Source organism: Homo sapiens, chromosome 2 (genome assembly GCF_000001405.40).
Source record: "Homo sapiens chromosome 2, GRCh38.p14 Primary Assembly".
NCBI lineage: Eukaryota > Metazoa > Chordata > Mammalia > Primates > Hominidae > Homo > Homo sapiens.
In genome coordinates this window covers 26400588-26809238 of record NC_000002.12, presented here as the reverse complement: position 1 = coordinate 26809238, position 408651 = coordinate 26400588, and the positions used below count along the sequence as shown (strand labels likewise).

The 408651-nt window shown below is 49.9% G+C and overlaps 7 protein-coding genes and 1 pseudogene across 28 annotated transcripts, besides 56 other annotated features; 3 read left to right on the top strand and 5 right to left on the bottom strand.

Moving 5' to 3' along the window:
- Positions 14332 to 14532: a silencer, noted in NCBI's record as "peak3629 fragment used in MPRA reporter construct". NCBI's record gives its function as "represses an SCP1 promoter by STARR-seq MPRAs in K562 erythroleukemia cells {active_cell/tissue: K562}" and the evidence as "EXISTENCE:reporter gene assay evidence [ECO:0000049][PMID:32103011]".
- CENPA (centromere protein A) lies at positions 14650 to 23183 on the bottom strand. 2 transcript variants are annotated; one of them, NM_001809.4, is made up of 5 exons: positions 22943 to 23183; positions 16999 to 17108; positions 16406 to 16483; positions 15913 to 16094; positions 14650 to 15427 (listed from the first exon to the last, which is right to left on the bottom strand). In NM_001809.4, exons 1-4 carry the CDS (start codon positions 23040 to 23042, stop codon positions 15960 to 15962), a joined length of 423 nt encoding a protein of 140 aa, NP_001800.1. In that variant the 5' UTR covers positions 23043 to 23183; the 3' UTR covers positions 14650 to 15427; positions 15913 to 15959. The 2 variants fall into 2 exon arrangements, with proteins under 2 accessions (NP_001800.1, NP_001035891.1); NM_001042426.2 differs by lacking the exon at positions 16406 to 16483.
- Positions 22402 to 22451: an enhancer, noted in NCBI's record as "active region_15479". NCBI's record gives its function as "activates an Ori minimal core promoter by ATAC-STARR-seq in GM12878 lymphoblastoid cells {active_cell/tissue: GM12878}" and the evidence as "EXISTENCE:reporter gene assay evidence [ECO:0000049][PMID:35858748]".
- Positions 22512 to 22561: an enhancer, noted in NCBI's record as "active region_15478". NCBI's record gives its function as "activates an Ori minimal core promoter by ATAC-STARR-seq in GM12878 lymphoblastoid cells {active_cell/tissue: GM12878}" and the evidence as "EXISTENCE:reporter gene assay evidence [ECO:0000049][PMID:35858748]".
- Positions 22892 to 23001: a silencer, noted in NCBI's record as "silent region_11277". NCBI's record gives its function as "represses an Ori minimal core promoter by ATAC-STARR-seq in GM12878 lymphoblastoid cells {active_cell/tissue: GM12878}" and the evidence as "EXISTENCE:reporter gene assay evidence [ECO:0000049][PMID:35858748]".
- Positions 23652 to 23751: an enhancer, noted in NCBI's record as "active region_15477". NCBI's record gives its function as "activates an Ori minimal core promoter by ATAC-STARR-seq in GM12878 lymphoblastoid cells {active_cell/tissue: GM12878}" and the evidence as "EXISTENCE:reporter gene assay evidence [ECO:0000049][PMID:35858748]".
- Positions 24013 to 24782: an enhancer, noted in NCBI's record as "H3K4me1 hESC enhancer chr2:27007325-27008094 (GRCh37/hg19 assembly coordinates)". NCBI's record gives its function as "activates a minimal SCP1, AML or CMV promoter by ChIP-STARR-seq in naive H9 embryonic stem cells {active_cell/tissue: H9 hESC(naive)}" and the evidence as "EXISTENCE:reporter gene assay evidence [ECO:0000049][PMID:30033119]".
- On the bottom strand, positions 28008 to 44955 carry SLC35F6 (solute carrier family 35 member F6). Its single transcript, NM_017877.4, has 6 exons — positions 44813 to 44955; positions 34916 to 34988; positions 34024 to 34195; positions 33563 to 33775; positions 32757 to 32867; positions 28008 to 31197 (listed from the first exon to the last, which is right to left on the bottom strand). The coding sequence occupies exons 1-6, from the start codon at positions 44887 to 44889 to the stop codon at positions 30728 to 30730; spliced, it is 1116 nt and encodes a 371-aa protein (NP_060347.2). The 5' UTR covers positions 44890 to 44955; the 3' UTR covers positions 28008 to 30727.
- Positions 44779 to 45088: a silencer, noted in NCBI's record as "silent region_11276". NCBI's record gives its function as "represses an Ori minimal core promoter by ATAC-STARR-seq in GM12878 lymphoblastoid cells {active_cell/tissue: GM12878}" and the evidence as "EXISTENCE:reporter gene assay evidence [ECO:0000049][PMID:35858748]".
- Positions 45099 to 45298: an enhancer, noted in NCBI's record as "active region_15476". NCBI's record gives its function as "activates an Ori minimal core promoter by ATAC-STARR-seq in GM12878 lymphoblastoid cells {active_cell/tissue: GM12878}" and the evidence as "EXISTENCE:reporter gene assay evidence [ECO:0000049][PMID:35858748]".
- Positions 49473 to 50218: an enhancer, noted in NCBI's record as "NANOG-H3K27ac-H3K4me1 hESC enhancer chr2:26981889-26982634 (GRCh37/hg19 assembly coordinates)". NCBI's record gives its function as "activates a minimal SCP1, AML or CMV promoter by ChIP-STARR-seq in naive H9 embryonic stem cells {active_cell/tissue: H9 hESC(naive)}" and the evidence as "EXISTENCE:reporter gene assay evidence [ECO:0000049][PMID:30033119]".
- Positions 50219 to 50966: an enhancer, noted in NCBI's record as "NANOG-H3K27ac-H3K4me1 hESC enhancer chr2:26981141-26981888 (GRCh37/hg19 assembly coordinates)". NCBI's record gives its function as "activates a minimal SCP1, AML or CMV promoter by ChIP-STARR-seq in primed H9 embryonic stem cells {active_cell/tissue: H9 hESC(primed)}" and the evidence as "EXISTENCE:reporter gene assay evidence [ECO:0000049][PMID:30033119]".
- Positions 50744 to 50803: an enhancer, noted in NCBI's record as "active region_15475". NCBI's record gives its function as "activates an Ori minimal core promoter by ATAC-STARR-seq in GM12878 lymphoblastoid cells {active_cell/tissue: GM12878}" and the evidence as "EXISTENCE:reporter gene assay evidence [ECO:0000049][PMID:35858748]".
- Positions 53959 to 54706: an enhancer, noted in NCBI's record as "H3K27ac-H3K4me1 hESC enhancer chr2:26977401-26978148 (GRCh37/hg19 assembly coordinates)". NCBI's record gives its function as "activates a minimal SCP1, AML or CMV promoter by ChIP-STARR-seq in naive H9 embryonic stem cells {active_cell/tissue: H9 hESC(naive)}" and the evidence as "EXISTENCE:reporter gene assay evidence [ECO:0000049][PMID:30033119]".
- Positions 54707 to 55454: an enhancer, noted in NCBI's record as "H3K27ac-H3K4me1 hESC enhancer chr2:26976653-26977400 (GRCh37/hg19 assembly coordinates)". NCBI's record gives its function as "activates a minimal SCP1, AML or CMV promoter by ChIP-STARR-seq in naive H9 embryonic stem cells {active_cell/tissue: H9 hESC(naive)}" and the evidence as "EXISTENCE:reporter gene assay evidence [ECO:0000049][PMID:30033119]".
- Positions 55455 to 56202: an enhancer, noted in NCBI's record as "H3K27ac-H3K4me1 hESC enhancer chr2:26975905-26976652 (GRCh37/hg19 assembly coordinates)". NCBI's record gives its function as "activates a minimal SCP1, AML or CMV promoter by ChIP-STARR-seq in primed H9 embryonic stem cells {active_cell/tissue: H9 hESC(primed)}" and the evidence as "EXISTENCE:reporter gene assay evidence [ECO:0000049][PMID:30033119]".
- Positions 58447 to 59194: an enhancer, noted in NCBI's record as "OCT4-NANOG-H3K27ac-H3K4me1 hESC enhancer chr2:26972913-26973660 (GRCh37/hg19 assembly coordinates)". NCBI's record gives its function as "activates a minimal SCP1, AML or CMV promoter by ChIP-STARR-seq in naive H9 embryonic stem cells {active_cell/tissue: H9 hESC(naive)}" and the evidence as "EXISTENCE:reporter gene assay evidence [ECO:0000049][PMID:30033119]".
- Positions 66283 to 66788: an enhancer, noted in NCBI's record as "H3K4me1 hESC enhancer chr2:26965319-26965824 (GRCh37/hg19 assembly coordinates)". NCBI's record gives its function as "activates a minimal SCP1, AML or CMV promoter by ChIP-STARR-seq in naive H9 embryonic stem cells {active_cell/tissue: H9 hESC(naive)}" and the evidence as "EXISTENCE:reporter gene assay evidence [ECO:0000049][PMID:30033119]".
- Positions 70304 to 70804: an enhancer, noted in NCBI's record as "H3K27ac hESC enhancer chr2:26961303-26961803 (GRCh37/hg19 assembly coordinates)". NCBI's record gives its function as "activates a minimal SCP1, AML or CMV promoter by ChIP-STARR-seq in naive H9 embryonic stem cells {active_cell/tissue: H9 hESC(naive)}" and the evidence as "EXISTENCE:reporter gene assay evidence [ECO:0000049][PMID:30033119]".
- Positions 70805 to 71305: an enhancer, noted in NCBI's record as "H3K27ac hESC enhancer chr2:26960802-26961302 (GRCh37/hg19 assembly coordinates)". NCBI's record gives its function as "activates a minimal SCP1, AML or CMV promoter by ChIP-STARR-seq in naive H9 embryonic stem cells {active_cell/tissue: H9 hESC(naive)}" and the evidence as "EXISTENCE:reporter gene assay evidence [ECO:0000049][PMID:30033119]".
- KCNK3 (potassium two pore domain channel subfamily K member 3) lies at positions 75819 to 116517 on the bottom strand. 2 transcript variants are annotated; one of them, NM_002246.3, is made up of 2 exons: positions 116081 to 116517; positions 75819 to 81572 (listed from the first exon to the last, which is right to left on the bottom strand). In NM_002246.3, exons 1-2 carry the CDS (start codon positions 116361 to 116363, stop codon positions 80671 to 80673), a joined length of 1185 nt encoding a protein of 394 aa, NP_002237.1. In that variant the 5' UTR covers positions 116364 to 116517; the 3' UTR covers positions 75819 to 80670. The 2 variants fall into 2 exon arrangements, with proteins under 2 accessions (NP_002237.1, XP_005264350.1); XM_005264293.3 differs by lacking the exon at positions 116081 to 116517 and adding an exon at positions 84679 to 88130.
- Positions 84428 to 85627: an enhancer, noted in NCBI's record as "P300/CBP strongly-dependent group 1 enhancer chr2:26946480-26947679 (GRCh37/hg19 assembly coordinates)". NCBI's record gives its function as "activates an origin of replication core promoter dependent on BRD2, BRD4, P300/CBP, MED14 and CDK7 cofactors, with strong dependence on P300/CBP, by STARR-seq in HCT116 cells {active_cell/tissue: HCT116}" and the evidence as "EXISTENCE:reporter gene assay evidence [ECO:0000049][PMID:35650434]".
- Positions 98097 to 99016: an enhancer, noted in NCBI's record as "H3K4me1 hESC enhancer chr2:26933091-26934010 (GRCh37/hg19 assembly coordinates)". NCBI's record gives its function as "activates a minimal SCP1, AML or CMV promoter by ChIP-STARR-seq in naive and primed H9 embryonic stem cells {active_cell/tissue: H9 hESC(naive and primed)}" and the evidence as "EXISTENCE:reporter gene assay evidence [ECO:0000049][PMID:30033119]".
- Positions 99017 to 99938: an enhancer, noted in NCBI's record as "H3K4me1 hESC enhancer chr2:26932169-26933090 (GRCh37/hg19 assembly coordinates)". NCBI's record gives its function as "activates a minimal SCP1, AML or CMV promoter by ChIP-STARR-seq in naive H9 embryonic stem cells {active_cell/tissue: H9 hESC(naive)}" and the evidence as "EXISTENCE:reporter gene assay evidence [ECO:0000049][PMID:30033119]".
- Positions 102175 to 103072: an enhancer, noted in NCBI's record as "H3K27ac-H3K4me1 hESC enhancer chr2:26929035-26929932 (GRCh37/hg19 assembly coordinates)". NCBI's record gives its function as "activates a minimal SCP1, AML or CMV promoter by ChIP-STARR-seq in naive H9 embryonic stem cells {active_cell/tissue: H9 hESC(naive)}" and the evidence as "EXISTENCE:reporter gene assay evidence [ECO:0000049][PMID:30033119]".
- Positions 111681 to 112182: an enhancer, noted in NCBI's record as "H3K4me1 hESC enhancer chr2:26919925-26920426 (GRCh37/hg19 assembly coordinates)". NCBI's record gives its function as "activates a minimal SCP1, AML or CMV promoter by ChIP-STARR-seq in primed H9 embryonic stem cells {active_cell/tissue: H9 hESC(primed)}" and the evidence as "EXISTENCE:reporter gene assay evidence [ECO:0000049][PMID:30033119]".
- On the top strand, positions 130702 to 131066 carry RPL37P11 (ribosomal protein L37 pseudogene 11; annotated as a pseudogene).
- Positions 136544 to 136838: a silencer, noted in NCBI's record as "tiled region #9124; HepG2 Repressive non-DNase unmatched - State 21:Repr". NCBI's record gives its function as "represses a minimal TATA promoter and a strong SV40 promoter by Sharpr-MPRA in HepG2 cells {active_cell/tissue: HepG2}" and the evidence as "EXISTENCE:reporter gene assay evidence [ECO:0000049][PMID:27701403]".
- Positions 137092 to 137281: a silencer, noted in NCBI's record as "fragment chr2:26894826-26895015 (GRCh37/hg19 assembly coordinates)". NCBI's record gives its function as "represses an EF-1alpha promoter that drives an FKBP-Casp9 reporter gene in an ReSE screen in phorbol 12-myristate 13-acetate-treated (for megakaryocytic differentiation) K562 erythroleukemia cells {active_cell/tissue: K562(+PMA)}" and the evidence as "EXISTENCE:reporter gene assay evidence [ECO:0000049][PMID:32094911]".
- Positions 138921 to 139422: an enhancer, noted in NCBI's record as "H3K4me1 hESC enhancer chr2:26892685-26893186 (GRCh37/hg19 assembly coordinates)". NCBI's record gives its function as "activates a minimal SCP1, AML or CMV promoter by ChIP-STARR-seq in naive H9 embryonic stem cells {active_cell/tissue: H9 hESC(naive)}" and the evidence as "EXISTENCE:reporter gene assay evidence [ECO:0000049][PMID:30033119]".
- Positions 143666 to 143822: a silencer, noted in NCBI's record as "fragment chr2:26888285-26888441 (GRCh37/hg19 assembly coordinates)". NCBI's record gives its function as "represses an EF-1alpha promoter that drives an FKBP-Casp9 reporter gene in an ReSE screen in phorbol 12-myristate 13-acetate-treated (for megakaryocytic differentiation) K562 erythroleukemia cells {active_cell/tissue: K562(+PMA)}" and the evidence as "EXISTENCE:reporter gene assay evidence [ECO:0000049][PMID:32094911]".
- Positions 152975 to 153690: an enhancer, noted in NCBI's record as "OCT4-NANOG-H3K4me1 hESC enhancer chr2:26878417-26879132 (GRCh37/hg19 assembly coordinates)". NCBI's record gives its function as "activates a minimal SCP1, AML or CMV promoter by ChIP-STARR-seq in primed H9 embryonic stem cells {active_cell/tissue: H9 hESC(primed)}" and the evidence as "EXISTENCE:reporter gene assay evidence [ECO:0000049][PMID:30033119]".
- Positions 167873 to 228034, top strand: CIB4 (calcium and integrin binding family member 4). Of its 4 annotated transcripts, none has more exons than NM_001029881.3 (7): positions 167873 to 167978; positions 168672 to 168706; positions 179733 to 179829; positions 213922 to 214063; positions 225341 to 225450; positions 226326 to 226414; positions 227846 to 228034. In NM_001029881.3, the coding sequence occupies exons 1-7, from the start codon at positions 167925 to 167927 to the stop codon at positions 227874 to 227876; spliced, it is 558 nt and encodes a 185-aa protein (NP_001025052.1). In that variant the 5' UTR covers positions 167873 to 167924; the 3' UTR covers positions 227877 to 228034. The 4 variants fall into 4 exon arrangements, with proteins under 4 accessions (NP_001025052.1, XP_011530816.1, XP_016858818.1 ...); XM_011532514.3 differs by having other exon boundaries at positions 168616 to 168706; XM_017003329.2 differs by lacking the exons at positions 167873 to 167978; positions 168672 to 168706 and adding an exon at positions 170600 to 171599.
- Positions 175509 to 176049: an enhancer, noted in NCBI's record as "H3K4me1 hESC enhancer chr2:26856058-26856598 (GRCh37/hg19 assembly coordinates)". NCBI's record gives its function as "activates a minimal SCP1, AML or CMV promoter by ChIP-STARR-seq in naive H9 embryonic stem cells {active_cell/tissue: H9 hESC(naive)}" and the evidence as "EXISTENCE:reporter gene assay evidence [ECO:0000049][PMID:30033119]".
- Positions 210571 to 211071: an enhancer, noted in NCBI's record as "H3K4me1 hESC enhancer chr2:26821036-26821536 (GRCh37/hg19 assembly coordinates)". NCBI's record gives its function as "activates a minimal SCP1, AML or CMV promoter by ChIP-STARR-seq in naive H9 embryonic stem cells {active_cell/tissue: H9 hESC(naive)}" and the evidence as "EXISTENCE:reporter gene assay evidence [ECO:0000049][PMID:30033119]".
- Positions 216904 to 217647: an enhancer, noted in NCBI's record as "H3K4me1 hESC enhancer chr2:26814460-26815203 (GRCh37/hg19 assembly coordinates)". NCBI's record gives its function as "activates a minimal SCP1, AML or CMV promoter by ChIP-STARR-seq in primed H9 embryonic stem cells {active_cell/tissue: H9 hESC(primed)}" and the evidence as "EXISTENCE:reporter gene assay evidence [ECO:0000049][PMID:30033119]".
- Positions 217648 to 218392: an enhancer, noted in NCBI's record as "H3K4me1 hESC enhancer chr2:26813715-26814459 (GRCh37/hg19 assembly coordinates)". NCBI's record gives its function as "activates a minimal SCP1, AML or CMV promoter by ChIP-STARR-seq in primed H9 embryonic stem cells {active_cell/tissue: H9 hESC(primed)}" and the evidence as "EXISTENCE:reporter gene assay evidence [ECO:0000049][PMID:30033119]".
- A 1680-nt stretch (positions 228035 to 229714) lies between the features above and the next one.
- CIMIP2C (ciliary microtubule inner protein 2C) lies at positions 229715 to 246652 on the bottom strand. Of its 12 annotated transcripts, none has more exons than XM_017003962.2 (7): positions 246553 to 246652; positions 237088 to 237123; positions 235135 to 235197; positions 233064 to 233337; positions 231611 to 231723; positions 230386 to 230462; positions 229715 to 229945 (listed from the first exon to the last, which is right to left on the bottom strand). In XM_017003962.2, the coding sequence occupies exons 2-7, from the start codon at positions 237121 to 237123 to the stop codon at positions 229801 to 229803; spliced, it is 708 nt and encodes a 235-aa protein (XP_016859451.1). In that variant the 5' UTR covers positions 246553 to 246652; the 3' UTR covers positions 229715 to 229800. The 12 variants fall into 12 exon arrangements, 11 of the variants coding, with proteins under 11 accessions (XP_016859451.1, XP_016859455.1, XP_016859454.1 ...); XM_017003966.2 differs by lacking the exon at positions 237088 to 237123 and adding an exon at positions 234448 to 234627; XM_017003965.2 differs by lacking the exon at positions 230386 to 230462.
- Positions 232407 to 232981: an enhancer, noted in NCBI's record as "H3K4me1 hESC enhancer chr2:26799126-26799700 (GRCh37/hg19 assembly coordinates)". NCBI's record gives its function as "activates a minimal SCP1, AML or CMV promoter by ChIP-STARR-seq in naive H9 embryonic stem cells {active_cell/tissue: H9 hESC(naive)}" and the evidence as "EXISTENCE:reporter gene assay evidence [ECO:0000049][PMID:30033119]".
- Positions 242626 to 243131: an enhancer, noted in NCBI's record as "H3K4me1 hESC enhancer chr2:26788976-26789481 (GRCh37/hg19 assembly coordinates)". NCBI's record gives its function as "activates a minimal SCP1, AML or CMV promoter by ChIP-STARR-seq in naive H9 embryonic stem cells {active_cell/tissue: H9 hESC(naive)}" and the evidence as "EXISTENCE:reporter gene assay evidence [ECO:0000049][PMID:30033119]".
- Positions 246378 to 246878: an enhancer, noted in NCBI's record as "H3K4me1 hESC enhancer chr2:26785229-26785729 (GRCh37/hg19 assembly coordinates)". NCBI's record gives its function as "activates a minimal SCP1, AML or CMV promoter by ChIP-STARR-seq in primed H9 embryonic stem cells {active_cell/tissue: H9 hESC(primed)}" and the evidence as "EXISTENCE:reporter gene assay evidence [ECO:0000049][PMID:30033119]".
- Positions 246641 to 246780: a silencer, noted in NCBI's record as "silent region_11275". NCBI's record gives its function as "represses an Ori minimal core promoter by ATAC-STARR-seq in GM12878 lymphoblastoid cells {active_cell/tissue: GM12878}" and the evidence as "EXISTENCE:reporter gene assay evidence [ECO:0000049][PMID:35858748]".
- Positions 249536 to 250328: an enhancer, noted in NCBI's record as "H3K4me1 hESC enhancer chr2:26781779-26782571 (GRCh37/hg19 assembly coordinates)". NCBI's record gives its function as "activates a minimal SCP1, AML or CMV promoter by ChIP-STARR-seq in naive H9 embryonic stem cells {active_cell/tissue: H9 hESC(naive)}" and the evidence as "EXISTENCE:reporter gene assay evidence [ECO:0000049][PMID:30033119]".
- Positions 250329 to 251122: an enhancer, noted in NCBI's record as "H3K4me1 hESC enhancer chr2:26780985-26781778 (GRCh37/hg19 assembly coordinates)". NCBI's record gives its function as "activates a minimal SCP1, AML or CMV promoter by ChIP-STARR-seq in naive H9 embryonic stem cells {active_cell/tissue: H9 hESC(naive)}" and the evidence as "EXISTENCE:reporter gene assay evidence [ECO:0000049][PMID:30033119]".
- Positions 250483 to 352036, top strand: OTOF (otoferlin). 5 transcript variants are annotated; one of them, NM_194248.3, is made up of 47 exons: positions 250483 to 250746; positions 271465 to 271523; positions 281319 to 281407; positions 290130 to 290229; positions 292640 to 292821; positions 305394 to 305467; positions 306813 to 306939; positions 307431 to 307485; positions 314166 to 314297; positions 319499 to 319561; positions 319944 to 320028; positions 324606 to 324765; positions 325591 to 325777; positions 326647 to 326833; positions 328230 to 328453; positions 328928 to 329036; positions 329586 to 329766; positions 329855 to 329975; positions 331490 to 331590; positions 331733 to 331823; positions 331951 to 332067; positions 332196 to 332348; positions 332922 to 333111; positions 333201 to 333325; positions 333746 to 333880; positions 334565 to 334726; positions 335129 to 335248; positions 335672 to 335833; positions 335945 to 336107; positions 336590 to 336720; positions 338089 to 338118; positions 338518 to 338646; positions 340765 to 340831; positions 341738 to 341874; positions 342006 to 342140; positions 342388 to 342525; positions 343163 to 343290; positions 343397 to 343567; positions 344210 to 344370; positions 345133 to 345275; positions 345668 to 345756; positions 347058 to 347156; positions 347302 to 347543; positions 348209 to 348387; positions 348492 to 348592; positions 349034 to 349231; positions 351019 to 352036. In NM_194248.3, exons 1-46 carry the CDS (start codon positions 250668 to 250670, stop codon positions 349212 to 349214), a joined length of 5994 nt encoding a protein of 1997 aa, NP_919224.1. In that variant the 5' UTR covers positions 250483 to 250667; the 3' UTR covers positions 349215 to 349231; positions 351019 to 352036. The 5 variants fall into 5 exon arrangements, with proteins under 5 accessions (NP_919224.1, NP_001274418.1, NP_004793.2 ...); NM_001287489.2 differs by lacking the exon at positions 349034 to 349231; NM_004802.4 differs by lacking the exons at positions 250483 to 250746; positions 271465 to 271523; positions 281319 to 281407; ... (13 more) ...; positions 329586 to 329766; positions 329855 to 329975 and adding an exon at positions 331115 to 331395 and having other exon boundaries at positions 336650 to 336720.
- Positions 265447 to 266181: an enhancer, noted in NCBI's record as "H3K4me1 hESC enhancer chr2:26765926-26766660 (GRCh37/hg19 assembly coordinates)". NCBI's record gives its function as "activates a minimal SCP1, AML or CMV promoter by ChIP-STARR-seq in naive H9 embryonic stem cells {active_cell/tissue: H9 hESC(naive)}" and the evidence as "EXISTENCE:reporter gene assay evidence [ECO:0000049][PMID:30033119]".
- Positions 270554 to 271482: an enhancer, noted in NCBI's record as "H3K4me1 hESC enhancer chr2:26760625-26761553 (GRCh37/hg19 assembly coordinates)". NCBI's record gives its function as "activates a minimal SCP1, AML or CMV promoter by ChIP-STARR-seq in naive H9 embryonic stem cells {active_cell/tissue: H9 hESC(naive)}" and the evidence as "EXISTENCE:reporter gene assay evidence [ECO:0000049][PMID:30033119]".
- Positions 271483 to 272411: an enhancer, noted in NCBI's record as "H3K4me1 hESC enhancer chr2:26759696-26760624 (GRCh37/hg19 assembly coordinates)". NCBI's record gives its function as "activates a minimal SCP1, AML or CMV promoter by ChIP-STARR-seq in naive H9 embryonic stem cells {active_cell/tissue: H9 hESC(naive)}" and the evidence as "EXISTENCE:reporter gene assay evidence [ECO:0000049][PMID:30033119]".
- Positions 287779 to 287944: a silencer, noted in NCBI's record as "fragment chr2:26744163-26744328 (GRCh37/hg19 assembly coordinates)". NCBI's record gives its function as "represses an EF-1alpha promoter that drives an FKBP-Casp9 reporter gene in an ReSE screen in phorbol 12-myristate 13-acetate-treated (for megakaryocytic differentiation) K562 erythroleukemia cells {active_cell/tissue: K562(+PMA)}" and the evidence as "EXISTENCE:reporter gene assay evidence [ECO:0000049][PMID:32094911]".
- Positions 296967 to 297890: an enhancer, noted in NCBI's record as "H3K4me1 hESC enhancer chr2:26734217-26735140 (GRCh37/hg19 assembly coordinates)". NCBI's record gives its function as "activates a minimal SCP1, AML or CMV promoter by ChIP-STARR-seq in naive H9 embryonic stem cells {active_cell/tissue: H9 hESC(naive)}" and the evidence as "EXISTENCE:reporter gene assay evidence [ECO:0000049][PMID:30033119]".
- Positions 303103 to 303603: an enhancer, noted in NCBI's record as "H3K4me1 hESC enhancer chr2:26728504-26729004 (GRCh37/hg19 assembly coordinates)". NCBI's record gives its function as "activates a minimal SCP1, AML or CMV promoter by ChIP-STARR-seq in naive H9 embryonic stem cells {active_cell/tissue: H9 hESC(naive)}" and the evidence as "EXISTENCE:reporter gene assay evidence [ECO:0000049][PMID:30033119]".
- Positions 305400 to 305529: a silencer, noted in NCBI's record as "silent region_11274". NCBI's record gives its function as "represses an Ori minimal core promoter by ATAC-STARR-seq in GM12878 lymphoblastoid cells {active_cell/tissue: GM12878}" and the evidence as "EXISTENCE:reporter gene assay evidence [ECO:0000049][PMID:35858748]".
- Positions 315444 to 315593: an enhancer, noted in NCBI's record as "active region_15474". NCBI's record gives its function as "activates an Ori minimal core promoter by ATAC-STARR-seq in GM12878 lymphoblastoid cells {active_cell/tissue: GM12878}" and the evidence as "EXISTENCE:reporter gene assay evidence [ECO:0000049][PMID:35858748]".
- Positions 319191 to 319433: a silencer, noted in NCBI's record as "fragment chr2:26712674-26712916 (GRCh37/hg19 assembly coordinates)". NCBI's record gives its function as "represses an EF-1alpha promoter that drives an FKBP-Casp9 reporter gene in an ReSE screen in phorbol 12-myristate 13-acetate-treated (for megakaryocytic differentiation) K562 erythroleukemia cells {active_cell/tissue: K562(+PMA)}" and the evidence as "EXISTENCE:reporter gene assay evidence [ECO:0000049][PMID:32094911]".
- Positions 326409 to 327214: an enhancer, noted in NCBI's record as "H3K4me1 hESC enhancer chr2:26704893-26705698 (GRCh37/hg19 assembly coordinates)". NCBI's record gives its function as "activates a minimal SCP1, AML or CMV promoter by ChIP-STARR-seq in primed H9 embryonic stem cells {active_cell/tissue: H9 hESC(primed)}" and the evidence as "EXISTENCE:reporter gene assay evidence [ECO:0000049][PMID:30033119]".
- Positions 328281 to 328781: an enhancer, noted in NCBI's record as "H3K4me1 hESC enhancer chr2:26703326-26703826 (GRCh37/hg19 assembly coordinates)". NCBI's record gives its function as "activates a minimal SCP1, AML or CMV promoter by ChIP-STARR-seq in naive H9 embryonic stem cells {active_cell/tissue: H9 hESC(naive)}" and the evidence as "EXISTENCE:reporter gene assay evidence [ECO:0000049][PMID:30033119]".
- Positions 331491 to 331680: an enhancer, noted in NCBI's record as "active region_15473". NCBI's record gives its function as "activates an Ori minimal core promoter by ATAC-STARR-seq in GM12878 lymphoblastoid cells {active_cell/tissue: GM12878}" and the evidence as "EXISTENCE:reporter gene assay evidence [ECO:0000049][PMID:35858748]".
- Positions 345188 to 346387: an enhancer, noted in NCBI's record as "BRD4-independent group 4 enhancer chr2:26685720-26686919 (GRCh37/hg19 assembly coordinates)". NCBI's record gives its function as "activates an origin of replication core promoter dependent on BRD2, P300/CBP, MED14 and CDK7 cofactors, and independent of BRD4, by STARR-seq in HCT116 cells {active_cell/tissue: HCT116}" and the evidence as "EXISTENCE:reporter gene assay evidence [ECO:0000049][PMID:35650434]".
- Positions 345324 to 345618: an enhancer, noted in NCBI's record as "tiled region #888; HepG2 Activating non-DNase unmatched - State 8:EnhW, and K562 Activating non-DNase unmatched - State 7:EnhWF". NCBI's record gives its function as "activates a minimal TATA promoter and a strong SV40 promoter by Sharpr-MPRA in HepG2 and K562 cells {active_cell/tissue: HepG2 | K562}" and the evidence as "EXISTENCE:reporter gene assay evidence [ECO:0000049][PMID:27701403]".
- Positions 348073 to 348778: an enhancer, noted in NCBI's record as "H3K4me1 hESC enhancer chr2:26683329-26684034 (GRCh37/hg19 assembly coordinates)". NCBI's record gives its function as "activates a minimal SCP1, AML or CMV promoter by ChIP-STARR-seq in naive H9 embryonic stem cells {active_cell/tissue: H9 hESC(naive)}" and the evidence as "EXISTENCE:reporter gene assay evidence [ECO:0000049][PMID:30033119]".
- Positions 350467 to 351036: an enhancer, noted in NCBI's record as "H3K4me1 hESC enhancer chr2:26681071-26681640 (GRCh37/hg19 assembly coordinates)". NCBI's record gives its function as "activates a minimal SCP1, AML or CMV promoter by ChIP-STARR-seq in primed H9 embryonic stem cells {active_cell/tissue: H9 hESC(primed)}" and the evidence as "EXISTENCE:reporter gene assay evidence [ECO:0000049][PMID:30033119]".
- Positions 351037 to 351607: an enhancer, noted in NCBI's record as "H3K4me1 hESC enhancer chr2:26680500-26681070 (GRCh37/hg19 assembly coordinates)". NCBI's record gives its function as "activates a minimal SCP1, AML or CMV promoter by ChIP-STARR-seq in primed H9 embryonic stem cells {active_cell/tissue: H9 hESC(primed)}" and the evidence as "EXISTENCE:reporter gene assay evidence [ECO:0000049][PMID:30033119]".
- Positions 352528 to 407319, bottom strand: DRC1 (dynein regulatory complex subunit 1). Of its 2 annotated transcripts, NM_145038.5 has the most exons (17): positions 407095 to 407319; positions 394808 to 394895; positions 387839 to 387951; positions 384785 to 384968; positions 379474 to 379611; positions 378367 to 378453; positions 377233 to 377355; positions 368722 to 368861; positions 364883 to 365017; positions 364291 to 364523; positions 360436 to 360548; positions 359154 to 359243; positions 358558 to 358647; positions 355690 to 355919; positions 354449 to 354592; positions 354006 to 354108; positions 352528 to 352778 (listed from the first exon to the last, which is right to left on the bottom strand). In NM_145038.5, the coding sequence occupies exons 1-17, from the start codon at positions 407247 to 407249 to the stop codon at positions 352722 to 352724; spliced, it is 2223 nt and encodes a 740-aa protein (NP_659475.2). In that variant the 5' UTR covers positions 407250 to 407319; the 3' UTR covers positions 352528 to 352721. The 2 variants fall into 2 exon arrangements, with proteins under 2 accessions (NP_659475.2, XP_047302295.1); XM_047446339.1 differs by lacking the exons at positions 368722 to 368861; positions 378367 to 378453; positions 379474 to 379611; ... (2 more) ...; positions 394808 to 394895; positions 407095 to 407319 and having other exon boundaries at positions 377233 to 377325.
- Positions 396793 to 396932: an enhancer, noted in NCBI's record as "active region_15472". NCBI's record gives its function as "activates an Ori minimal core promoter by ATAC-STARR-seq in GM12878 lymphoblastoid cells {active_cell/tissue: GM12878}" and the evidence as "EXISTENCE:reporter gene assay evidence [ECO:0000049][PMID:35858748]".

Here is a 408651-nt window from a genome sequence, read left to right as displayed (position 1 = left end):
ATATGGCAAAACCCCATCTCTATTAATAAAAAAGTTTTAAAAAATTATCCAGGCATGGTGGTGTGTGCCTGTAGTCCCAGCTACTGAGGAGGCTGAGGTGGGAGGATCCCTTAAGGTGGGAGGATTGCTCAAGGCTGCAGTGAGCCATGATTGTGCCACAGCACTCCAGCCTGGGAGACAGAGTGAGATCCCAACTGAAAATAAAGAAGAGGGGCTTAAAAAATGTAAATTTTGAGTCTTAAAAAGGTTTAAGTAGGCCGGCGTGATGGTTCACACCTCTAATCACAGCACTTTGGGAGGCAAAGGCAGGAGGATCACTTGAGCCCAAGAGCTGGAGACCAGCCTGGGCAACATAGTGAGATGCTGTCTCTTATAAAAAATAATTAATTTTAAAAACGAGCTGGGCACGGTGGCTCATGCCTGTAATCCCAGCACTTTGGGAGGCTGAGGCAAGAGGATCACTTGAGGCCAGGATTTTGAGACCAGCCTGGCCAGCATGGTGAAGCCCCATCTCTACTGAAAAAGAAAAAAAAAAAAGAAAAAAAATTAGCCAGGCGTGGTGGCGTGCACCTGTAATCCCATCTGTTTAGGAGGCTGAGGCAGGAGAACTGCTTGAACCCCGGAGGCAGAGGTTGTAGTGAGCCAAGATGGTGCCACTGCACTCCAGCCTAGGTGACAGAGTGAGACTCTGTCTCAAAAAAAATAAACAAACAAATAAATAATTTAAAAATGAATAAAGGAAACGCTCAAGGGCCTACAATCTGTCACCTCCTTCCATACACATCGAACAAACATTTTCCAATCCACAACAGAAAGATGCAGGTGGGAGCCATGGGTCCCTTCCTGTAGAATATTCATGTCCACCAGAGATTTCAGGCCTCCCTGGAACAATAGTGCTATCTAAGTAAGCCCTGCCCTTTGAGTTTAACCCTGGAAATAAAAGTGCAGGTAGGTTTGGCAGTTAGACTGACATCAGACTTAGAACCAGGCTTCCTGCTTTTCTAGACTGTGTCTGGTACCCGGAAGAGCCCTACCCCTGGGGCATTCCCTGTGCAGCCAGAAATGGGAAGGGGGGTACTTTCCCCTTACCTTCTGCAGGATGGAGAAATGGGGTCTCCAAATGCACCACCTTAGCTTCAACAAAGACTTTGACCCAGAATATTCTCTGTTCTCTCCTGGCATCTTCTGCTGCTGCCCCTGGCTGGCCTCATTGCCATGGAAACAGAAGGGGAGGATTGTTTTGGACTGGCTCAGCAATTCCCATGTGCTTGCCTCCTGGAAGGCAGCACAGAAGGCAAGGGGATGTTACCTCAGAAGGATTTGCTAGATCCTTGATTTTCAACTTTGAATCACTATGATGTATCTATTCTACTTTATGTAGAAAGAAGTATAAAAATCTTGGAAAATTCCTGCTGCTTCCATGGCTCTTTGATGTTTATCAAAAAGCATGCTCTCCTGGCTGTCAGGTTGGCTGCACAGCTTCCTGTTCTGCCCTTTTTTTTATTCCTTTTCATTTAGTATTAATAGTGCACTTACATTTTTATGGATGAACATAGTCACATACTTGTGATCTTTTCAAGTTTTATTATGAAAATATTAAATGCCAGCCTGGGCAACATAGTGAGACTCTGTCTCCAAAATTTTGTTTTGTTTTGTTTTGTTTTTGTTTCAGACAGGGTCTCACTTGGTCACCCAGGCTGGAGTACAGTGGCACGATCTCAGCCCACGGCAGGGTCGACCTCCTGGGCTCAAACAATTGTCCCACCTCAGCCCCCCAAGTAGCTGGGACTACAGAAATGCACTACCACACCCAACTAAGTTTTTGTAGAGACAGGGTCTCACCATGTTGCACAGGCTGGTCTAGAACACCTGAACTCAAGCGATCCACTCATCTTGGCCTCTCAAAGTGCTGGGATTACAGACATAAGCTACTGTGCCTGGCCCACAATTTTTTTTTTTTTTTTTTGGTGATTAGACAGGCACGGTGGTGCACACCTGCAAAGATCATGCTATTGCCCTCCAGCCTGGGCAACAGAGTGAAATCCTCTCTTAAAAAAATTTTTTTTATAAGTTTATTTTTCTTATTTTTTTTTTTTACTTTCTTCTTAACTGCTTCTTCAGCATTAAAAAAAAAAATTTTTTTTTTTTTTAAAGAAAATAGGCTGCGTGCAGTGACTCACACCTGCAATCCCAGCACTTTGGGAGGCCAAGGCAGAAGGATCGCTTGAATTCAAGAGTTCAAGGCCAGCCTGAGCAAAATCGGGACACCCTGTCTCTATCTATTTTAAGTTAAAAAAAGAAAATATTAACTAAGTCATACTGTTTATGTAACAGGTAAAAATGTATATAAATGTTCAATAAATTGTAAAGAAGAAAGAAGTTCCCTTGTGATCACACTTCCTACCCAATGATGGTTTGCATTTTGCAGAGTTCTTCGTCCATGGACACACAGGTATTGGTGGTGTTGCCATGATTATAACAATCCCTTTTGCTGGCTGCCTTGTATCCTGTGCCATCAAGGACCATGTGTTTTGAGGCAATTGATCTGTCCTGCTCCTTCCCAGTGCCAAGCTTGGCATGCACCAAGCATGCAGTGCTTGACAGAGGAAGGTGAAGATGCTATTCAGTTCAAGGCTCCAGGAAGGTGATTTGGGAGGTGGGGCAAGTCTTGAATGGAGAGACAGAGAGGGCAACCCTTGTGCCAGGAGGAAAGGAGAGGCTGTGGGGACCTGGGTGTGGCCCTCCGAGCCCCTGTGGTTGATCTCCACTGCCTGTCCCATAGCCTCTGGTCCCCTTCTGCCTTCTCTTTGGGCGCTCTCAGCCTGGATCCTTCTTACAGTGAACCCTAGGAAACCACTCTAGGCACCCATCCTAGGGTGGCACCCACTGGTGCCAGATGTGCCTGTCCCTGGGGGAAGACAGGTGGACAGGGACTGTGGGTTGCAGCCACCCAGAGCTCTCACCAGCTGGAGGAGCAGCACTGCCTCTGGGGCGGTTCAGGTGGAACACCCAGATCTCTTTTCCCAAACAACAAATGCCAGGAAATCATAAACTACCAAACATTGTGAGTGGCCGTCATCCAATTCTGAAAGTAAAACTTCCTACTTTAGTAGCAGAAACCAAAATTGGGTGTGAGAGGATCACCATTAGGTGCCAACACCATTTCAAGTGGAAGCCCCACCTTCTCCAGCTTCCGGTAAAAGTATACATGCATCTCTTTTTAGTTCTCAAGCACTTACCTTAAGGTATATTACCTTAATTCCCAAATTGACTCTGCAAAGTGGGGCAGTATTCCTTATTTTGAAGATTGATATGATTTGGCTGTGTCCCCACCCAAATCTCATCTTGAATTGTAGTTCCCATAATCCCCACCACGTGTCATGGGAGGGACCCAGTGGGAGGTAATTGAATCATGGGAACCGTTACCCCCATGCTGCTGTTCTCATGATAATCAGTGAGTTCTCATGAGATCTGGTGGTTTTATAAGGGGCTTTTCCTCCTTTTGCTCAGCACTTATCCTTGCTACTGCCATGTGAAGGACGTGTTTGCTTCCCCTTCTGCCATGATTGTAAGTTTCCTGAGGCCTCCCTAGCCATGATGAGCTGTGAGTCAGTCACAGTCAGCTGTGAGTCTTTCCTTTATAAATCACCCAGTCTCAGGTATGTCTTTATTAGCAGTGTGAGAATGGACTAATACAAAGATGAATATCCAGACTTAGGAATAAGACTTTGACTATAAATCCTACATTCCTTTCCACGTATTTTTCCCACACTACCTACTTTAAGAAGGGCAGTGATGAGTCAAACTGTGTCATGGGGTGAGAGGCCCTGAACCACATAATAACGAGAACAGTTGAAGAAAGTGGGGCCTGTAAGCCCAGTGACTCAGGAGTCTGAGGCTGGAGGATTGCCTGAGGCCAGGAGTTTGAGACCAGTCTGGGCAACGTAGCAAAACCCGAAGAAGAAATTAGCCGGGCATTGTGGCATGTGCCTGTAGTACTAGCTACTCAGGAGGTTGAGGCTGCATGATCAAATTCCTTGAGCCCAGGGGTTCCAGGCTGCAGTGAGCCATGATTGCACCACTGCATTCCGGCCTGGGCAACAGAGTGAGCCCCCAACTCCAATATGGAAGTAGGAATGATTCACCTGTGGAAGGTGTGAAAGTTGCCAGAATCAAAATGGAGTCACTGTGTTAAAAAACAAACAGGCTGGGCTTGGTGGCTCATGCCTGTAATCCCAGCACTTTGGGAGGCCAAGGCGGGTGGATCACCTGAGGTCAGGAGTTCGAGACCAGCCTGGCCAACATGGTGAAACCCCATCTCTACTAAAAATACAAAAATTAGCTGGGCGTGGTGGCAGGTGCCTGTAGTCCCAGCTACTGTGGAGGCTGAGGCAGGAGAATGGTGTGAACCCTGGAGGTGGAGCTTGCAGTGAGCTGAGATTGTGCCACTGTACTCTAGCCTGGGCAGAGTGAGACTCCATCTCAAAAAACAAAACAAAATAAACACGAATAAACAAACAAAGCCAGAAGGCCATGAAGAGAGGGTTCTTATGCATAAATGCCTGATAACAAAAACTATCATAAAAGATGCTACAAAAACCAAAACCTTACTTGGGCCACTGTAACCTTAACACACACAAAAATTCTTCAAGGACATCTGCTCAGCAACTGCCTGTTCAACCTCAGACTGCTGCCACCCTTGTTATTGATCCTTGTAGCCAAGGATAGTTATCTCAAAACAATATGTAATCCTCATTTTTCCTTTAAAAACTTTTGTCTTTCTTCCCTTCCTGAATATGCAGTTTACTGTGGCACGTGTATTCCCATTGCAATGCTCTATTGCTGAATAAATATTTTACTTTAGAGACAGCCTCTCTCTGTTTTTTTAGATTGACACAGGGAAGACAGTGGGGACCTGATGACTCTCTTCAGTTACATGGAAGATAAATTAAATTCTCTGGTGGCTGGGTGCAGTGGCTCACGCCTGTAATCCCTGCACTTTAGTAGGCCAAGGCAGGTGGATTGTTTGAGCCCAAGAGTTCAAGACCAGCCTGGGCAACATGGTGAAACCCTGTCTCTACAAAAAATAGAAAAATGAGCTGGGTGCAGTGGCGTGCACCTATGGTCCCAGCTACTCGGGGGCTGAGGCAGGAGGACTGTTTGAGCTGGGAGGTCAGCGTTGCAGTGAGCCAAGATTGTGCCACTGCACTCCATCCTGGGTAACAGAGTGAGATCCTGTCTCAAAAATAAATAAATAAGATAAATTATTCTCTGGTGTACCAAAGGCATAATTAATGAGGTTAAGACAAGGGAAAGCAAAGTTGAGATATATATGTGAGTGTGTATCTTAAATATATATACCTAATATATATATATCTCCCTATGTATAATATATATGTATATATCTCCCTATATATATAAAATAAATACTTAAAACTTTCTGAAACGTAATTACTTGAGTGACTGGTGAGGTTTTTTTTTTTTTTTTATCACTGAAGGTATTCAAATAAAGGTTGACTGTTACAGAAGACATTCAAGTAAAATGACTTTTTATTTATTTATTTTTTTTGAGACAGGGTCTTGCTCTGTCGGCCAGGCTGGAGTGCAGTGGCACGATCTCGGCTCACTGCAACCCCTGCCTCCCGGGCTCAAGCAATTCTCCTGCCTCAGCCTCCTGAGTAGCTGGGATTACAGGCATGTGCCACCACGCCCGGCTAATTTTTGTATTTTTTTTTTTTTTTTAGTAGAGACAGGGTTTCACCATGTTGGCCAGGCCGGTCTCAAACTCCTGACCTCAGGTAATCTGCCTGCCTTGGCCTCCCAAAGTGCTAGGATTAAAGGCGTGAGCCACCGCACCTGGCAGTAAAATGACTTTTAAGATATGTTCTGAGGCTGGGCGTGGTGGCTCATGCTTGTAATCCCAGCACTTTGGGAAGCTGAGGCAGGCGCACCACGTGAGGTCAGGAGTTTGAGACCAGCCTGACCAACATGGAGAAATCCCATCTCTACTAAAAATACAAAATTAGCCAGGCGTGGTGGCACATGCCTGTAATCCCAGCTACTCGGGAGGCTGAGGCAGGAGAATCACTTGAACCTGGGAGGCGGAGGTTCTGGTGAGCAGAGATCACGCCATTGCACTCCAGCCTGGGCAACAAGAGCAAAACTCCATCTCAAAAAAAAAAAAAAAAAAAAGACATGTTTTGACCCTGAAATTCTATGATGAGTTCAAGCTGAACATCAAGTATGGCCAACAGGGATTGCTGAAGGATGACAGGAAGGGTGCGGTGGCTCGCGCCTGTAATCCCAGCACTTTGGGAGGCCGAGGTGGGTGGATCACCTCAGGTCAGGAGTTCGAGACCAGCCTGGCCAACATGGTGAAACCCCATCTCTACTAAAAATACAAAAATTAGCCGGGCATGGTGGCATGTGCCTGTAGTCCCAGCTACTAGGGAGGCTGAGGCAGGAGAATCACTTGAACCTGGGAGGCAGAAGTTGCAGTGAGCCGAGATCACACCACTGCATTCTAGCCTGCAACAGAGCAAGACTCCGTCTCAAAAAACAAAACAAATAAACAAAGCCAGAAGACCATGAAGAGAGGGTTCTTATGCATAAATGCCTGATAACAAAAACTATCATAAAAGACTCTACAAAAACCAAAACCTTACTTGGGCCATTGTAACCTTAACACACAAAATAATGGTCCGTAGTCCGGGCACGGTGGTTCACACCTGTAATCCCAGCACTTTGGGAGACTGAGGCTGTCGGATCACTTGAGGTCAGGGGTTCAAGACCAGCCTGGCCAACATGGTGAAACCCAGTCTCTACTAAAAATACAAAAATTAGCTGGGCATGGTGGCGGGCACCTGTAGTCCCAGCTACTCGGGAGGCTGAGGCAGGAGAATTGCTTGAACCTGGGAGGTGGAGGTTGCAGTGAGTGAGATTGCGCCACTGAACTCCAGCCTGGGCGACAGGGCAAGACTTCATCTCAAAAAAAAAAAAAAAAAAAGGTCCATGAAGCACTTTCAGACCCAGTACCTTAGACCTAGTGTCATCCCGGAAGTTGCCATAGCCCTTTCCTTTCCCCACTTGGAGCTTATCACTGCCTCTTAGCCCACTGCTGGACGAGACTCAGCTGTCCTCCTCCACTCCTCTCTCCAGAAAACTCCACTGCCATGAGCATGGAGGGAAACAGCCTTGTCCCCCAGGACCACAGCCCTGTAGAGTTCCTGTGAATGTGCACAACTCAAGCAGGCTCTCCCCACGGCCTACGCCAGAACACAGGGCAGGAGACACCAAGGGCTCCAGCCCAGCCGAGGATTTCAGGGCTCTCAGGAACGGATGAGCAATGCCTTTTTAAAAAGTGATCAGTAAAGTGAAGCAGCCGAAGATGTGCTGAGTCCCAGTGGTGTCTGAAGGGTGCTGGTTGGGGCTTGGGAGAGGATGAGTATTTTTGGGGAGAAACAAGGATGATTTGGGGCCCCCTGGATTTGGTGGGCCAGGCCAAATAGAAGTGAGTCAGGCAGGCTGCTGGTAAATACAGCAGACAAATAGGCTTCTCTAAACAGCATGTAAGGCCGTGGATTTGGAGGTTTGTAATAAGAGGTTGCAGAAAAGCAGGGAACTTAAATCGATCCTAGAAACAATTAGGAATCTACTTCTACCCTTCTGCTGTCGCATGGTGTAGCAATATTGGCCCAGTGCCAGGGAGGGGAGAAATTCTCAATTCAAATGCTTCGGCTGCTCCTTCAAGATGAATTTGGTTTTTCAATCCACTCAATGTCTTGGGAGCTCTAAATCTGTCTTGTATAAGTGATGTGTTGTCTGCAGTTGAGAGCATCAAATCAGTGCTGAAAGAGCATTATACACTGAAAACCTGTATCAGTGTAAGGCATTATTATTACTCTGTTACTCAAGCGGAGGGATGTCCTGCAGGATGGAAAATTGAGGCAATTGAGGCAAATATTCAAAAAATATGTGTCAAATGACTTTGTTACACATTTCTTAAAAATCTGCAAAAATATGCAATATACTTACTGAGAATATTAATGTGAGGTTGGAGGCAGAATAACTCATAGAATTTTAGAAGGGGCGTTCATAACCATCTATGGAGGGTGGACTTGAGGATCTCATGGAAATCATGGCTCCTCTCAGAAAAGTGCACAAAACACAGATTTATGAAGTTACACAGAATTTTTATTTCTTTATTTAAAAAAAAATAGAGACAGGGTCCGAGAGGCTGAGGCAGGAGAATCGCTTGAACTTGGGAGTTGGAGGTTGCAGTGAGCCGAGATCGTGCTGCTGCACTCCAGCCTGGGTGAGAGAGTGAGACTCTGTCTCAAAACAACAACAACAACAACAACAACAAACAGAGACAGGGGCTTACTGCTGCCCAGGCTGGTCTTGTCACAAAATCCTGGCCTCAAGCAATCCTCCTGCCTCAGCCTTCCAAAGTGCTAGGATTACAGGTGCTCAGTCGGAATTTTTAAATATATATATTTAAATATATACACAAATATATATATATATTTGTGCATTGGAAATTAATTTCCTTCACACATTCAGAACATTTATAAAAACTTTACAAAGAACTGCCTCTCAGGCTGGGTGCAATGGCTCACACCTGAAATCCCAGCACTGTGGGAGGCTGAGGAGAGTGGATCACTTGAGCCCAGGAGTTTGAGACCAGTCTGAGCAACATGGAGAAAACCCATCTCCACTAAAATAAATACAAAAATGGCTAGGCACAGTGGCTCACGCCTGTAATCCCAGCACTTTGGGAGGTCGAGGCGGGCAGATCATGAGGTCAGGAGATCAAGACCATTCTGGCCAACATGGTGAAATCCCGTCTCTACTAAAAATACAAAAATTAGCTGGGTGTGGTGGCGTGTGCCTGTAATCCCAGCTATTTGGGAGGCTAAGGCATGAGAATTGCTTGAACCTAAGAGGCGGAGGTTGCAGTGAGCCAAGATCGCGCCACTGCACTCCAGCCTGGTGACAGAGTGAGACTCTGTCTAAAAAAAAAAAAAAAAAAAAAAATTAGCCAGGTGTGGTGGTGTGCTCCTATATTCCCAGCTACTCGGGAAGCTGAGGTGGGAAGATCACCTGAGCCTGGGGAGGTCGAGGATGCAGTGAACTGTGATCACACCAATGCCCTCTAGCGTGGGTGACAGAGTAAGATCCTGTCTCAAACAAACAAACCCCCCAAAAAAATGCATCTCCAAGTCTCTTTTTTTTTTGTTTTTGAGGCAAAAGTCAGTAGCCAATATTTGTAACCCCCAAACTTGAAACTATCCAAATGTTCAATAGAATGGAAATATACAAATTTAGGCATAGGCCGCTCTGCCTACAGAGTAGCTATGCTTTATTCTTTCACTTTCTTAATAAACTTGCTTTCACTAAAAAAAAAAAAAAAAAATTTAGGCATATCCACACAATGAAACCCTATGCAGCAGTAAGAATTAACACCATAAACACATGAGAAAATATAAATTTCACAAACATGTTGACTGAAAAACACAAAAGAATATATGCTCTATAATTCCACTTACTACAATAATCAAAATGAATCTATGGTATTAAAAGTCAGGATAGGCCGGGCGTGGTGGCTCACGCCTGTAATCCCAGCTCTTTGGGAGGCCGAACCAGGTAGATTACCTGAGGTCAGGAGTTTGAGACCAGCCTGGCCAACATGGTGAAACCCCGTCTCTACTAAAAATACAAAAATTAGCCAGACGTGGTGGTGGGTGCCTGTAATCTCGGCTACTCAGGAGGCTGAGGCAGGAGAATCACTTGAACCCGGGAGGCAGAGGTTGCAGTGAGCCGAGATTGCGCCACTGCACCCCAGCCTGGGCCACACACCCCACCCAGCCTGGGCGACAAGAGCAAAGCTCCGTCTATATAAAAAAACAACAGGATAACAATTATCCTTGGCAGAGTAAGTATTGACTAGAACGGGGCAGGATTCTGAGATGCATTGATTTCAGTTTGTGAAAACTAATTGAGCTGTAAAATTGTAATCTGTATACATTTGTGTTTTTGGTATGTATGTTATACTTTAATTAGAAAATCTTTTAAAAAGAATGGAGCTTTTCAGTTCCTGTAAACAGCATTAAAATAAATCCAAAGAATATAAAATAGAATAAAACTCTAATGCTGCTCAAAGTATATTACTAGGTTGGTGCAAAAGTAATTGCGGTTGTTGCCATTGAAAGTAATGGCAAAAAAAAAAAAAAAAAGTAGGTGCCATCTGGCTTTTAAAAATTTGTAATTGTGACACAGTGCGTCATATGGTATGTAGGGAGAACTCTAACCATGTTTTTCCTCACTCTCACAGCACAACAATCATCCATGCAGAAGATTTCTGTGACCAAACGTTGGAGGTGATTTCCCCATACACCAAGCAGTGGACACCAGCTGGGTGTCCTCTAATTCATTTCTGACACTGTCTACCCAGAGATGGCATCAGATCCCACACGTTGAGGGTTCAGTCCCCAAGACTGCCCACCCACCAAAACCGGTCACAAGTCTGGGCCTCTAGGACTGGCTTCAAGTTGGGGTTCCCATGACCCCCTCTTTGATTAATTTGGTGGAGTGGCTCACAGAGCTCAGGGAAACACATTTACCAGTTTGTTACAAAAAATATTACAAAGGATACAGATGGCTGGGCGCGGTGGCTCACACCTGTAATCCCAGCACTTTGGGAGGCTGAGGCGGATTACCTGAGGTCAGGAGTTCAAGACCAGCCTGGCCAACATGGCGAAACCCCGCCTCTACTAAAAATACAAAAATTAGCCGGGTGTAGTGGCCCACGCCTATAATCCCAGCTACTTGGGAGGCTGAGGCAGGAGAATTGCTTGAACCTGGGAGGCGGAGGTTGCAGTGAGCCAAGATCGCGCCACTGCACTCCAGCCTGGGTGACAGAGTGAGACTCTGTCTAAAAAAAAAAAAAATGAAAAATAAAAAATAAAAAAAATGCATGAAAAACATAAAAAAAGGAAACAGATGAAGAGACACGTGGGGTGAGGTATGGGGAATGCACACAGAGCTTCTAAGCCCTCCGTGGGGGGTGGGGGGTGTGGGGGGCGCCACCCTCCAGGAACCTCCCCGAGTTCAGGTATCGGGAACCTCCCTGAACCGTCCTCAAGGGTTTTTATGGAAGCTTCAGGACCTCCGCATTCTTTCCCCCAGGGTATAGAGGGAACCTCTCTGGGTAGGATCTTAAGACCCACAATCTGAAAGCCTGAGAAAGATTAGAGGCCTGTCTTGGGGCAGGTGAAAGGAGGGCAGGAGAAGGAGAGATTCTGTTTCCTGAGGCCTAACACATACCCAATATTACAACAAAAGAACTAACAACGGCTATAGCAGTTATGAGCCCGGAACTGTGGACGAAAACCAATGTCTATCATAACACCACATGTGGTATAGTAGACATCTGTTATTTTTGTCTGCCCTGTCTACATTCTCTCTTACCTGTTAAGAAGCCTCAAATTTCCTTGGGAAACCACTTGTATTAGTTTCCTATTGCTGCTGTAACAAATTAGCAACAACTCAGTGGCTTAGATAAAACACAAATTTATTCTTACAGTTCTGTAGTTTAGAAGTCTGACACAAGTTTCGCTGGGCTAAAAATCAAGGTATCGGCAGGCCTGTTTTCTTCTCTGGAGTTTCTAAAAGAAAATCCGCTTCCTTGCCTCTTCGCTGCTAGAAGCCACCTAGACTCGTCAGTCTGTGATCTCTCCCTCCATCTTCAATGCCAGCAATGTTGCATCTGCCTGACCATTCTCCTACTCCTATCTCTAACACACTTCTCTCTCACTCTTCCATTTTTAATGGCACTTGTGATTACATTGGGCCCACCCAAAATTCCAAGGTACTCTCCCCATTTTTTGCTTTGTCCTTTTTTTCTTCTAAATCTCCCTATTTTAATGTCAGCTGATTAGCACTCTTAATTCCCCTTTGCCATGTGACATGCCAAATTTACAGGTTCTGAAGGCCTGCCTGAAAGTGACACTAACAGAAGCAGCAAAGGGTGAAGAGAGAGACCAAATCTCATGACTTTGTTACAGCCCTTCGATTTGACTGTAGCGAAACCAGAAATGTCTCTGGGCTTTTCAGTTATATGAACCTTCTCCTCTTAAGTCAGTTTGAGTTGGGGTCCCCAAACTTGCAAATGAGAGTCTTGATTGTTATATATGACAGCATGTGTTATGTTTGATGTTGAATACATTTAAGTTATTTTTGTTTTATTTTAATGGCAATAAGTAATGATGAGTATGGGAATATCAAGAGACACATCAAACTTCAACTTCCAGTAATGGTAGAAAAGGTCATTGGGACCACTCTCCTATCAAAGAAAACTGAAAAAGTTGGAGATCGCACCACTGCACTCCAGCCTCGGTGACAGAGCGAGACTCTGACTCAGAAAAAAAAAAAAAAAAATCCATACTGAAGACACATCAAAATGACATTGCAGAGCCAGCCGGGCATGATACAATGGTCAGAGTTGGGGATCCTGACTTTGCTCAGCGGCAGTGGTACAGTTCAATGCAATGGTGGCAGGGCTATGCTTCCAGCAGAGCAGCAGTGGGGGTGGGCACTGGGAGCTTCCTGATCTTTGGGCAGCATCCTCTTCTCTTTGGCTCAACCAGCCTTCCTGACATTACTATAGTCAACCCCTTCCACCAAATCCCTTTTTGCTTAAAATATCTGGAGTTATTTCTGTTTTTTTTTTTTAAGTGAATGCTGACTGATTGGAATACTATAAAAAAGAAACATTACCAAAATAAGGAGTTAATTGGATATTAAAAACATGAAATCAGAAATAAAAAATTCAATTGAAAGGTTAGAAAAGAATGTTGATGAAATCACCCTGAAAGTAGGGAAAAACAAAATAAAAAAATAAAACAGGGGCGTGGTGGCGAGCATCTATAGTTCAAGATACTTGGGAGGGCGAGGTGGGAGGATTGCTTGAGCCCAGGAGTTTGAGGCTGCAACGAGCTATGATTGCTCCACTGCATTCCAGCCTGGGTGACAGAGCGAGACCCCCCTTTCTCTCAAAAATAAATATGGCCAGGCCTGGTGGCTCACACCTGTAATCCCAGCACTCTGGGAGACTGAGTCAAGCAGATTGCTTGAGTTCAGGAGTTCGAAACCAGCTTAGGCAACACGGCAAAGCCTTGCCCCTACAAAAAATAAAATTAAATTAAAAATTAAAAAAATAATAATAAAAAAATACATAAAACAAAAACCCAGCCAGGCACAGTGGCTCACGCCTGTAATCCCAACACTTTGGGAGGCTGAGGCCCACAGATCACTTGAGGTCAGGAGTTCAAGACCAGCCTGGCCAACATGGTGAAACCCTGTCTCTACAAAAATACAAAAATTAGCCAGGCATGATGGTGGATGCCTGTAATCCCAGCTACTAGGGAGGCTGAGACAGGAGAATCATTTGAACCCAGGAGGCGGAGCTTGCAGTGAGCTGAGATGGCACTACTGCACTCCAGCCTGGGCGACAGACAGAGTCTCGGGAAAAAAAAAATTATTAAACAATAGAACTTGGTGCATCTCTTTAATCTGTCTCTGAACTCAGTTGACTGACACATCATTATTAGTAGTCTGCCCTCACTAATCATTTTCATCACATACAGATCTCATATCTTTGGGTGACACTTCCCATGTCTCTGGAAATCTTTTAAATTGCTTTCAGTTACAACAGAAGGGCAAGGTTTTCATCTAGTCATACTCTACTCCACCAGAGGCAAAACCACCTCCCTTAATTATCTTGTTTAAATTGTGGCTGTTCGCCCCGTCCGGGAGGTGAGGGGTGCCTCTGCCCGGCCGCCCCTACTGGGAAGTGAGGAGCCCCTCTGCCCGGCCAGCCGCCCCCTCCGGGAGGGAGGAGGAGGGGTCAGCCCCCCGCCCGGCCAGCCGCCCCGTCCGGGAGGTGAGGGGCGCCCCTGCCCGGCCACCCCTTCTGGGAAGTGAGGAGCCCCTCTGCCCAGCCACCACCCCATCTGGGAGGTGTACCCAACAGCTCACTGAGAACGGGCCATGATGACAATGGCGGTTTTGTGGAATAGAAAGGGGGGAAAGGTGGGGGAAAGATTGAGAAATCGGATGGTTGCCGTGTCTGTGTAGAAAGAAGTAGACATGGGAAACTTTTCATTTTGTTCTGTACTAAGAAAAATTCTTCTGCCTTGGGATCCTGTTGATCTGTGACCTTACCCCCAACCCTGTGCTCTCTGAAACATGTGCTGTGTCCACTCAGGGTTAAATGGATTAAGGGCGGTGCAAGATGTGCTTTGTTAAACAGATGCTTGAAGGCAGCATGCTCATTAAGAGTCATCACCACTCCCTAATCTCAAGTACCCAGGGACACAAACACTGCGGAAGGCCGCAGGGTCCTCTGCCTCGGAAAACCAGAGACCTTTGTTCACTTGTTTATCTGCTGACCTTCCCTCCACTATTGTCCTATGACCCTGCCAAATCCCCCTCTGCGAGAAACACCCAAGAATGATCAATAAAAAAAAAGACTCCATCTCAAAAAAAAAAAAAAGAAAAAAAAATTGTGGCTGTTTGCAAACAAATAAAGAACTTATTTTTAACACACAAAAAGTACAGTATAATCTCTATGCTGTAACAGTAAGTCCATTTTCATTAAATATTTTGATTTTTATTATCTCTCTACAAAGAAACTACAAAAATACCCATAAAAGCATCGAAAATGTACTTTAAAATTCTGAACTGTTATGATACATCTTCTATGATTTACAAGAGTAAAATGTTAAATTCTCCAAGTTAGAATTTCTGAATTGATTTTGACAGGAATTTACTAGAAGTAACCAGAACATCAAAGCTTACAGGTTTTCTATTCATCCCCAATTAAGTTTCTGAAAAGCTACACATCCGTTGACAAGCACAGTCCACTCAGTTACATGATGCTGCCACTAATGGTGAGGCTACTCTGAAGGGCAGAGGTCTATATGATGGAAATGCCCAGCCTTCCAGGCAACTGCTCAAAGTGGTCTTATTTTTTCCCTTATGTGTAAAATAAAAGTACAAATGTACATATGGTAAAAAATGTAAATATTACAGAAAGAGCTAAAATAATAAGTACATAGCCTTTTCTCCCATACCACAGCAAATCTGATGTTTTCAAAATCCTCAAATAGTCACATGAGTAACTCACAAACTAAAGTCAACCTTGGAGTCTCTTTATCTGAAAATTATTTTCAGGCCTTTGGAACGGTGTTGATTGTCTCATATATTACCTCTGTTACAGAGGAAAGTCATGCAGTCTTCTCCTTCTCAAAAAAAAGAAAAATATTTAAAGCAACACACACATACTGTTCAGAGACAGCAAAGTCCAGACAGCATCGCAGAATCCATTGGATCTAGTCATGGCTCTGGAGAGTCCCCGGTATCATCCCTGAAATTAAGGAAGCACACTTACTAACAAGCCATTTTCAAAAGTAAGAAAACTTTCTCTTAATCAAAAAAGAGAAAGTTTTTATTAGAAAGTGTTCTCTTTTATTAGAAAGTTTATTAGAAAGTTTTCTCTTAATCAAAATGAGGTCATCTGATTCTTGTAATCTCAACACTTTGGGAGGCCAAGGCAGGAGTTGCAGTGAGCCACGATGGCAACACTGATGACAGAGACCCTGTCTTATAAAAATAAAACAACAACAATAACAACCAAAAGAAATTAGGGTCATCTGGTTATTATTTAATAGAAAGATATCTTTTATCTAACATTGCACAAAAGGGCACAAACCACATTGTCCCAGGCAGTCAAAACTAGATCAACCTTTACTAGAGAACAAAGGGAAGGCGAGGTGACAAGGGACTATGGATGGAGAAAGGAAATTACTTGAGAAATTCCAGCCCCAGTCCTGTGAAAGAGGATGAGCTTACCCCCTGGCTGAGCAGGAAAGACTGACAGAAACACTGGGTGCAGGAGCTCAGCCGAGTCCCTCCTCAAGGCCCCGGATCCTCCGGGCCAGTTGCACATCCTTTGGGAAGAGAGTAACTCGGCCTGCATGTAAGGTGAGGAGATAGGCGTCCTCAAAGAGATGAACTAGAAATGCTTCTGCTGCCTGGAGACAGAAAGAGAAAAAGACGGACACAGATGAAGGGCCACGGGCTGCTTTTTTTTGGAAACCTGCTAAACTTAATCTCTGAGGGCTCAAAGGATTGTAGGAAACTATTCACAGAATGAGACTGAACTTTGCCAGGGAATTCTGCTATCACCACGCAGAATCCAGCCTCCAAACCCTCAGAGGTTACCTCATTGTTCTTTTCCAGAGGTCAGATTCAGCATGTGACACTCCAGTCAGCACTGGAGAATTCTAGGCTGCCTCTTTCTCCCACTCAGCCCTCACCCAATTGTGCCTTGGTGCCTTCTTACCTCTTGTAGGGCCAATAGGGCCTGGGCTTGCCAATTGAAGTCCACACCACGAGTGAATTTAACACATATTTCTCTTGCCTGTGAAGGAGTGGGGAAGGGGAGGAGTAGGAGTAGGGAGTAACAGAAGAGAGATTCAAGGGACAATGATGCTCTCCATGAGTTCCAGTGAATCTTCCTTTCCATTATTTTTTCCTGGCTCTTAATCTTAGGACCCAATTAGGAGCAGGTGTTGACTCCTGGGAGCTTAGGAACTGGCGGATCTCTTACTGGTGATGGGGAAATCACCAGTAATTGGGTGATGAGAGGCAATCTCCCAGGATAGGAAAAGGGATCTAAGGTGGACAAACGAGAGAGTTCCTATTTATACAGTCAAAAACTACAGTTTTAAAAAGGTAGTAGAGGTTAGAAATCAATTCCATAAAGAATTACAAGGTGCTCTTGGAGGGCTCATGTTTTCAGAAAAGAATCCCCTACCAGGTTACAAAAGAGGTCCCTTGGCCAGTTAGTTAAGAGACAGTAGGGTCCCTAATACCTGGGAAAATTTAAAAAAAGGAGGGTGGCATAGGGGTTGGTGGGAAGCTCCCGGAGCTTACCAGGCGGCTGAAGGGCAGCTTCCTTATCAAGAGGTGTGTGCTCTTCTGAAGCTTTCGGATCTCCTTTAGCCAACCTTGTCTCCGCCGACTGTGTTGATGGGAGGAAGCGCCTGAGCAAAAGAAAGGTAAGTTCAGTGGAAAATAGGTGGTGCCTCGCAGCTTGGCTGAGTCAGGTAAGCTGTCAAATTGCTAGACTATATCTATGTGCCTACCCTCCACAGAGCAGGGATTTTTGTCTGTTTTATTAGGTTGCTGCAAAAGTCATTGCAGTTATGGCAAAAACCACAATACTTTTGCACCAACCTGATATATAGTAATTTTGCTGCTATCTTCAGCAATTAGAAAATAGCAGATAGGTGCTAAATAAACATTTGTTAAATGAATGAGTGAATGATCCTCTGCAGTTGATTTTAAATGCTAACTCTTCCATGAAGTCTTTCCCGAATCCTGATCCTTCCAAACAGATGGGTGACCGCCCTCCTCTGGGCTTTGCAGGACTTTGTACAAGTCTTAGATCTTTCCCACCTAGATTGGAAGCTCAGTTATTTTGGTTTTAGATTTTTTGTTGGTTTGTTTTTTACAGCTGGAAAGAATCTGAGAGACTAGTACAATTCCCTTGTCTTGATCATCCTGAGGCCCAGCGAGGTGAAGATGGTTGGCCAGCCCTCATTAGTGGCCAAGCTGAGACCTGTGTAAGGTGTGGCCTAACTCAGTGTCAGTGTCAGGCACCTGGGCTGTGGAGACAGAGCCTTTGGCTCAAATCCTGGTTCCAACAAGAACAAAAAAGAAAATAATTTTAAAAACATTCCCAAAAGTAGGAATCAAAAAAGCCAAATTCTCTAATTGGAAATTAAAAACTCATGAATCAAAAACCAGTTTCTTCTAACTAACCTGTGTTGAAGAGGAAACTTAATTGAAATTAGACTATTTGGAAATGAATAACAATAAAAAGCCCATATCCCAAAACTTATGAGATACAGCCAAAATAGTACTAGAGGAAAATGCATAGCCTTAAAGTGTTCCTATTAGAAAACAAGAACACTAAAAGGTATCTGAGCCAAGCAGTCAAATTAAGTATTACAGAGTTATTAAAGTAAACCAAAACAAGATAGAACAAAAGAAATATTAGAAAATAAGTTAGTGAAAATAAAGTTAAAGAAAAAACAGCACAGTTGCTCCATAATTACAACCAAGGATCAAGATGAGTGAACATCTGATAAGTTGAACAAACAAAATACAAAAATAACATGTTGACGGATAAAATTGTTTCAGAAATGTTATTCAGGATCCAGCCAAGCAAAGAGACTCTACACCAAGTTCGATAGAAGGCATTTAATACAATAAACTAATCACGAAGTGTTAGAAGAGCTGCAAGAGCAAGTAGGGTAGGTGAGACAATCCAGAGATGGCCTGTGCCAGGCAGCCAGCAGAGGAGACCATCCCTGGGTGAGGCTAGAGAACACAGGCCAATGAAACAGGGCAGTGTCCAGAAGACTGATAACATTTAAAACTGGGAAGACCCATGCCCAGGAGAAAAACTACTGACACCTCCCTCCCTCCCCACCACCAGTTGGCAATCCAGTCACTGGAGGCAGTCTTTAATAAACAGACATAGGGCTGGGTGCGGTGGCTCACGCCTGTAATCCCAGCACTTTGGGAGGCCAAGGTGGGTCAATCACCTGAGGTCAGGAGTTCGAGACCAGCCTGATGAACATGGAGAAACCCATCTCTACTAAAAATACAAAAATTAGCCGGGCATGGTGGCAGGCACCTGTAATCCCAGCTACTTGGGAGGCTGAGGCAGGAGAATTGCTTGAACCCAGGAGATGGAGGTTGCAGTGAGCCAAGCTCGCACCACTGTACTCTAGCCTGGGCAACAAGAATGAGACTGTGTCTCAAACAAAAATATATAAATAAATAAAATAAAATAAAAAAATAAACAAGACATAGCATTCACAGAAAATTTGAAGATGAACACAACTAAAGATCACCCAACAATTTAAGAAGGCCAATACCATGAAAGAAAGGAACCAAACTCAACAAACAAAATAGCCAATACCAGAGGAAATTGAGTTAATAGAGAAAAGAAATAGAAACTTTGAGAGAAAAATGGTTAATGAACTCAGAGAGGTAACAGAGATATGAAATCCATGACCCAAGAACAAGTGGTTATGAAAAGTAACCAATTAGAGAGATCATGGAAAAGAACTGGGATCAAAAATTTAGTAGCTGGGTCTTGAAATGCCAACATGAGGAGATGGAATTTAATCCTACTGTAATAAGAAGCCAGGGAAGAGTTTTATGCAGGATAGAGATGTGGAAGGTCATTCCAGCTGCTGTGTAAGGAAAGAAGTAGAAAGGGACAGAGTGGAAGTGGAGTGGCAGCTGATTAGGAGGCTCTCACAGTTGCTCGAGAGCTGCTGGTAGCTTGGACTAGGCTAGTGGGAGCAGAGATGGTGAAAATGGAGTGATTAAGGATGCAGTTTGGAAGTAGAATTATCTGGACCTGCATTTGTATTGGAGACGGGGGTCTCCCAGGCTTGTGGTTTGAACAACTGGGTGGGTAGTTGTGCCATTTACTGAAATGGGGAAGCTGAGGATGAAGGGGCTGGAGGGGAGTAACCAGAAGTTCAGTTTTGGGTGTGTTAAGTTTAACATAACCAAGAGCCTTCAGGTAGAAAGGCAGTTAGATATAGGTATCTGGGGTCAGAGGAGAGATCCAGGTATACAGATATTTGAGAGCTGTCAATGTATGAGTGGGATTTAGAGCCACGGAGGAGATGAGACCACCTAGGGAGGGGGTAGAAAGGAAAAGGATGTCAAGGAAGTCCAACATCAAGGAGCCGAGGGAGGCAGCACAGGCAGTAGAGAACACCAAGCAGAACTGCCAGAGTGCACAGTGGCATGGAAGCCAAGGGAACAGAACGCTTCAAGGAGAAAGAGGCCCACTGCGTCAAATGCTTCTGAGACACAGTAAGAACACAGACCCACCTACTGGATTTGGCACTACAAAAGGTGCTAGTGACCCTGACAGGAGTAGTTCAAGCAGATTAGAAGTGGGGGTAGTGGTTGTGGGGAGTCAGATTGGAGTGGGTTGTAGGGTCACTAGGAAGGGAGGAATCAGATGCAATGTATGTGGACCTAACAAGTCTGGCTATTTTAAAAGGACAGCTATGAAGGGAAGTAGAGGGAAATGGGAGGTATAGGGAAGTGAGAATGTGGGGTCAAGGAAACACTCCTGCCCTTTCTCTTAAGATCGTAAATACGGCCAGGCGCAGCGGCTCAGGCCTGTAATCCCAGCACTCTGGGAGGCCAAGGTGGGCGGATCACTTGAGGTTGGCAGTTGGAGACCAGCCTGACCAACATGGTGAAACCCCGTCTCTACTAAAAACACAAAATTAGCCGGATGCGGTGGTGCATGCCTGTAATCCTAGCTACTCGGGAGGCTGAGGCAGGAGAATCGCTTGAACCCGGGAGGTAGAGGTTGCGGTAAGCCGAGATCACGCCGTTGCTCTCCAGCCTGGGCAACAAGAGGGAAACTCCGTCTCAAAAACAAAAACAAAAACAAAACAAAACAAAACATCATAAATACTAGAGCATATGTGCCGATGCCAGTGTGAAGTGTCTGGATTTATCTAAGCACAGGTAGAAAGCTCCTCTGTAGGTGAAAGAAGGATATGACCAAGACCCCATGTAGAAGGAAGGGCTTTGATAGGAAGGGGGACACCTAGTCAAGGCCATTATTGGCTAAGAGTGAGTGGGGGGAATGGAGCTGTAGGAAGTCGAGGAGGGAGAAAAAGGTATGAAATAGTCATGGGGAGAATGGAAAAGCAAGAATTCCAGACAAAGGCCAGGCACGATGGCTGTTTTTTTTTTGTTCTGTAGAGACAAAACAATTTGTCTCTACAAAAAAGGTTTAAAAATAGTCAAGCATGGTGGTGCAGGTCTGTCATCCTAGCTATTCAGGAGGGTGAAGCAGGAGGACTGCATGAGCCCAGGAGGTCAAGGCTGCAATGAACCAAGATAGCACCACTGCACTACAGCCTGGATGACAAGAGTGAGACTCTGTCTCGAAAATTGAAGAAAGAATACCAGACAAAGGTGGTAGGACTGCCAAGAAGTGTTGACTGCCCATTTGAGATAAACCTTCCATTTAACCAGGAGTAGAAGGATGCTTCTACCTTGGAAAGCAACAGCAAACATCATACTTAATATTCCTGTTAAAATTACAAACAAGACAAAGATGACCAAAACACCACTCTTAGTGAGTCTCAGGGCCTTACTAGTACCATACAATAATAAATAAAATGTGTAGAAATGAAAACGGAAGATTCAAAAGTTATTTGCAGATGACATAATAGTCTACTTAAAAATTCCAACTGGAGCAACTAAAAACGACTAGGGTGAACGAGAATTCAGCAAGTTGGCTGGAAGCAAAGGTTAAATCCTCGTGTTTTGGGAAAGAAAAAAAATCCCATTCGCAACAGCAACATCTAGAAACAACCTACTCCAGCCTAGGCAACATGGCAAAATCCCACCTCTACTAAAAATACAAAAAATTAGCCGGCATGGTGGCATATGCCTGTAGTCCCAGCTACTCGGGAGGCTGAGCTGGGAGAAGCACCTGAGCCTGGGAAGTTGAGGCTGCAGTGAACCCTCGTGGCATCACTGCACTCCAACCTGGGCGATGGGTCTCAAAAAAAAAACAACAAAAAACCAAAAAGCCGGCCGGGCGCGGTGGCTCACGCCTGTAATCCCAGCACTTTGGGAGACCGAGGTGGGCGGATCACGAGGTCAGGAGATCAAGACCATCCTGGCTAACACGGTGAAACCCTGTCTCTACCAAAAATACAAAAAATTAGCCGGGCGTGGTGGTAGGCGCCTGTAGTCCCAGCTACTCGGGAGGCTGAGGCAGGAGAAGGGCGTGAACCCAGGAGGCGGAGCTTGCCGTGAGCGGAGATCGCGCCACTGCACTCCAGCCTGGGCGACAAAGCCTGACTCCGTCTCCAAAACAAAACAAAAAACCCAAAAAAGCCTGTAGGCACAGTGGCTCATGCCTGCAATCCCAGCACTTTGGGAGGCCCAGGCAGGAGGATCACTTGAGGCCAGGAGTTTGAGACCAGCCTGGGTAACACAGGGAGACCCAGTCTCTACAAAAAGCAATGAAACAAATAAACTACAATACACTTCCCATCTTCCTCATAGCTACGTAGCAAGAGTTAAGAGATAAGTAAAGCAGCTGTTGCCACCATGTACCATACAGGCATCTGCCTCCTCCTGCCGTTGGGTCTCCCATCCACCAGCCCACCATAGACAATTAAGACACAGACTTCGGCCCCTTTTCCCGGACACAAGCTCTGGAAGGCAACAGAGTGAGCAGCGCAGAGGGCCTCGGTTCAAGGCCTAACAGCCTCTCCCGGAAGGGAAAAAAAACCCCTGAAAGACACCTCCTAAGAGGACTCCTGTTTGAAATCGTCACCGAAAGCAGTCAATACTTTTGCAATTTAAAAATGCACAAACACAGAGGATTGGAAATCCCGTGTCCGCCAGAACACCAAGTTGTGTGACTCTGCTCAAGCTCTCTGGCCTGTGCCTCGGCTTTCTCATTAGCTGTAAAATGGGCACAATATGAAGCTGAGATAACGCACGAACAGTGGGAGGCAATGCCTGGTTGGCGGTGGGCGGTGGGCGCTGGGTAACCACTAGTCCTAACAAGAAGACGGCGTTAGGAGCCAAGTGGCTAAGCCGGTCCCTTCCCGCTTTCGGAACCGCCTGCTCCAGCCCCTCGCAGGGCTGGCACCGCCCGTGCCCGGAGCGGATGCCGGACGGCGGAACCGCGTTGTCCCCCAACAGGGAAGTGCCACGGGATCGGGACTCGGGAGATCCGGGCTCCGCCTGCGAGCCTCGGTTTTCTCCTCTTCGAGATGGGGCCGCGGCCGGTTACCTAAGGAGGGGCCCCGCCGGGAGGGGCCGGGGGTCGGGGTCGGGCTCGGGCTGCGCCTCCTCGGGGCCTCGGGCTTTCGGCTCCGGCGGCGCGGGCCCATGACACGCCGCAGAGGGTGCTGGCGCCCGGTCCCACGGCTCCTGCTCGGGCTGCCGGGTCCGGGAGCGAAAGGCTGGCTTCTGGGGAGCCCAGAGAACGCTGTGCCGCGAGCCTCACATGAGCCGGTGCTTGGCAGAAGTCCGCGCCGCTCGCGTTCAAATCGCTCGCTCCGCCCACTTCACGGCCGGCGTTTTTTAAAACCCGAATCCAGCGACTCCCAGTGGCTGACTCTGGAACGCCCCTTACGTAGAGCGACTGCAGGTAGGGCCAATGAGAGTATGCACCGAGACACAAATATAGCGGCGATGATAGGAGGACAGGGGAGACTGATGGTAAAATCAACCAATAGACAACTAAAGAGATGGGGCGGGAAATTCTCCTGCCCCCTGCTTGCCAATCTGGTTGCTGGTCTTTGCGGGACCGTACTGACGTCCTCAGGTGCCCTCCAGTCAAAACACCGAAGCTCAGTTTGGAACGTGGATGGTGTGTTTGTAGAACGTGCTTTCTAGAAAAGTCGCTTTCCTCAAACATTTTATGCTTTGCCTTAGCAACGCAGAGATGGCTTTTAAAGATGAGGAAACAGACCCATAGAGAATGTGACAACCCCGTGTCGTATCTGCGACTCTCCCAGGAACTATCCACAGATATACTCAGAATCCAGTTCAACTGCATAAACTTTGCTGACGCTTGGGGTCGCGGGGACGGCGGGATCGGCGGGGCTTTGAGAATAAGGTCCGGGCAGGGCAGGCCTCGGCACTATAGCAACGCAATCGTCCCAAAAAAATGCTCTCTTCCCTTTGTTGGGGATAATAAAAATTCAAGTCATGTCCCGGTATGTAGAATAAGGGGAATTTTAATTTTCTAAATTTTATTTCTTGCATTTTCTAAATGTTCTACAGTGAACATGTAATCAGGAAAAATGTTATAAAATTAGTGATTTCATGGAACCCTTGTGCATTGCTGGTGGGAGTGTAAAATGCTGCGGCTGCTGTGAAAAATAGTATTGGTGGTTCCTCAAAAAATCAAAAATAGAATTACCAGATGATCCAGTAATTCCACTTCTGGCTAAATATCCAAAAGAATTTAAATATAGCCAGGGACTTGAACAGATATTCTCACACCCATGTTGATAGCGGCATTCTTCACAACAGCCCGAAGGCAGAAACAGCCTGAATACACACCAACAGATGAACGGATAAACAAAATGGGGTGTATACCACAATGTTATTCAGCCTTTAAAAGGAAGGGAATTCTGACACCTGCTGCAACATAGATGAACCTTGAGGACGTTATGCTAAGTGAAATAAAGCAGTCCACCAAGGGACAAATGCTGGGCTGGGGTGCGGTGGTTCATGCCTGTAATCCCAGCGCTTTGGGAGGCCAAGTTGTTCGGAACCACTGAGTTCGAGTTCGAGTCCAACCTGGCCAACATGGCGAAACTCCATCTTGCCGAGCGTGGTGGCTCACGCCTGTAAACCCAGCACTCTGGGAGGCCGAGGCAGGCAGATCACCCGAGGTCAGGAGTTCAAGACCAGCATGGCCAACATGGCGATACCCCGTCTCTACTAAAAATATAAAAATTTGCCAGGTGCTGTGGCTCACGCCTGTAATCCCAGCTACTCAGGAGGCTGAGGCAGAGTTGCTTGAACCTGAAAGGCGGAGGTTGCAGTGAGCCGAAATCATGCCACGGCACTCCAGCCTAGGCGACAAGAGTGAGACTCTGTCTCAAAAAAAAAAAAAAAAAAAAAAGAGAAGGGGAAGGAGAAGGAGGAGAAGGAAGAAAGAAACCCCACCTCTACCAAAGATACACACACACACAAATTAGCCCGGGCGTGCAGATGTATGCCTGTCGCCCCAGCTACTCAGGAGGCTGAGGTGGGAGAATCGCTCGAGTCCAGGAGGTTGAGGCTGAACTGAGCCATGATTGTGGCACTGCACTCCAGCCTGGGCGACAGAGTGGCACCTCTCTCAAAAAAAAAGAAAAAAAAAAAGGACAAGGCCGGGTGTGGTGGCTCATGCCTGTATAATCCCAGCACTTTGGGAGGCTGAGGCCAGTGGATCATGAGGTCAGGAGATCGAGACCATCCCGGCTAACCTGGTGAAAACCCGCTTCTACTAAAAATACAAAAAATTAGCCGGGCGTGGTGGCACGGGCCTGTAGTCCCAGCTACTCGGGAGGCTGAGGCAGGAGAATTGCTTGAACCTAGGAGGGGAAGGTTGCAGTGAGCTGAGATTGTGCCACTGCACTCCAGCCTGGGCAATAGAGCAAGACTCTGTCTCCAAAAAAAAAAAAAAAAAAGGACAAATACTGTATGAGGTACCTGGAATAACGGAACTCATAGAGACAGAAAGTAAAATGGTGGTTGCCAGTGAGTAAGGGAGGAATGGGGAGTTAGTATTTAATAGGTGGGGAGTTTTAGTTTGAGAAGATGAAAAATTCTGGATATGGATGGTGGTGATGGTTGCACAACACTGTGAACGTGCTTAACGCCACTGAACTGTACACTTAAAACTGGTTAAAATGGTAAATTCTATGTTGTGTGTGTGTGTGTATATATATATATATATATATTAACCCCGCCCCACAACCGGGTCTTGCACTATTGTCTAGGCTGGAGTATAGTGGTGCAATCACAGCTAACTGCAGCCTTGAACTGCTGGACTCATGCAATCCTCCCACTTCAGCCTCCTGAGTAGCTGGGACTAACAGGAATGTACCATCACACTTGGCTAATTTTTTTTTTTTTTTTTTTTGAGATGGAGTCTTACTTTGTCACCAGGCTGGAGTGCAGTGGTGCGACCACCACTCACTGCAACCTCTGCCTCCCGGGTTCAAGCGATTCCCCTGCCTCAGCCTTCCAAGTAGCTAGGACTACAGGCGTGTGCCACCACGCCCAAAGTGCTGAGATTACAGGCGTGAGCCACCGCACCCTGCCACTTGGCTGATTTTTTAAAAAACATTTTGTGGTGCCATGGTAACTCTGGCTTATCATATAGCCCTTATTATATAGTCATGTATATATAATAAAGGCATTATACAGTTCCCATGCTTAACAATGGGGATATGCTCTGCGAAATGTGTTGTTAGACGATTTTGTCATTGTGCAATCATAAAGTGTACTTACACAAACCTGGATGGTATAGTGTATCACACACCTTGGCTATATGGTATAGCCTATTGCTCCTAGGCGACAAACCTGTGCAGCATGTTCCTGTACTGAATACTGTAGGCAACTGTAATGCAATGGTATTTGTGTATCTAACATATGTAACCTAGAAAAGGCACAGTAAAAAAACAGTATAAAAAATGGGCTGGGTACACTGGCTCACCCCTGTAATCCTAAAATTTTGGAAGGCCAAGGCAGGAGCATTGTTTGAGCCCAGTAGTTCGAGATCAGTCTGGGCAACGTGGTGAGACCCCATCTCCGCAGGAAATAAAAACAATTAGCTGGGCACGGTGGTGCATGCCTGTAGTGCCAGCTACTCGGGAGGCTGAGGCAGGAGGATCACTTGAGCCCAGGAGTTTAAGGCTACAGTGAGATAGGATCATGCCACTGCACCCCAGTGACAGCAACAGATCAAGACTCTGTCTCTAAAAAGAAAAATTTTCCTTCTTCAATAATAAATTAATCTTAGCTTAATGGTAACGTTTTAACTTTATAAGCTTTTGAACTGTAAAATTTGACTCTTGTAATAACACTTAGCTTAAAACACACACTGCAAGTATACAAAAACATTTTTTCTTTATATCTTTTTTTTTTTTTTTTTTTTTTTGAGACGGAGTCTCACTCTGTCGCCCAGGCTAGAGTGCAGTGGCCCGATCTCGGCTCACTGCAAGCTCCGCCTCCCAGGTTCACACCATTCTCCTGCCTCAGCCTCCCAAGTAGCTGGGACTACAGGCCCCCGCCACCATGCCCGGCTAATTTTTTGTACTTTTAGTAGAGACGGGGTTTCACCGTGTTAGCCAGGATGGTCTCGATCTCCTGACCTCGTGATCCACCCACCTCAGCCTCCCAAAGTGCTGGGATTACAGGCGTGAGCCACCGCACCCGGTTTATATCTTTATTTTTAAGCTTTTTTTTCTTTTTTGAGACTGAGTCTCACTGTTGCCCAGGCTGGAGTGCAGTGGCGTGATCTTGGCTCACTGCAAACTCTGCCTCCCGGGTTCAAGTGATTCTCCTGCCTCAGCCTCCTGAGTAGCTGAGATTACAGGCTTGTGCCACCATGCCCAGCTAATTTTTGTATGTTTACTAGAGACAGGGTTTTGCCATGCTGGCCAGGCTGGTCTCGAACTTCTGACCTCAGGTGAACCACCCACCTCGGCCTCCCAAAGTGCTGGGATTACAGGCGTGAGCCACCATGCCTGGCCTCTGGCTGCAGTATCTGTGGCAGAATGGGACAGGCGAGGATTGAGAACCAGGACATCTGGCTTTTGCCTGTTAACTGACTGTGTGACCCTTGGGAAGTTACTTCTGCTTTTTGGGTTTCTTCATTTGAACAATGAATGGAGGACTAGGTAATTGGTATGCTTTTCAAACATTGGAGAGATTTTCCACACCAACATTCTAGAGGCTAGCTCCAGACATCCTCTTGTGCCCCTTCTCTCTCATGAAAAATGTCCAGTACTGCTGATATAGTTTGGATGTGTGTCCCCACCCAAATCTCATATTGAAATGTAATCCCCAATCTTGGAGGTGGGGCCTAGTGGGAGGTGACTGGATCATGGGGGTGCATTTCTCATGAATGGTTTAACAGCATTCCACTTGGTACTGTCCTCTTGAGTGTTCTTGTGAGATCTGGGTGTTTAAAACGTGTGTGGCACCTCCTCCTGCGCCCCCTTGCTCCTACTCTGGCCACATAAGATGTGTCTGCTTCCCCTTTGCCTTTCCACTATGATTGTAAGTTTCCTGAGGCCTCCCCAGAAGCAGAAGCTACTATGCTTCCTGTATAGCCTGCAGAACTGTGAGCCAATTAAACCTCTTTTCTTTATAAATTAAATTACCCAGTCTCAGGTATTTCTTTACAGCAATTCGAGAATGGATTAATACAATTGCCAATTTTCCTTTTCTTTTTTTAAAAAATAAAAGCCAAAATAACACTTTTAAGATCCCAGGTTTTAGACAAGGCAGCTGTAGTCTCTCCATCATCCTCACTGTCCATTTGCTTCTTCCTGGGACAGACACTGTGGCCCAGTGAAGCTGAGGGGACCCTGGGATTCAAAGCTGGTGGAATGGACCCTCCCTCCCCCCACAAGCTGTAATAACCTGCTGGAATCCCACACAACCTGAGGGCTTCACTTGTCAACAGCTCCCTTCCCTCAGAGGCTATTTTGAGGCAGGCATTCGGTGTTTTATGACTGAGCTACCCAGGAGAATGGTTTGAGGCCACACTCAACTGTTCCAAGGAGCAGCACTGGACCAAAGGCTGCTTGGTTCCCTGCGGTTCCTGATGCCACCCCTTCTCTTCAGGGTGGTTACCTAGAAGACAACAGTACATGAGGCTTCCAGCCCAGCCCTAGGAGATCCATCCCAAAGACCCCACAGAGACCTGCATGGGAGGTGGGGCCACAGGTCTGGTATCAGGCAAACCTAGGTTGGAACACTGGCTCCATAAAGAGGAAGTCACTTAACCTTCTCTGGGGCATGGTTTCTTCATCTGTTCCCACCTCTGAAGACTATCGTAAGACAGAATGAAAGTTAAGCAACTTAACGCAACGCCCAGGATACCAGAATTATTCTAAATGGCAGAATCCTACTTAGTCTGTCATCTTGGGAGTTCTCTAGGCAGGCAGGTTGCCAGGGGTGGGGCTGAGATCCAGATGTGCTCTAGGTCCCTGTCTGCTGCAGAATCATGTGGCTGCTGGACCTGGGGGTCCCCCAGGTCCTTGCAGGAGCTGAGGGTAGGAGACTCCATTTGCCAAACAACTTAGAACTTTGGGCCTCAGTTTCCTTGTCTTTAAAAGGAACAGGTAAAGAATTCATAAAAACAATTGACAAGGGCTGCCTGGAATTTCCCTGTAATCTCTTCCAGGCAGAGGAGGCCTCAGAGGTGAGAGTAAGAGCAGGAAAACAGGGACAGGTTTCACTCTGTTGCCCAGGTGTGGTGGCTCAGGTCTGTAATCCCAGCACTTTGGGAGGCTGAGATGGGAGGATCGCTTGAGGCCAGGAGTTTGAGATCAGCCTGGGCAACACAGTGAGACCCATCTCTGCCAAAAAAATAAAACAATAAACCAGGCATGGTGGTACATACCTGTTAGTCTTAGCTACTCGGGAGGCTGAGGCAGGAGGACTGATTGATCCCAGGAGTTCAAGGCTGCAGTAAGCTGTGCCTGGGTGACAGAGCAAGACCCTGTCTCTCAAGAAAAAAAAAAAAAAAAAAAAAAGGCTGGGCGTGGTGGCTCATGCCTGTAACCCCAGCACTTTGGGAGGCTGAGGCAGGTGGATCATGAGGTCAGGAGATTGAGACCATCCTGGCCAACATGGCAAAACCCCGTCTCTATTAAAGAATGCAAAAAATTAGCCGGATGTGGTGGCACACGCCTGTAGTCCCAGCTACTCAGGGGACTTGCTTGAACCTGGGAGCGGGAGGTTGCAGTGAGCCGAGATCACACCACTGCACTCCAGCGTGGCAACAGAGCAAGACTCTGTCTCAAAAAGAAGAAACAAACAAACAACAAAAAAAACAGCACAGAAGGGTGGTGCTGTGGGCAGAGGGGTATTTCCAGTGGATGGGCTGTTACTGTTTTCTCAGGTTGGTCAAGATCACAGGCCCATGGAATGCTGGGGCCAGAAGGCACTAAGGCCACAGCATCAACATCTACTTCCCAGAGCATAACACCAAGGCCCAGAGCAACTGGGTAATGTGCTGGGAGCTACAATGAGTTTGAGGCAGAGTCTGGGCTAAAACCCATGTCTCCAGACGGGTTTAGGGAGGATCTTAGAAGTTTTAGAAAACATAATGCTTAGTTATGGCTGGGTGTGGTGTCTCACGCCTGTAATCCCAGCACTTTGGGAGGCCGAGGCAGGCAGATCACCTGAGGTCAGGAGTTTGAGACCAGCCTGGCCAACATGGTGAAACCCCATCTCTATAAAAGTTACCCAGGTGTGTTATGCACCTGTAATCCCAGCTACTCGGGAGGCTGAGGCAGGAGAATCATTTGAACCTGGGAGGCAGAGGTTGTAGTGAGCCGCCGAGATCGTGCCACTGCACTCCAGCCTGGGCGACAGAGCGAGACTCTGTCTCAAAAAAAAAAAAAGAAAATATAATGCTTAGTTCTGGTTTAAATTTGCTCACTGACTTTTCTTCTTTGAAGAATCAAATCTAGCTTATGACTCATAAACTAGATAACTATGATAATCTAGTTTATGATTCAGATACACTACGGTGGTAAATTCCTACAATTCAACTTCATGATTTAGCTCTAGTGCTGTAGGAGGGGTCCAGAGAGCTGAGGTCTGCCACTGCACTCAGGCTTGTGGGGGCTGGGTAACACCACCCTGCAGGTGGTAGTGAGAAAAAGAGGACTTGGGTGTTGTTATCTTCTGTGGCAGCAGCTGCCCTGGGGGTTCTGCAGGGAGGGGACAGGGTGAGGCCTTGGGGATAGGGCATTCGGGGCCCACCAGCCTGTGTGGCCTCAGTCTCAGGGAGAAGGAGCACCCGGGTGGCAGTAGAAGCCTCCAGGGAACCTCAGCTGGCATCATTGATGGGAGTGCGGGTGCCACCCAGCAGTCTCTCCTGCTCGCTCTCCTCTGCCAGGGGCCGGCCCCTGGACAGGCGGCCCAGCAGCGGACGGTGTAGCCCATTGTAGAGGGCAGTGCCTATAAGGAGTATGAGGAAGCCAAGGATCTGCAGTGCATGGAAGGCCTCCCAGCCCAGTGCCAGGCTCAGTGCCCAGATGACAACGGTGCGCAAGCTGTCCAACACCATGCGGGTGGTGGCGCTCAGTTCCTTGGTGACGCTGATGCCTGCGAAGTTGAAGAAGGCAATGCTGCTGATGTTGCCCAGCAGTGCCACGGCAATGAGCGGCTGCTGGCCCACCTGGCAGAAGGCGTCCAATGCATCCTCCAGTGTCCCACGAGGGTTTCCGCTGAAGGAGCCGGCGGGGATGTAGTACATGGGCACCAGCAGCAGGGAGAGGATCACAAAGCCAAAGAGGCCTGGGGAGTAGAGGAAACAGTTACACTCTCCACCTTCCCCCAGACCCCCAGCACAGCCCACCGGCTTAGCCTCCTCTGATCTCGGGTCATTCCCTCCCAGTGGTCCTCATGCCAGCTCCCTCCTTTCACGTCCCTCAGTCTCTCATCAGGAGCTTGTGGCCTATTAGATGGGTTCTAGCTGTCCCTTCTCCACTTTTACTCAGGGTTTTTTTGACTGGATCAAGAGTAAGAAATACATTTTATATTGTGACCCAGTACACGTGTGCACAGGTTCATGGACACACACACACACACACACTCATAAAAACATTACCCTTACAGTATACAATGCTCTGATATTTAAAAATTCTATTCATTTAAAAAAAGAACTGCCAGCTGCAACTGACTACATTATTTTCACAAGTTTGGAAAAACACAGCTTTCTAGTTCAGTGTGTTACTGGTCTGTGACAAGGAGCTTGCGCCAGAAGGTAAGTCCATGCACTGCTTCACTCATTAAGGTCTTGCTAGAAAACAGAAATGAGTGGAAATAGACTGCATGCTCAGTGATATAGCTAATTCACATTCTGCCTAAGTCCCTTAGCTCACCGGGGGCCAGACAAGAGCTGCTCCCCAACAGGCACTAGCCCCCAGGACATTCTTTGAAAGCGCAGCTGTATCTTGCTAATCTCATAATTTTGATACTTACTTCCCTGCTCAAAAACTTTCAGTGATTCCTCCGTCATTTAAAGTCTAAATCTACTTGCCTGATGGTAAAGTTCTCTAATGACATGACCCTGACCTACTTAATTCCTGATTATTTCCCCAACATCAAACCTATACTGCACTCAAATTATTATTTTTTGAGATGGAGTCTCGTTCTGTTGCCCAGGCTGGAGTGCGGTGGCGCAATCTCGGCTTGCTGCAGCCTCTGCTCCCCCAGTTCAGGCGATTCTCCTGTCTCAGTCTCCTGAGTAGCTGGGACTACAGGCATGCGCCACCACGCCCAGCTAATTTTTGTATTTTTTGTAGAGACGGTTTTGCCATGTTGGGCAGGCTGGTTTCAAACTCCTGACCTCAAGTGATCCACCCGCTTTGGTCTCTCAAAAGTGCTGGGATTACAGGTATGAGCCACCGCACCTGGCCACACTCAAAATTATTCCTCACTGGTTTTCAAATTCACATCCAGTCCCCTGTGCCTTTGCTCTGTTTGGAGCTGCTCCTACTACTGCCTGTTGAAATTTGCAGCTCGAATGCCACCCTCCCTGCCCTGAGAGACTCAGATAGGCATGGCCAATGAGACATCAGTTGAGCACAAGTGGTCCAAACTTGAATTCACTGACTGCCCTTTCTTCCTGCTGGTCACCTCCTCTGAAGGGCTTGCATCTCATTCATCTCTGTCCTTGGTCTCCTCTAGTTCCTGACACAGCAGGTGTCAGAAGACTTGTCAAAACACATCTGGAAGGCAAGGCGGGGCAGGAAGTTCACCCCCCACAAGTGAACCCTGGCACCTTGTCCTGTGCTCAGCTCCCCAGGCTCCCTTCTACCCCACTCCTTCCAGGCCCCTGTGCCCACACACACCCTCAGTGCCAACTGCCCGCAGTGGGTGCACATTGTGTTTGTAGACGAACTTCTCCTCTAGCACCATCTGGATGGCAACGATGATCTGGGCCATGATGATCAACAGGTCCCCTGTGGGGAAGGAGGGACCCAGATGAGAACAGGGCTGCACTGGGGCTGGGGGCCAGGAGAGCATGGCCACAGCGACCAAACATGCCAGCCCCTGACCTCTGCAGGGCCCCCTATAGTTCATAGGCACAGTCACCACTGCCTGTCCCTGATTCCCTGGTTCCTGAGGGGCATGCCAGCAGTGCCAGGCTAAGGCCCCAGAGGCCTGCCTGTGTCTAAGAGCTGCCCCACGGGGTATGACGCAGGTCTTTCAAGAAGCAACAGGCTTTGAGATAGACATTTCTTGGTTGATCCTGACCCTAAGTGACCCAGGACAGTCATTTCATTGTAAAATGGGCTGTGATGCATCCGTTTGGGGCCTGTGGGAGTCACTGTGATGATGAACACACAGTGCTCAGCACCAGGCTGGGCACTTGGTAAGCACCTGTTCCTTTCCACTCCCAAATCCAGTAGTTTGCATGTCTGCATCTGTATCAAAGGACAAGCCAGCCCCTCGCCCTGCCCGGCCTGCCACTCATCCTTGGTGGAGCCACATCCCTTTGCAGTCTTCCCTACATTCTATCCATCACCTCCAGAGCTACCCACCTCACCCAGGGCTTGGTATATGGCACATGGCAGAGCTTGTATGAGTCTGTGCTGGGCTCCCAAGGAGGACAGGGCAGGATAGGGCAGCCCCGTGTCCCTGCCCCTGGCCGCACCTGTGATCACTTCGCTGAGCTTGTGCTGACTGTCGTGCTTGCTCAGGAGGTCAGCCAGGCCCACGACCACCAGCCCCGCGATGGTGGCTAGGATGCCCAGCCACTGGCTCAGCACCAGCCTCCGGCCCAGGAAGGCCACCGAGAACAGGCCAGTGAATATGATCACTGCACCCCGCAGCATCTGGAAGCTGGAGGCACTGGTCATGTTCAGAGCTAGGAAAGGAGAAACAAATTACAGTTAGCTTCCCAAGGCGAAGGCCATCTGTCACTAAGGGGTCTTTGGTGATAGACATGCCAAGCTCATAGTAAGCGCTCGATCAGTCCTGCCTGTGTGCCTGTGCGTGTGAAGTCTGGGGGAATGGTGGGATGAAGTGGAGGTGGGTGGGATAGGGCTGTTTCACCAGTAGCCCCTTCAGCCACAGCTTCCCCTGAGCCCTTCTCAGCCTGGCCTGGTTACTCACCCACATACATGAGGCTGGTCCCTGTCATGTCACAGAGCGCTGGGGGCAGGAAAAGAAGAGGGTTGAAGGGCTGCTGGGGGTCTACGCTGGAGTCTGATTGCCCTGCAGCTCTGCATCGGAGGAGGTAGAAGGCAGCCAGGCAGGAGAATTCTCCCAGGAACATGCCCACTGCCTGCAGGGATGAAAACCCGAGGACTTCAGAGCTGGAAGGGATCTCGGGGATCATCTTTAACTATTTTTTTTAATGCAAACTTTTGTCAAACAAGAGCTTACCCAGAACCCCAATATGTAAAATAGACAAATGCAGAGCTGCCATGGAGGCTAGAGACAGCCTCCTAGGTCTGCCCCAAAGCCCCCATACATCCTGATGAACCCTAAGGCTGTGCAGAGCCCTGTCTGAAAACCATCCATCTAGGCCAACCCCTAGTCAAATCGCAGGTGGAGAAGCCTAGACCCAAGAGAGGCTCAAAGACTTATGTAAGGCCACAAAGCAAGTTGCTGGTAGAGCTGGGGCTGACATTTGAGTCTCCTGATTCTCAGTTCAACGAACAGTGTCTTCCATTTATGGTGTCTGCCCTGTCCCAATTGGGGTCTGGGCTCCCAGTGGATAGAGAGCTGACTTTTGTCACTAGGGCTGATGTTTTCCACGTGTCCTGACTTGGATGTGGTGAGGACATGACCACTTGCCAGGACTTTCGCAGAGGATGGTGCTCTTTGCCCTATTCTAAACCTTGGATTCTGCTCTGGGGAGGGAAAGAGAGAAGTGGATGGCTCTTCTGGGAGCAGGAGACACCTCCACTCCTAAGTCAGGAAACAGCCTGGCCTCATGGCCGGGGGTGGCGCCTGGTCTGAGGCCCGGGAGACAGGAGGTAGGAGGGACAGGGCCAGATACCTGGAGGAAGGGATGCTGGAAGCTGTGCTCCTTGCTCCCTCCACAGCCCTCGGCCATGAAATTGTCCGCCCATCTGTAGGAGAGAGAGGGAAGGTCAGACCCTGTCAGCATCCTACCCTGGTGCTAGTGAAGAGGCTCACACCTCTCAATGTCAAGAGGCCCAGACCTGGGTGACCCGGCCCCAGAGTGGGGCTCCCTCTCAAAGGGGTCAGTCTTCACCTCAAGGAGTTTTAACTTGGCATTTCCTCAAGTCACTGTGTCTGTGCCTCTGTAATGCACAGAAATCACAGATACTCTCATGATCACATTACAGTCATTGTATATATCGTGAGGTATCATTTACACTCATCACTCATGAACATTACAGTAGTCAGACCCACTTATAACAATGTAGTAGAAAGCATTTCTATATAGCTGGGCGCAGTGGCTCACGCCTGTAATCCCGACACTTTGGGAGGCTGAGGTGGGTGGATCACTTGACGTCTGGAGTTCGAGACCGCCTGGCCAACATGGTGAAACCCCGTCTCTACTAAAAATACAAAAATTAGCCGGGCGTGGTGGTACAAGCCTGTAATCCCAGCTACTCAGGAGGCTGAGGCATGAGACTCACTTGAACCTGGGGGACAGAGGCTGCAGTGAGCCGATATTGCACCACTGCACTCCAGCCTAGGTGATGGAGCAAGATCCTGTCTCAGAAAAAAAAAAAAAAAGCATATCTATATATATTCTATATCACGAATTTGCTTTTTTAAGTGTTTGATAACTGTATTTCAATTTAATTGACTTCTTTTGTAATCCTTGGTCTTTTTTTTTTTTTTTTCTTAATGGAGTCTCGCTCTGTCGCCCAGGCTGGAGTGCAGTGGCAAGATCTCGGCTCACTGCAAGCTCCGTCTCCCGGGTTCACGCCATTCTCCTGCCTCAGCCTCCTGAGCAGCTGGGACTACAGGCGCCCGACACCACGCCTGGCTAATTTTTTTTTGTATTTTTAGTAGAGACGGTGTTTCACCGTGTTAGCCAGGATGGTCTCAATCTCCTGACCTTGTGAACCACCCTCCTCAGCCTCCCAACGTGCTGGAATTACAGGCGTGAGCCACCGTGCCTGGCCCAATCCTTGGTCTTATTTACACGTTTTAAAACATTACTGTAAGAAGAGGTCCATAGGCTGTGCCAGACTGTCAAAGAGTCCCATGGCATGAAAAATATCAAGAACCTCTGGTCTACAGGAGTATTTGGGTCCTGGGAAATGACTTAATACAGACCACCTGCTCACCTTCAAAAAGCCTGAATGGTTTGGAAGATCTTTCTAATGCTGACTTTCAAGCAGGTGGCAAAGACATCACACTCATGGCATGACCTCCCAGTCAGCACCCGGCAGATGGTGATGACTGATTATGACATACTTCCCCGATGAGCCTAGACACAAGCCCAGAATCCTTTGTGGCATAGTGCTTTGGGCAGCTTAACCACCAATCACTCTGAACTGTCTGCCATCTGTGCATGAAAATTCTCTGTCTTGAATTTCGTCTTTGCTGGGCTTGGTTAGGTCTGTGGAATCTTGTCTAATCTTTCATTTGAAAGCCCTTTAGGTACCTGGGGACTTGTTGACCTTCTTCTGAATCTTCTCATCTCCTGGCTAAACAGCTCCAGCCTCTCCTAACCTTTCACCCCTGGCCACTGACTTCTGGAAGTACTCTGGTGTACCCAGGCCCAGAGCCAAGAGCATGTGATCTGGCCCAGACTGAGGCTAGCAAGGCGTGGCCCTCCCTCATGTTGACACCCTGGGTTCGTTGACACAGCTCCAAATGCATCAGTAACATCATGTGCTGACTGAAGTCAACACAGTCCCAGAGCCGTTTCCTGTGGGCCACCGACCTGCTCCCACTGCAGCATATCCTGCATAGGCAGTGGATGTCTTTAAAGTGCAAGACTCGGGACTTCTTTTTATTAAATGCCTTTCCTTGAAATGTCTTTCCAGGGCAGTCAGATTGCAGTGCACAGCCCTGCACTGCCATTGGCTCATCTCTGTAGCGAGCCTCAGCTCCCAAAGGGCGGGGGAGTCCTCTGGTTCCTGTACCTCCCCCGCAGCACCCAGAGCATGTGCCACTGGTTGTGCCGCAGTTAGGGTCTAGGTTTGACAAAGTCCCTGTCCAGCTTTGGCTTCTCTATATGCCTCTGAGTTTGCGGAAGAAAACAGGGCTATGGCAAACCTATTCCATAGTGAGAGACCCCACCAGCTCCTGGAGATGTGGAGAAAGAGGGGTAGTTAAGATTCCTTGTGGTTCTTGGGAATGGCAGGGGCAAAGGAGAGTTGAAGGGAGAAGTTCGGACAGAACTGTTTAGAAGGCAGAGAGAAACCTGGAGCCTGGCATGGCTTGGGGACCAGGCTGTAACCAGTACCAGTGGGGCAAAGAAAGCGCCTGCTATGGAACAGGGAGTCTGGGAGCTGGGGAAGCCTCCACCCCAGGTCAGGAAACACCTGACCTCATGGGCTGGAGTCTCACTTCTTTCTCTTTTTTTTTTTAGAGAGAGGGTCTCACTATGTTGCCATGGCTGGTCTTGAACTCCTGGGCTCAAGCAATCCTCCCGCCTCAGCCTCCTGAGTTGCTGAGATTATAGGCATGAGCCACTGCACCCATGGTGCCTAATTTCTGCCTGATATGCTGTTGGCTCTTGGATCCCTGGCCAGGACAGGACATGGAACATGGGTAAGGGCCACAGACCCAGCAGGGCTGCTCTCGAACCCAGTCTTGCTTTTGCAGAAAGAGCCCCCTGAGAAGGCCTGCATGAGGCAACTGAGTGAAACAGAGGCAAAGCAAGGAAGAGAGAAGAGGTCAAGCCTTACCAAGGGCACAGAGCCAACTGCCCAGAGCAAGTGAAGTCAGAGAGATGGGAATCCCCAGGCCAGGAGCCAAGTTTCCTCTAGGAGGGACAAGGGAGCTATTGCCAGGCCATGAAGGTTGATCAGAAGCTTCAGGCAAGGATTATTATTTATTTTATTATTATTTTTGTCTGTAGGGGGCAGGTATGGAAGCTGAGGCCACATTTCCATGAGTCCTACTTCCCACCTGAGTCTGAGGGCCCCCTGCTGGTAGAACAAGTTGGTCCATAGGGGAAACCCCTCGGGGCCTGTCCTTCCCCAAGGCTGGGGCGCTTCTTGGGGAGCTGACTGTAGGGCTGGTGCTGAGCTCCCCACCTCCCACAGGGGTTGTCTTCGCTTTCTCCACGGGTAGGTCTGCCTAGACAGGCCTGGCTGGCAGCGCTCCCGGCTGGGGAAATGGTATCTCTTTGTATCTGAGGGCCTGGGGCAGGCTGACAGCCCAAGGGATTGGGTGTCAGCAGCATGGGCTGCCTTGCCCAGCCTGAGATGCTCAGGCCTGCAGGTACCTTGGGGCAGAAAGCCAGGCTTCTCATCCTGGATTGGAGACAGGTTTCGACTCCTGGCGCAGAATCAGAAAAGACCCCAGCCTCACAGGCTAGAACAAAAATCCAGCCCCAGTTTGCCTGGGGATGACAGCAGTGACCCCTAAGGTGGGCAGCACTTTGCTGTCAGTTCTTCACAACGTTTGTTGTTTGTTGTCTTTTGTTTTTGTTCTTGTTTTTTTTTTTGAAACGGAGCCTCCCTCTGTCACCCAGGCTGGAGTGTAGCAGCGCGATCTTGGCTCACTGCAACCTCTGCTTTCCAGGTTCAAGTGATTCTCCTGCCTTAACCTCCCAAGTAGCTGGGATTACGGGCACCCACCACCATGCCCAGCTAATTTTTATATTTTTTGTAGAGACGGAGTTTCACCATGTTGGCCAGGATGGTCTCGAACTCCTGACCTCAAGTGATCCACCCGTATCAATCTCCCAAAGTGATCGGATTACAGGTATAAGCCTCTGCGTCCGGCCAACAACGTTTGTTTTTTTGTTTTGTTTTTCAGACAGGGTATTACTCTGTCACTGAGGCTGGAGTGCAGTGGCACAATCACGGCTCACTACAGCCTCAGCCTCCCAAGGCTCATATGATCCTCTCACCTCAGCCTCCTGAGTAGCTGGGACTACAGGCATGGGCCACCATGCCCGGCTAATTTTTGTATTTTTTGCAAAGATGCAGCCTTGTTTATGCTGCCCAGGCTAGTCTCGAACTCCTGGCCTCAAGAGATTGACCTGCCTCAGCCTCCCGAAGTGCTGGGATTACAGGTGTGAGCCACTGCACCCAGCCCATGTTTCCTTAAATGCACAATTCATAGGACACTTCATGGGGACTGTCCCGTTAAGCCTTACAACAAGGATCCTCATTTTAGATGGGGACTCTGAGGCTTAAGGCAGATCCAGGGTTAAACCTTGCTTGAATTTATACTCAGAAAAGGCAGAATACAGAGAAAACCCAGAGTTTTGAGTCCCACAGGCTGGACAAGTTACAGGGTAATCATACCAACACTGACAAACTGTCAGAAGCAATACATGATATAAGGATATATACATGACCTGGCACATGGCAGGTATTCAGCAAAACTCATTTTCTGCCCCTTCTCCTTTCCCTTCACTGAGCAGAAGCCATCTCCCCCTTGGGTTCAGCGTGGCCCCAGCTCCCCTTCAGCCTGAAAGCTACTGGAAAAACGTCTGGAACCTGTCCTGCTGGCTGAGGCAGAGGTGGCTGGAGGGACCTCAGGCTATTGTCCCTGCAGTTCACAGAGCCAAAATGCTGAAACAGAAGAAACTCAGCCATCAGCTGAACTCCTTATTTGACAGACAGGAACCCAGGGGCCAGAGAGGGCTCGAGGGGCTCACGGCTCCTCAGATGTTGAAACAGGGCCAGTACACTGGAAGCTCAGCAGGCAGTCATGCGCCCCCTCCCTGATGCTCTGAAGCTCTCCTCTGAGTTCTTGCTCCCCTAGCTGGTGGGAGGAGAGGGGCAGCCCAGTAGGTGGGCCTGTCTTCTCCACAGACACTGTATTCTAGGGGAGATGACCTCCAGGGCAGGAGGCCCGAAGGGTCCTAGCGGGGACAAGCTGAGGCCGCTCCTTTTGGCGGGCAGGCTGGGGAGTAGGCTCTCCGTGCTGGGTGGTGAGTCACTCCCTAGCATGGCCAGGCCCAAACTCAAAGCTCAGCATTCTGGGAGGTGTGCACGTCCACGTGAACGGGGGTGGCGAAAACAGACTGAGGAAGTGGCGATGGGGCTGGCTTGGGCAGATTAGCTGTGGCCATTCCCACAGAATCTCTGCCACTTCCTCTTGTGTCCCCAGCTTGTCAAGCCCAGTGAGTCCCCTTCTTTCTCCTGCCTGGGACCTACAGAAGGGCCAAGGCTTCTCCACTCTCTGGGGTGCCACAGCAGGTGGCCCTGGCTCCTGAGGTGACAATGGTGAGCCCTCTCATCTCCATGGAATGGAAAACTTTCCTTAAGCTGGGTGTGGTGGTGCATGCCTGTAATCCCAACACTTTGGGAGGCTGAGGCAGGTGGATTGCTTGAGCCCAGGAGTTTGAGACCAGCCTAGGAAACATGGCAAGACGCTGTCTCTACAAAAAATACAAAAATTAGGTGGGCACGGTGGCGGGTGTCTGTGGTCCCATCTACTTGGGAGGCTGAGGTGGGAGGATGGCTCAAGGTTGCAGTGAGCCTAGATGGCACCATTGCACTCCAGCCTGGGCAACAGAGAGAGACCGTGTCTTAAAAAAAAAAAAAAAAAAGGCTGGGCACAGTGGCTCATGCCTGTAATCCCAGCACTTTGGGAGGCCGAGATGGGCGAGGTCAGGAGATCGAGACCATCCTGGCTAACACAATGAAACCCTGTCTCTACTAAAAAAATACAAAAAAATTATCCGGGCATGGTGGCAGGCACCTGTAGTCCCAGTTACTCAGGAGGCTGAGGCATGAGAATGCGTTCACCCGGGAGGCGGAGCTTGCAGTGAGCTGAGATCACACCACTGCACTCCAGCCTGGATGACAGAGCCAGACTCCGTCTCAAAAAAAAAAAAAAAAGGAAACCTTCCTCAGTAGATCTTCAGTGTCCAGGAAGAAGGTACGGCAGGGATCACCAAGTCCATTTTACAGATGAGAAAACTGAGGCTCACAGAGGTCCAGTGGCTCATCTATTCCTCAGGTCCCAAGCCTCATGAACTTCCCACTCTACTACACTGTCCTCCTGAGTTAAGGCTTCCACAAGCTGGCCCAACAACCCCTTTGAAGCAATTATCCCATGCCAGTTCATGGAACCCAAGGGTGGTGGGGCAGCTGCCAAGGGCAAACATTGGAGCTGGCACAGAAAGGACACAGAAGAAGAGCAAACACCTCTTCTCTAGTAGAGGCCTAGTGGTTTCCAGGCTTCCTGCCACCTTCTTGGCAGGGTCCCTGGCCTGGGCATGAAAGGAAGTCAGGCTCATATCCCTGCCTGGCTGGGAGGGCCCTACAGCCTGCAGAACTTAGGAGGGGAGCTGAGCCTTACTTAGTGAGCATCTACTTGACCCTGGCTCTATTAATTAATTATTTATTATTATTATTTGTAGAGAACGAGGTCTCCCTATGTTGTCCAGGCTGATCTTGAACTCCTGGGCTCAAATGATCATCCCACCTCAGCCTCCAGTCTGGGATTACAAGCTGGAGCCACAGTGCCCAGCTGACCCCGGCTCTTCATATGTAGAACCTCAGTTGGATTCAGGAGACTGGGGTTCTGAAATGAGTACCTGTGGATGGGGCACTGGCTCACGTAGACAGAAATGGCTTGGCCTAAAGAAGATGATCGACAGAAGGTGCTAGTGAGGAGGTTTTGAGAAAACAGCCAGGGAAAGAAGAAGCCACTTCACAGGGAGGGGCCCCCTGCCAGGACCCAGGGATGGGGCCGCAGAGAGGAAAGCTGACCTGCCGCCCCAGCACAGCAGGCAGCACGTGCTCAGATGTGCTTCCTCATCCACTGCCTTTCATCCTCCCAAGAACCTGGGAAGGGAAACATCACTCTTGTCACAGGCCAAGAAACTGCCAGAGACAACCACAGGCTGTCAGTCTGAACCTTGAGTGGCCTGGACTCCAGCGGGAGGACCCTGTCAGCAGTGTCTCTGGGCTGGCTGAGAGGCTGGCAGCCCAGTCCTGGAGAGAGGCACATCAAAGGCTGGGAGCGCAGATGCCACTTACAGGTTTACAACTTCCACAAGCACAGGCTTCTCTGTCCTGGCCTGGGGAGCTGTGAGAGGAAACTCCCAGGAAGGAGGGACTCTGGGGTATCACAGTCATAAAAGAACAGGACTTAAAGTCCTGAGGCCTGGGTTCCAGCCTTCATTCAGACACCAAACAGTTGAATCACAGAAAGAAACTTCTCCTGAGGCCTCCTTTGTAAATTGTGGGGATTAGACTGGATGATTTCTATGCTTTTAACAACTCTAAATGACCCCAAAATGACTGGAGAAGTCCCCAGCCACACCCTCCAGTGGTGGTTAAGAGCATGGATGCTAGAGCCAGACCATGCTGGCTCAACTATAAACTCTGCCACTTAGTAGCTAAGTTGAACTTGGGCAAGGAATTTAATCATTTCCTACCTCAGTTTCCTTATACAGGAATATCAGCCCCTGTCTTTGCCTGATAGGGTGGTTATGAGAATTCCCTGAGTTCACACATGAAAGGGCAGAGCAGGGCCTGGGGCATGCGAGGTGCTCTTTGTGCATGAGATGCTTCTGCTAGTTGTCAGCACATGCTTGTCTGTCTGTGCCTGCTGGAAATCGTGGGTCAAAAATGTGATTTCCTTTTATTTTTTTTTTTGAGACCGAGTCTCACTCTGTCACCCAGGTTGGAGGGCAGTGGTGCAATCTTGGCTCATTGCAACCTCCGCCTCCCGGGTTCAAGCAATTCTCCTGTCTCAGCCTCCCAAGTAGCTGGGACTACAGGTGCGCACTACCACGCCCAGCTAATTTTTGTATTTTTAGTAGAGATGCAGTTTCACCATATTGGTCAGGCTGGTTTCAAACTCCTGACCTCAAGTGATCCAGCCGCTTCTGCCTCCCAAAGTGCTGGGATGACAGGCGTAAGCCACCGCGCCGGGCCAGAAATGTGATTTCAAATCCATACTTCACATCGGGGTGCATGCAGCTGCTCCCACATGTTCTTTCTCCCTAAGAGTATCCCTTCTTGTGGTTTGACCTTAGAACACTGTTTAGGGTCCAATTTGGGGGCCCATCTTGGGGTGGGAGGATCCTGAGAGGCCCCACACCAGCTGTCAGGCAGGGGACAGGACCAAAAGTTGGGTCTGTCACCTGGGAGCCTCTTTCCTGACTCTCAGGCAGCCTTTAAAGGCGACGCCTTCTGGGATTGAGGATCTCTAAGCTTCCTACCTGACTGGTTTGGAGTTTTCTAAGGAAGGAGGTGAATCAGCACAGTTTACCCCAGCAGTAACTGGCAATCTGGATTCTCCTTGTGGGCAGCAGCCCTGGTGGACTTACAACCGCTCTCTAAGCACTTGACAGAGGCCCTGGCTGGCATGACAGAACAGAAGACTTGCTTTGCTGTGTTCAGATCCTGAGATGGGAGCCCTCAGGCTGGGGCCTCTGAACAGCTAAGGATTCAGCATGAGGAGTGATCCTCAGGAGGATGCAGGGCCTGGGAAGCTAGTAGTTCTCCACAAGGCACAGTTGGCCAGAGGTGAACCAGAGGAACAGGTGGGGCCCACCCAGGACTCCACTGACTGTGCCCACCGTTTGGGGAAGGGAGAACACTGTGACTGTCGTGTGCGTACACGTCTGTCTCCTCCACCTCAGATTCCAAGCATCTCAAAGGCAGAGATCGCCTCTTGGTCACTTCTGTCCCCTTCCCTTACACACCGTAGGTACCTTATACATGGGATCGTGCCATTGCACTCCAGCCTGGGCAACAAGAAAAGGAGGGGCAGGAAGGCCCTGCCCTGAGATGGAGACAGAGAGAGACAAAGAAATGCCATCCTGCCCACAACAGAGGGGAGGCTAGGCCCTGTCCCTCAGTCTCATGACTGCCTGGGTCCTTAGTCCCTAACCTCCTGGGAACTGTCCCCCCTCTCACCCCCATACATCAGAGCTGAACTGGCCACTTGCCCTCTCTGTCTGAGTTAATGGCACTTTTCTTCTCCCAGGCAGAAACCCTGGAGTGATCCTTGTTTCTTGCTCATGTGGGTCAGGCCTGTGGCCATTCACACCTGGTCTCTGCCACCAGTTGTCCCTTCCTTTCTCTTCTCACTGCCACCTCCTAGTTCCCCTCATCTGCTATGCAGCAGCCTTGGAGTGGTTTTTCCTGCACCAAACCACTCCTCATGTCATTGAGTCAATCATATCACTTTCAACATGTCATTCCCCAGCTCAAAAGCACTTTTCTGATTATGAGAGAAAATCTAACCTGGGCATTTGATGCTGGTTACAATCGACTTTGATCTGGCCTTTCCGTAGACTTTCCTTGACTTACAGTCTCAGACACATTCCGAAATCCCACCTAAGCTTCAAAGCACAGCTCTAACCCCTCATCCTTGAGGGGCCGTGGGGCACCTCCCTGTCTGCCGCTTGAGGCCTCCACGCTCACTGGGTCACTCGGCCTGCACAGCCACTACTGCGGCTCATGTGCACAAGTCCAGGGGTCTCTCCCAGCTCGTGGAGGGAGGTGCTCAGGCTTGGACGCCAGCACTGGAAGGGCCGTGGAAAGGAATCGGCCAACCCTCCTGTTAAAAGACGTGGAAACAGGAGCGGAGGCTGTACAGCAAATCAAAGCCGGGGCTCGGATCCCCCCGTCCGGGGCGCAGCCCCGCTCCGCATTTCCCCGGGCCTCGCATCCCTTGGGTGGTCATAACGCGCGCGAACTGACCGGAGCAAGTGGGAAAGCAGGGGAAGCCAGGAGGGCAGGGCCAAGAAGGGGGAAGGCGTAGAACGAGCGCCGGGGTCGCCAGGGCCCGCACGCCCGGCAGGGCCCAGACTCACTTTGCCGAGAGCGTGTTGATGGAGCCGGTAACAAGCATGAGCCCGGCCAGGAACAGCTGGTACTTGGTCCAGGCCATGTCGGCGGACGCTGGGGTTCGCTCCAGTTAGCGGCGCCGGGCCCCGTCACCCGGGGTCTCCTGCGCGAGCGCTTCCGGGCCGGGCGTCACGTGACCCCTCCTGCTCGCCCCGCCCCCGGGGAGCGCGCCTGAGCCACGGTGCCCGCGCTCTGCCGAGTCGTCCTGGAGCGCTTTGGTGGCCACGCCGTGGCCCTGGCAAATCACGGCCCAGGCCTTCCAGTTTTTTTTTTCTTTTCTTCCTCACTCTCCCCCGCCTTTTTGGGTTTCTTTTTTCTATTTTTTTGAGAAGGAGTCTCACTCTGTCGCCCAGGCTGGAGTGCAATGGCATGATCTCGGCTCACTGCAATATCCGCCTCCTGGGTTCAAGCGATTCTCCTGCTTCAGCCTCCCGAGTAGCTCGGATTACAGGCGCCCTTCACCACGCCCGGCTAATTTTTTGTATTTTTAGTAGAGACAGGGCTTCACCATGTTGGCCAGGCTGGTCTCGAACTCCCGACCTCAGGTGATCCGCCCTCCTCCGCATCCCAAAGTATTGGGATTACAGGCGTGAACCACCGCGCCTGGCCTTGGTTTCTTATTTTTATCTTTGGGTCTTCCTATTTGTAAAAGGGGCGGATGGGACAGTGCAGTGAGGGTGCATCGTGGCTATTACAGCATTTTGTGAATCGTTTTGAGAGGTTGAGCTGGGCGGTGTCAGAAAGGAGCCCTGAAGTGGGCCTGCCGGGAGTTCCTTGGGGACCCTGTAGAGAGGAGATTCCCACGCTGGACGTTTCCACTTCGGGGCTCCTATCTGATACCGCCCACCTTGGGCACAGTTCATATCTTTCAGCAAAGTGGCGAAGGCATCTAGCTCCAGTTGCCGAGGACACCATTTTATAGCTGAGGACAGTAAATTCAGCGAAGCAGAGTGATTTGCTTAAGAACCTGCTGGTGAGCAGTGGGGTAGGGATTTGCGCTTGGGTTCTCCAGTCTCCAAAAATCCGTGCCTTCCGCATGGCCTCTGCACCAAGCCCTGCTTCACTGCTCCTTTGTGGACTTTCTGGTCGCAGCTGAGGCATCCAGGCAGAAAGACCATCCCTAGGTTTGTTTGAAGAGGGTGTTGACGAAGAGTCACACTCTAAAATATTTGAAGGGATTTATTCTGAGCCAAATATTTGTGACCATGGCCCGTGACACAGCCCTCAGGAGGTCCTGAGAACATGTGCCCAAAGTGGTCGGGGCGCAGCATTTTAGAAAGACACGAGACATCAATCAAATACATTTAAGAAATACATTGGTTTGGTCCAGAAAGGTAGGACAACTCAAAGCCGGGAGGAGGGGAGAGGGTGGGGCAGGAAACGGGAAAAATATCTATCTATGTTAATAGAGATTTTTGTTTTTTTTTGAGACGGAGTCTTGCTCTGTCGCCCAGGCTGGAGTGCAGTGGTGCGATCTCGGCTCACTGCAACCTCCACCTCCCGGATTCAATCAGTTCTCTGCCTCAGCCTCCCAAGTAGCTGGGACTACAGGTGCCTGCCACCACGCCTGGCTAAATTTTGTATTTCTAGTAGAGATGGGGGGGGTCTCACCATGTTGGCCAGGCTGGTCTTGAACTCCTGATCCACCTGCCTCGGCCTCCCAAAGTGCTGGGATTACAGGCGTGATCCGCCACGCCCGGCCGGTAATAGAGATTCTTTACAGATGCAAATTTTCCCCCACAAAAGACAGATTTGCAGGGCCATTTCAAGATATGGCAAAGAAAAATGTTTTGGGGTAAAATCTTTTGACTTTCTTCTTAGTCACATAATATTATGCCAGAGTCAGATTGGAAAGTAAGTCATGATATATAGGGTTAAATAAAACCCATCTGATGAGAATTTATGGTTTGTAGGGCATGACTCTCCAGACCTCTTAGGTAGGAATTTGGGCAAGGTAAAAAAAATCAGAGCTTAGTCCTCAAGGGGTTCTGGTGTTTAAAATCCTACTCTTGGCTGGGTGTGGTGGTTCACACCTATAATCCTAGCACTTTGGGAGGCTGAAGCGGGCTGATTGCTTGAGCTCAGGATTTCCAGACAAGCCTGGGCAACATGGCAAAACTCAGTCTCTACTAAAAATGCAAAAATTAGCTGAGTGTCATGACAAGTACCCATAATCCCAGCTACTCAGGAGGCTAAGTAGGAGGATCGCTTGAGTCCCTGGAGGTGGAGGTTGCAATGAACTGAGATCATGCCACTATACTCCGGCCTGGGTGGCAAAGTGACACCCTGTCTTAAAAAAAGAAAAAAAAAAGGCCAGGCGCGGTGGCTCGCACCTGTAATCCCAGCACTTTGGGAGGCTGAGGCAGGTGGATCACCTGAGGTCGGAATTCAAGATCAGCCTGACCAACATGGTGAAACCCCATCTCTACTAAAATACAAAAAATTAGCCAGGTGTGGGGGTGCATGCTTGTAATCTCAGCTACTCCGGAGGCTGAGGCAGGAGAATCGCTTGAACCTGGGAGATGGAAGTTGCAGTGAGCCAAGATCGAGCCATTGCACTCCAGCCTGGGCAACAAGCGCGAAAACTCCATCTCAAAAAAAAAAAAAAAAAGAAAGAAAAAGAAAAGAAAAAACTGCTCCTAATATGCCTTTCCCAGTGCTCTAGTCTGCACCCATGCCCTGTCACGCCAGCGACAAGATCCTTTTGTTACCAGAAAGGGGTTCTGATCCAGACCTCAAGAGAGGGTTCTTGGACCTGGCACCTTGCGGGGAATCCATAAAGTGAAAACAAGTTTATTAAGAAAGTAAAGGATAAAGAATGGCTACTCCATTGGCAGAGCAGCCCCGAGGGCTGCTGATTGGTTATTTTTATGGATATTTCTGGATTATATGCCAAACAAGGGGTGGATTATTCATGAGTTTTCTGGGAAAGGGGTGGGCAATTGCCAGAACTAAGTGTTCCTCCCCTTTTTAGACCATGTAGGTTAACTTCCAGTTGCTACCATGGCATCTGTAAACTGTCGCGCGCTGGTGCGAGTGTCTTTTAGCATGCTAATGCATTATAAATAGTGTATAACAAGCAGTGAGAAAAACCAGAGGTCACTTTTGTCGCCATCTTGGTTTTGGTGGGTTTTGGCCGGCTTCTTTACTGCATCCTGTTTTATCAGCAAGGTCTTTGTGACCTGTACCTTGTGCCCACTTCCTATCTCGACCTGTGACTTAGAATGCCTAACCTCCTGGGAATGCAGCCCAGTAGGTCTCAGCCTCGTTTTACCCAGCCCCTGTTCAAGATGGAGTTGCTCTGATTTAAATGTCTCTGACACTTTGGAAAACGACTTCAGACCGAGCCAACACACTTCCCCTATGCTGCAGATCTTGTTTCTGTGGTGAGAAAAGAACTTTTACCTGAGGAATGCGAGTCCTGTAAGTTATCAGGCCCAGAGAGACATTAAAATAAGACAGCAATCACGTCCTACTCCCACTTTGAGTTATGTATTTATGTCTTGAAACTGCTTGCTATTGCCACAGGTAGCTATAACCTAACAATGCTGCACTGGACACCATATCTTACATCCTATAGCACTGTACAGCCAATCACTAATCAATGTTATTTCTGTAAACCAATGAGAATTTCTGACAAACAACTTTGTATCAGCCCACTCCCTGTCCTCCTTTTTCTGCCTTTAAAAACCTGTTTGTAACAAAGAGAGAAGGGAGCTCACATCCAAGATTACTTGCGTCTGAGTCTTTTGGGCAGCTGTCCTCATTTTGGCTCAAGTAAACTGTTTAACTTATATTTTGTGCCTTGGCACCTTCTTGTTTTTTTTAAGATGAAGTGGTGCTCTGTCGTCCAGTCTGGAGTGCAGTGGCACATTCTTGGCTCACTACAACTTCTGCCTCCCAGGTTCAAGCAATTCCCCTGCCTCAGCCTCCCGAGTAGCTGGGATTACAGGTGAGCACCACCATGCCCAGCTACATTTTTTGTATTTATAGTCGAGATGGGGTTTCACCGTGTTGGCCAGGCTGGTCTTGAACTCCTGACCTCAAGTGATCCACCCACCTTGGCCTCCCAAAGTGTTGGGATTACAGGTGTAAGCCACCACGCCCAGATGGCTAGCAACTTCATTTTAGATGAACAGGAGGTGGCCCGTGTGGTGGCTCACACCTGTTATCCTAGCACTTTGGGAGGCTGAGGCCTCCTAATCCCAGGAATTTGAGAGCAGCTTGGGCAACATAGCCAGACCCTCATCTCTACAAAAACACTTAAAAATTAGTCAGGGGTGGTAGTGCGGGCCTGTGAGCCCAGTTACTGGAGAAGCTGAGGCAGGAGGATTGCTTGAGCACAGGACTTTGAGGCTGCAGTAAACCGTGGTCATGCCCCTGCACTTCAGCCTGGGCAACAGAGCAAGACCCTATCTCACACACACACAAATTTTTTAAATTAAACAAATAGATCAACAAGAGGTACAGAGATAGGACCTGTCTGCCAACTCCTCCTACTTGCCCTAAGACAGCCTCGAACTTGTGAAAAAGGCCAGAGTGGACGCAGAACTCTCAAGGGGCTGCACCAGACTCCCTTATTGCAGGAAGACCTGCTGGAGAAGGTGTATAAGTGGGATCCTGGAAAAAACATAGGAGGTCCCCAGATAGACAGCAGAAGGGCTTTCTTGCAGATGGACATGGCATGTACAGCGGTGCAGAGGTGTGAGTGTGGAACAAGCCTGGGACCCACAGAATGTTCTAGAATTTTCTTTAATTGGAGCCTCTTCTCCTTTCAGTCAGTGCGGAGTTGGAAGACCCAGAAGAGGTTTCTTCTGAACTTTTTTTTTTTTGAGATGGAGTCTTGCTCTGTTGCCCAGGCTTCTCCTGCCTCACCCTCCCAAGTAGCTGGGAGTACAGGCGTACACCACCACACCCAGCTAATTTTTGTATTTTTAGTAGAGACAGGGTTTTACTGTGTTGGCCAGGCTGGTCTCAAACTCCTGACCTCAGGTGATCCACCCACCTTGGCCTCTCAAAGTGCAGGGATTACAGGCTTGAGCCACAATGCCTGGTCTCTTCTGAACCGCTTGTCTCCAACAACACCTCTAGTTTTGTGTGATTTCAAAGGAGTTCATTGATTTATCAAAAAATGTTTATTGAGATGTAGGATGAATAAAACACAGCTTCTGTCCCAAGGGGCAGACTGGGGCAGCCCACAGCAGCAGGCACTCATCCCTATCAGAGGCCGTTCCTACAGGGCACAGTGACTCAGTCGGTGAGGCTCTGGACCATTTTCCCCACACGTCCAGGCCAAGGGCACTGTCCTGAAGTAAACGTTACTAATGATCATTATTAATTACCAGACCGACATGATGTCACTAGCAGCACAGTCTCTGTCTGTGTCGATAGCCACATCAAACAATGAATTTTAATTTATCACAATGTCCTGACCATTCATCAAACTGCTGTCTGTGGATCCCAGGAGACAGAGTTTATTGGCAAATATCCGTGGAGTCCACTAAGTTTAAGGCCTAGAGCCAGATATGGGGTCCTAAGGAAGCAAGACAAGGTCACTGCCCTTAAGGAATTTGAGATTCATTGGAGGAGAGGGGTCAACACTGCATTAACCATGCAGCAATGTGAGAATGTGTAAGAGACAGAGGGGGTTGAGGGAGGGATGGATTACCTAAGGGAGTGGGCAAGGAGAGGGGACAACAGTGACAATCAGAGCTGTCCTGGACCAGGTGCCCTGTGTCAGGCCTGTGCCTGAAGCTTGACCTCTGTGGCCTTGGTTTTCACAGTAGCCCTGTAGAACTGGAATTCAGAGGAGACCTGAGTAGGGACTTGAAGGAGGAGCAGGATTGCTCCAGGTGCAGAAAGCAGGGTCACCCCAGGCAGAGACAACCATGTGGACACCATGGGGTGGCTGATCAGCCCTTCACGCCAGGGTGTGACCTACAGTGAGGCTCCACGTCCCTGCCACCTGGCTAGAATGGGCTTTAGGGGAGAAAACTAGGATTGCATTAGTGCTTCCAGGTAGCAGTGAGCCCCAGGCTAAGGTATCAGGGCCCAAAGAGACAGGAATTCTGAAAAAAATACAGAGGAATCGTCAGAAGCATTTGAACGAGAGCAACTCTATCTTGAATAGGGGCTGGGTAAAATAAGACTGAGACCTACTAGGCTGCATTCCCAGGAGGTTAAGCATTCTTAGTTACAGGATGAGTCAGGAGGTTGGCATGAGATACAGGTCACAAAGACCTTGCTGATGAAACAGGATGCAGTAAAGAAGCCGGCCAAAACCCACCAAAACCAAGATGGCAACAAGAGTGACCTATGGTCAGAAAGGGGGAGGAACACTCACTTCCAGGAAATCCCCGCCCCTTTCCTGGAAAGTTCATGAATAATCCACCCTTTGTTTAGCATATAATCAAGAAATAACTATAAGTATACTCAGTCAAGCAGCCCATGCCACTGCTCTGCCTATGGATTAGCCTTTCTTTTATTCTTTTACTTTCTTAATAAACTTGCTTTCACTTTACTCTGTGGCTTCACCTTGAATTCTTGTGTCTTGCTCGAGATCCAAAAACCCTCTCTTGGGGTCTGGATTGGGACCCCTTTCCGGTAACAGAATTAGGGTGAATATGTACATGCATAGGCTTTGCAAAATCTATCTATCCACCTGAAATAATCAAAAGGTTCAGAATTCAATTTTAAATAGTTTATGCAAGTGAAAAGCTGGGAGTAACCACCTGAGAAACACAGGCACCAGAGAAATGGGGCCAGTGCTCCAAAGTTGAAAGTTAAGGTCTTTCTCATCCTGGTCGGCTTGGGGGAAAACCAAAAAAGTTAAGGTTTAGCTTATATAGGCAGGAAACAAATACATTTAGTAGGATTATAACATTTTCTGCAACAGGCTTGTTTATGAGTTACAACAGTTAGTTTTTCTTTTCCATAGAGCTTGTTTTCTTTACAACTTTTTATTTCCTTTCCAATTGAGAGGAGTGTATTTAACATCCCATCTTAGACAACGTGATAGTCATGAAGTCTTTGTATAGAAAGTTAATCTGTAATGGCCGGGCACGGTGGCTCACGCCTGTAATCCCAGCACTTTGGGAGGCCAAGGTGGGTGGATCACTTGAGGTCAGGAGTTTGAGACCAGCCTGGCCAACATGGTGAAACTTTGTCTCTGCTAAAAAATACAAAAATTAGCCAGGCATGGTGGCGGGTGCCTGTAATCCCAGCTACTTGGGAGGCTGAAACATGAGAATCACTTGGACCCAGGGGCGGAGGTTGCAGTGAGCTGAGATCGCACCACTGCACTCCAGCCTGGGCAATAGGGCGAGACTTGGTCTCAAAAAAAAAAAAGTTAATCTGTAATGAAGATCAACAGTGAAGCAAGGGGGTCTTCCTTGGCACCCTTCAGTCATTTACATTTTACAAAACAATGTAGGTAAGGAAAAAAGCTAATCTAATCGGAGAAACAGAGGTTACAGCTGCCTGTCATGTGACCCAGGCCTCATAATCATATTCCCTTAAGGCTCAATATATGTTAAAGTTCCAACAGCGTAGTAAATTTTGAATTACTAATTTTCACACATCAGATTATTATTTGATGGAATTTAGGGATAGAACTTAACCTGTACGTTGGATAAAAATTTGCCTCATATTTTTGTAAGCCCTGATTTCCTGGGTAAAATACTATATCTGCAAACCAGCACAAATGTTAACACTTGGCCTGTATCTCCACCCTTCTGCATTCCTGGTATCTTTGAGGACACAGCCCAGAGAAACCAACTGGTGGCTGCGGCCTGCAGTCAGTGAAGACAAGGGCTAGGGTGAGGTGGGACACGGTTCTCCTTCCTTTTCTGAGTCTTTAGAAAGTGAAACGTCAGTCAGCCTTGGTTGTATGGTGACCTCAGCCATCAGAAGAACAATTGTCTCCTGATTGCTCACTTTTTTTTTTTTTTTTTTGAGAGGAAGTCTTTCTCTGTTGCCCAGGCTGGAGTGCAGTGGGGCAATCTCGGCTCACTGCAACCTCCACCTCTCGGGTTCAAGCAATTCTCCTGCCTCAGCCTCCTGAGTAGCTGGGATTACAGTCACCCGCCACCAGCTAATTTTTGTATTTTTAGTAGAGACGGGGTTTCACCATGTTGGCCAGGCTGGTCTTGAACTCCTGACCTCAGGTGATCCACCCACCTCAGTCTCCCAAAGTGCTGGGATTACAGGCGTGAGCCACCACACCCAGACGATTGCTCACATTTGATCTGTTAAAGCTGATAAAAGACAACAGCTTATGTAAAGTTACAGATCATGAAAGGGAGCGAATTCAGCAAATTTTTAGCAAAGGAAGGAATTTTACTGTTAAGTGCGCACCTGCCACAGAATCCTCAAGTGTGAATGGGGTGGTGGGAGGACATAGGAGTTTCTTCATGTATCCCTAAGAATGCAGAATCTTCAGACATGCAAGGACACCTACGCAAGTTGTCCCTAACTAGGGAAAAGCGAGAGGAGGGCTCTGGCTGGGTTTGCCACTTTAAGCAAGGTGACAATGTTTGGGTCACTGAAGCACTCAGAGCCCCACTTTCCTATCTGTAAAATGGAAATGACATTCATAGCTTGTGTAGAGAGAGGACAGATGTGGAAGTGCAGTGCAAGCCCTGCTGGGGAGAATTACTACAGCTGCTGTAAGACCAGAGCCCACAAGATAGGGGGTATGGAGAAAGCCCTTAGCCCGCTGTGCCTTCAAAAGCACTCCTCATGGTTTGCATACGAGTTTGATCCAGACTTCCAGCCTTTTCTCCCAAAGTTGGGGACATTTTGAACACATTTGCATGCTACCTGCAAGCAGGCTCTAACTTCCAGTCACTGCAAACCCTGCATTTGTATTCAATGCTTACTGCCAGCATGTGGCTTGTCTGAAAGACTGAATGCTTTCCCAATCAATGTAATTACATTCTGGATTAAGAGAGAGTTGCTTTACCCTGGAAAGGACAGAAAGATGCGGGCAGACAAGCCAGGTCACACCTGCTTTTGTTTTTTCTTTAAACAAGCTTTTGCTGTGTATCCTTGGGCCATTTCTCTCCAGTGTAGTCTACTCCCTGGCTAGAATGTGACTTCCTCCTGGGCAAGGACTGGGTATCTTGCTGCCTGTCTCTCCCAGCGGGGTTGGTATTGATGGGCAGTCACCTGGAACTGTGGCTAGAAAGAGGAACAAGAGGCTTGAGAGGAAGAGGACTGGGGTGGATTCCGGCTGGAAGCAGGTCTGACAAGACTAGATCTTGGAGGAAGGGAGTGTGGACTGTCTACACTGGCAGAGAGGCATAGATATTGGAGCTCATCAGCTCATTCTGGCTGAATTTACAGCTGGTTTCTATGGTGACCAGAGATGATCAGATTATAACTCACCTGCTCCTTCTAGCTGCAGGCCCTCCTAAAGTCATTCTCAAACCTTCTCTTTTTTCTTTCTTTTTTAATTTAATTTTTTTTTTTAGATGGAGTCTTTCTCTATCACCCAGGCTGGAGTACAGTGGCACAATCTCGACTTACTGCAACCTCCACCTCCTGGGTTCAAGCAATTCTCCTGCCTTAGCCTCCCAAGTAGCTGGGATTACACGCGTGCACCACCAAGCCTGGCTAACTTTTGGATTTGTAGTAAAGACAGGGTTTCATCATCATGTTGGCCATGCTGGTCTCAAACTCCTGACCTCAAGGTCTTGGCCTCTCAAAGTGCTAGGATTACAGGCATGAGCCACTACATCTGGCCTCTGTTTTCTTTCTTATCATCTCCTTTGGTCTCTACCCACCTCCCCGCTCCCACCTCTCACCCCCATCAGTGCTGATCACTAATCTTTTTTTTTTTGAAACAAGGTCTCACTCTGTTACCCAGATTGGAGTGCAGTGATACGAACTCGGCTCACTACAACCTCTGCCTCCCAGGTTCAAGCAATTATCCTGCCTCAGCCTCCCGAGTAGCTGGGACTACAGGTGACTGCCACCATGCCTGGCTAATTTTTGTCTTTTTAGTAGAGATGCAGTTTCACCATGTTGGCTAGGCTGGTCTCGAACTCCTGACCTCAGGTGATCTACCCGCTTCGGCCCCCTGAAGTGTTGGGATTACAGGTGTGAGCCACCACGACCAGCCCTGATCACTAATTTTGAGGTGGTCATTAGATTCTGGAAGCTTGGTCCTCTAAGAGCAGGATCAAGTCAGATTCAGATAAAACAGAAACTCCCAGGTAAATTTGATTTCAGATAAGCAATGAGTCACTTTGTAGTATGAGTATGTCCCTAGTGTTTAGGACATACTTATGAAGCTGTCCTCACAGGCTTAACAAGAATCTTGGACAGAAATATAGTTATAATTAAGCATAATGAGGCTGCACTTTCACCCACTTCCTTGTAACAGAAAGTCGCATAGCACTAGATACTGACCACTTGAATCCCCATTGTTCCTTTAGATTGGATCTCTGACATTAGAATCATAAGGCTTGGCTGGGCCTGTGATCCCAGCATTTTGGGAGGCTGAGGCAGGTGGATCGTTTGAACTCAGTGACCAACCTGGCCAACGTGACAAAACCCCGTCTCTACAAAAAATACAAAAAATAGCCAGGTGTGGTGGATTTGTGCCTATAGTCCTAGCTATTCGGGAGGCTAAGGTAGGAGCATCACCTGAGCCTGGGGAGGTTGAAGCTATAGTGAGCCATGATTGTGCCACTGCACTCCAGCCTGGGCAACAGAGTGAGACCATCTCAAAAAAAAAAAAAAAAAGAATCATAAGGGTTTTGTTTAAGAATTGCTTAAGATGTTTTTCAGGTCCCTGAATTCCAGTGAAACAGCTGATGCCAACCAGTTTGAAGACCTCCACAGAGGAATGAAAGCAACATAAGAATAGTTTCTTCATTTCCTTGTCCCATGACTTCATGCACTCTTTGCCTAATCAACGATCTCCCCACTTCAGCCCTCTCCAAAACCCTTAAAAACCCTAGCCCCAGGCCAGGCGAAGTGGCTTACACCTGAAATCCCAGCACTTTGGGAGGCCAAGGTGGGAGGATTGCTTGAGCCCAGGAGACCAGTCTAGGCAACAAAGTGAGACCCTGTCTCTATTAAAAAAAAAAAAATTTTAACCAGGCATGGGCACACGCCTGTGATACTAGCTGTATGGGAGGCTGAGGCAGAGGATTGTTTGAGCCCAGGAGGTCGAGCTCCAGCGAGCCATTTTTGCGCCACTGCACTCCAGCCTGGGTAACAGAGAGAGACCCTGTCTCAAAAAAAACAAAAAACAAACAACAAAAAACCCCCAGCCCCTGACTCCCTGGGGAGATAGATTTGAAGTTTCCTCCCTGTCTTCTCAGTGGACCTGTATTAAACCTCTTTCTCTGCTGCAACCCCGTGTCTGGGTGTATTGATTTGACAGGAGTGTCAGGCAATTAACCTATTACAGTTACGCTTAGAGTAAAAAATGATTCATTATTTGTCTAAAATTCAAATTAGATATGTATCCTGCATTTCATTTCTCAGTCTGGCACCCTGCTGGTCTGGCATCCAGCTCAGAGCCCTTGCTCAGAGACAGTGACTATGACAACAGCTAATTGAATTAGTGCATCTCAGGCACATTTTCCTTTCTAATATGCTGTTGACTAAGCTTACGATATTTTCTCCCTCTGACTCAGTTACATCTCTAAATTGATACCAGCCCCCTTGGACATGGCCTTCACCCTAGGGAAGCCTAGGTTCCTGTATTTAACACCATTCTCTTTTTTTAATTTTTTAAAAAATGTGTTATTTTTAAAAAAATAGAGACAGGGTGTTGCTATGTTGCCCAAGCTGGTCTTGAACTCCTGAGCTCAAATGATCCTTGTCCTTTGGCCTCACAAAGTGCTGGGATTACAGATGTGAGCCACTGCACCCAGCCCTGTATTTAACACACATCTAGAAAATTCGGAGCACAGACAGATTGAGAACACTTTCCTCTTTTGCATACAGTTTCAGGGTATTCCCAGGTCTCATGAAGCCCAGGCGTGGATTGCCCCTGACATAACTTCTTATCCAACCCCCCGCTTTTCAGAATAGAAAACCCAGGCCCAGAAAGAAGGTGACTTGCTCAGGTCAATAGCAAATGACTGTGAGCTAGTCAACTCCCTGTATTTATTTATTTGGCTTAGATTTATATGAACTAGTTTAAACCTGATAGTAATAAAAAAATTCACTGGCCCTACAAATGCTTAATTACATTTAAAGTAATACAACTTATGAACCAATGAACTGTAAAAAGATATTTTTGGCCAGGCGTGATGGCTCACGTCTGTAATCCTAGCACTTTGGGAGGCCGAGGCAGGAGGATCACTTGAGTCCAGGAGTTCCAAACCAGCCTGGGCAACGTGGTGAAACCCCATCTCTACAAAAGATAAAAAATTAGCTGGGCATGGTGGCACGTGCCTGTAGTCCCAGGCTGAGGTGGGAGGATCACCTGAGCCTGGAGAGGTTGAGGCTGCAGTGAGCCATGATCGTGCCACTGTACTCCAGCCTGGGCAGTAGAGTGAGACCCCCACCTCACAAAAAAAAAAAAGATTTTTTTGAACTTTTGGGAGAAAGTAAAAATGATCTATAGAACAAGTTCTCTCGCTAGTTTTATTGGTTGTATTAGCTTCCTGTTGCTGCTATAATTACCACAAACAGAGTGAGTGACTTCCAGCAACAGAAACTTATTATCATACAATTCTGGTGGGTAGAAGTCTGAAATTCAGTCACTGGACTAACATCAATGTATTGGCTGAACTGTGCTTCTTCTGGAGGCCCTAGGGGAGCATCCATTTCCCTGCCTTTTCCAGCTTCAAGAGGCCGCCTGCATTCCTTGGCTGCTGGCCCCACATCACTCTGACCTTTGCTTCTCTAGTCACATCTCCTCTGACTCTGACCCTCTTGCCTCCACAGAACCTTTGTGATTACATTGGCACTACCTGGGTTATCCCGAATACTCTGCCCATCTTAAGATCTATATCTGAAAAGTCCCTTTCATCACATTAGGCAACTTATTCCTGGGCTTTGGGAATTAAGGCGTGGGCATCTTCAGGAGGCCATCATTCTTCTTACCACAGTTGTGATGAGGTATCGTGATTACAGTTTTTGAAAAAAGTCCTTAGCTGTTAGAGAGTGAACTGATTATAGGTGAAATTATTTGCTTTAAAATCCTCTAGACCAGGCACAGAGCTCATGTCTGAAATCCTAGCACTTCAGGAGGCTTAGGTGGGAAGATCGCTTGAGTCCAGGAGTTCCAGACCAGCCTGGGCAACATGGCAAAACCCCATCTCTACAAAAGCAAAACAAAGATTAGCCGGGCATGGTGGCACGGATCTGTAGTCCCAGTTACTTGGGAGGCTGAGGTGGGAGAATCACCAGAGCCTGGGGAGGTTGAGGCCTCAGTTAAGCATGATCCTAGGTGACAGAGTGAGACCCTGGCACTCCAGCCTGGGCAACAAAGTGATAGCATGTCTCAAAAAAAAAAAAAAAAAAAAAAAGAAAGTAAGAATGAAAGAAGAAAATTGAAAGGATGGGTTGCCCCTCCACACCTGTGGGCGTTTCTCGTTAGGTGAAACGAGAGACTTAGAAAAGAAAGAGACACAGAGACAAAAAATGAGACAAAAAAATGAGAGACAAAAAAGAAAGAGACACAGAGAAAGAAAAATGGGCCCAGGAGACCGGCGCTCAGCATATGGAGGACCCGCGCCGGCCCCGGCCTCTGAGTTCCCTTAGTATTTATTGATCATTATTGGGCGTTTCCCAGAGAGGGGGACGTGGCAGGACAATAGGATAATAGTGGAGAGAAGGTCAGAAGGTAAACATGTGAACAAATGTCTCTGCATCATAAACAAGGTAAAGAAAAAAGTGCTGTGCTTTTGATGTGCATATACATAAACATCTCAATGCCTTAAAGAGCAGTATTGCTGCCAGCATGTCCCACCTCCAGCCCTAAGGCGGTTTTCCCCTATCTCAGTAGATGGAATATACAATCGGGCTTTACACTGAGATATTCCATTGCCCAGGGACGAGCAGGAGACAGATGCCTTCCTCTTATCTCAACTGCAAAGAGGCCTTCCTTCCTCTTTTACTAATCCTCCTCAGCACAGACCCTTTACGGGTGTGGGGCTGGGGGACGGTCAGGTCTTTCCCTTCCCACGAGGCCATATTTCAGACTATCACAAGGAGAGAAACCTTGGACAATACCTGGCTTTCCTAGGCAGAGGTCCCTGCGGCCTTCAGCAGTGTACCGTGTCTCTGGGTATTGGAAGTTAGGGAGTGGTGATGACTCTTAACAAGCATGCAGCCTTCAAGCATTTGTTTAACAAAGCACATCCTGCAGAGCCCTTAATCCATTTAACCCTGAGTTGACACAGCACATGTCTCAGGGAGCACAGGGTTGGGGGTAGGGTTACAGATTAACAGTATCTCAAGGCAGAAGAATTTTTCTTAGTACAGAACAAAATGGAGTCTCTTATGTCTACTTCTTTCTACGCAGACACAGTAACAATCTGATCTCTCTTTTCCCCACAAAAATAGAGAGGGGAAAAAAAGCCCTTAGAAGACATAAATGGCAGAAAGTTGATGATTGGTTTTTTTGTTGTTTTTCTGCCTTTTTTTTTTTTTTTTTTTAGATGTAGTCTTGCTCTGATGCCCAGGCTGGAGTGCAGTGGCGTGATCTAGTCTCACTGCAACCTCTACCTCCTGGGTTCAAGCAATTCTCCTGACTCAGCCTCCCAAGCAGCTGGGATTACAGGCGCGTGCCACCACACTCAGCTAATTTTGTATTTTCAGTAGAGACGGGGTTTCACCATGTTGGCCAGGCTGGTCTCAAACTCCCCACCTCAGATGATCTGCCTGCTTTGGCCTCCCAAAGTGCTGGGGTTACAGGCATGAGCCACCATGCCCGGCCAGTGATTGTTAAAGCTGAGCTATGTGTACATGGAGGCTCACTGTACTATGTCCTCCAATTTTTTGCATATTTGAAATTTTCCATTATATAAAGTTAAGCATTATAGATCTTTATGTTGTGGTACTGGTCCATGGACAGATGAGTAACCGTGAAAGAATAGGAAGTCCAGAAATGCACCCTAACACAAGCAGAAATTTAATAAATACAATACAAATGTGGCATTTCAAATCAGTGGGGATTGTTTAAATGTTATTGGGACAACTGGGTAGATATCTGTGAAAAATAAGCTTAGAGGCTGGGTGCGGTGGCTCATGCCTGTAATCCCAGCACTTTGGGAGGCCGAGGCAGGCAGATGGCCTGAGGTCAGGAGTTCAAGACCAGCCTGGACAACATAGTGAAACCCCATCTCTATTAAAATACAAAAATTAGCTGGGCATGGTGGCATGCGCCTGTAGTCCCAGCTATTCCAGTTCCTCGGGAGGCTGAGGCAGGAGAGATGCTTGAACCTGGGAGGCGGAGGTTGCAGTGAGCCGAGTTTGTGCCACTGCACTCCAGCTTGGGCGACAGAGCAAGACTCTGTCTCAAGGAAAAAAAAAAGTTTAGATTCCCACCTTTTACCTTACACCAAAATAAATTCCAGCTGGATAAAAGATGTGACTGGAATAAAAAAATTAAATTGTGAAATCTCTAGAAAGGAATGTGGAAGAGCCATTTTGAAGACATTATAATAGTTCTGGAGTAGGAAAGGTCTTCTGCGTGTGATAAAAAAAACTTGCATGGGGAAAAAAGCATAAATAAAAGATATATGACAATCTGTGAAAAATATTTGCAGTTCACACCACAGACACAGGTCGAATTTCCTTGACATATGAAGAAGTCTGTATGGCGTAGCCATACAATGGAACATCATGCAACAATAAAAAAGAATGAAGTACTGATACATGGTACAACATAGATGAAACTTTATTTATTTATTTATTTATTTATTTATTTGGAAATGGCGTCTTGCTCTGCTGCCCAGGATGGAATGCAGTGGCACGATTTTGGCTCACCGCAACCTCCACCTTCGGGTTCAAGCAGTTCTCTTCCCCTAGCCTCCTGAGTAGCTGGGACTACAGGCGCATGCTGCCATGCCCAGCTAATTTTTTGCATTTTAGTAGAGATGGGGTTTCACCGGGTTGCCCAGGCTGGTAACTCCTGAGCTCAGGCCCTGCCTGCCTCAACCTCCCAAAGTGCTAGGATGACAGGCATGAGCCACTTTGCCCGGCCAGATGAACCTTGAAGCCATTATGTGAAGTGAAAGAAGCCAGCCACAAATGACCACATATTGTATAATTCCATTTATATGAAATGTTCAGAATAGGCAAAACTATGGAGACAGAGAGTTGATTAGTGATTGCTTAGGTGTGGGGGTGTTTGGTGGGGGAGGCATGGAGGTGTATGGTATATGCATGGTGGGGGTGATTGCTAATGGGTACTGGATTTCTTTTGAAAGGGAGACAAAATGTTCTAAAATTAGATTGTGATGACAGTTGCACAGCCCTGTAAACATACTAAAACCACTGAATTGTACATTTCATATGGGTGAATTTTATGGTATGTGGACTGTATCTTAATAAAGCTGTTAACAAAAAATCAATACAAACAAGGCCAAAAACACAAAAGCAAGATGGACAATGAATATAACGAGACAATCCATGGGGAAAGAAGTACCTCTTAGGCCCAGGAAAGATGCTCAACAGTGCTCATAATAAGAGAAATACATTAGCCGGGTGTGGCGACACACACCTGCAGTGCTAGCTACTAGGGAGGCTGAGGCAAGAGAATCACTTGAACCCAAGAGACAGAGGCAGCAGTAAGCTAAGACTGCACCACTGCATTCCAGCTGGGGCAACTAAGTGAGACCCTGTGAAAAAAAAAAAACAGAGAGAGAAAAAAATATAAGACCGAGCATGGTGGCTCATGCCTGTAATCCTAGCACTTTGGGAGGCTTAGATGGGAGTATTGCTTGGGCCCAGGAGACCAGTTTAGGCAACAAAGTGAGAAGGGTATCTCTACAAAAAAATCAACAAAATTAGCTGGGTGTGGTGGCATGTATCTGTAGTCCCAGCTACTTGGGAGTCTGAGGTGGGAGGATTGCTTGAGTCTGGGAGGTTGAACCTGCAAAAGTGATATAAAAGTCCAATGAGTATCATTTTCACCTGTTCAGCTGGGAAATTTCAAACAAAGTATGATAATGTGCTCTTGGTCTGACTGTAAGGAAACGCTGTACACTGATGGTGGAAATCAAGACAGTTCAGCCTCTGAGAAGGGCGATTTGGTAATATCTATACAGTTAACATATTCATATCCTTTCTCCCAGCCTGGAGCTACCATGTGCCCATGAACTGTCTTCTAGGCTTGTTTGCTATGAGATAATGAGGCCTTACATAATTAAACTTTTATTATGTTGGGTTTTCTGGTCTGTGAGACCAAAATGAAAACTGATAATTGTAGCAATTCCACTTCCAGGAATTTATTCTAACATGTTTTCCCTACGTGTTTTTCATAGCAATGAATTGGGAACCACCCACATTTCCATCTAAAGAAGAGTAGTTAAATACGTTATGGCGCCTCCATGTACTGCCATGCAGGGAATACAGTATTGCTTTACAAAGGAATGACGATGCTCTTCATGTGCGATGGACAATGATCTCCAAGATGTGTTGTTAAGAGCCCCATGTAAGGTCGGGCACAGTGGCTCACGCCAGTAATCCTAGCACTTTGGGAAGTCACGGTGGGCAGATCGCTTGAATGCAGGAGTTCGAGACCAGCCTAGGCAACATGGCAAGATCCTGTCTCTACAAAAAAACACAAAATTTAGCCAGGTATACTGGCATGCACTTTTAGTCCCAGCTACTTGGGAGGCTGAGGTGAGAGGATTACTTGAGCCTGGGAGTTGGAGGTTGCAGTAAGCCAAGATCACACCACTACAATGCACTCCAGGCTGGGTGACAGAGTGAGATCCTGTCTAAAAAAAAAAAAGAAAAGAAAAATCCTTGCGTATGATATGCTACTATTTATGTAAAAGCTAAAATATATGTATATTTTATACTTGTAAATATAGAGAAAATCTCTGGGTGGAGATGTGGAAAGTGATAATTGTGTGGTAGAGGGCTAGGGTGTGAGAGACTCACTTTTCACTGCATATCCTTTTTGTGCCTTTTGAATTTTATACCATGTGTAAATTGACCTATTCAAAATGATAAGCAGAATAAAGGATGCCACGCCAGGAAGATGGTGCACCTTGAGAATAGGACTGTCTCTACTTGCACTTCACAACTATCAGATATGGCTCCAGATATGCAGCTTCTCCGAAACACCAGGGGAATTCGAAAAGCACAGTCTTATTGCCCAAACGCTGGGTTATGGTCCTGGAGATGGATTCTAATTTGCCATGTGCCTTTAGGTGGGTTACTTCCCATCTCTGAACCTCTGCTGGACCACCTGACTCCTAGGGGCCTTCCAGATCTCAGGCTCTGATTCTGCTGCTCAGCCAATACAAGGCTCACTAGACAGCCACCAGATGGCGCTCTGACCCTGCTTCCAAAGTGAGATGAGGCTGGGCCCATCCAGCTTTTACAAATGATGGGTGTCACTGGAGGGAATTTTAATATTGAAAGTATCAAAAAGGTCACTTCTGTAATCCCAGCACTTTGGGAGGCCGAGGTAGGGGGATTGCTTGAGCCCAGGAGTTAGAGACCAGCCTGGGTGATATAGCAAGTCCCTTATCTCTATTTATTTATTTAGAGACGAAGTGTTGCTCCTTGCCCAGGCTGGAGTGCAGTGGTGCAATCCCGGCTCACTGCAACCTCTGCCTCCCGGGTTCAAGGGATTCTCCTGTCTAAGCCTCCCAGGTAGCTGGGATTACAGGCCTGTGCCACCATGCCCGGCTAATTTTTTTTTTGTATTTTTAGTAGAGACGGGGTTTCACCACGTTGGCCAGGCTGGTCTCAAACTCCTGACCTCAAGTGATCCACCCGCCTCCGCCTCCCAAAATTCTGAGATTACAGGCATGAACCACCCCACCTGGCACCCCCATCTCTATTAAAAAAAAAAAAGAAAGCATCAAAAAGGGTGTGATTCAGGGAGCTGCATAAAACAAAAAGAGGTGCTGAGGGCTGAGTTTCTCCAGGAGTCAGATGGTGGAGGACACAGTCAAGTGCCCTCAACCAGGAGGGCAGGGTGGCCTAGCGTAAGAGGCTGGCAAGACTGCAGGCTGGCAGGAGGTTTCAGCCTCCCTGTGAGCTGGGGAGGCCTTGGCTGGGGCAGAGAGCCATGAAGGGCATGGGCTGTGGAATCAGGGGCGGGCAGGTCTGTTGACCTCTCTGAGCTTGTTCCCATCTGTAAAATGGGGTAATTCTGTCACCTGTGATATTGATTGTCATTCTTTTAATAGTGTTTGTTCTTGAAACATTAGAAAGCTCAGTAAATGTAGCTGTTATGTCTATGGGTAACGGGGAAGCTGCCTCTACAGAGGACACCTTTTCTTGGGGCTTGATATCCAGGCTCCTAGCCCAGAGGGTAGGCACGAGGGCTTCTTGGAGGAGGGAGATCCCCCGTGTGAGGCAGCGGTACTCTGTAGGAGCTGATCATTGCTGGGCTCAGAAAGAATTCCCTAGTTGTCTAATGTACGGCAAACACCGCAATTACTTTTGCACCAACCTAATAGATATCTCCTGGTTTTTCCTTTTTATGTGGACATGTGAGGAAAGTCCTATGTATCTTTGCCTTAAAATGGTTCTGTTTAAATGTTATAAAATATAAATGCTATGGATTAAAAAGAGCGGGTGGCCTTTTTAAGACATTTCTGGCTGAAGCCAGCATTGAAACTGCTGGAAACCACTAGGGCTGTTAATGTGTGATTTTTAGCGACTCCGGGCAAAGCGACCTTTTCTCCAGAGCAGAGATTGGTGTTAGTGGGGAGGGGTGCCGGCAGGATAAATGCTGCAGTGGGACACTCTTCTCCGGAGTGAAAGTGACCAAGTGGGAGGAGTGTCTGCCTCAGGCCTCTGCACTTCTTCCTCACTTTCTCAGCTGAAGGAATCTTGGAACTATGTGCTTATAGGAAGGGAAATCTTTTTATCCCCCCACGGAAAGGGGCTCTTTGCCCACCACATGAGGTTGTACCTCCTGGAAGAGGCTCCTTGTTAATTCCATCAAGGGGGCATATCAGCTGGCTTTGGCCCTAGTGGAATAGAGTGGAAATTGGTTTTCCTTCCTCAAAAACAGAACTAAAGTCTTTCCTGAGAGCAGCAGATCCCAGTCTTTATTTCTCCAAAACAGTGCTTCCAGAACTTTCCTGTTAAAATGCAGATTCCCAGTGGCCATTACGCAGTGATTCTCGAGAGAGTAGGTCTGGTGACTTGGTCCTGACAGGCCTGGTGGGAAAAAGCAGTTCCAGCTGCTTCAGCCCTCCAGCAGGGGCTGGGGGATGACAAGGACATGGAAAGACCCCAGAGCATGGATGGGAGGGAGCTGGCTCAGGGGCCACAGGGCCCTACCTCAGGGGTGCAGGCTGAGCAGGCAGGTAGGGCAACACTATCCCAAAGCAAATAGCAGTAGCAGGGCGGCCTCTAGGTCTGAGGGGAAGGAGGTGGAGTGGGAGAACATTGCATTTGCAGTCCAAGCTCTGCTCCTTACCTCCTGGGCGACCTCAGACAAGTCACTCAGCCACTTGGGCCTCACCTGTAAGTTGGGCATGGTGATTCCTGCCTGGCATCTGATAGAAACTCAACAGAGGTAGTGGTTTTCTTCCTTGTATTAGATCATCTGAACTTGGCCCGCAGGCCCCTCGGGCAACAGGCCTCAGAGTGTCTCTTGCGCTGTGAGAATAGGGGAGGTAGTGAGCTAGGCCTATGCCCTTTGTAACAGTACCCACACATACCCCTGCCCCTGCTGCGGACCTCCTTGGCTCACCTGTCCCGATCGCTCCCGGATTGTTGGTCTCTTATGGCAACTGAAAGTACAGATGGTCATGACCGCCTCCTGGGTCCTTATCAGGCCTCAGTTTCCCTAGGGGTGAAATGAGGCAGGCTGAGATGCCTCTGGGGCTCCTTCCAGCTCTGGCCAAATCTTGCATGAGGATTTGTTCTGCTCTGTGCTGACTGAGGCAGGGAAGGGGAACCATGTCATCCTTCATGGCCCTGCTGCAGGTGTCCCCTGGGGACCTCGGCTGACTTCCTGACTGCTTTCAGGGTCTCCTCATGAACATGAGGCTTTGTCTGAATGCCATGGTCAGATTTTTCACCATGAACCAACCAGAAGGAAGGGGAGAAGTCCTCTCCATGATTGTCCAAATCAGAGTGGCTTTTTGGCTTTAGCCTGGCTCTGTTACTTTTCTGGTGTGACTCTGAGCTTATCTGAGCTTTCTGTATCGATCCTCCTTATTAGCAAATGGAGGGGAGGAAGAGGTGGTCCCTGTAGGTCCTTTCTATAAAGGCAGGCATACTTGGTCCCACTGTGAGACTCTGTACATTTCCACTGAAGATCCATTCCTCACGCTTTGAGGGCCCTTTTTGAGGCTGGCTGGGGAGCCGAAGCTCCCCCTTCCTAAGCATTTTAGCCGTGGGGTTTAGACAGGTCCACTGGCCTAGTGGAAGCATGAAGCCCTCATTCACAGAGTGGGCACGATTTTGACTGCCTTGCCCACCTCACAGGTTCAGAGAGTGGACAGAAGGAAGGGTCCACTAGAAAGTAAGTACTGTGCTGGTATGGTCGATTACGAGGTCCATTTTTGCAGCCCAGAGCAGGGGGAAGTGGGAGCTGCTGTTCACTTTTGATGCTTGGATTGGGATGGCCTGACAGCAGCCTGGCCCCGGCAGTGATCTGCCCTCAGCATCCTGGAGCCCCAACCACTCCCAGCCATGGGCTGACCCCATGGGAGGTGGCGTCCTAGGGGTGGGTTGTGGGCCTTCCGAGGCTCCTAAGCTGTTAAGTGGTGAGGGAGCCAGGTGGACAGGTGGTACTGGCCCATCCCAGCCTCAGCACACTCCTGCCCGTCACGGCTCCTGCTCCCTGCCCTGAAGGCAGGGCTGCTGGGGCCACCGAGGCCACTGGCATGACTATCAGGACATCTGATTCTTGAGTTGGAGGCCGCTGTGCAAATGCGAGGCTGAGGACAGCCCGGAAGATTCCATTACAGTGTTTTGACAATCTTCTCCCTTGGCTGTGCCACAGGCTCTCCTTGGCCTCCCTGCCAGGCAGGGGAGTAGCTTGTTCTCAGCTCTGGAAGCAACAGCTGGGGCATCCCGGGCCCTCCCAGCCCACAGAGAAGGGCTTGCTATGTGCCCTCCTGCCGTTCCCCTGCCTAGGCTGGTGTAGAGAGAGTGATCTTACAGAGCGCAGGCATTGGGCTACGAACATCTGTCAGGAGTGAGTGATGCCAGGTGAATCTTCTAGAAACTCTAAATTCCATGAAATTTTCCTCCACTCGGAAACTTTTGCTGGCTCCCTGTTGCCTGTGAGTAACAGCTAAGAGCTGAACATCCTGTCTGGTGGATGCCTCCAATGTCTCTTCCATTCTCCCCTGCCTTTCCTTACTCCTTCCCTCCTCCCCACACTTTCACAACCATCTTTGATGCCTATTAAGTGTAGGTATGGCATGAAGCTCCAGAGATAAAACCACAAATGAGATGGACACAGCCCCGGACTCATGGAGCCCACTCCCTCCCCTTCCTAAGGAGATCCCCGGGCTCTTCTCACTGTTCTCCAGCACTCTGGGAACATTCCCCTATGGGGCCTTTGCTCAATTTCCTACACCTGAAATGCTGTTGCCATGTGCTAGATCCCACCATTCCTTCCAGGCTCAGTCAGGCCCAGCCCCGGCCCCATGTCCACACCTCCCCAGCCTTGGAGCCCTCTCTGTCTCACTTGGCACTCAGCCCACACACCTTGACCTTCATTTCTCTCTGCAAAGCTCCATCAGCCCTGTGCTCACACTCATGGTGGCAGACACGAGCGGGTCCTATCCAAGTCCCTCCCTGGGGCCCAGCTCCTAGTACTGGAGAAGGGAGTGGGGGTCCCCATGGGGTCAGCATTGGGCTTATCCAGGAATGCAGACCTGACTGGTCGGGCTGAAGTGCTTTAGGGGCAATTTTGCATCAGGGTCTGTGGTGCTTCTTGGCCAGCCTCATCTGAAGGGAAGCAGGCAGACCACAAGGGAAATAAAAGCATAGCAGAGCATAGCACTGAGGTTTGTATGGTTCCTGCCACACAGCCCAGTCCTCATGCACTCAGGAGAGAGGGCTAAGTCACAGAGAGGGGGCTGTGAGTACAAATCCAAAGCGTTTTCACTAAACCCACCACGAAAGTTTGGAGCACCAGACAACATGCTCTGAAGTTGCAGGAGGGAGTGTCACAGTAGGTGGGTGGGGTTTGAGGACTGTGCTCATTGGGGCAGACTCTGCAGCCTGAGCAGCAGGATGGTCCGCCTGTCTTGACAGCTGTAGGCGAGGAGGAGCCTGTCTCCTTGAGCAGCTCCAGCCCCAAGCGGCAGGTGGCAGAACGATTGGGCCACATGGCGCCTTGTCCCTCACCCTGGTGTGCGTGCCAGCCTAGGCAGAGGTTACCCCATAGTGGTTTAGATGGGATGAGACCCTTTGGGACTCCTCGAAAAAGATGGGAGAGTAATTTTAATAGGCGAAGAAACAGCCAAAGAAATGGGGTTTCATGGGCTCTGGGGATTTTCCATTTACCCTCAGCCTGCTAGGGCCTGAGAGACCCTGTTTGCCTAGGCAGAGGCACAGTGTTTTAGATTAGCTCCTGCCCCATTGACCTTTGCTTGATGTCTGGCTTGTGCCAGCAACACCCCATGGGGACCTCATGGTTGCTTGTTACATCCATATACTGATATGTGTCCAGCTTCGAGTGACACTAGCGACACCTGTGCCGACAGCTGGCCTGGTCTGGGGTGGGCAGAAGTTGACCAGAAGCATTGATGGCCTCCCCGCTGACCCTCTCATAAAGAGGCATGGGGGACTTACACCCCCTACCGTGGCCATCAGAACAAAATGGGTGTAGGTGGGAGTGCTTAGCTCATCTGCTGGGCCGTGTGCAAAGCCTCTATGGTTTGTTTTTTCCTAAACAGCTTCTTTGAGATAAAACTGACATAAAATAAACTACACATATTTAAAATGCAGAATTTGGTAAGTTGACAGATGTATATACATGTGAAGCCATAACAGAGAGCAAATGCATCCTTCGCCCCAAACCTTCCCTTGCTCCCCTCCTGCTCCCCGCCCCCTGCCCCCTCAACTTTTTTTTTTTGAGACAGTGTCTCACTCTCATCTAGGCTGGAGTGCAGTGGCACAATCATGGCTCACTGCTGCCTAGACTTCCTGGGCTCGGGTGATCCTCCTTTCTCAGCCTCCTGAGTAGCTGGGACCATAGGTGCGTGCCACCACACCTGGCTAATTTTTTTGATTATTTAGTAGAGATTGGGTCTCACTATGTTGCCCAGCTGGTCTTGAACTCCTGGGCTCAAGGAATCCACCCGCCTCGGCCTCCCAAAGTGCTGGGATTACAGGCGTGAGCCACTGCGCCTGGCCTGCTCACCTTTTTAATCCCAGCCTCCTCCCCTGGGCCAGGGCAACTGTTCATCTGCTTTCTGCCCCTCTAGATTAGCTTCTGTTTTCCGGAACTTTAGAGTAATGGAATCCTTCCATATGTGCCCCTGTTTGTCTGACTCCTTCTGCTTTTTGTGTGTTTCAATAGCTTCTTCCTCTTCATGGCTGTATTGTATTCCTTGCCACACATATACCCGGCTAATGTATCCATTTCCCTGTGGATGGACACGCAGGCTGTTTCCAGTTTTGGCCTGTTACAGATAGAGTTTTGAAGCTGGTGCAGATAGGGGAGAGCGCTAGCCAGGGAGCCCAGAGGCCCATTCCCTCCCTCTTTTTTGTGAGACGGAGTTTCACTCTTGTCGCCCAGGCTGGAGTGCAATGGTGCATTCTTGGCTCACTACAACCCTACCTCTTGGGTTCAGGTGATTCTCCTGCCTCAGCCGCCCGAGTAGCTGGGATTACAGGCACCCGCCACCACGCCCGGCTAACTTTTTTGTATTTTTAGTAGAGACGGGGTTTCATCATGTTGGCCAGGCTGGTCTCGAACTCCTGACCTCAGGTGATCTGCCTGCCTTGGCCTCCCAGAGTGCTAGGATTATAGGCGTGAGCCACCGCGCCCGTCCTCCCTCCCCTCTTTGTCTTACTGTTCTCTTCTGAAACATGAAGCATTGGACTCACAGTTCCTAGGGGCCCTTGGCTTTAACAGTTGGCTTCCTTCATTTTTCTCTGTTAATGCTGTGCTCCTGTGACAGTGAGGGCCAATGGCAGAGGCTGGGCCTGCTCAGGACCTGGGGGTGCTGGGCTCTGCACTGCCCAAGCCTCATTCTGGAATTCAAGTGGTAAGTTTGTAGACCCTCAGCTCCGGTGAGCTTAGGCTACAGAATTTGGAGCTAGAAAGGACCTGAAGCATTGTCTGTATGGTCGCCTGACTGGGTGCATGGGTCCCCTGAAATGCGTGTTGAGGATCTGCTGGAGCCAGCCCATTGTGGCAGCAGAGCGCTGACGCTTGAATCCCATCCACCCTGGGGGGCTAGGGAAGGGTGGGGTGGGGCTGGGTTTGTCCCACCCCTACTGTCTCCACTGTCCCCTTCCCCCACCATGGCCAACTGGCCTCCCTCCCTGCCTCCCAGCAACCTCAGCAATGCCCTACTTAGACCCCGGAGAGGGGTCTGCCCATCTGTTCACCATGATAAGGCTGGAGGGGGCGGTGGCAGTGGGTTCCTATTGTGTCTGTGGCACCAGATTTGGAGATTAACTCCAAATCACTTCGGTCTCAGGAACAATGAAGTGGCTCCCCCACAGCCTGATGTCACCCCACCAACCTGCTGCTCCCTCTGGGAAGGGAGGATCAGGAAGGGATGGGCTCTGGCTTACTCTGCCTTCCAGAAGCTGCTGAAGCAGCATCTGGGATCCCCATTTGCTCAGGGGCAGGGATGAGGTTGGGGGGCACACCTGGGAAGGCAAAGAAAACAATGTGGCCCCAAGGGCCAGAGACTGTGGTGGCTGGATGGATGTGGAAGGTGGAGCCATGTGGCCTTGGATTCGAAACCTGGTTCTGCCACTTGGGTGACCTTGGATAAGTAAGGTGACCTCCCTGAGCCCCAGTCTCCTCACCTCTGGATGGGGATAATTGTACCTCCCTCTGCAGGGGTGTTGGGAGAATTGAGTAGCACTCCTAGCCCAGCTCCTCGCACATGCTTCATATCTATTGTTTGCTCCACACACCTCAGCCCCAACTGATCTAAGAGCCCTGGCCATCAAGTTTCCTGTGGCACATTTCAGTCCTTGGAGGCTGTCCTGAGTGATAAGGGACAGCCCTCTTGCTCCCTCTCTTCAAGGACAGGACAGGTGCCTGAGAGAGGAAGGGGCTCAAGTCTGAGCTGGGAACGGGCTGGGAAGGGCCATGCCCAGGTCAGGAGCTAGGGATGGGGTTTGGGCTGGGCAGAGCTTGGCTAAATGAAGAAGCCCAGATAAAGTGGTGGTGGCTGGGGGAGAAAGGGTGAAAGCTTAGTCAGGGAAGGAAGTGCCTTTTTTATTTTTATTTTTATTTTTATTTTTTTGAGACAGAGTCTCGCAGTGGCGCAATCTCGGCTTATTGCAACCTCCGCCTCCTGGGTTCAAGCGATTCTCCTGTCTCAGCCTCCTGAGTAGCTGGGATTACAGGTGCGCACCACCACTCCCTGCTAATTTTTGTATTTTTAGTACAGACAGGGTTTCACCATGTTGGTCAGGTTGGTTTCGAACTCCTGACCTCGTGATCTGCCCGCCTTGTCCTCCCAAAGTGCTGGGATTAGAGGCATGAGCCACCGCGCCCAGCCAGGAAGCACCTTCTATCTTTAGCAAGTTCAAATCTCCAGGTCACTGACATCTAGGGACTAGGAAGCTGTGCTGATGTGACTGGAGCCCAGCCACCTGCTGGCTTTGATTAAACAGATAATTTTCAAGAACAGATAAAAGGAGTGATGAGTAGCCAGAGCCAGCAACAGTTCACCAAGAACACGCCAGAATAAATGTCACCCTGAATTAAGGGTCCCTTATCTGATTCTGTCCTCTGATATTTTCATCAAAGGCTTGAGTAATGGCACAGAAGGCTATATTACCAAATTAGTGGGTGATGTGGGGCCAGGAGAGAGCAGGAAGAGATTTAATGTGGAACCAGGCTTCAACACCTGAAGCCTCATCAAAGGCCTGGAGCTGCTCAGTGGCACTAAAGTGCAGTCTGGCGCTGATATTAAAAAGGGTAACTGCTCAGCTTCGGCACAGGAGAGGCCTGGCTCAAAAGGTAACAGGCTGGGCATGGTGTCTCACACCTGCAATCCCAGCACTTTGGGAGGTGGAGGCGGGCGGATCACCTGAAGTCAGGAGTTCAAGACCAGCCTGGCCAACATGGCGAAACCCCGTCTCTACTAAAAATACAAAAATTAGCCAGGTGTGGTGGCAGGTGCTTGTGATCCCACCTACTCAGGGGGCTGAGGCAAGAGAATTGCTTGAACCCGGGAGGCGGAGGTTGCAGTGAGCTGAGATCATGCCACCGCACACCAGCCTGGGCCACAGAGTGAGACTCCATCTCAAAAAAAAAAAAAAAAAAAAGGTTAACAGACACTGATTTTTTCTCTTGTCTTGGAATTTGCCACCAGTATGCACAGCCAAGGACAAAGAGATGCTCTCAGTTCTCCCCAGCCTGGATAACTAAAAGAAAAGAAGGAGGATCCCTCTAGTTGTGGGTTGTCAGCCTCAGAGAGGAAACCTGGCAGAGTTGGAGCTGCAGGCTCCCAGGTATCACTCATAGAAACTGCAGGAAGGGGAGATGGCATCTTTTTCCCAGGTTGGATGTCTACTTTGAAATGAGCTCACTGCTCTGCTCCCAGTGCCTGTTTGAACAAGGGCAAAGAGCATGGGGAAAGGTGGCAAGGGTCTCTGGGGGCCCTCTCACTCCCATTGTCCAGCATGTATTCCATAGTCAGTAGTGGCCTGGTCACGTGTTTCCTCTTCCAGGAAACAACTGTGGGAGAGTGTTGATTTGGGGAGTCAGCCCGGTCAAAGGCATGACCTTTTCCCCAGGAACCTTGGTCTCCTCCAGCCAAAGGGCAGAGGTCATTGGCTGAACATTTTGCTGCCGTTGGTCGCGAGTCTAGGCTCTGGGCAGGGTTTGCTCAGGACATGTGGTGAAGTGGGTGAAGTGTTCCTAACTCCTGTCTCCTTTGGATGATGGGTTCTGTGAACCGTGTCCACCTGGGGGCTCCTCCACCCATGGGAAGCTGCCCAGTGAGCTGGGAGGCTGGTGAACAGCGGGACACTGCTGGCCCAGAGCTATTGTGACTGGGCTGCAGCCCTGGCCCAGCACATCCATCACCATGGAAATGCCTGTGGCTCTGCCCAGTGCTTCACATACAGGGTGAATGTGGAACAGTCCCTGCCTGCAGGACCTTGGGTCTTTCTAAACTGTAGTTTTGTAATCTGTAAAACAGGGGTGTTAATCCTCACTTAAACCACAGCGTTGTTCTTTTTGTTTTGTTTTGTTTTGTTTTTTGTTTTTGAGACAGAGTTTTGCTGTTGTCACCCAGACTAGAGTGCAATGGCGCAATCTCGGCTCACTGCAACCTCCGCCTCCTGGGTTCAAGCAATTCTCCTGCCTCAGCCTCCCAAGTAGCTGGGATTACAGGTGTCCGCCACCACGCCTGGCTAATTTTTGTATTTTTAGTAGAGATGGGGTTTCGCCATGTTGGCCAGGCTGGTCTTGAACTCCTGACCTCAGGTGATCTGCCTACCTTGGCCTCTCAAAGTGCTGGGATTATAGGTGTGAGCCACCGCACCCAGCCCCACAGTGTTGTTCTGATGATCAAATGAGAGAGTGATGTGAGAGCTCTGTAACTGCAAAATGCTGTTCATATGGATTCTCGAGGGGGTGCTGTTCACTGGCCAGAGAGGGTCACGGAGGTCAATTCCATCACAGTCCTTGCCCTAAGGGGCTGGCACCACCCACGAGGCCCTCCCCTGCAGCTGGGAGACTGAGAGGCAGGAGTGTGAGTCTCTGTGTTTGTCCAGATGTGGATGTGGTAAATTTCCAGCATCAGAGTGACTCAACCTCAGAGATTAGCAGTTTTCATCTGAAATCAGAGTCAGAGAAGGCTGGGCCCTTACTGGTGTGTGTGTGTGTGTGTGTGTGTGTGTTGGAAAGTTGGGCTATGTGGATACTAATTTTGGCTACACCATTATCTCGCTTCATGACCTTGAATATGTCACTTCCACTTCGAACCAAAATCCCTTCCTCTGAAACAGGAGCTGGAACAATTATCTGAGTGAGTGTGTGTGTGTGTGTGTGTGTATCTTTGCAACCTTTGAGAAAAAGTAATGGCTGCCGGACTCGGTGGCTCACGCCTGTAATCCTAGCACTTTAGGAGGCTGAGGCGGGCAGATTACTTGAGGTCAGGAGTTCAAGACCAGCCTGGCCAACATGGTAAAACCCTGTCTCTACTAAAAATACAAACATTAGCCGGGTGTGGTGATGGGCGCCTGTAATCCCAGCTACTTGGGAGGCTGAGACAGGAGAATTGCTTGAACCTGGGAGGTGGAGTTTGCAGTGAGCCAAGATCATGCCCCTGCACTCCAGCCTGGGCAACACAGCAAGACTCCATCTCAATAATAATAATAATAATAATAATAATAAAAGATGCTGTTGTTCCAGCATCAAGGCTCCTTCCTCACTGGGCAAGAGGAAGGTACTGAGTCCACGACAGATTGAACTTTTCAGGGGTTACCTGAGAAACAGAGTCATTCCAACTTCTTACCTGAATCCAGCTTTGGGATTGAGAGGGGGCCACAGCTTTGTGCTGCTCAATGGAAATGGTGATGTGAGCTGCAAGGGAGGGAGCTTGGCTTGGTCACTGTCGGCAGTGCCTCTTTCTTCTGCCAACTTGTCTGTCCTAAACACATCCTTCCCTGGCCCTGGACAACCCTCTCTTGCCTCTAGCTTCCTGAGATAAGTTATGGGAAGGCTACTGGGCTTGGGGGTAGGGGGAAATGCTGAGCCTGCAGAAAGAGCTAAATGTGGGAATGTGAGGGCCTGAGGTAAAATAGGATTTCTTTTCTTTCTTTCTTTCTTTTTTTTTTTTTTTTTTTTGAGACAGAGTCTCACTCTGTCGCCCAGGCTGGAGTGCAGTGGCATGATTTCGGCTCACTGCAACCTTCGCCTCCCAGGTTCAAGTGATTCTCCTGCCTCAGCCTCCTGAGTAACTGGGATTACAGGTGCACGCCACCACACCCAGCTAATTTTTGTATTTTTGGTAGAGACAGGGTTTCTCCATGTTGGCCAGGCTGGTCTCAAACTCCTGACCTCAGGTGATCTGCCCACCTCTACCTCCCAAAGTGCTGGGATTGTAGGGGTGAGCCATCGCACCCGGCCAGAATAGGATTTCTTAGCTCCAATGGAATCTGTCATCTTTGAAGGATGACATCTTTAGATTACAGCCTCCTCTCTCACCGAGGTTCTGAATAAGAAATGACCACATCATAAATAGCTCTGAACTTCTGCCACACCTTTGCTGAAGATGTGGATCATCATGGGACAGTACACAGCAGGTGGGTAAGAGCATATGCCTCGCAGCCATCGGCCTGTGTTCAAATCCCCGCTTTGCCATCAATTCACTGCCTGATATTGAGCAAGCGGGCTGCTTTGAGCCTTGGTCGAATCTGGCACGCAATTGAGAATAACATATGTATTTTATATTGTTGTAGTCTTCACTTATAGAAGGACTTGCAAGCTAAACTTCTTTTATAATTTAGTGTGGGGTGAGGAGGAAGGATCAGCCTTCTCTCTTCATCAGTGAGATTTCGATGGATCAGCATTTCCCAAAGCATGTGCTGTGACATACAGGGCTCGGAGAGATGTCGTGCAAACAGAGGCTCTGGTATTTGGAATGAGTTTGGGCAGTGCTGGATTAAGCAGGGGTAAACAGCATCTTTGCTGCAAGACTTTTCATAACCTTTATTAAGCTAAGATGCCTTGCGAAGCTCCATGAGTCGGTGATATTGACAGCATTTTCCCAAATTCATTTGACCAACGAACCATTTTTTCCACGAGGCATACCATGGGACACGTTTTGAAAAGAATTGTCGTTACATCCCTCTTTCTCTCTTGGCCCCCGGAAACTTCTATTTCCATCTGATGCTCACCCCGAGTAACCAAATCAGCGGGGATCTGGGTATATTTATACCCCACCTCCACTCTGCTGTGCTGGTTTTCTATTTTTGTTTTGCTGTACATATATCTTTTAGTGCAGGATGCCTCAGATGCTGTGTGGAAATGAGGGGGGTGGGGATGGCATCATCTGGAGAGAAGGAGCCCACGCTAGAACCTCAGGCAATTCTGAGATCTTAGGAGATGTGAGCAGGGACATGGGTGCAGTTCACCACTGCTCTGCCCAGCTGTCACAATGCTGATCACCCCTAGGGAGATGGGGATAAATGCAGCCCCTTAGGGGACTTCTCCCAGGTCTGTTTGTAAAGTCTGTCCCAGGCGATAAAGAAAGGAGGGCAAGTGTCATCACATTTATGTCCTGCAAGCACTGCTTAAGAAAATAAGAGTCACCTTGAACTGGTCATTGCCAACCTCAAAAACAAGCTAATTTCTGCTATTGTTGCATTTAGCTGTTTTAAGAAAGACAGAGGCAGGTGGGACAGGGCAGTAAGCCTCAGATTTTGATGTGGTGGCCTTAGGAGTGGGTGAGTCAATGGCAACTAAGCCCCCTGAGGGCTGCAGGCCAACAAGGAGCTGCCAGGAGTGCTGTCACAGGAGGGCTGGCTGTGTCCTGCCTCTGGGGGCAGGGAGTGCAGGTGCCATCATTTCTTCCTTTGAACTCTGAACCCCCCATCAAAGCTTCCCTCTCTGTATCTTTCAGTTGACCTATGCGGGTAACGAGGGGCGGTGTGGGCACTGGGAGAAAGTGTCCCTACTCCCACTCTCTTTATTTCTCCAGTATATTTCAATCTGCAGGTATTAAACCATTAGCAGGTAGAGACATCAATTTAGTGGATCGTGACCAGCATTTTATAACATGCAATAGAACAGAACGTATTAGAATCATTGGCTGTAGCAGGGTTGCTAAGAATTATTTTGTGAAAGGTAGGCAGATAGATAGGCATGGAGCTAGATAGGTACAGAGCTGTGTGCTATTACTGTGGATTGTACTCTATGAAGTCCGGGGGTCGCTGTAGCTGACCTGGGGAGCTGGCACCAGATGGATAAGGTGGGTCTGCTCTCACGGTCTGTCGTAGGTTCTGAGGCCCAGTCCCAAGCCTGAGCTGTCCCTCTAGACCCAGAGAAAAATCTACCCCAAAGAAAGGTGCTTGTGATGCACTCTCCTTCAAAGACATATGTTTTAGTCAATCAGGCCACTCAGCCAGGGGGCCCCTACTGCAGGAGAAGGAATCCATTCTCCTGGCTGACTGGGAGGTACCACTGTCAGCTGGGGTGTGTCCAGGCGGACTGTGCAGTCTGTGTGAGGATGGGGAGCACTGGAATAGCAATCCCCAGTCCTAGTTCCTAGCCTAGGTCTGCCACTCACTGCTGTGTGACTCAGGCAGGCGATTTGCTCTCTGTGGGCCTCAGTTACTCATGTACGGGGGGGACAATAGGACCAGGTGATTTCTAAGGTGATCCTTTCTTAGTCTGTTCCAAGGGGACTTAAGAAAATCTGGATCTTCTGGGAAATCCCAAAAGGGAAGCCAGTGTCGCCCACAGGCCAGCGAGCCCATGGCGAGTCAGCTAGGTATGTTATTTTATTTTATTATTATTGTTTTTTTTTAGACAGGGTCTCACTCTGTCGCTCAGGCTGGAGTGCAGTGGCACGATCTCAGCTCACTGCAACCTCCGCCTCCCGGGTTCAAGCGATTCTCGTGCGTCAGCCTCCTGAGTAGCCGAGTAGCTGGGACTACAGACATGCGCCACCACGCTCAGCTAATTTTTGTATTTTTAGTAGAGACGGGGTTTTACCATGTTGGCCAGGCTGGTCTTGAACTTCTGACCTCAGGTGATCTGCCCGCCTAGTGCTGTGACTATAGGTGTGAGCCACGGCACCCAGCAGCTAGATATGTTTGTAGACCCCGGCAGGGGAGGGGGTGGGAGATGGCCCCTCCCTGGCAGCAGCAAGGGCATACGATGACAGAGGCAGCTGGAGCCTGAGCCTGGTCTCCGTGGATAGCATTTATTGGGCGCCATTCTCAGTGTGAAGACAGATAGGCAGGAAGAGCTGAGGGAGGCTGTGGCAGCCACGACCTTTGGAGTCCGGGGGCTGCCCGGGGTGGGGGTGTGGTCGTGAGGGCATGGTCACCCACACATATTGCATATTCTGTGGCAGTGTGCCCAGGCATAAGGCATTGGGGAAGCAGAGAGGCTGCCTGCAGTGAAAGGGAGTGAGGGGGAAGCAACACTGGCCTTCCAGGTCCCTAGGAAAGACCCAGCAGAGACTGAACAGTCTGCCACGCTGTGCCCCACGGCCATTCTGCACCCTTCCCCACCTTCTCTCCGCAGCTTTGGTTGTGGCTCCCTCGGGACTGACAGGACAGGACCCTTCGAGGGCAGGGTCACACACAGGACAGAGGCAGCCAGCACTGCCCCCCCACCCCCAACATAAACACAGAGGGCACCTTCAGGTCCCACGTGCAGCCAGTTCCTCCACACTGAGACGGGACTCACAAGCAGGGTAGACTTCTTCCCCCCAGGGGTCCCCAGAGACTAGAGGACACAGCTGGGGTGGGGCCTGAGGCTGGCCACCCTACGGGTGCTGCCCTCCAATTTCCCTGAATGCCAGGGCTGGCCTTGGTCGGCAGTGTTAAGGAGCTGGCAGGGGAACAGCATGGGAAGGCAGTGTTGCGGGAGGAGAGGCCCCTCATCCACCCCTTGATGTTGTCCCAGTCATTATACCGGCTCCAGCTGTGGGGCCCCAAAAGTGAGCCTCAAGCATCACCTTCGTCAGCTGCGTTCCATCTGGGCTTCTGGGTTGCAGGTGTGGTGGGCAGAGGGCACCTCTGGTCCAAACTCCCCCACCTGGGAAGGGTGTTTCTTGCTGCAGCCTCAGCTTATCACTAGCTACTTGGGACACAGGCACCAACAATGACAATGGTGCCAGGTGTGATGTCCCATAGGATATGCCTGCCAGCTTTCTTGGCCACTCTGCCCAATTCCCAAATTCCTAGAGCCCCAGATCCTGGCCTTTCTGCCATGAGACCCAGCCCTGCTTACCTCGGTCCCAAGAACTGCACTGTTTGTAAGCATGCGCCCCAGTGACAAAGGCCCCTGTGCAGCCTCAGGGGCCCATTCAGAGCTGCTGCCTCCTGGCCAAGAAGAGAAGAGGCTGAACCTCAGCAGTGCCCTCTGATCCGGGACTTCTGATTCTGGTTTAAAACCCAGGTAGCCACACAATGCCAGGATGTACACTGCAGGAGCTTTGCTTTTAAGAGCAGGCCAAGCTGGAAGGAAAGAACACTTTGGCTAGCAACAAGCAGGCTGGGCTCTTGTCTCCCTTTGCCATTTTTTTTTTTTTTTTTGAGACAGGGTCTTGCCCTGTCACCCAGGCTGGAGTACAGTGGTGCAATCAGGGCTCACTACAGCCTCGACCTCCCAGGCTCAAACAATCCTCCCACCTCAGCCTCCCAAGTCGCTGGGACTCCCAGGCACGTGCCACCACACCTGGTTAATTTTTTATTTTTTGTAGAGATGGGGTCTCACTATGTCACCTAGGCTGGTCTCAAATTCCTGGGCTCAAGCAATCCTCCAACCTCAGCCTCCAAAAGTGTTGGGAATACAGGTGTGAGCCACTGCACCCAGCCCCCACCCCTTTGCCTTTTGCTCTCTGGTCACTTCACCTGTCCAGGCCTCAGTATTCTCATCTGTAAAATGGGAGTGAGAACTCCTGCCCTGATGACCTAAGTAGGGTTTTGTGAGACTCAAAGGAATCAGTGGCCAGCATAGAGTTTTCAGAGGCTAAAAATCACTCGACAAATTTAAGAGTGGGTAATTATCAGCAATTATGGTGAGTCTGAAGTCTTCTGTTCCAGATTCTAAGGGCAGTGTCTGGAAGGCTGAAGTCCTACCTGCTATGAGAATGTGGCTGGAGGCCAGTTAGCTTGAACCTCCAGTGCGACCATTCTGCAGACTGACAGGCCGCTGCCTCCTGCCTCCCAGCTCGCCCCTCCTGCTGCCTGCCTGTCCCTCCTTCTTTCTGTCCTGCTTTCTGGGGACCAGCTTTAGGGACTGCTGGGTTTCCACTTTCTCCATAACTGCAAAGCCATGCAAAACAACACGAAGGGAGGTTGGGAGACACAGCTGGGGATGAGGAAGGGGAGTGGGGCTGAGTAGGGGTGACTTGGACATAGACACCCTGGCTTTTGGAACCAAGGGAAGGTGGGAGACCTAGCAGGACAGAGGTATAAATAGAGATGCAAACGTACACGGAACATGAAGTCCCCTCCGAAGGTGGGGGTCTGGGTACCAGCAGGGTCTCTGAGGACTGGGAGCTTCTTAGATTTTCAAAGGGAAGGGAGGCTCCCAGCTTCTGCCTTTCCTCCCTGACCCCACCAAGTTTCACATTTCTCGGAATTTGCAGGGCTCCGATGGGGGCCCCAGGGGTCCTCAGAGCCCGGCCTCCTGCCGGCTGGTGCAAGCAGGCACAGTCGGAGATGGGGGTGCTGGGGGAGAGTGGTGAGGGATGTTGTGCGGGGTCCCACTGGGCAGAAGGCAGCAGGGGCAGTCTCCTGGCCTCCCAGCAGGGGTCCCCCGCCCGCGCCCCCAGGTGCTCCAGGCCCCTCGGGGCAGTCACACGGAGCTCCTGCGCTTCATGAGGCCGCGGAAGGTGGACAGGCTGTGCAGACCCGTGGACACCGAGCTGATGGCGGAGCGTGGCGCCCCGCTGCACAGGCAGCGTCGCGAGGGCGTGTCGCTGTAGCGGCCGCCCCCTCCCGGCGACGAGTGGCTCTGCTCCACGCACGTGTCGGACGTGGAGAGGTCCCGCGGGATGATCATGGGGATGGAGTACTGCAGCTTCTCGCGGCTCTTGTACCACAGGCACGAGCACATGGACTGGAAGTGCAGCACCTCCGCGTAGACGTTGCGGAAGCCGCCGCCGCCCGCTGCCGCCGTGGATGAGGCGGTGTCCGTAGTGTGCGCGCTGCCACCCCCTCCGCCGCCGCCCGCCTGCCCGTTGCGCGTGAGCAGCGCGCGGTGCTCGGCGTCGCGCTTCTCGTCCTCGGCGTTCATGGTCATGAAGCGCAGCACCACGAGGTTGAGGAAGGCGCCGATGACCGTGAGGCCCGTAAGGATGTAGACGAAGCTGAAGGCCACGTACTGCGGCTGCGTCTGCAGGGCCTGGTCCTTCTGCAGCGCCACGTAGTCGCCGAAGCCGATGGTGGTGAGGGTGATGAAGCAGTAGTAGTAGGCCTGGAAGAAGGTCCAGTGCTCGTAGTGGGAGAAGGCGGCGGCGCCGATGCACAGCGTGCTGATGCACGAGAAGAAGCCGATGAGCACCATGTTGGCCATGGACACGTCGGCGCGCCGCATGCCCAGCCCCTTCTTGGCGCGGTGCAGCAGGTACCTCACCAAGGTGTTGATGCGCTCGCCCAGGCTCTGGAACATGACGAGCGTGAGCGGGATGCCCAGCAGCGCGTAGAACATGCAGAACACCTTGCCGCCATCCGTGCTGGGTGCCGCGTGCCCGTAGCCTGGGGGAAAGTGGGAAAGAGGAGAAAAAGCACACATTTTGGGGCTGCCCTTCCAGAAACCTTCTTCTCCCTCCCCGTTGCCCCGCCACCTCCCCCACCTTGTGGGTCTGGGTCCACAGTGATGGGCGCTCCTTATCCCCACGCACTGTGCTAGGCCCTGGCTCATGCTTTCTATTGTACTCTTGTGACACCTGCAGAAGGTATGTAGGAAGGAAGAAATAAGGAGGGATGACTTCCAAGGTCACACGGCTTGGGAGCAGAACAACCGTGTTTGAACTCGAGTCCGTTTGACCTCAATGACGGGACTGTTTTGTATGCCTAGAGAAGGGGTGGCCTGGGTGCTGCTGAGAACTTGTCTAGAGGCACAGGGAGAGTGTGAGGGCACAGGTCAGCTGGGAGAGCTGGATTCTAGTTCAGTGTCCTGGGCTGCGGGCGTGGTCCTTGTCCTCTCCATGCCTCAGTTTCCTTGACTACAAGGTGAGGTGGTTGCCCTGAATGGTTTCTGACATCCTGTGATCCAGTGTACAGGAAGGGAGACTGAGGCAGGGCTGGCTTCTTGGTGGATTCCCCGCTGCCAGCCAAAGCTTATGTGGGGTTGCTTGGCAACAAGGGCCCTTCAGTCTCCCTGGGGCAGCTGGCCCACTGTGCCACAGAAGAAAGGAGACTGCCTGCCCCTCCCTGCAAGAGCAGGATGAATGAGTGTTCCAGGGTCCCCATCAGCCTCCAACTGGAGGCCTTGGGGTCTTCCTCTGTACTTGACCTGATGTAGGATCTGTCCTCATGGGGAGGTGGTGTTACCCTTGGCAAAGCAGGAGCCCTCGGTGTCTTTCCAGGTGTGTTACTATCATCAGCCAGATAATCTCTCTGTACCCCGCCCCCACCCTGGCCCACCCTGAGCCAAGATCAGGGCAGAGGCAAATGTTCCCTCTGCACCAGCCATTCCAAAGCCTAAGTTGAGAATTCTTCCGGCTAACTGGAGGGAAAATGACCCTGGATGGGAACTCATCCCTAGTGACAGGGCCCTAGTGGCTGTGTGACCTTGGGCAAATTACTCCCACTCTCTGAACATGTTTCTTCATTTGTAAAGTGTGTTTACTGGTGCTGGCCTGCTTCTTTTATTGTTGATATATTTACTACTTTTATTAACATAATTATGATAATAAAATGACGCTGGCATTTTCTTCCATTCTAAGCCTTATCAAATCTTAACCAAATGTTTCTTCTTCCATGCAGTCCTCCTGGATTCCTCACAGCTTATGATCTCTGCCTTATTTGAGTGGCACTGAAAATGTTCAGCTTGTAATTCCAGGGCCAATATTACCACCACCCCCTGTCCTCTAGGATCCCCAACTACATAGAGCTAAACACTAGCTTTGGGGGGAAGGGGTGGCACTGATGGGTCTTGTCACTTTCCTCTCTAGCTTCTACCTCCACATTGCCAGCCATACCTATGGAGGCCCAGAATATGTTTGATAACTAAATTGCAAGGCAGGATACTGTGTGACTCTGTCCTGGACTTACTGTCTCTCTCTCTCTCTCTCTCTCTCTCTCTCTCTCTCTGTGTGTGTGTGTGTGTGTGTGTGTATGCATGATTTCTCTGAGCCTTAGTTTCCACATCTATAAAATGGGGTTAATAATACACTTGCCTCACAGGACTTTGGGGAGGAATAAGTAAGATCATGTGTGTAATGCACTTAGCCCAGAGCCTGGTACCTATCAAGTGCTCAATAATGGCTCACTGTGATTAATAATGAGTGAAGTGCCAGATTACTGTCATGTTTCCAAGAGAGCAGCCAGGCTTGAGGGCAGCTCAGTTCCAGTAAAGCTGGCACCTCTGTCAACCCAGGGCCATTTGGATCTTAAAGCTCAAGGAGCTCTGGGGACAGCTGCTTGGGGCTGCCCTTAGAACCAGCTCCCCTGACCCCCTCCACAGCGTCGGGCCAGTAACTGTGTCACCATTTGCTAGGGACCTGGACAGCTGAGCTGTAGAGCCACTGTGCTTAGGACGTCTGTGCTCCAGTAGGGTGAGAACAGATTGTGCCCGCCAGCTGGGCCATGGCAGCCAGACCACAACTCACCTCGACAACTGGGCAGGCCCTGAGCCAGAGCTGCTTCTCATCCCGTCCTTCCCTGTCCTCCAGGCCGGCACTACTTGGTGGAGAGGGGAGGGCATGGCACCATGGATGGGGCTCAACAGGAAGTAGGGAGCATGGACATAGCCCCAGCTTGGCCACGTGATAGCTGTGTGACCTTGGACAAATCCCTACCCCTCTCTGGGCTCACTTGTCTTTCCTACACTCTGGAAGATTGAGCTAGAGCTATTAACCCCCACCCTCGCTGCCCGCCAGAGCCCTCTGCAGGAGCACAGGAGAGACTGGGCGTTAGAGCTCTTTGGAAGCTGTAGCTTGCGAGATGGAAGCAGTGGTCGTGGGATCTCACAGGGGAAGGGTGACCTGAGAGCATGGGCCTGGGGGCAGGGCCATCTCTGTGGGGTCAGGCAGACACATACCACCATCAGGGGCCCTCACCCCCTCTCTGCCACCACTGCTCCCTTGTCCTGTGTTTGTCATAGGCCGTGACTTCCCTGGGCCCACCGTCTCTTAGGAAAAGCCAGTGCCCCCTGTCTGGCAGCCTCACTGCCCACTGTGACTGTGCTCACAAAGCGCCCAGCTTCAAGGAGCCACACATCCCTTCCTTGCCCTTCTTTTGCTATACCCTGCGGCCACCCCAGAGACCCGTCCTTAGCCCACACCCAGCCAAGCCGGCCCCTCCTCTCCACAGTGCTTCCCACACTGCCTCGTGGCCCTCCTTCGCCTCTCCTACCCCAGCCCACAAAGACCTAGCTCCTCAGGACCCAGCTTCAGCTGCAAGTGACAACCCCTTCCTCTGCCCTTCATCCTGTTGAACTTAGTGACTTTCAAAGCAAATGACACATCCAGGCTTAACCAGAGGCTCTTATCCCAGGCAGCACCTCATGCTCCACCACAGCCACTGCCCTGTCCAGGCAGCCCTGGCCTAGATGTGCCTCCTCTTTGGGGTCACATGCCCCCAGGGCTCAATCTCACTTCCTACCGCAGGCTGAGGCTTAAGAATAATAAGTTCTTACCCTTCAGATGTATTTTTAACTTAATCCTCAAAAACTTCTTACAAGGTCACTATTATGATTATCTTCATATTACAGTTGGTGTCATGAAGTCCAGAGAGGCCTTGGGTGTTGGCCAAGGCCACTGGGCCTTTCTGACTCAGCATTCATTCCGGTACGTGGGAGCCAATGCATCACCCAGGAAGGGCGACCAGGCCGGGAGGCCTTGGGAGGAGAGCATTTCACTTGGGCATCAGCCTCAGGCGTTGCTCTGAGCCAGTTGCAGCAGAGGTGGTAACAGGAGGGCCATGCTCAGGCAGTCAGACGCTTCTCCAAGTATCCGGCTTAGGGTGCCCCCCACCCCATTGCCTGTCCCATTGTCACTGGGTGAAAGGGCAAGGGAGTGTGAGGACCTGCTGACGTGGGCGCCCAACTTGGAGGGGTGCCAGCTGGGTGGAGCCACTCCCAGGGGGCCCTGGAGCTTCTGGGAAGTAAGTGGGAGTTTGGCAAGACCCGTCTGCCTGCCAGCAGGCCCGCTGCCTGCCTGGTCCTTGCCCATGTCGCGCTTGGCTTTATGAGGCAGGGGGCAAAAGGTGTTCTCTATCTTCTCTCCTCTGTCCAGGCCTTCGAGTCTCTGGGTGAGGGGCTGCATCTGTCCTTCTGTGTGGCTGACTCTCTGAGGACCCTCTCTCGCAGTACCTGCTGGGCTGATCAACCAGAGCAGATGTTCTGACCGGGAGACTCTGGCCACTGCCTCTCAGAAAACTACCAGGACTATCCATACCGCCTCCTCTCCCAGCCTCCTCTCCCTGAATCCAACATAGGTTTTAAGGTTCTCAGATCCAGAAATACCCTTAGCCATCATTTGGTTCAGTCTTTACATCGTACAGATGAGGAAATGGAGGCCCAGAGAGGGAAAGCAATCTGTTCAAGGTCACACAGCTTGTGAATGCCAGAACCAGGATTATAACCCAGGATACTTGGTTCTAAAACCAATGCTCTGTCCACTGCCCTCCAGCTCAGGTATGACCAGGGCCTCTTCATTCAATCATGGCCCAGCAGCTCCTACTTGGGAGCAACTCAGCTAAGAGGTGGCCTGGGACCCTGGCTGGAGGCACAGAATCCACCTAAGGAAGCCAGGTGGCTGGACATAAAAATTAATTGTTAGTGTAAATATTTTAGGGCAGCAGGAAAACCAAGAGATCAGAGGCAAACCCTGGGCCACCTCAGTTCCTCTGTTTTCCTCCCAGAATCACCAAGGAGGTCAGAAACTGGCTGAAGCTGTCTTCCAGGGAGATGCGGGGTGGGGATGGTGGTGTGGGAGTGGGATTGGGTCTGGTCCTCCCTTTTACTGGTCTTTCTCTCCCTGTGGCTTATTTCCTTCTATTCAAAGCACAACTAGCCACTCTGAGCCCTTGGTCATGGCCTTGGCTGGACTGGGCTTGGCTGCTTGTTTCCCACTGGCCTCCTATGCCTGCTAGTCTGCTTGCTTGACCTCCTACCCTTGGCCTAGCTGGCCACAAGGCCAGGATGCTGGCCACAGCCTTGGGCAGAGGAAAGAGCATGGGGCTAGGAGGCAGGAGATCTGGGGTCTGACCTGACCCTGATCAAAGACAGCTTTGTGTCTTGGCAAGTTCCTTCTGGGCCTCAGGTTTCCTCATCTGTGACATGGAAGATAGGGCAAGAGATGAGGTTCCCAGCTTTTCCCACTGCCTTTTATTATTTTCTCTGTTCACTCACCCATTCACAGAGGCAAAATTTTGGAAGATTTTATTTATGAAGTTCGATGTGGTGATCAGTGCAGTGTGGATACTCTTTAGAGCAGGCACTGAATAAATCATTGTTAGAACCATAATTAATTTCTTTCCCCATCAAAATTAATTAAGCACACATCTGCCAGTCAGAAAGTCTGATTAGCCTGAGATAATTGACTCTTTGAGATGGAGTTAAGTTATTGTTGTATGTTTGAAATACTGAACACAGGGAGAGGATCTCTGCAGTTTAGTGGAGTAGAGAAGATCACAGGCTCTGAAGCCAAACAACTTTATCTTTGGCCACACTGCTTAATCCACTGTGCCTCAGTTTTCTCGTCTGTAAAATGGGAATAATGAAGTACTCACTTCATAGACTTGGTGTGGGGACTTGATTGAGTTCATAGACTTAACATGCTTAGGACATTGAGATCAATAAATATGAATTATTAATATGAATATTTTGGGGAGCACCAAGATTTGATGATCTTTAAAGTTCCTTTCAGTGCCAACATTCTATGATCAGTGTTTACTCAAGTTATTTTTCTGAAATACCAGTTCCATGGAATGTTAACAACTGTTGGATGAGAAAAGAGTTGCTTGGCTCAATTAAATTGGGGAAATGCTGAATTTAACAGGATTCACCATCATTTGATTTGAGCCTAGGCTTTCTCAGGGCTATGTATGTGTTCATGTGCAAGGTCGATCAAGGCCAGGAAAAGGTGCCTGTCTTCCCACTTCCTTGACCGTGGAGCACTTTTCTCATAGTGCACATTACCGAGCAAGTGTTTCTGGGAGCACAGTTTGGGAAACGCTCCTGTGCAGTATCAAGAACCTCTGAGGTCCTTCCCCCAGGTCTCTGACGATATGATTCTTTGATCTCCTTCTCTGGGTGGCCCAGCCCTTCTGTAGATTAGAAACCACAGCCCTTGGCAATGCCAGCTGTGCCTGTCTCCAGGCTGACCTAGTTATCTAATGTAAATAGGCAATGGCTGGGCTAATGTTTGTCCTGAGGGAAGGTGGATGAGGGACCTGTGGCCTGAGGTGCCCAAAGGCCGTGAACTCTGGGCTGATGCCGAAGTGACCTCAGTGTGGCTTGGGCCTGGTGTGGCAGCCAGAGAGGAGTGCGGGCTTGGGGGAGACAGAGGCAGCTCTGGGGGCTGCAAGACACAGGGAGGGCCCTCAGAGGAAGGCTGGGCTCCCCTGCTGGATGGCAGAGGGCAGCTGGGCTCAGAGGGCACCCAGGGGAGGGCCCACGAGGAACCAGCTCAGGCGCCTGAGGCACAGACATGGAGCCGCCCCTCAGTTGTGGGGATGGCAGCAGTGTGGAACCAGGAAGTGGGACTGCAGGCTCTGAGGGAGCCTAATTGGCATGTTAAAGGAGATGAGGCGGAAGGAGCCTAGCTTCTGTGCCCAGGTCTTGGGGGAGGAGAGGAGGGAGGGGCTGCAGCTTGGTGGAGACGGGAGGAGGGCGCAGGTGCTCTCCCTCCTCCTGTGAGATGCAGCTCAGACACTGCCTTTCCCGAGAACCTTCTGGGAACCTTCTCTGGGCACTGAAGAGGCCTCTCCTCCCTCTGCCCCTCTCAGGCCCCCACCCTGTATTTGGGCACTCATGTCCACAGAGGAGTCCTGCAGGGCTGGCTTGTCCCCTCAGTGTCCAGCACAGGCCTGGGGTGGGAGGGCTGCAGAACCCAGAGGCTCCAGTTCTGAAGGACTCTGAGGTCTGGGATGGTGATGAGAAACCACCCCTTAGACATCCAGGATGGGGACGGGAGGTGGCCCTTGGCAGGAGGGCCTCGGGTGACTCATAGCTCCTGCCTTCACTGTGGCCTCTGGCCCCTTCAAAATGAGGTCAGCTTCAAGGTTCAGAAGGAATCCCCCCTGCACTGGGCCTGGGCAAGCCCCTAGCTAGGCCTGGGAACCACCGGGTCTCATGGAGCTGGGGTAGGGGTGGGACCAATGTACAGAATGGGATCTGGAGTTTGTCCCTCTTCAGGCCAGAGCTCCTGGGAAGGACAGCTCTGAAGCACAGCACCTATCCGCTTCTTCTGCCCTGCCCCTTCCCGAGGCCTCTCTTCCCATTGTCCCATCTCCTCTCCCAGCTCTTCCCCCCACTACCCCCAGCAGCTTCTCTCCCTGCCCCATGCTTCCTCCTGGACTCCCCACTCTTGGGCCCACTGCTGTCTCCTCTCTTGCCTTGAGCTGCCTCCCATCCACAGGTGGCCCTAGTACTGATCTTGGGGCCTCTGATGTAGGACAAACCCCCAAAGCCCCCATCCCCCACCCTCCTCAGGCCCATGTGTGATGCAGGGAGCTCAGAGGGAGGGTGCTGGTGTCATGGAAAATCCCTGCGGCAGCCAAGGTCAGTGTTTGCAGACACAGCCTGGCCTAGAGCCAGGCCTGCCTCCCTGGCCAGCTCCTTCTGGCCCATCCCAGAGGCCGGCTTTGTGCAGAGGCCCTCAGAGGCACCCCAGGGCTGCTCTGGGTGCCTGGGGATAGGGACCTTAGGAGCGATCAGTCCTGGTGTGACAACGTAGTTCAACCCACTCGTTTTTTGTTTTGTTTTGTTTTGTTTCTTTGAGACGGAATCTCGCTGTGTTGCCCAGGCTAGAGTGCAGTGGCATGACCTCAGCTCACTGCAACCTCCACCTCCTGGGTTCAAGTGATTCTTCTGCCTCAGCCTCCCGAGTAGCTGTGACTACAGGTGTGAACCACCACATCCGGCTAATTTTTAGTAGAGACGGGGTTGCACCACATTGGCCAGGCTGGTCTCAAACTCCTGATCTCAAGTGATCCACCTGCCTCGGCCTCCCAAAGTGCTGGGATTACAGGCATGAGCCACGGTGCCCTTCCCCCCACTCATTTTATAGATGGGTAAACTGAGGCTGAGAGAGGAGCAGGGACTAGCCCAAGGTCACAGCAACTCAGTGACACAGCTAGGACTGGAATCCAGGGCCCTCATGTCATCTTTTACTGCCCTATGCTGCAGAAGGGAGCATCTTGAAGTCTGTTCTGATAGGCCAAGGAGTAACAAGGGCTGGTGAAACACTTCTGTTACACAAGGGCTAGCTTGAGGTTGTGCTGGACTTGAGTTGGTGATGTAGCCAGGAGAAATAGACCTAGATGATCTATTGATGAGGTCCCTGACCTCAAAACACTTTCCATCTGGGATTGAATCAAATGAAACCTCTCAGTGGAAGCACTTTGAAAACTTCAGTGCCCTGTATAAAGCAGAGGTTATTATTACACAAATTATTAAAATGCATGGCAAAGGTGGGAAATGTTTTAGGAGGGATTTAAGACAGAAGCCGAAGGAGGGCTGGACATAGAGAACTTTGGTTGGGTTATCAGGGAGGGCTTCATGGAGGAGGTGACATTTGCTCTGAGCTCTGAAGGGTGGATAGGAAATGCAGGGTTCTGATGAGGGGAGCTACTGAGGCAAGGATACAATGTTAGGATGACACATGATGTGTTAAGGTCAGAGAAAATAGACCTGCGTGGGACTGGTGGGTGTGCTCACAAATGGGGTTGGTGTGGGGGCCAGCGGACTCTCTCAGAAAGGCAGCTGCATGATACGAATCAAGAAGCTTAGAAATGTGTCTACCCAGTGGCCCTGCAGTGGCACTTCTAGGAATCTCTGCTCGGAAAATAACCAGAGATCAGAACAAAGATTTATGAACAAGGATGTTTATAGCAGCATTTTCATTGTGAAAAATTGTAAACAGTCCAAATATCCACCAATAGAGTTTGGTTAAACATATTAAGGTATATTTATGTGGTGGAATATTGTGTGACCATTAAAGTGCAGTTCTTGAACAGTCTCTTGATTACATAGAAAACTACCACATCATGTTAAATTAAAAGAGTAGGAGACAACGCTTTCTATATTGTGGGATCCCACGCTAATATGAAAATATGAAAAATGTGGCTGGGCACACTCGTTCATGCCTGTAAACCCAGCATTTGGGGAGGCTGAGGTGGGAGGATCGCTTGAGCCCAGGAATCCGAGACGAACCTGGGCAACACAGTGAGACCCATCTCTAGAAAAAAACGAAAAATTAGCTAGGCATGGTGGCTTGTGCTTGTGGTCCCAGCTACTCAAGAGTCTGAGGTGGGAGGATCCCTTGAGCCCGGGAGGTCGAGGCTGTGGTGAGCAGTAATTGCACCACTACACTCCAGCCTGGGTGACAGAGGGAGACCCTGTTTCAAAAAAAAAAGTGTATTCACATATACATTTTGTATGAGTACACACACATATATAGCTGTAAGGAAATATTCTAAAGCTCATATAGCTTATCTCTGAATAATGGGCTCGTGATTAATTTTAATTTTCCTCTTATAAATTCTTCACTACAAAAAACTATTACTTTTGTAAGTAGAAAACGATGAATATTATAAACCTAAAAACAGCACAAGTTCTTCTGGCGTTCTTGGAACAGGAAGTACAGTTGAAAAGTGAAGATCGTCAAGGTGAGAAGGGGCCAAAATTTGAGGTGCTTTCAAGGGTGGGTTCAGGAATGAAGTCTTCGTTTTAAGGCAATGAGGAGCCATGGATGGCTCCTGAGCAGGGGAGGGCTGTGCTCAGAGAGATATTGAGCTGAATGCCTGGCAACCCTGGGCAGGGGCGTGGCTGTGGGAGATGGGGGCAGGTGGATCCACTGAGGTCCTCTGCATGGTCCAGTTGTCAAGTGCTCAGGCCTGAGCTAGAGGGAAGCGGAGGATCCAAGAGTTCGGGATGAGAGGAGGAGGTAGGGGCGAGGGGCCGAGAAAGGAGAGGACAGGAAGGGGCGAGGGGAGGAGAGTGGATGCATGGTGTGTGGGATGCCCTGCATTCATGGGTGAAACTGTAAGCCCCATGAGGACAGGGGTTCTCATCTCTTTTGTTTGCTACTGGATCCCTCACACCTGGAAGGGGGCTTGGCACAGAGCTGCTGCTTCATCAATTTCTGTTGAATGAATGACTGAGGGAGAGGGAGGCATCAGAGATGAGCCTGAGGTTTGAACAGAATGGAGACGGAGAGGATAAGCAGAGCGTGAGGGCTAAAGCAGGCAATGCCACACCACCAGCCAGTTATCCTGGGGGTCCTGGGCAGGGCCCTGACCTGGGGCCGGTGGGGCCTGTTCTAAGCTAGCCATTGAGCCAGGTGCCATGGCCCAGGCCTGTGGCCTGTCTGCATCCTCATGACCAGCTGGACAGGGCATCTGTGAGCTCAGAGCTTCTAACAGATTGGATCTGGTGGGGTTTTAATTAAATGAATCCACCAGGAACAGCCTGGCATTGAGAAAGGAATTCCACAGCACAATTTAAAGTGGACTTGGCCCTCTTCGCGGATGGCTGAGGTGCCAGTTTTCCCCCACATGCTTTTTTCAAGGCCCTGTCCATGACGCTGGCATCTGGCTGGCCCGAGTCTTACACATTTACACTCCCAGGCCTTTCCTGTTGAGCCCATTGAGGAGAAACAGGGGTGTGTTGGTATCTCCTTGCCACAATCTCCTAAAGGGAATGAACTTCTCCCAACTGGAAGCCCTGTTGGGTCTGAGGAGCAGCAGAGGCCAGCCTAGGTGTAGGCCCAGAGTCTGGCTGCCTGAAATCTCACCCAGTGGGCAGTGTTATGGGGGCAGGGCGGGGCCCAGAGGGTGATGGTGCATAGGAATTACAAAGTACTAGGAGTCAGGAGGCCTGGCTACCATCCTAGCTCTACTATTACCTTGCTGTATGACAGGGGTCAGCAAACTGTTTCCTGTAAAGGGCCAGATAGTAAATACTTTAGGCTTTATGAGTCTGTGGTCTCTTGCAACTACTTGACTCTGCCATAGAACCAAGAAAGAAGCCATGGATACTACGTGACAATGGGCATGGCAAATTTAGTGTTCCAATAAAACTTTATTGACAGCAACAAGTGGTGGGCCAGATTCAGTCCATAGTCCCTAGTTTGCTAAGCCTACTGCAGGGTGTTTGTTAAGCCACGCCAGCTCCCTGAGACTTATCTGAGTCAGTTTTCTTATCTCAATTTTTCCTACCTTCAAAAGAGAAGTTAGATTAGAAGATCCCTTATGTCTCTTCTTCCCTGAAAAGTTGTATTTTAGCATTGAGTAAATCGCTAGTTGCTCCTATTCCATGTACCATGCAGAGGCCCTGAGGAGAGGGGTACATTTTGAGCAGGATCTGGTGCCTAAACCTGGCTGCGGACATGGTGTCAGCAGCTCTTGGGAGGGCCCCTTTCCACATTTCTGGACACTGCTCGTGCTCTTTGTTCTGCCTGTTGGGCTTCTACTCCTCCATCAAAGCCCATTTCAAAAGTCACCCCCTCTCTGAAACCTTCCCTGATCTCACCCACCTAAACAAATCAGTGCTCCAGGGGCCCTTTGTTCATTACTCATCATCCTTCAAACATTTCTCCACTCCAACCAGCAGGTGTTTTTGAGTCCTTAATATGTGCTGTGCTCTGAGTTCTAGAATAATAATCCCTTGTATTTCATTTGTGCAGGACTTTATCAATTACAAAGCAATCTCTATACATTCTATTGTTTGAGCTTGCATTGCTGTCCTTTAGAGGAGGTGCTATTATTCCTATTTTACAGATGTGGAACCTGAGGCTCAGAGAGAGAGACAGTGTTTCATCTCAGGCCATAAATGGTAGAATCAAACTTGAAATTCAAAGGCAGTTTTTTTCTGCTGCACTTGGCTGCCCCGGGACTCTTCACACCAAGATGGAAGTCAGAAGACCTGGGGTGTGGTTCTAGTTGTGCTGCTGTGTGATCCCAGGCAAGACGCTGCCCCTCTCTGGGCCTCGAGCGCTTCTTCTGGGAAATGAAGAACTTAGAAGACATTCTTGAGGCCCTTCAGCGTTCTAGGATTGTGGGCTTTCAGAGGGCCACATTCTCTCCCTCACAAACAGTGGAGACAGCAATAGTTTCAGTCAGACAAAGGCCACTGGGAATGTCAGCTGGCCCAAAGCAATAACACTGGGCATTTGGGTGTATGCCAGACCGACAGTCCTGGTGGGCACTGATCAGATGCTGTGGAGAGGGTGAGGGACCTGGGGCCGGCCTGGCCAGCCCAGCTCTGATTGTAACATTCCCCAGCTGAAGCGGAGGGGCAGGCAGAGCTAGGTGGAAAATCCCCGACCCGGCCCCTACACCCTCCCGGCCCTCAGGGGCACATGGAGTCAGGGAGGAGATGGCCACGTGTCCCTGCCTGAGTCTCCCATGCCAAGACAAGCCAGAACATTTGGGAATCGTGTTGGTACCCAGCTTCTCCTCTACTCCCTGCCACTCATCTCATGCAGGAGACCAGGATCTTGGGGACTTGGGCCTTTGCTTTCTTTCATTTATTTAGCTGCTGCTGCTTTTTATTTTGGCTGTCATTTTGTCCTGTAAGTCTGTACGCAGAGGCTATCGAGGGCAGGGGTACTGCCTTGTACTTCTTAGTGGCTCAGTGCCTGGCACACAGCAGCTAATGGTGGTAGTAACAACAAAAGCAGCCGTAGTAATAATAAAACTCACATTTATTAAGCACCTGTATTCCAGACGCTGTACACTGTAGTAAGTGCTTTCTGCGCATTCGTTTATTTAGTCTTCACAAACATTTTAGATGAGTATTATGTCCACTTTGCAGATAAGGAAACTGAGACACAGAAAGTTTCCATGACTCATTCAAGCCCACACAGCTAGTGAATGTCTGAGCCAGGGGACAAGCTCAGGCCGGTCACCTTGTCCAGTCTAACTAATGTTAGTTGAATGGATGCTGCATGCCAGAAGGCAGGTGCCCTGGCTTTTCAGCTAAGGAGACTGGGCTGAGTGAGTGGTTGGTGATTTGGACAAGGCCACACAGGTATGTGGCCTCCAGGGTCTCTGGGCTGGGGCCCAGGGATCAGGATCCATGGCCCATCTAAGGGGACCTTGATGCATCCCTCCTTATTTATTTATTTATTTATTTATTTATTTTGAGATGGAGTCTCACTCTGTCACCCAGGCTGGAGTGCAGTGGCATGATCTCGGCTCACTGCAACCTCCGCCTCCTGGGTTCAAGTGATTCTCCTGCCTCATCCTCCTGAGTAGCTGGAATTACAGGTGTGTGCCACCACTCCTGGCTAATTTTTGTATTTTTAGTAGAGACAGGGTTTCGCCATGTTGGCCAGGCTGGTCTCGAACTCCTGACCTCAAGTGATCCGCCCACCTTGGCCTCCCAAAGTACTGGGATTACAGGCCTGAGCCACTGCATCCTGCCTGCATCCCTCCTCTTAAGGTTGTTCTGGAAAATGATGGCCTGGGGAGGACAGGCAGGCGGGTGCTCTCTCCAGCTCTGCTTCCTGATCCTTCCTGCTCAACCCCTCCCCAGCAGCAGTTGGGCCTGAGAGTGCACAGTCCCCAAGCACTGTGTCCCAGGGGTCCCCAACATAGTGAGCAGTGCAGGGCCATTCCTGTTGAATCCCTGTGGCTCACTGGGCGGGGTGGTGTCCATTCAACAGTCGGGGACACCGAAGCCTGGAAAGATTGGGTGTGTCGCCTGCAGTTGCAGCTCCTGAGTTGGACCTGGGACCCCAGCCTCTTGATTCTGGGCCTGCTGCTTCCCCTCCACCCACACTGCCTCTCTGAGCCCATCTCTTGCTAGGTGGCTGGGTGACCTTGCGGTTAGAAGACAGCATGTAAAATAAAGTGTCCAGTACAAGGCCTGGCGTGTGGAGGGTCTCACAAAGTAGGAGCTCTTATTAACACATACATGTTTCTTTCTTTTTCTTTTCTTTTTTTTTTTTCAAGACAGAGGTTTTGCACTGTTGCCCAGGCTGGAGTGCAATGGCGCGATCTCGGCTCACTGCAACCTCTGCCTCTTGGATTCAAGCGATTCTCCTGCCTCAGCCTCCAGAGTAGCTGGGATTACAGGTGCCCACTACCACGCCTGGATAATTTTTGTGTTTTTAGTAGAGACAGGGTTTCACCACGTGGGCCAGGCTGGTCAGGAACTCCTGACCTCATGTGATCCACCCATCTTGGCCTCCCAAAGTGCTGGGATTACAAGTGTGAGCCACAGCACCCAGCCCTTTTTTTTTTTTTTTGAGATGGATTCTCGCTTTTTCGCCCAGGCTGGTGGTACGATTTTGGCTCACTGTAACCTCCAGCTCACTACAACCTCTGCCTCCTGGGTTCAAGCAATTCTCCTGCCTCAGCCTCCCAAGTAGTTGGGATTACACACCCAGCAAATTTTTTGTATTTTTTAGTAGAGATGGGGTTTCACCATGTTGGCCAGGCTGGTCTTGAACTCCTGACCTCAGGGGATCCGCCCGCCTCGGCTTCCCAAAGTGCTGGGATTACAGGCATGAGCCACCGTGTCCGGCCCACATACATGTTTCTAAGCCCAGCTCTGTGTTGCCATTCACCACTCAGAAACCTTCCTTAGTTCCCCCAGTCCACACAATACAGTCTGGGGGTTTCCTGGCCAGTAAGTGGACTCTCCATCCACCACCTGATCCCGCCCTACTGGCCTGGCCTCTCCTGACTCCCTCACCATTTCTGGTCCCATCTGTCCCATGCCTCGCCTCTGAGCACTTCCACTGCTGCAGAGTCACTGGAGTCGCTGCTGCCCTGACTTCCCTCCCTCATCTCTTCTGGCCTCCAATGAAAGCCCCAGGGCTGCCTCCTCCTTTCGCAGTCTCCCCGGAGAATGGCATCTTCTGCCCTCACCACCATCTGCCAGGTATTAGGTTTTGCGTGGAGATGGCCCCTCTCCTACTGGCCTGCCTTGCCCAGTGCCCACAGTGGAAAACTAGCAGATCCATGAAGCTAGTCTTGATGAATGGGTTGGGTGTGGTGGGGGGAGCTTGGGGCATGTGTGGCCCCATCTCCATCTTCTGCTCCTCACTCTCCATTCTGGTCATCGCCCAGACAGCTCTGGGCTGGCAGGGAATTTGGAAGCAGATGCCAGGAGATGTGAAAGGAGGCTTTTCTTAGGCTCAGCACCCTCCCCAGGGCTCAGGAGCTCAGATGGTGTAGGTTGGCATAGTGCCCAGGAAGAGAGGGACTCCAGGCAACAGGGACTTCAGCCTGGAGGCAGCTGCTGGGGACCTTCTCTCCCTCCGAGCCAGCCTGCAGACATGAGGTCCCCACCCCCAACATTCACATGTGTGTGCGCACTCCTACACACACACACACACACACACACACACACACTCCAACACCCAGCCTCTCCCCTACTGTGGCCTCTGGGCACGCCTCTGCCCACCATCCCGATAGGTTATAGGGTGGACAGACACAGGGAAGGGGGACATCTGCACAAAGGGAGAGGCAGCACCTCACAGGACCTGGCCTCTGGGCCTCCCACTCCTTCCACTGTTCTCACAAGCTCCAGGCCCTTAGGGATCTAAAGAAGCCACTGAATTCAGCCTCCCTTCTCTCCAGCCAAGGGGACACAGACTCTTCTAGGAGGCTAAGAATCCACCACTCTCCGTAGAAACATACTCACTCAACCCTGCACCCTATAGGAAATGCTCTTTCTGCAGAATGAAGTGAACAAGCCTTCGGTTGCTTGACTCAGTCTGTCCTCCGTGGAGACAGCAAACAGTTGTCCCCATCCTCGGGGACACTGCCCTTTACACGGAGACAGGGAGGCAGTACCCACCTCAGCCTGTTTCTGAGACCTGACTTGCCCTGGGCTTGTTGCTCTCTTCTGACCTCTGATTTTCCAGCCTTTCCAGTGGCCTCGGCCATCCTGAAGCCCTCCAGCTTCTCTGCACCCACTGTTCACAGTGCAACATTGGCAAGAGATCAGCCAGGCCAGGGTATAAGAGGAGAGTGACTTCCTGGCTCCTGTGATCTATAGAGGCTGCCTGTTTATGCACTGGTGTCCTGAGCTTGCTTTTTATGGTGCCAAGAGCTCCAAGCTGGGCAGCCTCCCGAGGACCCAGGCAATCTCCCCAGGACCCAGCTCCCCCCAGCTGCAGCTTACAGTGCTACCCTGCTCCCTCCCCCCAGCCCCGATATGGAATCTGGGCAAGCTGGCTTTCTCTGCACTTGACTTTATTCGAATGATTAAATGCCTCTGTCACTGATCCTCCTCTCCAATTCAAAACAATATTAGCTAACATTTATAGAGCGCTTACTACGTGCCAGGCACTGCTCTAAGCGAGCTAATATATGTACGTTGTGTAATCTTCAAACGACCCTATTGGTATATATTATTATTATCCCCATTTGAAGATGCAGTAACGGAGCCACAGAGAGGTCAAGCAGTTGCTCAAGATCACACAGCAAGTAAATGCAGAGCTAGGTTCTCCCTCATACTCTCTCCCCTATACTGCCTCCCTTCACTCCAGGCAGCCTGGATTAGGGTTCAGCCAAACAGAAAACGTGGAGGGCAGGTCTCAGGGCTGGTGGGAAAGGGAGAAATTGGAGTGGAGACTTCCAGACTGGGAGTCACTCCTCTAGGGAGAAAGATGTGCCTTGGAGGGGACTTAGTGGGAGAGTGCGGGGCAGCATGTTTATATGGGAGTTAATCACGCTGTTCCTTGATGTCTGCACCAGTTCAGTTTATTGCACACTTCAGAGCGTTTTCACGGTGAGTAAGGCAATGTCACTTTCATTCATCCCACTGAGAAATGAGGAGGCGATGCTGGGACAGGTGAGGTGACTCGGTCAAGGTTAGGCAACATGTGTATCAGCTTCATGACAGAGACGTGGTAATTTCCCAGGGGTCTTCTGCTGCCAGCCCACCTGCTTGCCACAGGCTGGACTCTGGGCTTCAGTGCAGCAAGAACCCCCCTGGAGCCAGTCAGTGAGGGGCTGGTTAGCTCCGGCACTCAGGGCGGGACCGTGAGGGAGGGGGCACATTTTGCCCTGCTCCATTCCTGGCCCAAATTGGCACAGGCACCTGGGAAGGGCAGCCGGCCAGCCACGTGCCAGTGTTACTTTAAAAATAAACCAGGGGAGAATGAGACAAAAATAACCCCGGGGATATGTGGGGAGCTAATTACTACTGCAGCCCCCTGTCAGGCTTTCGGGAGAGCGGCTGGACCTCCGTGGTGTCTGGGTGTTGGGTCTGCTCTATTCATCTCTTCCAGCTGAGAATCGGGTGCCAGGCCCTCCCAGAGAAGCTGGGAGCAGCAGGGCCTCAGAATCCCAAGGCCTTAGAATCCCAAGGGTCAGAGCTGGAGGCTGCTACAGACATCCCAGACAGCCTCCTTTATCCCAGAGACCAGGGTAGGGAAGGGGAGCCAGGCTGGACAGGCCCCCATCTCCTGCCAGGGCTTCCCTCTTCCCCCCTACACTGTCTGTGGGCCTTGCACATGACTTCCCACTGGAGTCACCTGGCTCCAAAAGGGTCTTTGAGTTCCCAAGCCCCTCCCCTCTTCTCTGAAGCCTGTGTGTGAGTGGTGGCAGGCACCGGTGGGTGTTGCTGGCTACCACTCCCTATTTAGGACTTGGGCCCACTGCTCTTCATCTGCACCCTTCTCGAGAAGCACCGAGGCCCTTCTTGACCCATCAGGATAAGGAGGCACGGCCCTGCCAGCTCGCTCCTGGCTGCCTCTGGAGGCATCGATGGACTGTGCGCTTGCATCTCATCTCTGGGCCCCTGTGCTGAGCCCAGCTAGGCCCAAAGATCCCCAAGCTCTTTCCCAAAGAGCAGTCGGGGGACAGGGGCCACACTTCTGTCTCGCAGGCCCAGGTTCCCTGCAAAGCTCTTGGTTACTCTTCAGCCCCCCACCCTTGGCAGAGGGTGCGGGAACATCTCGCAAGGACAGGGTGGGAGGGACGTGGGGCCCAGCTGAGGACACAGCAGAGGACAGACGTGCAGGATCAAAGAGAAAAAGCAGAGCTTTCCTGGAGGAGGGAGGCAGAGGCCAAGACGGCTGGAAGCTGACAGAAATGATCAAAGGACAAGGATGGATGAGGTGGGAGGGAATGTGGAAGGCGGCGGCAGGGTAAGGCAGGCGGAGCTGGTGGGGCTGGGGTGAGGGACTGCTGAGGAAGAGCGGGGGCTTTGGAGTCAGACAGGCCCGGACTCGGCTTCCTGGCAGTAGCCCTGCGCCCATCGCCTTGCTGGGCCTCAGGCCTCATTTGCTTGAGGGATATAAGGCTAACTCCCTCATGGGTCTCTGCAGGGGGAGGGTGTGAAGCATTTACGGAAAGGCCTGAAAATAGGGCGAGCTGTGGTATAGTTGCTCTTTCCCTGCCTCTCCTGGAATCTGGCCTCACTGTTCCACCTCAGGCCGACTCCCACCACCCTCCCCTTCCCTCGCTCCTGGAGCAAGCTGTTGAATGTTGCACTGCTTTCATGGCCAATGTCTCCGGTGACCGCCATGCTGCAGATCTACTGGTGGTTTCCATCCTATTTGACCTCTAAGCAGTGGCCAGCTTGGTTGACTGTTCCCTCTCTGGAAACACTCCCCCTGGCCTCTGGGCCACCACAGTGCCCAGGCCTCCTTCCCATCTCCTGGCAGGCTCCCTTCCTTGCTTGACCTCCCAGCACTGGAGGAAGGGCTGGGCGCTCTGCTCTTCTTGCCAGCTCTACCCCCTTCCCAGCTGATCTCATCTGGCGCATGACTTTCAATATTATTTCTATCTGATAACTCCTGAGTTGATATCTCAGCTTTGACTTCTCCCTCGAGCTGCAGACTTATCTGTCTAACTGCCTTCATGGATTTGAAATGAGCATCTCAAAATTAGGCTGGGTATCCGAAACAGAAGTCTTGAGTCTACCAAACCTGCTACTCTCTGGATGTTCTTTTCCATCTAGTAAATGCACATCCTCCACCTGGTTGCTCAGGTCAAAAACTGAGGACCATTCTCGATTGTTCTCTTCCCCCAACTCCTACAGCCCTCTCCTCCAACATATGTATCGTACCCATCAGCCAGTGCTGTCTCCTCTGCCTCTCAAACATAGCTCAATCCACCCACAAGCTCTGTCTCCACCACCACCACGCTGGTCCAGTCCGCCACCATCCTCTCTTTGGAGGGGTTGACCTGCGGGTGGCCTGGTGACCTGTGGCCTGGCAGTCTCCCTGCTTTTGTTTGCACTGCCACCATCCGATCTTTGCAGAGCAGCTAGAGTGCTCTTGTAAAAATTTAAGTCATGTCACATCACAACCCACTTAGACCCTTCCAGTGACTTCTATCAGTCTTAAAAATCCAAACTCTTTTATTTTTATTTTTTTATTTTTGAGATGGAGTTTTTGCTCTTGTTGTCCAGGCTGGAGTACAATAGCGCGATCTCGGCTCGCTGCAACCTCCGCCTCCCAGGTTCAAGAGCTTCTTATGCCTCAGCCTCCCGAGTAGCTGGGATTACAGGCACATGCCACAACGCCTGGCTAATTTTTTTGTATTTCTTTTAGTAGAGACAGGGTTTCACCATGTTGGCCAGGCTGGTCTCAAACTCCTGACCTCAGGTGATCCTCCTGCCTCAGCCTTTCAAAGTGCTGGGATTACAGGTGTGAGCCACCGCGCCCAGCCAAAAATCCAAACTCTTGACCATGGTCTCCATGGCCCTGCAGTGTCCAGCCCTTACAGATTTCTGCCTCTTCTCCTCACTTCACTCAGCATGCCACAGCCACACTGCTCCTGTTCCTCAACCCACCTGGCACTGGCCTGCTTGAGGCCTTTGCATCTGCTCTTCCCCTGCCCAGAAATCTGTTCTCCCACCTCTGCCTTCTACAGGCCCCTCCTGGAAGGCAGCTCTCCCTCTCACTCTCATCCCCTGGCTTTCTTGTCTTGCTGGCCCTTATTACCATTGAGATGATGTTGTTTATTTTTTACAACATAATTTAGTTTGTTGACTCTCTACTTCCTCTAAAGTGGCCCCATGAGAACAGGGGCTGCTCTTTTTCCCTGCTGAGTCCCTGGGGCCTAGAATGGGGCCTGACACAGGGAAGATGCTCAGAGAGGCCGAGTGGGTGGAGGAATGACTGCGTGGGTGCCTGAGGGGAGTGGAAAGAGTCGGGGACCTGAGTTCGAGGACTGCTTTGTCACTGGACTGCTGTGTAGTGGAGGCACGCCACTGCCCATCTCCCCTGCACCCTGCCTTGGGTCTCATCCCCTCATCTGGAAGAGAGAAGGGTTGGGCTGCATCAGTGGTTCTCAAAGAATCTGAAGCATCTGCAGGACTCTGGGAATTGCCAGAATGCTATCTGCTGTCTGCCTGAGCCTCTACTCTGCAGGTGCGGACCATCAGCAGCACCCTGAACTCACCCCATCCTGGCCAAAGGTTGAGTACATGACTGTGTAGGCTCTGTAGCAGGGAATCACACCAGGCCCCAAAACATTCTGAGTGATCAAACCACAGTGGAGACCCCCAGGGCTAAGCCCTGACCCTGAGAAGATCCAGTGGGTCACTGGTCAAGGTGAAATGTTGAAGGCTGGTGCATGAGCAGAACACAGCTCCCGGTACCCTGGCAGCCTTGGAGCAAGCCCAGGGCCTGGATGGCAGGACTGGCTGCCAGTACACACATCCTGGGCCAGCTGGGGTGCAACAAAACTGTGTCTGCAGCCTCGCTCCTGGCCACTCCCTGTCGGAAGGCAGTGGCTGGGATCAGCCTGCCCTCAGCACCAGTGCTCCCTCCCGCACTCCATTCCAGGGACTACTGTGGGAGCCGTGAGCAGCTGACCCTGTCCGGGTGGGAGGCTCCTGCATTCCAGCAGCCCCAGGGGCTGGGGCAGTGGACTCGCTGTGCTGATAAGCAGGACCTCGGCCACACTCAAGAATGCTCTCTTTCCAGCAAGGGGTGACTTGGAGGTCCTTGACAGAACTCTATTCTTGGGACTAGACACAGAGGAAGTCTCTTCAGGGCTCGGACAGCATGGGGTGAAGCGGGGACAAAAGCGTAATCCTGGGTAGCATGCTTCTCGGGAGGGCTGGAGGGGAGGCCAGGGCAGGTGCAACAGAGACGGCCCCAACTGGAAGGGCTTTAGGTGCCACCAGCCCAGTCCCTCACAGACAAGGCCAGGGGCAGGTATGACTCGCCCCAGGTTTCACAGCCAGGTGGGAGCAGAGGAGCAGAGGAGCAGTGGAGGAGGCTGGATCCCCTCTTTCCTTGGCCCGTCACAGCTGCAAGAAAGGACGAGATGCCTGCCTCTACGAGTTCACTGGCCCACCCCCTGGAAGCAGGCAGGGGACAGCAGGGCCTCTTTGGAGCCCAGGCAGATGAGTGCTCGGGACTCCAGGGCACTTAGCTGGGCACGGCATGCAAGAGGAGGGCTGCCCACTGAGTTTGGTTCCAGGTTTTCTCTCTCCGGCCCCTCCTGGAGGTGGACCAAGGACAAGAGGAGCCCCTGCTCCAGAGCCCCAGGAAGCCCTGGAGGGTCTTACTTTGCCTGACCCTCATGCTGGAAAATCCATGACTCAGAGTCATGCTGAAGAAGGGGGCACCCTGGCTCAGCCTGGCCCCAACCCCAGATTTGTTCCCAGTGGAGGGGGCCTCCCCTGGGCTGACCACCTTCCCTGGGGTTGTTTGAGAGCAGGCAGTGAGAGCTAAAGCCATGAAGCGAAAGACAGACCTGTCCCCAGGACCCCAGGACCCCTACTGAGGCCCTCTCCAGCTCCTCCTCTGGGGGGGAGGGGAAACGACCTTCTCTGGGGGCCACCCACTGACTCCTGATGTCTTGGCCACCTGGCTCACCCCAGGAGCTTTGGCTCGAGGATGAGCAAAGATCTTCCTCAGCCACCTTTGCATGTTTCTGAGACACCAAGGACAGCCAGAAAGAAAATTCTAGCAGCTGGTGAGTGGCCCAGCCTCCCAAGTATGGAATACAGATCCCAACAAGCTCTCTTCTCCATCATCCCAGATCCAGGCTGCAGATTCCAATCGCCTGGGGGGTCCTTCAGACTTGAAGCCTCCTGGGCTTACCTCAGCCCTAATGAATTAACTCCCGTGGGCAGGGTCCTCACACCCATGACTCTGGTTCCAGCAACTGCTGCTACGGGGGTAACCTCCCTACTCAGCACACAAGGGCCGTCTGACCTGCCCCCCACCCCCCTACCTCCATACCAGGGAGCAGGTGAGTTGCCCAAGTCACCCTCAGCAAGGCCTCCTCTCCACTCAGTGGCCACTCTTAAGAACCGTCACTCTGTCCCCATTCTGGTCTCAGATTCCCATCCTGTTCAGTGGGATGGTGTGGACAAAGGCCGGGAACCAAGGCCATTCTGTGACAACTGCCCCTGCCCCCAATGCTGCCTTTTTGCCCCTCATAGGCCAACACAACCCTCTGTGACATCTCTAATATCCCTACTACGGGAATGACCTATTTTCTGCCACTGTCAAGGGGGCAAGGGCACTTGTGGTTGGGGTGGGTCGGGGAGAAGCTAGGTGTTAAGGTTGGGAAGTCTGGACTGGACTCTGGCTCCCACGTTCACTGACCCTCAATTGCAGGAAGTGACCTTATCTCTCAAGTCCAATTTCTTTGTTGGCAAAGTAGGAATAATGATGCCTACACCTTGGGGTTGATATGAGGCTCAGAGACACTCGATGACCGAGTGCTTAACATATCCGTGTTCTGCCATTTGCCAGCTGCATGACTTTGGACACATCCCCTGACCCCCCTGAGCCTCAGTGTTCTCATCTGTAAAATGGGGATAATAATACTGTCTCCAGGCCACATGCAGTGGCTCACACCTGTAATTCCAGAACTTTGGGAGGCCGAGATGGGAGGATCACCCAGGAGTTTGAGACCAGCTTGGGCAACATAGAAAGACCCTGTCTCTACTTAAAATTTAAAAATTAGCTGGGTGTAGTGGCACATGCCTGTGATTCCAGCTACTTGGGAGGCTGAGGTGGGAGGGTCATTTGAGCCAGGGAAGTCGAGGCTGCAGTGAGCCATGATCATGGCTACCCTCCAGCCTGGGAGACACAGTGAGACCCTGCCTCCAAAAAAAAAAGAAAGAAAGAAAATAGTGCCTCCCTCCTAGGGCAGCCATGAGGATTGGATGAGGTAATGCCTGTAAAGGGCTCAGTCCAGAGTAACCTCCTGATGAATGCCAACCTTAGTTCATGACTGTGGTAACAGAGGCAGGCTCCCTGAGGAGCGGCTGCTCCATGTTGGGGGTAAGATCTGTGTGGAACAGTCCAGGGCAGATCCATCTGTTGCGTTGATCGGAGGCTTGCCCTGCCTGGAACTGTCTGTACCGTGCCTGCCCCCAAAGCCCCAGGGAATCTCCTCTGCACGGGCAGGGGGACTAGACCTCATCCTGGAGGAGCGGGCCTGCCCCTGTCTCAGTGCCTGTGTAGATCTCTCCAGGCTGCCCCACTGGGGCCTGACAGTTCAGTTCCCTGGAGAAAGCCCCGGATGGTCCTATGGCTGGAGGGCTGGAATGTGACTCTCAGGATGTTTCCAAGATGGTTATTTCTGAATCAGAGTTGTGGTTAGGAGAGGCCTGTGCATTCCTGATGAGGGACACTGAGTCCATGCCAAGCCTCGGAGCCCGGAGCAGAAATCAAGGAGGGTACGCTTGGGATCCAGAAATTTGGATTTGTGGGAGGGTGTGTGGGAGAGAAAAGGGGTCTGAGAGCAGGGGCCTGGGGTTGTCCATGCAGAAGCTGTGCATTCAGTGTTGGATGGCAGCATCATCTTCAGCTTAGCACCGTCCCGGTGCTCCTGCAAGCCGTCAATAAAACTGTACTTGGTGTGAGCTCCAGAGTGGAACTTTGGCCCAGAAAAGGAAATGGGATAGGGGAGTCAAAAACTCCCTGGGGGCTGACAGAGGGCTGCTGGGTGAGCAGGGTGGGCGGGAAGTCAGGCAATCAGGATTCAGGTCACCATTACCCTTGGGTTCAACTGGAATCACAGGGCACCCACTGCTTCAACTGGGGTCATTGGGGCATTCACTGGTCAGGACTCAGGCAGGGGCACACAGATCGGGCCTATCCTCTGTCTTCCAGTGCTTGTCCACTCAAGTCCACACACCAGAGTCCAGAGCCCTCCAGGATCTGCTCACGAGTACATTTCCTTGGGCATGCTCATGCCCTGGCGTGTGTCATGCTCACCGCAGAAAGCTCTGGCTGCTGATCTTCACCTCCTGAAGTCCTCACGCATTGTTCAAACCTACCCCTGGACACCTTCTCAGACCCTTCTTTGGGTCACTGTACTTGGATTTAGCATGTGCACCATGCAACTTGTGCTTTTCAGATTCCACTGACCCAAGGCTCCTTGGGGAAGGCTCTAGGTCTTAGTTTTTCATTCTCTTGATGCCTCACATAGTGCCTGGCACACAGGAGATTTCGGGACATCTCAAATGATCTTTGGTTAACTGAACTGAAAGGAAGGCTGAAGCCAATTCAATTTGGAAGGGGACCCAGAGGGCCTCAGGGCCCCAAGGACACTCCTGAGTCCCACTCTGGGTGCTCAAACTCTCCAGGCTGCCCCTTTGAAGATAAATAAATCAAAGCATCTCAGGGTTGGGAAGAATCTTAAAAGCCATTTATTGTGACCCTTAGTGGGATATATGGGTGGTGTGATGGCCTTTTTGATGTGTCATCTTGGCTAGGCTAAAGCCCCTAGTTGTTCAATCCAATACCAATCTAGGACTGCTGTGAAGACATTCTGTAGATGTGATTAAAGTTCATAATGGGTTGTCTTTAAGTTTGGGAGATTATTCTAGATAATCTGGGTGGGCCTAATACAATCAGTTGAAAGCCATAAGAGTACTGCTGAAGCTCCCTCAAAGAAGAAATTCTGCCTGTGGACAGCAGTTTTAGCACATACTGAAGAGAGCTCCGGCCTGCCCTTCTTTTGTTTTGAGACAAGAGTCTCACTCTGTCACCCAGGTTGGAGTGCAGTGGTGCAATCTTGGCTCACTGCAACCTCCGCCTCCCAGGTTCAAGCAATTCTCCTGCCTCAGCCTCCTGAGTAGCTGGGATTACAGGTGCCCCCTACCATGCCCGGCTAATTTTTGTATTTTTAGTAGCAACAGGGTTTCACCATGTTGGCCAGGCTGGTCTTGAACTCCCAACCTCAAGTGATCCACCCGCCTTTGACTCCCAAAATGCTGGGACTACAGACATGAGCCACCACGCCCGACCCAGCCTGCCCTTATTGATGGCCTGCCGTATGGATCTCAAATTTGCCAAGCCAGCCCCTACCAGCCTATACACCAATTCCTTGCAACACATCTCTTAATATGTATCTCCTACCAGTTCTGCTTCTGTGGTGGAACCCTGGCTGATACAAGTGGCTTTTGTAGTACGTCCATCCAGTGTCTGCTTGTATACTTCCTGTGATGGGAAGCTCACTACCTCTTGAGGCAGTGCAATTCATCTTTGGTCAGCTTCAATTTTAACAAGTTCTGCTTTACAGTGAACTAAATCAAGTCTTTCTATGAGCTTTACCCACTGCTGCTGGTTCAACCCCTTGGACACACTCAGAGCAAGATTGGTTCTTTCACCTCACAATAGCCCAGCAGATATTTGAAGTTGGGACTCATGCTGTCCATGCCCGCTCTACCAAGTGTCTCTCATTTGACCTGCTGCTCCTCTCCTCTGACAGTCCCCCAGGTTGTTGATGCCCCTTTTAAAGTTTGCATACACACATGGCCCAAAGAAAACAGGTCTTGTGCTACTATCTGCATTCCACACTGTAGCCTGCAGCAGGGTGAGTGTCTGGTAGCACTCTCTCTCATTTTCTCTCTCTCTCTGTCATGTGAGGATGTGAGGACACAGTGAGAAGATGGCTATCTGTAAGCCAGGAAGCCAGCTCTCACAGCCACTGGATCCACACACACTGGGGCCTACTCGAGGGTGGAGGGTAGAAGGAGAGAGAGGATCAGGAAAAATAACTAATAGGTCCTAGGCTTAGTACCTCGGTGATGAAATAATCTGTACAAAAACCCCCCCATGTCACAGGTTTACCTATATAACAAACCTGAATGTGTATCCCTGAACTTAAAATAAAAGTTTTTATTTATTGATTGATTGATTGAGACAGGGTCTGTCTCTGTTGCCCAGGCTGGAGTACAGTGGCGCTTTCTTGGCTCACTGCAATCTCCGCCTCCTGGGTTCAAGTGATTCTCCCACCCCAGCTCCCTGAATAGCTAGGACTACAGGCATGCGCCACCACGCCTCACTAATTTTTGTATTTTTAGTAGAGACAGGGTTTCACCATGTTGGCCAGGCTGGTCTCAGACTTTTGACCTCAAGTGATCCCCTGCCTTGGCCTCCAAAGTGTTGGGATCACAGGCATGAGCCACTGCGCCAGGCAAAATAAAAGTTTTTAAAAAATGTGTGTTGTTCAAGCCCCCAGTCTACAGTAATTTATGATAGCAGCCCAAACTAAGACAGGCTGATGATATGAGGGAGGAGCCAGTTTCCCGCTCTGATGTTTAATCTCTGGGGTACCGGTTTTCCATTGATCTAAGGTGCCTTCCTGGCAGACAGGGGAGGAAATGGCAACAACTGAGGACCAGTGGTCCCCTGTTCCCTGGCCTCCTCATGGGGCAAGCCCTTCTCCACTTCTCTCCTCCCTTTCCATCCACCTTCTCCACTTCCCTTTCTTCTACCTCACGGTGCCAGCTACAGCACCCGGCTCCACCCAGGCTCTCTAGCTGGCTCCTATGGGGCAAGACATAGCATTGCTCCAGCCTCAGGGAAGCGGCCACAGCTCCTGGGCCCTCAGCTCTGACATTTTACCACCAGATTCCCAAGGTCTTTTCCAGCTGCAGACGTTCTTTTTCTTAAAACTGTGGTCCACACATCTCATGGCTATTCCCAGATGTCAGGTCTCCAGGTTCTTTAGAGCCTTGCTACTCAAAATGTGGACAATGGATCTGATCCACAGCATCAGTGTCCCTTGGGGGCTTTTTGGAAATGCAGAATCTCAGGCTCTGCCCCAGACCTGCTGATTCAGAATCTGCATTTACACCAGATCAACCAGGTTATTCCCTGCACATTACAGTTTGAGAAGTATTGACTTAGAGAACTCTGCATTGCTGAGCTGGCCTCCTCAGTTCCCTCTGTGGACTGCTTCCTCTATACAGATGGGAGGACTGAGGTACACCAGGGAAGTGTCTGCTCCTTCCATGATCACAGAGCCAGCAAAGAGACAGACAGAGTGAGAGAGAGAGAGACAGAGAGAGAGATATGATGATGATGATGGTGATGATGATGATGATGGTGATGATGATGATGATGGTGATGATGATGATGAAGAGGGAGAAGCAGAAGCAGCAACAGCAAACAATTTGTCTAAGACCTCTCTAGCATGAAGGCCAGCCTCCTGCCCCACATTCCTGGCAGCCACATGGCCCCTTCACTAAGGGATCTTTGCTGTGTCACTGGAGGAAGCAGGGGTAGTAAGGAACTTGCTTTTGTGAAGGGTGAGGATGGGATGTCAGGCCCAGCCAGAGAGGCCACCAGCCCAGGAGAACTGGAGCTGTGGCTCCAGGCCACAGTTGAGGCTGGCTCTAGCAAATGGGAAAGTGAAGGTGTGACTTGTGGCAGTAGCTTGGGGATGCTGGCTCCAGCTAAGGGGAAGGTCTCTGGGAGCCACCTGGGAGCTGCTGTAGCATGGGCAGTTTCTGCACAATGAGAGAATGTGGACAGACAGGGAGGCGGTGGCATCAGCTGGGCGGTTGACTGCTCTTTGTGCTGCCACGAAAGACATTTGTCATGTGGCTCTCTGAGGACCAGAGGCTGGCGGAGGGGTCAGGAAACAGGGCTCTATGCCCAGCTCTGATGATAGCTGTAAGCATGACCCTTCTCCAGCCTGGATTTTAGTCTCCAAACTGTGAACTGAGAGGATTGGAGCTAAAATTCTGTTCTCTCTTTGGGCTAAATGCTCTATCCATAGTTCTGAGGGCAAGAGACCCTGAAGCTGAGCCCACAACTGAGCACCCTGCATAGACCCTGGTACCCATCTGCCACCGCTAGCTGTGCTCACATGGAAGGAGTCGCAGAGGCTCCATGGGGAGTGGGGGTTGCATGACTCCATGAAGAAATACTCCCTACAGACCTGGGTGCAAGTCCTGGTGCTGTCATTTTATATTTGTAGGGTCCTGCCCAGATTTCTGAACTTCTCTGAGCGTCCTTTTCCTTGACTGTGCAGGATGATGCCGCCTGCCGTCCTGGAGCAGTGTGGAGATTCTGGTGACAGGAAATGTTGTGGACAGCACCCGACCTGTTACAGACACTTGTCCGTTCCCTGTGTCCAAGGTGGAGAGGGAGTGGAGGAGGGAGTGTCCGTCCTGGGTCTCCACTGAGCTTGGCCTAGACCCCCAGTGGTCTCAGTTAGAGTCTGGTCTCCACTTGCTGCTGGCTGACTGCAGGGAAATCATTTCTACATTTTTTTAATTACAAAATCAACTCACAGATTCACCGTTTGTGCAGCCAGCTGAAAGCTGTTTATAGTGGTGATTTGCACTACATTCATCTGTGCTTGTTTATGTTTGCTTTGAAAATACTTATTGTGTTTGTCCTGTCCCCACTGTGGCCAGGCGTGTGTCTTCTATTTCTGTCCTGTTCTCACCCCCACTCTCTCCATGCTCCAGCCCCTAACGGTAATGCGTGGAAACGGGACCTGCAGACAGGAGGCATGGCACAGTCAGAAAGATCTCTGGCCAAACACACTCCGTAGTTTCTCCTACCACCGTGTACCTTTCTCCTTGGCTGGCTTTCTTTCTTTCTTTCTTTCTTTCTTTCTTTCTTTCTTTCTTTCTCTCTCTTTCCTTCCTTTTTTTTTTTTTTCTGAGACGGAGTCTTGCTGTGTTGCCCAGGCTGGGGTGCAGTGGCGCGATCTTGGCTCACTGCAACCTCTGCCTCCCAGGTTTAAGCGATTCTCCTGCCTCAGCCTCCTGCATAGCCGGGATCACAGGCGTGTGCTACCATGCCCGGCTAAGTTTTGTATTTTTAGTAGAGGAAGGGTTTCACCATTGTTGACCAGGCTGGTCTTGAACTCCTGACCTCACGCGATCTGCCCACCTCGGCTTCCCAAAGTGCTGTGATTACAGGTGTGAGCCACCACACCCAGCCCCTGGCTAGCTTTCTGCAAGGTCTGCCCACCTCAGCCTCCCAAAGTGCTGGGATTACAGGTATGAGCCACCACGCCCAGCCCCTTGCTAGCTTTCTGCTCTGAGGAGGAGCAGGAGCCTGGACAGTTAGGGAAACACCAGGCATGGCTGAGGAGCGGGGAGATGGGGGGTGGGGAGTGGGATTGGGAAGATAAGGGGAAAGGGTGTGGCAATCTCCTGGCCCTCAACCTCACTGTTCCCACCTGTTAGGAAGCAGCAGAAGTAGCCGTGGTCATGGTAACCCTTGGGAGACAGAGCAGTTCCTTGGTAAGGCAAGTAATAATGCACAAACAATAGTATTAATAACAATAATAATGGCAAATTATTAAGTGCCTTCTCTGTACCAGGCACTTTCTTTTTATGATCCCATTTAATCCTGGCAGGCAGATATTATTATCCCCACTTTGTAAATGACAAAACAAGCTCAGAGAGATTAGATAATGTGTCCAAGGACATACAGCTAGTGGCAGTAGGGGAATGGGGATAGGGTGGATTGAGATGAACCCAGGCACTCCAGCTTCCAAGTCAGTGCCTATGTTCCTCCGCTGCCCTGCAGAAATTGTGGGGTCGAAGCACGCCCACGGGCTAGCCTGTGGGCAGGAAGGAAATGCCAACTGAGGTGGGTGCCGGGACTTTCCTAGGCTGGGCTACCCTTCCTTCACCTTGGAAAGTCGAAAGAGGCCTCGAACAATGGAGTGATGAGCTGCCAGAGGCCTGAGTGCTAAGAGAGATGGTGGGATGTGGGGGACAGGCTGGAGGATGCAGAGAACACCAGTGCAGGCACTGGAAGGCCTGGCTTCTAGTCAGGGTCATACTCTCAACTCCCTGTGTGAGTGTGGACAAGCCGCTCACCTCTCTGGGTGTTTGGAAGATTGCTAATGTCTCCTTCTCTTATTTTAGGACCTCTGGGATTTTGGGGGTGGCAGGTCACATCTGTACTCTCCTTCTTGAAAAGATGTAAAAAGTATAGGTTTCCTCATGAATCACCTGCTTGAGTTCACAGTCTAAGGGTTCTCAGGCCATGTGGTGGGTGACGGGAGGTGGTGCTCAGCTGAGCACAGGCTGGAAGCTGGGGAAAGAGCGGAACAGAAGGTTTTCTGCCCCAGCCCCATCAGCGAATCAATCACCTGGTCTCTTTGTTGTTGCCTTAGAGCCAAAAAGATTCCCAGGACCTGCAGTGGGAGAATGGGCACCTGCGAGCCCATGGCAGGTGCCCATGGCGGGTGCTGGGCACAGCTGTGACAAGTCGTCTGGTTTGGTCAGGGGCCAGGGTGTGGCAAGCAGCAGGCCTGACTGGAGTGTGCTCGAGCAGGAAGCCCCCTGCTTCTGGGGAGGGCTTTGCTGGGGAAAAGGCAAGCCTTGGCTTCTAGGTGCCCTAGGCTGGAGTGCAATGGTGCGATCTCGGCTCACTGCAGCCTCTGCCTTCTGCGTTCAAGTGATTCTCATGCCTCAGCCTCCTGAGTAGCTGGGACTACAGGCATGAACCACCATGCCTGGCTAATTTTTGTATTTTTAGTAGAGACTGGGTTTTGCCATGTTGTCCGGGCTGGTCTGGACCTCCTGGCCTCAAGCGATCTGTCTACTTCTGCCTCCGCCTCCCAAAGTGCTGGGATTACCGGTGTCAGCCACTGCACCCAGCATGGAATGGGCTCTTGAAATGGAGAAAGAATTCGTGAAAAATTCAGGGCAGGAGAGTCAGAGAGGTCCAATTGAATCTGGGCAAGTGCCATGCTTCCGAGGCCTGAGGCCATGGGGGAGTCATCTACCCTCAGAGCCTCAGGTTCCTCAGCTGAAAAATGGGGGTAATAATGCCTATCTAGAGAGGTTGGTGAGAGAATTAAATAAGGGGGTACAAATGAAGCGTCTAGTATAGAGCCTGCCACAAAGTAAATAATAAATGGTGGTTGCCATTGTTATTGTTGTTGCTGCTGCTGTTGTTAATAAAAATAATAAATAAGTATCCTGAACAAGTAGAAGGAGTAGGGGACTGGGGGTTAGGTTTTTGCTACCCTCTGACTGTGTGATTTCTGTCACCTCTCTGACTCCTTATCTGTCAGAGCAGGGGGTGGTACCAGCTGATCTCCGAAGCCCCTTCCTGCTCTGACAGCCTCTGAGCTATGAATAGATGAGGCTTGGGCCCTGGAGGAGTTTAATGACTCAACAGCTAAAGTGGTTAAGACTTCCTAAGAAATGACTTTCTATTACTGTTGGGTGAACTTAGGGCACCAGCAAAGGAAGGGTTTCCTGGCTGGGAGACCAGGGATAGGGAGCTGGAGGAATCCTTCCAGCCAGTGGAGACGGTGACTAACCAGGTGAATGACTAAGAAAGAACCTGCTGACCTCCAACCAATCAGGGCTGCCCATGAGCACCCTGTGAGCTGGCATCACTAAGCACGGCTTGGCTGTGTCAGGCCTGGCTGGGTCTGAGCTTCATAGCATATGGAGTCAAAGGAAGCAGCCAAAAGACCAGCAGGGAAAGAGCACTGGGCTTGGAGTCAGAAGACCCAGCTTCCCACTCTGACTCTGCTGCTTACCAGCTGGGTGACTGGGGGAGCCGCTTCCCTTCCCTGAGCCTTCACGCCTTCATCCATGCAGCAGAGCTAACAATACCTGCCCAGCAACTTCACCAAGTCATGAAGACTGAGAATCATGACAAGAGATGCAAGTGCATTGTGATCACTAAGGTAGCAAATGATGGGAAGTGCTGTCATTATTCCATCCCAATGGGACACCCGGTATCTCAGAATGAGACTCATTCATGTTTTCAAAGGGGTCAGGTGAACACAGGCTGCTGCCCTTGGGTTTGGGGCCATTATCAGCCTAACTAAGGCCCCTTTCTACCATCTGATCACAGCCCAAATAGGTTTTTCTTAGAGCAGAGCCCCTGTGGACAGCTTCCAGCAAGGTGGCATAGCCACAGTGGAAGGCAACACAAAGCCAGGATGGTCAGGTGGGGCAGGGAGGGAGGGGCCCCCACAGAACCAGGGGGGTGGTCTGATGTTGTCTTTCCTCTTGCCCAGCACTTTATAAATAAATAATCACCAGAACCGCACTCTGTCTGCCTCTCCCCCCATGGCTTTTAGCGTCTCTCTTGGTGAGGACTGCAAGCACTTTGGGAAACGGCAGAGGAAGAGGGAAGGATGCTACCCTTTCATTTCTGCACACCTTAAACCCATCAATAGCATTCTGTGTGTGCTCACAGCCTCTGGGTACTATGCTGGCACTTGGAGCACAGAGACAGGAACTGCAGGACCTGCCCACATGGAGGTTGAGTACAGTGTGGTCAAAGAGACAAAACACTTCCCCTATAATGCAAATAACCATTCAAAACAGCCAACAGCGTGTCACCCAGATCATCCTCACAGTGAGACCTGCAGTTGTCCAGAGCAGTGGCCTGGGAGGCTTTGAGGAGGAGGGGGGATTTGAGCTGGACCTGGAAGGTTAGCATGGACAAGATAAATAGAAGGTAGAGCCAGGCGCAGTGGCTCACACCTGTAATCCCAGCACTTTGGGAGGCCCAGGTGAGAGGATCGCTTGAGGCCAGGGGTTTGAGGTTGTGCTGAACTATGATTACACCACTGCATTCCAGCCTGGGTGAGACAGAGTGAGACTCTTTCTCTCAAAAAAAGAAAAAAGAAAAGAAAAAGGGCAGAGAAAAAGGCATGCCAGACAGGCATACTTAAGGTATTCTCAGAGGACAGGTTGGCAGCTATCGAGAGGGATCACATAAGTAAGAAGTGAGATGTGAAGTCAGACATAGAGGTTGGAGCCAGGTATGGAGATCCTCAAAATTTGAGATAAGGAGCATAGACCAGATTCCATGGACAGTGGAGAGTCATTGAGGGATTCCAAGAAGGGAATTGGTTTGGTGACAGCTGAGTTTTTCTTTCTGGCAGCATTGTCCAGGGGAGCATGCCTTGTTGTGGGGTAGGCAGGGAGGTCAGTTGGGAGGTTACTATGAAGCTGGGGACCATGGGCCTGAGAAGGAAAGGGGACACGCGTGAAGGCTTGACGTGTGGAAAAGAGGGAGAGAGAGGGTCCAAAGATGTTCAGTCTGATTCTTTTGATTCTCCAGACAGCTAAACAGCTACTGAAACCCTGGCAAATAGTAGTGGGGTGTGAGAGTGGAAGAGACTGCAGACCAAATCTGGGCTGGTGTTTTTCAGGAAGCGGGCTCCTCTTTGGGCAGACCTAAGTCTGATCATCCTATCCTAAACTCACAGGACCAGTAGGACCCAGAGGTGCCCCAGCTGGGCCACATCCACTCCCAGGGCCCTTTCCTCCCTCTTCCAAGAGAAGAATCCAGAAACGACACAGCATAGCTCCCCATGGTCCCCAGGGAGCCGTAGATTCTTGGAACAGTGTCCTGCAGTGGATAGACCGCAGGAAGAGTGTCTAGTCCTGCCTTTTACTCCCTCAGCTCCTGTTGACTCCCAGGAAAACAATGCCATCTTCATGGGCTGCGCTAAGTGGCAACGAACCCCTGGGAGTCTGATCAAGGCAGGGAAGGGGACTAGGGAGAGGAGAGGGAACAGTAAAGACAGAGGAAACTGCTTCTGGAGGCATCTCAATGGGCTTTGGGGGAAGGTGGGTTTCATCTCAGAATCCAAGCACGTCGGGGCTGGGGAGGAGCTCTTGAGATCATTTTGGCCACCCCTCCTTGTCTGGAGGTGAGCCTGAGACCCAGACAGGGGAAGGGACTTGCCCAAGGTCATATATCACGGTAGTGATGGAGCTGGGCTGAAATCATAGGGTGTTGGGGACAGGTAAGGTGTTATTCCCGTCTGGACAGTTTTGAATAGCACCACCAAGGGCCTGGCTAGAGATTCCTTTCCTGGGCAACGTTTGTTCTCTCTCTCTCTCTCTGTCTCTCTCTCTGTGTGTGTGTGTGTGTGTGCCCGCCCTGTGTGTACCCTGTGAGTGCCTGTGTGTATCTGTGTGCATGTGTGCCTATGCCTGTGTTGTCTGACAGTCTGGGTGTACGTGTGGCCTCCTACATGGTGATCTGCCCTGGCTTGGAAAGAACTGGGGTTATTCCTGTGAGGTGACTGTTTTGCTGGGACAGCAGAGAAGAAGGCTGACAAGGCCAGATCTGGCTTCCCGCACCAATTCTGCCGCTCTGAGAAAATCACAGGCACTGACTGGTGGCGACCAAACTCCTGGAGCTGAAACACGCAGACACACGTACACTCACAGCCGCCGTTATAGGGTGGCCCCAAGTGCCCCGAAGTGCCGCATTCCGACATCCTCATGCCTCCCCAGAGCCCAGCAGGTGTAGACCTGCTAGGCTGTGGAAGCCGATCCTCAGGGATACGGAGCACTGGCGCTCTCCCGCCGCTCACTCTCAGCGCCCTGTTCAGGGCCTGGCCCGGCCACACCCCTCCTGCCCGAGCCTCCGCCGGTCGTCCCTGCCCCTCTCACACACTTCGGAGTCCCTGGGGGCCTATGCAACATGGCAGGGCCAAGTTAGGGCTGGCCCGGCCGGAGAGTCAGGTCCGGAGCCAGGAATCGACGCCTCCCCGAGTTCCGTCCCCGCGGAGCACACACGCCAGGCTGAACTCGGGTTTCTGCGAGCGCAGGGTTCGGCGCCCAGCCCCTCTCGGGGGAGCCCCCGCCCCCAGCCCCAGCCGGCCCCGGACGACTCCCGGAGCCCCGCGCCCAGCCCTGGGTTCCCGCCCCCCGCCCGGCGAGCCGTTACCGATGGTGGTGATGACGGTGATGGCGAAGTAGAAGGAGCCGGCGAAGCGCCACTGCACGCCGGCCTTGTGCGGCTTGAGGCGCAGCACGACGCGCTCCAGCTCCTCGTAGCCGCCCTGGCTGAGGTTGTAGCGCGCCCGCAGCTCCTGCTGCCGCAGCTCCAGCCGCTGCCGCTCGATCAGCTCGGGCTCCGACTCCAGCGCGTCGAAGACCGCGGCGCCCACCAGCAGGTAGGTGAAGGTGCACACGATGAGCGCCAGCGTGCGCACGTTCTGCCGCTTCATCGTCCCGCCCGGGCCGCCGCCGGCCCCCCGGCGCCCCCGGCCCGCGCCTCGGCCCCGGCCGCCGCTGCTGCTGCCCCGGAGGCGGCCTGGGGCATGGCTGCGCTCGCCGCTCTCCGCGCCGGGCACCCGCTCAGCGCCCGGGGCCGCCGCCGCCGCCGCCGCCGCGGAGCTGTCCCTTCAGCACCACCCACCGCCCTCCTCCGCCCGGCCCCGCGCCCGCCCCCCGCCCCCCGCCCGCAGGCCGCCTCCTCCCGCCAGCCCTCCCGCCCAGCCAAATAAGGACTGGGGAGACGCGCCGAGGAGGGAGGAGGGGGGCTGGCGGAGGGGACGGGAGGGGCGGCCGCGAGAGAGCCCGGGCAGGACAGAGAGAGAGAAAGAGAGAGAGAGCGAGCCCGAGAGACAGAGAAAACTAGACAGCGAAACGCTGATAACTACGGAGAATGGGAGAAAGGCAGTGTAGGACTGAGGGAAGGGGGCTGTGTGACAGAGGAGGAGATAAAATCAGAGGTGCACTCAGACAGAAAAAGAAGAGAGGCGGGCAGAAAAATACAGAGCAAAAGATGGAAACAGAGAGAGCAACAGACTGAGACAGAGAGGCCTGGATTGCTGGAGATAAACTAATGACAGAGAAACAGACAGGAAGGCAAGGAAGGCAGAGCGAGCCCCTCCCCACCCCACCCTCCACCCTCATCACAGCATATTGCAGCCAGGAGGCACTTGGGGCCTCGCTGTCCTGCCCTTATCCTATGGATGAGGAAATGGAGGCCCAGAGAGGTCAAGTGACACGCATGGGCACGCAGTGATTTCGTGACAGCACTGGGACTCAGCCAAGCGTTCCTTCCTCCCAGGCCACACTCCTTCCTCCCTTGGGCCAGACTCTGGCTGTCTTGGAAGCAGGCAGGGCCCAGCTGTGGACCTGGGCACACATGAGCTGACACCCAAGGGAAAGCCCTGTTCTCAGGCAATGTGTGCCTTCCCAGGTCAGCACAGTTCTTGGAACTGGCTGAGAAGGCACAGGCTGGGAGTCTAGGCCTCCTGCTTCGCTCCCAGGGGCTTCTAGGCTGTCCCGACTCCCATGGTTCCTGTCTTGCACCCGTGCACCAGGCTGGGCTTAGGCTGAGTTGCCAGAGATAGCACCTGCCACCACCTTAGGGCATCCCAGCAGAACCGGGATCTAGCTGGAATTGGGCAGGTGGGGCCCAGAGCAGGAGGCTCACTGGCAGACTGCGGGAACTGGGGCAGGAGAGGGGGTCCCTATGCCTCAGTTTCTTCATTTGTCAAACATGGTGGCTATGGTGGTGAGGTGGGAAGGGTAGTGGAAACTCAGGCATTACTGACCCTCTCAGAGCCTTGTTTCCTTATCTTTTCAACGAGGTGTCGTAGCAGATGATCCCACAGGCCTTGCCCAGCTCTAAACAACTCCAGACTTGGATGGGCTGAGTGAGCAGAATGATTGGAATGCAAATCTCAGTGCCAAGAAGGGTTAAAAAGTCCTTCACAGGACCCTGGCATGGGCCAGGCAGAGAGACAGGGAAGAGACACCAAGGCCCCTGACTGAGAGCAGACTCAGGAGGCAGTCAGCCAGAAGCTGGAGCACTGTCTACCCACAGGCTGGGCTGACCTGTCACTGCCGGACACTACACTCCTCCAATGACACCCCAGAAGTGCCACCAACCCCTTCATTCCTTCAACAAGTATTTATTAAGCATCTGTTGTGTGTCAGGGATTCATCATCTCTGGTCCTCACCACAATCCTGAAAGGTAGGTGTGGTCATGCCTATTTTATAGATGGGGAAACTGAGGCTAAAGGCAATGTAGAGAATCAGTAAATTTCACTCAGCTGGGAAGAGGCTTCAGTCTGTCTGCCTCTTAAGCCCATGCTCTTTGCCATGACTCCTTGAGTCTCTCTTTTTTTTTTTTCAATTTGTAAAGTGGAATAGATAATAATATTAGCTCTACCCGCGTCTTGAACCATTTGTTTTGAGAGATCAAAGAAGAACACATGTGTGCAAATCAGATGATATGAGGCTCTCTAATGACTTCAGAGCCCAATGGGAGGGTCCTACATTTATAGCACCATGTTCCCCCTCCCTCTTCAAGGGAAGATCTTTGTTTCTTTGCAGGCACAGAATTTCTGGTCTTGCCCTCTGACCAGCAACTCAGCCTATTGCAGGCTTTTCCCCTTTGCATCTTCTGGCTCCCTGGAAGGAAAGTACTGCCTTTCCCAGCTTCTCAGAGGTGAAGGTACAAGTTAGGTTCTGTGCATTTCTGATGTATTGGCTCCTGGTGACAGTCACCCCAGAAGCGAATTCCCCCAAAGCCTGTCTAGATGAGCAAGAGGGTTGCTAGACCAGGTTTTCAAGGTGAAAAGGCTGTGTCCAGGTTCTGCTTGCTTGTGACTGCCAGGCCAGACAGCTGTACCGATGAAAGGTGATATTATGAGTGAAAGAGCTTTGGAAAAGGGAAAAAGCTGTCTTTAGGGGCAGGGCATGTATTATTAATCATGATGAAGCTTTTTCTCTGAGCACTTCAATACTGAAAGGACCTTTAGAGATCATTTAGCCCAACCTTCTCATGTTACATATGAGGAAACTGAGGCCCAGACAGTAGGAAGAGTGTTGTCCAAGGTCACACAGTGAGTGAGGGGGAACCAGGACTCATGTCCCAAGGTTGGCACTTTCTTGTTGCACCTATTATGTGTGGGACCAGGGCACCTATCAGTGGGGAGGCCCTGAAGCCCAGAGGGCAGCCTAGGTCTCCTTCTTCCTGCCCCTCCTCTCTCCTTCTCTTGGGGAGAAGGTTCTGGAATAGGAGCCATGTTGGTACCAGTCTAGGTTTCTGAGTAGCCCCTGGGACTTGTAGGCAACCTGGGTCAGATTGTGCCAAAGACATATCAGCTTATCCCATTTCTTCCCATCCTGGGCTCCTCAGACCTGCCTGTGCCTGCCCAGTGTCAACCTGTCTCTGCCACCTGTTTGCTCTGGCATTGGGGGCCAGTCGCTCCTTCTCCTTGAGGCTTGCTGCTCATCCATCAGTGGAGGGGTCTGGACCAGGAAATGTCCACACTCCCTTCATTTATAGCATCCCATGACCTTCCCGGACTCTGTTTCTCTAGTTCTCCCAATAATCAGACAAAAAGAGGAAATAGCACTACTTTTAAGATTCTAGTTTGTGAGGAAAGGGACACAGAGTTAGGTAGGATAAATTGAACAGAATGTGTCATTAGTTACTATATTTTATTATATACTAACATCATACACAATTATTAACCAGCTTTATCTTCCAGTCCATTCTTCTCTAAGTTCTAAACACATCCAAGTACTTCCATGCTTCACATGGCTCATGTGGCTCCCATAACCTGGGATGCTGGTGCCTCCTTGCCTTTCCCATCTTCTGTCTGTTGAACTCCTATTCAGGCTCCAAGACCCAGCTTAAAGACCACTCCCTCCATGAAGCATTTCCCAGTTTCCTCTGATCAGAACCACTGGCTCTTTTTGTGCTTCTGCAGCACCCTATCTAAGCATCAACTCAGCAGGTATTCCTCCTGCCTAAAAGATTAGCTGTTCTTTCATATCCATCTTCCCCACTGGCTCATTATCTTCTCCAGGGTGGAGGAAACCCTTCTCACTCATGCTACTCTCCCCGCAGTACTTTGCACCTTAGAGCTGCTCCACATGTTTCCTTGGGTGACTCACTCAAATGAAGGCTTTAAGGATCTCTATACCTGAGTTAGAGACCATCAGTGTCAGAGGGAGAGGGGCACAGATGGCTGAGTCTGCAGGCAGAAAAACCCTGGCAATCTGCTTCTGTGGTTCTCTGAAGAGAGATAGTTCTAAAGCTGGGACAAGCTCTGTCTAGCTTAGGAGAGGAGGATAAAGACAGATGTGTGTCCCAGGGCCCAAGGAAGCATGTGGGAGACAGCATTGAACTAGGAGTCCAGAGGCTGGAGTTTGGTCCCAGTGCTGCCATCAACTACCACCAACTAGTTGGGTGGACTCGGGAAACTCACGTGGCCTCTATGTGTCTCAGTTTCTTTTTCTATAAGACAAAAGCGTTGGCTGTATCCAAAGGTCCCTTCCTGCTCTGACATTCTGGGATGTTAACGAGAGCCCTGGCCATTTGACCAGAGTGGTCAGTGTACAATGGCCAAGAATGTGGCCAGAAGGATGAGAGGCCCAAATACCTCCCTGTCCATTGCTTTCCAGCCCCCTGTATTGGCAGTTTGGCTGGAGGATAGGGGCAGGATCAATGAGGTAGGACCCTGAGTCAGACAAGCTGAAGTTCAGATCCTGACTCCATCAGTTTCTAGACCAGATCCTCACGTGAAATTCAAGTTCGTTTTGTTTAGAGCAGACCATAATCTCCTGTAGGGCAGGGGTAGGGCCTTACTCATGTCTGTAAGCCACAGCTCCTGGCACAGCAGCTGACACAGAGAAGGTGTTTGTAAACACCCCTCTATTTGGTCCAGTTGGCCTGGTGGGCTCAGGTGGGTCAGTAGGGCCTGGGGCCCATGGTTCATGTAGGAGGCAGGGTCCAGAGCCATCTTGACATCAAGCCAGGGTCAGGCCTGAGAAGGGGGAGAGAAGCCCAGAAGCTGCTGCAGAAAGCCCAGAAGGACATTGCTGACACCGAGCGCTGCACCAGGGATCATGGCCTCTGTCTGCAGGTCAATCAGATTTAGGGTGCTTTGGGTATGATTGGGGTGTTTCTTGGTGTATCTCTGTAGGGAGAGAAGTCAGGGGATTAGCCTGGCTTTATGGAGCATAACTGGTCCCAGTGCAGCCGGCTTGCATTTGTCAAGAGACACTATTTGTTTAACATCTCAAGCCCAAATCAAACACAAAAGGCAACTGTTAACAAAGAGAGGCTCTGCGGGCTGTGGGGGAGAGCACACGGGGCTGGGAGTCTGGACACCTGGCCCTGTTCTTAGCCCCGCCCAGTCGTGCTGTGGGTTGGGGAGAAAGGGTTCTCATCTGGGAATGAGGGGTCAAATTCAAAGATCTGTGAGGCCAGCCCTAGGCTGGGACTGGGCTTGGCTCTCCTACTAGTGAGAGTGAGGAACAGCAGGGCTTTGTGGAGTTGCTGTGGGGTCAGGCTTGCTCCTGCTCACAGCAGCCATGGACAGCATGAAGCCGTAGCCCTTATTTCACAGTCTGCATCCCCCGTGTGTGATGAACCCCTGCCCCTAGAGTGGCCTCCTAAGTGGCCTCCATTTCCCTGAGCCTGTGATGAGCATCCTTGTGTATGCGTGCTTAAGGATCTGCAGGGAATTGTTCAGTGGCCACAGTGCTTATGCCTGCTGAACTGGCCCCCAATGCCACAGCAAACATGTGGCAGAGACAGGTTGACACTGGGCAGGTGCAGGCATGTCACTAAATACTGCTGGGCTGTCCTTGGCATGGCAGTCTTGGTTTTCATTCTCCCCAGCAGTGCACAAGATTCCCGCTCTGTCCTCACCGGCACTGGGATGATTCACTTTTCTGACTTTACCATTTGTGTACCTCCCTCCCCACTTTCTACTCATCTCATCCTCTTCCCCCTTTTCCTTTCCTCTTCAATGCCTTCCCCTTCCCACACTTGGGGCAGGGGCTGGGACAGACCCAGCCATTACTGGGGTTTCAGGAAGGCCAGCAGGTGATACAGAGCCAGACCTGGGAGGAAATCAGCCTTTGTTCTCCAGCCTGGAGTGTGTGTGTGTGTGTGTGTGTGTGTGTGTGTGTCTGTGTGTGTCTGTGAGTCTGAGAATTTCAGCTTCAGTCCTTGTCTCCTCTTCCCCTCTTCTTCTGTCTTCTGGACCTTTGCATTTTCCCCTCCATACCCAGTCTTCTCTGCATTTGGCCAAGGATCACAGAGTAATTAAAGCTGGAGAAAAGCGTAGAATGCCCAGTGCCCATGAGGAAACTGAGGTCTGGCAAGGGGAGTGAACACCTCCAGGCCTCACGTCTATGCTACTTCCTAACTGAATACCATAAGATAAGTTCGCTAAACTCGCCCTCTTCCCACTGCAAGAATTAAGTCCCTTAAGCTTGTCCTCTGCAGAGGTTCTGGAGTGGCCACAGCCTGTATTTCCTGACAAACACATTGTTGCTAAGGAAGAAAGTGAGCCCGGAGATCGTGTCAACAGCCTCACAAATCTTGAAATCCTCTGTGCAGGTTTATGGCTTCTGAGAAGCAAGCAGAGGCAGCCTGTTCTCAGCACCGAATGCAATAATTACAAGAACACTTGCAATGATTAATCAGCCCGTGCGTATTGAGTGGTGCCTGGGAGCACGCACGGCAGTGTGTGTGCTTGTGTGTGTGTGTGTGTGTGTCTCAGGGCAGGGGAGAGGGCAGCAGAGGCGACTGCTACTGGTGAGCAGGCTGCAGGTGTTCTTCCCTCAGTGGACAGGCTCAGGCAGCCACGATGGTGCTCCTTGGGTAGTGTCATGTTCTGCTAGGGCTGTAGTGGTTTCTGCCAAGGGAGGAATCTTGACACCTGTGACCCCCCCTGCTGGGCTCCGGACCAGCATGCTGGGAGGAAGGAATTGACAAACAGAGGCGGGTTCCAGGCCTGTCAACCAGATTAACGAGGGGCCTCGCCAGCATGATGTACGTGGCACAAAGGAGGGGCCTTGGGATGTTCAGCCGGAAGAAAAGATGCAGGGGACATGAGAGCTATCACCTGAGGAGGGATTGGCTTTGCTCTGTGTAGTCCAGAAGGGGCCAGTGATCTGTGGGGATGATGCAACAGGGAAAGAGCTTTCAGTTCAACATAAGATGGAACATTCTCCACGTCCCTGAAGAAGGAGTGAGCTTTCCAGGATGGTGATGAGCACTTGGTCACCAGAGGTATGTAAGCACAGTTTGGGTGGCTTGAGGCTATGTTAGAAGGATCCTAGGAACTAGCAGAGTGCCTGGCACGTGGCAGGTCTGCAAGGATTGCCTTTTGACTTGACTGTTGAATATTTTGAGTTTGGGGCTGGTCTAGATGCCCTTTGTGGATCCGTTGGGCTCAGTTTAACATTTATGGAGCAGTCTGTCTATGCCGTCTCTGCCAGACTCTATCCCTCCCACCTGGAAATGCTGTATTCCCTGGCTCCAGGCCTCAGGAAGGGATGCATCTGGAGTTCTTGCATAGCCTCCACAGCAGTGCTTTCTTCCAGCTCTCCAACCCAAGCCAGAAGCCCACCCACATGCACTGTACACCCTGTTACCTGCAGAGGGAGGTCCATCATGCACAGGTTGGAGTGAGGGCCTGGAGGCCCTGGACTCCAGCAAGGGAAATGGGCCTCTGGCAGGCTAATTATTGGGAGCTGATACTATTAAGCAGATAGCTCGCTCTAGGCAAAGCAATTACATCTAATCAGCCCCTTGCAGCGGTCCAAAGGGATAGCCATTTGAGCCAGACACATGCGCGAGTAGGAGCATCAGAGTAACCTGAGGTCCAGGCCTGGGCAGGCTGGTCTGAGGCCAGGGGTTGCTCAGAAAGCAGTTCCCTGGCCCCTTCCACAGGCTTCCCGGATCTCAGAGCACAGTGCACTGTAGAAACAGTATCAAAGGGGGACTCAAAGACCTGGGTTGAGGCTTGGCTCTGCCACAAAGGAGCTGAATTTCACTGAGGAGAGCACTTTTCTATTCTGAGCCTCAGTTTCCCTATCTGTCAAACAAATAGGATGGACTAGAGAAGATCCATTCTAATCTTGAAACTCTGGTCTATGCATCCCAGCTGGCTTGAATTCTGGTTCAGGTTAAAGTGAGCTGACCAGCTAGAGAAAAACCTGTTTGAAATCCCCAAACATAAAACACACACTACAGGATCTAATTATTCAGACTGTGTTTTAAAAAATAACTCAAATAGCACATTTTTAAAATAAAAATACAGATGTCCTGGTACTATTCTTCTTTTCCTCTAGAAATTTTATGAAATGTGTGTTCCCCCAAAAACAGCTATGATATTTTGGACCATGATTTAGTGGCTTTAGAGTCCCAGATTCGTCGAGGAAGTTGGGTGGGTCATGTTAGAGTGTTAACAAACGGGAAGGGGGTACCTGGAAATGAAGGGTGATGAGCAAGATGGAAAGAGATGAGGTGTGGGCCACGACAGCATCTGTTCTATCCACGTTGCTTCACATGGCATTCTCCTTTTCCAGAGGAAGAATTCCCTGGAAGATTTTCTGAATGCTGCCCCCTTCCCATGCTGAAGGGGAATTTTAAACAGAAGTTCTAGAACTCTGGATCAGTACCAAACGACTGATGTGAACCAAACTCACCAGATGGGCAGCCCAGTGGAAGGGACCAGAAGGCAAGAGGCCTCTGTGGTGACCCTGGGCAGGCCATGGCCCTTCTCTGAGCCTCAGTTTCCCCTCTATAAGTGAGAAAATGGAGAGAGCAATGTCTGCATAGCTCACCTCACACAGGGGTGGGGAGACTGCCAGTGTGAATGTGAAACTAATATAATATTTTGTTAAAAGGTGAGACTGTTATTAATAGCTGGGCTTCAGGTCTCCCTCTCCAACCTCGCCCTTCTCTCTGTTTTGATGGTTTTGAGAGCCAGCTGGCCTTGCTGGAGCAGACAGTGGGAACTACCTGACTTTCAGCTTTTCCTGGCCTTGGTGATCTCAGATGCCTGGTGCCTATGTAATTAGACCAAAGCCTCGGTCTGTCCTCAAAGAAGAGCCCTGGTGCTGATTGGCAACCATTGGCCTTGCTGAGCCACACACAGCCTTTGGGTGGTATTTAGTGGGGGTGGGGTAGGGGGCAAGAAGCAACCTTGATTCAGAGACTGGGGCTGGGGAGAGCGGATTCTCCTGGATCAGGCCCAGAGGAGAAGAAAAGGAAGGAGGCAGGACGTGCGGGCTGGAGCACAGAGGCAGGCTTGGGCTGTCCTGCTCCTCCGCACCCAGCACTAACCATTCACCGAGAAAGAGACTGTAAAGAAGATGCCACTTTATTCCCCATCTTTTTCAGAGTGTGATGGGAGAGAAGGCTAGACTGGATGCTTGCTGGAAAGCCTCAAGGGTTGGTTTGGTCAAAGAAACCTGCACTGCCACTTGGAGGCAGTTGGGGGACATGAAGGTGCTTGGGCAGGGGTATGACATGATGAGCTCCTGGCTTTGTTGGCTCTGCCTGGCCTGGGTTCCTCGGTTGGTCCTCCATGCCATGCACCATTCACCCAGCTGGCCTCTCCGGCTGCACGCCCTATTGCTCCCCTAGGGCTCCTTAGACCCGCCATTCTGTATTCTTTGCAGTTCCTCCAAATATACCAGCCTTTTTCTTGCCTTCATGCCAGAAATACACATCACACCACGTACATATATGAATGCACTTAGTGCTCCCAACCACCTTAGCAATGGCAGCATTCCCAGCTGACAGATGAGGAAACCGAAGCTTCCAGTGAAGCAACTTGTCTAAGTTTTCATAATTAAATAGACAACATGGCCAGGCTCAGCGGCTCATGCCTGTAATCCCAGCACTTTGGGAGGCCAAGGCAGGCAGATGACTTGAGTTCAGGAGTTTGAGACCAGCCTGGCCAACATGGTGAAACCCTGTCTCTACTAAAAAAATACAAAAATTAGCCGGGCGTGGTGGCAGGCACCTGTAATCTCAGCTACTCAGGAGGCTGAGGCACCAGAATCGCTTGAACCTGGGAGGTGGAGGTTACAGTGAGCCGAGATCACGCCACGGCACTCTAGCCTGGGTGACAGAGTGAGACTTGGTCTTAAATAAATATATAAATAAACAAATAAACAAACAAACAGATGACAGATCCGGGACTGAAACCCAGATAACTCTGACTCCCAAGTGTGTGCTTTGCCATCTGTGCCACACTCCCTCACTAGAAAATGGTGGGGGCCAGAGCTATCAATGACAGAGAGTAAAACAGAAGGTGCTGGCAACACTGGGCCTGGCACATAGTGAGAGCTTAGGAAAATACTGGTCACATGCATGAATGAGTAGCTCAGAGAGGAAGGCTGTTGGGAGGGCCAGGACCCAGCACCTGGATTCACCCAGGAGGAACCTATGCTAAACTTGGAATAGGAAGTATGTAGAGCTGTGGGTGATGCCAAGTGACTTGAGCTCGCAAAGGGACTGTGAGAGAAGACTGCCAGTGAATGTGCTAGTGACCCATGCAAGGTGGAGATGAGGGAGAGGAAGAGCTGTCCATGGCCCAACCTGACATCCAGACCAAGCAGGGACTCATAAGGATCCCCATATCTGTGCACAAGTTAAAGGATGCTTTTGAGGCTTTCAGCCGGGTGCCTGGAGAAGATCCGTGTCTCCAGGGCACCCAGTGATTTGAAGGAACAGGGATCATCCAACTAAATGGACAAGTTTGGTCATGGTGTTGGGTCACCATGGGGAGGCCTGGGGGTACTCAGGCTCTGAGCTTCACAGATCTCAGATGATCCAGAGATGATGCCCTCCAGCGATCCATGGAAAGTACAGCACGTCAGGGAGATGGAGATCAGCTGGGAGGCAGTGCTCAGGCGGAAGGGCACGGTGCCTTCGGGAGATGGAAAAAGTGATGTCGTTAAGGAACAATGTGGGCCAAAGGAATGAGCTGTAACTTGCTGGATCCAAAAGGACAATTGGGAAAGTGGCTGTCAGAGGCCCATGGGTGTCTGACGATGGCCTGACACTGCCCTGGGGGAGGGACCGAGGCCCACCCCAGGGGCTGGAAGGGAATCACCCCATAGGTTCTGTGGTCCCTTGCTGTCCCCTAACACCATGCCAAGCAAAGCTTCTGGTCTATTAATAAATATTTGATGAATTGAGTTAAGGCAGGACTCCTGGCCAAAGAACTGTGCCCTGCTTTCCCAGAGGAGATCTAAGGAGGCAGCACAAGGCTGAGGAAGGAGCTCAAGCTCTGGAGTCGGCACCTCTGGGTGGGGTCTGCCCTCGCCCCTTTTTCTTAAAGTGGGGTTCCTGGCCCCATCTGCCTCAAGAGGATGGCAAGATGAAGGGAGATAAGGGAAGCTGCAGTCCTTACAGTAGGACTGGCATGCCACTGCCCTCTGTTCCCTCTTTTCTTGATAAGGGCTGGAAACCAACCCATGCCAGAGCCCAGGAAGGAAGCTAGCCTGAGGCTTAGATGATCTGCCTGGGTGACAGGGACTGCCAAGGGAGGAATCCTGACACCGATGGCCCCAGCTGCTGGGCTCTGGACCAGCATGCTGGGAGGAAGGAATTGACAAACAGAAGCAGGTTCCAGGCCTGTCAACTAGATTAATGAGGGACCTCACTAGCATCTAACCTGGGGTTGGGGGGTGGGCTGTGGAAGGACTGAGTTGATGAGAGGCAGGCAAGAGCCTTAGCAGGACTCAGAAGTCTAGAATCTTGAAATGAGCACCAAAGGGAACTTGCATGTGGTGCAGGAGGTCATCTGGACTGAATTCCCATTTAACCGGTGACAGAACAGAGGCCCAGAGTGGGGAAGGGCAGAGGGCTAACATGATGATGGCGCCAACACTTGATTGAGCTCAAAACCCATTGCTGAGTTTCCTAATAAGAAAAATTGAGGCCTAGCAAAGGGATGATGGTATTCCAGGCAAAGGCCAGGGCCCTGGACTGGAGCAGATACTCGTGTTGACCTTAGGAATCTGGAGGAACTGGGACCTGCTTTTTTGTTGTAGTCAAAATTTCTGGGAACCCAATTAGCCCTGGGTGAGGGCGCCAGCTTACCTTGTGCTACCCTGGGGAGTCCAGCCTTCTGCAAAGGGGAATTCTCTCTCGGGATTTTTGGGGCCAGAAAGCTACTGAGTCTGATGGGCTGGGACCCCAGGAGGTAGTTGGTCTCCAGTGGCTTGACGTAGATTGGTGGGGACCACAGATGACCACACCAAGCCCTCTGTCCACCTACCAATGCTGACCTTAGAAATACACATGTTTGCCCCAAAACTAAGCAGCTGTAAGAGCATAGCCAGTGCAAATGTGGCCCCACAGCCACCCCCATTTTTCCAAGGAGGAAAGGTCACTCCAAGTTTCACCCACACAGTAGATGGGGAAGATGGGATTCCTGGCGAGTTCTCCACAACACTCTGCTCTCTGTGTATCTTCCCCCTCTCTCTGCTTACACCTCAGAGCCTCCCTCAGAGCTTATTGTCCTCTCTCAGCTGCCAGGTCAGGTCCCCCAACTTCAACTCTGAATCCTGCTTCTCATCTTCTGTGTCTGAGCCCTTTTGCTCTTGGGTTGGACAAACAACCCTTGGGAAGAGGGATAGAAAGGGAAGCCCCAGGCCTTTGTATGGAGGAAAACTGAGGCATGGAGCTGGCCTGAGTAGAGACCAGGTTCCAGGCATCCTTGTCCTCAGGTCCAATAAAAGAGGCCTAGAGCTTCAGAGATAGACCGAGGCCGAAAAACGCAGATCTGTTTTCTTAAGCTCCCAGCTGGGGCTGAGAACAACAAATCCTCTTTGAATAAAACAGAAAAGGGATTAATAAAAAATCAAGACATTCACCTTCTGAAACTGGATCCCCCCACCCCCATATAGATTAACTGCTTTCCTAAGCATTTTTTTTTATTTCTATAAACATCTTAATTCATGTCGACATCATGGCCATCTTGGATTACGGATGGATGGAGAGACAGATGATCTCATCTCAGCCACATATGTGTGCACGCACACACACACACACACACACAGCGTGCCCATGTGCATGCACACAGGGACCTGTGCACACACCTGGAGCAGTAGGAAGAACAGCAGAAAAGAAGCTAAAGAGCTGGGCTTTATTTCCAGTTCTGCCACTGAACCCTGGACCTTAGCTTCCTCATCTGTAAAAGGGGTAGTTGGAGCTGCCGATTTCTAAGATTCCTTCTCAGCTCGCTCTCTGGAGCTGCTCTGGCTATGTGGGCCAGTTCCTCTTGCTTACTTCCTTCTCCTCCTCCCCTCCTGCTCCTCCAGCTTCTCAAGGGCCCTGCCTGTTTCTCCCAGAAGCTCCCTGACAGCCTTCAGGCCTGGAACACCCAACTCATTGTGGGGTGGGGGGAAACAAGCACCCGAGCTTTAAGTGGGGCAGGGCTTTTCTGGTTATTTCAGCTCTGCTGTAAATGCAACGCCACATGTAAAGCACCCAGCGTGCTGCCTGAGCACAGGGTAGGTGCCTCCCAAAGTCCATCCTTTTCCTTTTGCCTCCCTCTTTTTAGTTCACCTGGACCCCAATCCCCACCTGAGGTGAGGTGAAGAAGCCACATCCGATTTTATAGTTTCAGATCCCCTCAGCCTTATGTCACATGGCTCCGATCCAAACCCTCCAATTATTCCTATTGCTTTCAGGATGAAGACCTGGATCCTTGAAATTGCCTGCAAGACCCTTTTGGATCTGGCTCCTGCCTACCTCTCCAGCCCAGCTTCAAGTCCTCTATTCTGCCCTGCCCTAATCCTGGGCTTCCGGAGCCTTCTTTCAGGACCCAAACCCTCCATACTCCTTCCATCTCAGCCCCAACATAGACCCTTCTTCCACCAGCCTCACTCCTCTTCCCATCTGCTCACTTCTTCTCCTCTGATGGTCCCATCCCCAGGAAGTCCCCCATGACCCCAAAGAGGGTTACACCACGTATATTCCCCCAGCTCTCACTCTCTTCCCCAATGATGAAACACCATTATAATGGAAAGATCAATTGCATCTTAAGGACTGGGTATCTGCCTTCCCGACTAGATCTCAGGCTCTAGGAGGGTAAGGGCAGGTCACTATGCCTGCTTTCTTCAACACTGCCACCCAGCACTTGTTTAATGTCTGGTTCTTGATACATATTTGTTGAGTAAATAAATGACTGTCATTTAAAATTGCTCTCTTTAAACATATCTGAAACTGGGCTCAGCATCTTCCATGAAGTCCGGATATAAAATCCCCTAAAATAGCTTCACTCTTTTCTAGGTAGATATCTGACCTTCCCCAAAAAGTCTCCCTCTTTTCCCTCCTGACTTCTTAAATTCTTAAAACCTCAAGTTTCTCTTTAAACCTATCTCTGATTTGCCAGTATCATCACCCCAATCAGGCATCAGAGTTTCCAGTTTCTTCCACCTTCTTCTGATAAGCCCAATCATTTCCACACCTTGATTGTGTTTTGATTTTTGAGGCTGCAGCCAGCTGCAGTTATTCTCAGCCCTTGATGGCACAGAAGAGGAGGGTAGTTGCAGGGTATCCCTGACTCAGCTACAACCAGCAGAGAGATGCTGATGTCCTCACTGGTCCTGGACCTCTGCTGGAGGTGGAGCTATTGCAGTGGTCTGGTCTGGCAGGAGCAGAGGTTATGGGAATCCCTATTTGACTCTCATTTTGGCCAATATACCTTAAAGTATGCTCATAGCACAAAGGTTCTTTGAGATGTTCTGCAAAAGAAAGAATCCTGTGCCTGCTCTCTGGTCTCGGCCACAGAAGCAAGATGATGAAGGGAACATCATCGTTTGGAAAGCGTTGCAATAAGACACACGTTGTGCCACTGCTGTGGCTGTAAGGCCTATCACCTTCAGAAGTTGACCTGTGGCAAATGTGGCTACCTTGCCAAGTGCGAGAGAAAGTATAACTGGAGTGCCAAGGCTAAAAGATGAAATACCACCCGGACCAGTTGAATAAGGCACCTAAAAATTATATACCACACATTCAGGCATGGATTCCATGAAGGAACAACACCTAAACCCAAGAGGGCAGCTGTCGCAACATCCAGTTCATTTTAAGAATTTCAATGATTAGTCATGCAATAAATGTTCTGGTTTAAAAAAAAAAGAAGAATCCTGTGCCCAGATACACTTGGAGAACTCAGTACCACCCAAATAGTTCTTAATTGCAAGCAATGGAGGCCGACTTTCCTAATTTAAGCTTAAAAAGGATTTATTCTAAAGATCTTGGGTAGCTCACAGAATCTCCTGTGGGGTCAGAAAAATCAAGGTCAGAGGCAAAGTAGCCAGGAGCAACACCCAAAGTCACATTGTATGATAGATCCTGGGAAGACCCTACTGCTGCATAGACACCTTAGCTTGTGCCACTAGCTCCATCCACCCTGCCTCTAGGACCACCATAGCCCCTGCCACCACAGCTGCTGCCACCTCCCTCACTGCTACACAATGGGCTCTGCATAGTCTCACTTTTCTGCATCGTGAGTTTTGGATCCAAATCCTGGGGAAAATGCATGTGACTGGTGGAGGGAGGTCACCTGCCTCCCACCTAGCTGCAAGAGAGGCTGGGACAATGTGGATTGGCTTCATAGAGCTTCCATTCTGGGTTCAGCTTCTGGCTCAAAACATGGGGCAAATCCTCAAACATGGGAAGGGAGAGCAGATGCTGGGTGGCCCGAAAGAATGACAAATGTTCTCTACACTGTGGCCCCTGAACACCTCCCTGGAGTTCTATGCAACACTCTAGGACAAAGTTTCTCAGTCTCAGCACTATTGATATTTGGGCCTGGATACTTCTTTGTTATGGGGTGTCCTGTGCATTATAGGATGTCTAGCAGCATCCAGGCCTCTACCCGTTAGATACCAGTAGTACCCTCCCAGTTGTGACAACTAAAAATGTCTAAATACATTGACAAGTGTCCCCTAGGGGACAAATTCACCCCTGCTTGAGAACCGCTGTCTAGAAGATCTGAAGGAAATTTGTAATACATTTGGGAATCAGGACGGGTTTGGCCTGATTTCCCAAATTTATTTGACCATGGAAAAACTTTTTTCTCTAACACAGGAAATGCTGGGCTGGTCAATGGGAAGCCGGCCGTAGGAGTGTCTTTGTCCATTCTTTATTGCTTTAAAGAGAATACCTGAAACTGAGTAATTTATAAAGAAAAGGAATTTATTATTTTATTTTTAATTTTTTTGAGATGGAGTCTTGCTCTGTCACCCAGTCTGGAGTGCAGTAGTGCAATCTCGGCTCACTGCAACCTCTGCCTCCCGGTTTCAAGCCATTCTCCCTGCCTCAGCCTCCCAAGTAGCTGGGATTACAGGCACCCTCCATCACGCCTGGCTAATTTTTGTATTTTTAGTAGAGACGGGGTTTCATCATGTTGGCCAGGGTGGTTTCAAACTCCTGACCTCAGGTGATCCACCTGTCTCGGCCTCCCAAAATGCTGGGATTACAGGTGTGAGCCACTGTGCCAGGCCAAGAAAAGGAATTAATTTCTTAAGCTATGAAGACTAAGAAGTCCAAGGCTGAGGGGCTGCTGAGGGTCTTCTTGCTGGTGGGGACTCTATGCAGAGTCCCTGGGTGGTACAGGGCATCACAGGGTGAGGGGCTGAGCGTACTAGCTCAGATCTCTCTTCTTCTTATAAAGCCACCAGTCCCACTCCCATGATAGCCCATTAATCCACTAACCCCTTAATCTATTAATCCATGAATGGATTAGTCCATTCATGAGGGCAGAGCCCTCATGACCTAATCACCTCCTAAAGGCCCCACTTCTCAATACTGCCACACTGGGGATACAGTTTCCACATAAGTGTCAGAGGAGGGAAACATTCAAACCATAGCAAGGATTTTCATGGGGGTGGGAGGTTGCACAGGCCAAATGGCACCCCAGATCTTCCTGCCATCACCTTCCCCACTTGCCCACCTCTCTGAATGGGCTGGAGTCTCCCTGAGGTCAGCTTTGTGGAGGCCCAGGCTCTGGGCAGTTGGTGATGATTCTAGGAAACATTTCCAGGGTCCGAGGGAGGAGCCCAGAGAATGTCATTCAGCGTGTTAAGTTGGTCTTCTCTCCTTGGCTGTGAACCTGCCCTGCAGGCACAGGTACCTCCCCAACCACCAGCCAGGAACACTGTCTTGGGAAAAAGCAGCATCCTGTGCCTGCCCACTGTGGCCTCCTGTGGCCCTCCTGCATGGCTTGACAGAGGCCCCACAAGACTCAGGCTCCAGCCCAGCTGGTCTCCCTCTGCAGGCCCAGCCTCTCAGGCTGTCCTCCCGACAGGTTCCAGATCAAGGCCCTTATTGCTGCCCAAGGAATGCTCTGGATGCAGGGTCAAATGTGTTGGCCCCAACCCAGGAAAAAGCCCTACCACTGTGATGCAGAATGAGGGGTTACAGGCTCCTAAAGTGTGGGCCCTGGCCTCCCGGCCTGGCCTTTGGGAAGGAGCTGTTGGCGTTGCTGCCTCCAGGCTGGAGTGACACAGCATGGGGATGCGTGCGTTGCTGGCACACTCAGCTGTCCATTCCAGGGACTTCTGTGAGCTGGCAGTGTCCCCACATGGATGGCCCAGCTCCCTCCTGCAGCTTTTTTTTTTTTTTTTTTTACATGGAGCCTTGCTCTGTTGCCCAGGCTGGAGTGCAGTAGCGTGATCTCGGCTCACTGCAATGTGATTCCCCTGCCTCAGCCTCCCAGGTAGCTGGGATTACAGGTGTGAACCACCACACCCAACTAATTTTTGTATTTTTAGTAGAGATAGGGTTTCATCACGTTGGCCAGGCTGGTCTCGAACTCCTGACCTCAGGTGATCTGCCCACCTCGGCCTCCCAAAGTGCTGGGATTAAAGGAGTGGGCCACAGCGCCTGGCCACAGTTTCATCTTTGAAACTCCCCCTTGCAGTGTCTTCCGGTGACCTTGGCTCTTAACCTTGGGAAACTGGTTCAGTGGAAACAGGATGGTGCCAGGCTTAGACAAACCTGTGTTGGCTCTACCTTGGACATGTCACCTTCTCTCTGAACTTTAATTTCACTATCTATGTAGATTTATTAAGAGTGATTTTCCTTTCCTTCATTCTGTATTTTAGGTACTGACTGATGGCTTCTGGGTCATAGAAGGGGGGCTCCCTGAAGCCTCTGAAGATTCACGGCCCCCACGCTCTCGCCCCCAGGGCGCATCTTCATGGGGCAGGGGAGACAACTGGAGTGAAACAAAAAGGCTCGAAAATGCGTTGGATCCCAACCAGCCAGAGGATGCGCCAGTGGAAAATTCCTGCTGTGTGTCAGAGGCCCACCTGGCCCGGGGGACAGCCAGCCAGACACACAAGCCCCAGAGCGTGTTTAGACAGCGCTTTCCTGCTTCGGCCAGAGCTCACCCTGGCCCTCACCAACGCTCATTCTGGGAAAGTAGAGTGGGCCAGGCCCTCGCCTAGGCTCAGGAAAGCTTCTGCAGCTCTGTATCTGGAGCAGGGTCTTGGGGACAGCAGCATGAACTTTGATAGAAAAGATGGGCAGTAGGAGCTCCAGTTCAGCCTCAGATCTGCCCTGAACCCGTCTCTGGGACGCAGGAGTAACCGTGTCCTCTCCGTGGGCCTCAGGCTCCTCATCTATGCAGCACATGGGGTGGACAAGGGCGTCTAATGAGCCTTCACCAGCCCCACCCTTCTGCTGGTGCAGAGCCACAATCTCTAAGGGATCCCACATCTGCCTATGGAGAGGCCAAGGCTCCTTTCCTGGGCAGAACCAGGGGGGCAATTCTCAGAAGCTGCCCTCAGAGACTTAAGCTCAGCATCCGAGGAAGGTGGCCCAGCGGCTGTCTGTAACTGTGGGACCCATGCCTTTGAGAGTGTTCTCAGCACCCACTGAGGTTCGCCGGTGTGGGGGTGATGAATCTGGGAGGAGAAAAAGGTAACCCTGAGCTACAGGGTACAGGATTTGTCCAACACTGTAAGGGGAAGGCCTTGAATCTAGAAATGCCCCAGGGACCAGACCACATGCTCTAACGTGGTCTGAGCAGGTTACTGGGCCCACCACGGCCGTATGGAGTGGCCCTAAGACTTTGCACAGACCCCGTACTCACAGCTCCAGCCATCTAGGGGGTCTTGTGCCAGGCAAAGGCAGCCTGGGAGGTGGGGCATGGGCATTCCAAGCCCTCATAAGGGTTGAACACGTTGGCCAAGGAGGGTCTGCAGGTTCCCCTCTCTTTGGAGCTTGATTGGCCCTGTCTGGGATAATGGTCAATTCACCAGGGCAATGTCACCTGGGAGGTCCCTTAGTTGATGCTACCTGACCTACTAGACTACCTGTCCCTACCCCACTAATCACCTCTTCTTAGCTCAGGTTCCCACAGCGAGAACCACTCTTAATGCCTGTTACCACCCCACTTAATACCAAGAGGACATGACAAACTTTTCAGGGCCACCCCAGCTTCCAAACTCTGCCCCCTGCCCCCCACCCCCTGTCCCTTGACCCTGACATCCCCAGCTCATCTATGTATAGACCACCCCCTGGGCATATACTTAAAGGAAAGCTCTGGATGACATCACACACAAGCCAGGGCAAAGAGGAGCCTTGGCCCACACGACCCACTCTGGCTGGTTGCTTGTCCCAGCACATTGGAGGGGTTTCCAGACCTCATCGCAGCCTGTGCTTCCTTCCATCATTTGATCTAAGGCCAGATCAGTCCTTTCTCAGAGTTCTCCCAGTCGCTCAGAAAAAATGGTCCCTTTCCCAGATTCTAGGTCTGTTTCTCTCTGTTCCAGGTCAAACCTGCCCTTTGCAAAGTGCCTGCTGCCCAGGTTCTGCCCAGAAGCCAGCTGCAGGTAAGCTGCCCCTCCCGAGGTGGCTCCAGAAACCTCTTTCACTCAGGAATCCCTTCTCCTGATTCTTGTTCTCTTGCAGTCTCCAGTCCATACTCTTCCCCCTTGTGCATTGCTAGGGGCTCTGCTGGGATTTGGGTCACCCCAAAATCTCTTTCTTGCCTCTTCTGAGAACCACAGTCAACATCACAACGTGCACCTGTGCATCTCCAGAATCCCAGGGCACTCCAGGATGAATAGATGGGAGTGTGCGCACATGTAGGTGAATGTGTGTGCACATGTGCACACGTGTGTATGTGTTTGTGTGTAAGGGCACGTGTGCACGCGTGTGTGTAAACTCATGTGATTTGGGGATAATCTTGGCTTCTAGAGAGAACACAATGTCTCTCTCTTACAAAAGTTCCCCAAAGACCTCTATCTCCCTCTGTCAAAGTCAGCCAGGCCGGGTGAGTGCAGGTTTCAAGAGGGTACCTGAGCTCCCTCTGGGCCATGTCACAGAGCAGGCCATGGTTTCCAGGAGCCCTGGGCCCTGCTGCAGGGCCCTTTGCACCCCATGCTGCTTGAGCATCAAGACAAGGAGGGTTGAGCCCCAAATATCCTTACTGGGGGTGACGGTGGTGGAAGGCAGTTTGATACCGTGGGTAAGTCTGAGTTCATGAGATGCTATTTAAAAACAATCATCAGGTGATTGACTTTCTTTTCCAGAGCGTTCCTTTGGTCTCACAGCTCAGCATCCTGATTTATGGGGCACAGGATTCCAGCAGCTCTGAGAAGCATTCTGGTTTCTGCTGGGCTTAACTCCTGGGGAGAGGCAGAAGGGAGGGACTTGTGCTGGAATGTTAGGGGTTGGGAACCGAGGGAGGGGAGCTCCATGGTGGGGCTGGAACAGGAGCTCCGAGATGTTTCTACCGGCCTTCGGCTATAGATCCTTGGGCACAGGGAGGTGGGCTGGGGGCCCCAAGTCCTGCTGGAAGCAGCGTCCTCATAGCAGACAGGCTCCCTGGGTGAGCAGCTCCTCACCACTGGTGAGGCGCCAGGTGCTGTTGCTTACAAAGTGAGTTTCTCTGTTACAAAGCACGGCCACATTCACTGGAGTCACGGAGAAACTGTGTGTGCTGGGCACTCACTCTCTCCCATTTAACAGATGAGAAAACTGAGGCCTCAGGTTAGGAGTGGCTAAGTGGTGCATCCAAGGCTCTCACAGCCAGGAAACAAGGGAGCCAGGCTTCAAACTTGCGCCTTCTGATTTAAAAGTTCAGCCTCTCTCCATGAGCACAGTACACCTCGTTACCCTCAGCAGAGAGAAGAGCAGGGACCACTGAGCTTCCAGGCAGTCAGGCTTGGGTTTCAATCCTGACTCTGCTAGTATTGACTGTGAATTTGGACATGTTTCTCAATCTGCTTTCTTATCAATAAAGTGGATACAGTCAGTGATGCACTGGAGCTGACTCTTCCACTCCAGAAAGTCAATTGTATGCATTTCTCCCCAGCTCTGCATTAAGTAACATGAGGCCGCTTAGCTTGGAAAGGGCTAAAGTGGAAGCATTGACACCACAGAAATGGGCAAACACTACAAATCGGGACCTTCCTCCCCGGCGGGCTGGCTGCTAAGCATTTCCCTGCACAACCCTGGGGATAGTTCTTACCTCCAGGTCTCAGTAATGAGCTTAGATAAAGTGTGTAAGGTTCTCACCACAATGCCCCGATTCAGCAGATGCTCACAAATGATTAATAAGAGTAAACATTTTACATTTTCTGCAGCTTTATCATCTTTTATTCCTTTATTCACTTAGGAAAGTAATTTGGGCAAGAATGACTTTTCTTCATCCTGTAGATGAGGACGATGAAGCTCTGAGGGGCACAGAGGTACTAAGTGGGGCCCAAGTCTGAACCAGGATCTTTGTACTCTTCACCTTAGACTCTGTCCACAGCCCTCAGCTGCCCTCTCACAGGCCAGGCAATTTAGAGTCTCAGAAATAAGAGCATCCCAATGCCAGGAAGAATGTTACAGATCACCTGTCAGTGACGCAAGCCCCTCATGTGACCAACAAGGAAACTGTTGCCCAGAGAGGGGAATGGACAAGCCCAAGGTCACTCAGCCAGCTATGGCCAAGCTGGACTTTGGATCCCAGATCTCTGGATTCCCCATCTGCATCTCTCTCACTGGATCAAACTGCCTTTAGACCCGTGCACTGGGGTGGGACTGTCCTATTTGCAGGGCATGGCTGCTGCCCAGTGGGAGGGGATAGGATGGCTACTGGGGCAACCACCGCTTGTCCACCCTGAGGAGAGAAGGTATAAAAATAACGCTACCTGCTCTTCCAGTTCATCAAGTTATATGAAACTGTCTTGGGCATGCCAAAGCATTTGTAAATGTAAGTCACTGACATTTTGTCAACCAGCAAACCCTGAAGAGCTAGATCTTCCTACAGGCTCATCCATGGGCCTCTGTGGGCAACAGAGCACTGGGATTCATGGGCCGGGGCTGAATCCAGCTCCAGAATCCCCATGACCCTGCTCATCTTCCTCTCTCCCTCTCTCCCTCCCTCCCTCCCCTGCCTTCCCTTCTTCTCTCCTTCCTTCCCTCCTCCCTTCCCTCCTTCCTTCCTTCCTTCCTTCCTTCCTCCCTCCTTCCCTCCCTCCCTCAGGTTAGGAGTGGCTAAGTGGTGCATCCAAGGCTCTCACAGCCAGGAAGCAAGGGAACCAGGCTTCAAACCTGCGCCTTCTGATTTAAAAGTTCAGCCTCTCCCCATGAGCACAGGCAGCCCCCCGTTACCCTCAGCAGAGACAAGAGCAAGGGCTACTGAGCTTCTAGGAAGAAGCTTCTAGCTCCTTCCTTCCTTCCTTCCTTCCTTCCTTCCTTCCTTCCTTCCTTCCTTCCTTCCTTCCTTCCCTCCCTCCCTTCCTCTCTCCCTCTCTCCCTCCTTCCCTCCTTTCTTCCTTCCTCCTTCCTTCCCTTCTCCCACCTTCTCTAGAGACCCATCCTTGGGCTACTGGAGCCTGCTTTCCCTGCAGGCACCAGAACAGCCTGGAAATTTACATCCCTGGGTGCCCTCTAACCAGTGACTAAGGATGTGGGGGTGTGGAAGGCTGGGACCATGCCAGTGTTTCCTGTGAGATCAGGCTGAAGCCTCCTCTTGGGGCTCGACTTCAGGCCGAATGCCTAGTGGGCCTCCTCACTCCCCCTGCCCTTCCTCCCCAGTCCCTTACCAGCGGCCCCTGTGAGCACTTCCTAAGCAAATCCTCATCTCAGGGGCTGCTTCTGGGGAGCCCAACCTGAGACACCCACTTTACTGTTTTGCAATCACTTACCACTACTTGACATGATGCTATACTTTCATCTGTCTCCCTCCACTAGAATATGAGCCCCATGGGGGCAGGGACTTGATCTATTTTGTTTAACCGTGCACTCCCAGGCTGGAGCCGTGTCTGGCGTATAGGAGGTGTCCAAAAGATATTTTGTGGGATAAATATTCTCAATTAATTCTCACAATGACCCTGTGAAATGAAAATTATTATCCCCACTTTACAAATGAAGAAATAGTTTCAAAGAAGTTAAATAACTCACATGGGCTACACAGGTTGTATGTGGCATAGCCAGAATGCCAAACTCTACCTGTGTGCCTCCAGACCAAAGCTTAGCCTTTAAAACCCAACCCCATGTTTGCAGTTTCCAGAACATTCCAGGCTTTTTCACACCTCCTCAGTGATGCTGAAGCTGCTTCTTTTGCAAAAATATGCTCCCCTGCCCCCACCAACTCTGAATTGACCACCACAGTACCCTTTGAGACCCTTTGCGCCCCTATCGTTCCCAGACAGATTCCCCATGGCTATTTCTGTTTCTCTTTCCTGTAATCATTTCAGATAAGGCTTTGTCTTGCATCTTTGCTTCCCTAGCATCTAGCTGGAGTCTGGCAGAAGGCCAGCAATCTGTGAATGTTTGTTGAATGAATAAAAGGAAGGGAGGGAGGGAGGGATGGAGGGAGAGAGGAAGGGAAGAAGGGAAAGAGAGAAGAAAGGAGACAGGCATTCTATACTAGGAGGGGACAGAGAGTTCGAGACCCACGTGGACAGGGAAGGCTGTGGTGGGGTGTTGTGGGCAGCCAGGGGAGTCGGCCACATCCTGGGCCTTCTTGTCATGTGGTGTGGTTGGGATAGCTCTGATCAGTCACCTTTTTAAGCTCTGGGTCTAGCCTTAGGGCAGAAGCAGGATGTATCCTGGCAGCCAGCACCCAGCCTGGTACCCAGTAAGGGCTTAGTAAGTGCTGAATGAATGAATGAGTGACAGTGTGGTATGAAAAGCAGATTTGATTTGGAGTCTGAGTCTGAGGTTTGAGTACTGATAGCCTCTTTTCCAGCCTTTCCTCTCTATTCCCTGGCAGCTGCCTTGGTTCAAGTATCACGTGTCTCCCCAGACATCATCTCTCCTGAGGCTGCTGCTTAAATGAGCCTCTTACAGGAGGAATTGCCATGTCTCTCCTTTCCTGGCTTAGCAAATCTTGTTTGTAGGGTATCGTCAGACTCTACAGGCTCATCCTTGTGCATCTGTGGGCAACAGAGCACTGGGATTGATGGGCCGGGGCTCTGTGGTTCAGCCTATGAGGCTCTTCAGACAGTGTAGAGATAAGAAGATGGATGGCCCCTGGGGCCCACATCCCTGGGCTTGAGTCTTACTTCCATTACTTTCTAGCCACATGGCTTTGAGACGGTCTCTTAACTTCTCTCTCTCTTTTAGACAGTGTCTTGCTCTGTCCCCCAGGCTGGACTACAGTGGCACAATCATGGCTCACCATAGCCTCGACCTCCTGGGCTCAAGTGATTCTGCCACCTCAGCCTCCCAAGTAGCTGGGACTACAGGTGTGCACCACCACACCCAGCTAATTAAGAAAAAAAACTGTAGAGGGGTCTCACTATGTTCCCCAGGCTAGTCTCAAGCACCTGGGCTCAAGCAGTCCTCCTGCCTTGGCCTCCCAAAGTGCTGGGATTACCACGGCCAGCTGATTTCTCTTTATATCGTCCCACTCTAACATAGGAATCATGACAGTAGCTTTGTAACTGGGATGTTGTACATGTTCAATAAGTTAGTGCTTAAGATAGTGCCTGGCACACACGTTGGCCGTCAAATGACTACCCTTCTGGCCAAATCAATCACTGTTTTGGCACCACCTCACCCTACTCCCTTGCCACTGCATGCCTGAGTGATCCACAACAACTTGTGGTTTCCCAAACACTCCAGGTCTTCCCATGCCACGGTACCTTTTCTCATGCTGTCTCTTCCTGGGATACACACTTGCACTGTTCTCCCTAGAAAAATCTTAGTCATCCTTCAAGTCTCAGCTCAAATGCTGCCTCTATGTCTGTGAAGACTTTCTGGACTCTCCCAGGACATCCTGGGGGCTCTCTCTGGAACTTCTGCGCTGGGTACTGAGGCAATAATCTGATTGCGTTGGAACTGACTGCTCACCAGTCTGTGTGCCTTCAAGCTTCAGGCCTATTCCTAAGCCATCTAGCCAGTCCCCAATACAAATGGGCCTTGGGCATGATCCAATATTGTAGAGACATAAATTCTCCTAAAATTAATCTATAAATTCAGTAAAATCCCAATAAAAACTTAACAAGAGTTCTAAAAATGTAACTTTACAAGCTAATTCTAAAAGTCATCTTAGAAGAAAAAAATGCACAAGAATAGCCAAACAAATTTTGACACAGCAAGAACAATGAAGAAGAAACAGCCCTTCCACATACAAATATTTACTGTAAAGTGATGAATGCAGAGTGATGTTGGTATAATTCAATCAATGGGACAGTAAAGAAACAGATACATGGAAATGTAGTGTATGCTAAAGGGGCATTTTTAAACCAGTACAAAAGGACTGGCTATTCAAAAATGGTTTGGGAGCAATGGTTTGGGGACAATAATAGATTTCCCACTTGGGAAAAAATTAACTTAGATAATATATTGGTGATGGCTTTGCTTCCTGCAAAGAGAATTTATTCTAAATATTTTAATCAGAAAGGAATTTATGGAAGGTACATATAGCAGACAGGATTGTAGGAGGCATTGAAGAAAAAGACTTTAGGTTGAGCTTACCAGAACAACTTCCAAAGACACAGTGCAGAACTGAGTCACTGATGGAGCTGATGTCTGCTACAATCTGGAAGCTGCCAGATAGTAGGAAGTTTTTGCCATGGATGTTGTTCTGAGACCACACTGCCTCTAACCAGGATCTGTGCTAATAAAATGGAGGTGGTGCTACCTTTCTCTCCAAATAACTTGAAGCTTCATGTGAGTTGTATCTGCTTAGGTCCCTTAGGAAGCAGACATCGAGATAGAGTTTAAGAGGGTAAGAGATGTGTTGTGATAATGCCCATGCAAGGTAAAGCAGGGACAGAGCAGGAGTAGTAGGGAAAGTCTTCTGACTGTGACACAGTTATGACACCTGTGAAAGGAAAGAGAGAAGGAAGAAGGTTGGCCAGAAAAGGCCTCAGACTCTGGTGCAGCTCTGAGGAAAGTCTTGGCCACCGCAAAGATTGCCCATAAAGAAGTCTCTTGGTGGGAAGAATTGGCTATGCCCTAGTTTCCTCTCTGTGCTCAGTCATTGGCTTGGAGCTGTGATGAATCCCAAAGGCATCTAGCCAGGAGACTCTTCATTACATCTGGAATCCTAGCATGAGGGGAATCTCTGCAATACAGGAGGAAACACCAGAAGGGCACTGATATGAATTTTGAGCCAGCCATCATATAGTATCTATCTGCCGCAGATCCCTACCTCACATACCAAATAATTTTCAGATGGATTAAAGAGGCATAGATAAAAAACAAACCTATACAATTATTAAAAGAAAATAAAGAACATATAGGGATGTACTTCTATAACCCTGGAGTAGGGAAGGCCTTTTTAAGAAAGGCACAAAAGGCCAGGTGTGGTGGCTCATGTCTGTAATCCCAGCAGTTTGGGAGGCCAAGGCAGGCAGATGATGAGGTCAGGAGATCGAGACCACCCTGGCTGACACGGTGAAACCCCATCTCTACTAAAAATACAAAAAATTAGCTGGGCGTGGTGGCCGGCGCCTGTAGTCCCAGCTACTCAGGAGGCTGAGGCAGGAGAATGGCGTGAACCCGGGAGGCGGAGCTTGCAGTGAGCCGAGATCACACCACTGCACTCCAGCCTGGGTGACAGAGCGAGACTCCATCTCAAAAAAAAAAAAAAAGAAGTCACAAAATCTAGAAAATATAAAGACATATTTTAAATATTTTAAATTAGTTTTTATTGCTTTCCACATTTTAGGAAAATAATTGGTACTAACATACTTAATGGTGAGAAACTAAATGCTTTCCCCCTAAGATTGGGAACAAGACCAGAATGTTGCTTTTCTCCAGTCCTATTTAACATTGTCTTGAAAGACATAGCTAATGCAATAGGATAAGAAAAGGAAATAAAAGGTTTACAGATTGGAAAGAAACAAAATAGTTTTGTTTGCAGATAACGTGATTATCTATGTAGAAAATTTCAAAGAATTGACAAAAAACTCCCAGAACTAATAAATAATTGCAAGGGGCAGCATACAAGGTTAATATATAAAAGCCAATTGCTTTCCTATATACTAGCAATTAACAACTGGAATTTGACATTAAAAGCACAATGCCATCTACATTAGAACCAGAAAGAAAGAAAGACAGAAAAAAAGAAAGAGAAGGAATGAAGGAAGGTAGGAGGAGAGGGAGGAAGGGAGGGAGGAGAGGGAAGTACGTAAGACAGGCTGACTTAGGCATAAATCTAACAAAATATATACAGGATCTGTATAAAGAACTACAAAACTCTGAGGAAAGAAAACTCTGGTAAATAAATGGAGAAATATTCCATGTTCAATATTATTAAGATGCCCGGTCAGCCGCCCCATCAGGGAGAGAGGTGGGGGGTCAGCCCCCGCCCGGCCAGCTGCCCCGTCCGGGAGGGAGGTGGGGGGCGCCTCCGCCCGGCCACTGCCCCGTCTGGGAGGTGGGGGGCGCCTCTGCCCCGCCGCCCCGTCTGGGAAGTGAGGAGCCCCTCTGCCCGGCCGCCACCCCGTCTGGGAGGTGTACCCAACAGCTCATTGAGAACGGGCCATGATGACGATGGCGGTTTTGTCGAATAGAAAAAGGGGGAAATGTGGGGAAAAGAAAGAGAGATCAGATTGTTACTGTGTCTGTGTAGAAAGAAGTAGACATGGGAGACTCCGTTTTGTTCTGTACTAAGAAAAATTCTTCTGCCTTGGGATGCTGTTAATCTATAACCTTACCCCCCAACCCCGTGCTCTCTGAAACATGTGCATGTCCACTCAGGGTTAAATGGATTAAGGGCGGTGCAAGATGTGCTTTGTTAAACAGATGCTTGAAGGCAGCATGCTCGTTAAGAGTCATCACTACTCCTTAATCTCAAGTACCCAGGGACACAAACACTGCGGAAGGCCGCAGGGTCCTCTGTCTAGGAAAACCAGAGACCCTTGTTCACATGTTTATCTGCTGACCTTCCCTCCGCTATTGTGCTATGACCCTGCCAAATCCCCCTCTCCGAGAAACACCCAAGAATGATCAACAAATACTAAAAAAAATAAAAATTAAAAAAAAAAAAATGTCAGTTCTTCCCAACTTAACCTATAAATCCAACACAATCCCAATAGAAATCCCAGCAAGTTATTTTGTGGATTTCAACAAATTGATTTAAAAATTTATATAGAGAGGCAAAGACCCAGAATAGCCAACACAATACTGAAGGAAGACAATGTCAGAGGACCGACACTACCTGACTTTAAGATACTGTAAATCTATGGTAATCAAAATAGTATGGTACTGGTGAAAGAATAGATGCATAGATCAATAGAATAGAATAGAAAGCCTAGAAATAGACTAACACAAATATAGCCAATTCATCTTTGACAAAGGAGAAAAGGTAATTTAATGGAGAAAAGGTAGTCTTTACAACAAATAGTGCTGGAACGATTGGGCACAGATGCAAAATCAATGACTCTAGATACAGACCTTATACCCTTCACAAAAATTACTATAAAATGGATCATAGACCTAAGCAAAATTCAAAACCACAAGGTTTTTAGAAGATAACATGGGAGAAAATCTAGGTGACCTTGGGTTTGGTGAGGATGTTTTAGATATAACACAAAAAACATGATTCATGAAAGAAAAAATTGCTAAGCTGTACTTCATTAAAATTAAAAATTTCTGCTCTGTGAAGAACACTGTTAAGAGAATGAAAGACAAGCCACAGAGTGGGAGAAAATGTTTGCAAAACACATATCTGATAAAATACTTTAATCCAAAATACAAAAAGGACTTAAAACCCAATTTTAAAAGCTCTGAATAAGCACCTAAATAAAGAAGACACACAGGTGGTAAATAAGCATATGAAAATATGTCCAACATCATATACCACTAGGGACTTGCAAATTAAAACAATGAGCTACCACTATACACCTAAGATGGCTAAAACCCAAAACACTGACAACACCAAGTGCTGGTTAGGACATGGAGCAACAGGAACTCTCATTTATTGTCAGTGAGAATGTAAATGGCATAGCCATTTCATGTGTGTGTGTTTTTTTAAACAGTCTCGCTCTGTCACCCAGGCTGGAGTGCAGTGGCATGATCTCGGCTCACTGCAACCTCTGCCTCACAGGTTCAAGCAATTCTCATGCCTCAGCCTCCTGAGTACCTGGGACTACAGGCATGCACCACCACACCCGACTAATATTTTTTATCAGTAGGGCCACTTTGAAAGATAGTTTAGCAATTTCTTACAAAGGTAAACAGGCCTACCGTACAATCCAGCAATTGTGTTCCTAGGTGTTTACCAAAATGAGTTAAAAACTTTGTCCATGCAAAAATCTGCACATGAATGTTTGTAGCAGCTTTGTTTGTAATTACCAGTAGTTGGAAACAACCAAGATATTATTCTTCTATAGAAAAATGGATAAACAAACTGTGGCACATCAGTGCAATGGAATATTATTCATCATTAAAAAGATAGGAGCTGTCAAGCCATGAAAAGACATAGAAGAACTTTAAATGTGGATCGCTAAGTGAAAAAAGCCAGTCTGAAAAGGATACATGGTGTTTGATTCCAGTGATATGACACTCTGGAAAGGGCAAACTATAGAGACAGTAAAAAGATCAGTAGTCTCTAGAGATACAGGGGAAAGTGAGAGGAATGAATAGATGGAGTACAAAACATTTTTAAGGTGACAGACTATTCTGTATAATACTGTTATGGTGGATATAGGGCGTTATGTCTTTGTCATTACCCATAAAGTTGTACAACACAGAGAATGAACCTTAACATAAACTACAGACTTTAGTTAATAAAAATGTATCAATACTTGTTAATTAATGGTAACAAATACCACACTAATGCAAGGTGATGATAATAGGAGTGTGTGCATGCATGGGGTTGGGGAGTGTGCAGGGGATATATGAGAACTCCGTATTTTTTACTCGATGCTTCTGTAAACTTTATACTGTATTAAAAATACATCTATTAAAATGTTTTGAAGTAATTAATATACTTGGAGAAAAGTTCAGCGCAAATGTAACAGACAATAGGGTAACCACACATTCTAGTTTTCTCAGGACTCCTCTAGTTTATACTTGTTGTCTTGGTGTTCCATCTGGCTTAGGATTTGTCACTCTCAAAGTGTGTTGCTTTGGATGATAACTTATATAATCACCCTAGACAAAGGTTGTTATTTATTTATTTATTTATTTATTTATTTTTTTTTTGAGATGGAGTCTCGCCCTGTCACCCACGCTGGAGTGCAGTGGCACAGTGGTGTGATCTCGGCTCACGGCAACCTCTGCCTCCTGGGTTCAAGTGATTCCCCTGCCTCAGCCTCCCGAGTAGCTGGCATTACAGGTATGTGCCACCACGCCTGGTTAATTTTTTTTTTTTTTTGTATTTTTAGTAGAGATGGGGTTTCACCGTATTAGCCAGGATGGTCTCGATCTCCTGACCTCATGATCCGCCCGCCTCAGCCTCCCAAAGTGCTGGGATTAAAGGCGTGAGCCACCGCGCTTGGCAGGTTGTTATTGTTAACATATAAAAAGCTCTTATAAAGTAATAAGAGAGTCCAGAAGAAAAATGGGCAATGTATATGGACAGGTGTATTAGTTTGCTTCCATAACCTAAAATCCCACAGATTAGGTGGCTTAAACAACAGGAATTTATTTTCTCACAGCTCTGGAGACTGCAAGCACAAGACCAAGATGTTGGCAGGTTTGGTTTTTTCTGAGCCCTTTCTCTTTGGTGTGCAAATGGCTGCCTTCTTGCTGTGTCTTTCCTCAGTGTGTGCTGAAGTCTGTGTCCTAACCTCTTCTTCTAAGAACACCAGTCATATTGCAATAGGGCCTACCCATATGACTCATTTTACATTAATTACATATTTAAAGGTCCTGTCTTGGCCGGGCATGGTGGCTCACACCTGCAATCCCAGCACTTTGGGAGGCCGAGGTGGGTGGATCACCCGAGGTCAGGAGTTCAAGACTAGCCTGGCCAACATGGTGAAATCCAGTCTCTACTAAAAATACAAAAATTAGCTGGGGGTGGTGGCATGCCTGCAATCCCAGCTACTCTGGAGGCTGAGGCACAAGAATCATTTGAACCCCCGAGGTGGAGGTTGCAGTGAGTCAAGATCACACCATTGCACTCCAACCTGGGCAACAAGAGTGAAACTCTGTCTCAATAATAAAAATAAAAATAAGAAAATAAAATAAAAATTAAAGCCCTATCTTCAAATACAGTTATATTATGAAATGCTGGGGGTAAGGACTTGAACATACAAATTTTGGGGAGACATAATTCAGCCCACAATGACAGGCAATTTACAGAAAAAGTACAAATGGTGAATAAATATATGTAAATATGTTTAATATCACCAGAAGCACACAAATTAAACAGTAATGACAGCCCCTCCTCCAATAGAATAAGGAAAGAGAAAGAGGGAGGGAAAGAGAGAGAGACAGAGAGAAAGAAAGAGAGAGAAAGAAAGACAGAAGGAAGAAAGAAGAAAGAAAGAAAGAAAAGATTCTATCTAAGGTTGGCAAGGATGTAGGAAAATGCTATTAGTGAGAAGAACAGATACATCTTTTTTGGAAGTGAACTTAACAGCCTTCATCAAAATGAATATATGCATATCTTTTGACTCAGAAATTTCACTTTTGAGATTTGATCTTACAGAAATACTTACAGAGGGTCAAAGAGGCATGGCTGGGCATGGTGACTCATGCTTGTGATCCCAGCACTTTAAGACGCCAAGGCAGGTGGATTGCTTGAGGCCAGGAGTTTGAGACCAGTCTGGTCAACATGGCAAAATCCTGTCTCTAGAGAAAATACAAAAATTAGCTGGGCATTGTGGCATGCACTTGTAATCCCAGCTACTTGGGCAGCTGAGGTGGGAGGATCACTTGAGCCTGAGAGGCAAAGGTTGCAGTGAGCTGAGATCACACCACTGCACCCCAGCCTGGGTGACAGAGTGAGACCTTGTCTCAAAAAACAAAACAAACGAACAAACAAAAAACAAAGAGGCATGCATGAAGGTATTAATTACAGTATTTCTCATAACAATAAAAATTTGAAAAAATATTTAAGTTTCTATTGATAGGTAAATAAGCTATGGTATATCCATACTGTGGAATACTAGACTGAGGTTAAAAAGAATAAGGTAGATCTATGATAAATAGATATCATGTGATATCTGAGAAATAAAGTAAACCTAAGATAAATGGAATCATGAAACATATTAAGTAACTCAAAAAGAGGAAATAAAGAACAAAGAAGAAATGGGATAACTAGAATACAAACAGCAGAATGGTAGATTTAAACTCAACCATATCAACAATCACATTAAATGTAAATGATCTAAACACCCCAATTAAAAGGCATAGATTGTTAGGTTGTATTTTTTTTTAAATCATGATCCAACTATATACCACTTACAAGAAATCCACTTTAAATATTGTCATAAATAAGTCAAAAGAGAAAAATTGCATAAAGATATGTCCTGCAAATATTAATCAAAAGAAAGCTGGAGTGGCTATATTACTATCATACAAAGCAGATTTCAGAGTAAAAAATATTTCCAAGGAAAAAGAAAGTTATTTTATAGTGACAAAAGGATCCATTTATCAACAGGACATAACAATCCTAAATGTACATGCACTTAATAAGAAAGCTGACTCAAAATACATGACGCAAAATGAGATAGAACTGCAAGGAAAAAGAGAAAAATGCACTATTATAGCTAGACATTATTTTCTTGTTCTTATTTTATAATTTTCTATTCTTGTTATATGGGAATCTCCTTTATCTCTTTCATCTCTTAATCAAACTTAAGGTCCTTTTCAGATCACTTTTTAGTCTCTAGTTCCATTGATGTTAGTTATTCCATTTGCAGAGTCAGTAGAATATCTATCTTGGCATTGGACTTTCCTATCTGTTTTATAATTTTTGTGTGTGAGCTCATCTTCAATAGGTGTTATTTTTCACAGGAATCCTGTAAGTGCCTTGACTTATTAAGGCCTTCTTATTGGGTTATCTCACTATTCTCCTACTCTTTTGGGGGTTTGCCCTTTCTGACCCTCTGTGGTTACAGGTTTCTGCTTCATTTCTGGTACCTGGAAATTTTCTTTTTCTTGCTTTTGAGCTTAGCTATGTTTTAAACTGAAGTTTTATATAAAATGTTATAAAACGTTACAATTATATAACATTTCACTGTTTGGAACAGGTTTGGGAAACTTCCATATCGGATTAAATTTTAGTTTTGATTGAATGTCTTAATAGGTCTCCTACAACAAAATCTTGAAGTCAAACCTTCACCTTCTCTCTCTCTCCTTGTTGTCCTTTGTTATGGAATTAAAAGTTACTTTACAGTAAATTGATGTTTTTCTTTTTTTTTAATTGAAAAAATGACATTTTAGGAACATAAACTGTGTCTGCCTTTTCAGGTGGAGACTAGAATGCTTTGTGGAAGATGTTCTTTTGTTTTGGAATGCACCACTAGAGTTGATCCTTTGAGCTAGGCTAGTATAAAACAGCCAGGGTCTACCTATCATTCTTGGGGAGTATGGGAAAGCACTGACGGGCCTCTAAAGGGGATTACTTAGTCTGAGATGTTAATACCATTTAGTAATATACATTTAATGAATTTGTTGAATTATGTCTCTGAGGATTGTTTTATTTAGAGCACCACCATCTCCTAATTTGGAATGTGACTATCTTATGCCTGAAATTGATGTGTCCTTGCAATGTTGTGTGTTACTCTGGGATCAGTTGTTTGCACAAGATAAGGAGCTGCGGTGGAGAAGAATGTGGGAGAGAAGGGCTCACTTCTTCAGCTCAGGCTGGAGAAAAAGTGCAAATGAGCCCGACGGGGCTCTGCTCGGTCCATCCTGGACCTGGGAGTTGGTGTCCCACTGAGGTGCTATTTTAACCTGCCCATCCTAGCTTTGGGGAAATATCCTAGCCAGTATTTTATTATCATTTTTTTGATATCCCTATTATCAGTAATGCAAGAAAGAGGCTAATTCTGGTGCAGGCAAGAGGGTTTGGGAGGCAGATCTTAGATGTGAGTGAGAGTAAAAAAACACTTCCTGGGGCTGGGGAGGTGGGGAGAGTTGCTTAGACCTGGACTCCAAGGAAGGGGATAGTTGCGATAGGCCTGGTGGTGGGAGGAGATTTATCCTTCCAGCTCCAGGCAGCTGATGGGTGAGGTGGGGAGGGGGCCTGTGAAGGACTTTGTGGGTTTGTGTTTTTTCTGAGATGGAGTCTCATTCTGTCGCCCAGGCTGTAGTGCAGTGGCACGATCTTGGCTCACTGAAACCTCCACCTCCTGGGTTCAAGCGATTTTCATGCCTCAGCCTCCCAAGTAGCTGGGATTACAGGCATGCGCCACCACACTCAGCTAATTTTTGTATTTTTAGTAGAGACGGGATTTTGCCATGTTGCCCAGGCTGGTCTCGAACCCCTGACCTCAATTGATCTGCCCGCCTCGGCCTCCCAAAGTGCTGGGATTACAGGCGTGAGCCACTGCACCCGGCCATGGCTTTGAAGTTAGCTCTGGGCTAGGTGCTCTCAGCAGAGCCACTTCTAAGAACAGTTATAGGTTGCACTCTGGTGTGTACTTTTCTTTTCCCCCTCAGATTTCAGGAAACTTTTCTTAATTTGCCTTTGGGTGTGCTGTAGAATTAGGAGAAAGCCTGGCACATGGGAGGACAGAGTGAGACCTGACTGGCTCTGGGTGGGATGTGCCAGGGACCGGGGGGCAGGTGGGCAGAGAGTGGTTGGAGGTGAACCTGAGCAGGGTGCCAGGGCCAGAGCCTGGAGAGCTTTGCATGCCATTTGAAGGAAGCTGAACTTACCTTGTAGGCCCCTGAAGGATATTAAGCAAGATGGTGGTGTGATCAAACTTGCATTACAGGGAAACACCCCAGGATTTCTCATGAATTTATAGACAGCTGCAGTGGACGTCTGCTGTTTTTATCTGCCCAGCACCTCTTCCACCCCTGCTGCAGTAACAGAACCCCTCTTTCCTGTGGGGAACCTTTTTCATGTGAAAGGCAGAGCTGACTGCAGTCTTCTCAAAACCAGGGAGTGTGCTCATGACCCAGGCCAGGCCAACAGGAATGCCTGATCGGGCAATGGGTACTGTTTCAGGGACAGGGCTGTGATTCAAGTTTGGGCCTAGGACTTTCCCAAAAGAGCTTCTAGAGGAAACCAATTCATTCTGGTGGGGTCTCTAAGCTGATAGGATAAGAATCTAGTGCTACTGGTGACCAAGAAGGCTTCTTGCCATGTGGAGAGAAAATGTTTGATAGATGGCATGAGACAGAGCCCCAGGGATTTAGTTTGAGGCACAAGATCCAGCCATAGATAATGCCAAGTAGAAACGATCAGGTGAAGGAGAGAGAGACTTAGAGAACCCTGAGGACATGTTGAGCTACTGGATCCAGCCATTCCTGAAGCTTACTTGACTTGCCCTTTTACATAAGCCAATACATTTTTTTCTTGCTTAACTTACTTGGTTGGATTTTTCTCACTTAGGAGTGAGAGTCCTCACTAATAATTGCATGTTCTTCCCGATTGGCTCTTCCCTAGACTCAATATCCCAAATTCAGGCGGGCACGGTGGCTCATGCCTATAATCCCAGCACTTTGGGAGGCTGAGGCAGGCGGATCATGAAGTCAAGAGATCGAGACCATCCTGGCCAACATGGTGAAACCCCATCTCTACTAAAAATACAAAAATTAGCCGGTCATAGTGGCATGTGCCTGTAATCCCAGCTACTCGGGAGGCTGAGGCAGGAGAATCGCTTGAATCCAGGAGGCAGAGGTTGCAGTGAGCCAAGATTGTGCCACTGCACTCCAGCCTGGCAACAGAGTGAGACTCTATCTCAAAAAAAAAAAAAAAAAAATCCCAAATTCATTTTACTTCTGAGATGGTTTCTAGATCCCCCTCCTCCCTGGTCACCCTCCTCTGGATGGAGATGCCCACATTAGTTCCCTGAGGAACCCTGCTTTCTTAGGCTTGTATTGCAGTAAAGTACATGATGGACTCTTCTCTGAAGAAATCGAGATATAAACTTGATACCTGTGGGCTGGATGTTGGTGAGGCCTTTTGAGGGCACTCTGGTCAGGGCCAGGCATGATTGGAAGTAGCTACACTTTTTTTTAAATTTTAATTTTAATTTCAATAGTTATTGGGGTACGATTGGTTTGTGGTTACAAGGATAAATTCTTTAGTGGTGATTTCTGAGATTTTAGTTCACCCATCACCTGAGCAGTATACATTGTACCCAATTTATACTCTTTTATCCCTCAAGTGCCCCTCCCAAGAAGTAGCTACACTTCTATAAAGAACAAAGCAAGGCCGGGCGCGGTGGCTCACGCCTGTAATCCCAGCACTTTGGGAGGCCGAGGCGGGTGGATCATGAGGTCAGGAGATCGAGACCATCCTGGCTAACAAGGTGAAACCCCGTCTCTACTAAAAATACAAAAAATTAGCCGGGCGCGGTGGCGGGCGCCTGTAGTCCCAGCTACTCGGGAGGCTGAGGCAGGAGAATGGTGTGAACCCGGGAAGCGGAGCTTGCAGTGAGCCGAGATTGCGCCACTGCAGTCCGCAGTCCGGCCTGGGCGACAGAGCGAGACTCCGTCTCAAAAAAAAAAAAAAAAAAAAAAAAAAAAAGAACAAAGCAAGCCAGGCATGGTGGCCCACACCTGTAATCTCAGCACTTTTAGAGGCTGAGGCAGGAGGATCACTTGAGGCCAGGAGTTTAAGACCCGCCTGGGCAATATAGCGAGACTCCGTCTCTGTTTTTAAAAAGAAGAAGAAAAAGAACAAAGCAACTTTTCTTGAATATGGGGATTTCTGAGGTCAGCGCCTTGAGCGACCTGTTTCTAAGTGGTAGGGAAAGGAATGTGTCCTCATTTACAGCCAAAAGGATCCCAGGGCTGCCCTGAAATACTGAGGAAACCACTCAGTCATCTTAACTGGCTGCTAATGAGTTGATCCATAATTTAAAAGTGGCTTCAAAGCCACTTTTCTTGCTTTAAGAAACAGCAAAAGGAAGGGGGCAGGGGAGACACAGAGTCAGACCTATCCTTATCTAAGCTGAGGTGGTTTGCGGGGGGCCAGGGTGGAGGGGGTGTGGGCGGTGGGTGCACACATGTGTGTGGGAAGCAGGGAAGAGCATGCCTATTTCCTGCCGGATCCTACAAGGGTTTCTATAATCACCTTCGTGAAGGTGACCTGAGGACCTGCCTTTGACAGAACAGACCTGGATTTAGACTCCTAGATGATGAATCTCCTCCTGCCCCATAGCAACTGCCCTGAACCTCCCCAAGTTCTGCTCTTCTTCTTGCTGATCACTTGGTAAGTTACGCGCAAAACTAAAACCCAAGTGTCCGCCATTTTGGTGTTCTAAGCCCTATGGCCTTATAGGGCCACCTTGCTTTTCATCTAAGAGAAAATAGATCAAGCCCTCAACCCACAATAGAGGAAAACACAAGGTTTCCTGCAATAACTCTGGGGACCTTTTACTCTGATATCCTGTTTCTACTGAAATCCAGTCCTCTCTTCCTCCCTTCCCTCCTTCCTTCCCCCCTCCCTCGCTCCCTTCCCCTTCCTTCCTTCCTTCCTTCCCTCCTTCCTTCCTTCCCTCCTTCCTTCCTTCCCTCCTTCCTTCCTTCCCTCCTTCCTTCCTTCCCTCCTTCCTTCCTTCCTTCCTTCCTTCCTTCCCTCCTTCCTTCCTTCCCTCCTTCCTTCCTTCCCTCCTTCCTTCCTTTCTTCCTCCCTCCCTCCCTCCCTCCTTCCCTCCCTCCCTCAGCTGCTATCATTTCTGCCTTGTATCAAGACAAATGTAAAACATAGATTGTTTTCCTTGATTTCCTCCAAGTAGCTCTAGCATAAGGCATATGAACCATGTTTTTCCTGTGTGTAATTGGGAGAGCTACATTGCATTTTAGCACAGAAAACACCTTAAGGTTGATATTCCTTTGGCTGTGTCCTCTACCCACCTCCCCGCTCCCATGAGCCATTTTGCCTCCTTGAGGCCCAGCCTCCACCAGACTCATTCTCTCTCTCTCTCTCTCTCTCTCTCTCTCTCTCTCTCTCTCACACACACACACACACACCACAGCCAGACTCCCATAGCATCCTTTTCCTCTCTCCTGTGGAGTAGTCAGCCCCCATCCCCCACCCCAGACTGCATCTGGGCCCATCTCTGTCTGCTTAGAAACCCGCTAAAGACCAGCTTTGAAATTACTTTTTCCTTTAACACTACCAAATTATCCGTCATAACTCCTTTCCCTAGCAGCCTCTACAGGCATGAAAAAATGCATCATCCTTTTGATATGAATTATACCACCCCCTTAGAAGGCAGAAGAAGCTAGAATAATTTTGCTGGTTGTTTAAATAGCAGCTTTTTCTTTTCTGTTGCTCAAGTTTAACTATAGCCCAGAGATGCTTCCATCAGCCCCACCTGCTTTGTTGGATAAATCTTACCCCACCTGGCTCTATCCTGCACTTGTCAGCACCTCCCTAGCCACACCCTACCTCCCCAGTACACGAGACTTCTCAAAATAGCCCAAGCCCTTATGTCCCCATTCTGCCTCCCAAGCTGGAGTATCAGCCACAGGCTACCTTGAGCCATAAGAAGGCCCTCTTTTCCCTCCTCCAGGGAGATCTTAGGGCCCTGCTGCTTGTCTGGGGTCAGTCTCCCATGCCACCCTGCTTCTGTGTGGCTGAGGGTCTCCCAGTGTGCGATTCAGACCCAGGGTCCCTAGCCCTGGCAAGTCCCCCGCACCTAGCAGAGCACCTGGCTCATGAGAAGCACTCCAGACACGTTCACCTGCCTCATCCAGAGTTGCACTGTGTCCTGGGCCCAGGGTGGAAGTAGTCAGACTGGAATTCAGTCTCTCAAGGGTTGCACAAACTACAGCCTGCTCCTTGGGCTGCCCCGTGGTTTCTGAGCAGGCAGCCTGCAGAAGAAAAAGAAGCCCGCTCTGAGAGGCGAGACACAGGCCAGTTCTGCTCTCAGCTCACTCCAAGTGCTGGACAACCTCTTTTCCCTACTTGGGCCTCTGTCTGTCATCTGAAAAAGGAGGGGCTGGATTCGATAAGGCCCAGAGAGCTACAGTGGAGTCCTGGGAAGGGGATGACCTTACCTCTGGTAGGAGTTCACTATGGTGCCTGGAGACAGGTGGCCCGCGAGGGCAGAGGCTGTGCTGCCTCAGCTGGAGGGATGAAGGCTGCACCAACTCCTGGCCTGGGATGTCCAGGATGGTGGCCCCCTGGGGTGTGGCTGGGGTGCAGTGGGTGAGGCAGAGAGCCACTCAGGATGGGGCTGGAGAGACAGGCAGTTGCATGTAAGCCATAGCAAGGTATCAGTATTTTGTGGTAAGTGCCATGGAAAGCCATCAAGGAGGTTTTTGTGGGGGCCTGACATGATCTGATTTGTTTTTAAAGATCGTGCTGCCTTCGTGCAGAATGGACTAAAGAGAGGCCAGAGGAGAATCAGGGCCATGCAGGGGCAGGCGCATTGGTCCGAGTGGGAGAGCAGGGTGCCAGACGAGGGTAAATGGTGGGGATGGAGGTAGAAATGATCATTTTTGCAGTCAATTAGGTGGGTAAGGATACTGGACAACCGGGGTCTCTTACCACCTAGTTTCCAGCAGTTTCACCAGGACTCAGGTACCTCTGTCTGTCTACATATAAGGCGGCTCAGATAGCCTCAGGAGGAAGGGTGGTCAGATGGGCTAGGGTTCCCAAACTTCACTGCTAACCTAAAAGGTGACTAAGGTGGGAGGCTTGTGTCTTCCTACCAGTGACTCCAGGAAGGATAGGAACTGATGGGAGCAGAGGTTGGGCTGCCTGTGCAAGGGGTTGGAGCTTGGCCGCCCCCCTGCATCAGCACTGGGGGCGAACATCCCAAACGTCATCAGCCTCCAGGCCCAAAACTGGCCTTGCCTGCAGCCCTGTCCCTGCAGCAGTGAAGACTAGCTCCCGCTGGCCAACGAGCTGAGATTCAGGAACCCTCTCTTCTAGAGGTGCTTCAGACTCAGCTCGGTCCGCTGCAACTCCCAGAGGCCTTTGGGCTGATTTCCTGCTTCCGGCTCTGCTGGCCAGGGGTGGCTGATGGAGGCAACTCAGTTGATTGAGTTTGCCTGGCAGGCAGATTGATGTTCTCTGGGAATGGGAATAGAGGCGGGATCCTGCGAGACAGAGGAAGAGGGAGAAGAGCAAATAGGGGCTTGGTGTGAGAGGGGTGGGCCATTTGCTAAATAAAATTTAAATCCTTGCCGTGGTGGCTGCCAAGAAGAGAGAAGTGACTGATGAAAACCATATGTCTCTAAGTAAGTGGAAAGACAAACCCTGCTTGGTGTGTGGAAGATGTTGCTGTTGGTCTCCCATGCAATGGAAAAATCTCCTGTTTTAAAGAATACAATGTTAAGAGGCACTCTGAGACAAACCACATTTCGCAATTAAGTAGTTTACAAGGTCAGTAAAGGAAGGACAAAACAAACCAGCTGAAAAGGTCTTGCTCAATAACAAAATTTGTTTAAAAGTTGAATCTTACAGTCCGAAACTGTAATATAGGCTCATCACATAGTTTTTAGAAAAAACAAATAGCCAAAAAGATGAAACTTTTGAGGGATGGAGAAGCAGATCAAAGTGCTTTAAGTACTGATACAGCTATTGTATCTCCTAATGTTTGAAAAAAAAAAGAGTAATTAAAAAAAGAACTTAAACTGTATCACTTTTTACTTTTTGTAAATTGACCCAGAGACAAACCAAAAGCAGAGACACAGACAAACGTAACTACTGTTCATTCCGTCTGCAGAACAGAATTCTAATTTCATCATCCAACATTCAAGTTCCAGCATAATGTGGTTCCAACTGTCCTTTTTTTGAATTTTCCTCCACGGAACACTGTTGCCCCTGTCCCTCTCCCCCACCGCCTCGCCCCGCCACACAATCCACCCTGTTTCAGGCTGCCACCGTGGGGCTTCCTGGTACACCTACTTCCCCCTGGGATGTCTTTCCTCCCAGCTGTATGGAAAAATGTTAGCCCTTCTTTAAGACTATCAATTTCCAAATTCTACCCATTCCACCATAATTTCCATTTGATACTTTTGCATAGATTCCAGTTCTCCGGTGAAATTCTCCGTCTTGTCATCTGTTTTCTTAACTATGTTAATCACACTTATTTTGAAGTCTGTGTCAGGGAGCTCCAGTATCTGGGTCACCTGCAGGGCTGTTTCTGTGACGGAGATACTTTTTGGCTCCGACTGATGCTGTCCTTCATCATGGAGGATTTACTTCATTTTCCGGAAGGCAGTTAGAGAAGGGAAGGTCATTCGTAATCCAGGCTGCGGTTGAGCTGGTTTGAAGCTGTCAGGCTTTTTGAAGGCCGCTCTATTTCCAGCTCACCCTGCCTCCTGGTGTGTAACCCATCTGAGGTTCTCGCTGGAAGTCTGGCTTGTTCTTTAGGGCTCTTCCTCTTTGGTGGGCCTTCAACTCCAAGTCTGTCTTCCAAGCCCCACGAGACTGCCAAAAACTCTGCTCAGCTTCCCGGTCTCTTAGCCATGCTTCACTCCTTGGCTGGGTGCTGCTTACGGATCCGTGAATGCCTTCCAGAGAAAGGGGCCTTAGAAGCTAACCTCCACGTGCTTCTCTTCCCCAGACATCTTGGCCCCCAGGTCTGCTTGTCTTGTAGTTTGAACTCCAAATTTATCTCCCAGCCCTTCGAAATTGCCAAAGTCTCCTACTCAAGTTCTCAGCTTCTTATCCACACTTTCTGCTTGGCTTTAGCCTCTTGGCCCCCATGCTGCTCATGAATCAGCAGATGCCTCAAGGGGAAGAGTGGCTCTGAGGCTACCCACAGGCTTCCCTTCCCCCGGGGACCCTGCCCTCTCCAGCCTGGCTGCCCTCAACAGACAGCTTTTGGACTTTATCCAGCTCATTCCTGGTGGGAGGACTGGCCTCTAAGGAGCTACTCTGACATTGCAGAAAGTGAAGTCTTCTATCCATCCGTTAGAATGTAAGCTCCGTGAGGGCAGGAACCATGTCTCTGCCACTGCTGAGCTCTCTGGCTGATCTCAATCATGGCTTTAAACATTCCTGAATGCCTGTCTGCAGCCCAGAGCTCTGTTCTGAGCCCCTAGCCCCACGTATCTAAGTGCTTCCTTGTCGTCTCCATGCAGCTGCCACACAGATATCTCAAACTCAACACGTCCAAAATCTTGTTCTTCTACCCAGATCTGCATCTCCTCCCTTCATCCTGCTGCTTACGTCAGAAACCCCAGGGTCACCGTGACAATTCCTGCTCCCTCCCCTCCCACATCCAATCTCCCCGTGTTGCCGATTCCACCTTAAACGTCACATGAAGTCATCCTCCCCTTCTTGAAGCCACAACCTTGTCCCCAAGACTGTGCCCTCATGTAGGTTACTCAGTAGTCCCCTCACAGTCCCCTAGAGCCATGCTGGCCTCCTTCCAACATGCTGGCCAGCCACCCTGTGGGCAGAATGATCCCTTGAACACAAAAATCGGATGATGTCATTTCTCCGCAGAACATCCTCCAACGACTTCCCACTGCTTTTAACAGAAAGCTTTGAAGATATACTTTCAAGGAGCCACTGGTCTGCCTGGGCTGCCCCAAGCCCCCTCCCAGTCTCTCCTGACTCTTGACCTTGAACACACTGCATCCACTGGGCCTTCTCTGTCCTGCCAGCACCAGGAGCTCCTTTGCCCAGGCCTTCACACGTGCCCTTCTCCTGCCAGGAAACACCCTCCCCCCATGTCTGCCTCTCTGCTGCTCATTCTGCAGGTCCCAGCTAAATGGCCCCTCCTTAGGGGAGCTTCTTGGACGTCCATAATTGGTTAGGTGCCCCTGATCACTCACCATCACTGCATCCTCCACTCTGCTTATAGCGCCCAGCACAGTCTTCTTCGTTAATTGAGAGATCACTGCCTCGCTTTCTCCCCTACTAGACTCTAACCTCCCTGAGGCCAGGAACCGTGTCTGTCTTGGTCACCACTTTATCCCCAGCACTAGCAAATTACCCGGGGTACCTTAAAAGACTTGTAAATAATTTTTTGAATAAATGAATAAAAGATGGACAAGGACAGCAGATGGCCATACCCCAAGCCCCGGGCCCCCAGCAGAAGGCCGTGTAGGGAGCACTTGGCAGTCAGGGCAGCTGGGAGAGGGCTTTTAGTTAGCCAGTGTCTGAGGGTGAGACTATGAAAATAAGCGATTGTATCTAATGCCATCTTCTGCTGTCCAGGGAGCCGGCAGATCTGGGTTCCAGTCCCAGGTCTGGCACACATCATGACAAATAGCATTTTTATGATGCTTCACAGTTTACAAGGCATTTCCACAGATGGGATCGAATTAAACCGGCTCTGTGACCTCCAACAAGCAGCTCTGAGAGGCCCCTGGGGAATAAGGAGCCAGGGAGCCGGCTCCTGAGCCAGCTCTGCCGTCAGCTCCACATGCTGGTTGGTAAGGCTCTCCAGCCTGAGTCTTCTCATCTGTTAAACGAAGGGGTCCAACAAGATGACCTCTAAGGTTTGTCTGTGACATTTTAGATTTAGAAATTCAGACCTACCCAAATCAGAAAGCAAGTTTTTGGAGTCCCCTTCTCAAATAGCTGCTCCCCACTTTCAGCATAAGTAGCAGGGCAGCGTCACCAGAGGCTCTTAACAGTACCGGGGTGACTTAGCCTTCGTGTGACTTTGTGTCACACCAAAGCAGAACCTGAAACCAGGGCTTTTTTTAATTTTTATTTTTTGAGATGGAGTTTTGCTCTTGTCACCCACGTTGGAGTGCAATGGTACTATCTCGGCTCACTGCAACTTCCGCCTCCCAGGTTTAAGTGGTTCTCGTGTCTCAGCCTCCCAAGTAGCTGAGATTACAGGCATGCACCACCATGCCTGACTAATTTTTGTATTTTTAGAAGAGACGAGGTTTCACCATGTTGGCCAGGCTGGTCTAGAACTCTTGACCTCGGGTGTTCTGCATGCCTGGGCCTCCCAAAATGCTGGGATTACAGGCGTGAGTCACTGCGCCCAGCCTGAAACCAGGGCTTTTGAGAGCTGACACCAGAGCAGGAATAAGGGGCTGGGGAGAGAGAGGTGGGAAAGAGGAGAAGCCCAGGTGGGCGTCCAGGTGTGTCTAGGTCACCTCCAGGTGTCTAAAGGCCTTGACTCCACCAGAACGTGCTGAGAAGCCACAGAACCCCTCCAGAGCTGTCACCCAGAAGTACAGGTGAGGGAGCTTCTCTACCAGCTCCCAGCCCCACTGGTTGAAGGTCAGTGTTGCTCTGAACTGCGGGGTGGTGTGTAACTATAGCCTGAGGGGTCTACTTGATACAGAAGGTTCTGAGGCAGAAAATGAGGCCTTACAAGGCCTTGAGGCAACACCGGATCAGTGAGGGAAGAACTAGGTTCACAGGAACCTGTCCATGTAGCAGCACCTGAAATCAGGTGTCGCCTGGAGCATCAGGGCATCTAATGCAAATTGCAAAAGGGCAGGATGACTGCTGTCCAACCCTGCCCAAGAACCAGTGCTGGGATTTCCTCCCACACCCCCATCAACCCTCTGCTCTCTGAATGTCAAGGCCCCTCACCCGCTTTTCTGGGGAGCTTTTTGGTGTCTTGTGTCATTGGAAATGGAGGATGCCTCTCTACCGGGGCAATTCAGATGGGGCTCAGCAAAGCCTTGGGATACAAGCAACTGTCACTCTGCTGGGCAGTCCCTGAGGACTGGATGCTGTGATGGGTGCCCTGCCCCACAATGAGGCAGTGCTGGTCCATGTGGCTCCTCCCCCTCCTCCCCTGGGCAGTGAGTAGTTCTCCCAGGGTTGGCAATGGTGATGCTCTTGGTACCGTCTGGAGACCCTCACTCAGGCTCCCTGGTGACATGGTGCTTCCTCCCTGTCTTCCTCATCTGTCCTTTTATTAACTTTAGACTCTGCTTCCCTCACCTTCCCCCCGATTCTTAAATATCTGATTTGTTAGTAAAAAAGGAGCATAGGCTGCTTCTAGCTTTTTCCCTCACACTCTAACAATTCTGCTTTTCCCCCAGGCAATGTGAATGGGAGACTGAAGAAAAAAAAATGTCTCTCATGAGAAGATGGGGGAAAGAACACGAAGATTTAAATTTCAAGATATTGTTGCCACCTTCTCCACACTGCTGTGGGAGTCCATGGCATCCCGTTTGACCCTAGGAAATGTACCTGGTGGGCTCTCCATCCTGGCCAGGACTTTGACAGGCCACTGCACTCTCAGGCCCTCTGCACCCCCTCCCTGGGGCATGTGGGAGCTTCTGGGTCCCTGCTTGGTGCCATCAGGCCAGGGAAGCCAGGCGCTCTGCCTCGGGCACTCCTGCCCTGCACCCTGCACCCTGCACCCTGCATCCAGCTGGAAGTGGATAAGAGCATGAGGCAGGCTTCTAGAGATGTGCAGGCTCCCAAGACCCCTGCCCAGGGAGCTCAGGGATGTTCCTAAGCAGCCCCGCCCCATCCACCCCATCCCTGGATAGCTAGTGCAGGGCAGTCTCACTTCCTCACTGCCTTCTTCAGCTCCTCTCTCCCCAAGACCAGCAGGGCAGCCCTGCCATCCTTTTTCTTCCTGTCTACTCAGGAGGCCCCCATAGAAATCAGGATCTGCTCCCCGAGGCCTGCTTCTTGCCACACAAAAGGAATTTAGAAAATCTTCCCTCCAGACAGAGCATAGCTTTTCAGCCTGCTTGTTTGCTGGAAACTCAAACAAAAGTCTAACTGATGTTGGGAGCCGGGGAGCGACTTGCCTCAACAGGATCCACCTTTGTCCCCAGCATGGGACTACTGCAGTGGAGGAGCCCCCTGGGCTGCAAGACTCAGGCTGAGGAAATAGATTTGAAATAGTTTCAAATATATCCTCCCATGTACACATTCCTTTAATTATACTTATGGTGAGGCACTGAGTTAGGACTTAACCCCTTGACATGTAAAAAATAGCTTTATTAAGATATAATTGACATATCATACAATTCACTTTTTAAAATCATGCAACACAATGGTTTTTAGTATATTCACAGCTGTACAACCATCACCGTCATCTAAGATCAGAATATTTTCACCTCCCTAGAAAGAAACTCCATGCCCATAAGCAGTCACCCCTGAGTCCCCTCACCCCCCAGCTCCCAGCAGCTACCAATCTACTTTCTGTCTCTATGGATTTGTCTATTTTGGACATTTCCTATAAATAGAATCCCACCATACATAGTCCTTTGTGACTGACTTCTTTCGCTTCACATAATGTTTTTAATATTTATTCGTATTGTAGCGCGTATCAGTACTTCATTTCTTTTTATTGCCAAATAATACCCTACTGTATGGATATACTGCATTTCATTTAATCAGTAGATGGACATTTGGGCTGTTTCCACTTTGGGGCTATTATGAATAATGCTGCTATGAAGACTCGTGTGAAGTTTTTGTGTGGACATTGTTTCCATGTCTCTTGAGGACATACTTGGGCGTGGAGTTGCTGGGTCCTACAGCAACTGCTTAAAGCTGCAAGGAGCTGCCAAATTCTTTCCCAAAGCGGCTGCACCATCTGACATTCCCACCAGCAATGTATGAGGGTTTCGATTTCTCTGTATCTTCATCAGCACTTATTACTTGTTTTTTTTTTTTTTTTTCCTGTTGTTGTTTTGAGACAAGGTCTTGCTCTGTTGCCCAGGCTGGAGTGCAGTGGCACAATCTCAGCTCACTGCAACCTTTGCCTCCCGGGCTCAAGCGATCCTACCACCTCAGCCTCCCGAGTAGCTGGAGCTACAGGTGCGTGCCACCATGCCAGGGTACTCTTTGTATTTTTTGTAGAGACAGGGTTTCACTATGTTGCCCAGGCTGGTTTTGAACTCCTGGGCTCAAGAGACCCGCCCGTCTCAGCCTCCCAAAGTACTGGGATTACAGACATAAGCTGCCACGCCCGGCGCTTATTACTTGTTCTTTTGATTTTGACCATGCTGGTGGGTGTGAAGAGGTATCTCACTGTGCTTTTGATCTGCGTCTCCCTGATGGCTACTGATGTTGAGCTTCTTTTTATATGCTCATTGGCCATTTATGTATCTTCTTACATGTCTATTCAAATCTTTTGCCCATTTTTAAGTTGGCTTATTTGGCCTTTTATTGTTGAATTGTGAGAATTTTTTATATATTCTGAATGCAAGTTTCTTTTCAACTCTTCTCGAATTCTAAGAGACACCTAAATCAGGGTCGGAGCCGGGGTTGTAGTTTTACCGGTCTGTAAAACTGTAAGTTGCAAGGTGACAGAAACCTTGCAAAGAATACATTCTGTTCCACACAGAGGGTTCCTGCAGAGGTGGATCCTGGAGGAGAAGGATGTAGAACTGCCCTTCCCCAGAACCTCCTCCCTCCTCAATTATACCCCTTTCAAAATCTCTGCTGAAGAGGAGTTTAAGGGATGTAATGGGCTGGAGATGGATAGAGAGGCAGGTTGGTTAGTGTATCAAAGGCAGAATCATATGGAGGGAGGATTTCTCTCTCTTTTTTAAAGAACACTAGCTTTTATTTCTGGGACAAATGAGATGGTACATAAAAAAGCATTTTGAAATTATAAAGGAATATGCAAATGTAAAGTGATATTCTTATTGTTAGTATTGTTATTGTAGGAACCAATGAAAACCCTCTCTGTGATGAAATGACAGAGCCTGCGGGGGTGCAGGGAAGGCAGGGGTTGGGGAGTTAGGGGGATGAAAGATCAAGGAGAGAGAAGGGTAGCAGAGTTTGCAAACCTTGGGGTCTGTGTGTGAGTGAGAGAGAGAGAGAGACTGAGAGAGAGAAAAAGAGACACAGAGAGAGAGATTCATGATTTCTGGCATATTTCTTTACCACCTGTATAATTATTTACTTAATATTTTTGAATAGGTTCCTATTTCTTTTAATTAAACAGATATGTTTATAGAGGAAACTTTAGATCACAGTAATAAATGGCAAACCTGCATCATTTTCAATATGGAAGATACCTTTATATAAACAAATATAATGAAAACCAGTGTTATTAAATTCTCGCTGGATCCCGTGGTCATCTGGGTCTGTGCAACTGGCCCTGATTTCTTAGCCTGGTTCACTCGTCCCCGTCACTCAGGTCTCTGCTCCGGTGCTTCCATGACCACCAGCACCTCCATCGTCACACCCTCTCTCCCCCGCTCCCTGCTTTCCTTCTTCCGCAGCACGTATGGCTGTCTAAGGGATGTGGGTGCACATATGCGCGTCTGGATCTGTGAGGGCAGGACATCATCTGTCTCATTCACCTCTGTCTGCACTACCTCGCTCAATGAATAGTGGTTGAGTCAGTAGCTTAAAGCTCTGGGCTCCAGGGCAGCTCTCTCTTTTGTTTTTGTTTTCTTTTTGGCAAGTGTCAGCCAGGTGTCAAAGTCACAACCAGCCAGTGCCAAGCTGCCACTTGCACCTCGATGTGATGAGGAGCACTGAGGCTGGAGAAGGAAGTGGCTTTCTGGGTGTGATCCTGCAGATCATCTGGCTTCCCCAAGTTTCCTGCCCCATGCTTTGGGAATCCACAGACCCACATCTTGTCCACTTATCAGCTGACTGACCCAAGAGCGTCACTTCACCTCACCAGCCTCCGCCTTCCCTAGAGCAAAGAAGCAAGGACACCCTACTGCCCTCAATGAGCTGCTTGAGCCTGAATGTAGACAGTTTACATGCACACACCTGGCAGATAGAAGCTGCTTAATCAACGATGGTAGAAGCTCAAAGGGGTTAGCAGAAGATGGGGTTTGACCACTGGCTTAGCCTGCAAAAGTCCTACCCTTCCTTCCAGGCCTAACTCTTTTTTTTTTTTTTTGAGGTGGAATTTCACTCTTGTTGCCCAGGCTGGAGTGCAATGGCAAGATCTTGGCTCACTGCATCCTCTGCCTCCTGGGTTCAAGAGATTCTCCTGTCTCAGCCTCCTGAGTAGCTGGGATTACAGGTGCATGCCATCATGCCCGGCTAATTTTTGTATTTTTAGTAGAGATGGGGCTTCATCATATTGATCAGTCTGGTCTCGAACTCTTGACCTCAGGTGATCTGCCTGCCTCGGCCTCCAAAAGTGCTGGGATTACAGGCATGAGCCACCATGCCCGGCCCAGGCCCAACTTTTAAAAGTAGTAATATAATTTACCCTTATTTTTGTTTGTTTTGAAACAGGGTCTCACTCTGTCACCCAGGCTGGAGTACAGAGGCACGATCTTGGCTCACTGCAACCTCCACCTCCTGGGTTCAAGCGATTCTCATACCTCAACCTCCCCAGTAGCTGGGACTACAGACACACGCCACCACACCTGGCTAATTTTTGTATTTTTAGTAGAGATGGGATTTCGCCATGTTAGCCAGGCTGGTAATTTACCCTTTATTGAGAACTCAATACATAGCAGGTATCTTGCTAAATAAGAGCTTCACATACACCCATCATTTTATTTTATGCCTGCAATACTTATGAAGTAGGGATTTATCATTCCCCTTTTACAGATGAGGAAACTGAGGCTTACAGTATTTTATGACTTGCTTGAGGTGATGCAGTAAGAAGAGATGCTGCCAGGCCTTTCAGATTTCAGAGCCCATGTTCTTAACCACCGCATGATAACAGCAACTTAAATGCCACCACCTACATGAAAGCTTGGTGCCCAGCAAGCCTTTCCTCTTCTAAACACTCGTAACTCTGTACTCTTCCCCGTCTGTGACATCTGCCTCCATCTGCTTTAGTGTGTGTATATATGTGTGTGTGTGTATGTGTGTGTGTGTGGTGAGCACACATTTCTTTTTTTTTTTTTTTTTTCTTACTCCCTTAAAAGAGCATGAAGAGCATACGTTCCTTGAGGGTTGAAGTCATGTTCAGTCCTCTCTCTCCCAGGGTCAAGCCAAGTCCCTGGCACACTGTGGATATTCTACCTGTGTCTGGTGAGCAGATGAAGGAATGAGGGCCCCGGGTTTCCTTCTGCCAGGCTCTATCCCCATGGAGGACAGTCAAAGAAAAAGCAGGCAGTTGCACTTCAGAGATATAAATAAGCGTCATCAGAGAATCACTGGGATGTTTACTCAGGAGAGCATAGGGAAGATGTGTTCTAGAACAAGGAGACCAGCCTTTCATGACAAAGGTGGGTGTGCAGACCCTCCTGGAGGCAGGGGAGGGAGTGATGGCTTCTGGAAGGCCCTCCTGGCCTGTGATGTTGATGCCTGTGCTGGACGTTGTCTCTGTCTGCCCATCCTGCTCCGCCCTGTTCTCTTCCCTGTAGGAGATCACAGAAAGAGGAGAGAGTGGGGCTGGGGTGGTGCTTCCAGGTGGGTGGTGCTGGGTCGGGTAGCAGCTCTTTGTTGTTGGGCTCAGGAGTCTGTGTTATCCAGTTATCCATGTGACTTCCCTACACCCTGAACACATCTTTGTGGAGAGTCCTTTTTTTAGACCCTTTTCACATGATCCTGATTTGATGGTGCCCTTTGTTCCTGCAGAGACCCTGACTGATGGGGTGGAACGCCCTTTTCTGTACTTTTTGGGCCACTCCCTGAGGTTGGATCTATGCTGATATATTTCGGCATCCCCATGCCTGGCATAGTCCTGGGGTTGTGGTTCCTTGTTTATTTTTTATTTTGATTTGTTAGAGACAAGGTCTTGCTCTGTCACCCAGGCTGAAGTGCAGTGGTATGATCATCGCTCACTGCAGCCATGAACTCCTGGGCTCAAACGATCCTCCTGCCTCAGCCTCCTGAGTAGCTGGGACTACAGGTGTGCTGGTGTGCACCTCTGCACCCAGCAGGTTGTAGGGTTTTTTTGTTTTTTTGAGACAGGGTCCTAGGCTGGAGTGCAGTGGTGCGATCTTGGCTCTCTGCAACCTCTACCTCCCAGGTTCAAGCGATTCTCCCATCGTAGCCTCTGGAGTCACTGGGACTACAGGTCATGCCACCATGCCAGCTAATTTTTGTATTTTTTGGTAGAGACAGGGTTTCTGCATGTTGGCCAGGCTGGTAGCAAACGCCTCACCTCAAGTGATCCACCAGACTTGGCCTCCCAAAGTATTGGGATTAGAGGCGTGAGCCACCATGCCCAGCTAGGTTGTGGTTCAAATAGCTAGCATTTATTGAGCACTTACTATGTGCCTGACATTATTCCCTGTATTCGTCAATCCTCACAACAATCCCATGATTATCATCCCCACTTACAGATGAGGAAACTAAGACACACAGATATTGAAGAGCTTGTCCCAGGTTACAATGGGGTGGATCTGGGATTGGAGCCCAGGCACTGTGACTCCTGAGCTGACAGTGTGACTCTCAGCCCCATCTTTGGACTGCCTTTCTGCTTGTTGTATGGGACTGATGCCTCTTAGCTTTGGGATTGAAAATAATTTGCTTCTTTGCTAACTCAGCAACTCAGGTGGAATGGGAATGAAAAGAATTTGTTTCTTTGCCAACTCAGTAACTCAGGTGGAATGGGCAGAAGGTGGAATGTAGGTCACCATGGCAACTGGATCAACGAGGTGCCTCAGCTGGCGAGTCCTTGAGGCTGAGGTTCTACTGCTGGCAGACAGAAAGGTGTGGTTGGCATGGGGCAATGCTTGAGGTATCAGATGCACTGGGAGGACCTGGAAGAGTACCAGGTGGGTAGATCGGGCTAGGGACTCTGGGCAGAGGTGGGAGCTTCCTAAAGCAGGTGGAATGAATGGGAAAATTCCTTCCTGACGCTCTAGCAGGGGTGTCCAATTTTTGGCTTCCCTGGGCCACATTGGAAGAAGAATTGTCTTGGGCCACACATAAAATACACTAACACTAATGCTTGCTGATGAGCTAATAAAAAAAAATCACGAAAAAATCTGATAATGTTTTAAGAAAGTTTACAAATATGTGTTGGGACCCCATTCAAAGCTGTCCTGGGCTGCATGTGGCCTGCAGGCCGTGGGTTGGACAAGCTTGCTCTAGAGTTTACCAGGCGGGGTAGCGGTGGTCCCTCTCTTTGCTAAATCTGCATCCATGTGGCCCAGATGAGATCTCTAAGGTTACCTTCCTCCATCTGTCTCCTGCACCAGAGCCCAGAGTTTCACTCTTGTCTCTGATCTGCTCTCCACATCTGTGCCAATGCCCTCCTTCCCAGGGCTGTAAGAGACTAGGGGGTAAGAAAGAGCACCATTTCCTCTCCTGCTGCCACCTCAGGCATCCACCTCAACCTGGGGTTCCCCCAGCTGTGCAGCAAAAGAATGGGCATTTCCTCCCCAGCCTCTGAATTGCGCCACTCCCCAGGGGCCACAGCAGGGATGAATGGAGTGGACACGTCGCTTCTCTGTGATTTGTTGCAGGCCCTGACCTTCCTGACCAGAAATGAAATTCTGTGGTGAGTAGAAGCCCCGCCCCTCTTTCCTTCTCCCAGCTCCTCCCTCTGAGCTGGATTCTTGCCCTAATACAGCCTCACGCTGGTCCCTGAGTGTGGTCCCTGCTCAGAGCCACACAGCCCTGGAGATGGGGCTGGGACACGGCAGGCAGGGATGGGAGGGCCCAGGGGCCACGATCCGCAGAGCCCCACTGGAGCTGAATGAGACACCAGGCTTTAGGCTGCTAACCTTTTACTGGGATCCAAAGTGAGGTTTCTTCAGAGGATCATGGAGCTGGACAGAACCTCTTTGGAATAATGAGGAGAACAAGGAAAGGACTTGGGGAACTTATGTCTGAAGCCCATTTTGGCTGTCCACTGGCTGGGTAAACTTGGATGCATGACTGAAGCCCAGACTTCCCTCTCCACCTCCCTCCCTCCCTCCCTCCCTCCCTGCCCTTTCTCCGGTGCCTGTGATGTGCTGGCCTCGTGGAGGCCCTGAGGGTGGGGTGGTGAGCAGCCCCGCTCCCTGTTGTCATGCGGACCGCTGTCCAGTGGGGAAGAAACTTCATTCAACGTGGAGGTGGCCAAATACCCTTCTCGTGGGGCTGTGGGGGAGAGTGAATAGTGTGAGAGGTGTGTGTGTGTTTGTGTGTTTGGGCCAAGCCAGGTGCCCAACAAAACCTGTTAGATGAATAAAGGAGCTCACCAAGACACTTTCAGGGGAAGGTGGGGGAAGGTTCCCTCTCATCATCTTTGCTTGGACTAACCCTCCCCAGTCACCACACGGAAGCCACATTTCCCACTCAGGGTCTGGTGGTGGCAGGTAACAACTTTGTCACAAGTGCAAGACTCTCCAGGCACAAATGAGGATGGGGGATGGCCAGGGCACGGGGAGCTAACCAGGGGCTGTCACCCAGTGACATTGTTTCCCTTTTGAAAATAATATTCACTCACTTTTTTAAATATAGAAAAATATGACATAACTCCAAATGACCCATATCCTACTACCCATATAACCTCTATTGAAATTTTCTGAAAAGTATCACATGAATAAAAATAAAATGAAATCTAAAAAAAAATGCTACCTGGCTAGAAAATTCAAAATTCAAATAATGGTTCTCAGTCATAAGTGGGAGTTGAACAATGAGAACACATGGACACAGGGAGGGGAACATCACACACTGGGGCCTGTTGGGGGGTGGGGGTCTAGGGGAGGGATAGCATGAAGAGAAATATCTAATGTAGATGACAGGTTGATGGGTGCAGCAAACCACCATGACATGTGTATACCTATGTAACAAACCTGCATGTTCTGCACATGTATCCCAGAACTTAAAATATAATTTAAAAAAAAAAAAAGAAAATTCAAATAGTGTAAAAGTTCTAAGTGAAAAGAAAATGTCTCCATTCTCTCCTCCCAGTCCTTTTCCCTCAAGGCCGCCTCTGCTCACTGTTGGTTTGTCTTACCATCTAGCCTTCTGGAAGAATTTTCCATACATAAGCCAACACATTTATCCTCCTTTTACCCCATTCACATGGTTGCATTTATCCCTTCATACTGTTCTGTACCTTTTTTTTTTTTAAGCTTTTGGGGTTTTTTTTGAGACAGAGTCTTGCTCTGTCTCCCAGGCTAGAGTGCAGTGGTGCAATCTTGGCTCACTGCAACCTGTGCCTCCCTGGTTTAAATAATTCTCTTGCCTCAGCCTCCTGAGTAGCTGGGACTACAGGTGCCTGCCACCACGCCCGGCAAATTTTTGTATTTCTGTAGAGATAGGGTTTCACCATGTTGGCCAGGCTGTTCTCAAACTCCTGACCTCCAGTGATCCTCCCACCTTGGCATCCCAAAGTGCTGGGATTACAGGGGTGAGCCACTGCACCCGGCCTACATTTTAGAACTTCGATGGGTGAGACAATGTTGTCCTTCAAAGGAGTTGCACCAGTTTGTACTCTCAGCAAGGGGGCATGGCCATGCCTGCCCCTCTTTCTAACCCAGGGGCTTCAAATGGCATTCATGGATCCACCCCTGGGGTTCCTCCTATATGCCAGGAGAGAGCATGGGGTGGTGGACGAGAGGAGTGAGAGGAGTATGGGAAGGGTTCAGGCTCTCTCTCGAACATCGATCCTCCATTTTCATTTGTTCTGCCTTGGCCTTCGGAGAAAGAGTTCCTTGGAAGCGAGCCATGCTTATGGACGCCTCCCTTCTGAACCTCCCACCCAGGACCTGAGACGACCTCCTCCCAGATCCTGTTTCCAGTCTGTTTCCATCCCTGTGGAAGGTGCCTTTCCCCGGAGAAGAGCACAGTTTGGCTCCGCGTTGTGTTGGGGAGGTGGGTCCCTGTGAGTGCTGCCAGGGAAGGCTCCAGTTCACAGTTCACGGTTCATGGTTCAGTGCAAACTTCTCTAACAAGCAGTTCTTAAAGCTCTTTCTGTCCTGCCCCTTCTCTTGAGAGACCCATTCCTGAGCATGAAGGGCCTGTGCCTGCCCCTGGGTAGCTCCTGCTCAGGAGGCTCCCACTCTCAAAGGCCGGCGTGCGTCAGCGCTGGGGGTGGTGGGGTTGGGGACGCCACTGCATAAGGAAGGCAGAGTAGAGGGCAAAGTATCCAACTCCTATTACTTGGACACCTTCAGATAAGACAGAGTGAGAAGCACTAGTGGGGCCAGGGACAGCAGTGCAGAAACTCTCAAATGGGAAGGTGATACCAGTGAGAGCCCTCTGCTGCTTTAAACCAAGGGGAGTCTCCAGACCCAGGAGACCACAGCCTGGGAAGCAGCTGAGAATGTGGAATAGCTGTCAAGAGCTTTGAAGAGTGGAAGAGGACCAGCGAAGGCAGGAGATGCTGAAATGTCCCAGTTCAAAATGAGAAGTACACCTTGACCCAGCCATTCCACTTGCATGAAGAGGACACAGGTGAAGTAAGTGCTGATTCATCCCTCTGTGGAAGACTGCCCTTAGAGAGGAGGGGAAGAGCTTTCTGTTTGATATAGAGCCATCTCCAAGGTATATTATTAAGTTAAGAAAGCAAAGTTCAGGGGGCTTCCAGTTACGTGGAGAATAGAGCATTTTCTTTGACCTCTGTTTACTAAAAGGAGAGTAAAGGAATTAAAAAAAACAAAAAGAAGAAGAAAGAAACCCATAAGGACAAAGAGAACACAAGCAATGACAGCAGATGAGAGAGGTCAACAAAAATTTTACAAGTGCAAAGCAGATAGACCCATGACGCAGACTTAGCTGAATAGAAAGTTGAAAGAATTTTGCCTGCAGGGGTTGGATGATGGAATCGAGAACGCAGAAAGGCTCAGGAACCTCCAAATGCCAGGATGCAGGATCAGGTGAAAACAGAAAGGCAGATTGAAAGTCTTATGTGATTCCTTCTCTCTCCCTCTGCAATCCACAATCAACTTGGCACCCCTGCCCTGCCCCAGCGGAAGACAGGAGCTAACCATCTGGGGAGAGCTGGAGCCAGACAGGCCCCTGACTCAGGGCCACCAGCATGATGAAGAGCAGGGTGAGCTTCTGGTCAGCATTTTAGAGCCTCCCTGTAAGTAGAAATCGAAAGCTAAGGGACACCAGGTATTTGAGGAAAGAATAAAAAACGGCCTACACACACTAAGTCATGCCATCATGACATTTCAGACTGGCAGAGATGATGAGAAGATCCTGAGTGCTTCCACGGAGAGCAAAACAGACTACAGAGAATCAGGAATGAGAATAGCTTTGGACTTATGTTGGAAGACAGTGGCTAAACACATTCAAAATTCTAAGGAAAAAATTTCAATCTAGAAATAAGTTCTAGCTAAGCCATTAATCAAGAGTCAGGGCAGGATAACAATACTTTTTGTCATGCAAATTAAAAAAATCATCTCTTATGGACCTTTTCATAGGAAGCTTTTGGGAGATGTGCTTCATTAAAACTAGCGAGTAAACCAAGAAAAAAGAAGACCCAGGATCGGGGAAACAAAGGCTTTCAACCTAGAGGCAAAACGAATTACAAGGAAGATAGTGAAGGGAAGCTGAAGGATGACAGCAGGACAGTCGGCCTGGAAAGCAATCAGTCCAGATTAGAATTAGGGAGTCAGGGGTTCCAAGAGTGGTGTCTCTAAGAGACAAAATGAATCTATCTAGATACCATATTGAGAGGTACTTATTTCTGCAGAAAGTTTGGAGATGAAATAAAGATAGGCACACAAAAACCAAGGCAAAAAACTGAAAGTGATTATTCATTCTGGGAAAAACAAAAAGACTTGCAGGAAAGAAGTAATCATGTTGCACTAGGGAACTCAGCTTGAGCAATGTTTGAATAATGCATATACGATATATAATATTATTATAAACACTGAATATTCATTCAGGAAAATTGTTTTATATTGGGAGGTTGGGGAAAGGAAAAGAAGTATATATAGAGAAATAAATCCTCTTTTTTTCTACTAAGAGGTCACAAGATAGTATCTATAGTGAAAACAACAGCAAAGGCAGTATTAGCACAGCATTTGGAAGTACCATGTAAATATTAAGCAAAAACAAAGTGAAATAGCAAAATGCTTGCAAACTGCTGCCTTTGGAGAGCAGGGTTAGAGAGGTGGTGTGGGGTATGGAGTATTTGTAACTTTGATTGTAAGCTTCACAGTATCACAGTACTATTTGCATTTTTAATCTATTTAACTGTATTACTTTGGCAAACAAGACCAGTACATACAGGCTGCTACTGCTCTTATGAAATAAAGGGCTGTTCATACATGCATACACAGAGGAGAATATCCCTGGAAGCAGACACAGAAACTGATAATAGGTTATCTTCTTGGTGGGGCCCTGGGGAGTGGAATATGTTAGGGTTGGTGTGGGCATGCTGTCTGTAAAGTGAGGGGACAGCTGTGATGTGGATGCCCAGCTTCTCTGGCTCAGGGAGCAGAAGGCATGTGATACTCACGGAGAAAGTGGCCATCCTGGGCTACCAAGGCCAAGTTGAGCCAGACGAAGCCCTGGTCACTTTTGAATGATTTTCCACTGTGGCCTCTGACAATGCCTTGTGATTTTCCTATTGGTGTCATAGAGAAATGTGGCCCAGATGGCAGTACAGTTGGATGGACTTAGCCAGTTAAAAAAGTATTCAAGAGACCGATAGGTAGAAGTAACCTTTGCAGGGAGGCTGGCTCTGTCCAATATTTTCCCACCTTTTAATCTGTGACTTGCATAAGGACACAAAGGCCTGGTCACCAGATCTGCAGATGACACCTCCTGGGGGCTGGTGGGGGGAGACCTCATGTTCTAGACTTGTCTTGGAGCCAGCACCTTCCCAGTCCAGGGCTGCTTTGGTTTGGCCCTCCAAGAAGAGGTCTGTTCACTCTAAGTTTCCAGCCTATGAGACTTTCCTTTCACATGTTTTTGATCTCAGCAAAAGCAAGGTCCCTTTCCGCCCTAGCATCGGGGCAGCATTGTCTGACTCTGTTTGAATTGGTTGTCCCAGAAGAAGCCTTTTCCCGAGATGCCTCTTCTGGGCCCAGGCCCTTCCGGCGGTGACTGCAGACCGTGCAGACCCTGCAGACCCAAAGAGGGCCCATGTGGCTTCCTGGGCAAGGCACAGCCTGACTCCAGCCCAGACCTCTATGTCTCAGGCGCAGGTCAGCCTGGCTCAGCCCGAGCTCTTCGGACTACTCTGCATTGCCTGGGATGGTTCCTGACACTCTCTTGGGTGGGGTGGGGTCTGGTTTAGGAGCCTGAAGCTTTGCTTCCAGCCTCTGCTCAGGCTGACCCAGCCATGGGGCCTTTCTTCCTAGAACCTCTGGAGGTTCCAACACTTTGTAGACTCCATGGCCCTGTCCTGGCCATTAACGGGCACCTCAAGGCCGCAGGTGGAGTGGTTACAGGTTTATTTCCTGGAAGCCAAAGACCTGGGTTTGAGGCTCAGCTCTGCCACTTAGTAGCTGTGCAAACACGGGGGAGTGTCTTACCCTCCCTGAGCATCAGTTTCCATCCTTATAAAATAGTTGAGGGAAATAGAACCTAATCTCACAAGGTTGTTATTAGGACAACCAGAAGATCAAATCTGTCATTGTTAGAGCAATACCTGGCACATGGGTCAGCACCGATTACGTGGCTGCTGTTACTATCATGGTATTATTATCCCTACTTTTTGCAAATGAGGAAATCAGCTCAAAGAAATGAAGTAATTTCCTCAAGCCCACACAGATTGCAAGTAGCAGATCAGGGAACTAAAAGCCACATTTTCAGGCTAAAGAAGGACCATTTAGAAAATATCTACTATCTGCAGGCAGTACTGTAGAGCAAAGGACTATTGACCCCGTGGGGTGGGGGTGAAGCCAGAAAGCTGGGACTTGAGGAGTGGGAATTCGGGTTTGTCATGTTCTTGATCTCTCTGGGGCAGTAGAAATACTGAGAAGCTTGTAGAACCTGTAGGTGCCTCGGGCTCTATCCTGGCCTTGAATGAGAACTTCAAGGGGTGGGGAGGGCAGATCCTTTTACAAACTCCCTACATGATTCTTACGTGGGACCCCGTTGAGAACTACTAAGCTAGAGGGTCTCAGAGGCAAGGGGGTAAATGGGATGCCAGAGAGAGGCACGAAAGACTAGAGTCATAGGATACCTAAACTGGAGGGAGCTGGGGGGATGCTGGGACTCTAATTTCACAGAAGGGAAACTGAGGCCCGAGAGGGGACTTGGCGAGTCCAAGGTCCCACGGACAGTCAGCAGCAGAGTGACCTCCACCCGTCTTAGGGCCAGCCCCTGAGCCCGCAGGCAGCCCCTCCTGCCTCTCTGGGCTGTGTGGAAGGGAGCCATGGCCCAGGCTGCTGGATTGCTGGCAGGCTGAATGTGTGAGTTTTTCAAATGGCTTTGACTTTTGAGTCCATTAGTGATTAATTCAGGGTTCCATTTAGAGCCAGCTGATCCATATTTGGAGGAGGAGAACATTTTATGGCAGCCGAGATGCAGCCACGATTCATCTATGGGCAGCCCGCCCACTCTGCAGCCTGGGAAGGCACCAACTCCAGGCAGGCACCCCACCAGCACCCTCCCCGAGAGGACTTTCCAGGGGGGTGACTCGAGTCTCTCACCTGGAAGAAGGGTGGGCCCTTTAGGGGTGGGCAGCACAGCCCGAAGAACTTGGTTTAGGGTTCAGCCCTCCACTCCGTCTCTTCCCAGCTGTATAACCTTAGATACAACACTTAAACTCTCGGAGCCTCAGTTTACCCATCTGTAGAAATGATGGCCCCTCCACTTCTCCCACAGAGAGTTGTTGGGAAAATTCAGTGAGATGATGTGTGTGAGTGCACCCGGCACAGAGGCTTTGTCATGAGAGGGTGGCAAGGGCTGGTGAGTTTCTTTTCTGCCCCTCAGCAGCCCCTGATGCCTCCTGGGGAACGAGCTTTGGTGTTTGTATCTCTGGCTTTAACATTTACCACTGTGTGACCTTAGGTAGATTATTTTACCTACTTGACTTTCAGTTTCCTCATCTGTAAAAGAAACAATGGTCCCTTCCTTGCAAGACTGGCATGAAACATGCAGAATGTCCGTGAGAGTTGGCTACACAGAGCAGGCACTCCCGGTGGTGCCCGTGGTGGGGGCAGGAGCCCGAGCTCACTTGTGCGTTGCCTTAGGGATTTAAAAAAAAACCAAAACATTAATTTTTGTTGAAAATTGCTCTTATTGAAAGTGGGTCTGTTCTTTATCACCTCAAGCCAGCAATTCTAACTATGACAGTGACAAAATGCTCCTTTTGACTGGAGCCGGCCACTCCCACTGCCCTTAACCCTTTCTTTCTTTTTCTTTTTTTTTTTTTTTGAGATGGAGTCTCACTCTGTCGCCCAAGCTGGCGTGCAATGGCGCAATCTCAGCTCACTGGAAGCTCTACCTCCCGAGTTCAAGCGATTCTCCTGCCTCAGCCTCTGGAGTAGCTAGGATTATGGATGCGCGCCACCATGCTGGGCTAATTTTTTATATTTTTGGTAGAGTTGGTGTTTCACCATGTTGGCCAGGCTGCTCTCGAACTCCTGACCTCCAGTGATCCGCCTGCCTCAGCCTCCCATAGTGCTGGGATTACAGGCAGGAGCCACTGCACCCGGCCTACCCCTCGCCCCTTGTAGGCCACTGGACACTTCAGCAGTGATGGCTTTTCTTCCTGCTTGTTGACCTGTGGTTCCCAGCATCCACCCCAGTACTTTCCTGGAGAATCTCTCCCCCAACCCGTTCCACACTCTGCTTTCTGCTCCCTCCCAAACGTGTGCAGTCTCTAGACCCTAGTGACAGCTCAGGCCCCTTCCGTGGCCAAGGCGGCAGTCATGGTGCTCTCCATGAACACCACACGCCACTCCAGCTCCCATCTGTCAGGCCCTAGCCTGGATCTGCACAATGCCACTGGAAGGAGGCTGGCTCTCCATCAGACAGAGTCAGGATATGAACCTGGGCCTGCGTGCTCAGAGAGGTCCGGCAGTTTGCCTTGGGTCTCGTAGCTAGAGGTAGAGAAATAGGATCCAGATAGATCCAGATAGGTCTGTGAGCAACCCGGCGGGAAGCAGGTGGCACACTCAGCAGGATCTTTGAAGGTGCTTTGCAGTGAAGGAACTGTTCAGAAGGAGGCCCAGGGAAGCACCCAGGGGCCAGCCCTGACTGCCCCAGGCCTGAGGTGATAGCTGAGAGCTGGAGCTGCAGAAGCTGGCTGCTAGCCTGAGACAGCGGGAACACAGACACTGCAGAGTCGTGTGGGGCTGGGAGGGAGAGGAGGATAAATCCCCACCCATCCCTCATACCTCCAGTCCTCCTGGAGCTTCCCTTAAGCCAGAGGGAAAGGGAGGTGGGAACACTGTCAGTAGAGATCAGCCTCCCAGGGCACAGAGTGCAGTGGGCACACAGAATCCCAGCATAGTTTCTTTCCACTCTCCCAGGGCTGGGAGCTGAAGGATGTTTTTCTAGTCAGTGAGATGTGAAACAGTGAGTGGCTGGCAGGGTGCGAGGCCTCCACCTACCATCGTCAGGGCTCTGGGAGAGCCTCCTGCTTCCTGCTCTACCTCTGAGTCTCCACTCCTAAAATCACCCTCCAAATTCTTCACCTAGTTTTTGTTGTTTATTGAGACGGGGTCTTGCTCTGTCGCCCAGGCTGGAGTGCAGTAGTGCGATCACAGCTCGCTGCAGCCTCAACCTCCTGGGATCCAGTGATCCTCCCACTTCAGCCTCCTGAATAGCTAGACTATAGGTGCGTGCCAGTATGCCTGGCTAATTTTCAATTTTTTTGTAGAAATGGGGTCTCCCTGTATTGCCTAGGGTGGTCTCAAACTCTTGGGCTCAAGCGATTCTCCCGCCTCAGCCTCCTGAAGGGCTGGGATTACTGGTATGAGCCGCCGCACCCGGTCTTCACTTAGTTACATGTCCCTAAATTCCACCAATCAGAGCCTCATTTGAGTCAACAAACCACATACCCTGGAATGTCAATAGGGGACTGTTAGTCACTCACTCCTGCATACAGACTCCTTTCATGGGATTGCTGGCCTCTCAGGAGAGTAGAGGTTTGATGGAAGACAGGAGAGGAACAGGAAAGGACTAAAGGAGGGAGGGGTAATTTTGGAGCATGGAGGGGACCATGAAGAGAGGGGAGAGCAGGTCTGGGTCAGGGTGGTGGGCTCCCACTCTCACAGTCTAGGTGTGGGTTGTGCACAGCCCAGGAGCACAGGGGCACCTGGAGTATAGGAGAGAAACACAGAGAGAGGGCAGGCTGGGTGTCCCCTCTGAGGCCCCGGGTAACACAAACACTCTTACCTACCAAACACTGCGCTGACGTTTCATACACCTCCCCTCATTTAATCCTCACGAGTGTGTGGGGGGAGATTTACTACCCCACTGCAAAGAGGAGCAGACTGAGGCTCAGGTGGATTCAGAACCTTGCTCGACGCCTCAGAACTATTAAGTGGCAGAGTCAGGATTTGAATGTAGATCTGTCCGGCTCTAGAGACAGTGTTTTCAACCAGCCTGTGGTGACCCCACCACCCGCCATCCACCATTTATACATAAACACACATACCCTTCAGCCTCCTTCACACTGAACCCCCGCCACAGCCCTCCAAGAGACATATCATTCTTGTCCCTTATCCAGATGATGAAACTAAAGTTCAGAAATGTCAAGTGAGTTGCCCGAGGTCACACAGCCCTGCCACAGCAGTTCAGGTTCTGGGATCCAGGCCTCCTGGGCCCCAGGGCACCACTGTCTCACCTCCACTGGCTGCCTTGGGTGCTGGACCTGTAGGCCTAAGAGCTTGCTGGTGGACAGGGACCCAGGTTCAGGATAGGGTGAGAGAGACAGGCAATGAGGGCTCATCCTCTCTTAGCCTGAGGCAGAGCTCCCTCCCGCCCTCTTACTCTCAGGGGTCACACGGCCATTTCACCCTCTGCCTGTAGCTTATAAGCAAAATCCTCTTGACTGGGATGGGATCCTATAGACAAGAGACATCGCTGACAGGGATGATTAGGAAGACCAGTCAGTCCACGATCTGCTGCAACCAAGTTTGCTGTCAAGTGGCCTAGCAAGGCTGGTGGTTTGCTGGCTGCAGGCAGCCGGGCTCTAATCCCGGCTCACTCAGACCCACGAAGTGACCTCTTTTCTTGGGTTGAGGATGGAAATTGGCAGATGGCCAGAGGTGGGGACCCTGGCTTCCCCAAGGTCCTACTGGCTTCCCCATCCGTAACCGAGGGACTGGACATAAGCCCCTTCAGTTCTGACATTCTATGATGAACCCTCGTAGAGTGTGCTGCTCGCTACAGGGCATATTCGCCTAACTTTCCTCTCACCTGGCTCATCTCTGCATCCTCTATGGTGTGCCTGGCACACTGGAGGGTCCAGGGATGTTTCTAGAAGACATATTTATTACTGCGCTTTATTATTATTGATTACTGCCTTTTCTGTGTCAGCCAACCCCAAGTCTCCTTCCTCAAAGAGACACCCCCACCCCTTGCAGCAGGAGACAGGCTTGCTGGCCTCCTTTCCCCGGCCACACAGTGCTGGCCTCCTTTCCCCGGCCACACGGTCTTCATGCCTCTCTTTTCAGCATCCATGACACCTTCCTGAAGCTCTGCCCTCCTGGGAAGTACTACAAGGAGGCAACGCTCACCATGGACCAGGTCAGCTCCCTGCCAGCTCTGCGGGTGAGTCCAGGATGGTGGGTGGGGCAAGGGCAGCATCAGTGGGACCTGCTGATGGGCTGATGGGTGCTGGGAGGGGTGGGGTGAGGTGGGCACTCCGTGCTGTGGGATGGTCACCTCACTCCAAGGGGCTCCTGATCCTCCAGGCAGAGGAGTGCAAGGACATGGCTCCCAAACACTTCCTGCATGCATCTGGCCTCCCTCCATCCTCACCTCGGTCCTAGAGCAGGACCCTGTGATAACAGTCACTACTTCTCAGGTGGGGCCAGGGGCAGATGGGGCATGAGACCTGCTCCAGGCCTTACCGTGGGAGGTGGCGGCCCCATCTGGAGGTGCTCACTGGCCCTGCTGCTCAGCCTCCGAGGCCAGCCTATGGGTCTTTAGATGGGCTTCAGCTTGCAGTCCACCCCACTCTGTTTGCTCATTCCTTACTTAACCCTCACCCCAGTGACCCCACACCAGCCAGTTTCCTCTGCTGTCTGTTGTGCCCCAAACTAGGGCAAGTGACCCTAGGCCAGGATCCCCTGCAGGACCATTAGGCCTTGAGGAAGCCAGGGTGCCACCCTAGCCATCGGCCCAGTCCCTCAGCCCTTCTCTTCTCCTCAGGCTGCCTCAATGGACTGGGGCTTTTCTAGAGGGACTGAGAATTTTCTCAGGTTCTTCTCTGAGAAGACAGGAGGAGCAGGGCTCGGGGCCCAGAGACTGTCCTCCCAACCTGCCTTTTTCCCAGCTCCAGGAGTGGCTGCAGGAAAGAAGGGTGCTTGCATTTCTGCTCTTGCAATCCTCTCTCTCCTCAACTCGCCCTCAATTCAGCCAGCGCTGCCTGGGCTGGAGGCTCCTGTTACACAGAAGGCTGGTTGAATGCTCATTCCCTCCCAGTTTCCACAACTTGTCCTGGGCTGAATCTCACCTTCCAACCACCTAGAACACACTCCCACCCCCCACAAACACACACCCTTGCTGTGGATGGGTCCTTGGCAAACCTTCCCTGGTCTTGGTTTCCTCACCTGTAAAATGGGTAGAGCAGTGGGGGGAGGCTGGGAGTGACCATGTGCACTCTAAGACTCCTGGCCCCACAGGCAGTGCTAGCCTGAGCTGTCCCTGCTCCCCCCACCTCCCAATCCTTTAGGGACAATTATCTGAGCCTTTATCCCTGTTATGAAGAGGCCCTGCCCTTCCCCCAGGGCAGCCTGGAAGAGCCTAGAGGCACACAATAAAGGACTCCAAAATCACTCCTGAGATTTTAATTAAAATTTGTGCATTGCATTGAGAGGAAATGTCACGTTAACAAATCATGGCTACGTCAGGCTTCTCTATTTTTCATTCGGTTCTTGGCAGAATAATGACTTCAGTTTGTCATTGTTCAATGAGAGCCCATCTTCGTTTCTGTTTGGAACGAACTGGGCTCTGAGAACTGTGGCCACCACTTGGAAGAGGCCTGGGGATACCAGGGAGGAGGAGGCTGGCTCCTGAGGAAGGGACATGGAGGGGGCACAGACATGTCATTCAAGCCACGGCTGCACGGCCCCTCCTAAGTGACAGGCCTATCTGTAGGGCAGACAGAGACAGAGGAAAATGCACAAAGCTGGGTCTTGAAATAGAGGCAGGAGTGGAGAAGACAAAATAATGAGAAAGGGTGAGGGGTGGGTAGGTGGGTGGGGGTAGCTGGGAGAAGCTGGGATTCTGGAGGGGAAAGAAATAGAAACCTCAGAAAGGTGAGTGAATCGGAGACTGTGACTGTGACAGAAACAAAATGGGGAGGCGGTCTTCCTGGCACCCCCCACTTCCTGGCCTCACCCTCATACAGTCACACCCCATGTGTACACGTGCATGGGCTCCACCACATGTGGGTGGGACTTCTCTCAAACCCAGGCCATCCACTAAGGGACCCGGGGTCAGGGCCAGCCAGACAGGCAGGGCTGATGGGAAGCTTCTGCCCTCCCCTGGGTGGGTGCAGGGTCACTGGTCAGTCCCAGACTCTCTGAATGCTACGACTGGAAAGAAACTTAGAGACCACCCAGTCTAGTCACTGTCAAATGCTCCTCACCCTGATTTTATTAATGGGGAAACTGAGGTCCCAAGAGGGAAACAACTTCCAAGGGGCCACATGATGGAAGAGTCTGGACTAGTTCCTGCTCTGGGGGAGTCAGCTTGAACTCTGGCCCAGGCAGAGCCTCCTATTCTAATCAAGGCTTGGCTGAGCAGTGACCATGTGCCTGGGTCTTCCAGGTGCCACAGAGGGCCCAAGGGGAGCCGAACTGGAGGGGTGGCATAGAGGGTGTTGGTGACCCATGGCCTCAACACATCCTTCTCCAGCAATAGCCTTGTCTCAGTAGGGCCTGGAGTCTCTGTTTGGCCCCCAAAGGAGTAAGCACTGGACTAAGATCAGGAGGGCTGAGTCTGGGCCTGGAGCTATCACACTCCTTGCATGTATATCCCCCCATCTATAAACCAATATGAACACCTTGTGCTGGGTAAGGGACCCGGTGGAGGTGAGCCATTGTCCTCTGCACTATCTTTTATGCTTCCCCTGTTCCTCTCTTCCATGTCATGGGTGAGGAGCCTGTTGGGGTTAGGGGTGGGGTGCAGCAAGGCTTGAGAAGACCTGGGATGGGGCAGGTGGGGTGAGGCCTGCTCTTCCCAGCAGATAGGCTAGGTGCACAGGCCGGGGCTGGGATGCTTCACCTTTTCTGGAGTCTCAGACCCCCTCTTCCCCCCGAACTTGCTCACTGGAGAGCAACTGGGAAGTGGAGTCTTGGCCACATGATTTTAATTTTACTTTTCTGATTTAATCTTAAATGGTCATGATTTTATTCTATTATACAAATAAGAGCCAGCTCATTGTAGAAAAACTAGAGAACACAGAAAAACAAAAAAAAGATTAAAATGATATATTAGTCTACCTCAAGGGATGACTGCCACAATCATTTTGGCTTATTTCCTTCCAGACTTTTTTTCTATGCAGATATATACATGTTGATTTGGATCCCATTGATTTTTTTTTTTTTTTTTGTATGTTGCTTTTTTTTTCTACTTGGGTTTCTTTCTTGCTTTTCCATCTGGTCTCTAACAGCCAGAACCGTCTTTTGAACTGAAGACCCTGAGCCATTGCCCCACCTAGAGAACTAGGGATAGGGCACCAGGCCAGGCATGAAAGAACTAGGTTTGGATTCACTTGCTAGCCACATGATCTTCGGCAAGTGACATCACAAGAGGAATGACTGGAGTGGGGAGAAGCAAAGGGGCAAATAGACTTCAGCTAACTATACTATAAGGCTACAGTAACCAAAACAGCATGGTAAAGGTACACAAACAGACATGTAGACCAATGGAACAGAATAAAGAACCCAGAAATAAGGCCACACACCTACAACCATCTGATCTTTGACACACAACAAAAATGAGCAATGGGGAAAGAATTCCCTATTCAATAAATGATGCTGGGAGAACTGGCTAGCCATATGCAGAAAATGTGAAACCAGATGCCTTCCTTATACCTTATACAAAAATTAACTCAAGATAGATTAAAGATTTAAATGTAAAACCCCAAACCATAAAAACCCTAGAAGAAAATGTAGTCAATGCCGTTTAGGGCATATGCATGGGCAGAGATTTCATGATGAAATTGCCAAAAGCAATTGCAACAAAAGCAAAAATTGACAAATGGGATCTAATTAAACTAAAGAGCTTCTGCACAGCAAACAAAACTGTCTGTGCAAGTCCGGGTGGGAAGCAGTGGGGGGGTGGAGCCTGTTTTCCACAGGTGGGCACAGTGGCTCACGCCTGTAATCCCAGCACTTTGGGAGGCCGAAGCGGGTGGATCACCTGAGGTTGGGAGTTCGAGACCAGCCTGATTAACATGGAAAAACCCCGTCTCTACTAAAAATACAAAATTAGCCGGGCATGGTGGCACATGCCTGTAATCCCAGCTATCTGGGAGGCGGAGGCAGGAGAATCGCTTGAACCCAGAAGGCAGAGGTTGTGGTGAGCTGAGATTGCGCCATTGCACTCCAGCCTGGGCAACAAGGGCGAAACTCCATCTCAAAAAAAAAAAAAAAAAAAAGGCTGTCCTTAGGAAAGGCCTCGCTCTAGGTGGTCCCAGACATAGGTCCAGGTACAAGCACATGCAGGTTTCTCCACAATACAAGTAAACACTCCCTAACTGCCAGCGCTATGCACAGAGGGAATGCGCTTTCTGTCACTGACGGGTGTTCTAGCATCCTTCGGTCTCAAAAAGAGATTGGACCGATGATCTGGTGCCCTCCTCACTCTCTGAGTCTGTGGTTCTGGCCCTAGGACTTGGTCTTACTCTCTTTTGTGGTGTGCCATCTACCACAGTATGTCCCAGACTTACAAAAAAATTTGTGGGTACATAGTAGGTGTATATATTTATGGGGTACATGAGATGTTGTGATGCAATGCGAAATAAGCACATCGTGGAGAATGGGGCATCCATCCCCTCAAGCATTTATCCTTTGAGTTACAAATAATCCAATTACCCTCTAAGTTATTTCCAAATATACAATTATTATTGACTATAATGCCTATATAAAAAAAATATATATATATATACACCATAATACCTTGTTGTGCTATCCAATAGTAGGTCTTATTCATTTTTTCTATTTTTTTTGTGTGTACCCATTAACCATCCCTGCCTGCCCCGCCCCCCACCCTCCCACTAAACTTCCCAGCCTGGTCCCAGACTTTTTATTCAAAAACAAAATCTTTTTTTGAGGCAGGACTAGAGATGCCAACTTTCAGTTTTGCCAAGTAAGGACATTAAAAAAAATATGTCATCCACTGTCAGTGACCATCATTTTATTTTAAAGAAATATTAATTTTAAAACAAAAATGTAAGAAGCCTCGAGTGTTTTCAGACACACCCCCTTTTGTCCGTATTGTTCTCCGTTTGTCACCTGTTGTCAAGAACTTTGTCACTGGCTCATCCCTAGTGCTCAGACCAGCTTTTGGAGACCTAGAGCGAGGACTAAAGATTCCTTCTGTGTCTTTCCGATTCTGGACAAAGCAGAAGCCTTGCTTCCCAAAATGAGCAAGGAGAGGCTTGCTGGGAGGTGGGGGCCCGGCTGTGCCTGCATCCTCTGTGGCCGCAAGGACGGGAGCTGCGTGACTCACACTGCCCAGAACACGTCTCTGGAATAGGCTTTGAGAACTGGGCCCCAGGGAGCTCTGGGTACTGATATAACTTGGCTCAGGGGCTTGAGTGGTCTGGGAAGAAAGCTTTGTTTTCTTAACTTGGGTTCACTCGTGGAAAAAGCGGGCTTGGGAATATTGGGAAGGGTCTGCCTATCAGTGGAGAACAAGGCGAGAGAACATCCTGGGTAGCAGGAAAAGCCTGCTGACCAAAATGTCCCGCACGGGGACAGGACACAGTGCCCCCTTTCCACTCAGCAGTTTCTGTTTTCTTTTTGTCTGATGGATTTGGTGTATTTAAAAGTGTATTAGCTCAATGTTTCTGTTCTTGTAAATAATTATCTTGCTTTCTGTAAACACAGATGAGTGTGGCATGGTGTGACTTGGGTTTCTAGTTTCCGAGCCCAGAGCTGTAGTTGCATCCACTGGGGATGGCTGGAAACAGGGCCTAAAGGAAGATCGCAGGGCCTTGGAGCAGGTAGGGTGGAGGCCTGCACACTGGCGGGGCCACCTCACCCCCCTGGCCTCTTCCCTCCTCCTGCTCCGGGCTTCCTGCTGGCAGATGGTCTTCGCATAGACCCGCCCCTGCTACATTTTATTCCATCTGTTACAGAGCAGAGAGGTTTGGAAACCTGCCCAAGGTGTAGGGAGGTATGGTCAGGATGGCCCCTAAGGTTTCAGCTCCATCTCGGTTTCTATGTATCTCCCAAAGTTTTCCGAGCCTTTCTGAGTCCTGCTTAGAACTAGTTCCTATCTGCTTAGAACAGCTTGCAAAGAACTCACTCCCAAGGCTGAAAGCGATGAAAAGTCCTGAAATTTACTCAGCCTTTCAAGAAATCCTAAAAGTAGGTGGGGTGGGAATGGTAGTGTATTTTTAAAAATTTAATATTTATTTTATTATTTATTTATTTATTTTGAGACAGGGTCTCACTCTGTTGCCCAGGTTAGCGTGCAGTGGTGTGAACACGGCTCCCTGCAGCCTCAATCTCTGGGGCTAAAGCGATCCTCCTGCCTCAGCCTCCCGAGTAGCTGGAACCACAGGCATGTACCACCACACCCAGCTAATTTTTGTGTTTTTCATAGAGATGGAGTCTTGTCATGTTGTCTGGTTGGTCTTGAATGCCTGGGTTTAAGCAATTCTCCTGCCTCAGCCTCCCAAAGTGCTGGGATTAGAGGCATGAACCACCATACCTAGCCTTAATTTTTATTCTAATTAAAAAAAATTTTTTTTAGTTTTTATCATTTATTTATTTATTTATTCTTATTTATTTTTTTTGAGATGGAGTCTCACTCTGTTGCCCATGTTGGAGTGCAGAAGCACCATCTCAGCTCACTGCAACCTCTGCCTCCCAGGTTCAAGCAATTCTTCTGCCCCAGCCTTCTGAGTAGCTGGGATTACAGGCGCGTGCCGCCATGCCTGGCTAATTTTTGTATTTTTAGTAGAGATAGGGTTTCTCCATGTTGGCCAGGTTGGTCTTGAACTCCTGACCTCAAGTGATCTGCCCACCTCGGCCTCCCAAAATGCTGGGATTACAGGTGTGAGCCACCTCACCTGGCCTTTTTTTTAAGTTTTTAAATCAAAATTATTCATGTGTGCCAGGAGTTAAGTTGCCCTATGAGGGTTGCCACATTTCCTCTTCTCAAAGGCAACTATTTTCAGCTCTTGGCTGATTCTTTCCTTATTTGCCTCCATGTCTTTAAAGAGCACCTTGTATTACCCCTTCTTGATAGTTCAGCCTTTGACTTCCCCTAAGAAGAGCTAAAGCTCTTCCCCTCCCCAACACCCATCCTATTCCTCACTCCTTGTTCCCCTGCCCTCCCAATATAGTTACATGATAGTTTGGGGGAGATCAATAGTCAATGTTTTGTATTATTATTATTTATTATTATTATTTTTTGAGATGGAGTCTTGCTTTGTCGCCCAGGCTGGAGTACAGTGATGCGATCTCGGCTCACTGCAACCTCTGTCTCTTGGGTTCAAGCAATTCTCCTACCTCAGCCTCCCAAGTAGCTGGGATTACAGGTGCCCGCCACCATGCCCAGCTAATTTTTGCATTTTTAGCAGAGACAGGGTTTCACCATGTAGGCCAGGCTGGTCTCGAACTCCTGACCTCAGGCGATCCACCCGCCTCGGCCTCCCAAAATGCTGGGATTACAGGCGTGAGCCACCATGCCTGGCCTCAATGTTTTGTATTATTATGACTGCATACACTGTTCAGAGCTGAGTCATGAAATAAGCTGTAGTTACTTTCCCTTTCTGTGTAGTTTTGTTTATTTTTCCTGGATGTCATCATTGTTTTTGCTTAGTTGTCTATGTACTTTTCATTGAAATGACACCAAACCTCTGCCAATCTTCTAAGTCTTCTCCAAAGGCATTTAGAAGTGAGAAGTTTCCTGTACATTTCCTTTTCCTAGCAAAATTTCTCTTGGAGCCTTCTAACATTCTCTAACCAGGACTGGGTTGCCCTCTGAGCCTGGTATATGTTACCACCTTGGGATCTCCTTTCATGACCATCTCAGATTCTTCTCACCACTCTCTTGGGTCTTGCATTTTCTGTTTTCATGTCTCTCCATTTACTCCCCTTCTTTTGGTGGAGCACATCCTCTGGTAGCTTTCTGATAAAGGCTGCATGGAGATAAATGTTTTTACAACTTACATATCTGAAAATGTCTTTTTCTCCTCTCATACTTGACTGATAATTTACCTATTTATTTATTTTTTGTAGAGATAGGGTCCCACTATGTTGCCTAGGCTGGTCTTGATCTCCTGGGCTTAAGTAATTCTCCTGCCTCAGCCTCCCAAAGTGCTGGGATAACATGTGCATGCCACTGAAACTGGCCTTTGACTGAGAGTTTAGATGGAATTGTAGGTTGGATATCATTTTTCTTTAGAATTTGGAAAGCATCACTTAATTGCATTTTAGCTTTCACCGTTGTTATTGAGAGGTCCAAAGCCTTTCTGTTTCCTGATCTTTTTTCATTCCCTGTTTTTTTTTTTTTTTTTTTCCTGGAAACTTGTAGACTCTTCTCTTTTATTTTACTACTCTGATATTCCCAACAATAATTGTTGGCACGAGTCCTTTCCCCTGTGTGTGAGGCACGCGGAGGACCCACTCAGTCTGGAAACTCATGTCCTTCAGCTCTGGGGCCTTTCCTTTAATTATTTCATTGATAACTTTCTCCCTTCTGTTTTCTTTGTCCTTTCTTTCTGGAACTTTAATATTCTGATGCTGTACATCCTAGATTGGTCCTTTATTCTCTGTCTTTTCTCTCCTACTTTTCATCTTTGCCTTTTTGCTCTTCTTTCTGGAAGATTTCCTCCACTTTATCTTCAACTCTAATAGGGTTTTTCACTTCTGCCATCATGCGTTTAGTTTCCAAGAGCTCATTTTTGTTCTCTGATCTTTCTCGTTTTTGTAGCGTCCTCTCCTTTTTCCTTTAAGGTGCTTTTCTCACTTGTTTGTTTGGGTCCTTGGCTTGCGCGTCAGAAGCCTTCCTCAGATATCTGGTCATCAAGGGCTCATGATGATGACTGAAGGGTGGTTGCTAAAAAGCTGTTTTAAAGCTGAAGTCCCTAGGTGGGATTTATCAACTGGGAGCTTCACTGAAGGGCGATCTGAGGGGTCATTTTGAGGATTCTCTAGAAAAATGGAGAGTAAAATTCTGCCTGCTAGCATCCTAGAGCCATGTTAGGAAAGAGGGCTGGTGAGGTCTCAGAGTTCAGCACCTGTATGTTTATTCACTCCCCAGTTCTCAACCATGTCTGACGTCCCCCGTGGAGAAAGCCTCTGCTATACTCTCCCCAGAGAACAAACTCCCGTCTTTTGCAGGGGCTGGGGATGGGCAGTCACCCCGTGGTGCTGAGCAGCCTGTAGGTTGGCGGGGGTGGGGGTGTCTAGAACTCCAACTGCTTTAAACACTTGCAATTGACCTTCCTTTCAGCCAGCCTCTATTTCCAGCGCTACCAGGGACTTCCAGTCGCAGAGTCTGTAGGGGATTCCGGGATGGAGATCAGGGTGGTGTCACCTTCCCCGCTGTGGGATTCGGGTCCTGCTTCCTCAGTCGCGGAGTCTGTAGGGGATTCTGGGATGGAGATTGGGGTGGTGTCACCTTCCCCACTGTGGGCTTAGGGTCCTGCTTCCTCAGTCACAGAGTCTGTAGGGGATTCTGGGATGTAGATCAGGATGGTGTTGCCTTCCCCGCTGTGGGCTTCGGGTCCTGCTTCCTCAGTCGCAGAGTCTGTAGGGGATTCCGGGATGGAGATCAGGATGGTGTTGCCTTCCCCGCTGTGGGCTTCAGGTCCTGCTTCCTCAGTTGCGGAGTCTGTAGGGGATTCCGGGATGGAGATCGGGGTGGTGTCACCTTCCCTGCTGTGGGCTTAGGGTCCTGCTTCCTCAGTCACAGAGTCTGTAGGGGATTCTGGGATGTAGATCAGGATTGTGTTGCCTTCCCCGCTGTGGGCTTTGGTTCCTGCTTCCTCAGTCGCAGAGTCTGTAGGGGATTCCGGGATGGAGATCGGGGTGGTGTCACCTTCCCCGCTGTGGGCTTTGGGTCCTGCTTCCTCAAATCTGCTGGGTTACTTCCCACTTGCTTGTCTGTTTCCTGTGTATGTCACTGTGAATCTGCTGTTGTTTCCCTGTCAGGTCTCTATGTTTTTGTGGGTCATGCCTCTAAGAAACCCCTTTACTTTCATTTTGGCAGGTGTCAGGAGGGAGTGAGGTTTGATGCAAGGGATCTTTCACCCTGTCGCTTTACCCAGGAATCACACCTGCCTTTCCGATGTGCAGTAAAACATTACAGAAATCCCCTCCTCATCGTTGCCCTCGTAGAATCTTCCGCACATATAGCAGCTGCCCCCACAACTTTCCTTTTCCATTCTCCATTCCCAAACTCCCAAGCGCTCCATGAGGCTGGTGTCCTGAGAGCCTGGTCCTGTACTGCCCTCCTTCCGGTCTCCACGCTGGGACGCCCAGCAGCCAGGCACCTCCGGAGCCTCCCTCACCCCCCGGGGAGGGCCCTGTGGGGAGACTCCTGGGAAATGTCACTCCTCTTTCCTTTGATTTCATCCCCAGAGGGAAAAGACCATGGATAAGAGAAGTTTTTGTGGAGAATGCCTGGTGAATAGAGGCTCCCACGCCTGGTTCTCATCCATCACCCCATAAGAAGTGACTATGCCTTTACTGCGGGTTGTGCACCGAGTTCGGTCATGGGGGCCGATGGGGCTTCTTCTCAGGGAATTCTGGATAAAGAACAGGAGACTCACCAGCCAGGGGCTTCACAGCGCTCAGATTATTGACCCAAGTGCCCAAAGTGCCCAAAGCTGGGGCCCAGATGGTCTCACCCAGGCTACCAGTAAGCACAGTCCCTCCTAGAGAGGCCGGTGGGAGATGCCTTGGTCATGCCCGTCAGCATCTCCTTCCCACTTCTTAGGAGCTGAGTGGCTTCCTGGGCGGCCATGCAAGCCTTGGCACAACTTCTTCCTCCATGAGGACCCAGGAAGGACCTCGCCAGTGCTGCCCTGCGGTCAGGCTAGGACCAGGCCCTCGGAGTACCCACACGTAGACCCTTCCCCAGCACCCGGTCCGACTGGACCCCCAGGCCCAAGGCAGGCTTGGCTCTCTGGCCCAGTGAAAACTTTGCCATTAAAAATGACAGTCTTGACTGGGTGCGGTGGCCCATGCCTGCAATCCCACTACTTTAGGAGGTCGAGGTGGGAGGATTACTTGAGCCCAGGAGTTCAAGACCAGCCTGGTCTTGATCTCACTATGTTGCATAGTGAGATCCTTTCTCTACAAAAAATAAAAAATTAGCCAGGCATGGTGGTGTGCACCTGTAGCCTCAGCTGCTCAGAAGGCTGAGGTGGGAGGATGGCTTGAGGCCGGGAGGTTGAGGCTGCAGTGAGCCATGATGGCACCATTGCACTCCAGCCTGGGTGACAGAGTGAGATTCTGTCTGAAAGAAAAGGAAAGACAGTCCTGCTTCTTCTTGCAGAGACCTGGGCTGGAGGGGTCTCAAAGGCTCTTGGGTTTTTGAGCCTCTTTTCCTCTGGATATGGCACATGTGGAGGGTGTTAGAATCTGCCTGTCCACCTGAGATGAGGTCGGGGTGGAGGGAGGCAGGGCCTGGACTCCAGGGATCTTCCTGGTGCATTTTTTGATCAGTTTTTTCAGAGCTGTGTCATGGCCTCCACCTCACCACACTTTCCAAGGGTGAGCCAGCCTTCATAGATGGAGAAACTGAGGCCCACAGGTGGGATGCAACCTACACTTGGTAACAGGGCCAGTCAGAGGGTGAGCCAAGGTTCCAACCCAGGCTTCCCTCCCCAGCCTAGGCCGTTCCACACTCCCTGTTCTGATTTTCTACCGTGTCCAGAGGAAACTCCATGTCTGAGGTTTGGTCCGTTGATGAGGAGCTGCCTGACCTCCTGGCTGTCACGAACTCAGGGCAGCCCTCTGGGAACGCTACACTCAGCCAGAGGGCAAAGGATTGAGCAGGAGGAAAGCAGCCGCAGGGGGCTCTTTGATCATCCTCAACCCAGGCAGGGACAGCTGGACCCGGTGATAATCCTCCTCCTGTATTTAGGCCACTGCCCTGAGCCCCTCCCTCACCCTCAGATAGTCTCCCTGGCTTGTTAATGAAAAGCAGCAGATTGGATGAGTACAGCAATTCCACTCTCCAACCCCAAATGTTCTCTGCCCTAGTCACCGCTTCATGGTTGCAAGCACTTTCACAGTCTACCTAGTTTGATCCTCACAGCAGCTCTGTAAGATGCAGTGGTATCTCCCCATTCTACAGATGAGGAAACTGAGGCTCTGAGAAGCTGAAAGCCCTACTCAAGGCCACACAATTGCCCAGAGACTGTCCTGCCAACTTGCCTTCATCCAGCTCCAGAAGTGGCTACAGGAAATAAGGGTGTTTGAATTTTTGCTCTTGCCAACTTCTCTCTCCTCATCTCGCCCTCAATTTAGCCAACCCTCCCTGAGCTAGAGGCTCCTGTTACACAGGGGGCTGGCTGAATGCTCATTCCCTCCCAGTTTCCCCAACTGTTCCTAGGCTGAATCCCACCTCCTACATGCCCAGGACACAATCATGCCCACCCACGCTCACGTGCACACACACACACACACACACACACACATTCCATGCTCTTGCTGTGGGTAAGTTCTTGACAAACCACTTCCCTGGTCTCGGATTCCTCACCTGTAAAATGGGTAGAGCAGTGGGGGAGGCTGGGAGTGACCATGTGTGCTCTAAGACTCCTGACCCCTCACAGGCAGTGCTTGCCTGAGCTGTCCCTGCTCCCCTCACCTTCCAATCCTTTAGAGGCAATCGTTTGAGCCTTTGTCCCTGTTATGAAGAGGCCCTGCCCTTCCCCCAAGACTTCTGTTTGCTCTTCTGCATATCTCTTCATCTTCTCGGGAAGATAAAAGTCAAAGTCACCATGCAGGTGACACGTGTGTGTGCCTGTGTGGATACACACGTGTGCACATGTCTAATTTATGTACATGTGTGTGGTAGGAGGAGGAAGGAGGATGGGAAGGAGCTGGTGGCCGGGGTGGTTGATGGCTGAGATGGAATAGCTTTTCTCATACACATCTGGGACGCCCTGTGGAGTGTCTGTCTTGGGTGTTGGGGTAGCCTGGGCTTAGGTCCAGCTCCTGACAGCAGGGCCCCTTCAGCTCCCAGCACCCAGCTTCTCGGGCTCCTGTGGTAGGCCTGGGAATTGTCTGATTCCCAAGTCCCCAAGCCAGGCCCCACCTTTAGTGCCCAGACGCCCCAGCGGGACAAATCTTCCACTGAGAAAGGACAGAGAGAACAAAGGGCCCAGCCTGGCCTCCCAGGCTCCCATCCCAAGGCTCCACCTCGCAGGGCCCAAGGTCACCAAGCCTTTCATTACATTGGGGAGATGCATGCTGGCTCTGTGAGCACCCTAGGAGTTGGCGACCTCCACTCTTCGCTCACCCAGGGCTGCAGGCACGGCCACCATGCTGCATTCGGCTGACCTCAGGCCAGCTGGCTGCCCCATGTGGCCCCCAGGAAGTCCTGAGATCTGGGCTGTGCCCAGCACGGTGTGGGATGTCACACATGCATCATCTCACTTACTCCTCAAGGTAACTGTTTGAGGAGGGAGTTGTTCGCTTCATTTACAGCTGGGCCGCAGAGGCCCACAGGGGTTAAGCAGCCCAGCCACCACAGTCACATGGCTGATGGAAATCGGCAGCCTTGCTCTCCAGTGCTCACCCCCCACCGCCCCCCAGCGCTGGTGGGAGGGTCCCGACGCCTGATGCCAGTCGGAGCTGGGAGGGTAACTTGGCAGCTGGCTCACACCCTGCATTTTCAAGCATCATTAGATCTTTTTCTGACAACTTCATCAGTTAGCAGGGCTCAGAATTGGCAAAAATCCTTATTTAGACATTCAGCCAAAGAATTAAGAAGTGGTTTGTTTCAGAAAAAGCTCAGTGATGTAGGAGGCAGTCTCTGTTCTGGGTCGAGCAGGCAGCAGTGGAGGGACGGGCTCTGGCCCCCTGCCTCGGCCTTGCCGCTGCCACCTGGCGGTCTTGGGCTTGGCACCACCCTTCTCAGGGCCTCAGTGTCTTCATCTTCCAAATGGGTGTGATAGCACCTCCCACAGGTGAGGAAGGTAGCGAGGAAAGCCTGGGAAGTTGGGGAAGAAGAGCTCAGGGCTCTAGTTTTAGCTTTCCCATCTGCTGGCTGTGTAGCCTGGGGCCAGTTCCTTCCTCTTCCTGGGCCTCAACTTTCTACCTGGACCAAAGGGCGGGGCATGGATGACCTGAGGCTCTAATCTCACGCCAGGGGTGAAGGGAGCCTGTAGGGATGGCAGCCGCTCTCCCAGGGCATCCTGGGAGGTAGGGGAGATTCTGTACCCTGCAGCCTATGTGGTACCTCTTGCAGGGGACAACGGATGGGTAACACTTCCCACTGCTCACCTGGCTGCAGTTTGTTCGACTCCTGTTTCATGCTGTCTGGGGGCAGGGGATGGAGAGGCATTCTGCTTTCATTTGTCCAGGATTTGACTGTTCCCCTGACTCCTTACCTGCCACATCTTACTGGGAAGTAGCATTCAGACTGTTACTGTCTCCAGTTCATGGAGGAGAAAATTAGGCACTGGGTACCTGAGTGACCTCCCTCAGTCACCCAGCTAGTCTGGTATGCGGCCAGGGCTGGAACTCAAACCAGCACTGGCAACTGCAGGGCCAACTCTCCTTGCTTCTCATCACGTTTCTCACTTCCTGGGAAGATTTTCTCATCCAGTCAAACCCACTCAGGCCTCTAATTGGTTCTGTCAATGATTCGTGACTTCTCTCAAAGCTCCCAAGAGCAGGGCGCATTATCCTTGACGTGCAGCATTGGAGAGGCAGTTTAGCAAATGGAAGGAGTTCAGGCTTCCGGGCAAGTTGCTCCACTTCCCGGAGCCTCAGCTTCCTTACCTTGAACTTGGGCATGGCGAGCCCCCTTTGCAGGGTCATGTAAGGATTCTGTGGCTCAGCCCTTCTCTGAGGACACTCTGCACACACAGCATCTCATGTGCTTCTCCCTGTGAGGGGTGCATGTGAGTCAAGACGGGAATAATCAGCCCCACTTGGCAGATGAGTAAATGGAGGCTCGGGAGATGGAGGGGTTGCCTGAGGTGGCAGGACCAGCCAGTGACCAGCCGGAACTGGGCGCCCTGTGGTGCACCGACTCTGCCAGACTCTGCCTCCTGGGAAAACTGTTCATGTGTCTGAGGTGAGAAGTGAGTCCAGGCTCCTTTCCAGAGGAGGAGCCTCCTCCCTCTAGTGCAAATGACACGCTAATGGGATCATTTAAAAAGTATTGCTCGTGCCTGAATTCCCCAGTGACACCAAGGGACAGGCAGATGAGGGCCTGGGGAAGGGGCCGGTGGGCCTGGGGACATGCTCATCCAGTCCCTCGGCCACAGTCCGGCACTCCCAGAGTACAAGATAAACAAACTCCATTTCAGCTTTTCAAGAGTCCTGGTCCCAAGGGCCCCTCTCTGCCTGCTGGCTTGAGGCTTTATTCCACTCATGTCTTTTCTGATAACTTCATTTGTGCCCCAGAGACCTCAGACTTGTTTAAAAATAGAAAAATAAACAATATCGTTCCTGAAGTACCCCCTCCCCTCTTCGGGCCTCCTAATGAGGTGCTGGCCAAGCTGGCCGGGGCTCTGTTCCCAGGGTTTTTGACCCTCTGCAGGCCCTGGGCCTGCTGCTGCCTCCACAGGGAGGAGACGCCCTGCAGCTTTGGAGGGCTTCCCAGCAGCCCGAATGGCTAGTGTCAGAGGAGGCATTCAGCCACCTGCCTGCCGGTGTCAGCGGCCTCTGCTCTTCACAGCTGGGACAGCTGAGATGCGGGGACACATTCACCCAGGTGCAGAGAGGCAGGACAGGCCCCGCACAGGCCCGACTACAGAGAGACCTGTTGAGGACATTCCTTCTCCTCTTAGCTCTGGCCCCAGCCCCTCACAAGAGCCCAGGCCCCTTCTGTGTGCCAGGCACCGGATACAACTCCAGGATGCAAACCCTAAAGTCTCCTGGGCTCTTCAGGCTTGTCACCAAAAGCCCTGGAGTTGAACTGCAGTTTGTGTATAACCTCAGCTTTCCCCATCTGAAAAATGAATCCAATGATAGCAGCCCTGCCTACTTCAGAGGGTTTTTACGAAGACTGGATGACAGAATGGAGGTGAAATGCTAAAATACTCCAGGAAAGGGAGGGGGATTGCAGGCAGCATTCCCAGAAGCTGCCTGTGGAGGGAGGGCATGGCTGTGCCCTCTGAGTGGCAGGACCACCTGGGGAGTCTTTATGTGTAAGCTCCAGCCTCACACCAGGGGCTTAGAGGGAAGGTGGCTAAGAAACTGGGGTGCTCCACCTGCAGAAAGACTTGGGAAGACATACGTTCTTTACATCCTTGCTGGTGGGTGGAGGAGGAATTAGATTTGGCCCCAAGGGTACTGCTAAGGTGGATGGGAAAAGTGACCTTGGGGCCCCTTCTGTTGGTCCTAGGGAGGAAATTTCCTAACAGAGAGAGGAGGCTCAGTCGAGAGAAAGCAAGCTCCAGGTGCTGGAGGCCTCCAGGCATAAGCTGGGGGATCAGGCTCCGGTGGGAAAAACCCACTCTCCTAGAAAGCTGAAGCTGAGATGAGGAGGAGAGATGATGAATGCCCTTGCATCTGCTGAAAGTCCCCTAGGCCTTGGGGAAAGGATCCTCCTTCTCTCTCTTTCTGCCCAAGGCCAAATGCCAGAGGGAAGTGCTCCCAGCAGACCCACCCAGCATCTAGGGGAATGGAGGCAAAGGCCAGTGACCAAGACGTCACTTCTCAGGTGGCAGAAAACCCAGAGATGGGAGATAAGTTATCTCTGGAGATGATTGGAGCACCTACTGCCCTGGCCCCTGTTGATGCAGAACCTCCCCCTTGTCCCATACTCTGTAAACTGCCCCAGGGCTTAAGCCACCCCACCTTCAGGAAAGTCGTCACGGGGAGCAGCTGGCAGGGCTCTTGTGGATTGAGGACAGCTTCCTTCTGTGCATATGCAGTGCCTCGCTTGGCCAGCTGCTCCTGCTCTCTGTCTCTGGGCAAATGGCCTCCTGGAAGAGGAAGAATCACCGAGAAAAGGGAAGGCTCCCAGCAGGGCCAGGCAGTTGGCAGTGGTCCCACTTCTTGAGTCCCTTCCTCCTTAGAGAGGCCTCCGAGCCACCAGGGACCCTGGGAGGGGAGGGAGGCCAGGGAACCACTGTGCTTTTTCAGGCTTTCACGCCCAGAAAGTAGAAGCAGCACTGGGGCCAACAAGGCTCTTAGAACCCTGTAGAATAATCCACAAAAATGTCCACTGCATCCTAGTTACCCATCTTTGGCTCCATATTTTGGAAAGAATATGGAAAGGTACAGACATAGATGCTCTAAGACTCAAAGATGGTGCGATGAGCTGGGGCCATCTTCCACTGAACTTCCGTTCTTATTGAGCTCTGAGCTGAATAGGATTCCTGTCTCCTGCCAGGCCTTACAGGAGAAGAGTGCACATCAGCCCCTCACTGGGTCTGGGAGCCAGGAGTTCAGCTCTGCCTGGGTTCAGCCCTTGCCCTGCAGAGAGTGAAGCAGAAGAGAGAAGCAAAAGCTCCTGCCTCCAACCCCCTGGGAAGGAAAGTTGTTTTGCTTGCTTAGCAAATTGTCTCTGGAGTGCACTTTCTTTTTTAATTTGCTTTTTATTTATTGTTAACGTAGTATGACACCAATAAAATAAAATTTTAAGAAATCAATTCCTTAGCATCCAACGACCCTAACATAAATTTTCATTTTCTATTTTCTTTTGCCGTCTTTTCCCCTAGGCAAGCTTTATTTTATAATATCGTAGACATACATAGATACAATTTTATTCTGTGCTCTTTTCCATTAGGCATAAATGCTTTTTCTTGTTGCTACATAGTCTGTGTAATTATCATTTTGATGGCGCATAATTGCATTGAGTTCTGATTTACTAAACCATCTCCTCATGGCTGGACATTAACATTCTTTCCAGGGGTTTATTTATTTATTTGTTACTATAAATAATTTTGTAATAAACACCCTCATCTATTATTTTTCTCATTTTTTGAATTTTTTTTAGTTTAGACATCCAGGTTCTCCTTGGAGGTTTTAGATGGATAGAACTGTCCACTCCAAGAATTTGAACTACGCAATCATTAAAATGATAATTATACTGAGTATGTAGCAACATGGAAAAACCTTTATGCCTCATAGGGGAAACTGCACAAAATAAGAAACCTGGGCTTTGGAATATCCTTAACCCAAATCAGTGATAAAAGATGGAGCCCTGTGACACATCACTAGAGACCTCCCTCTAAGTTGACATGACTCCATAAAGGTCTCTTCGCATGTGGTTTTTCAATAGGCAGCTCTACCCTGTGTTATCATACAATCCATTCTCTCCATCCTCCCACGGACAGTATTATGTGAGAACTTCCCAGATGGACTGTGCTGACAGGCGCCACAGCAGTGCTGGCCCTGCAGCCCGAAGGCTAGGTTGCATCTCCTGCTGAGTGTGCAGTGGATCCTAGCCCCAAGTCTCCTCCACCTGCACTGCTGCCCAGAGGGTGCCATCCTGGAGGGAGAGATGCAGAAGTTCTCATCACTCCTGTGACAGGTCATCAGTTCATCTGGCCACCCCAGCAAATGCAGGGATTCACGGGGCATTTTCCACTTCTCCCCTTGCTCTTGCAGGAGCAAGCTTGTTCCTGGACTCTCAGCCTGGGCTTGTTTGCTAGCCCGGGAGTATGACACCCATGTGTATTTTTTCCATTGCAATGCAGCGTTTTCCTGGAAAACATTCCAGGGAAGGAGCTCAGGTTTGAGGGTCACACAGACCTGGGATCAAATTCCTGCCTTTCCTCTTATTTGGTTAAGTAATTTAACCTCCTCACCCCTCAGTTTTCTTAATCTATACAATGGACTTACTGCTATTGACTGCTTGGTTTCTTGTAAGGGATTAATGGACAAATAGATGTGAATTTGGCTGACACAGCACCTGATATACAGTAAATATTTAACAAGCACCAGTTTCCTGCCTTCCTTTCTGCCCTTCTTGGACCCGAGGGAAGGTATAGATAAGGTGTGGTGCCCAGAGGTCTGGGTACTTAATAAATGCCAAGGTAAATCATGGCTGGCTGGCAGAGCCCTTAGCAGGCAAGGGCAGCCTGATACTATTGGGGCAAAGTCCCCAGGATACAGGAGAGAGAAGAACAGAAAGCTGGGGGTTTCAAAAATCCAATAGTCCAAAATGTCAAGGACTGAAACATTAAAAGGCCTTTGAGTTGCTTAGGTTTAGACTCCGTTGTTTAAAGAGTCACTGAGCGTGGGGCAGTGGGTGGGCAGGGGGAGAGGCGGCTATTGGTGAGAGGAGGCTGCAGTGCGAGTCCATTTCTGTTTATATCAGTGGATTCAAAGTGAGGGACAAAATAGATCAATTGTTGCTTAGATGTGTTTGATAAAAGAGGAACTGTTATCTTGATGCAAAGATCTACAGCCTGCAGAGTTCACAGGGAACATGGTTCCCAGCGTGCCCTGTGCTGGGTGTCCCCAAACAGCTGCAAAGCAGCCCTGACACCATCTGAGAACCTCTGGCGGCTTACAAACAGGAAGGCTGCTTGTAAACAGTAGGCCGGAACCAGGAGGGTCGTGGAGGCACAGCGGGGCCCTGCCACTCCAAGCGGAACCCAGCCTGCTCCCACGAGAAGCAGAGGAGCGAATGTTCTAGGCAGTTTTCTAAGCTTCCGCTGCCTGGTCTGCCCTTGAGTGGGTGACTTCATCCTGTTAGTTACAGTCTCTTGCTTTGAACTAACTGCCTGTAAAGTACAGGTACAGATTGTGTTTTAAAGGGTTTTCATATTGGTTGTTCGGAACTTTGTTTGTGTTTTCCGTGGGAAAACGTATAAACTGTGTTTAAGTTCCCAGCCTGAGCCACAAGCATTGAAGCTACTCATAGTACAACAGCATTAAAATTGAGAAAATAACCTTGCGCCCAGACCTGGAGCCCTGTTGCGCCTGGGACCTTCCCGCCCTGAAAAATGGAGTTGAAATGGCTGTGAAATCCCTTCCCTCCTCCTCTCTGGCCCAAGAGCGTATGCGGTCCTCCCCTATCTTTCTGTTCTTTTGTCTGGGGTGGGAGTGAGGTTCACAAGAAGAGGGGCTCCTACATCTTCCTTCTGTTCCCTCTGCCTCCGTCTCCTGCATGTCTGCTTCGCTTCACATTCACCCAGACAAAACTCTCGGCCTCTTCACTGACATCTGCAAAAATTCCACTCATGTCAAGCACTGTGTGAATTTCGGTCAGCACCACTGAAGGCTGGGGAGAGGGAGGTGGGGAGAGGAGGGAGGTGGTCTCTGTAAGGGCCCTGGCTTGTAGCATTTGCATCCGCTGCTGCCTCTCCCCTTCCTCTTCCCCCTGCCCTCCTCAGCCTCTATCCTGGAGTGCCTGTAAGGGCCCCATTCTCTCTGTACTGGGCACCAGCTCCTGCCTCCACCCAGGCCTGTTCAGACCAGAGGGGCGTCCCCACTCACAGGACTCACCTTCCCCCACACCAGTTGTTTTAGTGTCAATAATAATCTTTTTCTCATTACCGTCGTAATTCGATAAAACCAGCAAAGCGGTAGAATAAAACTAGAGTCATCCATTTAACAACAGTGCTTTATTTGGGGCTCTGGGAGAAGTGGTTTTTGTCAAAAGGGCTGCGGTTGTCAATAGAAACATTTCCTAAAAAAATCTGGCAGAAATTAGAAGAGGGAAGCCAGTTAAAGGACAGGCTTGCAGGAGAGACAGCTCATCTCAGGTGGAAGTGACCATGAGCGACGAGAGAGCAAGAGAGGGAGAGGTGAGAAGAGGGTGGGCCCCGGGGTGGGGGTGATGTGCTATGCCACCTCTGCAGGGCCCGGCCACCCACGAGACAGGGGTGCTGGGGAGTGCAGGGAGAGAAAGAAGGCTTGGTGAGATCTGTGCCAAACCACTGTTTCCAGGTTGGTGGTTTGCACTGGAGTGAGGCTGGGTGTGGTCTGCGCTTCACACCACTTCTCCCCACAGCCCCCATCGCATCGCCACCCCTGTTGGGTGGCAGGCTCTGTCCAGGCAAGGATGGGGCAGCCTGGGAGTCAGCCTGACAGCATCTGGTGTCATGTCTCTGCCATTTAGTGGCCCTGGGAGTTCGATCAGGTCATTTAGTGGATGTAGTCTAAGGATTGTCCACGGAGAAACCCAGGCAGCTTATTCAGATACAGACTCTTGGGCCTTAGGCCTAGAGGTGCTGACTCGGAAAGTCTATGCTAGGGTTAAGGCATCTGAATTTTGTTTCAAATTCCCTGTGGGACTCAGACACACAGCCAATGTGTTAGTGCCTCTGTCATTCTCTAGCCTCAATTGCAGAGCGAGGTGAAATGTAGGTAGGTACACAGCACGTGAGCCCCCTTCTCACCCCCTTCTCACCAGACCCACTCTCCTTTTTTTTTTTTTTTTTTGAGACAGAGTCTAACTCTGTTGCCCAGGCTGGAGTGCAGTGGTGCAATCTCAGCTCACTGCAACCTTCCCGTCTCCTGGGTTCAAGGGATTCTCCTGCCTCAGCCTCCTGAGTAGCTGAGATTACAGGCATGCGCCACCAAGCTCAGCTAAGTTTTGTATTTTTAGTAAAGGTGGGGTTTCAACATGTTGGCCAGGCTGGCCTTGAACTCCTGACTTCAGGTGATCCACCCGTCTCAGCCTTGCAAAGTGCTGGGATTACAGGCGTGAGCCATCGCGCCCGGCCAGAGCTGCTCTCCTTTGAGTCCCCTGGAGATTTCACGTGGAGGTGACATTCACATCAGCCTGGCTGGCCAGCCAAGCCTCTGGCCAAAGTCAGCATCTGAAGAGCCAGAACACACATTTCTGCTGCCCTCCGGCAGGCAGGGTGAACCCCTGGACACACGCTGGCCCAGGTAACAGCTTTGCTTGGAGCTCAAAATGAACAGCTCTACCAGAGCCAGGAGTGTTGGTGGTGCTGGTGGTGCTGATGGAGGACAGGTGAAGTGGGGTGGGGGTTATTCATGGTAGCAAATGTTTATCCGGGTCCTGGCAGTGCCAGGTGTTTTGCAAATATAATCTCATTCGAGCCCCACAAAACCCTGTGAACAAGGCTATGACTTTACCCATTTTACAGATGGGGAAATGGAGGTCACACAGCTTGTTTTGTTGTGTTGTTATCTAGGAATTTGAATATTGTTTAATGTGTTATAAGATATTGTAGAGTTGATCACAAGCTATTAAAAATGGTAATGTACAAACGTGGATAGATATTTATCTACAATACGGGTAAGTTTTGTTTCTCCTGTAATAGATGTTGATGAACAAGTGAGGGGACAATTGATTTTTGGTTATCTTTTTTGTTCTTTTTTGCTCGGGCAAGTTGCACTATTAAAATATTGAGATTGTATAAATATAGTCAAAAGCTGCAAGATGGGAAAATCTTGTAGATGTCAAATAAGAAGTCATTATACTAACTTTTTAGAGTCAATCTGACTCCAGAGCCTCTGCTCGCTCCACTGCCTACCCCAAATCTCCCACAACGCAAGACCAGGCTTCTAGGTGGCCCCCAAAACCTCAGGCCTGCAGTCCTTTGAGCTCCACCTAGGAGAGGTAGTTAGGGCAGATGGCTCTTTGGGAAGTTTCCTCCAGGGAGTGGCAGGTACCTGTTGGCCTGGAATCTGGGGAGGACTGGTTTGGTGGGTCTGAGTCAGGTTCAAGCCACATGATCCCATGGCTGTTTAATAATATTTAACATTTTTACTGCCTTTCTTCCCTATTTGTTCCATTAGCGATCCGCCTCCAGCTGCCGGCAGGACACATCCTTAGCCTGACCCTGCCAGCCCATCTGTCACTAGGAGACAGCTCCCATTTGAGCCTCTCTGTTTTTAGACTTCAGGAAGGTTGAGCATCTCAAACACAGGGGCTATCCCTTTCTTATAAATAATTAGCAGGAAAGATGCCTCCAGGGCCCCGGACAATAGAGGAAGTGCATTCACCTAAATAAATTTCTCACCCTCCATGCTCCCTGGACCCCAGCGCCCCAGAAATGAAAATTTCAGGGTTCTTTCTACCTGGGGAGGGTCATACCAACCAGCTAGAGTCTCTGAGGGGTTTCAGAGTCCAAGTTAAACCCCACTGCTGCCTTCTCCTCCTTCACATTTTTATTCCCTGGAAGGGAAAGAGACAGCTTGAGGGGCGCGGGAGGAGGGGGGAGTCCTCTGGCCCTGCCTCTTTTCTCATTCCCCTGAACAGCTTTTCCCTGAATCCTCCACCACATCTCCCTCCCTTCTGGATTTGGCCTCGGCTTTGCTCCCCTCTGTCTTCTTCCTGGTTTCTCCTTCCGAGCCCTTTGTCCGTCCTGCCTCCCAGCCTCACTGTCCTGTCCTAGCTCTTGTCATAGCACTTTGCGTGCGCTTGATTGAGATACTTCCCCACGCTGTCTGGTTCTGAAGAAACATCTGTAAGTGCCTAGGCTGAGTTTCTTGGAGTGCAGTGGCAGCGTCTGCATCATTTTGGGGGGCCCCAGGACTCAGCGCAGTGTCTGTTGCTCAGTACCTCACCCTGATGCATTTGCGGCAAGGACTTGAAGTTCAGACGATGAGCTTTGTGTCTTCATTCCCAAAGGAAGAAGCCACATCATTCGCCCTCCCCCGCGCCTCCCCCCTGCCCTTGGCCTGTTCTCTGAGTAACTGCGGGCTGGCAGGGTCATGGGACTCATGGCGATTCCTCAAACCCCGCCTGCATGGTAGGTGGGAGTGTGATTTTGAAACATTTTCTTGGGAAACAGTTAATTAAATGCTCGATGGAGTCAAAAGTAGCACTGTAGTTGGGCATTTGAATTCAGAATTTGAGTCCTGACCTTCGTTTGGCTAGTTGCTTTCCTTCTTTGGGCTTGAGCTGTTTCCTCTCTTTGTAAAATGAAGTGATAATATCGACCCTGCATTTGCAAAATGAAGTGATAATATCGTCCCTGCCACCTGCCTGCAAGGTCGTCACAGCCTGCACACAGTAGGTGCTCACTTGTTGGGTCTGTGAACTGACTGAATGATGCTGACCCAACACTGCCACCTTCTGGTAGAGATACTCTAGTGCTGAAGGGTGAATCCTGGTTCAGACCCAGAACTAGGAATTCCTCCTAGGCAGTGAGATGAAGGAAGAAGAGCCTTCCCTGAAAGGGCGTCCACTCCCCTGTTCGCAGGTGAGTCCAGCAACTTCATCTACCTGTGGCGTCCAAGTCACCGTGGGTGGTGATAAGCTCTTCCATTTCCTCCGGGCAGCCACTTGCAGGTAGCCCAGGAGCACAGGGTGGAATGGGTTCCACCATCCACCAGCTGATACACTTTCCCCCGGTGACTGACTGCCAACAAGGGGTGAAGGACATTTTTTTTTTTACTTGAACAAACATTAAAAACCTTTCTTTTTTTAAAAAATTCAAGCATTTAATGCTATTAATTTCCATGTATACATTGCTTTCACTGAATACCACAAATTTTCATATGTTATGTTTTCATTTTCACTTAGTTCAAAATAATTTCTAATTATTCATGATTTCTTTGACTTTGAGGGTTTTCAAGAATCTTTTTATTATTGATTTCTAATTTAATTTTGTTGTGTTCAAATAACATTTTCTGTATGCTTTAAATCCTCTTAAATTCATTGAGATTGGTTTTATAACCCTGAATATGGTCTATCTTGGTAAATATTCTAAGTACACTTGGAAAAAAATGTATATTCTGCTGTGTGGGGTGGCGTGTTCTGTAAAATATCAATTGGGTCCCGTTGATTGGTAGTCTTTTTAAGTCTTTCATATCCTTAATGATTTTTAGAGGTCCTACTTGTTCTATCAATCATTGGATGTTAAACTCTCCAACTATAATTGTGAATTTGTCTTCTTGAAAAGGATTCAAAATGAGGGGAAAAACCCTTTATGTTTACTCACCTACTTATGATTTCTAATATTCTTCATTCCTTTGTGCAGAAACAGGCTTCCTTCTGGAATTTTCCTTCTGTCAGAAGGACTTCCTTTTATATTTTTTGTAGCTCTGGTTTACTGCTGATGCATTCACCCAGGTTTTGTTTGTCTGGGGGAAAAAAAGAGTATTTTGTCTTCAGATTGGAAAGGTATTTTTGCTGGGTATAGAAGAGTAGAATAAGAGACTTTTTTCTTTCTCTCAGAGAGTAAAATATATCGCTCCATTGTCTTCTGGCTTGCTTAGTTTCTGATAAGAGACCTAGTGTCATTTTTATCTTTGTTCCTCTCTACCTGTGTGTTTCCTGCCTCTGGAGAAAGATTTTTCTTCTTCTTTTTATTTATATTTTTTAAACAGGGTCTTGCTCTGTCACCCAGGCTGGAGTGCAGTGGCATGATCATAGCTCACTGCAGCTTCGTTCTCCTGAGCTCAAGCAATCTTCTTGCCTCAGCCTCCCAGGTGGCTGGGACTGCAGGCGTGCACCACCATGCCCAGGTAATTTTTTTATTTTTAGTAGAGACAGGGTCTTGCTAAACTGCCCAGACTGGTCTCGAACTCCTGGGCTCAAGCGATCCTCCTGCCTCTGCCTCCCAAAGTGTTGGGATTCCAGGCATGAACCACCATGTCCAGCTCTGATTTTTCTTCTTATTACTGCTTTTTAGCAGTTTGATTATGCTGTGCATTGATGTAGTTTTCTTCATATTTCTTTCTTTTTTTTTTTTTTTTTAAGGTATGCTCTTGCTCTGTTGCCCAGGCTGGAGTGCAGTGGCACAATCTTGGCTCATTGCAATCTCTGCCTCCTGGGCTCAAGTGATCCTCCCACCTCAGTCTCCTGAAGAGCTATGACTACAGGCGCACACCACCACACCTGGTAAATTTTTGTATTTTTTTAAAATAGAGATAGGGTTTTTGCCATGTTGCCCAGGCTGGTCTTGAACTCCTGGGCTCAAGTGATCTGCCTGCCTCAGCCTCCGAAAGTGCTGGGATTACAGGCATAAGCATGGGTCTGTTTTCTTTAGCTGATTTTTCTACTGGTTGTGGGTCTTATTTTCCTTCTTTTTTTGCATGATGGATAATTTTTTACTGGATGCTAAACACTGTAAATTTTGTATGGTTAGGTGTTTAATTTTGTTGCATTCATTTAAATGTTACTGAGTTTTGTTCTTGGATGCTGTTTTGTTACTGAAATCATTGATATTTTCAAGTCCAGCTTTTAAGATTTAGTAAGACAAGACTGTGTACCTTTCACCCTGTATTCACATCAGGGAAAGCTGGGTGAAAGGTATACAGGACCTGTATACCTATTATATTTTTATATAGGTATTTTTATATTTACTTTATTTTTCAAAACTAAGAAATAAAAATTAGTGCTTGCATTGTATTAATGCAATACAAACTTTGCTCGGCTTGCACTAGTTTTCCACTCATGTTTTTTGATCTGTGTCAGGATCCCCTCCAGGGTCCCACCTTCCATTTAGTCATTGCGTGTTTTTCGTTCCTCTGATCTGTGATAGTTTCTCAGTCTCGCTTTTCCATGATTTTTTGGAGAGCACAGACCAGGTGTTTTTGTAGAACATCTTTCAACTTGGGTCTGTCAGATGTTTTCTCATAATTAGACAGAAGTAATGGATTTGTGCAAATACCACAGAAGTGAACCCCCCCACCCCACCCCGTTTTTTAGAGACAGGGTCTTGCTCTATCGCCCATGCCACAGTGGAGCGATCATAGATCACTGCAGCCTTGGACTTCTGGGCTCAAGTGATCTTCCCCTTTTACCCTCCCGAGTAGCTAGGACTACAGGCACAGAACACCACACCAGCTTATTTTAATTTTTTAGAGATGGGATCTCACTATGTTGCTTAGGCTGATTTCGAATGCCTGTCCTCAAGTGAGCCTCCCGCCTCAGCCACCCAAGCTCGAGATTACAGGCGTGAGCCACTGCACCTGGCCTGAACCGCCCTTCTCATTGCATCATACCAGGGGATACCTGACATCAACATGACCTATTACTGGTGATATTAACCTTGATCATTTGGTGAGGATGGTATTTCTAAGTTTCTCCACTGTAAAGTTATTTGGTAGACAGAAGCTAGAAAATATAGGTATGTATACTAACCCATGTATACTACACATCAATATTTATTTTGTATCTATCCATCTGTACATGTAGTAAAATACCCATTAGTTCATATTGATGTCTCTGACTAATCCAGTACCATATCTAGCCTTCCCTCTTGCTTCTTTATAACTTATTTTATCTTACTTATAACTTGTTATTTATTTATGTATTTGTTCACTCTTTGTATACTTGTGGTAAGAATTGCTAATCCATAACCCTGTGAGAATCAAATTGACTCCCTAGAATACACTCCCTAGAATACTCCCTGGAATGACTCCCTAGAATACTCCCTAGAAGTTTATTTATATTATTTTGGTCTTTAGACTACGTACCTGGTCAAACACCACCTTTCAAAGTTACTTGGTCACTTCCTCTTCTTCCACTCCTTTCAGGAAGGTTTTGTCATGCATTTGTAATACAGTTGGTTTCATTTGCCATGACCTGTATTCCATCCTGGATTCTCTATCATCCCATATTGTCTTTGATTTGCATCCAGTAAAGTTCACTCTGTGGTGTACAGTTCTATGGGTTTCCAGAAATGCATAAAGGCATGGCTTCTATCTGCACCACAGCACCCTAGAGAACAGTTCCATCACCCCCAAAATTTCCTTTGTAGTGAACTCATTCCCCCTCCCACAACCACTGACAGCTATGATCTGTTTTCCAGCCCTATGGTTTTACATTTTCTGGGATGGACTCATACAATATGTAGCCCTTTGTGTCTGACTTCTTTTATTTAGCAAAATGCATTGAAGAATCATCCACGTTGTTTCATTAATCAATGGTTCTTCATTTTTATTGCTGAGTAGTATTCCATTGCATGAATGCACCATGGTTTGTTTATCCATTCACCTGTGGAAGTACCTAGTGATTATTATGGCTTGCCTTTTCATTGTCTTAATTATGTATTTTGAGCAATGTAATTTGAAAATTTTTAATATACTCCAATTTATGAGTCTTCTCCTATGGTTTGTGCTTTTGTATATTGTTAAACAGTCTTTGCCCCCGAGATTATGAAGATATCCTCCTGTGATAGTTACCTAATGTTTTATTTTAGTCCTACATATTAGATCTATGATCAGTCTGGATTTGATTTTTGTGTATGGTGTGAGGTAGGATTATAAAGATTCATTTTTTCCCCATATGAATGTCCACTAAACCCAACATCACTTATGGAAAAGACTGTCCCTTCCCCCACAGCATTGCCATGTTATCTTTGTCATAAATCAGGTAGCCATATATGTGTGGGTCTGTTTCTGGAGTCTCCATTATGGCCATTGATCTATTTGTCTATCCTTGAACAAATACCATACCACATTAATTACTAAAGGCTTAGCATGCATATATATATATATATATATATATATATATATATATATTTTTTTTTTTTTTTGACATGGTCTCACTCTGTCACTCAGGCTGGAGTGCAGTGGCACAATCATGGCATGCTGCAGCCTCAGCCTCCTAGGCTCATTGATCCTTGTACCTCAGCCTCCCAAGTACCTGGAACTACAGGCGTGCAAGACCATACCTGGCCAATTTTTAATTTTTTTTGTAGAGACAGGGTCTCATTATGTTGCCTAGTCTGGTCTCAGACTCTGGACTGAAGCAATCCTCACCCTTTAGCCTCCCAAAGTGCTGGTGTGAGCCACCGCTCCCAGCCTAGGTCTTGATATCTAGTGGTATAAGTCCTCCAGCTTTGTTGTTCTTTAGGATTAACTTGGCTGTTCTTCACCCCTGCATTTCCACGTAAACTTTAGAATTGGCTTGTCAAGTCCTGCAAAATGGACTGGCTGGAAAACTTTAACTAGAACTGCATTAACTTTATGGATCAATTTGGAAAGAATCAACATTAATAATATTGAGCCTTCTAACCCATAAGTATATCTGAGGGGAGTTTTAAAAGGCACTAAAATACAAAAGGTTTTGTTACACCCTTCTCCCAGGACATGGGCTCTGCTCACCTAACCTTACACAGCCATGAGGCACTTTTTGGGCAGTGCCTTTCTGGGTGAGAGGGTGCTTCAGGTAAACTGAGGACTCCACTCAAGACTGAGGAAGGACTGACCTCTTCTATACCACTCTAACAGACACCTTCATCTACCTCTTTCTTTGACAAGTGCTTTACATCTGTGTAAAATGTTCAAAATATAAACATTAATCATATCATTTTATTTCTTTATTTGTTTATTTATTTATTTATTTTTGAGTCAGAGTCTTGCTCTGTCACCCAAGCTGGAGTGCAGTGGCACGATCTCGGCTCACTGCAACCTCTGCCTCCCGAGTTCAAGCAATTCTTCTGCCTCAGCCTCCGAGTAGCTGGGATTACAGGCGCTCACCACCACGCCTGGCTAATTTTTGTATTTTTTAGTAGAGACGGGTTTCGCCACATTGACCAGTCTGGTCTTGAACTCCTGACCTCAGGTGATCTGCCTGCCTTGGCCTCTCAAAGTGCTGGGATTACAGGAGTGAGCCACCATGCCTAGCAGCCACTGCGCCCAGTCAATAAACATTAATCATATCTTTTTTTTTTTTTTTTGAGACAGAGTCTCGCTCTGTCACCAGGCTGGAGTGCAGTGGCGTGATCTTGGTTCACTGCAACCTCTGCCTCCTGGGTTCAAACGATTCTCTTGCCTCAGCCTCCTGAGTAGCTGGGACTACAGGTGCACGCCACCATGTCCAGCTAATTTTTGTATTTTTAGTAGAGACAGGATTTCACCATGTTGGCCAGAATGGTCTTGATCTCCTGACCTCGTGATCCACCCACCTCTGCCTTCCAAAGTGCTCGGATTACAGGTGTGAGCCACCATGCCCGGCCAATCATATTATTTTAATAAGAGTGGGTAGCAGATACAATTCACAAAATAAAGTATGATTAGAAAATAAAAACACTAAATGAAGTCTAAATAGAAAAAGAAAACAAAAACACTAGTAATTAAGAAAATTTAGAGATGAGAAATTTTACATAAATTAATACTGTTTGATTTTTTTAATGAGCTCTTGAAAGTCCAAGTGCATCAATGACATCATCATTGAGTCACTAGCGTATTTTTGTGTGAATTTTTTCCAGCAACTGTAAAAAGCTTTTTTTGACTAGGCGCTAGTTGGAGAAATGGTGAGGAGATATTTTTAAGCTAGGTCCAAATATTTTTCCTCTGACTTTCATCTTCAAATCAAATCTCTTGTTCAATAACTTTAAGAAGATCTTTAAAAAAAGAAAACTTTTAGTTTTTTTGGCAGGGACTGCAATCTTTTTATTGTCGATAAACTGTAGTTTCTATTTCCAAAAAAACTCCCAGAATTTGGGGTTTATTTTCATCTACTTTAGTTTCATCACGTATAAATGGAGATCATACACTGAGTTACCTGTATAAATTGCTGTACTGACATGTTTGTATTCCCTTTGTTCAAAACGCCCTCAAACCAGGGTACATGTTATTCTTGAAATGGAAGCATTGCTTTGTCAACTGTCACTTCCTTCCTCCTCTGGAGGATTGAAGACTTCTAAAAAAGTGTGAAATTTCATACAGATGATAACTCTCTGGATAGGTCCCCAAATTTATTCGTTCAGATTTCAGACTATTAAAGTTATAGCATCAAAAATCTGGAATCCAGTAAACTGGACCTGTGATCTCTAATGAGGCTTGCTCTTTCAGCTTCCCCTTCTTGGCTGTTTTGTCTGCCTGGGGCTGGACTGAACCAGATCCGAGGACACCGGCTGAGCTGGCCTTTAGCTCAGGATGGAGAGCAGGGAGGGGCATGAGGCTGCCCCACCAGGGCCCCTAGAAACTCTCCCGCAGCACTATCGGTGCCCCTTTGACTGGAGCTGCTCTGTCTCAGGGGGGCTCATAACCTGAACTATCCCTTGAGACAGGGACCCTGGGAGAGAAGGAAGCTGCACCTTGTTGGACCAGAGACAGCCCTGGGACACTCTCCTGGCAGGTGCCTGCCAGGCCTTACAGCGAACTATACTAGCCACTCCTGGGTCCCCAGGACCCAATCGCAGCTCTGGTGAGCTCGGCCCTAGCCCTGCGGCCTGACATCTGCCCTGCCATCCTCTCAGGGACAGTGTCCCCTGCTCCATACTCGGATTCCTCACTGTTTCCCAAGCCCAGTTGCTCCGTGTCAGCTCCATCTTCTTTGACCTTCTCTCTTCTGCAGCCTCTGGTCCCGTGGCCCCCTCCCGTGCCTCTCACTTTCATAGTCACAGAGTCACAGAGTCATTTTTAGCCGGCTGCTGAGTTCTCCTGGGCCATGAGCCATTTCTTTAACTTCAATCTAGATTCTGTTTTTGCACTTTTTTTTTTTTTTGAGATGGAGTCTCCCTCTGTCACCCAGGCTGGAGTGCACTGTCGTGATCTCAGCTCACTGCAACCTCCGCCTCCTGGGTTCAAGTGATGCTCCTGCCTCAGTCTCTCGAGTAGCTGGGACTGCAGGCACGCACCATCACGCCCTACTAATTTTTGTATTTTTAGTTGAGATGGGGTTTCGTCATGTTGGCCAGGCTGGTCTCGAACTCCTGACCTCAGGAGTTCCGTCAGTCTCGGCCTGCCAAAGTGTTGGTATTACAGGCGTGAGCCACCGTGCCCGGCCAAAAAATGTTTTTTATTAAAGTAAGAATTTTAGAGGGATCCATTTCCAAGGTTTTCTATATTTTAATGGCCACTGCTTGGCCTTTGCTTTTTTTTTTTTGGCACCAGGCACCTTAGTGGAAATAGGGCAGGACAGGCTCAGGAGTCCTGGGTCTCAGGCCGGCTCTCCCACTTGCTGGCTGAGTCCCTCCCCTTCCCCAGGCCTCATTTCCACATCCGTGAGATGAGCAGGTTAGCCTAGATCACAAATCCCCCGCAATAATATGAAAAAATGAGAAACATGTACTCATCATATGTATATATTCATTTATAAACTGTATACATTTACTACTATACTAATCTGATATAATATCAAAATAAAAAAATTTAAGGACAAGCTAAAAACTACATAAAATATTTAACAAACAATTTTCCCTTTAATGGATATAGTAAGATTTCTTCCTTACACTATGCTATTGTTTACATATAGCTAATAATATTGTAAGGGAAAGCAATGTGGTTGGATATGCTTCATTATTCTTTGAAATCTTGCTTTAAGATTGAGCTAGAGCCATTCAGAGGTGTGGTTCTAGTTCAGTTTTTTTTTTTTTTTAATAGCTGTCGTAACTGATCCAAAGAGAGGAAATGTGTCATGGGCTATATGTCTTAAATCACGGCACTCATTTTCAACCCCATTCACCAATTAAAAGCTTTCAATTGAAATTAAGCTAGTAATTGTCTGTCTTCCCTTACATCAGTCAGTGGCTCTTACACTAAGTGGAAAGTATTATATTTTTATATTTTTAACAAATGGATTCAAAATCCACTGACATTCTTTATTTGGACAATATCCAAACAGGTCAGAAGAGTCTGTTTCTATATTTCCAGGTATGTAATATAAGCATTTCTATAGGTGATACACGTTTTTAACCACAAAAAATCCCATTTTAAAAATATTCTCTTCAAAGCATGAGTTTCTTTAGAAAAGCAATAACGCTAAAATGAGTCACCTTTACCTTGAAAAGTCAAATGAAATTGAGTTCATTTTTTGGTGGATATTTGCTAGGTAGCACACTGCCAATAGCTACTTGTCATCATGGAAAGGTCAGCAAATTTGGAACACTTGTCTTTTTGTGCCAGGAAAACATATAACTCATCTTTAAGTTTGATAGCTCTTTTAAGAACTCTTCCAAGAGCTAAGCAGTAAACCTCCATGTGGTTCAGAAGATTTTCATACTTACTTTCCTTCTAATTACAAATCACTGTATAAGCTTTACTTTTTTTTTTTTTTTTAGATGCAGTTTTGCTCTTTTTGCCCAGGCTGGAGGGCAATGGCGCAATCTCGGCTCACTGCAGCCCCTGCCTCCCAGGTTCAAGCGATTCTCCTGCCTCAGCCTCCCGAGTAGCTGGGATTACAGGCATGCGCGACCACGCCCGGCTAATTTTTTTTGTATTGTTAGTAGAGACGGGGTTTCACCATTTTGGCCAGGCTGGTCTTGAACTCCTGACCTCAGGTGATCCACCTGCCTCGGCCACCCAAAGTGCTGGGATTACAAGCTTGAGCCACCGTGCCTGGCCAAGTTTTACTATATTTTAACTCTTTTTTAAAAAAGAACCATTTCAATGCCTTCTGCTGTACTTTAGTTATTTCTGGGCTTACCTTCCTGACTGCAGTACCCGGCAGGAAATCCTGCAGGGAAGTCATTTGGCATGTGTTACCATCCTGCATCCTCACCCCAGAATTCTTTTCCATCCTGGAGCAGCCACCCCCCTCGATGAGTACCTTCACTTTTCCCCAGCAATGGTGTTTTTATTAAAGACATTCATTTACTATTCAGTCCATGTCTCTGTTTCCTTTCGTGGCTTGCAGAAATGTGGTTTTTCACATACAGAATCTAGGAAAACCACATTAGAAAATCTATACCTTTATTTAACTATTTAGCAAAGCTTTCACAGTGTGAAATTTGTTCAAATACTTATTTCTGTATATCTTAGGCAATATTTTCTCTGCATCTTCCAACGTGCTCACATGTTGTGTCATAGGTACTATTCGTGCTACCAGCAGCTACCACATCAACTGTCCTGTTTTCAGTCTCTATAAGACATGGTTTGTGTGTGTGTGTGTGTGTGTGTGTGTGTGTGCGCGCAGATAAGTCATGTGACATGGATCTAAGGAGTGTATTGGTGTCCTGGCAACCACCTCCCTCCCATCACTACTAGCAAAGACAAGGGGAGGTCCCCAGGGAAAAGAAGCTTGGTATCTCATTCCCTGGCTGGCTATGCGCTTGGGCAGTGAGCCTGTTGGCTTGCCTTGCACCCGCCTGAGCACAGGACAAGAAAATTGATGCAGGACTTCTTGTTATTTCTGCCTGGATGCTCATGATTTCTACCTCATAGAGAAGGACTCGTATTTAGAGTAGGAGAGGTTTCAGCTCTGACAATCTCTTGTTCATTTGCATTTGCATTATAACCATTATCTTCAATTGTGGCATCCTTGCAGGAATCTTGTGAAGTCACATATCCAACTGCAAGATTCATCCCCGGCACCCCATCATGCCCAGGGTCCTGGCTCAGTGAGCCACCATCTACTCCGATATTTACATTGTGGCTGTTGTCTTCATCTCAAACCCAGGACACAGTGTTTGTAATAGATGAGAGAGACCCAGGGAGACACAGCCCCGACCCTGATAGACCTCCTCCCTGCTCCTCCTGTCGCCCACAGGTCAACCCTTTCAGAGACCGTATCTGCAGAGTGTTCTCCCACAAAGGCATGTTCTCCTTTGAGGATGTGCTGGGCATGGCATCTGTGTTCAGCGAGCAGGCCTGCCCAAGCCTGAAGATTGAGTATGCCTTTCGCATCTATGGTAGGTGCTGTGGGGGACTGAGGGGTGAGGGGTGGAAAGGCCATAGAGAACATACCGTATCTGGACTCCATCATCAGTTCATTGATGGATGGCATTAACTGGGGTGTGCTTGGGTATCTGTGGGTCTGTGTCATATTTTGCATGTACCATGGAATAAAAAAAAAAGATTGAGAATGACAGCATCAATGGACAGACTCCCCTCGGTGTCATCAGAGGGCAATGGGGTCATTGGCGTTGATATTTGCTGGTAGTGTGTGGTGTGTGGGCAGGCGAGAGAGAGAGAGAATCACATATGCATGTAAAGGATTTATGCTTATTTGGCAGAAGGAGCGTTGGATGGGAAGTTAAGAAAATTTGAACAATCTTGGACAAATCGTTTCACCTTTCTGGGGCTCAGTTTTCTCATCTGTAAAATGAGGGGATAGGGAGAGATAATCTCTGAGGCACTTTGACATTTTTTGGTCTCTGTCTCTGTCTCGGGTAGTCACAAGACTCTGCTGAAGTTCTGCTCTTCACCAGGCAAATGTCTGCTTAGCACAGCTGGGATGCAAGGGAATTCTCAAAAGGAATCAAAAGGAAAGAAAGAAGTCTTAAGATGCTTTCAAACAAACCAGGTGCAAGTCTTCAGTGCATCCTGATAACTTTTTGGCCCCAAAGGACTTGCACATTTAGACTTGCTCATTCGCATCTCACGTTCCTTCCTTTCCTGCCAGCTCCTCCCCAGTCTCCACATGGTGGACTCCATCTCATTTCTGCCTCACCCAAGTGGGATGTGGATAGAAGACAGTAGAAGAGCTTTAAGCCAGAGGGACCTATGAGGCCTCAGTTTTTTCATCTGTAAAAAGGACTTAATATTTTTTATCTCATATGTCCTCAGGTTCAGCATTTGGTAAGCACACATGAAATCACAGAGTCCCCTCCTGAGAATGGCTGAGTAAACTCCTATCATAGGTCACTCCTGCAGATAGCAACTATAAAACTCTACATATAAAAATCAACTAGCTGATGGCATTGGAAAGCTACCAAAAGCGAGATGTGTTCTAGAGAGATCTGATGCCTGGAAGAAGGAAACGGTAGTGGATGGGTTTTCCTTCACCCACTTTTTTTATTTTTAACTTTTTTATCCTGAAGGTAGGCTTCAGTGAGTGGAAACACTGGACTCAGGCAGGCTGATGGAAACACTGGATTCTTTCTGACTTGAAAAGCCAGAGAGTTTGGGGCACACACAGCCCCTACAAAGTGAGGGAGAGCCTATGAAAGAGAAAGGGAGTCCAAATGTTGTGTGTAAACTACGCCCATATCTCTTTCTGACCTCTACACCACATACACGAGGGCAAACTCAAAGCAGCTCAGCTAAGGATAAAAGAACTAAACTGAGATTTGAGCTGCCACCACATTTTAACCAGATCCATGAGTGACAGGGTTTGCACTTTGAGTCGAAATCAATTGCCTGCTAAAACCAAAAATTCAGCAATCTTTGGAGAAATACAGAGTGTCTACAACAAAACATTTATAATATCCAAGAAGCTATTCAAAATTGTACACAATGTACAAAAATTTGTTTTCATTGATGAATTCTCAAGAATGGAGACTGACTGACATGACCTAGATGTTGGAATTAGCTAATAAAGATTTAAAATTAGCTATTATAACTGTATTAGTCAGGATTCTGCAGAGAAACAGAACCAATAGGCTATTTATATGTGTATATGTATGTGAGTGTATGTGTGGGTATATATAGTGTGTATATATATGTGTGTGTATATATGTGTGTGTATATATGTGTGTGTGTATATGTGTGCGTGTGTATATATGTATATGTATATATGTATATATACACACACACACATATACACACACACACACACATATCTCTACATATATATCTAGAAAGAGAGAGAGATTTATTCTAGGAACTGGCTCATGTGATTATGGAGGCTGAGGAGTCCCATCATCTGCTGTCTGCAAGCTGGAAAGCTAGGAAAGGCGGTAGCATAATTCATTCTGAAAGTCCAAGAACCAGGAGCATCAATGTCTGTGGATGGGAGAAGACGGATGTCTCAGCTCAGAGAGTACAAATTCATCCTTCCCCCACCTTTTTGTTCGTTGGACCCTCCATGGATGGAACAATGTCTAATTGGTGAGGACAGATCATCTTTACTCAGCCTATTGATTCAAATGCCAGTCTCTTCCGGAAACACCCTGACAGAGACACCCAGAAAGAATCTGTTGCCAGCTATCCGGGCAACCTTAGCTCAGTCAAATTGACACGTACCATTAATCATCACAATAATCATGCCCAAGGATGTAAAAACTGCTCATAACAAATGAAAAGATAGGAAATCTCAGCAAAGAAGTAGAAACTATAAGAAAGAATCAAATGGAAAATATAGAACTGAAAAATAAAATATCTGAAACAAAAATGCACTGGATGAGCTTAACGAGAGAATTGAGATAACAGAAGAGTCAGGAAACTTGAAGACAGAACAATAGAAATAACTTAATCTGAAGAACAGAGAGAAAAATTATTCAAGGGAAAGGGGAACAGAGCCTCAGAGACGTGCAGGACAATAGAAAGCTCTAACATGTATCTAGGTGGAGTCTGACAAGGAGAGGAGAGAGTGACCGGTGCAGAAAAGATATTTGAAGACATAATGGCCCCAAATGTCCTACATTTGATGTAAGACACAGATTTACAGTGAACTCCAAGCAGGGTATGTAGAAATTAAATCACATACCCAAATTCTGTTGGCTTCATGGGCCCCACCTGTCCACACCAGCGTTCCCCCTTCCTTACCACAAGTATTTCTGGGAGTTTCCATGGGGATCCCAATGCATCCAGGGAGTTGGAGCCCTCTAGCCGCTGCTCCTCTCGGCCAGGCCTCCCACAGGTGGCAGCCGTGCTGGCTCAAGCCCCCATCAGTGCTCTCTGGCTGGGGTCGCTCCTCTGGGAAGATGCCAGCCCAGGCTTGCTGTTTCTGTCTTAGCCAAGAGTCTTTCGGTTGCAAACCACAGAAACTTACCTATGTAAATGCCACTGATAAGAACCAGCACTAGATGAGTTTTCCATTGTGTAAGAAATTACCACAAGCTTAGAGGCTTTAGATTACATACATTAGTAACCTCACAGTTTCTGTGGGTTAGGAGTCCAGGCATCACTTAGTTGGGTCCTCCTCTTAGGGTTTTGCAAGCTGCCATCAAGGTTCTGGCCGGGGTGCCTTCTCACCTGGAGGGCGCTTGACTGGGGGAATCTGCTCATGAGCTTGCCCACGTTGTTGGCAGAATTTACTTCCTTGTGTCTGCAGGACTTAGGGCCTTGACTTCTTGCCGGCTCTCAGCCGGAGGCTGCCCTCAGCTCCTGGACACATGGGCCTCTCAACCTGGCCACTTGCTTCTTTAAAGACAGCCAGGGGGAGAGACTCTTGAGTCACCCCACTGGCAAGATGGAGTCATAAAAGACAGCGTGATGGTGGAGGTGACAGCCCATCACTTTTGCCAAGTTCCATTGGTTACAAGCAAGTCACAGTTCCCACCCACACTCAAGGGGGTTGGGGATTATACGAAAGCCTGAGCACCAAGATGTGTGGCTCTTAGGAGAGAGGTCACTAGAGTTCGTCTGCCAAGAGCACTATGGAGCCCATGGTGGAAGTGAGGCAGGACTCCTGGGGCCCTAGGGCACAGCTGGATGAGAGTCAGGAAGCCAGGCAGCTGCAGTCTCCTCTCCATGGCTGCCTCGTCTCTCATCTCTGCCTCTCTCTGTGGGCTTTCCTTCTCCTTCTGCAGATCTGCTATGCCTCTGTGCCCACAGGCCAAAGATGACTCCCCGGCCCCCACATGGCCTGTAGGCTTCACTCTGAGTAGCCACAAGCATCTCTGTTTCTCCCTTCTGTTTTCTCACCCAGCCAGTGATCTAGCTTCCCCTGGGATAGGTGACCAGCCTTGCCCAATCACCTGCAGCCAAAAAGAAGCAGAGTTGTGAAACAAGCATGGCTCCAGAGGCCTGCCACTGGGGTGGGGACACTTCTCAGAGACGGTAGAGCGTAGGCTGGGCAGAGGCCACAAAAGACGTCTGCCTCCGCTGACTTTCCATGGTTTCCTGAGCTAAACAAACAAAAACACTCAAACCCTTCAGGAGCGAGGTGAGCAGAAGGTTCTCCTTGGGCTTCAAGGCACAAGCTAAATCGTGTTCAGCTGCGACATGGGGAGAACACCCACTGTCCCCAGAGGTCAGACTGAGAGCCTCAGGGTAGATCAAGGACTAGACACCACAATATCCCCCACAATGTCTTTGTATCTTTCTCCCCACTCTCTCTCCAGGCCCCTTGCAGCACAGAGGTTCCTTCCTCCAGCCTCAGCACAAACACAAAAAGTTCAAAGCCTTCATGCAAATCAGCTGTGCAAATAGATGCTCAGGGGCTCATAAATGCCCAGGCTTCATCAGATAGACTCAGACAACCCTGAATTCTCTCTGGGCTCGGAAGGTTTCTTTACAGAGCTGTCAGCAAGATTAGAGATGGGACACGTGGATCCTGAGCCTGCGTAGTAAGTCGAGGGGGGAGTGGTCCACAGTGAAGGATGAAGAAGGATCAAAAAAGAGGGGAAAGGAGACAGAAAGGGAAAGGAGAAGGCGGGCATGGTAACTGTCATGGTGATGATTCCGTCCAAAGACGGAACTCAGTGCTCCGGCCCCTTGCTACCCCCGGTGTGGCCCACAGAGCAGCAGTATCAGCACTGCCAGGAAGCTTATCAGAAATGCAGAGCCCCAGGCCCTACTCCACCCACTGGATCTGAATCTGCATTTTAGCAAGATTCCTCTGTGCTTTAACGTCTAAGAAGCATTGATCTAACCCACTGCTTCTCACACTTGGCTGTACATTGAATCACCTGTGAGTTTTTTTTTTTTTTTTTTTTTTTTTTACAGATGCTTGGGCCCCAGCTCCAGGGACCTGATGGAATGGTATTGGGTATGTCCTGGTCCCTGGGCTTTTTGGAAGCTCCCTGGATGGCTCGAATGAGCAGCAGACTGTGAGAACTGTTGCTCTAAACTGCTGCAGGAGCTAGGGTTGCATTCAGTGATGTGGAGCAGTGGCCATGGTATTACAAAAAAGAAAAAACAAAGTCTGGAGTCAGGCAGTCCAGAGTTGGGGCAATGGCTTCAGGAGGTTACTGAGGGCCCAGGCTCCTTCAAGCTTCCTGTTCTGCCAACAGTCGGGGACCATTATCCTCATAGTCACAACATGGCTTCTGTGCCCAAAGACATCTCATCTTCATTTCAGGAAGAAAAGGTGATAGGAGAAGGGATCAGGACAAAAGTACGTCCAAAGTGCAGCTAAGTCCACTCTCCTTTCACAAGCTTTCTTGGAAGCCCCACCCGGCATTTTTGGTTTATATTTCATTGGCTAGAACTATGTCACCTGGCTACCCATAGCTGCAAAGGAGACTTAAAACATCCAGCTACACATTTTAAGCTGGACATGGTGTCATCCTGAAAAGAAACTGCAGTTATGTTAGTAAGAAAGACAGGAGAATGGCTTTTGGTCAAGAATCCAGCAGGGGCTGGGTGCAGTGGCTCACACCTGTAATCCCAGCACTTTGAGAGGCTGAGGTGGGTGGATCACCTGAGGTCAGGAGTTTGAGACCAGCCTGGCCAACATGGTGAAACCCCGTCTCTACTAAAAATACAAAAACTAGCTAGGCATGGTGGCAGGCACCTGTAGTCCCAGCTACTCAGGAGGCTGAGGCAAGAGAATCACTTGAACTTGTCAGGCAGAGGTTGCAGTGAGCTGAGATTGTGCTACTGCACTCCAGCCTGGGGAAGAAGAGTGAGACTCTGTCTCAAAAATAGAAGAAGAAGGAGAAGGAGGAGAAGGAGAAGGAGAGGAGGAGGAGGAGGAAAGAAGGAGGAGGAGGAAGGAGAATAGGAGGAAGGAGAAGTAGAAGAAGAGGGGGAGGAGGAGGAAGAAGAAGAGGAAGGGGAAGGGGAGGAAGAGGAAGAGGAAGAAGGAGAAGGAGAAGGGGAAGGGGAAGGGGAAGGAGAAGAAGAAGAAGAAGAAGAAGAAGAAGAAGAGGAAGAAGAAGAAGAAGAAGAAGAAGAAGAAGAAGAGGAAGAGGAAGAGGAAGAAGAAGAAGAAGAAGAAGAAGAAGAAGAAGAAGAAGAAGAAGAAGAAGAAGAAGAAGAAGAAGAAGAAGAAGAAGAAAGAAGAAGCGGCAGCAGCGGCAGCAGCCAGCAGGGACAGCCACACCTCCCTGGAGCTTACCTACTGGCCTCCATGTCCTGCTCTGAGAGACACTCTGGTCTCCAACTGCTCACTCTCCTCTCTCTGTACCTCTGGAGACAGTTTCCACTGGTGAGAGACCACCATCCCAGCAATGTCTTCCTGCTCCCATCAGCACAGCCTCCACCAGTTAGGAATTATCCCCAGGCAGGTACCGGAGCACCTTTGGCAGGTCTCCCCATACCTTCCCAGGGACTGACGCCACGGCAGGTGCAGGTGGCTGGGGAGAGGCAAAGGAAGAAACCTCAGTTCTCACAAAAGTCACGGTGAAAGGAGCCCTCCCTCCACCACAGGTTGATTTCTGTAAAAGTCCTGGGAAACTGCAAGTAGTAAGAATGACAGAGACTTCGAGTGACAATGGTCAGAGTCTTTGGGGGGACTGAAGGCTGAGCCCTGACTCCACCAGCTCTCTGAGCCCCTCCTAGCATTGTTGGGAGACAGCAAGAAGAAGGCTCTAGCCCCTCCCAAGTGGTCTGAGGCTGCAGAGGCCGCCTGGGCTGGTCAGCCTCCCGGAGCTCTCAGCCCCCAGCCCCTCCCAGGCTGCCCTGTCCTTGCCACCCCCAAAGGAGGGGAACTGTCCAGGAATACATTTACTCTAGCAAATTATTCTGTTTCCAGATGGCTTGGGGCCAAAGCCATGTCATTTGCTGCAGTCTCTGCATAGAAGAGCTGGGCCAGCAGGACGCCTGGGGACACCGCAGGGTCTCTGAGAGGCTGCAGAGGTTCCCAGCAGCAGTGTAGTGTCACTGCAGCTGTCCACGGTCTCCAGGCCCTGGGGCTGGTCCCTTCGCCCCCTTCACCTGCTCTGAGCCATTTCCCATGGAGGTGGTAGCAGAGCCTGTGCAGGGAGAGAGGCTCCAGTCCTGACACTGACAAGCATTCAGCCAGGGAAGGGGCACTGCTGGAGGAGTGAGGGGAACTTACACCTTCCACACCCATATCCTGCCATGGGGAACAGAGACAAGTCTTGGCTCTGCCACCAAAGGACCCTGTGACATGAGCAAACCTGGGCCTTAGTTTCTCTAGTAGAAATGAGTATGGAAACTGGTAGAAACCAATATAGCTCTAGTTCCTTTCCTTCAAGGTGGGTTTATAAAGCCTCTTTGGTTTGCACTTTTAGTGTTTAGCAATCAAGTGATGTAGAATTGAGCCTCTTAGTATAAAAGATATATATAACTATACTAAGTTATAGCTTTGTATATTTACTAAGTAGTGATGATAACTATATATACTAAGATATCTTAGTATAGAAGATGCTTATTAGATATAACTAATATGCTTATTCTTATTTATATCTAACCTTCTATACTGAATATCTTCTATATTCCAGGTGATGTCCATGTATTTTCTTATTTAATCTCCACAGCAACTCTGCAGAGGTACTGCTATTACTCCCGTTTTACAGATGAGGAAACTGAGACTCAGATAATGAATTAGGATTAAATTTGGTGGCCAAAGACAGTATAACACAGGTAGCAGTGGCTTAAGCAAGATAGCTTCCAAGATTGCTGAAAGCTATATATTTATTTATCTAATATGTAGAAGTCAAGAGATAGTTACCCATAGTGGTTCTTTTTTTTTTTTTTTTTTTTTTTTGAGACGGAGTCTTGCTCTGTCGCCCAGGCTGGAGTGCAGTGGCGTGATCTCACTCACTGCAAGCTCTGCCTCCCAGGTTCATGCCATTCTCCTGCCTCAGCCTCCCGAGTAGCTGGGACTACAGGCGCCAGCCACTACGCCCGGCTAATTTTTTGTATTTTTAGTAGAGACGGGGTTTCACTGTGTTAGCCAGGATGGTCTCAATCTCCTGACCTAGTGATCCACCTGCCTTGGCCTCCCAAAGTGCTGGGATTACAGGCGTGAATGTAATCCACAGTGTAATCCACCGTGCCGGGCCAGTTACCTATTCTAAAGCTCTCAGTGTCAGGGATCCCAGGTCCTCCTGTCTTGTCGCTTTATCCTTCATTCCCAAGGTCACCTCATTATCCCAGACGACCACACCTTCTCTTTATAGATGGTCCCAGAAGTTGTCTGTGCCTCTTCTGCTTACACTTCATCGGCCAGAACATGGTCACATGGGCACATCTAGCAGCAACGGAGGCTGGCAAATGTAGTGATTGTTTTGGGTGATCCTCTGCCCATGAAAGATTGGCGCTTTATTGCAACAAAGGCAGTTAGGGGTAGTTAAGAGCATAGACTTCCCATTAAGTGAGACTGCCTGGGTTTAATCCTGTCTCCATCACTTACCAATGGTTACCCTGGGTAGTTCATTCGTTATTTATTCAACAACAGCCATTGAGCGTCTACTCTGTCCCAGGCATTGTTCTGGGCACTTGGGATATAGCAGTGAGCAAAAAGACAAAGATGTCTGCCCTTGTGGAATTTATATGCAAGTGGAGGGAAATAAACGAGCTAATAACACGTAGTGTGTTGGGGAGTATTCTGTGATGGGAGAAGGACAAAGCTGGGAAGACATAGGAAGTGCATGTTTTCACAGGGGCTGGGTGATGCCCTAGGAGGAGCCGACACTTGAATAAAGACCTAGAGGATCTCTGGGTGAGAGTGTCCCGAGGAGGGGGAGCCTCCGTGCAAAGGCCCTGAGGCAGGATTGTGTCTGGCTTGACTGAGCAAGGAGGCAGAGTGAGGGCGGGCTGACTTGGGGATTAGGACTTGGGCTCCGCTCTGGGTGACACAGGGCTGCAAGAAGAGGGCAATGAGGAAGGAATGACGATCAACAGATCACCCGGGCTGCTGTGTTGGGAATAGACTTCCGGGGGCAGAGAGAGAGGAGGGAAGCTCAGCAAGAGACTGCCAGGGTGAGCTGGAGAGAGGCAACGGTGGCTGGGCTAGGGTGGGGTAGTGCATGGGAAGTGCGGGGAGCTGGGAGGATTTGCCAACCCATCGCCTGTGGGGTGCAAGGGAGAGAGGTAAGGGTGACTCCAGGTTGGCCTGAGTGGCTGGAAGAGTCCTGAAGAGTCCCACTTCCTAGGGAGGGGACAGCTGTGAGTGCAGCAGGTCTAGAGGTAAGGGCTGGGGAGGGGAGCATGAGGAGCCTGGGCTTGGACAGGTAGCATATGAGGGACTATTGGGTAGGAGCAGGAAGGCAGGTGCATATGTGAGCCTGGAGTTCGGGGAGAAACCCAGGGTGGAGACATACATTTGGCATTCATTAGCCTATAGGTGATATTTAAAGGTTGCAATGAGCTGAAATGAGATTAAGGAGGTAAGTAGGGTTATTTAATCTGTGCATGCCTCAGTTTCATAATCTCTGAAGGATTAAATGCAGTGAACTGCAAAGCGCTTAGACCACTGCCTGGCCACAGCGAAAACATCTGTGCTTGCTGTGGTGGTGATTATTATAATTCACTCAGGCAGCTGTGTTTACCACCCGGCCCATCCAGTGAGGGGCTTGGGTGACTGCTGGGAGCTCTAGGGGAGTGGTGCTGAGAAGGCCGGACATCACCTCACCTGCCATTCAAGGCCTTCACAGCTCGGCCTGCCTTCCAGACTTAACCCCTGATGCTTCTCCACCCAGGCCCTCCCCGCACCCTCTGCTCCCCTCACACCATGCCAGTCACTCCTGCCAAGCACCCCAGGGTGGCTCCTCTGCTGCTGTCCCTGCCTGGCATCCCAGGGTGGCTCCATCTCTGCCGCCGTCCCTGGCTCCCCAGGGTGCCTCGGTCTCTGCCCGCTGGTGGCCTGGCACCTCCTCCACCCACCGTCCCTCCAGGTCATGCTCTTCCAAGGTCTGTTGAGAAGACCCATTTAGGCAGCCCTGAGGGATAAAGGACACCCCTCAAGGTGGCTCTGTGGGAAATAGGGTCAGGTGGACCCTGACTGTTCAGTACTCAGGAGGTTTATGTAATGACCATATTTTATGGCCCTAAAAGGAGGACCCAAGGCCTGGCCAGGCTCAGGGCAGCACTCCCCGACTGGCGGGACGGTGGGTGGGCACTTCTGAGCGCTGTCCTGGAAGGCAGGGGCCCTGGGCTGTGGCTGCAGTTGAGGAACTAGCAGCCGGCACACACGGGAGTCAGTGCGGCCCCCAGAAGTCTGGGAAGTCCCGGTGCTGCCCCCACTGCCACCCACCCCAGAGTCCCCAGGGCTCCCCACGGCCGGAACCCTCTGTGCACACCAGGGCCACGGCAGCATCCTGGGTTATTTTACAGGGGGATGTGAAATGTAAGGAGCCTGCCATGGTCTGCAGGCTCCCTGTCACATTACCCTTTATCTGACAGCTGTGGCTTGCCTGGGATGAAGAAATGGTGCCCATTCTTGCCCAATTCTGGACTCCATTTCAGGAAGGAGGATGCACGGGGTTGGAGGGAATATTGCCTCTTGTCCCCTTAACCCTTTGAGGGCATAGCCAGGGTCAGTATGGCCAGCCCCACTGTGGACAGTCTACAAGGACCATTGTCCCCCTTCACTGCAGAGGTGAGGGCACATGCCCAGATCACAGAGCTACCACATCGGGACAGGAGCAGGGACTGGGATCCAGGCCTTCTGACTTCAGATCCAGGCCACCCTCTGCTCCACACTGCCTGGCTCCCAGCCACCAAAAGACACCCTGGCTTCTGAATTGTGAGATGGAGAGTTGCAAAGCGCAGGGGTGGATATGGGGCTCGGAGGTCAGCCTGGCTGGGTTTGAATCTCCCCTTCCACTTCCTGGTGCTGCAGACAACCATATAACCCTCTGTGCCTCAGTTTCTTTTTGGTAAAAGACTAATAAAAGGTTGATTGTGAAGATTCAATGACTTAAAGCTCTCAGGAGAGGTCTGAGCATGTAGTACACACACGATCGATACTTACTACCATTGGTATTTCCGACGGGTTATTTAGCACATACGTGTGACCCACCTGGGAGAGTTGGGCTCTGGGGGGCCTCCCAGAGGCTAATGGGCATCTGTGGGGTCCTGGCTGGTGCTGTGTCCCCCAGGACTCCTCAAGTCCTCTTCCTGTTTAGCCCCCAGCTCCGTCTAATGCAGGCCTGGCCTCTTCTTTGCAGATTTTAATGAGAATGGCTTCATTGATGAGGAGGATCTGCAGAGGATCATCCTGCGACTGCTGAACAGTGATGACATGTCTGAGGACCTCCTGATGGACCTCACGAACCACGTGTGTGCTGGGGGCTGGGAGTTGGTGGCTGGGGCCGGGGATAGGGGCCAGGTTGTCACCCAAAGCCCCCGGATGTCAGGCCACCCTCTTGGGAGGAGACCCAGGGCCAGCCTGAGGCAGATGACACATTGGCCTTTGGTGCACACATTCCCTGGGGGCTGCCAAGGGGACAGGCAGCTCAGGGTGCCCTGAGGAATGGGCACACAGCTGGAGGCAACTGCCCCTCCACTTTCTGTCCTTCCTCCAAGTCCTTTCCAGGGTCCCCAGAACACGGAGCCCGACCCACCCACTCGAGGGGCCTCCCTACATGACAGGGACTGCCATTGGTGGGCCAACAACAGCTCAACCTCAGAGGGACCCATCTCAACATCCCCTCCCCACTCTGTCCCAGCACAACACAGTGCCCAGGTGTCCTGGAGTGACAAACACGAGGACGGCCCTGCAAACTCAAGTCAGGGCATGGATCTCTGCTTTCAGAACATGACAAGTGTCCAGCATTTCCAGTCTCGATGGGGACTAGAAGATAAAACCATAAGCACTGTTGAGGGAGTCACCACCGCCTCCCTGCCTGCCTGGGCCCCCTTCAGTGCAGAGCCCCTGTGTGTACTGGTTGGTGGGGCAGGTGGGGGACACTCTTGTTCTCTCACTGCCAGGCTCGTGCTGGAGGCCCCAGGAGTGAGAGGCAACCAGTAGGGTCCCAAACTTTGGTGCACATAACCTAATCTCTGTGGGGTCACTGGGGTCAGGGGACCCAGGAGACAAGTGTTAAGCATGTGGGAGAGCCCCTGGCATGTGGCTTTCCCCCTCCACCCTGTGCCCCACCTCACTGCCTGACATGGGGTTCCACTCAACTGTCTTCTGTGCTCCCTCGCCAGGTCCTGAGTGAGTCGGATCTGGACAATGACAACATGCTGTCCTTCTCAGAGTTTGAACATGCAATGGCCAAGTCTCCAGATTTCATGAAGTAAGGCATTCTGGAGGGGGTGAGACTGTCCAGGAGAGTGGTGGGGGCAGGAAGGGCCCCCAGTCTCTCCTCACTCCATGGGACATCTCAGTCTTCCCAAGAAGGCTGTGAGTTTCCAGAATACTTTGCAGATTCTTTCAGAGTCAGCAAAACTGGAGATTCTGAGAAATTAGGTAACCCTGGGGTATTAAAAGGCAGAGGAGAGGACTGGATCCCAGGCTTTGGGAATGACGTCACAGCTCCAACCTCAGAGCATTCCCTGTGCCAGCTGACACACCTCTGTGCTTCTCCCAAAGCCCACTAGGCTCCTGACGACCCCACTGCCTCCAGCGGCCAACTGGGAGGTAGGGGTTTACAGGGGGGATCTGAAGATGCTGGTGGTGGAGCTCATAGAAAAGAAACAATGAGAGAAGCACCCAATTCTATTTCTTAGAGCAGGAGGGGCCCAAAGGGTCTTCTGAGGCCCAAACGTCCTTGAGAAGGCTGGCCATCTCCAGATCTCCCTGGCCACGTTGAAGTCTTTTTGGGGTGCTGCTGCTTTCGGGAGATGCGTGCCCCCTGGAGGCAGCGCGTGCCATGGAGGACCAGCCGGGTGGAGCTGGCGTCTCCTGCTCCTGGGTCCGACTCTGCCCCTGGTCTCAGAGGTGCGCTGATTTCAAGTATGCCCACTCAAGGTGCTTTTACAGACTAAGGGAAACAGAGCAAAGAGCTAGACCTCAGCCAGCACCAGGGCAGGAGCCCGGGGCTGCTGGGTCCCTCTGTGCCAACGTCTCTGCCTCCCATCGCCCCTCCACGCTCACTCTGTGCTGTGCACCAGCTGTCTCCGCTTTGTCAGACATAAGACCATGCACGGCCTCCCTGCAGTGGTCAAGTTTATACCTCCTTGGTCTTGAGTGACTTTCAGTGACTCCTGAGTAACACCTCTCAGCTCTGACTCCAAATCCCCAGAGACAGAATCTGAGTGGCCATGGTCAGGGGTCCTCCCCTCTTCTGACTGCCTGGATGAGGAGGGGGCTCCTCATTCCAACAGGCCTGCTAGGGCCTGTGGCCTGGGTGGCCCCTCTCTAAGGATGCACACTTGGGACCACCCCAGCCAAAGCTAACTCCTCTTGTTCTGTCACAGCCCAGCACATAATTGAAGCTGGCACCCCGACTGCTCAGAGTTTCTCTTTGAATCTCTTCCATTTCTTTCCACTGATTCGAGCACCACAAGGTTCCTTCTGGTGCCCTGCCTTTGCCTTGGGGTGATGCTGAAAGAAGCTTAAAGAAGGTTTGGGGTTGCTTTGGGATGGCTGCAAAGTGGCCGTCACCCAGAGAAAGGGACACGAGATGCAGGCCGGGGAGGGAGCCTCCAGGACTACTGTGAACCCAGGAGTCAGAGGGCCCCTTGGACCTGCGGGCTCACATGGCTCACGGGATTCTTTCTTTCAGCTCCTTTCGGATTCACTTCTGGGGATGCTGATGTAGCGGCAAACACCTGACATGGCAGCCTCGAGGGAGACCACAGGAATCGAACCCCCTCCAGCACTGGAGGGAGCTGGTTTGAAGTATGACTTTGTACTGGGCCCACACTCACCTCTAGAATATTGTTTATTAGATAAAAGAAAAAGCTTTTCCTTAGCCCATCAGATCATCGCTTTTTAAATGCAGGGTCATACATGGTACTTTTTATTAAGAACTGCCCTTTCCAGGGCTTCAGTGTGCCAGCGATGTCAAGCAGGCTGGGGTGGCAATCTTTCTGAGGGAATAGTTCAAATCTCAACCCATGTCATAGCAGGGGGCCAAGCCAAATGGGATGAAGGTCCCTAGCAAGATACATGTCCTTCCCTCCCTTCATCAAAACCCCCGACCCCCAGCACCTCACAGTTCACAGCTGCACAGAGACGTGCACATAGCAGCCATTCCAGCCGGTGCCCGGCTCCCCACTCCCCTTCTGAGGGAGAAGGCATCTTGGCCCTGATTGTGGGACCAGCAATTAGAGTTTATTTGCTTTGCTATTCAGCCAAGCCCTGGAATGAATTTGGCCACCACAGACAGCCTTTGGGGTCCAGCTCCTCAGGGACTTTGAGACACAGAAGAAGCCCCCCATTGGGTTTTTCTTATTTACACTGTCCTGGGGGAGGTGTCTAATCGCTGGCTACAGAGGAGGGGCTGCTTCAGCCCCAGGTGTACTTGAACCGGGCTGTGTTCCCCTTGCAGTTAGGTCCTGATTCACCCATTGAAGGACAATAAGGGCCTTGTCCCTTAATGGAGGGCCCTTGATCAAATCTAAGAGGTGCTGGAATGTTGGAGAAGGTCCCCGCCTTGGTCTAAGGTCCCCATCCCAGATCCTGTCACTGAGGGGCTCTCACCCCCGTCCCACCCCTGCCCCAGCAGGCAGGAGCCTCCTGGGAGGTAGGAAGCAGCAGCCTTGTGGGAGCAGACCCTCCAGACCCTCAAAGACCACCCCAGGCATGTGGCTTCAGCACCCATGCCCAGCATCCACTTCCGGCCTGGGGCCCCGAAACATAGGGATTCCTGGAAGAGTTGTCTGGTCCTAGGTCATTCCCTCCCATCGTCTTCTAGAAACAGCTTCAGGGGTAGATGCTGCATCCACCCTACCAAGCCAGCCTAGGCAGAATGCAGAAGGTGCCTGCTGCACACAGCTTCTTCTCCCAGGCTCCGCCCTCCACAGACTCCTTCAGGATCCCCAGGTTTATGTCTTCCCCGCCCCTCAGTCTCCACATGGACCACAAGCAGGCTGTGTCGTGGAAAAACCAGGGCTTGGGAGTCAGAAAGACCTGAATTCAAATTCTGGCTGTGTTACTTCCCAACTATGTAAGCTTGGGCAACTTTCTCACCTTCTCTGAGCCTCAATATCTTTATCAGTAAAGTGGGGATAATAACACCTCTTCCCTCACAAGTGATCGTGTGGACAAAACGACGCCAAGTCAGGGCTCTGATGAAAATTCCTTTCCAATCACACCCAGTGCAATTATTCTGGGGTCATTTCCCCTTCATTCTTAGACCGGCGCAATTGGACTTCCTTGCTTATACCAGTGGAATCTGGTGGGAGGTCTCTGTACCTGAGTGACCTGCCACTAAGACTAGGGAACCCTACATTCCTCAACTCCATTTGCCCCACCTTGGGGAGAAGGTAGCTGGACCTGCCAGGTAGCCGGACACCACTTTTCCTTGGCTTGAGTCCCTGGGACAGAGCTTTCCGCAGGCCCTCAGGACACAATGCTGTGTGACCTTCAGGGGGCATTTCCTGCTGTGGCCGAGTGTCCCTGGGATCCAGAGGAGAGATGGGTAGCATGGTCATGGCTAAAGATTTTATTCCAAGCAAGCCAGGCTGGTCACGACCCAGGATCTCAGGCATCAGGCTCTGCTCTGAACTAAAAGTCTCATGCTCTGAACTCAAAGTAGCAGTCTCTCTTTTTCCGCTCCTGTGGAGAGACCCTCTTCCCTGATGGGAAGGTCTGGTAGGTCTTCAGGTTCTCGGGGGCTAGTCTTAAAAGGTGCCACTTCTTCTTTGGGCACAGAGGAGGCCTAGGGGTGAGGATGGGACTGGTGTTATGCAGTGTGCCAGGGAAGGAAGGTGGTGCGTGCCCACCCACAGCCCCACGTGCCCACTTTCCAGCTCAAGCTGACCTGCCGGCTACTCGTCAGTTTAACACCTGATAAGTCCCCCTGGACTTGGGGTGGGAATAACCTGTATTTACATAATGGCACAGTGGTTAAGAGTGAGGACACAGATGTCAGACAGACCTGGGACGGACTCTGGTCCTAACTCCTGCTAGAAGTGTGCATATTTAAGAATGGCCCAGTGGTGGTATCCCCCTCTTAGCTTTGACTTGAGGAATAAATGCAGTAATGCATGTGAAGCTCTGGACAAGGAGTAAACACACAACAAATGTTCTAAGAAATGGTGATGGTGCTGATGGAGGGGATTCCGGGAGGGAGGGGCTTGCCCCAGGCCTGTCACTGACCCTCTTCTCCCAACCACCTGGTTGGCCCTTTGCGTTCGTTGTGAAACTGTCAGCAGCAGTGCAAGTGGCCAGGCAACCTGAAGAAGGAACAGAGTTGAGATGTCCCGCTCTCCCCACAGTGATGGGGATGGGGGGCAGATCCTGGCCAGAGCCATCTCAAGAGGATACCTGTCCCCAGGAGAGTCCCACTATACTCTAGGGATGGACTGGCTCAGAGCCATTCCAAGATTAGAGAGAGCCCCCGAGTCCTAGAGGTGGTGATGGGAGATGCTGCTTCCTTTCCAAGCTCTGCCTCCAACCATCCAGGCCACGCAGCACAAGTTCCCCAGGCGATCAATGAGCCTCACGTTCCCTTTTTTGTAAAATGATCCTGTCTGACTTGCAAAAAGGAACTTTTAGATGCAGTGAAGCCTGTTTCTTTAAAAACCATTAAACTTATGAAAACAGATGCTGTTTTATCAGTAAGGATGATGGTGAATCTTAGGACTCTGAGGCAAGCCGGGAGTGGTTGGCATGGAGCTAAATCCCAAGCTCTATCCACTGACCTCCCAGGCCAGGCACCACCCACCACCCTACCCCACTCCAGGACACCTCGTGTGAGCCAATGATCCCCCTGCCTGCGCTTCAGGAAGGAGAGAGCACAGAAACCACAGTACCCAAGTCATCTTTCAGGGCAGAGTGGGCCTTCCCTGGAGAAAGGAGCTCTCCTAGATAAAAGCAGAGAGGGGCAGGAGGCAAGGAACTTTCCTATTTAGTTAGATGGACAGAAAGTCCTTAGGAGAACATTTTCCAAATGTGAACGGGACCGGGGGAGATTCCTGCTCGGTGTAGTGCCCTCTGTATCCACCAGAGGGCAGCAGCTCCTTACTGCGCTCTGCATCGGCGCCCACGTTAGGACTAGTGTAGCTGCCAGGCTGCCTTTGCAGGCGGGGCATCAGTCCGCAGATTCAGGCCCACTAAGCTTACGGAGCTTCTCCCAAACTCCCAGTGCATCTGGCCGGGAAAGCACTCTTCCTGATTCGCCCATTCAGGCTACCACCATCCCCCCTGAGGCTGCCAATGCCCTGACCCCCTTGCTCTGTAACCATCACTCTCTGCACTGCACGTTTTAGGGCAAGATCCTCAACTCATTTCTCAGTCTGTGTGCTGTGCATGCCTGGCCGAGAGCAGGTGCCCCATGGGTGCGTTTCTTGACTGCGTAGATGAAGGGAGGGCAGGCACTCACAGGACGGTGGGGAGGGGGTACCGTTCCGGCTCCCTCACGGGCATCGCAAAGTAGGGGACTCGAGGCACTGTGCCCGTCTTGTCTTGATAGTACTTCCGATGCTGCTGGACCATCTATGGTTCAATCAAGGAAGAGATGACAGGTTGTTAGTGCACAGGACTGACCACAGGCACCTGCAGTCCATGCCTCGCTGCACCTGGGCAGGGTTGGGGGCCACCTCCCCTAATGCCCCCGGAGGAGTCCCGGAGTTGCTGGGGCCCCAACTCAATTGCCAACCAGCTGGGTGTCCTCACTGAGTCACGACTTCTCATCTGCCTAATGGGAATAACGACACCCACCAGACCAGCTTTGCTATGGAGAGTAAACAAGACAAGGGACAAGCTCAGACTGAGTACAAAAACCCAGCCCCGCAGGCGTACGCACACCTGCTGTGCACACAGGCACCATGTCCGCCTGGCCTGTGTTTCCTCCCCCCTCTCCTTCCCCACTGTACGGGGCATGTTCTGTTGAGCGCCAAGATGGAGGGAGAGGCTTTGGCAGACCCCCTGAGATGGTCGCACATGGCTCAGAGGCTGGTGGCATCAACCTCCTCCTCTCCCGAGGAAGCTGCTTTACTCATACAAGTTCTCTGCCCTGGGGCCAGGACACACCTTGTCCTTGCAATCAGGCTAGAGGGGGAGGCTTGTGAGAGAAGGTGATGGAGAGAGTAAGGTTTTGGGAACACAGGAGAGAATGAACCCTTATCCCTGCCAAGGGCATAAGGGCCAGCTCAGGCCCATGCACCTGTGGTCTCTGGGGATGTGTCTGAACCACATCCAGGGAGGCTTTACCAGCCTGAACAGCAGGACAAGAACAACAGGGGTGTGGGTGGGTCCCCTTCCTCGAGCTCACTCCCTGCAGGGCAGTCTCGCCCAGGCTGGGGCTGAGAGTGACTCAGAGCATGCCCCCAGGGGGCTGCAGGGCAGGGAGGGGTGAGCAGGCTCCAGGACACAGGTGGATAAATGCCGTGGGGCTGGAACTGGGGCTGGGGGCTGTAGTGGGGCCTTTGCTCGTGTGTTATTCATCTGGTGGGTGGATCTTAGACCTTATACTCACCTACAAAATATATGGCATTCCACAGATCCAAGAGACTCCAGGGGGCAGAAGGTAAGGGCAGGAGCCTAGAGACAGGTCCCTAGAGACCCCTAGCTCCACTGGCAGTGGGAGTGAGCAGGAGTTGGGGGTCCTGAAGCCCCGGGAGGTGGGGAGAGATCAGAGGGGCAAAGTCCTGAGCCTCCTTACTCCCTTTAGCCAAGCCCACCATGCTCTCTGCTGGCTCAGGGGCTCTGAGAAAGGAAATCAAGACACTGTGGCAGGTGCGAGGTCTCCCCCTGGCCCCTGGCCATCACTCCCTTCCCGTGGTGGGGGCAGGTGGGCAGGAGGGGAGGCCACAGGGCAGCCCCACACAGCTTACCTGGTAGAAATTCGTAAGCTCTGTGGAGCGATGGCTGTCCAGGTTGAAGCGAGTGTAGCTGGGCTTGTGCAGCCAGCGGTCCCGGGTGCTGGCGCGCTCCATCAGCAGGAGGTTGGGGTTGGTGGAGAAGATGGTGGGGAAATGGCCGCCTTGGCTGAAGGGAGTGTGGCTCTTCTCCATGGCTCTGTTGCGGTGGTCCTGGAAGTACTTGAGGGTGGTGGTGCCGTAGGGAGCGCCAAAGGAGAAGGCCACAGTGGGGACGTGGCCCTGGTACCTGCCGATCACGGTGGGGGTGGTGGAGCCACAGATCAGTGAAGGGCCCCAGGCCTGTTCCAAGAGAGGCCCTTAAAAGTGGAGGATGCTGTGGCTCATGCCTGTAATCCCAGCATGTTGGAAAGCTGAGGAGGGAAGAACACCTGAGCCCAGGAGTTCTGAGACCAGCCTGGGCAACACAGTGAGACTCTGTCTCTACATAAAAACATAATAACAATTAAGAAAAAAAAAGATGAAGGGCAGAGTCAGGGGAGCCCGGTGGCCATCTTTGGCCCTAAGAGGCTTCCCCAGGTGCACTGACCTGCTCAGGTCTTTGGGGATGGCCAAGTCCAAGGGGCTCTGGGCCTCTCCCTCCCCACAGAGGTCTTTGCCTAGATGCTCCTCTCTCCAGACCAGGGGCTTACACAGGGGCCAGAACACCAGATACCCCCCCAGTCAATGCTGTAGGCAAATCACTGTCCCTCCAGGGGCCCGCATTTACTCAGGCGTTGGCCTGAAGATGCAAAGGCCTCCTCTGGCTCCCACATTCTGCAGTTATCTCATGAAAGAGTAGGGGGAGTATGAGAAGTGGGTGGGGGGCCCGGTCAGTGAACAGCGATGGGTGGGAGATGTGGTGTAGCAAGGCGTAGGTTCAGGACGCCGCAGCCTTGCTCCCAGCACAGCAGCCTCCCAACACGCTACTCAGACAGCCTGGAGAGCTGACTAAGGTTCTGGAGCTCTGAGAGCCTACAAGGAGTCTTCCACCCTCTGTGACCAAGGAGGTTCCAGGAGAGGGACAGGAGATGGGCGAGCGGAGGCCTTGGTGACACAGGCACTCTAGAGATCCTTGGTTAAATGAGACTCGCTCCAAGAGCTAAAGACTTGTTTTAACAAAGCAAGGGAGAGTCAACAACACCCAGAGAGTACAGGCGCCAGACTCGCGGCCAATGCGGAAGCTTGCCGAGCAGCACGGCCCTGTGCCCCCATGCATGCCTCACTCTCTGGGGTCTGACTTCTGCTCCATGAGGCCCTTGAAATCGCTCTTCCCAAGGCCGCCTGTGCTCTTGCTGCTGCAGGTCGGTGGACATGCTCTGTCTTGCTGGGCCTTCCAGTAGCACAGGGCATCACCCACCTCTCCCTTCCTGAAACGCTGCTGTTGGTTTGGATGACACCTTTGCTCCTTTCTGTTGCTTTTGCCAACATCTCTGACCACACCTTCATGAGCCTTCTCCTCTGCCCGCCTCTTAAACACTGGTGAACCTCCGGGGTCTGTCTTGGGTGATGGCAGCCATGCCATGGCCGTAGCCACCTCCTGTGTGCAGATGAACCCAGTCCACAGCTCCCGCCTGGGAGTTCTCTCCAAGCCTTAGGCTGCTATGTACAATTGCACACCAGACATATCCCTTGGATGTCTCCCAGGCTTGATCTCCCACCCCCACCTTCCCTGACAGTCTGGTCCCATCTCTGTGAAAATTTCCCCCTAGCCATCCAAGTCAGAAACTGAGGCATCCACCTCACCCACATCTAGTCAGTCACCAAGTCCTGTAGCTCCATCTGCACCACCTGAGCCCAGCCATGTGCCCTTGTACCTGGCCTGTGGTCATAACAACCTCACTGTTCTAACTGCACCAGACCCCTGCCCCTGCAATCCCTTCTCCAGCAGACTGAACTTTAGTCCAGAGTCAGATCCTCGGCGTGGCATTCGAGGCCATCTGTGATCTGACCCGGGCCCAGCTCTCCAGCCCCATCACCTCCTCTACATCCCAGTCCTGCAGAGTCATCGCAGCCATCTAGATGTAACTCCGTCCCCTACTCTCACCTCTTCTGGGGTCTTTCCCTGTGCCTTGGGCCTCGGTCTCCTCACCAACAGAACGGGCGCTGCCTGGAATTAGATAGCAATGCATGGTTTCCTTCTTTTCTGTCTTCAGGAAAAAGGCAAGGAAGCGAAGCCGAGTGACTGCTGACAGGACTGCTCACTGTAGGGAAGCTCACACAAAGTGAGTCCTGCCCTGGCTCCTGGTCCCACCACCCTCAACAGTTGTGCCTTCCTGGGGTCTCACAGCATCTGGCATTGGCTGGGCCAGAGCTGCAATGAGGCTGCAGAGGGGAGAGGCTCCACCCCAGCTGCACAGGCACCCCCTCCAGCCTCACTACTCACATCCCTGGATGCCACAGAGGCGCCGCCCTTGACACCGTGACCCTGGCGGTCCTGACTCTTCTCCACCACCTCAGTGCCCTTCCTCCTTGGCCCCCTGAGTTCCCCGCGGAGGCCAGGTCTCCTCTGGAACTGGGAAGACGGAGGAATTGGTGGGTGCCTTGCTCTCTCTCCTGTGAGGCTGTGTGGTCACCTTGGCCGCTTCAGGAGACAGAGTCTTCCTCCCGGCCTGGGCGCCACTCCTGGGTCTGGAGCTCCTGCTCTGGTTTCACCCAAGGCCTCATTGTCCCATCCGACTCCTCCCTGTCTCTCTCAGCCTCTGCCCTTCTTCCGTCATCTTTAATATCCCCCTCCCTCTCGGCCTCTTCCCCTCTGCCTGTAAGTGGGCATGAGCCGTGGTTCCTAGATTGTACATTTCCACAGTAAAGGCTGGTGCCCGTTTATAGGCAGAGGGGAAGCAGCCAAGAGAGGAGACATTAAAGATGGCGAAGAGGAAGGCGGGATTGCAGATTCCCTCCCTCCTTCTGGAGCTCACTAAGGAATACGCTGCATCTTCTGCCTGATTTCTCAACTCTCACCCTTTCCTTGACCTCCCTCAGTCTGCCTTCAGACCCACCATTGAAACGTGAACCTCTACATCTAAATTAAGGTCATATCAGGTCCTGCTGTTGCCAAATCCAATGTCCTCGGCTCACACTGTCCCGCTGCAACATTCGCACTGATGAAGAAACTTGTTTGGGAAAAAACCTAACCTGTGACGTGTAAGCAAGTTCCTGAGAGCACTTCGTGCTGTAGATGAAGCTTAATCAAGATATAGATTCAATAAATTAAGATGTCAAAGACAAGTGATGGGGAGATGCTGCCTCCTCTATCCTGAGGGCTCCTCCCACGTGGAGGGGAGGTTCCTCCCACACTGGAACCATCGGGCAGCCTGTGGCCCACCTCTCCCCTCCCTCCTTCTCCTCCTCGGAAGCAAGGAAGCCTGCTCCGCCCCTCCAAGCCTTAGGTGTTAGATGGACAGGCTCTGCCCGTGGGGAGGAGGCCGGCCCCAGCGCCTGTCTCATTCTGAGGCTGTGTTCACCCCATTCTCTAACAGCCACATTCCTCTTTCACCTTCTTTCTCAAGTGGTTCAGAATGTAGGGAATGGAAGAGATGCTCATCTCCAGGTGCTGCCAACCCCAGCAAAAAGATGAAGTGATAGAATGAAAGGCAAAGGAAGATACCCACAGCATTCCGCAGGGAAAAGAGCATAACCCAAGAATACCACACCAGCCAGGCGGTCACAGGGGTACAAAGCCACCCTTTCCTAGCATGAAAGGGCTCAGCAACTAAAGCACCCACAAGCTCTTCTTGAAAGTCATGTTCAGCGACAAAATCCTGCCAATCAAGAGATGATTCAAGAGAAAAAAAAAAAAAAACCAACTCAGTAATGTAGAGCCTCTGTTAGAATGAGTGGTGGTGAGCTTCAAATCTATTGAAGTGCAGAACCAGGAATAGCAACTAGGTGAATGCTAGTTACAGAATGGAATGTAAATGTTATAAAACCTGTCAAAGTAAAACTAATTTAAGCAACCAAAATTGGGGGGTGGGTGGAGGGGAGATGGGGGTGCACTTACTAAGAATCTCTTTAAATCAGAGTCAACCCATGGCATCTAAAATTGAAACACATCGTTAGAAAAAAGTACAACATAATGGCTTTAGTCCTTTGATGGTTTTTATCCTCTCTCTCTCTCCTATAGTGGGATCTTTTTGTACTAATATCTCTTGTGATGAATTAACACTTATCTCAAATCTACTTATTCTTCCATTTTACTTCAGTTTCTTTCTCTTCAGTTAAGTTCTATTAAGATTCAATTTCATGCTTTTCATTTTAAAATAGCAAATATGGTATGATTATATTTTTATAAAGTTGCTTTTGTCTGTCTTTATATCCATCCATCCATCCGTCCATTCACTCCTCCATCTAGTCCTTTATCTGAATATACACATAAGGTCTACAGCCATACCACCCTGAGCGCGCCCGATCTCGTCTGAATATACACATAAAGAGAAACTCTGAATAAAATGCACCAAACGTTGACCCTGGATAATTCAGGGTGTTTGGATTTCGGGTGATTTGTGGCTTTCTTCTTTGTACACACATCATTTTTTAAAAACAGAGTCAGATGGCATGAAACATTAATTTATCAGGAACCTGCTGTGTGCTGGCACCATACTAAGTGCTGGGAACACAAAGACCCACGGTGCTCAGCCTGCCTTCCCCAAGCCCAATCCTCACTCGGTGTTTACTGAGTCATGGGGTGCATGTGTCAGGCGCCATGCTGAGCTGGCCTGGGTACAACCAGCTCCAACCCAAGTGGGACCATGGTCAAGGTTCTAGTGCTATCAACCACAAGGAGGGAAGGCCATTCCCAGGGTGGGTACTGGAGGAGCTCCATGACAAGTGTCCACTGGGGTGAGGCTTTGAGGAAAGTCCCAGGGCAGGGGGAGCCCCTGGGTCTGGCTCCTTCCCCAGGCGATGGTGTTGCCCCAGGGTCCTCTTCTCTTTTCAGGGACCCATTCCTTCTGGGAGATCTCATCTGTGTTAGACTTCCAACATGTCCCGTATGTCAATGACAGCCTCTCTACCTCTGGGTCTCCAGCCTCCACCATTCTGGCAATGGATCCACATGCCTGGCAATGGATCCACACAAGGCTGGGCCACCACGCCACAGACTCAGCGCCACTGAAACTGCTCTTCCTCCAGTATATCCCTGCCCCCTCCAACCTCCACCTAAGCCAGAAACTGGGACTTGATGGCTTCTCCATCACCCTCCATCACCCTCCACATCTGACCTCTCCCTAAGTCCTGCTTAGGCCCCTCCTTAGCCACTGGCCTGTGGCCCTCCTCCATCCCACTGCTGCGAGCCTCCCTCATTGCTTGCCTGGACAATCTCCAATCTCCTCCCTGGTCTAAATGGAGCATCACCCCCTCCAGCCTGCTGTCCATACAGCACCAGAGCCATCCCTCCTCTCGCCCATCACTGCACTGTAGGTGCCCTGGGCCCCAGCAGCGTTACTCCCAGTCTCTGGGGCCCCACTTGCTCTTCAGGCCTCTGGGCCTTTGCATGGAATTCCTTTCCCTGGGATGCATTTTCCCTGTTGCCCATCTGGGGATCTGCCACCCACTCCTAAGGATCCAGTGCCCTCTGCTACCTCCCCTGACTGCACACCCTGTACCTAGCACCTGCCTCACTGAGAGGACTATCATCCTCAAGTCCACACTCAGACCCGAATGAACTTGTCTCTTCTTCTGCTAATCCGTGTTCTCCTTTATCCTTGGCACCTGGCACATGACAAGTGCTCAACAAATGTTCACTGGAGGAGGCAGAATTCCAGAAACTCTGGGGGCACCATGCCCTGGAGTCCTGATTTAAGAGGAGCGTGGCTCTGATCAGCAGAGCACATGCTGGCATGAAGCATCCCGCCTACAGGGGCGATGGGCTCCTCCGAAGAAAGGAGCCATAGAAAAATGATGTGTTCTCGTGATTCTTCTCTCCGCCCCCAAGCTCTCTGCCATACTCCTCCTCTGCTCCCTGCTTCTCCACCTTCTCTGAATGCCACGATATTTGCATCCCAATAGAATAGAAGCCCTCTCCTCCGCAATCCTCCTGAGTTCTGCCTGGCTTCTGTTCAGGGCTTACTGCTCAGGCAGGTGTGTGTGCACTCACACACTTGCACACATGGGCAGGTTCACATTCTTTAGCACTCAGTGGGCGCATCTTGGCAAGCTAGGTCTGTGTCCCTTATATGCACCTGCATTTGTGTTCCTTTGAGCATGCCCTGAGCTCCACGGTGGAGCCTTCTGCAGTCCTGTTTGTGTTGATACGTGGCAGGCCAAGGTAGGGAGGAACAGAGGGGAATGGCAAGTTTTATAACAGGGCATCGAGTGGCAGCATTTGCTGTGTTGGCTGGTGCCACCACACCTCCCCTTCAACCCCTTCATCTGCTCCCATCCACCACCCTGTCCCTCCATCCATCTGTACACCACATAAGCCAGGAGACTGTGCCAAGCCGGACCCCTGGGCAATGGTCACATGTGGATTCTAAGGCCCACTGTGGGTTACTGTGTGAAAAGGAGCAGTCCCTTCCCTGACTCTTAATAGCACTGCTTGGCCCCACAGCCAACATTAAAACTAATTACCATGAGCCATCAGAGATCCCATGATCAACCTTATTAACTGATTAACCAGCGACTATTCGGCATGTCCACATTCCACAATGCATCCTCTCCTCCATAACGCCTCCTACTGAGGACAGTTCTGATCACATTCCTCCCCAGGGCAAAACCCTTCAAGGGCTCCCTATTGCCTGTGACACCAAGCACAAGCGGGGCCAGGTGTCAGTCCCTCCGCGCCAGGGCCTCTGTGAGAATGCTTTCCAGCCGCATCATCCACTGTCATCACAGTTTTCCCATTCCAGCTGAAGAGGCTATTTGCTGCTTTGAAAGAACATCCTTCTGGCAACTCCACACCATTTTTTTTGTCTCAAGCCACATCCTCCATCCAGAAGGCTCTGCTCTCCGCACTTCCCACATTGTGATCTTACCCATCCTTTGAGGCCCATCTTGAATGCCCTCTTTCCCATGGAGCCTCCATGACCCAGCCCACAGACCCTGCCTGCCCGCTCCATGGAACTGTCTTTGCCCTTTGCACCTCTCCTATGTCTCAGTTCATATTGTTTTTCTTTTTCTTTTCTTTTTTTTTTTTTTTGAGACTGAGTCTCACTCTGTCACCCAGGCTGGAGTGCAATGGCATGGTCCTCACTGCAACCTCCATCTCCCGGGTTCAAGCGATTCTCCTGCCTCAGCCTCCCAAGTAGCTGGGATTACAGGTGCCCGCCACTATGCCCAGCTAATTTTTGTACATTTAGTAGAGACGGGGTTTTGCCATATTGGCCAGACTGGTCTCAAACTCCTGACCTCAGGTAATCCACCTGCCCCGGCCTCCCAAAGTGCAGGTGTGAGCCACCGCACCTGGCCTCAGTTCACATTCTTTCATATCACAATAATCTGAGCCACTGGAATATTCTTTCTTATTAATCATAGGCTCTCTGGGGAAGTAGGGTTCTGTTGTACTCATACTGGCATGCTTGGCATTCTCTGCACCCAGTGGATGTTCTGTGAATATCTGTTGAATGGAATTGACAAATGGTGGCACATTTTAAAGGGTTGCCCTTTCTTCTGGAGAGAAGGAGGATCCCTGTTGCAAAGCCCAAGTCTCCAGGAGCCCCTGATCACCTGTTCTTAGGGGGCTCCACAGTTCCTCAAGGTAGAGAGGCACCAGTTACCTATGAAATGTACTTGAACAGCTCAGAGGTGAATTCCAGGGAAGAGATAGGGGCTGGCCTTGGGGCAGAGGTCCTGGGAAAGGGGTGGGGAATGACGTGGCTTATGAATCCTCCAGAAGAGAAGATACTGCAGCAGAGAAAGGCAGGTGAGTGGCCAGAGGCTCCCTAAGTGTGTGAGGCCCTCTGAGACCAGGCTGCCTCCTGGGGGGATAGAGAAGGAAGCTCCCTGTGGGGACAGGGCCAAGAGGGAGAAGAATTGAGGGACTGTAGAATTTACTTTCTGCTTCTGTATTTTGGGCTTGAATCTGGGACAATGATCTTTTCCCTCAGCTGGAGATGAGAACCGAACAACGAAAGTAGTGCCTGCTGTGCCTTCAGTCAGACCTCTCAGCCTGGGGGCGGGGGTGTGCCAAGGAGAATGGCACAGGTAGAAGGCTTCACACGAGGAGGTCCCTTCTTTCAAATGCTTGAAAACAGGACCACACCTGCCAGTTTCTCAACAGTGGTCTGCAATGCAAGGGGCCATAGAAATTCTCAGACAAGCATTCCTGTCCCTGGTTACATCTTAGAATTGCCTGGGAGGATTAGAAACTCCTGCAGCCCTGGCCCAGCCCAACCAATGACATCAGAATCTCTAGATGGGGCCCGAACACAGGTCATAGTTAAAGCTCCCCAGGAGATTCTAATACTAACGAATGGGCACAAAGGGTCCCCTACCTCCTCCTGGGCAGATGGCCTTTGTTTCATACCCCAAGATGCACTGGCCTGTTTGGAGGGCTGCACCTCGGGTGCCAGGGCCTGGGTTGAAGTGGAAGGGGCTTTGGAAATGCAAATGCTTTGGAACCCTCCCTTCCCAAGCCTGGCCTGACCTCTCTCCCTGAAGGGTAAAGCCCCAGGCCCCAGGAAGCTGGCAGAGTGTATTACTCTGTTCCCACGCTGCTAAGAAGAACTGCCCCAAACTGGGTAATTTATAAAGGAAAGAGGTTTAATTGACTAATAGTTCTGCAGGGTTGGGGAAGTCTCAGGAAACTTACAGTGATGGCAGAAAGTGAAGCAAACATGTCCTTGTTCTCATGGCGGCAGGAGAGAAAAATGGGTGCCCAACAAATGGGGAGCCCCTTATAAAACCATCTGATCTTGTGAGAACTAACTCTCATGAGAACAGGATGGGGGAACTGCCCCCATGATTCAATTATCTCCACCTGGTCCCTCTTGTGACATGTGGGGATTATGGAAACTACAATTCAAGATGAGATTTGGGTGGGGACACAGCCAAACCATATCACAGGGGCAGGCAGTAGTGGGCTACAGGCAGTGCCTACTGGCTTCAAAGGAATCAACTTCTAAATTTTCAGGAAATTGTTAAGTCTATTATTAAACAAGCCAGTATTCAATATCAAATTATATTCCATTACAATTAAATATGTTATATTAGGCCAGGCATGTTGGCTTCTATAATCCCAGCACTTTGGGAGGCTGAGGCAGGCAAATGGCTTGAGCCCAAGAGTTCAAGACCAGCCTGGGCAGCCCTGTCTCTACAAAAAATATAAAAATTAGCCAGGTATGGTGGTGCACACCTGTGGTCCCAGCTACTCAGGGGGCTGAGGTGGGAGGATCACTTGAGCCCAGGAGGTTAAGGCTATAGTGAGCTGTGATCGTGCCACTGCACTCAAGCCTGGGTGACAGAGTAAGACTCTGTCTCAAAGGAAAGAAAAACACACTAAAACCAAAGGAGACAGTCAAAACTCCTCACTTCCTAATTATTTTGCCACGTTACTATCGTCTGTGTTTGAGGTTGTCATGTCCACTCTATCTGTGGGGTGGAAATGTTATATAATGGTGCACAGCTGTGCATCCATCCCTCCCCAACTCTGCAATTAAGGACACTATGTTGATAGTTTGAAATCAGCTTTGGTGAGAGTATTTATACCACAGATACGGATGAATGTTACAAATCAAAGCATTTTTGCTCCAGAGAACTGGTTGTTAAACATTTGTCAGTACACCACCGTGTGTGTGTTTGCTGTACAGGGATTCTGGGGATGGGGACACAGCCACCTTTGTGGGACCACTCTCCTGACAATGGAGTGGAACGCACTGATTTTAGGACCAGAGGCCCCTGAAGTCTCCGAGGTCCAGCTCAGTGACAGATGTGGGCACAACTGCCACCCCAGGCAGACAGAGAGAGGGGCTGGGAGGCAAATCCTCCTGCCCTCACTCTTGGTGAGAGCCGCTGGGCAGGAGCTGTGGGCATGGGGCGCAGTGGCAGTCTGGGCATGAATGAATGCATGGCGCAGGCCAAGTGTCTGCACTGAGAGCCGGTGAGGCATGGCCAGAAACAGAGAATGAGGAGTGGATGCCACCCAGATCCGACTTGCAAGCAGGAAGCTTGGATCCTCACTGAGGCCAATCTCATCCCTTCAAACCCCTTCAAATCTCAGGGGCTCTGACCCAAGAGCTCCTGCCCACTGCAGGAATAGCACCCAGGCCAGGCGTAGGCAGGCACTGCCTGTGGCAAGGTGCCTAGGAGCTGTGTCCCCAGGAACAGCATGGAACCAAATGGAGCACCCTGGCCGGCGAGGCTGAAGACCAGCTTTGTTATTATTTCATGTTCCCCGGGGTTCCTAGAACCAGATCTTGAACACAGTAGAGATCTAACTAATGATAACAGCTAACAATGATCAAGTGCCAGGCTTTACGCATGTTAACTAACTGAAACCTCTTTAACCTGCACACCGTGATCATCCCCATTGAACAGATAAGGTAGGTGAGGCAGGGGGGATAAGTAACCTGCCCAGGGTAAGGAAGTCATGGAGCCAGGATTCGTACCAGGCAGGCTTGCTCCAGAGTCCATCTCTTACTGTCGACCCCATTCCCTCCCTGCTAAATGAGGGAGGCAGTGTGAAACACCACATGACGGTTGGGGAGATATTGGGGTGAGTTGGGGCGTTGAAGTCACAAAGCCGAGGCTCGGCAACTTGCTGAATGACTTTGGGCAAGCTGCTCATTCCTCATCTGGGTTATTGTGATGATTTTAAAAAAGAAAAAAGGCCAGGCGTGGTGGCTCATGCCTGTAATCCCAGCACTTTGGGAGGCCAAGGCGGGTTGATCATCTGAGGTCAGGAGTTCGAGACCAGCCTGGCCAACATGGCAAAACCCCGCCTGTACTAAAAATACAAAAATTAGCCGGCTGTGGTGGCGCGTGCCTGTAATCCCAGCTACTCAGGAGGCTGAGGTAGGGAGAATTGCTTGAACCCAGGAGGCAGAGGTTGCTGTGAGCCGAGATTGCGCCATTGCACTCCAGCCTGGGCAACAGAGCAAGACTCCATTAAAAAAAGAAGAAGGGGTAGGGGAAGGGGAAGGGGAAGGGGAAGGGGAAGAAGAAGGAGAAGGAGAAGGAGAAGGAGAAGAAGAAGAAGAAGAAAATGTTGTGAAGGGCCCAGCACAGTGCCTGGTACATAGTTGGAGCTCAGACTTAGGAGATCATGGTGTTATTGCCAGGCATTAGGGACCTGGCTCCAGCCCAGCACTTCAATCACCAGCGTGGGGCTCAGGCAAGTCCCCCCACACCTCAGTGACCACATCTGGAACAGGAGGGGACAGGGCTACATGATCTCTGAGGTCCACACCAGCATGAATATTCTCGCCTCTATGAATAAAGCAGGTAAGAGCAGGGTGATGTGAGTGTCAGAAGAGACTGGCTGTGCTTTAAAATCCTGTGATTAGTGTTTGAACAGACACACAAAAATAAGAATTATCCAAGTGTGGTCGGGAATCTTGGGTTCTTTCATTAAGTTAACAGAATTGCCAACGAGGTAGCATTTGGAAACACAAAATGACTCAATTCATCCCTTGCTGATGGGAATCTTTAAGGGGAACACAACCCTTCCAGAAAGATCTAGATGAGAAAGCAGCAGATACGGGCTCAGCTGCTCAAACTAGCCCAGTCCAGGCTTGAAGCCTCATTCATGATCCTCTTATTGCCATTTCTAAATCAATCACAGGACAGGGCGCTCAAGGGAACTGCTGAGAAGTGGCAGGAATAGGAAAGCACCCTGGGGACTGCTTCTGAAACCTGCAGCTCCCACCCCTGCCAAACAGAGTTGGGGAACTGTGGGGCAGGGTTTGCAGGAGCACCAGGCCTTGCCCCTCAGATGGGAAATGTCCAGGAGTCAGACAATAGAAAATTTTCCAACTGGAGACTGTGGGAGGCTTAAGAAAAAAAGTCAATGTATAAAATCAAATCTCATGATGAACACCCAGAATGTGGTGTCAGCACCACAATCCAAGGCTGCAAAAATGGATTTGAACTAAACCTTATGTGTTTACACCACACTAGGGCAGCCCCTCACTTGTTTGTCTTTGTCTTCCCAGCCTCCTAACATAACACCTGGCATGTCCCAAGCACTGACCCACATGAATGTCTTAAATAAAGGAAAACGGGCAAATCCTAAGTCACCTGGCTTGGCTTCGGGAAACTACCATGACCTGGTAAATCAGCTTTGTCTGATGGGAACCCTGGTAGCTTTTGAGCTCCCTCCAAGGCCCAGAGAGAGGTCGCATCCACAAATGGGCTAGGTTAAAACTACAGCACCAGCCCCTGGTTGCTACTTTCTCATGCAGCCTCCAGAAATGATTTGAATGTCACAGCACCTCTGTGTCTAGCTTATTCTGCTTCAAAACAATCTCAACTTCATACCAAATACACTTTTCTTCATGTTGCCATCTGTTCCGATTGCAGGGGAGAGCATGCGGGCTTTTTCACCCATTTGGAGACTCTGCCTGCAGAATCCTCAAGACATTCATTTCATTCATTCGTTCACTCTTTTTTTCAGACAAGGGTTCTTAGGATCATTCATTCATTCTATACAGATTTGCTGATACTGTACAGGTTGCCTCTCAGAATCCAGTGCCTGTTCTCAGTACCTATGCTGACTGGTAGGAGGGATAAAGACAGCCTTACACCCTGGGAGAGGCGGTCCAGAGTAGAAACATCAGACACTGTAGGAGAAAGAGCCAAAGAACAGGAGGCAACAGCCAGACTTGCATGTTAGATGGTTGGAGTCTGAAAATATCCAGAGTAAAGAAAGGTAGGTGTAACCTAGTATTTGAAAGTGCTAAACAGCAAGCCAGCGCTCAGGGCAAGTGGCCAGGAAGCTTTCCAAGAAAAACTTCTGGGAGGATAAAGGGAGGTCTGTGAAAGGACCGACCGCAAAGTCGGGCGGGTACTGCACACATGACCCATTAACTACGGCTCTTCCGGCCTTGCCAGGTTCTTCGAGCGGGCACCCACCCGGTATCCTTCCCTCCTTCAACCAACAAGTACTGACCTTGCCCGAATGCTGGGTGCTGGCCCTGTGCGCCGGACGGAAGGGCCTGATTTTCTCGCATTTTCTCTAAGCGCTGGAGGCTGCCCGCCTGGGGCGTCTCCAAGCACTAAACCCCACGTGGCTCCATCTCCTCCCCCTTCCCCGGCTACATCCATGCGAGGTCCCTTATGCCCTGCTGGCTGTGCCCCACTTGCCAGGGAGCGCCTTCCTGTGAAGGGGAATCTGGGGAGGCCCCCGCCCGTGCCTGCCCACTTCCTACTCTGAAACCACAAACCTCTAGGAAGGCCCCTCGCCCCGTCGGGTGGAAAATTGGCTCCTCGGGGTTCCTTCAACCCCAAAGTCCGGGGGCAGGGGGCTGAATTTCGATCACCGAGGAGGGCGCTAGTGGAAGGGGGAGGGGAGGAGGCGCTCCCTCGGCCTTACCCGGGCATGAGTCCAGGGGGCACGTAGGCGGCATTGAACTCGGTCAGTAGGGTGCCCGCGCTGCGGGAGGCCATGGTGGGTGCGCGAGTACAGCGAGCCTGGCGCTCCGCTCCGCCCCACGGTAAACAGCGGCGGGTCACCTGGCAACGGCCACGGCGGCGAGCCTGGCAACGCCAGCTGGCCCCGCGGTCCTCGCGTTCCGAGACACTGCGCCCCCCTGGCGGCCACCTCCCGGAGCAGCCCCATAGGGCGCGCCCAGAAGGCGCCTCCCATTTCCGCGAGCTCTGCTGGGTGACCCCTGTCACTTGCCCCGGCGCGTCGGGGCTCTCTGCCTTGCTGCCTGCGGGATGTGCAGAGGCTCAGATGCGGGAGGGAGGCAGAACATCGCTGGAGAGGCCTGGCGGGATCCGTCTTGCGGTGACCCGGCTTGGAACGCGACGCTACCACAAAGGACAGGCCAGGTCCTGACTTTGGAGGTCACGCACGAAGCAGCTGCCCCACCGTGGCTCAGGCCCAGAAACCTGAGTGGCCTTAGGGTCCCCAGGAGCTATGTCTCTCCAAGGCTTCCCCTGCACCCCAGCTCCATGGGAGTTCCAGGAAGGGGCTCTGTAGTGGGCCGCGCTGGGCGAGGTTGCCTAGGACGCTGTGTGTAATTGTGTGTGTGCGTGCGTGCGTGCATGTGTGCGTGTGTGTGTGCGCGCCTTGCGAAGAGGAGCATTTTTCATTTTTCTTCTTAATCTCTAGCTGATGGCTTCCTTCTCACCTCATCATACCTGTAAACTACTCCACAAGAGGCAAAAAGAAAATCATAGAACGTCTGGGTGTGTGATTTACATTTGTCCCCAATGCTGCCGTTCATTTTGGGGATGGCATCCGCAGGGGTAGCGCTTGCCCCAGAGAGCAGGCCTGCTGAAGGCCCACCCCCTGTGTAATCCTCCCTGTGACTGCTTCAGCCTCCACATTTGAGTTTCTCCAGGGACCCTTACACCAGCCTTGGTGCCTAGGGCAGGCACAGGGCCTTCGGCTTTTCCATAAGGGGTGAGGGTATGGGGACAGCTTCCACGGTGCCAGGCTCTTGGTGACTCGGGTGGAGGCCCTGCCACCCCAGCTCCCTCTGCAGCAGTCCTGGTGTCATGAAGAAGCCTGGCAGTTCCCACTTTGTCTCCAGGTCTTGCTTCTTCCCTTCAGATGCCGGATGGAGAGCAGTGCTCCCCTCGCACTTCGGTTCTGTAAATGGCAGTGGATGAAGACCGCAGACGCTACTGGGTTCACAGAATGTGGCTGCCACCAGCATTCTCCAAAGACTTCCCCTGGCAAATGCCAATGAAATGAAGGGGAGCCACAGGCTTCCCAGAGGCTCAGGAAGCAGAAACACTGAGGCCTGGTTGGAAAGAGAGCTGTAGGCAAAGGAACGGCTGCAAACAAACTGGGTGGAAGGAAAATCCATCCATCCTTCAGAATGCAGTCATGTCTGTATTTTTCTAAATTCTCATTGGGGAACATGTTCTACAATAAGGAAAACATGAGTCAAAGACCCCCAGCCCTGGTGAGGTTGACCGCCTACTTCCTCCCCCATTCAGGGCTGCCCAGCCAGTCCTGCTGGTAAACCCACCACCCTGCCTTCCACCTGCCTGTGTTCTAGTCCATCTGTCTCGTCTGATTGGGATCCTGTGCCATCCATATCATATTCATCCCTGAATCTCAGCACCTGGCTCTGGAAAGAATTCAGTAAATGTTCATTACATAAATTATATACTCAGTTACCAAAATGGGTAACAGAAGAATGGAAATTAAAAAGTGGGTTCTGGCTGGGAACGGTGGCTCATGCCTGTAATCCCAGCATTTTGGAAGGCCGAGGCAGGCGGATCACTTGAGGTCAGCAGTTTGAGACCAGCCTAGCCAACATGGTGAAACCCCATCTCTACTAAAAATACAAACATTAGCTGGGCATGGTAGCACATGCTTATAGTCTGACCTATTTGGGAGGCTGAGGCAGGAGAATCGCTTGAACCCGGGAGGCAGAGGTTGCAGTGAGCCTAGATCACTCCACTGCCCTCCAGCCTGGGTGACAGAGTGAGACTCTCTCTCAAAAAAAAAAAAAAAAAAAGAGTGGGATCTGTCTCTTAGGTTTTCAGAAAGGCCAGCTGACTCCATTGAGAGCTGCTGAGTGGAATTGCTACCATTTTATGGATGTGGAAAGTGAGATTCAGCATAGATCAATGCCTTGGCTAGGGCAGGATCATGGGCTTTTTCCTAAAGATGCACAGGGTCTATAAGAGGCCTCATGAAATTCACTCCTTTCAGGGGAGGACCTCCAGAGAACCAAGGAAGAAGATATTTTCTGTTGTTGTTGTTGTACCTTGTAGTCACCAAGCCTTAAAAACACAGATCACCTGATGACCTCATGGATGGAAAATGCTAGTGAATTTAGGTGTTTTTTTTTTTAAGACATTAAACTTATCTAGCTTTTGAAAATTTAGCATTCATACTTGTATTCAATAAACAGAATACTCTAAGACATTTTTAAATTCAATATGATTAGATAAATGTGAGAAAGGTAAGCAAGAATTGGTTAGGAAAAAGTGCAAAGGAAAAAAACGTAAGTAGAAAAAGAAAAATAGGGCACAGTAGCAAGGAAATATCTAGAAGGAGGAAAGAAGGCTCTTGGGACATACTGTAGGTTATTTGGAATGCAGAATTCAAAAGAAGTAACCTCTTGTTACCATGCTGTGAAAAATTAGTATTTCTCTTTTTAACCTTTAGACTCTGTTTCAGGTAGATCCCTGAGCTCACTCTTTTATCCTTTCAACAGTAATTGGGCATCCTACGGTGCACAGGATACCATGTGGGGCTCTGGGGTAGAGGGATGCTGTGCTCCAGGGCCCTCCTGAGGTCAGGAGGGGAAAAGGCAAGGGAAGCAGCCCCAGGACTCAGTAAGATGAGAGGAGGCAGGAGCAGCACAGAGGAGGACCCCAACCCAGCTGGGGTGCGGGTACAGAGGCACCTCCAGGAGCAGGCACTCAAGCTGAGTCCAGGGTGGGGTGGAGGGCATTCCACCAAGAATGAATAGCAAGAACAAGGCTGCAGATGACCCTGCACAGATTCCAGCATCAGGGATTCTGGCCCCCAGCGTCCCTTTCCTTGGTGTATGCTGCTGGAAGACAGGAGGGGGCAGTTCTCTTTTGGTCCTTAGAAATTTCCCTATAGACATCCCTTCTCCTGCCCCTAGCAGCTTATAACAGCAGAAGGCCATTCAATTCTGCTCCTCTGGCTGGAAAGCAAACATCAGCCTGGCTTACCTTCGCTAGCCTGCCTGACCCCCAGCCTTGGGGTGGGGCTAGGTTAGTGCCCTGGATCCTTAAACATGGCCCCTGGTAGCACATAAGCCTCTGCTGCCTCCACAACCAGCCATCTCCATCATGCATGGCCTGGTCCTGAGCCTCCCCTCAGGCAGCAGCCCCAGCCTCTCTGCTTCCTGAGATTCAGAAACAGGGATCCCAGGGCAGGGCTCAGGGCCCAGCCTCTTGGGGGCACAGTCTCCAGCAGGGAAGAGGTGGGCGTAGGTGGACAAATACATTCCCTTCTTCTTGTAGTGTGCCCCTGTGGGTGGGAGTGCCCCCCGCCCCACATCCACCCTACCTATGCTCATGCCCACTCCTCTGTGCCCACTACTGGTGGCAGGGCTTGCTTAGCAGGGAAGCAGCAGAGCCCTGCAGAGGGGTGGGCAGAGCCTCCCTTCCAGGAGCTGGGAGAAGACACCTGAAGCTGGACAGAGCTTTATCTGGGAGCCGGCGGCTGCTGAATAATGAATTCCAACTCTGCCGCACTCCCAGGCTGCACATTGGGTGCACACACACACACACACACACGCACACACCGATACACACACGCTGGGCTGACAACTTGGAGGGGCGGGGGCTGTGAGGCTCTGTGAGTCGCTGCAGGAGCAGCTTAGCTCGGCTTGGTTGCCTTGGTCTCTGTGGGCAGCATCGGAGGGGGGTCGGGAGGAGGAGGAGGAGGCAGCGGCAGAGAAGAGAGAGGCGTGTGAGCCGTGCTCCACCGGCTAGCTCCTTCCCGCTGCTCCTGCCTGGCAGTGCCAGGCAGCCCACACCAGCATGGCCTTGCTCATCCACCTCAAGACAGTCTCGGAGCTGCGGGGCAGGGGCGACCGGATCGCCAAAGTGACTTTCCGAGGTAGGGAAGCCGCTGTCTCAGAGGGACGCCAGCTCTGAGAGCTGGACCAGCCCATGCTCTGGAGGTGGCCGGGGATAGGACAGGGCTGGGAGGATGGGTGGGAAAAGTTCTAGCAGGGGCTGGGGCGACGAGCCTTTTCACAGGTAGTCATCTGCCTGGGACTGACTGGCCATTGTGATTTCTGGAAAATCAGGGTCCCCTGTTCTTCCATGCCTGTGTCTCCTTGTGCTTGCCAACATGCCAGTTCCCCGGGCAGGGCACAGAGCCCTCTGCCTGGGGAGGCAGAAGTGAGGACCACATCCCTGAGCTCAGGGAGACCCAGGACCCCCTCCTTCTCTCTCTCTCCCTCTCCTGCAGGTTGATTTCCTTGAGCACAGGGTGGGGGCCGGGTATGGAGCCTGGGGCACCCAGGGTGACTGGGAGAAACCAGGCAGCCAGTAGCTCCCTGGGCCCCAGAGTGATGGGGGACACTGTTGGCTTCTTTTAGATCTATTCATGGGCGGGAACCCCGGGAGCCCCTCGCCTCTCTTCTGTCTGGTCTTTTCTCATCCTTTTCACTCCTGTATTCAGCGACCATTTATTATGATCTACTGTGTCCCAAGGATAGGGGTAGAAACACAGAGCTGAGCACAACCCAGCCCCAGCCCCAAGGAGCCTGCATCTGTTGGGCAGGCGTGGAACAAGCAGGACAGGTATGTGAGACAGAAGGTGGGGGTGCAGCATGCAAGCTACAGAAGCAGCACCCTCACCCAGGCTGGTGACCGGTGGTCAGGGAAGGCTTCCCGGAGGAAGTAACACTCAGCTAATACCCGAAGGACCAGCGGGTGGGAGCTAGGAGAGGAGGTAAGGACTGAGGAGGCAGAGGAAACAGTGTGCCCAGAGCTGAGAGAGGAGCTGAAACTCTGGAACTGAAAGAGGTTCCATGTGTCTACAGCTCAGAGAGGGTGCAGGAGCGGAGGCCAGAGAGCCAAGCAGGGCAAGGAGGCGAGGCTGGACCTGACCCCGGGGACAGCGGAGCCCCTGAGCATTTTAAGTGGGGAAAGGCAGGGCCAGGCTGACTCTGTCCTTCACCACCCACCTCTGCCTCTCCATGTGGTTGCTGCCCAGCCCTGAGGGTTGGGGGTACTTCTCACTAGACATGGCCCCTTCTCCCGAGAGAGGGGTCTGAGAGTGGGATGGGGACGAGGTGGTGAGAAGGGGGCAGAGAGGACCCCCCTATACTAAAGAGCAAAGTGAGCCTTGGGGCCCAGGCTGGACACAGTGTCTGCACCTCTGTTGGAAGGGATGGGAGAGACCATTGGCAGAACATTCCAGCAAGAGCCCTGGGGCACCCACATCACCTACCCAGAGGCCCTGGGATGCCCACATTGCAGCTTGTGTTCATAGGGACAGGCAGGGGTGGAGGTGATGGCAGTGGCCCTGCCGGCAGGCGGAGGTTAGGCAGGAGGGAGAGGGAGGTGTGGGCTGGGCTGCCTTTTGCCTCCCACCCCAACCCACTGACTGCTTTCTCTGCAGCACCCTGGATCTCCCTCTGTGTGCCACCTGCAGGCTCATGCTGGCTTTAGAAAAAGCAAATGTGTCCTTTCATCTGTGAAATGTGGCCCTGAGCTCCACGGGCAGCATAGTGTGGGGCGGTTAAGCTACAGGTTGCCATCCTGCTGCAGCTGTGCTGGAACGGTCCAGGCTGCACCGGACAGGCCCACTTGCAGGCCGAGAAACCAAGGTTCAGGGGTAGAACACTGCGCGTGGCATTCACGGAGGAGCTGAGGCACGGTGGTCCCAGCTCTCAGGACCTCATCCTGAGTACTCAATCTTGCAAGCTCTTTATCTGCTCCTGGGCCACCTGGGGGCCAGCACCTTGTCTGACACCCATCTTCTCCTTGGAGCAGTGAAGGGCTGGGCCTTTAGCCTCACTGACCACACAGGAATTAGTTTATTTGCAACCCTTGCTCTCTGGACTGAGTGGAGAAATCGCTTCCAAGCTCCACATTGGCAGGAGGTGGCCATGGGCAGAGCTCCTGGGGAAGGGGGCTGGGCAGCAGGAATAGGCAGATGACAAGCAGTTTCCAGAAAGTACCTTTATTACAACGAAAGATGCCTCAGCCGCTCACCTGTGTCATCTAGCAGTTCACAGTTGTAGGCGCCCCAAAAGACCAACACTGACCACAATTCAGAGGGAATGGACCCGCTCTACAATGTTCCTTAGCATCTCCCAGCACATGCAACCACTGGGGGCCAAGCAAGTCCTCTGCAGGGGGAAACAAGAAACTGGTAAACACGCAGAGGGAGACACTGGCCCCAGGCTCCCCAAGGCTTTTGAGTGAAAGTCAATGCCGGGGGAGGTGGTGAGGGAGCCCTTGGTGAGCTGTGCCCATTGGCAGTGGCCCTAGGTAGGCCAGAGCAGCTGGTTGAAATATGGCTTGACCTTCTGTGCTGTGCCATCCAAGACACTAAGGAAAGAGCCCTCCTGGGCTATTGTGGAAAAAGTTCTGGATATGGAGTCAGAAGCCCTAGATCCTACCTGGGTTCTGCCACTCACCCTCAGTTTCCTCATCTGTAAAATGGGCATGATAATAACACTCACTTCACTAGATTGCTTCAGGGAAACCATAGGTATGGAAGAGTTTGTGGGAAGAGTATTCAAATGGTCGATGTGTTTGTGAGGCAGCCATTCCCATTCTCCTTGGGAGCAGCTGCTGGCCCCTGAGGTATCTTCTCTCCAGACCAGCAGAGGGCCCCATGTGAGATATAAAGGGAAGAGGAGAGCACGTCTAAGGGGTTCCAGTCTGCCAGGAGAAGGCAGAGAGCCTGGACTCTGCTCTGTAGGAGCCTCTGCTGAGATGTTCCGCAGGAACCCAGGCAGGCAGACCCCCGAGACTCCTGTTCTCATCTGGCTGGGTGTGCACCAGCTTTGCCCGTGGCCACCTCTTTTCCCACTGCCCTCAGGCCAGTCGGCCCCTCGGTCAGTGCTCCCAGCCAGTTCTGTATCTAGCTCTTAGTTCTTACTGCCCCTGGCTGCTCCTAAGCTGGTGCTGCCCTGTTCATGCATTTCCTGAACATGCTAATATTTGTGCACAGGCCTGGGACCCTGAGGTGAAGGGGCCAGCCTGGCCCTCCAGGAGTCACAATCCCATTGGGTCAGACAGGAGATAGGGAGTCCTGGGCGAATCTCTATTGTGCCTGCAGGCCACAGGGCTCAGCTGGGTTTCTCATTAACAAAATGGAGACAGTGGTCCTCATTTAGCTCAGAGGCCTGCAGTTCCCAGGAGTAATCAAGAGTGGGCTATCTAAGAAGGAGCCATCTTGACCACAGGTTGCTACTCAAAGAGAGGAAGTATTAGCTTCAGGTATTTCCTTTATCAACTCCTGAGATAGTTCCCTACATCAATCACAGAGCCACAGAACGCAGGGTGTGAAGGGTCCCGAAGTTCTTCTAGTCCAACCTTCTGTCCAGTGCTGAGCACCAAGGCTGGGGGACCTGGACTGTAAGGGAACCAAGTGACAGACAGTCCAGGGCCAACCCTGATGTCTCCCTTCTCTTTCTATCCCCTGAGCCTTCTTGCCAAGACATGAGGTTTGGGGATTTTCTGTGTGAGATAAGAACATCTAAAGGCTGGATCTGGCTTCCACATAATTCACTGTGGCTGGAAATTGGCACAAAGGTTTGCAGGGCATCCCCCTCCACCTTTTCATTCTTACTCTTCTTCCCACCCTCCCCCTGATTCCCACCCTGCTATGTTCCCACTACATTCAACTTCCAGCCATTCCCAAAAGATACCACACCCTTTTACACCTCCAAACTTTGAGACATCGATCATATTTCTTCTGCCTGGAATGACCACCCTCCACCTTGAGAACGCCCATTAATTCTGCTCATCCTTCAAGGCCCAGCTCATATGCTACCTCCTCCATGAAGGAGTAGTACTTTGCACACAAAGTACTCCTCTAGCAGTACTTTGCACACATTCTTCCTACTGCTCTGCCAAGGTACATTGCATTTCAGAAACTGGCCACACCTCTGCATGCTGCCCAAGCTTTTGAGCATCTTCAGGACAGACATCAGACATGGTTTCTGTCTTTGAGGGATTCACTGTGTCATGGGTTTGAGTTCTTCCACTGTGGCACTGTCACTCTTTGGCTCCATTTCCCCAACTGTGAGCTCTCACCCCAGAACTTTCTATCCAAGGAGGATCAAGGGACTGGAAGAGGCCTCAAGGGCCAAGAACCAAGAACCTTGGCTCTTACTCCTTCCATCAACTTCCCTAACCCAGAGAATCTTCTAGGGCTCCAGAGGGGCCTAACGATTTTTTTTTTTTTTTTTTTTTTTGAGTCTCGCTCTGTCGCCAGGCTGGAGTGCAGTGCAGTGCGATCTCGGCTCACTGCAACCTCCAGCTCCTGGGTTCAAGCGATTCTTCTGCCTCAGCCTCTGGAGTAGCTGGGACTACAGGCACACGCCACCATGCCCGACTAATTTTTGTATTTTTAGTAGAGACGGTGTTTCACCATATTTCCCAGGCTGGTCTCAAACTCCTGACCTCATGATCCGCCTGCCTCGGCCTCCCAAAGTGCTGGGATTACAGGTGTGAGCCACTGCGCCCAGTCAAGCCTAACAAATATTAGCAAGTTCAGCTCCAGCCCATAGGTGGGAAGCAAGAGGGATTGCGTGTGTAAGCCAGAGTCAGTTAGGGGAAGACAGAGGAAGGAGAAAGGGCAGACGGGAAAGGAGGTGGGAGCAGGCTCTGAGTTGGCCCCCGGAGCTCAGAAGGGAGGCGGGAGTTTTTATTGAGCAGGGGAAATGGGCGGTATTTAAGAAGCCACCGAAGGGTCTTAGTTCATTGGCAGGATCAAAGGCCATGAAAGGGCCAGGCGTGGTGGCTCATGCCTCTTTCCGAGCCTTACTGCGACCACACGTGGGGCAGGATCTCACCATCTGACAGAGGAGAAGAAACATACACACAGAGGTGAAATGAGTGCAGCATACAGGAGGGCCAGCGGTGGGGGTAAATAGCAACAATGTTCAGAGGATGACAGCTTACTTAGAGCTACAGAGACGAGGGAAAAGGAGCAGGAGGAGGAAGTGCCTAAGCTGGGTCTTGAAAAACTGCCCCTGTTTGTACCTATGGAGATGCAGGAAGTGAGGAATTGGTGATGGAGGAAGGTGAAGTCTTTTTGGGTGAGGGACCGACCAGACCAGAGGCCAGAGGAGGAGAATTGCAGCCAAGTTCCATGTCGGGGAAGCCACACCATGTAGCTGGAGCAGAGGCTATAGGAAGTAGAAGAGGGAGACCAGCTAGGGAGGGAGCAGTGGGCCTGCTGAGTGATTGTGCAGGGAAGGGTTGCAGCTGAGGCACTGGGGACAAGATGTCCCCCTACTGTTGGCTGCAGGCTCCACCTCTGACTCCACATTACATTTATTTTCCCCAGTAAAATGAGGGAGCCCTCCCTCTTGATGATAAATATAGCTACTATTTGGAAACTTATCTGCCGCCCCTGGTAAAGGAGGCAGAATACCCAGTGCACCCACCCCTGAAATGCTCCTGCAATGCCTAGGCCTGTCTGTGGGCTGTGGTCCAGCCTAGCACCCCCTCTCTTGGAGAATGTGAGGTTGGCATTGTCCCTGCTGAAGGCAGCAATAGAGGGGACCCTTACGACGACCTTGGCAGCCGGTGGCTGGCTGTGGACACAGCCCTGCGCTTTTGTTTTAGTCCTAACGGATATGCCCCCTGCATCCTCCATTCTTCACAGCACACTCAGTCCCCCTCACCACACCTGAGGGAAATCTTCTCTGCCTAATGCCCCACGTAGTGAATGTTCTCCCCTCCTCCCTCCCCCAGAGCAAGCCATTGCACACCAGCGAAGGGCAGACAGAGCACACAGAAAATTCCCCAGACTTCTGCTTTGATAGGAAGTGTATTTTCATGTAATGGAAATGATTGTAAAACTGCCTTCCCCTGCAAAAGCCCTCAGGAATATGCTGCTGGAAATGTGCTTGAGAACAGACTTGCAAATCATTTCTCTGAATTGGGAAGTCTTGGTTATCTTAGCCACTTTTACCGATCATGTGAAAGCCACATCTCTCGCACCCACTCCCATCCCTGGGTCTCATTTTTTTCTTTTTTCTGTCGCCCACGCTGGAGTGCAGTGGCACAATCATAGTTCACTGCAACCTCAACCTCCTGGGTTCAAGCGATGCTCCCACCTCAGCCTCCCGAGTAGCTAGGACTACAGGCACGCACCACCATGCTCAGCTAATTTTTGTATTTTTAGTAGAGATGGGGTTTCACCATATTGCCCAGGCTGGTCTTGAACTCCCGGGCTCATGTGAGCTGCCTGGCTCAGCCTCCCAAAGTGCTGGGATTATAGGCGTAAGCCACTGTGCCTGGCCTTTTTTTTTTTTTTTTAACTTTTTATATATAAAAAAACTCTCAAATACATACAAGAGTGGGGAGAACAGTATCATGGCCCTATGTTGTACCATCCAATTTCAGCTACCATCAATTCATGGCCAATCTTGCTTCATTTGCATCCCATCCTACTTCCTCACCCCAAATTATTTTGAAGAAGATCCCAAACCCCATACCATTCCATCTGTAAATATTCAGTACACAGTTATAAAAGATAAGAGCTCAAATAAATACCACATACTTTGTCATTTTAAAGAAATTAATAACAATTCCTTAGTACTATAAACTAATCAGGCAGTCATCAAATTCCTAATTGTCTCATCAATGTCATAATTTTTTTCCAATTTATTAAAAGCTTCATTTTAATGTGTTTTGTAAATCAGGTATTTAATCATTTATCCACTCGTTCTGTTGAAGGGCAGCCATGTGCCACGCACTGGGGGATGGTGGGGAATGAGACAGATGTGGTTCCTGTCCTCAAAGGGGGAAGATGACCACTGCACCCATCATCATGAGGAGCTTTATGGAAGGGAGGCACAGGTGCCCAGGCAGCTCATGGTGAGGAAACCCACTTAGCCCAGGATGGGGGGAAGCCACCCCAGTGCGTGAGCCAGAGTCAGTTAGGGGAAGACTGAGGAAGGAGGAAGGGCAGATGGGAAGGGAGGGAGGAGCAGGCTCCTAGTTGGCCCCTAGAGCCCGGAAGTGAGTCAGGAGTTTTTATTGAGCAGGAGGAATGGGCGGTATTTAAGAAGCCCTTGAAGGGTCGCAGCTCATTGGCAGGAACAAAGGCCATGAAAGGGCTGGGCATGGTGGCTCACGCCTGTAATCCCAGCACTTTGGGAGGCCAAGGCGGGGGGGATCATTTGAGGGCAGGAGTTTGAGACCAGCCTGGCCAACATGGTGAAACCACATCTCTACTAAAAACACAAAAATTAGCCGGGCGTGGTGGTGCACGCCTATAATCCCAGCTACTCGGGAGGCTGAGGCAGGAGAATCGCTTGAACCCAGGAGGCAGAGGCTGCAGTGAGCCGAGATTGTGCCACTGCACTCCAGCCTGGGCGACAGAGCGAGACTCTGTCTCAAGGGGGGGAAAAAAGCCATGAAAGGCTCCATCCCAGGCAGAGGGGCTAACACTAGTGCAGACGTGGTGGTGTGGAGATGCATCAGGGGAGTGTGGAGGGGAGACCGGAAGGCAGGGCACGGGGGACGCAGCCAAACACGGAGGGTCTTTGGTGTCACACTCTTAGCAGGAGAATGGGATGCTAAGATCTTGTTTTGGAGAGAAGGCTCTAGAGGTGAGGACTGCGGGCAGGGACACTGGGGAGGAAGCCCGGGGCAGGCGGAGGGCTGAGTGCCTCAGCAGGCGCCATGAGAGAGGAAGGAGCGGCGCTGGGATCAGGGGAGTGAGTGACAGGGCAGGGCAAGAGTCAATTGTGGTCCTGGGGACCACCGCGGACCCAGGGATTTGGGGTACAGGGCCTTAGTTGATTCTCATCTAGACAGGTGCCAGTTGCTGACACCCTGAATTCTGGCAAACATGGAGACATCAGGGTGGAAACACCTGGAGCCACTGCCATCCAGGTGGGCGCCTTGAGGGCCAGGCCCCTTGGCTGCTTTCCCAGCAGCAGCATGGAGCCTGGCACAGAACAGACCTGGCATAGAAGTGGGAGCAAGGAACACCGCCTGTGGGTGCAGGAGCAGTGATCAGTTAGCAACAGGGGCCCCCCTGCAGCCAGCCATCCAGGCAGCACCAGACAGTGATCCATTTCTCTCGGTGACAGTTCTAGAAAAGGCTCCGGAGACAGGGACTATCATGTGATCATTTTTACCCTAGACCGCTTGACCGCTTTCTGTCTGAACTGATCCACCTGCTAGACGCTGCCTCAACAGTCCTCGTTTCTATTTTATTTTCTTTTACTTCAAAGCAGAAGGGCTAATCTGCTGAGGTGGAGACGAGTTTTCACCCACTGGCTTTTTTTTTTTTCAGCCGAAGTTTAAGGTAAAGTCAGGACTGCAGTTTCCACAATATTTTTACCCTATCGGAGAGTAAAAGAGTCACCCTCCCATTATACCTCATTGTATTCCCAGTGCCTGGCACAGAATGGGTACTCTACACACTTGTGGATCACTGGGACCACAAGCTCCTCTGTCACCGTAACAGGGGAATCTAGGACCCAGCAGTTGATGACTGTGTGGGTGGCACTGTCCAAGGCTCAAAGACAAATACCACAGGCCCTTCCTGCCTCAGTGCCAGGGTCTGAAAAATGGGAACCAGCGCTTTCAGTCGGTTGCAGGGCAAAGTCAGAGTTTGAGTGAGGACCTGGAAGAAGGGTTTGAGCTGAGCCAGAGAGATGGGATTTATCATCCCTGCCCTGCCCCTGCCTCTCAGATGAATCCCTGACCCAAGCCTAAGTTTCCATAGTGTAAACCTGGATGTTAGCAGGGTGGGTTAAGGGGAAATACATGAGTGGAGGTAGAAATGATATTTTAGTACAATTTGTGGATAATAAAGGGTTAGAGTTCCATGGGGCCTCCATTTAGCTGAGAAATGGGGAAAATGGAAGGGGTAACCTTTTCCAGTGGGAGGCCCAGGGACTCTGCAGTATCCCAAGTCTGGCTCTGTGAGTCATTGGTGATTTTCAGAGAGTATACTATGTAAGAAACATGAGGAACAGCTGCTTTCTTGGACAACTCTTTGAAGTGAATTTCTTTCTTCTACCATGCCATCAACTGTCATTATAAAATTGAAGATGTGTTTCTCATGGGGAAAAAAATTGTTATTACAAGAGATATGGGCAATTAGACAAGTCTCAATACATTTCAAAAGACTGAAATCTTACAGAGTATGTTCTCTGACCATAGTGGAATTCAGCTAAAAATCAATAATAAGAAGATTATCTTTGAAAGTTCCAAATATTTGGAAATTAATGCCTTTCTTAACCTATGGTCAAAGAAGGAAGTAAAAGAGAAATTATGAAACATTTTTAACTGAATTATAATGAAAATACAACATATTAACATTTATCATTTTAAGTACTTACAGCAGAAAAGAAGAAAAGTGTAAAATTGTAATCTAGGTTTCTGCCTTAAAAAGATACCAAAAGAAAAGCAAATTAAACCCAAATCTTGAAAACATTATGTTAAATAAAAGAAGCCAGACACAAAAGACCACATACTGTATAACCTCATTTACAGTCAGGCATCGCTTAGTGATAGGAGTACATTCTGAAAAATGCATCATTAAGCGATTGTGTCATTGTGTGAACATCATAGAGTGTACTTACACAAAGCTAGATGGTATAGCCAACTACACACCTAGGCTACATGGTATGACCTACTGCTCCTAGGCCACAAACGTGTACAGAACGTAACTGTATTCAATGCTGTAGGCAATCATAGTACAATGGTAAGTATTTGTGTATCTAAACATAGAAAAGATACAGTAAATACAATATTATAATCTTATGGGACCACTGTTGTATATCCAAGTGGTCGTTGACCAAAACGGTGTTATGTGGTGCATGAATGTATACGAAATGCTCAGAACAGGCAAATCCATACAGAGAGGAGATTTGTGGTTGTCAAGGGCTGTGGGGAGGGAGAATGGGGAGTGACTGCTCACGGGTATGGAGTCTCCTTCCAGGGTGATGAAAATATTCTGGAATTAGGTAGTGGTGATGGGTGTACAACCTTGGGAATATACTAAAAACGACTGAACTGTGCACTTTAGAAGGATGAATGTTATGGAATGTGAATTATATTTCAATAAATAAAAATCAAACACCCCCCACCAAATTAAACCCAAGGACAGTATAAAAGGAAGGAAATAGAAAATAGACAACAGAGAAATTTAACAAAGCCAAAAGTTGGTTCTTCAAAAAAAATTAATAAAATAGATAAACCCTAGCAAGACTTATCAAAAATAAAAAGCAAGAAAACACAAATTACCAATATCAGGAATAAAAGAGGGAATATCATTACATTTAAAGGAAAATATGGGAATATTACCAATAACTTACCTCAATAAATTCTACAACTCAGATGAAATGAATAAATCTTTTGAAAAACAACTTACCAAAACTGACAGAAAAAGAAATGGAAAATCCAAAGAGCCTCCATATCTATTAAAGAAATTGAATTTGTAATAACAATGATGATGATGACAATAAACTTCCTTCCACAAAGAAAACTTCAGATCTAGATGATTTCACTGCTGTATTGTAGAAAACATTCTTTTTTTCTTTTTTTGAGATGGAGTCTCGCACTGTCACCCAGGCTGGAGTGCAGTGGCGCGATCTCAGCTCACTGCAACCTCTGTCTCCCCAGTTCAAGTGATTCTCCTGCCTCAGCCTCCCGAGTAGAGCAGCTGAGACTACACGCAGGTGCCACCACGCCCGGCTAATTTTTGTATTTTTAGTAGAGACAGGGTTTCACCATGTTGGCCAGGCTGGTCTTGAACTCCTGACCTCAAGTGATCTGCCCATATCGGCCTCTCAAAGTGCTGGGATTACAGGTGTAAGCCACCACACCCGGCCTGTAGAAAACATTGAAAGGAAAACGTAATAACAATCTTACACAAACTCTTTCAGAAAATAGAGAAGGAAGAGCACATCTCAATTCATTTTTTATTATCAAAACCTGACAAAGACCTTACACAAAAAGAAAATTACAGCCCAATATCTCTCATGAACACAGATGTAAAAATCCTTAACAAAATATTAGCCAACTGAATAGCAATATATGAAAAGAATAACACATCATGACAAGTGAGTATTATCCCAGGAATGCAATGTTAATTTAAAAGTAGAAAATCAAAATATTTTACCATATTAACACAGTAAAGGAAAAAATTCATGATTATATCAATAGATGCAGAAAATGCATTTGACAAAATTCAACACCCATTCATGATAATAACTATCAGCAAACTACCAATAAAAGGAGCTTCCTCAATCTGATAAAAATCATCCAGCTAACATTATACTTAATTCAGAAATATTGAACATTAAGATCATGAGTCAGGCAAAGTTTTCTACTCTCACCACTTCTGTTCAACACTGTGCTAGAATTCTAGCCAGTACAAGGTGGCAAGGTAAAAACAACTCCTACAGATTGGAAAGGAAGAAGTAAAACTATCTTTATTCACAGAAAACCTGATTGGTTATGTAGAAAATCCTAAGGAATCTATTAAAAAGCTACTACAATTAATGAATGAATTTAGCAAGTTTTCAGGATATATGATTAATACACAAGAAAATAAATTTTACCAAAGACAGGAAAGACTTCCACCCTAAAAACAAAACAACACAAAATGCTGAGAGAAATAAAAAAAAAAAAAAACCAAACATGTAGAAAATAGATTATGTTTATGGACTGAAGATTCATAATTGTTAAGATGACAATTCTCCACAAAATGATCTATAGACTGAATGCAATCCTAATAAAAATCACAACAAACTATTTTGTAGAAATTGAAAACTACTTTAAAATTTATGTGGACATGCAAATGATCTAGAATAGCTAAAGCAGCCTTGAAAATGGAGAAGAGAATTGGAGGGTTCACACCACAGCTGACCCCTGAACAACATGGGTCCACTTATATGTGGATTTTTTTTTTTTTTCTTTTTGAGACAGAGTTTCACTCTTGTTGCCCAGGCTGGAGTGCAATGGAGCAATCTCAGCTCACTGCAACCTCCACCTCCCGGGTTCAAGCGATTCTCCTTTCTCAGCCTCCCGAGTAGCTGGGATTACAGGCATGCACCATCACTCCCAGCTAATTTTTGTATTTTCAGTAGAGACGAGGTTTCACCATGTTGGTCAGGCTGGTCTCGAACTCCTGACCTCAAGTGATCCACCAGCCTCGGCCTCCTAAAGTGCTGGGATTACAGGCATGAGCCACTTCGCCTGGCCATGGTTTCTCTTCCTTATCTTTTTTCCTAACATTTTCTTTTCTCTAGCTTACTTTATTGTAAAAGTACAGTACATAATACATATACAAAATATGTGTTAATTGGCTGTTTATGTTATCATTAAGGCTTCTGGTTAACAGTAGTCTATTAGTAGCTAAGTTTTTGGGGAGTCAAAATTTATATGCAGCTTTTCAACTATATGAGGGGCTGGTACCTCTAATCCCTGTGTTGTTCAAGGGTCAACTATATTTAATTATAAGTCTAACTATAAAGTTAAAGGAATTAAGAAAGTGTGGCATTGGTCTAAGAATAGACATATAGACCAATGGAGCAGAATAGTGTCCAGAAATAAACTCTGTACATATAAAATCAATTGATTTTCAATCAAGGTGTTGGATATCTAGAACTAGGTATCTATATGGAGAAAAAATGAACTTCAAACTCCTACCTCATACCATCCACAAAAATTAATGTAAGATGGATTATAGAATTAAACATTAAAAACTTATAAGCTTCTAGAAGAAAATATAGAACATCTTTTTTTGTATTCTTGGGTTAGGCAAAGGTTTCTTAAAGAAAAATTTTAAAAGACTAAACATAAGAAATAAATTTCACTAAAAACTTGCATTTCTTAAAAATTGGAAACTCTCTTTGGCTAGTCACAGAGTAAAAAAAATTGAAAACTCCTATTCATAAAAAAATCACATTTAAGAAGGCAAGAGAAGGCAAGTCACACACAGGAAGAAAATATTCACATTTATCTGACAAAGGACTTGTAGCCAGAATATATAAAGAATCCCTATAAGTCAATAATAATAAGACAAATTATGAAATTTTTTATGTAGGCAAAAGACTTGAAGAGACACTCCATAGAATAAGATAGACGTATGGCCAATAAACATGTGAAAATGTGATCAACATCCTGAGTCATTAGAGAAATGAAGATCAAAATTACAAAGAGATATTATTTCACATGCTCTAAAATAGCTAAAATGTAAAAGTCTGACAGTAATCAAATGTTGATGAGGATGGAACAACTGAAATTTTTTTTACATTGCTGATAAGAGTGTGAAATGATGCAATCCCCTTAGAAAACTATTTGGCGATTTCTTTCTTTTCTTTTCTTTTTTTTTTTTTTTGGGATGGCATCTCGTTCTGTCACCCAGGCTGGAGTGCAGTGGTGTGATCTTGGTTCAATGCAACCTTTGCCTCCCGGGTTCAAGCGATTCTCCTGCTTCAGCCTCCCGAGTAGCTGGGACTACAGGTTCGCACCACCACGCCTGGCTAATTTTTTTTTTGTATTTTTAGTAGAGACAGGGTTTCACCGTGTTAGCCATGATGGTCTCCATCTCCTGACCTCATGATCTGCCTGCCTCAGCCTCCCAAAGTGCTGGGATTACAGGCATGAGCCATTGCGCCCGGCCAGCAATTTCTTATAAAGCTAAGGGTACCTATCCTGTGACATAACCATTCTGTTCTTAGGAATTTCCTCAAGAGAAATAAAATTATATTTTCAGAAAAAGACTCACATGAATGTTTACAGCAACTTTGCTCATATAGCCCAACCCTAGAAGCACCCAAAAGTTTATCATCAACAGAGAAATGGACCAAGAAGTTGTGGTATAGGCATGCAACGGGCTATTACTCTACAATAAAAATCAATACATTACTTATATATGCAACAACATGGATGAATCACAAAAACATTACCTTGACCAAAAGAAGCCAGACACACAAAAAGTACATTCTGTAGGATACCTTTTATATGAAGTTTAAAACAGGCAAACTGATCTTTGGTGCTAGAAATCAGAGCACTGGTTACTAAGGGACTAGAAATCGACTGGAAAGGGACATGAGAGAACATGTGGAACAAATGGAAATGTTCTATGTCTTGATTGTGTGGCGGTATACAGGGAAATGCATTTATTGAAACTCATTGAATTTTACACTTAAGATCCATGAATGTAAGTTTCACCTAGTTTTAAAAAAAGAAGAGAGACTCACATCTAAAATACCTAAAACTTGAAAAATATTATATAAGATGAGGAAAAAAATTATTTCTGATTCCATGCTACTAAAAATAAGCTACAAATGTGATTCATAATAGAAGAAGCCATTTTTATATTTAGCACATAACTTAAAGGTCTAAAGGACAAGCAAGCTGGGCGCAGTGGCCCACGCCTATAATCCTAGCATTTTGGGAGGCCAAGGCAGGAGGATCACTTAAAGTCAGGAATTTGAGAACAGCTTGGCCACATGCTGGTGAAACCCTGTCTCTCTAAAAATACAAAAAAAGTTAGCCAGGCATGGTGGCACACGCCTGTAATTCCAGCTACTTAGGAGGCTAATGCAGGAGAGTCACTTGAACCCAGGAGGTGGAGGTTGCAGTGAGCGGAGATTACGCCACTGCACTCCAGCCTGGGTGACAGATCAAGACTCCGTCTCAAAAAAATAAATTCAAAACAAAATAGAATGAAGGAGAAACAAGACTATTTAGTAGACTGAGAATAGCTGTTTCTTATTGAGGGATAAACTGCACCAAATGCTATTGTAAGCATTATTATTTCCTTCATTTTAAGGGTGAGGAAACAAGGGCAAAGAGAAGTTAATTAGCTTCATCCAGGGCACGCAAACTAGGAAGAGGCAGCTGGGATTTGAACTCAGGGACTCTGGCCCAAGAGCCTTAACCTCTATCCCATGCCCCCTCGTGCTTGTAAAGGACTTGATGCTTTACTTAGACTTTCCCACAACAGTTTCTTGTCATCCTCGTGATGGTCCCAGGACACAGGCTGGTCCAGGATAATGACCCCCGGCTAACAGATGGTGAGTCTGAGACCCCAAGGGGTTGGATGGCCAGCTCCCAGGCCTCCAGACCATGGGCCGTTGTGCCGGGCCGCACACCTGAGTGGGCCTGGCTTTTTCCTGCACGCAGGGGTGCTTGGGCCCTGCTTCCTGGTGCTCCATGGGAGTATCTGGCCTTCAAAAGGAACAGATCGATCTGAAGTGGGGAGAGAGAAAATACAGCAGGACCATCACTCAGAGAGTCGCTGTAGAGGAAGAGAGGGAGAGGAGACGCCAGGACATGGGAGCTTTGTGGGAGGGAATGGGACTATTTGCTGAGCTTTGTACAGCCCAGCCCAGGCAGTGCATACAACAAGGCTTTGCTGATTTTAAATAACACAAGGAAATAGCAGCCCCAGGTCTGAGTCACCAGCAGAGTTTTACTCTATTTCTCAGCTCACACAGGGACAATAGCAATGGCAGGCACTGCTGGGAGATAGGCTAGTGGGCTGGGCCCTGGCAAAATCACGACGTCCTTGAAAACAGTCCCAGGACCTTCTCCTTCCCCTTCGGATGGCCCACCACCTCACCCTCTGCCCTTTCGGGACCCCAGCCCCTCTCCAGTCTTGCTTCCACAGGCTGCTCCCTGAGGGCAGACCATTCTTGCTTTTCCCTTCACCATCGGGACTCCCCTGTCCTGTGTCCAGCTCCTTGGAGGCTCTACTCTCTGCTCTACGCTTTCAAACATTTCCTTACACTGTTCTCTCTGCCTGGATTTCCCTCCTTCTCCTTGCTTCCCAGTCTCTCTGAATATCCAGATTTCTTCTGGTCTTCTAGCGTCAATGCGTGTGCCTCTGCAATGCCTCCTTAATCCACTACATTGAGAGTCATTGCTCCTTTTCCTGTGTTCTCACTTTATTTACACTTTTTGCATGCCAATGACAAAATTCTGCCTTGTATCATCGGCAGAATTTTCCATGTCTGATATATCTCCCTCTGGATTGTAATACGCTCTTAAAGGCATCGTTCAGATTCGAATGATCTTAGTACAACTCCCCTCTGTGAAGGCCAAATGGCACACAAGCCAGGAGCTAGAAAGCCCTGGTTGCCTGTGGAAATGAATGAACACACATGGGCTGGCAGCCGTGTCCCTGCACACCTGCCTTTTCTCAGAGGTGTGGCCCTAGCAGGGTAAGCTGTCTGGAAGAGGGAGCTATTTTGTGCAGATGGAACATTTTGTCCCCTTAAATCATGTCCCATGAAAGGCCAGCATGGCATCCTGCTTCTGAAACAAGCACTGAGCTCGTCTCCATTTGGAGAAGATCTGTCGTGTGGGTATTTTTAAATGGTGAAAGGAGAAATGGGTATATCTGATACCATGGCACTTGTTACACTTTAAGCACAGACTCTGTTATTCATACTCCATCTATTGACTCAGGGAGGAGTTTATTTCAAACCAAACAGCTCAGCTATCCCAGGAGCAGCTGCCTCAGAAGGAAGGAGGATGCTGTTCTATTTCCCCCATCGAACCTCCTTCTCACTCGATCCACAACAGCCTTTCCATGCAAGGAAGAGGCTATTTTCTTTCAAGCTTTATTCTCCATTTTCCCTGTGGCAAGAAAGGTGATTGGATATTGGGATTTGTAATGGTTTTATCTGAAAGCCATTTAAAATGAAGCTGGAATGTCAACAAGACTGACGCTGAATGGAGTAGATGTGAAGTGGAAATGAACTTGAAACAAGAGATGGGGTTAGTCATCCCCCTGATCACTTGGAACAGATGATGGAGGTCCCCTGCCTCTGCTCCAGTGAACAGAACAGAACCACTTGAATACTGCCAGCCACTGTTTGTACATACCCTCCTGAAACGGCTCTTCCAAAATGCTGAAGGACATTTTGTTTTCTTAATAATTTGGCCTTTCCACTGTTTCTGTATGATTGATGTGTTTCAGCAAACCTTTTTTAAAAAAGAATATCTACAGGTAAATTTAGCTCATCATGTTTGAGAATATTCACCATCTCTAAATCCCCAGGGCCTAAATCAATGAGGTTTTAGCACATTTTGAAACAGAACCCTGATGTATAAATTCTGCAATGGCTGATTTCACGTATTTTACTTCCTCTCTAACAAAGCTATGGAAAAATGCACAAGCAGGGGAGGGTTTGATCCTCGGTGTTTCCTGCAGATGTGAATCTGACACCACCTTGGAGCAGGGCCCCTCCCCACCTTCTCCCAATCCTCCGCTGGGTTGCTGCATTTTTCACTCCAAGAGACCCCGGAGGACAGCTATATCCGAGGCTTATTAAAATCTTCTAGGATGCAAAGGCCTTTGGTTATTCAGAGCAGCAGGTCTTTAGGGGAAGCCCCCATACACAAACATGCTCAGCTGATTCTCAATTTATATTGTGTGTTACCTGCGGGGAAAATTAAAAGCTCAAACCTCAGGCACTTTCCCTCTCCTCCCTTGATTGCCCGGGGGCTTGTTGTTGAGATATTTCTTGTTGATTTTTTTGTTTTTTATGTCTCTGGCTGGTGCTAAACATTCTTTCTTTCCCATCATGTTTACTTCACATCTCTTTGCCGTATAGATAGCTTCTGCTTTATGGTTTTTTCCTCCTTATCTCAGATGCAGCCAGCCCTTCCCCACCTGCCCCCGCCCCAAAACACACACACGAACACACACCCTTTCAGACTGCATCCACACTCTCTGTTTCAGTGGATCTGACATCAACGACCCCGCCACCCCCGGCCCTCGTCAGAGGGGAGCTCTGCATTGAACTAGGACTAGCTCCTGGGTCATAAAAGTTGCTAGGACCCTGGAGAGCTCTTACTAAACAGATGAGGCCACCACTGACAGAGGAGAGAGGTCAGTTCCCGGAGGGAACGAGCCTGCTTTGCTGAGCCCCCTTCCTTGCCCAGCCCCCAGACCCATCACAGGGAAGGTTCAGAGGAGCTCTGACCCCTCCAGTACCTCCTTGGCCTGACGCCGCTCTAGCCCGGGCTCCCAGGTTTTCTGTAGGGAGAGGAGCACAGTCCGCTCCACCCATGCCATGGGCTTCATCAGTGACAACCCAAACTCACCCCCAAATAGGAATGGCTTCAACCTGGAGACAGCCCTTCAATGAAATGGTTTATGCTGGTGGAGATTTAAAGGTATTCGTCTTTCGGCTGGGCGCGGTGACTCACACCTATAATCCCAGCACTTTGGGAGGCCGAGGTGGGAGATCACTTGAGGCCAGGAATTCGAGACCAGCCTGACCAACATGCGAAACCCCATCTCTACTAAAAGTAAAAAAATTAGCTAGGCACAGTGGCGCATGCCTGTAATCCCAACTACTTGGGAGGCTGAGGCACGAGAATCATTTGAACCCCGGAGGCAGAGTTTGCAGTGAGCCAAGATTACACTACTGCACTCCAGCCTGGGTGACAGAGCAAGACTCTGTCTCAAGACAAACAAAAAGGGTGTTTGTCTTTCAATTGCAAAAATCAAGCATGGTCACTGAAAAAAAATTCAAATTCACATTTCATTTTGTTTTGTTTTGTTTTGTTTGTCTTTCAGCCAGGTGCAGTGGCTCACATCAAAGTATGCTGCTTTCAATATCTTCTCACTCTCCCTCCCCAGGGATAACCACTTTCTTTTTTATTTTATTTATTTAACTTTTTTGAGATGGAGTTTCACTAGTTGCCCAGGCTGGAGTGCAATGGCGCAATCTCGGCCCACCACAACCTCCGCCTCCTGGGTTCAAGCGATTCTCCTGCCTCGGCCTCTTGAGTAGCTGGGATTACAGGCATGTGCCACCACACCCAGCTATTTTTGTATTTTTAGTAGAGACGGGGTTTCTCCATGTTGGTCAAGCAGGTCTCGAACTCCCGACCTCAGGTGATCCGCCCGCCTCGGCCTCCCAAATTGCTGGGATTACAGGCGTGAGCCACTGCGCCCAGGGGGGTAACCACTTTCAGTGGTTTGAGATGTTTGTCTCTTCATAGAAGAAATATATGCATATAGTTTGGGTTTTGGTATTTTTTTTAATTAATGGAGTTCTAATATACATGCTGCCTTTTTTCCCTTACCATGGAATTGACACAGGATAATAAATTAATTCTAAGCAACAAATTTTTCTTTAACCCATCCTGTCTCTAGGTTTCTCCTCACAGAAATTACAACCCCTTCTCTTGTGGTTCCATCCCATCCCTAAAACAGTATTTATCCTCCCTTCTCTGTACCATTACTGTTTCTTGTGCGAAATTGTACCTTGGAGTATGTACTGAATGGTGTTGTACTGGAGGCCTGGCGCGGTGACTCATGCCTGTAATCCCAGCACTTTGGGAGACCAAGGTGGGCGGGTCATTTGAGGTCAAGAGTTCCAGACGAGCCTGGCCAACATGGTGAAACCCCGTCTCTACTAAAAATACAAAAATTAGCTGGGCATGGTGGCGGCGCCTGTAATCCCAGTTACTCAGGAGGCTGAGGCAGGAGAATCGCTTGAACCCAGGAGGCGGAGGTTGCAGTGAGCCGAGATCGTGCCACTGCAATCCAGCCTGGGAACAGAGCAAGACTGCATCTCAAAAAAAAAAAAAAAATGGTGTTTCCCTTGCACTGGTGCCCTGTTGGCTCCTGGCCTCCCTTCTAGACCATCAGCTACCTGTGGGTGGGAGCCTGTGCCTTTGTCATTGGTCCATCCTCTATCCCGAGGCCCCGGGACATGGCCTAGAACATCAGAGACTCCAGCGGCTGTTTCTCAAAGTGAACTGAACTAGCTGGTGTTTCCCACACGATGGAGCCCCCTCGACCTGCCCTCGATTCTCTCCTGACTTATTTCTCCCCACATCTTGGGCCAGTTCCAGCTGGACTAGCAAAGAGGGCAGCTTTACCTCTGTGCTCCCAACATGCCCTAGTGGGTGGCGTATGGATGGGGGAGCCTGGGACAATGTGTGTCCATCTCACACACTCTCTACTTCCCATGCCAGTGGGGAAAGTGGGGGCAGGAATAGAGCCCGGGAGGGAACTGCCAGAGACTGTCTTCTCTGCTAAGGCTGACAGGAAGACGGACAACCATGACAGTGGTGGAAGGGGAAGGCCCTTGGCCCACGGGGAATGGCTGTCTGGAAGCTGACTTGTTGTTGGGGGCCTGGTTTGGGCAGGAACCCCTGGGGTGGCTGCAGAAGGAGGCTGGGCTTCACAGACCCCTGTCGGCAGGCAGGGGCTACGCCCCCTATACTAGGCTTCTGCTCAGGGCAGCAGGGCCCGGAGCCACCAGCAGAGCTGAGGAGGCTGCAGAGGAGGCTGAGAGATCCATGGAGGAAGAACATGGTGGAAAAGAGTGCCTGAGGTCCGCTTCCACGGCCACTCTGACCAGCCTGGGCCTTCTGTGCCTTAGCATTCCCGTTCCTAACATGGAACTCATGGCCTTTGACCCGCTTCCCTCACGAGGCTGCTGAGAGGGTCAGAGAAGAAGCCGCATGGGGACTGGCCTCACCCTGGGAGAGGTGAGCAAGCCACGAGGTCCCATGTTGCATGAAAAGTCAAATGCTGTTAGGACGACTCCCAGGATGAGGAGGTCTGACCCCATGCTCATCGTCTGGACAGCTCTGACCCTAGAATTTATTTCCTCTTTCCCCACAGGGCAATCCTTCTACTCTCGGGTCCTGGAGAACTGTGAGGATGTGGCTGACTTTGATGAGGTAGGAGGCCCAAGACTCCCCCCTCCCTCAGCCCTGAGCCCAGAGGGGAACAGCCACCCTTCGCTGCCTCTTGCGGGCACACACTGGCCCCAAATCCCAGGCACTGGCCTGCTCTGAGCCCCTCACCTCTCAGCTGCTTCCTGAAGGAGGTGGTAAGGAGGGTGTGCAGGAACTCCCTCCCCCATGTTCCCCCCAGAAACCTCTGCACAGGTGAGGCCCGTGTGCAAATGACACGGGGAACAGCAGCCTCGCCCACCTCGACGGCCCTGCTGGGTCTGGGCCTGTTATTCCCTGTGGAGAAAGAGCCCACAGGTGCTGTAGACCTGAATGTGAGCCACCAGCTGAGGGCCCAACGAGGCAGGCGAGTGTTGGGGACGTCGCAAAGGCCAGTCTGTGTCAGTCCCCAGGGGTTGAAGAGCAGGGCAGCCCCGGGCACTGAGGTAGGAGCCCCAGTCACCAGGGAAACATTGTCAAGCACCCCACCTGAGTGAGGGCGCCATCTCCAGACCTTGAGGGGAAGCATAGGGAACAGAAGACAGTCTGGATTTTCAGAAACAGCTCTGGGGGTTCCATGAGAAAAGACGTGAGCTGCTGGTCTATTGACAACGATTTTTCTCAATCCTCACTCCAGCTGGGCTGTTGTCACAATTTTATCAGCAAAGGAGCAGGCGACACCATCCCACAGGGGTGCCCAGGAGCAGTGAGAGGACTTACAACGCTTCCCTCTCCCTGCCCTTCCCCTCGGTACCTGGCCGGGCTGGGAGCCCTATCCTCACACACACACACCAGCTCGAGCAGCCTGCGGCCTCCTCCGCCTCCTCACATTCTTTCGTCTATGTGTTTGCTGCTTCCAGAATCTATATTCCCCTCTGGCTGCTGTAGGTTCTCCAGGGATGACTTTGGAGTGAGGGCCAGCAGTCATCCGTCACCATCTTAGCACAAACTGGAAGCCATGTAGTGACCCTCAAATAGTGTACCCCCTCTCTCCTGGGGTTGGCTCTCCCGCTTGGCTCTGTGGGGGCTGGGAAGGGCCTCATAGCAGACTGTGCCTCTTGAGGTTGGCTGCTGGCGTTCGGCTGAGCAGCCACCAGGCTGACACTTGGCACCAGCTGTCTCCCCCTCCTCCAGAAACCAGGCCACACGATGTGGCTGTGTCCATCGACCCAGAGCTGGAGACACAGGGAGCAAAACCTCGCTCCTCACTCAGGCTTAGGCACAGCCATCAACCATCGCGGCCCAGCACCACACCCTCCCCAACCACTTCAGGGCGCAGTTGCCACGACCTCCCTGGTACGTCCCCACTGCTATGCAGGACAGGTGAATCACTCATTTAAAGTGAATCACTAGAGCTAAGGAAGTTTCTGTCCTTACCTTCTCCCCCTCCTGGCTGTACAATGACCTCAGTTTCTAAACCTGCCACCATCTTTGTCAAATGGGGTTGGTGATGGGTGTGAAGGTCTCTGTGAAATGATGAACAAAATGAAGGGTTATGGTGAGAGTGGAATCATGGCTGCCCACTGAGACAGCTGTCATAGATGCTTCAGGCTTGCCCCATTACACACCCGGCCTGCTCCCTCCCCTCCCCATTTCCTCAGTCAGGGCACTGGGCTGGCTGGGAGAAGATGCCAGCAGCCTGGCCCAGTTTCCCATAGTCCTACCTCCCTGGGCTTCTGCCCACTAATCCACCAGGCACAGCATCTGACTCCCTCCTCCCAAGACTCCCAGGGGATATGTCAGCCCAGGCGTTCAGCCAGGGGGCAACCTGATGCCCCTTCCAAGGGCACTGCCACCCTTTTCCATGCCCAGCGCCTTGGACACCTGAGCCACAGGTATGCACGACATTCAAAGTTAATCACCATGTCGTTCCTCTTCCCAACTCCGCCCAGCCTGCCTCAGGGGGAGAGTCTGTCTCTGCTGGCCCTGAACAAGGGGCCACATTCCGAGCATCTAGTGCATGCCAGGCCGGGCTTGAGATATCCCAGAGGCAGGAACCTGGGCTCAACACCCCATGATGATTTGTATGGGAGCTTAGGGATGGGGTAGCCAGAGTCAGTGTGGAGAGACTGGGGCAGGGCAGAAGCAGTTATGGAAGAAGCACATGACTAGGGTCAGAGAGCAGGGCACGCGATGGGGAGAAGAGGCTCCTGCCCGGGGAAAGTGCTGCCCGCCCACTGGGGAGACAGGGAAGTTTCTGGTTGTTGCAATGAGGAGCCTACTGGCATTTAGTGGGGTGGGGAGCAAGGATGCAGAATGACTTGCAATGCTCAGGCCATCCCGCACTTCCCACCTGGGAGCCCCGTGGGAAGATGGTGGCAGCCCCAGCAGCAGCACTGAGCTGCTTCCCGAGCCATGCCCCTTCCACTCAATCTCCGAAATCATCCACAGACGAAATTAGGCTCAGATGGTAACTACCCTTCCCCAGGTGACAGAGCTGGAAGCGGCCAAGCCAGGGTTCTGAATTCATGCATAGATTAGACCTAAGCCCTCTCTGGATACAGTGATAGGGCCTGACTCCCACCACCCCTGCAAGGCCCGTGTTGGAGTCTCTCCACACCCCCTGCCTCCATTTCTCCCTGGGCAAAGTGGCCTCAGCCCTGGCCACCAATGGTCAGCAGTGCACATCCCACAAAGCAGGAAGGCCACCCTCCCATTCCCTGTTCAGGAACGGCCCGGAGGCCTGGGTCAGCCCAGTCCCAAAGGTAGCCTGGAGCCATACCCTGGCTTTAACCTTTCTCCCTAGACCCAGTGGACAAGTTGTAAACTTCCCTGGCTTCCCCCTGAAAGAATCTGCCTGCCAGTGGTTCCAGAATATCCTGGGAAAGAGCCCTTTCAAATCCCCCTGAACCTTCTTGACTTTCCAGAAAGCCTCTTCTCTCCGTCTTACTCTGCCCAGGGCCTGCCGGAGCCAGCTTAGTGAGACACACTGGCCTGGGAGTCATGAGACCTACACCACAGTCCTTGCTGAGGAACCTCTTTGGGCTTTGGATTCCCCTTCTGTAAAAGAGAGATATGCTCCCTGCTCTATCTGCCCCACGGGACTGTCACAAGGCTAAAAAAAGATGAAATGAGAGACAAGAAAGCAAATGTCTCTCACAGCTCTACTAGGTAAGGGGTTCCAAGCAAGGGAGGGGCCCCTCCTCTGCTCAGGCATGGGTGAGAGGGGCTGCAGCAGCTGGGCTTAGGAACCTGAGTGGGGAGGAGGATGCCATGGAAGAAAGACAATGCTCTCTACAACAATGGGTGGAAACAGAGCCTGGACATGGTGTCTCCTTTCCCAGAGGCTGGAACCTGAGCCCCTACATTTAACCTACAACTCTGGAAAAGCTAGGGAGAGACAGAGAAAGACCCAGCCTTTGTGACCTGGGGAAACAGGAGTAGCCACCTTTAGCCAGTTTGGTTTGGCTCTAACACAGGCCCTGTGTGGAGCAGGCCCCAGGGGAGAGGCCAGAGTAACAATAGTACTTGTGCCAATGATAAGAAGAACTGCTGCTATTTACTGAGCACTTAGTGTGTGGCAAGATGGGCTGAGAGCTTGACACAAGCATTAGACTCACTAGAACTTGCTGGATTGGTAGCATCCTAGGTGATAAGGAGCCACAACAGGATTTAAACCCGAGTCTATCTGATTCCAGGACCTATGGTCATTTGTAAAGTAGACAAGACTCAGCCCTGCCCTCAAGGGGCTCAGTCTAGCGGGCAGATGGACCCACTACAAACAAGGAGGGACCCTGGGCCTTCTGAGCCAAGAGGAAGAAGAGGTCTCCAGCCTGGGGGATGACAGGGCAGGGGAGTTTGGCCTTATCTGCCCCTTTCTGCTTGTACCAGGAAGTCATGGCTGTTACCTCCTGGAGGCCAGAAACGCACCTGTCTTGTTCGTCATTGGCCTGGCACCCAGCATGGAGTTGAGAAAATGTTGCCGAGTGAAAGAATGAAAAAAACAGTGACGTTCACTAGGACTGGCACCTGTCACCGCAGGCCTGTGCCCAGACCGAGTGGGCTCAGCAGGGCTAGTGGTACATCAAGCCCTTTGCTGTGGCCTGGATAGAAAGGAAGCAGGCAAGGCACAGATGAGATCACCTAAAGGGACTTTAGATCACCTTGATCTCTAAGGTTAGAGATCATCTAGTTTAACCCTCTTGTCTTGCAGTTGAAGAAACAGGTCTTAGAGTGGGGAAGAGAATTGCCCAAGAAGACCAGCTGAGATCTGAGATCCTACATTTAACTTACAACTCTAAAGAAGCTGGGGAAAGAGACAGAGACAAAGACAGAAACAGAGAGAGAGAGACAGAGACACAGAGACCCAGCCTTTGTGCCCTGGGAAAGTGAAATAGCCACACTCGGGATACTGAGCCCAGGCCTTTAAGCTTGCAAATCCGTCTCTTTCCATTGTACTCTAAAGCAGCAGTCCCCAACCTTTTTGGCACCAGGGGCTGGTTTCGTGGAAGACAGTTTTTCCACAGACTGGGATGGTGGTGGCTGGGGGTTATTTGGGATGAAACTGTTCCTCCTCAGAACATCAGGCATTAGATTCTCTTAAGGAGTGCACAGCCTAGATCTCTTGCATATGTTGTTCACAGTAGGGTTCACACTCCTATGAGAATCTAATGCTGTCACTGATCTGACATTAGATGGAGCTTAGGCGGGAATGCTCGCTCACCCGCGGCTCACCTCTTGCTGTGTGGCTCTGCTCCTAACAGGCCATGGACTGGTACTGGTCTGTGGCCCGGGATATGGGGACCCCTGCTCTAAAGCTTTGTAGTGCATCTCAATATTTTCCCCCAAACCTATAGCCCTGTCCCTTTAAGGATGCTACCTTGCTGATTTAGGATGGTTCCAGGCCCACTCAGCGGCCAAGCTGGACATAATCCAGATCATTCTCCAAGGTACATCAGGGAAACCTTTTTTGCAGAGTCCTAGATCACTGGGGCTGATAGGATGCAGAACCCTGTGCCCCGGCCAGCACCAGCCAGGTCAGGGCTAAGCCTAGACCAGGAAACTGGGTCAGGACTCAGCACTCCCCGGGCTCCTGAGATCACTCCCTCCAACAGAGGCCCTCTTTCCCTCCCTATCTGTACTACCTACCACCTTGCTTCTGTCAACAGTCCTATCCCAGGCTGCTATTCCAGGTCTGTGTCTGTCTCCAGAACTATCCAGGACCATCCCCAGGACTGAGAAACAACCCTGCATCCCTGCGTTCTGCACAGCGTCATGCACAGAGCCTGGCACACAGCAAGTGCTCAGCAAATGTTCGCCCCCAGCATGGGGCTTGCTGGCTCGTGACATCTTGAGTGACTGTGTTTGGCTTAACTGCTACTTGAGTCCCCCAGCAGTACCAGGCTTCAGGAGAGGATTCAGTGTAGTGGATTAAGCCCTGAGGACTGAACTCCAGACTAAGCATCCTGAGACTTGAGTTTGAATCCTGCCTCTGCCACCAACCAGCCTTGTGCCCGCGGGCAACTCTCGCCTCTCCACTTTCCCACTTGTAAAAGGAGCACATCTTTGCCATGTTGCTGTGAGCTTGGTTATGGGTAAATGTGCTCTGGAAGTACTAAGTCCTACCCAGATGAAATTCTTCCTTCAGAAGCCCTTTTCCTTCAGTCTTTTTTTTTTTTTTTTTTTTTTTGAGGTGGAGTCTTACTCTGTCACCCAGGCTGGAGTGCAATGGTGCCATCTGGGCTCACTGCAACCTCTGCCTCCCAGGTTCAAGCGATTCTCCTGCCTCAGCCTCCCAAGTAGCTGAGATTACAGGCATGCACCACCACACCTGGCTAATTTTTGTATTTTAGTAGAGACCGTGTTTCACCATGTTGGCCAGGCTGGTATCAAACTCCTAACCTCAAATCATCTGCCCACTTTGGCCTCCCAAAATGCTGTGTTTGCAGGTATGAGCCACTGCCCCCAGCCCCCTTTCCTTCAATCTAATAGCTCACAAGTTCAATACCATAGTCAGGAGAGGAGTGTAGCTCCCAAACCCTCAAAATCCTCATCTCGTCTTGCTGTGTTCTCAGCATATCACCCCAAATGGAGGAAAGGACATAACCACAAAAATGAGGAGACAATGAAAAATGAAATTAGGGAAGAGAAGATGCAGTGAAAGAGACACGTGAAATCCACAGGCCGAGGCAGAAGAGGAAAGTGATGGCGGCGAAGGGGAGGGAGGTGGCATGACAAGGAGACAAGGCAGTTGCAGACCTGCACAGAGTTCCCACTGGGAAGATCTAAACTAAACACATTCTGCCGTGCTGTGTCACTTACGACTGCTGTCACCTGTGAGATCCCATTTGATTCTCTCAATAGCCCTCTAAGGTAGATATTGTCACCCCCCTCTTTTCACAGATGGGGAAGCTGAGGCACAGCTAGTGAGTGGCAGAGCCAGGGCTAGAACTCAAGTCTCCTGACTCAAACTCAGAGTTTCTGCAACACCACGGAGACTCCCAGTCTGCGTGAGATACAAGCCTCGGTGTTGTCAGAAGAACAAAAAAGAAGCAAAGGGTGGGCATGTCCTTTGGAGCTCTGTGAGGTGCCCAGAGCTCACAGAGGCTGCCTCAGCAAAGGAAGGTGTCAGCAATGGGAGATGGGGCTGGAAATGCTGTCTGGGCACAGCAAGGGGGCCTCTGGGTGCTAGGAAGGGGAATCCCCACCTCTTTCAGGGAGCTGTAGAGGAGCCACTGAAAAGTTTTAACAAAGGAGAGATAAAAAGAGAGGAAAATTCAACCCCAAAAGTCTCCTTCTTACAGCCCATGCCTCTACTTCCAGGGAGGCCAAATGGGAGTAACCCCCAGTCCCAGACCCTGAGTCACTTCCCTCCAGCCAAGAGGCCCGTCACCCTCCGAGGCCCCACACTGATGCCAGGACCCCACCTAGAGGTGCCGGCTTGATCGGTCTCCAGGCTGGGCCTTGGGATTTTTAAAAGCTTCTGGAATGGATTGCAGTTCCAGCCAAGATGAAGAACCCCTGAGAAAGACAGAGGGAGACAGAGACAAAGGGAGAGATAGAGACAGAGAGAGAAACTGATGAAAGAAAACAGATGTGGTGAGGAGAAGAAAGCAGACGAATGATGCGGGAGGGAAGGAAAAGAAATGAGGGGAAAGCCTCGTGTGGGTGGAAAATGCGGGAGGGAGACAGGGGAGGAAAGAAAGGAAACTGTAAGGTGGGAGCAAGTCAGAGACCGAAGAAGCTGCTGTGACTCAGTGAGGACCCTGTCTTCTCCCTCACCCGGAAAGCCTCCAAGAAGAACATTCCCCGCTGACATAGGCATGGACTGCCCAGACCCGGCTGACGAATTTCTGAAAGGGCACCTGAGCCACACACCTACACACGCTTCCCCTGATTATTCTCATCTGCAGTCAGGGGCCCCGGAAGCCCCCTGTCTCCTGTGCCCTCCCTGTCCCCCGACTCTCACTCAACAAACTGGCCCTCGCCCCGCAGCCAGGCAGCCTCCCTCCCCAGGTCCCTTAGCCTCAGCCTCCCGCCACCGTTCAACACCCCACCTCCCTTTCACAGGGCCATCTCCAAAGTCATGTCCTTTTTCTCCTGATCTTTCTCTCCTTCCAATGCCAAAATCCCACCCACAGACCCTCAGGGGGACCAATCACCCCTCCCCTCTTCATCCCCAGTAAACCAAATCTCGGTGGCTCCTGCGGCCCCCCGACTCCCACACAGCGCCCTGGCTGATGAGCTGGGCCTTCCTGGGCTGCTTTATTTCCCTGCAGCCCCATAAAAGCAGCTTCATTAAGAAAACCACACACTCTGCTGAGCTGCCAGAGGCATCCAGAAGCTGGAGCCGCAGCCGCTGAATGAGGCCTGTGGGCCGGGCTGCCTCCACTTCCTGGGACTCTCAGCGCACCCCTCCGCCCTGTGCCCACCTCGCCTCTGAAGCCCTCCCTAGGCCCTGCTCAGAACCCTCCCCACCCCACCCCGCAGACCCCTCTCCCGCTCCTCTGCTTCTTCCTCCCTCTCATGCCAAGGCCAGGTCCTCCCTTGCCAGTCCTGAAGGGAGATGTCACAAAGGCCGTTTTCCTGAGACAGGCCCTGCCCACACTGGGCAGTGACCCGCGGTGCTGGCCCAGTGTGCCCAAGCCCTCCAAGTCCCCAGGCTGGGAGAAGGAATCTCAGCTTTGGGAATGGCAAACGTGCAGGGTGGGCTCACAGAAGCCTCCTCCCGAGGGCCTGCTCAGCCAGCAACAGAGTGCTCCAAGTCATGCATCTGCTCTGAGGCCGAGTTCCTTGTTTATAGAGCACAGAAGCCATTACCCACCTCTCCGGCCATTGGAAAGACTAAATGAATGAATATGCACGTAGAGCATTCAGACCTCTGCATAAGAAAAAGTTCCCCAGAAATGGCAGCGATTATTACTATTATTATTTATTACTGGACTATTGAGCAGTCTGAATTTGGTAGGGTATAAAAATGGAACTAAAAAATAAAAAGTCACTGCCTTCTACCAGATCTGTCAAAATCCTCCCTGACACGGTCTCTCCACAGCGTCTTGAGCAGACCTCAGCGTTGTCTGGTCCTGTCCAGAAGGGCTTCCTACTCCAGTCTGGCATCCTGTTCACCCCTGGCCATCCTCCTTCCCTCATGCTTGTGGCTCAGGATGTGGAGTGGGACAGGGACCCCTGCTGAGGCCCTCCACATCCTCCCCTGGTGGGCAGCCCATGGAAAAACTGTCCTCATATCACTCTACCCCACTTGGCCAATGGAGCGCAAATAGATGACTTGCCACAGCCAACAGTGGCAGGCTGGGCTCCTTGCCCTGCTGTACTCTATGGGTCTCCTGCCAGTCCACTGCCCTGCAGATGCCACTGGGGATTTGCATGCCATGCTGCCCCTCTTGCAGGTATCTAATCACCATGAGCTGTTTCCCCAAGAAGTACCACAAAAACACTACGCCTAGGACAGAATTCTTCCCACCTTTCCCTTGCCCAGTCTTCTTTCCCATCCCAGGAAGGTGGGCTGGGTGATGGTTGGAGGTAACAGGGCCTTTGAGGAAGCCCTAGGAAGATGTCTGGCTCTGCCCATTGGCAGCTTTTTACAGAATGGGGCACTGGGCCACTTTAGCCTCTGTTTTGAGCCATTGTTGCCACTTCTAGGGCACCAGGAAAAATCCCAATCAAATTCCTACTCATCATTAACATTGAGTTAGGGAGGAAGCAACGAAGAAGTGGTAAGGGTGAATCTAGAAACAATGAGTTGGGGACAGGCTGTGGGCCTGACCCCAATAACACTAATCAGCTCAAACCTGTCCCCAGTGTTACCACTGGCAGAGTGAGGAGTGGTTTGAACTCAACACAGGAGTCTGGGGCAGAGCCTGTGCCAGTCAGGGTGATTCTGATGAGAGAGAGCTGGAAGCTCACAGCTCCATTCAGCACCCACCAAAAACCAGGCTCACACCCACATTCCTTGCTGTCTCCCTGGGACCCGACCACCACCCTGGTTGCACCACCCTCTCCCAACCCCCCTCAGGAGCTGGGAGGCCATGGAAGCAGCGCTGTGTAGGGAGTCAAAAGTCCTGGTAGGTCCAGGCTCTTCACCTACCACATGACCTTGGGCAGGTCCTCCAACATCTCTGAGCACCATCTTTGAAAGAGGAGTGGGCAACAATGCCGGCTCTACAAGGTGGTTGTTGGAACTAAATGAGATTCCAGGTGTCAATGCTTTGTCCCTGGGGAGCACTGGGCCCAAGTGAGGGGCCACTCTGACTGTTGGAGATCCCCACAAGAGATTCCCCTCCCACACCCCACGGCTCCTACCTGTTATTGCCACCGAAGCCGCAGTTGTCCCTCTCTCCCCAGACATTTCGGTGGCCGGTGGCCAGCAGCATCGACAGAAATGAGATGCTGGAGATTCAGGTTTTCAACTACAGCAAAGTCTTCAGCAACAAGTAAGTGTGGGATGGGGCAGGAGGGGCTGGGCCTGGACGGGCTGGGAGCCTGCTCTTCTCCTTGGGCTACCCTCTGTTTGGGGCTTAAAAAGGGGACCTACACTCCCAACCTGCCCTGGATTGATCTTCAAAGACCGAAGAAATCTTGGGCTGGTCTTTGATCCCCATTTTGATCCCTCTTCTTGTCTTCAGAATCCCCCAGTTCTCCCAGCTGCTGTCAGCCAAGAACACTCCACCCTCCTATCACCTCTGCTGTCTCCAACCCCATCAAAGCTTCCTGTCTTAAAGACTTAAAGCTTTAAGTCTCCCTCAATGCCACGCTGGGGTACAGTTACCCACTGGAGAGGCGAAAGGTGGAGGGGCTGATGATCTCCTCCAAGAGACACTCTGTAGCCCTGAGGGCAGGCTTGACAGTTTGGGGTGGTGGTTTAGGAGTCAGGCAAGCCTGATCTCAGACACTCAGGTCAGTCATCTACTGTGTGACCCTGGAAAGGTTACATAACCTCTCTGATTTCAATGTGCTCATGTGTGAAAAGGACAAGTATTTACCTCAAAGGGCAGCTGTGTGAATTAAATGAGATAGATATTCACTCACTCATTCAACAAATGTTTACTAAGCGTCGATTGTGTATCAGGTACTGAATTAGGTGATGCAGAGGGCGGGGTGCCTACCTTCATGGAGCTTGCACTCCACAAGTGAAGTACACCTGCCATACGAGCGTTATCACTATAAGGTGTTCAATAAAAGTAGTTGTCATCCTTCTCTCTGGGCCATGAGAAGAATTCAGAAGGATTTGAACACGCTGGAACAGTGGCTAAGTAATATCTTGGGTTAAAAAATCACAGCCAGGTGTGGCACACACCTGTAGTCCTAGGTCCTTGGGCAGATAAGGCGGGAGGATCATTTGATCCCAGTAATTTGAGGCTAGCCTGGGCAACATAGTGAGATCCCATCTCTTTAAAAAAAAATCGGTTGCTCTTATACAAGCTGGAGGTCATGGCTTAACTGTAACATGTCCAAGAAGGTATGGAGGTGTTAGCTCACTGAGGACTCAGAATGACTCAACAGTGGGAGGAGACTACAAACAAAAGAAAAGTAGGCCTCATCCTAAATCATACTAATAGAATTAAAGCACTCCTGATCTGAGCAGGAGAGACAAGGAGTCCACTGCTCTGATACTAGTGGCAGAGAATTCCTGTAGGCACCACCCTATAGTTTCCAGGAGGAAAGGGACTTTAAGTGTTACCTTATAACAAATGGATGAGAGCCTGAAAGGGAAAATCATAGAGGACATATTCATCCATTCATCCATCCATTGATCCATTCATCCATCCATCCATCTATCATTCCTGTTATTCATCCATCTGCCTATCCATTTGTCTGTCCATCAATTGATTTATCCACCCTTCCTTTCTTTCATCCATCCTTCCATCCTTTCATCCATCCATTCATCAATCCATCCCTCCATCCATTTATCAATTCATTTATCCACCCATTTATCCATCTATCCATTCATCCGTCCATCCTTTCATTCATCCTATCCATCCACTCATCCATCCATCCATCCATCCATTCACCCATCCTTCCTTTCATCCATTCATTCATCAACCCAATCCTTCCATCTTTCCATCCATTCATCCACCACTTACCCTTTCATCCTTTCCATTCATCCTTCCATCCACTCATCCATCCATTCATCCATCCTTCCACCTTTTTTCTTTTCCTTTTTTTTTTTTTTTTTTTTGAGACAGAGTCTTGCTCTGTGGCCCACAGTGGAGTGCAGTGGCCTGATCTCGGCTCACTGCAACCTCCGCCTCTCTGGTTCAAGCAATTATCCTGTATCAGCCTCCTGAGTAGCTGGGATTAGAGGTGCTCACCACCGTGCCCAGCTAATTTTTGTATTTTTAGTAGAGATGGGGTTTCACCATGTTGGCCAGGTTGGTATCGAACTCCTGACCTCAAGTGATCTACCCTCCTCGGCCTCCCAAAGTGCTGGGATTACAGGCGTGAGCCACCACTTTTGGCCCATCCTTCTATCTTTCCATTCACTGATCCATCTATCGATCCATCCATTCTTTCATTCTTTCATCCATCCTTCCATCCATCATCCTTCCTTCCATCCATTCATCCATCCTTTCATTCTTCCATCCATTCATCCATCCATCCATCTTTTCACCCAACTTTGCAGTCACTCATCATACATATAGTGAACAAATGCTTTCTGCCAGTCAGACACTATGCTAGTCACTGGAGATACTGAGATGAGGTATTGAGGCACAGTCCCTGCCCCTACCCTCCCAGAAGGCTTTTTGCCACAGGAAGAGGAAAGAAAGGTGTGTACCTAGAGGCAGGATGAGGAACAGGCTGCTGGAAGACAGCAGACAACTGAAAGATAGCCAGTATTTTCCAGCCAATGTGCTGTCTTAGGAGGTAGTGAGCTCCTTGCCACTGGGAGAGGGTGAGCAAAGAGTGGACCACATTGTAGAGGGGATTTCTGAGTCAGGAAAGGCCCCACCATATGGGCTCCAAGGAGTCTCTGATTCTGTGGGTTTTATTAGGAGCTTTCAAAATCTCAGCTGAGTATGGGGCAAGGGCATTTCAGAAATGCTGTCAGGGCCACAGGGAGGATGTTTAGTGCACAAAGGCCTTCCCTTTGCCTCTCATGGCATCACACCATTCAGGCAGCTGCTTTTGGCACCCACAAGCAAGGTTGGTGAGACACCCCCCACCAGGGGCCCCCAAGGTGAAGCAGAGCCTTCTTCCCTGGGGTGAGATACCATGAGGGTGTGACCTATGAGGACAGGAGAAACAGGAACAAGTGGAAGGCTCACACACAGACCAAGTGGGTGTGAAAAAGGAAGGAGAATCGGAAGTCAAGCACCAGGGAGGGCACCTGAGAGCCCCTGAAGGAACCCAACCATAGGTGCCAAAGCATCCAGGAGCTTTACAGCTCAGCCACTACAGCCCTAGCTGTGCAGGAGGGGAAACCAAGTCTCAGAGGGGAACCTGAGGTCACATGGGTAGACAATGGTAGAGCCAGGGCTAGAATGCATGTCTGTTAACTTCTCTTCCTAATCCAACTCCCAGAAACCAAAATATTTGAGCAGTGATGGTGGAAACTGAGGGCATGGAAGACATTGTTAAATCATTTATAATGAAAGCCACCAGCCTAACCACTGAAATGCTGGAAACACTTGAGCCCATCAAAAGACTGCTACAAACAAATCAGAAGTATTTGGGAAATCGGGAAATTGACTCCCATGCAGTGAATATGTTGAAAGTTACAGCTTCTATTAGGTGTTTTTGGTTTTTGTTTTGTTCAGAGACAGAATCTCACTCTGTCACCCAGGCTGGAGTGCAGTGGCCTAGTCTCGGCTCATTGCAACCTCTGCCTCCTGAGTTCAAGTGATTCTCATGTCTTGGCCTCCCGAGTAGCTGGGACTACAGGTGCATGCCACCAGGCCTGGATAATTTTTGTATTTTTAGTAGAGACAGGGTTTTCCCCATGTTGGCCAGGATGGTCTCGAACTCCTGGCTTCAGGTAATAGACCTGCCTCAGCTTCCCAAAGTGCTGGGATTACAGGTGCCAGCCACCAAATCCAGCCTGTATTAGATGTTCTTAAGTGCCAATAAGAAGGAAGACAGAAAGGGGAATAGTTCCTATCCTAACTCTCCTCTTCTTCCCTCCCTGCCCCCATCCAAGAGAAGGCAGGAAACCCCACAAGGGGAGGCCCAGGCCTGGTGGGAGAGGTTCTGGCATTTCTTTGGAAGCCTAGAGAATGCCCAGGGCACTGCTGGCTGCAGAGCTGAGATGGGAAAGAAGAGGTCCCCTTGTGGAGAGCACAGGCCCAGGCTGACACAGGCCAGCTTGTGGGGGTCAGAGTGGGAGAGAGGTGTTTGGAATGATGTGAGACTCAAGTCTCCCCATCCTGGCATTTGCCTGGGCCAGGCCAGAGGAGCAATGAGGCCACTGCCCTCAACCCCCACATGGCCCAGTTCAGACCCCAGGCTCCTTCTCATGGGGCAGCTGAGTGGAAGGGGTCTTTGGGGTCTGCACTAGGCTTAGCAATGAGCAAAGCCATGGCCACTGCTGGGGACAGTGCCTGGCACATGGCAGGCTCCTGATTATTTTGTGGAATAAAAGAATGAATAAATGCCCCTGTGGTGTTAGGAGGCAGAGGGTAGGTATACAAGGTGGGAGAGCCTTTGAGAGGGAATCGGAGTGGCCCCTCTTCTCTGAAGGACTCAGGGCACTCAAGGGTGACACTCAGCATCACATGACCGATGCATTTGGGGAAATTGAGCTAAAAGAGGCATGGAGGAGCTGCCTGGGAGAGTGGGTCCCAGGACGAGAAATGAGCCTGATCCCATCACTGCCATCTCAGAGAGAGAGACTTGTCCTAGAAGCAGAGAGTAGCTTGGAAACTGGCCCCTCACCCAGTGGTTCTAGAGGCTGCCAGGAGGCAGAGACATGGTATGAAGGAAGGAGGCATCCTAGGCAGAAACCAGGAGACCTCCAGGTCTGCTTGGCCCCGTTTGGAACAAAGACCTGTGTCCAGGAACCTTGGGCTTCCCCATGAGAAAGAAATGTTCGGTTCAGAAGATTTTGTGCATCCAGCTCTGCCTGTCCGGGACCTCTGAGGGTCCATGGCCTGGCCTCCAGCCTCCTGCCTGCTAAGGATGCCAGGGACCCTGAATAATTCAGGAGCCAGGACAGCAGGAGAGGCCTCGCAGGGCCCAGGACACCTGACACGGGCTCCCAGGGGAAAGTGATGAATTATTGACAGGATTCTGGTGCCCAGTTGCCGCTCTATTGTGATCAGTCTGTGGGCCCATCTGGGCTGGAGGCCTTTTCCTGCCGGCTAATTACGTGGGGATCTTAGCTCTGCCCAGCCGCCCAGCCCCTCGTGGGGCCAGACAGCCTCCTGTGAGGGGTGTCCTCTTTGCCATGGTGACCTGGATGGCCCTGTAAGGCAAGTAGTCAGAGGACATGGAGTTAGCCCCAGATCCTTTGCCTGACAGCCCCAGGGAAACTGAGGCCCAGAGAGGCCTCTTGTCCAGGGTCACACAGCAGGTTCAGGACAGTCAGGTCTTCACCCCAGGCCTCCTGACACCCGGGCCAGTGCTCCTTCCCACAGAACACATGGCCTCACAACTCCATTTCTAGGGAAATGACTCAGCTGTCTAAGGAGCATATGAGCCCACCCTTCCTCAATCGTCCTGGGCCCCACTCTCCCAGGCAGCTCCTCCATGCTGACCCATGCAGAGGAGTAAGAACCTACTATGTGTGCAGCCAGGATGCACAAAGGCCAGCTGCGGCGGGCAGGGTCGCCTCTGGGGTCACCACAAGGGCCAGAGCCAGGGGCTTCTCCTACCTCTTCCTGTCCCAGCTTCTTCCCAAAGAATATCTATAGAAGACGGGCTGAGGGATGGCATCCTAGAAGCAGTGCCAGGGCCTTTGTTTTGAAACTGTTTTCATGGCAAGCACTGTGTTTTTGCTTAAATGGTATGTTACAGACCTGTAGAAAGAGTCAAGGTTTATAAAACTGCTTTTCTTTATACTTTACATAAGGCTGAGATAATATCAATTGTCCATGTCAAAAAATATAATTTTTACTTTTATTTGAGAGAGGTTGGGGGGTGAACTGTTAGGAGTTAAAACCCCCCAAGCCACTCTTGGAGGTGTGGCAAATTGATTCCTTTAATCTTGCAAGCTCCTAGCGTCCCAGTCCCACCCTCCAGGCCATAGACAAGCTCTGGCTGTGCGAGGCTGTGCACAGCTTGAAGGGTGGGGGACTGCCTGGACCTGCCCCTGAAGCCCATCCTGCAAAGGAGACTCGCCCTGTGTAGGCTCTCCAGATGGCCAGCCCTGCTCATTATTAGGGAGGGAGGAGGGGCTGGCATCCGAGTGCCGGTGTTGGTAGAGGAATTTCACATGAGCAGTCTCCTCACCACTGTCCGGTGGAAGTCGGAGGGCTATAGCAGAAGGAGCCAAAACCACACTGCTGCCAGGAGGTGGAATCTCCCTTGGGTCCTGCTGAGTGAGCCCACATCTGTCTGACTCCAGAGCCCAGGCTCCTCACTGTCTACACCGCTTCCCTTTAGGGATGGAATTAATCTGCATGTGGACAGGGCTTGGACCAGGGTAGGAAGAGTAGGGGATTTGCCTGGAGGCCAATCTTGCTCAGCACACTGTGTGATTAAGGCAGTGGCTGAATGGACTACCAGTGACAGCCCCATCACTGTCACCACCACCGGAGTATCTAGCAGGGACTTAAAAGCACATGTCAGGGAGGTTGTTTCAGGGATTCCTCCTGGAAGGGGCGCTGGACAAGGTCTCTCAGGTTCTTCCCAAGTATAAGATCTGAGATTCAGGCAGGTTAAGCCTAGAAGGCACCAGACGCCTCTGTGAGCACTTGCAGGGGGAATAGCTCCACCCTGCCCCCTGGGAGTGTCTTGTCACATTGCAGCACCTCTGCGGATCCTGGGGAGCTGCCTTGGCTGTTCTTAGGCATCTAATTCTGGAGAAAGATGTGCCTGATCGCCCCACGCTCAACAGGTGCTCGACAGGTCCTAGGGGAATCAAGGCAGCTGAATAGCCATCCACAAAGGGTAATAGTAGAGCAGGGATTCTCAAAGTGTCTCCCCAGCCAGCAGCTTCAGCATCACCTGGAAACTTGTCAGAAATACACATTCTCAGGCCCTCTCCCACCCACTGAATCAGAGCCCTGGGGTCGGGGCCAGTGGTGTGAACTGAAGTCCGGTGGACCCAGTTTGGTGACTTCACATTAGAAGCTTGAAGTTGGCCATGGCGGGAGTATTTATATCTCAGAAACCAGCAAATGCTACAGATGAGCACCTCTCCTCTCCCACCAGTGACACATTTTCCAGCATATCCACAGAAGAGGATATCCCAGCCGTGCATGTTTTCACAAGCCCTCCAGGTGATTCTGCTCATGCTGAAGTTTGAGAACCACTGATTTAGAACAAAAAGGGGTGAGGCTGCAAAAAGATGAGTGTATTTTTTCGTGCCCGTGGTCTACTGTTAGAATGTCTACATGGTACGGAAGCTAAAAGTCCCCTTCCCTCTTCATTTTATAAAGACCAAATTGAGACTCAGGGGCAGCAGCTCCAGGGCTCCTGGCCCCCAGCCCAGCACTTCTGTCTCTGGGGCACTGCCTGAGCTGGGAGAGGTGCATGCAGCTATGGAAGAAGGCTTCCATGGGCTGCTCTAAGGGCCCAGAAGCCCAGTTCGGCTTTAGAGTGAAGGAGTGGCGTGGTCAGTTTCATCCTCAGGGAGGTGGGGCACAATGGTGGTTGGGGCTCTGAGCTCCAAAGGGGAGCATTTCATATCCATTCCTCATGGCTGCCCCTACCACTTCCTCCCCTCACACAGATGGGAAGATTTTTAAAAAATCAATGTTCACCCTCCACAGACCTCAGGGTGGTAGAGACATGAAGCATGTCTGAGTCAGAATTCATCTGATACCTCACCTCACCCAGATCTACCATTAATTAGCTGTGTCCCTTCCCCTTCCATGGCCTCACTGTCTTCCTCTATAAATCTCAGGCAGCATCAGATGATGCCCAAGGTCCCTTCCAGCTCTCACACGCCCTGGATGCTTCCCTCCCCTTTGTGCCTTCAGCTAGAAATGGTGTGTGTATTCTAATCCACTCTATGTGGAAGCACCATGTAAGAACGTCTGTCTGAGTTCCCTGTTCTCTCCCAGAGCAACAAACAGCCTTCTGACTGTGGGGTGCAATGGGGTTGAAGTCAACTCCATCAGCATTTATTGGGCACCCACTGTTGTTCATTAATTCAGCCAGCAGATATTGAGATCTCTAGTGTGCTAGAAATGTCAAACAGAGGCTAGAATAAAAAGCACCACCCATGCCCTTGAGAGGTTCACAGTTTAGAGGCAGTACATGAATCACGACAAAACGGACTGCTTTGGAGTGCTGGCTGTGTGCTGGGGGCTTTGACAAGAACACTCGCAGATGATCTCATTCAGTCCTCCAACAACAACTCTGTGAAGTAGGGCTTATCAGCTCATCTTATGAGAAAACCGACACTGAGAGAGCTTAAGGAAGTTGCCCAGGAAGCAGGTAGCTTGCTAGTCAGTGTCAGAGCTGGGTTCAGATCCCTGTCTCTTTGATGCCAGGACTGTGCTGTTAACCAAAGCATTGCACCGCCTCTCCCCTGCTGTGCAGTTCCATGGGCTCTGCCATCACACAGGTTCCTGCCATCCAGGAACTTACAGGCTGCAGATGTGGAATGGATGAGTGAGTGCTGTTGGTGTGGGCTGGAAACCTTGGTCATGGTTAGGCGGGTAGAAGCCGGAGGAGCTACTTGTCCATCCAGGAAACTCAGGTCCTTTCCCAGCCTCCACACTGAGCATCTGGAAGCTTCTCTGCAAGGGCTCAGCTAAAGCTGGATTTCATGCACCTTTCCCCGCAGTCTGTAGACATCCCCTAAGGGTGCTCACTGCCCCTTGGAGCTCTCCCAAGGAAATGGGCCTCCCACAAACAACCATCCACAGTGGGACATGCTGCCCTGGCTGCAACCAGTCCTGGCTCCTGGGCCACCTTCTCCAGCCCAGCCCAGAGCTGGAGCAAGCCCACCTGAGTCCTCCCCAAGCAGTCACAGCCCTTGGGATGTCAGTCTTGCTCCTCACCCTGGTCTCTTCCATGTTACCACCGTGCCCCCTCTGCCATCCCCAGGCTCATCGGGACCTTCCGCATGGTGCTGCAGAAGGTGGTAGAGGAGAGCCATGTGGAGGTGACTGACACGCTGATTGATGACAACAATGCTATCATCAAGGTGGGTATGCCCCACGGAGTTCCTGGACTTTCCCATATGGGGCCATCTGGGGGTCTGTTCTCCCTGCCTCACACATGGGGTGGTCTGGGGAATGCCTCTCATGCATGGCGAGGTGTCGCAGGAGGAGGAGACTCAGGTCAGACTCTGCTGGAATGGCTCAATCTGTGGCCATGGCTGGAGGCCCTGTGGCATGGCAGGGTCTGCTGCCCCACAGTAGGCACCCCTGCCCTTCCTACGGTGGGAATGCACCAACTGGTCCTTCCATTTGGACCCAGCTCAGGAGTCACTAAAGAGGCTCCTTTTGTCATCCAAAGGCCAGACTGAGCCCTGCTGGCACTCGAGGGCATGACCTTCACTCTGCACATCTGGCTCGGGTCCTCCCTGGGAGGGCAGGGACCTCATTTCCTATTGTTTGTCACATCCCAGCACTTTTGCGTGAGCACGCGTGCACTAGTGATGCACAGTCTAGAGGCACCTGACACATGTTCTAACAAAGAAGGAAGCAACCCTACCAGGACAGCCTGGCCCCAGGCTCTGCTCTGATTCTTCAGTCCTCTTGAGCTCAGCCGTGGCCACTCATGGGCAGTTGGCATGATGGTGAGGAACAGGGACCCTGAGTATGAATCTTAGGCTGCTCACTAACTGTGTGACTTAGGCAAGCTACATATCACCTCAAAGTGAGCACAATTACATTATCCACCTCCCAGGACTATTCTGAGGATTAAAGGACAATACACAGAAAGTACTTAGCACAGATATGCACAATAAATCTATAATATTGTTAGCTATTATTTCCTGACCTCAGTTTACCTATGTATAAAATGGGACTGTGCCATGGTCCCCCAGTGGGGTCCTGTGTAATATATGGCCCTATGTAGTGGCCAAGAGAAACAGCCTCAGAAGCCAGGACTGCAGCCACAGGGAGCTAGAACAGAAGGAACCCTCTTCTCCCATGGGCAGGGGTGGCAGGGAGGGCTTCTTAAAGTTACCGGGGTCTCAGCCACCACAGCAAGGGGAGAAGGGGTGCAGAATAAGCTATGTATGGACACCCATGGGAAGGCGGGCTGGGAGGAGAACACAGAAACCTGGATGAAGAGTGTAGTGTGGGAAGTGAGATAAGAGAATTGGGGAGTGAGCAGGGATGGACAGACAGCACAGCCCATGCCCTGGATTTTCAGAATCAGACTTAAGATGTCAGCAGAGGAAAGGACTCACGGATCTCCTAGCCCACTTGCCACCCATCTCCGCTACCCATTGTTATGAATGGGAACAATGAAGTCCTGGATGGGGAATGGATTCGGCCACAGTTGACAGCAGGGCCAGCACGGAGACCCAGGACTTCCAATGCCAGAGACCACCATTTTCCCATAACAACATACTTGGTTCCACCAAGAGGGTCCCATTTGTTCCAGAAAGGACATGGGGCTTGGAGTTAGGCAGCCTGGGCTCAGATCCCAGCTCCAGTACTTCCTAGCTGTGTGACTTAAAGCAAGTAACTTAACCTCCTGATATGCTAGGTAAGGTAGGTTGCAATGTTGAAAAGATCAAATGAGTGTACATTAAAGCATCTTAGCATGATGCCTAGCACAGTGAGGATTCAGAAAATATGTGCACCTTTCCCTTCCCTTGGGAAATCTAAGCCTGGGTGCTGGAGCATCCAAGCACTGAGTGAGGGCCGCCTGTCTGGGGCACAGGACCAAGTCACCTCTAGACCAGTGAGGAAGGGTGATCCCTGTGCACTGGGGGGGAAACTAGAGCTGCAAGAAAGTAATGGCTCCAGGACGCAGAGCAGGAAGCCCAATCATGACTCTCCACTGCTAAGCCTGAGCCCGGTTGAGTGCTCTACTTTTTGCCAGAGGAAAACCCTAGGGCAGCTCCCAAGATTCCCTCCCTCTCCAGGGTAGGAAGGGTGAGTGTGAGCCTGGGCCCTGGGCTCCTCTCCCGGAGGCCACTTTCAGCTCATTCTGTCCATTTCCAACAAGCCGATTTCTGGCGGGCCGCGCCTCATGCCTGCAGGCAGCCCTTGTTCTGAGGAGAGGAGGTGGCCTGATCATGGGGATGCTGAACGACACTCTCGGTTATGTAGACAGTGGACTCGGGGGGTGAGTCCAGGCTCAGTTGTCCTGGGCAGGCCAGGCCCCTCCACCTTGAGCACCAGGGAGGAGTGGAACCACCAGCAGCGGGACCTGGAGCCAGGTACCAGTAAGCTGACCCGGTCTGCACAAGTCAGCCTTTCAGAGCCTCTGTTTTCTCATCAGCAAAATGGGGCAGAGGGGATCATACCATCCTGACCTCCTCCAGTGAGGCAAGGGTGTGGAAGCGCTGTGTAAACACCACCAAGCAGCCACATATACGGGGTGGAGATTGCTGTCACCATCCCAGCTGCTCACCACCGCCTCCCTCCCTTCAGACCAGCCTGTGCGTGGAGGTCCGGTATCAGGCCACTGACGGCACAGTGGGCTCCTGGGACGATGGGGACTTCCTGGGAGATGAGTCTCTTCAAGAGGAAGAGAAGGACAGCCAAGAGACGGATGGACTGCTCCCAGGCTCCCGGCCCAGCTCCCGGCCCCCAGGAGAGAAGAGCTTCCGGAGGTAACAGGCAGGACCCCTCTGGCTGCCCACTGCTCCCAAGACACGGGGAAGAGACCTGGGGCCTGGTCCTACTGACAGGCCTCTCTAGGCCTAGCTGGGCTCAGAGTACAGGGCTGAGCTTCTGGAGAGACATCCAAGGGGTGGGAAGATGTTTCTGTAGCCCCCCACCCAGCCGTCCACCCCCGAGGTCACTGGGCAGGGAGCAGGAGACTCAGATGGAGCTGCAAGGCCAAGGCCTCCCCAGTGGCCCTGAGGGAGGTGGAGCTCTAACACAGGGATGGGGCTAGATCTCCTGCCTTTCTCAGAGAAGGGGAGTTGGGGATAGGAGGGCCCCTGGCCTCTCTGGTTCAAGACCCAGCAGTGTCCACCAGGTGCCGGCAGCCTGACCTCTACCCTGGCCCAGTGAGGAGGCCCAAGAGAGGGCAGCTCTTCCTGCCAGAGTGAAGCCAAAGATCCTGGCTGGGCCCTGGCCTTTCTTCCTCTTGAGAAGGGAGGGTACCCGGGAACCCCCAGAATCCAGCGTCACGCCCTGCAAGTGTCCTGCCACCTATGGATCACAGGAAGCTGGATCCAGGACAGCTCATTCCACGTGCACTATTTTTACAAAACAGAAAATGCAATTGTATTACTATTAGAGACCAAGGGGACAGAATCTGGGCTAGTCTAGTAAGATGTTGTCCATGGGTTCCTAAGTCACTAGGAATTATGTGTTAAATGCCAGTAAGTCAAGGGTGCATCTGAAGGACCAGGGTGTGTTTTGAGAAGGGACCCTCCGTGCCACTGGAAACATATCCCTGTAAGCTCCTTCCACGCTTTCCTTTCCAAGTAAAGTTTACTCAGTCCCTCTGCTGAAGAAACCATAGGTTCTAAATTAGTGTAATTGAACTGACATACTTTTATGGGACAAATATGTTTTCTCCTTTGCACTTGAATGAGTTCACACCCCCTTAAGCACCCCTCACACACAGGTGCATGAGTGCACACGTGTGCACATACACATACACACACACACACAAGCTTCAGAAACCCTGGGAGCCAGATGAGTAATAGTAACAAGGTCAAAGTGACCAGGCCTGCAACAAACATGGCGGGACTGTCTACTCCAGGCCAGCCACGGGCATGGGGCAGCCCCAGGCTAGCTTAAAGCCTGTCCCCTCAGACTCCTGGCTCTTTAGCAGAAAACCCAGGCCTGAGTCCTAGCTCTGCCTCTTACTAGTCGTGTGACCCTTGGCAAGTCTCTGACCCTCTCTCCTCACCTGCAAAGAAGGACATAGCAAGGAAATCCCCCTGCCCTGCTGCTGGGAGAGCCGGAGGGATCACAGAGGAACAGGTGGCAATGGAGGTGCTGAGCGCTGCCCATGTCCAGGCTGGTGACAGACAAACAGGTTTCTTGTAGCACAACAATGCAAAGAGTCAGGAATCGGGTTGGAAATTGTGAGAAGAGGAGCAGTGCTCAGACGGGGAGTGAAGGGATGCTGACTCAGTGGGCACCACCTGGTCCTCCTCGACTGTCTCCATTCAGAAAAGAGGTTGGCAGGGCTGGTCCAGAAACCAGAAGCCGGGCTCTAAGAAAGAGCTTCCAGAGAACAAGATCGGAAGCCACACAAGGGCCATCAGTCACAGGGAAAGGAATGCTGACCCCAAATCAGGAGAGCTAAGGCCCATTAAGTCCCATCTTGACTGTGCCACTCATTGGCTGAGTGACACTGGGCATGTCACCAGCCCCTGTAGGTCAGTGACAGGAATGGGTTCAGCAAGTTACATCTGGCTCCCCTCCAACTCTGAGGTCCTAAGGGACCCATGGATGCTCCGGACCTGTGGGTCACATCCATGGGAAACAACATCCTGGGAGCCCTTAGCAGCCACGAAGGCAACCTCCCTGGGGTGGCGTAGCAACACAGAGCCAGTTTCTCACTCAGTCCTAAGAGAGTGGGCCAGGGTGCTGATGGGGGCTCTGGAGAGCTTAGAGTCCCAGAGAGCCCTAGGCACCAGGAATCTGGAGATAAGAGGGCTCCCCCGACCCTTCCTCACAGCCTGGTGGCTTCCCCACCTCTCCCCATCTTCGTGTGGCCCCTCCCAGGGTAGCAGCAAGAAGCGGGAGCAAAAGGAGGGGCTTCACCCCGGACTGGGAATTGGGAGAGGGTGACAGCCGAAGCCAGGCACCCCCACCCTGCATTGCAGGGGCAGTGTGCAGGAGCACAGTTTCCCTGCTGCCACTGGGGCTGCCAGCCCAGGTTTGAGAGCACATTGGGGACAGGCATCGCTGCTACACCTTCTCCCGCCAGGCCTAGCCATGCAGCCAGCAGGCCTGGTTGTGGAAAAGAGGGGTTGAGAAAAATTCTAGAGATGGGCCATTTGCTGGTGAGGAGAAGGTGGAGCGGGTTCAAGAACTTGGGGTTTTCCTGTAGCTTAATCCTGGCTGCCCATATGGGGCCATTGAGTTCTGGGTCAAGGAGTGCTGAGGTGAGGAGGGGGACCTGGAAGCTGGCCCCGCAGCCCTAGATGTTGCATCTCACCCTTGTCACATAGTGTGGGTTCTGGGAGGAAGCCAGAGAGCTCTCCAGAAGGGACTTGGCCAACCTTTTATCAGGAAAACACCTACTCCTTAAAGAGGACAACACCGGGGAAGGGGTGTCAGTGCCTCACCTCTGACCCCGTTAGGAGCCCAGGCAGGCTTCCCCTGCATCTGCTCCCTGCCCTCCATCCTCTCCTGGGAAGGCCAATCCCCTTATAGATCAGGGTATTCAATAACCACAGTTCCCTCTTGTTCCTGCTTTAGCCACAATGAGCAAGAGGAAAATCCCGTTGCTGGCAAGCAGCAGTGTCTCACCGGCCATCTTGACCGTTAGGGTCCGGCGTGGGGATCAGCCGCTCCCTGGCTGATGGGGTGAAATGAAGGCCTGCTGGGGGCTGCGGGGAGGTAGACTGAGTGGGCAGGAAACAGCCTCAGCCCAGACAGGCCCCGGGCAGCCCAGGCTGGAATCTTCCACGGATGGAGGGGAGGCTGATGCCAGGAGATCCTCTGGGCACTCCTCACCTCTCCCTCCAGGGCCTGGGTCCACCCCCCAGCCCTGCCCTGCCTGGCCTGCTTCTCTGGGACTTCACCCACATTCATCCTGTCCTCACTCTGGGGGTCAGATGGTTCTAAGCAGGGGCAGTGTGGACCTCAGGCCTCAGCTGCTGTGACACTCACTCCTAAGACCCTAAGAATCTGCCATGAAGTTACCCCGTTCCTCCTCAGGGAATCAGTATGGGGGCTCTGCCTGAATGACCACCAACCCCACCGCCCACTGACTCTCTGCCCCAACGATTCCACCTCCCCTAGGCCCTGGTCAGCCGCATGCCCTCTGAGCCACTCTGCCCACTTCTCTAGTTCCTGCCACGAAGCCCTGATTTCTGCCGGCTTTTTGCACAATGCCCCCGGTAATGTGCCAGGAAGCTGTGCTGTGTGACAGAGCACAGGCTCCACTCACAGCTCTGCTATTGGGAACCCCCCTCCCCATTTGTGAGATGGGGCTCAAGGATGCCTCACAGAAGTGCCAGGATTGAGTGAGGTGCACCTGCGAGTCATCCACCCCTGTGCCTGGCATGTGGCAGGTGCTCAGCCAGTGTTCACTTCCTTCCTCTTCACTGACTCCATGTTACCCTGATGTCAACTTCTACCCCGAGCAGCACCTGACCCTCTTGTTCAGGTGCTGTCCAAGCACCTTCTCAGCTCTTGCTCCCCACCCTATACCAAGGGCTCTGCAGAAGCTGCCCACACAGGAGCCTTACTGGCCCAGGGGCAGGTATAGGGAGCTCATTTACTCAAAGTTCCCCTCACCTCCCCAGGCTCTCAGTGTTGCAGAGATGTAATGAATCCCTAACCTCATGGGCGCTCCACTCTCAGCAGCACAAAATCAGTGTTCCAGACCCTTGCATGGCAGCGTATGCCTGCCCTAGTCTCTGGAGAGAAAGTGACTTCGGCCCTGACCACACTCACATGCACACACATGTGTACACAAGTGCCCATGTGTTTGCACACACTCACATGCACTGCATGACACCAGGGAGGACTCTGGATTCTGGGCTCTGCTGTTGATGCTGTCTTTAGGAGTCACATCTTAGAGAGGACAAAGAAAGAAATCCCAGCTTTAGTCTTGCAGCTAAACTGTAGAGACCTGAGCCTTTCCTCCTGAGTCCCAGTATTCTGCGACTATCTCCTCTTCTCATTTTCTCCACCTGGCCTGGCTCTCCTGCCCTCCACGACCCCCACCTCCTTCTGCTGCCCAAACCCTCTTCTGCTGGTCTCCTCTCTGCTGGGTCTCATCTGGGAGGAGTTTGGGGCAGGAGCCACTTTTCTCATTCTCCTTATTGATCATTCTTCCACTCCAGTGGAGGCCTGCAGAAGCCAGGTAACTTCCTCCTATGCTGGGGCCAGAGGGCAGTGGGGCACGTGTGCATGGTGGGGCTCTGAGACAGAGGGGCAGAGAGTGGGCATGCAGAAGTGTGTGCATGTGGGGCCAGTACATGCAGCCTTACCCCAAGAGTGTTTTTAAATCGGTTTCCACAGCCCCTAGAGAGCTAGAAAATCCTCTGCTGCCTTCCTTCTCCAGGCTGAGCCCCAGAGTTGCAGCAGCTCCCAAAGCTGCTCAGATGAGCCGGGGCAGCCGGGCGCACTGGGATTTTGTGCTTGAGACACATTCCTCCTCCTATGCTGTGAGCTCTTCTCCGCTTAGTAGTCTCAGCTGATGTGGGCAGCCGAGGCCTGGCTGATGTTAACACCTTTGAATTACAGACTGACCTGCTTGCCCAACGTAAAGGTTAGCTGGCCAGCGCTGGACTGCAGCTGTGCTGTGTCTAGGCCTTCAGGTCTTGAGCCATCAGGATATGCAGTCAAGTCTACCTGGGCAAGGCCTGTGCCAGAACAGGGTGTGAGGAGAGGAATAATTTGCTAATTGTTATTCACTTTCCTGTCTTCATCCTCATTGCCACAGCACTGGGAAAGCATTGAGAGAACATTCCAGAAAAGTTTTCTGGAAGCCTCCCTAAAGTGAGATAGGGGGGCCGTTTTTCCCTGCTCTGAGCCCTGGAGTGGTAGCTCACTTACCGCCCCACCTACACCCCTAGAACTGCCCCCAACCACCCGTGTGCACTCCATAGCAGGACCCCCAGCCCTGCCTCACCCTCACAGAGCAGGCTTAGCCCACTGTTCCCCTAGAGGCCCCCAGAGCCTGGGAGCTCCCACCCCATTGGAGGGGAGCAGGGGAGCAGGGGAGCCGGTGGGCAGAGGAGCAGGGTGGCCCAGGCCGGGAGGGTGGCCAGGCTCATCTAACCCTGTGTTCCCTGAGGAAGCTGCGACCCACATTGTGGAATCATCAGATCTTAGCCTGGTAGGGGCGATGAGCTGAGGCCCTGAGGTATCAGAGCTTGGGGTTGGAATAGTGGCCACCCAGGCCCAGCACTGTGGGCCCCTCCCATCTCCCCCAAGGCAGAACCCAGGGCCATGGGACCCCTTTTCTGCAGACCTAGGCTTGCTACCGTGCGAAGCTGTGGGGTGAGAGGTCTGTGGGACAAGGAGGCCCCCGGGGAGCGTGCAGGCCCGTGGGGCCGGGGCTGAGGCCAGTGTCTCTGGTCCACAGCCCCTCACACGTGTCCCCTTGTCTCCTCATTTCTTCCCCCTACTCAGCAAAGGCAGAGAGAAGACCAAGGGAGGCAGAGATGACGAGCACAAGTAGGTGTCCCAGGCGAGGGCAGACGCAACAGCGTCTCTGGGGAGACAGAGGCCTCCTCCCCACAGGCTGTGGAGGGCGGGATGGGCTCGGCTGAGAGGGCTCAGGAGTGGGCTGTCGTGGTAGAGCTGGCACGGGTCATGGAGGCCCAGGGAGGCCTTTTCACCTGGCCACGGGGGTGAGGGATGAGGAGGGGTTAGGGTCGCGGGGGAGGTGGCCAGACCTTCTGGTTTCCACTCTGGGCTCTCGGGGGTGACCATCCTCCTCTCCGTGTCTTGTTCCTCCTCCACTGTTCAGCCCCCATCCTGTGGCCTTCGGGCTTCCCTGGGAGGGAGGGGACAGCTAAAGGCTAAGGGGAGAGGGGCATGAGGACCTCAGGGATCCCTCTCCCAACAGGGGCGAGGTAGGGCCAGGCAGCTGGAGGCATAAGGAGGAGGAACTCTGGGTACCCTTTGCAGCTGCAGGTCGTGGGTGGAGTTGGAGACCCCCAGAAAGCTTAGGAGAGGCCACCATTTGGGCGGCCCTCTCTATCTTCATCTCCCCAAAAGGCTTCCTGGAAAAATGAGGTCAGGGTGCTGTCTGGAGAGGACAGGAGAAGGGTCCTGCAGGTGGGAGGGGCTGGTCACAAGGGTCTGGAAAGATTCGAAGGCTGGGAGTTGTGAATGGGTCTTGTAGGCACCCCTAGAAGCACACTGACATCTGGAGGACTCTAGCATTACGGGATCTCATAAGGGCAGTGGTAGCCAAGGTGGACCATACTGGAGGAGGCCTCTGGTTAACACCTGCTCTTACAGATGACAAATCTGTCTCAGAACAGGGGCAGAGCTGGAACCAGAAGACAGGGAAGCTGACTTCTGACCCAGAGCTCACCATAGACCCAGGAAATTTAGAGAACTTGACTGTATCTAAATTTAATCTAATTCTCCAAACATACCAATGAGAGCTGAAAAGCCAGGAGTGTGGTCTTTTTTATCTTCCAGATAAGCAACCTGAGCCCCAGAGATCTTAAGAGATTTGCTCAAAACTGTGGCCTCAATATATTAAGAATTAGTTCATCTGAAGATATCATGGAAATATCAGGATTGTGTGTTGAGGGGTCTGAACTGATCAACACTGGTGTGGGCTTGGGATATCCACTGGCATTAAGATCCTGGGGAACTCACAGCCTCATTCATTGCTTCAAAAAAAGGTATGAGTTCTAACTCGCATTTGTTACGCACAAGCAAAAGCAATGATGATGCAGTGTTAACTCTGTAGTGATGGAGGAAATGGCGCTGTGTAGGAAGAGCTCCAGCCCAGAGACCTGAAGGATGGAGGAGTTTGCCAGGTTCCCAGTAAGGGAAGACACGTAGGCAGAGCATGTGTCAAGGCTCAGAGCCAGGGAACTGAATCCAGGGTGGGTGGCGATGATGGGGAATGCTGAGCTGGGGAGTCCTCTTAGGGAGTCCTCAAGGGTTCAGGTTTCTCCATAGATGCTTAGATGTAAAGGGCATATGAATGAGATACAAGCAGCCTGTCCATCCCCAGCTTCTCTGCCTGAGATCAGCGATGCTCTAAGGCCCTTCTTGATGCCCAGCTTCCCAGTCTGTCCCAGGCCAGACCCACAGGGACACAGACTGGCCTGATCCCTTTGACTGGCTACAGTTGGAGTAAGAGGTACCTCACAGTGCCAGCACATAGTAGGTCCACCAAAATACTGGTTTCCTAGCACTTCTCTGTCCTAATTTCTTACCATCTCTAATTAGCACATGAGATAAAGTAAACTGGCATATAGTATTGTTATTATTATTATGTGTAGAGCAATAGGACTATTGAAAGAATAGGAAAATGAGATTTCTAAGAAGAGATTGAACAAATTTAAACTCTTTAGCCTGGAGGAGAGAAAACTGTGGAGACAGATTTCAATCTCTGAAATGTTAATGTGTGGCAAAGCTGGTTGGTATCTATCTCCACTGAGAAGAGATAAATGGAAATAAATTTAAGTTGAAGTTAAGTTGAAGTAGAGAAACAAGATTCAACCCACGAAAGAACTCATAGTGTGTGACATTCTGGGATAGGCTGGTTTGGGGAGATGAGAAAACACCCATCATCTTCCATGATGCTGCTTGCTTGAGCCTTGCAAAGGGCTGGGCCGCCAGCAAGAACTGAAGAGCCAGCTTCCCTGACAATCCTGGGGTCAGGACAAGTGTGTGTGGGTCCCCCAAGCCTTCTGGTACAACGTGGGCACATGTGCAAACGGGCCAGTTTGGAGACAGGGTGGTTCTTGTATAAAGGGTCAGCCTATCCTGCCCACCTATGGAAAGCTATTCAAAAACTAACTGACATTCAACACACTTTCAAAGACACCTGTAAAGACCAAAATTATGAAATTCCCTGTGCCTTGGGGCATGGAAAATTTTTAAAATAAACCCATTTAGGGGCGCTTGGATAACATGCTCCGAGGTTTTGAAAATTGGGCTGTTTGAGCAATGCAAAGAAGGACCACAGACCCTATTTCTCATAGACAGGAGTCTTTATCCTGATTGATTACCTGAGGCCTGAGCTAATGAGCCTAGTAGTTCCAGTTGAAGCCAGTCATGGGGCAGAAGCCCTGGGCAGTGAATGGACTCGACCTGCAGCTCATTTATGGTCAGGTCTCTATTAGCTTTCAGAATAATCCAGAGACCTGAATTAATGAAACACTCGGGTCACTAAATTTAGTTTGGTGAATGTTCCCAAGTCATTATGAATACTAAGCTCTACCTAGGACCCTGTGTGCACCACACAGCAACACGCTTCTAAATCTGGGCCATAAAATGAGCGGAGAAATCATCAGATTTATAGTTTACAATAAGTGAACTAATTTTAGCATTTTTTTCCTCTAGAGATAAATACCAGTCTAGATTGTAGGTGCATTTCATTCTGACCATGGTGAATGTAGCCACAGGAAACTCAAACGGATTCTAAATCCTCAGAGGGTCCTGGGATACTGGCCTCCCCTTGGCTCTCACTTCTCAAGCTTTAATACGCCCAAGAATAAGGAGCCATTTGATTGTAAAGTGAGTTTTCACTGAGTTGATTATTGGCTTGTTTTCTTTGTCTGTTTCTCACCATATCCTGTTTTTGGTAATTGTAGAACTCAACTAGACCAAATGCAGAATTTTACTTTGAAAACAAAAAAAGGCCAGGACAACGGACACCTCAACAGCAAATTACATTTTTTGAAATCTAAGTCTTTCAGACAAATAGATAATCTTCAAAATTCCCTGATTAAGTTGACATTTATTTCAAAACTCTCCTTTACAGTTTGCCAAGAGAAGTAGGCATACTGCTTTCTGGGAACTGGTGCTGCAATCAGGCAGAAAGGCTTTTTCTATAGTGAACTTCTGATGTGTTACTGATCAGAAAATTACAAAGGCTAGTGGCAGTGATGACATCATGCTGTACTGATCACAATTCAGATTCATTGAAGAGCAAGTCTAGGAGAATCAGAGGTACAGAGCCTGTAGTAAGAATTCTGGAAATTACATCCTTCACTACACATTTCTGCATTTTTAATAAAGGGACAAAGACAATATCCTTTTGAGATATTCCCAGGCACACAGGAGTGCTACCAGTACTACCACTTCAGACAGCTAAAACTATGCAGGGTTGGAAGGGAGAGATTTCTCCTTTCAATTGCTTCAAGGTGTAGTAGAGATAGTTGGACAAGTATAGTTTTTGTTTGTGTGTTTGTTTGAGACAGAGTCTCACTCTGTCGCCCAGGCTGGAGTGCAGTGGTGCGATCGTGGCTCACTGCAACCTCCGCCTCCTAGTTCAAGCGATTCTCCTGCCTCAGCCTCCCGAGTAACTGGGATTACAGGCATGTGCCACCACACCCAGCTAATTTTAGTAGAGACGGGGTTTCACCATGTTGACCAGGCTGGTCTTGAACTCCTGACCTCAAGTGATCCACCTGCCTCGGCCTCCCAAAGTGCTGGGATTACAGGTGTGAGTCACCGCACCGGACCAGGACAAGTATAGTTTTTTAAAGCCTCAATCATTTCTTTCAAATCTGTTTGTGTTAAGAAATAAAGTGACTTTCAAATTCAAGGGCCATAAGTGCCCCAGGGATGCCTCAGGTCCTTTTCCACCTGGGTGAGTCCATGGGACCAGCCTCTGAAAGCCACTATTTCTTGCTACCTTGCACTCCCCCCGGGACTCAGGCAGCAGGGCCAGATCCCATCCCAGCAGGCCGGGCAGCCGGCTTCTCCAGGCAGGGCCTGCTTCTAACCTACCATCTCAGAGCACTTCCCCTCTGGGGAAGTGGGGAAGGGGCAGGGGAGAGGGAAGTCTGTGGCTGGAGCAGGCTGCAATGGCAAAGGCTAACTATGTAGGTCACACATGCGGAAGGGCCAAGGACTCCAAGAATAACACAGCCTAGGAATGGCCAAGAAGTAATGGTGCAAAGTCAAACGCTGAGCCCTGCAGGAGACTCCTGGGTAATTCAGGAGAGACATAGTTGAGCAGCACGGCTGGGCAAAAAGGAATCCCAAGCACTGAGACAGGAAGTGACCCACGAGGAGGCCCACAAAAACTACACTTCTGAAGCTGGGCCTATGGCAGGGGTCAGGACAGCCAGCACCCCTGTCCTTGGGGCCAGCAGGTGGGGCAAAATCCCACAGGATGCTTCAGGGCAAGCCAGCCAGGGTGGTCCTTTCCCCACCATCACACGATTATTTCTGGTGGGTTCATTGATCTGTTCAATGTTATGTCACCAGCAATTTAACATGCACAGCAGTCCCTTCCCAAATGTTTGGGTGCTCAGGTTCTTTTTGAATGAGCCCCTTCTTTGTAAACATGGGTATGATCTGTGAGATTCCACAGATGACAGCATCCTGATCTGTAAACTATGCTGGCACACAGACCATACCTGTACCTATGGGTGCCAGCCCTGGGGCCTTTTAGCTAAAATCCCAAATGGTCAGGAATGGATGGGATTCTTGCCCACAGAAAAGTGCAGTCCTACGGCATCGAGGCAAAGGACCTGAGATGCAGTAAAAATATTGCTGGCCTAGAACACAGGAGCTTTCTGCTTCAATCCCAGTTCTGCCACTCACCGTGTGACCTCGCGATTATTGTCCCCTCTCTGAGCCTCAGTCTTTTTATTGGTTGAATGAGGAGAAGTATGTGGCCCTCAGAGGATTGCCAGGAAGATGAAATGAGCAGACATCTGCAGACATTGCAGACATCTAGAAAGGCCTTTGGCCCTATGTAGTCTCTTTTTGGCCTGTATGTGTGTGTGTGTGTGTCTGTGTGTGTGTGTGTGTGTGTGTAACTCACCTCCCCCATCAGAAGGGAGGAAGCTTTTGAAAATAATTCCAAAGGCATCAGCTTTGATTTTAGAGCCTCTTTCTTTCCCTTTCTTCTCATTGTCGTATTTCAGATGGTATGCTACTGAAGAGTGCAGACACATCAGCCTTCTTCCATTCCTTTTTAGGAATTCAAAGAACATGCTAATGTTCCCTAAATTGTGAGCTGCTGCCACGTGAAAAGGGTGATTCTCAATTGCTCCCTCACTGGGATATGAACGTGCTTTGTCCTGCATATGAACAGTAAAGAAAGGTCCTGGGGTTGGGATAGGGCCAGGTTTGGGGAATAAGATTGGCCCCACAATCCTGAGGAGAGGGGCTTGAGGTTTCTAGGTCATCTGCCTGAGGACAGAAAGGTTTTCCCCAACCTCCTATTGCCCAGCATAAAGAACAAGGATCTGGGGTCTTAGAAACCATAGTCAAGCCTCCACAGGGAGATGTGTGACCCAAAAAGGGTGGACTCTGCTGTAAGCGAGCTCCAGGTTGGAGCCTACACCTGGCTCCACCTGGACCTACAGGATGATGGGGCCATACCCAGGAGGAGGGAGAACGGGAAGTGGAGAGAGTCAGGTATCCACTCATGCAATATGGATGGGGTAATGGAACACTGCACTTTACCCTCTGCTGATCCTGCTCCTGGGGCTTCCTGGTGCCAGGAACCACAGGCTCGGCTGCAGGGACATCACTGAAGGACAGTGAGGACCCCTGCCCCTTTTCCTCAGCCCCGCTGACTGCAAGGCCCTTCACCTGGGGGCACAAGGTCGCAGCAAGCCAGAGGAAGAGGTAGGAACTATGGAGCCTGCCATAAGTTCCTGGGGTTGGGGGAAAGGGGAATTTGGCAGTGAGAGGGGACAGGTAGAAGGGGCAAAATCCAGGACCGAAGATAGATGGGAAAGGGCCTATCTCCCCCTTTTTCATGGGGACCAAGGAGCATCCCAGAACACGGAGAGGTTGGAGAAAGACAAGTCAGGCTTTGAGCACCAGGGCCATCTGAGAACTGAACAGCTCGTTTCAACCACATCTCCCATCTCCTCATCGGCCTCTGCCCCTGAGTCCTCTCTGGTCCCTGCCCCGCCGTTCTGATGCTCTGTCTCCAGTCCTCGGGCTTTCTCTCCAACCAGCTGAGCCGGGGAGGATGAGCGTGGGGACACTGGCAGGGCTCGGAGCTCTGAGGAGACTAGACTGAGGGGCTGGGATCAGACTGAAAAGTCCAAGACCCAGAGGAGCTCCAGTTAAAACGGCTCTTTCCGGCTCAAGACCACGTTCCCTGCTTGCTGGGGACCCCATCCCTCTCCTCCGTGTGTGAAAGGATGGCAAAGGCGGAAGTGGAGGGGTCTCTCACTGCCCTGATTCCCCCTCCTGGCTCCCAATTTGGGAAGACAGATCCCGATCTGTCTCGGGACCAGTAGGTGAGGGGCCGGGTCCATCTCCCTTCTCTGATGTGTTCTCTCATGTTTGGCTCTTCTGTGTTTGTGTGTTTTCCTCCATGCGTCCCTCTCCCTGCACCTCATTCTGGTGGCCCCCCTCACAGAGCCGGGAGGAGCGTGTTCTCCGCCATGAAGCTCGGCAAAAACCGGTCTCACAAGGAGGAGCCCCAAAGACCAGGTAGGACAGGTGCCGCGTGAGCCCCGCAGCCCCGCGCCTCGCGGCGCCCTCCCGCCGCTTTCCAGCCCCTGCCCGGCTGCCAAAAGGCCCTCCTGGGATAGGTCGTCCCAGGGCCAGGCCCCACCCAGTGATGCGTGGCCCTCTAGGAAGGAGACGCCCTAGGGCCGAGGGAGGGAAACGGGCAGCGCCCTCTGTCGGGGGTGCCTGGTTACAAGGCTCCTCCCGCCCTCGTTGCTCCCGGTTCTTCCTTCTTCACGCAGAAGCCCAGTGTTTTAATTAGAGCAGAGAATATCCATCAAGAAACGCTGTTTGGCCAACTCCCTATTTCTGGGGGGAAACCGTTGTCCCACTAGTACGGGGTCGGCGGCAGGCCTCGCCCAAGCGCTCTCACCAGGCTGCAGCCTGGCCTTTGGGGAGGTCCTGGGGCCGCTGGAGGGCGCGGCAGGGCCGGGCCTGGGAGGCTGGAGCAGCAGGTGGCACTGGGCCCTCCCGGAGGAGCGACTGGAGAGGGGAAGACAGCTGCTGCAGAGGAGGCGGGAGGCCTGGAGGAAGACAAGGGGAGAAATGGAGAGGACAGGGGAGCTGGGAGGGGGCCATCTTCTCCATCACGGGCCCACCATCGGGGCTCCCGGCTGCCCTCCCCCAGCATCCCCTCTGTGGCCTACTGGCCCTCAGGCTCTCTCCCCCACCCTCTTGCCCCCATGCCAATTCCAGCCGTGCCCTTCACCTTCTTAAATGGAGAGAGTACAGCTGCTGGCTGAGGACCAAACCCAGCATCCTTGGGTGGCTGTTCGGAATCCACATGTCTGCATCTCATTAGATGAATACACACCAATGCATTAGGTTCTGAATTCCATCAGCTGTTTGATATGGATAAGTTACTTCCTAAGCCTTCGTTTCTGTACCTGTGACATGAGAATAACGCCCATCTTGGCAGGGCACAGCTCTAAGGACTAGAGATAGTCATGTAAAGTCCTGGTGTTGTGCCTGGAACAGAGAGTATCCACCCAACAAATGGTAGCTATTTATTGAGAGGTGCAAAAGTATGGATTCTTTATTCCCTACCTTCTTCCATAAGAGATATTCAGTGCCTAAGTAAGTGGTATACAATAAAAGAGCATTCAATTAAAATAAAAAGGCAAGACCAGACATAATGGCCATTCAAATCCAAGATCGGGATTAGGTAGAAAAACACTGCAGTTATTCAGGCCATAATATTCTAAGCGGTAGCAACTAAGTAAACCTCGAATTTAACTCTCAGCTTTCTGGATGCCAGAGTAAAAGGAGAAATGGTCACTATCTCACCATCAGTCAGCCCACCTAACCAGTCTTTCATCTTCCCCAGATGAACCGGCGGTGCTGGAGATGGAAGACCTTGACCATCTGGCCATTCGGCTAGGAGATGGACTGGATCCCGACTCGGTGTCTCTAGCCTCAGTCACAGCTCTCACCACTAATGTCTCCAACAAGCGGTGAGTGGACGGGAGCCCTGCAACCCCAGCTGCCCCCACCCTGTCAGGCAGGACCTGGCTTGCCATGATTGGAATTTGGGTAGGGAAGAATCAGGGCTCATGGACGGCTTCTTCCTAACCTAACCTTACCCTTTTCTGCTTTTCCTTGGGTGTTTTTCTCACCTCTCTCCCTGCAAAAGCAGAGCACAGCAGCTGCAGGCCTGTTCTCAGGTCCTTGAATACCTCCCAGCCCAAGGAAGCCACAGACCTGCCCACCCCATATTTGAACCTATTGACCCCATGTCTGTCTCTCTGTTACTTCTGCCTTTGATTAGTTCTCTGTGTTGAGGCCTCTGAAGACAACTAATCCTCACTATTCTTGGCAGTGCTTGAGTGTTTAAAGACCATGATTCTGTCCCTCTGCCCACTCCCAGGTCTAACCACTGCCAGTGTCCTCCTCCCCAACAAGCAGTCCCCATACCCCAGGCCTGATGGTACATTCTCTTCCTCAGATCTAAGCCAGACATTAAGATGGAGCCAAGTGCTGGGCGGCCCATGGATTACCAGGTAGGTGGGCACCTGGAGGCCTCATGTCTTTCAGACTCTGCTCTAGTGGGGGATTCTAGCCGGATGTGCATTATCCACTATACTGAGGCATGGATCCAGGGGTCATAGAGAACAACAAGCTGAATATAAGTTCCCAAAGTAAGCTTGTTCCTGGGAGGCATTCCTAGAAGTATCATCAGTAGAGAGATACAAACCCAAAGAAAAGCTTGAGAACTCTGCCTATGCTAATCAAAGCCCTTCCAGTATTTCATGTTCAGTATTGGACTTCATAAAGTGAGAAGCACCTAGAAAAACCATAAAGAGACCAAGAACTACAAAAAAGTATTCAAACAGTTAAAATAAGGGCCTTTGAAGAAAGTTTTCCTGGCATGATTTTTAAATTGTTGTTTTGTATTATTTGATTGCTGGAAGTAATGACGATTCTGTTTATCTCTGGATGGTGAGACTGTGAGTGATTTTTTTCTTCTTTTTGCTTCTCTGTATTTTCTGAGATTAACACAACTTTTTTATTTGTGTGCTTCTAAGACCAGAGACAAAAGACTGAGACAAAGAGAGGTTGACAGCTGTAAGAATGTGAATGTGGCCAACAGTGCAGGCAGGACAGGTGATGAGCATGTCTGGTGGCTGCTGGGACACCATCTCTCAGGAAGGGCCCAGGGACCCTCCATTGCTCCAGACCCTCCCTTGGAGGCTAACAGGACTCAGCTATAAATCAGAAGACTGCTGGGCTTTCCTAGGATTGAGTTAGAATGCTGGCTGCTCAGAGGGGACAGGGCTTGCAAGAGATCTCACCTGGCTGCCACTGCACTTCTGTCCTGGGGATGTTCGGTCTGGGTATCAGCACCAGGCCCCAGAATCAGAGTGAGCCCCATCTACCAGGGTAGAGCTTTATCTCTGATGCCTAGTTCCAGACCCCAAGCACACTAACCCTTCTTTACGGACAACCCCACCTCCCCTCACTCAGGTGATGATGGAAAGGATAAGATGGCACTTTTCTATGTAAAAGGTACATCTGGCCATGTTTTCTCCAGAATATACTTCATCTCCCTTCATCTTTGTTTTAGTTAGTTTCCATCTACTCAGGCAACTGTCTTCCCAGGTGCCTGAAAAACAGCCCCAGGCAATGTCAAACGGACCTGCCCCTGTGGTTTTAAATAACTTCAAGCCATTGGATTCCTTAGGGGTTTGAGAATGCCGGCCCCTCACCTCTGCCAAAACCCAAACACAAAGTGTCCTGAGACTTCCGAGGGCTTTTCCAAGGGATTGGGCTCAGGGCTTTGTTTCTCTGTGTGCTGAGAACTGGAGAATTCCAAAGAACAACGACCCCAACTCAGGTATCATGTCACTGGCCTAAGAGGTAAGGACACATCAAAAATAGAGTCATTATTGTTCATGAAACTTATTTTTGAAGGTTTATTCTATGCCAGGCACTGTGCTAGGAGCTATATATGTATTTCCATTGAAGTTAATGTAATTCTTCAACCACCCAAATATAGGTGTTACTGCATTTATAGGTAAGAAAGTGAGGCCCCAGGAAGGTCAGGAACTTGTCCCAGGTCGTTGCCACTAAGTTAGCCAAGGTTAGAGCCAGGGTTCAAGGCCAGGGGTGTCTGGCCATAGCCATAAGAGCAATTGACTTCTCTATATCAAGCCTTCTAGACAGCTGCTCCCTTCGGGTCCCTGGTTCATCTTCATCTTGCTACTTAGTGCTTGTTTTCCAAACCTTTTCAAACTGCCTCCTACCAGAGACTTTTATTAACTGGACCAGACATTGTCCCCTCCAAAGACTTTTTAAACCGAACTGAACAAAACGGTTGTTGTATTTAACCTGGTAGCATAGTGTTTCCCGACAAGTTCATTCACAATTAACCTTGCAAACATTTGAGTGAGAGCTATGAGGATGCAAATGTGAAATTATTTTCACTTCCAATACATACAGTGTATAATGCAATAAAAGCAGGCCGGGTGCAGTGACTCATGCCTGTAATCCCAGCACTTTCAGAGGCCGAGATGAGTGGATTGCAAGACCAGCCTGGCCAACATGGTGAAACCCCGTCTCTACTAAAAATACAAAAATTAGCCAGGCATGGTGGTGGCGCATACCTGTAATCCCAGCTACTTGGGAGGCTGAGGCAGGAGAATCACTTGAACCCAGAAAGTGGAGGTTGTAGTGAGTCGAGACCGCACCACTGCACTCCAACCTGGGCAACAGAGGGAGACCTTGTCTCAAAAGAAAATTAAAAATAAATAAATAAATAATAAAAAGCAATAAAACCAGATACGACTTCACTCTCTTGGAGACTTTGGGTTTGATGAGATATAAAGACCGCAGGAAGGACACCTCGTTGGTGAGATGTGGGGAGACTTAGCTGAACTCAGATCCAGGAAGGGTTGTGAGGGCTCAGGACCATTCTAAAGGTTATGGCACTGAAAGAAGCCTGGAGGTAAAAGGACCGCGGCGTACCCATGCTCTTTGTTTCTTCCATTTAGAATGCACGTCACGTGTAAACTCTTTCCTGATTATTGCCATCTCCAAGGCAAGAAACCACAGTCACCCCCCTGTGAATGTGCAGTTTCCCCACCAGAGTGAGCAACGCTTGGCACTTGGCAGAGATGTTCTTGGTGGATCAAGGGGTCTTGAGTCTCTTTATTACCATCTCTTCCTGGCACCAAGACTTAATACATTGTCACCCAACATCTCTCCAGTTTTCACCTCCATTTCATGCCCCTGCCACTGACCTGAGGTCCCCAGCCTCAACTGCATGGTTGTACCTACTTTCTACCTGGTCTCCCTGCCCTCATATTGCCTCCTCCACTCCAAACTCCATGCCACCACTGGAGCAAACTTCTGAAAATGCAAATCTGGTCATGTCACATCTCTGCCACCTGGAAAAGTGGGGAGTGGGTAATGGATGTTGCAGAAGGACAGTACTAAAGGGCGCACCAACTCTCATCTCTGGCTCCCAGCAGATGTTCCTGAAGCTGGATCAGGTCCCTGGGAAGCAGGTCACAAAGCATTATTACTCTCGGGTTTTCCCAGGACAGGGGTATAGATTTACCACTCAGCATTATTCCTTGTGATCGCTTTCATGAAGCCACTGGGGAGTATGTCCCTTATCTTGAAAGGAGATGGTGGAATAGTCAGCTGGTCAGTTGGTCCCAGCTGTGGCTCCGTTTGCCTCTTCATCTTCCACCCTGGAAAAATTGAGTCCTCTGCTGATGATTGGAGAGAAGGATGGCCAAGCCCCTCCCCCAGAACCCTGGAGAATGACCAGCCATTTTTTATTTTTTATTTCAAGTGCATCATTTCCCCTTCCTAGAGCCCCAGGAGGGGTGGGAGGCAGCAGGAATGGCATTCCCCTTCCCCCAACACCATGCGCCTGGTGGTCTTTCTCCAGCGCCCTCAGCTTCCTCTCGGGGCTGCCCTTCAACCAGCAATGAGCACCCTCTGGAGCTTCTCTTCCCTCCGTTGCTCCTTCAAGCCTCTGCCCACCTTCCCCTCCACCCTCCGCCTCTACTGCCAGAGCTTCTGCCCAGGTTGTCACCTTCACTGGCTCTGCTACATGGAGGAAGGGAGAAACGTATGAGGCCTGAAAAGGGGGACAGGGAGAAGTAGCCTGTCTTATGGCCATGCCTCGAGATGGAAAACATAAAAACCAACCACTCTCTTGGCAGTGGGAAGAGGACTTGCTGCTGGCTTATCTTCGGTAGATGCCAAAACTATGTCTGTCCGCTTCCCAGTCCTGAGTTATAGAAAGCCTTTTTTATTGTTGGTGGGGGCATTAGTTGTGGAAAAATTCATGGGGTTTTTAAAAATCTTTGGCAAAAAAGGGTTCGTGGAAGTTAAAACTCTACAAACTATTGTGCAAAGAAGGACTTCTAGTGTCCGTTTGCTCTCTTCATAGTAAACTTCTCAGAGCTAAGTTAGTTAGTCCTATTTCCTTTTTAGCTCCCTGAAGGAGCAGTGAATATTGAACTTCTGTGAAGCTCCAGATTCTAAGCTTTTACTTCCGTCCCTTTGTCACTTCACGTTCCAAACGGAAATGTTTGCTTCCTAGTTCAAGTGTCACTTCATTTGTAAATATCCCCTTTCCTGGCAATGTTCTCATTAACATTGGAATTTCTATTTCCTTAACATGATTACTTCTGATGTGTAGATTTTTAATCACCCTCAGGTTATTTTTCAGACTTTGATGGACACTGGATGATCATTTTAGTGGTTATTCTTTTTCATGGAAAGGGAAGATAATTCTCTCAAGTAAAGTCGTATTTAGAAGTTGCATCAAAGCACAACTAAAATATGAAATCTCCAAGATGACAGGCATGAAAAGCAACCTTCGGAGTCGCATTAGAAGAATGTGCCGGGCTCAGTGGCTCACGCCTGTAATTCCAGCACTTTGGGAAGCCAAGGCAGGTGGATCACGAGGGAGACTGAGACCATCCCGGCCAACATGGTGAAACCTCGTCTCTACTAAAAATACAAAAATTAGCCGTGCGGTGGCAGGCGCCTATAATCCCAGCTACTCGGGAGGCTGAGTCTGGAGAATAGCTTGAACCCGGGAGGTGGAGGTTGCAGTGAGCCTAGATCGTGCCACTGCACTCCAGCCGGGGCAACAGAGTGAGACTCTGTCTCAAAAAAAAAAAAAAAAAAAAAAAAAAAAAAAGAAGAATGTACAGAGGTCCATGCTTATTCTAGCTGGGGAAAGGCTTTTCTTGTTAAAACACACGTTTGAGAGAGGCAAGTGAATCAATCATTCTAAGTATCATGCACAAGCTCCCTACTTGAGAGATCAACCGCTTAGCTGAAGGGAGATTCTGTTGGGGTCACTCACATTTTGTAGAGCTTTCTGCTGTTTAGGATGCATTTTGACACACATGATCTCATTTAACCTGCATACAACCTTACAGGTAGCTGGTGTCTCTGCTTGTAACTGAAAAACACAAGGCTATGTGGTCATTTGCCCTCACACCTGGCAACATGTCAGGTCTGGGGTTCAATCCCAAGTTCAGCAACCCCCAGTACATGCCTCTGTCTATCTTAACATGGCCACCCTGACAGGAACTGACACCTCCAAATCCAAATGAGACCTGATGGCTTAAAATGAGGGTTCGGGAAAAGTAGTAGTGATGTCAAAAATTACTGGTGCTCTGGCTCTCTCTCTCTCTGTCTCTCTCTCTGTCCTTATATCTTTTTAGCTTAAAAAGCCAATAATTGGCTGGTCACAGTGGCTCGTGCCTGCATTCCCAGCACTTTGGGAGGCCAAGGCAGGCAGATCACCTGAGGTCAGGAGTTCAAGACCAGCCTGGCCAACATGGTAAAACCCAATCTCTACTAAAAAAAAAATACAAAAATTAGCCGGGCGGGGTGGCATATGCTTGTAATCCCAGCTACTTGGGAGGCTGGGGCAGAAGAATCGCTTGAACCCAGGAGGTGGAGGCTGCAGTGAGCTGAGATCATGCCACTGCACTCCAGGCCTGAGTGACAGAGAGAGACTCAGTGTGAAAAAAAAAAAAAAGCCATTAATCATTTGTGGTAAGCTCCACAAGGAAGAATTTGTTGCAATCCCACCTGTGCCTGGCTCCAGCAGGTTTCCAGGAAACATTTGTTGCATGAATGAACAACTGAAATAGGGCTTCCCAGGATATAAGTAAGATTGCAGAGCTGGACGCCACATAAAGGACACAGCAGAGTGCACACAACATACAATCAGTAGGCTGAAAAAGGCGGCTCAGGCAGGCACCAAAGCCGCACTGGCCATACAAACAAAGAAATTCAGCAAACAATGTGGAAAGGGGGGGGAGCCAAATTCCAGAAATGCAAAGACGTATCAGAGGCCTGCAGGCTTACATGAGAATTCCTGGAGCAGGAAATTAAATGCAAGTTAATGAAGACTTTGAAAGCTTTATTCCTGAGTGCATGAAACCTGTGACATGGGTTTGGCAGCTCTTTCTGAAGCAGAGCCATCGACGCTGGGGAAGAACGCAGGGCACTTGGCATCACCTAGGAGCTTTAAAAATACAGATTCCAGCCTGGGCACGGTGGCTCATGCCTGTAATTCCAGCACTTTGGGAGGCCGAGGCAGACAGATCACTTGAGGCCGGGAGTTTGAGAACAGCCTGGCCAACATGGCAAAACCCCATCTGTATAAAAAAGACAAAAATTAGCCCGGTGTGGTAGTGCATGCCTGTAATCCCAGCTACTCAGGAGGCTGAGGCAGAAGAATCACTTGAACCCAGGAGGCAGAGGGTTGCAGTGAGCCGAGATCATGCCACTGCACTCCAGCCTGGGCAACAGAGTAAGACTCCATCAAAAAAATAAAAATACAGATGCCTGAGCTGCATGTCCAGGATTGGATTGGATTGGTCTGGAGGTGGCCTGGGCATCAGTGTTTTTAATGCCTCTCCCTCCCTTCGGCCCAGCAAGTTAAGTCTAGTGAACACTGACTTAGAGGTTAGCCAACTCATACTCCTCTATAAATGAAGACACTTGAGGCATAGAAGGAGAAAGAGCCAGGATCACCCAGCAGATGAGAGGCAGTGGTCAGAATGGAGCCCAGGAGGCCAGTGCTGGCTCCCGGGCCCTCCCTCTGACCCTGCTGCCCCAGCCCCTGGACCCCTGCGGGACCAGGCTCCTAGGCTCAGGCAGCTTTCCTTCTGGCTCCCCCTTCTCCTGCCTGCAGGTCAGCATCACGGTGATCGAGGCCCGGCAGCTGGTGGGCTTGAACATGGACCCTGTGGTGTGCGTGGAGGTGGGTGACGACAAGAAGTACACATCCATGAAGGAGTCCACTAACTGCCCCTATTACAACGAGGTCAGTGGCCCTGTGGGGAAAGGAGCCTCTGTAAATATGGCAGGAGGGTGGCCCCAGCCCTCCCCAGGAGAAATAGGAGTGGCTGGAAGTCAAGGAGCACACAGGGCTACCAGCAGGGGTGATCCACCCTGTTACAACCCCCAGGACACTGACAAACAGAGCCACATCTTCTGAATCCTCTGAACCCCCCAGTCTAGAGCACAGGCCGACACTGGTCTTTGAAGCGTACACCACCCGGGTGCTCCTGGGCAGACCCCAGCAGTGCCTGTGAAAGAACCCCCCCCCACCCCACTCCCCAAGAGGCCTGGTTCCCACTGTTTCCCAGGCCAGAGCCCAAGGACAGGGCTGCCTCATTCCAACCCATGGTGGCACTGGCACCATTAGTAAGCACTTTCTACCAGCCAGGCATGCTCCTAAATGCTTCTGAACTGGACCATCCAAAGTTGTCACTATCAATTCCCTTTTACACAAGGGGACAGTGAGACTTCTGAAGGCAGACCTTGTCCAACCTCACAGTGCCAGCATCGCCCTTGGCGTGCTAGTGGGGTTCTGCCCTCTTGGCTCGGCTCCTTCATGGTTGCCTAAACTTCTGCGGGCTTCTCTCCAGAGCACTGGCCTTGATTTTAGGGTGTGAAAGAGAAAACATTTGGTACCCACTCCTATTCTTTCCAGCCATTTGAGGCCACATCAAGGGTGAGGGACCTCAGAGACCTTCTACTTTAATCTCCCCATCTTACAGAGGAGGATACTGAGGCCTCCATATGGAAGGGCCTTGCCCACAATCTCAGAGAGTGTTGCTGATAGAGCAGGGGCCAGGCTGCCCACCCAGCTTCCAGCCCAGGGCTCTGGCCACCATCACAAATATGGCACCTTGGTTCCCAGGCTCCAGATGGGACCCCATCATAATCAGCTCTGGGGAGGGATGTGAGAAATAGAGAAATACACTCACTCATCAAAACCCAAAGAATGACTTAGAGGCATGAAGAACAGCGAAAGTGAGACTTTTAATAACGGTCTTGCAAGATGGAGTGTCTGGTAGGCAGGCACCCCTGGGGCAGTCACAACAGGAATTTATCTCCTAGTGTGCAAGTCCCTCCCCCACTTCCCCATTGGTTGAGCACTATGGGGTTACAATCTTCCCTGACGTCGCCTAAGTTTCATTTTCCCCCTTACAAGGTTATACCCCGCTCCCCTTCGATTTCCCCACTTAAGTTTCGATTTCCCAATAACAAAACTTTCTTCCCTTTCATGGGCTGACCCCTCCTCTACATTCTGTTCGCTTATTGTGTCCTTCTAGGTGCATGAGCCGTGTGGTTTGTTGCATTCGCAGGTTGGATGCCAGTACTTAGACTTATCCTGCCTTGAAAATGGACCATTGAAAATGTTTTCTCACCAGGATGCCCAGGCCTTTCCCAGATGCCTGATCACACATCAGACTAACCCAGAAGCCACAGGCCTGGGCCCTGCCATCCCTTTCCTGGAGGGTTCCCCAGTCTGTTTCTCCTGGTGGCTCCAGGCAGTGAGGGGTGCCAGGCTGTCCCAAGTAAGGCAGCTGAGTCCCGTACCCTGAGGTGGGTGAGGGCTGAGGTGCCCCCTGTAGCTTGGGGGAGGGCATTTCTCAGGCAGCTCTGAGAGTCCTCAGACTGTGCACCTGCAGGAAGAAAACCCAGGCCCACCTCTGCCCTTCAGCCCAGGCCTGGCCGAACTCTCCTTTGTGACCACAAATTGACTCTGCTCTCCCAGCTGCTTTCCCACAGGCCCCCCGAGCTGGACAACCTGCTCAGGACCCCTCCAGCCCCAAGGACATTCAGGATTGACATCTCTGGCCTTACGTTAGGACACATCCTGACTGGACAAGTCTCCGCCTAGATAAGCATCTATGTCCCCAAGACAGGCATGGAGACAGGTCCCTGTGGCCCCGGTGGTTACTTGATAGCAGTGAAGCCACTTCTGCTAACTTAAGGGATCTCCCTCCACCAGGCCCACACACCTTGGCTTTCATTCAAATTACTTCCTCTTTCCCAAGGGCACAGAGCTGCTCTCCCTACTCTGTGGCTCCCCCAGAAAACTCCTACTCACCCGGCAGGGCCCAGCTCAAATGTTCTTGCTACTGAGCAGCCTTGCCTGCTCTGTCTGGGTCAGAGGTCAGCACTCCCCTTTCTCTGCAGTGTTAATGTCCTGGAGTTGAGGTTGGTCCTCCGTGTCTCTGTCCTGCTGGTGGACTGGAGGCTCCCAGTCTCCTGCCTCGCTATTTGTTCAGAGCCAGGCATGTACTCGGAGGGGTTCAGTAACACTCACCCAAAGGAAGACACAAACATCCACTGAGCATCTGCCGCACACCAGACAGTGGCACGTGGGGCAACATGGAGGCTGCCGAGATGAAGGAGGCACAGTTTCCGCCCTGCGCAGGTCCCCTCCTTGTTTCAGCCTAGAATCTTTCTAAATTCCCTATTTACTTCCTCTAAGACTGACTATTCATTCTGCTCATCTTTGGACAATCTTAAATGTGTTTCTGATCACATTTTTGTTCTTTTTCACAAACCCAAATAGCTCTGATTTTGTTTCTGTTTCCTCTAAACTAGGGTTTCTCAAACTCAGCACTATGGTATCTTGGACTGGATAATTGTGGTGGGATCGTCCTGTGCTGTGTAGGATGTGAGCAGCATCCCTGGCCTCTACCCAGTAGATGCCAATAGCAACTCCCCTTAGTTACAGCTACCAAGTTTCCAGACATGCCAAATGTCCCCTGAAATCGCCCTCAGTTGAGACCACCATTCTAAACTATCTTACTATGATTCCTTCCAGCCCCAAATCAGCCTTTCCAGCCCCAAAGCTTTGTTTCCCTTTTCTTCTCTTTCTATGCCACATTCCTTTTCAATGAAGGACATCCTCCTCGTCGTGGGAATGTATTATTTCTGACTAATTATCTGAGCTGGTAGGAACCTTCCTTTGGCTCCATTAAAACAACAGAGGGAGGTGGGAACAATCAACATGACTTAGGTATCTAAGCTATTACAAAAGGAAAATATGCTCAGGAAATAACAGGAATTTGATTGCAGACAGCTCAGAGAGTTCGGGATTCTGGCTCTAGCTCAGCTAGCTCGCTCCCCTGGGGCTGGCACATCTGCGGGCACCTGGCCTGATCACCCTGCCTGGCCCTGAGCCTGCCTGTGTGCAGGGAAGCTCAAAACCTTTGCCCTTCCGGAACAAGCTGGCCATTCACAAACCAGACTAAGGCTCCTTTCCTGTGTGTCCTGTGTGTGCATCTGGCCCCGCCCTGGGCATCTTGGGAGCGCCACCATCCTTCCTCCTGCTGAAAATCCACCTCTCCCCTTTGCCTTGGATCCTTCTCTTTCTACAGCTCAAAGAACCTGGCATTGCACAGCCCAACTCTGTCTTTGTTTTTCTTCCAGCCCCTTCTTCCTTGCCTATAAGGTGTTCTACTCCAGCATATGCTAAGTACAACCATGAAGACCCATGTGTGCTCAAGGACAGGAACTAGGAGTCTGTCACCTCTCTCTGGGCCTTTCCTCATTCCCACACACTTCTCCAGTGACCTCCTTTTTCCCTCCACCCCTCCACAGTCAGACCACTTGGGTTGTCCTCACTTCCTCCCCCCAGTCACCCCTCAATCTCTGCAGGGTTTCTGCCTCCAGATGTCATTGACACTGCTCTCCTCAAGGTCACCAAGGACATTGCTGTTCCTGAGTATAATGTCCATGTCATCCTCCTCTCCCTTGATCACCCAGTTTCTTTCATCCCGCTGCCTGCTGCTCCTCTTGGGGGCCCCTCACGCCACTCTCCTGCTTCCCCTGTCTCTCCAGCTCCATCTCCCCGGCCTAACTTCTTGGCTGAAAGGCTGTGTCTTCTTGGAGCCCTGACCTGGGCCTGCTTCCCCTCCCATGCTCTCCCCAGGTATCTCCTCCATCTCCAAGGTGTCAGTTACCATCTTGTGCTGACGATTCCCAAATCCATATCCCCACCCGCCTCCCCAGAGCTTCAGAACTCTGGCCAGCACACCCTGGGCCTGTTAGTGTCATGCACAGCTGTCGCTGCTTGCTATGTGCTTACCGTGGTGCACACCTGTGTTAAAGACTTGACCAGGGTGTCTCATTGCAACTTCACAACCACACCTTGAAGCCCCCCAAGTGAATGGCACCCCTGGAGCAGTTCAGCACGACAGCCCTGGATCATATCTCCACATTCATAGGATAATAGGTAAACTGAGGCTCAGGCAAGAAAGTGAGTGATCTAGCAGTAACAGCCAGGTGGGGCTGGCTCTGAAGCTGGCTTTACCCTCAGTGCTCAAGGGCCAGCCCCCAGCAGCCAGGAGCACGTTCTCTTCGGACATTTACCCCAAGCACATTGGAAATATTTCTCCCTTCTCCCCCACCACAGTTCACCAAAGCAGCAGCCCCTCTACTCACTGCCCCACACCCTCATCCTCAGCACCTGCACACCCAGGCCAGGGGAAGAGATGGGGACTGCAAATGTGCATGGCAGCCCACAGCACCAAAGGACAGTGCACACCCATGGCATTTCACATCGACTGCCAACTAAGTGCTTGGCACACCATGGTTCATCTGCTCTGAGGCTTGCGTTATTTTACAGTTTCACCTCTCTGAATTTGGGATGTGTCTCCTAGGCAGCCTTGTGGCTTCATGGCAATGTCCATGTGGCTTATTAAACCGTAGTATATCTTACAGCCAGTAGCCACTTTAGATTTGGTAAAATATGTTACACTGTCTCATCAGAGCCTCATAACAAGACTCTGAGGTGGGTGTCATTATCCCCATTTCACAGCTCAAAAAACTGAGGTTCAGAGAATGTGTTGCTCAAGGCCACACAGTTAAGAAGGTGCAGAGCGGGGACTAGAACCCAGGTCTGCTTGCTCCCTGGCCCTGTGCCTCTTCTGAGCACAGTACAAGGGCATGGGCTGTCCCACCTACTGTTCCAAGTTCCTTTCCCACCCCACACTAGCCAGCACCAGCCCCACCTAGGGGATGGGGCTCTGCTTCCTACCACCCACCACCAGGGTCAATCAGGATCAGATGAGTTGCCTCTGCTGCTCCTCTGAACTTTGGGGCTCAGGGCAAATGTCTGGGGTGCAGACAGGCCCTGCGAGGAGGGAGGGGCCCAACACTGCCTGGGCTGTTGCTGCTGCCCTCAGTGACAGCAGGCCTGGATCCTTCCCCCTCCAGTACTTCGTCTTCGACTTCCATGTCTCTCCGGATGTCATGTTTGACAAGATCATCAAGATTTCGGTGAGTGGGGAGCAGCCCCTGGCCGGCAGGGCCACTCCCTCAAACTGCACCTTTGTGCAGACTTGAGAGGGGCCCCCTCTGTCTAGACCCATGATAAAGAGGCAGCGCCGTGCCTGGACACACGGCTGGGCAAGTAGGGACAGGCTGGATTCTGGCCCCCACCCACCCCTTTCATTGGATGCCTCTGAATAGTGCATTCGCCCGTAAACAGTGGCCAGCAAGAAACTGGCGTGGGCAGGAGGAGCTGATGCTGAGCCTCAGTGAGCCACCCCACTCTGCCAACGCCCTCCCACTTCACCACAAAGCTCGGGTCCCACCACTGCCCCATGGAAAGCCTCACCCTTGCTGGGCCTGACGGGTGGGCTGTGGTTCTGCCTGAAAGGTGATTCACTCCAAGAACCTGCTGCGCAGTGGCACCCTGGTGGGCTCCTTCAAAATGGACGTGGGAACCGTGTACTCGCAGCCAGGTGAGTACCTGCGCATGGCCAGTCAGTCGAGGTGTGCATGGCTCAGGGAGCGTGGTGCACGGGGCCCTTCCCACTGTGGCAGTTCCTGGGAAAAGGCTGGCAAGGACCACAGTCTGGCGACTGTTAGTACACACAGCCATCTGGCCTGCGGAGAAGTGGCGCGCACAGTCTGTACACAAATGCAGTGAGCAACTGCGCACCCAGTCTGGTGGGTTCTCACTCATAATTAGGTGAGTAACTCTGCACAGAGCCTGGAAGGAGCTTCATCACACGCTCTGGAGTGCATGGCAGGCTGGTGCATCACTGGCCATAGGCAGGCTGACCAGTAGTGGTAGAGGATGCGGTGAGGGAGACCCGTCACAGCCTGCAGAGAGGCTGCGCCCAGACTCCTGCCTCCTGGGCTGGCACCTGCTGAGCAGAAAAGAACCCCTTTCCACCCCTCACAGGACCCTGCCGTCCCCTTTTACAGTTGAGGCTCAGAGCCAGGGCTTGCCCCAGCCACACAGCTGGCCGGGGGTGAAGTCAGGCTGTGTGTCCCCAGAGCCTCACTGAGCCACACTATCCAATCTGAAAGCGGTGATGCTGGTCAATGCCAGATGTAGTGCGGCGGCCTCTGAGGGACTCTGGTCTCTGAAAACACTTCTTACAAGAGCCCCAGGCTTTTGGGCAGCCATGTGTGCTCCGTGGCGTCCTGTAGGGTAACAGCAATGGTGTTGGCAAGGGAACCCCAAGGGGTGGCCCAGAGGGCTTGTGAGGTGGGCCAGGCAGAGGAAGTGCCTCAGCCTGCCAGATGACAGCTCACCACGTGGGCAGGTTAGGGACCACCCTGTGTCCCTGAAGTGAATGCACTGCTCAGAGTGCTGTAATGACCCCATTAGGCGCTTTGACAGTGAGAACATAATTTCACCCAATTGTCACATTGGGCCCTCACAAAACAGTAATGTAGGCAGCAGCATTTCTTCCCATTTTGCACATGAGATAAATGAGGCTAAGAGAAATGAAGGGGCTTAGAGATACCACTAAACTAGTAGGTTGAACAAATTGGCGATCGCTTGTGGTTCAACCTAAGAGACGTCCAGCTGGTGCACATTACAACTATGACTTAGACCAGGGAATCTGAGTCCAAAACCAAGATTATACACATAAAAATCACAAGATCATAGAACACTCAAGCTGCCCAAGACCTGAAAAACATCTAGTCCAGCCTCTGTGAAGATAAACTGAAGCCCAAGGTGATGAAGGGGTTTGTCCACCATCTAGGAGTAGCACCCCTGTCTCCAGCTCCCAGGCCAGTGCCTTTGCCACCACCCCACACATGCCATAGCCCTCAGCGGAGGGCAGCCCTGCTGACCATCAGTGCCATGGGGAGCAGGGAAGAGTCGGCCTCCTGCCATGTTGCTTTCCAGGAAGCATGCATAGCCGTGGACTACTTGCTTGGAATGACTGGCATCCCTGAGGATAAGCTCCTCCCAGGGCTGAGCAGTGGCCCTGGTACCACTGGCAGGCCTGAGGCCGAGAGCCAAGAGAAAGTCAGGGGGTGGAGAAAAAGGCAGATATTAGTCTAATATGGACCTCTGGGCTTCTGGGTAGTAAAGTCCTGGTGAGGAAACCACCAGGGCATCAGTAAGTGCCAGATGTTGGGCTAAGCTCACTGTCCCAGCAGGCCTCACCCTCACGACCCCATATAGGCATCATTCCCATTTCACCATAAGGAAACTGAGGCTCAGCAGGCTTAAACAGCTGGTCCAGGGCCACATTGTGAGTAAGCGGCAGAAACAGGATGTGGGCCGAGGTCTCCACTTGGGTAACCTAGCTCGAGATTTGCTGCTTCTGCTGAATCCAGCCCTGAGCCTGGTGCCCTCCCAGGGACAGGAGAGCCTGAAGTCACATGGGTCCTGGAGTTGAGACCCAATGTCTTTACTCTGATATCTCCAGTTTGGCCTGAACTTCTTGATGAGTCGTTGGTTCCAGCCAGGGCATTGTTGGACAGCATGCTCCCAGAGACACTCCTGGGTGCTGCTGGGAAGCTTTGGGTGGTGTCGATATCTCTTGGAACTGGAAGGGGTTTCCCGAGAGAACCTCTTCTCACCCTGGCAGGACCACATTTTGTCATTTGTACCACCAGATGCAACATCAGGAAACTGTTTACTGTTTGCTACTCTCTGTTGGGGGTGAGGACGGGCCATACACTCATCCTCATAGATCATAGAGGAAGTCAGGGGCATACACTCATCCTCATAGATCATAAAGGAGGTCTGGGATGCAGCAACTTCCCCAGCTGGGCTACCCTTGACTGGCAGGTGTCAGCCCCAGGCTGAAGGGAGGTGAAATGATGTTTCAGGCTGGTAAGCATATAGCTCAGGATCTCATGTGGTCCTTGTATCTCTAGCCTGAGATCACACAGTATTAGGACTAGAAGGGCCTCAGAAGTCATGAGTCAAGTGTTAACCTGATGTAGGGACCCCCACAGCACCATCTCTGATTGGTCCTCTAACCTTGCTTAGTCCTCCCAGAAATGGGGCACTCACTACTTCTTATTTTAGATATCTTCACTTTCTTTAGGTCATCTCAAAATCTGTCACCCTGTAACCTTCACCCACTTTCACACGTCTCTCTTTCAGGACAAAAAGAAAAATAGCCTTTAAATTTGAAGGTAAATTTTACATTCCTCCTGAACCGTATTCTCTTTCTTTGCTAAATGTCCCCAATTCATCTAACCATGCACACCTCTATACATCTACCCCTGTATCCATCCATCCACTCACCCACCCATCTACAAATCCATCCACCCACCTGTCCACAGATCCACCCACCCATCCATGTATCCATCCATTCACGCACCAATCCATATATCCATTGGTCCACCCACCCACCCATCCGTGAATCCATCCACCCACCCACCCGCCTGTCTACAGATCCACCCACTCACCCATATATCCATCCATCCACCCACCCACCCATCCATATATCTACCCACCCATCTATCCACAGATCCATCCACCTACCCACCCATCCACAGATCCACCCACCCATATATCCACCCATCCACCCACCCATCCATATATCTACCCACCCACCTGTCCACAGATTAATGGCTCCTTCTATCCAGTAATCCATTCACCATCTGTCCGTCTATCTCTCAGCCGGCCAGGCAGCTCACCACCCATCCCTCTGCCCATTTATGCACCCATTCATTGAGCTTTCTGTCCATCTCCTCATCCGACACACATCTGCTCTGGCAAGACCTGAAGCTCCTGGGATTCCTGGGACATGGCCCCTCCCTGGAGGCCTGCCAGCCTGGCTGAGGTTCTCCAGTGACTCCTCATCCACGTGCCTTCCTGCCCTCTCACCTTGCTTGTCCCTCTCTTCAGACTCTACTGTGGCATTATCTTTTCTGAGACACAGGTGGCCTGGCTATTCCCAGAAAGGCCAACCTCTGTACACAGCCCCTAACATCTCCGGGAGCCCACCAGGGCCACAGGCTTGCAGGACACAGGCCTGGGCTACGGTAGAAGGTGGAAGAGGAGGGAGTGAAGGAGGGAGGTGCTGAGTCCCTGAGAGTTCAGTGCCCACCTAACATCCCGGGAAGCAGATTCCTAAGGCACAGTGATGCGCTTCCCTTTGCTTGCCCACTGGGCTTAAAGTAAACCTGAAGGGGCAAATCCTTCCTAAAGCGCCTCCTTCCCTGACATCCGTCCTTTCCTCCACACAGTCATAGGTCATGGGACACTGGGATGAGACTGACAATCCCTGTCTTTAGGAGACTCTCAGTCTAAAATCAGAGCCAAACAATACCCAGATCAGCACAGTGAGATGGGAGGTGTGCATGGAGAGCACAGAGAACAAACACTAAAGAGCCCAGGATCAACTCTTCCGAGGAAGTCAGGGAGGGCTGCATGGAGGAGGAGAGACTTGAGCAAAATGAGTAGAAGTTTACAAATTGAATAGGGAGAAAGACAGGTGGAGGTGGAGAGAACAGGAATGAGGGCATTCCAAGCTCAAAGAGCAGCAGATGCAAAGGCATGGAGGTATAAAAGGGCATATAAAACCGCAACACCTGTTCAGCAAGGAGGAACACAGGGCTGGGTGGGCTCAGCAGAGTGAGTCAGGGAGCACTAAATCAGGAGCCTGCAGGCCATGCCTTTTGTCTTCACCCCAAGGCACTGGGAAGCCCCAGAGGGGCTGAAGATGGGGAGCAGGAGCATGAGCCTCCACCTGGGAAGGCCCTGTGTGCAGCTGTGTCCTTCACAGCTATGTGAAGGCTGGCTGACTGGGGTGGGGCCATAGAAGAGGCCACAGGCAGAAAAACCCAATTAGGAGGAGGCTGTCGTGCTTCCAAGTCACACCACTCATGGGATATATGTCCATGGGCAGGCCATGCACCCACTGCCCCAGCTCCAGAGGACCTCAGACTCTATCACACCCTGGGCTAGGGACAGGCAGAGCTGTGGCCCCAGGTCCCGGGACTCTAGGGACCAAGACAGCATTTGGTTCTGCCACCCCTTGGCCTGCCCTGAGCACTGGGAGACGCTCTGGGTGGGGGTGTCTGGTGCAGTGCCCACCCCTCATCATTGCAGAGCACCAGTTCCATCACAAGTGGGCCATCCTGTCTGACCCCGATGACATCTCCTCGGGGCTGAAGGGCTACGTGAAGTGTGACGTTGCCGTGGTGGGCAAAGGGGACAACATCAAGACGCCCCACAAGGCCAATGAGACCGACGAAGATGACATTGAGGGGTGAGGCCCAGCTACCCCAGCCCCTGGAGTCTGAGCCAGCCCTTCCTTCCCCCAGGGAGCCCCCGGTGAGGGTTTGCTGAGAGCACCTGCCACCCGTCTCCCTCACCCTGCTCTCGCTCACTCTCCCAAGCAGCCCCACTCTTCCGAGGCAGGGCAGGGGCAGGGGGTGATGGAGGATGGCTGAGAATATCAGTCCTTTGACATCCTTTCTGCCAGTGAGAAATGGGTTGAGAAGAGTCGATGCTGGCAGACCAGAACCAGCAGCTGCTGGGTCCTGAGTATAGCAGCAGGAAGTGCTGGGAGAGCCAAGGTTTCTTCTGGTGTGCCAATTCCAGGCAGCTGATAGCAGCTGTTGAGAAATATTCTGTGACCTTGTCTGGAGTCAGTGGGTAAAAGTGCTGGGAATCAATGAATCCTGTCTTTTGTGAGCTGGGGGAGAGAGAGTGGCTACTGTGAAGTTTTTGTCTACGAAACAAAAGATACGGCACAAAACTATAAAACACTGACAATAATACTAAGATCATATCCCAATGTACAATCTACAAAGCACTCATATGTTTTAGCGTGCTTGAGCCGATCATGTTCTTGGGAGGTGGGTATTATTACAGCCACCTCAACAGTGAGGAAACGGCAGCTCAGTGAGATGGGAAGATTTGCCCAGAATCCCACAAGGGGCAAGTTCCGTGAACACAAGTGTCTAATCCTAGCCTTGCTCCCTCAGCTGTCCCTTAGAGACTGTGCCAGGACCCAGGAGTGTGTAGATGCCAGGATGGGGGTTGGGGACCTGGACCTGGTGACCATGGCCCTGGCTGTATGTGCTGGCAGGAACTTGCTGCTCCCCGAGGGGGTGCCCCCCGAACGCCAGTGGGCCCGGTTCTATGTGAAAATTTACCGAGCAGAGGGGCTGCCCCGTATGAACACAAGCCTCATGGCCAATGTAAAGAAGGCTTTCATCGGTGAAAACAAGGACCTCGTGGACCCCTACGTGCAAGTCTTCTTTGCTGGCCAGAAGGTACTGGGGTATGAGGTACAGGAGGCTGGGGCTGGGTGACAGGTATCACAAGGGCAGGCTGATGGGTGTGGGGCCTGGGGCAGCTGGGCAGGTAAGACAAGGCTGGAAATCATGTTGGCCAGGGACGGACTTAGAGGATCCTCACTGCCTCCTGGAGTCCTTAGACTGAGAGCTGCGCAGGGGGCATGAGAGGGAGGAGAGGCTGGGGGTGTGGGAAGAGTGGAGACAAGTCCACACACAGGCACGCACACACACATGCACCCACTCATACACGCACGCATACCAACTCACACACGCACGCATACCAACTCACACATGCAGACACGCACCCACTCACCCGTGCACACGTGCACCCACGAATACACACACACATGCACCCATTCACACACGCACACACACCCACTCACACATGCACACATGCACCCACTCACACACGCACACACACCCATTCACACATGCACACATGCACCCACTCACACACGCACGCATACCCACTCACACGTGCACACATGCACCCACGAATACATACATGCACCCACTCACACGCACACATGCACCCATTAACACACGCACACATGCAACCACTCACACACGCACACATGCATCCACTCACGCACACATGCACCCACTCACGCACACATGCACCCACTCATACACACACATGCATCCACTCACACACGCACGCGCACCCACTCACACATGCACCCACTCACACACGCACACATGCATCCACTCACACACGCATGCACACCCACTCACACATGCACACATGTGCCCACTCACGCACACATGCGCCCACTCACACACACACACATGCACCCACTCACACACACATGCCACGCCCTCACCTGTGCTCCCCCTTCCACCAGGGCAAGACTTCAGTGCAGAAGAGCAGCTATGAGCCCCTGTGGAATGAGCAGGTCGTCTTTACAGACCTCTTCCCCCCACTCTGCAAACGCATGAAGGTGCAGATCCGAGACTCGGACAAGGTCAACGACGTGGCCATCGGCACCCACTTCATTGACCTGCGCAAGATTTCTAATGACGGAGACAAAGGTCAGCAGCGGGAGACCCGGTGTGCTGGGGGGCAGAGGGAGTGGCCTGAAGGGAAGGAATATGTGAGATGCCCTCTCTTCACACCACCGTCATCAGCTCTGGTCCTCAGCCTCACAGGTGCTTCCAGGGCCTTGCCAGCAGCCCCTGCCTCAGGGGGAGGGTGAGGATTTGTGGCTCAGGTCGGCTCAGAGCTGGCCTGAGCCCAGCTGACTGGATTTGTCAGCTAGTAGTTGTGTGACCTGTTTTCCCATTTGTAAAGTGAAAATAATAATGATTATATGATATGATAATTATAGTATGATATGCACATTATAGCAGTGTATATACTGCATTTGTATATAATTACAGTGTGTGTGTATATATATATGATACCTAATAGTAGTGCCTATCTGCAGAATCGCAGGGATTGACTACCTCCTAGGATCCCTGCCCTGTGCTGGGTTCCAAGGACATAGAGTGAGATAAGAATCTATTCCTGGATCAAAGTGCTCACTGTGTATTGAGGAGATAGATGTGCTACCAAATGGTCAAAACATAAGGCAGAAGACACAAAAGGCCACATGTTGTCTGATCCATGTATGTGAAACATCCGGCAAATCCACAGAGACAGAAAGTAGATTGCCGGTTTCCAGGTGCTAAAGGGAGGGGATTGGGACTAACTGCTAAATAGGTGCAGAGTTTCTTTTGAGGGGGTGGAACTGCTCTGGAAGTAGATGATGGTTTATAGCACAGTGAATATACGAAAAACCACTGAAATGTACACTTTAAAAGGGTGAATTTTATGTCATGTGAAGTATATCTAAATTTTTAAAATGCTATAAGTGTGTTTTTTAAAAAAAGGCAGAATAAAAAGGAAATGAACCAAAAAAACTGGATCATGAGACCCCTGTCAGAGGCCTGACAAATCTTAGCCATAAGAGAAGGGACTTGTGCCTAGGAATTGGGAAGGCTTCGTGAGGAAGCAGCATTTCACAGGCAGAGATGGAGAGGGATGGCCTTCAGCAAGGAGGGGAGGGGTCTGCACTGGCAGGGTCACCGTGGTGGGACAGAGCTGCAAAAATGGCACAGGGCCCAAGGTCATGCTGCGGACTTGGAAGGACTGGCTCTGTCCTACAAGTAGACTGTTGACAATTCCTGCTCTAAGTTCCAGGAAGCAGGGAGCTAGACTTTGCCTTCCCACTGCTTCCAGCTCAGGCCCCCGCAGGGAAGAAATAGACCCAAGAGAGTGCTCCACCCCAGCGCAGTGTAAGAAGGCTGCCCCACACCTGAATGGCACACATGAAGTTCTCAGCTCAGCACCCAGGAGCTGGAGGCCAGGGACCCCCAAAAGAGGCCCCTCTTCCCCAGGGAAACTGGATGTGACGCTGCCCCCTCATTTTTGTTCCCACTGCCACAGGCTTCCTGCCCACACTGGGCCCAGCCTGGGTGAACATGTACGGCTCCACACGTAACTACACGCTGCTGGATGAGCATCAGGACCTGAACGAGGGCCTGGGGGAGGGTGTGTCCTTCCGGGCCCGGCTCCTGCTGGGCCTGGCTGTGGAGATCGTAGACACCTCCAACCCTGAGCTCACCAGCTCCACAGAGGTGCAGGTGGAGCAGGCCACGCCCATCTCGGAGGTGAGACCCCAGGCACTGTGCTGTCCCCCAGGGCCTCCAGCTCAGCCCCCTTCTCCCTGAGTCACCTGGGTCCCAGGCTTTGCCTGTTGCTGCCCTGTCTACCTGAGGAGTCATACCTCAGGATAAGGCTTCTCCCCAGGAAGCAGAGGCCCCCACTCAGCCCCGCAACAGGACTCTGCCCTCGTCCACTGCCTGCCTGTGCTCTGTCTCACAACGGCCGCCAGGTCTCACGATGGTGCCTCCCCTCTGCCCCTCTTCCCAGCCACGGCTGTCCCTGTGGTGTCTGCAGCCAGCCCTGCTTCCATGGATATCCAGGCTGGGGGGCCGTTGGGGTGTGGGCTGCCTGGCCCCAAAGCCGGGTGGGATGCCCCCACCATCCACCCCCACGGCCTGTCTGTGAGACGGAAGGAGGCCTGGCCCCCGACCTGCCACCCTTACTCAAGCTCAGGAACGCTTTGAACTGCCTCCCCACAGAGCTGTGCAGGTAAAATGGAAGAATTCTTTCTCTTTGGAGCCTTCCTGGAGGCCTCAATGATCGACCGGAGAAACGGAGACAAGCCCATCACCTTTGAGGTCACCATAGGTGAGTGCTGGGCCCACGGGGGCTTCGGGCCTAGGTGAGTGCTGGGCCCACGGGGGCTTCAGGCCTAGGCTGCAGGTGGTAAGTGTGAGGCTCTGCACCTCAGCCCTGTCCTCACTCTTGTAGGGAACGTTGACCCCTTTCCCCTGAGAGGCCTCAAGCACCCACAAAACACCTTTGTGTGTGCATGGGGTGGACCACGCCCCATAAAGGGGCCAACCCTCAGCTCCACCTACAGGGTGAGGCTGTGTTTGGGACCTGGGGCAGAGGGCAGGGAGAAGCCCTTCCCGGGGCTGGAGAGGAGAGAGTGGGAACTCAGGCCACAGCCTGGGCCAGGGCTGGGCCTCGCACTCAGGCGTCATGAGGACTCCCTGACTCTCAGCGGAGTGGGGACACGGGCTAATGCTCTCTGGCTAATGATGTGTCACGTCTGAGCCCCATTCCCTGACTCTCCCTCTCCCCTTTCCCAAACCCAAGGCAGCACCGGATTGGACGGTGGGAGGGGCCTGGTGGGGAATGCACTCTAGGCCTTCTGGGCCCATTCTGCTCCAGGCAACTATGGGAACGAAGTTGATGGCCTGTCCCGGCCCCAGCGGCCTCGGCCCCGGAAGGAGCCGGGGGATGAGGAAGAAGTAGACCTGATTCAGAACGCAAGTGATGACGAGGCCGGTGATGCCGGGGACCTGGCCTCAGTCTCCTCCACTCCACCAATGCGGCCCCAGGTCACCGACAGGTGGGCCCAGCCTCCCATCCTCCTGTGGCCTGGCCCTCCCACCTCCCTGGGCCCCCAAGACCTCACCTCCCGCCTCTGCCCACCCCAGGAACTACTTCCATCTGCCCTACCTGGAGCGAAAGCCCTGCATCTACATCAAGAGCTGGTGGCCGGACCAGCGCCGCCGCCTCTACAATGCCAACATCATGGACCACATTGCCGACAAGCTGGTCAGGGCCAGGCCAGGGGCCAGCAGGGGTGGGGTCCTGGGGGAGACGGCGCTGTCAGAGGGCCTTCCCTGGAACACACAAAGCTGGTCTGCCCAGGGGGCTGCAGGAACGGCCCCAGCAGGACCTCTGTTCCCATTCTCAGCCCCAGGTCCCAGGGCACAGACAAGGACAGGAGCCACCTCTAGTCACTCAGCCTCCAGTGAATCCTGGGGCAGGAGTGTTGGGTTCCCTGATTTTTCCAGAAATCTTAAAAGCAAGGCTAGGGAGACAGGTGTGGTGGCTCACGCCTGTAATCCCAACACTTTGGGAGGCCAAGGCAGGTGGATCACCTGAGGTCAGGAGTTCGAGACCATCCTGGCCAACATAGTGAAATGCCGTCTCTACTAAAAATGCAAAAATTAGCGGGGCTTGGTGGCGGGCACCTGTAATCCCAGCTATTCGGGAGGCTGAAGCAGGAGAATCGCTTGAACCCGTGAGGCGGAGTTTGCAGTGAGCCAAGATGGCGCCACTGCACTCCAGCCTGGGCAACCGAGCAAAACTTCATCTCAAAAAATAAAATAAAATAAAATAAAACAAAATAAAAAAGCAAGGCTAGGGAAGGGAAATGGGGAAAAGGGAGAAGCGAGCAGTGTCTGAAGCTCAGGAGCTGCCCCCTCCTCCTCTGCCCACCCCTCTCCCCCCATGAGCCATGGGCACTGACTGGGCGAGGAGTGCAGCTGTTGGCATGAGACCTCCTTCTCCCCAGCCTGGGGAAGCAGGGACCAGCAGATAATCCCGCCCTTCCCTGAGCTGTTGCTGTTCCCTGTTGAAGTTCCCTGAAGCTCAGCCAGCTCATATTTTATAAAAATGAATTAAAACCTCCAAAAAAATCAAGGCTAATATGAGGTCTGCTCCCAGCCCCCTGCCAATGTCCTCCTTGTCATCCCTGTCTTGTGACTATAACCACAATTAAAGCCCATAGCCTTTGCAGTGTGACCTGGGTCTGCAGTTATCTGCAAGGCTTCCCCCTAAGGAGCTGGGGTACAAGCTGACCTGTGTTTCCTGTGGGACCTGGGTCTCACAGCCCTCCCAGTGCTCTCAGAGCCAGAGCCACTCCCTCTTCCCCCAGGCATCTGTTCCCATCCCCTGCCACAGGCTCCAGCATTCTGGAGTGACGTCAGGATCTTGGCACATCCAGTCCTAGGGTTTCCCTCTGTCTCTGGCCAGCCCTGAGCCCCGTAGCCGTGAGTTCTGCCCAGGCCCTGTGAGCTCACCAGAGCCACAGACTCACAGCCCAGAGGTGGCTTCTTCCTTCAGGAACTGAAGAACCCCCATGAACACCAACATCTCCAGGTTCTGAGAACAGAACCTGGGAAATTGATGACTTCCTCATGATGACCGATACTCAGGATGGCCCTAGCGAGAGCTCCCAGATCATGAGGTCCCTCACTCCCCTGATCAACAGGGAGGAGGCATTTGGGGAGGCTGGGGAGGCGGGGCTGTGGCCCAGCATCACCCACACTCCTGATTCACAGGAAGAAGGCCTGAACGACATACAGGAGATGATCAAAACGGAGAAGTCCTACCCTGAGCGTCGCCTGCGGGGCGTCCTGGAGGAGCTGAGCTGTGGCTGCTGGTGAGAAGGGAGGGGCGGCAGGTGGGGGGAGGATGAGGCGGAACTGGACAAAGGGGACCCTGCCAGGGCTGGGCAGATGAGGAAGAATCTACAGAGCCCCTGCTGGTCAGGCTCGCTAAACCCCGGCTCGCCCTACCCCCAGCCGCTTCCTCTCCCTCGCTGACAAGGACCAGGGCCACTCATCCCGCACCAGGCTTGACCGGGAGCGCCTCAAGTCCTGCATGAGGGAGCTGGTGAGGACGCAACTGGACGGCGGGGGCTGGAGGGAGGGCCTGGTTGTGAGAAGGTGTCACAACCCCCTTTGTCATGGCCCGAGCTGTCCCCCAGTTGCTGGGTTCACTGACACCCCCTCCTTCGCAGGAAAACATGGGGCAGCAGGCCAGGATGCTGCGGGCCCAGGTGAAGCGGCACACGGTGCGGGACAAGCTGAGGCTGTGCCAGAACTTCCTGCAGAAGCTGCGCTTCCTGGCGGACGAGGTGCGGCCCAAGGGGTCGGGGCTTTGCCTCATCCAGGGCTGGCTCTCTGGGGCCCCTCAGGATCAGGGGGCTCAATCAGGAGGCTAGACCCCCTTACCCACTGCCCCTGGCCACCCCCCAACCCCCAGCCCCAGCACAGCATTCCCGACATCTTCATCTGGATGATGAGCAACAACAAGCGTGTCGCCTATGCCCGTGTGCCCTCCAAGGACCTGCTCTTCTCCATCGTGGAGGAGGAGACTGGCAAGGACTGCGCCAAGGTCAAGACGCTCTTCCTTAAGGTGCTGGAGGGGGCAGGATGGATGGGGGCCTGGGTCCTTTCAGGGGAGCAGCAGCCCCCACCTGGGGCTGGAAGCCTGAGTGACAGGGTGGGGCCTTCAAGCAGCAGGTGCTCAGAGAAGAGCCAAGAATGGGAAGGACGTGGGGGAAGGGGTGGGGAAGGAGGTGGGGGAAGGGGTGGGGGAAGGGGTGGGGAAGGAGGTGGGGGAAGGGGTGGGGGAAGGGGTGGGGGAAGGGGTGGGGAAGGAGGTGGGGGAAGGGGTGGGGGAAGGGGTGGGGAAGGAGGTGGGGGAAGGGGTGAGGGAAGGGGTGGGGGAAGGGGTGGGGAAGGAGGTGGGGGAAGGGGTGGGGAAGGAGGTGGGGGAAGGGGTGGGGAAGGAGGTGGGGGAAGGGGTGGGGAAGGGGGCATGACGGCCCCCTGCCCATCCTCCTGCCTCCACCGGACCCCAGCCCAGCGGGATGGCTGTGAAGGGGCAGGGCAGCTCTGACCAGGGCCTCTGCCGGCCCCTGCCCCTTCCCCACCTCTTGGGCCCTGGCAGCCGTCAGGCTCCTGGTGACCCCATGCCCACCCCCAGCTGCCAGGGAAGCGGGGCTTCGGCTCGGCAGGCTGGACAGTGCAGGCCAAGGTGGAGCTGTACCTGTGGCTGGGCCTCAGCAAACAGCGCAAGGAGTTCCTGTGCGGCCTGCCCTGTGGCTTCCAGGAGGTCAAGGCAGCCCAGGGCCTGGGCCTGCATGCCTTCCCACCCGTCAGCCTGGTCTACACCAGTGAGTGAGGACCCCTCACTCGAAGCCTCACCTGGGAGGGGGCCGGAGGGGCTGCCCATCCTGGAACCTCAGGCTGCCCTTCCCCACAGAGAAGCAGGCGTTCCAGCTCCGAGCGCACATGTACCAGGCCCGCAGCCTCTTTGCCGCCGACAGCAGCGGACTCTCAGACCCCTTTGCCCGCGTCTTCTTCATCAATCAGAGTCAGTGCACAGAGGTGAGGGCCTGGGAGGAGGGAGTGGCTCTGGCTTTGAGAGCACCAGAAGCCTGTGAGCCTGTGGGGACTGGAGCCTGTGGGGCCTGTGAGCCTGTGGGGCCTGGAGCCACAGGTCAGCCAGTGCCCCGGTTTCTCAGGGGAAGCCCTGCAGATAACTGCAGCAGACGCGGGTCACACTGGAAAGGCTACGGGCTTTAGCTGTGGTTATATTCACAAGACAGGGACGACAAGGAGGACATTGGCAGGGGGCTTGGGCCAAACCTCATATTAGCCTTGATTTTAAGATTTCTGGAAGAATCAAGACACCTGTCACTCCTGCCCCCAGGTTCCGTGGAAGCTGAGTGAGTAGGGGTGGCTTCTGTTTGTGCATCTGCCCCCCCCTCTGTCACTTGTCCCCTGTCTCCCCATCCCATGCTGCAGGTGCTGAATGAGACCCTGTGTCCCACCTGGGACCAGATGCTGGTGTTCGACAACCTGGAGCTCTATGGTGAAGCTCATGAGCTGAGGGACGATCCGCCCATCATTGTCATTGAAATCTATGACCAGGATTCCATGGTATGGGTGGGCTCTGGTGCCAGGGACCCCAGCAGCACCACACCTGGCCCTTGTTCCCTGCACTCCACCTGCGCTGAGGCTGTGCCCTCACCTCCGCCACCCACCTGCAGAGCTCCTTGGCCAGGTGCTGGCTGGGAAGCTGGGAGTGGGGGCTGACATCTAGCTCCTCCTGCCTGCTTGCGGCAGCCTGACCCCTTCCCAGGCCAGCACATCCTCACCTCCTGTCTCCTACAGACTGAGCCCTGGAGGTGTGCCAGCAAGTCCTGCTGTCACTAGCCTCCCCACCCCAGGGCTCCCCGACCCCTGCCCTCACCTACCACAACCAGTAACAGCCTTGCCATCCTCCGTGGAGGTTCTGGAGCAGGGAGTAAGGGATTGGGGTGACCCCCGAGAGTTAGCGAGCCACCTTCTCACATACCACCTCAGCTGCTGAGGTGCCCAGATAGCCCTGGACTAGAGGTAGGAGGACCTCATGTCTAGTCCTGAGCCGGGCATCTGCCATTTACTGACTGCTTGGCCTTGAACAAGTCTTTGGTGGGCCCTGAGACTTGGTTTCCTCATCTGTAAAATGGGGTGATCACACCTGTCCCTTACAACAACTCATGGCGCTGTGGTAAGGACCAAACGAGATCACAGGTGTGGACAGCAAGCACCAAGAGGCTTCTGGGTTGTCTGTTGCGTCAGGGCAAAGCTGACTTCATGGGCCGGACCTTCGCCAAACCCCTGGTGAAGATGGCAGACGAGGCGTACTGCCCACCCCGCTTCCCACCTCAGCTCGAGTACTACCAGATCTACCGTGGCAACGCCACAGCTGGAGACCTGCTGGCGGCCTTCGAGCTGCTGCAGGTGGGACTGCAGGGAAGAGGGGCTGAGGCCTGGGGACTGGAGGCTGGGAGTTGGGGCCTAGGGCTGGGGGCTGGACCCTGAAGGCTGGGGCCTGGGGTCTGGGGCCTGGGGGTGGGGCCTGGGGGCTGGAGGCTGGGGCCTGGGGCTGGGGGCTGGGGCTGAGGGCTGGGGCCTGGGGCCTGGGGGGTTAGGGCCTGGGCGTTAGGTCCTGGGGGTTGGGGCCTGGAGCTGGGGCCTGGGGGCTGGGGCCTAGGGGCCTCTCTCCTACCCATCCTGACCAAAGCTGGGGGCGTGGTCCTTAGGGGGTTTCCCTGTCTCCCCAGATCATGGCAAACAACTCATGGGGAAAGAGACCCTGTCCCTGGGCTCCCCAGTGTGTGACCTGTGACCCCCATTCCCCAGATTGGACCAGCAGGGAAGGCTGACCTGCCCCCCATCAATGGCCCGGTGGACGTGGACCGAGGTCCCATCATGCCCGTGCCCATGGGCATCCGGCCCGTGCTCAGCAAGTACCGAGTGGAGGTGCGAGGGCTCTGTGTGGCCCTTCCCTTTTGGATGAGGAGTCTGAGGACCCAGGAGGGGAAGTGGCTTGTCATCCCCCTCCCACCACCATCACCAGGAGCCAGCAGCAGACCCAGGCTCCTGCCCCAGCCCAGGGCCTGCCCCCATCTGCACCAAGTCGCACTCCCATGTCCCAGGACCATGCCCAGCCCTCCTGTCTGCACCCCTGACCCTGCACCCCTTCTCCGGGCAGCCCCACCCTCATCCCTGGAGAACGCCTGCCCCTCCTCTGCTCTCCTGGCCCTGCTCCCACCCTTTGAAATCTGGGGTGAACTACTGCCCATCCCACTGCCCGGTTCCCTATTGGATGGTCCAGCACCCCCATGGCTGGCTCCCTTGACTAAGGGGCTCTCTTCTCTGCACCCACCCTCCAACCTCTCCCAGGTGCTGTTCTGGGGCCTACGGGACCTAAAGCGGGTGAACCTGGCCCAGGTGGACCGGCCACGGGTGGACATCGAGTGTGCAGGGAAGGGGGTGCAGTCGTCCCTGATCCACAATTATAAGAAGAACCCCAACTTCAACACCCTCGTCAAGTGGTTTGAAGTGGTGAGTGCAGGCCCTGGCGGAGGACATCCTGTGGCCAGTGTGGCTCCACTCAGCCAGCCGGCTTCCTCTGCCCCTTCTTGGAGGCTCAGGCTCCTGTCGCCAACACCCCAGGACCTCCCAGAGAACGAGCTGCTGCACCCGCCCTTGAACATCCGTGTGGTGGACTGCCGGGCCTTCGGTCGCTACACACTGGTGGGCTCCCATGCCGTCAGCTCCCTGCGACGCTTCATCTACCGGCCCCCAGACCGCTCGGCCCCCAGCTGGAACACCACGGGTATGGCCACATCCACCCTGCCACCAAGCCTGGCTCCACGCCCCCCAGGGAAGGGCTCCAGGTCTCCGCCCAGTCCAAGCCGCGACCAGAGTTTGCTCTTTGGGGCCGAGGGGGTGGGCATAGAAGAAGGTCACCCTGGTGGCCAAGGAAGGCTGCCCAAGGTGACGCCAGCTCTACAGCCAGAGAGGGCAGAACTGGAGACAGCCTGGGGGGGCCTGAGGGCAGAAAGCCCCTTGCGCTGGTTGATGGAGAAGACCCAGGCCTCCCCGCCACCTCCCTCCCACCGGCCTCCGCAGCTTCCCCTTATCTCGGGCTCTCTTCTTCCCTCCCCATGCCCATATTTTCTCCCTTGACTGCCTGTCCCCCTCTCCCTCAGAAAGTTCCAGAATCAGCTTTAGTTCTCCGCACCTTCCTGCCCCGCCAATCTCACTGTTCCTCTTGCTCCTTCCTCTGCCTGTCTGTCCATCTATCCATCTGTCCAGTCAGGCTTCTCCGGCGCTGCCGTGTGCTGTGCAATGGGGGCTCCTCCTCTCACTCCACAGGGGAGGTTGTGGTGACTATGGAGCCAGAGGTACCCATCAAGAAACTGGAGACCATGGTGAAGCTGGACGCGGTAAGGCGGGTGGGGTCAGCCCCCTGCTGGCTGGGAACATGCAACTTCGTGTGACACATCCTGTGAACCAGACTATCTGCCCCGAGAGAAAAGGACACTAAGAGCCTCCTTTGGCATGTGACTGTCGGGGGCTGAGCTTGATTGTGTGTCCAAACAGCTCCCTCCTAATACTATCCTGGAATGCACACGCGTGCGTGTGGTATGTAAATGTGCATGTGTGTGCGCATGTGTGTGGTGTGCATATGTGCATGTGTGTGTGCATGCATGTGATGTATGTGCATTTGTGCGTGCATGCGTATGTGTGGTGTGCATATGTGCATCGTGCATGTATGCATGTGGTGTATGTGCATGTGTGTGTGCATGTATGTGGGGTATGTGCATATGCACGTGCGTGCGTGTGGTGTGCACATGTGCATGCATGTGTGGTGTATGTTCATATGCACGTGCATGCATGCATGTGGTATGAGCATGTGCATGTATGTGTGCATGCGTATGGTGTGCATATGTGCATGTGGTGTGTGCATATGTGTGTGCATGTGGTGTGTAAATGCATATGTGCATGTGTGCAGTGTGCATGCATGCGGGTGGTAGGTAAATGTGCATGAGTGTGGTATATATGCATATATGTGTGCATGTGCGCTTGTGTGCATATGTGCATGTGTGCATGTGGTATGTAAATGTGCATGTGTGCATGTGTGCATGTGGTGTATGTGCATATATGTGTGCATGCATGCTTGCGGTGTGCGTATGTGCACATGCGTGCATACATGTGGGTGTGTGCATGTGCACTGGCATGTGGTATGTGTGTATGAGAGACAGAGTGAGCCATCACAGTTTATTATAATCACCTGCTATAATTTTTACTCCAACAAATGACACCATAGGTAATGATTCCTTATGAGATCATCAGTGTCCTTTCCAAAGAGTCCCTGGTTTTCCATCCCAGCCATTCACAAATGACACTTCCCTGGCCTGGGTCAGAGGAGGATTTCCAGGTGGAAGCTCCTTATTCCTCCTGGCTTTGGGCCTAGGACTGTTCATCTGCCAGAGAGAGAACTGCCATCTGGGGGTTGGGTGTGGAAGTGGCGTACAAGCTGTAGACCCTACAGGGAAGGGCAGAACGTGGGCCAGCCTGGAACACAGCCCACTGTTCCTTTGGCCACCCAAAGAAACATCCTCACTCAGACCCTTTGCAGACTCACCAGTCAGAGTGCTCTTATTAATGCAAAGTTGGCCTTGCGGGCACAGGGGCTGCCAGCACACAGTAATTTCCATCTCGGCTCCTCCACACACCCTGTGCTAGGCCACTGCCTGCCACTCCAGGCCCCAGTGGCTGATTCTGCCCCTGTCTCCTTGGTTCCTCTGCAGACTTCTGAAGCTGTTGTCAAGGTGGATGTGGTGAGTGTGGGGGCCATGCAGGGGCTCTGGGGTGAGAGGGTCCTTTATTGGCAATGATGTCAGGCCAAAGGGTCCAGCATCAGGGACAGAGCCAGCCCCAGCCCCCGCATGCTTGGGCCAGCACACCTCCCCTAAGATGCAGTGGAAAAGAGCTGGGTGAGTGCAGGACTCGGTGCCAGTCCTGCTTGGGCGAGTGGATCGCACTGGCAGGTCACAACACTCTGTGGCCTGTGGCACCTTCTCCATAAAATAAGGCCCTGCCCCTTGGACATGGGTGGCCCCACAGAGCCTCATGGAGCCCAAGGCTTCCTGCTGACAGATGGCGGAATGGGTGGAGGCTCTCGGGATTGTCCAGGCAGGAGGAGTCCATGTAGGACTCTGGACCTGGCCAACCTGCAGGCTGAGGAGGAGAAGGAGAAGAAGAAGAAGAAGAAGGGCACTGCGGAGGAGCCAGAGGAGGAGGAGCCAGACGAGAGCATGCTGGACTGGTGGTCCAAGTACTTTGCCTCCATTGACACCATGAAGGAGGTGAGACCTCGGGTAGGGTGAGGGGAGGTGACCCCCTCCACACTCAGACCCTCCTGTCCAGCTTCTTTCCCACGGCCCCCAAGAGCTGGATCCCAACTCCATTCATGTGAGTTTGGGATGGTTTTGTCTCACATCCTTGAAATCCTAGCTCAGAACTCACCTTCCAAGATGATGGTCCCATCTACCTTCCCTGCTTGGTTTTCTTTTGTCCTCATTGACTCATTCCACAAATGCCTCTTGGGTATATGCGATGAGCCAGGCTCCATACTAGGTGCTATGGGAGCCAAAAGATGCCACACCTGCCCTGATGGGCCTCCGGTTTACTGGGCAAAATGGACATGTAAACAGAGACTTAGAGAGGACTATGTGATAACAAAGGCAAATCATGGCTTGGGGGAATCAGGGAAGGCGTCTCAGAGGAGGTGACCTTTGTGGAAAAGGAGAAACATGTTCTCAGAGGCCATAAGGGAACAACTGCTTATCAGTAGTCCTTACGACTCTTCTTCATAATGTTTTATTTTACACATCTTGGTCATCGGCACGTGAATGATTCTTCCCCTATTACACATATGTGGGTTCCATCTGTTTGGCCAGATTGCAAGTTCCAGAAAGCGCATTTCTCTGCTTTCTTGTTTGTGTCCTCTCCACGCTGCCTACCTAGCTCAGGGTGCTCTGACTGGCCACCTGACCAGGAGGGACACATGCCTGCAGTTGTGTTTCCTCAGTGGGGCCAGAGCTGATCCAGCCACATCCTCTCCCAGGCCCTTTCTGTGACCCAAGCTAGGTGTGATATTTATTAGAGCACACATTAAGCTGCTGTAGCAAGTTAGAGTGAAGTGAACAAGACAGCAGTTTATTTCTCACATAACATCTCAGAGAGTGGGGGTTAGGCTGGTATGGTGGCTCAGTGGTGTCAAGGACTAAGATCCTGACCTCTTGTTTGTCACATCTGTAAGGTTGGAGGTGACTCAACATCATGTTCTAATTCAAGTGCACAGGAAGGGTTAAAGAGGAGATGAGGCATATGCTTTTCTTTTTCAGGGCCCAATCCAGAAGCTGCACATATGACTTCCACTCACATTGATCAGAATCTAGTCCCTTAGCTACACTTATCTGCAAAGGAGGCTGGGAAATGTAATCTTTCACAAGGTGGCTGTGTGCTCAGCAAAACTTGTAAAAATAGGAGAACAGATCATTGAGGACAACTGGTAGTCTCGTCTCCCACCATCAAGTTGGCCAGGCTGGAGCTGCAAGAGGCTGCCTGTTGTCGTCTCTACTCCTGCAATTTTCACAGACTGCCACCAGGTGGCGGTGGCGACTTAGTTGAAACCTGGTTTCTAGTTTCTAGTAAGATTTATTCTCGTTTCCAGTAAGATGGGGTGTGCTGAGTGAAAGAAAATATAGTACATTTTCTTACTGTTATACTTTTGTACATTAAAACAATTTATTAATATCACTAAAAGCAACATTAAAATGCACTGTACTTTTTTAAGTAGAAAATGTAAATATTTATTGCAAGGTGTTATTTCTTTTTTTTTTAAATTATACTTTAAGTTCTAGGGTACATGTGCACAATGTGCAGGTTTGTTACATATGTATGCATGTGCCATGTTGGTGTGCTACACCCATTAACTCGTCATTTACAGTGGGTATTGCTCCTAATGCTATCCCTCCCCTCTCCCCCAGCACCACCACAGGCCCCGGTGTGTGATGTTCCCCTCCCTGTGTCCAAGTGTTCTCATTGTTCAGTTCCCTCCCATGAGTGAGAACATGCAGTGTTTGGTTTTCTGTCCTTGTGACAGTTTCTTCAGAATGATGGTTTCTGGCTTCATCCATGTCCCTGCAAAGGACATGAACTCATCCTTTTTTATGGCTGCATAGTATTCCATGGTGTATATGTGCCACAGATGCATAAACCCCTAAGTACCACTAGTCACACTGTACACATTATAAACTTTTTTTAACCCACTTAAGCAGAGCACATGGTGGACTTGAAATGCAGTAGGGAAGATTTTCTACTTCTAGTGCATTAAGACTGGTCTGGGCCCACAATTTGGGGTCAACAGACTCCTCCCCAGGAAACCCACCTTCTGTCCTTTTCATCTCATCTTTTGGCAGCAACTTCGACAACAAGAGCCCTCTGGAATTGACTTGGAGGAGAAGGAGGAAGTGGACAATACCGAGGGTGAGCCCTGGAACCTGGAACTCTGCCTCCTCCTCCCCGCCCCTGGGTGGTCAGCTCTCCTGCCCACCTCATCACCTGCTTCTCTTTTCCCTCCTGCCAGCCCTCCCAGCCTTAGTAGCCAGGGAAGCAGCATCAGTAATCCATGGGCAGTACTGGGCAGGCTAAGGCCCTTGTCCAGGGAGGCTTTTACTCTGACCAGTTCAGCACCCACAGTGATGGGCAGACATTTAGAGCCACAGAACATCAGAGCTAGAAGGGACCTCAGAGCTCATTCCATCCAGCATTTTCCAGACTCTTTTCCATGAAGAAAATTGATGGATGTTCTAGAAGGAACAAATTAGTTTTGGTCAAATTAGTTTAGGAAAAGCTGATTGAAACAGCTTGTTTTGGTGCAGGACTTTTCATACCCTTTACTGTGCAAATGTTATTATACATCTCTAAAAGGAAGACACAGTATAAAATATTTCCCCAGCTTATTGGATCACAGTACCCTTTCTTCTAAAGCATGCCAGCAGCATCTGCACCAGGTGCTCCACTGAATGAGGTTTGGGAAATGCTAATACAGAGTGTTATTATTATGGACAAGAAGAGGGAAGCTAGTGAGGAAAGTGAGTGGGCAAGGAACTGCGCAGCAACAGGCCTCCACCCCCAAACCCATGCTCCTTCCTGCCCCTCTCTTCCAAAGGGCATGAAGACAGTCTTCAGACACCTTCCCGGGCATAAACCCACTGGGGCCCCCAGCACCTCCATGAGGCGGGCATGCTAGGGAGTATTATCTGCATTTGACAGCACATGGACATCCGAGAGTTAAGTTAGTAAAGCAAATTAGCGACAGAGCTGGGTCTCGAATCCAGGCCTTCCTGCTCTGCTCATTTCTGCTCCACCTCCTTTTCTGCTTCTGGCCAGGCCTGAAGGGGTCAATGAAGGGCAAGGAGAAGGCAAGGGCTGCCAAAGAGGAGAAGAAGAAGAAAACTCAGAGCTCTGGCTCTGGCCAGGGGTCCGAGGCCCCCGAGAAGAAGAAACCCAAGATTGATGAGCTTAAGGTGAGAGCCTAGGAGCAGACCCTTCTAGGGTGTGTGGGGGCGGGAAGAGGGGGGCGCAGTGATCCTGCAGGTGGGGCAGGACAAAAGCCAGAGACCAGGCAGCCGCCCCCTAACAGCCTGGTCTGTCTCAGGTATACCCCAAAGAGCTGGAGTCCGAGTTTGATAACTTTGAGGACTGGCTGCACACTTTCAACTTGCTTCGGGGCAAGACCGGGGATGATGAGGATGGCTCCACCGAGGAGGAGCGCATTGTGGGACGCTTCAAGGTCAGGCCAGGAGCACGGGCCCAGCCTGAGCACCCGCCAGCCCTTGCCCCCCCCACAGGTTCCCCCACTCACCTCCCACCACTGCCCCGGCCACTGCCTCCAGAAGCCCTGGACTCTCCCATGACTCAGCAGTTAAAGGGTGAAGGCCCTGCCACATCAGGGTCCAGCCCTCCTGGTGCTGTTAGCTATTTTGAATGCCACCCTTGCCAGGCAAACCTACACCCTGACCCACATTTGTCTTGCCCAGGGCTCCCTCTGCGTGTACAAAGTGCCACTCCCAGAGGACGTGTCCCGGGAAGCCGGCTACGACTCCACCTACGGCATGTTCCAGGGCATCCCGAGCAATGACCCCATCAATGTGCTGGTCCGAGTCTATGTGGTCCGGGTGAGACTCCCGTCGCTTTCCCTCCTTGCAAGTCTCCTCATCCTCCCATCTGGGAGAGAGCAAAGAAGCTGCATACTGGCCAGGTGCAATGGTTTACGCCTGTAATCCCAGCACTTTGGGAGGCCAAGGCAGGAGGATCACCTGAGGTCAGGAGTTCGAGACCAGCCTGGCCAACATGGTTAAACCCCGTCTCTACTAAAAATACAAAAATTAGCCAGGCACAGTGCCACGCACCTGTAATCCCAGCTACTGAGGAGGCTGAGGCAGGAAAATCGCTTGAACCTGGGAGGTGGAGCTTGCAGTGAGCTGAGATCACGTCATTGCACTCCAGCCTGGGAGACAGAGCGAGACTCTGTCTCAAAGGAAAAAAAAAAGAAGAAGAAGCTGCATACTGACAGCCCCAGACTGGGAGGCACCAGGGAGATCATTTGGTCTAGTCTTTATCTTTTCTAGAGGAAGAAGTCAACGCCCAGAGAGGGGTAGCCACTTGCCTAGGGTCACACAGCAAGCCTCCTGAGGGGTCCAGTGCTCCTGCCCCTGCCCTTCACTGTCATAGGACCCTCAGGCAGCCTGGCAGGGGCACTGAAGATGAGCAGGGCATGGGAGCCTGCTCAGGCAGCCCTTCTCCCCATTCCAGGCCACGGACCTGCACCCTGCTGACATCAACGGCAAAGCTGACCCCTACATCGCCATCCGGCTAGGCAAGACTGACATCCGCGACAAGGAGAACTACATCTCCAAGCAGCTCAACCCTGTCTTTGGGAAGTAAGGCTTCTTGGTGCCCTCCCCTGCCACACCCCTACTTCTCCAACCCAGAACACCTCCCACCCTAGCCAATCCTTAAGCCCTTCTCCTAACTCCACCCCACCAGGTCCTTTGACATCGAGGCCTCCTTCCCCATGGAATCCATGCTGACGGTGGCTGTGTATGACTGGGACCTGGTGGGCACTGATGACCTCATTGGGGAAACCAAGATCGACCTGGAGAACCGCTTCTACAGCAAGCACCGCGCCACCTGCGGCATCGCCCAGACCTACTCCACGTATGTGGGGCATGGGGCAGAGGGCGGGGGCAGTGTGCCTGCTTTGCCTCCACTCTAAAATGAGATTCAGATCCTGGTGATTTGAGAGGTTAGACATTGTGGTTTCTGTCCCAGGCCAGGCCTCTGCCCCTACAGTCCCTGGGCACAGTCTTCAGGGGACAGGACTGCAGATCCCAAAACAAGGAGAGGGACAGTGGATTCCAGGACAGAGGAGGCAGGACGAGGAGAGACAAGTGGGCTAGGGAAGGTGGGGGCTAGCAAGAGGAGGACAGAAAGAGTCCCCTGGGGATCTGGGCCAGCTCTGCCACTTATAGGCTGTGTGACCCTGGCCAAGTCCCTTCACCTCTCTGGTTTTCAGTTTCCTCATGGGAGTCTCTGAGGTTCCAGAGGAGTGGGCACAGTGAGGGGATGCAGTGGGGCTAGGCTGGGGACACTGATATGTGGTCCAAGGCCCAGGGCAGGAAGGTTCAGCCTCCAGCAGCCCTAGTGTCTCAGGTGAGCCTGGGGCCCAGGGCAGGAGGAATCAGGCTCACTTGCTGATGAGGGCAACAGCCAACTTTAGAGAACTGGCCACGACCAGCTGTCATCCAGGATGGCTTAGTCCCACCCAGCCCCTCCAAGCCTGTGTGTCCCCTCCCACAGACATGGCTACAATATCTGGCGGGACCCCATGAAGCCCAGCCAGATCCTGACCCGCCTCTGCAAAGACGGCAAAGTGGACGGCCCCCACTTTGGGCCCCCTGGGAGAGTGAAGGTGGCCAACCGCGTCTTCACTGGGCCCTCTGAGATTGAGGACGAGAACGGTAATGGGGCACTGGATGCAGCCGCCTGCCCCCTCTCCAGGGGGTTTCAGAGGCCAGGAGGGGCCCACACTTCCCTGGGGAACCTCACAGCCTAGCCTGGGGTGTCCTCAGCCTAAACCTGGTCTTAGTGACCCTCTGCTCATCACCCCAGAGCCCCGTTCCTGTCTGCCCAGCCTCTGTGCTTCCACCCCTCCTACAGGGCAGCCCCACCTGCTTTCTCTCTGTCCAAATCCCAGTGAGGTAGAGAGGCTATCTGCATCCCATTCTGCAGATAAACAAACCAAGATCCTACTTCTAGTGACTCGCCCAAGGTCATGTGGCTCTTTAGAGGCAGAGCGAGGGCATCGGCCCAGGTCCATCTGGCTCTAATCCTTAAACTCTCCTTACTTCTCTGTCCATGAGGCACTTCCCAGAGAAGCAGAGAATTGGGAGGTGTCTGTGCTGGTATCTGATCACTTTCAGGTGCTGGGACAGGAAGTGGATTCTCCCCTCCCTGACCCTTCTCTCAGCCCAGCAGGGCTCTCCAGTCAACTTCCCCAAGCAGAGGACCAAGGGCACAGACCTCTCTTGGCCCTGTGGGGCAGCTGAGACCCTGGGCAAGCCACTTCTCCTTCTGTGCCTCAGTTTCCCCAACAGTGAAAAGGAGGTGGGGTAGACAGGTGATGGCATAGAGGCTTCTTTGTGCTCCTAAGTCCCTAGTCCCAGCAAAGGTCTTCTGGTTCTGCTGAGCCATGTGTGCAGCTGAGCCGCCGGCACCCACAGGTCAGAGGAAGCCCACAGACGAGCATGTGGCGCTGTTGGCCCTGAGGCACTGGGAGGACATCCCCCGCGCAGGCTGCCGCCTGGTGCCAGAGCATGTGGAGACGAGGCCGCTGCTCAACCCCGACAAGCCGGGCATCGAGCAGGTGACACTTGCATGGCCAAGACTGGGGTTCTTGGGTATTGGGGACCAGGGATCCCCAACCTGAGTCAGTAAAGGTAGAAGCCAGGCCTCACGCTGTCCGCTGCATTCCAGAAAGCCTGGCAGGCACCTTCCCACCAAGGCCCCTCAGGGTAACTTGAATGGCAAGGGTCTTTGCTTTGAGTGAGAATTACATCAGCTCAGGCAGAGACCTGGGTTGTCTCCCTCAGAAGCTGTGATTGGCTATTGGTGACATCATAGGAATTCCTGGCATCCAAAGATGGAAACTGATGAACTGGGTCCTTGACAGAACAAAGGTTAGGAGGGAGAGGAGAGCTGATCTTCCTGGGCAGAGGGAGAAGGCCCTGGGAGATCTGCCACAACCCTCTTCCTCAGGGCCGCCTGGAGCTGTGGGTGGACATGTTCCCCATGGACATGCCAGCCCCTGGGACGCCTCTGGACATCTCACCTCGGAAGCCCAAGAAGTGAGCGGCCTGGGGCCCAGCGCTACTCCCTTCCGGCCCACCCCACCCACTTCCCACCACGGCCCAACCCTTCCTGCGGGGGGCTCAGGTCCAGATGGCCTTGGCCAGTTGGCATCCCTGGGGCCTGGGTGTGGCCACTGGGCCTTATAGGGGAGAAACTGACCAACCAATCGATAGAGTTTAGGGCCTGCCCTGGAGAGTCCCCACGTGCTAAGGCAGGACAACGCCTTCCACCCTGCATCAGTGAGCGAGACAAGCCCCACACAGCACACTCCGGTGCATTGTATCTACACGGTCTACGCGCCCATACACATGCATCTCATGCACACACACACACACAGCATAGCACTCCCACGGACACCCACACACATGCCCACACTGACGCACTCCTTCACAACACACAGAACCCCTGGGAGCCGGCCCTGCGTCATCCTCACATCCAGGCTAGTGTGATGTTCCGCCAAGTTTTCTTTGGAGTGCCTGCCAGTGATGAATCCAGGAGTGAGTGCCTGGAAGAGGCAGGAGGTGGTAGAGTGAAAAGAACCCGGGTTTCCCATCCATAAAGCGGCAGGTTCAAGTCCAGCTGTCAGACAGTGACTGGATTCAGGGCCAGCTTCAGGGATGGAGGAAGCCACACAGGGTCCCACTCTTGTTTCCATGCTCCTATGTTGCCATCTTGAAATTCTTTATGACAAGTGACCCTGCATTTCCATTTGGCGCTGGCCCCAGCAAATCATGCAGCAAATTCTGCCAGGAATGTCCTGGAAACCTGAGGCCATGAGTCAGCTGTTCCAGGGCCTGTCATTAGGGGGCACCCAACTCACTGGGCCACTCTGGGCTCGCAGCCCTGTCTGCAATCCCAGGAGAGCCATGCTCAGATCAATTTTTAGTGAATGACTCAGCCTCACTCTTAATGATTGAAATGAACTACATCATTCATAATTACAATTAAACCTTGAGGGGAAAATCCTCTTTGGGGACAGGGACATACAGCTTCCATGGGCTTCCATTGCTGGCTACTGGGCTTAAATGCAGACTTCTCTTGGAACTAGCATCTGAGACAGAGGGTGGCTTCCTCCCCTCACCCCACCCCCACCGCCCACAGCCATGTGCCTGGTGGGCCTTCTCACTCATGCCTCTGCTCCCCCAACCCCAAACCACTCCTCCAGCCCCAGCCTGGCCCAGGCCCTGTGCTGACCCCAAGACCCCAGGGCTTCTCTCCGCCTGCCCCATCCCAGCCCTGGCACCCTGGCATAACCCCCACCTGGGGCTGCTAACCAGCCTTCTCTCCCTGGGCCCAGGTACGAGCTGCGGGTCATCATCTGGAACACAGATGAGGTGGTCTTGGAGGACGACGACTTCTTCACAGGGGAGAAGTCCAGTGACATCTTCGTGAGGGGGTGGGTGAGCAGTCCCTGCATGGGAGGGACTGAGCTGGGTGGGGCTTGCTTCCCGGGGGGCAGGAGAGGAGGCAGAGGGAAGGTGGCTGTGGGTGGGAGAGGCCCCACCAGCCTGGCTGCGGGTCTGGAGATGTGGCGCCCACAGGTGGCTGAAGGGCCAGCAGGAGGACAAGCAGGACACAGACGTCCACTACCACTCCCTCACTGGCGAGGGCAACTTCAACTGGCGCTACCTGTTCCCCTTCGACTACCTGGCGGCGGAGGAGAAGATCGTCATCTCCAAGAAGGAGTCCATGTTCTCCTGGGACGAGACCGAGTACAAGATCCCCGCGCGGCTCACCCTGCAGATCTGGGATGCGGACCACTTCTCCGCTGACGACTTCCTGGGTGCAGAGCAGGGCAGGGATGGGGGTTCAGGATCCAGAACTGAGAAGAGGCAGGGGCCGGGTTGGCGGGGACAGGGAGAGCCCTGCCTTGGGGGGACAAGGGGTCATTGCTTCCAGTCCATCAGAGCCAGGGGTGTCCGACGGGGTTCCGCCCCCAAGGACCCACCTAACCGTCCCTAGGCAGATGTTCTCAGTGTCATAACCAGGCTGACAACAAGCTTTGGACACACCAAGGAGGGGGCAGTCAGTGATGATGGGGGAGGGGAGAGGCTCCCTAAGGGAGTCGGGAAACCTCCCTGGGCCTCAGGTTGCTTCTCTGTAAAGCAGGGATTCTCCCTAAAACTCTAATCTGCATCTGCAAAAGCTTGTGGGATTAGCAGGACTTTGACAGAATGGATGCATGGCAGGGAGTGGCAGGGGAGACCCCAGGAGAGACCCTCTGGGGTGAAAGAAGGACCTGAGTAAAGCATGGGGGCTGGGGCTGCCTAGCAAGCCCACGAGGATGCCTGCATTGAGGCCAGTTGCTGGGAGTGAGGCAGGAGGATGAGATGTGGGCTCAGGGAGGTCTGCACTCAGCAAACAAGGGGCCGAGGAGCCCAGACCCCCACCCCCACCCCGCCCCACCCCAGCCCTGTTCACTCTGAGCTGACACTGAGGTTGCCACAGGGGCCATCGAGCTGGACCTGAACCGGTTCCCGCGGGGCGCAAAGACAGCCAAGCAGTGCACCATGGAGATGGCCACCGGGGAGGTGGACGTGCCCCTCGTGTCCATCTTCAAGCAAAAGCGCGTCAAAGGCTGGTGGCCCCTCCTGGCCCGCAATGAGAACGATGAGTTTGAGCTCACGGTGCGCACCCCTTCCTGCTCGGGCAGTAGGCAGGGCTGGGACTGGCTGGGGTGCCAAGGGCCCAGCACGCAGCCTGGACGCTGGGACCTGTCTGTCCTCTGCAGGGCAAGGTGGAGGCTGAGCTGCATTTACTGACAGCAGAGGAGGCAGAGAAGAACCCAGTGGGCCTGGCCCGCAATGAACCTGACCCCCTAGAGAAACCCAAGTGAGTGCCCTGCCGGCCCAGCCCCTCCCCACTCTGGCTCTTGGAGGCGCTGGAACAGGAAGGAGACGATCCCCAGACACCCCATCTCTTCCTGGGCCACAGCCTCATTACAGGGGAGCCTCCTCCCTGCCCTCTGCCAACCCTGAATCCCACAACGTCCCTTTGAACCAGAGGATGGGCTAGGAATACTGGAGAGCAGGACCTTCCCTGGGAAAGGCCCCATCTAGCGGAGAGAAACTATGCTCTTCCCTTCCTAGCTTTTGCAGAAGAGCCAGCTCCAGTGGTGGCCTCTGGGGCCATGGCCAGCCTTGATGGCCAGAGGGGTGCCTAGAACTGCACACACAGCCCAGGACAGCTTCCCTCTTGGTCTTGGCCCCTCGCCACACCCAATCCCTTCTCCTCCCTGTCCCTCCTCTGCGCTCTCTACCCTTCATACTCCAGCCGGCCCGACACGAGCTTCATCTGGTTCCTGAACCCTCTCAAGTCGGCTCGCTACTTCTTGTGGCACACGTATCGCTGGCTGCTCCTCAAACTGTTGCTGCTCCTGCTGCTGCTCCTCCTCCTCGCCCTGTTCCTCTACTCTGTGCCTGGCTACCTGGTCAAGAAAATCCTCGGGGCCTGAGCCCAGTGGCCTCCTGGGTCTGATATTTCTTACTTCTTCCTCTGGACCAAGGGCTAGGCAGGCGCGTGCACACACACACATATACACGCACACATCCACAAACACAAATATGCATACATGTGCACACAAACACACACAAGCATGTATGCACACATGTGCCACGCACAAGTGCATACACATGCACTCAAGCACACACAGGCACACACTTAAGCCCACACAAACATGCACAGCAACTTTCAAGCTTTCATGACAGAATAGACTCTCAGAACTAGAAATGACTATTTTACACTTTTCCACATTAAGCCAAAGAGGTGAAGTAGCTTGCTCAAGGTTACCCAGCAAATTAGGGTAGAGCCGGGACTCAAGCCAAGGTTTCCAAATTTCCAATCCTGTGTTCTTTGCACACCACCTCTGCTCCCAGCCATGTTTCTCCCAGACTGTAACCCAATTTTTTTTTTTTTTTTTTTTTTTTGGAGACAGAGTCTCGCTCTGTCGCCCAGGCTAGAGTGCAGTGGCACAATCTTGGCTCACTGCCAGCTCCGCCTCCCGGGTTCACGCCATTCTCCTGCCTCAGCCTCCTGAGTAGCTGGGACTACAGGCACCCGCCACCACGCCTGGATAATTTTTTGTATTTTTAGTAGAGACGGGGTTTCACTGTGTTAGCCAGGATGGTCTCGATCTCCTGACCTCGTGATCCGCCCATCTCGGCCTCCCAAAGTGCTGGGATTACAGGCGTGAGCCACCGCGCCCAGCCGACTCTAACCCAATTTCATTGGCAGAAAGAAGCTGAGCTATGGACAGGGAAAAGGGAAGGGTGTGGCCAGGGTTAGCCAACAGGTCTGGAAATGGCTCTCACCCGTGTGTGACCTCCCAGTCCAGGGCTGTTGTTTTCTGCCCTTCAGGATAATAATTCCATTCAACTCAAACATTTCATAGCCACCATGGCCTGAACACCCAACTGCAGGTGCTCAGAGCTCCCCAGGCACTGGCTCACTGTGCCATTGCGCCAAACCCAGGAGGTAGGTACTGCTTGTAACCCCATTTTATACATGAAGAAACCGAGGTTGATAGAGGTGCCTCACTTGCCTGTGAAAACCATTCAAAACCAGGTGCCCTGCACCCAAGCCCCGGCTCTGTGTCCCCACCAATACTGAGCTCAGCTCTGGGGCTGCACGCCATGTCCTCTGGGAGGCAGTAGTTTGAAAATGCATATGCAGTACTTTCACTTGTATCTTGACATTTTACAAAACCTATTGTTTTTATAACACAAACGACAGATAGTGAGGCTGGCCAGGTGCTTCTCGGCTGGGAGGCTCTACAGAAGGTGGAGTGGGTCTTCATCCTGAGAGTGGGCAGGTCGGTGAGGGCAGCTTGCACCCCACAGGGGCTGCTCAGACCCTCAGCAGGGCCCGGTGGGAACAGCCATTTATGTCCATCAGAAAGGAAGAGGTTGTGAAGCACCAGTCTTACCAAGGACGTGGGGCAGCACATAGAACGAGCTAACCGCAGGAGCTTCCTAACGATGAGAACTGCCTGCAGGGCCAAGGCTGCCCCATGCTGCAAGTAGCTCCCATCTAGGCCTTAGGAGGAGATTCGGGCCCCAAAGGTGCTGCAGGGAGGATAGAGTTTTGTAAGCAGCAAGTCGGGTACTTAGAAATGGGTTTAAACCCTGGCTCCAGCATTCACTGCTTTTGGGGCTGGGGCCATGGCAGGGCTTTTGGGGGTCCAGAAGGACAGAGGATGGGGTGCACTGGGAGGCAGCTCCTGCCCACTGGCTGACCGGCTCCTCTCTTCCACTTCCCAGCCGGCCCGACACGGCCTTCGTCTGGTTCCTCAACCCTCTCAAGTCCATCAAGTACCTCATCTGCACCCGGTACAAGTGGCTCATCATCAAGATCGTGCTGGCGCTGTTGGGGCTGCTCATGTTGGGGCTCTTCCTCTACAGCCTCCCTGGCTACATGGTCAAAAAGCTCCTTGGGGCATGAAGGCCGCCAGCTCCCGCCAGCCGCTCCCCAGCCCTGCCGCATTTCCTTTCAGTGGCTTGGACTCTTTCCCATCTCCCCTGGGGAGCCTGAGGAGCCCAGCGTCCACTCTTCATGCCTTGGGCCGAGCCTGCCTCCTGCTTGCGGGGGCCGCCTGTCCTCACTGCCCCAGGCTGCGGCTTGCCCAGTCCCGCCCCTCTGACCCCTGCCTGTGGGCTGGGGAGCCTTGGATGGGGTGGGGACCTGGAATGGGTCTCTCTTGCCCCACCTGGCTGAGGCGCCACCCTTCTTCAGGCCCAGGCTCCAGAGGAAGACTCCTGAAACCCTCCCCAGGTCTTCCAAGTACAGGATTGAAGCTTTAGTGAAATTAACCAAGGACCATGGGTCAGTGCCCAGGGCTTTAAAAAGAATGAACGAGCAAAAGGTATCCCCGCCGTGACCCCTGCAGATAGCACCGGTCTTTGATCCGCAGCAGGGGCCAGACCCTGCCCACAAGTCCCAGCGCGGCTGCTTCTGCCACTGCTGGGCTCCACTTGGCTCCTCTCACTTCCCAGGGGGTCGCCTGTCCTGCCTGTGGGTTTCCATGGCTTCCCAGAGCTCCCTCTGCCCCAGCCAGCGCCTCCAGGCCCAGCTGAGGAGCTGTGAGAAGCAGCAGAGGGGACTCCCCATCCCGGGCACACCCTGTCCTCCCACCCCTGCCCCCTTGCCCTTCCAGCCCTTTCAGCTGCAGCTGGGAGCTGGCCCGTCAAGTGCTGCCCCTGCCTGTGTCTGGGTTTCTGTTGGCTGTTTTTCTTTTCTTGAGTGGTGATTTTTCTCTAAATAAAAGAAGTCAAGCACTGAGCTGACAGGTCTGCACTGGTCAAGCTGAGAGGAGCAGCCGCAGGTGCGGGGCAGAGGCAGCAGTTCTCTAGGCTGGCAGATTCAGTACCAGCAGGGCTCCCATGGCCTTTCCCCTTCAAGTGGCCTCTGGTGGCCCAGGGTTCAAGGCAGGCCTCAGGCACAGGGCTGCCCACCCAGGCTGCCCACAGGAGGAGTCTTACACCATAGCCCAAAGGGCACACCAGCCTGGGCCCAGGGGCCCCCAAAGCACCGAAAGAATCCTTCAGGTCTGGGGCCAGTCTGAAGGCTTAAGGCCCCACAAGGGCCCAAAAGCTCTAGCCTCCACCCACAGAAACCAGTTCCCCTGAAAGCAAGAAAGGAGCCCCACGCTACTGGCCTCGGCCTCTGACTCACACCACTATCTGAGCCTGGGGCAAAGTCCCCTCATGACACAGAGGTAGGGGCAAGGGCCTGGTCTTGCTAGACCTGACCTCTTTAAAGAGATTCAGCCACAACTTTAAAAGGCTTTAATCATAATGCAGGACACAGGTAACTCCTCTGGCTCCTTATTTCGACAGGCTATAAAGACAGCCCTGGAAAATCCAGAGAGCAGGCCCAGGTGCGGCCCAGTGGGTGATATGAGCTGGCTCCGGCACAGACACCAGCATCAGGCCAGCCCTAACACATCAGCCTTTGGCGGTCCAGCTCATTTTGTGGGTACCCGCAACACCTGAGTGGGAGGAACTTGCAGTTCAGAGTTGATCTGGAAAAGAAAGGGTGAAAGTCGTTACATTTTTCCCAGGGCCCTCCTTCTTTGCCACCCTTGCGAGCCACGCTGGCTCTCCCATGGGCCTCCAAAGCCCTGCACGCATCTCCTCTCCAAAGCTGAGAGATGCTGAACACCCACAGACTGCCTCCCTGCAGGAGACACGCCTGAGCCTTCTTGCTCAGCTTCTGCTCCAGCTGTGACCTCTGGTAGCGTTCTTCATCTCCCGCCCGTCCATTCTCTGCAGTCTTCCCCTCTCCTCTCTCCACGCACCCATGCCATCCCCAATCTAGCCTGCCCCACCTCTTCCTCCCCCAGCCTCTTGTATACAGTAGCATCTGTGGAAGCGGGAACCATACCGTCCAGAATGTCTGGGTCCTGTCACAGGCCAAGGGTCATTATGAGGCCAAGGTTCACTACAACATCCCACTTTCAGCTGTGGCCTGGGACCTGGGACTGTGCTGGGGCCACGCAGCCCCTGTGGCTGGACTTGGAGCTGGCCTCAGTCACCTCACACGTGTGCAACTAACAGCTGCGTCACGACCTTCCTGGCCTACAGCCCCAGCTGCAGGTGCCCACACCCGCAGAGCAGGAAATGTCAGCAATGGACTTTTTCCTTCCTCCTCTTGCCAGGCCATGGGGAAGTTGTCCACAACTATTGCAGGGTTGGGCACAGATGGGGGCCAGGGAATATCTGCCCCAGCAGAGCCTCCTTCCCCATGCGAGGATGACCCTCCAGTCATATCCCAGGCAGGGAACCGGGGCTGGTGGGTGGAAAGAGCCCAGGCTCTGGACGAGTTGCAAACTCTGCAAGTTGTGATTGTCCTTTGTGTGAAATGAGGAGCATTGTTTCCGCCCTGTCCACCTCACACAGCGGGTGTGAGGATGGAAGAAGAGAGCACAGCTGGAGGCTCTGTAGCTGGGGAGCTGCTCCTGGCTGTGGCACTGCTTCACACAGAGCAGTCCCAGCTGGCCACTGGCACCAGAAACCACAGTATCAAAGAGACACTGTCACACCTGAGCTGTCCTGGAGGAGACTTCAGGCAAGATCTACTCCTTTGGCCAGTAGTTGTCTCAAGGTGCCACTCTTGATTTTTTACATCATATCACAAAGCTCCCTTGCCTCTGACGGGGAGGGGACTCCTCGTTCCCTAATCCCAGCTCCAGTGCCCCTGCCCCACCCGTGTCTCCCGCTGCCCCTCCTTGGAAGGCCCCGCCGCCCACCTTGGAGTTCAGATACTGCTGCAGTAGCGCCTGCAGCTCTGTGTTCTGCTGCTCCAGAGAACTGTTTTCCAGCAGCAGCTTGGCCCTCTGGGTCAGGACAAGGCTTTGGACAGAAAAATCGGTTAGAGGCTCACTGAATCCTCCATCCTCTGCCAAGTAGGGGCCAGGGTCTTGGTGGTTGTACTTTGGCTACAGGTGGAGGGAGACTCCAGAAGCTACACTCTTCACCCAGCCGCCAGGTGAGCCAGGTTAGCAGGAACAGAACAGGCAGGCCAGGGCCCAAGAGCCAACTGCCCCACATGATCCACCCACACAGGAGATGCCAAGGGCAGCTCTTCCCTCCCAGGTTCAGTGGGACAGGGAGGCAGCAAACGCGGCTGCTCCCAACAACCGTTCCTCACCTGCCCGCCAGCACCCTCCTGCTCCATGACATGCACACTTACTGGTACTTCTCCAAGGCTGTGTAGAGGGCATCCCAGAGGTTCTGCTTGGAGGAAGGGATCACTGTGGTCAGGGCCTGCCAGTACTCCGAGTCCTTGGAGTTGTCACGCACATTCTTCTGTACCCTCAGCGGGGCCCGCGAGTCCCTGAAGGCCAAGAGCACAGTGATTGTCATGTCCATTGGGTACTACCCAGGCCCCCAGGCAGTGCCAGTCACAGGCCTACTGCTTTCCCACCTGTCACCTTCCCACTCAGCAGTCCAAGTTTATTAGACGGTGGCAGGTTCTCAGAAAGGACGCATGCTTATTGTCAACGTTCCTGCCTCGGTACCACCGGTACCTTCGTGAGGGCATAATCCGTGCTTCATCCACCCCTCTCTCTCCCAATCAGTTTACCTCACTGGCTTTACAGCTCATCACTGTGCCCATCTCTTGCACCAACACATCCAAAACAGCACTTGAATTCAGTCATGTCCTCTCCATCCCCTCATGACAGCCTTAATCTGGGGGATCCTCACCTCCCACCTGGACAAGCCTCCTGATGCTTTCCCTGTATCCAGCTTCGCCCCTTCCCTGACGCCACAATGATCTCTCTAAAACGCAAGGCTAATCATGGCTCTTCGGCTGCTTCAAATCCTTTTCTGGCTCCCACCCACCAACGGGTAAAGACAAAGATCTTGGGCACATTGGGCAAGGCTCTCCAAGACCTGGCTAGCTCCCCACCCACCAGTGCCACCTCCCAGGCCCTTGACACTCCAGCCAGACCTCCTGTGATGATTCTTGAACAGACCAGACCTTCCCCATGCTGTCATTTCCTGAAATGCCCTTACCTCCATTTTATCTGCCTGGGAACACCTAGTTCCAGTGCCATTTCCTCCCAAAACCCTCTGACATGCCAAATGGAAACGGCCACTTCCTCCTCTGAACAATGGTGCACCTTGAATGTGCTTTGACCATTACTCTGATCACAAGGCAGTGCCCCCACAGTGCTTACACATGGCAGCCTTCAGTGCATGTCTGCTGAATGAATGATGAGTGAAAAAAGCACAGATCACCACTATGCCCTATTGCTTTCCTGACTGTCCAGCGATTGGTTGCCCCAGCCCGCCTTCAGATAGCCCTGTCCTTAGTCCCCGCATCTTGCCCAGCAGACTCTTCTCCACTCACTGGCTCTGCCTGGCTCCCCAGCCCATCCAGCTCCCCTGGTTCTGGTCTCAGGCAAGCCTTCCAGCCCCGCAGCCCACCTAGGCTTCTTCAGACCCATGACGAAGGCCTCCAGAATCTTGAGGACATCATTGGGGTGGATGACCCAGGGGGAGGGTGGGGTCTCCTCCTCTTCCTCCTTCTCCCCTTCCACCAGGCTTTCTTCCTTTTCTCCCTCCATCTCCGTCTGCTCTGCCAGCTCCAATTCTGACCTCGTGCTTGTCTCCTCCATGCTCGCCTTCTCCATGCTCGCCTGACTGCAGGGCTTGATCTGGAGAAAGATGCACGGACAACTGTGGGCTGGGGACACACGAGCATGAGCATGGAGAGAGAGGCAGGAAGAAGAAAAACCAGAAAAGTTTACAGAAAGTGACAGCTTGCCCAGGGAGACATTTACACAGGGACAGAAACAGGAGAAAGAGTGGGAAGAAGGGGGATGGGATGGGGAGAGGCACTAGGAGGCTACGAGAAAATGGAAAGGTTCTGTTTCTAAATCCGGGCTCCTAGGTGCTCACCTTACTGACATTCATAAAGCTTACATGTTAGAAATCTTCTTTTGAATCATAATACAGATTAAATTTTTGCTTTAATTGTTAAATTTAAAAGGTCTTCCTCCTACTCCTATTTTGCAGTTCATGCAATTGACCTCCCACAGGCAAACGAATGCTATCAAGTTTCCTATGGTTCCTTCCAAGGAAATAGTATGTCTATATAATGTTTATATATAAATACATGCGCATACCTTTCCATATATACTCCTCCTTCTCGTTTTGACATCAATGATACTATACTACAAATAGAGTTCTGTAGTTTGCTTTTACACTTACCAATAAACCTTAGGTACCTTTTCATGTGAATACATAAAGAACTTTGGTTTTTTCCCACAGTTTTATAGTACCCCATCGTGTAGACATACCATATATTATTAAATAGATTCCTCAACAATGGACATATAGGTTGTTTCGAATCTTCTGCCATTTCAAACAATGTACAGTGAATCAGCTACAATAAATACACCATTTCAACTGTAATGAGATATATTTAGAGAATAAAATCCTAGAAGAAGAATTTCAGAGGCCAAGGTGGGCAGATCATTTGAGGTCAGGAGTTCGAGAGCAGCCTGGCCAACATGGTGAAACCACATCTCTACTAAAAATACAAAAATTAGCCGGGCGTGGTGGCAGGTGCCTGTAATCAATCCCAGCTACTCAGGAGGCTGAGGCAGGAGAATGGCTTGAACCTGGGAGATGGAGGTTGTAGTGAGCCGAGATCGTGCCACTGCACTCCAGCCTGGGCAACAGAGTGAGACTCTGTCTCAAAAAAAAGAAGAAGAATTTCAGAGTAAAATGTATATAGTTTTGTAATTGATACTGCCAAACTGTCCTCAATGGAGGTTACAATTTATACTCCTACCAGTAACTTATGAGTGTGCCTGTTTTCTACACCTCAGTCATCGCTATGTTATACTTGCTGTGTTATCAAGCTTTTTTTTTTTTTGCGCCAACATAACAGGTTGGCAAAATGGAAATCAGCCATTTTAATTTGCATTTCTCTTATTACAAGGAAGGCTGATTGTCTTTTCATATGTTTAAGAGTTACCTGTATTGCCTCTTCTAGGAGTTGTTCATTCATATTTGTTATCTGTTCCTTTTGTTGGTCTTTTTCTTATTGATTTCAGAGAGCTCTTTATATATTAAGGAAATGCCTTAACTATGATATGAGTTGAAAATATTTCTCTGCAGCTTGTCATTCATCTCTTAACTTTGCTTATCATGATTTTTGCACTACAGAATTGTTTTTAAATTCTGTAGTCAAATATAGCTTTTATTCCCTTTATGGCTTTGTGGTTTTGTCCATTTCTGCCAGCTCTTTTTTTCTTTTCTCTTTTTTTTCCCTTAGAGACAGTGTCTCACACTCTGTCACCCAGGCTGAAATGCAGTGGTGAAATCATGGCTCACTGCAGCCTCAACCTCATCATGGCTCACTGCAGCCTCAACCTTCTGGGCTAAACTGAGCCTCCCAAGTAGCTGGAACTATAGGCATGAGCCACTGTGCCTAGCCCAGCCAACTCTTTTTACAGGCATGTCAGGATACTCAGCTTTGGGCTAGCAGTACTAAAAACATTTTTCATTCACATTTTTCATTTTTAAATTAAAATGTTATATGACTTTTAATATGGCATCTTCTTTAAAATAGTTAATATTTGATTCACCTTCTGAAATCAATTACAATCAAGATATGTAGGACAAATGGGCCTTGCCTTGCGGGAAAGTGTTAAGGATCAAAATATTCAGAACCTGGTGGGCTCTGGTCTCACAGTGGCTGAGACCTGGTTTTGAGGGAGGGTGCAGGAAAAGATTGCTTGGGCCTCAGTATAAGAACAGCATCTCACCCCCAAGCCATTCTTCCCTTTACAAAGAGACAAATTGATAAACAATAAGGGAAATGCTAAGTTAGCTATACCTGACATAAAAGCCCCGCTATTTCTCCAGAAGTGCTACTCAAAGACAGCACTGTGCTCTGGGGGCTTCGGGACAATTGAAAATGCAGGGACATGGATGAAGCTGGAAACCATCATTCCCAGCAAACGATCACAAGATCAGAAAACCAAACACCGCATGTTCTCACTCATAAATGGGAGTTGAACAATGAGAACACATGGACACAGGGAGGGAAACATAACACACCGGGGCCTGTCGGGGGGTGGGGGCTAGGGGAGGGATAACATTAGGAGAAATACCTAATGTAGGTGATGGGTTGATGGGTGCAGCAAACCACCAGAGCACATGTATACCTATGTAACAAACCTGCATGTTCTGCACATGTAACCCAGAACTTAAAGTATAATAAAATAAATAAATAAATAAGAAAGAAAGAAAATGCTTTCTTCTCTCTGCACCTTGCCTTACCTGGAGGCTGGAAGATAAACGGTGAGCTCGATATTTAAGGAAGAAGTTCACCAGTTTATACAAGTCATCCTCACTTTCAATTCCAAGGGCCTGGGGCGAAAAACAGGATGGTTGCTCAAACACCCCATCAAGAGGCCACGGGCTTGGGCAGCTGACAGATGCTCAGCTCCTAAGAGCGGGAGGCTTGGCTTGTGGAGGGCATTCATCCAACGCTGGGAAGCGACTGTGAACTTGGGGACACACACATCAGAACACACGGAAACAATGCTCATAGAGCCAGGAGCTGCTCCATATGGATCCCATGGCTGTGAGGATGCCTAGTGGGGCTGCACCAGATTTGAGTTTGGGGGTGTCAGGGAGAACCTACAACCTGAGAGGAAGATGCTAGTAGAGGAAGAGGCAGGGGTGGGAGACACTGCAGTGAGTCTGAGACCAATGTGTTGTGTGGAGAGTAGGTTAAGGGAAGGATGTGACAGGGAGCAGGGGAAGCCCCGGGAGACCCTCGTCCACTGCCAGGGTTGAGGCAATGGCAGGGCCATCTGAGAACACGGCCGGCTGCAGCCCCACCCGTGTCCTCCCAGCCCCGTTGGACTCACGGAGAAGATGGCATCCAGCCTCAGCAGATAGCATTCATTCTGCTCCAGGGGCAGGAGAAGGCTCAGCAGCTTGCTCTCTATGAGGAACCCCTGGGGAGAAGGAAGAAGGCATCTCCTGTCGGGGACAGGTTTCAGGAGCGAGTCCCAGGGTCTGCAGCTGCCCCCTGTGTAACACTCCAGGGACCATGCCACGGAGCAGACGCCCAGGGATGGGAGCCAGCAGTGGGCCCCAGCAAAGCCTTCTTGGGGTGCCCATGAACGCCCCCCTCCCCAGGGAGCAAGGCCAGAGACAAGCAAGGCCAGGGACAAAGCCCATCCTCACCACAGACTTAGCTTTTCCCACCCAGAAGGGCACCAACCCACCTCACCCACAAGCCACTAGGCAAACTCCTGAGGCCCCCACCACAGTCCAAAGCTGACCCAGTCACAGGCTCCTGCTTCACCCATAGTCTTGTCCCCAAATATCTACAGAACACAGCAGCAGGACAGGGAGGCATGGAAAGCAGTGGGCACCCCAAACCAAAACACAGCACACATGCGGTGGAAGGGAGAGGGCGGCTGAGCAGATGCGGTGCCCGCTCTGAGCTGGGATGCCTGGGGGAGAGCTCCATGGGGAGGTGGCCTCTGCATCCAGCTGCAGGTTCAGAGGGCAGAACCTGCCACCTGACCCCTTCAGCAGCAGCTGCCCTCAGTGGCAAGAGCCAGCCAAAGGCAACTGCCCTCACTATCCTAAAAGAATACCCACTTCAGAACCGTAAGATCCAAACAAACACTGCCCATGTTTGACCACAACCCAACCTCCAGCTGAACCAGCTCAATGCAGCTTTTATTCTAAGGCTAATCATGTTTGCTAACATACAATGCAGACATCCAAATCCCAACATAGCCAGAGTCACCCCCAAAACAAGCCCCTGAGAAGGGCCATGTCAGTGTGGCCACATCACTTAGCAAGTTGGTTCATGGAGGTGAGCTGGTGCAACTTCTGTCTCAGAAGCAGCATCATTTTAAGCTGGCAGGAGCCCTCCAGCTGGCCTAAACTATGCCATGCTGGCCAACCAAGGTTAGACCCATTTTCCAGCTGGGCCAGCTCAGAGGCAAGGCCTCTATGAACCGGCCCTGAAGTCCAGGGGCCATCCTGACTCTGCTCCTCAGGGCCCAACCCTGGGCTTGGCCAGGGGAGGACTGGCCCACTCCTGACTCCAGGCTAGCACTGGCCCAGCAGAGGCCTCAGAACCTGCACACCCCCGTGAGTCCCTCTGCTGCAGCCCCCGCCTGGCCTCACCGACTCGTCACACAGGAGCATCAGGATCCTCTTGGTAGTTTTTTCAGAAATTTGCTTCGGCAAATCCAGGTAGGACTCTGGTTCCGCGGCGGCCTCTTCTGCCTCCTCCTCTTCTGCAGTTGGGTCATGGGGAGGAGAGAGAAAGAAAAAGAAGATAATTTCTGGAGCTAGTTGACTCTGAGAAACAGTCAGATGGCTTTCCTTGAGAAAATGTACCTCTTAAAAAGCCTCTGTGAGGCATTCTCTCAGTCTCTTTATGATGAAAAAAGCCTATTACGTGGCGGGAAGGCGGGCTAGGGGGTCGGAATCAGAGACTACCTGGAGAACTCGGCCATTCCCAGCCAGCCTGTAATGCCCTACTTTTCCAAATTGCGTCTACCTGGAAACATCATACTCAAAATCCAGCCATGAACCAGGAAGTGGGAGGGAGAGTGTGAGCCCATTTATTCTTATTTCAGAGATGATCTAGCAAGTGGCTATATAGTCTCTAAACCTGCAACAGATTAGACAGAAGCAGCCAACTCAAAGCAGGGGCAGGTGGCTTTGCACATTCACAGATAATTTTTTTTTTTTTTTTTTGAGATGGAGTCTTGCTCTGTCACCCAGGCTGGAGTGCAGTGGTGTGATCTCAGCTCACTGCAACCTCCGCCTCCTGGGTTCAAGTGATTCTCCTCCCTCAGCCTCCCAAGTAGCTGGGATTACAGACACCCACCGCGACACCTGGCTAATTTCTGTGTTTTTCGTAGAGATGGGGTTTTGCCACATTGGCCAGGCTGGTCTCGAACTCCTGAACTCAAGTGATCTGCCTGCCTCGGCCTCCCAAAGTGCTGAGATTACAGGCATGAGCCACGGCGCCTGGTCCAGAGAAATATTAACAGCAAGAACTGACAGCTGACAGCAAGAGCCAAAAATTTTCTTAATTAAAATTAACTTCTTAGGCCAGGCGTGGTGGCTCATGCCTGTAATCCCAGCACTTTGGGAGGCTGAGGCAGGTGGATCACTTGAGGTCAGGAGTTTGAGACCAGCCTGGCCAACATGGCAAAACCCCGTCTCTACTAAAAATACAAAAATTAGCTGGGCATGGTGGCACGCACCTGTAATCCCAGCTACTCAGGAGGCTGAGGCAGGAGAATCGCTTGAACCCAGGAGGTGGAGGTTGCAGTGAGCCAAGACTGCACCACTGCACTCCAGCCTGGGCAACAGAGTGAGACTGTCTCAAAAAGACAAAAATAAAACAAACGAACAAAAAACATAATTAAATTGTAAAAAACCATTCCCTAATAATCAAAAGCAAAACGAAACAAAAATACCTATATGTGTATCAAGCTGGTGATATAACCACACAGAAACTATTCCAAGTGCATTTATTTTTATTTATTTGTTTATTTATTGAGACAGAGTCTCGCTCTGTCACCCAGGCTGCAGTGCAGTGGCATAATCTCGGCTGACTGCAACCTCCACCTCCCGGGTTCAAGTGATTCTCCTGCCTCAGCCTCCTGAGTAGCTGGAATTACAGCCGCGCGCCACCATGCCCGGCTAATTTTTGTATTTTTAGTAGAGACAGGGTTTCACCATGTTGGTCAGGCTGGTCTCAAACTCCTGACCTCATGATCCGCCCATCTTGGCCTCCCAAAGTGCTGGGATGACAGGCATGAGCCACCGCACCCGGCCTATTTTTATTTTTTTTTTAATTTTTATTATTTTTTATTTTTTTGAGAAAGAGGCTCACTCTGTTGCTCATCCTGGAGTGCAGTGGTGCAATCTTGGCTCACTACAACCTCCACCTCCCGGGTTCAAGCGATTCTCCTGCCTCAGCCTCCTGAGTAGCTGGGATTACAGGCGCACGCCATGACCGGCTAATTTTTTGTATTTTTAGTAGAGACAGGTTTTCGCCATGTTGGCCAGGCTGGTCTCGAATTCCTGACCTCAGGTGATCTGCGCGCCTTGGCCTCCCAAAGTGCTGGGATTACAGGGGTGAGCCATCGCACCTGGCTCCAGGTGACTTTAAAATATAGCAATCTGTCTGTACATCCCTGGAGGGACACATTTTAAGAATAAAAGGAACCATAAAACAGTGTAAACTGTCTTTAGTAATCATTTGTTGGTGGCAGGGCTGATATTTTCCTCTGAGGCAGTTCTGTGGTGCTGTGGGGAAGGCATGTGATTCATTATTTTGAAGTCACTGAGCACTAAGATTTTAAAGTTGGAAGAAAGGGGATACACTTTGATACTGTTAAATAAAAATCCTGGCATCCTGTTGATGAGGAGGTATTAGAATGAACTCATGATTTATTTTATTACCAAAAAAAAGAAATCCTATACTCTCAGCTCTGTCCACTGAAAAGGCCTAGAAACAATGGCCAATCCAAAACAATAAGCACCCAGCGCCCACAGCGTGGTTTCTAAATACCATTCCCTGGGCATGCATGGTGACACAAGCCTGTAATCCCAGCACTCTGGGAAGGAATCGCTTGAGCCCAGGATTTGAGACCAGCCTGGGCAACATGGCAAATCCATGTCTCTACAAAAAAATACAAAAATTAGCTGGGCATTGTGGCATGAGTCTTTGGTCCCAGCTACTCGGGAGGCAGAGGTGGGAGGATTGCTGAAGCCTTGGCGGCAGAGGTTGCAGTGAGCCGAGATCCCACCACTGCCCTCCAGCCTGGGCGACAGAGTGAGACCATCTCAAAAAAAAAAAAAAAAAAAAAATTCCCTATTTGAAAGGACCAGGGGATCCTTGGAGAAATGGCTGATTCCAGACAAGAGGCAGGAAAAGTATAATGTGTGCCTTGAACACCTGGTCATCCTGGAGAGCCAGGACGCTGTTAAAAAAAACTACTAGGGCTAGCCAAGCGTGGTGGCTCACACTTGTAATTCCAGCCTTTTGGGAGGCTGAGTTGGGGGGATCACGGGCTCAGGAGATGGAGACCATCCTGGCCAATATGGTGAAACCCTGTCTCTACTAAAAATAAACAAAATTAGCCAGGTGTGGCAGTGCGCACCTGTAGTCCCAGCTCCTCGGGAGGCTGAGGCAGGGGAATTGCTTGAACCCGGGAGGCGGAGGTTGCAGTGAGCCCAGATCGCGCCACTGCAATCCAGCCTGGCAACAGAGCGAGACTCTGTCTCAAAAATAAATAAATAAATAAATAAATAACTACTAGGGCTGAATCAAAAGGACCCAGAAGCCAATATGAAGATTTCCACTAGCCAAAGATGGAACAATTTGAGCCTCAATAAGGATAATTACTTTAGTAAACTAAAATACATCAAATTTGTTTAAACTCATGCATTCATAATATTTTTTAAAAACTCATTGGTACCTTTGGAAGATGCTAGAGGCCCAACCCATTATTTTGAAAACTGGTAAACAGAGAAAAAATAAGCATCTATCCTGCTTTTCATATACAGACTATCTCAGGGTAGCAAATTGCTGAGGAAGGGAAGATTTTCTTTTAAGAAGTATTCTGTTAAATAAAGACACAAGAACAGAATCTAACATATCACCATTTTGCAATCCCTAATACAGTTAATGGATCTTAGACAATGATTAGCAATGGTTGCTAACATCACAAAAAGGGAGACAATTTAACATTAGTTTATCCCGATGGAGGTACTACACAATAGTGTACTTAGCAAAAATAAATTGGACCTGCATCTGATCAAGCTTCTAGACCTAACTGCCAGTTTATAATACAGGAGAGAGAGCAAAGCTATAAATTAGAGGAGACTTAAAAGCGATACCAATAATCATACTCTTCCCCCTCCTCCCTAGACTATCTCTAACGTGACTGGCTTGACCCGATGTTCTCAGGGGGCTCCTCCAGCTCTAAGGCTCTATGACAGTGTTCTAGTCACCTGAGCGCATAAGCATTTCTTCTACTATCTGTGTGGCGGACTTCTGGGGCTGCTGAGAAATAGGCCCAACATTGTTCAGGAACCAGAAATCAGGTGCTGCCCAGGGAAGCCCCAGATGATGGGTGTGGATGATCCTGTCCACATCAAAGGCTCTGGCTATTAGGTCCTTCGCCTCCTCTTCATTCATCAGCCAAATCTCCCAAAACTTCTCATCATCAATAAGAGCAAAATGCCTGTGAAGGAGAGTCACAGAGCATGGCCAGCTGGCCCCAGGACCTGGCCAGGGTCCCCTCAAATAGCAGCAGGGCAGGAATATGAAAAGGAGCTGTGCTAATTCCTGGGCCTGGCCCCATCCCTGGGCGGCTGATTCCCACTTACGATAAACTGGAAGCCATCCCAACACATCTCAAGAAAAGGCAGGTGACACGCAAGTGAAGGGCCAGGGGAACACACCACAAAAGGTTAACTAGTGCCTGGTCCAGCCCCAGAATAGCTGGTGACATCAAGTCCAACGAAATCACAGCTTGTACAAACTCCATCCCCGTCACCTCTATGCTAGGACAAGTGCCTTAGGACCAAGTCCTTAAGATACCTCATGGCTTTCTGTAGCTCCTTGAATTGCATCACAAGACGTTTGTAGTCCGAGGTTAGAGACTGGTTCTCCTCCTGAAACTGCTTTATTTGCTTGGCATATTTTGATCTCAGATTGTTAAGTATATCATGCAGGCTGGTTGAAGGAGAAAAAGGTTAGTCTGCAGCTGAATAGAAGGTATTATGTATGTTCCTCTCATCCACCTGATTCAGCTCTACCACAAACCCAGGAGCAGATCTGTGGAAGAGCAGAAAACCCTCCCATATATTCCAAAACACAGATCCCATTTTGATCAACAAAAGGAAGGCAACAGGAGATCTTGGGACAGTCCAAAACGAAACGCATTGAAAACAATCCAGAGCCCATTCCCACCAAGAGGCAGCCTCCTACTCAAGACTGTGGACAGAACCTACTTCACAATACATCATTTGTCAGAATGCCCATACCCATACCTAGGGCCAGCCTCACATATTTAAATAATCTATCTCAACGATTTCATTGTCATGACTTGGATGTTTAATTCAATCATGAAGCAAGAAAATTTTAAAGAAAAAAAATGCATATCACAAAAGCCTATGATACATAAATCTTCCAGCCTCAAAGAGCTGATACCGTTAACAGGTCCAGTAACTCATTCATTCATTCATTTATTCACTCATCCACGTATTCATTAAACAAACATGAAATGCCACTTTTGCGCAAGGATATGTTGAAAGACAAAGATGAATACAAAGATACGTTTCAATACAAGGTACTATCAGTCTAGTCAAAAACAAAGACAAACGTTAATTACAGTACAGCGTGGAAAGTGCTATAGGAGAGTTTTATGCAGGGTGCCAGGGGAGCCCAGAGGTGAGGCATCTAACTTACCCAGGCTTGCAGGGGAGGGGGTGGTCCAAAATTTCCAGAATAGCAAGAGGCAGTTAAAACCTGTCCAATAGCACTGTGAATCCAGGCACGGCACAGCTCACCATCTCACTGCTAACAGGAGCTCTGTGCATGGAAACTCGGCCCATAAAATATGCATGGCAGGCGCAATGTTTAGACCCAGGCCCATACTTCAGACTTCAAACTACTACAGAGGTGGCTCTTATCAGTGCCCCATTCACACAGTAACAGAGAAGCTGAAGGCCAACATATTTTAAGTTTAGAAATTCTAAAAATAAGATTTTCCCTCTCCTAAGCATTATTCTGAAATGATCAAAATGTCTCTCAAATGCAAACATTCATCATTCATATTTTCATCATCAAGAAAATGCAAAAAAAGTCGTTACCTTAGTCTCTGATAGAAAGAAACAGCTAACCCATTTCCTTAACTACAGCCTTCAAGGAGGCTTTCCAAGCACAGATGTAAAAATAAGTAGTCATTCCAAAGTGTTTTTTCCCAATGTCATGCAGTAAAGGAGTTCCTATGTGTCATCTAATTACCGAAGCTAACAAAACAAACTCCAGGTGCATACTGAAGGTCTGGGCAAGATAGCAGGCGAGGAAGTGAACAGGGAAGAATGGCTGCAAGAGGAAGCTCAACAAAAAAAGTCCAGAGTTCTTAGTGCCTGGAAGCTAGAGATGCAGGGGAGTGAGGCTGGAGAACTGGAAACAGGGAGCAGAGGCAAGTCTGGTTTCAGAAACTGTGCCCTGGAAATGACAGGGCCTCTCCAAGCTGAACTGTTACGTTGGCAGTTCCAGGTAAATGAAAGGTGAGCTCAGGATTGGGGATATGAGGTTGGCAGTCATCAACAAAAAGGGGATATTCAAAACCATGAGACTGAGGTATGTGGCAGATGAAATAAAAATTAAAAGCAATGGTAAGGCCTGGATTTTCTAGATTGTCTTATCTAGATACTCAAGACATATCAAGCAAGGAAAAGCAGAACCACCAAAGGAAACAAATACATTAAGAAAGAAGAGCAAATATTTTAGGGTCATTTAAACCAAAGAAGAAAATCCAGTATCCAATCATAATAGATGAGGCCTGAGGAGAAGCCACTGCGCTTGGCTAGAAGGGCATCATCAGTATCCTACTGTGGGAAGTTTTTGTCCAATCCTGGGGTCATAGGTTGCTACGGCTTGAATGTAACTCCTCCAAAATTCAGTGTTGTCAATGTGATAATATTAAGAGGCAGGACCTTTAAGAGGTAATGAGGCCATAAGGCCTCCTCCATCATGAATGGGATTATGGGATTAAGGCCTTTATAAAAGAGGCCTCCCAAAGCCTTAGGCCAGCTTGCTCTCCCGCTCTTCTACTGTGTGAGGACACAGCATCCCTCCCCTCTGAAAGATGCAGCCCTCACTAGAAACTAAACCTGCCAGCCTTGATCTTGGCCTTCCCAGACTCCAGAACTGTGAGAAATAAACTTTTGCCTTTGTAAATTATCCAGTCTCAGGTAGTCTGTTAGAGCAGCACAAACAGATATGTCAAATTGTGAAATGCTGGGTGGTGGTGAGCAGGAAAGGAAAATGGCAATGAAAGCAAGAGACGAAAAGATGGTGCTTAGAAACAGCAGGGTCCGTTGAAGGGTTTTTCAGGCTGAGGGAAAGCTGTCTGAGTTTGAAATAAGAGGGAAGATTCCACTCATCTCTCAGCCACACGCATCAAACCCAAGCTCTGCCTCAAGCGCCTCCTCCCGCCTCCTACCTTACCCATTCTCTTCACCCACTGTGTGACTTTCTGAATCCTACCTCCTTGCCTTCAGACCAGCCATTCCCAGCTGCCAGCACTGTCCACCTGGAGTCTCCTCTTAACTGCTTTTTGCCAATTCATGTCCCCACCCCCTCCAGTATTTCACTTCTTTGGGAAGCTTTCCCAGGTGCCTCCTCACTGTATTGATGTGTGCCTTTCTTGGATGTTCTGCTATCTAGTACGGTGCATATATAGTGGGAATTTTTTCATAAATATTGTCCCCTGTCTATTCTTATTTCTCAGATAATCAGGCTTAAGATGCCATCCCATTTATTCAGTATCATTTTCTGTAATAAGTAACTACCAAAAGGTCAACTGATGTTCCTCTATACATTCAACATGTGTCCAAAATGTATGTATTACCAACCTACAAGTGGAATTAATTCCTAAATAATAATAGGCTATTTGGGGTTTGGAGGGAAATCCCCAATCTTGTCTCCTTCCACAAGCAAGAAGTCTTATTTCACTCTGGTCCTCAGAGCCTAGCACAATGGTCTGAAACTTAGAATGCAATTCTTAAAGGAAGAAAGGCAGGAAGGATAGGAGTAAGGAGATGAGGAAGAAGGGAAGGATGTATGAGAAATTTCAAGCAATAGGTACCTTTCAGTGAGCCACGGTATCTCCACAAAAGCAAACTGGCACATGTCATGAGTACTTAGGTTGGTATTATTTGCAAGAGGAAAAGGTTGGAAGCAATCTACATGTCCATCATTAGAGACTGGTCAAATAAATCATAGTGCATCTATGCAGTGGGTAGTAAGCAGCTTAAGAAACTGTGAAAGCTCTCTATGAACTGGGATGGAAAGGCCTTCAAGATATACAGGAGTGTGTACAGACTGCCATCATTTATGTAAAAGCAGATGGGGGATGAGAATATTTGTGTGGGCTTGTATATGCCTAATGAAATTCTGGAAGAGACAAACAAATAATGGTTACAGAGGTAGGAAAGAGGAACAAGATGAATGGGGACGGAAGATCTTTTGCTATGTACTCTTTTCTTGGGGAGAGATTGAATGTATTAACTTTTCCAAAAAACTATTTTAATAAGTGTTGGTTATATTTTTAATGGTTTCTACCCCTTCAATAGAAAAAAGTACATATCCATCCCTATTCTCAGCACAGAAGGCCCAGAAGAAAGACGCTCTGCATGCTAGCTTACCGATTGATCTTCCTCTTCTGCTGGGATTTAATTACTGTGCTTTCTTCATCTCTCTTCTTCAGCACCTGCAAGTTGTACTCTAATTTCTCTTGGTTTAGCTGATAAATTGCTTTCCTCTGCTGAAGCTGCTGCTCAAGAATCTAAAGTTAAAAAAACTATATATATATATATACACACACACACACACACACACACACAAACACACTAACTCTACACCTGCATCCTTAGTATTATATACACTAGAGTATTTAAAATGTCTTTTGGGGAACATGCTTTATATAGGTAAATATTTACATAGACATACTTATATAATCCTGTTTATGTCTGTTTATTTACCTAGCTATGCATAGCCATATTCAGATGTATTCATCTTTGTACCTATATTCATAAAGAATAAAGAGGTAAAAGTATTGGTAGAAATTTATACTGGAAGTAATATAAAAAGAAACTTTCCTACATTTATAAACTTATCTGCTCTGTGAATTATATCTAAAATTGTATGCAAATAAAGGTATGCTCTGAAACACAAATATATATATGTGTGTATATATATATGTGTGTGTGTGTGTATGTGTGTGTGTATATATATATATATTCACACACTAGTTGGCCCTAGCTTGTGGGCCTCTGATAAATTGTTCAAGTCATGTCAGAGGAACCTTAGGGACAAGTGCCTCAGCCTGCATTTTTAGAAAATGTATCATGAGAGTCAAGTTAAAGGCCAACCAGATAAAATACAAGTCAATGAACTATAAGCTAAAATCTGTGTACCTAAAGCCTAAGAGAGATCACACAGCTTTCAAGTCCAAATAACTCTGCTAACTTCCGCCAGACCCTTTAGAGATATGAGTAGCCCCTCTAAAAACACCATAGAAATAAATATGGCCACAAAAACTTGAAATTTCCCCCACTTTGACCTTCCAGGGTAGAAGTGTTAGTGTTTAGCAACCCAGGCTCATTTAAAAGGAGGACAAACACAGTCATCCTTACTTTTTGGATTTCCATTAGCTGTATTCATTCATTCAGCAACTATTTATTGTGTGCCTAATCTATGTCAGATACTTTTCAAGGTGCTGTTGGGAAAACACTAGTGAGAAAGGCATAGTTCTGACCTGTCTAGAACAGAGGCAGATAAACAAACACTAGTGATAAGAAGCAAGATAGAGGGAAGGCCAGACCGTTATGGGACCAATGAGAGGAGCACTGTCCTTGGTCTTGAGGGACCAGGGAAGGGATCCCTGGAAGACGGCGTGTCTAGCTGAGACCTAGAGAATGTGCTGGAGTTACGCAGGTGCCACCTGAAGGGAGAGCGCTCTAGAGAGAGGAAATAGCATATATGAGGCAAGGGGGGTGGGTGCTTTGGGAAAACCACAAGAAGTTTTAGATGTGAGGCACGAGGAAAGGAATGGTCAGAAATGAGGCTGACAGAGCAGCAGAGCCTTCCCAAGCTAGGAATTTAAAGCATTATCCTGAAGTCAATGGAGGGTCACTGAAAATGTTAGGCAGGGAAGGAAAATGGTTGGTCCAGTCACTGTAGAAAGATCACCCTGACAGTTTGTGAAAAAAAGATCAGAGAGAGGCAAGGCTGGAGGCTGGCATGCTCCTGCTTCTCCCGAGTGAAATGCAGGAATGGGGAAGGCAATCAAGTGGAATCAGAAACTCAATAAAACTGCCACGTGTGTGCTATCTCCAGCCTCCATCCCATCTCCCTCTGCTGGACTACAGACTCTGGCCCAGGAATCGACAGAGGAAGTGATTCCAAGTGGCTATCACAGCCTACTCTGGGTCATACTCGAGGAGGGCCCCTGGCTAGGAGGTGACGCTTCACTGGGTCAGGAAGCACATCTTTTCCATGTTTGCTGTGGAATCCGGCGATCCCCACCCACATTGCCACAGAGGGAATTAGTCAAGGATATTCTGCGTCACCATGGCAGAGATTTTTTCATCTCCATTATGAGATGAGTATTTGAATGTCTCCTTCAGAACAGAAGCCTGTAATATCTTTTAACAGATGGTAAATGAAGAACCATATGAGTCCCTGAGATCATAACTAATCCTACCTCTCAATTTCCCTACTTACTTATTTTTTATTTACTTTTTCTAGTTATACATTTTTCTTTGTAAAAACTTTTCCTGAGTGCAAAAGCAATATTTGCTCATTGTAGAAAATTTGGAAAGTACAGCAAATGAAAAAGAAGACATAGGAGAAAGAAGCTGCAAGGCTACTCATAATTCCACCCCCAAAGGCAACTTCTGTTAATGTTGGCGTGTTTCCCTCCACTGTCCTTTACATAGTTGGAATCAAACTGTGTCTACAATTTTATATCCTACTTTCCTCCCTCAATATTACAACAATTTTCCATGTTAGTAAAGTTTTATTAACATCATTTTAATGGTACAGAATCCTTTTTTTTTTTTTTTTTTTTTTTTGAGATAGAGTCTTTCTCGCCCAGGCTGGAGTGCAGTGGCATGATCTCAGCTCACTGCAACCTCCACTTCCCGGGTTCAAATGATTCTCCTGCCTCAGCCTCCCAAATAGCTGGGATTACAGGTGTGTGCCACCGCCACGCCCAGCTAATTTTTGTATTTTTAGTAGAGATGGGGTTTCACCATGTTGGCCAGGCTTGTCTCAAACTCCCGACCTCAGGTGATCTGCCCGCCTTGACTTCCCAAAGTGCTGGGATTACAGGCTAGAATACTTTTATATACTATGCCGCTTCATCATATATGAAATATTTAATATGTTTACCATGTCATAATAATTTACCATTTCCCTACAGTCGTGTGTGTGTGTGTATATATATATAGTTATATATACTTTTAATAATTTTCTCTTCTATAAAATAATGCTGGGACAAATTATATATACAACTCTTAGGGAAATTTATTTCCTTATGGTAGATTCGTAGAAGTGAAATGACTAAGTCAAAAGTTCTCAATAAATTGCTTTCCAAAGAGCAACCTATGGTTTATGCTCCCACTGGCCATGGGTGCAAGTGCCCACCTCACCCCATCCTGTCAGCACTGAGCATCGTGCCGGGCAGACCCTGCAGCTCCAAGTGCAGGCCTGGCCCTTGCGGAGGGAACCTGGGGCAGGGCAGGGAGCTGCCAGAAGCTTCAACTACAACTACAAAGGACCCTTTCTGAGCCTGTTTAAAATTTAATTTTGAAATGTCTGAGTTGAACAGTATCCCAAAGGACCTATGGATGATGCCAACAACAGCACAGCCTCATTTCAATGGCAGTTATCTGGGTGGTCCCAGGCTGAGTTGCTTTGGGCCCTGTCCCCTTCTAGGGATGGCCCTGAGTGTCTCCCAGGAAAGGGATTCTCAGAAGCTCTTCTTGCAAAGTTGCAATGATTTATGCCTCCATTCCTCAAATGAAACCAGCTCTGCCACTTCAAATGTTACCAACCTTGGTCATCGTGAGTGGGTCAGGAATCAGAACACAAACCAAATACACGTGGACTGAACATAAGGGAAGCCATTGGTCTATAAGGCAGCTCGGCACAAAAGTCCAATAGAAAAGCTCCATATGGGATGTAACCATCTGAGAACGTATGAGCACTCACAGAGAAGGAGGGTCTTCGGAACTGCTCTCCATTTGGGATGACAATGAATGGCTGTTCTGTCTTCCCGGGAACTGACCCATGTGGGGGCCCTGAGACCCAGAGTGCCTGAATGTCTACTCCGATGATTTCCAGGAAGCCCTCCTTCTTCTCCTGGCCTTGCAATAATCCCCTATCCCTAAGACAGCATTTCCCAGACTTATTTGGCCATAGGATTGTTTTTATATTTACAATACAACAAGAGCATGTGAACTATAAATGCAAGCTCTACCATATGCATGCTCATGTGAATTTCATTCTTAAAGGCAGGTTATTACATAATAATATGTATATGGATGGCTGGGCATGTTGGCTCATGCCTGTAATCCCAGCACTTTGGGAGACCAAAGAGGGAGGATTGCTTGAGGCCAGGAATTCGAGACCACCCTGGGCAACAAAGTGAGAACCTATCTCTACAAAAAAAAATTTAAATTAGCCAGGCATGGTGGCATGTGCCTGTAGTCCCAGCTATTCGGGAGACTGAGGTGGGAGGTTTGCTTGAGCCTGCTGGGAAGTCGAGGCTGCAGTGAGCCGAGATCATGCCACTGCACTACAGTCTGAGCAACAGAGGAAGACCCTGTCTCCAAAAAATAAAGGGCAGGGGGAGTGGGTGGGCAAAGAACATGAACAACACTTTTCAAAAGAAGGCATACATGCAGCCAACAAACATATGACAAAATGATCAGCATCACTAATCATTAGAGAAATGCTAATCAAAACCACGATGAGATACCATCTCACACCAGTCAGAATGGCTATTATTAAAAAGTGAAAAAAAAAAAAGAAACAGGAGATGCTGGTGAGGTTGCAGAGAAAAAGGAATGCTTACACACTGCTGGAGGGAAGGTAAATTAGTTCAGGCATTGTAGAAAGCAGTGTGGCAATTCCTCAAAGAACGTAAAACGGAGCTACCATTTGACCCAGCAATCTCATTATTGGATATATACCCAAAGGAATATAAATGGTTCTACCACAAAGACACATGCATGCATATGTTCATTGCAGCCTATTCACAATAGCAAAGACATGGAATCAACCTAGATGCCCATCAACGGTAGAATGGATTTTTAAAATGTGGTACGTATACACCATGGAATATTATGCAGCCATAAAAAGAACAACATCATACGGTTTGACATAAAGTTTAAAAAAAAAAAAAGAATGAGAATATGTCCTTTGCAGCAACATAATTGGAGCTGGAGGCTATTATCCTAAGCAAACTAACATAGGAACAGAAAACCAAATACCACATGTTCTCACTATAAGTGGGACCAATGAGAACACATGGACACAAAGAGGGGAACAGTAGACACTGGGGCCCACTTGAGGGTGGAGTTTGGGAGCAGGGAGAGGATCAAAAAACTACCTATCGAGTACTATGCTTATTACCCGGGTAATGAAATAATCTGTACAGCAAACCCCTATGACGTGCAGTTTACCCATATAACAAACCTGCACATGTACCCTGAACCTAAAATAAAAGTTAAAAATACCTGTAATTGATTTTGTTAAATGTCTGTGCTTATTATTCAATTATCCAAAGATATTTTTGCAAAGTTGCAGTTCATGTTCCCAAGACTAATGGCAAAACATGATGTTTGTGTTTTATGAGTCATCAATAAAGATTACAAGCTAACCTGCCACAAAAGTCCTTCTACGGTAAAGGTAGCATAAGTGTTGACAACACCTTCCCTCCTTTTTCCTGGAGCAGCACAAGCTTCTCCACAGCTGCTTTTGGGTGTCATCTCTTGCCCATGGGCTCAGGGAAAGAGACTGCCACCAATGTGCCAGCAGGATGGAAATTTAAAACAGTCTTTCCCTCTGGCCTTCTCTGCTGACTCTAGAGACCCCACTGGGCCTATTTACCACAATCTCGACCCTAAACTGGGCCTGCAGGATTCCATGTTGGAACCCTAAGACTGGCAATGTCATCTCAGGCCACACTGTTGCTCCCCCTTTCTGCCCCATCTCTTTCTCTTTGACACTATTTGTGTAGCTTTCTTTCTTTTTTTTTTTTTTTGAGACGGAGTCTCGCTCTGTCACCCAGGCTGGAGTGCAGTGGTGAAATCTCGGCTGACTGCAAGCTCCGCCTCCCTGGTTCACACCATTCTCCTGCCTCAGCCTACTGAGTAGCTGGGACTACAGGCGCCCGCCACCACACCCGGCTAATTTTTTGTATTTTTAGTAGAGACGTGGTTTCACCATGTTAGCCAGGATGATCTCGATCTCCCGACCTCATGATCCACCTGCCTCGGCCTCCCAAAGTGCTGGGATTACAGGCATGAGCCACCGTGCCTGGCGGTAGCTTGCTTTCTTAATAGATTATAAGTTCCTTGAGGGCAGGAGCTGTACTTTGCTTATCTCTGTGCTTTGCACAATGTAAATTAATATAGTGTAAATAAACAACATATTTAATTTGGGGGGATTAATATTCTGGTTTTAAAGGTAACAGCCCCTAAGTTTAAGCTGAACATCTTACAATCCTAAATGATTGTATAAGGCCTACAGATAAAAACATTTGCTTCCTGCATCAAGAATTAAATGTTTCTAGCAGTTTTCTTTTAGGGTGGTGGGCAGCGGTAGGGAGTTTCCCCCTAAGTACACAATGTTTACAGGCTTCTCTTTGCTCTGTTATTCATAACATGACCTTTACTGGCAGTAAGCACTTGAATAGTAAGACATTTTTTTTTACTTCTTGTACTTTACCCATCATCCAAATCTATGTGTACTGTATCCTTCCTATTTTTGTGGTTTGCAAGAATTTTAGTTCCATATTTTAGAACTGATAGAGTGCTATGCATTAGTTGCAAAGAGCAAATTTGATGTTGAGCTGCATGTTATATCTTCTTAACAAAAATCAGTGCCATTTGGCTTGAATGTCTAGTGAAAATACACTTAAGAGTCACTATGATAAAGTTTAACCTACTAAAACATTCCACATGTTGCCACATGGGTAGTCCCTGATTGGATGATTTTTTTTTTCCCTCTGTTACAGTGTGGAAAGTGGTACAGGTAGCCTCGGTTTCCATCTGACACAGGAAAGAACTAGGACGCAAAGGCTCTGTGACCCCTTTCTGCCTGAAATGTCTCCATCTGCACACATGCCACCATCAGTCAACCTGGACAGGGACAGCCAGTGGTACCAGGTCTCCCAGGCTCCCTGCCTCCCTGCCCACCACTTCTCTGATCTTACCCTACCTCCTACACCCACCCCAGGATCTCCCCATGTCCTAGAATTTTTTGCTTCACTCAAATATTTGGACATTGGATTAAGGACATGAAATTCCATATATCTCACTGAGGCCAACAGTATGTAGTTTTGTCACATAAATTATCACAGAAACAAGATAAATTCAGAAAGCTTAACAATAGCCATTTTCAGTAAAATCATATCACATGTACAGCCCACAGAAATAGTGCTATTGTATTACAGATTTGTAGTGTTCTGTCAGTAACTCTCATTTCTGTGACATTAATATGAGAAGGACCTGGGAAAATTCTCAAGACTGGTAAATATATTTGTAACCCAATGGGGTTTTTAATTTAACTTCATGATATCAAGTAACAGGAAAAGAACTGAAACTCTAACAAAAGCTTCGTGGAAAAGCTTTCATCTAACACCTTTTTCTACATAGAGACTGAAATGAACAGACCATACTTGAATATTAAGATGCAATTACATTACATCTACATGTAATTAGAGATACATTTTTTAGCTGGTATTGTAACAGAATCCTAGGCTTGGAAAAAACTTTAGAAACCAGAAATAACCTCCTACTACTGCAGGAATCCTTCTTCAATACCAAAGACAGACACAGTCATTCAGCCTTTGCATATTTTGAGATAAAGCAATCTTTGTTTTGTGGAACGCCCTTCTGAATATTAGACAGTTCTAGCTCTTAGAAGCTTATTTCTGATAGTCAGAATTTGCCTCACTGAAATTTCCAACCATCAGTCAAGGGGCTGTTTGAAATAAGGGGAAGAATATAGGCTTTTGAGCCAGACAGAATTGGATTTGAATCCAGGGTTTATCGTGTACTAGATATATAGCTTTGTCTCTAAGCTTCAGATTTCTGATGTATAAAATGCTGTTGGTGATGAGGATTAGAGATACCATTCATTAAGTGCCTGGAATATGGGAGAGACTCACTTGATGGCTGCCATTATTACCAGTAGCTGTCCTAGCTTTGGCTCTCTGACACAGCCAAAGTGGCCTAGGGACATTTTTCCTTTGCCAGGAGAAAATGGCTTCCAGACCTCTGTAGCATCTTAGCAGTTTTTCTTTCTCTTTCTCTTCCTTTCTTTTTTTTTCTTTCTTTCCTTTTCTTTTCTTTTTCCTTCCTTCCTTTCTTCCTTTCTTTCTTTTCTTTCTTTCTTTTTCTCTCTTACTTTCTCTCTCCCTTTCTCTCTTTCTCACAAAGTCTTGCTCTGTTGCTCAGGCTGGAGTGCAGTGGTATGATCACAGCTCACTATAGCCTTAAACTCCTGGGCTCAAGTGACCCTCCAACCTCAGCCTCCTGAGTAGCTGGGACTACAGGTGTGTGCTACCAGGCTCAGCTAATTTCTTTTTATTTTTTGCCGAGACACAGTTTCACTATGTTGCCCAGGTTGGTCTCGAACTCCGGGGCTCAAGCGATCCTCATGCCTCGGCCTCCCAAAGTGCTGGGATTACAAGTGTAAGCCACCGTGCTCAGCTCACCTCCACTGGTTTCTTAAAGAAAGCATCCCTCCTGTACATGAGCTCCTTCAGATATGAACATTTAAAAGAAGGCAGATGATTAATAAATACGTGCTGAAGGGACTACCTCTAGAATATCACAGGTAGTTGCTAAATATGAAACATTCACAGGTGTTCACCATCTGCTCCGCCACCCAGGCACCCTAGTGAGGACCAGCTGTTGCACCTGCACATCCTGCTCCAGCTTGATCTTGATCATGTTGTATTCTTCGCAATCCCAGATCCTCTGCCTGTTCAGCTGCTTCTCATAGTCCTCTACTTTCTTCATGCGGTTGTTAAGATACTCCAGCTAAAGGCACAGGAAGACAAGGGAAAAGTTAGGGACCATCCTTGCCCCACCTCAATCCTTCGGATGGCCTGCCCAGCATGACACAGGGGAGAGTTTGGAAGTTTCATGGCTCCACAGGGAGTCTGGTGGCTTTCAGAAGTCCTGAATACCCAAGGCTTTTAGGACTTGGCTTGTATTGCCTAATGCGGTCATTACTCCAGAAACTCTAAGAGGAATGCTCCATTATGAAATTAAGCTCATCTCCTTGAAGTCTAAATATTTGAAAAAAAAAAGAAAAGAAATTACGCACAGACCCTGAAATCAGATGTTTATATTTCTAAAAAGTCTATTGGATCTTGGTCAAGTCACTTATTTGTTCTTCACAACTCTGAAATAAAGTGATAATCCCACACCCTTTAAAAAGGTGTCTTAAAACACCTTGGGCCATGAATATTCACAGCTGGGTGAGATACCCAGTAAACAGAGGGGAAAGTGACGGGCCCACGGAAAACACAGCAAGCTGCCCGGGTGGTACTCACCACCACCCAAGAGACAATCCCCATCTGCAAGGCCACACGGATTAGCTAGGAAATGCAGTAATGAACGCAGTAGCATTCAGCCACAGCAATTCTACTTAAGATACAAAAAGGCGGCCGGGCGCGGAGGCTCACGCCTGTAATCCCAGCACTTTGGAAGGCCGAGACGAGAGGATCATGAGGTCAGGAGATCGAGACCATCCTGGTCAACATGGTGAAACCCCGTCTCTACTAAAAATACAGAAATTAGCATGGTGGTGTGTGCCTGTAATCCCAGCTATTCGGGAGGCTGAGGCAGGAGAATCACTTGAACCAGACAGTCAGAGGTTGCAGTGAGCCGAGATTGCTCCACAGCATTCCAACCTGGTGACAGAAGCAAGATTCCATCTCAAAAAAAAAAAAAAAAAAAAGATAGAAAAAGGCTAGCTAGCAAATTCAGTCACAATAAAAATCACCCAGACCCCACGGATCACTCTTGACAGGCTCCACCCTTTACCTCTTTGGCATTATGAGCCTGAAGGGCTTGCTCCCATTTCTTCTTATTACTGGCCAGTAGCTCTTGGCGTTCCACCTCAAATGCTTTCTACGACCAAGAAGGAAAAACACTCTTGCATCTGTTTTGATTGGGCAGGTCCCACCAGTGTCAAAGAACTTTCAGGTAACTATAAGTGCCATATCACCAACCACATAGAAAAAGTCAAATCCAAATTCAGACCTGCCAAGTTTCATAAGACCAAATGGCTATGGAAGGAGCTGCATGGAAATTAGCATTATGAAGACGATACTCCAAATGCGGAGAGGAGATGTGCCAACAGTCCCGTGGCTTAGTCAATATCAGAGGCAGGGAACTGGAGGAAGGCCAGTGCCCCTGTTGGCAGTCACACGGCAGGCCATGGTGTGTAATTCAACTGTGACTACCACTGATGCGTTCGTTGCCATGGTTGGGGATCCCATGAAGCAAAGGCAGCATGAAACTCACAAGGGGTAGGTTTAGGAATGCAGAAATGAGTCTCTAACAACCGAGAGAGAGAGAGGCCTCCACCTTCTTGGCTCTCTTCCATCTTGGAAAGGGCTAAATCTCAATCTCAATCTTGAACATTTCATTCAAATTCAAAATACTGATTCCTGAATCCTATGCAGCACTCCCCTTTGCCACTGTCTGCCCCAATTGCCTTAAAGAAACAAGTAAATGCCTCACACAGGCTTTATGCTTATGGAGTGCTAATCCCCCTTTTTTATTCCCCAACCTCTTGCTCGTCTTATTTTCCTTCAAAACACTTATTACCACCTGTAAAATAATATATTTAGTAACTTGTTTATTGTCTAGCTGCTTCCTACTAGCATACAGTTTCCACCAGGAACTTTGTTTTGTTCACAGCTGCACCCCCAGGCCCCTGGAACAGTGCCCAGCATATAGTAGACACTTGATATGTACTTGTCATATGAATGAATGAGTAAATAAATTAATAAAACCTGAGAGCAGAAACAGAAATCAGCGGACAGAGAAGTCATGTAGGGCCCTCCTTAGATTATTAGGACAGACCTAGACCTCCTCCCAGGGGCCCTCCAAGAGCAGAAACCAGGTCTTTTCACACCCTGTTACCTCAATGTTATAGAGCTCCTCACGAAAGGTTTTCATCACATTCTTCACCTGTTCTTCCATCCGCTCCAGAAGCAGGCAGATGTCATCTGACTGTTTCTTCAAATCCTTCACATACTGGTCATCCTTTGTTTTTAACTCCTAGAAAAGAGCATGTAAAAGTCTGGCCACAAACTGTGTCAGGAGCAGAAGGTGCCAAACACTCTCTCTAGACTCCTCTCACCAGAATCTGTCAATGTTAGGACATGAAACTGTACAAAGAGGGCTGCGCACAGTGGCTCACACCTATAATCTCAGCACTTTGGGAGGCTGAGGCAGGTGCTTCAGCTCAGGAGACCAGCCCGGGTAGTATGGCAAAACTCTGTCTCTACAAAAAAATATAAAAATTAGCCAGATGTGGTGGTGCACGCCTGTGGTCCCAGCTACTTGGGAGGCTGAGGTGGGAGGATCGCTTGAGCCCAGAAGGTCAAGGCTACAGTGAGCCATGATTGCACCACTGCACACCAGCCTGGGAGATGGAGCAAGATCCTGTCTCAATAATAATAATAATAATAATAATAATAATAATAATAATAATAATAATCATCTGTACAAAGAGAAAGTGGTTTCAGAAGAGTCTTAGAAGGCCTGAGATAAAGCATAGTAGATGGAGTGGAATGGACTCTGCTCAGGGCAAAGCTCTTAACAAGCACCCAGGACCAAACCCCTCAATGTTATCACCTGCTGCAAATCTCCCTGCAAGCTCCCAGAAAGCCTAGAGTGTCCTAGCTGAGCAATTAATGTCCAGGTTCCAACACGAGAACATATCTACTGCAGACTAAGTTGCATTCCTTAACTAAGGACTAAACTCTGGAACAGCATTTGCTGTAAAAATACTACGGTCATGTGCTGCATAGCAACATTTCAGTCCATGATGGACCACATATACGACAGTGGTCCCATAGGATTATAATACGGTATTTTTTTTTTTTGAGACAGAGTCTTGCTCTGTTGCCCAGGCTGGAGTGTAGTGGCTCGATCTCGGCCCACTGCAAGCTCCACCTCCCGGGTTCACGCCATTTTCCTGCCCCAGCCTCCCGGGTAGCTGGGACTACAGGCGCCCATCACTATGCCTGGCTAATTTTTTGTATTTTTAGTAGAGACAGGGTTTCACCGTGTTAGCCAGGATGGTCTCGATATCCTGACCTCGTGATCCACCTGCCTCGGCCTCCCAAAGTGCTGGGATTACAGGCGTGAGCCACCGTGCCCGGCCATAATATGGTATTTTTACTGTGCCTTTTCTGTTTAGATACACAAATACTTAGCACTGCGTTACAACTGCTTACAGTATTCAGTACAGTAGCATTCCGGACAGGTTTGTAGCCTAGGAGCAATTAGTTATATCATATACCCTAGGTGTGTAGTAGGTTATACCATCTAGGTTTGTGTAAGCACATGTTATGATGTTCTCACAACAATGAAATCACCTAACAATGCATTTCTCAGAATATATCCCCATCATTAAGTGATGCATGACTGTATTTCTATTAGATAGCTAATAATTCTACAATTATGACAAAGCTTTTACTTCTAGTTAAAAGTTTATCCCTTGAAAAGACATCAAAATTGGAAGAGTTAAAATTATCTTTGTTCACAGATGACATGATCTTATATGCAGAAAAACTAAAGATTTCACACACAGGAAAACCTGTTAGAACTTAAATTCAGCAAAGTTGCAGGACACAAAATCAAAATTCAAAAATCACACTATTCACAATAGCCAAGAATTGGAATCAACCTAAGTGTCCATCAGCAGATGAATGGATAAAGCAAATGTGGTACCTATACACAAGGGAGTACTATTCAGCCATAAAAGAGAATGAGATCCTGTCATTTGCAACGACGTGGATGGAATTGAAAGGCATTACGTTAAATGAAATAAGCCAGGCACAAAAATTCAAACTTTGCATGTTCTCACTCATTTGTGGGAGCTAAAAATTAAAACAATTGAACTCGTGGAGATAGAAAGTAGAATGATAGTTAGCAGAGACTGAGAAGGGTAGTGTGGAGGGTCAGGGAGGAATGGGGATGGTTAATAGGCACAAAAATATAGTTAGAATGAATAAGATCTAGTATTTGACAGCATAACAGCGTGACTAAGGTCAGCTAGATTTATTGTACATTTTAAAATAACTAAAAGAGTATAACTGGAATGTTTGCAACACAAAGAAATGATACATGCTTGAAGTGATGGATACCCCATTTACCCCAATGTGATTATCACACATTGTATGGCTGTATCAAAATATCTTATATACCCCATAAATATATACACCTACCCATAAAATTTTTTAATTTTAAATTTAAAAAAAAAGCTCAGGTGCGGTGGCTCACAACTGTAATCCCAACACTTTGGAAGGTGGAGGTGGGTGGGTAATTTGAGGTCAGGAGTTTGAGACCAGACTTGGCAACGTGGTGAAATCCCATCTCTACTAAAAACACAAAAATTAGCTGGGCATGGTGATGTGCGCTTTAATCCCAGCTACTTGGGAGGCTGAGGCAGGAGGATCACTTGAGCCCAGGAGGTGGAGGTTGCAGTGAGCCAAGATCAGTCTACTGCACTCCAGCCTGGGTGACAGAGCGAGACTCTGTCTCAAAAAAATTAAATTAAATTAAATGTTTAAAAAATTTTAAATCAGTTGCATTCTTATATGCAAATAATGACCAATCCAAAATAGAAATTAAGAAAATAATCCATTTACTATAGCACCAAAAAGAATGAAATACTTAGGAATAAACTTAACAAAGTAGGCAAAAGCCTTGTACACTGAAAACTGTAAAACATTACTAAAAGAAATCAGAGAAGATATAAACAAATGGAAGATATCCTGTGCTTATGAACTGGATGACTCAATATTGTTAAAAATGTCCATACTATACAAAGTGATCTATAGATTCAGTGCAGTCCTTAACAAAATCCCAACATCATTTTTTGTGGAAATAGGAAAACCATCCTAAAATTTGTAAAATTCAGAATCTCAAGAGACTCCAAATTGCCAAAATAGTCTTGAGAAAAGAACAAAGTTGGAGGCCCCACATTTCCTGGTTTCAAAACATACTACAGGCTGGGCGCAGTGGCTCCTATCTGTAATCCCAGCATTTTGGGAGGCTGAGGTAGGTGGGTCACCTGAGGTCAGGAGTTCGAGACTAGCCTGGCCAAAATTGTGAAACTCCATCTCTACTAAAAATGCAAAAATTAGCCAGGCATGGTGGTGCATGCCTGTAGTCTCAGCTTCTCGGGAGGCTGAGGCAGAAGAATTGCTCTAACCCTAGAGACGGAGGTTGCAGTGAGCCGAGATCAAACCACTGCACTCCAGCCTGGGCGACAGAGCAAGACTCAGTCTCAAAAAAAAAAAAAATAAACAAAAACAAAACTGCAAAGAGCAACAGGAATTAAAGAATGTTGTACTGACATAAAAATAGATATATAGACCAAGGGAACTAGAGAGCCCAGAAATAAACCCCTACATATATGACCAAATGGCTTTGACAAGGGTCAAAATGATAAATGAATGATACATAAACCCCTGCATCTATGGTCAAATGACTTTTGACAAGACTATACAGTGGAGAAAGGATAGTCTCTTCAACAAATGATGTTGAGAAAACTGGATATTCACAGGCAAAAGAATGAAGTTGGGTCCTTACCTTATACCATATACAAAAATAACTCAAAATCGATTAAAGACCTAAAACTATTAAACTCCTAGAAGAAAATATAGAGGACAAGCTTTCTGCACATTGGATTTGGCCATAATTTCTTGGATATCACACCAAAATCCCAGGCAGCAAAATCAAAAATAGACAAACGGGGCTGCACCAAACTCAAAAATGTTTGCACATCAAAAAAAAAATCAAGACTAAGAAGGCAATATACGGAATAGGAAATCATAATTGAAAATCATATATCTGATAAGGGGTTAATGTCCAAAATACATAAAGAACTTCTATAACTCAAAAACAACCCAATTTAAAAATAAGCAAAGGATTTAAATAGACATTTCTCCAAAGATGATATACAAGTGACCAATAAACACATGAAAAACATGCACAACATCTCTAATCGTTACGGAAATGCAAATCCAAACCATAATGAGATATCGCCTCACACCATCAACACGGAAGCTATCAAAAAAACAGGATGTAAGTGTTAGTGAGAATACAGAGAAGTTAGAACCCTTGTGTACTGTTGGTGGGAATGTAAAATGGTGCAATCATTATAAAAAACAGTATGGAGGTTCCTAAGAAAATTAAAAATAGAATTACCATATGACCCAGCCATCCTGCTTTTAAGTATACATCCAAATAATTCAAAGAAGTATCTCAAAGAGATACGTGTATACCCATGTTCATAGCAGCATTACTCACAAAAGCCAAAACGTGAAATCCAACCCAAATGTCCATTCACAGGAGAATGTATAAAACAAGATGTGGTATATATATGCAATGAAATACTACGCAGCCTTAAAAAGGAAGGCAGTCCTGTCACGTGCTACAACGAAGTCCATCTATACTAAGCCAAATATGCTAGTCACAAAAGGACAAATGCTGTATGATTTCACTCACAGGAAGTATCTAATAGAGTAGTCAAAATCACAGAAACAGAAAGTAGAAAGGTGATTACCAAGGTCTAGGGGGAAGTGGAAGAGGGAATTGGTGTCTAAGGGGCATAGAATTTCCATGCTGCAAGATGAAAAAGTTCTTAGAGATCTATTGCATCTGAATGCTGTATACTTAACATGACTGAACTATACAGTTTTTTGGTTTTTGTTTTGAGACAGAGTCTCACTCCCTCTGTCACCCAGGCTGGAGTGCAGTGGTGCGATCTCGGCTCACTGCAACCTTTGTCTCCCATGTTAAGGCGACCCTCCTGCCTCAGCCTCCTGAGTAGCTGAGATTACAGGTATGTGCCACCATGCCCGGCTAATTTTTATATTTTTAGTAGAGATGGGGTTTCACCATGTTGGCCAGGCTGGTCTCAAACTCCTGACCTCAAGTTATCCGCCTGCCTCGGCCTCCCAGAATGCTGGGATTATGGGAGTGAACCACCTCATCCAGCCCATGAACTATACACTTTAAAATGGTTATGATGGCAAATTTAATGCTATGTGTTTCTTACCATCATGGAAAAAAGTTTATAACATGACTTGTACAGCATTCTAAATAATGAAGTAAAAGGTTTCTACATTTTTCCATTCAGGAAAAGCAAACCAGTAACCCAGCTAAATCCCAGGCAGATCCCCTGTGGCTGGGCTGGAGGGCCCGGGCCTCTTGCCTGCTGTAACTCGCTGATGAGTTTATTCTTATCTTCTAAGAGTCCAGCACAGTGCAGCTGTTGGGTATTGAGCATTTCCCACAGCTCTTGGGGAATTCTCTTCTGCTTGCCCTCTTCCCACTTTGAGGTGATTTCATCGAATTTGTCCTGGCTGGTCTTAACTTCATTCTCCAGCTTCTCAATCCTGCAAATACATACATGCCAGCCATGCCAACCCAGCTCCAGATGCTGCCTTCCAGTAGAGCAGGTACGTTCTCTAGAATCTCTAGAATATAAGACCCAGGTACTAGGCACTGCCCAAACACACCCGCCCAAAATCAAACTCAATGCTGAGAAATCTTTTCGTTTAACGCTTGACTGTAAATAACTTAGGCCAAGTAAAGAAAATGACACATAGCAAAAACAGATCAACATTAAGGCTACACACACACACACATACACACGCGTGCACACGCACACACACCAAGATCGATTGGTCACCTGCTTCTGAGTAAGATGATAACACACAACAGTTAAACACTGGGTCTCTGGAGTCACAGAGCTTATGTTCAAGTCCTGACTTGGCTCCTAACTGACTGTCAACCTTTCGGACAAGTTGCATAACTCCCTCAAGCCTCACTTTTCTCTTCTGTAAAATGGCGTGGATGAAAAGTATCTACCTTCAAGTGGCTGGCTGTTGTCAGGATGAAATAAGATGCTGCACACAGCACAGGTGCTCAGCATGGGAGTCACTTAACACATGGTGCTTAAATTATCAATTTTATATTAGCAACATGACCTCAAGTGTCTGGCTACTCCTCTCCCAAGTTACCAATAAATGACTAGTGGAATGTACAAATATGGAAACTCCACCAATGAGTGATGGAAAATAGGGACAGCCTTTCCATAAATTCCAAAGAACCTCCGTGATAGAGCACACCGAGGCTGGGGCGAGGTGGCAGGAAGGCAGGAGAGCTGAGCTGGGGCCCCTCTGGGAACAGTGGCTAAGATATCTGCCAGAGACTCTCTGCTCCTTGTAACAGACTAATCCTATGAGAGCACCTCCAAACAAACCCCCTGAGGAACCGAAGTCACAGCTTAAACATCCTGCAATCCCCTCTTCCTGTCCCATCCCCCACCCACCCCACCTTCCAAGCTAGGACACTTTTTTAATTTAATTGACTTTTTTATTTCAAGAAATGAGAAAGAGCTGTCAGGTCATCTTTCCGCAGCACACTGACCTTGTAACCTGCCACCTGGGACCTTCAGCATTCCTCTGTGGCTAGAGGACAAGGCCTAACTCCTTGCATGACCTTCCCTGCCTTTCACAAGCTGACCCTGCTGGGAATCTGCCGACTCCATTCCTGGCACAGCCCATACAGGCAGTGGGAAGTTTCGAGAATAAAAGTCACCCACGTTTACTGGTAGGGCTGCTAAAGTTGCTAAAGAGGGAACTGCTTATGCTGAACAACTAAAAATATTGTTAAAATCGACCCCTGTGTGTATATGATGAGACAAAATGGTCAAGTGGTTGCCTTTTTTTTTTTTTTTTTTAAAGACTAGGTTTCACTCCCATTGCCTAGGCTGGAGTCCAGTGGCACACTCTTGGCTCACTACAACGTCCACCTCCTGGGCTCAAGTGATCCTCCTGCCTCGGCCTCCTGAGTACTGGGACTACAGGTGTGCACGCGCCACCACACCCAGCTAATTTTTTGTGTTCTTAGTAGAGACGGAGTTTCACCATGTTGGCCAAGCTGGTCTTGAACTCCTGACCTCAAGCAATCCGCCTTCCTCGGCCTCCCAAAGTGCTGGGATTACATGCGTGGGCCACCCCGTGCCTGGCCAAGTGGTTGTTCTTCTAATTGTTTAAGAAATTAATTGAAGAACAATCCAAAGCTTAAATGAGGACCTGCTATCAGTCTACTTCTGTGTGCAAACCAAAGAAGTTTAATTCTTCTAAGCCGCTTATGCCTCCCTGCTGGACAGCCTGAGACCTGGGACATGGGCGTGCAGGGCAGCCTGCCTCCTGAGGACTGGAGCTGAGGACTTGACGCAGGTTCTTGTGATCCCTGTGAACCTCCATCCTTCTATGCATGGAGCCCTCAATATTCTTTAATAATGCTGCCACCTTTACACATAACACTGAGGTATTCGTGGGTCTGGTCATTCTCACCAATTGAAACCCAGGACTGCCCAGTTGACCTTCTTAGCCTCTTCTCTTTTCTTCCATTACCCGCATACATCCTTCGCTATCATGCCATTCCCAAGCACATCATGTGATCTCACACCTCTGCTCAAGTGTTCCCTCTGCCTAAAATGCCTACTCTTCAATTCCTCAAATTCCTATTCATCCCTCACAGCCCAGCTCAACGTCACCTTGCCTGGGAAGTTTTCTGTAATCTCTGCAGATAGAATTAAAGGCCTCCTTGTGTGTGTTACTACAACCCTTTACACATTATCTATTTTACCACGAATTATGGGTGTTTCCATGTGTCTCTTGACTAGACTGTGAATACCACAAACAGAGGCCGTGTTTCACTCCTTTTGTATACACACAGCTTGGCACGTATCAGCAATGTAGTGCTTGAGGAGGGGAGGAAAGAAAAGAGATGAGATAGCCGGGCGCGGTGGCTCACGCCTGTAATTCCAACACTTTGGGAGGCCAAGGCGGGTGGATCACGTGAGGTCAGTAGTTCGAGACCAGCCTGGCCAACATGGTGAAACCCCGTCTCTACTAAAAATACAAAATTAGCCTGGCTTGGTGGCGCATGCCTGTAATCCCAGCTACTCAGGAGGCTGAGGCAGGAGAATCACTTGAACCTGGGAGGTGGAGGTTGCGGTGAGCCGAGATCACGTCATTGCACTCCAGCCTGGGCAACAAGAGCGAAACTCTGTCTCAAAAAAAAAAAAAAAAAAAAGAGAGAGAAAGAAGAGGAGGGAGGGAGGGAGAAGTTATAAGGGCAGGAAGGGAATTGTCTAAGGTGGACAAAGTCACCCTCCAACAATTCGGGAGAACTGCCGGACCCATGGAGATTACCTTCATGTCCACCAGCTGCAGAGTAGCACAGTCCTTACCTTTGACGCTTTATCTCCTCTTCTTCGACTCTCCTGTGAATCTCTCTGATATCTATAGCCACCTGGATATTTGTCACCAACTCGGTGCCACAGAGCAGAAGTTTAGCCAATTTCTAAAAAGAGAGATATAAGAATTTACAAAGCTAGAACACTTTGTAAATAATATATAAAGTCTGAAACATTTTTGCACAACTGTCCGCAGCTTCTATCCATTCAAGCAGGAAGCAGCAACTACCTTAAGATTTTTAAGAGTAGCCTCTGTGTAGCAACCCTTTTCTATCAGGACATTTGTGATGTGATTTTACAGCTCACAATTTAAAAGCACTCTGCAGTTCTTGGCCAGGCACAGTGGCTCATGCCTGTAGTCCCAGCACTTTGGGAGGCCAAGGTGGGTGGAGCATTTGAGGTCAGGAGTTCGAGACCAGCTTGGCCAACATGGTGAAACCCCATCTCTACTAAAAATTCAAAAATTAGCCAGGCATGGTGGCGGGTGCCTGTAATCCCAGCTACTCAGCAGGCTGAGGCAGGAGAATCATTTGAACCTGGGAGGCAGAAGTTACAGTGAGCCAAGGTCACGCCGCTACACTCCAGCCTGAGCAACAAAGTGAGACCCTATCTCAGAAAAAAAAAAAAAGAAGAAGAAAAAGAAAGAAAAAAGAAAAAGAGAAAGAAAAGTCCAGTATCCAGTCATAATATGATGAGGCCTGGAGAAAAGCCACTGCGTTTGGCTAGAAGGGCATCATTAGTATCCTACTGTGGTAAGTTTTTGTCCAATCCTGGGCAAAATAAAAAATTTTAAAAAAAGCACTCTGCAGTTCTCAATGTACTTTATTTATTCACTGTAGAGAAGGCACCAGCCAACTTTTATACCAGCAGATATTGTACATTCATCTCAGCCTTGTCCCCAGCAGATCTCCAAGTGACTGACACTGCCGGGAGCCTTTCGAAGAACCTCAGTTGGGGAGGTGAGGCAGGTAATGACAGTGAGGCAGATAATGACAGTGAGGCAGATAATGACAGTGAGGCAGGTAATGACAGCTGTGCTCCCATGTCCATTTCTCCCTCTCCTTTTAGTAACAGAACACTCAAATTTTTGCTGGGATGTGGCTTCCCAAAATAGGTACCTTTCCCAGCCTCCCTTGCACCTAGAATACTATCTGATCAGTGACACAGGAGAAGTAATGTGTGCCACTTCTGAATTGTGACTTTAAGGGGAAAAGGTGTACCCTCTGCTGCCCCACTTCTGCCCCTTCTCCCAGGCTGGCATGTGGGGCTCAAGTAAAAGGTGATGAGCAGATAAAGGCAACTCAAGCAATGGCAGAGGGAGCTGAGGTCCCATCATCAAGCAGACCCCATCCATGTGAGCCCTGGACTACTTATACTCGGAACTGTTGAGACAGAGAAACAAGCTTCTGTCCTGCTGCAGCTAATGATATGTGGAGTCTTTCATTACATGGATTCTAAGGCAGGAAAAGATTGTAGCTGGCTGCACTGCTGTCTCCTTAATGGGCTCAGGGATTTTGTAATTGGTGCCATCCTTCTAAATCCCTCTTCGTAAATTCCATCTCCAGTATCTTCACTCCTAGCCTTGTTGTGATGTTATTCAAGATGATAAATCCTCTCAACAAAAAGTTCGAGTATCCTTAGGTTATGCCTAAGTTTTTTCAAGTCTTTTTGGAACTTATGAACTCTCCAACTCTCAAATAATTTTTAAACTAGGAACCTATAAAACTTCTACACCAAGGAGTCACAGAAATGACCAGAGACTTCACTTGATCTCACTATTATATGAAAAATTTGAAATGTAGTTTCATTGAATACAGAACAGAGCTTTAACCCAGATATCCAGGGCACTCTAGATTTTTTGTTAATGCCTGCAGTTTTATCACTTGTACAAAATGGTTTTACGTGCATAAGGAAGTAATGGCTTTCCTGCAGTTTGGGGTTATTTTCTAGTTTCTACTCAATGTGAACATCAGAGAGTTCTGTATAAGTACCATGTGCTAACCAATTACTGGAGTTCCAGAAATTTCTGAATCAAGTATTTAAGACTCAAAGTAAAATTAAAAATCCAAATGTCAGCCACCAACAGACCAAAATGCCCCTCACCTTTATGAGATCCAGGGAAAGCATTTAAATGGAGGTCCACATACCATATGTCTAAATATTTTTAAATTATAGTATCATGTAAAAATTGTTAAATAAAACATTCAGCCGGGCATGGTGGCTCACACCTGTAATCCCAGCAATTTGGGAGGCCAACACGGGCGGTTCACCTGAGGCCAGGAGTTCAAGACCAGCCTGAACAACATGGTGAAACCCCGTCTCTACTAAAAATATAAAACTTAGCCAGGCATGGTGGTGCACACCTATAGTCCCAGCTACTTGGGAGGCTGAGGCAGGGGAATCGCGTGAACCCAGGAGGTGGAGGTTGCAGTGAGCTGAGATCATGCAACTGTACTCCAGCCTAGGTGACAGAGTGAGACTCTGTCTCAAAATATATATATAATATAATATATATAATATATAATGTTGTATATATAATATATAATATGCTTTATATATACTATATATTATATATACTATACAATATATTATAATGTATATATGTATAAATATATAAATTATACATAATATATAAAAATATAATTTATATTATATATAAATTAAATATAATTTATATATTATATAAATTAAATATAATTTATATATAATATAAATTATATTTAATTTATATAATATATAATTTATATATTATATAAATTATATATAATTTATATTATATATAATTTATATATTATATAAATTATATATAATTTATATATAATATATATTATATATAAATTATATATAATTTATAATATATTGTATATTATTAATATATAATATATATTTAAACTATATTTTATATATATCCTCCTATCACAATACCTTTATGACAATTTAAAAGTCCTAGTTTGAATTCAGACACACCTCAGAGTTCTACTGATAACTGGGTGGCTAAGGAAGAGCCTGCCTCTGGCCACAGCTCCCAGCCCACCCCCAGCTCTGTCCTGCAGGCATGCGGATTTCCCCAACTGCACATCCAAGCTCCATCTATACCCTGTGGCCATCTGTTAGCCCCAGGGGTTGCATAACATTGGCCTCATCTGCCCTGAGCAGGACAGACTCCGGGAAGAGGCACATATAGGTTGAAGGTGGGCTCAAAGTCATTTGGACGGGGAATTTTGGCTCCCATCGGACTCAGTAATCTAGAGGGGACAATGGGGGTTTGAAGGGACATGGGACAAGTCTACTTGAGGGGATGTATCCGCAGGAAATCCAGAGCAGAACCTGGACCCCCATCGTCACCAATTTTTTAATGAGCTGGAGCTCATTAAATGAGCTGGAGCATCCAACTAATGCAATAAGGGAAGAAAAAAATAGAAGATATAAAATTAGACAGGAAGAAATAAAACTCATTATTTTCAGATGATATGATTATAGACGTAAAAAAATATTCAAAAGAAGCCACAGGTAACTATTAGAATTAACAAGTGAATTTGGCAAGGTCACCAGATACCAAGTCAATGTATTAAAATCAACTGTACATTTATATACCACCACGAACCATTATAACCTGAACAAAAAGTACAAAACATTGCTGAGCCAAATTAAAGAATACCTCCCATGGATTATAAATTCTATTCAATCAATTGAAATTCCAGCAGGTTTTTAGGTAGAAATTGACAAGCTGATTCTAAAATGTATATGTCAAGAATAGCCAAGACAAGGCTGGGCGCAGTGGCTCATGCCTGTAATCCCAGCACTTTGGGAAGCTGAGGCAGGAGGATTACCTGAGGCCAAGAGTTGGAGACCAGCCTGGCCAACATGGTGAAATCCCGTCTCCGGTAAGAATACAAAAATTAGCTAGGTATGGTGGCACATGCCTGTAATCTCAGCTACTCAGAAGGCTGAGGCATGAGAATGACTTGAACCCAGGAGGCGGCGGTTGCAGTGAGCCAAGATTGTGCCACTGCACCCCAGCCTGGATGACAGAACGAGGCTGTTTCGGAAGAAAAAAAAAAAAAAAAGAATAGCCAAGTAGCCAAGACAATCCGGAAGAACACAGTTAGAGAACTTACCTTACCAGACATCAAGAACTGTCATAAAGCTACAGTAATTAAAACTGAGTGGAATTGGCACAGAGCTGGTGATATAGTTTGGATATAGTTTCGATCTTTTGTCCCTGCCCAAATCTTATGTTGAATTTTAATCCCCAGAGTTGGAGGTGGAGCCTGGTGGGAAATGATTGGATCATGGGGGTGGATTCCTCATAGTTTAGCACCATCCTCTTGGTGGTGTTCTCATGATAGTGAGTGAGTTCTCGTGAGATCTGGCTGTTGTAAAGTGTGTGGCACCTCCTTGCACTCTCTCTCTCACTCCTGCTCCTGCCATGTGAGATGCCTGCTTCCCCTTTGCCTTCTGCCATGATTAGAAGCTTCCTGAGGCCTCCTCAGAAGCAGAAGTCACTATGCTTCTTGTACAGCCTGCAGAACCATGAGCCAATTAAACCTCCTTATAAATTATCCAGTCTCAAGTATTTCTTTATAGCAATGTGAGAATGAACTAATACAGACAGACATATAGATACCAAAAAAGAGAATGGAGAATGTAGAAACGAACTCACACATACATGGTCACCTGATTCACAACAAAGGTGCACAACAATGCAGTGGGGAAAGGATGATCTTTTCAGTAAACGGTGCTGGGTCAACTAAAAATCTACATAGAAAACAATGAACCTGGAACCCTACCCTTACACGACAGACAGAAATCAATTCCAGATAGGTCATAGGCCAAAATGTAAATGATAGAATTATAAAGCTTCTAGAAGAAACGATAGAAGACTATCTTCATAAATATGAAGTAGACAAAGGTTAAACAGGACACAAAAATAATGACCACTAAAAACATGGTAAGGCCGGGCACGGTGGCTCACGCTTGTAATCCCAGCACTTTGGGAGGCTGAGGCAGGCAGATCACTGGGTCAAGAGATCAAGACCATCCTGGCCAACATGGGGAAAACCCTGTCTCTACTAAAAATATTGCACCACTGCACTCCAGCCTGGTGACAGAGCAAGACTCCGTCTCAAAAAAGAAAAAAAATGAAAAACTGCAGGGTCAAGGGTGGGGACCAGCCTGCCCAGATCTTAGGTCAGAACTAATAATCAATGCCTTAATCTTGAGGAAGGGAGCATTTTTGTGTACATTTCTCCTTGATGCCAAGGCTCTTCACTACTTAATTCCTAAGTGAAAGGAACCTTCAAAACCTGCTAATGAAAACAATATTATCTCTTTGGTTTTATACCTAACTAAGGAGTGCTCGGGGTGAACTGTATATCAGCATTTTAAAAAATCTAATATCCTTTTGTCCTACACAGAAATGCTCAGAGATCACTGACTTTTTTTTTTTTTTTTTTTTTGAAAGAGAAAGAGTCTCCCTCTGTCACCCAGGCTAGAGTGCAGTGGCCTGATCTCAGATCACTGCAACCTCCACCTCGTGGGTTCAAGGAATCCTCCTGCCTCAGCCTCCTAAGTAGGGGGGACCCCAGGCGTGTGCCACCAGGCCCAGCCAACTTCTGTATTTTTAGTAGAGACGAGGTTTCACCATGTTGGCCAGGCTGGTCTTGAACTCCTGACCTCAGGTGATCCGCTCGCCTCGGCCTCCCAAAGTCCTGGGATCATAGACGTGAGCCACCGCGCCCGGCTGAGCTCACTGACTTTTAAATGAAGAGAACGAAGTACAAAAAAGTGACATGAATCATCTACTCTGCAGTAGGTAAGAGATCAGGAACAAAAACCCACATCAGTCCAGTATCCTTTCCACAGTAAAATATCTTATCCCTAACACAGTGTGAGATATTCAGTGATCTCTCTATACCTCTATGCTCTATAATCATATTCAGCAACGTGAATATTTTTTCTCACCAGAAATGATCTCTCCTCTGCTCTTAAAATTCCCACCTATATTTCTAAGACAACTCAAATCCCACTTTCTCCATCGAACTTTCCCTGACCAGGCCAGCTTGGTGAGTTCCTCTCCATATCTGAGTTCACACGGTATCACCATTTTTGCCTTTCACTTAACATTGATTAAATGCAGCATTTTGCCAGTTCTGGTCTGCTGTTTTGAGCTGCTGTTTATCCCTCAGCATCCCAGGGGCTGTTTCATCGCCATGGAGGGTAATCAATGATTTTCTTTTTTGTGTCTACTGAGTACAAGCTACGCACTACCCCACGGCTACAAAAAGAGGCTCTCATTCTCACAGTACATACAGTTTCACTGGGGCACTGCAGGCACACACATCTGAAAAGTCATATGCAGCAGAAAGCTATCTAAAATGAAAAGAATAGCACAGACAGGAAGTATTCAATGTGTGGAGAAAGGGAGCTCAGGCTGGGCTGAGGAAGAATCCGAGGAGGATTTGGGTCTTGAGATGGTTGTTGAAAATGGGAAAGTGGCCAGATGAGAGGAGAGAAGAAGAGGAGAATAGAGGGGGCCTGGCATTCCAGATGATCAAAGGCACAGAGCAGAAATGAACAAAACCCCACTGGAGGGGAGTGAGTGGATCCGCCTCACCAAAGTGGAAGGCCCAAATTAGGTAACAAACAGGAGATATGTTTGGAAAGTGAAGATGGGAACAGACTACCAAAGGCCTTGAGCGCCCAAGCTAAAACATCTGGACTTTATCCTATGAAGAGTGAATACCATTAAAAGTGCATGAGCAGAGAAGAGACAGCGTAAATATAAGAAACTGTCATCTGAAAGCTCACTCCTAGAGAGCTCTCAAATGGGAAAGATTCTATTCAGTTCTGCCTAGAGACAGCAACATGGACCACATGATTTCTTCCAGTCTAAATGTGAAAACCATGATGTCACACCCAGCTCACTGGTCTTCCAGAGCCCATCTGCCAACCAGTTCATACCAATCGGCTTTCTTCTTTCTGTTTGTAGCTCTTGCTTTGATCCTCCTCACTCTCCTTCTTCCCATCTAAATATTCTCCAAGTGCTTCCCTGTGATGGAAAAAAGCAGAGAAAATGAAGTTATTTCTAATACGTAAATTCTATATTTAAAGGTTTTGGCCTGGCACAGTAGCTCATGCCTGTAATCCCAACAGTTTGGGAGACCAAGACAGGAGGATTGCTTAAGGCCAGGAGTTCAAGATCAGCATGGCCAAAATAGCAAGACCCCCATCTCTATTTATGTAAAACAATAATAATAATAATAATAATAATAATAATGGTTCCATTGTACTTCATATATAAATATATATTCCATATGGATTAAAATTTAAATATTGGCCAGGTGCAGTGGCTCACACCTGTTAATCCCAGCGCTTTGGGAGGCCAAGGCAGAAGGACTGCTTTAAATCAGGAGTTTGAGACCAGCCTGGGCAACATAGAGAGACACTATCTCTATCATTTAAAAAACTTAAATATTAAAAAAACTGCAATCATAAAAACACTAGAAGTAAATACAGGAGAATATCTATATAATCTTAGCATAGAAAACCCATCTTTGAATAAGACCAAAGTCAGAAAATAAAAAGATTAAAAGATTTTACTTTCTAAAATTTAGAAATTTTATCCTTGAAAGTCAAGGGATAAACTGATAAAAGATATTTGACAAAATTTTACTATCCATAAAATAGGAAGGGCTCCTTCAAATCAATAAACAAAAGACAAAATACCAAAGAGAAAAACTGGCAGAGGATATGAACAGGCAGTTTCCCAAAGAAATACAAATGGCAAATAGGCATTTGAAAATATGGTCAGCTTCACATATAATCAGAGAAACCAAAACCCTGTGAGGTGTCATTACTCTATTATGAGACTAAAAAAGATTTTAAGGGTTGACAGTATCAGGTGGGAGCCCAGCTTTCCACATTCCATGGGTGGGAATGTAAAGTATAACAACGTGTCTAAAAGGCAATTCGGCAAGATTTGTCAAAAGCTTAAATGTGCCTTCCCTCTGACCCAACAATCCTTTCTTTAGGAATTTTTTACAGAAAGCCTTTACAAGTACATAAATAAATATGCACGAGAAAGATGATTGTAGCACTGACAATACTCGTAAGACCATGGAAACATTCTACATACATATTAGTAGCTGACTAATTAAGAGAAAACAATATTTCAGAAATACTTTGTAGCCTACAAAAAGAATGATGTAATACCTAACAGCAGGGAAAGATGTCCACAGCAGTTAAGTAAAGGGAGCCAGTTTTAGAAAAATATGTAGACTATAATACACATTTTCTTTTTAAAACAGGCTTGGCTGGGCGCGATGGCTCACGCTTGTAATCCCAGCACTTTGGGAGGCCGAGGCGGGTGGATCGCGAGGTCAGGAGATCGAGACTACCCTGGCTAACACGGTGAAACCCCGTCTCTACTAAAAATACAAAAAATTAGCCGGGCGTGGTGGTGGGCGCCTGTAGTCCCAGCTACTTGGGAGGCTGAGGCAGGAGAATGGCGTGAACCCGGGAGGCGGAGCTTGCAGTGAGCCGAGCCGAGATAGCGCCACTGCACTCCAGCCTGGGCGGGAGAGCGAGACTCTGTCTGAAAAACAAAAACAAAAACAAAAAACAGGCTTATATGTGCACAGGACATTTTCTGGAAGTATATATGACAAACGAATAACAGCAATTACTTAAAGAACAGGAATTAAATTACTGAGAAGTTCTATTTTCTACATTTTTGTATTGCATGAATTTTCTAAATAGTGCATGTGTGTGTGCTTGTCTGTGTGTGTGAATCAGAAAATGAGACTAAAGGGGCGGTGGCGAGATAAAGTTCCAGATTATAGACTTCTTCAGGGGAGGCATGGGGGAGTGACCTCACCAACCCCCACGCCACTTACATCATCAAGACCCTGCTCTCTCCTCTGGCACACAGTGTCCATAAGGGCTACCAGTACTGCCTTAGGAAAAATGAAACCTCAACATGACACAGCAGGTTTGTTTTTTTGTTTGGTTTCATTTCGTTTTTTGAGACGGAGTTTCGCTCTTGTTGCCCAGGCTGGAGTGCAATGGCGCGATCTCGGCTCACTGCAACCTCTGCCTCCTGGGTTCCAGCAATTCTCCCGCCTCAGCCTAGCAGATCTCTTTATCTCATTCTTTCTTGACTTTTTCTAACTCTGACTTCCATCTCTACTCCCTTTGTTCAAAGTCCAGGACAATCCTACCTAGTGTAACACTATTTTGGAGATACAGAATTGAGTTACCATCCTCCACTCCCAATCTAACCAAAACCCCTTGTTTTTTTCTTGTCATTTCATTGGCTTCCCTATTCTTATTGAACATGCTCTTTGTTTTCTTACCAAGTAAACTAATTGTTCCATTTTACTCAGGTCTTCAGCTATTGCCAGGCTTATCATGTTCCCATCACCACTCAAAAAATTCCCTTGACTTTCTACTTTGACCACCAATTAATGACCAACTCTATTTAAATAATCCCTTCCAAGTGCTTTCTGGATCAAAGATCAGTGCTTCAGAAACAAACAAACAACAACAACAACAAAAAAACCATGCAGTCCAGATATGCTATAATTTTTTTTTTTTTTAAGACAGAGTCTTGCTCTGTCCCCAGGCTGCAGTGCAGTGGAGCCATCTCGGCTCACTGCAACCTCCGCCACCCAGGTTCAAGTAATTCTGCTGACTCAGTCTCCCGAGTAGCTGGGACGACAAACACGCACCACCACACCCAGCTAACTTTTGTATTTCTAGTAAAGATGGGGTTTCACCATGTTGGCCAGTCTGCAGATATGCTATAAATTCTTATTAACTACTATTAACTTAAATCTCATCATTGTCTTTTATGCATCATTTTTTACTGCTTAGCACTGTACTGTCCAATATGGTAGCCAATAACCACATGTGGCTATAAAGCACTTGAAATGTGCCTGGTGCAAATTGAAATGCGCTATGAGTGTAAAATACACTCTAGATGGATTTTGAAGACTTTGAACAAAAAATATTTGCAATATATCTCATCAGTATGATTTACACTGATTGCATATTAAAATAATACTTTTATATATTGGGTTAAATAAATTATTAATTTCACCTGTTCTGTTTTTACCACTTTCAATGTGGCTACTAGAAAACTTGAAATGACATATGTGGCTGATACTGTATTTCTGTTGTTCAGCAGTGTAGAACTAGTATGTTCTCCAAAGCAACTGTTTCAGACTTCTGTCTATTCAGATTTGAGCTCCCTCCCTCCTGGGGGCTGAGTCCTCTTTTGGGAAGCTGTTTCCTCACCACCGCCCCATGTTTGTGGTCTAAATGGGAGCTGCCATCTTGAATACTCTACTTCCTGACCAATTCTCAGGATTTAAAAAAATTGGAACTTGGTTGATTGTCTACCTGGGTTTAGAGTTCTAGGTTGGAAATAACTTTCCTTCACTGCTTCCTTCCAGTGTTGCTAACTGAGAAACCTGAAGTCATTCTGTCTTTATGCCTTTCTTTGTATGTGACCATATTTTTGTTTTTTATATGTGACCATGTTTTTGTTTTGTTTTGTTTTGTTGTGTTTTGTTTTGTTTCACTCTGGAAGCTCGTAGGCCCTTTCTCTTTATTCTCAGTGTTCTGAACTTTCTCAATGGTGTGCCTTAGGGTGGGTCTATTTTCATCCATTGTGCTAGACATTTCAATCAGGAACCTCATGATCTTCAGGTCTGAGACATGTTCTTGAATTCTTTCCATGATAATATGCTCCCTGCTCCATTCTTTCTGGATCTAGAAAAGTGATAATATCTTCTAATTAAAAAAAAATATTTTTCTCTGGCTGGGTGCAGTGGCTCATGCCTGTAATCCCAGCACTTTGGGAGGCCAAGGCGGGTGGATCACCTGAGGTAAAGAGTTCGAGACCAGCCTGGCCAACATGGTGAAACCCTGTCTCTACTAAAAATACAAAAATTAGCCGGGCATAGTGGCAGGTGTCTGTAATCCCAGCTATTTGGGAGGCCAAGGCAGGAGAATTGCTTGAACCCAGGAGGCAGAGGTTGCAGTGAGCCGAGATCATGCCATTGCACTCCAGCCTGGGCAACAAGAGTGAAACTCCGTATCAAAATTAATAATAATAATAATAATAATAATAATAATAATAATATTTTCTCTATAAGTTTCTACCTTTTTTCTTTGCGCTCTATTTTCTAGGTGATTTCATCATCTTTATTTTCCAACCCTTCTAATGTTTTCTATTTCTATAATTTTTTTATTTCTAAGAGCTCTATTTTTTTTCTCTGAACACTCCTTTTAGTAGCATTCTATTCTTGTTTCGTGGTTGCCATATCATCTCTTTTTTCTTTGAGGATCTTTTTTTTCCCTCTTTTTCCCCCAAAGACTTCAAAACTCTCTCTGAGGATCTGAATGATCATCTTTTTGTGGTATTCTTGTTTTTTTCTCCCCACATATAGTCTTAATGTCCTCTTAGGTGCTTTTTTCTCTTTGTTAATTTTCATATCTACCATTCATGTTAAAGACTTTCCTCAGATGCCTAGAAATCCTCAGTTACTGACTCATGACAAGAACTAAAAAGCCTATGAAAAAATTAAAACATGGGTTAAAAATAAATAAACACTGTTTTACGTGGAAAAAATCAAGCTAATGATAAAACAACTCTTATGAGGTAGCTTTTAAAGCTGTTTTCACTTATATCATGTAATTTTAGAACTTTGAGTTCCATTATTCTAGTTGTTGCTGAATGTGTCTATTGCTCTTATTTTCAAAATGTTCTCCAAATTCTTGCCTATCTTGTCTGAGATGTACCAAAGACCTAAAGCTATAAGTATAATGGTAACTTCCATGACAACTTGGGAAAAGGATACTAATACTACCAATTTTACATGTCACCATCTTCACAGTAGCTACCTAGTTGTTGTTAAAGAAACAGCTGCCTTTAAAAAAAAACTACATAAAGGATGGTTTGTTTTGGTTATGTGTACATAAACACACCTGATTATACAGAATCCAAGAATTTAGAGAAAATAAGGACAAATTAGTATCATTTCAATCTAAGTCCCTAGCCATTTGGAAGCTTGTAATATGGTGTCAGGATAAAGCAGAAAAAATAAATTTTAATAGTGTGACAAATAAAAATTTAAACATTAAAAACAAGCTGATGGGGCTGAGCACAGTGGCTCATGCCTGTAATCCCAGCACTATGGGAGGCCAGGGCAGGAGGACCACTTGACCCAGGAGTTTAAGACTAGCCTGGGCAACATAGCAGGACTCCATCTCTAAAAAAAAAAAAAAAATTAGCCGGGCATGGTGGCCTGCACCTGTAGTGCCAGACACTCAGGAGGCTGAGGCAGGAGGACTGCTTGAGCCCAGGATTCAAGGTTATACTAAGCTATGATCAAACCACTGCACTCCAGCCTGGGCAATGGAGTGAGACTCTGTTGCTTAAAAAATAAATAAATAAATAATAAAAATAAATTTTTTTTAAAGCTGACGGGAGCTGTGAGTACAAGGGTGTGGCTTAACAACTGTGCATGTCAGCGTGGGCTGATTTAATCGGGCTGCTTTGTGAGCAAACCCGATGTTAGTGTCTTTATTATTTTTATTTTATTTTATTTTATTTTTGAGACAGAGTCTCCCTCTGTCACCCAGGCTGGAGTGTAGTGGCACGATCTCGGCTCACTGCAACCTCCGCCTCCCAGGTTCAAGCAATTCTCGTGCCTCAGCCTCCCAAGTAGCTGGGATTACAGGCATGCACCACCACGCCGCTAATTTTCATATTTTTAGTAGAGACGGGGTTTTACCATGTTGGCCAGGCTGGTCTCAAACTCCAGACCTCAGGTTATCCACCCCTCTTGGCCTCCCAAAGTGCTGGATTACAGGCATGAGCCACTGTGCCCAGACCAACATTAGTGTCTTTAAATCCTTCTTTTGGGGCTGGTCGGATTCCACAGAGAAACTTCTCCAGCCTCCTGCCTGGAATATGAAGGCTGAAGTGCCACCATTCCAGGAACTGGTGAGAGGAGAGCTGGAAGGTCCTGGCATCCACTGTGCATATTTTCCCTGAATCCCCTTATTTTCCATGAAGTATCCTTGCCTCGCCTCTGTCTAGCATCCCCCAAGCCCTAGATCCTCCGCTTGACTTTCTCCAAACCTCCAATCTTCTGTGCAAAGAGAGAGAAAGGTTCTAGGCATCTACCTATTAATTTTCCAATCGGTTGTCCTTATTTTGGTTCCCTTTGTCACCTCCACTTCTAGATGTCAACTGAAAAAGAGTCAGAATCCACAAAATCAAAAGAGAACTTTATTTCTAAAGGACACAACCTGCAGGCAGGAAGCAAGCTTTCAACTGAGACTGAGAAGCAGGCTTTGAAGGGGAGAAAATAAGGCAGATATTTCTGCTAGGTGAGGAGGTAGGAAACGCATATTCTACAGGATATAGGAGAAGGTTGTGAATATTTACGGAGAAAACTCATTACGCACGTGCATTAGGCTTACATGTGCACGGAACATACAACAATATGCTACTCATGTTCACTTTGGGGTGGAGATTTAACATTTAAATGTACTACAATTGGGTCATAAATGCAAAAAGGTGATGCTTAGGGCACAAGTCCAGGATCTGTGCAGTCTCAGGGAACCGGTCCAAACTGGCCTGAAGTTGGCAGTCGTCCAGGAAGAGGTCTCTGTGGTCCAGGGTTGTTGTCAGGTTGGAACCATAAACATGAGGAGGAGGGTGCCGGGTGGTCGGACGAAGTAAGCCAAGGAGTCTTCTGGCCTTTTGTCATCTTCAGGTCAGCCTTTGATAAGACCTCATAATAATTAGTAAAGGGACGGGGGTAGCAGGAAGTGGACATGTCCAGTCTCCTGTCACTGCTAAGGGCTAAGAACTTTGAGGTCTCTCGGCCACAGAGGTCCTGTCACTCCATTGGAAGGGCCATAGGATTTTTTAAATCCTCACGGATGAATATGATATGCCATCAGTCTCCTAGTCTTTGGGGATTTAGTGCAGAGTAAATCAAGGGGGTTCTCAGCTTTCTTCACTATCAGCTTATTTTTCCATCTTCTTGAATCTGCTCACCCATTTACCATCTATCTTGTGCTTCCCAGCATCCACAATTTCATTGCTGTTGAGTCCTCCTGATCTTGACTTTGTGGATTTGCGTCTTTTTTACTTAATCCCCTTAAATATCATTTTAATGGAGTTAAAATGATAGAGATCTAAGGTAGATGTATGTGTTCCATCTCGCATCTTTACCCAGAAGTGACATCTCCCGGCTGGGTGTGGTGGCTCACACCTATAATCCCAGCACTTTTCGAGGCTAAGGTGGCAGGATCACTTGAGCTCTGGAGTTCAAGACCAGTCTGGGCAACATGGTGAAACCCCATCTCTACCAAAAATACAAAAAATTAGCGGGGTATGGTGGTGTGCACCTGTGGTCCCAGCTACTCGAGAGGCTGGGGTGGGGGGGATCACTTGAGTCTAGCTGGTGGAAGTTGCAGTGAGCCAAGGTCACACCACTGCATTCCAACCCGGGTGACAGAGTGAGACCCTGTCTCAAAAAAAAAAAAAAAAAAAAAAGGAAAGTGACATCTCCCAGAAATGTCAAACCTAAACTAAGACACCAGAGATTGGGAGTATCAGGGCCATTAGCACATTATTCCTATTCTTTTTGGTTTTTTTGAGAAGGAGTCTCGTTCTGTCATCCAGGCTGGAGTACAGTGGCTCGATCTTGGCTCACTGTAACCTCCACCTCCCGGTGTTCAAGCAATTCTCATGCCTCAGTCTCCTGAGTAGCTGGGATTACAGGAGTGTGCCACCAAGCCAGGCTAATTTTTTGTCTTTTTAGTAGAGACAGGGGTTTCACTATGTTGGCCAGGCTGGTCTCGAACTCCTGGCCTCAAGTGATCCACCCACCTCAGCCTCCCAAACTGCTAGGATTATAGGCGTGAGCCACCACGCCCGGCTGTACTCTTTATATGACATTTGATTCTGTTAACTTTCACCTTAACATTACACCTCATGACATAAGAAGGCCCAGGCAGCAACAGCAGTGGGTATCACAGGCAACCGAGGGGTGGGTGCACTGCCTATAGGTAAAGTAAAAACAATACAACTGCTTTTTATTATCACATGTGCCAGCAATTCGAAACAATGTCAGTAGTAAAATATTCCTTTCTGAAAAAGCTCTTGTCAATCTAAGTTCTGATCCATTGCTGCAATTACTGTTGGCTATTAATAATATATATGTAAGCTTCAATATAACATATTTTAATCTCTTTTCCTTTAATTAACAGAGAAGTTAATTCAGGGAGCTTCCAGGCTCGCACAGACTCAGCTGCATGCATTTGTTTTGAGAGCACATTGAAATGGTACAGAATGGTCCCAGCTCACTTACGCACAATGCGCGGCCCCAACCACTAATAAAGAATAGAGGCAGGGCGCAGTGGCTCACGCCTGTAATCCCAGCACTTTGGGAGGCTGAGGCAGGTGGATTGCCTGAGGCCAGGAGTTCGAGACTAGCCTGGCCAACATGGTGAAACCCCGTCTCTCCTAAAAATAAAAAATTAGCTGGGTGTGGTGGCAGCTGCCTGTAATCCCAGTTACTCGGGAGGCTGAGCCAGGAGAATCACTTGAACCTGGGAGGTGGAGATTGCAGTAAGCCAAGACTGCGCCACTGCATTCCTGCCTGCATAGACAGAGTGAGACTCGGCCTCAAAAAAAAAAAAAAAAAAAAAAAAGATATAGCCTTTAAAAAAAAAAAACAAGACCACCATACCATTATCATAGCCAAAAAGTTCCTTAATATAATTGAATGCCCAGTACAACTCTTTACATTGACAGCTCTTTCTCACCCTCACTGACCACCTACCTTCAGGTGCCACATCTATTATTCTTCATATTTGCTCATTGCTTGTTTCCGTTAGGATTCTTTTCAAAATGTATAATTATGTTATTTGTTTACTTGTTTAGTTGCACTTTATTTTTTCCCATCTCCCTCATTAGAATATAAGCTTCCTGAGAACAGAGATTATATTTGCCTTGTTTATCATAGAATCCCCAGCACAACTGCCAAGGTCAGAGTAGCAGACAAGGGCTTGATCCACAGAGAGTTTTAAAGATGGCTTACAAAATATGGCATCATTTGGTGCAAAACGAAAGGGCAGCCAACAAGAATACAACTCATAGGTGCTCACCAAAGAAAGCAGCAAAGGATAAATAGGCTAAGGGTGCACGCTGGTAAAGATTCATGCTCCCTTGCCCAATTCCTGAACCTAAGCCAGTGTTCAGAGCCAGAATCTATTGACTGAAGAGGCAGCAGGGTCCCCACAAGGAAGGATCTGGAACACAACGGCAAATATATATTGTAATGATTCCCCCAGTTCTTCCCCAAAGGGGCCTAGGGTCATCTACTCAGGAGGGCTGCACAATAAGGAAAGAGGATACCCAGAAATGTTTAGGATTAGAACAGGGTCTGAGTTACCATTGACACCCAGAGACCCAAAGCATGCTCCCACCCACTTAGAGTGAGGACACAGGGGAGGCAAAGTCCTACTTACAGAGGGTCTGCCAAGTCTGTGGACTCAGCCAGCAATCATGTCTCTAATGGCCAAAAGTATAATTGGGACCTACATACTTAGAAGTTTGAAAAACTCCACTCCTTGGCCTATAAATAGAGCTACCATAGTGGGGAAGGCCAAAAGGACATCTCTGAAACTGCACCTCAGTACACAAAAAAAAATATTGCCACCCAGGGGTGTTGGTGGGGATTAGTGCCACCCTGAAGTATCTCAACGATGCAGGAATGGTGATCCCTATTGAATCTCCTTTTAATTCATGGGTCTGGCACCTGCAGAAACTGGATCCTAGAAAGTGACTGTCAACTACCAGAAGCTCCACAGGTAGCACTCCTGAACACAGCATCTATGCAAGTGTGGTAAGCTTCACTAGAGCAAATTTGTACAGCCTCAGGCACAGTATGTGTGGCTACTGATTGGGCCAAATGCATGCTTTTCTACCTCAATCAGGAAAAATAATCAGGAAGTTCACATTTACATGGAACAGACAATGATATACACTCACAAGTCGGTCACACTCACAGGACCATGGTAGTTCTCCTGATCTCTGTCATAATATATTCTGAATATATCAGGGACATCTGGATATCCCAGAGAACATCACAATGATCCATTACTTCAGCACTGGCAAACTATGGCCTGTGGGACAGATCCAGTCCACCACCTGTTTTTGTATGGCTTCCAGGCAAATAATGATTTTTACAATTTTTTTTTTTTGAGACAGAGTCTCGCTCTGTCGCCCAGGCTGGAGTGCAATGGCACGATCTCAGCTCACTGCAACCTCCGCCTCCTGGGTTCAAGCGATTCTCCTGCCTCAGTCTCCTGAGTAGCTGGGATTACAGGCGCGCGCCACCATGCCTGGCTAATTTTTGTATTTTTAATAGAGACAGGGTTTCACCATGTCGGTCAGGCTGGTCTCAAACTCCTGACCTCGTGATCCCGCCCGCCTCAGCCTCCCAAAGTTTTGGGATTACAGGCATGAGCCACTGCGCCCGGCCCAATTTTTTTTTTTTTTTTTTTTGAGATGGAGTTTTGTGCTTGTCACCCAGGCTGGAGTGCAGTGGCGCTATCTCAGCTCACTGCAACCTCTGCCTCCCAGGTTCGAGCAATTCTCCTGCCTCAGCCTCCCAAGTAGCTGAGATTACAGGTGCCTGCCACCACACCTGGCTAATTTTTGTATTTTTAGTACAGACAGGGTTTCGCCATGTTGGCCAGGCTGGTCTTGAACTCCTGACCTCAGGTGATCCTCCTGCCTTGGCCTCCCAAAGTGCTGGGATTACAGGCATGAGCTACGATTTTTTACAATTTTAAATGGTTTTTACAATTTTAAATGATTTTTACAATTCTAAATGGTTAATAAATAAATGGTTAAAAAAAGACTAGGATGAATAAGCAGAGCACAGGGGATTTTTAGGGCAGTAAAAATATTTGGTATAATACTATACTGGTGGGCTCGTGTCACCATAAATTTATCCAAACCCATAGGATGTACAACACCAAAAAGAAACCCTAAGGTAAACAATGGAGTTCAAGTGATAACGATGCGCCAAGGTTCATATATTGTTACAAATGTGCCCTCCAGTGCAGGATGTTGACAGTAGCTGTGCATGTGTGGGGGCAGGGAGTATATGCGAATGCTATACTTTTTGATCAGTTTTGCTGTGGTCCTAAAAACTGCTCTAAAAAATAAAGTTTATTATTATTTTTTATCAAAAGAAGGCTATTTTGTGATACATGAACAGTATATGAAATTCAAATTTCAGTGTCCATAAATAAAGCTTTATTGGAACACAGTCATGCCCATTTGTTTATGTCTTGCCTGTGGCTGCTTTTGCAATACAATGGCAATTGAGCAGCTAGGAAAGAGGCCATATGATCCGAAAAGCCTAAAATATTTACTATTTGGCCCTTTACTGAAAGGGTTTGCCGGCCCCTGCATTCCACTGATGGCCCCGCAGCAATCAGCCAGGGTGAGCGAGTGATGGAAACACACTGCAGGGCTTGGTAAGACATGTGTGCTCCAGACGGTGGGCAATCAACCCTATGAAGGCCCAGGGACTGCCATGTCATTCAAGTTTGTAGGGGTCCAGTGGTCAGTGGGATGCTGGGATAGCCTATCAAGTAAAAAACAAATCTACTGCATTTTGCATCCTCTACAGAGAAGGAAACTCAATGCCTCTTAGGCCACTTTGGGTCCTAGAGACAATACATCCCGCACTTAGGAATATTATTCAGGCTGACACAAAAAGCTGCCAGCTTTGAGTGGTGCCTGGAACAAGAAAGGACCCAGGCCACAGTGTAAGCAGCCAGGCTACTTGGGCCACATGATCCAGCAGACCCTGTGGTTTGGAGGTGTCCGTAGTGGAAAAGATGCCATGTGCAGACCACAGTCGAACGCCACCACGCCCGATTAATTGTTTGATGTTTTATAGAGATGGGGTCTCTCTATGCTGCCCAGGTTGACCATCTCCAACTCCTGGGCTCCAGTGATCGGCCCGCCTCGGCCTCCCTAAGTGCTGGGATGACAGGCGCGCGCCACGGCACCGGCCCAGCGTTTTACTTTCCCATACTCTGCCTGAACCTTCCCGAAGAAATGTTTCTATTTCATCAGGAAACCAGCCCTTCTCCGGCTCCTGCGGCGCGGATCCCGCCCCGCCCGCCCCCGCGCTCACCGCCTCCGGGCTTCTAAGCGCGCAGCGATGCGGAGGCGCCGGGCCTGGATGCGCTCCTGAGAGTTGTCGGAGTGGACCGAGGGCGCGAGAATCTGGGTGGACAAGTGCTCGTCCACGTTCGGGTCCAGGGCCTCTAGGGACCCCGGCGGATTCATGGCAGGAGTCCCTGGTCCCTAGGCGGCTCCCTCCGCACCACCTCCAGACCTCAGGCTGGTTGCTAGGAACAAACCGTTGCCAGGGAGAGCGGTCACCGGAGCCACAGCCCGAGTGGTTGCGCGCGCAGCTCCCTGGGCCCAGCCTGCCGCCAGCCGCCGTTCCGGCCGAGCATCCCAGCCTCGGGCTGACGCCTCTCCCGCCCGTGGGATGTCAGGTCTGTTGTCAGGCCCACGAAGGCCCGGTCGTGTTAGCGGAGCTGTGGAGTCTCACCAGGAGACTAGAGGACTAAAGAACTGGACCAAGTTGTGGTTCATCACTTGCTGACCCTGATGATTAATTCATCTTCCATTCATTCATCAAATATTCCTCCAACTCATATTCACCAAATAAAATTGAGCGCCTACTCGATGCCAAGCGCTGTGCTTGGATACAGGATACCAACCTGCAATCAAATACTTATGAAAGAGGAAAAGTGGAATAGAGGAAAACAGTCCGTGGGAGGGGGGAGGGATAAAAGTTAGAAATGCGGAAGCACTATTAAATTCTCAACTGTCCCCAGAAAGGCGCTATCTTCTGGGCGTCTCATTGTCAACAAAAATAGTGTTCTCATTGAGAATTAAAACCTGGCGCGCTGGCTCATGCCTCAGCCTCCCAACACTTTGGGAGGCCGAGGTGGACAGATCACTTGAGGTCAGGAGTTTGAGACCAGCCTGGTGAACATGATGAAACCCCGTCTCTACTAAAAATACAAAAATTAGCTGGGTATGGTGGTGGGCACCCATAATCCCAGCTACTCGGGAAGCTGAGGCAGGAGAATCGCTTGAATCTGGGAGGTGGATGTTGCAGTGAGCCGAGATCGAGCCACTGCACTCCATCCTGAGCAATAGAGCAAGACTCTGTCTCAAAAAAACCCAACCAACCAACCAAACAAAAACTGGATACCATTTAACAGGGTTCTGTCCCATTAGCCCGTGGGGAATTAAGGGCACTGGATGAGCAGTGAGAAAGGGTGAGTACTAGTCCTAGCCCTGCCCTGCCACCTTGGGCAAGTCACAACTTCTTGAGGAGCATTTTCTCAGCTGTTAAATGATGCAACCCACAGACAACTGTGCGGCCAAGACGACCCGTCCTTTGTGAGTAAGAACTGCCCAGAGGCAAATGGAGTGGGTTTTTAAAATCAGTTCTTCCACGTTTGCAAGCAGTAGAGAGGTTTAGGAATGCCAAAACCATCCAACAGCTATAGAGTCTAACAGCAGCTGCCTGGATCCTTGTCTCACACCTGCCTAGGTGGTGGTGGTAGGAGCGGGGGTACTTGCTTCTAGGCTTCAGGGCCTTCTGCCAGATCTCTGTCTCCTTTGGTTGAAACCTAAAGTATTAAACTCTCCTAGGAGCCATGATACA

What these genes read in the sequence shown, in the direction of transcription:
- CENPA (NM_001809.4), bottom strand. Translation starts at nt 23,042, where the DNA reads ATGGGCCCGCGCCGCCGGAGCCGAAAGCCCGAGGCCCCGAGGAGGCGC. An exon ending in CCGGCGGGGCCCCTCCTTAG is followed by an intron (nt 17,109 to 22,942) that starts GTAACCGGCCGC and finishes TCTTTTGCTCAG; the next exon opens with GCGCTTCCTCCCATCAACAC. An exon ending in AGCTGCCCTTCAGCCGCCTG is followed by an intron (nt 16,484 to 16,998) that starts GTAAGCTCCGGG and finishes ACTCCTTCACAG; the next exon opens with GCAAGAGAAATATGTGTTAA.
- SLC35F6 (NM_017877.4), bottom strand. Translation starts at nt 44,889, where the DNA reads ATGGCCTGGACCAAGTACCAGCTGTTCCTGGCCGGGCTCATGCTTGTT. An exon ending in ATCAACACGCTCTCGGCAAA is followed by an intron (nt 34,989 to 44,812) that starts GTGAGTCTGGGC and finishes TCTCTCCTACAG; the next exon opens with ATGGGCGGACAATTTCATGG. An exon ending in GCTCAGCGAAGTGATCACAG is followed by an intron (nt 32,868 to 33,562) that starts GTGCGGCCAGGG and finishes CCTTCCCCACAG; the next exon opens with GGGACCTGTTGATCATCATG.
- KCNK3 (NM_002246.3), bottom strand. Translation starts at nt 116,363, where the DNA reads ATGAAGCGGCAGAACGTGCGCACGCTGGCGCTCATCGTGTGCACCTTC. An exon ending in CACCGTCATCACCACCATCG is followed by an intron (nt 81,573 to 116,080) that starts GTAACGGCTCGC and finishes ACTTTCCCCCAG; the next exon opens with GCTACGGGCACGCGGCACCC.
- CIB4 (XM_011532514.3), top strand. Translation starts at nt 167,933, where the DNA reads ATGCTTGAGGTATCAGATGCACTGGGAGGACCTGGAAGAGTACCAG. An exon ending in ACCAGAAATGAAATTCTGTG is followed by an intron (nt 168,707 to 179,732) that starts GTGAGTAGAAGC and finishes CTCTCTTTTCAG; the next exon opens with CATCCATGACACCTTCCTGA. An exon ending in TGATGGACCTCACGAACCAC is followed by an intron (nt 225,451 to 226,325) that starts GTGTGTGCTGGG and finishes CTCCCTCGCCAG; the next exon opens with GTCCTGAGTGAGTCGGATCT.
- CIMIP2C (XM_017003962.2), bottom strand. Translation starts at nt 237,123, where the DNA reads ATGCCATGGGTTGACTCTGATTTAAAGAGATTCTTA. An exon ending in AGGGAAAGACCCCAGAAGAG is followed by an intron (nt 233,338 to 235,134) that starts GTGAGAGTAGGG and finishes CGTGATCGGCAG; the next exon opens with GTACCAGGGCCACGTCCCCA. An exon ending in CAGGTGGTTGGGAGAAGAGG is followed by an intron (nt 229,946 to 230,385) that starts GTCAGTGACAGG and finishes CCTCACCCCTAG; the next exon opens with GCCTCCTCTGTGCCCAAAGA.
- OTOF (NM_001287489.2), top strand. Translation starts at nt 250,668, where the DNA reads ATGGCCTTGCTCATCCACCTCAAGACAGTCTCGGAGCTGCGGGGCAGG. An exon ending in ATCAGAGTCAGTGCACAGAG is followed by an intron (nt 333,326 to 333,745) that starts GTGAGGGCCTGG and finishes CCCATGCTGCAG; the next exon opens with GTGCTGAATGAGACCCTGTG. An exon ending in GCATTGTGGGACGCTTCAAG is followed by an intron (nt 342,141 to 342,387) that starts GTCAGGCCAGGA and finishes TGTCTTGCCCAG; the next exon opens with GGCTCCCTCTGCGTGTACAA.
- DRC1 (NM_145038.5), bottom strand. Translation starts at nt 407,249, where the DNA reads ATGAATCCGCCGGGGTCCCTAGAGGCCCTGGACCCGAACGTGGACGAG. An exon ending in GAGGAGATAAAGCGTCAAAG is followed by an intron (nt 384,969 to 387,838) that starts GTAAGGACTGTG and finishes ATGTATTTGCAG; the next exon opens with GATTGAGAAGCTGGAGAATG. An exon ending in GGCTGGATGCCATCTTCTCC is followed by an intron (nt 358,648 to 359,153) that starts GTGAGTCCAACG and finishes TTTTCGCCCCAG; the next exon opens with GCCCTTGGAATTGAAAGTGA.